General features: G+C 36.7%; 4 protein-coding genes, 1 long non-coding RNA gene, 1 other non-coding gene and 2 pseudogenes across 13 annotated transcripts; 5 read left to right on the plus strand and 3 right to left on the minus strand.

The window, feature by feature from the left end:
* The first annotated feature begins 134620 nt into the window (after positions 1 to 134620).
* On the plus strand, positions 134621 to 178380 carry LOC141410263 (uncharacterized). Its single transcript, XM_074039145.1, has 3 exons — positions 134621 to 134625; positions 157318 to 158035; positions 177856 to 178380. Exons 1-3 carry the CDS (start codon positions 134621 to 134623, stop codon positions 177919 to 177921), a joined length of 789 nt encoding a protein of 262 aa, XP_073895246.1. The 3' UTR covers positions 177922 to 178380.
* Positions 177995 to 370723, plus strand: NDST3 (N-deacetylase and N-sulfotransferase 3). 6 transcript variants are annotated; one of them, XR_012435034.1, is made up of 13 exons: positions 177995 to 178991; positions 225362 to 225449; positions 234709 to 234863; positions 259654 to 259839; positions 265165 to 265293; positions 336176 to 336358; positions 338570 to 338666; positions 344607 to 344686; positions 348648 to 348822; positions 352206 to 352376; positions 354041 to 354150; positions 365602 to 365704; positions 367675 to 367958. XR_012435034.1 is itself a non-coding variant. In XM_005555787.5 (13 exons), the coding sequence occupies exons 1-13, from the start codon at positions 178011 to 178013 to the stop codon at positions 367875 to 367877; spliced, it is 2700 nt and encodes an 899-aa protein (XP_005555844.1). In that variant the 5' UTR covers positions 177995 to 178010; the 3' UTR covers positions 367878 to 370723. The 6 variants fall into 6 exon arrangements, 2 of the variants coding, with proteins under 2 accessions (XP_005555844.1, XP_005555846.1); XR_012435035.1 differs by having other exon boundaries at positions 367680 to 367958; XM_005555787.5 differs by having other exon boundaries at positions 344607 to 344730; positions 367680 to 370723.
* On the minus strand, positions 304995 to 306424 carry LOC102130225 (peptidyl-prolyl cis-trans isomerase FKBP4 pseudogene; annotated as a pseudogene).
* A 21068-nt stretch (positions 370724 to 391791) lies between the features above and the next one.
* LOC135970986 (uncharacterized) lies at positions 391792 to 392871 on the plus strand. Its single transcript, XR_010586966.1, has 3 exons — positions 391792 to 392172; positions 392430 to 392472; positions 392672 to 392871. It is a non-coding gene; the product is annotated as an uncharacterized lncRNA (long non-coding RNA).
* Positions 392226 to 392356, plus strand: LOC123573791 (small nucleolar RNA SNORA24). Its single transcript, XR_006698523.1, has one exon. It is a non-coding gene; the product is annotated as a small nucleolar RNA SNORA24 (small nucleolar RNA).
* A 220-nt stretch (positions 392872 to 393091) lies between the features above and the next one.
* PRSS12 (serine protease 12) lies at positions 393092 to 467720 on the minus strand. 2 transcript variants are annotated; one of them, XM_005555790.4, is made up of 13 exons: positions 466918 to 467720; positions 451856 to 451994; positions 449153 to 449331; positions 445417 to 445567; positions 432193 to 432371; positions 430137 to 430278; positions 427161 to 427357; positions 422097 to 422238; positions 412257 to 412462; positions 408964 to 409042; positions 408121 to 408243; positions 395931 to 396211; positions 393092 to 395365 (listed from the first exon to the last, which is right to left on the minus strand). In XM_005555790.4, exons 1-13 carry the CDS (start codon positions 467417 to 467419, stop codon positions 395058 to 395060), a joined length of 2628 nt encoding a protein of 875 aa, XP_005555847.3. In that variant the 5' UTR covers positions 467420 to 467720; the 3' UTR covers positions 393092 to 395057. The 2 variants fall into 2 exon arrangements, with proteins under 2 accessions (XP_005555847.3, XP_065401495.1); XM_065545423.1 differs by lacking the exons at positions 449153 to 449331; positions 451856 to 451994.
* Positions 467721 to 513916: 46196 nt separating this feature from the next.
* Positions 513917 to 514235, minus strand: LOC102132542 (NADH dehydrogenase [ubiquinone] iron-sulfur protein 5-like; annotated as a pseudogene).
* Positions 514236 to 533444: 19209 nt separating this feature from the next.
* Positions 533445 to 559282, plus strand: METTL14 (methyltransferase 14, N6-adenosine-methyltransferase non-catalytic subunit). Of its 2 annotated transcripts, XM_045392812.3 has the most exons (11): positions 533445 to 533667; positions 535934 to 536022; positions 537400 to 537487; positions 539542 to 539622; positions 539983 to 540070; positions 542464 to 542554; positions 545086 to 545227; positions 548337 to 548429; positions 551721 to 551837; positions 553378 to 553588; positions 557768 to 559282. In XM_045392812.3, the coding sequence occupies exons 1-11, from the start codon at positions 533602 to 533604 to the stop codon at positions 558070 to 558072; spliced, it is 1371 nt and encodes a 456-aa protein (XP_045248747.1). In that variant the 5' UTR covers positions 533445 to 533601; the 3' UTR covers positions 558073 to 559282. The 2 variants fall into 2 exon arrangements, with proteins under 2 accessions (XP_045248747.1, XP_073896468.1); XM_074040367.1 differs by lacking the exon at positions 553378 to 553588.
* The last annotated feature ends 11467 nt before the right edge of the window (positions 559283 to 570749 follow it).

Genomic DNA, 570749 nt, shown 5'->3' on the forward strand with positions numbered 1-570749 from the left:
CACTATTCACAACAGCAAAGGCATAGAATCACCTAAATGCCCATCAATGACAGATTAGATAAAGAAAATGTGACATATATACACCATGGAATACTATGCAACCATAAAAAATGAGATCATGTTTTTTGTGGGAACGTGGATGGAGCTGTTATCCTTAGCAAACTAACATAGGAACAGAAATCCAGATACCAACTGTTCTCACTTATAAATGGGACCTAAATTATAAGAGCTTATGAACACAAAGGAAACAACAGACACCAGGGTCTACTTGATCAGGGAGGGTAGGAGGAGGGACAGGAGCAGAGAAGATAATTGTTGGTACTGAGCTTAATACCTGGGTCATGAAATAATATGTACAAGAAATCCCAAAACACATGTTCCCTGTATAACAAACCTTCACATGTACCCCCAAACCTATTTTTTTTTTCTTTTTGAGATGGAGTTTCACTCTCGTCTTCCAGGCTGGAGTGCAATGGCACGTCCTCAGCTCACTGCAACCTCCACCTGTCAAGTTCAAGTGATTCTCCTGCTTCAGCCTCCCAAGTAGCTGGGATTACAGGCGTGCGCCACCATGCCTGGGCAATTTTTTTGTATTTTTAGTAGTGACAGGGTTTCACCATGTTGATAATTCTGTGTGGATATGACCTAATCAGGCGAGCCTTTTGAAAAAGGTCTAGAAGTAAGAGCAGAAACTCCCTCCATTGATGGTTTTGAAAAAGTAAGCTGTCAAGAATTAGACAACTACAAAGAAATTAATTCTGTCAAAAATGTGAAGAGCTTGTCAAAGAATCCACTCCTCATCAAGTCCCTAGATGAGAACACAGCCTCTCCAACACCTTAATTTCAGCCTGTGAGTTCCTAAACAAAGAATATAATTAAGCCATGCTCTAACTTCTGACCTACAAAAACTGTAAAATAACAAACATATATTGTTTTAAAGCACTAAATTTGCATTAATTTGTTATACAACAACTGAAAATGAATACATCAAGTAATTTGAAAGATGTGGAGAAACTGGGTGTCTCATCAGGGATTGTAAACTGATACAACCATTTTGGAAAACAATTCGTCAGTAGCTACTAACGCCAAACATACACACGAATGCTTTGACTCCACAGCTTAATTCCAAAGTATATGTAAAGCTCAAACACATGCATATCCTTACCACAGAACATATACAACAATGTTCCTAAGAGTTCTGCTCACAAAGCCAATACTGAGACCTACCAATTATCTCTAATCTGCATAGGAGATATACAAATGTATAATAGTAATCTACAGGAATGCTTTATAGCAATAAAAATAAAAGAATTTTAATTGCACATAACAATCAGTGAACAAGATGGATCTCATACATATAGCATAGAATAAAAAATACCTGACATGAAAGATTACACACTTTATTATTTAACTTATGTGAAGCTAAAGGGACATCAGTTTCTGACATTATAAGCCCGATAGTGATGAGTCCTTATGGAAGTAGTCACTGGAAAAAACACAAAAGGGGCTTTTAAGGTTCCAAAAAGTGTGAAATGTACTTTTTCTTAACCTGGATGATAGTTTACTTTTGAAAAATTTATGAATTTGTGCACTAGTGACTTGTGCACAATGTATGTATATTATCCTTCAATAAAGGTTTATTTAAACATTAGTGTAATGATTCTCTTTACTACTGTGTCTCTCATAAACAGATGTCTGAATGTTTCATGAGGAATCTGTAGAGATATCAATTCCTGTGACTTATTTGTAAGGACTTTTCAGATTCTGAAAGAGAACATGAAGATAAATTTGGGAGTGGGTGTCAAGATCTCTAAACCAAGATCTCTAAATAGTATACAGTTTTAGTAACACCATCAAATTAAAAAGCAATCAAAAATTGTGTGTGTGGCTGGGTGCAGTGGCTCACACCTGTAATCCCAGAACTTTGGGAGGCCAAGGCAGGCGGATCACTTGAGGTCTGGAGTTTGAGGCCAGCCTGACCAACATGGCAAAACACCATCTCTACTAAAAATAAATTAGCCAGGCATGGTGGCGCATGCCTGTAATCCCAGCTACATGGGAGGCTGAGGCAGGATAATCTGTTGAACCCAGGAGGCAGAGGTTGCAGTGAGTTGAAATTGCGCCACTGCACTCCAGCCTGGGTGACAGAGCAAGACTCCATCTCAAAAAAAAAAAAAAAAAAAAAAAAAAAAAAAAAAAAAATTTTGTGTGTGTGTGTGTATATAAATTCCAAGTCAATAAGTAATAGATGTTCAAGAAAAAAAAAATAGGAAAATACCATAGAGGAGCAATTTATTAATGTAAATAAGCTCAAAACATAATTTCTGAAATAAGTAAATACCATTTCTAATCTGCCAATTGCAAAATTGGCTTAAATGAATATTAACCAGTGTTAATCAGACTGTGGGCAAACAGGCATGCTCCACCTTTACTGCTGGCAATGTAAATTATTCGACTTGTTTGAAGAACAGCTTGCGTATTATTAATCTAGCAATTCAAATTCTGAAAATTTAGAATATAATCAGAGACATATTTTAAGAAGCATATAATATATGCATATTACTGACATTAATAGTTGAAAATACTAGAAAATGTCATATTACCTTTTCAGTAACTGATACAAACTTTCCTTTGTAGGGAGAGAGTCAACTTTGTTGAAAAGATGCAACTGAAATGAAAGAGTAGAGACATTTTTGTCATGTGAATATTCATTTGACCACACACAAGTTATTGAAAATATTATTTTTAAGCTTAATATCCAGAATATGTGTACTCCATTTACATACTGGTAGAGAATTTATAAGCTAGTAACATGCATTATACAGAAAAGAAAAACATTTTCCTGAAAATCTCTTGGAAAGTTAAGAAGAGTGGAGTTGAAACAAAACAATACAATAAAAATACTTTATTAATATCTTCAAAGAATTTTTTAGTTTCATTGATCTTGCTTTGTTTAGCATAAGTTAATAATTGACCTAGTTTTAAACAATAACACTAAAAGCTTTGAAATTTTAAGACCATCATTTCTACCTACATCCCTACTCAGCAGGGAACAGAAAGTCTGTGAAAATCTCTCCCATTGTTGTCACATTTGCAAATACATTTAAAAGCATTTTTACTATGCTGCAATAGAGTTGATACATAAGGGGTCTGCGAAAAGTTCATGGAAAATGTGTGTTATAAAAAAAACAGGCTGGATGCAGTGGTTCACACCTGTAATCCCAACACTTTGGGAGGCCGAGGTGAGCAGATCACGAGGTCAGGAGACTTGAGACCATCCTGGCTAACACGGTGAAACCCCATCTCTACTGAAAATACAAAAAATTAGCCGGGCGTGGTGGCATGTTTCTGTAGTCCCAGCTACTCGGAGGGCTGAGGCAGGAGAATCGCTTGAACCTGGGAGGCAGAGGTTGTAGTGAGCCGAGACTGCACCACTGCACTCCAACCTGGGTGACAGAGTGAGATTCCGTCTCAAAAACAAAAACAAAAAAAACAGGGACCAGGCGCGGTGGCTCATGCCTGTAATCCCAGCACTTTGGGAAGCTGAGGCGGCCAGATCACCTGAGGTCGGGAGTTCGAGACCAGCCTGACCTAAATGGACAAACCCCATCTCTACTAAAAATACAAAATTAGCCAGGCATGGTGGTGCATGCCTACAATCCCAGTTATTCAGGAGGCGGGAGAATCGCTTGAACCTGGGAGGCAGAGGTTGTGGTGATCCGAGATCATTCCATTGCACTCCAGCCTGGGCAACAATAGTGAAATTCCGTCTCAAAAAAAAAAAAAAAAACATTAAAATTAAAATTTAAAATTAAAAAGAAATCAGTGCATGAATTTCAATTTTCTGCACCAAAATAACTGGTACAAGTGATTGTTATCACATTTCTGAACAGGATCGAGTTTGAAGCACTAAGAAGGGAAAGAATCAGTGTGAAAACAGCCTCTATCAGGGCAACAGGAATTCTGCTAAAATTGAAGCAAGAACAAACAGCATATTGATGGTGAAGCTTAAGTGGAAGAATGGTAAAATCCCTGACACTTTACAAGAAGATTATTGGGACAATGCCTCCAAAGAAATCAGCAGTTTACAAATGAATAACTCATTTTTAGGAAGCAATGAGATAGTGTTGAAGAGGAAGACTGCAGCTACAGACCACCCACATCAATTTGTGAGGGAAAAAAAAATGAATTTTGGCTGTGCCCTAATTGAAGAGGACCAATGTTAACAGCAGAAACAATAGACAGCACCACAGACATCTCAATTGGATCAGCTTATACAATTCTGACTAAAAAAAATTAAAGTTGCATGAACTCCACTTGATGGGTGCCAAAATCTTTGCACCCAGACCAGCTGCAGACAAGACCAGAGTTTTCAATGGAAATTTTAAAGAAGTGAACACCCAATAGTGGGATTGCTGGGTCAAATGGTACTTCTATTTTTAGTTCTTTGAGATATCTCCAGACTGTTTTCCATAAGCATTGAACTAATTTACATTCCCACCAATAGCATATAAGCATTCCCTTTTCTCTGCATCCACACCATCATGTGTTGTTTTTTTGGCTTTTAACAATAGCTGCTCTGAATGGTATAAAGTGATATCTCAGTGAAGTTTTAATTTGCATTGCTCTGATGATTAGTGATGGTGAGCATTTTTTCATGTGTTTGTTGGCTACTTATATCTCTTCTTTTGAGATGCCTATTCAATTCCTTGCCCAGTTTTTAATAGTATTGTTTGTTTCTTGTTGAGTTGTTTGAGTTCCTCGTAGATTCTGGATATTAATCCTTCATCAGAAGCATAATTTGCAAATATTTTCTCCCATTATGCATGTTGTTTATTTACTGTTGATTATTTCTCTTGTTGTGAAGAAGCATTTTAGTTTAAATCCAGTTTTCCATTTTTATATCGACTCAAAGGAAATCATTATATTAAAAAGACACCTACACTTATATGTTTATCACAGCACTATTCGCAATAGCAAAGTCATGGAACCAACCTAAGTGTCGATCAACAGATTAAGTGGATAAAGAAAATGTGGTATATAAATACCATGGAATACTATGCAGCCATTAAAAAGGAGTGAAATCATGTTCTTTGCAGCAATAAGGGTAGAGCTGGACTCCATTATCCTAAGTAAATTAACTCAGAAACAGAAAATCAAATTCCACTTGTCCTCAATTATAAGTGGGAGCTAAATAATGGATACACATGGACCTGAAGATGGAAATAATAGACACTAGGACTCCAAAATAGGTGAGAGTAGGGGGGGTGAAGACTGAAAAATTACACATTGAGTAAACTATTCAATATTTGGGTGATGGGTACACTAGAAGCCCAATCTCCACTATAAAACAATATGTACATGTAAAACATATACACATGTACCCCGCTGAATTTAAATCTAAAAAAAAAAAAAATTAAACAAATGGGATCAAGATCCTGAAGTAGTTCTTTGAAGAACTGTAACAGTAGATGAAACACGGCTTTACCAATATGATCCTGAAGACAAAGGCACAATCAAGGCAATGACTAACAAGAGATGGAAGTGGTGCAGTCAAAGCAAAAGCAGACCAGTCAAAAACAAAGGTCATGGCAATAGTTTTCTGTGATGCTCAAGGCATTTTGTTTGTTGACTTTATGGACAACCAAAGAACAGTAACATCTACTTGTTATAAGTGTTTGGAATTAGTCAAAGATTTAGCAGAAAAATGCCCTAGAAAGCTTTGCCAGAGAGTCCCTCTCCATCACCACAATGCACATGCTCATTTGTCTCATCAAACAAGGGCAATTTTGAGAGAGTTTTAAGGGGAAATCATTAAGCATTCACCTTACAGTCCTGAGTTGGCTCCTTCTGAGTTATTTTTGTTTTCTAATATGAAAACAATTTTTAATGGGCACCCATTTTCCTCTGTTAATAAAGTAAAAAGGACTCCATTGACATGTAGAATTCCCAGGACCCTTGGCTCTTTAGGAATGGAATAAATGACTGATATCATCACTACAAAAAGCATCTTGAACTTCATGGAGCTTGTGTTGAGAAGTAAAGTTTTTTTTTTTTATTTTTATCTTTTAATTTCAGTTTCCATGAATTTTTGAAGTCCTCTTATATTTAAACACACACACATACACACACACACACACACACATTGAGGCAGCATCTGAAATACCTTTTAAAAAACTGGTATAGGAAGATTCTCCCTAGATGTAAAAGTAGAATATTTTCTGCGTTTGTTAGAGGTTATATGTTAGATATGGTATCATTAATTTAAATTTTCCAAGTTGTGTGTGAGTTGAAACTATAAAATAAAGTTTAAAAAATGCGTTCTCCTTAGTATTTCCTTGAAGATATGTGTGTGAGGGAGTAATATGTGAATCACTATTGCTAAGGAGTAATGTTTTGATCTACTGAAAAATTCAACAAATTATTCACAGCTTCAGTTTGTCAGAAAGTAACTTAAGAGGACTATTGTTAAATAGAACTATTCAATCTCTTCTTGTCTTCACTGCAGAAGACACACTTGTAGTGGCTGAGAAATAATTGAACAGATTGCCAGACACCATAAGTGATGTCTTCAAAGGATGAAATTTAAGGATAAATTGTTTCACTCTTTCTCCTTCTAGGCCCCAGTTTCTTTATATACCAAATATATGTATAAAGTACTTTTATCACTTATTTATCAAAGATATTTTATTATTTATTCTATGAAATATTATTAAACACTCTGTACTGTATGGTGTAATGAAAAGGCATAGGCTCCCTTAGAATAAAAGAATTTTCATGACAAACACAGTCAAGTTGAAAAAGAGAAATAGTCACTAAATCTATCTTATGCTAGTTTATAACTCTGACCAGAGACAAAGTAAAGATAGACAAATGGTCACTAAATCTTGTTAACAAATTAATCACTCTGACCCAGTATGAATTATCTTTCCTCCTAGGTTTTACGTTAACAGAGGACAGAGTGTTGAGTTCATAAATTTGATAAATCTTGTCTTGAAAGCAAATATCCGCCAAGATTTCAAGAAAATGTTATAAATGAAGTATATAAATAAGCAATACAAGTGTGCAAAAGTAGATGAAGATTAAAGATATGTATCTGTATTATGGATAATTTACACTAAAAATAGCTTGCTGGCAAGTGAAAAAGAACACAAACATAACTTCACTGTGTTTTAATTTTTCTCAAGAAAGGTAATGAGCTACAAAATGTCACCACAGTTCCACAGTGCCAATGTACTGAATTAATGAAAGCTGCTAGTTTGAAAGGGTAGTTATTTTACTAAGCAATTTGGAGAGCTCTATTTTTCATTCTCTTCCTCATTTTGAAATAAAACAAAATGAATTGATTGTTGTTCAGTACATTCTAGTTACAGCCTGTTATATTATTAATGACAGGAACACATTAAATCATTTCCTGATTGCATCAGAAGCTAGAAAGAAAGGATAGATTGAGCTAACGTTATTTTTCAATATTGTAATGTTCTTGACCCCTTGAGCCACATATTGGTATTAAGATGTGATTTAAGCTTTCCTCTTTAGTTACAAAAAAAAGAAGAAGAAAACAGAAGAGTCTAGACTTTATTAAACTTCTCTACATTCAACCTCTTTCAAAACAGTTTGAAATTGAAAACATTTCTGTTGGTTAAAGATTTAGAACTCTTGATACTTTTTTCATTAAGTCTAGCTTTCTCCCTTGAAAATAAACATAGATATTTCTGAAATTAAGAATAAAAATGTAATGCAGTCATGATTTGCTAAATATGACCGTTTTTGTTTCTGTCGTTGCTGGACAATGAACAATCACTAACCATTTACAAAACAGCATTAAATGCCAATGTTTCAATCCCTATACAAGATATCATGAGAAAATATAAAGACAAAGATATAAAATATTAAAAATTTTTTAAATCTCAGAAGCTAGAAAGAAAATAAATACCAGATGTGTGTTTTGTATACAGTACAACTCTTTTTATCTTTAGAAAATAATCTTAACAAAGCTAGCCTTCTAATTTTTTTTCACTTCTTCATATTTTAAATCTACTTTTATGTTTCAACTTTCCAAAGACATTTATTTTGTACGTGAATATTTATATTGGTGAATCTAACTTCATTTATGAATACATTCAGGTAGCATTATGGAGATGCTTAGAAGGATGAAACTTAAGCTTTCTCTCTTTCTCTTTTTCTCCTCTGTTCTGTTTTAGTTACCTTTTTACTTTATTAATGTATAAAAATTTTAATTTTACTTAATCTGTCAGACAAGAGAGTAGCTTTGCACAAAAAGATCCTTTTCAGTAATTAAACTTAGTAGGAGTTGTAACCTATATTACACATCCCTGAGTTAACAAAGGGATGTTTGAAATGTCTACCAATATCTAAAGGGTTTTCCTAAGGGAAAAAAAAAATGAATGGGTATAAGCTAGAGAGGCAGTTTTATACCAAAAAAAAAAAAAAAAAAAAAAAATCTAATAAATTAAGCCTTTCCATAACGAAATAGACTATTTTGAAAAACTTCTCATTGTTGAGTTTATTAAGCAAAGGCACATTTGAAATATTTTAGCAAAAGAGTCAAGGACATCAGAGGTATCCTTAGGGAAAGGCGAAGAGAGTTGAATGTCTTCTTTATCAACTCTAATTCTAATTCTATTCTTAACAGATTTATGGAAAAGGCTATTGAATAGAATTTGGAACGAATAAAATAATCAAGGAAATGTATCTTCCATAAAAGCTTATAAGCAGCTAAACAAATGAGCAAAAGGCAATAGAAAAGTAGAGACACAGGATAAACACTCTCCTATCCTTTGAAGAGATATGTAGTGAAGAGAAACTTGATATAAAGAATTTATTAAGAAGTAGCCAGTAAAAAATATGCATCCAGCAGGGACTCAAGATTAGATGAATGTACCAAAAAGAGATAAAATCCTTGCCCTCAAAGAAATGAACATGATCCTGAACAGGCACAGAAATGCCAGCATTGTTGCAGTTATGGTTGAGATTAACCTGTGTTAGCCCAGAGGTTACATGTGCTATAACTCTTTCTTTAGAGTGAGTGCAATGGTCAGGGGTCTGTTTACTGACCTACCAACTCATGCTATCAATAACTCAGAAAGAAAACAGAGATCAAAACCTCATCTGTGTCTTCTTATGTGCAGTTGGTCATCATATCTACAATAGCTGGGAATTAGTTGTACTAAGTGTGGCTGGAGAAAGCATGACAGTGACATCTTTCCTGGGACTAGTATTCAGTCTTCCCTCCTCCAAGACAGCCTTCTCCCCTCTACGTTTAGGATTAAAACATGAACCCTTTACATAGCCGGCCAAATAGGATGCTGTGTCTCTGAACACATCATTTGTCCTGTTTTTTTTTTTTTTTTTTTTTTTTTTTTTTTTTTTGGTCTCACCTCTTGAGGTTCAACTCTTTGGAAGGATTTTTTAAAACATCTTACTAATGACATTAGGACTCAAAGAAGAGTTAACATGCTACTGCATGCTGCATGTCACACCTGTATTATTGCATTTGCTAAGACCCCAAATTATAATAGTTTTAACTACAAAACAAGAAAACCATATCTATACTATAGGGAGTTTATCAACATAGAATTTCAGGTCCTCCAAATGGTTTCTCATTAAATAGTAAACACAGCTAGCATGATAAGCAGTAAGAAAATCTTACTGTTGTTTGAGAACAAAGCAAGGTTTTTTTCACAACTATATGCAATATATTTAGTGTGAAAGGTTATCATAGAATACGGAAGAAAATTGTACTGACTGTTTTCCACTTTTCAGAGTAAAATCATCAACAGAAGCAAAAGTCTTTACCTGCTGAAATCTTTATTGATGTACTTAATGGTGAAATAATATGTCAGGGTTTTACTTTAAAATACTTCAGGATCAAAAACAGATGGAAAATAGAGAAAGGTAAATGAAACAAAAATTATTCACGTTGGTGATTGTTTAAGCTGCATAATGACAACACGCGAATTCATGGTACTATTCTCTCCACTCTGTATGTCTGAATGCTTCCATGACCAACAAATAAAAACAAAAAAAAATAAAATATTAATATTAACCTCTTTTCTCTTTAATTCCCTCTCTTTTAGCTTACTCCTTGGAATTCTAAGGACAACTCTAGTTAACGCGAAAGTAAAAATAAAAACCCAGAAAACCTTTTGGACAGATACCAACAAAGAAAAAGTCTGATACCTCTTGTAGATTCATTTTCCACCCCAAAGATTAGGTAACAAAGGAAATGTGGGAGAGAAAGAAACAAAATGGGGAAGAGATTGAGATGAGAGAGGACCATATGAAGGAGGTGAAGTCTTTGAAGTGGGAAGGAGGAAAATAACCTGAACTCGTAACTCCTCTTGAAAGTTCACTCTCTCTTCATTCCAGCTCTATTGACCCATTACCTGCAGCCCACTTGCTATTCAACAGTCTTTATCAAAGAGAGATCACATGGATACTTTTGTATGAGTGGTGTCACAAAAGGACATCTTGAGTCCCCAAATAAGGTGCAACATAGAAACCAGAAGTCCCATTCAGCCCAGTATTTATTCTCAAATGTCATAAATGATGTGCACAAGAAACTTTGCACAACCGGAATGTTTTATTTCTTATGTAACCGAAAAGTAATTTGCTTTGAGAAAACATTGAAGCTTAACTGCAAATTTTAATGCAATGAGAAAAAGACGCATTTAAAGGACATTAGAAATTCAAGTGAGAGGCAATCACATTTTTCATTACATTCACTTTAAACAAGAGATTACTAAGTATTTTAAATTCCACAATTAGTATAATTACTAAAAGAAATTGCACATGTCATAGTTTGAGAGCTGAAGAATCCCAGATACCGTCTTATCTTCAGCCTGGTTTTTAGGTAGAACCACTTGTAGATTTGGCCATGTTTTAATGTACTTATTTACCTTCTTTTACTAAAATGATTGAAATGTGCCTTTAATTAAAGAAAATCACGTTATAGGAATATACACTTATAAATAAGAATAAAAAGCAAAACTTCAGTGAAAATCCAGAGCTTGAATAAATAACATAGCAAACTCATATTTGTATGGTTACTTAATTTCCTGATTTATAGGAGAGGTGTCTTCATTTTAGCTTACTTTGAGGAAAAAATCTGGATTAGGAAAAGTCAAGTATTTATTTTTGGGCACATTGAACTACAACATATAATAATAATAACTGACATTTATCAAAGATTTCCTATGTGTAAGATTTACTTACTTTATGTAGATCATAATGCAATCATTATAACAACTCTGTGAATAGATGCTATTATAAACAGATATTTGCAGATGGCTAAGACTTAAAGTGATTTATAAACTTCAGAAGTCACAATACTAATAAGCAGTAGAGTTAGAATTACCAGGTTGTATAACTTTAGAGACATTACTCTATAGCATCTATCAGCTGTCAGTATAACTGTTGTAAACTTACAGCTACGGAACTGAACATACTTGCTTCCCTGGACTGATGAACAACTTAGTCAACCAATTCCTCATGATGGGAAAATTTATGCCTTCCTAGCCCAGTCCTTCAGGAGAAAAAGATAGTGGTTGGGGAATCAGCTAGGTGCAGAGGTAGTGACACTACATAAGTGATAAGTATAAAGAAAGATCATTAGATTTGTAGTGAAAATTTAAAAGAAATTCAGTAGTAGAATTGTACTGGGGACTAACAGGCTAGTGTTAAGAATATTAACTGGATCAGGTAGAAATATGGTTTCCAATAAAGAAGGCACTCAGATGGTGCTTAGGTAAAAGGGATAGTGACACTGAAGTTCAAATGAGAAAAATCTCAGTGTATTGTTTAAATAATTCTAGAGCTAAAGCCTTGTTTAGCGGTAAGTTTGATTATCGAATTATTTGTTCCGTGCATCATGGTCCTATATGCCTACATATAGTCTATGGAGAATTTAGTAAACACTGTGGTGTATTCCTTTAAGAAATCTTAATCTTTTCATCCAAAATTTGATTTTATACAAATAGACAGTTATTCAAATGCACTTATGTTAATGAAGACCAGGATTTAAATTCGTTGATATACTTTTAGTTACAAAAGATCTATGGTTCTTTAGATCGTTAGGATAACACTGACAACACCTAGAAACAGTATTATCATGAGATAACACATATTCAGTGTGTGTGATCTCCAAGCTCAAATACTTTGACGCATATGTCAGTTCGAGTTCTCCAAGAAGCAGATGCCAAGATAGGTTTCTATGTTGAAAAGATTTCTCATCTTCATAGTTGTGACTAGTTAATTTTTAGCTCTCTGCTAGGAAATGTCAGGTGCAATTGATATCAGCGATGAAGAGGCAAATTGGTCATTGACATTTTTATGAAGAAAACTGCCATTTCCACACCCTATGATTGGTTAGGCTTTTCCAGTCATGAACTCAACAATAACTACAACAAAATTGTAGAGGAAAAGAAAACAAAAAGCAACATCCTTTTTAATCTCTTTTGTAATGCGCTTTAATTTATCTGCTCAAGAAGAGAGATGGGACTTATGGTGCTGATTCTGAGATGTCAGGTGAGATACAAAAAGGGGTGTGAGCATTTGGATTTAGATAGGCTTGGGTTTGAATGCCAGCTCAGCTGCCTTTGAATTATGTGACTGGACAACTTCCTTTTTATTTTTCTTCACCTGAAGATGAGCACAAAATATTATCATATGGATCTGTCAAGAGGATAAAAAATAGTTTATGTAAAATGGCCCTGGCACAGAATCCATGCTCAATAAACATCCTTACTGCTAAAGGATTATTAATCTTTTCAGAAAATAATCTCAATATTTTGGGAAATTATGAACAGGAAGATCCTTTAGAGACATTAAATCTTCCTGGAAATTCTTCTCCAAAACATAAAAGGGGTAATCTGTATTATTAAACTGTACTAATTTTGTTGAGTATGAGCATTTTTATCTTAAAAGCAAAAACAACAAGTTTAAGAGTAAACTGGCATTCCTAAAATTCAGACTTGTTCTTTGCAAACAAGATGGTGAAAATGTGACCATCCTTTCCATTTTCTACTTAAAAAAAAAAAAAAAAAAAAAAAAAAAAAAAGAAAAAAAAACCATGTAGAGCAAGTTATGTGCAAAATAGCAGTAAGGCCGTTGGGCAGTAGTAACACTATCTTCCTGCAAATACTTGTTCCCACGCCAGTGTTTAGGCTCACATGGGGTCAGCTCTAAATGAAAAGCAATTCTGATGCTGCAACAGAATTCTTGAAAAATGAGTCTCAACCTGGACATTATATTTGAAATGAGAAGGTAAATGTCATACTTTCAGTGTACACCTACTATTTTTATCTAATCCTGGGCAATGATACAACCAGAGATACCTGAATGCCAGAAGAATAGATAAGAATTTTATCTTTAAAAAAAAAAATGAGAGAGAGAGAATGATTACCTCCACTTCTTGCATTCAAAAGAAAAATTTAAGTTTATTACTCATCTTCATGCTGTATTATTCAACCTGATAATAGTAAAGTAGCATAAATCCCAAATATAAAACAACTAACTTATGCTTCTCAGCACACAGATCACATAATTCTGTGCTTGTACACCAGTGTAAAAACGTGTTCTGGGAAGATCAAATTTCCCAGCTAGTTGTCTAAAGGACATTAACCCTCCATTATTTATTAGGTCGATTATAAAAGAAAGTTCTGCATGGTCCCAAAAGAGAAAAAAAAAATTGTCATGGTTCCCAGGAAGAAAAAATAAAAAGCAAGGATTATCCTTGAAAGCAAAGAAGAGAATAGATTTTTTGTCTTTTTTTTTTTTTTTTTTAAACCCAGTTGTCAGAAGAGTTGCCATGGGCACCATTAGAGGCCTAGGTTTAAATGTCAGATTTCTCTTCAACTACTCTCCTTTAAACATTCTTTTTTGTTGTTCTTGTCCTGATTTCTCCTCCAGATTTTTTTTTAATTCGACTAAATATCCTATTTGGCTCTACTATTCTTGAAGTATCCCTTTTTTCCTAAAAGTCCCCCAGACTTTTCCATTTAAGTAAACTATTACATTTTATGTTCTCTTATTGTTTCATTGCATCTCTATTCATATGGTATAATAGAAGTGAAAGCATTTAAATCATTCAGAGGACTCCATATACCATAGAGTAGTATTAGTCATTTTAAATAAAACAGAATTTAGCCAAGTCACGTCACTTTGTCGTTATGCGGAACACTGATGTATGGCATATAGTGTATTACATTATTTACTTGATAGAGGGTTTACATGTATGTGTGTGAAGGGATAATAAGGAAGTGCTCATGAGGAAGCAAATGAAAAAGATAAAACTCTGAGTCTTAGGAACAAACTCTGATATGTGCGAACCACAGTGAGTATTTGAATTGATATGCCTTATAAAACAAGTTTGAAAGAGTTTAAATCCAAGTTTAAGAAAACACTGGGAGAAAGTTAAGTTGCCTAATCTGGAAGGGGTAAAATGGCTTGACTCCTTTCTATTTTTCAGAAAAGGTGAGTTGGCAAGTTGATTTTGTTCCTAGGCTTTCATTGTCAAGAAAGCAAAATCGAACTCAATTGTCTGTCCTAGGCTTCTCCTCCTCCCTTCTCCTCTTCCTGGCTGCCTGCCCTCCTCCCATTTGAAAAGTTGGACATTTATGTTTGGAATACTTTTTGCTAGTGTTAACATGCAAATGAACATTACTGAATGCGGAAGCAGCTTCATGAATAGGAAAGGCAGGCTTGTGGGGGGATTTATATCTCTGTTGAAGCAATTGTGTCAGGGTCTCTGGTGAGCCCCCAGCATGTGTGCCATCATTTGCATAAATGAAGGCCAGCTTCCCATTGGAGGGAAAAGGAGAATGCTACATTTCTTTCAACTGAATGCTTGTGGGCTAATCACTACAGAAAAATGCATGTATTATGTGAGTAGATTTGAATAACCCTTCAGAAGAGGGGTGGTAGCAGAATGACTGAATAATCCATTTAACTTCACTCCAGACCAGCAATATGCCCCTTTACTTCCCACTTAAAAAGCTGAATGTCTTCAAATTAAAAGACTTTTAGGTTTAATTGCTAGAGCACAATTTAGACTAGTAACGTAAGATCAAATAGTTCCATAACTTCCAGGAAAATGTTACACATTTGAGTAACTCCAGAGGAAAAGTAACAATGTACTTTTAAAATCCCACAGAACAGTGGTAAAAACACTATTGTCTTAATAGTAATAAAGTATTATTGCACTGTATATCAGAAAATAGTCTTTGCAATGCAAATAACATCAATGATATCTTAATTTATCCAAGCAGGAATAAATGTGGGAGCAACCCAAAAGAGAGAAAAGAATTCAAGAAAAAGAGGCCATTTTGAATTTCCGTTCCTGCTAAAAGGTTGGCCTGGCAGAATGCTTCTGTTTTTGATACCTGATTTTTTATTTTGCTTCAATAGGAGACAAGCTTCCCCTTACATAAACATGACTCAAACCTCAGTAAGCATATACCAAAGGTTATGCTATGAGTTCTATGTTGTAAGTAAAAGAGAAAAAGGGACAAATAAGGCAAATGTAAATGCATGAAAGTAAGAAAATATAGAAATAAATACAAAATTGTTCTGCATAGATTACGAACGCTGCCGGACTTCTGAGAAGAAGGGTGGCTACAAAAGGCTAAGTGGTTAAGTGGTCCAGAAAGACTTTAGGAAACAGTAGGATAAGGTGTGGATCCTAAAGGTGTGCTGTCCATGCAGTAGCTGCTAGCCACACTGGGCTGCTTACATTTAAATTTAAATTTAATTAAAATAAAATAACATTTAAACATAACTTCTTCACTTGCCACATTTCAAATACTTGATAGTTACATATGACTATGCAGATATAGAATATTTACATTATTACATAAAGTCCTAAAGGATGAATGTAATTTGACATAGTAAAAACGTCAAGTTTGTGAGTTCCAGCAAGGAGATCATGAGTGAACACAGAACAAAAAAGAAAATGATACGACATTAAATTCTAAGGAAAAGACTAGATTGACAGAACTAGAAATGTTTATATTGGAAAATAGAGGGAAAAAATATAAGGAAGACCTAATCTAAAGACCTTTGAAACTTGGGTAGATGTGGTGAACAAGGAAACAACACGACAAAAGCTGTACTTAGAATGATTATTCTGACAGCGTGATTAGATCAGGGAAGGAAGAGTCTGAATATGAGATTTCTGCTAAAGCTGCCACAATAATCCCCCTGTGGCCATGATGACAGCCTGTACCAGGGGAGTGAGAGTGGGATGGGAGACCAAAAAATGGATACTAAAAAAGAAAAAAATCCTAAGGAATATCATTTTTAGAAATTAGGAGTGACGAAAATAAAAAACCAAAGAGAGAATAAATAATCACTTCAAGTTTGCTAACGTGAGTTTCTAGGCGAATTTCAGTTCTCCTAAACAAAAATAGAAATATGATAGTGGTTCTCAGTTGTTCACTCATTCTGTGTATCCCCCACATTTCACTTTCACACTCTCCAAGATGATGACTTGACACCTCCTCCTCTTGCCTCTTCATTCCTCTGCCTCTCTGCCTCCTCCACCATCAACTGATAATCTTGTCTCACGCTTTCTTGAGAAAATAAAAGCCGTCATGTAGGAACTCCATCTTCCCACACGCAGCCAGCTACTCTCTTCCCCAGCCACCCTTTCTCCCTTTCTCCTAACTCAGTGAATAATGAAAGCCTTGTCCTATTCCATGCCAGCCCCTGCCCCTGTGCTATGGAGCACCCTTCTTAGATTTTGAAGGTCTTACACCCAAATGACCTCTACTGTCTGGTCTATCATTAATTTCTTTCTGTAGCTTCTTTTCCACCACACAAAACCAATGATTAAGTTGTGAAACTTAATCATTCTTTCCACCTCCATTGTCCATCAGTCAAATGTTGGATGAGATTGAACCCTACCTACACCTTCAGAGTGTAAGCAATTAAGGGCACATTATTTGCCTATATATGGCTATTGTTTGAGGGTGTGACAAGGACCAAAACCTCAGCCATTTTAGTTCATGAAATTCCTCTGGAAATTATGTTCAATATATGTGGCTCCGATCAGAGTAAATGTTGGGACTTTTGTTTTCCTCTCACTCTGAAATATATGCTCTGAAGATTTAAAAGATCAGATACTATTGTTTTGTTATTATGATAAAAGTTGAAACTGAGTGCAAAAAAAAAATAGCAAAAACTGCAGAACTTAGAGCTGAAGAAAAATATAGTTGGAGCCCCCAATTCTGGACTTTTTCAGATACATGAACCATTCAATGTTCTTTATTGCTTAAGCCAACTTCAATTGTATGTTATAGCCAACAGTAAAATAACTGACACATTAAGTATCTTCTCCCAAAGAATGTCCTTCTTTAGACCCTTGCTCCTGTCTAGCTACTCTAACCTTTCTCTGTTCCCTGTCACAACAAAACTACTTAAAAGGTTTAATTTGTCTAGTTTTTCTTGGACTTCTTATTCCTCCTTAACATCATCCTCTTGGGCTTCTCTTTCCAGTCTTCTATTGGACTATAGTTACCATTATCACCAGTTTCCTTCATGTTATACAACCAAAGATCACATATTTTATTTATTTCACTTGGTCTCTCAACAGCATTTAACAGTCAACAGTTTGAAAACACTATTTTATCTTGTCTTCATTGGAGTTATACTCTTGTTTTTCCTCAAGTTCACATTATCAGAGTTCAGGTGCAAGAAATAGGAATCACTGTAGCACCTGAAAGATAAGGAGATGTAACACAAGGAATTATGTGCTGTCCGAATGATTAAAGAAGCTGGAGGAGTAGGCTCCCCGTGAGTCCTGAGATTACTCCTAAAATATTTTAGATCTGCAAAAATCAGAATCGTGGATCATTAGAAAGTCATCCTGAATCCTTGTCTCTAGGAATACATGTGCTATCTGTAATCCAAAGATATCACCATCATTTACTTGGTTTCTAAAGCCAAAATTCCAGGAATCAATCTTGAGTTGTCTCTTTCCTTCATTCTCTCTATATAATCAATTAACAAAGCAGTCAAATCCAACCCTAAAATAAATTTTGTGTCTACCACTGTCTGTTATCTGCATTACCACCTTCCTAGTACAAGTCTCCATAATTTGATCACATAGACTATAGACAGAGTCTCTAAACTGGTCTATCTGCATCAGCTGTTTCCTGCATTCTGCACATGGCATCCGGAATAATCATTTTGCAATCAAATTTAGATCATACAATTTTCTTGCTCAAAATTTGACGGTGGTTCTCAGTGGCACCTGGAATAGAATTCCAGCTTCTCATATACACTGAGAACTGGCCTCTGCTCACCTGCCCAACCTTCTCATAACTTTCTCCTCTTCCACATTCCTCCACCCACACCAATCACTTCCTGCTTTTGGAATATACAAACTTGATTCCACATTAGGGCATTTGCACTCACCTTTCCTTCTTCTCACAAGATTCTTCTCTCAGACATTCACAGGACTGACTCGTTCTAATCATTTAGATTTCAACAACTTCATAGAATGGTTTTCTCAGATTTCCAAATCTAACATAGCTTCTCCCAATCACTCTATCCCATTACCCTGTTTATTGTCTTCATTGCATACCAATCATTTAAAATTCTCTGGCCCATTTTCTATTAAGTTCCAAGAAAGTCATGATTTGTCTGTCATGCTTCCCACCTAGACTAGTACCTCATCTCTTCACCTAGTTGCTCCTTAGTCTTGAGATCTAGCAGGAACTACATAAATGTCTGTTGCATGACTAATTGGATTCTTAGTGAATAGCCACAAACCAACTGCTTAAAATCTCACATGTACATTTATTGATAGATAGCATAGAATAGTGAACAACAACAACAAAAATCTCATTTCTCTACAGGGATGGGATCCCTTTCTGGGATAGGCATGGAGGATAGCCACACTACAGAAAATTAAATTAGGCCTAGGAAAAGCTACCACTCAGCACTAAGATCAGGGAAGAAGTGAGGCAGTATCCTCCTTCCACATTTGCAAAAAATGTTAGCAAACATTATACTGACTTCCAAATTTCACTGAAGATTGTAATTGTTTCACTTGTAAGCCAACTCAATGACATATTGTAGGCCTACATAAAATAAACCAGAGTCGATCTAGTTTCTAGTATCTAGTTTAATTCAGCCTTTCTAGTATCTTGGAAACAGTCATGAATTGGGCTCTGAAATTAACACTTAAATTCTTAATTTCTGAAAGGTCCCCTCTCTATACACTATATAAAAGGATAAAAATTATTCTAAGTAGTTCTTTTAAAAAGTAATGTAAATTTGAAATGATATGTTTAGAAGAACAGGAAACCAAATGACTTTGCAAAGAGTTCTGTATGTGGGATGTGTTAGAAAGAAAGAAGGTGATGTCTGTTTTTCTAAAATACCACCTTATTTGATAAGGAAGGACTGATTCCTAGTCTGGATTGATGACGTTTTAGAAAGTCCCCAAGTTTAAAAACTGGATGGCAAGAAGAGGAATACTTCCAGGAACTTCACCATATTTGGAGAACATAAATATCTACTGCTGTGAGGAAACTTGGACTCTCCTGAACAATCCACCTTCAATCTTGGATTGATTATGCATCAGAGAAAATCCTGACTTAGGGTTAGCTCGCAGAAAACAGAATGTTTTCATGGGGAGGGTCCAACAGAATAATCCTTTTATTACCTAATTACATGTGTGTGCGCTTTGGTATTGTTCTACACAAATCCATGGTATAATGCACTTTCTTTTAATCACTAATATAATTGTTACTTATGTCATTTTATTTATAACATGACTATTATGATCATTAAAATCACTACTGCAAATTATTGTCTTCACTCTTCTCTAAACTAAATATAACTGATCATTCTTTTTTTAAATTTTTAACTATCAATTTCCTTACTCTACAAGGAGGTTGGTGCTCTTAAATAGTTAAAGTTTTCCCTCTTTTTCTCACCTTTACATATCTCTGTAGCTTAGTCTTTATCTCATTTGCTCTTGATTTCCATGCCATGCTTTTTCTGATTCAAAGTTTATTTTCTAAGGCTAAGCCCTACTTTTCCTAGTTTCTAAGTACTATTTATCTTCCCATATTTTCTTGAACCTCTTCCTTTTCTGAAATGCCCTATTTTTTAACCATATGTTTACAAATGGTCCAGGGATGACTGAAGGAAACTTTCAACCAAACTGATCTGTAAGGGCAACAAAGCACAGTCTGAATAGTCAGAAATCTGTAGAAGTTAGCTCAGGTTTCTGTATGCAACTCCTCAGATGATTGGCAAAATGTAAAGTGGCAACCTTCCACAAAGTAGACAGCACCCTCGAGTGAATATAAAAACACTTCTCATCATTGCCAATCTTTTTCTACAATTTAAGTATCACTTTTTTCATGTTTAAGCACAAATTTCTCAACACAACCACAGATCTCAACACTTTTTCTCTTACCAGTGAGCTAACAGCCCTCACATTATCACTTTTAGATACTCCAGGCTTCAAGATTTTTTCAATACCATTAAACAGAAAAGGTTTTCATACCCATAATAACTATTCTAGTTTATTATTAACCCTCTAATATATAGTTTTTAATCCCTCACTTAACTAAAATTGCATACCTGCACCAATGAATTAAAAGTCAACAAATACCAAGACCTTTTGTCAGGCTTTAACTCGATTGACTCTCTGTAGCCACTGACGTTGTTGCTGTTTTTATAAACTCTCCTGTATGAGTTTAATGATTCTACCTTCTTCCTCTACTTCTTCTCCTTCTCCTTCTACTTCTTCTTACAGTTTCTTACTCTGTTGTCCAGGCTACAGTGCAGTGGTGTGATCATAGCTCACTGTAGCCTTGAACTCCTGGGCTCAAGGGATTCTCAACCTTGGCTTCATTACCCCTGTACCTTTTTCACCCGTATATAAAAGTGGAAATGTCCCAAGAAAACATCCTTCAAACATTCATGCTTACTGATTACACATTTCCAAGTCAAATGAGTTCCAGGGTTTCTTAAATCACGTAAGTTTCTGAAATGACCTCTAAGCTCTAGATCTGATTTGGTATTGTTCTACACAAATCCATGGTGTCAATGGATTACTGTATTTAGAAGAACAGGAAACCAAATGAATTTGCAAAGAGTTCTATATGTGAAATTTGTTAGAAAGAAAGGAGGTGATGTCCGTTTTTGTGTTTTCTGTACCTGTTGACTCTCTTCCCCATCACCTCAAAACTAAGTGCTCTCTTTTACTCAGGTGTGTGATGCTCTTTAAAAGCAAAGCCTTAGTAAGAAGATGATAATCACCTCTAAGTACCGAAGAATGGGTATATAGAGAAGAAAACTAGATGTCTCATGAAGTATCACAGAAAAGAGCCAGCACTAATAGGTTAGAAGGCTCAGAAAGGTAGATTTTTGAATTATTATATATAAAAATTTCTAAAACTTTTTTAGACTAATTTTTAGTTCAATCTAAAAATAAAATATTTTATATGAATTTTCAGAGTGTTCTGTGCGTATTAGCTACTTAAGTGTGTATTGCTGTCAGAAAAATAATAGAATTCATGACTTCTTACATTGATAATTTGTTTCTAATAAAATGGGAATTACATGGTGCCAACAAGATTGATTAAATGATAGTACTTTTGCCTATATGTCACATATCAGACAAAATTATGCTTCAGATGAATTCATATTGGCATTCTCTTCCTTTGCCTTGAGGAAGCAACAATTTTTTAAACAGCACTCATCATAAAGAAAAGAATGATAAATTGAACATCATTAAAACTGTAAACTTTTTAAAGAGAAAATTCTGCTCATCAAAAACACCATTAAGGGAATAAAAAGATAAGTACATACTAAAAGAAGATATTTGCAATACATAAATCTGACAAAGGACTCATATCCCAAATACACAGGTCAAAATTAAAAGGTAGATGTTTCTCTAAGACCTACCTGAGACCTTAAGGCCCTAAGAATATCCACAGGACATATTCTTTAGGTGCTGAATTGAGGTCTCAGGTGGAGTTTTTTCTGTTTAATGAAAGCTGGATAAGGACAAAGACCATTTTACTTCCAGAAATAAAGAGTATTATATGTTTAGTTTTAAATTCTAGTGAAATATTGTGTTACATTTGGTATATGTGTTTACTATTTTAGATGAGAAGATACTTAACAAGTGGAATATTTCCTTCGTTTTTACTCTTTCTGTGACATAGTAGAACTTCAATGTAGTTTATTCAAAACATTTATTACCATTTCCCTTATTAAGTGTTCTTTAACACAATTCAAGTATAAGATGCTCAGATGGAATACGGATAACCAGAACTATTAGTTTTGCCTGAATTGTTTTTTCTTCTTCTTTCTTGGAATAGTACTTTTTATGATGGTTATTACTACTCTCTAACTCTTGAATTGTCAGACTATTAGTGAAGCAGATATCCACTGCTTTGATAGTCTCCCTTTGACAGTCTCCCTATCAACTCCAAACTTTCTCTAATCTAAAAGAGGACTTTTAGATTAGTCTGTGGTTGATGGTCTGGTGCTGCAAACCTCAAACATTAAATGAACATCCATACAATTGTTGCTTACAACTTTGTCTTGGGAGGCCTGTGGTCGAACTCCTCCTTGTAAAACTAAAGCTCTCCTAATATTCACAGCACAATTAATGGTTTTCCTTACTTTTTCACAGAACAAGTAAGCTTTGTAAGTTAAGACTGTTCACTGTTACATGTAATAAGCCACAAGAAGATAGCTACTATTGTTATCCCTGTTTGATAGAGGAGGGATTGCACAGATCCCTAACAGCACACTAAGAATTGCACTTAACCAGGCACAGATTGGTTAAGTAACTGCCCCATGTGGTAGGTGGTAAAGCCAGAATTTGAGCCTCCTCAGCCTATTGTCCTAGTTTTAATTGTGGCTGGTTTTTTTTTTTTTTTTTTCTATTGAGCTTTTTAGGGGTCTCACAAATATCACTTCTTTTTTGTTAAAGTTTTGAACTAATAAAGAATGAAGATAAAATAGTAAAGATAAATGGGCAATAAATTGCTGTAAAACCCTGTAATATTGAGTCCCACAATAATGTAAATTTCAACATATCGTGATAGGTGCTTGACTCCTTCCTTTGCCCAAACCTTGTTTTCAAACTGCAATGGTCTAATATTTGTACCTTTCCTAAGAATGCTGTTAGATGGCAACTATTATGACAAAATCAAAAATAAAGAGACTGTCAAGTAACCTGACCAAGGTCACATTCCCTATAGGAAGTGAAGCAGGATGAGGGAATTTGAGCACAGATAAATTTGTATTCGAAGCCCATGATCCTTCCAGTTTGTATATTGCTTCTTTTAGCTCCATACATAATGGATTATTGCTATTACAGAACAATTTATTCATATTTTGATAGGTGTCATGGCTATATTTTGTGATTTACTTCTCATCTAGATGAAATTATTAATAAATTCTAACTATTATTTCCTGACATTGTAAATTTTTACTTCAATTCAGCAAGCAGTGTTTAAAGTCAAATTGTCAACATGTAATTGGGCTATTGGGGGATTCTTTGCAAAGTAATTTCTACAAATTATGTACTATGTGTAGAATTCTATGGTTACATTTACCAACTAATTCCTGATAAGTACTTTTATCAAATGTATTTCATTTTACTTTTTAAAAGTATTTTCCACCAGTTAGCAGATTTTACGTGCTTAATAAGATTAGATAGCTTTATCAAAAGAGCAGAAATTAAGGCAAAATTTATCCTTGCCTTATTAAATGTGCCTAGAAATTCAGTCTAGAACTTAGAATAGTTTAGATTCAACTTTGAATAAAAGGGTTGATATGCCTCAATAAAGGACTCACTTAATTTTAATTTGCTTTTGAAATTAATATTCTAATGTACTAATTTAGAGATGCCAATAAAGGTAATAATGGCGTAATTAATCTGATAACGTAGAATAATTCCTGATAATATGTTTTCTCAGCCTGGAGAACTGAACTTACGAAACATTGGCAATTGCATTAAATTATTATTTGAGAGTAACTTTTATAGCCACTATTTCTGATTTTTGTTTAACTGAAAGAAAGAACCATCACTTTTTCCTCTTATCTGAACAGCTCTGAACAAGTTTAATACTATAAATTACAGTATATAACATCACAAAATTATAAAACTATTATAACCAAATAAATTACATACATATATGCACAATATCAAAATTCTAGTTTAATCCTGGAATCCTGGAATTAAATATTTAAAGTCATACTTTAAATAAACATACACTCCTTACTTCTCCTTATTACACATTCTTTCTCCCACGTCCAACTCGGTGCCTCCAAGTTGTCCTGCAACTGTTCACCTAAAGTATGTCTTTACATTTATCAAGGTTTAAACATATCTGGTCCTGAAAAGTTGATTATAGCCAAGATTGAGAAACTAAAGAAATAAGTTAAATTGGATTTAGTAGATATTATGAAGTAGTAGTCCTTAGAAAAATTGAATTTCCAAAATAGTATAGGCATTTTTATTTTTATTTATTTCAGAATTGGATTTTACAGTGATTTATTTGTTTATTTACTTATTTATTTACTGATTTTTATTATACTTTAAGTTTTAGGATACATGTGCAGAACATGTAGGTTTGTTACATAGGTATACACATGCCATGGTGGTTTGCTGCACCCATCAAGCCATCATCTACATTAGGTATATCTCCTAATGCTATCCCTCCTCTAGCCCCTCACCCCTGACAGGCCCTGGTGTGTGATGTTCCCCTCCCTGTGTCTGTGTGTTCGCACTATTCAACTCCCACTTATAAGTGAGAACATGTGGTATTTGATTTTCTGTTCCTGTGTTAGTTTGCTGAGAATGATGGTTTCTAGCTTCAACCATGTCCCTGCAAAGGACATGAACGCATCCTTTTCATCCTTTTTTATGGCTGCATAGAATTCCATGGTGTATATGTGCCATATTTTCCTTATCCAGTCTATCATTGATGGGCATTTGGGTTGGTTTCAAGTCTTTGTTGTTGTGAATAATGCTGCAACAAACATACGTGTGCATGTGTCTTTATAGTAGAATGGTTTATAATTCTTTGGGTATATACCCAGTAATGGGATTCAAGGGTCAAACGGTATTTCTGGTTTTAGATCCTTGAGGAATCGCCACACTGTCTTCCATAATGGTTGAACTAATTTACATTCCCACCAATAGTGTAAAAGCATTCCTATTTCTCCACATCCTCTCCAGAGTCTGTAGTTTCCTGACTTTTTCATGATCGCCATTCATTCTAATTGGCGTGAGATGGTACCTCATTGTGGTTTTGATTTGCATTTCTCTAATGACTAGTTATGATGAGTTTTTTTTTCATGTTTGTTGGTCACATAAATGTCTTCTTTTGAGAAGTGTCTGTTCATATCTTTTGCTCACTTTTTGATGGAGCTGTTTGCTTTTTCTTTGTAAATTCAGTTAAGTTCCTTGTAGGTTCTGGATATTTTTAGTTTATAACAGCACATTAATAAGATAATTTCTCCCCCCTCCATTCTGTTTTAGAAATCACCCAAAATAATGAAAAAGATAAACAAAAATGCAAACTCCAATTTCAATGACACTAGAAGATTTCCACAAACTAAAACTACAAAATTTGATGAAGGGTTGTTGAAACCAGTGAAGTTCAACTAGGATACAGAAAAACTTGAGAGAGAATGCTAGAAAGCAGCTGAGACAAAGTTGCAGAACGTAACTCTCTAAACAAGGGAAACACTTGATATTCAAGATCAATAATATTTTGTTTGGAACAACAGGGACACAAGGAGGTGGAGGGAGACTACCTGTATCTAGCCTGTCATCTGATTTTAAGAAGCAGAGAAAATGGCACTGAACAAGGATCCAAATAATATAACCGATTTGCAGAACACCATCTGTCAGTTGGACAGGGAAGGAGAAAGACTGCATTAGGAGGTGTCTAAAGTGCCAATATCAGTGAGCTGGGGAAAAATACAAGTGAAAAGAACTCACCTGTGGATAACCATAGGTTATGGAGAAAATTCCTGCCACAGGGAAGACAGCCCTGTTCCCGTCTCCACATGGACATGTTGCAAGTAACTGATACGGAAAAACTTCACCTCATTCACAAGAATATATTAACTGGAAACAAACCAGAGAAGATACTGGAAAGATTTATAAAACAGAGAACAGAAGAAACAGGGAGAAAATGCCAAACAAAATGTACTTACTAACAAAATGTTACCATGTTACCAGTGAAAACTGGTGGTCTATGTTAGAGTCATACTTTAAATAAGCTTTAACGTTTGTTAAATTTAAATCTAATACCTAAAGCCCTCAATGAAATAAGGACGCCTATCTTTTATGAAGAAAATTATTATTTTCTATAAAAATTATTTCTGGCTGGGCACGCAGGCTCACGCCTGTAATCCCAGCACGTTGGGAGGCTGAGGCGGGCAGATCACGAGGTCAGGAGATTGAGACAAACCTGGCTAACACGGTGAAACCCCGCCTCTACCAAAAACACAAAAAATTAGCCAGGTATGGTGGCGGGCGCCTATAGTCCCAGCTACTGGGGATGCTGAGGCAGGAGGATGGCTTGAACCCGGGAGGGGGAACTTGCAGTGAGCCGAGGTCGCGCCACTGCAAAAACTCCAGCCTGGGCTACAGAGCGAGATTCCATCTCAAAAAAAGAAAAAAGAAAAAAATCTGAATTATTTACAAAAATAATAGAGTATAAAATTTGAAAAAAGAAGTGAAAGAAAAAAAATACTCAACATGAAAAAGGATATCCTTTTCACCTCTATTTTTAAGCTTCATTCTACAACTACCAGTCAATGAATTCAGGGAAAGAAGCACATGAGACATAAAAATTGGACAACAATAAATAAACTTATTACTATTTGTAGATAATATTATTATTTGCTAGGAAAGGTGAATGAAATCAACTGAAAAACTGTTACAAATTTTATGAGGAATTATTATGACACCTGAGTATGAAATTAATATCGAGAAATCAATAGTCTTCATAGAGTCAAACAACGAAACAGAAGCTAAAGGAAGAAAATGCCAATATAACTACTATCAAAATGATAAAACACCTAGAAATGTACTTAAGAAATACGTGAGATCTGAATAAAATGGTAACTTTACAATATTACCAAGGGACACAGAAGATGAAAAACAATACCATTCTTGAATTAGAACCCTTGATATCATAAGGATATCCCTTATCTAAATTAACAAATAATCTTAATATGACCCCAATAATACTACTTTTAAAAAATAAAACCAGGCACTTCTAAAATTGTGTGTGTCTATGTGTGTGTGTGTTGCAAGAATAACCAAGACAAGGCTGGTAATAAGGGTTGGGGAGAGACTGGTTGTCCAGATATTAAAACCTTTTATAAAACTATAGTAATTAAAAATGTGTATTTATGTACAATGAACAAAATTGGTCAATAAAAGAGAAATGACAAAATCTATAATTAGATCTAATGCATGCAGGGATTTAGTATAATAAAAATAGTGTTTCAAATACATATGGGTAATATGAATTATTTAATAAAGGAGTTCATATCACTTGCCAAATACATAGAAAATATTAGGATGTTTTTCTAACTCATGCCTCACACAAAGTCAATTCCAAATAGCTCAAAGACTTAAACATAAGCATACTCTAAAAGTACTAAAAGAAAGCATAAAAATATAATCTTAGAAAAGAGAAGCCTTTCTGGAGGATGTTTGCAAAACTCAGAAACATAAAAGAAAAGATACTTTTAACTGCATAAAAATTTACATTTTCTGGAAATAATAAAAAAAAAACAAATGGGAAACAGGAAAAAATTACAACTTATATCACCAACTTAAAGCTAATTTCCTTATATATAAGAATCTTACTAATCAATTAATGAAACTCAAATATAACTTATAAGAGTTGAAATTAATAATACTCTAAGAATAAGAATGTCATAATTTTTATCAAAATTATAAATTTCCAAACTCTTTCTTTCAGCAGTTCTACTAGGACTTTATAGCAGATTTGGTAACATATGGGGAAAATGGGATACAGAGAAGGATAGTTGTTATAACATTGTTTCCATTAGAAAAAGATTGACAAAAAGTGCAAAGATCCATACTGAACTCCTATACTGAAGGTTGGTAAAACATTTAATGGCATATTCCTAAACTAGGCATTATGAAGACATTAAAAATAATGATTGTGTTGCATATTTTTACCATGGAAAATCTCTAAGATACCCTAAGTGGAAAAAACAAGAAACAGAGCAGGTAGAACAGCATGCATATATGTTACTATTACTGATTATATATCGGATATTCATTTATATATAACATTATATAATACCACTAGATATTACATATATTAAAGACATATTATGATACATAGTGATATATATGTACATATACATATACAATATGTCTAGAGTATTTACAAAACAACTGTTATTAGTGGTTGTCTTTGAAAGAAATACTTTGTACTATTTATATTACCTATTCTATAAATAACTAAAATACATTTGAAATAAAATTTAAGTTTTTAATTAAACAAGCATCATTGAAAAAAAAAAAGGTCTCTTCCTTTTAGCCTGTCTTTCTCAGTGTTCCTCTGCTCTTTTCTCTGTGTGAGAGTGAGTAGAGCAATGTGAAGCTGGTTGGGATGATGAATAGGCTCTCTTAGGCAGGAAGAGATCAGCTCCAGAAAAAAATAGAGCCATAAAATTTGAAATATTTTCTGTTTAGGGGTCTGCCAATCTGTACATTAAAGGAAAAACAAAAAATGAAAGGTGTTCCAGACTCCAAGGCCAGGAGAAGATGCAGAAAAATGAAAAAAAAAAAAAAAAGTTGGGAAATTTATGTTTGTCAGAGACTCTCTTTTAATTCCTCTGGTTCCTTAGGTTAACATTCTGTGCACATCAGCAAAGTTCCAAACTCAACTGCCATCATTTCTGAAAAGAGCAAAGAAGGAGGCAGGCCTTTCATTCTGGAATCTCCAAATGCTGCAGGCATCTCTGTGGGGGTGACCACATATCTAACCATTCTCCTTTGCTACTGTAGGCCCACTTTACAATGTATTATAATTACCAGCATTTAAATTAATACAAAATGCTAGCTTCTAAAATTCCTGTCTTATTATGAATCAGTAATTAAAATACAAAAGGTTTTATCTCTTATAAATTGCTAGTAATCATGTTACCCTTACCACTCCTAAGGCAGGTAAGTCCAATAAAAATCTAGACATGTATTTGCAGAGTTCTAATCACCTGTTTCCCTCCGCTCCATAGGGGAGTGGAACTGGGACAACAAACAGAGTTTTCATTATGACATAACAAATGTTTTGATGGGAATTGTTTAAGTTTGGTTTTTCTCTAAAGCAGAGCCTAAGACAAGAATCTCAGTGCAGGTGTCATATATAGGAAGTGGTCTCAGGAAGCAGAAGTGAAGGGCCATGAAACGTGACACAGGGATAGGAAGAAAGCTAATTAAGGCTGCGGTAACTAAGCTCGTTACCACTTAAAGCATCTGGATGTCAATCCCAAGTGAAATCCTCCGAGAAACTGTGTAGACCACATCTCTGATTTGTTCCTCTGACAGATGAGTGATTGAGAGATTTATCTGTCCATTCTGCTTCTTTTATTGGTTAAGGTTGCCCAAAGGGCATTAACTCCTTGCACCTCCAAGCTGCCCAATTTTTGGGCTAAGTGAACTGTCCAGGGCTTCAGAAAATGCTAAGAAACACAGCAAGTGCTTGAGGTGCAAAGCCGCCATTGTGCACAGGAACACCCCACCGCAACTGCTTCTAAAATCACAGGTGAGCCAAGCAGATGTGGTGCATGGTACAAAACATGTCTGTTCCAGAGTTAAAGAAATAGTTAAGGACTGCAGCTCAAATGAAACTAACTACATAAACACATTTACATCATACCATATGCTAGATCCCTGAAAGTCTTAAGGGATTTCTAAAGTTTCTCATATTGCAGTTTGTCACAGATAACTAGCAAGATTTTAGTGCACAGGGCCTAGTGGTCATGCAGAATAAAGAAATAACCCCTTGTATTTTGGGACATATTTGCAAATTCAGATATTTATTATGAGGTTGATGGGGTCACCAGTCAAAATGCCTAAACTAAAATAACTTGATTTGGGAGTTTCCACTGAATAAAGTGAAACCAAAAATCAGTATTATTCTACAGCAAGTAACTTGTCCTATTCACGAAGTTCCTTAAGGTTAGTGTTTATCATAATGAGGCATTGATGGTGCGTAGTCCAAAATTCGTACTCACTTCCCACAATGGAGCTATCACTCCCAGCCAGCAGGAATTACGTTTCCCAATCCCCCTTTGCATCCACTTATCAGCATGGAATGTGTGTTTCTGAATTCATTGTCCCTAAGGTTCTTTGTCCCTCCAGAGTCTCTGCAGGCCTGGGGTAGGTGCATTCACCCGGTTTTCAGAGTGACAACTGTGATATTGTTGGGGGGGGTGGGGGGGTGGTCAACTGCTGGAACTGCTTTATATAGAGACTTTCAAACAGTTCTTCTTTTTATTATGTATATATTTTTATTTCAATAGCTTTTGGGGTGCAAGTGGTTTTGGTTACATGGATGAATTACATAGTGGTGGTGAATTCTGAAATTTTAGTATATCCGTCACCCAAGTAGTACACATTGTACCCAGTATGTAGTTTTTAATCCTATACCCTCCTCTCTCTCTGCTCCTTCTAAGCCTCCAAAGGGCGTTATATCAACTATGCATGCTTTTGCCTACTCATAGCTTAGCTCCCACCTATAAGTGAGAATGTATGGTTTTTGTTTTTCCATTCCTGAGTTAGTTCACTTTGCAGCTTCATTCAACTTGCTGCAAAAGACATTATTTCATTCTTTTTTATGACTGAATAGCATCCCATGGTGTGTGTGTGTGTGTGTGTGTGTGTGTGTGTGGTGTATATATATACACACACGGTATATGTGTGTGTGTATATATATACATATATATACACATGGTGTGTGTGTGTGTATATATATACATGGTATGTGTGTATATATATACATGGTGTATATATATAGTGTGTATATATGCACACACACATATACACATAATACACACATATATGTGTGTGTATATATATGTATATGTGTGTGTGTGTATATATATATAACCATTTCAATCCAATAAGCAACAATGTTGGATAAATGTTAGAAAATCTCATTATTAACTACTGCATGTGTGTGTGTGTGTGTGTGTGTGTATGTGTGTGTGTATCATTTTCTTTATCCACTTGTCAGTAGACAGGCACTTAGGTTTGTTCCATGTTTTTGCAGCTGTGAACTGGGCTGCAATGAACATATATGTGCATGTGTCTTTTTCATATAATAACTTCTTTTCCTTTGGTAGATACCCAGGAGTGGGGTTGCTGGATCAAATGGTAGATCTGCTTTTGGTTCTTTAGGGAATCTCCATACTGTTTTCCACAGAGGTTGCGTTAATTTACATTCCCACCAGCAGTGTATGTGTCCCCCTTTCAGCACATTCACACCAACATCTATTGCTTTTTTGATTTCTTGATAATGGCCATTCTTGCAGGAATAAAGTGGTGTCTCATTGTGGTTTTAATTTGCATCTCCCTCATGATTAGTGATGTTGAGCACTTTTTCATATATTTGTTGGACATTTGCATATCTTCTTTTGTGAAATGTCTCTGTCCTTTGCCCACTTTTTGATGTGATTACTGTTTTGTTTTGTTTTGTTTTTTTTCCTTGCTGATATGTTTCAGTTCCTTCCATAATAGATTCTGGATACCTGTCCTTTGTCAGATGCATAGTTTGCAAATATTTTCTCCTGTTCTGTGGGTTGTCTGTTTACTCTGATGATTATTTCTTTTGTCGTGCAGAAGCTTTTTAATGTTTTCAGTCCCATTGCCCCTCCTCCACCACCACCATCCCCTTTTGTAAAGGTTATTGCTGTTGTCAATTCCTGAGGATTTCTGGCATTGCCTAGTGGGAAACAAACACTTCTGACTATTTTTTTAAACAGGCTTGAACATATGCATTTATTTTCATCCCTTCAGATAAAGGGCAAGGTGACAGAGTAGATAAGGCAAAATCCAGAGGGTCCTGAGCACAGGAGCTTCTGTCCATGGAGTTAGGATGTTCACCCTTCCAGCACATGGACACATTCACCAACTCAGAAGCTCATCAAATCCCAATGTTTGAGAGTTTTTATAGAGCTAATTGCCAGCCCCCTACCTGATCCCCTTCCCAAGGCCAGTGGTTGGGGCTGAAAGTTTCTCTACAAGCCAGTTTAGGTTTTAATTTTTCTGTCAGCTAAATTAACTACTGCTTAAGCATCTATTTTTGCTGCTTAAATTCTCTGCTCTTCTGGGTTTTTTTTTTTTATGGTAGCTTCAACTAATCTAAAATTATTTTAATGTCATTTTACTGCACAGTGAGTGGATGCAAATGCAGGCATTCCGTCATGTTTAACCCTTATTATCCAAAAAAAATTACATGCCAACCATGTGCTGGGAATTTTAAAAAGTGGATATAACCTGCCTTGTTTCTTCCAGAGCTTCCTCACAGAAAACTAAATTTAAACTTACCTACATACTAGGTAAGACAGTCTTCCAAAAACTAGCTTACTCTTTCAATCAAATAAGCAACAATGTTGGATAAATATTAGAAAACCTCTCATGCTGTTTTGGGCTATTCCTGGGTAGCTCTGTTAATAGAAAACTAAAGCTGTATCTTGCCTATTAGTCTATTTTTTTGTATTTGCAAAGTTACTCAAGGTAGAATAACCAAGCCTTGGATGATTCATTGAGATGTCATTCCCGAAACTAATCACTTTCCAAAGTTATATTTCAACCACTTGAAAGAAAAGTCATTCATCGCCAAGACGGGGAGTCTTGGATGGAATTCCAGACATCTTTGAGGAGCCAAGTATCCAGAATGATCTAGTCTTCTCTCAGGAAGGAAAGGCTGTTAGAAAGAACTGACAAACAGCTGTGACAGCTTATATAGGTTATACAACACAGACACAAACCAAAAAAATGAGGGCACAGGAAGGAAACCAATACAAGAAAATAGAGTGAATCATTTGTCAGTGGCGTTCATTCGTTTGATTGTTGTTCACATATAAATACATAAATATACATAAAGATGCTAGAAAGCAGCAAGGGCTGTAAGAATCAATTATATCACATTTTATGACCTAAACACCGTGTGCTGGTAGCACCTCCAAAGAATTTCTCTTCTATCAATGCGCTACTATTGATTTGTGTAGCTTTGCCGCAATTTCCAAAAAGAAAAAAAAAATTCCCCAGGAAAAGGACTGTATGCAGACTATGTTCCTGTAGTCTGTGCTTTAGGTTCCCTCACCACTCAGACTGCTCTAAAGCAGCGTTAAACTCATAAGTGAGATTCAGTATGTGACTGTCAACACAGTTTATATACACATTCTAGTTTGACAAAGCAAACCGTATCCACTTTATAGAAAAATCATGGCAAAAATAATAAGTTGTAAAATATTGTTGATACTACCACATCCTGATTGTTGTCTTGTCTACTTCCACAAAAGCTTTCACTTTGATTGGGTGAGGGAAAAAAAAAAAAAAAAACCTAAACTGTTAAATATGGTAGTCTGTCATTTTATTGGAAAAACCCCTTCTCGGTCCTTGCCATAACTACATACACATTTCAGTTAGTGCAAGGGAGAGGAAGAAAGAGAAAAAGAAGGGATTCTGACAATAAAAGTGCCATTTATCCCAGCCAAAAGGATGCTGCCATTGTCCAGCCCATAGGGACAGTCTCTTTGTTTCGTCGAAGATTTATTTGAAGTCACTGAACTTAGTGGGTGAGAGACCAGGGCCAAAACCAGGTAAAGTGAGAGAAAATTACTTGATCTTTTTTTCCTTTAAGCATCATTCATTTGCCAGGTAACCCAACCAGTAAGAAACAGAGCTAAGGAACTAGCCATGACATTGGACCAGGAAGAGGCAACATAGGAGCTTCAGATATCAACTAGGTTTTTTAACAAAGGGTTTGGCCACCTATACTCTCACATCACTGAGAGTCATCCCTTACCTTAATATTACTGGATTAGAAAGTACTGTGAGCATTTCAACAATTTATTTTAACTTTTTGAAATACAGATGAATTGCTTTACTTAATGTTCTCAACTTCACAGTAGGAAAAAATTTTCATTTCATCACAAGAATCATTCTGAGTGGGCAGGGAGAGGAAAATGCAAAAGGTCAAGAATATATCATTTCACTTCTCTGTGGCTGTCGCCATTGAGTCTCTGAGCCAAGTCATGAAAATTATGTGTAATCCCCAAAGTTTTTGGAAAGAGGATTTCTTTCCTTTCGTTTTCTTCCTTATTTCCTTACTTTGAAGAATTGGATGGCATCATCTATGTTACTCTAAATTTGTTTTCCTGTCTTCTTTATCTCTCCCTTTCCTTTCTCTAAGTTCTAGTTCTCTGACTACAAACCTGCATAGATTTCTCCCTATTATGTAACCTGATAAAAAGAAAATTTTCACCTCTCAGGGTTTCTTTTCTCTCCTTATTCACACAAAGGTGTTGACAACAGAGGTTGAGTGAGAAGGTAGAACGCCAGATTTTTTGTTTGTCCCTTGAATTGGGAGAGGAGAATGGTCAGTTCTAAAGTAGGTATTCATGTCCACTTCCAAGTAGATGTGAATGCAATAAAGAGCAGTAAGCAAAGTCAGCCGCAGAGGGGTGGAGGACCTCAAGGAGAAGACCAGCATTCACCATGGCACAGTATTAGCATGCCCATAGGGCAGCAATAGTTGAGAGAGGTGGCTACATAATTTTTCTAAAGAAATAATAATAACTCCCAATAGGTTGCAAGCAGTATGCAGGGATTTCATAAACTGTCAAATGTCTCAGGATGGAGATTTAAAAGTATTGATGGAGTAGGAGGCCTTAGCAAAAATTATTAAAGATAAAACTCTCAGAATAACCCAAACTTTACTTCTTGTACTCCCAAAAGAATAAAACTAACAGAAGCTCAAAGTATAAAAACACTCTTATCTTCCTACTTGGCATTATGGAAAGATGAATAGCCTCCCAAGCTGAGGAGCATTAGCAACTTCTCTTTGAAACTTTCTACTGTAACTATATTGAAAAATGTGTCTTCTGCAGCTATTTCAATATCTGACACCTAAAGGTGCATCACCAGTGTTGGAGGGGAAAAAAAGAACAAAAGAAGACAAAAAGAAAAGAAGGAGAGACAAAGAAATGAAAGGAGGAAGGAAGGTATAAAAGTGGTAAGAAAAGATGGAAAGAGGGAACGAAGGAAACAGGGAAAGGGGGTGGGAAAAAGAAAGGCAAGAAAAAACAAACATATTCTTTTCTTGATATTTAGCAGCTGAATCACAGTGATATTGATTGACTTTTTCACTCCTATACAGTTAACAAGAAACTCTGTTAGAGAAATACACAAATATATAGTAGATTATCACCATTATAAATTCATATTTTCTGCCATCATTTGCGCCCTCACCACTACCATCCTTTTAATACCTGTGGTCAATGTCACCTCCCACTTCCCCAATAGCTAGTTCATACTTTGCCTTCTTTGCAGCTCACTTTTCACTCACAACAGAACTTAATAAGAAAATTGAAACCATAAACTTTTAATGTTCTGCCCTTCTACCTATAAATTAATTTGCATCCACATCATTGCTTGACTTATAGGTCCAGAGGTTGAGGAGGTTCTCCCTCTACTCAAGTTCAACTGTTCTTCATATTCTCTTGATTTTGTCTCTTGCCATTTTCTGGAGCATTTCTTCTTTTGTCTTCCATCTCTCTTATGTATCTTTATTTTATTCCCTTGTTATTGTATTTTTCTCAATACTAAAACTCGCTGACATACTCTTTATCCTAAAAAGGAGAATATCTTCCAAAATTCCATGTCATTTTACTGTGTCTGGTCATTTTTCTTCCTTTCTTAACAATCTTCTAAACAAATATCTTTTTCGAAGGTAGTTCCACTTTTTTACAACCCATTCCTCAAACATTTCAATGTGTTTTCTGTCCCCTACAATGTTATTGGGTTTCTAATGACTTTGCAAGCACCTCTATGACTTTGAATTTGAAGTTGCAATATACAACAAAGTTGTGTTTTAAAAGTATGATCTTACTAGCTCTACTGCATCTTGACATTGACTGTACCCACTTTATAGAAAAATCATGGGAAAAATAATGAGTTGTAAAATATTGCTGATACCACCACATCCTGATTGTTGTCTTGTTTACCTCCACAAAAGCTTTCACTTTGATCAGGTGAAGGGAAAAAAATAAATTGTTAAATACGGTAGTCTGTCATTTTATTGGAAAAATACCTTCTCAGTCCTTGCCGTAACTATATACACATTTCAGTTAGTGCAAGGGAGAGGAAGAAAGAGAAAAAGATGGGATTCTGACAATGAAAGTGACATTTATCCCAGCCAAAAGGATGCTACCATTGTCCAGCCCACAGGGACAGTATGGTTGTCCCTTTTTGTAAGTCCTCCACCCTGTTTCTTCTCATTATGCTTCACATTCCAAGTTATTTGAATGATTTGATGTCTGTGCCATTTTTTCCTCTTTTGTGAGATCTTCATCCTCTGCCTGTCATCTCATCATCTGTGTCTCTAGTTATTCCACCATCAGCCTGGTGCTCCTCATGAGTGACCTCATCCTCTACTTACATGCTAATGACCTCCAAATGTATGTCATTAATCTAGACTTTTCCCCATCTCTTCAGACTTTTCTACCCAACTTCTATTTAGAAATGTTCTCGATATTAATCTCCAAAACCCTCAGATTCGACACATCCAAAACCACACTCACCATCTTTATCAGTCAGGATCCCAATAGGTAATTGCTGAAAGAATTGAAATAGGATAATTCAAGGAGATTTACTTATAAGGACACTGTTTAAGAAGATATCAGGGTAGGGAAAGCACAAAAGACAGTTGAGTAACATAGGGTGCTCCATCACAGGCCAACAGAATGAGGAAAGAAAACGTTAATGAAATCTTGAAGGAGAAAACCTGTACAATTATGACAAAACATTGATGTCTATTTGGATTCATGCAAGTCAGTCTTATGGGATGAAAAAATGAATGGAGAGTGCCTCTGGTGAGGCAAACAGTAGATATCAAGTGCAATGCATCCCTTGGCTTCTCAGCATTCACTTTCACCCTTTGTTGGGTGAAAGTGTAAAACATCAACTCAAGGAATTCAAAAAGCCCAACCTGCAGGGAATATCCATTCAGTTATTATTACATGTGAATGCTACAATATTAGTCCAACTGATATTCTTCATATAGGGTAGTATGGAAAGAAAGATGAAAGAAACAGTTAAATAAGCAGAAACATAGCTGTTACAGTTCTCTGTCGCTTGCCATGAGGACAAATCTGGTAATCCTAACCCTTTTTTCCAACACATATCCCATATTCCTCTTATCCTTTGCCAACACTGCACAAAATTATTTGCCTCATAGAGTCACCCAAACCTTATCTCTGCAGCATCTGTGTCCATGGTGTGATAGATAGATAGATAGAGAGATAGAGAGAGAGAGAGAGAGAGAGAGAGAGAGAGATACAGATTTTTTTTAGTTAACACAATTTTACAGTGACTGTAATATTTGGGCAAGGGAATATTAAGAGACTCTCTAGGGAATCCCCTGGATTCTAAAAGGAGTATTTTTCTTGTTGTTTAGCAGCAAGCCAATTTGTCTCTAGTTATTAGGATTAATCACCCCAGCAGTTAGATAATTGACATAGAGTCCAGAAAGGCCAGGGGACTCATCTTTCAGTTTGTTGGCATCATGACTGTTTTTTCTAGTGGAAGAAGCCCTACTTTGGGGACCAGGATCACCAAATCCACAAACTGAAGATGATGGGAAAAGGAGGCAAGAATTCTAGCAGAAATAAAGGATATGGTGAGAGAAAACCTACTCTCATCTCTCCACCGTGTTTGACACACCTGTATACACACTCTGAGAGAGACAGCACCATCTATTAGTTATTTGTTTAAGGCATATATCACATGCTGCACAAGCACAAGCTCCTCCAAACATCCGAAAGCATATGTCTCAGATTTCTCCAAAACTGGATAAATTCTAACAGTTTATTTTATAATTCTTCCAAGCCAACTGTTTCTGCATGACAAGGGATGCAGTAAGACCAGTGAAATCCTTGGTAATGAGGCCATTGCCACATTTCCTCTGTAATCATGAATCACCTCTACTTAAAAGCATTTTAGTATAGGACATTATGGCATGAGTAAGGCATTCTGAAAGTATTGAATGGTGGTGCTAGGAGAAGCATTGTAGGCAGGAAAGACAAATCCATGTGTACAACTTTGTGTCTCATGTCAAAACCCAACAGCGAGCATCTACCACATAGTAAGAACACAGTATGATTTGCCTCATGGATGTCTACCAGCCTCTGACCTATTCCACCCTTGTGCTTTCACAATGGGCCTATGAATGGGATTGACACATTGGCAGGCATGGAGGCTAAACACGGACTTCTTCTCATCAAGGTTTATCGGGTTAGTGTCAGCGTTGGAAGTCTAACCTATCAACTTTCAACAGTCAGAGACTGGTGATAAAACTCAATATGGTTCTACAACTTGTGGAGATGAACCACACACTTGGAGGCTATGGATTATTTTGGACTCCTTCAGCTCTGAAGGTGGGCAGTGATTTGTCCTTACTGAGACTATATGTGTTCTTGGTGTGGATTTACCTTTCTTTCTGCACTGAGTTGTTAAATAACACCATTATTCAAAGCCTCACTAAGGTCTGATTTACCAAACAGGATCCTGTAGCATATTGACCTGGATGAGAGGACCTACTTTATCATACAAGAGGTGTGACAATATATACATGACTATGGAATCTACCAATCCTACTACATATTGCTTCACCTGGAAGTGTGTAGACTAATTGGACATTGGAATTGTGTCATACACAATTTAAGGCATCAGTTTGGGGATGGCACTTTGTATATATTTGGGATACTCTCTTTGACATGCAGCATATACTTTGAAGCAATAACTGTTATATGATACTGTGTTGCTAATAGTGACAATATATGAGTCTGGAAATGAAGAGCTGGAAGTAGAATTGGTCCCTCTCAATATAATTCTACAGGACTCACTTAGGAACTTTGTGCTTTCCATGTGAAGGAATGCTTCTATCTGTTGATATAGTATGTACTTCATAAGACATAAAGCTACAGATGTTCCTTTATTCTATATACCCACAAATTATTAAGAAGAAAAATGAGTTACTATATTGTTAGGGGTAATCTCTGATTGTCATTATGAGATGAAGTGGCTGCTATATAATGAAGCTAGGGAAGAAAATGTTAAAACTAAGGGGACACCTTCGATCTTCTCTTAGCACTTCCATGCTCAATAAAAGCCAAGAATAGGCCATTGCAGCACCCACAGCCTTACAGGGGCAGAGTAAACAAGGTTTACATAACTTAGGGGTGAAGATCTTAGTTACCCTACTGAACAAGAAAACCTAAATCCACAGAATTGCTAGCTGAGAGTAGCGAGATCTAAAGGCACATAATAAAAGTCAAATATGGTTTTGGAACCAACTAGAGGAGCAGAGATAGTTTATTTCACTGTACTCTCTGTTTTGAGGCTTTAAAAAAAAAAGAAATTCAACTTGCTTGAAAAGTCAGTGAAGGAACAGAGAGAACTTACCATGGATATGAGTAGATCCGAGCTCTAAGGGTGGACATTGTCAGTGCTCTTGACCCCAAACATTTCCACACATCGTAATGGTTTCTTATTTCATGCTTATACCATTTTCTGCCAGAGTGCTTTCTCTGGCTTCAGACACATTTGGTTAGCACCCTAGAGGAAGGTGCCAAATGTTCCAGGCAGCTAATAGCCCTGTAATCCACCCTCAATAAATCATAAATGGGTGTCGGTTGATAATTTCCCAGCCTTCTTGCCACTGGGTTTGGAAAACTCTGAGGAGTATTTTTCACTCACTATCTACCACAGATCACCGATAACACTGAACCCTAGCATTCCATAACCTGCTTTTTAATGTGTCCTTCTGTGTCTGCTTCTGTATTTCTTTCCTACTGCTGCTGTAACAAATTGTACCATGGCTTAAAACAACACAAATTTCCTATCTTACATTTCTGCAGGTCAGAAGTCCGAAGCAGGTTTCACCAGGCCAAAAGCAGGTGTTGGCAGAGCCATACTTCCTCTGGAGGCTATGGAGGAGAATCTATTTTTTGCCATTTCAGCTTCTAGTGACCACTTCCTCTGTCTCCCAAGAGCATTATTTCAATCTCTGCTTCTGTAGTCATGTGGCCTTCTCCTCTTCTGTAATCAAACCTCCACCTACTTCCCTCTTAGAAGGACACTTGTAACAACATTTAGGATTCAGCCTAATAATCCAGGATACTCTCTTCACCTCAAGATCCCTAACTTGATCACATCTGTAAAAACATTTTTACAAGATGAGGCAACATTCACAGGTTCTGAGGATTAGAATGGGCTATCTTTGGGAGCAATTATTCAGCCTGTGACAGCTTTCTTCCCTCATCTGACTCACTTCATTTGCTTTCCTACCATGCTTCCTAGAATCAGCTCTCCAACAAACTACTCCTATTTAAATTCTAATCTTACAGTCTGCATCTGACATTAGGATAGCTGCAGTTACTTATTGGTGATTCCTGTTAACAAAGCCTCTCTCCCTTGATTCTAGCAATAAAACATCTGTAAATAATAATAATATTCCTGTAAATAATATTGTATTTTCTTTATATACAATTTTCTGACAGTATTTTTAAAATTTCACATACCAGTGTTGATAGTTTAGGTACCAGTGAATTTCCAAATCTTAAGGACCACAATGACATACAGGAATTGTCCCCTACTGTCTTCCTCAGCAAGCAAGTTTCTCCCCCAAACATCTTGGACTGGTTTCATTTCCACAACTGCATCAAGTCTTTTCTTCCTGCTTTAGGTATTTTGTTCCTTCTATCCCAAAGTTAAATTCTTCCATTCATTGCTTAGTTAAGCCCTATTCATTCCTCAGGTCTTATTGTAAACATGCCCCAGAGAATGACCTTTGATACCCCATCAAAATTAAGTCTCCCATTTATAGTAGAGCCCATAACATCTTAAAATTTCCCCCTTTTTTATCTCTTGTAACCATTTGCCATTATATATGTATCTGATTAGTCCTGAGCATCTGCTACCATAGTAGCCTCTAATTTCACAAATCAAAGATTATATCTGATAAGTTCATAAACACAGTGCCTATTACTATGTCTGCCACGTGGGAAGTAATCAATGCATATTTTGTGAATAAATGAATAAAGGAAAAACATGAATAAAGGAAACTCTAAAAGCCACCTTAATCTTGCAATGCATTGTCTGGGCTGGATATCTCGTATAAAAGGAGCGAGCATGCTTTTTATTTTATTTTATCTGTTTTTGTCAGGAGTGTGGTACAGAATATCCTTTTAAATGCAATGCATAAAATATTCAAATTCCACAAATAAACTTTTCTTTTCAATTTTATTCTGAAGGCTATAAATATTTACTGTTTTGTTCACTTTTATATTTTATAGCACAAGCTAATTTCTCTTCTCTGCGAAACAGATAAGCAGTGTTACAACCTATGTCAATAGGTAGCATTAGCATTTGTGGTTCCTAATCTTAGCTAAGCACTGGCATTCATTAAGACCGTTTATCATTTTTTTACTTTTCTCCAATTTTCTTATTTTTCTTTGTGCTTATTTCTCAAAGTTAATTTTCTTTGGACTGTTTTTCTTTTCTAGGCAGAAGCAAGAAAAACAGTAACTATCATTATCAATTTAAGCATTGCACAATGAAGATGAAAAGTAGTTCTTTGTTTTTAATGGTTTTCTTCTGTTTCTTTCTTCTACGATTTACAACAATTTTCATACATCTATGTTTTCATAATTTCCTCTTCCTATCTACAACTTCCCTACCATGTTTTCATGCCATTCCAAAGACTCACTCAATCATCACCAAAAATTTTTCAACCAAAATGGAAACTCGATTCATTTAAAGCTCATTCATTCAACAAATTCATTCAACAAATACTCACTCATTCATTTACTCATCCACTCAACAAATATTCACTAAGTACCTATTCTAAGCCACTCTTAGAAGTTAAGGATTCAGCAGAGGACAGAATAAAGTGCCTACTTTTATAAAGTTTAGAATTTCTGGCACAAGCTAAGAAAATGATGGTATAAATAACCATATCAACATAGGATACATGGGCTCTAGGAAAAAAATAAAATCAGTTAAGTGGAATAGGAATTGTCTTGGGGCATTTGTATGAGGATGATTCCTATTTTGAACAAAGCAAAAACTTTAATGAAAAGGTGAATGTTTTATTCAGGGTTCAGCAGAGAAACAATAATAGGATGGAGTGAGAGAGGAAGAGAGGTTTATTTTAAGAAACTGGCTCACACAGATGTACTAGTAAGTCTGAAATATGAAGAGCTGGCCAGCAGGCTGGAAATTCCAGCAGGTGTTAATGTTGCAGTCTTGAGTCCCAAAGCAGTCAGAAGGCAGAGTTCCTTCTTCCTCCGAGGACATCAGTCTCTTAAGACTCTCAACTGAATGGACAAAGTCCATCCACATTATAGAGAGTAAACTGCCTTACTCAAAACCTACTGATTTAAATGTTAATTACATCTTTAAAACTACCTTCACAGCAACATCTAGACTGGTATTTGACCTAACAACTGAGCATCACAGCCTAGCCAAGTTGACACACAAAATTAACTATCACAGTGACATTTCAGAAAAACTTGGAAATTTGAGAAAGTAAAAGCCACGTGCCTGTCGGAGGGAGGGGAGGAAAAGTTTTCAGGCAGGGGACACAGCAGTGGAAAGCTGAAGTAGAGTGTTTATGAGCAGGGAGGAAACCAGTGGAGATGAAGCAAAAGGTATGTGTGTGTGTGGACAGAGGGGAGTGTTACTGGGCTCTGATGTCTCAGAGGTAGTGAGGGGTCATACTACAAAGGCTTTGGCAAGAATAAAACCAACTTTGGATTTTACTGGGTTATAATCAGATGGGTAACATGATTTGGCTTTTTTTAAGGATTGTTCTGAATGCTAAGTTAAAGATAGACTACAAAGGCACAAGGGTGGAAGAGGGAGACAAATCAAGCAACAATAAATGAGGGAAGAGATGAGTGGTTTTGACAGAGATGATGAGAAATATCAGATCCTGAATATACATATAGGCCTCATTGTGCTTTTCTGTTCAGTTCCTATATTCAAAGTACAGCATTGATTGCATGTTTAGGTAACAAAAGGTACCACTTACTGAAATTAATTATACCGCTGAGTTTTAGACACAGATAATTTAGATAACAAGGGTTACCTGCATTGTGAGGGTTGGACCTAACAGAATCTTCTAATGGATCATATATGGGTAGGAGTGGGGAGACCAGAGTAACTCCAGCTGCATAAAAAACTGGAAAGATGAAGTTAGATTTACTCAGATGCAAATACCTGCAGCCAAACAAGGTAAGTCTAAGATGTTTACTAGATATCTGAATGGAAAATAAGTGGGCATATAGACAAATCTAGTGTTCATGGGAAAGTTTCAGCTACAGATACAAAATTAACAATTGTCAGTATATAAGGGATGTGATCATTTTGAAGGATATCAGATTCGCTACTGAAATGTTTCCCCAAATTTTCTTTCCTATATGGTTCTGTGGTAGGGTGGGCCACACAAGACATTTGTGTAAGATTTGAAAAGTGGAAGTTAGCCAGAAGGCACGAAGTTCTGAACCAGGCATTGTTGTAAATGTGCTTATGTTGTCACTGATTGACTTGTGCACCTTAATGGCATGTGGCAGTATGCAGGCTACAATTCCTCTAGCTCCCACCAAATTTCTTTCTTCATCTCCTCCGAGGTCTGGACCCAACTAGGTATAGTTCCATGAGGAGGGGTACTAGCTTCTTCCACTTTGTCCAAGTTGGAGGCAGGTTCCAGTTTCTCCTTGTGAAATCCAGTTTCTGCTCATTTATTGGATCTGGGTCGTTCCCACTCTCCCAAGCTTCACATCCAGATTTTCTTCCAACTGCCAGTCATTGAGGATTTCAATGACCCTAAGTTCATACCATATGCAGAGCCAACAGCCCTCCACAGATTTCTTCACCAGCAACCAGAGCAGTTATAACACCTTTAATGAATGTCTTATTCCATATCATTTATGGGGGTTTTGCTTCCCTGATCAAACTCTAACTGATGTAAATGGCACTTAAAGCTGTAAAACTAGAGAAAATTACTTAAGGATTATAACATAACTATGGAAAATAAGAGGTAAGGATTGGGCCTTGGCTCAGTCCTATCTTTAAAGGTCAATTTTATGAGAAAAAAAGAAGCAAGCAAGACTGAGAAGTAGCAACCAATATGTTATAAAAAAGAAAAGCAGAAAGTTTTACAAAAGAGTGTGACCAATTACACCATATAATATCAACATGTTAGGAAAGATAAGCAATGAGAGTTGGCCATTAGACCAGCTGGAGTTACAAAAGCAAAGAAGATTCACAGTAGGAAAGAAAGATTGAACTCAACTCCACTGAGACAAAGGTTAGAAGGATTTTAGAAGGAATTGTGAGCTAACAGAAAAGTCCCAGAGGACACTGGGAGAGGTTGGTCAACCTGATTAGGCCATCTGTGTTTGCTAATTTGGTGCTTATCCAAGTTAGACTCCTACACTCCCACAGACCGGGATATAGGAGCGCTATCTTTCTTGATGACTATATCTCAAAGGGACAGCTCTCAGGTCCTTGAGAAAGACAGTCCTGAGTTGTAAACCTGACAAGAGTCTGAGAGATGTATATCAAAGGGACAAAGATAGAACTTGCATTTGCAAGTATTCTGAAGTAAATCATCTAAGAAAAGGGAGGTCAGAGGCCTGTAGTCAAGAAGAAAACTGTCTAAAGTTTAGTCAAACTACAGGGAATGTTAAAGCCTGTCTTGGCCAATTTATCAATGGAGAAATCATTAGTGATCTTGGAAAGAGCAGTTTTGGAACTCAAGGCAAGAGACTGAAGTGAGTAGGTTCAAGAGAAAAGGAAAGAAGAGGAAGAAGAGGCAGAATATAGACAGCTCTTAAGGAATTTTGCTGTAAAGGAAGTAGAGAGATGACCTGATAGCTGGAGGCTGAAGTGGCAACCAAGAGAAGGTATTTTCGATGAGAGAAATAACTGCATGTGTATATGCAAATAAAACTGATCCAAGTGAGAGTGAAATATTAATCATGGTTACAAAAAAGAGGAGAAATGCTGGAGGGTGTTCTTAAGTAGTCAAGAGAAATAAGTTCTAATATACAATTTAAAGGGTTGGCCTTAGCAGCACAAACTGATAATTATATTAACAGGAGGAAGGGTACAGTCTTTTAGATTCAGGGGCAGGAAGGAGGGAAGATGTATTGGTGGTAACGTGTGAAGGTCTCTTCCGTTTGCTAAAAGAGAAAGTTTGGTTTTCAGCTATGCGTAAAAATGGAGGATAAGCTGATAAAAGATTAAGATGTGAGGAGAAGGTATGATACAGTTAGCTGCCCAAGAACAATAAAAACATGAATGGAGTGGAAAACATGAATTGCCAAAGCCACACTAAGGGTTAACTAAAAATTAGTGACCATAAATTTAAACTGAGACCCGTCAGCATCATTCTATGCTCTCTCCAAATTAAGTTTTACTGTTACAGATGCAATCAAACTGTTTGTGGAGAATTAGGTTTGACCAGGATGGGATGTTTGCCATGTGAGCATGTTAAATGTGGAAACTTTGAAGATTATATGTTCATGACTACAGTTGTCCCTCAGTATCCACAGGGGATTGGTTTCAGGACCCCCAAGGATACGAAAATCCATGGATGCTCAAGTCCTTTATATAAAACAGCACAGTATTTACATGTAACCTATGCATAGCCTCCTATATACTTTAATTATTTTTAAATTACTTATAATACCTAATACAATGTAAATGCTATATAAATACAGTCATGAGTAGCAGTAACAACTCTCTCAATGGCAGATCACATATATGAAAATGGTCTATACGATTATAATGGAGCTGAAAAATTCCTATTGCCTAGTGACTTCATGACCCTCATAACATCATACCACAATGCATTACTTGTTTGTGGTGATGCTGGTATAAACAAACCTACAGTCTCCCAGTGATATAAAAATATAACAATATAATTGTTTACAATACATAGTACTTGATAATGATAATAATCAACTGGGTTATTGTTTTATGTATTTATCATATTATACTTTTAATTGCAATTTTAAAGTGTATTTCTCCCTTATATAAAAAGAAGTTAACTGCAAAACAGCCTCAGGCAGGTCCTTCAGGAGATATTCCAGAAGAAGACATCATTATCACAGGAGATGAAAGCTCCATGCACGTGAGTGCCTTGAAGACCTTATAGTAGGGGCAATGTGGAGGTGAAAGACAGTGATATTGATAATCCTGCCCTTGTGTAAGCCTAGGCTAGTGTGTATGTTTGTGTCTTTACTTTCAACAATGAAGAAAAAAGTTTTAAAAGTTTTAAAAAGTAAAAAAATTTTAAAGTAGGAAAATGCTTATATAATAAGAATTTAAAGAAAAGAATATTTTTGTACTACTCTACAATGTGTTTGTATTTAAGGTAAGCGTTATTACAAATGAGCCCATGATAAGGCAGCAAATAACTTATATATAAATCCAGTATGGGGTTTCAGAAGCTGGGCTCCTAATCACTTCATTGTAGATGTCTATGAATTAAATGACCTGCCTGCAGCTTTTCAGCACAAAATGTGGATAGATTTTAATTAACAAATTAGTTAGTAAATCATACACCCATGAAACAAAGACTGAGAAAAACAGGTTGGTATCATTATATTATTATTCAGTGTTTACAGATTAGAAATTCACATATAGAATATAGACTAAGAGTTGTCAGAACTGATTTTAAAGCAGGGGTAGTATATGAAGACAAGGAAGGAAATCACCCCAAATGGTGGGATAGCAGTAAGTCTGGGAAGTGGCCTTGAACTTATTGCATTGAAGAAAAGAGTAACAGATGAGGCAGGGATAAGGTAAGATTGAGTTTGGATGGGGGCAGTGGGAAGTAAGTCTTGGAAGAGTTAGCACTGGGAATAAATTCGTGGAGCGGGGGTTTTACAGGGGATTCCTTAAGATGTATCCAACAGAGTTTACTAAGCTTGATTGGTTGGTATTGTGAACCCCTTCTGATGAGTCTCTTAAGAGCAAACCACACTTGATCCCATGGGGCGTGAGGGAGCCAGCAGCCATGGGACTGTATGGAGAGGAGGGACTGTAGCCACATCATATTCATCTTTTCCCTCCCACTTCCTTAGCTCATTTTCTTCACCAACACCTAGTAGATATTTAATAAATGTTAAACAGAAGAATGAATAAGTATTAATGGGATTTAATTATTAACTGAAGAAGGCAATAAAGAACATTTTTGCCTGTTTCTTAAGTACTTATTTCCTCCTTTTATTAAATTTTTAATTTTATAATTGATATATAATAATTATATATGGTTATGGGGTACAAAGTGATGTTTCAACACATGAATACATAGCGTAATGATCAAATCAGGGTAATTACCATATCCATCATTCAATGGGTAATTTAGTCTGTTTTAAAATTTTTCATAGACGTAGAAAATATTAATGTTAATGATAAAATATTGACAAGGGAAAGCAGTTAAGAAAGAATAAAAGTTTCGGCGCACCAGGATAAGTATAAAAACTGTGCTTATCAGCAATTCACTTGCATATGTCAGAATTGCTCATTAGTTGAGTAACAGAAGTCACACCTAGCAACTAAACCTGTTAAAAATAAATGATTTCTAGTCACAAATTTATTGTGCAGTGCCAGAAGAAAAATGAACAGAGGTGTATCTTTCTCTTCTCTTTTTTTTCCTTGTCCCTGGGTGGGAAGCATGAGAGTAACACAATAATAGCAGCAGCTGTGCTTATAAATATCTCCCTCCTACTGAAACAGGGTTGTTCAGTGAGATGCAAACCTGGTGTGTAATTATATATTTACAAGGCATACATAGTAATAGCTGGATGATAAACACCAAGGAAGTAAAATGAAAAATAAAAAAAAATACTGAGTAGTGAATGTAAAGAAGCTAGAAATACTCTGCTGCTCAGTGTACCATGCACAGTCCTTTATGAATAAATTTCATGTGTGCAAATGAAGTAAGAGAAGTTAATTTGACAGCTAACAATGTCAAGTGGATAAATTACCCTTTAGAAAACTGTTATGAATTTAGATAGTGTTTCTCCCAATTTTCTCAAGCTTTGGTGGGTGAAATTGTCAGACTTGGGTTTTTCTCGCTTCTAAAAATAGAATTGTAGTGATTCGTGGTTACTGAGGTGGTTTGAACTGCGTCAACTTGCTTAATCTGAAATCTGTTGTCCCAGAATTCCCTGCAGGGTTCTGCATCAGAGCAATGTGTATACAATTTGGAAAACAGAGGTGAGGTAACAGCCATTGATTGAAGTAGTTATATTTACATGCAATGACAGAAACAAGCAAAGATGCCACAAGTTCTAACTTGTCCTCCTCCCTGGCTCCACATCCAGCTTTTTTCCCTCCTGCCAGACTCACCAGCAGTGGCCTCAGGTCCATCTACAGATTATGAGTTGTGGACCTTCAGAAGCAGTTGAAGCAAAGAAATTCCCACCGATTACTTTACTTTATTAGAATAAAATTTTTTAAAACTTTTGTTATTTCAATAGCTTTTGGAGTACATGTGATTTTTGGTTACATGGATAAATTAGATAGTGGTGAATCCTGAAATTTTCAGGCGCCTGTCACCCAAGTAGTGTACATTGAACATAATATGTAGTTTTTTATACCCACCCCCAACTTTCTAACCTTTCCCTTTGGAGTCTCTGAAGTTCATTATATCACTCTATATACCCATAGCTTAGCTCTTACTTATAAGTGAGAATATATAGTTTTTGGTTTTCCACTCCTGGATTACTTCACTTAGAATAATAGCCTCCAGCTCCATCCCAGTTGCTGCCAAAGACAGTATTTTGTTTCTTTTTATGGCTGAGTAGTATTCCATGGTGTATATATACCTATATATGAGATATTTTCTTTATCCTCCTGTTGGTCTACAAACACTTAGGTAGGTTCCATATCTTTGCAATTGTGAATGGTGCTACTATAAACTTATGTTTGCAAGTTTCCTTTTCATATAATGACTTTTTTCCTTTGAGTAGATACTCAGCAGTGGGGTTGCTGGATCAAATGACAGTTCTACTTTTAGCTATTTAAGGAATCTCCATACTGTTTTCCATAGAGGTTGTACTAATTTACATTCCCACTAGTGATGTAAAAGTGTTCCCTTTTCGCTCCCGCATTAACATCTATTGGTTTTTGATTTTTTCATAATGGTCATTCTTGCAGGAGTAATGTGGTATCTTATTGTGGTTTTCATTTGCATCTCTCTGATTATTAGTGATGTTGAGCATTTTTTATACTTTTTATACTTTTTTTGGTCAGTTGTATATCTTTGTTTGAGAAATGTCTATTCATGACCTGTGCCCACTTTTGATGGTATCATTTCTTTTTTCTTGCTGGTTTGTTTGACTTCCCTGTAGATTATGAATACTAGTTCTTATTGGATGTGTAGTTTGCAAATATTTTCTCCTATTCTGTGGGTTATCTGTTTACTCTGCTGATTATTTTGCTGTGCAGAAGCTTTTTAGTTTAATTGGGTCCCATTTATTAATTTTTGGTTTGTTGCATTTGTTTTTGGGGTCTTAGTCATGAATTCTTTGCCTAGGTCAATGCCTAGAAGAGTTTTTTCAATATCGTCTTCTATAATTTTTGTGGTTTCAGGTTTTATAGTTAAGTCTTTAATCCATATTAAATTGACTTTTGTATAAGGTAAGAGATAAGGATCCAGCTTCATTCTTCTGTATGTGGCTTGCCAGTTTTCCCAGAACCATTTATTAGATAGGGTGTCCATTTCCCAAGTTATGTTTTGGTATTCTTTGTCAATGATCAGTTGGCTGTACAAATTTCACTTTATTTCTGGGTTCTCTTTCTGTTCTATTGACGTATGTGCCTACTTTTATGCCAGTATGATGCTGTTTGGCAACTATAGCCTTGTAGTATAATTTGAAGTTCAGTAATGTGATGCCTGCAGATTTGTTCTTTTTGCTTAGGATTCCTTTGACTATTCAGGCTCTTTTTTGGTTCCATATGAATTTTAGGATTTCTTATTTCTAATTCTGTGAAAAACGATGTTGATATTTTACTAGCAATTGCATTTAAATCTGCAGATTACTTTGGGCAGTATAGTCATTTTCACAGTATTAAGTATTCCAATCCAAGAGCATGGGATGTGTTCTCACTTGTTTGTGTCATCAATGATTTCTTTCAGTAGTGTTTTGTAGTCCTCCCTGTAGAGATCTTTCACCTCCTTGGTTAAGTATATTCCTAGGTATTGCTGTTACTATTATTATTATTTGCAGATGTTGTACAAGAGATTGAGTTCTTGATTTGATTCTCAGCTTGGTCACTGTCGATGTATGGCAGTGCTACTGATTTGGGCACATTGTTTTTGTGACCTGAGACTTCACTGAATTCATTTATCAAATCTAGGAGCCTTTTGGAGGAGCCCTTAGGATTTTCTAGTTATACGATCATATCATCTGCAAACGGTGATAGTTTGGCTTTCTCTTTTCCAATTTGGATGCCCTTTATTTCTTTCTCTTGTCTAATTTCTCTGGCTAGGACTTCCAGAACTATGTTGAATAGGAGTGGTGAAACTGGGCATCCTTGTCTTGTTCCTGTTTTCAGGGGGAATGCTTTCAACTTTTCCACATTCAGTATGATGTTGGCTGTGGGTTTGTCATATATGGCTTTTATTATTTTGAGATAAGTCTCTTCTATGCCTGGTTGAGAGTTTTTATCATAGAGGGATGCTGGATTCCGTTGAATGCTTTTTCTACATCTACTGAGATGATTATATGGTTTTTGTTCTTAATTATGTTATTTGATGTATCACATCTATTGACTTGTGTACATATGTTAAACCATCCGTGAATCCCTGGGATGAAACCCACTTGATCATGGTGTATCATCCTTTTGATGTGCTGTTGGATTCGATTTGTTGGTGTGTGCTGCTAATATTTTGTTGAGGACATCTGCATCTATATTCATCGTGGATATTGGTCTGTAGTTGTTTCATGTTATGTCCTTTCCTGGTTGTGATATCAGGATGATACTGGCTTCATAGAATGATTTAGGGAGGATGCTCTCTCAATCTTTTGGAATAGTTTGAATAGGATAGGTATCAATTCTTCTTTGAACACCTGGTAGAATTCAGCTGTGAATCCATCTGGTCCTGGGTTTTTTGTTGGCAATTTTTTTTATTACTGATTCAGTCTTGCTGTTTGTTATCTGTCTGTTGGGATTTCTACTGAATCCTGATTTAATCTAGGAGGGTTGTAAGTTTCCAGGAATTTATTCATTTCCACTAGGTTTTCTAGTTTGTGTGCCTAAAGGTATTTACAGTAGTCTTGAATGATCTTTTGTATTTCTGTGGTGTCAGTTGTAATGCCTATAGTTTCATTTTCATTTTTAATTGAGCTTATTTGGATCGCCTCTCTTCTTTTCTTCATTAATATCACTAATGGTCTATCAATTTTATTTATCTTTTCAAAGAACTAGCTTTTGTTTCATTGATATTTTGTTGTTTTTTGTTGTTGTTCTGTGCCAATCTTTGCTATTTCTTTTATTCTGCCAGCTTTGGGTTTAGTTTGTTCTTGTTTCTCTAGTTCCGTGAGGTGTGCTATTATGTGTTGATTTGCGCTTTTTCAGACTTTTCAATGTAGGCATTTAGCACTACAAAATTTCCTCTTAGCAATGCTTTTGCTGTATCCCAGAGGTTTCAATAAACTGTGTCATTATTATCATTCAATTCAAAGAATTTTTAAGTTCCCTCTGGATTTATTTGTTAACTCAGAAATCTTTTGGGGCAGATTATTCAATTTCCATGTATTTGTATGGTTTTGAGTTTGGAATTGATTTCTGGTTTTATTCCACTGTGGTTTGAAAAGATAATTGATATGATTTTGATTTTTTAAAGTTTATTAAGATTTGTTTTGTGGCCTATCATAGGGTCTATCTTGGAGAATATTCCATGTGCTAATGAAAAAAAAAAAATGTATATTCTGTGGTTCTTGCTTGCTTATTGCCAAGGTAAGCATCTAGTACTTTCCCAAAATTCTCTTATTGCCCCTCTATCCTTCTTGAGGAAACACCACCCTCCTGGATTATTTCTTGACGTGTAACCTGGGGCCCTGGAGCTGGCCCTGTAAATGATGGGGGATCAAAACCAGGTCCCATTGCTACCAGGGGGAGCTGAAGTGGTAAGACCACATGCTTAGGTATAAAGTTCTATAAATATCTGTTAAGTCCATTTGTTCTGGAATCTGGTTTAAGTCCATTATTTCTTTCTGCCTTGATGATCTCTCTAGTGCTGTCAGTGGTATGTTAAAGTCTCCCACTATTATTGTGTTGCTGTCTATCTCATTTATTTGATCTAGTAGTAATTGTTTTAGAAATCTGGAGCTCTGTTGGGTGCCTATAAATTTAGGATTATAATATCTTCTTGCTGCATTGATCCTTTTATAATTATATAATAACCTCACTTTTGGTTTCCATTTGTATGGAATATCTTTTTCCACCCCTTTACCTTGAGTTTATATGAATCCTTCCATGTTACCCAAGTCTCTTGAAGACCACAAATATTTGATTTGTGATTGTTTTATATCCTTTCTGCCATTCTACATCTTTCAAGTGGAGCATTTAGGCCTTTTACATTTAATGCTAATATTGAGATGTGACGTACTGTTCTTTCATCATGTTAATTGTTACCCAGATAGTTTGTTGTTGTTGTTGCTATGTTATTGTTTTATAGGCCCTGTGAGTTTCAGGCTTTCAAGAGGTCCTATTTTGGTGCATATCAAGTTTTTGTTTCAAGATTTAAAACTCCTTTTAACAGGTCTTGTAGTACATATTTAGTAGTGACAAATTCCCTCAGCATCTATTTGTATGAAAATGACTTTATTTCCCCTTTATTTAATGAAACTTAATTTTGCTGCTGCATACAAAGTTCTTCGCTGGCAGTTATTCTGTTTAAGGAGGCTGAAGATAGGACCACAATCCCTTCTGGCTTGTAAGATTTCTGCTGAGAAGTATACTGTCAGTCTGATCGGTTTTCTTTATAGATTACCTGATGCTTGTTTCTTTCTGCTTTTAGAATTATTTCCTTCACATTGACGTTAGATAGCCTTGTGACTATATGACGTGGTGAAGATCTTTTTGCAGTGAATTTCCCATGAGTTATTTGAGCTTCCTAGATTTGGATATCTAGATCTCAAGCCAGGCACGGGAAGCTTTTCTCAATTCTTTCCTCATATAACTTTTCCAGATTTATTGTTTTCTATTCTCTTTCAGGAACACCAGGGATTCATAGGGTTTTCTGTCAGGCTTCTGAGCCAAAGCCTGCACATATACATCCAGATGGTCTGAGGCAACCGAAAAGTACAAAAGAAGTGAAAGAGTCAGCTCCTTTCTTAACTGATTGACAAAGTTTATAACATTCCATTACGATTTGTTCCTGTCCCAGCTGATTGATCAATCAACCTCGTGACATTCTTCTTCTGGAAAATGAGTCTTATGATCTCCCCACCACACACCTTGTGACGCCCACTCCGTCCACAAGAGAGAAACTCCCTTTAACTGTAACTTTCCACTGCTTACCCCAGTCCTATAAAACTGTCCCATCCCTAACTCCCTTCACTGACTCCTTTCTTGGACTCAGCCCACTTGCACCCAAATGAATAATCAGCCTTGTTGTTCACACAAAGCCTGTTGGTGGTCTCTTCACATGGACGTGCGTGATATTTTCCATTTTACATAATCCCATTTTTCTTGGAGACTTTGCTCATTTCTTTTGATTCATTTTTCTTCATTTTCATCTGACTGGGTTAATTCAAAAGCTTGTTTTCCACTTCCAAAATTCTTTCTTCTACTTGTTCTATTGTTAATACTTTCCACTGCATTTTATAAATCCCTAAGTGTGTCTTCCATTTCAAGAAATTCTGATTGATTTTTTCTTTATGATAACTATCTCTCTAGAAAATTTTTCATTCATATCCTGAACTGCTTTTTAATTTCATTATGATGGTTTTAACTTTTCTCTCATATTTCATTGAGTAGCTTGATAACCAACCTTCTGAATTCATATCTAGTATTTCAAAGTAGTTTTCATCTTGGTTCGCATACATTGTGATCTTTTAGACGTGTTATAGAACGCTTTTTTGTCATATTATGAAAGTTACTTTTCTGACTCCTTCTCAATTGAGTAGACTATTTCTTCTAATTATTCTTGAATTTATGTTTGATTTGACTGTTTTTTAAAATTTCTTTTTTCCCCTAATCATGTAATTTTAATGCTGATGGTTTATTACAGCCTAATTCTGTTCTTGGTGATTTCAACGGTAAAGACTCTGTTAGAGTTCCTTGGCTACAGACAGTCTTTTTATAAATGGTTTTCTCATATGCTGCTTATAGTAGCAATGTGCTCAGTGTGTGAGCAAGTTTACTGTTGCCTATGACGTTGGAATGTTAGTAGTCTCTTGGAGCTTATTTAATTCCCCCATGGCATGCACTCTTTTATTTATTAATTTTTCCCCAGTATTTTATTTAGTGGTTTTATGGTCCAGGCTTCAGGACAGTAGGGGAGATGTCCCTGAGTAGGAACCAACTGGAGCTAAAGCAGGTGGGTAAATGCAATACCCAGTGATGAACAGAGGTCACAGCCTTGACAAAAGTGACTGGAGGAGCTCTCCGTGAGTCACACTGAGGTTGTGTCAGGAGAAAGGGTGGAAGCCACCTAAGTTCCCCTAACAGTTCGATAGGAAAGCTATCCACCCCTCAGACACACTCCTGCCTCAGCTCTCTGGCTATTGGGATTAGACAAGCACCTCTTTTCATCTGTAGGAATGTGGATGTTCCAAGTAGTGGGGAATTGTGACTCTGTCTCTCGTGCAATCCTGAACCTGGAGAGTGTTCCTCCAATGGGGATGCAGTACCCCGACATGTTCCAGAAAGACTATAGTTGCATTGCACCTACGCAGAGTTCCTGTGATAGAAGCCCCAACTGTGTCTGCTGTGGTGGGTAAGTGGGGAAAGATGTCCCCTACTCTAAGACCCTTCATGTGCACTAGGGATATCAGACTGTTGAGTTAGAGCTGCAGACTTGCCCTGCTGAGCCAAGCACTGCAACTGTACCTCTGCTGAAAGAAACTTTCCACCAGTGCAAAGATCTGGTGCTCACATTCTACTGTCCAGATTCCTTTGTCCCACAGGGTGTTCTTTTGATGTGGTACACTGCCCCTTCCCCTAGGAGTGGGAGTCCATGGGATCCAGACTACTGTCAGTGTCATTGCTCCTCTGGGTCTAACTGCCCAGCAAAGTTACTACATTCAAGGCTGGTGCTGGCGAATGTCTCCAACGGATCCAGTGAAGTGACCTTTCCTCAAGTCTCCCAGCAGTGAGTAGCAGCATCAGTTCTAATGAGGGTGGCAATGGAGTGATATAGACTCTCTGAGATACTTTAGTAATAGATAACCTTAGTTTGTTGGCTTTCTTGTATGCTGGTTGTAGTAGTAATGAACTGGTCATGTGGAAAGACTCAGGACCTTCTGGTTAGCCAGAGTGATGCAGACAGTGGTGATAGCTGAGGTCTCACAGCCGTTTTCTCCTTCCTGGAAGCAGTGTTATTCTACCAGGAGATGCTGTAATGGACTGTGTTGGTTGGCCTCCAGCCAGAAGGTAGTGCTTGCAAAACAGCACCACCTGAGGTGGTAGCAGTGAGATTTTTGCTTGCCTTATGTCACCCAGGAGGGTAATGGTTTTTCAGGCAATGGGTGGGGCCATAAATCTCCCAAAAGTTTTTGTCCTTTGTGTTAAGCTACAAGGGTGGGTGTCGAGGCAAAGTCAGATGGGGGCTGGTTCAAGCAGGTTTGTGCTCTGACTCTCAGCACGCAGGGCAGCAGCCCCTGTGGGTGTCAGTGGATGGGGGTGATTTTCAGGTCGCTGGGTTGATGATCCAGAGGGAAGTGCTGCTGGCTGTGCTGCACAGAAGACTTCACATGGGGAGTGGGGTGTAGCAGTCAGGAATAAGCTCTACACAGATTCCATGCACTTGGTGAGGCATACCCTGTTCCTGCAGTATTCTACTAGTGGCAGCAAGCTAAGTTCCTGGCAGCCTGCACTCAGAACTCCCAACTGACCCAGGTCATAAGCTTTCCATCAGAGATAGCAACCTTGGCTTTCAGTGAGGCCACACCCCTCCCCATTCACCGGCAAAGCGGGAAGCTGGCTTCTGCACCTGCATTCCTGGATGCAGCGCTCCCCCAACCCACCTTCCCACCCCTCTCTTCTCCCCACCCTCACCGCAACCGCCGCCCCGACTACCCAGCCCTGGCCAAGGGAGTTCATTCCCACCTGAGGTTATATCGTGAAACCCAGTTGGGGGCTTCTTTCAACCTGTGATCACTGCTTGAATTATTTTTTGGCTGACCTCCACAGGGTTCCCTGTGAGGAACAATAAAGAATGGTTTCCCTTAGTCTGCACTGTTGATTGGGAGCACACACAAGGGTCTTCCCAATACTGCTCCTACTTTTATGTTCCATGACCCTCCCCAAGCTGGTGCCTGTTCTGGGTAGAGTTAAGGCCTTCCCCTGTGGTCAGGACTTTCAAACTCACAGTTGGGGTGTGTATCCTGGAGGCAGTCTCTCCCCATCTCTCACACAGGACTCAGAGCCCTTCATCTAACTTATGGTGTAGGCTGTAGCCTGATACTTCCTACAAAGGGTCTGTGGATTTCTTCAGTTTTCCTGTTCAATTCCTGTGTCGCTTCTGGAAAAAAAGCTCACAGTCTGAATCTCCACACACTATTTTGTCCTTCCAAGTGGGGGAGAAATGCTAGAAATGCCTCTAATCCACCATCTTGCAAAAAAGAAAGAAAAAATCTAAAATATAATTTAATAAATTAATATGCATACATTTTAAGTGTAGTTTAATGAGTTTTGACAAATATATGTACCCATTTGTATACATGCATATGCCTACCTTTACAAATGAGATATTAATTTGATTATATTTCTACCACCCAGAAAGCTCCCTTCTCTATTTGTAAACAATGCCTCACGTCCCCATCCCTAGAAAACCACTGATCAGACTTCTATTACTCTAAATTCATTTTTCCTATTCTAGAACTTTGTTTTATATATTATCATCATATATTAAGTACTATTTTGCAGTTGGCTTCTTTTGCTCAGTATGTGTTTGAGGTGTGTCCATGTTGTATTCATCAGTAGTTCATTCCTTTTTTTTTTTTTTTTTTTTTTTTTTTTTGCTTTGAGTAGTATTCCATCATATGAATATGCCACAATTTGTTTATTCATTCATCTATATTTGGCTTGTTTCTGGTTTTTGGATTTACAAATAAACAATTCTAAACATTTCTCTGTTTGTCTTTATGTGACGTGTTTTCACACATTTACGCACATACAGAAGAGTGGAACTACTAGGTCATATATAGAGAGCGTATATTTAAATATCCACTCACATGTAGAGAGTGTATATTTAAACTAAACATGGCCAATTTTTTTCTAAAGTGGTTGTACCGTTTTATACTCCCACCAGCAATGTGTGAGAGTGCCAATTATTTCACATTCACTCCAACACGATACTAAATCTTTTTAGTATTAGCCATAACAGATGGTCTCAAATCATACTTCATGTTGGCTTTAATTTATATCTCCTAATGACTAATAGTATTTTCATATACTTGTTAACCATTAGTATCTTCCTTTTTGAAAAGTCTCTTCTAATTTGTTGAGTTTTTAAATTTTTTAAATTAAATTATTGAGTTATAGGAATTCATTTTATATTTTGGATATTTATTCAGACTTATGTACTACAAATATTTACCTCTAGTCTGTGGCTTACCCTTTTATTTTCTTAATGATATCTTTTGAAAAGTTTTAAATTTAGGCAAAATTCAATTTACCTTGTTTTATTATTTTATGGCTAGTGTTTTTTATATCCTGTCTGAAAAGATCTTTGCCTAATGTAAAATTGCAAGGTTTCTTCCCATGTTTTGTTTCTAGAAGTTTCATCTTTTTTGACTTTTATATTTGGGCCTATGATCAGTTTCAAATTTTATATATACACACACACACACACACACACACACACACACACACACACATACACACACATATATATATATATGATATGATTGAGATATGCTGGAGGTTTACTTTTTGTGGATGAATAATCTGTTCTTCCAGTACTATTTGTTGAAGAGTATTTTTACAAAAAATATGCTAGAATTTTGACTGGGATTATGATGCAACTATAGATCTATTCAGGGAAAAGTGACATCTTAAAAATACTAAGTCTTGCAATCCATAAATATATGATATAGTTCTCCATTTATTTAAAAAATTTTCCAATTTCCCTCAGCAACATTTTGTATTTTTCAGTGTAGAAATCTGAATATCTTTTGGTAAGTTTATTTCTCTGAGAATTTTGTTTTTCAATGCTAGATTTTCAGACAGTTTCTAGAAGGATTTTTGTTTCTTTTTATGTTCTTTGTCTTTCAGGTTCCTTAGAACTGCAAATAAAGTCAATTTTACTTCTTCCTTTCAATCTGTATGTCTATTCTCTCACTTTCTTGCTTTATTAGACTGGCTAGGAGTTCTACTATGATGTTGAATAAAAGTGGTAAAAGCAGACATCCTTGCCAGGAAAATCCTGGTCTTAAGGAAAAACACGCAGTATTTCACAATTAATATGTGTTGCTATAAGAATTTTTATAGATTTTCTCTATAACATTTCCTTAGATATAGAAGAAGTTTCCTTCTATTCCTAGTTTTGGGAGTCTTTATCATATATGTTTATTGAATTTTGTCAAATTCTTCTGCATCTATTGATATGATCAAATTTTTTTCTCCTTTATCTGCTAGTGTAGTGAATCACTGCATCAATAGTTTTCAAATTTTCAAGCAATCTTGTGTTCCTTGGATAAAATTCACTTGATCATAGTGTATTGACATTTTTATATAATTCTAGATTTTGTTTGCTAATGTATTGTTGAGGACTTTGTGTCTGTGGTCAGGAGGGATATTGATCTGTAATCGTCTTTTTCATACTTTTTGTGAGGCTTGTTGTCAGGGTTGTGTCAGTTTCATAAAACGAGTTTAGCTGGTTTCCTCTGTATTTTCTGAAAGATACTGTGCCAGTTGGTAATATCTCCTTGAATGTTTTAGAGCATCATCAGAGAAGTCATTTACAACTGAAGTATTTTCATAAAGCTTATTTATTGAAAATTAAGTTTCTTTAAGCAATATGAAGCTCTTCCCATTTTTATATTTCTTCCTGAGGCACTTTTAGTAAATTGTATTTTTTCAATACAATCAAACATTCCTTCATGATAAAAATCCTCAATAGATGAGGCATGGAAAGAACATATTTCGAAATAATAAACACCATCTATGACAAACCCACAGCCAATAGCATACTGAGTGGTCAAAAGCTGGAACCATTCCCCTTGAGGACTGGAACAAGACAAGGATGCCCAATCTCATCATTCCTACTAAAAGTCCTAGCCAAAGCAATTAGGCAAGAGAGAGAAATAAAAAGCAACCAAAATTGGAAAAGAGGAAGTCAAACTCTTCCCTGGCAATATGACTGTATACCTTGAAAACCCTAAAGACTCCACCAAAAGGTTTCCAGTACTGATAAATGGCTTACGTAAAGCTTCAGGATACAAACCAAATGCACAAAAACAAGTAGCATTTCTATAAACCAATAATGTCCAGGCTGAGAGTCAAATCAACAATGCAATCCCATTTACAACAGCCACACTGAAAATGAAATATTTAGAAATACAGCTAACCAAGGAGGTGAAAGATTTCTACAAGGAGAATTACAAAATACTGTTAAAGAAATCAAAGACTACACAAATAAATGGAAAAACATTCCATGCTGAAATGAGCATACTGCCCAAAGAACTTTGCAGATTCAATGCTATCCTTATTGAACTACCAATGTCATTTTTCATGGAATTAGAAAGAGCTACTCTAAAATTCATATGGAACCAAAAAATATCCCCAAGAGTCAAAGCAATCTTAAACAAAAAGAACAAAGCTAGAGGCATCACACCTGACTTCAAACTATATTACAAGGCCATAGCAACCAAAACAGTATGTATACAAAAACAGACACATAGGCCAAAGGAACAGAATAGAACACCCAGAAATAAAGCTGTACACCTCCAACCATCTAATCATCAACGCACTTGACAAAAATAAGCAATGGGAAAAAAGAATTTCTGTTCAATAAATGGTGCTGGGATAACTGGCTAACCATATGCAGAAGAATGAAACTGGGCTCCAACCATATACAAAAAATAACTCAAGATGGATTAAAGACCTAAATGTAAAACATAAAACTATAAAAAGCCTAGAAGTAAATCTAGGAAATGCACGTCTCAATATTGACATTGGCAAGGAATTTATAACTAAGTCTTCAAAAGCAATTGCAACAAAAACAAAAAATTGATTAGTAACACCTAATTAAACTAAAGAGCTTCTGCACAGCAAGAGTGCTATCAACAAAGTAAACAGACAGACTACATAATGGTAGAAAATACTTGCAAACTGCATCCAACAAAGGTCTAATACCCAGAATCTATAAGGAACTTAAATCAAAAAGTAAAAACCAAATATTCCCACTAAAAGTGGGCAAAGGACAGGGACAAACACTTCTCAAAAGAAGACATACAAGTGGCCAACAAACATATGAAAAAAGGCTCCACATCACTAATCATCAGAGAAATGCAAATCAAAACCACAATGAGATACCATCTTACACCAGTCAGAATGGTTTTTGCAAAAAAGTCAAAAAATAACAGATGTTGGCAAAGCTGAGGAGAAAAGGAGACACTTATACACTGTTGATGGGAATGAAAATTATTCCAGCCGCTGTGGAGAGCAGTTTGGAAACTCCTCAAAGAACTAAGAATTGAACTACCATTCAACCCAGCAATCCCATTACTGGATATATTTCCCCCCTCCAAAGAAAAAAATCATTCTACCAAAAAGACACATGCATTCATGTGCTAATCGCAGCCCTATTCACAATAGCAAAAATATGGACTCAACCCCGGTGCCCATCGACAGTGGACTAGATAAGGAAAATTTGGTACCTATATGTCATGAAATACTATGCAGCCATAAAAAAAGGATGAAATAATGCCCTTTGCAGCAACATGGGTGGAACTGGAAGCCACTGTCCTAAGCAAACTAACACAGAAACAGAAAACCAAATACCACATGTTCTCACCTATAAGTGGGAGCTAAACATGGAATACATATGATATAAAGATAGCAACAATAGATGAGGAAGAGAAAAACTACCTACTGTGTGGTATTTGGAAAAAATGCCTACTATGTGGGTGATCGGTTCACTAATACCCCAAACTTCAGTATCACACAATTTACCTTTGTTACAAATATACATATGTACACACCTGATTCTAAAATAAAAGTTGAAGAAAAGGAATGAAAATAACAATACAGCAATAAAAATACAAACAAAAAATACAGTAGAACAATGTTTTACATAGTATTCACATTGTATGAGGTATTATAAGTAATCTTGAGATTAAAGTATATAGGAGGATGTGCATAGGTTCTTTGCAAATACTACACCATTTTATATAACGGACTTGAGTAACTGTGGATTTTGGTATCCCCAAGCATCCTAGAACCAACCCCCATGGACACCAAGAGATGAGTATATGCCTTTAATGGCAATTTGAAAACTTTGAAATTTGTCATCATTATATAAGTCTTTGTTCAGAATTAAGTTCTAAGTTTACAGGTTTGATTTGGTCCCAGTTTAGTCTGTTTTTAAATATAAGATTCTATTTTTAAACATAAGATCCTAAGTGAAAGAGTAACAGGTAAAATTGGAGCCTTTTTCTGGAAAGCTTTTTTGGTATAGTTCAATGAAATCGAGAAAATGAATGACTCTAATCACTGGATTGCAAATTATTTTGTAAAACCAGTGATTTCCAGTTCTTTGTTTTAACAAAATTGAAGAAGGACCTAATCGATTCTGATGGGAGCACAAGAAGACCCATCCTAAAAATGTCAAGTCTTCTTCACTGGCCACTTCCTGTCCTTCCTTATTCAATGGGCCGATGTACGAACTGACAAAGGCATTAGGGATGGTGGCCATGCGTGAGATCAGCACTATGATCTGACCTAGCTACCATCAATGCTAACTGCCCAACCTGCCAACTTACAGGCCAGGTCAATGCTAAGACCCTGAAATGTCACTATGTCTGGCAGGAACATCCAGATACCTTGCCGTAGATTTATTACATTAAAACTTCCCATCATGTAGGATACAGTGTTTCATCCTTATAGGATTACATACATTTTCTTGGCAAAGATTGCCCTCTCTGCCTGCAGCACTTTTTCCAGCACCACTATTTCTGGACTTTCAGTAGTAAAGAAGCTGAGATTTTTTTTCCCACTCTTACCCATGACAGGTTCAGGGCTGTTCCCAGGGACATTTACTGTTTAGCATTTCTGGTTTGCTTTGCTCAGAGGACCAAGAATATTCTTGCAAACAGAGAAAGTCCTCTGGATAAGAGTGGCAGTTATTTGAAATGGGAAGTCATTAATAAACCTAGAAATGGTGAATGCCTAAGAGATGTGGGCAAGACACTAATAGTTTCTACTAGAAATAAGTTTCAGTTTTCTAACACATTATTTTTGTGGTAACGTGGATTATAAGAATTTGTAAGAATTGTTTTTAGAAAATGGAATGAAAAAGATTAGAGCCATTCATGGTATTGCAAAAGAGGTATAATCAAACACTTTAAAACTTATAATTTCTTGAAACTATTCTATATCTGGGATAACCCAAATACCAACAAATAAAACTGAAATTAAAGAGTTGGATTTTCGGGTTAATTCATGCTGTTATAAATGGCAGTATCTTCTTTCAAAGGCTGAAAAATACTCCATTGAATACATATACTACAATTTCTTTTTCACTTAAAGCATACTGAATATTTACTATTTTATTATACTAACAGCTTATTTTTTATTTAATATTGGTTTTTTTGTTTACTTTTTACGTGCTTTGTTGTTTTATCCTCTTTATTTTTGTTTTTCCTTTTTTCTGTTTGGAAGGGATTAGAAATCTGAATACTATCTTCAATTATAAAATGGAGATTTGGGTGATAAACTATTTTATCTCTAAGATCTTTTACAGATGTTATATTTTATAATTTTACAAATAGTGAAAAATGCATAGTATTAAAAATTATGAATAAACAAAAAGGCAATCAGTAGCCACATAATTAGAAGAGTTGTATTGTGACATGCTCAAGTTAGTTTAAAACTATTAACAAAATATTCAGGAAAACACTACATTATAACATGATAGCCTAGGCCGGGCGCGGTGGCTCAAGCCTGTAATCCCAGCACTTTGGGAGGCCGAGACGGGCGGATCACAAGGTCAGGAGATCGAGACCATCCTGGCTAACATGGTGAAACCCCGTCTCTACTAAAAATACAAAAAAATAGCCGGGCGAGGTGGCGGGCGCCTGTAGTCCCAGCTACTCGGGAGGCTGAGGCAGGAGAATGGCGTAAACCCGGGAGGTGGAGCTTGCAGTGAGCTGAGATCCGGCCACTGCACTCCAGCCTGGGCGACAGAGCGAGACTCTGTCTCAAAAAAACAAAACAAAACAAAACAAAAAAAAACATGATAGCCTAAAAGTATTCTCCCAAGACTTTTATTTATTTATTTATTTTAAATTACTGTGAGAAAAATGAGGAATAAAAGGACTATCCGTTTAGGCCAGGCACGGTGGCTCACGCCTGTAATCCCAGCACTTTGGGAGGCCCAGGCGGGCAGATCACGAGGTCAGGAAAAGGAGACCATCCTGGCTAACATGGTGAAACTCAGTCTCTACTGAAAGCACAAAAACTTAGCTGGGCGTGGTGGCGGGCGCCTGTAGTCCCAGCTACTCTGGAGGCTGAGGCAGGAGAATGGCGTGAACCTGGGAGGCGGAGCTTTCAGTAGCCAAGATGGCGCCACTGCTCTCCAGCCTGGGCGACAGAGCGAGACTCTATCCCCCGCCCCCCAAAAGAAACAAGAGTATCTGTTTAAAAACAAGCCCAGTTACTATTAGTAAAGAAGCAAGGGCAGTGATGAAAAGTGAAATGTTTCTTCTTATAAATTAATTTATCCATAATGGAAACTGAGATGAAAGAGAATGATGACCACCTCATTTTGTCTTCAGTTCTTAGCTCCAAAGACATTATTTCCAGCATTCAGCATTTGTTTTTCAGCTAATACAGGGAGCTGACTCCATTCTGCTCTTACCAATAAATCATTAAATGGAAAAGCTATTGTCAGAATGAGAGAAAACTGCAAGTGTAGTGATACAATACAGCCAATGGTATTAGTAGATGTAAGTTCTAGTTCTGGTTGTACCATATAATAATCTTAGTCCTCCTGGGCCTCTTTTCATTATTAATTCAACAGAGATAATAATACCACTTACGGCACAGCATTCTTTTAAGTCAAAAGAGACAATATATGTGAAAAGACCTTGAAAGCTATAATATGAGTTAGTTGCTGCAACTGTTCATAAGCCTGTGACTCAGGATGCTCTTGTTTAATCCTAGAGGCTATGCAGTAAGTAGGAGAAATATGAAAATTGCAGAATGGCTTTGGTTTGGTTAGTAATGATTTTCCCATTACTAACCAAAATATACAGCAAAGGAATAGTACAATAAGAAAAGAATTTTTCAGTCTTCAGAGTCAAGAAGTCAAGATAAGGTTACTAGACATTGCAGTTTTTCTAGTGTTTTGGTGTGTAAATGCTCCTCAACTTACAATTAAGTTACTTCCCAAGAAACTCATCATAGATTAAAAATATTTTAAGTAGAAAATGCATCTAATACGCCTAACCTAATGAGCATCATAACTTAGCCTAATCTACCTTAAACATGCTCAGAATACTTACGTTAGCCTGTAGTTGAGCAACAGCATCTAACGCAAAGCCTATTTCCCAATAAAGTGTTAAATATCTCATGTAACTTATTGAATACGGTACTGAAAGTGAAAAACAGAATGCTTGTAGAGGTGCCATTCTAAAGTTGAAACCATTATAAGTCATGGGCAATCTATAATTATTAACAACACCCCATTTTATTTGCTAAAGGTGTCCCGCTTATCCAGTAAATTACATAACCACCATAGGGTGCTAATAGGTGCTAATAATGTGCTGTCTCAGCAGCGGGTTCATGTAGCAACAGTGTGAAACTCTCCAATGTTCTAGGTATATAAGGTGCAACCAAATTTTACTCCCATCTCCCTTCTGGAGAGAATGATGAAACCAGCTAAAAGAACAAGCCGATTATTGGACTCATCGATATGTATTCTAAAAAGCGTGAATACTGTGGTTGAAGTTTCTAACTGTCCACCAAAATCCATTTTCCTCTTCTGCCATAGAATAGTTGTATCTATGACAGGGCTGCCAACCAGGGAATATATTTCTTTGCATCCCTTATGCCAGGTGTTGTCATTTGCCTAAGTTTCTACTAATGAAATGTTAGTAGGGGTGATGTGTGTCTCTTCTAGGCCTGCCTGAAAAACATGTACATGCCTCATGGTCTTCCCCTTCCCACAGGTATAATCCATGACACCTCAGCTTTCATGGTACTGATGACCATCACATGACAGAAAGAAGCATCTGTGTAGAGCAGAGCTGACTGTTGCTCTAGGTCACTCACCTCAGACAGTCCATTAAGAGAGAAACTAGTGTTTAAGCCATTATGTTTTTAGGCCTTTTTGTTACAATAGCCCCACTTCACCTGAGCTAACATAGATAGCTCTGAATACATCTTTGGAAATAAAGTGCAAGGGCAAAGGCAGATGAAGGAGGAAACTAGGAATATGAGGCTTTTGAAGAGACTTGCCTGTTGAGGAAATAAGGGACAAATGTGACCTAGGGAGCCAGCTGACTGGCCTGAGTGAATTCCTCACTGTCTCCATTCATTCGCTGTGTCTAGAGTGAGGAGAAATTGGCTTCTCCCTCACACTGGCGGCACGGTCAGGAAATGACAGTTGTGCCTAAGAGCTCACTTTTACTTGCAAACAGAGTTCTCAAAATAATTCAAAAGAAATGTCCTAGATTTCCAACTGATCATTCACACACAGACACACACACACACCACCACTACCACCACCACCACCACCACCACCACCACCACCACCACCAAAAACAACAACAACAATTCAACTCCATCTTTCACAGCTTTCTGTTGTCCACTGCCAAAGGGACTGACCTTACATAGCCGGGAGTTCTGACTCACTGACTCACATGGATAGAGGGATCACACTAAATCCTGGTTGACATAAGCACATACATAAAATCCACAAGCAATTTAAGAGAACACACTGGGAGGAGGTATAATAAACTGAACAAACAGAACTGGTGTTCTGATGATGCTGAGCTACTGAAAAATGCACAAGGGAATTGCAATATAAATATCATAAGAATGGCTAAATAGTTACAATTAGTAAACATAATGATTTTTCAAAATAAAAAATATGGTTTCTGTATTTAAGATTCAATCATGCAATTAAAAAAGAGAATAATCAGCCAGGCGCAGTGGCTCACGCCTATAATCCCAGCACTTTGAGAGGCCAAGGCAGGTAGATCACGAGGTCAGAAGATCAAGACCATCCTGGCTAACACAGTGAAGCCCCCTTTCTACTAAAAATAAAAAATAAAATAAATTAGCCAGGCATGGTGATGGGTGCCTGTAGTCCCAGCTACTCGGGAGGCTGAGGCAGGAGAATGGTGTGAACCAGGGAGGCAGAGCTTGCAATGAGCCGAGATCGCGCCACTGCACTCCAGCCTAGGAGACAGCACGAGACTCTGTCTCAAAAAAAGAGAAAAAGAATAATTACTCCTAAACATTAAATTAGTGTGCATAAAATTCAAGCAGAGTACATATGCCATAACTCAAAGGGGAAAACAAATTTTTAAAATGAACGAAATATTAAGCCTGGAAGAAAGGAGATTTATTGTATAAATCATCAAGTAATAGAAAGACAAAACAGTAACACAAACAATGTAGAATTAAAAGTAAGTATAAACTAGATATACAAAGAACATAATTAAGGGTAGCTATAAACCAGGAGCTATGGAACCAAAAACCATGAATAGGCTGAATACAGCTATCATAATTCAATGACCCTCAGACTGAGTTAGAATCAAAGTTCAAGTCAGAGAACAGGAAGATAAATAGAGGAAGTCCTACATAATATACTGTATATTTTTAATAGAAATCATCAGTGGAAAAAAACAAGAGGCTTTTGTTGAAAAAAAAAAAAGGCTGTCAAAAAGAAAAATATCTAAAGCAAAATGTTTTTTTAAGTATACAAATAAAGACATTGATAAAAAATAAATGACAGCAACAGGAAAACAGAACTGTGGCATTGTCAATACAATGTAAAACAGAATTCAGGTACAATTAACTTTTATAAAGGATTTTTAGTAACAATAAAACATAAATTCCCAAAATTGATATAAAGATACAAACACATATATACCTAATAACAAAGAAATAAAATCAGACTAAATATTTGACAAAATTGACAAACTTGTGAAATATTGCTGGAGTAATGAGAATAAAAGCAATGATCATGGTTTTCTAACAGCAAAAGTTTGCAAACACGGTTTTGCTTTCCTTTGCTTATGAGACTATTTAATTCAATTTAGCTATTATTATGCACAGACTACATGCAAGACATTGGTCTAGGAATGATGTTCAGGTAGTTAAACATTGATGTAAATTATGAGAACATTGCTCCTGTTTAACTTTCACAAACAAAAAAAATCTATAAATTGAATTTGATGTGATATACTTACAATAGTAATGAGTTCAAAAATTATATCAATTGACTTATTAATTAGAAGAAATAGTGAAGCATTTAAAAGCTGAAAGAATATCTAATTGCTTCTCATAACTTCCTTTTACTTGGCTAATAGAGATCAATGCAATAGATAATGTTGGAACCATTTGTATAGTTAATAAAAGGAATTCCTGCATTTAGTATAGGATAACTCATTTTATTGTGCTTCACTTTACTATATACTTATCAGATATCACAATTTGTACAAAATGAAAATTTGCAGCAACTTGTGTCAGGCAAGTCTATTGAAGTCATTTTCCTTTTTTTATTCTTTAATTTTTCACTTTTTCTTTTTCTCTTTTATTTCTTTTAAAATAAAATAAAATAGGATGCATGTGCAAAACGTGCAGTTTTGTTACATAGGTATATGTGTGCCATGGTGGTTTGCTGCACCTATTAACCCATCATCTAAGTTCCCTCCCCTCACTCCCAGCCCCCAACAAGCCCTGGTGTGTGTTGTTCCCCTCTCTGTGTCCATGTGTTCTCAATGTTCAACTCCCACTTATGAGTGAGAACATGCGGTATTCGGTTTTCTGTTCCTGTGTTAGTTTGCTAAGGATGATGGCTTCCAACTTTATCCATGTCCCTACAAAGGACATGATCTCATTCCTTTTTATGGCTGTATAGTATTCCATGGTATATATGTACCAAGTTCTCTTTATCCAGTCTATCATTGATGTGCATTTGGGTTGGTTCCATGATTTTCCTATTGTGAACAGTGTTGCAATAAACATATGTGTGCATGTGTCTTTATAGTAGAAGGATTAATATTCCTTTGGGTATATACCCAGTAATGGGATTGCCGTGTCAAATGATATTTCTCGTTCTAGATCCTTGAGAAATCGCCATACTGTCTTCTACAATGGTTGAACTAATTTACATTCCCACCAACTGTGTAAAAGAGTTTCTATTTCTCCACAGCCTTGCCAGCATCTATTGTTTCCTAACTTTTTAATAATCGCCATTCTGACTGGCATGAGACGGTATCTCATTGTGGTTTTGATTTGCATTTCTCTAACGATTAGTGATGTTGAGCTTTTTTTCATATGCTTATTGGCCACGTAAATGTCTTCTTTTGCGAAGCGTCTGTTCATATACTGAGCCCACTTTCCGATGGGGTTGTTTGTCTTTTTCTCTTAAAAAAGTTTCCTGCAAATTCTGGATATTAGACGCTTGTCAGAAGGGTAGATGCAAAAATTTTCTCCTGTTCTGTAGGTTGCCTGTTCCCTCTGATGAGAGTTTCTTTTGCTGTACAGAAGCGCTTTAGTTTAATTAGATCTCATTTGTCAATTTTGGCTTTTGTTGCAATTGCTTTTGGCATTTTCATTATGAAGTCTTTTCCATGCCTATGTCCTGAATGGTATTGCTTTGGTTTTCTTCTAGGGTTTTTATGGTTTGGGGTTTTACATTTATGTCTTTAATTCATCTTGAGTTTATTTTTGTATAAGGTGTAAGAAAGGGGCCCAGTTTCAGCTTTCTGCATATGGTTAGCCAGTTTTCCCAGCACTATTTACTGAATAGGAGATCCTTTCTCCGTTGCTTGTTTTTGTCAGGTTTGTTGATGATCAGATGGTTGTAGATGTGTGGTGTTATTTCTGAGGTCTCTGTTCTGCTCCATTGGTCTAGATGTCTGTTTTGGTACCAGTACCATGCTGTTTTGGTTACTGTAGCCTTGTCGTACAGTTTGAAGGCAGGTAATGTGATGCCTCCAGCATTGTTCTTTTTTCTTAGGATTGTCTTGGCTATACAAAGTCTTCTTTGGTTCCACATGAAATTTAAAATAGTTTTTTCTAATTCTGTGAAGAATATCAGTTGTAGTTTGATGAGAATAGCATTGAATCTATAAATTACTTTGGGTACTATGGTCATTGTCATGATTCTTTGTATCCATAAGGATGGAATATTTTTCCATTTGTGTCCTCTCTGATTTCCTTGAGCAGTGGTTTGTAGTTCTCCTTGAAGAGGTCTTTCACATCCTTTGTTAGCTGTATTCATTGGTATTTTATTCTCTTTGTAGTGATTGTGAAGGAGAATTCATTCATGATTTCACTCTCTGGTTGCCTATTGTTGGTGTAAAGGAATGCATGTGATGTTTTTGCACATTGATTTTGTATCCTGAGACTTTGCTGAAGTTGCTTATCAGTTCAAGAAGTTTGGAGGATGAGATGATGGGGTTTTCTAAATATAAAATCATGTCAGCTGCAAATAGAGACAACTTGACTTCTTCTCTTCCTATTTGAATACCCTCAATTCCTTTCTCTTGCCTGACTGCCTTGGCCAGGACTTCCAATACTATGTTGAATAGGGGTGGTGAGAGAGGGCCTCTTTATATTATACTGGTTTGTAAAGGAAATGCTTCCAGCTTTTTCCCATTCAATATGATATTAACTGTGGGTTTGTCATAAATAGCTCTTATTATATTGAGATATATTCCATCAATACCTAATTTACTGAGAGTTTTTAACATGAAGTGATGTTGAATTTTATCAAAGGCCTTTTCTGCATGTATTGAGATAATTACGTGATTTTTGTCTTTGGTTCTGTTTATCTGATTTGCACATGTTGAACCAGCCTTGCATCCCAGGAATGAAGCAGACTTGATTGTGGTGGCTAAGTATTTTGATGTGCTGCTGGATTCCGTTTGCCAGTATTTTATTGAGGATTTTCACATCAATGTTCATCAGGGATATGGGCCTGAAGTTTTTGTGTGTGTGTGTGTCTCTGCCAGGTTTTGGTATCAGGATGATGCTGGCTTCATAAAATGAGTTCAAGAGGAGTCCCTCCTTTTCAGTTGTTTGGAATACTTTCAGAAAGAATGGTACCAACTTCTCTTTGTATTTATGGTAGAATTCAGCTGTGAATCTGTCTGGTTCTGGGCTTTTTTTGGTTGGCAGGCTATTGATTACTGCCTTAATTTCAGAGCTTGTTATTGGTCTATTCAGGGATTCACCTCCTTCCTGGTTTAGTCTTGGTAGGATGTTTGCATCCAGGAATTTATCCATTTCCTCTAGATTTTCTAGTTTATTTGCATATAGATGTTTATAGTATTATCTGATGATAGTTTGTATTTTTGTAGGGTTGGTTGTGATATCCTCTTTATCATTTTTTATTCTGTCTATTTAATTAGTCTCTTTCTTCTTCTTTATTAGTCTAGCAAGTGGTGTATTTTGTTAATTTTTTGCAAAACCAGGTCCTGGATTTGTTGATTTTTTGGAGGGTTTTTAGTGTTTCTATACTTCAATTGTTCTCTGATCTCAGTTATTTATTGTCTTTTGCTAGCTTTGGTTACTTTGCTGTTGCCTCTCTAGCTCTTTTAATTGTGACGTTAGGGTTTTGACCTGACATCTTTCTAGCTTTCTGATGTGGGCATTTAGTGCTACAACTTTTCCTCTTAACACTACTTTAACACTGTCCCAGAGATTCTGGTATGTTGTCTTCTTGTTCTCATTGGTTTCAAAGAACTTCTTGATTTCTGCCTTAATTTCATTATGTACCCAGGAGTCATTCGGGAGCAGGCTGTTCAAATTTCATGAAATTGTGTGGTTTTGAATGAGTTTCTTAATCCTGAGTTGTAATTTGATCACACTGTGATCTGAGAGACTGTTATGATTTCAGGTTTTGCATTTGCTAGGGAGTGTTTTATTTCCAATTATGTGGTCAATATTAGAATAAGTGTCATGTGGCACTGAGAAGAATGTATATTCTGTTGATTTGAGGGAGAGAGTTCTGTAGACATCTACTAGATCCACTTGATCCAGATCTGAGTTCAGGTCCTGAATATCCTTGTTAATTTTCTGTCTCAATGACCTGTCTAATACTGACAGTGTGGTGCTAAAGTCTCCCACTCTTATTGTGTGGGAGTCTAAGTCTCTTTGTAGGTCTCTAAGAACTTGTTCTGTGAATCTGGGTACTCTTTATTGGGTGGATATATCATCAGAATAGTTAGTTCTTCTTGTTGAATTGTTCCCTTTGCCATTATGTAATGCCCCTTTTCGTCTTTTTTGATCTTTGTTGGCTTAAAGTCTATATTTTCAGAGACAGGGATTGAAACCCTGCTTTTTTTTCCTTTCAATTTGCTTGGTAAATTTTCCTCCATCCCTTTATTTTGAGCCTGTGTGTGTCTTTGCACGTAACATGGGTCTCCTGAGTACAGCATACCGATGGGTGTTGACTCTTTATCCTATTTGTCAGTCTGTGTCTTTCAATTGGGGCAGTTAGCCCATTTATATTAGAGGTTCGTATTGTTATGTGTGAATTTGATCCTGTCATTATGATGCTACTTGGTTATTTTGTACACTAGTTGATGCAGTTTCTTCACAGTGTCATTGGTCTTTATATTTTGGTGTGTTTTTGCAGTGGCTTGAACCAGTTTTTCTGTTCTGTATTTAGTGTTCCTTTCAGGAGCTCTTGCAGGGCAGGCCTGGTGGTGATGCAATCCCTCAGCATTCACTTATCTGGATTTCCCCTTTGCTTATGAAGCTTAGTTTGGCTGGATATGAAATTCTGGGTTGAAAATTCTTTTCTTTAAGAATGTTGAATATTGGCCCCCACTCTCTTCTGCCTTGTAGGGTTTCTGCAGAGAGATCTGCTGTTAGTCTGATGGACTTCCCTTTGTAGGTAATCTGACCTTTCTCTCTGGCTACCCTTAACATTTTTTCCTTCATTTCAACCTTGGAGAATCTGAGGATTATGTGTCTTGGGGTTGAACTTCACATGGAGTATCTCAACAGTGTTCTCTGTATTTCCTGAATTTGCATGTTGGCCTGTCTTGCTAGGTTGGGGAAGTTCTTCTGGATGACATCTGATGTGTGTTTTACAGCTTGTTCCCATTCTCCCCGAATCCTTCTGATACTCCAATCAATCGTAGGTTCAGTCTTTTTATGAAGTCCCATATTTCTTGGAGGCTTTGTTCATTCCTTTTCATTCTTTTTTCTCTGTTCTTCTCTGCATGTCTTATTTCAGTAAGGTGGACTTCAAACTCTGATATTCTTTCTTCCACTTGGTTGGTTTGGCTGTTGATATTTTACAAAGTTCTCCTGCTGCATTTTTCAGCTCCATCAGGTCCTTTATGTTCCTCTCTAAACTGGTAATTATAGTTAGCAATTCCTCTAACCTTTTATCAAAGTTCCTAGCTCCTTTGCATTGGGTGAGAACACACTCCTTTAGCTCATCGTAATTTTTTATTACCCATTTTCTAAAGCCTACTTCTGTCAATTCATCCATCTGATCCTCCACCCAGTTCTGCCCCCTCAATGGAGAGACATTGTAATTATTTGGAGGAGAAGAGGCGCTCTGGCCTTTTGGGTTTTCAGCATTTTTTCGTTGATTCTTTCTCATCTTCATGAGTTTGTCTGGTTTCGGTCTTTGAGGCTGCTGACTCTTGGATGAGGTTTTTGCAGGGGCCTTTTTGTTGTTGTTGTTGTTGTTGTTGTTGCTGTTGATGTTGTTGCTTTCTGCTTGTTTGTTTTTCTTTCAATAGTCAGGTCCCTCTTCTGTAGGGCTGCTGCAGTTTGCTGGGGGTTCACTTCAGGCTTTATTCATCTGATTTGCTCCCATGCCTGGAGATGTGACTCAAGGAGGTTGGAGAGCAACAAAGATGGGTGCCTCCTCCTTCTTCTGGAACCTCTGACCTGGAGGGGCACCAACCTGATGCCAGTAGGATTTTTCCTGTATAAGGTGTCTGACAACCCCTGTTGATGAGTCTCACCCAGTTGGGTGTCACAGGGAACAGGATTCATTTAACAAAGCACTTTGTCCCTTGGTGGAGAGGTTGTGCTTTTCTTGGGGGAAACCCACTCCCCTTGGCTGCCCAGATTCCTCAGAACTGCCAGGAGGAGAGACTATGTCTGCTGGTCGGCAGAGACTGCGGCCACCCCTCCCCGTAGGGGCTCAGGTCCAGGGAGTTCCGAATTCTGTCCCTGAGCCTCTGGCTGGAGTTATTGGAGATCCTTCAGGGAAGCCTTGTCCGCTGAGCAAGGATGGGTCAAGGTTAGACCTGAAGAGGCACTCTGGCTGCACACTGCCACAGCCAGCGTGTTGGGCCATGGGGACAACTCTTGGGGCCAAGTCGCCCAGCCTCCCTGGCTCCAGCAGGGGTAAAGCATAGCCTGGAGCTCTGGAAATGGTTACCACCCTTCTCCTGCCCAGGAAGCTTAGCATGTTAGGCAGTTGTGAGTCTCAGTGCTGGTTGCTGGCCCTCCCCCAAGGAGCTCAAATGACTTAGACAGGAGGCAGCACTGCCTGTGCTGGTTGTCTCTCTCCCTGGGAGTTCAGTATGCTTAAGCAGACTCCAGCTGAGAGGCTTTAAAAATCTATGCATTCTGGGGTTGGGACGCTAGGCCCCAGTAGCATGGATCTCCCGATCCATGGGTTGCACAGTTCCATGGAAAAAGCACAGTTTCCCCGGCTAGGCTGGGTAGCATGCTCACTCACTGCCACCCTTGGCTGGTGGGAGGGGGTTCTCCTTCCCTGTGTGGCTCTCAAGTGGGCCTGCACACCACACTGCTCTTCTTCTCTCCGTGGGTCATGCCAGCGTTCTAGTCAGTTTTGATGAGAGAACCTGGATACCTTGGTTGCTGGTGAAGGATTCACACATTTATTATGGTTTTTTCTGAAGAGAGCCTCTGAACCTGGCTGCTTCTAGTCAGCCATCTTGGCCCCACCACCTAAAGTCAGCATGCGCTTTTCAACAGCCCCCTTTTCAACAGCACGTGCTTATTTCATGACTCTGTGTCACATTTTGGTAATTCTCAAAATATTTCAAACGTTTTTATTTTTATTATATATAGTACAGTGATCTGCAATGAGTGATCTTTGATGTTACTATTGTAAATATTTTGGGGTGCCATAATTCATGCCCATATAAGATGGCAAACTAGGCCGGGCGCGGTGGCTCAGGCCTGTAATCCCAGCACTCTGGGAGGACGAGGAGGGTAGATTACGAGGTCAGGAGATCGAGACCATCCTGGCTAACACGGTGAAACCCCGTCTCTACTAAAAATACAAAAAATTAGCCAGGCGTGGTGGCGGGCACCTACAGTCCCAGCTACTCAGGAGGCTGAGGCAGAAGAATAGTGTGAACCTGGGAGGCAGAGTTTGCAGTGAGCCCAGATCGTGCCACTGCACTCCAGCCTGGGCGACAGAGCAAGACTCCGTCTCAAAAAATAAATAAATACATACCTAATAAAAGATGGCAAACTAAATACATATGTGTTCTTACTGCTCCACCACCAGCCTTTCTCTTATCTCTGTCCTCTCCTCAGGCCCTTCTGTTCGCTGAGACACAACAATATTGAAATTAGTCAAATTGATAACCCTATAATGGCCTCTAGTTGTTCAAGGAAAAGAGTCAGACGTTTCTCACTTTACATCAAAAGTTAGAAATGATTAAGCTTAGTGAGGAAGGCATGTCAAAAACAGAGATCAGTTGAAAGCAAGGCCTCCTGTGCCAAACAAATAGTCAAGTTGTGCATGCAAAAGCAAAAGTTCTTGAAAGAAATTAAAGTGCTACTCCAGTGAACAGAGGCACAATAAGAAAGGGAAACAGTCTTATTGCTGAAATGGATAGAGTTTTAGTGGTCTGGATAGATCAAACCAGCCATAATATGCCCTTAAACTTAGGCCAAAGCCTCACCCAGAGCAAGGCCCTACCTCTCTTCAATTATTTGAAGGCTGAGAAAGCTTCAGAAGAAAAGCTGGAGGCTAGCAGAGGCTAGTTCATGAGATTTAAAGAAAATGGCTGTCTTCAAAACATAAAAGTACAAGACGAAGCAGTAAGTGCTGGTGGAGAAGCTGCAACAAGTTATCCAGATGATTTAATCTAAGATAATTGGTGAATGTGGCTACACTAAACAACAGACTTTCAATATGAGTGAAACAGCCTTATATGAAAAAGAAAAAAAAAAATGCCATCTAGGCCTTTCATTGTTAGAAAGGAGAAGTCGATGCCTGGCTTCAAAGCATCAAAGGATGCACTGACTCTTGGTACAGGTTAATGCAGCTGGTGACTTTAAATGGAAGTCCATGTTATTTAAAATTTAGAAAATTCCAGGCCCCTTAAGAATGGTGCTAAATCTACTCTGCTTCTCTACAACTGCACCAAAGCCTGGATGACAGTATACCTGTTTACAGCAAGATTTACTGAATATTTTAATCCTACTACTGAGACCTACTGCTAAGAAAAAAAAGATTTCATTCAAAATATTACTGTTCATTGATAATACACCTGAACACCCAAATGGTCTGATGCAGATATATAAAGAAATGAATATCTTTTTCATACCTTCTATATTAGTCCTTTCTCACACTGCTATACAGAAATGCCTGAGACTGGGTAATTTATAAAGAAAAGAGTTGTAATTGGCTTACAGTTCTGCAGCTGTACAGGAAGCATGGCAGCATCTGCTTGGCTACTGGAGAGGCCTCAAGAAACTTACAGTCATGATGGAAGACAAAGCGGGAGGTATCACTTCATATGGCTGAAGCAGGAGGAAGAGAGAGGGCAGAGAGTTGCTGTACACTTTTAAACACCAGATCTCATGAGAACTCACTCACTCTCATGAGAACAGTGTCAAGGTGACGGTGCTAAACTATTCATTAAGGATCTACCCCCACGATCCAATCACCTCCCATAAGACCCCACCTTCGACACTGGGGATTATAATTCAACATGAGATTTGATAGAGACACAGATCCAAACTATGTCACCTGCTAACACATCTGCAACCCATGAATCAAGCAGCAATTTTAATTTTCAAGCCTTATTATTTAAGAAATATGTTTTGTCAGGCTATAACTGCCATTGATAGTGATTCTTCTGATCTGAGCAAAGTCAATTGAAAATCTTCTAAAAAGCATTCACCATTCTTGATGCCATGAAGAACATTCAGATTTATGAGAGGATTTCAAAGTATCAACATTAACAGGAGTTTGGAAAAAGTTGATTCCAACCCTCATGGATGGCATTGAGGAATCTGAGACTTCAGTAGAGGAAGAAACTGCTGATGTGGTAGAAATAGCAAGGGAACTATAAAGATGTGACTGAATGGCTGCAATCTCACGATAAAACTAAAATAGATGAAAAGTTGATTCTTATGGATAAGCAGAGAAAGTGGTTCCTTGAAATGGAAACTACTCCTGATGAAGATGCTATGAACATTGTTGAAAAGACAAAAAAGTTTAAAATATTATGTAAACTCAGTCAAAAAAGCTGCCACAGAGTTTGAGAAGATTGATTCCAATTTTGAAGGTTCTACTGCGGGTAAAATGCCATCCAACAGCATCTCGTGCTACAGAGAAATTTTTCATTAAAAGTCAGTTAATAAAAAGATTCAATTACTGTGGGAAGCTTCATTATTGTCTTATTTTAAGAAAGACACAATGCCACAGCCACCTTAAACTTCAATATCCAGAACCGTAATCAGTCAGTACCCATCAACACCAAGGCAAAACCCTTCACCAGCAGAAAAAACTACAACTTGCTGAAGGCTCATACGATCATCAGTATTTTCTAGCAATAAAATATTTCTGAAGGTATGTACATTTTTTAAGCATAATGCTACTGCACACACGATAGACTCAGGATAGTGTCAACATAATTTTTATATACACTGGGAGACCAACAAGTTTGTATGACTTGCCTTATTGACACATTCACTTTATTGCAGTGGTCTGGAATCAAATCCACAATATCTCTGATGTATGCCTGTATTAAGCATTTATCATCAGCAAACCAGTGAATAGACCTAGAACTACACACTGAAATATAATACACTGAATTAATTAAATAAGAGCCATATTTATGAATAGAATAAGAAATTGCTTAAGTATGGGTCACATTTATATAGTAAGATTTATAACTGTTAATGAGCTGTTTAGTATGGTACAATCAAAAAGCTATTTTATTCTTTCTCCTTTTGCTCCTTCAATACCTCTCTAAAATCTAGTTCTTTCCTTAATCCCTTTAATTAAGTCATTTGGCCCTTATAGCACATCTAAGTCACAAGGGTAATCTCATTTCAATAATTAAAATTTCCAGTCCAATCTAATATAATATGATGACTTCAATATGAATTCAATATAAATACATCTCTTGACCTAACTCAGGTCAGCTTCAGACTTAGAAGCCTGAAGAATGAGAAGGAAGTATATGAAAAAAATAATAATACTAAATAAGTAAACAAAAAAACCTTCTGACAATGCATAAAAGGGTATCCAAATTTTATTACAATCCTGCTGTAAGAAAGAAGGCCTTTAGCAGAGTAATTCAGCAATTTTCTCTTGGCAGGAACATTTTATAAGCAAAGAACATGGCCTGAAAATTATTAGACTATTAGACTAAACCTAAATTGAAAAGAATGAATAAGGTCCACTAGATGAATAGTAGTCAGTAGAGTAGGTGGGTGAAGGGTAAATGATTTCCCAAAACAAGTCTTAATCCCATTAAATGTCAGAAAATGGCCTAAACACTTTATTGGGAATACTGATTATTTACCACAGGAAATTACAAATGTCATTACACAAAAATATTGTTTTTTAGACAAGTTTGGGTATTTTTTTCATTCAGAGAAGTTAACATCTTTTCACTCTTACTTTCTGTACGCTACTATTATTGACAGAGGGAAAAGAGATTAAATGACAAAGGTACAAACATGAGGCTGGAAAGGTGGTGATCTATCCATGGCGTCCTCTGGGTTTGGTAAATGTTTGCAGCTCACACTTTCTCCTATGAGTCACACTGATGCATACACGTGATAGTCCTTCACTGCGAACTTCCATCTGCAAGCATTGACCAGAGTGACATACTCCAGCTGGTTGCTTTTGACTCCCCCTCATCATCTGGGCTTCTGAAGTTCTGTTCTTTTTTAATGGGTCACTTTACCCATCTTGATAGCCATTTGGAAGAAAGCTCCAGAAAGGATCTCACCCACATAGTCCATATCTGGTCCATGGGAAATAACAACTTTGGCCCCACCACTGATGGTGAAAGTACAGTTGACTTCCAATTTAATCCTGTATTTTCTCTTCTCTGCTGCCTCAGGCCAATCTAGGCACAACATTTCATCTTAGCCTTGATAATCTCTTAAATTCTGAAGGCACCTGTCCTGAGTAGTTCTTTTGAAGCCTTTCTTACATAAAGTGGAGGAATCCCACACATGTACTCGTCTCTCATACTTAGGAGTGGGAGGTCAGTGCAGGATATGTCATTACACTCCAACAATTCTCCCTAATGGAATCCTTTCCTTATACTCATTAACTCATTAATCCCCACTCTTTTATGGACTGATGTAGAGGACTTCTTATATTGACAGAATCCATTTTACAGACATTTATTTCATCTGATATAACTCACTTTAAGTTATATAAATACTTACACTTATTGTATGTTTCTTGGACTTTGATATTTCAACTGAAACTCAGAAGAAGAAAGAGTCTGCACTTTGGGAGGCCGAGGCAGGGGGATCACGAGGTCAGGAGATCGAGACCATCCTGGCTAACATGGTGAAACCCCGTCTCTACTAAAAAATAGAAAAAATTAGCAGGGCGTGGTGGTGGGCGCCTGTAGTCCCAGCTACTCGGGAGCCTAAGGCAGGAGAATGGCGTGAACCCAGGAGGTGGAGCTTGCTGTGAGCTGAGATCACACCACTGTACTCCAGCCTGGGCAACAGAGCGAGACTCCGTCTCAAAAAAAAAAAAAAAAAAAAAAAAAAGAAGAAGAAAGAGTCCTATTTTAACATTATAGAGTAAAAGTGAAGGAGAAGAAAAACAGCTAAGTTGGAAGATGTTCTGCAAAAGTGAGACTTTTAAAGGAAATGAGAAAGTAAGCAGAGGATGTTCAGCAGAACTGCTTCCAATCTATTCACTAGAATTTCTACTCAAACCTGAAAACCCAGAGGAAAACAATGCAAGATATTTACAGACAAGAAACAAGTTATAGGAGAAATTGTGCCCTCAGCAATCTCATTTATTCATGTATTCATTTCTTCAATGAACATTTATTGAGTGCCTACTACTTTTGGCAGAGGAAATGCAGAGGTGAATATGGCATAACACTTGCTTCACATAAAGAGTTGATAATTTCATGACAGAGACAGAATGCAATGAGGTGTGCCTACAAGGAAAATGAAATAAGACAAAGAAGTTGAAGCTTCAATGACTGGCTTGCAAGAGATTATCAGTAATCAAAACTGACATGAAATAAACTAAGAGCAAACAACATCTTGAAGAGACAACTGAAAAAAAAATCACGTGAAATTTTGGTAAGTTCTAAGAAAGGAGAAGGCAAGTTGAAGACTTAATTTATCTTTCAATTCTCTGTCAGCCTACCAAATTTGATTGGTTTTCACTTTTATGAATGAAGAGCTGCACAAATGCTATATAGCTTTAAATAAATAAAGAAGAGAACGTGATAAATCTAAGAACTTTCTAGCCCATTTGTTTATAGATAATCCAACTGGGGAAAAATACTGAGAGTTTCCTTTTAGAAAACAAAATACTCTATTTAAAGCAAACAAACCTGAGATTACTAAAAGAAAGCCAGGGTCAAAAAGAATTATACCTAACAAGACATTAAATTCAATGGAAAAAAGATTCAAATGGTCAACACAGATCATCATTTTTCAAAACAGCAAAAGCCATTTGGCAACATGTAACTAGAGGCAAGGTAGACATAATTATGACAACAAGCCTCTAAGATAGAATAGCACCCATGAGTCCTGACCTTCAGGGCTCCATAGATGTGTTATAATCCAGAGTGTTCCTATGGGCAAGATGGGTACTCAGGCAACAGAAGCAATACAAGTGTATTGCTCATGCTATAGAACCAAAACAGATCAAGAGTGGGTAAGAAAAAGGCATAAACAGTCATGGTGGCAGATATAGAGATCATGAATGGCTCAACAGCAAGACATATAGCTCACCATGACTTATCTAGTTACTGCAAGTGTTTAATATCCAACCAAGAAAAATGGATCAACACTGAGTCCTCTCCTCTATGAAACTACCACTCAAGGAAACCAACCAGCAACTTGGTAACAAAGAACAGCAATTCATTTTGACAAGAATCGACATTTCTTCGAGATTTGGGTTTGGCTTTCCTGCCTACAGTAACTTGCTTGTAACATTTTAAGGGCTCACATAGTATCTGATTTGCATCATGAGATCCTGCATATATTATCTGTAGCCAAAGAATCAACTTTTCATTTCAAGAGGTGCCACCATGGGTCTATGATTAAATTCCTTTTTTTTTTTTTTTTTTTTTTTTTACAGTTTATCAAATTACCCAGAAACAGCTGCTACCTACAACCATAAAAGAGCCTCCGAAAGGCTCAACTAGTAAGGCATTAGTTTGGAGATGTTATCATGCAATGTTGGGACATTGTCATTCAACATGCTTTATATACTTTAAATGAATAGCTATTACATGCATCCTTGAAAAGTAGAGTATACAGATCTGGAACTTCACTCATGGAATTAGAAGTAGCTGCCTCACCATTACTCACCCTTGGGAAATTTGTGCTTTCATCCAACTCTGCTGAACTGGAGGTCCTGGTTCCAGGGAAGAGACGTCTCTAACAGAAGACATGCTAAGGCATCCACTAAACTTAAAGTTAGGGCTAGGCTACTGTCTGGTGCTTTTAATACCAGTAGACAAACAGGTTAAAAAAACAGATTTAATATAAAGGAAAGCAGAATAAATTGATCCTGATTATTATGAGCAGACAATGCTACCGCTTTACAGCAGAGAAGGGATGAGTATTTCTGAAATTCAAATGGTTGACTGGTTTTCTTGGTGCTTCTAAACGCTAAATGTGAATTTGCCTAACAAGGCATGGTAACCACGAGTTCCAATCACTTAAGGTGAAGCTCCAGAAACAGACCTTACCACAAGGATTCTTGTGAAAAATTACTTATTAGGGAGATTTTCCTAGGAAAAACTAATAATTAGAGTATATTAAATGGGACTGGGAATGGATGAAGGCCAATCAAGGGTATGACGCCAGGCAAAGGTCCATGGAGAGAAACTTTTTTCTTTCCACAAGAGAGCCCCGGGAACAGTGTATGTTACATTTCAGAGTGGTACTGAATGAAGGTAAGAGAACTGGAATGTTTATATCATTTCACCTGCCAGCCATTGGTTAAGAGATGCCCCCAATGTGGACGTAAATTCCTATCCACTTCAGAGTCTCCTTTTCTATAGGCAAAGTGGGTTCAGCAGCCTGACGATTGAGCAGTGACAACATAATGCAGGTACTGACTGTTGGACATGAAAGAACATTCCGAGGCATCATGCACAAAAAAACAGTGAAGGGACAGAAGGGGATGTTGGCCAAGCAACTGCTACAGACTGTCTAGGTTATACCACTGGGCAAGCAACAGAGAATTGTTAGGTGATGGTGTGAGGTAATTTAGCATCCATGGTAGAGAAGGGAAATAACAAATATCATTCATAACCTTGGGATAATTGGAAGTAGCAGAGACTAAAACTTGCCATTCAATCTCCCAATCTTTGTAGTGTAAGTAAAGCCTTTTTCTTTTTTAAGAAATTGTGACCAGCCACCACCTTGACAAATGGAATCTGAGCATGCAAGGAATAGGCTGTAGCAAATAAAGTGAGTGCCCTACCCATATTCTTTGAGCCTTTCAATTACAGTGCTATTTGGAAATCTTCCAACTGCCAAGATCTGCATCTGTGTGTCTGAAAGCTTATTCTAGATCTCTACAAAACAGTTCTATTCACAGGTGCAGCAGGCTGGAAATGTCAGGAAATTAACACTTTTTCTCCTCCTCTTTCTTGCTAGGAAGAAGTATCCTTCAACCAACTCTGATTTATAAATATCACTCTCTCTTGCTCCTCCGATGGGATAATTCTGAAGCATGCATTTTACACAGTTTCCCAGTTTCACTGTAGAATTTAGCTTCAATCCTTCATTGTGATAGTCATTTTAGAGTTGTGTATTTTTTCTAGAAGCTTTTCTTCGTTTTCTCACTTCCTTAGTCCTCTGCTGATGTTTCCTACCCCTTCTAAATAAACTACTTACACTCTAAACCTGTCTTAGGGTCTGGTTCTGGGAGAATTCAAACTATAATAACAAGTTATATAATTCTTGGACCCTTTAAGCTAAAGTTTTTATCTAGACCAATTATACAAAAACATGGAGTCTCAAGAGAATGATGTGGGAAGAATCTTTGGAGACAGATATTAGAGTACTGTGAGTGTTGCCTGTTGAGAGAGAGCATAAAGGTACCTCCTTCTTCACCTGAAGTATATTAAGAAGGGCTACAGGGATGGACAAGTTAATTTGTGTTTTCTGCAGTTTAGAGACACTAGGGACTGAACCATCTGAAAAAACTGAGAAGAGATGGGCTACTAGTTCCCTCATCCAAAGAGATATAGCTACCCTTTTCAGAGTGAAAACTACTTTAGTATGTGAACAAGACATGTGCCATGAAGTAGTAAAGCTAGCTCAAAGTAAGCTTCTTTCCAGTAGAACTGCTAATGGGGAAGGGCAAACGATCTCCAACAGAGAGTGTCTGCTTGGAGAGCACTACTGGAAAGCCAGGAGCTGAGGAGTGAGCCAACAGCTGGAGGAACAGTGTACATATAGGATATACCATAAGATTTATAATCAGAGGGATGTAGGAGAAGTTTCCAAAGAATCCATGATAAGCATAATCCAGGCCTAGAGGTAATGATGGCAGTTTATAACCCATACCAGTAAAATAATAACTTTCTTCTCTTCTTTTTCTTTTCTTCCTTCCTCCAAACTCCAGAAGGTCAGAAACAGCAGCTTGCACGTGGTAGAGTAGCCTAGCAAAAAAGATAAAAGAAACCCATTTCGTGCTTTTCTATAGTGGACAGGAAGTCTACAGGCCTTACCTTTGACCTGCACTGCATATTCTGTTTTCTTTTTTTTTTTTTAATAAAAACTGGGTTTTAAAATTTTAAGATGGCATCGAACTTTGTATTGCCTAAGATAACCCTGAAACCTCACAGGGCTTATTACTGGTTGAATTGCAGCCCTCCAAAAGTTATGTTGAAGTCTTAACCCCTGGAACCTGTTAATGTGATCTGATTTGGAAATAGTGTCTGTTCAGATGTAATCAAGTCAAGAAGAAGTCATTAGGGTGGGTCCTAATTCAGTCAACTAGTGCCCTTTTCTTATAAGAAGAGGAAAACACCATGCGAAGACAGACATAGGACCAATGACGATGGAAGCAAAAATTGGAGTGATGCACCTATAAGCTAAGGAGCTCCAAGAATTACTGAAAAACCACCAGAAACTAGAAAGAGTCAAGGAAAAATTTCCCTACAGGGAAGGATTCCTCTTCAGAGGAAGCATAGCCCTGAGAACACCTTGATTCTGGACTTCTAGCCTCCAGAAGAGTGAGATAATAATACACTTTGCTGTTCTAAGCCACCTAGTTTCTGGTATTTAGTTATGGCAGCCCTACAAAGCTAATTCAGGGCCTGCCAGAGCTTTCAAATCTTTGCAGGAGAAAAACATTTCTTGCTAAATAAATGTTAAAAAGATAAGGAGAACAATCTAAAAATAAAACTAAGAAAACAGTTGCATTTACAATAGCATCAGGAATAATAAAATATTTAGTAATACATTTATAAAAGAGGTTCAAGACATGTACACTGAAAACTATAAAACATCATTAAAAGAATAAGATATACATACATAAAAAGAAATTTCATATTCAGTGTTTGAGAGCACAAAAAATATTCAGATGGTAACATTCCCCAAATTGGTCTACACAGGCAATGTAGTCTCTGTCAAAATCTTAGCTGAATTTTCTTTTTTTTTTTTTTTGCAGAAATTGAAAACCTTATTTTAAAATTTATGTGGAAATTCAAGGTACCCAGAATGTTCAAAACAATCTTGAAAAGAAGAAAGTTAGAAGATTCACACTTTCTGATTCCAAAACTTACTACAAAGCTGCAGAAGTCAAGACAGTATGGTACTGACATACGATAGACATAAAGATCAATGGAATAGAATTGAAAATCCAGAAATAAACTCTTACATTTAAAGTGAATTAATTTTAGACAAAGGTACCTAGACAATCAAATTTAGGAAGAATAGTCTTTTCCACCAATTGTGCTGAGACAGCTGGATATCCATATACAAAAGAATAAAGCTGGATTCCTATCTTTCACCATATGGTAAAAATCAGTATTGCAATAGGTAGAACACTCAACCAGGAGATTTGCAGGCATCTCAAAAGGTAAGCAGAAAAGGATTTTTGTTTGTTTGTTTGTTTGTTTGTTTTATAGGGAGGAGTGAACAAGGCTAGAAAGAATCAGTGTAAGTGGGATAAACAACAGGAGTGGGATGGAATCAGGGCATGTTCTACTCTGAGGTCAGACTAATCTCAGGAGGGACTGATAAGGAGGACTGGCCCAGGCTGGGAATGGATCAACATTCAGGCATCCGGGGAAGATGATAAACTTAACCAAAATTTTTCATTAACAAGCATTTTGTTTTAATTCATCGCTGGAAACAAAACAGTTCAGCTAACATGTATGATGCGAAGGATGGACATTTGGAGGATGTGTTTCCGGCATTCACAGGTAACTAAGGGGACATGTGTGATACTTGTCTAGTTATGTGGTGAAAGATGGCTGTTCTTTGCAGTCAGTCATTTCCCAGAACACAAAAGGGTAAGAGTATTTACATTATTACTATATATTTTCCAGGAGGACAAGGCTTAGTAAAATTCAACACTGTGATTACTTAAATGCAAAGAGAGCTGAGACCCAGAACCCCCAAGCAAAGATGTACACAGGAGCAAAGAATGAATGAGCTCCAAGAGCCAAGCCAGCTGGAGGAGGACCTAGTCATGTGTCATCCCTAACTCTCTAAGCAAGTCACAGAACCCCCAAATCAGTAAAAGGAGACAATCCAGTTAAAATACAGTAGACTCAGAGTAGAAAAAATACCTACTAGCCATTGCAAACTAAACAGGGGAGAAACTATGAGCCTGATTTTCAGAATTAGATCAGAAAAGTGAAGCCGCTCATAACCAAGTTATTATTAGAAGGACTAAGGACATATCATCAGCCTTGCCAAGGCTGTTCATTAATGGTAAGTCTAGGTAGCACTCACTCCTAGAATGTGTAACAAGAAGGAAAAATAAGGAATGTGGAAAATTCCAGACCAAGACTCACTGCACTCCAGCCCGGCAGCAGAGCAGAAACCCCATCACAAAAAAAAAAAAAAAAAAGAAGAAGAAGAAGAAGGAAAGAAAGAAAAGCAAAGCAAAGAAAAATCATGACAATGAAAATGACTTTCTTCAAGAAATGCATGAAAATTAAGAAAGAAAACAACTGGTTGGCATACTTGACATTTTTAAAAATCATAGTACCGTTTTAATAAAATTCAAGAACCTTAGCCTTCAGGATAATATAAGAAAAATCCAATCGGGCACAGTGGCTATAATCCCAGCACTTTGGGAGGCCGAAGCGGGCAGATCACCTGAGGTCAGGAGTTCGAGACCAGTCTGGCCGACATGGTGAAACCCCATCTCTACTAAAAATACAAAAATTACCTAGGCGTGGTGGTGCATGCCTGTAATCCCAGCTACTTGGGAGGCTGAGGCAGGAGAATTGCTTGAAGCTGGGAGGCAGAGGTTGTAGTGAGCTGAGATTGTGCCACTGCACTCCAACATTGTACTCCAAACTATGTCTCAATTTAAAAAAATTTTTTTTAAAGAAAAGAAAAATTACAGATAAAAGTAGAATTGTGTGAAAAAGACAAACAGGGGACTTTAAAATTCAGTTACAATTTAAGTGTTCACTGAAGGCTATAAAAACAAAACATAGCCTAAAAGTTGAATTTCTAGTGTGAAAGACAAAAAACACAGCACTCATTAAGAATACAGAGAGAAAAGACAAACACAACCTAAGAAATAATTTTAAGCTAGAAATCATAGATGTTAAAATGGAAGAATAATATTCAGAGATACAATAGGATAAAAATTTTCTCTGTTCTTGCTACACATGTACCCTAGAACGTAAAGTAAAATAAAAATAAAAAACAATTTTAAAAAATTTTCTTAACAAAAAGGGAGATTCTTCAATCCAAAGGAGTCGGATTACAAGTAATTTCAGTGAAATAAAAAGTCAAACTTGGACCTAACCTAATAATTTTTTACTTAAATGTTAATTTTGTTTTAACCTTCAAATCATCCATGCAGATTTTTTCAAATAAATTTTTCTAAAAAATTACAAAAGAGTTAGAGAAAAAGGGAAAGAAAGAATAATCACAATCAAGAATTAGAAAGAAGATGGAAGATAAAAGTCAAAGTTTGGGTTTTGTTGAAGATTTGCTATCACTCCTTTTTTTTTTTTTAACAAGAATATAAAATAGTTGCACAATAATATTTTGGGAAAAAAAGGAAAAAGTTCAAAAGTTGATCTAAGTTTGAACCCCAAAAACAGATTATGGACCAAAACTTAAATAAAATAATATGTATCATAACATTTACCTTCAAATAACGTACCTAATATAGATAGCAATTTAAACCAGCTCCTTTAAATTTTTGAGTAGCAGAAAATTCAAAAAGATGTAATCACCTCTGAGTTATGCAAAATTATGGAAAAGTGTTTAAGTCATTTTATCTGTGAGCTTAATATCACACATACACATATGCATACACACACACACACAATAGTTTCCAATTTCACTAGTAATAATAGGAACTAATTTCACCAAAAACACTGATATTTGGGTATGCTTCTTTGTGCTACAATTTTTTTTCTAGAAACTACTGAAACAACAAAAGAAAAAATGAAAAATAATAGCTCCACCCTTTGTCAAAGAGGATACAATTATCAGAAATAAAGGGGAAAGGTGTATCTATAAGCATGTTCATTGCATTATTATTTAACAAGAGTAATTAAAAATTAGAAACAACCTTAATCAAACAATTAACATATATTACTTTTTATCTTTAAAGCTTTTTTTTATTTTGTTTTATTAAGTTCTGGGGTACATGTGCTGGACATGCAGGTTTGTTACATAGGTAAATGTGTGCCATGGTGACTTACTGCACCTATCAACCCATCACCTACGTATTAAGCCCAAAGTGCATTAGCTATTTTTTCCTGATGCTCTTACTCCCCCTTCTCCCCCACCCCAACAAGCTCCAGTATGTGTTGTTCCCTTCCCTGTGTCCATGTGTTCTCATCCTTCAGCTCCCATTTATAAGTGAGAACATGCAGTATTTGCTTTTCTGTTCCTGCGCTAGTTTGCTGAGGATAATGGCTTCCAGCTCCATCCAATGTCCCTGAAAATGACATGATCTCATTCCTTTTTATGGCTTCATAGTATTCTATGGTGTATATGCAATCTACCATTGCATATATCCAATCTACCATTGATGGGCATTTTGGTTTATTCAATGTCTTTGCTATTGTGAATAGTGCTGCAATGAACATGTACGTGCATGTATCTTTATAATATTAATAGAATGATTTATATTCCTTTGGGTATGTACCCATTAATGGGATTGCTGGATCCAATGATATTTCTGGTTCTAGGTCTTTGAGGAATCGCCACACTGGATGGAGCTAGAAGCCATTATCCTCAGCAAACTAACTCAGGAACAGAAAACCAAATACCACATGGTCTTACTTGTAAGTGGGAGCTGAAAGATGAGAACACATGGACACAGGCAAGGGAAAAACACACACTGGAGCCTGTTGGTTGGGGAAGGAGTGGGAGGGAGAGCATCAGGAAAAATAGCTAAGGCATGCTGGTCTTAATACCTAGGCGATGGGTTGACAGGTGCAGCAAATCACCATGGCACACATTTACCTATGTAACAAAACTGCATGTCCTCCACATGTACCCCGGAACTTACAATAAAAAAATAAATAAATGAATCCCATTCCTGAGTCATACAGATGATACTCGAGGCCCGGAATAGCTTTCCCCTATACTAACACCCAGCTCAATATTTTTCATAATTTTCATGTCTTTTTTCACAAATCACATCCATCCAAAAGCCTGTTCAGACTATTAGACCAAATACATACATGATTTTTTACAATATTTATCTGTGCCTATAAATCTATTCTTTGGCTAGAAGACTTACCTAAATTAGTTTTTTAAATTAATATTTTATATATTTATATAAACTTCACAAATCCACTACATCATAAGCACTAAGATACTGAAAAGAAATATTTGCTTAAAAAATATCAGTGAAAACAGAGCAACCATGTGTATTTATAATCTGTTGAGGAAAGAAATCAAGCATTTATATTTAGACTAGAAATGCATGTGCAAGATTCAATATTTTCAGAAATATTTTCCTGTGTTTTCAGCTTCTTTGGTAATGAGCAAATAAAGCATCCTGTCACCTAAAATATAAAGGTAAGGGATTTGGAAACAAGATATGCCACGTGAGCATTTTTTCTATGCAATGCCAGAGTCAAATCTACAGAGAAGAAAGGAGGCTTATAATGAGACATAAGTAGTCGTGAGAAAAGACATCACCAGCAGTTTCCTGACAGAAAGACTGAGGTTTAATCACCCGAAGCTGCTTTTGCAGCCACTGCTGAGGCATGTTAGCTTCACTGTCAGGGAGCAGGATGCCTGTCAAGACCGCAGTAAAGCAAACGGAATCGCTGCCAACGTGCTGCCTACAGACAGCAGATGAGCCTCATACGCCATTTATTTTACTTCTGCACATTTTGATCTTGTGTTGTGTTATCTATAGAAAACACCAAGCCTGTATATCACTACAAAGGAACATCAAGAGAGAAAAGATTGTTATTAAGCCTATGAAAAGGGAGAGAAAAAAGTTTCTTTGGAGTTACTTAAGATACTCAACAGAATCCTGCTGGGCAAAGCAGAGATGTATTTGAATCATAACTTCAAAAGCTATTGCGTTTTAAAGGCATATAATTAAAATTTTTGACTTGGAAGGAGGGATGAGATAATGACCTTTATGTATTGTTTTATAGTAATAGTTCCATATGTAGAGAGGTTCCTTAACTCAGCTCAGTCAGTCATAGTTCCATATGTAAGGATGTCCCTTAAATCACACGGCTTATGTGACCTTGAGCAAGTAACGTCACCTCTGTGTTAGTCTGTGTGGAAAGTAGTACTAACAGATTAACTTTCTTCCATTCCATACAGCTAGAGTAAATTTCCAGATTATCACATTTTATACTTTGTATTACCCTTTTGATTCATTGTTACCATTATAATTGTTTAATAAATATTTGCTATTAAAATACTATGTAAAATAAAAATGATGGTGTGGTCTCATGCTCACCCTTACTGGAAAAATGTTAGGCTACACAGATGATTGGAAGAAGACAAAAGAGGATTATTGTCACAGCATTGGAAAAAGGACTAACTAAATGCAGAATTTTCATTAGTTTTAGAATTGATTCATCTTGACAGATTATTGTACCTACGAGAGTAGACTTACATGTAATTTGAGGCATCCAAATGATTATTACAGAAGTTTTTTTTTAGCCCTCATGAAATTTATAAAATAAAATCATGACATAGTAATTGCCACTAAGTACTGAGCTGACACTATGTGCTCCCTATAAGTAGTACCCATAGTGGGTTGAATAATGTCACACCCGCCCCCCACCCTGAAAAGATATATCTGCCCTGAACCTATGAATGTGAACTAGTTTGAAAGAAGGGTAAAAATATAATGAAGGATCCTGAGACAAGATCATCTGGATTAGGGAGGGCACTAAATCCACTAACAGGTGTTCTTGTAAGAAAGAAGAGGGAAATTGAACAGAGACACACAGACGGCCGTGTGAAAATAGCAACAGACATTGAAATGGTGCAGTCCCAAGGAGTCTCGACAGTCACCAGAAGCTGCATGAGGCAAGGAAGGATTGTCCTCTAGCGTCTGCATACAGAGTGTGGCCCTGCCAACACCTTGATTTTGGATTTCTGGCCTCCAGAACTTGAGAGAATAATTTTTTTGTTTTTTAAGACTGCAAGTTTGTGACAGTTTATTACAGGAGCCATCAGAAACTCATACAGCATTTTCATTTTATTCTCATAACAACTATAAGAAGCAGATGCTACTGTCCCATTTTCTTTTTTTTTTTTTTTTTTTTTTTTTTTGAGACGGAGTCTCACGCTGTTGCCCAGGCTGGAGTGCAGTGGCGTGATCTCGGCTCACTGCAAGCTCTGCCTCCCAGGTTCCCGCCATTCTCCTGCCTCAGCCTCCTGAGTAGCTGGGACTACAGGCGCCCGCCACCGCGCCCGGCTAATTTTTTGTATTTTTAGTAGAGACGGGGTTTCACTGTGGTCTCGATCTCCTGACCTTGTGATCCGCCCGCCTCGGCCTCCCAAAGTGCTGGGATTACAGGCTTGAGCCACCGCGCCCGGCCCCCATTTTCTATATGAAGAAATTCTGTCTCAGAAAAGAAGGTAATTGACTTAAGTTCACTGAGCAAGAGCGTGACTGAGCCAGGATGGGCACCAGGTCTATGGAGTTATAAAACCTTTTTCTTTAAAGCCAATTTTAAACTTTAAAAAACAACAAACAAACCCTTTCTTCTAATTCTCTGGCTTCTGTCTTATAATTCTATGCCTCTTTCCTTACCATTTTCTAGAAAAAGTGAACAAGTTTATGCTAAGAATGCATTAAGATCATTCTACTCACATTCTTTCAAGTCAGGAAGCTCCTTTGGGAGGCCAAGGCGGGCAGATCACGAGGTCAGGAGATCGAGAACATCCTGGCTAAAATGGTGAAACCTCGTCTCTACTAAAAATACAAAAGAGTAGCCGGGCGAGGTGGCGGGCGCCTGTAGTCCCAGCTACTTGGGAGGCTGAGGCAGGAGAATGGAGTGAACCCTGGAGGCGGAGCTTGCAGTGAGCCGAGATCGCGCCACTGCACTCCAGCCTGGGCGACAGAGAGAGACTCCGTCAAAAGAAAAGCCCCTAAAGTGGGCTGCGGAGAAAGGAAACATTGAAAATTTGCTTAATGAACCCCATACGGTCATTTCTAAAGTTTGCTTGGCATCTCAGAGTCTAAAGAGACACTACTGTGTGACTTTTTATTGAGGGTGCTGAACCTCAGTATTAACCTCCTATCTCTCTTTTTTTTTTTTTTTTTTTTTTTTGAGACGGAGTCTTGCTCTGTCGCCGAGACTGGAGTGCAGTGGCCGGATCTCGGCTCACTGCAAGCTCCGCCTCCCGGGTTTACGCCATTCTCCTGCCTCAGCCTCCCGAGTAGCTGGGACTACAGGCACCCGCCACCTCGCCCGGCTATTTTTTTGTATTTTTTACTAGAGACGGGGTTTCACCGGGTTAGCCAGGATGGTCTCGATCTCCTGACCTCGTGATCCGCCCGTCTCGGCCTCCCAAAGTGCTGGGATTACAGGCTTGAGCCACCGCGCCCGGCCTTAACCTCCTATCTCTTATTTATTCATAGTTTCTCAAAGAGGCCTCTGGGAGTTCTCAGATCATCTTTGAGAAAATTCTGACTGGCCCCACTAGAAGCAGGCCACTGTGTAAAATAGCAACTGCTGAGGGATATCCCCCCCCCCCCCAAAAAAAATCAGACCTGCCAATCAATTCCAGCCCTGAGCATCGTCTCCACTTCCAGGAGGTCAATTGTCACAGACTATTTACAAAGATGAGTCTGGAAATTCCTCACCACCCCCATCCTGTCCAGTATATTGTACTTATTTTCCTACATTCTCACATTTACTTGTTTAACAGTTTTCTTGAGGTGTAATTTAAATAAAATAAAGTTAAACTACTATAAGTATGCATTTTATTCATATTGGCAATGTACACAGTCATGCAGCCACAACAATCAAAATAAAGAATATTTTTGTCACCACAAAAATCTTCCAGATGCCCTTCTGAGGTCAATTGCATTTTCCTACCCCTAGCCTCTGGCATCCATTGTCTGCTTTCTGTCACTGTAGTTCTGTTTTTCCTAGAACTTCATATAAATAGAATCATCACGTATACAGTCTTTCGTGTGAAATTTCTTTCACTGAGCATGGTGTTTTAAACATTTAAAATGCAATCTGTTTTGCATTGTTCAGTAGTTCATTCGTATATGTTGCTGAATTTCCACTGTATGGCTGTACCACAATTTGTTATCCATTTATCAGCTGATGAACATTTGGATTGCTTTCAGTTTGAGTATATTATTAATAATCCTGCTCACATCTAATTTTATTTACCTCACTTTTCTTTCTTATCTTCTTTTCTTCTCTATCTTTAATATTATATTCCTCTTTCCTATTCCAAATTGACCAGAAATAAAGTTCTATGGACCCAGGGTGGTGATTCTCAACTATGGATAATTTCAGTTCCTGGGAGATAGGTGACTATACTTAAAAATAGTTTTGATTGTCATGACTTAGAAGAGGAGATGCTACTGGCATCTAGTGGATAGAACACAGGGATGCTGTCAAATATCCTGAAAAGGGCAGCCGCCCACAACAAAGAAGTATCCAACCCAAATGTCAGTAGTGCAGAAGTTGAGAAACCAATGTGTATGGAATGATCTTATACAGAAGCACGTTCCATGAAACCTGTTGCTATGATCTGAATGTTGATGTCTCCTCAAAATTCATATGCTAGGAACTAACACCCAATGTTATAGTATTAAGAGGTGGGGTATTTTGTGAAGTGATTAAGTCATGAGGGTCCTGCCCTCATAAAATTTTATTTTATTTTATTTCATTTTCTTCAGAGACAGATCTCACGTTGTTGTCCAGGCTAGAGTGCAGTGGAGTGATCACAGCTCACTACAGCCCAAACTCCTGGGCTTAAGGAATACTCCCACCTCAGTCTCCCAAGTAGCCCTGACTACAAGTGTACACCACTAGCCCAGCTAATTTGTGTGTGTGTGTGTGTGTGTGTGTGTGTGTGTGTGTCTGTGTGTGTATAGACGGGGTCTCGCTATGTTGCCCAAATTTCCCTCTTAAAACTTTATAAAAGAAGTCAAAGGGAGCTGCCTCTCCTATTTCTGCCATATGGGGACACAGCAAAAAGGTGTTATCTTTGAAGCAGAGAACAAGCTCACACCAGACACTAACTCTGTGTCTTCATCTTGGGTACCCCAGCCTTCAGAACTGTGAACAATCAATTTCTACCCTAAGATATTTTGTTACAGCAGCCCAAATAAACTGAGACACCTATTATAAGGTGGGAATATTAGTATTTAAAAAAAAAAAAAAACTTTCATATTTCTGAGAAAAAATCTTGGGATTCAAGGAATGACTTTTCATTTTTACATACATAGTCTTTGGTACATGCACTAACTTGCAATAAAAATACACAAGGTAATACCTGAATCACGGAATGAGTTAATAATTCTGTTCAGGAAAACCATGCACCAAAATCACTCATCTCTCAGCTAAAATCTTTAGTGAATGTGTATCTGATAAGACAGAAGTTTATAACGGAAAGAGCAAGTGTATCAGGACTTGCCAGGGGAGAAAGGGCTATTCTGTCACTGTCCCCCACCAGTGATAAAGGGTAACAGTGTTACACTGTTCATTTTCTTTCTCCAGAACCTACTGGGATATCCTTAAACCCTTCAGAAGCTTCTAGATATCTGACAAGTTTGCAACTTTGGCAAGGTGAAGACTAGCAAATGAAACAATTTTTACCTTGAAGAAATGGCCACTTCAGACAATGAAGGAATCGTACTTTAGGATGATTTTATTTTTGAAACAAATTCAAGGAGCACATGTGTTAAAAATTATCTTAATTTAGCACAAAACACATAATTTACTCAATAGGGTCATTAGTCTTCAAACCTTTTATATAATATTCTGAAAAGAGCATGGATTTGAAGCCAGACAGATCTGAATTTTATTCAAAGCTCCAATACTTAGATTTTGTACAAACAGGGCCAGACTTCTTAACTTCTCTCAGACTGAGCATCTTCATCTATAAAATGGAGAAAACAACAGCAAACTTAGAGTTTGTGTAAGGTTTTAATAAGATATTGTGTACACCAGGCCTGGCACATAGCGTGCATTTGATAACGGTTGATTTCCTTATTGTTTCCTACTGTCAGTTTCGAGCTAAATGACTTTTTAAAAAATGAACATTATCTTTAAAAACAATGATCAACATTTGCTTATATAAATGCTTATGTATTATATATGCAACATGCTTAATGGGGGTGTATTTCTTTGCCAATATTCATGAATCCTAAGATTTAGGCTACTATATAGTACTAAGATAAATTGCATAAGGCCCACTGATAGAGCTACATAATCTGCAAAAGAAAGTCACAAGATGATATATTTTAACCTAGCTGAAGTGATGCATGTTTTTAAAAATAAAAATATGTGATTTGTGATATGGAACTAATTTCTCAGTCCTTTATTACTGAACGTGTTCATAATTCATGAAATAGACTTCACCCAAAATAGATGACCAAAATATGTGAATTAACTATGCTGCTTGAGAGACAAATACAGCATCTCTCTTTTCTCATAGATTATTCTCTCATTTATTCCTATATAGTGTATTTTTTACTTAAAATTAATACTTCTCTTTTGAGCTGTAAAACCATTTGAGACACACTATACTTCTAAGATGTTGCAGAAAACAAAATCATATTATAATTTTCTAATTTAGAATGTAAATGGAAATTTACATGCTCAGTGAAAGTAAAATACTTCTATTTCTTTACTAACTTTGCACATAAAAACTGGAAGGCCAGCACAGCGGCTCAAGCCTGTAATACCAGCATTTTGGGAGGCTGAGGCGGGCGGATCATCTGAGGTCAGGAGTTCGAGACCAGCCTGGCCAATATGGAGAAACCCCATCTCCAGTAAAAAGACAAAAAATTAGCTGGGTATGGTGGCGGGCCCCTGTAATCCCAGATACTCGGGAGGCTGAGGCAGGAGAATTGCTTGAATCCAGGAGGCAGAGGTTGCAGTGAGCTGAGATTGTGCCATTGCACTCCAGAGTGGACAACAAGAGTGAAACTCTGCCTCCAAAAAAAAAAAAAAATGGGAAGGAAGTAAAAAGGGAAGAGAGGAAGAAGAGAGGGAAGAAGGAAAAAAAGAAAAACATATCACCCTTTACATTAAACAGCAGCAACAGCAGCAGCAGCAGTAAAGCACCCTGTGGTGTGGGGGAAACACTTTCCATCCTCTCCTCTGGGGATCTCAATTTTTCTTGGACTTTGGGATTGTGCTTCACGGAAAGTGCTAACACTCATGACACTAATCTATTCAATGATGTATAGAGATACTGTTCCTCTAAGAAGAAAATAGAAACAGATGTCTTTCTTTATGTGGAGATTCCTGAGGGAATTACATCACTAATGAGAAGAGGAGCTAGAAGAAAAAAAAAGGCTATGCCCAGCCACAAAAATGTAGAGTAAAACTTATTTGACAATCTTCTAGAAATTAAGTTCACTGTTGGAGCAGTACAGATAGCCATTCTTCTGTGAAGAATGACTTTTCCAAATAAGTTTCTCAAGTAGCCAGTTTCAGATATATTTTTAGAATAATTAGCTAAAATAGGACTGCTACTTCTTGATTGGAAAGATGACACTGGCTGTCATATGGGGGGCATCTTTACATACCCTCCTAAAATCAGTTTGAAGAATTTTCTTATCTTACCTCGAAATAGTTATGAGATAGTTTCATATGAAATTGAACTGGGTATTGAAGAAAAATACAAGAACGGTAGGGAGGTAGTTTATAAAATATAGAGAAATTGATTAGATAAGGATGTAGATATATATTATACAATTACGTATATTTATTATATTGAAAAACGTTATTAATGTGATTTACATGCATGAAAATCTAATCCTATTACTCTTTGTTTAACCTTTTTTAATTGCTTGCCATAATAAACTCTGTACTAGGGCATTAAGTACCATTTCATTATGTCTATCCTTAACATCCATTCGATTTCATCCTTTACCATTCTACTTCTATTCTAAATGCTCAAGTAATTTAACATCCTCTGTTGTTCCCTGACAAATCTCTCATGCATCTGCACGTAACTGCCTGGGGTACTCCTCCTCACTGTCACCACTTGGAAACTAACTAATCTTCCTTTATGACTCAGATTTCATTTTATGGGAGGCTTTCTCTGACTCTACCCAGCTGATTTAAGACCCTATTTTTCTGTACAACTTTTTTTACTCTGTGTATAACTCCATTATACATATCAAAATATTATAATTATCATTGTGATTTTTAGCTACTAAGCCACAAACACTACGAGTGTAGAAACTGTCTTTTCGTTATTGTGTGCAACTAATAAATGTTTGTTGTTTGAATGCCTGAATGGAGTATATAAGCAGATGAATGAATGAATAAATTGACTATGTCTAGAAACACAAAGAGATAAGTGCTTATGAGTCTTGAAGAACAAAAAGTAACGTCAGAACAGGATCAACATTGGTTTTTAATCAGAATTAAATAAATGTAAACTGAACATCCTTAATTCTCAGTTCTATTGATACAGATGGGTGTCACTTTAACAGTTAAACAAAGTTATGTAATAATCATATAAATAATCTGCTTTTGTCTCCATTTACCCACAAAATCTCCAGTCTCCTAGAAAATAGGCCCCCTAATATTTCTTAAACCTCCCTACATGAAAGCTTATATAGACTCTCAAACCTACCTTGGGAAAACTTGCCCTGACCTTGCTCTCCTGCCCTAGTTTCTCCTTAGCAATAACTTCTGTTCCCCAACCTGGCTGAAGGTGCCCAACTGCTGTGATTTCTGAAGCTGCCTCCCATGAGAACTTGACAAAGATGCTGTCTCCCAAACATCCCAAAGCCAACAATCCACAAGAGTCAGAAAGGCACTAGTGAAACTGCCTGTCCCCATATTTATCAGTTGTTACCACCCAGGTGATCTAACTTGAACTGTTGTGCACTTTCTCATTATATCTGAAAAAGGTTTTTATGAAAATAGTACTTCCTTTCATGCCTCTTTCCATAGGTGCTCAAGAAAATGTGTAGGCAGCTTGAAAGAGGACCAGACACTTAATGACTCTTTCATTGTCTTTTCTCAAAGATCCTGTGCACCAACTTCTCCTTTCCTCTCTCAGTCAAAATTATTGGGCTGTCATGTAAATAGACCACTGATTGCCTGTAATCACAAATTCCTCAAATAGATCCAAAGAAATCTGAATTCTTTCTGGGTTTAGCAAGGATTCTGGCTACAAAAAGATTAGACTGATGTCAGAATTTCAGAATATTACTCCCCAAAGTGTCAATGCTTCTTTCATACATTTTTTATGTGGGAGAAGAAAATGAGCAAGGGTGAACTCTAAGAACAAGTCATTAATGTCTACATACTAGGTAACCCAGAGGACATACTTGCATGGCACTGAAGAGCAGAAGTTGTTGCCCAAAATGGGAAACACCTACAATCTACATGGAGAAAAATAGTTTAAAAGTTCCCATACACCTAGGAAAATTCTGATTATGTTGTAATCATGACAACAAATAACCACAAAAATTCATTTTAAATCAATCAGTGATAGAGTACCTCAGTGAACACACTTTTGCAAACCAATCAGTGACAGTCCTTTGCTTTTGAAAATCAGCTAAATAAGGATAGGTTTACCCCCATGAACAAGCTTTTAAAACTCAATCTATCAACTACACTCTTGCCCAAGTAACTGTGTTTCTAAAGGTAACATCAATCCATCCCTAAAACTCCACCAACTCCCTGACTCACTATTTCCCAAAAGTCTTTTATACAATCAGTTCCTTATTATGCTCAGAGAGGATGTACCTAACCAGAATAGCTCTCCCTTACTTAAGTAAGCAATACATTCAGCACTGTGTGTGTGTGTGTTTCCAAAAACTAAATGGTGGCCTCATTCTTTGATATCACCAAAGTTAAACATGTGCCATTAGTTGGGAAAGCTATCCCAAGGAATTTAAAGAGGGGTGGCAATATCCAAAAGGCCAAATTTGACTTAAGCTTGGACCTCGCCATGAAGGACATCTGTGCCTATTCCCAGCAAATGCATTTTGGAGCCACTTCCCGATTCTCGCCTTAATAAACTTCTTTAATTTGCATACTTAAATTTTCTTAGCCTTCCATTCCTCCTCTGTAAAATAGACATGATACTATCTCATTGTGTTAATATGATTGTTAAATTACATGATAAAGGTGTTCTAAATAATAAAGCCTTCAAATATTTATAAGTACTATTTACCAGTTTGCACAGCCCCATTCACTCCAGGAGCAGGAAAAAAAAAAAAAAAAACTATAAAGAGAAAAATTCCTCCTCTCTGCCTGTGTTCTCTTCTTGTCTTCCACGCTTCAGATGCAATAAATGTGATTAATTTCTGGTGAATTCTTCTAGATATGTTCCTATACTAACATAGCATTGTGTGCATTATTTTTAAAAATACTACACAATTTGTACACAAATTATACATTTTTATCTGTATATTTTTTATTTTACCATTGATCCTAAGGCTTGTTCTATAATACTATAGAGTATCCACCCTTGTCCTCCGGATATATGTTCCAAGACCCCAGTGGATGCCCCAGTGGATAGTACTAAACCCATATGTACTCTACTTTTTCAATCTGAAAACCAATCTGGCTACTAAGTGATGGCAAATAGCATATACAATGTGGATATGCTGGACAAAAGGATGATTCGCATCCCAGGTTAGATGAAGCAGGATGGTACAAGATTTCATCACGCTACTCAGAATGGCTCACAATTCCAACTTATGAATTGTTTATTTCTGGTCTATTTTTGCCCCCCCCTGAGATGGAGTCTTGATCTGTCACCCAGGCTGTAGTGCAACGGTGCGATCTCGGCTCACTGAAAGCTCTGCCTCCTGAGTTCAAGTAATTCTCCCGCCTCAGCCTTCCCAGTAGCTGGTATTACAGATGCCCGCCACCATGCCTGGATAATTTTTGTATTTTTAGTAGAAATGGGGATTCATCATGTTAGCCAGGCTGGTCATTTCCAGTAATGTATTTTTGATCTAAGTTCTATTCCAATACTTTTACAGTTTCAAATAATTTTGTTATAAGAAATGAGACAGAAATCTAAGTTTATTTATCCAAGTACTCTCAATTGTCACTTACTCATTGTTTTTCACTTATGTAAAATCTTAACACTACACTTTTGTAAATATGGATGCCTTTTTCTATTAGGTTCCACAAAATTATATCAGTACCATGCCGTTTTGATTATAACAGTTTCATAATGTGCTATAATATCAGATAGAGTTAGTTCATCCAATTACTATCCTTTTTTTCCTTAATTTTTTGGCTGCTCTTGCACATTTTTGTATACACTGTACACTTTTTAATCAATTCATCTAGCTATATGCTTTTAAAATCCTTGTAGATTACATATATGGCACTAACAGTTTTAAAAACTGATCTTTTCAATCGAAGCACTGGCTGTTTTTTTCTCATTTTTTGGTTTTCTTTTGCATCTCATTGTAGCAATGATTTTCTTCATGACTATATTTTAAAATATATATTGTAATGGCACAGATTTCTATATATTGATTTCCTGAACTTTGTTATTGATTATAAGAGCTATTCAGATGAAGCTTTTGGCTTTTCCAGAAATACAGCCAGCTCTTCTTCAAATAATGATACTTGTATAACACTTTTACATTTAGAGAATGCTTGGTAAGGAAATAGATTTCAAACAGGATTATGTGATAATTTAGAGTCATTACTCATTTGCCTTGGGAAGTGGTGGTAGAAGAGTGAGTCTGTGTGTTTGCAAGCACCCCCTCTTTCTGAACAGATTCTATTCTTATATTAAGAAGTCTTTTATTTTACCTACAAATAAACTAGAGAATGAACCTGTCTCATAAGATTTATACAACTCTTCTTTGAGTAAAATTCTTTATAATATGGTCAATACAACACCTATTTGAGGGAAAAGAAAAGATGGTTGACTAGACACAGCCAGGAAGTGCTTCTCCCACCAAGAGACCAGACCTTCATGAAGACTGGCACACTCCAAGTAGATCTTTGGAAGGAAGCCATTGAGAGTGGATGGAGAGACGATACAGACACTGGGATGAAGGAGAAGGAAGCTAGGAACTCTGCATGGGGCTACTGAGCACCAGGACTCATTCCTGGCCCCAAGTAGTTCCTGGGGAAGGAGTGAGTTAAATAGGCATGGAATGGCCCAACTCTCACCATAGACCTCTGGAATCCTAGCTGCAGAAGACCCAGTGACCTCCATGGATATGCAAAGAGAGCTGGTTGGAGAGTTGACAGGGACAGGACTCTAGCTTGTGTGGAGTCCAGCTGGTTTGGCAAAGAACAGCTACAGTGGAGCACAGCCAGGGATGCCTATCCTCCAAGGCTCGTCTCACTCTTTATGTTGGCTTTGGCCTTTGTTGACAGTGGCTCCTAGAAAGAACAGAGCTATCTTGCCTGTGGGATGGGGCCAGGCTGATCTGAGTGCCCCTCTGTCTGCCAGTCTCTCCCAGGGTCCCTTCCTGGCTACACCTACTTGCAACTCAGCCTCAGATGATCTTGTAAATGATACAAGAGCTGAAAGATGAAATAGCCATCTTTAAAAAGAATGAAACTGATCTAATAGAGCTGAAAAACTCACTACAAGAAATTCATAATATAATTGGAAATATGAAGAGCAGAACAGACCAAGCTGAGGAAAACATCTCAGAGCTTGAAAACCAATTCAAATCAACTCTGTCAGACATAAATAAAAAAATCAAAAAGAATGAACAAGAACTCTAAGAAATATGGGTTATGCAAACAGACCAAATGTATGACTCACTGCCATCCTTGAAAGACAGGGAGAGAGCAAGCAATTTGAAAAACATATTTGAGAATATTGTCCCTCAAAATTGCCCAACCTCACTAGAGAGTTTGAGATTCAAATTCAGGAAATTCAGAGAACCCCTGCAAGATACTATGTGAGATGACCATCTCCAAGACACAAAGTAATCAGATTGTCCAAGGTCACTGTGAAAGAAAGCAGCTAGAGAGAAGGGGCATGTCACCTATAAAGGGAACCCATCAACTAAGCGCAGAGTGCTTTGAGCAGAAACCCTTACAAGCCAGAAGGGATTGGGGGCCTATATTCAGCATCCTTAAAGAAAAATAATTTCCATAAAGAATTTCATATCCAGACAAACTAAGCTTCATAAGCAAAGATGAAGTAAAATTCTTTTTGGACAAGTAAATGCTAAGAGAATTCTTTATCACCGGACATGTCTTACAAGATGCCCTTAAGGTAATGTGAAACATGGAAACAAAAGACCATTACTGGACACCAAAAAAAAAAAAAAAGAAAAGAAAAATTAAAATTAAAAAAAAACACTTGAGTATATAGATCATTGACACCATAAAGAACTATACACACAATCAAGTCTACATAAGAGTTAGCTAATTTCACAGTGACAGGATAAAATGTGTACATATCAATATTCCTTGAATGTAAGTGGGCTACATGCCCCACTTAAAAGGCATAGAAGTGGCAAGTTGGATAAAGAAGCAAGACTCAATTGTATGGGGTTTTCAAGAGACGCATCTCGTACGCAATGACACCCAAAAGCTCAAAGTAAATAGATGGAGAAAACTCTATGATGCAAATGGAAAACAAAAAAGAGCAGGGTTTATTATTCTTATTCCAAATAAAACAGACTTTAAATCACCAACTATCAAAAAGGTCCAAGAAGGAAATTACATAATGATAAAGGGTTCAATACAAGAAGACAACTATCCTAAATATATATGCACTCAACACAACAGTACCCAGAAAAAAAAACTTCAGAGAAACTTAGATAACCACACAGTGATAGTGGGAGACTTCAACACCCTATTGACAGTATTAAACAGATTATCAAGACAAAAAACTAACAAAGATATTTGAAACCTAAACTCAACACTTGACCAAATGGACCCAACAGACATCTAGAGAAGACTCCATGTAAAAACAATAAAATTGACATTCCTCTCATCTGCACATGGCCTATACTCTAAAATTAACCACATGCTTGAATGTAAAGCAATTCTCAACAAATTTTAAAAAACCAAAATCATGCCAACCACATAATCAGATCTTAGTGCAATAAAAACAGAAATCAAAACCAAGATCTCTCAAAATCATTCAACTATGTAGAAATTAAATAATCTGCTCCTGAATGACTTTTGGGTAAACAATGAAATTAAGGCAGAAATCAAGAAATTCTTTAAGACTAATGAAAACAAAGACACAACATACCAGAATCTCTGGGACACAGCTAAATAGTGTTAAGAGGAAAGTTTATAGCTCAATATGCCCACATCAGAAAGAAATATCTCTAAAATCCTAACATCACATCTAGAGGAACCAGAGAAGCAAGAGCAAACCGACTCCAAAACTAGCAGGAGGAAAGCAACAATCAAAATAGAGCTGAACTGAAAGAAACTGAGATGTGAAAATCTATGCAAAAGAGCAACAAAACTGAAAGTTGATTCTTGGAAAGGAGAAACAAGATTAATAGACAACTACTTAGATGAATAAAGAAAAAAGAGAGAAGATCCAAATAAACACAATCAAAAATGGCAAAGGGGACGTTATCACCAACCCCACAGAAATACAAAACAAAAAAGAAAACCTCAGAGACTATTACAAACGCCTCTATGCACACAAACTAGAAAACCTACAAGAAATGGATAAATTACTAGAACTATACAATCTCCCAATATCAAACCAGGAAGAAATTGAAACCCTAAACAGGCTAAAATGAGTTTTGAACATTAATCAGTATTAAAAAAATCCTACCCAACCAGGGACCAGACAAATTCACAGCTGAATTCTGACAGCTGTATAAAGAACTGGTAACAATTTACAAAAATTATTCCAAAAAATGGAGGAGGAAAGGACTCCTGCACAACTCACTGTAGGAGGCTAGCATCATTCTGATATCAAAACCTGGCAGAGACATGCACAGAAAAACAGAAAACTTCAGGCCAATATCTCTGATGAACATAGATGCAAAAATCCTCAACAAAATACAAGCAAATTCAATCCAGCAGCACATCAAATAGCTAATCGACCACAATCAAGTCAGCTTTATTCCTGGGATCTAAGGTCAGTTCAACATATGCAAATCATTAACTGTGATTCATCACATAAAGAAAACAAAAACAAACAAACAAAAAAACATATAATCACCTCAATACACTCAGAAAAGGCTTTTGATAAAATTCAATACTCCTTCATGTTAAAAAAAAATAAACTTCAATAAACTACACATCAAAGGAACATACATCAAAATAATAAGAGCCACCTATCACAAACCACAACCAATACTGAACAGGCAAAAACTGGAAACATTACTCCTGAGAACCAGAACAAGACAAGGATACTCACTCTCACTACTCCTATTCAACATAGTAGTAGTTGTCTTAGCCAGAGCAATCAGGCAAGAGAAAGAAAGAAAAGGCATTAAAATATGAAGACACAAAGTCAAATCATATCTCTTCACTGAAAATGTGATAGGATGCTACACCTAGAAAACCTCCTGTCTGTGCCCAAAATATCCTACATTTAATAAACAGCTTCAGCAAAGTTTGTAGGATACAGAAATTATTGTACAAAAATAAGTAGCATTTCTATACACCAATAACATCCAAGCTGAGAGCCAAATCAAGAATGTAATCCCATTCACAACAGGCACAAAAAGAAGAAAATATCTAAAAATACAGTTAACAAGGAAAGTGAAAGATCTCTATAACAATAGCTATAGAACGTCACTGAGAGAAATCAGAAATGACACAAACAAATGGAAAAACATTCCATGACATGGATAGGAAGAATCAATATTGTACAAATGGCCATACTGCCCAAAGCAATTTACAGATTCATCACCATTTCTATCAAGCTACCAATGGCATTTTTCACAGATTTCTAAAACTCATATAGAGCCAAAAAAAACAGCCCAAATAGCCAAAGCAAAAATAACAAAGCTGGAGGCATAACACTACCCAACTTCAAACTCTACTGAAGTCTACAGTAACCACAACAGCATGGTACTGGTACGAAAACAGATGCACAAACTAATGGAAAAGAACGGAGAACCCAGAAATAATGCCACACACCCACAGCCATCTGATCTTCAACAAAGTCAACAAAAACAGGCAATGGGAAAACTACTTCCTACTCAATAAATGGTGCTGGGATAACCGGCTAGCCATATGCAGAAGATTCAAACTAGTCCCTTACATTTTATCATATACAAAAACAAACTCAAGATGGATTAAAGACTTAAATGCAAACCTAAAACTATAAAAACTCTAGAAGAAAACCTAGAAAATACCAATCTAAACCAGGCCCTGGCAAAGATTTCATGACAAAGATGCTAAAAGCAATGGTAACAAAAACAAAAATTGACAAGCAGGACCTAATTAAACTAAAGATCTTCCGCACAGCAAAAAAAACTATCAACCGTAAACAAACAACCTACAGAGTGGGAGAAAATATTCGCATACTTCGCATCCAGCAAAAGTCTAATATCAAGAATCTACAAGGAACTTAAACAAACTTATGAGCAAAAACCAAACAACCGCTTTAAAAAATGGGCAAAAGACATGAACAAACACTTCTCAAAAGACATATACATGGCCAACAAATATATAAAAGAATATTCAATATCACTAATCATTACAGAAATGCAAATCAAAACCACAATGACATGCCATTTCATACCAGTTAGAATTTCTATTTTTAAAAAATTCAAAAAAGAACAGATGTTGGTGAGGCTGAGGAGAAAGGAAACACTTAATTACTGCTGGTGGGAATATAAATTAGTTCAGCCACTGTGAAAAGCAGTTTGGAAATTCCTCAAAGAACTAAGAGTTGAACTACCATTCAACCCAGCTATCCTATTACTAGATATATACCTAAAGGAATATTAATTGTTCTACCATAAAGACACATGCACACATATGTTCATTGCAGCATAATTCACAATAACAAAGACATGGAATCAATTTAGATGCCTATCAACAGTGGACTGGATAAAGAAAATGTGGTACATACACACTGTGGAATACATATATCCATTAAAAAAAAAAACAAAAAAAAACAAAATCATGTCCTCTGCAGCAATATGGATGCAACTGGAGGCTATCATCCTAAGCAAATTAATAGAGGAACAGAAAACCAAATACTGAATGTTCTCACTTATAAGTCAGAGCTAATTACTGAGTACACATGGACAAAGAGAAGGGAACAAGATACACTGGGATCTACTTGAGAGTGGAGGGTGTGAGGAGGGTGAGAACAAAAAAACTTTTGGGTTACTATTCTCATTACTTGGGTATGAAATAATTTGTACACCAAACCCCAGTGAAATGCAGTTTATCCATGTAACAAACCTGTGAATGCACCCTGTGATCCTAAAATAAAAATGTAAATAAATAAACTTATCACTTGTAAATAATACCTATTATAGGTAATATAGGTATTATGTTTTAAATAATACCTACTACTTATAAGTGATAGAGAACTTACCACTTCTCTAGACATGGAAAAATTTATAATTCTGAGACTAGAGAGCTTTAATAAAGAAAATGTTAAGAAAATTATAAGAAAGGAAATATATTTACTAATCATTAAGTAGAATTGATCATTATATAGGTGTTTATCCTCATCATCTTTACATTAAACAGGCTACAGAGAATGAGGAAGATGAAAGGTTAATCTTGCAATCTCAGGAGTTGCAAAGGTAGAAGAAAATCTGCCTATATTTGGACCCACATAGTTCAAACTTCTGTTGTTCAAGAGTGAATCGCACGTATATTGGAGTTAAGGGGCAGGATACAGAACCATGAAAAATATTATTTCACTCCACATAAACCTTTTGTGATCATAAATAAAGTCTAATTGATTTGGCTAACAAGGTTAGTGACAGCATGAAAATTAGAATCTCTGCACCATTCATCCAATCTCTATTGTCAAATCATTATAATTTCGTTTTTAAAAAGGAATTTTTTAAATGTATAACTTATTTTAAGGAATTATATTTCTAACGTTTCTAAGGTACTAATTTAAGTTTCCTTCACTAAGTTTATACATAAGGAGAGTTAACGTTTCATGACCAGAACTTGTATATGTCAATATATTAAGCTATTCTTTAACATCTTCTACAAGTATTTGTAGAATCAAGCTTCATAATTTTTAATATATAGTGTACTTATAACTTATGTTATTTTGAATTGATTACTTGACAACAAATATAAAGCTGGCCAACAACATTATAAAATTGAAAGTTCACAGAAAATTAAAGCAACATAAATATATTAGGAATATCTGCATTTAAAATAACTAAAGAAAGGAATTGGTCTCCTCTCCTTGTGTGGTTTGAAAATCAGTTACAAACATACTTATCTCTTCCTTTATCCTCATAACCACAAGGCAAAACTCAACAGGATATGGTTTTTCTGATTGTTTTCTACTCCTGTGAGGCCCACTGCTTCCATTCAAACACAAGCCATGGGGCCCTGATAAACACCAGCATCAAGAATAGGCAGATGTTCTGTGGAAATATTCTATAACTTTCCCACGAAAGTGCAAGAATATCTGTGATGCACGAAGAAAACATTTTGCCTCCATGGCTGACTGATTTAGTTGGGCATTTAGGTGGCCTTGGGTTAAAAGAAAATAGAGTGAGGAAAAGAGAACATGCTGTAGATTTTAATTATTCCTTTCCCAACCACACCATGAACAGCAACTATAAAAGTTTATCATCTGATAAATCTTCCCCTTTCATTGAAGTGTAAACCCAGCTTTAACAGACACTATGTTCTAAGCTATTGGTTCCAAATTGTTAAAAAGCAAAGAAAGTCCAGGCAAAGGGGCAACACTTTACACACAATGTGCAACTTCTGTGTTCCAACAACTTTGGATTAGTGAAGAGCCATCCTCAAGTGGCTGGTAATGCTTAATAAATACAGGCTGAAAACATCTGTAACCCTCCTTTTGATGTTTCCTGTAACAACGTTGAAGTCCCTCTATAAACACAGAGCCTAAAAATGAAAACTGCCATTAAAACTTGGGGCATAAGCGAAATCCAAAATTCAGTTAAAATGGCGCTAGCTAGAGTAAGCTGTTCTGTTTTGCTTTTCCATTCACGATGATAGATGTACATGATTCACTGATGTGTCAGCATACACAGCTGGAAAACAATATGCCGAGGTCGGGAACTCATTCAGTCATTCCACAAATTTTTGGAAAACTTGTAATGATACAAGGCTGAACAACATGAACCTGAAACACTATGCCAGTGGTGCACTCTTAGAAAGACAAAATTAACTAGTCCTCATGAGAATTTAATTTCATATTGTTAGGTCCAGTGCAGTGGCTCACATCTGTAATCCCAGCACTTTGGCCACGGTGGTTGGATCACTTGAGGTCAGGAGTTCGAGACCAGCCTGGCCAACATGGTAAAACCCCATCTTTACTAAAAGTACAAAAATTAGCTGGGCATGGTGGTGGACGCCTGTAGCCCCAGCTACCCGGTTGGCTGAGGCAGGAGAATCGCTTGAACTCAGGAGGTGGAGGTTGCCTTGAGCCGAGATTGAGCCACTGCACTCCAGCGAAAAAAAAAAAAATTACATTGTTAATTTATAGTCAACCCAATCAGACACAGGTTGATATTAAACTAAAAAAAATTAATGATAATCACAATTACCACCATTTATTGAGGGATCACCATAAACCAACTGTTTTGCTAAATTATATATATATATGTATGTTTATATACATACATGTACATATTCTAATTGAATCCTTATGCAACTTTATTCTGCTTCCACATTAAACTATATAACTCCACAATATCACCCAAAGTTTCCTTTTTGACAAGGTGAACATCCCCTATATCAGGGGTCCCAAACCCCCAGGCCACAGATGTTCAAATCAGTGGCCGCATTAGATTCTCATAGGAGCATGAAACCTATTGTGAACTGCTCACGAGAGGGATCCAGGCTTCACGCTCCTTATTAGAATCTAACTAATGCCTGATGATCTCAGGTGGAACAGTTTCAGCCTGAAACCATCCCCTCCCCCACCCCGCAGCCCCATTCGTGGAAAAACTGTCTTCCATGACACCAGTCCCTGGTGTCGTGAAGGTTGGAGGCCACTGCCCTATATAACCTTATCGTGTGATATGTCCCCTAATACCTCTGGACATTCAAGCTGTCACACAGATAATTCCTGTTTTTTCTCCTGAGTCACCCATGAAGGGAAAACTCACACACTGAGGCTCATAGTCAGAGAACTGTCCACCAACTTCCCCAGGTAACTGGCATTGCTACTGCCCCCTCCCATGCATACAGAGCAGGTGATGACTGGGAAGTAAAAGTTGTAATGGGAACTTAAAGTTGTACCCTGGTACAGAGCTCTACATGTCACTGAATTACATTGATTAAGAGATATTTCTATTATGCTTAAATTTTTTTTTTTAAAAAAGGAGGGGAAAGGCTATGTGAGCTGTAAAGGAAAGGAGGGCATCATACCAAGAAAGATAAGATCCCAAAGTGTTGCAGTGCTGTGATGAGGAAGCACTTGATCTGGCCAATAGAGCTTGCCCAGCTAAATACTATGGCAATTCCTCAGACATGGGGGCTGCCAGAGCATCTCCCACCTGCACTAATCCAGGTGCCTTTTTTCATGTGAGTCAGAGATTCAGAGACTGCTTACTGAAATCTAAAGGATCTGCAGAGGTTAGACACCAAACAAGACTCCTCCTCTCACTGTCTTTGGTCCCCCACCTCTTGTGTCTGACATCACAGAAACCAGGAACTTGGCACCACTGCTCATGGAGCACATATCCCAGCTCTGATGGCACTGGGGTGTGGGAGAGATTGAACAAATAGGGAAAGGCACAGATAAGCTTCAGAACAAGTTACTGCACTCCCTCAAGAAACAAATGAAAGGTCAGTTGGGACCATCCATAAAGCTGTCAGAATGGTCTTCTCAGATATACAAAATAATGGAGTCTTATAGATACAAAAAATTATAGAAAGTAGAAGGTGGGTAAGAGGGAGTCCTTCCCCCTTCGAGACTGCAAGAGTATCACTCAGTGCCTCTCAAGGCTATGAAAACATTTGATCCTGGATAGCTGTCAACTCTTCACTTCTATCACTCAGGCTTTGTCTCAAAATTCAGAGAAGTGGTTTTCAAACTGTACTCCAACGAGCTGTGAGGTTACAAGAAGGTGCCTCAAGTTTCCACCAGCAGGGATTTGGCTGGATAAGGTGCAGAGACAGACAGTCTTTGAGCTTTCCATTTCTGTTCCCAACAAAGCAGCTACACTCTGTGTTGGGATTCCACATTTGGAAAAAAATGATTCAACTGTTTAAGAATTTTTTAAAACCATTGGCTTGCGGACAATGTCATCAGTAAGATTTTAAAAAATGAAAATGTAAATCCCTTGACACACATTTTGTTAATGTGTTCTGCATATCATTTAGTACAATGAGTCACACCAGCAATTCCCAAGTTCCCAAATTCCAAGTTCTTATTTATAAATCTCATGACAGCTGTAGCTTTGTAGAAGTTATATAAATGTATTGGTTTATAAGAAAAAGAAAGAGAGAGAGGGAAAGAAAGAGAGAGAGAGAGAGAGAGAGAACCATTCTCCCTCCTCAGGAGACATGAAGTATGGGGAATACTCTCCACTTTGGGTAGTATGTCTCACAACAAAAACTATGAGGCAGAGTGGGTGAGGGAAAGTGAGGGATGGTTTAAATGTTTAATGGCAGCCAGTGAGGGTTTGCTTCAGCACATAAACATAAATTTGTGAGTCCCTGTGGAGATATACTGTAAAAAGAGTAAAAGAGTTCATGTCAGTGCTGAGAGTAAAGGGAACTCTCCCAAGAATAGAATTGTGAAGAACTATAGTGTGTGAGAATTAAATTGTGACTAACTAAAGGAAGACAGGATTAAAGTTCAGAATTAGGAATAGCTAGTTGTTTGTGGGCAAAGCAGAGAGAATTAATCTAAAGTAGCAAAACTGATTGCAGCTGTATGAGTTGGGTTCACGCAGGATTACCTCAAGTAATGAGAGGTTTATTGTTAAGATCAATTTTCACATGAGGACCAGAGAAATCTCAAGGGAATCCCAGAGCATAAAATGTCACAGAAACTAAAACACAATTTGGAGAGTGGAGGCTCAGGCAGAACTCTGGAGATTCAATAGATTTTCTTATTACCCGCTGTGAGGCAAGAGGCTGTTGCTTCTCTGCCTGCATGGTATTGAGCTCTTATCTTTCTCTGTTTGTTCTCCTTTCACAAACTGAAAACAACAGTACCCATTACTGTTAGCTTATTTCCTCATGGCTTCCTGTCCCACCACTATTCTCCATGTCTTTTTCAACTTCTGCTTCTACTACCTAATCTCGTGGCCCTTATTTTCAGTTGAAATTCACAAGAGAAAGAGTATAAAATTTCCCAGCTAATCCTTTCGGGGGGCAGAGTTTTCACTTGTCAAGTCACCTCATGGGTAAGCCTACACATTGCTCAGGTGCCTACCCTGGTACAGGTAGCTGCCAGTGAGGAACAGGGGAGTCATGTGGTATAGACCATAGTCACCCCATCTCTGGAGTGATTTAAACCTGCTCCCTTTGCAGGGGCTGTAGGTGAGGTAATTTCCCTTAGACAGCTCAATATCTTGGCCATGCTGTCTAGTAGAGCAGTGATGGGAAACAGAGGGAAACAGGGAAATAGATGGAAAGAGATGAGGGGAAAGAGAATGTATACAGAGTGCTAAATAGAGAGCACAAAGACTAGGCACCACAAGACCTATATCAAGGTCAGGGAAAGAGTCTATGTGCTCTGAGGAACATTTTTAAAAACAACCCTGAACCGGTGAGGAATGTAGCCATAAAGTCAGCTCATTAATTAATAGACAGAAAAATAAATGATTGATTGATTAATAGAGAGATGATAAATAGATAGATGATGAGCACAAAACTAAGATTTTATTTTTGTCCTATAGAACAGCTAAATTCCTGGCAAATACTTCATCTTCATCAAGTAAAGTTACCTCCATTAGCAGTGCCTCATTAATTTAGCACTGAGGCCTTGGTAACACTTACCTCATGCGTATATTAAATAAGAAAATAAATAAGGAAAACAGAGAAATCCATGTTAAAACATCCAGTTTTCAATGAAGAAAAGTTTTGATAATAATAAACAAATTCATTTGTGTAACTTTTAAGTTGAAGCTATGTTATGTTAAATAGAAAAAAAATGTTTAGAAAATGTTTTTAAAATAAAATAATTAAGAGGGTATTTTCCTAATAAATAACATTCAATCTTCCTTGTGAAAGGGACTACCAGTTGGTTCCTAATATCCATCAACTTTCCCCTCTTTCTTTAGTGACAAGAATTTAATTTTTGGATGAGCATGCTGCTGCCAAGCTATAAGATTATGGCTAATAGAGTTTAATAATTAGATTTTAGTCAATAATATATAAATAGAAGTATTGTGCTCAACTTTCAGAAAGTATTCTTATTGGGAAATGACAGCCTTTTTCCTTCCTGTTTCATCCTTCCTGTTATGCAGCAATCACCAATAGTGTCAGGGAGACCCAAATACCATTTCAGGTTTGATGATTAACAGTAGGACTCACAAACTCCTAAAAAGCTGTTATACTCATTGTATAGTTTATTATGGCATGAGGATGCAGATTAGAATCAGCAAAGAGATGAGGTGGATAGCATGGAGTCTAGGAGATAACTAGGGACAAGGTAGCTCTCTGGGGTGTCTTTTAAAGGGTGCTAATCCCAATCCCAATAAGGAGACTGCTCTCATGATCTAATCACTCCAAAAGACCCTGTCTCCCAATACCTTGGGAGTTAGGTTTACAACAAAGGAATCTGGGGGGAACACAAATGTTCAGACCATAACGCTTATCTTAACAGTTGCAGAAGAACAATACAGACAGAATTTTTCCTCTACAGGGTCATAGGGTAAGGAGTGTCATGCAGTACAGAGTGGAAGCAGGAAGCACTTGGAAAAAAATATTAAGTTGCTCATGCTCCAAGCCTGAGTTAAGCTACTTGGAAGCTATAAAATAAACTTGTGCAATGAACTGGAGAAGAAACATCTTTCTCTAGTATTCCTTTCAGGAGAAGGATGGTATTCTTTTAAAAGAAACTCGTTGGCTAGTCCTTTGGGAATAGGAGCTTAGACCATGATGCACCCAGAAATTCTCTGCTTAAGACAGAAAGAAGCATTTGTTGTTCCAGGAAAAAAGAAATAAGAAACGAAAGTGTGGAAAGTGGTGCCACGAGATGACTAAGGACCACAAACTCCAAAATGAAACATATTAACATTGAATATAAATGGACTAAATGCTCCACTTAAAAAATACAGAGGGGCAGAATGGATGAGAATTCACCAACCAAGTAACTGCTGTCTTCAAGAGACACCTGACACATAATGACTCACATAAATGTAAGGTAAAGGAGTGGAAAAAGATATTCCATGCAAATGGACACGAAAAGCAAGCATGAGTAGCTATTCTGATATCAGACAAAACAAACTTTAAGGCAACAGCAGTTGAAAACAACAAGGAGAGACTTTGTAAAATGATAAAAAGGACTACTCCAACAGGAAAATATCACAATCCTCAGTATATATGTACCTAACACTGAAGCTCCCAAATTTATAAAACAATTACTACTAGACCTGAGAATAAGATGGACTGCAACACAATACTATTGTGGGACTTCAATACTCCACTGAAAGCACTAGACAGGTTATCAAGACAGAAGGTCAACAAAGAAACAATTGACTTAAACTATACCCTAGAAGACATGGACTTAACAGATGTTTACAGAACATTCTACCCAACAACTGAAGAATATACACTCTATTCATCAACACGTGAAACATTCTCCAAGACAGACTATATGACAGGCCACAAAATAAGTCTCAATAAATTTAAGAAAATTGAAATTATAGCAAGTACTCTCTCAGTGGAGTAAAATTATAGCAAGTACTCTCCAGAGTGGAGTAAAATTGGAAATCAACTCCAAAAGGAACCCTCAAAACCATACAAATACATGGAAATTAAACAACCTGCTCCTGAATGATCATTGGGTCAACAACAAAATCAAGATGAAAATTTAAAAATTCTTTGAACTTGGCCAGGTGCAGTGGCTCACGCCTGTAATCCCAGTACTTTCGGAAGTTGAGGCGGGTGGATCACGAGGTCAGGAGATCAAGCCTATCCTGGCTAACATGGTGAAAACCCGTCTCTACTGAAAATACAAAAAAATTAGCCAGGTGTGGTGGCACACGCCTGTAGTCCCAGCTACTCGGGAGGCTGAGGCAGGAGAATCACTTGAACCTGGGAGGTCGAGGTTGCAGTGAGCCAAGATCACGCCACTGCACTCCAGCCTGGGCTACAGAGTGAGACTCTGTCTCAAAAAATAATAGAAATAAAAAAATAAAAAATAATTATTTGAACTGATTGATAATAGTAACATAACCTATCCAAACCTCTGGAATACCCCAAAGGCGGTGCTAAGAGAAAAGTTCATAACATTAAATGTTTACACAAAAAAAAGTTGGAAAGAGCACAAATACACAATCTAACGTCATACCTCAAGGGGCTAGAGAAACAAGAGCAAACCAAATCTAAACCCAGGAAGAGAAAACAAATAACCAAGATCAGAGCATAACTAAGTGAAATTGAAACAAACAAAAAACAATACAAAAGATAAATGAAACGAAAACCTGGTTCTTTGAAAAGATAAATAAAATTGATAGACCATTAATGAGATTAGCAAAGAAAAGAAGAAAGAAGATCCAAATAAGCTCAATTAGAAACAAAATGGGAGATATTAATATACAACTCATACCACATAAATACAAAAGATCATTCAAGGCTACTGTGAACACCTTTATGTGGATAAACTAGAAAACCTAGAGGAGATGGATAAATACCTAAAACTATACAACCCTCCTACATTAAACCAGGAAGAAATAGAAACTCTGAACAGACCAATAACAAGCAGCAAGATTGAAATGGTAATTGAAAAGTTACCACAAAAAAAAAGTCCAGGACCACATGGATTCACAGCTGAATTCTATCAGACATTCAAAGAAGAATTGGTACCAATCCTATTGATACAAAAGATAGAGAAAGAGGGAATCTTCCCTAAATCATTATATGAAGCCAGTGTCACCCTAATAACCAAACCAGGAAAGGACATAACAAAAAAAGAAAACCACAGACCAATATGCCTGATAAACATAGATGCAAAAATCCTCAATAAAATACTAGCTAACGAAATCTATACTATTTATGCCAGCATGGTACTGGTATAAAATAGGCAAATAGACCAATGAAACAAAATAGAAAACCCAGAAATAAACCCAAACACTTACAGTCAACTGATCTTTGACAAAGCAAACAAAAACATAAAGTGGGGAAATGACACTCCTTTCAACAAATGGTGCTGGAACAATCGGCAAACCACATGTAAGAGAAGGAAATTGGATCCTCATCTCTCACCTTATACAAAAATCAACTCAAGATGTATCAAAGACTTAAATCTAAGACATGAAACTATAAAAAGTCTAGAAGATAACATCAAAAAAACCTTTCTAGAGACTTCATGACCAATAACCCAAAAACAAACATACCCACAAAAGAAACAAAGATAGATGGTACTTGATTAAACTAAAAATCTTCTGTACAGCACAAGAAATAATCAGCAGAGTAAACAGGCAAATCACAGAGTGGGAGAAAATCTTCACAATCTCTACATCTGACAAAGGACTCATATCCAGAATCTACAAAGAACTCAAACAAATTTACAAGAAAGAAACAATACCAGCAAAAAGTGGGCTAAGGACATGAATAGACAATTCTACAAATGGCCAACAAACATATGAAAAAATGCTCAACATCACAAATTACCAGGGAAATGCAAATTAAAACCACAATGCAATACCACCTTTCTCACACAAGTATGGTCATAATTTAAAAATCAAAAAATATTAGATGTTCACATGGATGTGCTGAAGGGAACACTTTTACACTGCTGGTAGGAGTAGTACAATCACTATGGAAAACTGTGGAATCTATAAGAAAAGATACCTTAGGGAACTAAAAGCAGATCTACCATTTAATCCAGCAATCCCACTCCTGCGTATGTACCCAGAGGAAAAAAAAAAAGGCATTATACGAGAAAGACACTTGCACACTCGTGTTTACAGCAGCAAAATTCGCAATTGCAAAAATATGGAACTAGCTCAGATGCCCATCAATCAATTAGTAAAGAAAACGTGGTGTTTATACGCTATGGAATACCACTCAGTCATAACAAGGAATGAAATAATAGCATTTGCAGCAACCTGGATGGAATTGGAGAACACTATTCTAAATGAAATAACTCAGGAATGGAAACACCAAACATTTTATGTTCTCACTTATAAGTGGGAGCTAAGCTATGAGGATGCAAAGGCATAAGAATGATACAATAGGATTTGGGGACCCAGTGGGGAAGGGTAGGAGAAGGGGTGAGGGATAAAAGACTACACATTGGGTTTAGTGTACACTGCTCAGGTAATGGCTGCCCTAAAATCTCAGAAATCACAACTAAAGAACTTATCCATGCAACCAAACACCACCTGCTGCCCAAAAACCTATTGAAATAAAAAATAATAATAAAATTTCAGATAATAACAAACTGGGAGAAAGAGGAGAAGCACACCACCCGCTCTCCAAAAAATGATTGAAATAAATAAATAAATAACAATTGAATTAGTTTTGCATACCATTTCCAGTTCTGGTAAAAACTAAAATGCATACACATACAAGAGCTATAAAATACTAAGTATATAATTTTATGCAAGTTAAATGCCCTTATATTGTTGTTGTTGTTGTTGTTGTTGTTTTGGGTTTTTTTGAGATGAAGTCTCGCTCTATGGCCCATGCTGGAATGCAGTGGCATAATCTTGACTCACTGCAACCTCTGCTTCCTGGATCCAAGTGATTCTCCTGCTACAACCTCCTGAGTAGCTGCGATTACAGGCACCCACCACCACACCCAGCTAATTTTTGTATTTTTAGTAGAGACCAGGTTTCACCATATTGGCCAGGCTGGTCTCGAACTCCTTACTTCAAGTGATCCGCCTGACTCAGCCTCCCAAAATTCTTGGATTACAGGTGTGAGCCACCATGCCCAACTTATATTAGTATTTAAAGGTGGCATTGCCAGTAAAGAACAGTAAAATTCATGCTAAAAATTTAAATTTGTGATTTTTCTTTACTTGGAACAACACTAAGGAGAAAAAAAAAAAAAAAAAGATACTTCCAGTTGAGAGACAATGGAAGAAAAGAAAAAGCATTATATTTTAGCATCCTTAATGGTATTTTTCTGCTTTTTGAACAAAGGGCTTGGAATTTTTCTCTTGCACAGGGTCCCAGAAATTAAGTAGCCATCCCTAGTGAAGGGTTATAGTTATGTAGACAGAGAGCCTTCTCCCATCGCTGTCTTTTCCTGGGGAGCTGAGAGTAAAATCTCCTTTTTCCAAAGCAGAAATTTGGAAGGGTACAGTGGAATTAACTTGTATCTGCTTCCTGAGACCCTCCATCCTAGGGGTTTTTTCCCCACAATTCATCTGGACCAGCTGTCTATTGCTGCTGTCACAAGTCACCACACACTTGTGGCCTAAACGACAAAATGTATTATCTTACAGTTCTGTAGGTCGTAAGTTTGGTTCTGGTCTCAATGATGTCAGATCAAGGTGCGGGAAGGACTGCATTCATTTCTGAATGCTCTAGGGAAGAATCAGTTTATTTGCCTTTCCCAGCTTCTAGAGGCTGCCTGCACCCCTTGACTCATGGGCCCCTTCCTCCATCTTCAAAACCAGCTACTTTGGGTTGAATCTTACTTGTGCTGTTTTTCCTGTAGTTGTTTCCATCCATGAAAGGTTCTCTGCTTTTACAAACTCAAGTGATTAGACTGGGTTCACTTGGATAATCTAGGATAATTTCCCCATCTCAAGATCCATCACCTTAATCACATCTGCAAAGTTCATATAAAGTAACATATTTAGCCTGATCCCTGATTTTGTGTCCTAAGCCAAGCCCCCATTTATGAAAACAGGCCATAGGATTTTAAGTATAGCTGTATCAAAACCATTCGATCAAACCATATTTTCATAGTATTATGCTGATGATCTTTTAATGACAAGTCAGTACACCACAGCATTGGGTTGTACAATTGCATAATGTGTAACTTGTGAAAAATATAACTTGCTCTTTGGTTATTGCTATAGTTTTTTGACTCTAAAATGCCTTGAAGTTGCATGAAGCAGAATCTATCCACCCTGCTTCAGTTGGAGTTCATTTCTGCCAGATCTTTTAAAACAGAGAAACCAAAAGCTCTAAGGCACAGAAATGTCCTTGGCATTCAGAAATTTATGTCTAGACTGCTTTCTCTTAAATTCTTTAGATTATATTCCTAATTCCATAAGTATGATTCTATATTATACACAAACATAACATGTGTACCAATAAATGATGGTGATGTTCCTTATGTCTGAATAAACTTCATCATAAATAAGAATATGAAAACAAAGGGGAGATAAGTATAAGAAAAATATTTTTCTTTGAATTTAATTCAAAGGTTATCATACTAACTTTCAAAACGTATTACAATATTGAATAGTAACTGCAGAGATACATTCAGAAAAATATCTACTACTGCTTCTGATTTAATAGAATAAAAATATACATATTATTTTCTCTTTCCCTACAGTTCTGCTGAAATATCAGAAAAATATATAAGAAATACATGCAGGAGAGGCTATTGCAAAGATGACAGCTTCTCTATCCAGTGACTACCCAGAGGAATGCCAAACTTGTTATTCACTAGGGCAGGGAGTAAACGTGGACCACGGGATGATACAAAGGGACCACAGTAGAGTTGGTCAGAATATTTCCAGATGCCCTAATTACAGTGCTGTCCAATTGCACCAAAATCCTCCCACTCCCCTTCACAGGAGCCACAAGGATCTGGTTCTTTTATTTTCAGGTTGCAGATCCAGGATGTCACAAGCCATGAAAGAAAATGGTAATTTTAATTTTCCTTGAAAACTATCCCTTTGTCTAGATTTGCAAACATACTGTATAGAATTATATCTAGCACTCACTGGTAAAACTTTTAACACTTTTGTTTGAAGTTGATACATTTGCTTTGACATTTAGATGTTCTTAATTTATATTTTCCTCTCTGCTTTGGTGAGACTAGCCAGTTTGCTTTTCCTTAGAATATTCAGAGAATCAACCTTGAGATAATTGATCACAAAGTCTCACTGATTTAATCCACTAAGTAGTTCTGAAAAACTTTCAGTTCATACTCATTATCAGGCTTGGCCAAGGTACCATGATCCTTTGCATGGTGACTATGAAAGCCCTTAACAGCGCTGCTAACATTCTCCACACTGCAGGCAAAGTGACCAGCACAATAACTCAAATTTTACTCCTTCTCCATCCCTGCTTAAACATTTCAGTGACTTCCAATTATGTACCCATACGAGAAAAAGCAAAACTCTAAGATAGCATACATGCGAAGTTCTGCCCGGTCAGCATCACACTGACCTATGATCTCCAATCTTTTCTCACCCCATGTTCCCCAATTGTTCTCTCTGTTTCATCCACATTGGATTCCCTTCAGTCACCGCCTTATCCCATTGGGCCTTCTTCTGCCTTAAACACTCAACCCTGCTCTCTTTGGTTAGATAATGCCTACTCTTCCTTCAGATCACTACACAAATATTATTTCTTCAGAGGAATCTTTACTAATCTCTCTTACACGACCAAAGCCCCTAAAATAATCTTTCTTGGTGCCATGTGCTATAAGTGTAATCATGGAGGTTTTACATTATTTAGTGAGGTGGCTTATTCCTGTCTCTCTGCCTCACTAGCGGGTAAGATCTATGAGAACAGGCTCCTGCTCATTGGGCTCCCACTTTGTTTGGTACTTAGTAGAGGACTTGGCACATAATAGACACTTAATAAATTTTTGTTAAATTAACTAAATTAATGATATTGACAAGTCTATGAAATTTTATGATGAAATGGCATCGTATGGATGGTGAACCTTCTGAATTTGAAAATAAATGTTTAAGTCCTTTAATTTATTTCTTAGATTCCTTCCATTTTTAACTCTGCTTTCTTTTTCTGGTACTCCTAAAAATTTTTTATTGAACATCTTCAGGTTTCTTAAGTTTCTTATCTTTTCCCCACAATTGCAGGTATCTTTGTATTTTGGGTTATTTTCTAATAGATTTCTTTGACTTTATCTTCTTAATAACATATTTTTCATAGTTAATGTATTTTAAAAATTTAAACATCCTCTTATTTTCTCTATGTGGTGTGCTTTTCATGGATAAATATTATCTCCTTTGAAATCTACTTCTGCCCCTGCATTGTTTCTGTTTTCTTTGAATTCCACTTTCTCTTAATTTGCTTTCATTGCAGTATTTTATCTTGGAGGTGTCTCTCAAATGTTTAATTATTATTTTTTTGTTTATTCATATTTAAGAGAAACTAATGGGCAGATTGGAAGTTATGCATGAATGGGTACATTTTGTTTAGTGGAAGCCCGCCAGTTTGTCGAGATATCTCCAAATGTTAGTAACCATATATCTTTCCTCGGGAACTATTCAGTTTGTCCAAGGAAAAGTCAGTGAGTAAACCTTAATCTACCAGCAATGTTGTGTCAAGAGGCACATATCCAAAAGGTGAAAGAGAGCTGGATGGTCTCACCATTCAGTAGGTGTGTTTTTACGTAATCGTCCCTTTTTGGTATGGCAACTCGTGTGTATATTCTGCTATGCCTTCTGTCCCTGGCCTGGAATCCTTTGGCTCAATTACCCCCAAAAAAGAAATCTCCAGATTCCTGCCAAAGTCATAGAGGGACAGGTTCCTACCTGTATAGGATGCAGGATGGGACCAAAGTGTCTGACTGATGCGTTTCAAACATTTCCATGTTTTCAGCCTTCAGTTTTTAACTTTAAGAATTTTCATTACAATTGTAGCCACTACCTTTTGGAACAACAACAACAACAACAACAAAAAAAACTTAAAGGAAGTGATTTCGTAATTTTTCTAATTTTATTCCAAGACTGGAAGTCCCTTTATAATCAGTAATCATTCAATGGGACTCTCCCCTATTACTGGGATTACGAGTTGTTAACATCTGGCATACATAAAAGATGGATTGTTTCACATATTTCCTTGGCTATTTCTTCTTCAACAGTAGAAATAATATATGGATTCAAGCTTAAGTAACTTAATAATTAAATCCACTATAGCTAGGGTGTTGTTCTTTGCTTGAGAAGCAGCATGGATCCCTGGGAAAAACATATCAAACTGGGAACAAAAAGTCCCAAATATGAGTTCTCACTTTCCCAAAACTTTCAGCCTGTACCTTTAGACAGCTCACTTAATTTTCCTGGACGTCAGTTTTTACTCATCTGTAAAATGAGGATATTGGATTAGTAATCTCTAAGATTCTTTCTATTTTCAACATCACAGCATTGAGAAGGGTGAAGTGATTGAGCATTGAACAAACTATAATTGCAGATGAAAATGCCTACTGTGCTTGTAACCACTCTTTAAGGAGACTGGCTCTCTAGCACTTTCAGTAATTGGCTGACAAGATTAATTACAAGGTCACCTAATGATGAAAATGTCATAATATATACTCGTATGTTCAGACAGAATCAGAAATGTTAAACCCATAAAATTGAGATCTTTCAAATTCTGACCCTCTTTAACAAATAAAATTTAGTTTAACTTCTTCCTTAATGCTGCCAGAGCCATTTCTTTCTATAAATGTACATAAATAATTTCATATATTTATATAGTACTTTGTAGTACTACATAAAAATGCTTCTCAAACCATTTTTACAGGGATTGGCATTATATTCATTTCTCAGTTGGCAATCTAAGGAACCTCTAAGTGTCACAAAGACAGTATGTAGCAAAACCAGGACTTCTAACTTCAAGAATGATTTCCATATCTGTGCTGCTTTCCTACTAGAAAGTTTCTAATGGTAGACACACTATCCTTGCAAATAGACATACCTCAATCACTTATTAAAAGTCAACATTAACTAAAGATTTTGAACAAGTATCAGATCTAGTGCTTCATTCCCAATCCACCTTCAGATTTCAAAGTAATTTTCACCTCCCAACTGAAATAAGCAAGTTCAGCTACACTTCAGTCAAACCTATGTGTGTTATATCTAATATTTCACAAGGTTCTGACTGGCCTACACAGTTAATGTCATCATCTCTAAAATGATGTTCCACAATTATTTTATCATTCTTTATTTGAATTAGTCACCAAACTTGGAACACAAAATAACATTTAGGTTTAGTTACTTCATCTATCCAACAAAGCAACACGTCCTTCTCCTTTGTAACTTCCTGGTGTCCTAAACCTTAAAAGGACACTGGCACTTTTTAGGTAGGGCATTCCATCCAAATCTGAAATCCTCTCAAAATCTTATCATGGCATTGAGTTTGTGTCCCTCCCTGCAACTAAAGAGTCCCCTTCCTAGAGCAAAAAGATAATATCCTTTGTTCCCTTGATTACTTCCATTAGGCTTTAGAAGCACATGGATAATGTTGAACTGTCCATGATATGATAAAGATGAATATCTAGTGTAGCATCCCCTTCATTCCAAATGGATGTGAACACTCTCTTCGAAACAAAGCTCTCACTCCTTCTAGGAATGGGTCATTTAAGAATATGTTTCTTCTCAAGAGTTTAAGCTGTCATTGTCAAGAAGGTGCATTTCAATACAGAATTCACTGAAGCAAGCAACAAATTTAAATGTATCATCTCATTCCAACTCCTGTGAATAATTCTCAATCACAACTGAGATCCATGAAAAAGAAAAAATCATCTTTTCTGTAATTAAATGGAAAGTAGTAGATTAAATTACAAAATACAATTTCAGATTTTCATTCTGTGACATTATATAACAATATATGCAATTTATTGTTTTACAAAACTGAAATGTCTAGAATTATGGCTGAAAAAATAACATGATACAGTTACTCAAACAATAGCACCCAGAATCTGTTTATTTCCATGGCTCTGCTATGCTCCTATAGTGAAAGTTGCAGCCTCATGCTCCACCCAGTGACCTCTGACGATGCATTCTACCTTTGTGGTAGCAAAGTGCCTGTGGGGTTTATAAAATTTACATCCTTATGTTCTAGCAAAAGTTTTCTTCTATTTTATTGGCTCTGTCTGGGTTATCTACGAATCCCTCAGCAGATCTCTATTGAGGGTAATTTGACCATTGCTGAGGTCAGTTCAACTACATTCAAATCATAATGAGTTAAACAAGTATTTTCCAAACTATAGATGATAAATCATTTGTGGGACATGCATCAGTACAATGAACTCCAAGCAATAATTTTTTAAAGAGCAGACTCATATTGAATAGAAATATAAATATCAGAATGTATAACCATTAGTAATATTTTTGCTGAAACTTACTTAGTTTCATATAAATGTATGTGTTTGGTGGGAAGTGATGCAATTTGCAATTTGTTTTTCTCTGAGCTGCAGAGGAAAAGTTTTAAAGGTGGTGCTTAGAGTAAGAGAAATTTGAATACTCTCAAGAAAAATCAGGGTGTCAATTGGAAATAGAAATGGATGCTGGGTAGCAGTCAAAATGTAAATATACACAACATAGAATTTATTTGATACCCATTGATTTATAATCTTTCTAATATGCATATTATTTGCTTTTTTTTTTAAGTAACCAGAGTTTACTAGAATATGAGCGATAGCGGTTTGACAAATGTTTTCTGTGAGTTTGGAAAAGCAATATTTTTTAAAGGCCAGTTAAATCTGTCATCTCTGCCACCTTGAGTAAGAGGTGTATTTCCTCTTCTAACAAGCTTATTCCACTCAGCCGTGAAGTAAGACCTTTAGCTCTAAAGGCCTTCTGGATGCTCAAATACCAAGTTATTTATTAAATTCCCGTATTTTTTATTCACAATGGTTATTTTTATTTTAATCTAGAGACTTTCCTATAACCAGTCTCTAGATAGTGTCTGAGTATATAAGGAGGAAACAAGATAACTGAAAGATAATAGGACCATCAATCAGGACTTCCAGACACCAGCTCCAGGTCCGCTACCAATCAGTTCTAGAATCTTGGGACTTCAAGTTCTTTTTGGCTCAGTGTCCTTACATGTTAAAAGAAGGGAGATGGTGAAGCTCATTTCTAAGAGAACTTTATCTATACATGACCCATTTGAGTAACAATAAGTTGAACAGGGTCATTCAGTTGTTCAGAGAAAAAAAAAAATGACACCTTTTATCTCGATATCACAAGATGATAGCACGGTAGGAAAAAAGTCTCCTGACATCAGCTACCTAAGGCGAAAGCACACCCAGGAAGTGGAAATAGACACGAGGCCAGCCAAGAAAGGGTCAGGAGTTTACTCTCACTATATTCTCAACCTGAGACCCTTCCTTCTGCCTCCCCAGCACTGCACCTTTATCTTGCTCACAAATTCTTCATCTGTTTTTGTAATTCTCTAGACTGTTTCCCTATCCTTATTTTACTCTTTCCAAGTAATAATCACATGGGCTGGGACCTAGAACCCTAAGAGGTGAGACAGACAAGTAGAGTCTGTCTCATATTAGTTCTGCAATCGCTGTCAGATTACCTAAGTACTCAGTTTTAATAAGATAGAGATAAAAATAAAGACCTCACAGTGTGATATTTACTAAATATATATACACATATATGTGTGTGTGTATATATATATATAATATGTAGCACATTGTCTGGATATTAGCAGGCTGTCACTAAGAGGAAAAGAGTACCATATTAACAAACAAGCGGTAAATAATGTTTAATTTCATCAGTAACAAAAGAAATACTATATACTACTTTTTACCAGTCATATTACCAAAGATAAATGAGAGTGATTATGCCCAAAATAGTTTTAGATATGAGATATAAACATATAGAGCTATGTTTAAAAATCTGGAATATAATAGTTACCTTTGTGTTAGGGGAAAAGAAAGTTAGGGGAAAGAAAGTAATGGGAAATCAGAAATAATTTTTTTAATGATCCAATTCCATTTTCTTGGCAAACTGCCTGAATAACCCAATTCTGCTCTCAACATTATATAGCTCTTTGAATCCTGTATCCATTGTTCAAACCATTAATGAGAGTTTAATCTGAGTTGTGTCCGAAAATATTCATCATGTCTCCTGTGTGTCCAGTTCTTACCTATGTATTATGGTGAATATAAACCTAAAAAATAAAATAGGTATTCTTAAAAAATACATAAACTTATTAAGAAGACAAGACTTCACATTAGAATGTAGAAGGCTACTCTCTACAAACAGCAGAAGCCTAGAGATAAGTGGCCAGCTATGGAGTACAGACCAAGTGTTGTAGAATTACAGACAAGGAAAACCAGTATCAGCTAATCAGAAAAAGTTTCATGTATGAGGTGGAATCTGCTGTTGTATTCTACAGAGAGATCATGGTGTTTCCACTGGCCTCTAAATAAATCATTATAATATTAAGATGTATTTCCAAAAGCCTCGACTGAGATAAAATAAATGAGGAAATGGTGTTTTTGAAAACATTAGAAAGTTTCTGCCAATGTACTCATTTTATCCAGAACTGTCCTCAAGTCCTCTCCGACTCTGCAGCTAAAAGACTTTTCTTGCTAGAACAATCCATACAGGTCGCTGGACCAGCTACAGCTATGGATGGAGCAGTCCCCTCTCATCTACATGCTATTTGTGGCTGTCACATGTCAGATTCCCCAGGAAGAAAATGCTGAGAGTGAGCTTAGTATGTAAGACAGTTATTAGGAAGTGTTATTGGGCTCAATTCCTGTGGAAAAGAGGAGAAAAATTAGGACTGGGCAAAAGGACTTGAGCATCAATGCAATTTCATGAAGGGCTCAGCCACTTCTATGGAAAGCTATAATGCTGAATGACCCTTTAGAGTTGTTCTGAGTTAGGAGGATAAGGTCAAAATTTTACATTCCATGTAAATCAGCCATTGCATGCAGGTCACCCTAGAAATGCAATATGACCTTGGGTGAGGTGGCTTCTCAGCAGTGGTATATTCTTCTGTGGAGGGTGACAGCTGAAGTCTTTCTGATTGCAGCACTGCTAACAACAAAGGGAATAAATTCTTCAATTCTGAAGTGGAAATCTGGATGATGGATCATATTGTTCATCTTGCGGCCCATGTCACTAATGCTGCATCAGCTCAATACCCCTGTGGACTCCCAGTACAGAGTTCTGCTGTCATCTCCATGCACATTTTCCCTCTTCTTATTGATGTTACTGCTTAAAGACCCCAAACTAGACCCACCACTAGAAAGAGAGGCAGGGATGTGAGAAGTCTTAGCATGAAAGTTACACTCAGTCATAATTCTGGACTCAGGGAAACTCTAGTCCACCTGGTCTGTATGCGTTGCTGGAATTTTTTTTTTTTTTCTCCATTCCAACCTACTAGATGAGGGAAGAGTGGCTCCATGTTCTATCAGTACAGCAACCTGACTGCTTCTCTTCTCATTATGCCTGAATGAAGTAGGACTCCAGGAAAACTTCCCACCCAACTCAGCACAAATGACATTACCACAGGGTGAAGGCCAACAATGTAGCTGTAAGACAGATTGAGCTCTAAGGAACATACAAAGCTACTCATCTATAAATGTGTTTGGAAGACTCAAGATCACTAAACACAAATTAATCTTAATCTGGAAAACACAACAGAGAAGACAGGCCTCTTGTGGAAGAGTATAATATTATTCATTCCAGATTTCAACATGGCATGCTGGAGATCTACGTTAAAGGGGCTAACAGCCGTGTGGAGCTAGGCCTGCAGCAAAGAAAAGAAGGTTTAAGCTAGTCGTTTCTCAGTATAGCACTATGTCCAAGGTGTCTACTCCAGAATCAGATCTGGGGTGAAAGCCCAGCTGCTTGACTAAAGAGCTCTGTGATGTATGGCTGGTTGCTTTGCCTCTCAACCTGTGTCTACTGGTTAGCAAATGGGAGGAAATGTCTTTATCTTACAGGATTTTTGTGAAGACTTAAGGAAAATAAATAAATAAATAATGCTCCAATCTAGTAACTGGCAGATGGTGGGCGCTCAGAAAGCAGGGCCTGTAACTATCACTTCACATGGAATCTGATGGGGCCTGGTATCTCCAAGGAGGAAGCTATACTTTGTAATCAAGAACATTTAGATTTTTTTTCTGTGCTACACCTATATTTAATTCTTTGTTATTTCTCACTGTTAAGATGTTTGAAAAGTTCAGGTTTTCTACGTTGCTTTTGAAGAAAATCAAAATCAGAATTTACCTTCATGCATTGGCCAGAGCACTAAGACAGGAGCTAGGCACCCTGTGGTCAGTCAACACAGTGATTGTGCTAGTCACTAAAGCAGAGAAATATATTGCAAAAAGCTGGGCCTTGGTCTCTTCTTTTCAGGAGGTTATCTGAGTTTAGATGTTCTGGGTATCATTATATTAAGGATGTTGTTTTCTGTAATACCTATATTGCATAAGTAAAGGGTCCTTTTTCCAGGAAGTTAACTGAGTTTAGAGGGTCTGGGTGTTTTTATATTAAGGATGCTGTTTCTGTAATACCTGTATTGCATAAGTAAAGATTCCTCTTTTCAGGAGGTTATCTGAGCTTAGGGGTTCTGGGCATTATTATATTAAGAATGTTGTTTTCTATAATACCTGTATTGCATAAGTAAAGACAATACCTGTATTGTATAAGTAAAACGTATTGGGTCTTTTTTGACAGAATGCTGACATGACTAAAAGCAGTTGACTCTTAAATGCCTATAGGGGCTTGGCAGGCAATACATAAGTGAAGCAAGTCAGATGTAAGAACAATTTGAGAGACAGCAGGAAGTGTGCAGGGCTGTGGTGTTCAGGACACGTAAAGAACAACGCCCTCTCCTAAAGTGGGGACGCTAACAGCCTGAAAGTGTGGACCACAAATTCCTACAATTTCCAGTTTCCTCCAGGAGAAAACAGGTATCAGGAGTTGAGTATGAATTTTATCAGTTTTTCACCATTGGCCACTAATTCAATATTTTAGACTCACTCCCACTTGATCTTTGCAGGCCCTAAAACTTATATAGAAAGATAATTGAGGAGAAGAAGATTAAAGTGAAAATATCAATACTCTCATAACTTCAGTTATTACTTCTCTTTATTAATACTTCTCAGTGTTTTAAGCACAGAGAATATTTCCTTATTAATTAAGAACTGTGTTGTTATAAACAAGCATGCAGTAAAGGGCCCTGGTCCAGAACATACTAACCTGGAATATTTAACAAGACTCAAGTGAGTGAACATAAGAAACAACAGTTGATCATTCACATTTATACTAAACTACATGTATAATTACAAAAGTGATCATTTGAAATGAAATTCTCTGTACTGATGCTCTTCACCTCATGAACACAAAAATAGTCCTCTTTTATTTCCCCACTTCCAAATCTTTACAGTAACTCCATCCATCTTTCAACTGTCACTTTCCATAGTCAATGATGTTGCATCATGCACCTCATCTCTTCTAACTCTAAACCAGAACACATGATCCAGGGTGTATTCATCCATTCTCACGCTGCTATAAAGACATACCTGAGACTGGGTAACTTAAAAGAAAAGAGGTTTAATTGACTCACAGCTCAGCATGACCTGGGATGCCTCAGGAAACTTACGATCATGGTGGAAGGGGAAGCAAGCACATCTTCTTTCACATGGCAGCAGGAAGGAGCAGAATGAGAACTGAGTGAAGTGGGAAGTCCGTTATAAAACCATCAGATCTCGTGAGAACTTACTCATTATCATGAGAACAACACAGGGGAAGACACTCCCATGATTTTATTATCTCCACCTGGCCCTGCCTTTGAGAGGGCAGGACACCTGAGGATTATTACAATTCAAGGTGAGACTTGGGTAGGGATACAGAGCCAAACCTTATCACAGGGATGCAGAGAATTTGTTAGATCTCTTGTTCCAGCTAGATACACAACACAGTAATTCACAGTAGATGGTAGATAGAAACCTGAACCTGGGCACCAATCTTCCCTACTGAGGAAATAACAGTGCTGAGAAACATAAGTCAGTCTTGAATGGTAAGATTCCAGCCAGGAGGAGAAACAGCGTCCAAAAGAAGATAAACACACTGCAGTGGAGGTCAAAGAAGTGATCGAGGTACTCTGCACACTCTCTGCCTCTTGGAGCTGCCAACATGTGAAGGCTGGGCTGACACTTGCTAGAACCAACTCGTTGTATAATTCAATATTACTATTGACAATGAGTCACCTTCTTTTTTTCCTTGTTTGAAGCTATTTTCAAAGTTTTAAAAATCACAGAAAATGCTTGGTATTTGGGAAACAGAAAGAGCTGCATGACAAGACTCTTTACAGAAATTTTACTCCGTTTTCATGTGTGAGTAGTAATTTTAAATGCAACAATGACACTGGTAGAAACCCATCTACCAGGAGAAATATGCTGCTAACAACTTCTGGAAGCACTCTGGTCCTGGCACTTTGTTGGAGGCAAATATTGGACCCAACACAAATGGTTCTAGAGTTTTCAACTGCCCTGCTGGCTAGCTAGATGGAAATCATGCAGTCTCTGAGCAAGCAAGAAATCTCCCCACAAGGGTTGTAGAAACCACAGAAAGTTTTGGTACCAGCAAAGCCACCACCAGTGAGACAATTACGATTATGATAATGTGGGACCCTGCCACACCCCATTCCTATGAATTTGGGGAAATCTGTTCTCATACCCTACTACCTTGTCCTCTTACTTGTCTTACTTTACGTTCCATTTTCTTCATCCCTCTGTAAGTTTAGCTGAGTTTCAGAATAATGCTATGGCCACAAAGTAAAAAGCAATCTTAAAAAATAATTATGAGACAGAGTGCAGATGTTGGAGGGTTGAAGGGAGCAGCGGTGTCTATAAAAAGGCCATATGCAAGAGACCAGGAATGCAGGGCCTCAGAGCGCCCCAAGTAAACAACAGCAGAGCTCAGTGGTCAATATATGGCATTACAGGGATACAAACAAACAAACTGAAGAACCAGAAAAATTTTTAAGATATCATTAAGATAATTAAGACAGAAACCAGTTAATAAAACCAGGGTCCTCAAGGCACAGCTGTACTCAGGAACAAATTTTACCTTCACCAGGCCAGGGAAAACCCAGCAGAAAGAACCCCAGGGAACTGAGGCACTGCCCATCCTAAAGTTAGAGGTTAAATGATTCCGCTGTATACACTGCACATCTAGGAGAAGAAGTTAAGAGAGGTTGTTATACCAAGAAAAAAAAATTGGTAAATTGTTCAGAAATAGATGCACTTTTCTAATTTAAGGGAGAAATGACTTATTACATTAGGATTATGTGAGAAATACTATTTTGTGATAAATAATGTGTAATTTGGCAAATCTTAAGATACTTCTTTTAATTTTAATTAAAGATTTAAAAGATTTCTTTTCTTTATTAGTCAATTAAAAATTAAAGAATATGGCTTATAGATTTTCTCAGAGCTATTCAGATCCACTCTGGGCATACAACATTCTGGTACTGAAAAAAATGTCATTGATATCAGGTATTCTCACTTTGTGCTTAAGTCTGTCATTCCTTCTAGTCAAACAGAAGAAAATGTCTAGGACCACATGTTTCCTGGTCCTAGACATGGAAAATGAATTGAGTTCCTTTGAAAATGGCGGATGTATCCTGGGATTCAATTTTTCCTAAGTTTTGTGTTTTTTTCCAGCTCTAATATAATATAAATGACTCAAATCAAGGAAAAGGAAAGACATGGAGTAGTGCATTCCCAAGAGAACATCAGCTGAGTCCCAGAGGATCTGTTTGTAGATCAGATTGTAGTTCATTTTTCACTTACTAAGAGCTCACTCTCACATACATCTGATAAAGCAAGCTAAATTGTGAAATTCAGAAATGACCAAGGTTGGCTAGCAATGCTGTTCAACACAAAAGGAAGCAATTTCAGGGCACCTGAGATGCAAGGGACATAGAAAACAAAACTTCTTTCACTTGTCATTTACCTTGGGATAGGTTGGTCAAAATCATAAAGAGTATTTGCAGACTGAACATTCTCATATACTTTGTTTGCAATGGAAAAAAAATGCCATATATTACCATGTTTTCAGATATATTTCTTAAATATATCAAAGAAGAAATAGGGAGTGATATGAACACCAGGAAAACAAAGTAAACACAGTCAATCAAATTAAATCCATTAACTATTGAGTATATGCATGGTAAACACACCTGACAGCAATAACTTAAGCATACTCTTAGAATGACACTGAATGACAGTTGCACCTGAATGTGTGTTCTGAGCTAGGGAACCTGCAGCTGGCCAACCCAGAGATTGATTCCTTGTCTATGAGGAACATCTGAGACTTCAGCCCATCCTGTGGAACACAGGCAGGCCATACAGAGGATCAAGGTCCTGATTTTTGGGTTAAATGAAGGTTGCCAGGCAGAAGTCATTAAGGAGAGGGCATTAAGTGAAAATGCTATCTAGACTGCAAGTTGTTTGCAAGCAGTTGCGGTTTACCCACCCAGCCCACCATCACTGTGCAGTGCAGTCATGTTGTCCAGCCCGCTGCCACTGCTGCTGTATGTGAGGTGGTTCTCTTGTCTAGTCACTGCCACTGAACTCTCTCCACTGTATATCATCCCCTAAAAAAACTCCTTGCATTGTTTGCTGGCTCTGGGTCTTTTCTTCCACCTCTTGAACCTAGTGCCTTCCCTATTGCTGTTAATAGGAGTTTGGCACAACGGTGCATGGTGATAAGAGTGAAGATGGCTACCAAGATACATAAAATGCTAAAATAAATTTTAAGCTAAAATCTATTATAGGAGGGAAACAAAATATAGACACAAAATGATAAATAGCTTCACAAGCTTAAAATACAAATACTTTGAGAGGAAAAAATGAGATGAGGCAACAACATTAATTACTAAAAGAAGGTCACCATCAAAACAATGAAGAATGGAATGACATTAGCCTAAGTTTTTATAAAGAAAGGGAGTTTCAGCTGAGACTTGGATGACAGGTGGGATAAATGTGTTTGTAGTGATATATTATGTTTTACACACTTAGATGTATAAATATTGTGAAATTACTTTGTTTAAATCAAATGTGGTCCAAGCCTGTGTGGTCCCTTGAAGGCAGGTGACTACCATTCATGTGCCAAGTTTGGACAGAAGAATCTTGGTTTTGCCAGAACCCTGGTACCTAAATTCTCTCCTACTTGGTGAAATAGAAGTCTTTTCAGTCCCTTTTCACATTTTGCAATACTTGTAGTCGCCTATATTCTTTACCTGCCAATCTCTTTCCACTCCCAGTCTCTATAGTGGGTTGGTGTCCCCCAAAAAACCCATGCCCACCCAGAACCTCATAATGTGACTTTATTTAGAAATGGAGTCTTTGCAGGTATAATTAATTAATGATCACAAGATGAAATCATCCTGAGTTTAGGCTGGTCCCTAAATCCAAAGCAAGTGTCCTTACAGGAAGAGGAGAGGATGTAGAGACACATAGAAGAGAGCACCATGTGAAGACTGAGGCAAAGATTGGAGACATATCTCCACAAGGCAAGGAATGTCAAGGATTGCCAGCAACCACCAGAAGTTAGAAGAGTGGCAGGAGACCTTTTCCCTCCAAGCCTCCAGGAGAAACCAACCCGGCTGATAAACTTGATTTTGAATTTCTGGTCTCCAGAACTGTTGGAAAATACATTTCCACTGTTTCAAGCCACCAACTTTGTGTTAATTTGTTGTAGTAGGCTTAGGGAACTAGGACATTCTGCTTTTCTTTTTTCCCCACCTGCAACACAGTCCCCTTCCTGCTCTCCCCAACCCCCAAACACAAATCTCTCGAGGACTTTGGCCTTCTGAATAAAACAAAATCAGAAAAAAACTCTTCGTCTGCCAATAGCTTCTCTTTTCTGACTAGAGGAAACTTCTCCTCTCCCACCCACCTTCCTCTATCCAATAATCTAGAAATGCCTAAGAACTTGTTTGGAAAAGAGAGGGGGAAAGACATAACAAAACACAAGTTTATATCTCAACAAATTATACTGCCACATGTGGAAAATACATGAACAAAAGTGCATGTTGGAAAGTAAACACCCAAAATACCAACTGGATGAGCCATGATCAAGAGACAATGAATACACCATTTAAGAGATAATAGAGAATTAAAATAAGAAAATGGTATAAGACAAATTTTAAAAGAGTTAAGGTATATTTAAAGGTCATTGAATGCAAGGCTAAAAGACTTGGACCAGACATACTCAAACTTTCGTGTTACACCCTTATCTCAGTAATTTTTTCATAGCATTCTTAGAATAAAATAAATACCTCCATTTACTAAATAGGTTCAAACAACTTAAGTAATTATGTTTTGACAACTTAGTCATCATTTGAAAAATAAATACACTCCATTTAAAGAAAAAAAAATATTTTATTTCATTCTTAAGCAGCCATGATTGTTTACTAATGAGACATGTATGCCTGCTGGGCATTGCACAATTCCTCAGGCATCAAAGTCAGATTGCCTATCACCACCCTCATTTCATGTTCCATATTATTTTCTGAGTGGTACTGCCTTGTGTCACAGTAATTGTTGAAAACTCACCTTTGAAAAGAAAGGACATCATCAAAAGGAAAGAAAGATAATTAAAGGAATGTAAATATTAAAACTGTGAACTACTTTGAGATAGTCATTTTGACAGTGTCACAAACGTTCGCTGTGCTTCCCTCAATTTTTACAAAAAATCTGTGGTGTTCCTGTGAATTCACTATGGCACCCTGGGTGACTTAGTTCATAGTTCGTGAACTATGGGTTTTAACATTAATCTGTAATGAGAAACACTGAAGTTTTTTGAGCAGGGGAATGACCTAGTCAAACAATGTGATAGACTTACTGAAGATTGGAATGCAGATTAGGTTGAAAATAAAGGAAGGCTGACTCAGAGTAAGGTATTTAATTATGCTAAAATATGTTTGTGATAATTATTCTTTAGTATGTGTGAAAAATGCTTGTAAATGGAGTGCCTTTGAGTTGATTGGCAAAAGTAGGGATGCTACATTAATGATGGCAAAAAAAAAAAAAAAAAAAAAAAAAAAAAACATCTGAATGTAAGCATTGTCTTGGGTTGGAGAATATGACTTACTACACATAGGAAATGCTAAAATGTAAATAATATTGCAAATCCATTATTGTTCTGAAAGCACAAGAAGATCCAGAGCTCAACATTCTGAAGCCTTCCTTCCTGGAGTAGACATTCGCTAAATGAGGTAAGTAACACAACATGCTCCATTTAAAACAGTGTCTCGAAAGCCAATATCATTGAGGGTGTAGAAAGATTACCAAATTTCTACTTCTCTGTATAGTGGCCTTTTTAAGAGAAATCATTAGCTCTAATAATGGAAGAATGCTTCAGATGCAAGGTTTGAGGGAGGGGGTTGTTGGAGGGAGTAGGGGATGATTGTCATTTGCTTGATTTTCAGGGGAAATTTGAGGTTTAGGAAATTTATATAAAAGGAGTTTTAGAAGCATAGCACTAAAATTAAATATTCTTGTATTAGTCCATTCTCACACTGTTATAAAGAACTACCTGAAATTGGGAGATTTATAAAGAAAAGAGGTTTAATTGACACACAGTTCCACAGGCTGTACCAGAAGCATGGCTGAAGAAGCCTCAGGAAACTTAAAATCACAATGGAAGGCAAAGGGAAAACAGGCACATCTTATATGACTGGAGAAGCAAGAAGAGAGAGCAGGGGGAGATGCTACACCCTTTTAAACAACCAGATCTCATGTGAACTCACTCACTATCACAAGAATAGCAAGGGGAAATCCACCCCCATGATCCAATCACCTCCCAACAGGCCCCTCCTTCAACATTGGGGATCACAATTTGACATAAGGTTTGGGCAGGGACAAAAATCCAAACCATATCAATTCTCCGCCAATAAGATATTCTTCTATAATCTGTAACCAAAAATACCTTCTAATAAGGATAGTAAAGAATTATTTCCTAAAAACAAAAAATAAAAATCAATTTTTCCACCCAAGGAAACAGAAAACCAAGATTCAGGAGACCTGGTTCTAGAGACAACTCTGAAACTAATATGCTATTATCTTAGACAAGTAACTTCATTTTTTTTTAATGCCATGTCTTTACTTATAAAATAAGATACAATAAATAAAATTTAAAAATGTCTACTTGATCCAGAGGTTACAAACTGCTCCAGGCTAGATATGGTATGCAAACAAATACATTTTGGCCTACTATGGTTTTATTTTTCTAATTTGAACTAATTTTCATGCTAAAAAGAATGTTCACATAAAACTCTAGTTATCTATCTAGCTTCTTTTGAACAGTCACCCTATATTTTCCCACAGCAATCAGCAAGACCTGGGTCACTACTGCCCTGTTTGGTGGAGTCATACACTATAAATGAAACTTAAACAGCTCTGTTTATTTATTATTTGAGTTTTTAAGTCCTGATCTACAGGATTCTTTTTTATTTTTATTTATTTATTTAGTTTTTGAGACAGTCTCACTCCATCACCCAAGCTGGAGTGAAGTGGTGGATCTCAACTCATTGCAACCTCTGCTTCCGGAGTTCAAGCAATCCTCATGCCTTAGCCTCCTAAGTAACTGGGACTACGGGTGCACGCCACCACGCCCATCTAATTTTGTAGTTCTGGTAGAGATGGGGTTTCACCATGTTAGCCAGGCTGTTTCCAAACTCCTGGCCTCAAATGATCCACCCGCCTCAGCCTCCCAAAGTGCTGGGATTACAGGCGTGAGGCACTGCACCCAGCCTCTACAGGATTCTTTTTATGGTTTGAATGTACCCCCAGGTTCACGTGTTGGAAACTCAAGCCCCAGTGCAACAGTGTTGAGAGGTAGGGCCTAATAAGAGGTGATTAGGTCATGAGCGTAGCACCCTCATTAATGGATTGATGTCATTATCTCAAGAGTGGGTTAGTTATCTCCAGAGTGGGCTTTCTGTAAAAGTTAGGCTTTCTCTTGTTCTCTTGCTCTCTTGCAGTCTATTGCCCTTCCACTAGGGGATGACACAGCAAAAAGGCCCTCACAAGATACAGACTCCTTGACCATGGACTTCTCAACTACTAGAATTATAACAAATGAATTTCTTTTTATTATATATTACCCAGTCTGTTGTATTCTGTTACAGCATCACAAAATGGAAGAAGAAAATTCCTAAACTAGCCGGGCACAGTGGCTCATGCCTGTAATCCCAGTACTTTGGAAGGCCATGGCAGGCAGGTCTGTTGAGCTCAGGAGTTCAAGACCAGTCTAGGGAACACAGTGAAACCCTGCCTCTACCAAAAATACAATCAGCAGGATGTGGTGGTGTGCCTGTAGTCCCAGCTACTACGGAGGCTGTGGTAGGAGGATCACTTCAGCCCAGGAGGCAAAGGTTGCAGTGAACCAAGATCGTGCCACTGCACTCCAGCCTGAGCAAGACAGTGAGACTCCATCTCAAAAAAAAGAAAATTCCTAAGCTCCTAAAATGTCTGAATATTCTGAATATACACCGTAAAGGATGGAATACGATTAGATGTGTAATTTATTCTATTATTTTCATTGTATATCATTGCTCTACAACTTATTTACTATAAAATATAATCATCTTTATGATTACATATATGATTTTGCTGTAAGCAAACACATGTTTTGAAAATATGATGAATTATATGTATATAAGCAGATGAAATATACAGAACACATTTTATCAGATAAGGAAACGTAAGTGATGTGCTGCTGGATCATACGTTTCTTCACAGCAGAGTCACTGAAACCATCCAATGCCGCATATATTTCATATAGTGCTGTGAATCCATAATGTTAAATATGAGGTGGATGGTGCCTAAGCTATAAACTACAAGAAGAAAATATTTTTAATGAATATTTTAATCATCAATCAACCACTAGCTAACTAACCACTAAAATGCAGTATATACAATTAAAACATTAGAAGACATTTTCAAAGAAAAAAGTCTTCAATTTACTTGTCTCAAACTAGTTATTTCTACTTTTTAACTTTTCTTCCAGGATATGTCCATATGGACTTGGGTTTATAATTGTGATAATCTTGTATGCAAGATTTTGCTTTTCACTTTTTGCCATTTAATCTGACATCATAAATACTTTTCCATGTTGAACCATTTTCATAATTTTCACTTAATGACATTATAACATGACATCAACTGGCTATACTGTAACTTAATTATTCTCATGTTTATAGTATTAATTTCATTCTAAACTTTCCATTATAATCATTGCTGTAATGAGCTTCTTTATATTCATAGTTTTTTAAATTATTTTGAAGCGTTTCCTTGGAGTCTATTCCCAAGAGTGGAATTACAGAGTCAACGAATATAAACTTTTCTATGGTTTATGAGATATAGTACCAAGTGTTTTCCAAGAGGCATGAGAATCCACATTTAATGTACCAGCTTTATTGGGAACCTGCCAGCATCAAGTTATTATCATTTTTAATATTTATGCTCATTTAAAAGTTGTTAAAATTGCCCCATTATTGTTTAAATTTGCATTCCTTTAAATATTAGTAATGCCAAAAATTGTAATATGGGATTTCATATACTAGATCAAACAATTAGATAATCAGTTTTCCTTTTCCTAAATAGAGAGAAGTGAAATGCCCTCGTAATGAATCTTAACACCATGAGGATGCTGGAAAAAGAGAAAGAGATTGAGAAAGAATTTCCTCAGTTTATTCCAATATGGACTAAGATAAGCATAATCATTTGTTATGAAATCATCTATCCACATGGAATTATTTTTCTAGAGGTAACTCCCATAATGGGGCATTCTAATATTCCAAATATACTCAAGGGTTAAGTAACTTTTTGCTACATTATGTTTTCATGTAGCTCTGAAATAGTACTGTACACTTGAATTGCAGAAAAATTAGATGCATTTAAATTTTCTTTGTATGACTGCCTTGAATAAAAAAACAGTATTTTTAATTGGTTGGGTTCACAACAACTAGGAAACATTTCAGAAAATTCAAATACAGCTTCAACTTTAGAATAGCAACTAAACCTAGACTATTTGGCCGTGAGGCTTGCTAAAGATGAGATATTTTCAACTGCCTCCAGCGAAGTCCACACTTCCTGCTTTTTTCTCCATGTGCTATTGTAGATAGATGTCTCTTAATCTATTTATCCAGTTAATTGCAGCTATGTATAACATCCCCCTGATTTCAACTATCAGTAGTTTACGAGAAGAGTTGATTTCACCAAATGGATTAGTCACACTAAAGACTCTTTGTAGATGCCCCTATTTTTCTGTACAATTTGCTTTAACCAAAATAATAAATATAATATGCCTAAGAAAAATGTTATGAAATTGAGTTCCAGAGTTGAATAAAATAACTATCCAAGTATTATCCCGCCTTTGGGAGGCCAAGGTGGGCGGATCACAAGGTCAGGAGTTCGAGACCAGTCTGCCCAACACGGTGAAACCCCGTCTCTACTAAAACTACAAAAATTAACCGGGCATGGTGACACATGCCTGTAATCCTGGCTACTCAGGAGGCTGAGGCAGGAGAATCACTTGAACTCAGGAGGTGGAGGATGCAGTGAGCCGAGATCACTCTGCTCCCACACTCCAGCCTGGGCCACTGCACTCCGGCCTGGACAACAAAACAAGACTCCATCTCAAAAATAAATAACTATCCAAGTATTAATATTAATTGTTAATATTACTTAGTTATTAAAACTTATTAGTTATTAAAAGATGGATAAATATTTTACTGTAAAATGTTTATTAGCTATTAAATATAGTATAAAATTAGTATAATACTCATATTTATCTTATATTTAAATTATATTTTTATTTACTTAATTTTTATATAATTTTATTAATATTTAAATAAATATAATCATATATTTATTACATAACATTATATAATAAATATAATGAACAAATAAAAATACAGTATAAAATTATAATAAAATGTTAATTGGTTATTAAAACTTATTAGTTATTAATATTAATTAGTTATTAAAACATTCCCCACTCTTTTTCTTTAAAATCATGATTTAAAATGACCTGATAATAAATATTTCTTCATAATGCTGAAAATAAGGTAATTTTCTGCACTAAGTATATAATTAATTTGCAAAAAATGTTTTTTATTTTTGTTTGACCAGACTTATATTTTGGCAAATAAAATTTAACTGCATATTGGGAGAATTGTCAGTTACAATAAAGCTAGTTCCTATGATTTTGTACTACAGATTATGGTTTCTAGAAAAGTTAACCCAGTAAGTATTTTAGATTCCTTTTGAAGAATATTACCCCAAAAATGTAATCTAATCAGGATCCATTTAATCAAGTAACATTATAGTTAAAAACTAAAAATATTAAAGGAGTAATCCACGACAACACATAATGTATGTTTACTGAAGAAGGAAGGTAGGAAAGGAAGGATGAGTATTCCAATAAATAAAACTTTTTATGTGCTAGGTTAAATTAATAGGTCAAATTTTAAAATATAGTACTATCTGAGAGGCTGAAAAGGTTTTGCCTTTTGATTAAAAAGGAAAATTAGTTAACTTTGGAATAAAATGAGTTATCCTTAATGTAATCAATACAACATATCACAAAAAATTACCCAATGAGAAATACCAAGGATATTCCCATTTACACTGGAAAGAAGTCAAGGTTGTTGTCAATCACACTAAAACTAATATTGACCTGAAATTTCTTTCTATTGCCAAAAATAAACAAAAGAAACAGCTAATACATATATACATATGTATTCAATTGGAAAATAAACATCAAAATTAAAATTTTATTATTTGTTTGCCTAGAAAAGTTAAAAGAACCAACTATAAAACTTTTGGATTTAATTTTAAAAATTCAACAAAGCAGCTGAATAAAAATACAAAGACTTCAATACTTTTACTATTCATATTACAATGAAGAGTAGTGAGTTTTAAAAGACTTTAATTCTCTCACAATAAGAAAATTTGTGAAATATGAAAACATAATCTTGACCTGAAGGATGTACATATACAGAAAATTTTTAAATCTCTTTCTATAAAAGATTTTTTAAAGACAAAAATAAATGAAGACATATTCCTGAGTGAAAGCCAACAGTCTAGATATATTAATTATCCTCAAATAATATTCAGATTAAATATGCTATAATCAATAATTACTAGTAAACATTAATAATCAAAATAAATTATGAAATATTTCATGCCCGCAAAAATAATTCCACAATTCATAAGGAAGAATAAACAGACAAAATTTTTGATAAAGAAAATTGTAAAAATGTGAGACTATAACTCTATTCAATATTCAAATGTGTTGTAGAACCACGATTACAACTTTGCTATGGTTCAAGGCTAGACGTGTTTCATTGAAACGGAATACAAAGTTTATATAAGATGTATTTAACAAACAATGAAAGGATTATCACAAATTAGTAGGAAAGGAGTGGGTTATTTGATAAATGATACTGTAATAATTAGCTATTTTGGATGAAAAATAAAAACAAAAGAATCACTCACTTGCCATCATCCACCGAAATTAATTCCAAATAATTAAAAATATAAACATGAAATGGAAAATTATAATATTCTAGAAAATGTAAGTAAATATTTTTCTGATTTATGATTGGAGAAAGAAATTCTAAGGATAAAATCAATGGGGAAACCCCATAAAGGAAAGGAAAAAGATATTTACTTAACTATGTAAATATTAAAAGTTTCTGTAGATCAAAAAAGCATAAGAAAAACTAAAGAAGAGAAAACAAAGTCAAATATGTCAGAATAATAGATAGTAACTATAATATATAAAATTCTCCTGAAAATTATTGAGAAAATCCCTAAATACCAAGAGAAAAAAAAAGGAATAAATGTACATACAGGTCAGAGTAAACAAATTATTATAAATAATAAATTTTTAAAGTTTATCTTCATTAATAATGAAACAAATGCAACTTAAAACAACTGTGAAATTTTATATTTTACCCATCAAATTTCCAAAAATGTGTCAACTGTTAAGTAAAATGTAGGAAAAAAACTCTCAAGTTGCTATAAAGAGTATCAGTTGGCACAACCTACCTGAAAAGCAAATCCTAACTCTGCATCAAACATTGTAAAAATACTCATATTATTTGAAGTTCCTTCTCTGGAAATCTAGCCAAAGAAATAATCACATATATGAACAAAGATGGATGTGTATATTAAAATGTCATTTTGCACATGTATTTTACAATATTTATAACAGCAAACTATTGGAAATAAAAAAACTCAACAATACAGAAATAATCTGATAATCCACTTACATAAAAAGTCATTTGTATGCATATATGTGTACACGTATATATGTATAAATAGGTATATTCATTTTTCTAATTTCTACAACATACATGCATAAATATAAAGAAAATTATTGAATGAAAGTATTAAAAAGTTCACTTTTTTAAGTTCTAACATGTATTGTCTTAGTAATCAAAAAAACAAAAAACATTTAAAACAGAAAATTTTAATTTGATGCTATTTATTCATTTTAGAACATATTCATACATAATTACATTAAGAAAGCAATCTCTTACCTGTTCTGAACAGTTAAGAACTGATAATATCTTAGAATATATGAAAGTGATATTTTTCTAAGCACCTCGATGAAAAGCCTATGTTGTTATTTTAAATTTGGGGATTAGTTGATATATAATTTCCTGTTATTTTTGTGCACTTTAGATTTTCCTTCCAAATCAGAATACTTGAATTGTTCTATCACTTGTCTATATTTCTTCATTCTTTGTTGTCTACATCATTAAAATCAGACAGGATTTGACAACAAGCTTATAATCAGTTAGATCATCTCTTTGCTGCTGGACATGGAGCAAGAACTGTTGCAGAAAATGCAGTTCATTGGCAAAAAAAATTAGAGGTCTTCTCTTGTTTACCTTTAAACTTTCAATTACGAAATCAAATTAAAGATTTTTTTAGTACTTTAAAATTAAACCTTTACATCCCAAATAGATTGACATTATATTGTTTCTTATCTGTAAAGCAATTTTATCTGAAGCTTTTCTTTTTCACAAATATGAATAACTGTATACTTTTTCTAGCAGTAAGATATATACTACTTAAGTTTTGGAGCAAATAAGACTTTCAGCATCCAAATTACTTAATTGTCTTTCCCATTTGACCTTTCATTACATCAACAGAACCAAACAGGAAAAATCAAAGGACCTTCACAACCCTAAACTTAAAAGCATCAGGAAACAGATTTTATGCAAAATATTTCCCTGAGGCTAAAGAATGAGATCATATAGGCTTTCTTTGGTTTCTTAGCAGCTTAATTCTTTGCCTTGGCACTTTCTGATAAAATAGCACTCAGACTATAAATGATAATTCTCTATAGCGTGATAAATTGGAGGGAGCTTGTCCATTAAACCACAAGATAGTGTGCATTTATGAAGTTAATGACAAATGATCTTTTACTGTATTAATGCATTACTTAATTCACTATAATTATTGATCCCTAAAAGCTATTCTTTGTGCTAAAGTGCTTTAGTCAAAGTGCCTTAATAGAAAGTTCATTAGTGACCTCATAAAATGGCACACACAAGCAAAAGAAAAATAATTAGAGGAGTTAAGTCACATAGAGCAAAAACATGAATATGATATACACCATTGGAAATCTTTCAATAGAAAGAACACATGAACAAGCAGTATAAAGAGCAACCTAAAGCTTGTAGACACTGAGTTCTGTCCAAAGTGGAATCCAGCTCAGATTTCCTGCAGGAATACTGCAGTGATCAATCATACAGCAGACATCAGAAAGTGGAAAAACAGAGGTAATATGTTAAAACACATTTTTAGTAGACCTCAGACCAAGCCCTATAAATCTAAAAATAATGAATTTAGAGGGGAAGACAATGTCGCTGCATGGTACAGTAATTATTCTTTATCTAATAAGGTATATGGCATACTCAGGTGTCCACAAATCATTTGATATTTGTTCAATTTCTACCATATGTAGCTTATAGGAGTACTTGGGATATGGCTGATGTCAAAGAGAAGAAATATTACTGCAGCTAGACAAGGAAAAGTTATACTGTATTCCTTTGCTAAAGGAACAGTATTCATCTCTAGGATTCACCTCTATGATTAGGAACAAGTTCCAATCAGCAGTTGGAATTAGATAAATTAGAGATGAAGTAACTAGAAATTTTATACTCAAAAAAACACTTATTCTAGCAAACAATATGGCTTAGTAAGAATTACGAAACAAATTCAAATTTTAGCTGTTCTAATTTTACATAAAATAGATATAAAATATTCTAGAATATTTTTACTAGGTAATATAACAATAGATAAATTCAATTAATCATTTCATATGTGAGAAAGTCTTACGATCACCTCTTAGAGATAACATGCACAATCAGTAGATAATGCATTAACTACTTTCTAATAATTAATAATTCATTTGATATTATAGCTTAAGTATTTATCCCCAAGTTCTTTTGTTAGTTCTTTTACTATACTTCTGTCTTCTTGTCAGGGCGTTCCTTGGAGATCTGTTTTAAAGCTATTATAAGAAAGATTAGAAGGAAATACATTATAGAAGGCACATGTTGAACAATATCATGTGTCTAAGAAAGAGGTCAAATAGATTGATGAGCCCTTTTAAAAGGACACTTACAGAAATGACCACAGATCTGCTGATTTTTGCAATGCTGTCTGTTGCAATTATTTTTTTATCAACTTTTGAAAAAGAACGCTCATGACATCTAATGCTGTGACAACTCTAGTGTTGTGACTTGCTTTTTAAAAAAATGTTTGCTATAAGTCAATCTTAAAGCAGTGAGAAACACATCTAGAAATGCTCTTAGGTATATTTAATATTCAGATTGAAGTTCCTTATTATTTTATCTATGCATTTTAGGAGACGAGAAAAATCCTATTCTCCTGAATCGAAAGCCAATGACTAAAGCTAAAATCTCAACTCCAACCTAATATCCAGATTCCAGGTTGGGAGAGTACCCTACTCGTGGTGGGAAAATAAAGATTAATTTTCAGCCAGTTTTTTACAAATGGCAGTTCCACACATGTAGCATTATTCCCAAGACACAATGAATTATATTTTTCCTTCTTACTACTGCATATAGGCCTCAGGCTGTATGTCTTGTTTTTGTATTTTTCCATTAATATTATGTTTGAGGAAAAATTTCCATCTGATCTCTCCAGTATAATACTTGGAGATGTGAGATACAAAGATATTTAGGGCATAAGAACAGGATAACTGACAGTGTGATTGGTCTCAGGCCTCAAATATTGTCTCAGAGAACCATGTAAAGCATACTTGATTGAAAATCTATATATTCCTTTCTTATTCTGCATTTTAAAAAATTCTTTCATACTGTAGTTTCCTTATAGTTTCAAAGGAAGTATGTGTTTTCCCTTGCAATTTAGTCAGGCTACTATGGGAAGAGAAAAAAAAAAGATGTTAATAAGAAGTAGTAACATATTATTTTTTAAATCAAGCTAAAATACTACCTAGGAATTATATAAGATTCTGCTGCCCTATGGAGCTTGTGGCACTTACAGGGGTGAAGATTCATCGTCATCTCTGATTTTAGTGCCCCACTCGATAATTTCATTTTATTATTCTCTTCATCCCTCTTCAAGGCTCTTCAATCTTTCCAGTTTTATTTTCAGTGTTTTTCTTCAGCATCAAAATCTTACTGAAATAAAATCTGACTGTGGAATCACTGTAGGATTTGTTGGCAGTGGGATTGTTAAGATTGTATGAGCATCTCCTTCATCTCTGTTATATCTTTGTTCTTTTAAGGGCATAACATAAAACTAATATTATGCCTTTTGTTAGAAGAAATATTTTTCTGTATGTTCTAAAACAGGAGCAAGAGAAATCACACAGCACTAAATCCTGAAAATTTTAGATCAAAGATAGCACAGATGAATAAAAGATGGCTACAATGTCTATAAGGTTAACCATTAACTATGTTTATAGATTATAATTTTTCATTTATACAGATGATAGTAATTTAAACAAACCAACTACTGTACCCAAAAATATGGCACATAAGGACTAATGGAATCACTAGAGCCAGGGAATAAAAAGATACTTACAGTTCCTAAATAATTTATGGCTTCACCTCATAAATAAGGAAAATCTAAAAAGAAGAAATAGGAATTTAAACTTCAGAGTGCATAGAAATCACTTAAGGTGAGAGGTAAAACTATAGTTCCCTCATGCTCCCATCAAAGATTCTAATTTAATACATCTAGGCATAATGTGGAGAAATCTGCTTTTTAGCATATGTTCTCAATGATTCTGATTCAGAGACTCTGTTTGAGAAACACTTAAATGAATGGGTAGAACTCAGGGCCCTTGACTCCAAGTTCGATATTGTTTCTGTCACACTACAAGACTTCTGACTTTTATGGATTTTTGAAACTCAATCTTAAACAAGATGCTATTAAACCTGAAACCTAAGTTGAATACATTAAAATTCCAAAGTGACCACTGAGTTTTGACCATCACTTACAGAAATCAGTAACTAGAAACTTCATTCTCTCTTCCGCCTTGGCTCCATCCATTTAGTTACACAGCTGTCACTTTGACTACTTCCATATTATTGTGGTTCTGGCTACAGAGTGGAATGACTAAGATCTGATTGGTGGTTACTAATCAAAGATATAGCTGGAGACTCCAAACATGACTTGGGCTAGAACAGAACCTCTAACTAGTGGTGAGTTTCTAAGGATAACACTACCTTGAACAATAACTGCCTTGAGAACATATGAGAGACTGGCAGCATTTTATTTAACATCATTAAATGTACTCTCGTACAAAAATAAAAAACAAAAAATATACTGTACCACACTGAAACTGGAAATTATTTTTTAAATGGAAAATTATTAAAATACTTTACCTTCTATAGAAACTTAGAAAATAAAACCAGACCAAAATAGAATCTGGAGTGACACATCAAATTATGAAACAATTTGCTCATGAAAAGGAAAATATAAACCTCCCCACCTTCAACCAGCTTCATACTTTACCTCCTAGAGGCAGAGTCCCTACATGTTCTACCTTAATCAATTAGAAAAACAACCAAATCTGAAACTGTGTGAAATGTAGGGAATGTAGAAAGTTTCTTTTATTTTCAGAGTGAAAGAGGAAGCAAAGTTATTTAGCAAGGGATAATTATCAACTTTTTGAAATTTAACCACAGAGCTTTTAATTATTTAATTATCTGCTATATATTAAAAATACCACACCTCTAAAAATAAATTTCTTTTCACAAGAATTAGAGTAGCTTGTCCAAAGGAATTAAAGGGCCAGAATTGAAGCCTTCATTCTACCACTAACTTGAACCTCCAAAAGCCTCAGTTGCTTCACCTGTCTATATGTGGAATCATCTAAGAGTTCAATGAGATTAAATTATAAAAGCATTTGCAAAGCATAAAGTCATCTTCTTACATCCCATCTATATTTTAATTTTCTCATTATGGAATCTACTTCAGTTTTTTAATGTTTCTACTATAATTATAAGGCATTATCAAATTTTTTAAAGGCTCAAAATACTCCACTAAGTACACTAAGTACATCATGGGACCCTGCCATCAGTGCTCCCATTGTTCTACAGTACAAAGTCACAGTGAAACACCCTGGAGCATTTTAGAAAAAGACCACTTCAATTTGCTTATTGTCTTAGTCCATTTTGTGTTGCTATAACAGAATACCAAACACTGAGTAATGTATACAGAAAAGAAATTTACTTCTCACAGTTCTGGAGGCTGGGAAGTCCGATATCAAGATGCCAGATCTGATGAGGGTCTTCTTGCTGAGGCATTCCATTATAGTAGGTGAGAGGATAAGAGAGAAAGAGCAAGAGAGGGCCGAACTTGTTTTTATAATAAACCCAGTCCCACAATAAGGAAGCCACTCCAGAGATAATGAAATTAATTAATGCATTCACGAAAGCAGAACCCTCATGACCTTCTGAATGGTCCCACCTCTCAACACTGTTGTATTAAGGATTAAGTTTCCTTAAAATACATGAACTTTGGGGGACACATTCAAACCACAGGAGTTATCTATACTCTGTGAAGTACTCTTGAACATGAAAGCCTCTGAGTATTGATTGACACTTTCATTTTGAATTGGAGAGTCTCTGTAAATTACCAACATTTTTTAAATGTCATATTTTACTCCTTACTTTTTGTTTAATTTTCTTTACTTCCAAAGGAAATATAGTATGATTACACAGACAGGATTGCTTCTATCAAGAACAGTACACGTGAAATGCAATCCCCAGAACTATACCTGCTTAATATGACTTTAGTTCAGAAGATGACATTGCTACAGAATTCCAGAATTCAAGTTTATAGTTCCTCATTTTATGTACTCTTCTTAAATCTTTCCCCATGCATGAATTAAGCTCACAGACTTTTCACCGAAGACAATCTTACTTTTTTTAATAAGTGCAAAATATAGTCATTGAATTTTTGTCTTTATTTATCAATTAACCGCCCTAGAAAAATGCAGCAGAAGAGAGGTGGGGACAAGAATGTCCTTTTCATCAGGGAGAAGTATCAGGTACTTCATGTCATCTAAGTAGTGTGGACAGAAAATTATCTGGGTTAGGAAATGGAGAAATCACAGAAGTCTGAGTTAACCTAAGAGAGATTTCATGAAGAAGCTGAGAGTTAACTGAACTTTAAAGGAAAAGTCCAATTAGATAAATCCAGAGCAGGGTAGAGTGCATCGTAAGCTGGAAAGTTGAGAAAAGGTGTGGAAGAGGGAGCTGTCCTATTTGGCAAACTAATTTGCCAGGAATGAAGATTTGTTTTAGGGAGAAGTTTATAAAGATAGATTGGCACTATTATGTAGAGGATTAGAACTACTGAGAACCTTGGACTTGATGAGAATTTTTGAAAGAAAACTCTCAAACTAAGATTTAGCCAATCTTCACATTTTAAAAAGCTACAATTAATAATATAGTAAGTTCAGGTTTGCATAACTTTTAAGCTAGTAATAGAGTTTGGCTTTGTGGCCCCTCCCAAATCTCACCTTGAATTTTAATCCCATAATCCTCATGTGTCATGGGAGGGACCTGGTGGGAGGTAACTGAATGATTGGGGCAGTTTCCCCATGCTGTTCTCATGACAGTGAATGAGTTCTCATGAGATCTGATGGTTTTATAAGTGTCTGGCATTTCCCCTGCTGGCATTCATTCTCTCTCCTGCCACCCTGGGAAGATGTGCCTTCTGCCATGATTGTAAGTTTCCTGAGGCCTCCTGAGCCCCACTGTGAGTCAATTAAACCTCTCTTCTTAATAAATTTTCCAGTCTCTGATATTTCTTCATAGCAGAGTGAGAATGGGCTAATACAACTAGCATTTGAAAATATTAGCAAAATCACAACATATATATGTACAAACTTAAAAGTTAAGTAATGACCTGAGATGCATCAGTGAAGATACAAAAAAAAAAATCTAATTTGGGTACCTAAAATAAGCTATATTAATAGCCAATTCTTAGAAATATCACTTCTTTTATGTTCAGTTATTGAGGTCAAATTTCTGAACACATAAATATGTGGTCTAAATAGACTTTTTAAAAATACTTAAATTTAATGAAAATAATAAATGGGATATTTTTCCTCTTTTGGTTTGATTGGATTTTTATATCACCACCAGATGTTTTAAAGTAATTTGACAAAAACTTTATCTTATAAACCTAGAAGCCATGACCTTTAAATGTCACAAATATTTGCTGTAGAGGTCTTCATTTTCAAAATGTTAGATCAAAATACCAAAAAGAAGCATACCAAAATATGAATAGTGGATGTATTTGAGTGTAAAGTAATTGGTACTATTTCTTCTTCTGTACATGTTGTACTTTCCAAATCACCTATAATAAACATGAATTCTTATTACAGTAAACAGTAAAATAAAACAAATACTAGTTAACAATACTTATTGTACTATTTGGAATAATTCAGCATCAAGTGATAGAAAATGCAAAATAACAATGGCTCAAACAAGATAAATGCTCATGTTCACATGAATACCCTTCAGGAACCTGGATCTGTTTCAGCTCAAGGATTCATCATCTTGAAAATGACACTCCAACTTTGTGGTTCAGTAAGGTTGTAGCAGAAGTCTAAGCAACAAGATGAAAGAAGACGTGAAAAAAGAAAAAGGGCAAATAGCATGTGCCAGCTGCCTCTGAAGGACTGTATTAGTGCCACATAACAAATTGTCACAAACTTAGCAACTTAGGCAACAGACATTTATTATCTCATAGTTTCCCTATGTCAGGAGTACAAAAACAGCTTAGCTAGTTACTATGCTTAGGGTTTCACAATGTTGCTATTATGGTGCTGATTGGGCTGCATTACAATCAGGGGTTTCAACTGAGGAAGAATCCATTTCCAAGCTGACTCAAATTGCTATCAGAATTTATTTTTGTGGCTGTGGTACTAGGAGCTTCAGGTTCTTGCTGGCTGTTGGCTGGAGGCTTCCCTGATATCCCAGAGCTCACAATTCCTAGAGGCAATCCATTATTTATTGAGGCTTCTTGCAGTTTCTTGCCACATGAGCTTTCCCAGTGTGGCCATTTGCTTCATTAAGCCAGAAAGGAGAGCCACTAGAGTTAGTCTGGTAGCAAGATGAAGTCTTATGTGACATAACATAACATAACATAACATAACATAACATAACATAACATAACGAGTGAAATCCCATCATATTTGTCATATTCTATTAGTTATAAATAACTCACAGGTCCTGTCCACACTCCAGGGGAGGGTATTTTACAAGGACTGAACAGCAAGGGGTGGGTACCATGCGGGCTTCTCCAGTGTCTGTCTGTCACAAGACAGTTCACAGAAACAATCGCACAGTACTTCCTCTATAACCCATTGGCTAGAGCTGAGCCACACCTTGTTGGAAAATGTAGTCATTCTTTCTGCATGGTTACGTGTCTGTTACAGATGCTTTTATTGTAGAGGAAGGGGAGACTAAATATTGAAAGACAACTAGCAGACTGCCTTCCAATCAGAGATCTTCCAAGCAGAAATTAGGTGAGATGAACACAACAGCACCTGGCAATCTCAGAGGTGGTCAAATGATGTCCTATGATTATAGCTACTAAATTTATTACTACATTTAATATTATTAATAGAATAGAAACTAAATTACCTTAAAAAAGAGAAGGGTTTGAATAGAAAATTGTGTTCACTTCATTTTTACACTAAAATGTAAGTCTTAGGTAACTCAATTATATCTTATAGTTAATACTTTTATTCTTATAAACATGACCAATCTGATAATCCAATATTTTTTAAAATATCACTTACCTACATATCTCTCTGCAAATTTCATAGCATTTTCTCACGTTTTATTTTCAATTCATTCCTCTGAAGGGTCCATTGTTCTCATTTACCAGGTGAGGTGAAGCAATCAGCCCAAAGTTAAGTAACTGGCAAGTGGCATAACCAAAGTTGAGTCTCAGGTCATGCAGCTCTACACAGATTCCAATAAACTATATTGTCAAGAAATGTATTTCATTGAAGAACAAAAATGTGAATATATTAAGCATTTGGACAAATATTTGATGTTGGTCACACTTCAGAAATGTGGCAATATCCAGATAATTGGTGACTTTCCATTTCGTCTCTCTCTGCTTGCTGTGCTTAATGTAGCCCCCACCAAAAAAAAAAAAAAAAAACTGTTGCCCCCACTAGGATAGATAGGTATAAATAAAAAATAATTCTATTACCACCCCAAATCCTTTAACCCAGTTTACATTTGTTTTCTTCTGCTCTAAGTACAAAGCTACTACAAGTTTTAGAACTCTAGAGCGTCTCTGCTAACCTTATACTCCTGCCCTGATCAACAATAGAATCTAAATTCGTAATTTATATATAATAAAGTCTAAATTTGTAACTTATATATAATACATAGGCACAAATTACTAGTAGAATCTTTCAAAGATTAATTTATTAAATATACTTTACCTAAAGGGCTTAAGGAAAACAAAATTTTAAGAATTAAATTCATTTGGCCAATCAATATTATTTACCTTTGCCTTTTCTAGAGTGCTGAACTGTATCCTGTGAAAGGAATACTAAATGATTATGGTTCCCAATAATTAAAATGAGACTTTGTAGAAAATTATTTTGTGCTTCATCATTAGTTCTTGTAATTTCATTTCATTTAGGTGTTTGAGTGCTTGAGCTCAAGTGTGAGTTTTAAGAAAAATAAATGAGGGCATCTACTCTCTTATCTTCTAGAATACAAAAGATGTGCAACACTTCAATTTAGCACTGTGTGAAGAGCATTTCCATTGTCTATTTCTTCTGTTACTATTAAGGGTATTTGTTAGTGTGTTTGAGGGAGAAAAACATATGCACAGATAGTTGCATTTTCCAATTAAATTTTCGTTTTATATACTCACAGTACTCTAATTCTAATTCAAATGTTTGGTGGAGAATTCAGTCAAAAAGCCTCAAGCCTAACAACATTGGATTTATCAATTCATAATGGACAGGGCGTCTCAGTTTTCTTTGTTATTTGTCTTTTTTCTAACAACTTATCATATCACTTTTTCAAAAACATACTTTCAAAGGAGCTAAACTAAGTTAATTCATACAACTCCTACTTCTTGAATATTTATTTTCTTCAACCTCCTGAAATCCAAGGATGGGATATAATGGAAATACATCACTGTAATATGGTAGAGAAAATATTCTGGAGTGTTTATGAAGCCTGTTTTCAGATAAAATGAGAGAGAAATCATCCATTTTATTCTCACAATGAATCTCTCTTGTACTACACGGCAGAAGGCCAAGCTGTAAAATGATGTTTTAACGTTGCAAGCTAGATCAAAGAAACACCTTAATGATATTTGGTCCTGCCTGAATATTACAAGTTAGCTTTGAAGACTCAAATTATTCTACAATCTGTTGATTGCTAATATTTCCCCATTAGGATGGAACAAAATGACAATAATTTCAATAGTTTATGCTAAACCTATAGATATGAATATGTTTTTAACTACCAAAGAGTCATTACCCAAGGCTTGTAATGAACTACATACCTATGATCAACACATAAGAGTTTAAAACAGTCTCACGTAGGGAAAAAAGCTATTCTGGAGGAAAACGCATTCCGAAATTAAACAGAAAACAATGTGTAGAGGTAATTTTTGGCTAAGAATTTTTTTTAATTAAGACAGGATTAAAAAAGGTTTTTCCTTCAGCAGGGACAGTGTAAAACACTACCTCTTCTACTAAGAAAATAATTTCTTTCTCTTCTTTAGTGTGTTTTAAATGATCACTGATGTGCAAGGCAGTGCACCTGGAGCAGGGGGACACACAAAACGAATCGGTAATGGAGGCAGCCCACAAGGAGGTTAGAGTGCAGCACTCATTCTCCCATTTCCAAATTTCGCTATTTTTACCATGACAAAGGCTGTATATTTTTGAATAAATCATTTTATTTTCTTTGGTAGTTTGCCTAATTGATTATATGAAAAGCTAATCAGAATACTCAATTTACTGTATATTTACTATGATAACCGTAAAAGCAGAAAATTAGCTTTGAAAATCAAATAACTTATTTAGTAACACACGTTCATTTTTATAGACACACATAAAGACACTAGGTTCTCAATAATGCTCTAGTCCAGGGGTTCTCGAAGTATGGCCTCAGACAAGCCCCATTTACATCACCTAGGAAATTGCTAAAATGTACATTCTCAGGCCCTACCTCCTGATCTACTGAATCAGAAACTCTGACGGTGAGGCCAAGCAACCTACGATTTAATAAGCCCTCTAGCGATATTAAGGCACACTAAAGTTTGAGAATCACTGCTCTAATCTAGTCTATTAAGCTTTAAAGTGGTGTTTCATAAAAATAAGATGAGACTTTAATACTACTAATTCAGCCTTCATTACTTTTCACAGGAAATGTTTGCAAGGACACTTAGAAGCAGGTAAAATTTATCTTTCTGTGGCTTTAGGGCAGCCAGAAAGGGGCATGCCATCTCCTTCCTCCTTCCTCCCAACCATTTTGCTGAGATTTTTGGTTTTGATGTGTTTTCACTTTGACACCTCCTGAGACAATCAAAGTTGGAGTACATTTCCTTGGGCTGAGTTAGCAGTTCCTACCCAGAATACGATTTCTATTAAATCTTCACCCTATTACCTTTAAGCAGCTTAACAGTGTCATTAATTACTATAAAGTCCAGGCTGAAGATTTTTAAAGAAATTGTAATCTTATAGTTTATTAGCTGTTTCAAGTTAGAAATACTAATATGTCCTATATAAATACCTGTACTTTTTAATATTTGTCATAATAGAATAATACATGGCTTTAAACTAGACATTGAAAAATAGCAGAGAACTCTGGAAATTAAAATTAGTTTCCCAAAAGTCTTTTATAATCAGCACCCTTCACACAGAAGCATTTAGATAAAGGACAAAAAAAAACCATCAAAAGATATAAATAATTTTTAACTTATATAAAGCATAAGTTATTAAATCTCTATATTACCATAAGTTGCTATTCTATGCCTTTGGCATCAGTGACTAAATACAAGGATGATTTCAATATTAAAAGTACAAGTTTTACTTTTTTTCCTTCGTTTTCACGATTTCTTTTTTCTTTTTTCTTCTCTTTTCTTTTTTTTTCTTTGCTTTTCCTTTTTTTCTTTTCTTTTTTTTCAGATGGAGTCGAGTTCAGCCGCCCAGGCTGGAGTGCAGTGGTACCATCTTGGCTTACTGCAACCACTGTCTCCCGGTTTCAAGCGATTCTCCCGTCTCAGCCCCCCCGAGTAGCTGGGATTAGAGGCTCTGCCATCGTGCCTGGCTAATTTTTGTATTTACTGGAGACAGGGTTTCACTACGTTGGCCAGACCCATCTTGAACTCCTGACCTCAAGTGATCCGCCCACATCAGCCTCCCAAAATGCTAGGATTACAGGTGCAAGCCACCGCACCCGGCCCTTTTTAATGATTTCTATAGGGTATTAATGACCAGCAGATGCTTCCTTTTGTGTCTGAAGCTGGGATTCTAATAAAAATATTTTATATTGTCTCAAGGCTTCTCAGAGTTTAGCAGAAGTCTGAGCCTCTTCCATTTTTTGAGATTCTCAGGATTTATGTAAATAGTAATAACAGAAATGCCAAGAGTGGTTACAAAAACTATAGTATATCCCAAAAGGCTAAACTAAACATAATCCATTTATCCTATTAAAAAATATTGCAGAAGTTTAGGCCGGGCACCGTGGCTCACTCCTGTAATCCTAGCACTTTGGAAGGCCGAGATGGATGGATTGCCTGAGCTCAGAAGTTCAAGACCAACCTGGGTGACACTGTAAAACCCCGTCTCTACTAAAATACAAAAAAATTAGCTGGACATGGCGGCATGTGCCTGTAATCCCAGCTACTCAGGAGGTTGAGACAAGAAAATCGCTTGAACCTGGGAGGCAGACGTTGCAGTGACCCGAGATCTTGCCACTACACTCCAACCTGGGCAACAGAGTGAGACTCCATCTAAAAAAAAATAGATAGATAGATAGATAGATAGATAGATAGATAGATAGATAGATAGATAGATAGAACAAGTTCATTTGGAGCTGACTCTATTTGAAGTGCTTCACAAATGTCTGGCCCTGAACCAGATGGCCTTCTCCACCTCTACTTGGGCACTGCCACAGTGTTAGACTAAATAGGAATATATCTCTGGAGGAAAATTGTTCGCTGGCCTTAATGTCCCTGGGTTAGAAACAGAAGATGGGAAGGGAGGACTACAGGGGGCAATAGTTGGCCCTGCTGTCTGTCCCTTCTTACCTCTCTGCTGGGCACGCAGTCCAGTAGTGAAAGGAAACATAGGCAACGTATCAATCTTCCATTACACTGGCTTAGACGACATATGTGTGCAGATGAGGACTTCTCTAACAGAGCTGTAAGATTTGAGGATCTCGTAGGAAAAGATAGCATGACCCTAAGCTGTTTGTAATTCCAGATGGATGGTTGGAAGGAGCAGTAGCTGGTGAAGGTAGCAACTCTCCCAAAAGCAATGAGAAATTTGATTATGTCTCCTATCCAACTTAGCTGAAGAAAACCCCAAAATACAGTCACCAGAACACTAAATATCTTATTTTGTAGAAGAATATTTTCTGGTTTTTTGTTTTTGTGCAGAGGAGGTAGAAAAAGAAAAGAAAAAGTGAATATCATTTCTGAACCTGCCTACATTCCCTGAAACATTTAGGAATTTATGAATTCATGAATCTTGTCTATTCTCTGAAATCTTGTAGAAGAGCCTGACCTCCTATTGCTATATCAATATAAGGGACTGAAGGGCAGAGTGGTGCTGCTTTTCTTTTTTCAATATTATTGTATTCCCAGAGCCATTTAGTAGGTGTGCAATAATTTTTTGATTACTAAAATGATGAATGCATGCCTGCTCGAAAGACAGGGTAGGCTCTCTCTCGGGTAAGGAGTACATAGAAAAATAAATGTAGGTTCTTAAAATTCTTGAAAGGCACAAGACTTCCAGGGGACACTCCAACTAAAAAATAAAATAAATAAAACTAATCTAATACATGTTACTTGGCCAAAGAATTCTAGCATCCTGACATTTTTGTGGGCTTCCAGGAGAAGCAATTGGTTCAGTCACTTCTGTAACCCCTCTATCACATATAACAAAAAGGATATATAACTCTCTGGCTTTAAAAAAAAAATTCCAACTAACCCTTTCAGGACATTGGGTTCTAACTGAAGGCCTTGCACTACGAATCCAAATACTCTGATAAAGTTAATAAACAACTAGAATATTTAATTTCTGTATCATCATTTGGGTCTCTTTCAGTTTCAACGGACAGAAAATGCAATCCAAGCTGCCTTAAGACAAAAGTGAATGTGGCCGGGAGCGGTGGCTCACGCCTGTAATCCCAGCACTTTGGGAGGCAGAGGCGGGCGGATCACGAGGTCAAGAGATCGAGACCGTCCTGGCTAACATGGTGAAACCCTGCCTCTACCAAAAATACAAAAAATTAGCCAGGCCTAGTGGCCGGCGCCTGTAGTCCCAGCTACTCCGGAGGCTGAGGCAGGAGAATGGTGTGAACCCGAGAGGCAGAGCTTGCAGTGAGCTGAGATCGCGCCACTGCACTCCAGCCTGGGCGACAGAGAGAGACTCTGTCTCAAAAAAAAAAAAAAAAAAAAAAAAAAAAAAAAAAGTTAATGTATTTGTTTATGAATGAAAATATCCAGAGATAGAACGTATTACAGCCATAGCTCGATTCCAAGCTCGAAAATCTCCATCTGGGTTTCACTTTTCTCCCACTCCCAGGTCTGCCTTCCTGAGAATCAGCTTTATTTTCAGACTTCTCATGGAAACACGAGAAGCTCTAAGCTCACATCTTCATTTTGCAAAGTCCAGTAGAAGAGAGTCCACTTCTTCAAGGGAAGGAGAAAAAAAAAAAAAAAAAAGTCCCAGAATGGTGGTTTTGTCTCTGATTGGCCAGACTTGTGTTACATACCCACTCATGCTACCAGGACATAAAGCTACCCCTGGCCAGACCTGAGCTGTGGATCTACCAGGGGGTCAGAGCAGCGGCTGACATCACCTAAAGCAAATGGGCTGCGGGGTGGGATCAAGTGGTTGGATCTTCCAAAATAAACTGGGGTACTGTTTCAACAAGAGTGAGTGTTGGGAAGCAAAACCACAAATGGCCAATACAAAGTATCATTAGTAGACTCACTTAATAAAATTCACATGTTAGTGGAATCAAATGAAATTTTTAAAAATATGTATCATTCGATTCAGACTTCTACTCATACTATAGTTCTGGAGAGGGTAACCTCACACCTTGAATCCAAAATATCTCTTCAGTTGCTGGCCTTCCACTTGTCTTCAGGAGCTGGAACACATGGCCTTTGAAAAAAACCGGAGAACAGAGGAAACTCTTGCAGCCTCGCAGCCGCCCTGTGTCCAGTGCCAACCGCAGGAGCGCGACAGGAGGGGACCGCGCGGGTGCGCCCCACCCTTCCAGCGTCGCCTCGGGGACTCGCACCCCTTTCCCTGGCCGCACAAGACGTTTCATCCTTGGCGGCCGCCGCCAAGCCGCCGGGAGGGGTGGTCGGAACTGGCAGGCCTGGGCGGAACCCCCGGGGTCTCCTTGTCCAGGCCCGGGCAGCCAGATAGCAGGGCCGGTCCGGGCGGGAGCCCGGCCGATGGAGGCGGCTCGAGTCCTCAGCTCCTGCTCCCTCCCCTTCCCCGGGGTGGGCGCGCGCGGGCTGGGAGCTGGGAGGCGGCGGCTCCCGCCCCGGGAGGCGGTGGCGAGGGCGGCGGCGGCGGCGCGGCCGGGCGGGTCCCGGGACCGCGGTTCTCCAGCGCAGGAGTCCCCGGCGCGCCGGCTGCTCTTGCCCCGCAGCCGCTGCCTGAGCGGCCGGAGTCGCCACCAGCTGTGTCCGCGGAGATCCCGGTCGCGGAGGGGAGGGGTCGCCCGCTCGTCGTCCCCGCCGGACCCCGGGCACCGCGTAGCACCTGAGAGCCACCCGGACGCAGGGCCCTGGGGAGCGGCTGAGATCGAAGACCCGAGGGAAGGAGGAGCCCACGGACGGCTACAGCCCCAGGTAATCTCCATGAAGGACGGGGCCGGTCTTCTCCTCGCCCAGAAACCCGAGCCGGGCGCCTTGGAATGCGGACTCCAGAGGCGGCACCTCGACCAGAGAAGTTTCTCGCGGCTTGAATGAGGGAGTCGTGAAACCGACCCTCGTTTTATTTAACCAGCTTTTTTTTCTCCTGTTTTAAATAAGTTTATTTAGACAATGGAAAGAAAAAAACAAACATCCTCTTGAGTGACTGTGGGTTAGTAAATATAATCCTCAAAGTTTTTCATGGTGTGGTTATTTGCTTGCGCATATTTATTAACCTGTTAACTCTTCCGCTAGTCAGAAAATTGACATGTAAAATATTCTTTGAGGAACGTTTCAAGTTTTCTGTTGTATTCGGGCATCCTGTTATTTATCAGCTTAGTTAGCATCTGTCTTCCCCCAAGTGGTACCAAAGCCGGTCCCTTGGCGACGGATCTTGCATGTGACACTCTTGCCCTCTAGTGCCTCACCAGCTTGGTAGCAGTTTGATAGCTAATATTAATAAGATGTTACATAACATGAGAGTACTGGGCCAGGACTGGTGTTGCTGCCACTTGTAAAGTCAAAAAGCCTGAGCCGATGGTAGCGAGTGGTACTGTTTCCGTTTCTTTTCCATCTATTGCAACTTTCTCAAGCATTTTCAGCTCTGAACTTTAATTCCAGGTAAGTGTATTTATTTATTTATACTGTGCATTAATGCTTCACTCATAAATGTAGGGGCTTTTAAGAGATAACAACTTTGTTTTCAAATAATCTAAAAATTTCAAGATTGAACAAGTGCCTCATTTTATTCTTGAAGAAGAAATATAGAGCATTTTGATTAAATTAAGTGAAACAAAGGACCATCTCATTCAGGGATGATTGTAAAGCTTCCCTTCCGTAAAATTACAGTACTAAAGAAATGACCTCTTGTAATTGTTTAAGATATTCACCAGCTTATAATGATTCTGAAGTAGATTTGTTTAACAGATCACATGTCTGTTGCCTTGACAGAATTTTATAAGGAACATCAGAGACTTAAAACTAAGCTACCTGCCTATCTACACAGTAATGATCCTCAAAAGGCTTTCTATTTGATGCAGTTTATATACATTATTTAAAACTATACAATTAATAAAATTAAATGGAAATGGAAAGAATCACTCTAGGTATCAAATACACAGAAATTTTAAATATAAAGAAAATGATATATCTTCTATTTAATATATCCATTTTGTGGGGGCAAGTGAAAGCAGAGTGACATCTTTAAAGGGTTTACTCAGATCCTTTTTCAAATAGTTTTTCTAATAGCTGGATGCTGTTTAAACATCAGAGTTATTTAATGTTGAAAATGTATTAGTATCTATATTCTTTATAAATGTATTTAAATATAGCAACATATGTAATCTGGAAGAGTTTAGAAGAAAACACTTCTAGACAATGCAAACAGCTACATTCTTAATACATTTGTATTAAATTAAAATACAAATCAAATATTGAGATGGGTGCAACTGATCTGGGACACACTCTTTTTTTTTTTTCTTTTTCCCTTAGAAAATATCATATTATCAACTACTGAGCAATGCTGTTCACCACCAGAGAGCAGAATGATATGGCAGAGAAACTCTAGAATATCCGATATTCAGCTGAAAGGAATTTTTTTTTCCTTTTTCTTCATCCATAGCCTTTTATCAATATTATATTTGAGATGGAGATTTCAAATATAAGTTTGAAAGAGGCTCCTTTTAAAAATAGTACTGAACATAAAAAAAGGCTTGCCTAAGATAAGCTCTTTTTTAAAAAATTTCTCTGGTTAACACAGTATCTTCCATTTCTAATTTTGTTATTGTTTTTCTTTATCATCTTGATGGTAAAACAGAAAATTTGTTTCTTTGTGTAAATAATGTTAATTATAAGCTTGTCACATGAGTTAATTTTCTTCATAGTCTTTAAAATGAAGGATCCTCACATTACTAAAATGTTTTAGATAAAATAAAACTTATCTCTTTCTGGAGATATTTATTATAGTTTAGTTTGGTGGAGTTATATATGCCTTCTCTTTTAATTAATTTTCTTGAGAAAAGCATTATTTCTGATCATTGCAGCAAATATTAGAGTAATTTTTGGTGTAACTGAAAAGTTTGTTAAAAAAATATACAGTAGAAGAGATAAGCAGGCATTGGAGGTTCTTTTTCTAAGCCATGTGTTCTGCTAAAGAAGTTATTATAAGCTAAAATGTAACTATTTGTCTACCTGTCATTTCAAAATTTTAAAACTGTAAAGAAATTACAGTCTTTTTCTTTTAATCTTGGGACTCTGATTATATGACTTCCTTGAAACCTGGTTGAGTTTCAGCTGCTTTTTGGTGATTAGAGTCAATTTCTAAACTTAAATGTGCATTTATTAAGATGCAAAATAATTTTTTAAAACTACATATAAATACTTTGTGATTTATATACACTATAAAACCAGGGAAATTAAATTAAGGTTAAAAACACTATTCTCAACTAAATGAATGCCTTGAATTTCTAATTGCTTCACAGTTCAGACAGTAAGGGAAAACAGTGGAAGTTTACTTTCCCTGTGCTATGTCTATTATAAATGAGCATTCATACTGAAATGCATGAACTCTGAACACCTGTCCAGATTAGGGAATGCTGCCAGGCCACAAAAGTACGACCTATATTATAAAGATAATTAGTCTGAACAATGCTCAGAACTATTTTATGACTGAAGTTTCTCTTAGAATAGTAAAGGGTGATTTTAATATTTCTTTGTTTGTCTGTTTGTTTATAGTAAAAAACTATACTCTTAGATACCTGGATATCACAATGAGTGATTTATTCTTTCATGTTACTCTGAACATTTTCATGGATTTCATGTAAGTTATAGAACAAGAAAAAAAGTAGTCAGGACCTACTACAATTAATTAATGTCTGTAATAAATTATTTCCCAAAATCTTCTACAAATTACTGAGGGCTATAATTCTGGATTATCTGTTGCCAAATAAGAGCTTAAAAATAAATTATTGCAGTCCTATCCTAAAACTTTTAAGCATCTCAATGGTGAGTATCCATTGTACATACATTTCATTGCTGAATGTTTTTGTTTCATTCAAGTATTTGAAAATAACACGAAAGTAGACCTAAATTCTAGGCCTGGCTCTGCCAAGAGAGGAGTGGCCTTGAACAGCTCCCTTGCTGGCTCTGGGGCTTGATTTCTTCACCTGAAAAACGAGGATTCCAAGAGACCCTTTTTTATCCTGTTTGTTCAACATTTTAGAAATCACTCTGGAGGACAGAACGAAGACAGATAAGAAAACATCAGTAAATAATACAAAGTTTAACTTGATGATAAGTACTACTGTCTAGATTTTTGGTAGTAGGGATGTTACAGTTTATGCTCGTAGAATGGTTACCTTGTACCAGGCCCTGTTCTACTTTACATATTCATTTTTAGCTTATATAACCTTCACAAAGATTATTTAAGGTAAATATTATTCCTACTTCACAAATGAGGAAATTGAGGCACTGAGAGGTTACCTACCTGCCTAAGATCACATCCTTGGAAAGTGGTGAAGCTGGTATTCAGTTTGAGTCTGGCTCCAGCACACATTCCTTTAACCATTATACTACATTGTCTCTCTGTAGGTTTCAAATATTTGTTCTTGATATGCCTCTTGATGTAATAGAGGCAATCCATATACCACTCCAACAATCTCCACCACTTCCCTTACATACGAAATATTCATTCATTCACCCAGGAGGTATTTACTAAGCATCTACTTTTGTGCCAGGCATAAAGCAGTCCACAGGACAATTAAACGTGGTGCCTTCCCTAGTTAAGTATATATGGTCTAGTTCAGGTGATTTCTTTGTCTTCTTTTGCTACCCCTGTTAGGTTGAGTCTCACTTGTTCCAAAAAGTGCCCAAGGTAACAGAAGAATAATTTACCTGACTCCTTTATTGATGTGTCCATAGAATAGAAAGTAATAGAACCTTCAACCTCCTCAAGACTCCCTATATCGTATTTTTCATTATTTGTCTCTACTCTGTTTGCATCATCTTCTCTCTGCAGATTGGCCGTCTTTCCTTCTCTGGTTCATGTAACCTGCCCTAAAACATAGCCAACACTGATCTGTAACTTTACATCTTATGGTCCAGGCAACCAATGAGAGGCCAGGATAACACTCTCTTGTTCCCATGAGTCTAATGAAGGACAAATAAAAGGTTTGGATTAGATCCTAAAAGCTGCATTGTCAGCACTCATATATGTCATATGTGAGCATGTGTGACAGAATATGTCGGCATGTTTTGATACATGCATTCCGGTCCAATCTTAGAGGGTAAAGGCAGACATTTTCCCCCTTCAGTCATGTAGGGCAGAATAAACAGCAAACAGCAGTGGGGTGGTTTTCTTCTCTTGCATCACTGGATGGCATAACACTGAGGGAGGTGAATAAAATATAGTCTTCCCTTCATAATTTCTAATACAAAGACGGAGGGAGAATGACAATAGAAAGTCATTTTCCATTTAATGTACCAAACAAAGCTAATGCCCTCAAGTTCAGCTTTTCTCCCATCCATCTTTTAAAAATTACAGTTCTAGAGACAGAGTGTATTCTTGGTCATACTCCATGTAAATCAGCTTCTTACTTGCCTACCACAGCAGGGTTTAATTAACATGACACAATTTCACACATTCTTTCCCGAAGAAAAGCTTGCTCTTGTCAATTTTCAATATTATTACTAAATTACTTTTAGCAAATCCATGTATTTGAGGCCTCCCACTGCATTTTTCGACATTATAAAATATAGTTTTATAATTCATTCCTTTTTCAGAAAAGGGAATATTGTTCAAGATCTTTTAAATATCTTTCATTTATGTTAGAACCTGAAGCTCTTTAGTTATTAATACTCATTTTCCAGATGGTAATCTTTTTTCACTTTTCTTGTACTGCCAACTTTAACATGATTCTATTTCATTTAGAAATTGATTTTTACTTTGGGATGATGGTGGGTGTTAGTGGAAGAGAAAAGATAGGTTACATTGACAAGCAGGCACTTCCCCTTGCAGATATTGCAATACTTTGCAAAATGTATGTTTGTATATATTGAGTTCTTTCACTATGTTATGGAATTGTCTGTGATTCCAAAAACTAATTGCTTCCTCTGCCTTTTGTTAATGGCAAATAATTAATGGCTAATATTTGCTTGGTGGAGTCTTTTCAAAAACAGATGCATTGCACAGCAACTGTATTCACGCTGAATTCTGAAAAATCTCAGAATGGAAAAAATAAGTAGTTGAGTAAATTTCGGTGAAAAGCACATCCTGGATATGCCTGATTTATGGCTCTGATCAAGGTGGTGACTGCTATTCGCAATGTTTATATTATCGCCTTGACTGTTTGAGGCCGGTGTGACTGATGAAGGTAGCCGTTCATGCAAGATGGTTTGACTTAAATATTGCCCTAGTTTGTGAGTGCCAGCTGCTATTTGTAAAATTTAGTAGAGGCCTTTTTCACTCATTCAACAAATATTCAATAGGCTGTTCTCACTTCAAGCACTCTATTAGACATTAAAAATATAGAAGTGAACAGGACGAGTACTTACAGATGCTTCTAAGCTACGGAGAAAAATTGCGTAACTAATTATAACAGAAAATCACGTAACTAATTATAACTTTGGAACACACGACAGAGGTAAAGTAGAGAGTGATGTGAGAATGTGTGACAGGGAGGCCTGACGGATCAGGAGGATCAGGGAAGACTTTTGTGAGGCAGGGATATTTATACTTAGAACCATAGGATTTGGAAGATGAAACCAGATGGGGAAGTGGAGAAAAAACTTTCAGACAAAGGTAACAGCATGTAGAAAGACCCTGAGACAGAAAAGAGATTATCTCTTTTGGGAACTGAAAGAGGACCCACTTGCCTGGAACTTAGAAGGGAGAGCATCATGTAACCAGGCCTGAGAGATAAAAGTGGGAAGCATGCCACACAGGGTCTTGTGGGACATGTACAAGAATATGAATTTTAACCAGCAAGTGAAATAAGCGGCCATTGATAGGATCTCAGCTGGAAAGAAGCAACAGAGATCCACTTTGATGCTGCATTGAGAAAATGGTAGAAGGAGCCAAGAACATCTGTGGTGAGATTAGTTGCTGCAAGTAAAAGAAGGTATTAAGGATGCACGTAGGTGATTGTGGGACCATGAGGATGGTTTTAGCAGAAAGATCATACATTCAGTTTTAGATAGGTTAAGTTTGCTTGTGACATGATTCTAGTGGAGCCAAATAGTGGCTGGAATATAATAAGAAAGGGCACAGTCGATGTGAGTTGTTGTTGCTATTATATCAAGTTGATAGTTCAATATAAAATCCTAGAGCTTAGAGGAAGGAGGTCTGAGTTACGAATGAACATTCGGAATTTACTAGAGTATAGATGGTAATGAAAACCAAGAAGTATATGAGCTCATCTAAGGAAAGGGGGAGGGGTGAAAAGAAGCCCAAGGACATGGTGCTGGTTATGCCTCTGATTGAGCCTTTCTTTGTTCTAAGATCCATCTGACTTTAGACCTCTGCACTAAGGGTGGGCTTATATGCTTCCCACAACTCTGCTTAAGCTAAAATGCTCATAGCTGTCCCTTTATGAATGCTTAGTGTATGAAATGTCATTGGTCATCTTCAGGATATTTCCCTCATTTCCTGTGATATTTCTACTATCATCATCATAGCAGATAAATTTCGTTTTTTCGTTGTATGTGCCAAACACTATTATAAGAGTTTGATTTTGTTGTTGCTGTTTTTGAGACAGGATTTTACTCTGTCGCCCAGGCTGGAGTGCAGTGGTATGATAATGGCTCACTGTAGCCTCCACCTCCCAAGCTCAAGCGATCCAACCACTTCAGCCTCCCAAGTAGCTGGGACCACCTGCCACCATATCCAACATATATATGTCCGAAAACATATATATATATAAATATATATGTTTATATATAATATTATATTTTTTGTAGAGATGAGGTTTTGCTGTGTTGCCCAGGCTGGTCTCCACCCCTGAGCTCAAGTGACCTGCCCACCTCAGCCTCCCCTTGTGCTGGGATTATAGGGGTGAGCGACTGCACCCAGCCTCTAAGAGCTTTAACCCTCATTAAAATCCCCTTAGGAGATATCACAGTAGCCCATTTGCTTAGAAGGAAACTGCAGCATCTAAAGATAATAGCTGCCCAAGATGCATTTCCTACTTGTTCCTAGCATGGAAGGATTGCATTGCAGTTATCTTCCCAGGTGTATGGTATCTTTGATGCAGGCTGTTGGAGTTCATATTTCAGTTCTACCTCTACTAGCTATGACATCATGGGCAGGTTACTTCGCTTCTAAAGGGTCCAACACAATTTCAGTACCTATGTAAGTGTTTATTAATATTAGCTGCATTACTATTGTTATTCTGTATATTCCCATCTCATACTATTTCCTTCAGGGTGCCTTATAGGAAATCTTGATGATGTAGTGACATTTATAACTTATCCAACCTTGTAACTTTCTTGAACCTAACTATTTCAGAATGCCTGTCTATGTGATTTGTTGATTTTTAAAAAATTTAGAATAGTTTCTTGATCACTCAGCATAGTCCTCATCATAGGTTGAATATGGAGCAGAATTCAATCACAACTGTCAGTTCTGTACTGCTGATCAAGACAGTTGTGTCCATGGGAACTCTCTCACATGCAGGCTAGTATGCTTGTTCTGTACTTATTCAGAGTACCCTACTGACTATGCAGAAGTCTTCAATTTTCTATGGATTTTTTGATAGCATTTCAAGAATATATTCATCACTATACTGAAATGTTTACATGTTGATCTTGTTGGCTTTTAAAAGTATTTTAATCTCATTTCTTTTTAAAAAATTTGAAGAGTTACTGGGAAAAAAAATGAGCCCTATGCCCTTGGAAATTTCAGTCTAACCAGGAAGACAGACATTAGACAAATAATACTGTTAATATTTCATAAGAGTTATGATAAAGTCTCCAAAGGGAGCCTGGTCTAAATGGGAAGAATAGAGTTGGTCAGCAGAGGCTTTCCTGAGGAATTGGGTTTTTGTAGCACATTCAGATGTGCCTGTAACCTATCAATTCCAAAGATTTTCTTGACTTTTTTTATTTGTCTACATCCAACTATTTTATATAACATTGTGATTTTGTTATCTAATCATGTATAACTTAGTCCATCTATCTATGTGAATCTGAAGTGTGCATCACTGAGTCAAGCCAATTTCCCCTCTTAGTTTTATGTTTCTATTATACTGGCATCTTTATCTTCTAGTCCCCAAGCCTGCTACCACCCCCCAACCATAATTTAACGGTAAGCATGTTCTTTTCTTCTTTCTTCCCAAATATTCCTCATTTCCACTCTCTCTCAAAACCACCTTAGTCTGGACCTATACCACCTCACACATGGATTACAGCAGCAGCCTCTTAGCTGAGACTGTCTTGACTCTGCCTACTTCTTCATTCTGCACAGCGTGGCATGTTCTCTCTCTGTTCATATTACTGCTGTTCATCATTCTGGGTGTCACTACTACACTAATCATCTGTAAACACTATCTTTATCAAATCCGTCTGTTCAAATGCACCCAATGCTCTTTATTTTCAAGTTCATACCCTTGTACTTCACAATCACTTCCAAGGACTTTCATTAATCTGCAGCACTCTTTTAATCAAATATTTTTTCCATTTTCAACCCAAAACATAGTATCCTATATTTTAGTTAATTTCACTCTGAGCTAAGTGCATTGTAACCATTTCATTTCTTCAACCTTGCCAGGGAGTTTTGCCTGGCATGTTGTCCCCATCCTCATATCCAAACCCAGTGCATCATGACATGTCACTTTCAAGCACCATGTATCTTAGAAACTGCCACTGACTTTACTAAGCTTCACTAATCTCTGTGTGTGTGTGTCTGTCTCTCTCTCTCTTCTGAAACCTGTAACAGATAGTCTATACTGCATAAATCACTATTTATTATGTACAACATACTGTTGGCTGCTGTTTCACAAGTCTCATTTCCCTTAATAGAGTCCGTTCTCTAGGGGAAAAAATTATTCCTAATATCCTAATATACTTCTGTGGTGTCCACAGTACTTACTACAGCACTAATTCCAAAGTAGGTTATCACTAATTGTATAATGATAATTATTTTTGGTGGTTGAAGGTTTTATCTACCATAGATATTATGATATTAAATTTATCCCATGTTGGGATGCTATGATTATATTAACTTAACATTGAATGTGATAGTTATCTGTAACTTCAACAGATAAGTTAAAGCATTAGAATAAAGTAAAAGTGTCAAATTAACCCACAGGAGTAAGATGCCATTGGATTCCATTAATTCCGCAAAAAGTCATTGCTCCTGGCACAAGTGGTGCAATGATAGACAAAAGAAAGGTATTATCTCAACCCTCTTCGAGCTTCCAGGCATACAGAGAGGCTGACTTTAAACAAAATTTTAATTATGGCAACAAGTACAAAGGAGATGTTCTTTTCACAAAGACCATGTATACCCACTGGTCTTATCAAGTTTGGAAAGTCAGAGAAGGCACCACAGGGCAATTGTGGCGAGGAGCTTAATTTTCCATATTCATCCATCTGCATGATGCCTCAAAAATGAAGGGCTCAGGTGAAGTCTGTACCTTTGCCTCTGCCTACTGCTCTGGTGCCACCTTCCACAGGAGGAGTGACAGCAACGGTTCAGTCCATCCTGAAGTTTTCAGAGTTAGCAGAAACATGGAAGAGAATGGGAAGTTGCTGTCCTTGGATGAGTTTGTAGTATGAATAGAAAGCTCTAAGAATCTGCACCAGAGACTGAAGTTGGCATGGCAAAGTGAGATGTGCAATTGAAAAAGGTTTGCAGAAAACAGGAGAATTTTAATGTATGCATTTAAATATGTTAGACCAATTCCTCAGGGACATGCACTGGAATTTTCTTTAGCTTCAGAAGGAAACTTGAAGAGTATAATGGAAAAGAAATGTCCTTCAGCATTTTATAATGGCTAACAGAGAAGGTAACTTTGATAGATTCCTAATACCTGTCCTAAACAGTGAGAGCATACACTCCTCACCACTCTGCCTCATCATAGGTAAGAATTGTATAAGTTACATGCCTTTCACTTTTGACAAAGGGAACAAATTATAAAACGCTACTATCTAAAATGGAAAATGTAGCAATACATTTTATATCTAGTCAAAAACACTTCACAGGTAAAATTGAAACACAGAAATGGGAAGATATGAGATTTCGTATTCTGCTGTTACACTCCAGAATATTATAGTCATAAGCATGTACATAACTTTAAAAGTGCAATTACTTATCAAAATGAAATAACATAATTACAATGAAAACTCTGTTGTCCAGGTAAATTTTTATTTGCTTAAATATCATCTGTACCTATACCAGAACCCTTCCCTACAATTCCCCCTCACCTATGATGATTAGCAGTTTACGACTACATTGTGAGAAATGAGACTGCACTGGCCTGCCAGATCAACTCTCTAAGATTGCTCTATGGTATTCTCCATGTTATTAATTCTTGTCCCAGAAAAATCTGTTATGTTATCCCCCTAATCAAGAAAAGTTGTGTGTCTCTAACAGAATACCACAGACTGGGTAATTTATAAACATTAACAATTTATATGGCTCACAGTTCTGGAGATTTGGAAGTCTGAGAGCATGGTGCTGGCATCTGGTGAGGGTCTTCTTACTGTGTCATCTCATGGTAGAAGATTGAAGGGCAGACAGCATGCACAAAGGGGCAAGAGAGCAAGAGCCAGCCAAACTTGCTTTTATGACACCCTTGAGATAAGTAACCCGCTCCCAAGATAATGACATTTATCTATTCATTAGGGAGGACCCCTCATGACCTACTCACCTCTTCTGAGGCCTCACCTCCCAACACTGTTGCATTGGGAATTAAATTTCCAGCACACAAACTTTTCAGGACACATACAAACCATAAGACCTTCCTACAGACTTTCACAACCTCTATACTCTCAAGTCTTATCATAATCTGGGTTACCCATACATAGTCAAATTTATTTTTTAAGTATTTCTCACTCTTTCCTCCCACTCGTTATTCATGATCCTTACCCAATTTTGTGCTCATTCCTGCCTCTGTAACATTCCCTCTATCTCAAATGTCTGTTCAAATTACTCTCATCCTTCAAGGCTCTACCCAAATCCTAATCCACAGTACAGCCTCCCTACCCCCTGGAGCATTCCACAGACTCCCCCACTTGCCATGGACTCTTTCTTCTCTCATCCTGTTATAGTCATTGTCTGTAACCCACAACCCTCACATTATTATCATTCTTGTCACTATCTCTGCTTTATAATTTAGAATGTTTTAAATAAATTCAGTCTGCTGAATATTTATATTTTAAATAGCAGGAGAGCTACCCCATAAATATTCGAATGCATGACATATATACCCTAAATATTTTAAGGAATGAACTCCAATATATAATTTAAAAGATAACACATTTATCTTGTAAATATAATATCCTATAAATATCCTACAATTCTAGTCTAGAACATTATGTTATTCATAAAGATAAACATATTGTTCAAAATATTGTTCATTGTTTATGTCATAGAATTTTGCAACTAGAATGTTAATTGGTGATCATTTATTCTAACTTCATCATTTTACTTGGTACAGGGGCCCAAATGACACAATGAATAAGAAGCAGATGTGCAGTAGACTCTAATCTTATGACAAACACTAAATACAGCATTTTTCACCTTTGCTTATTGTTGTACCAGCTAGCTTTTAGCCTGCCTTATGTAGAGTCACAAGACCTATCTTAATTTTTTTTATACTCCATTATAATTTCTTGTAAAGTTCCAGGACCATAAAACTCTAATAAGCTTTTGCTCTAAGAAACACCCAGGAATTCCACAGGGGGAAGGCAAGATGGTCAACTAGATGCAGCAAAGAAGTGCTACTCCCACAGAGAAAAACCAAGGGTTTGAGTAAACCAACATAATTTGGACAGATCTCAAGAGAGAAAATGTTTAGATGGAGATGCAATGCAGATGCTGAGGCTGAGAAGGGAGAAGGCAGGCACAGGGTACTGGAATGCGTGGGCTAGTCCCTGGCCCTGAACAACCCCTGGGGAATAGGTTCATGATGGGACTGAGGGACTGCCCACCCTCACCATGGGCCTATGGGATGCTGGCTTAGAGGGCCTCGCAACCTCATGGACATTTGATCTGACAAGGGGATCTGATTGCAGAGTAGAGAAAGACAGCTTCATCCGGCATGAAACAGGGGACTTTGTACATGGTGCAGCTCTGGCAGAACATGGTAATAGGCGTCCATAACCCAGGTCTCCCCATTTCCCTCCAGAAACCTCTAGCCGCAGCTGACCACTGGGCCAGAAGAAAGTAGAGCTGACTTCCCTGTGGAATTGGGTCATGTTTGTTCTGCAGGCCTTCCAGCCTGCCAGCCCCTCTCAGGGCCACACCCTAGCAACCCTGCAGGAACATATGCACAGTACAGCCTCTGTTGCCCAGCCCGGGTACCTTGCTCCACCCAATTATATATTCCTGGTGGCTTGGGAGCACTTTGGATTCCTCAGAGCAGCCAGAATCCAATTCCAAGTGCCTGAGGGATGGAGCCCCAAGCCGATTAAAGTGCCTGAGGGCTGCAGCAGCCAGCTCAGTAATGCCAAGCCAAGTTCTGTGGCTGGCACTCAAGTGGGAGAGGAGCTCACACTCTCAAACCACTGAGAGGGGTGAGACGCCCATTCATGGGCTGGAGTGGGAGGGGCCATGCCTCCTCCCCAGGACTGGCCGGGAAAGGTTGTCTCCCATCTACCTGCTGCAACTTCTGGCCAGGGAGTCCTGCAGCCCAGACCACCTAACAAAAGAAATGCAGACACAATGTCAGTGATCAGAGGGGCTCCCCCAAGTTCCAAGAGTTGACATGGTGAGGAAGTCACGTCTCTCCCTGCCCACTGCAGAGCACGGCTGCAAATATGAGAAATACAGAGGAGCCATGCAGCTAGACAAGAGGCTATCTACTGCCTATTACTCTTCAGCATCATCTACTGGATCCCAGCCCAAACTACAATGCCAAAAATATTTTGCTGCTATACACTCCTGTGAAACCAAGAGCAAGAATTCAGCCACAAATAAAGGCCCTGTAGAGAGGCTTGGGCATGTGAAAACATCCAGAAACAAATCCAACTGAAATACTCAAATTACATCATTGTTAAAGAAACACTGGACTTGTTAGATGCAAAAGAATCATGGTAAGAACTCTGGCAATTTGAAAAGTCAGAGTGTCTCCTTTACTCCAAATGAATCCACCAGCTCCCCAGCAGTGGTTCTCAACCAGTCTGAAATGACTGAAATGACAGACATAGAATTTAGAATCTGGATGGCAAGAAGGGTTGAGATTCAGAAGAAAACTGAAACCCAATTCAAGGAATTTATTTATACTATCCAAGAGATGAAATATGAAATATCCATTTTAAGAAAGAATTAAACTGAATTAGTAGACCTGAAAAATTCAGTATAAGAATTTCATAATACAATTAGAAGTATTAACAGCAGATTAGACCAAACTGAGAAAAGAACTTCAGAACTTGAAGACTGGATCTTTGGGCCAACTCAGTCAGACAAAACTAAAGAAAAATAGTTGTTAAAAATGAACAAAACCTCTGAGAAATATGAGTTATGTAAAGACACCAAATTTTTGATTCATTGGCATCCTTGAGAGAGAAGGAGACAGAATAAGCAAGTAGGAAAATATATTTGAGTATATAGTCCGTGAATCTATTTCCCTAATCACACTAGAGAGGTTGAGTTGCAAATTCAAGAAATACAGAGAACCTAGGCTGCATACTACGTGATATGACCATCCTTAAGGCACACAGTCATCAGATTCACCAAGGTCAATGCAAAAGAAAAAATCTTAAAGGCAGCTAGAGAGAAGAATGGTCAAGTCATGTACAGAGGGGACCCCATTAGGCTAGCAGCAGACATTTCAGCAGAAACATTACAGCCAGACAAGATTGGGAGCCTATTTTTAGCATTTTAAAAAACAAAAATTCCAACCAAGAACTTCATATGGCACCAAACTAAGCTTCTTAGGAGAAAGAGATAGAAAATCCTTCTCAGACAAGCAGATGCTGAATGAATTCATTTCAACTAGACCAGCCTTACAAGAGGTTCTTAAGGGAGTGCTGAACATGGAATTGAAAAGAAACACCTGCTACCACAAAAACACACTTAAGTGCATAGCCTGCAGGCACTATAATCCACCTAGACAATCAAGTCTTCATAACAACCAGCTAACAACATGATGACAGGACCAAAATCTCACAGATCAATACTAATCCTGAATGTAAATGAGCTAAATGCCACACTTAAAAGACACAGAGTGGCAAGGTAGATAAAAGGACAAGACCCAACCATCTGCTGTCTTCATGTGACCAATTTCACATGTAATGGTACCCACAGGCGCAAAGTAAAAGGATGGAGAAAGATCTACTGTACAAATGGAAAATACACAAAGATCAGGAGTGACTATTCTTATATTAGATAAAACAAACTTCAAACCAATAACAATTTAAAAAGACAAAGAAGGGCAATACATAACGATAAAGAGTATAATCCAACAACAAGACTTAACTATCCTAAATACATATACACCAAACATTGGAGCACCTAGACTCATAAAACGAGTTCTTCTTCACTCACAGCAAAACTTAGACAACTACACAATAATAATGAGAGACGTCAACACCGCACTCACAATATTAGACAGATATTCAAGGCAGAAAACTAATAAACTCTGGACTTAAACTTGTCACCTGACCAACTAGATCTAATAGATATCTACAGAACCACTCCACCCAACAACCACAAAATATACATCTTTCTCATCTGCACATAAAACATATTCTAAGATTGACCACGTGTTTGTTCATGAAGCAAGTCTCAATAAATTTTAAAAAACTGAAATCATACCAACAACATTCACCAACCTCAGTGCAATTTAAAAAATCAATTCAAGAAGATCTCTCAAAACTACACAATTATATGGAAATTAAGCAACTTGCTCCTGAATAACTCCTTGGTGAACATCAAAATTAAGGCAGAAATCAAAAAATTCTTTGAAATTAATGAAGATAGGGACACAACTTACCAATATCTTTGGGATGCAGCTAAGTTAGTGTGAAGAAGAAAGATTATAGCAGTAAATGTCTTCATCAAGAAGTTAGAAAGATCTCAAATTAACAATCTACCTTTGTACCTAAAGGAACTAAAATAAAGGAACAAACATACCCCCACAGCTGGCAGAAAAAAATAAATAACATTAAAGAAGAATTAAATGAAACTGAGATGCCAAAATCCATATAAAAGACCAATGAAACCAAGATTTGGTTCTTAGAAAAAAATAAACAAGACTGATAGTCCATCAGCTAGAATAACAAAGAAAAATAAAGAGAATATCCAAAAAAGAACAATCAAAAATGACAAAGATAACATTACAACTAATCCCACAGAAATAGAAACATCCTTAAAGATACTATGAATATCTCTACTCACATGAATTTGAAAATCTAGAGGAAATGGATAAATTCCTGGAAACACAATCTCCCAAAACTGAATCATGAAGAGATTGAAACTCTGAAAAGACCAATATCAAGCTCTGAAATTGAATCAGTAAAAAAAAAAAAAAAAAAAAAAAAAAAAAAAAAAAAACCTACCCACCGAAAAAAAGCACTGGACCAGATTGATTTACAGCCGAATTGTACCAGACATACTAAAATGAACTGGTACCAATCCTACTGAAATTATTCCCAAAAAAATTGAGGAGAAGGGGCTTCTTCCTCACTCATTCTGTGAAGCAAGCATCAGCCTGATACCAAAAGCTGGCAGAGACACAATGAAGAAAAAAACTCAGGCCAATATATCTGATGAACATAGATTCAGAAATTCTCAACAGAATACTAGCAAACCAAATCCAGCAGCATATCAAAAATTTAATAGGCCACAATCAGGTCCGCTTTATTTCTAGGATGCAAGGCTGTTTCAACATATGCAAATCAATAAATGTCATTTACCACATAAACAGAATTAAAAGCAAAACCATATGATAATCTCAATAGATGCAGAAAAGCTTTCAATAAAATCCAACATACCTTCATGATAAAAACCCTTAACAGTCTAGGCATTAAAAGAACATATCTCAAAATAATAAGAGACGTCTATAACAAACTCACAGTCAGTGTCATACTGAACAGGCAAAAGTTGGAACCACTACTCTTGAGAACTGGAAGGAGATAAGGATGCCCACCCTTACCACTCCTATAGCACTGGAAGTCCTAGCCAGAGCAATCAGACAAGAGAAAGAAATAAAGCATCCAAATAGAAAAAGAAGTCAAACTATTTCTCTTTGCTGATTATATGATTTTATACCTAGAAAATGCTAAAGATTCTGCCAAAAGGTCCTTAGAACTGATAAATGACTTCAGGAAAGTTTCAGGATAAAAAAACAATATACAAAAATCAGTAGTGTCCCTATACATACATCAATAATGCCAAAGCTGAGAGTCCAATGAAGAATACAATCCCATGTACAATAACCACAAAGAAAATGAAATACCTAACAATACAGCTAGTCAAGGAGGTAAAAGATCTCTACAAGGAGAACTAAAAAATTCTGATTAAATAAATCAAAGACAATACAAATAAATGAAAATACATTTCATGCTCATGGATTAGAAGAATCAGTGTCATTAAAATGGACATGATTCTTAAAACAATTTACAGATTCAACACTACTCCTATCATATTACAAATGTTATTTTTAAATAAATAGAAAAAAAACTGTTCTAAAATTCACATGGAACCAAAAAAGAGCCCAAACAGCCAAAGCAATTCTAAGCAAAAAGAACAAAGCCAGAAGCATCACACTACCTGACTTCAAACTATACTACAAAGCTACAGTAACCCAAACAGTGTGGTACTGGTACAAAAGCAGACACATAGACCAATGGAACACAATAGAAAACTCAGAAATAAAGCCACACACCTACAATCACCTGGTCTTTGGCGAGGCCAACAAAAGCAAGCAATAGGTAAAGCACTCACTATTCAGTAAATGGTGCTGGGATAAATGACTAGCCACATGCAGAAGAATGAAACCGGACCCTTACCTTGTACCATATACAAAAATTAACTCAAGGTAATTTGCCTAGTCTGTAATCCTAAGCAAATTAAGTAAGCAAATTAATTCAAATGCAGGACATCAAACTATAAAAATTTTAGAAGCAAATCTAAGAAATACTGTTCATTATATCAGCCTTGGCAAAGAATTTTTGGCTAAGTCCCCAAAAGCAATTGCAACGAAAACAAAAGTTGACTAGTGGGACCTAATTAAACTAAAGAGCTTCTGAACAGCAGAAGAAACTATCAGCAGAGTAAACAGACAACCAACAGAATGGGAGAAAATATTCACAAAGTATGCATCCAACAAAGGTGTAATATCCAGAGTCTACAAGAAACTTAAACAGATCAATAAGAAAGAAACAAACAACCCCCTTTAAAAACAGGCAAAGGACATGAGCAGATGTTTCTTCAAAGAAGCAATCAGGCAAGAGAAAGAAATAAGGCATCTAAATAGAAAAAGAAGTCAAATTATCTCTCTTCACTGATGATATGATTCTATACCTAGAAAATGCTAAATATCCTACCAAAAGAGTCTCTTTATTAAAAGAAGACATACAAGTAGCCAACAAACATGAAAAAATGCTCATCACCACTAATCATCAGAGAAATGCAAATCAACACCACAGTGAGATATCATCTACACCAGTCAGAATGGCAATTAGTAAGAAGTTAAAAGATAACAGATGCTGGTGAGGCTGCATAGAAAAAAGAATGCTTATACACTGTTGGTGGGAATGTAAACAAATTCAGTCACTATGGAAAGAAGTTTGGAGATTTCTGAAAGAACTTGAAACAGAGCTATCACTTGACCACGGATTCTGTTACTGGGTATATGCCCAAAGGAAAATAAATCATTCTACTAAAAAGATGCATACACTTGTAGGTTTATCACAGCACTATTCACAATAGTGAATAAGTGAATAAGGTAAAGAATCAAACTAGATGCCAATCAAGAGTGAATTTGATAAAGAAAATGTGGTACAAATATATCATAGAATACTATGTGGCCATAAAAAAGAATGAAGTCATGTCTTTTGTAGTAACATGGATACAACTGGAGGACATAATCCTAAACAAATTAACTCAGGAACAGACAACTAAATACCACATGTTCTCACTTATAAGTGGGAGCTAAGTACTGAGCACACATGGACATATACACAAGAAAAACAGACACTGTGAGACACTGTGGACTATTAGAGGGAGGAATAAGGAAGGAGGACATACATGGTGGAAAAACTACCTATCGGGTACTGTGCTTACTGCCTGGGTGATGAGATCCATACCCTAAATGTCAGCATCCCGCAGTATCCCCAGGTAGTAAACCTGCATGTGTACCCTCTAAAATAATGGTTGAATTTTTTTAAAAGGAAAAGAATTCCTTAGGTGCCCAGGTAAATCCAAGCATGGCTGTACATTATTTTGGTTTTGACTAGCCAGGAAATATGTGTTTGTTTCCCACTAGTTCAACTACCCGAGAAAAAATATTGTTCAGTTGACAGAGATATATACACAGTTTGCTTAAGCTTCATGCACTCAAAATACTCTTAACAGTAAATCTGTATCAGTGTGCTGTGATACCAGAGGAAGTGTAATCCTAATAAATGTAGATCACCCAAATAAAAAAAGAAGTGCCCATGTTTCTTTTGTATTATTTTTCAAAGTTACTAAATTTTCAAAGGTTACTAAGACTTGAAAGGGATTTCAAATTATTGCATAACAAAGTGTTTCATGAAGTCTCAGTTGTTTTCATTACATTTTTAAAAACATTTCTGGAGTAGTTTTTCACATAATTACAAAACTCCTTCTCAAAAAGTGGAAATAGAATGGTATAGAAAGTGAATCAATAGGTAAATATGCTCTTCTCCAAGAATATATGATTCCCAATGGTCTCACACCAGATTTGCAGAAACCTCGAGAAGTATTTTATTCCTAATATTTATCTTACCACATGACAGTTTTGATTTTTGGAAAATGCAACTGTGAAAATATGTAGTTCTAAAAAAATTAATTGCATTGTGGGGCCACATATACATTTTGAAAGGGCTATTCTAATGACAGCAATTATCGTAAGGTTGTTTCTCTAATGAATGTAAAATGCATATACAATGATAAAATTGACTGTGCCAATGACTTTGCAGAAAAGAAAAAAACATGTTTTAATTGTGGCATAAACATTCAGTATCTGTAATTAAAAACAAACAGCTTGAGTATGTATTACATAATGTATAGCCAGATGGCAAGAAATGGCAGTGTATGGCTTAGGTGACCGCTCTGTGGTCTTTGTTCTATACTATCTATAGAGTTTGATGCAAAGCACAGTGATATCATGAAATTTCCTGTTAGCCCAAAGTCTTTTTTGTACTAGGGATAGAGGGCTCAATGGACCCCTTTTCCTCTTTCTATCAGTCCCATGTCCTCACGCAGATCTGGGAGAAGAAAAGGGAGGGCTTCGAATTTACTATACACCAGTTCATCTGCCAAATACTCTGCCACTTATGCTAGTCAACAAGATAAAAACTTGCTTATTATAATGCTGCAAACTGACTGTTTTATATTCTTTTCTATTTTTCAGGTTGTATTTTCTGTGAGTCCTGATCAAGTGATACAAATGAGCTGCAATGGTGACATAAACTCTTGACTGAGACTGGGAAAGTAGCCGGAACACCATCTTTTCTTTTAATTTTTTATGGTGCTTCTATTGGCATAGTTGGGGAAAGTACCTACAACATGAGTTTTATCATGAAGCTTCACAGACACTTTCAAAGAACAGTCATTCTGCTTGCCACTTTTTGTATGGTGAGCATTATCATTTCTGCTTACTACCTGTACAGTGGCTACAAACAGGAAAATGAACTCTCTGAGACGGCTTCAGAAGTTGACTGTGGTGACCTCCAGCACCTACCATATCGGCTCATGGAAGTGAAAGCAATGAAGCTTTTTGATGCTTCAAGGACAGATCCCACAGTCCTAGTATTTGTAGAGAGCCAGTACTCATCTCTTGGTCAAGACATCATTATGATTCTAGAATCGAGTAGATTCCAGTATCACATTGAAATTGCCCCTGGAAAGGGAGATCTCCCAGCACTTATAGACAAAATGAAAGGCAAATACATTCTCATTATTTATGAGAATATTTTAAAGTATATAAATATGGACTCCTGGAATCGAAGCCTTCTAGATAAATACTGTGTAGAATACGGTGTGGGTGTCATTGGATTCCACAAAACTAGTGAGAAGAGTGTACAGAGCTTTCAGTTAAAAGGTTTCCCTTTTTCCATATATGGAAATCTTGCAGTAAAAGATTGTTGTATTAATCCTCATTCTCCATTGCTTCGTGTGACCAAATCTTCCAAGCTTGAAAAAGGTTCTTTACCTGGAACTGACTGGACAGTTTTTCAGATCAATCATTCAGCCTACCAACCGGTAATATTTGCCAAAGTAAAGACCCCAGAAAACCTTTCTCCTTCCATCTCTAAAGGTGCTTTTTATGCCACTATAATACATGACCTGGGGCTTCATGATGGAATTCAAAGGGTTCTTTTTGGCAACAACTTGAACTTTTGGCTGCACAAGCTCATCTTCATAGATGCCATCTCCTTCTTATCAGGGAAGAGGCTGACATTGTCCTTGGACAGGTACATTCTTGTGGATATTGATGATATATTTGTGGGAAAAGAGGGAACAAGAATGAACACCAATGATGTAAAGGTAAGGCTCTATTTTCTCAAGTTTCAAAGTTCAGTTCATCTCCCAGCAGGGATACAACTATCCCAGTTTGTACTACAACTGGGTTACCCAGGACGTGGGATTTATTGGGAAAGTCTGGGCAATCTAGGATTATCACTCACCCTAAATCAACTAATAAGATTATATACTTCTATCTAAATCAAGAAAAATAAAGATTTTACTAAAAGATTGAGTGTGGTAGGATCCTGAAATGGTTTTCTACATGTATTTACAACTAGAGTAGAAATCATTTTGTTTAATTACTGTCCATAAACTATCTACCTCAAAAAAAAGCTATTACTAATCTCAAACTTAGCACATTTAAATGTGAATTTGTCTTGATGATAATAAATATTTCCACAAATTTCAAGAATTACAGATCTCATAGTAGCAAGTTCAGATACTTTTGGAAGTCAAATATGCAATGCATTTTCTCTTATATTTTTCTGAAACTGAAAATCAGTACTACTAAATATGAAAATCAATGACTGTATAAGCATATTTATTCACATATACACATGAGGATTTAACTCGATTTCAGTGAACACTTCTGACACATATATGAAGCCAATCATGCTGCATTTAAATTGTATTACATTTCCTCTTGTGTAAAACTGTTGCCCTTAAACAGAAAACAATTATTTGAAATAGTTTGTCATTATTATGAGTTGATTGTGTTACATAAACAGCTGATTGTTTGCTATTAAAACATTTTAAAAATTAAAGTTACCTACATTTATCTTAGTTTCCCATTCGAAATATCATAGGATTCTATGTCTGCTATGCTACATATTGATTTCTCATAAAAGTGAGACTTTTGATACATGGTTTTTATTCTACAGCTTTAACCTTTTGGTAGACTATCTAGAACCAAATCAGATAGCAAAAAATATATCTTGAAAACTTTGTTCTTTTCTCTAGTCACTAAGCATCTGGCAAATAATAGTAATGTTCATCACACTAGTTAAGTGAACTAAGAATACCAGAAGGACCATTAAATGTTACTGTAAGAGAGTGTGAAGACTGAAAAGAAAAAAAACTTCCATATTCTTGGCATTATTTTAGTCTCTTCCTTTTAGCTAAATGGAAATTAATTAATAAAGAAGCTGTATTTAAGTTTCCATTAAGTCTTTGTATTTACTTTTGAAAATATAGCTAAATTTAAACTAAGCTGGTAGTTTAAGCATTTATTACATGTTTGAAGATTAGAAATAATACATAATTCTTCCATTTTTTTCCATTTCAAATGATTTTGGTGAGAAATGTTTTCAATATGAATATATTTCTGATGTGAAATTGTTTGAAACTGTCAAATATATTGTTATGGAAACTTAAAATATGGTAAATAAATCCCTGAGTTTTTTATGTAGCCCCCCATTTCCCCTAATATTATACAAAATACAAAATGTCTTTGTGCTCCAGAAGTTAAGCCAGTTTTCAGGGGTATGAAAAATTAGAGGCTTATTGAACACATTAAAGAAAAGTTTGGCATGTGTACTTTATGACCTGCTCATATTTAGATAGAAATATATTTTCTAAACTACCTAAGGCTTTTAAAAAAATATATGTTTTGAATAATCTGGGTTTTTTAATTACTTCTAAATTGCATCTGTGATTGTGTCTCAAAACACTAATTTATTGCAGTCAGTTGCCCTGAGAGTATAAACAGTCATTCACGTATTCATTCTGTAACTAGTTATTAAGTGTGTACTACATGTGAAGCACTTTTTGGAACTTACAGATAAAATCTTGAACTGTAGTCCATTCCTTTAGAAGAGGGGCAGGGAAGAGTAGAGTCATAAGAAAGCACATTGTGCTGAGCATCTATCGGTTCAGTACTTAATATGGCTATATCCCATTCCAGGCACAGAGGCAGGCTTTAGGGATACAAAGATAAAGTGTCTCGTGGGGGTGGTAAATAGGTAAATAGCTCGCAACATGGTAAGCACAATAACAAACATATCTACACAGTTTTATATAAATTATGTTGTGGGAAACACGACAGTGTGTGCTGTGTACCTGTAAGTATTAAGAATGTAGGACGGAGTTCGAAGGTAAGACTAGATTGATGTGATGATTTGGAAAGCTGTAGCAGTAATTCAGACAAAGATAGCAATTTCTTGAAACCAGGAAATTGGAGTAAGAATGGAGACGGAAGGACCAATAAGATCTATTTAGGAAGTAAAATTGAACAACTTAGTAATTGGCTAAATGGAGATGAAAGAGAATATAATCATGGCATTAGAATTTGTCATGAAAGAGAATATAAGGATGACATTAGGATTTTAGCATAGGTGGATAATTGTTGATGATGTCAACAACAGTAAGTAAGAGGATCATAGCGAAGATCATTAAAGGTCATATTAAAATTTTCAGTTTTATTAAAGTGCATGTTTCATGCAGAGGCATTTCACAGGTAGTTACTTCACAGGAAAAGTCTGGGTAGGACATATAGACTTCAAATTCATCATCCTATAGGGAATCATTCACCACATGAAGGTGTGTGAGATCAGCCAGGGAAATAATTTATAGAGTGATGAGAGAAGATGATCAAATGTAGAATATTGAGGAAAATCATCTTTTAGAAAACAAGTAGAGGGAAATATCCCTTGAATAAGAGTTTAAAAGAACAGTCGGAGACTAGGAAGCTGAGATACTATAGCTTCAGCAGGAGTGTGATCAGCAGTATAAAACCCAACAGCAGGGTCCACTGGGGTAAGGACTGGAGAGTCTCCTTTGGGAAAAGACAAAGATCACTGGTGACTCTTGTGTAATCTATGTGAATGGAATGATAGAGACCAAAGCCCATGTGCAGTGAGTTCAGGAGTTAACTAAGGGGTCAAGAAGGGGTCAAGATGTGAAGAAAGAGAGTATAGAGCACTCAGTGGAGAAATTTTGGTATGAAGCAAAAAAGAGAAATTATACAGTAGCTAGAGGGTGGACTGGGTCTAGGAAGACCAACTGTCCTGTTTTGTCTAGGACTGAAAGTATTTGGTGCTAAAACTTAAGAGTCCAAGAGTTAGATAGGGGTGACCTGACTAAATCAGAAAAGGAAGAAATAATCAAAAATCATGAAGTCTAAAAAAAAAAATCATAAATTTTGTGATTAAGGGTATATAATTAATATAAATGTTTAAATCAATTAATTATTACCACTTATGAGCAAATATTATATTTTCCCTATTTTAAGTATTGGGAAAATTTAAAAGAATGTGAGAAAATCAAAAGTTACATAAACTGTTATGTACCAAACTGGAAGGAGAGTGCAAGACATAAATTTTAGCTATTAAACTAATCACTGCATGGATGTTATTTTTCTTCCTTATGTGGAACAGAAAATGTGCTTCCTTATTTAATGGGAAGATTTAAATAGCAATGTAATATCAGCTTTACCCACCTAGAAGCTGAATAATATGAGTATATTTTAAAGAGCCTCAAAGCCACAAAAGAAACTGTGACATGGCACAAAGTGTTTCATTCTTCATGCCACAATAAGACAAAAAGAAAAAGAAAAAAGAAAAAAGAAAAAACAGGCCTAAGTTGAGGTATTCGTTTGTCTGGGAATATGCAAGCTACAAGCCATAGCCTATAAAGAAACAAAGAAAAAAAAATGTTTAGATAATTCAAATATTCCTTTAAAAAGGCAGGACAAATTTCAGTGAAATTGAAGTCGGGAAAATGTGTGTGTGTATGTGTGTCTGTGGACGTATGCATGCAAACATGTTCCATTGGACTATTGGATGAGTTTTAGTGATGTTCAAAATTTCAAGTTCCTTGTGATCTATGATCTACCCTCAAACTTCCCGACTAAGGGTTTTTGGAGAGAGAAAGTGATATTTCTACAATTAAAAGCATTTTAGTTTTATATGAAAGCACTTCATGACCCAGTGAACACTAACAACCCATATGATCTTTTAGATGCATTAACTCACTCTTGTCGTAAGATCCATTATACCTTTAGACCTACCATTTCATATAACATTTATGTCTCAAGACATTTGAGGAGTTGAATGAAAAGACTCTGGAAAAGGTAGTCTTTCAGAGTTTTACTGAACTCCTTGCAGTTGAATACTCTCAATGCATAAAAGAGGTTACATATCACTCCCTCCTGCATCTCTCCCTTCCTCTCTCTCTTCTATTTCTGTAATAGGTACACATTTCTTTCAAACTTTGAGAAAATTCCTAAAATTCATCGGAAAATGAAGAACCCACCCGGTCACATCTGAGCTTACTGAAGAGGTAACTGTGGCTCCTCCTGGAGTACCTTGTACTTCTTTCCGGAGGTACTCAACAGCCACTTTCCTTTTTTAACCACCGCAGACCTTTCCCACTATTTTCCTACATTTCAATATTCCATAACTTGTGTATTTGTAGATTAGCCCTTAAAAAAAATCTACATTTTTAAGTGGCCCCAGAAGAGAGGGAAGTTCTTAAATTTTTAATACAATGTCATGAGTGACTGTATCATTATTTTCCTCTCTAACAGAAGATCCAAGAGTACTTAGGGAAAAGAAAGTGCTGAAAATAGAAGTGGGAAGCCAGAAAACTGAAAAATAAGACATATTAAGCTCAAAAGATAAACTCAGCTGACTTTTTAGTCTTGCTTGGGGCTGACTGTAGGAGGCTCTAATTGGAGTGTAAAGGTGCACTCTGTGCTGCTTGACTTCATCACGAATATTCACCACACCAGCTAAGGGGAAGCCAGAGGCTTCATAATAGCGCTAAAAAAACCAACATACCAAATATCAGGAGGAGGGGGAAAACACAACTGCAATTAATTATTCTGTCATAAGTACACATAGAAAGGTAGCAAAAATTTCTCCAGACAGTTCACTATTCAAGTGCTCTGTATGAATGTCAAGACCTGTACACTGTACATAGTATTAATGTTTTGCCATTTTTCTCCTAAACTCATATTTCTTGAGTTCCTTTCCATTATATCTGATGTTTCTTATTTCTTATTTACTGATATTCATTTAATTTTATTATGCTATAGAAGCATGTATCTGCTTGATACCAATACTTCAAATTTGCTAGATTTACTTTATAACTGGATACAGTATGCCTCATGTACTTGACAGGAACATATATTCTCTGATCAAGGTATATCAACACAACCTTGTTAATTACGTTTTTCAAATCTGTCTTCTTACTGTATTCTTCTTTGGGGGGTGAGGGAGAGGAGTGGTATCCCTGATGCTATCAGAAGAGTTATGTTTAATTTTCCAACTCTGATGGTTGATTGAAAGTATTTCCTTGTTCTGAAAATTATTGTCTTCTATATTTTGAAGCTATGTTAAGTGCATATATTTTGAAATTGTATTTTAATATAATGTTTTATCTATGTTATCTTTTTAACTGTATTAATGTTGTTTTGCCTTTGTTTGTTTTGTTTAATGCTAATACAGCTATACCAGCTTTCTTTTGATTAGTATTTGAGAAATACATCTTACCCCTTTTTTATATATTTGTAATCTTCTGCTGTCTTTGCACTGTAAATTAGCTTTGAAAATAGCTTCAAGGTGAACTTTGCTTTTTGTCTACTCTGTCAATATTTGTCTTTTAATTAACAAGATCAATCTACATATAGTTAATTGGATTATCAATGTATATGGATTTATTTCAGCTACTTTATTTTGTGCTTTATATTTACCCCACTGGTTATATTTCGTCTCTTCTTTTTCTCTCTTCATTTTTACCTTCATTTGAATTGTCAGTTTCTTTCTTTTTTCTATCCATTCCTGGTTTAAATGAATGTATTTTATCTCTCTCTCTCTCTCTTTTTTTTTTTTTTTGAGTAGTTTCTCCAGAAATTTAAACATATGCATTAAACAAGTGCCAATATCTTCATACCTCAGTCAAAAGGTAGAAAGTTCTTTATCTCCAATAATGCTCTCTCTCCTTTGGCTGATAGGTTATTCTTGCTCTGGATGTGAATGTTGTTGTTCAACCCTGGATATTAGGCACTGTTGTTTTTACTACCATCAAAATTTGATTACATTTGCCAGATTTCTACTGTTTTCTTTGCTAACCATTCACCTTTTCCCATCTGATGTGATTCTCAGCTTCTACACCTTACCCCTTTTTTTATAGAGCAGACAGAGTCATGCCATTGACACATAATTTTGATCATGACCCTCCTCTCCTCAAAACCCTTCAGCAACTTCCAGGGTCTTTATCTCCACTACACGCCCAGCTCCTTTTCCCTCACTCACTCTACTGCAGCCTCTCTAGTATCCTTGCTGTTCCTCGCTCCTGTTTCAGAATTTTGCACTTGCTGTTCTTTCTCCCTAAAGTGTCCTTCCCCCAGATTGGTGCATGGCTCTCTTCTTTGCTTCCTTTGGGTCTTTACTCAAGTGTTACTTTCCCAGTGAAGTCTTCTCTGACCATTCTCTTTAAAGTTGCAACCCCTAAATCTCCCATCTTTCCCTGAGAATGTTTCGTTCTGGCACTTATGATCACCAATGATGTGTAAAACTGGCTCATACTGGCTTATAAGGTCAATTTTGTGCATCTCTTCCCAGCTTTAGGGAAGGAGTATTTACACCATAAAAATGGACAAATGCTACAAATCTGGGCTTTTTATTCACAAAGACCCAGTTGTTAAAGGCTTCACAGCATGCTACCATACATACCATATATTTTACTAATTTATTAGATTGGTGCAAAAATAATTGAGGTTTTGGCCACTACTTTGTTATTTTGACTATTAAAATGTAAGCTTCATTAGGGCAAGATTTTTTTTCCTCTATTTGGTTCACTGATTTATCTCCAGCACAGAGAAATGTGCCTGGCTCACTATACATTTGTTGAATGAATGAATTGCGTTCTTTCTGAAGTATATCCTTTAGACATGATAAAAGAAAAACATCAGCTGAATTAAATTTAAAGGAATTTAATTGAGCAATGAACAATTCATGAATTTGGCAGCCTTCTGAGCCAGAGTAGGTTCAGAGACTCCAGCGCAGGCACATGGTGGAAGAAGATTTATGGATAGAAAAAGGAAAGTGACATACAGAAAACAGAAATGAGGGCAGAAACAGCTGGATTAGTTACAGGTTAGTGTTTGCCTTATTTGAACATGATTCAAACACAATTGACTGGCCAAAACATAATAATTGGCACAAGTGTAGACTGCGGTCTGTTTACACCTCTACTTGTTATAGTTCATGATGTATAGAAAAACCTTTAGGCCAAACTAAAATTATGTAAGTTTAAATAATTAGTTATTAAACTCTATTTTAAAGACTTCTTTCAATGAGAATTTATTCATGGTAATAGTCTAAACTTTATTTTAAAGACTTCCTTCAAAGAGAATCTATTAATGGTAAACCATCTCAGATTTTCTGCATTGTAAATGTCTTTATTTTCCCTCATCCTTAAAAGATAGCTTGTTGAGTTCACAATGCCTAGTTAACACTTCCCTCATATATATCCACTGTCGCTCATACCGGGAAGATTACTGCTCCCTGGAAGTCACCTAAACATTTTTGGTAACAGAATGTCCAGTTCCACTGGTCCCTAATTGTTTTATGATTGTCACAACGTTAGGCAATTTGAGACCATTCTTATGAATGTATATGAAATGTTTGTCTCCCTCTCTCTCTCTCCCTCCCTCTCCCTCTCTCTCTTAGTTTGGTGGAATACTTATTTCTACATTTGATATAATGTGATCATATTAAAAATACACAGGAACATAAATTACTGTCAATATTATTATCACATTCAGATAGCCATAGTGTGCTAGCAACTATACAACTATACAGTTATTTTAAGAAAATAATTTTATAATTTAACATGGGGAAATCATAAAATAGATTAGCAAAGGGAAAAACTATTTCATATTCATAATCTGTTTACATTTAATATATTGTATTAAATTTGTTGTTACATTGTGAAATGGAATGTTTCTCTACTATTAAGGAGTGATTTATTATGCAAAGACATTCTAAAAGAATGAGTTACAAATTATTTAAAGAAAGCAAAATGCTGTTACTGAACACATGAATATGTGAACAGGATATTTGGTGACTAATTACATTTTTTAAAGGTCTGATGCAAGCCGGGTACAGTGGCTCATGCCTGTAATCCCAGCACTTTGGGAGGCTGAGGTGGGCAGATCACCTGAGGTCAGGAGTTCAAGACCAGCCTGAACAACATGGAGAAACCCCATCTCTACTAAAAATACAAAATTATTCAGGTGTGGTGGCGGGCGCTGTAGTCCCAGCTACTCTGGAGGCTGAGGCAGGAGAATAGCTTGAACCCAGGAGGTGGAGGTTGCAGTGAACTGAGATCTTGCCATTGCACTCCAGCCCAGACAACAAGAGTGAAACTCTGTCTCAAAAAAAAAGAAAAAAAGTCTGTTGCAGTAAATCCAGCCCACGCATGATACACGAGAGCTGTCATAGATGGTACCAAAGCTCAACCACACAATGATGACTTCTACATACTGTAATAGCAGAAGAATACAAGAGGCAAATTCAGAACAGAGATTTAGGTTATAGAGATATTAAGAAAATTATGCGCATTTACTCTGTCAAAATAATGTCATAAGGTTTCAAAGGATACGCTGATGAATAATGAAACACATTTTTGATAAAGGAAATCAAAAACCTTGGAGAAAATTGTACTATTTGCCAGTTACTGGATTATGTCCTTCTCTTGGTCAAGAGAATTGATTTCTTCTAACATTCCATGTTTCCAGAAAATAAATCAGCATGTAAAAAATCATTTTTGTATCTCTATGCTGGTGGTTTATACTGCTAAACCCATAAAAACTGCAGTAAGTTACTCCCAAAATAGGTAACACTTACTGAGTACATACGTTGTTTTAAGTGCTTTGCTTCATCATGTAATTCTCATAGAAATCCTATAAAACAAAGATAATAAGCAGCATCATTTTACATAAAGAAACTGAGGCTGATAGCTTATGACTAATTTGCCCGAGATCTTACAACTAGTCAGTGGCATTCCTAGAATATAAAATGCAGGTCTACCTGGCTCCAAAATCTGAGCTTTTCCACCTCATGGGCTTCATAGTTGTGAGCTTAACACAACTGGTGTTAGGTGGTGTCCATAGCAATTTCTTCCTACCAAACTCTACTTTACAGTAAATTACAACTTATCAGATTCTGTTATAGTTTGATGGGTTTTATCTGAAGTTTTGCCCTAGATTTGCTTATAAGTCTGGAACAAAAATTAGTATTAGTCACTTCTTGAAATGTCTTGGGCTGAAATAAGTTTTTGATGTATGAGAGTGGCATAGTGACAGCTTAGTGACAGGTCCTTCTGGCACTCAGTCAACTAAAGAAAGAAAATTGCCCATAATTCTGATAATTTCACTTTTTCTATCTGTATGTACTCAGATTTTAAAGTCTGTGTGATGTTTGAGAGTGCTTTATGCTGGCATTCCTAACATTTTTTAAAGCACACAAACAAAATAGAAAAAGTCAAGGAAATTCTGACATATCGTCACTTAGTCTCTGGGAAAAATGAATTAATAGCTAAAGCACTTTTTTATTCTTAAGTTTTATAAGCTTCTATGAATAATGAAACTGGAGACAGAAATACAAAGTGGATATTAAAATCATGATGTTAATATAAAATAAATCATGAGATCTATTTGACATAATTTATAAACTGTTTATAACCAAAGAAATATAGCCAACTTATTACACTTCTAGATGAACTGAAAATACATATTAGAATTTTACCTTAAAAGATTACATGCTTTCTCATTTTAATATTAATAGTTATAATCATTATTAATAGTTATAGTTATTAATTACACCAATTGCTAAAATAACTATGTATGGTTTTCTATTAATGCCAAAGCAAATTACCACCAACTTAGTGGCTTAAAACAACCCAAATTTGTCATTTTGTATTTCTGAAGGTCAGACATCCAACATGGATCTTACTGAACTAAGTTCAAGATATCCACAGGGCTGTGTTCCTTTCTGGAGGCACTAGGGGAGAACCCATCACCTTGCTGTTTCCATCTTCTAGATTCTGCCCACATTCCTTGGCTCATATTCCCTTCCTTCATCATTAAAGACAGAAATACTCTCTGTGCCTTATTTCATAGCCACATCTCTCTCTTACTAAAACTGGAAAGGTTATCTGCTTTTAAGGACCCATATGGCCCAACTGGATAACCCAGAATAATCTCCCCATATCAACGTCCTTAACTTAATCACATTTGCAAAATCTCTTTTGCCATGTAATGTTCACATTCACAGGTTCCAGGGATTAGGACATGGATTTCTTGGTAGGGGAGGCAAAGGAGATATTATTCTGTGTACCACAAGCTATGCTCTTCAGGTAATCATGCTACAATTCTTACAATGACTCAACTCTCTAAGAAACTCTACTACTTTACTACTGTTTTCCTCACTGGAAAATGAAATCTTGATGGCATATAGATGCTCAAACAATGACTCTAGATCTCTGAGTTAACAGTAGTTAACTGGGGAAAATTAAATTATTGTGCTATTAAATGCTTCATATTCCTTACACTCAGGAGGTTAACATGGGGGAGCAAGTAACCGTCCCTTCACTTAGGTATCAAGAAATGTACCTCTCCAAAGATTGCTTGATTGGAGCAGATGTGTGACTATGATCAATTCACTACTTTAGGAGTTTCTAATATCATGTTTCTAGAAGTGCATCAATTATGAGACTAGAGACTGTTTTGAAAGCCAGTTGATTAGGACTACCACATAGTTACTTAAGCACAGTTTACCATTTTCATTGTCACCATTTCATTATACTTTCATTTTTCTATTTTGTTCTCTTTGATTTATGTTTCTGCATCCACGTCAGTTTTAGTGCCCTTATTGTACTGGCCTTTCCTTCTTTGGAATTTCTATTCTAACTACCCCAATCTAGAAAGAGCAATGTTGTTTTATCTGTTTATCCCTTCTCTATTTATCTCCCCTGCTTTGATATCCTGGTGTCTGGTATAATAATGTACCTTTTTTCCCCCTTCATACATACATCTTTATTTTAAGTAACTACTTGTCTCTATTTTTTTCTGTGACTACATAAACTGAGTAGAATCAGATTTCTGGGGAAAAAAACATTGCATGTAGAAATTAGATCAACTGGTTGAGGCATTGAATAATGATCTATCCTCAAAAATAACAATAATAAATCCTTCACTATTCTTTTGGATGAATATATTTTTTTTATATATTATATACTATAATATTATATATGATATATAATATATTATAATATGATACTATCATATTATATATGATATATAATATATACTATATATTTGTATATTATATATTATATTATATATTAACATAAATATATAATATATACTTTTATATAATATGTATTTTATATAATATATATAAATTATATGTATTTATATTTTATATATATATAGTGCCAGAATAACATATAACAGAGCCATTTTTATCTAAGAATCCTAAGAGATAAAGTATTTGAGTTCACATAGAAAGACAGCTTACTCGATATTCTTGAATAAATGAATTCAAGTGGTTTTGACAATAAAATGAAGATTAGAACTGCTGCCAATGGAGTAGTGAATAGTTATATCCTGCCAAACTCAGATTTCTGATATGCTGAAAAATACTTCTAGGAAATTTTGTATAACATTTAACAAAAATTATTTGACAATATTTTTAGGAAAAAGACATTATAATGAAAACCCATTTTAACTCTAGTGTGATTGCTTTAAAAAAGTAAGTTAGGTTAATATTCAAAGGATCTCGACATGATTTGCTAATCTGCTCTAGAAATGCAATAAGTATTTAAAGGAAGTAAAGGGAGAAAATACTTTCCCAGTCTATGTCATTTCTAATGTGATACAGGGACATTGTCATTGCTCTAATTGAGGGGCAAATGAAGAATGGAAAACTAAAGACACATTTTTCCTTCTTGCTAGGATTGTCCTGCTAGAAGCAGATCTCCAATAGCATTGTCATTTGCACTTTGCAAAAACTAATTAGTACTCAGTCACCATTCTCAAAGAAGACACAGCTGCTCATTGTATTCAAAAAAGTTATGTTTACCTAAGTGGAATCTAACTCAAGGATGCCAGTGGCAAGAGGCTGTTCATCAAACTTCAGAATACTTGAGAGCCTCTGAAGAGGCCTAGGAGGGCCTCTGTTCAATGCTCCCTACTTAGAAATTGACACAATGTCGGTGTGGGGGCAGGGGTGAGGGGAGAAAGAGCATTAGGACAAATAGCTAATGCATGCTGGGCTTAAAACCTAGGTGACGGATTGATAGGTGCAACAAACCACCATGGGACACATATACCTATATAACAAACCTGCACACTCTACTTATGAATCCTGGAACTTAAAGTAAGTAAATAACTAAATAAAAAGAAAAAACGAAAAGAAATTGATACAATTTCAATGCAACATCCTCAAAAGCAAGGAAAGTCTATGAGGGTAATTAATTATCTTTGTTTTCAAGACATCAGCAGATTTCAGATAACTGAATGTCTCTAAGGAGCAAAATTATTACTTAATTAAAACTAATCCTTCCAGCCACTTAAATATGATATAGTCAACAGCTTATACCTGATCTTTTTTTTTTTTTTTTTTTTTTTTCCTGAGACAGAGTCACACCATGTTGCCCAGGCTGAACTTGAACTCCCAGGCTCAAGCTCAGCCTCCCAAGTAGTTAAAATCACAGGCCCATGCCAGCACACCCAAGTATGCCTGTACTTTTATTGTTGATGAACCTGAAACACAGATATTATTGGGCACCAGTGATCAATCTACTGGTAACTTGTAAATGAACAGAAAGCAAAGTCCGACTGTATTTTTTTAAAGGAATGGTCCAAGAATTCATCACTAGTTTCCTCTTAATCATTCTTTCACTCAGTGATGTTCAGATGTGTTTAATCACTTATCAATATAGGACTATTTTCATGAGTTTCCAAACCACAGAAGAGCCAAGAGAAATCACTTTAAATGTTTGCTTAAAAATGCAGATTCTGCAATTCCACACTCAAAGACTTTTGTCTTGGTAGATCGGGGGAAGAGAGAGGCCCAGATCACCTAGATGATTCTAATACAAGTAGTAGAAATGCCCATTTGTGGAAACATGGGTTTAAATAGACTACATTTGATATTATTGTAAAATATGGAGACCTGGATCCTATTATTTTTCCCTGTGGAAAGTATGTTAAAATCATGTTGTATAAAAATTTTAATTTTACATATATAAGCAAATATATAATGGAAAGAGGTCACAATAGAACTAATAGTTTTGTGACTGAGTTTAATCTGATGCTGGAAAAGTTCTTACATTTAGTTATTTTGAACCATATACCAAGACAGTGTGATAACATTTTGGCAAATATGTGTACATGTGAAACTGCCTATGGAGATCAATAGGGTGGATTTTATATGAAGGGACAAGAAACAGAAGATTGAAGACAGTAATTCCAATAAGTGGATAACTTGTTAGTATTGCCTAGTAAGAGGACACTGGATAATTTTGACAAAGTAATGAAAGGCACATTGCTTCTGTGTTCTTTCAGGAACCTGTACATCCGATCAGTCAGAAGAAAGACTCCAGCAGAGAAGGTTATGATCAGGAGGTGTAAGAACTAGGATAGAGAAATGGGAATTGTTTTCCTAAAGGGGAAAGAACAGAGAGAGAGAGAGGTTATTTACACTTCAGGTCTAATTGAATGTGCTTCTAATGAGATATCAAAGAAATTACAAAAAGAGATCTGAGGTTGAATAATAGGTGGGATAGAGTACCCCATGAGGTGATTTTTTTTTTTTTTTTTTTTTTTTGAGACGGAGTCTCGCCCTATTGCCCAGGCAGGAGCGCAGTGGTGCGATCTGGGCTCACTGCAAGCTCCGCCTCCTGGGTTCATGCCATTCTCCTGCCTCAGCCTCCCAGTGGCTGGGATTACAGGCGCTCGCCACCATGCCCGGCTAATTTTTTGTATTTTTAGTAGAGACGGGGTTTCACCGTGTTAGCCAGGATGGTCTCGATCTCCTGACCTCGCGAGGTGATTTTTTTAAATGTTAGCAAGAGAAGTATTTTTTGAATGAAGAAATTTTACCTTAGGAAGCTTTAACATTTGCCTTTGAGAAACTACAATTAGGGTGAGCCCTGTTTGCAGTTTTTTTGTCCAAATGTCCAAAATGAAAATAAATTTTTATTGTTTTAAATATATAAACAATCCATGCCCTTTGTAATGAAAATAATTAATATAGAAAACTACAAAGAAGAAAGCAAAAAGCAATTCTCTCCTCAGTCTCTCTACACATTGGATTTAGTCATTCTTTAATGTTTGCAAATCTAATAGGTAAAATGTTTAATTTCATTCATTTTTTAATTGTTATTTGTATTTGTAAGCAAGAGTTAATATGGTCACTTAGGTTTATCGTCCATTTGTATTTCCCTTTTGAGAATTGTTTCTTGTCAATTGTTTTCCATTGGGTGTTTGTTTTTGTTCTTGACCAATCAGTTATTATTTTTCCTCTTATTTCACACTCCATAAATGGAACAGCATGTTCCTTTGTTGCTAACCTTTATATATTTATATTCCCAGAAAGTTTTAATTCTTACAGATTAAGTTTAAAATGTTTTATTAATATCATAAAGGGGGAAGGCTGATGCAACCTCTTTCAAAATATACCAGGTTGTAGCACCTGGCACACTGTGTTCCTGCTGTGAACAACTTACTGACATGTATACTCTCAGAGCTCATTTCTCCCCTGTGAAGATGGCAATGAAATAAGAATGCAGCAAACCTGTGAGTGTGAAAGCACTTTACAAACCATAAATCTTTATCTCTGGATTTGTTTCTTTTCCTGGGATTAGACAATTAGATTTAATCACTGCTAAGGTCTCGACCAGTTCTAACTCTGTGAAATTCTTTAAAACATTACTAAGAAAAGCCCAGCACCAATTGACTTGAGCAGAGTAATTATATGGTGAAATAGGGTGAACAGAACACTGCTTCTGAGAATTAGGATCCCCTTCCTCCGCATGGTATGCTTTCATAACAGCCCCAATGAATTCATGTGTGAGAAGGCTGGTCGGCCTCCCTGACTTCTGGTGAGGCAGAGAATTCCAAGACTCTCTGGTTTCCCGGAATAACATTATGCATATGGTATATAACTTGTTTAAAATATTCTGTAGGTATTCATATGTTACTCCCTACCCTCTATTATTTTGATACAGTCCATAAGTTTACTTTTAATTTGAAACAAATTTCCCAACCTGTGGTTCTTATCAAATCTGTCATCAATGTGTTCAACCCTCAATTCTGTAGACCTCAAACATTCTTATCTTGACTTTCATATTTTCTTATAACTTTTATTTCAGTTTCAGGGGTACATGTGCAGGTTTGTTATACAGGTATACTGCATGTCACAGGAGTTTGGTGTACAGATTATTTCATCACTCAGGAAATAAGCATAACACCCAATAGTTAGTTTTTCAATCCTCACCCTCCTCCTACCCTCCATCCTCAAGTAGGTGCTGTTGTCTATTGCCCTCTTCTTTGCTTTCGTATGTACTCAATGTTTAGCTCCCATTAATAAGTGAGAACATGCAGTATTTGGCTTTCTCTTCCTGCATTAGTTTGCCTGTGATAATGGCCTCCAGCTCCATCCACTGGGGTGTTCTACAAAGGACATGACCTAGTTATTTTTCATGGCTGCATGATATTCCATGGTGTCTATTTACCACATTTTCTTTATCCAGTCTACTACTTATGGGAATTTAGGTTGATTCTATGTCTTTACTATTGTGAATAGTGCTGCCATGAACATGCACATGCATATGTCTTTAAGGTAGAACAATTTATATTCTTTTGAGTATATATCCAATAATACAATAATGCAATGGTAGTTCTATTTTAAGTTATTTGATAAATTGCCAAACTACTTTCCACAGTGGCTGAACTAATTCACATTTCCACTAGCACTGTATGTCATCTTTTCTCTGCAACCTCACCAGCATCTTTTATTTATTGACTTTTTAGGAATAGCCATTCTGATTGATGTGAGATGGTATATCATTGGGGTTTTGATTTGCATTTCTCTAATGATTAGGGATGTTGAACATTTTTTATATGAAGATCAGATGGCTGTAAGTGTGAGGCTTTATTTCTGGGTTCTCTAACCTGTTCCATTGGTCTATATGTCTGTTTTAGTACCAGTGCCATGCTGTTTGGGTTGCTATAGCCTTGAAGTATTGTTTGAAGTCAGGTAATGTGATACCTCCAGTTTTGTTCTTTATGCTTAGGATTGCTTTGGCTATTCGGGCACTTTTTTTTGTTTCATATGATTTTTAGAGTATTTTTTTTTTCTAATTCTGTGAAGAACGTCATTGATCATTTGATAGAAATAGCACTGAATCTGTAAATTGCTTTGGTCAGTATGACCATTTTAACAATATTGATTCTTCCTATTCATGAGCATGGAATGTTATTCTTTTCTTTGTGTTGTCTTTGGTTTCTTTCAATAATGTTGTACAATTCTCCTTGTAGAAATCTTTGACCTCCCTAGTTAGCTGTACTCCTAGGTATTTGGGTTTGTGAGTGGCTATTGTGAATGGGATTGTGTTCTTGATTTGGCACTCAGCTTTGATGCTGTTGGTGTATAGAAATGCTACTGACTTTTGTACATTGATTTTGTATCTTGAAACTTTGCTGAAGTTGTTCATTAGATGTAGGAGTATTTAGGCAGAGACTGGGCTTTTCCATATATAAAATTATATCATCTGCAAACATAAATAGTTTGACTTTCTCTCTTCATATTTGGATGCCTTTTGTTTCTTTCTCTTGCCTGATTTCTCTGGATAGGATTTTCACAGAATATGTTGAATAGGAGTAGTGACAGTGGGCATCCTTGTTTTGTTCCAGTTGTCAAAGGATATGCTTCCAGCTTTTGCCTGTTCAGTATATTGGCTGTGGGTTTGTCATAGATATCCCTTATTATTCTGAGGTATGTTCCTTCAATGCCTAATCTGTTGATGGTTTTTAAACATGAAGGAAGCTGAATTTTATCGAACACTTTTCTGCATTAATTGAGATAATCATGTGTTTTTTGTTTTTAATTCTGTTTATGTGATAAAACACATTTATTGATTTGCATATATTGAACCAACCTTACATCTCAGGGAAAAAACCTACTTGACTGTGATGGATTAGCTTTTTGATGTGCTGCTTTATTCGATTTGCTAATATTTCGTTGAGGATTTTTGCTTCTGTGTTCATCCAGGATATTAGCCTGAAGTTTTCCTTTTTTGTTGTTGTATCTCTGCCAGGTTTTTGGTATCAGAATGATGCTGGTCTCATAAGACAAGCTAAGGCGGAGTCCCTCCTCAATTTTTTTTTTGGAATAGTTTCATTAGGAATGGTACCAGCTCTTCTTTCTATGTCTGGTAGAATTCAGCTGTGAATCCATCTGGTCCTGGGCTTTTCCTGGTTGGTAGGCTTTTTATTACTGATTCAATTTCAGTACTCATTATTGGTCTCTTCAGGGTTTCAATTTCTTCCTGGTTGAATTTTGGAACATGCTTCCAGAAATGTGTCCATTTCTTGTAGGTATTCTAGTTTTTGTGGAGAGAGGTGTTCATAATAGTCTCTGAGGATTTTTTATATTTCTATGGGGTCAGTGGTATTGTCCCCTTTGTCATTTCTGATTCTGTTTATTCGGATCTTCTCTCTTTTTTTCTTTATTTGTCTAGTCAGCTATCAATCTTATTTATTTTTTCAAAAACCTAACTTCTGGTTTTGTTGATCTTTTACATGCTTTTTTATGTCTCAATTTTATTCAGTTCATTTTTTCACATCTCAATTTCATTCAGTTAAGTTCTAATTTTGGTTATTTCTTGTCTTCTGCTACTTTTGTAGTTGGTTTGCTATTGTTTTTCCAGTTCATCTAGGTGTGATGCTACATTTAAGATATTTCTAACTTTTTATGTGAGCATTTAGTGCTATAAACTTTCCTCTTAACACTGCTTTCGCTGTATCCCAGAGATTCTGGTAGGTTGTATCTTTGTTCTCATTATTTTCAAAGAATTTCCTAATTTCTGACTTAATTTCATTGTTTACCAAGAAGTCATTCAGGAGTAGCTTGCTTCATTTTCATGTAATTGTATGGTTTTGAGTGATCTTCTTGGTATTGATTTCTATTTGTATTGCACTATGGTCTGAAAGTTTGGTTGGTATGATTTCAGTTTTTTTTAATTTGCTTAGAATTGTTTTATGGCCAATTGTATGGTTGATTTTAGACTATATGCCATGTGCAAATGTGAAGCATGTACATTCTGTTGGTTTTGGGTGGAAAGTTCCGTAGATGTCTGTTAGGTCCATTTGGTCAAATGTCAAGTTTAGGTACTGAATGTCTATTGGGGGAACCAGCCCCCAATATTTCAACATAGGTTCTTTTCTATTTTCCTAAGTGTCAGCCAGTCTGAGAAATAAAGAGAAAGAGTACAAAAGAAAGAAATTTTACAGCTGGATCTCCAGGGGTGACATCACATGTCAGCAGGTTCCGTGATACCCCCCGAGTCACAAAACCAGCAAGTTTTTACTAGCGATTTTCAAAGGGGAGGGAGTGTACCAATAGGGTGTGGGTCACAGAGATCACATGCTTCAAAGGCAAGTGGGGGCAGAACAAGATCACAAGACCAAGGCGAAATTAGATTTACTAATAAGGTTCTTGTCCTGCTGTGCACACATAGTCATTGATAAACAGCTTAAGAAGAAACAGGGTTCAAGAGCAGAGAACCGGTCTGACTAGAATCCGCCAGGTGGAAATTTCCTAATCCTAGCAAGCCTGGGGGTGCTGCAGGAGACCAGGGCATATTTTACCCCTTATCTTCAACTGCATAAGACAGACCTTCCCAGAGTGGCCATTTTAGAGGCCTCCGCCTGGGAATGCATTCTTTTCCCAGGGCTGTTCCTTACTGAGAAAAAGAATTCAGTGATATTTCTCCTATTTGCTTTTGCAAGAAGAGAAATATGACTCTGTCTGCCCGGCCCCACAGGCAGTCAGACTTTATGGTTATCTCCCTTGTTCACTGAAAATCGCTGTTACCCTGTTCTTTTCAAGGTGCTCAGATTTCATATTGTTCAAACACACATGCTTTACAAACAATTTGTGCAGAAACGCAATCATCACAGGGCCCTGAGGCGACATATATCCTCAGCTTACGAAGATGACGGCAGTAAGAAATTAAAGACAGGCATAGGAAATTATAAGAGTATTGATGGGGGAAGTGATAAATGTCCATGAAATCTTCACAATTTATGTTCAGAGACTGCAGTAAAGACAGGCATAAGAAATTATAAAAGTATTAATTTGGGGAACTAACAAATGTTCATGAAATCATCACAATTTATGTTCTTCTGCCATGGCTTCAGCAGCCCCTCTGTTTGAGTTCCTTGACTTCCCATAATAAATATTTTTGTTAGTTTTCTGCCTCAATGAAGTCTCCCACTGTTACTATGTGGTTATCTAGGTCCCTTCATAGATCTCTAAGAACTCATTTTATGCATCTGGGTGCTCTACTGTTAGATGCAAATATATTTAGGATAGTTAACTCCTGTTGAATTGGGAAGGAGTAGAGCCAGGGGACTTTTTCAGTCCCAGTCTTGCACAGGACCCCACGGGGCTCTCACTCACTTGCCTTTTCCCATATTTGAGGGGTTCTCCTGGCCTCTGCACTGAGCCCAGACAGGCTGGTGCCCAGCTTCACTCCACTCTGCTCTCTATGTCTCCCTGCTGCCTTGATGGATCCCAATGTGTTTTTTAGGTGATCGGCTTGTCAGATCAGTGTTCACTAGCCTTTTGTTTCTGCTCAGTGAAAATGACACATGTGAACTGCTTCTAGTCTGCCATATTGACCCAAACTCCTCAACTTTCACATTTTTTATAGACTGAAAGGCTTCTCATCATTTCATCTTTCTGATTATTTACATTTTCTAGCCAGTTGCACAAGTGAATATAATATTCCTGCTGAAAGAGCTTGAGAGTTAAGATCAGTGGCCAGGGTGGGTGGATCATGAGGTAAGGAGTTCAAGACCAGCCTGGTCAACATGGTGAAACCCTGTCTCTACTAAATACAAAAATTAGCTGGGCATGGTGGCAGATGCCTGTAATCCCAGCTATTTGGGAAGCTGAGACAGGAGAAACGTTTGAACCCGGGAGGCAGGAGTTGCAGTGAGCCAAGATCATGCCATTGCACTCCAGCCTGGGCAACAGGGCCAGACTCTGTCTTAAAAAAAAAAAAAAAAAAAAAAAAAAAATCAGTGTGGGTCCAAATCTCAAGTCTGCCCTTTTCTATTTAAGTAACCCCAGACAAGTGTTTAACTCACTTCGTCATCAGTTTCCAGATCTTTAAAATAAGAATCACACTTACTTCAAAGCATGAATGTCACCTGTGAGAATGACACTTCATGTCAAATGCCTAATACTAGTTGGCCCTCAATATTTACACTATTTTTTTTACTGTGAACATAACATGTAGGGAGAATATATTTGAGCAGCATTTTGGAAGGAATTCTAAAATGAGTAAAATTAATTCTTATAAATGCTTCAGAAGTATAAAGTCAGCTACAAGAAAACTAGACCATTTTTGGCCATTCACTCTAAAAATATTAATTGGTGTCTACTATGTGCCAGGCATTGTTCTAGGAGCTGGTGGTGTAGTGGTTGCCAAAATGCACAAGTCTGCTGCTTACATATATCTTACCTCTAATGAGAGGAGAAAGACAAGAAACACATAAGCACATGAGCAAGTAAAATAATCTTATAGGAATAAGAGAGCTGCAAAGAAAATAAAACAGGGCCAGTGGGATACAGAGTGGTGGAATATGCCAGGCAGGTTAAGCACAAGGGGAGTGCTGATTCAGAGAAGCCGAAAGGGAAATTTTTTCTGGTATAACATGTGAGCTGAGACATGAAAGAGGAGAATATCCTACAATAAACACAAATACCTAAGGTAAGAAAGTTCTATGCAAAGGAAACAGGCCCTATTATGAAACATGCCTGGTGTAACCAAGAAAGAGAGAAGAAAGGTCAGTGTGAGTGGAGCACAGTGACTGTGAGGGAGCCTGGGATGACAGGAATTCAGTAAAACAGACAGGAACCAGATTATGTGGGCTCTGGTGGGCCATGGAGAGGAATTTGGATTCTATTCTGATTTCAGGGAGCAGCCATTGGATATCTTTGGCAAGGGAATAATAAGGTCTGATTTAGGTTTTTTAAAAATTATGCTGACTGTCGTATGGAAAACTGTAGAAAAATAATGGAAGGTGAGAGTCCAGTCAGGTGGCTACTGAATTAGACCCAACAGGTGATAGTGGTGGTAATAAAGATGGTGAGAATTTAATGGGCTTGAGACATATGGAAAATGTAGCTGAAGGAACTTGCTTATAGATGGTATGTGGGAAGCACTAGGAAAGAATAGAATCAAGGATACTTACTAGGATTTTGGCCTGACAGCAGTGTGTTCCTCCAGCTGGGGAGCCCTAGAGAAGAGGACTGTACTACAGTAGTTGTGAGACATGCGCATTGTGGACAAACACTAAGTTTGCATCCCCTCTTCATCACTTACTAGCCTTGGTCAAGTTACTTATCCTCTGCATCAGTTTTCTTTTTGGTAAAATTAGAATCATAGCAGCACTTATTACTTAGATGTGCCTTACGGATTAAATAAATAAACACATGTAAAATACTTAAAACAGTACCTGGTGTTAGTTATTATTAAGGGGATGGGGAGAGCGGGGAGCAGGAATTCTCTTCTACACTTCCTAGGTCTATGATGCCTTTTAGATGTCCAAGTGAAGATGTGCAGGCAGTAGGGCATTCAAGTCTAGAGTTCAGAGAGATGTCGGGAGGAAGGATATAAATCAGGAACTCAATATCATGTTGACAGTATTTAAATTCCTGCCACTGGATAAGATCATCTAGGAAAAGACGGTAGAGAAGACAGTAAAAGAGGATCATCCCTGGGGTATGTCACCATGAAGGTCATGGCCACATATACTTAGAAATGACTTGAGAGTCTGAATGAATTCTTTATTTCACTCTTTATTTTTAGGGAACACTTTATTTCTAAATTAATTCATGACAGTCTCATTTCAAGTTCTGGATCACAAACTGCCCTCCATTTTACATTTCACCCATATGTTCTCCCATCAGATTATCGGTCCCTCATGGTGATGTTATGTGCCATATTTTTTAATGTCCTTCACTGTTCCTAGCACAGAGTAATACCTATAGGCTCCCTCAATAAATGTCTGTTGGGATAATTATTTAAATAAATTATGAAGAATAATCTATCTTTTCCATGGCACCATATGAAGGACTAGCTACTGAGGACATGAATTATTTCGCTCTAAGGAAGAAGATAAACTGAACTCATTTTGTTGGGGAGAAAATGTGAACGCTGTGGAAAACCAAAGATGAATCTAGGCTCATAAATAAACTTATCTTCCTAAAACCTATCTTTCTCTACTGCACAAGGAAGAGATGTAAAGTGAAAAGATAATGAGGCTTTAGACTTAGGCAAACTTGTGCTCAAATCTCCCATCCATGTAAGTTGTGAAGCCTGAACAATTTACGGACTCATCTGAATCCATCTCATCTTTAAAATAGGGATGATTATAATACCTACCTCATGGAGTTTGAAAAGGTCTAAAAGAGTTTTGTGATGTGAAGAGGGTCAGGTGATGCACGCACATACAATGTGTGGCATTATAGGAGAAACCTTAAAGTTCGAGAACCCATATCCTTTATGGCATAAATTGGATACTCACATTTTAGTTTCCTTATTTCTCCTAAAAAATATACTACATTTTTTATGGAAGGTTTTTGCACTTAAGAATTCATTATGCTCAAGGCACAGCTCACAATTATGTGCTTATAAAACTCAGTTTATTTTTTAAATGATGCATACAATGCAAGTGATTGTGTATATGTGTGTGTGTGTGTGTGAGAGAGATCTGTTGATACAAAAGTACATTGCAGTATAAAAATGTACTTAGTTTTACATAAATAAATTTACTTCTTTCTTAATGAAAATATATGTGTGACAATATCCTTCATATATAACAGGAGGGATTTCTTACACTGTAGTAATTTGCTGCTTTTAAACAGACTTAGCAGCATCCAGAGGCAAAGGCTGTTATGGTCTCATTATTTCCTGCCCCCCAGAGGATGAACTGTGCTAATTAAGTACATTTAAAGGGAAAAAAATGCCTCTTTGCTGTGTCCCCATTATGCTACCGTCTCTTTACTTCCTGATGCTTGTTACAATTTATTAGCTGTGAATTATACCTCCCAGTAAATTAACCCTTCTTTCTCCACTCAATTTGTCAAATAAAAAAGTTGCATAAAGTTACAAGCCAGCCAATTGGCTTCCTGAGAATATAGATATGGAACAATTTCCTGCAGCATTGAGCCTCAGAAGAATTTAACAGCTTTTGTGAATCTAGTACCAATGCTCATTTTCAAGCCAAGAGCAAACATATAAATCATGTTCAGCACAATGTACCTGCCTTTAGAAAGCTGTTTACAGCCATGTATATTTATTAGTTTTCCGTGGTTTCAAGCAATATGTTTTCTTTACCCTCTCCTTTTCCTTGCAAGCACACACACAAATTCCTATCACAAAATCTCCCTGGTACATCATAAAACACAGCCTTTGGGAGTGATTATTTTTCCCGAGTATTTTTACATCCTCGTGCCAATGCTTCAGATAGTACCTTAAATAAACTAAATCTTTTGCTGTCCATGAATACTTACAAGTTTTCTTTTGCCACTTGTCAAGAGCAGTGAAGAGTCTTGAGATTTCACTTGCAAACTAGCAAGTCACCCTGACACAGTTTCATGGTTGCTGGCAGAAGGTGCAACACTCTTAGATCAAAAAGAAAAGGACTTTATTACTCATAGCATTAGCATTAGCCAGAGTAGCAGCATTTGAACTGGTTCTCCAAGTTCTAATTCCTACAGGGTGGTGTGAAGAGTGCCAGATGATGCCTTCACATACAGTGGGTTGCATTATAGGAGAAGAACTCTAAGCTTAGGGAAACCAAATATTTTATAATGGACAGTAAGCCTGAGTGACCTTTGCCACAGAAGTAAATATTGTCTTTTTATGCTGCAAAATAAACAAAATTTTCTTTACTACAAAGAAAGACACTATCTCTATCTTCCAAGGCTGTTTTTACAGATGTCCTCAAAACAATCATACAGTGCAAAGGCACTAAGTGTCTCTGCCCACAAGACATGCATAAATGTAAGAGTACTGTAATAGTTTGTTCTCGCATTGCTATGAAGAACTACCTGAGACTGGGTAGTTTATAAAGAAAAGAAGCCTAATTGACTCATAGTTCCCCAGGCGGTACAGGAAGCATGGCTGGAGAGGCCTCAGGAAGCTCCAAATTATGGCAGAAGGCAAAGAGGAAGCAGGCATGTCTTACATGGCCAGATAAGGAGGAAGAGAGAGGTAAGGGGGAGGTATACACACTTTTAAACAACTAGATCTTGTGAGAACTCACCCAGAATTACCAAAACAGCAGGAGGGAAATCCACCCCACATGATTCAGTCACCTCCCACCAGGACCCTCCTCCAACACTGGGAATTATAATTCGACATGAAATTTGGGCGGGGACACAAATCCAAACCATATCAAGTACCAGGAATTATTTTAAAACACCACAGATGCTTTTTTTTCATGAATGTGTATTACAGTTTAATAGTGTTTTCATTACATGAGTTTTTAGTTAATATAGACTTAGTAACTTGAATACGTAACCCCAAAATCACAGTCTTCTTGCAAAGAATACCCTAAAATCCTTTCTTAAACTAAATGGAAATTCAATTTTTAGTAAATTTGCTTAAGCTATGTGTAACTCAATTTCCTCACCTGTGTAATGAAATAAATATAATAATTAATTTGATGTATTATTGAGTAGATTAAATGAGATAGTCCATGTAGAATGCTTAGCACGGAGCCTGTATTCATTAAGTGTTCATTTCTCCATAAATGTTAGTTTTAATTAGAATTAACTATAAGTACACTTTGATGAGAGGTACTTAAAATAGCCCCTTCACTAAACCACCACCATTGAGCCCACTTCCAAATGTACCTTGGGAGTGCTGGTTTGCCTTTTGTTGATACAGAGGCATTCATCAGGAAAGGGTAGAGATAGAAGGAAGTAAGATTCTTGAAGACTTATTATGTGTTTTTAGTTGATTATGTGACCTGGTGCTTTCATGTATTATTTCATTCATTCTTAACAGCGTTCTCTATAAAGAAGGCATTATTTTTCAGATGAGTGGACTGAGATTCAGACATTACTAAAGGTCACACCATTTGTAATGGAAAAGCAAGAGTCAAACCCTGTCTCACTCTAGTCTGACTCTGTGCCTTTACAATTTTTAACCATTCAGTCTTATTTTCCTGAACAATCTTTCTATCTTTTGGGACCAACTATGCCTTTGTGACAGAAAATCCTCTCTACTCTCTAGACTCCATTGCCAATGAGAACAGTAGGTTCACAGTGGGAAGAGAGATTATGCATCCACCAGTATTCTTCTAAAAATGATATACATCTCTTCATATTTGACCTCTTTTGAGGAAATGACAAGATGTAGGTCAGAGGATACAAAGTAGTAGATATGTAGCACGAACAAGTCTAAAGATCTGATGTACCACATGAGAACTATAGCTGATAAAATTGTACTGTATTTGGGATTCCTACTAAATGAGTAGGTTTTAGCTACTTTTGCTATAAAAACAAACAAAAACATAGGTAACTATGTGAGATGATTGATATGTTATTTGCTTCACTATAGTAATCATTTTACTATCTATACGTATCCCATAACACCATTTTGTTTATCTTAATTATACACGAAAAAATTTATTTTTTAAAAAATAGTATCCACGATGTGTTAGGCCTGAGCAACTAATGGCCCAAATGCCACTTTTTGTACCAAAGTGGCAAATTTTTGGATCCACAGGCTCAGTCAACATGTTTTTCTCACTCTTTTTGAAAGTATCTGATTCCTAGTTCAGTGTTTCTGAAATCTCGCTCAGGAACTTTAGTGACAGTGTGACATCTTTGAGAAATGCAAGTATGACCTCTGTTCTGTCGTATGTTGGTTTTACAAGGCGCATTACATTAAACAGAAAATATGAAGTGATAATAAGCCTGCAATAATAACAAAATCTTCATTCACGAAAATGAAAGAATTTGTGTTTTACTTTTAGAGATAGACTCTTACTGTTACACTAACACAAATAAATAAAGGTAAAAAATATGCCTTTTTAACTTAGTTCCATAGGAATTTTGTTTCTTACCAACTCTGCCCAAAAGCCAATTAAACATTATTTAAAAACAACTGGAATGGGCCAGGCATGGTTGCTCACACCTGTAATTCCAGCACTTTGGGAGGCCAAGGCGGGCAGATCATGAGGTCAGGAGATAGAGACCATCTTGGCTAACACGGTGAAACCCCTTCTCTACTAAAAATACAAAAACAAAATTAGCCAGGCGTGGTGGCGGGCACCTGTAGTCCCAGCTACTCCTTAGGCTGAGGCAGGGAATTGCTTGAACCCGGGAGGCGGAGGTTGCAGTGAGTTGAGATCACGCGACCACACTCCAGCCTAGGCGACAGAGCGAGACTCCAAAAAAATAAAAAATAAAAAATAACATTAGAATCAAGTATGTGGAATTAAGTTTTGTGTCTCCTAAAATCTTTATTGACAGTAGCAGACCATATCAAACGTCTTCTGAAATAATCCTTCTAGCTCTCTCAAAAATGCTCCACATCAAGAAACTTTTAAAATAAAATAAAATAAATGCTTAGCAGAAGAGTTCAGACAACAGTCCCAGAACTGCCTGAAGACATTTAGAATTCCTCTATAATCTTTACACAGAAATTAAGAGAAAAAAGTGCTAATAGATATTGTTCTGGTTTGTAATTGCAAATATAATCACACAGTTCCTGCAAATAATAGATCGATGTTATAATATTGGGCAAGCCAATCAATAGACACAATATGCAGAATGATCAGTGGAGAAAAAAATGCTGCAACCTTTTGTTGATAACATTGTTGAATCCAAACTCCAACCCTTGTTCAAGTTAAACACTCTCGTTTTGGGTAACAATTTTATATATGCTTCTCTTTGGGTTAGGTAGGGGCTTGTTGTTGTTTTTTGTTTGCTTTGTCCTCTTTAAATTTTTTAAAGGAAAAAATCACAACAGATAAATAACATGGTCTCATGAGAAAACCAGAACACAAAGCCATGAAACGAAGAATTTCACTCTGTCAAATTGCTTAGCTTTCCCTGGGCGTTCAATCACTGTATAGGCTTTTATGTGTTCCACTGAGCATTTACTGAGAACGTCCGCAATTATGGGTCTGCTGCTTAGCTACATGGTCATGTCATTACTTTACATTTATCTGGAATCCTCTATTCTCTCAATAGACATTTTTATTCTGCTCCATATGACTACCATTGTGAGAAAGTTTTGTTATTTTACTTGAAATATAAAAAAAAAATGCAGTGAGTAGGTCTTTATTTTTTCAGGAACATACTCCTCCCCTGTAGCTGTATCTGAAAATTAGGTGACTTTCTCATAGCTTTTTCAAACCCATAACTCTTCTGTCCCTTTCACGCAATGTACTTACTTATAATTCAATTTTAGCATCTTGCAATCAAGTCTGATTCCTGAAATTTGTTTAAACTTTGGGCTGTTTTTAATTTATGAATCATTTTGGAAATTTTTCTTTGCATTGAGTTATAAAAGCTAGACTAAAACTCAAGCAATGTAGTAAAATCTTTTCAAAGTTTGTCTTTCATTTATTGATCTGATCCAGATCCTCTTGTGTGCATCTCCCTAGAAACCTTCAATTTAATCCATTTTTTTCAGTACCCCTAACATCTTAAAACTTAGTCATTCAGACACCACCCACCCGCCCTCTGACACCTTCTTCCTGATTGAAAGAGGCATTTATGTATATGAGTCACCTCCTGCCAGCTTCACAGGAATTACATAAAAGCAATCTGCCAACCATCTTGGCCTAAGGACAAAAAATCACATTTAGTGTCAAAGTAAAAGTCATTCTTGCTTGTTGGAAAATCACAATAGAGCACTTAAGGACCTTAACGCGCAGGACATCAGCCTTAATCTACAGTCTATACTACAAATGAGGGAACTCATAAATGCTATGCTTTCATCGGTTTGGATAAGCTTCTTGGCCTAATAATCCCAAAACCATTTTAAATGCTTTTTGTTGTTGAAAATGAAAGGCTAATTCATATTCAGGAAAGATTATACATATATTAAGGGAGAGAATGTGGACTAAAATAAACATAATATTAGCAAAACACGTTATCTTTCCATGCTAATACAAAAATATTCATGCGGAAAGTTATTTAAAAAGCAGCGCTTATGGCAGGAAAGGTGGTTTTATGGTCTAAGAAAAATGAATTGAAAGAATTGTCTAGATAAATTGTTATAACTAGAAATATTGGTCAGGATATTTTTAGCTTTTTTGTTTCTAGACAAGACAGCTTAGACCATATGGAAATATGGGCTTAAATCTCCCATTTAACCTCTTATTTACTGTGTGCATTTAAGCAAATCTCTTAACATATCTGAGCTTCAGTTTCCTTAAATGTAAAGTGAAATCGTGCATGCCTTCTCTCTCTTGAGTTGTTTTAAAGATCACATAGATGATATGTAAAAGCATAATGTAACTTTATGTTTGTCTAATTGCTTATAATTCTCAAAAGGTTTTACATATCATCTCATTTGAGTTGGCTACTGTTTTTTCAAGATCACTAGGAAGGCAGGGAAAGTCTTTCTAGCTGACAAAAAAGAATACTGGAAGATCCCCTGTATTCTGTATCCCTTTCCTTCCCATCAGCACTTCCACCTATACATTCATAGATTCATGGAACCTCAAAGAAAGTCCCATTGTGTTTCTCAGACACACATTTCTCTCAGCTGTGAATATCTCTAATCAGTTCCAGATTATTCTAGGAATTTGGGCCTGGCACAAATCATCACTGTTGGTTAGAATTGAAATTTTGGCTGACAACCTAGAGCTTCTCCCATGTCTATACTTGACATGTATGATTGGGCAGGGGGAGGGAGGATGAGAATGTGTGTCTCTCAAATGCATAAGTCAAACCTTGCATACAACGTTTTCTCTCTCTGTTACAAAAGACAGCACACAGAAAATTAAAGTACACACTTAAGGCCATTACAGACTTATGACTCTTCTCCCGAGGAGAGACAGTTCCAAGTTCAGAAGTCTAGATTTCAATGCATGGGAAGTTGACCTTACCAGTTCTTGACTGGGATAGGTTTCTCCATGTAGAAGCTGTGGAATGTAGTTAGATTCAATTGGAGACACTCTCTCTCATAACAAGGAAACTCACCATATGAGAGATGTTAGAGGAGAGTTATAATGTTGTATCATTTTTTTCTTTCTTTGGTTTCAATTTCCACCTTTATTCACATGAAACTGAAAATAAGTGGAACAGTTGGCAATACAACCTTAGCCACTAACTTGAGTTTTCTGTGAAATGCCATTCAAGTAACAAGAATGACAGACATGTAAGTAAGCCCCAGTAGTGTCCATTTTTTAAAATATGTATTGTGAATAAAAATAATAGCAATTAGAGAACTTTAAATCATATTTTAAAGGATACCTTCTTAAAATAATCCCTATTCAGAATTTGATGAAAGTAAAATTTTAGGGTTATCTTCAGTTACTCATGTTCAAATAATTTTCTGTGGCTAAAACTTTGGTCAAAATAGAAAATGTGTTTTTTCCTAGGCTGATCTAAAGGTATTTGTCGTGGATGGAAAGAATTACAGAATACAAATAATATGAAACTCAAAATTACATAAACCAAACCCGTGTTGTTTTCTCAGCTGACTCAAAATAACGAGTAGCCAAGGTATGATCAGCTGCACATTATACCTTCTCACAGTACCAGGATACCTGAAGAAACAACACTTCACTGCTAGTCTAGTCAGCACCTTTACAATTTTTCTTGGAATGATGTTAGCTTTTATACAACCCATAGCAGCAAGCTTGTGAAACAAAGAAACCGCAATTTAGTTTTTGTCAATTTGGGGCAAGTCTAAAATGTTTGTGTTCAAATTACCAATGACTTGTTTTCATGAAGGGTCTTTCTAAAATACACTTTCTAAGCCAGTGTGCATATTTTTATCCATATTTTCAAACAGAAAAATTAAGAACAAGATGAATAGTAACTTTCTTGATACTCAGTTGTGCTTTGATTGAGAAGTTTAGGTATTAACTCAGAGCTTCCATGTCTAGACCGTTGCTGGCTCTGTGATAGTTAATTGACTCTATTATGATATTATCATTAGAGTCCCCTTAAGACAGACAAAAGAAAACTATAGGTTTCTAGGTCTATTCAATTAAAACAATTGATTTTCATAGTTTCAGGAAATAACCAATTTAACTCCTATCTGGAATTTGTGATATTGGAAACATTTGTGGAAAAGGAACATGTTCTAAAGTATTATGAAAATTTCTTAACCAGTTTTTCTCTAAATCATTGTTCTATAGTAAACACAGAAATGGACAAAATGGACTCCTAAAGATAAAAATTTGAAACTTTAAATTAAGATAAAATTTATTTGGAAACAAATAAAATAAGCTGATTTTTAAATCCTCTCTTCCTTAGTAATAGAACATCTATTATGTTATTCAGTGGTATGCAGACAGTAATGTAGAACTTAAGGGGTCTACATAGTTACCTAGATAATGTTATCATTTACTACAGTTTTTGAAGTTAGCTTTGTAAAGAAAAAATACTTTTCCCATTAAGGAATACATCTGGAGTTGCTAAAAGGTCATTGATTTACATCTGAACTGGGTCACTGAAAGCAAATGACTATCTGGTGGCCTAAGTAGAGTAAAATCATGCCATCTTTCCCAGTTGAAGAGTCATCTGACCAACTGTAACTCAAAATTTAAATCAAACCTACAAGTTATTATTAGAAGAAATACTGAGATTCATCTGAGGTTACAACATAAACAAATGTGATCTTAGATATTCTGTTTAATTATTTCAAAGATGAAAACATTGAAGTTTATGTTTTATGCTTCATCTGTGTATATATGAATGCCCCACACCAATTATACATAAGATCTGGAGTGTATTCCCAACACCGTCCCAAATGAAAGACCTATGAAAAAGTATTTTATAAAAGGTGATATATTTAGAGTGAGAAGGGCTTTATGTAAGGAGGAGCACATTATTCATCCTGAGCAGATGAAAAGTAAGACATAAACTTTGAGAACAAGGTGAAAGCAGAGGTGATAACTATAAAAGAATATCTTGTCAAAGAAGAAGCCCATGTCAAGCTTACTCCATCATGGAGATAAATGTCAGCCCTGCTTTTGCTCAAAGAGCACACCTAAGAGGAAAAGGCACAAAAGGTTAGAGTGCCAATAGAAAAAGACCACCTGCCACTTACCACAAATGAATAAAACAAATATATATCCCTAGTCCATGGGACAACCATGGCAAAGGACCGTCTGATCCTCATGACATTGTCTTAAAGCATTCCTTACATCCCCATTAGGAATAAGAAGCCGTTAAAACCACCTATACCTACACCTATATAACTAGCACAATCCCGCTGACAAGACTTGGTGGGCATTGAGCAGTTCTGCATTTGATCCTACTTTTTTCACAAAGAGGTGAATATCAAATATTTTAAACAGCAAGTTAAAGTTCAAGAGAAAATGTAATTTAAAATTTGGTTCTGCTTTGGGAAATCTGTTTATGAGGCATTTATAAACAGTTGAAAGGCTTATTTTAAACTGGAATGGATTGGCCCATCCTATCAATGCCCCTGAGATGAATATGAATCAGCAGTGGCGGTTTTATAATTCTATGTTAATTGGCTAGAGGTTCTTTGACCTTTAATTAAATAAAATATGAATTAACGAACTTTCTTTCTATTTACAACAGAGGTTTGAAATGGTACAAGTTGGGATAACAATCGTAACAAGATGCTATTTTTTCACTAACAAATACAAAACATGATGTTGAAATCTGCATCCTGGTATTGATCTCATTATTTATTCGGAACCTGTAATTTTTCATCTTTCTTCACTCGAAAGGAAGAAAAAACATCAGGAAAAAAAGGAGCTATTTCTCTTCGGGTATATAGGTCAGACATAAGCAATTTTCAAATGTCTTGTGAGTTGGTCTCAGTATTAAAAGAGGCTTCTTTAGTCTAGCAGAATCTCAGACAAAAATTCTAGAGCCTTTATAACATAGAAGAGTTTTATGAAAGGGTCTGATTGGATGAGATATAAAGAGATAAAATATATACATAGTTACAATTATATTTTACAAATGAAACAAAAACTTTTTTTTCTTGTTTTGCTTTTTTGGTTTTATGCCTTAACTGGTGAACATTTAAAAATATGCTGTTAGATGAGATTGCCCCACTGCACTCCAGTCTGGGTGACAGAGAGAGACTCCATCTCAAAAAAAAAAAAAAAAAAAAAAAAAAAAAAAAAAAAAAAATTGCTCTTAGAACTTGGACACAAAGAAGGGAACGGTAGATATAGATACAAGGACTTACTTGAGGGCGAAGAGTGGGAGTAGCATCAGGATTGAAAAACTACCTATTGGGTACTATGCTCACTACCTGGGATGAAATAATTTGTACACCATATCCCCACAACACACAATTTACCCATGTAACAAACCTACACATGTATCCTCTGGACCTAAAATAAAAGTTGGAAAAAAAAAATTTAGGGATCATTAGCAGATCATTGAAAAATCTGCTAGGATTTTGCAGATAAACTACAAGATCCCTCAAAAATCTTTTTCTTTGTAGGAACCATGTCAGTCTATATAGCACGGTCCCAAGAGTCTGAGGGATAGGCAGTAATATGTTCATCCTCTTGTTTAGTGAGAGAAGCTTCCCTGCAACAGTTTGAGAAATTGAGCATGGCAGTCTCGAAGGTATCTTCCAGCTCTAAATCCTTTTTTGTGATAATCATGAGTAATGTGATGCATCCTTACTCTGACCCCAAGCAGAGGATTCTCTACTCAGGTACTGGTTGCCAAACCTCTCCTACTTTCACTCACCGAGGGAATAGAAGAGTATTTCTATGAAGGAACTCCTGGGATCTCTACCCTTTCCTGTTACAGTAGTAATATGTTTGTGCCCCGCTATCACCACCACATCTACTGAGGTAGAGCCCATATAGACCTAATGTTAGTGCCCAAAGTATTTTTGTGTATTTTTTATATTTGTATTATAATCGACTTCATTTTATATCTCTACTACATTTTTTCTTTTTCTTACTCACTTATATACAACGTCTATCATATTTCATGTTATACATACTTATGATGACTTTAAATCTTTTTACAGAATTGGGATATAGAATTAAAATTTTATTGTAATGATTATGTTTCAGCTATGAGGCTTTAAACAGATTATTGTCCAAAACTTACAACTCTGTGAGGTAGGTATTTTCATTATTACTTTTTTAGAACAAGGAAACTAAGACTCAGGAAAGGCACTTACCAAGGGGAAAAGTTACTCAGTGTCCTTAGAGCTAGGATTCAAGCCCAGGAAACTTCCCTCCAAAAACCATACTACTAATGATCTTTCTGAAGAACCTTCCAATTAGAATATTGTCAGAAAGTCACAATAAGTTATTTTGGTAGCTTGATTAGGCATGAAATCTTTGTCAGATCGCAGGCCATTTCTGATTCTGATGCCTCAAGTCAGCTGGCTTTTTCTCTTTCCTCCTTGAGTCATTATCTTTTTGCTTTTTCTACTGTCCCTTCATTGACCCTCCAAACTTCCAGTCCACCTTCTCTGGAAATATCTTTCCACAATTTTAGTTCCTTTTTTGGCCCCAGAAATGCACCTCAGCTTCAGGTCTAAACTACTCTAAATTTCAGGTCAGAAGCATTAATTAATTTGTTTATTCATTCAATAAATATTTATGAGTGCCTACTACATAGCATTGGGCAAACTGTAGTGAATGGAACAGACATGCTCCCTGCTCTCATGTTTCTTATGTTCAATGGGAATAGATAACATTAAACAAGTAAGCACATAGTATAACATATCAGACACTGGCAGGTGTTGTGGAGAAAATAATGTAGGGCAAAGGAAATAGAGAAGTCTGAGCCTCAGAAAATAGAGGAGTATTGTTAAGTTTATAAGGATGTCCAGGAAAAGCCCGTCTGATAAGGTAATATTTGAACAGAGACGTAAAAGAAATGTGAATTTAAAAGTGATGCTCTGAGGAAGAGACTTAGGGGCAGAGAAAAAGAACAGCATGAGCAAAGGCCCAGAAACAGGAATAATCTTGTGTTTCCCTAACAACGAGAAGGCCTGTGCGCTGGAACTGAGTGAGAATGAATTGATTCCTAAAATTGCTTGACTCATCTATAATTCATTCAAGAATGGCATTTGACTTTTAAAATATGAGCCATTTTCCAGAAAATTTTAGATTATATTAATTTTTTATACATGTGTTTAGTGCTTCACAGAATAAAAAGCCTTTTCCCAGATATTATCTCCTTTTCTCCTCAAAACATGCTGTCACTGAATGATGGGTCTAATTTGATTTGATTATCCCAGCAACTGACACAAGACATGATGCATAGTAAGCACTCAATAAACATATATGGATTTAATTAGTTGATGTATTAATTCTGTGGCACAATTTCTAATTTTTCACCTTTACCATGCTCATTTTTTTGAACATCAGTGATGGGTTTATAATTCAATGAAGCTTCAGAGGCTATAAAGATTTATCCAGCCATTTGTCTGCACCCTAACTTATATATGTATCTATTTTTTTGTGGTGATTTGCACTTTTTTCTGCCTAACCCTTCCATTAAGTTCTTTAGCATCTTTCTTTGCAATCAGTTTATGTATATTCCCAATTTATCATATTTAAACTGCTATATTCTTGGAAACCAGATCACAGGCCTGTTAGACCTATATGTATGTAAAACAAAGTGACTTTTAAGTGAGAGCATGAAACCCTTTCTTAAAAAATAAATTTGCTTTAGTTCATTTGTGCTGCTACAACAAAATACCACAGACTGGGTAATTTATAAATAATAGAAATTTAGTTCTGGGCGCTGGAAAGTCCAAGGTAAAGGCACCAGCACGTTCAGTGTCTAGTAAGGGCTAAGTCTCTCTGCTTCCAAGATGGAACCCTGTTGCTGCATCCTCCAGAGGGGACAAACACTATGTTTTCACATGGCAGAAGGGATGGAAAGAAGCAAGCCCACTTCCTCAAGCCCTTTTATGAAGTCATTAATCCCAGTAATGAGAGCTCCATCCTCATGATTTAATCACCTCCTGAAGGCCTCACTTCTTAATAATACCACATTGGCAATTAAGTTTCAACATATGAATTGTGGGGAACACATTCAGACCATAGCAAAATTCAATAACTTTACTACTTGCTTCCTAATAGCTGTTCTGATCTCATAGGGATTTTGCTTATTTCTGCATCTGCAATTTAATTCTAGTGGGTTAAAGTTGTTAGACACAGTATACAATTGTACCTTTCCTCTAACTTGCATCCAAAAAAATATATAAAGTATGTCATTCCATCAAACATAGAATCTATGACATGATCCAAAGCCACATTAAGAGGTTATTCATTACACCAAACCTGATCTCATTTACCTGAAGTATCCATAGCTTACAGGTTTGTCTGAGCCCTGACTTTTCCTCACTGAAGCAAGAGTTCCCATCCAATATTGATGATCTACCCACTTGGTGCAACATGATTGTAAATGTGCCTCTTGTTATGAGGTGTGCTTAATATATCCTTTCCATAGAAGTCATTATCTCTATTTACCCTTTAGTTACCCTATACAAATTTTCAGTCAAATATTCTTTCCTCTTCTGACTAAGAATCTTTTGGCATTACCAGTAATTCATTTATTCTTTCATTCTTTCAACAAGACTCTATTGGGAGCCTACTACATGCCAAGCACTGCTCTGGGCACTGCAGATTTAGCATTGTAGAGACAGAGGTTACATTTATTCTGTTAGAAAGCTAAATGAATAGCTCTAAGGGTAAGAGCTAAATCGATGGTTATAAATAAATATACACCAATAGTAATAGTGATAAATTCTATGAAAAAAAATAAAGCAGAGAATCCAGGTATAGAGCGATAGGCTGAGCATTTATTTAAAAGAGGGTGATCACAAAAAATAAATAAGCATGTGAAGTGATGGACATGTTAATTCACTTAATTTCACCATTTCACAAGTACATTTATTAAAACATCACCTTGTACACTATAAATATATGCAGTTTTTAGTGTACAATATATACTTTAAGTGTACAATATATACATTTTGTCTATTATGCCTTAACAGAGCTGGGTGAAAATTAAAAAAAAAAAAAAGAAGAAGAAAGAAAAAGAAAAAAGGATGGTCAAGGAAAGCCTCACCAAAGAGGTTATGTGTAAGTGGAGACCTGAAAGAGTAAGGAAGTAAACCACATGAGTATTTGGGGAAAGCATATCCTTAAGAGGAAACAGCAAGACTAAAACCTTGAGGTGTGAAAAAACTTGGTATGTTTTAGGACATAAGCAGCATAAAGGCATATATGTCTAGAACATAGTGAGTAGGAAAGGAAATTATAGAACATAAGGCCTAAGGCATGGGCCATGTAATGTAGGGATTTTTGAACATCAGTTGTCACTGCTTCCCAATAGTTCATTGTGTGTTTGACTTGGTGCTACTTCTGGACAGTTTTCTTAAAATTGGTGTAAAGAGCATAGGACATGTATTGCAAATAATTTTGGTATGGTTAACTTGCATGATACCATTTTCATAAAATTCAGAAGAAAACATGGAGACAACAGTATTCACAGTTGTACATTCTGGGTTTTTTGTGGTTGTTGATGCAGGCAAAATTCACTTATGTAAAATTAACTATTTTAAAGTAAACAATTCAGTAGCATTTAGTACATTCACAGTATTGTGCAACTACAACCTCTGTCTAGTCCAAAACATTTTTATCACCCCAAAAGGAACCCATACTCATCAATCAGTTGCACCCAATTGCCCCCTACACTGGCAACCACCAATCTCTTCTATCTATGGATGTACGTATTCTAGATATTTCTTGTAAATAGAAGCATACAATATATGGCCATATATGTCTGGCTTCTTTCACTTAGCATAATGTTTTTGAAGTTAATCCATGTTATAACATGTATCAGTACATCATTTCTTTTTATAGTTGAATAATATTTAATTGTATGTACATAGTCCAATTTGTTTCTCCATTCATCCACAGATGGACATTTCAATTGTTTCTACCTTTTAGCTATCATGAATAGTACAACCATGAACATGTATGTAGAAGTATTTGTCTGACCACTGTTTTTTGTTCTTGTAGTACATACCTAGAAGTAGAATTGCTAGGTCATATGGTAATTCTATGTTTAACTTTTTGAGTAGTCACCAAAATGTTTTCCAAAGGGGCTGAATCACATTACAGTCCCACAGCTCTCTGATTCTTAAACCACCTTTATATACAGATTCTCCTTGACATACAGTGGGATTATATTCTTGTGTATTGAATGCATATCACTTTTACACCATCATAAAGCAGAAAGATCTTTGCTTGAACCATCATAAGTCAGGGCTTGTCTATTCTCTGCAAGCACTTGCTTCCTCATACCTTATCTTCCCTAGATTGGAGCTGTTTATACTGAGTTATCACATTTTTACCAAAACTGACAACCTGATTAGCTGGTTCTCCCAACCCAGCTGAAATGGACTTTAATTAGAAAAACTAAGAAAAATAAAATTAATAAAAATATAAAGCTAAACTTTAGAAGCTAAAATTCTGCTGTGTAATTTCTAACCCAAACTACCCTAGTGATGATATATATAAAAGATAGATGTATAGATAATCTTCTATTGATTCTGTTTCACTAGAGAAATCCAATACATACTCCATTATGACTCGAGTAGATAGGTAGGTAGGTAGGTAGGTAGGTAGGTAGATAGATAGATAGATAGATAGATTCATTATAAGAAATTGGCTTATGCGGTTATGGAGGCTGAGAAGTCTCAAGATATGCAGGCAACAAGCTGGAGATCCAGCAGAGCCAAGTGTGCAGTTCCTGTCCAGGTTTGAAAATCTGAGAACCAGGAGAACTGATAGTGTGTGTTCCAGTCTAAAATCTGACAGGTTAGATACTCAAGAGTCAATGTTTCAGTTTAAGTCTAAAGATAGGAAAAGATCAATTTTCCAGCTCAAAGCAGTCAGGCAGAAGGAGCACCCTTTTACTTGCAAAATATTCAATCTTTTTGTTCTACTTAAGACTTCATGTTATTGGATGAGGGCCACTCTCCTTAGAGAAGGAAATCTGCTTTATTCAGTCTACTAACTGAATGTTAATCTCATCCAAAACATCCTCACAGACACACCCATAATAATGTTTGACCAATTATCTAGGCACCCCATAGCTCATTCAAGTTCACATGTAATGTTAACCTTCACAGAGTACTTTTGAGCCAGCACAATTTTTAGGACCTCAACTGAATTCAGATGGCCCTTATATATCCCATGTTGCCTAGAGTATTTCTTATTGGAGAATCCATTGATTAGCTGTACCAGTAACTATACTAAGAAGTGAACATCAAAGATTTCACACTCAAAAGGAAAAACAAGTCATAAATAAATTAGAAACTACCTTGAACTATTTGAAATCAAGGAATAGAACAGTGATTCTTAAGAGTGTGGTATAATGTCCCCTATATCGAAATCACCCAGGGTACATTGCCCTTGTTCAGGATGATTATTCTGAATCTCCGGGTTAGGACCCAGAAGTCTACATTTTGTTAAGTTTCCCAGATAATCTTTATGTACATAGAAGTTTGAGAAGCACTGAAATAGGAAATGCTTTTATTTTAGCATTTTAGCAATTTTCAAAATAATTTGAAATAAAATGTTTTCTAATTACTTTTTCCAATTTGAATTATGTTGAAATTCTTCACTAAGATTCAAAACAGTTTATGAAAATAAAATAGTAAATAAATGTTCTACACTGACCATTTTCAAATCTTTATGAGTTTATTGCATCATTAGATCAATCAAAATTCATTCGTGTTCCCATTCAATAAATACTTACTTTCCCTTCTGTTGTTGACATCATGCTGGGTTTTGGGAATGCAGCAGTGAATAGGACAGACATTGCTCATGGAGTTTATAGTCCAGCTTTAATCTCACATTTTGTTTTTAACATATAACACAAACCTTTTTTTGGAGGGGGGTGGGTTGCTGAACATTTAATTATTGTGATGATTTTTTTAAGTATTTAGCATTTTCATGTCTTGATCAGAACAGATGCACTACTTAAGGAGTTTCATACCTCTGCAACTGAAAGGAAATCTAATTGGTTCTGCAATAACAGTAAGTGGATTGAGACACCTCAGTCCTCTAATGTGAAATCTTACAGCTCTGCTTCCTTTTCTGCTTTGCTGTTAAAAGCAAGTATTTTAAATTAAGGTATTAAAATGATGTTTATAGTAATATAAAAACATCCCTTTTCTTCACAATTGAATGAATGAGATTTAACTAATAGTTTCCTAGAGATACTATATAATAAAAAATAGTGAACTATTTTTAACATTTTCTTTTAAAAAGTACATTAGTATTTTGACTAAGCATGTCAACTGTAAGCTAAACAGCATGTGCATAACAATTTCAAGTGAATACTTAGTGATAGTAGCACTTACTTAATAGTTTCCTCTTTTCCCCACTTGCTTACCATTATTTGCCAATTTCAGCTCAAGAAATCTTCTGGGAAAATCATTCTTCGCCGCGATAATTTAGAGGTTATATATAATGTATGCACAAGACCAGCTAAAGTATGTAACAGAAGTAGCTCAAGATTGCTCTATAACTCTTTTCTCTGCTTTCACACAAACCTTTGTCCTTACTCTGTTACTACAATAGAAACAATAAAATACACATGCATTCAGGTGAAGAATGAAAATTCACTAAATTCATTTAGAAAAAATACCAAGCAATATAAAGCCCTGTGAAGTTATTATAATACAGCTGCTTGGATTATCTTCCTGTTTAGTGCTGATTAGACAAGCCCAGAACTGTTAAGGCTCAATTTAAAAATATAGTTTAAAATTTTAGGCATATGCCTGATGTTTTCATGTGAGTAACAGAAAGTAATAGAACATGGAATTTTGTGACAGGACAATAAGGACCTTTGAAAGTTGGCAGAATAACAAAGGATTTCATTCACAAAGCTAAAACTCAACTTCTGTGTATTAGGAAAGGATTTAGGGCCATATATCCATTTCTCATTTGATCTTCATACAAAACCTGGGAGCTACATATTGTTATTCTTGTTTTCCAAGGGAGGAACCGTGATTTGGAAAGGTTCAGTAACTTGTCCAAGCTTCATATTATTACTCCGTAGTAATCAAGTAGCCAAGCCAGAGTCCTAAGTCACCCTGATTTCAATCTGCTGCTTTTCCATCATGGCCATGTTGGTGAGGCCAAGCTCAAGAACTGGGCACTCAGCAGACGGTGGCCTTGGCCTAAGGCAATTTAATAAGAGCAAAGATAATCTCTAAGACTCCTCACTGTACTTAGCAAATTCCTAGGTGAAAGCTCATAGAAAACACACTCCAGCCTTTGGTCTTTAAGACTATTTTAATCTGGCAGGATAAATGCAGTTTATATGTAGACTTCACATTTAGAATATGGGCAAGTGAGAGCTGAGTGATTGTCTTGCCATTAGGAGTGTTCTTAAGTTAGATAATGCAGTGCCATGTCTATAGATTTCTTGTCAAGGGAGCTTAAATACTGTTGCAAAAACTGACTGGATATTATGCTTCCCACTAGCTTGCCCATCTTTCCTGTATTCTTTCTTATTTCCCTGCTGAATGTCAATTGTGTAGGTAGATCAAATAGTAAAGCTGATCCTGGCCTTATTATTTATTATTTTCCTCTAAGGGTATCCTTCCTCTAATTGTGCATGAAGCCCTACTCTAATATTAACCTAATTAACTGTTTCCAGCATATTTCAATGTTTTTCTTGTCTGAGAACAAGTCTTGTATAGTCTTTCCAGTTCTAAACCTGGTCAGAGAGAGACTAAAGTGATCATTGGAGCACTTCATAGTACTCCAGTGTCCTGCAGTCCAACTCTGCAGATGGTACAATGAATAAGTGTTCTTTAATCTGGATGCCAATGGGTAAACATTACTAGTTTGGCTGGTGTAGTGGCTAATCTTATGTGTGAACGTAAGGGATTCCCTAAGCTAAGGGATGCCCATATAGCTGCTACAACATGATTCGGGGTGTGTCTGTGGGAGTGTTTCTGGAAGAGATAAGCTTTTCACCCAGTGAGCTGAGTAAAGCAGATGGCCCTCCCCAATATAGGGGGCATCTTCCAATTTACTGAGGGACTGAATAGAACCAAGAGGTGGAGGAAGGGCAAATTCACTCTCTCTGCTTGAGCTGAGGCATCCACCTTTATCTCCCTCAGACATAGGCGCTCCTGGCTTCAGGCTTTCAAACTGCCACTTACACCATCACCCACCACCGCCACCAATTTCTCAGGCCTTCCGTTGCGAACTGAATTATATCACCTGCTTTCTTATTCCTCCAGCTTGCCTCCACAACCACATGAGCCAAATCCTATAATAAATGACCTCCTATATCTATATCCATATCTATTTCCTATCGGTCCTGTCTCTGGAAAATCCTAAATAATATAGCTTACTATTCACTGAGCAATCTAGTTTTCCCATTCCCCTCATGCCTTTAGGCTTTGAAAACTAAAAGTTAAATATTGAAAGTGGAAAAAAGAGCATCCTTGTGTTCATTTCGGGAAGAGTATGTCACCACAGTTCTGTATGCCAGTGATAACAGGATTCATGTTGTATTCTTGTTGTTTCCATGGACAACAGAAGCAGTGAGCTTCAAAATCCAAAATTCTCGTTAAGTCACTTCTTTAGCTCTTCAATAGCTTTGTGACCAAGGGAAAGCCACTTAAACTATATAAATCATGTCTACCACTTCTGAAATGGGAATAATACTCTCTAGTATACTAAACATATCTGATGCCTGGAGGAGGTATGAGTGCGTGTACACGTGTGTGTCTAGACACATAGGCATAGGAGCTTATCATTTGCTGCCTAATTGATTTCATTTACTCTAGCAAATATAGACATTTATATTTCTAAATAGTATATGATTGATTATAAAATATTAACTCTAAAAGTACTGTGCTCAAACGAAAATAATTTTATCTGCTAAAATAGGTCAAAATATAATCTAAGAAGCACAAATAAGAAACAAAAAAATTATCAAGACTTTCCACCAAGAATGCCACACGTCATGAACACTAACATAAATCTTCATGTGAAACTTCTTTGCAATTACTTTTAATTTCAATTTCTGCCTCTTCATCTATTTGATGATTTATTCTGCTAACAAAGTTAGAGAAAATTCAAAGGCTATAATTTCGCTCAGTTCTCAGAACTCAGATTCTTTAAATTAGATCTTTTTTGTCTTCAACTAGATATTTTAATGCCTACAAACTTTCTTAGCTTTGCAAAATGAAGACTTGGAAAAAAAAGTTAGTGGGGTAGCATACAGATTAAAATTTGGAAAGATAATTTTGAAATTTTTGGGTTAAATTGTATTTGAAATGCAATTATTGCATAATTAAATTGCACATTATGTTCCCTTCTAACAGTCTGATAAGCATTTTCAAATGTTTTGTTTGCTAAAGGATAAACAATTATTTTCTGCTGCAGAAATGACTGCTTCATTGCTGTAGTCATGAGTGGCTTAATGATGGAGATGTGTTCTAAAAAACGTGTTGTTAGCCAATTTTGTTGTCGTGCAAACATCACAGAGTATACTTACACAAACCTAGATGGTATAGCCTACTACATACCTAAGACCACCAAAATATACGTGCTACATTGTTGACTGAAACATCATTAGGAGATTCGTAACTACATAAATATGTGTTGACACACAGAGCAGTATTTATATTAGTCAAAAAAGTAAACAACTTAGATGTACGACAATAGGATAAAATGGGTAAATAAATTATAGTATAGTCATTTGATGCAATATTCTGCATTCATTAGAAAATTTGGTTTTGGAAGATTAATGTGATAGGAGAAAGCCCATGATATACAGTCAAATGAAAAATTCAAAACTCTATATTTTTAATCCTGATTGCTATAGCTCTAATTTTTATTTTATGGCACTAATTTACCTATATATCTATATGCCTGAAAATATAGTTATATGTGTTTATTTAGTTATTGAGAAAAATAGAAGGAAAACACATCATAATACTTTATTGGTGATTTTAATTATTTTTAATTAGAAAAAATGTTATTTTAAAAATAATAATTGATACATGGAATTGTAAATTACCTTCCTATATATAATACAGTATTTTGGAATAATTAAAAACAAAAGTCCCATTTTTCAATAATCAAACCACTTTTGAAGGTAGACATCTATGTTCTTAGGGTTCCTGGATTGGCATTTGAGGAGACCACTAAATTGTGCCTCTTCAGACAGTCGTGATTCCTTACCTCCTCCGTGACTACAGTACTCTATCAGATGGGTTTTGCTTGCCCAGAATACATGTGGTTTTCTGTCTGTGGTGGTAGAGCACTGACTTAATTATAATTAGATTTTTAGATATGATCACACCATTTTAGACATGTTGCATATACAGAAAAAAGTATAATTTTATATCATTTTTATATTTTGTTCATAGTAATGAGTAGACTACTTCAGTTTAAAATAGAATAATGCTGAATAAAATCACTCTAGTAATGAAGGGTTTAGTGAAAAGAATATGATCTAAGCATATTGCTGGGTGCTTAAGCTTTTTACAAGGGTTAGGCCAGTAATAAATATATTTTTAAAAGGTGGGAATAATGGATGAATGTATAATATTGTTCTCATAAACATCTGCAAAATCTGGTTTATAAAAACAACATAAAAGATGACAAATATCACTGCTTATCTTAAGTATATAAAATATCATCTAGAAATAAATTTCCCCTCTTTACCATATATAGGAATAATTAGTATCTGCCATCTGTTTCAATGTATCTTTTATATGTTTTAGTGTTTGTTTCTAGAATATAAAATAAACACATAAAATGGCAACTCAAATCTGCAAATTCAGGGCTAATTTAGTAACTTAAATCATTGTATTCTAGTTGACTAAGAGTTTAGTTCACAGTAACTTTATTTAGCTTCTAAGGCCTAAGAACAAGACAGGTTTCTTATATATAGTTCTTCTTATCAAGTTTTGTAAATGTACATTAAAAATGCAATCAAGGATCACAAAGCAAAGTTCAAATTCATATTTAGTTTGAATAAGAAGAAAGGCAAAAAGAAAGAATGTTCATTTTACCAAATTGTAAGACTTAAAGCATTGAACACACAAAAAATACGTTCAAATAGATTTGGAATCTATATTTTAACCACTGAAAGAAGAAAAATAAAAGACTGAAATGAAGTGAGTAAAATAGAAAAAGAAGAAAGATATGATCTAAGGGGAAGGAAATATAGGAAGGGTAGGCTAGAATGTTCAACTGGGGAACAAAAGAATTGAGAGAGGAAGAAGGGGAGAAGAAAGAAAGGGAAGATATTATAATTGTCAGCAAATACATATATATATATATATATATATATATATATATATATATATATAATGTGTGTGTGTTATAATTGTCAGCAGTATACATATACAGACACTTGTATATGTATATTATATATCTTATACCTAGGCACATCCTTCCCCACACCAGGGTCCAGCATCTGACCTAGAAGTCCCATTTGTAACTTCATCATGTCCAGCTGGCTGAATTCCCCCTCCCCTATCCAAACCGTCCCCACCTTGTAAGGACCTAATCTGTCCCTGATGACATTGCCGTCAGTTCAGTCTTTTGCTCCCCTAGTTAGGTGTAGAGATCCACCAACAGGCCTGTCTTCTATTTCTGAGTATCATCAGGATGCATATATTACATGGTTTGGTTGTGCACACCAAAAAGCTTGCTCATGTTAAGAGAGTAGTGATATCAAAAGAATTAGATAGCTAAATTTCAAAAACTTACCATTGGCTAGATAAGTCTAAATTTGAACCCAGTAGTTCTCTACCTCTGCTTTTACAATTAGGAAGAATCTCTTGCATTCAGATAAAGCATACAATCATGGGGTAGTCAATGACTAAAAAATTGTATATCTGCTTATGCTCCAAAAAAGCTGGGACCATGAACATGATAAGGCAGACCTTCCAGATGTCAGCATTATGATTAAGAAAATAAGATTTAGTTGTGGGCCCAACTGTATTAAGGAAAGGGAGAAAGAAGATAAGGGATAGAGTAAAAGGAGTGCCTAATTTGGATCTATATCCTTAAGCTGGGATCTACCACTAATTTCATCTATGAAAGATCATTTACAAATCTAACAGCACTACCTTCTGCCTAGCTGAAGTGAACACTCAGCTACTGTGTATGTGTGTGTATGTGTGTGTGAGGAAGAGACAGACAGAGAAGGAGACAGAGAGAAGGAATATAAGAATCAGAATTTGTGATTGAGAAAGAAAAAAGAAGAAAGAAAAGTACATTAAATACTCAGCATGGTAAATATTTTCTGGATATAACAATTAAAACTGTAATTCAAAATAGCTTTACTTATCAGAAGTAGGATATTTTATTAGTCTGTTTTCTAATGAAAGGGCAAATTAGAGATCTACTTTACTATGATATCTCATTTTGAATAATAATTATTATCTTTTGGGAATCTCAGATTTGGATTTTGAAAACCAAAGACTTGTTTGAGAAATAATCTGTTTCTTTCAACATACGTTCTGGCATAGCTTCACTAAAAATGAGTGCCCTTCTTTTGACAATTGGTGATCTATGTGCCTGAAGGGCAAATTGGATATATTTTATGTACTAGATACTAGTTCCTTTGATACATACAGAATAAACTTCTCTTTCCATTTAACTTCCTTTTTCCAACTGACACTTTTTGCTGATTTATTGCAAGCTAAAGGATAAATAGATGTATGTGTTTCATGTAAACTCAAAAGTATCTCACTAGTTTTAAAGTGCTAAAGAAACTATTTTCCATTATTTAATTCTCGCATGTATAAGGACCGGTTTTATCCTCTGAATGCAAAAAGGATATATCTTTTGGAAACTTTTTGATGCCATTCATTATCTGATACATTTTAAAAATTATATATTTCAGGCCCTGCTTGATACTCAGAATCTTTTGCGTGCACAAATCACAAATTTTACATTCAACCTGGGATTTTCAGGGAAATTTTACCACACAGGTAAGAAAAAGGGATTAACTGTTCTCATTAAGACCTCTCTGATCACTGTTTAAAATTGAACACTTCTCCTGTCCACACCTTCCTACATTCCCTATGTTCCTCCCCAGCATTTTATCATTCAATTCCATTTAACATGTTATTTTATAATTTTTGTAGAATATTAATGGTTTGAAAGTTTATGGAACTGTCTGATGGCCTTTCATTTTTATTGAATTATAATTTACATATATAAAAGTACATAAATAGTAAATGTGATATTCAGTGAATTTTCAAAGTGTACACAGCTGTGTAAACAACAGGCAGAACAAGAAAGAGAACACGTCCAAAATCTCCACTTCTTGTGCCCCTCACAATAACTAGCTTCTCTCCAAGAAGAGTAGGATCCTGACTTCTAATATCATGAATTAGTTTTGCTTGGCTTTGCGAGGTATGTAAAAGGAATCACACAGTAAATATTCATCTGTATCCAGCTCATTTTGTACAATGTTATTTCTGTTTCAGAGATATTATTGTCTATAGGTTATGATTCTTTACTTTTCCTTGCTGTACAGTATTCCAGTGTTTGAACATACAAAATGTACTTATCTATTCCATTCAGCTGTAGATGGTTGGATGTTTCCAGACTTTGAGTTTTTCTGAATAGAAATATTCATAACTCCCTGTTATGAACATTTTTATACCTGTCCTTTAAAGAATTTGAGTATTCTTTTCTGTTAATCATCAACTAGGAATGGAATTGCTAGTTATGGACACACTTATAATTAGCTTTAGAAGAAAATGCCAGTTTTTCAAAATGGTTGTACCTGTTTATATTCCCAACAGTATGAGTGTTCCTGTTGCTCTGTATGCTTGCCAGTATTTGATATTGTTTGTCTTTTTAATTTTAGCCTTTCTGGTGGACATGTAGAGATATCATATTAGGGTTTTAAAGTACATTTCTCTGAAGAGCAGTGAATGATCTTTCTTCATATTTTGACCAGCTATTTGGATATTCTCTCTTGAGAAATATCTGGGTTTTCTGCTTTTACTTAAAGATTTGTAGAAATTCTTTCCTTGAAATTCTTTTACAGTTCCACGTGTTCCAAGTACTTTATCCTGCTGTCTGGCTGTCTTTTAATTTTCCTTATGGTGCTTTTAATGAACAAAAATACTTAATTTTACTGTCGTTCAATTTATCATTTTTTTTAATGGTCAGCCTTTTCTATCTTATTTAAGAAATCTTTGCATACCACAAGAACATGAATATTATTTTTCTTTTTGAGACAGGGTCTTGCTCTGTTGCCCAGAGTAGAGTGCAGTGGTGCAAACACAACTCACTGCAGCCTCAACCTCCTAGGCTTAAGAAATCCTCCACCTCAGTCTTTTGAGTAGCTAGGACTACAGGCCCATGCCACCATGACTGCCTGTGTTTTTTGTAGAGAAGAAGTCTTACTATTTTGCCAAGACTGGCAATGTATAAATCTGTGATATATCTGGAATTGATTTTGTGTATATATCAGATCGGGTCAATATAGTTTCTTTTTTCATAAAAATATCTAACTGGTTAGCCAGACATGGTGACATGTGCCTGTAGTCCCAACTACTCGGGAGACTGAGATGGGAGGATCACTTGAGTTCAGGAGGTCTAGGCTGCAATGAACTATGTTCATGCCACTGCAGTCCAGTGTGAGCAACAGAGCAAGAATCTGTCTCTTTTAAAAAATCTAATTAGCACCCAGTATTGTAAAGACCATCCCTTCCCACTGCTTCATTGTGTCATTATTATCAAAAATTATATGGCCATGTAACTGTGGACTCTCATTCTGGATTTCCCTATTAAATGTGAAAAGAAATCACTCTAAATATTGAGAATAATTACAAAGTTTTTTCACAAATATAATTAAAATGAGTGAAGATATTTTGACTTGCCTCAGGATAGCCGAACACAATTTTGTAACTGAAAGAAATAACCTGTATTTTTAGAAGTTAAAAAAACAGATTACATGTATTGGTATACTCATATAATGGAATGTTCTGCAGTCATTAAAAAGAGATAATTTTAAATGTAAACCATATAGAAAGAGCTCTCAAGAAACACTGAAAAATCAGTGTACAGTACAGTGATTAGAACATGCTCCCATTTGTATAAAAATAAAGGAGAAGATAAAAACTATATAAAAATCAAGGCATAGTACAGTGATTAGAATATGTTCCCATTTATATAAAAATAAAAGAGAAGGTGAAATCTGTACAACTCTATGTATAGAACTCTTATAGCTTAGAAAACTCAGTTACTGAGTAGTTAAGTAACTTGTGCTATGCAAGATTTCTTAAATAAGATAGAAAAGGCTGACCGTTAAAAAAAAAAATGATAAACTGAATGATGCTAAAATTAAGTATTTTTTATATAAGAGCTAGTAATACAGGTATAGGATATCTGTGAGAGAATTCATAATAAACTGGTAGGAATGGGTAACCATGAGTGTATTAGTCAGTTTTCATGCTGCTAATAAACACATACCTGAGACTGGGTAATTTATAAAGGAAAGAGGTTTAATGGACTCACAGTTCCACATGGCTGGGGAGGCCTCACAATCATGGCAGAAGATGAAGGAAGAGCAAAGGGGTGTCTTACATGGCAGTAGGCAAGAGGGCTTGTGCAGGGTAACTCCCATTTATAAAACCACCAAATCTCGTGAGACTTCTTATTCACTATCATGAGAACAATATGGGGGAAACTGGCCCCATGATTCAATTATCTCCACCCAGCCCCACCCATGACACATGGAGATTATTACAATTCAAGGTGAGATTTGGGTGGGGACACAGAGCCAAACCATATCAGTGAAGAAGAGAATTTGAGAATCAAACAAGAAAGATGAAAAGAAGAGTTTTTACTAATTTTTTTCTGAACCTTTGCATTTTATAACATATATGTGTGTTAGATATAAATGAATAAACTCATAAGTAATTTTTTAAAGTGATATAATATTTAAACAAGTTTATCAGTTTTCTACAATTGCAAATACTTTTCAAACTTTTAATTTGATAATATGAGCAAGACCTACTTTGTATGTATTTGATGAATACCTTCAAGGGTTTAATAAACATATCATGCTGAGAATTTTATCCGTATACTAACATCAATATAATCTCCATATGCACATAAACAACATAAATAGTAATTTTATTTTTATATAGAAGTAATATTGTATTTCTAGAGCAAGTGAATGTCCATTTGTTTCCATGGAAGTTACAGAGCCATGAGACTTGGCTATAGTATTTTCCTGTTGTACTATTGTGTAATGAATACAATATGTATAATCATACAACTACATATAACTTTCACCTATCAATTTGAAAACTGTGTAGGTTTTAAGAATAACTTTAACATAAGAAGCTCTGAAGTTTTATTCCCCTGAATTTCTTAGATCAATACATAAAATACACTTTTTCTGTGATTGTTTTAAATATTAACAACTGGGAACTTCATGATTTATGTTTGACTTTGTTTTACGATTCAGTGAGTTGGTTCTTATTGTAACCTCAAAAATAAAAACATAATTAGACATCTATTTTAAATCTTTTCCTAATAGGAAAGTTCTGCTACCTTGGCAATAGATATGTGAAGTGAGAACTTTCTCTTTATGTGCAGAGGTTTAGTTCATCTTTCTAGCGAAGTTAGACTCATAGCATCACTAACTTTCACAATGGAGAGCCCCAAGAGCTTAAGGAAACAGAAGACTGCCCATAACCTCTTCCTAAACTTCTGAGTTAGGATATCCTAACTTCAGGATGATTGTCTTAGATTCTTTGACACCTATTATATAAATGAAAATTATCATATGGATTAAAAACCATCAGGGCAAACTTAAGGTGAAATATGTGGTATGTTTAGGGGGAAATGGGGATAGTAGGAAGAGACATCACAGCAAAACCAGGACAGCCCAGATTTGCTCAAGAAATACAAGAAAACACTCCTGACAACTCCATTATTTTTTTGCCCATCATTGAATACTGGGGAACGATGCTAGCCAATTCATGTCATTCCTTCTCATCTCTGCAAGGTTTGTCCTCTTTCTTTACTTGGGCACTTCCCACAGCTCATAATAAGAGTATCCTCTCCCTAAGTCAGAGAAAGTACAACACAGGTGGAAACAGAGGCCAAGGTTTGAAAGGGTCTTGTTATTTGTGTATAATATGAGAGTTTCCACAAAACTGTAGCCAGGGTTGTCTAAGGCCAGTTAAATCATTTTTTTAGAGGGAACAGATGTAAAATTTAATATTTGATCTTTCAAAACTTAGATGGGATAAAATGTAATTGAATTATATTGTCTTCCTTTCTAAATGAGGAAATTGCTATTCCTTTTTCTATAAAAAATTCTATCCATTTTACTCAGTCTTGAAGGGAAAAAGAAAAGTGGCACTGTCATAATAGTAATACTTTATGTCAGAAGAGAGCTTTATCTTGTTTGATTTATTTTAATTTTTGAAGGTTATATGCATTTATGTGAGAAATAAAGGGATAAAAAATAAAAATTATAGTTCCCTTTTAGTGCTCTGTTAAGCACTTTTCATGTACTTTTCTACTGAATCCTAGAAGTTAAAAAATGTGTTAACTTGTTTTCTAGATAAGAACATAGAAACTTAAAGGGGCCCAAGGTCACATACTAGTGAAGTGTCAAAAAATAGTCTTAACCCATCCTTGATTAGGGAAGCTGAATGACAAAAGATTCTCCTTATTTATAGATTTGTTAGTCTTTTTATGTTTCCCCAAATCACTGAGATCCAATAGTAACTATACATTCTAATTATATTACAGAAGAAATTAACAACGGGAAGAGCAATGTTTTACTGAATGAGTAAATGCTGATCTTATTTCTAGACTCCACGTTTGGCCAGTGAATGACAGTTAAGGGCCCTGAATTTGGAGTTGCTCAATCTGAGTTAGAACTCAGGATTTCAGTTCAGGCTCCGTCTCAAACCTCTCAGTGACATGGAGCAAGTTACTTTACCTCTCCAAATATCAATTCCCTTATTTGTAAAATGAAGTTGGCAGCGGCCCTCACCTCATGAGGTTGTTTTGAGAATGAAGTGAAATGATGGTTGTAAAGTACCCAACACAGTGCTTGACATAACAACACAACATAGAGTCTCAATCAATGATGATTTTAAATATAATATCAGAATAGGAAACACTACAGATAAAGTAGTGTGGAGACCAGTTATTTAAATAAATATATTAAAAATAAATTATAGTTTGCAATAACTTTATAAGACTTCAGCATAGTTTTGTGACAAGTTAAGAAATGGCACTTAACACTGTGGAAAGGAGTTTGGAAGTTTCTCAAAAAACTTAGAACTAACATTCAACCCAGCAATTCCATTATTGGACATTATTATATATCCAAAGAAAGCAAATCATTATACCAAAAAGACACATGCACTCACATGATCACTACAGCACTATTCACAGTAGCAAAGATGTGGAATAAACCTAGGTGTCCATGTGTCCATCCAATCCAATGGTGGATTGACTGAAGAAAATCTGATACATATACTCCATGGAATACCACACCACCATAAAAAAGGAATGAAATCATACCCTTTGCAGCAACATGGATGCTGCTGGAGGCCATTATCCTAAGTGAATCAATGTAAGAGCAGAAAACCAAATACCACATGTTCTCATTTATAAGTGAGAACTAAACAACTGGTACTCATAGTCATAGAGATGGCAACAGTAGACATTGGGGGCTAATAGCAGAGAGGGAAGGAGAAGAGTAAAGGTTGAAAAACTAACTGTTGGGTATTATTCTCATTATCTGAGTGACGGGATCTTTCATACCCCAAACCTCACATCATGCAATATGCCCAGGTAACAAACCTGCATGTCCCCACTGAATCTAAAATAAAAGTTGAAAATAAAATAAAATAAATATAATCTGCATCTTCCCAGAAAAAGGAAATGACGCTTAAAATTGAAGAATTTGACTTCTTGTTCTTCTCTTTTCCTCCAGTTCTAACAAAGGTGGGCAAAGTGGGGAAGCAAAGAGTTGGCAAGAGGCCATGACAGTCCAACCAAATGTAATTAACCCACAGTTAATTACACTTCAACTGCTTTTTAATAAAAAAAAAAAATTTTTTTTTTTTCCGAGAGAGAGTCTCGCTCTGTCGTCTAGGCTGGAGTGCAGTGGTGCCATATCAGCTCACTGCAAGCTCCGCCTCCCAGGTTAATGCCATTCTCCTGCCTCAGCCTCCCCAGTGGCTGGGACTACAGGTGCCCACCCCCACGACTGGCTAATTTTTTTTTTTGTATTTTTAGTAGAGATGGGATTTCACCATGTTAGCCAGGATGGTCTCGATCTTAAGACCTTGTGATCCACCCGCCTCAGCCTCCCAAAGTGCTAGGATTACAGGCGTGAGCCACCAAGCCCAGCCCATAATTATGAAAGTAATAAGCAAGAGACATTTGTTTTCAATGTAATTCTAATGTAAAACATTCTCAAAGTAGGATTAAAAGAAATCAGATAAGACAAATCTATAAAGAGAAGACATAAAATCATGCCTAATGTGAACTGAGACAAATATGTCAGAAGGCAGATAGTATTTGTCTAACTCTTGCATGATTCAAATGTATGAATATTTTACTCACAGATTTCACCATGATGTTCAGGAAAGGACAACAAATGCCTGAGCTATCTTTTCAAAGAACCCTGAGATCTGCTGCTCTGTTCTGATAAATAATATTTCAGCAGAGTCCAACTAAAAAAGCATGAATAAAGGAAAGATAACAGGAAAGTTGCAAGAAAAGATGGGAATTATAGGCAACAAGGAATAGAGCTTAAAAGAGGTAGGAGAGGAGACTTCTTATAAACTAGGGAATCTCAGCTCACTGACATTGCAGGGTATGTGGAAATCAGGAATGAATTGATTTCTGGGAAACTCCAAGAGACTCTGCCTGCTCTCAGTGTGAGAAAATAAAATGGCAACAAATAACTGACACTAATACAGTGTCCTGGAGACTACAAAATGTTAAGCAACAGGGGAGTATCTTGGATAGAAGCAGAGATGTTTAAATGCAGGGAAACTAAATGACATCATTCTTATGTCAAGCAAAACATGTATTTAAGATCACCAGTCACACCTACAAAATGCTTCTTTACTAAGTCACCTTATTTATCACCTCAAATTTAGAAGGACCCAAGAACCTGCCATGGTTAGGATCATCAGAGTTTCTAAACCCCTGAATCCATCTTCCTATTTTTCTTGCCTTTCTCTCTATAAAATTTCCCTGAGCCATAAGAAAACTGCTCAGAAGCTCCAAGAATGCTGGTGACTCATTCATTAATCAGGCCAATGAGTTAATATAATGACTTGGTCAGTTCTTGAACATAATGTCACCTCTCCCACATAGCACATGTGAAAATTACCTCCTCCTTTCATGTAGTATTTTAATGAGGAAAAAAAACTCAAGGAGACATGCAAAGAAACACAAGAAGAACTGAAGTAGGAAATACAGGAAGAAAAGAAAGGGGCATTATAAGTTGCCCAATATTGCCAGAATTATGTAGACACTACCTCCCCCAAAAAATAAAATAGGTACTGCTGTCCATCTTTTTACCTACGTGAATACAGACATTAAAGAGATCATGTGACTTGGCCACACAACTCAAATGTGTTGGAACCTACAAATAAACTAAAGCTTTCTGACTTCAAAGGCTATACTCGTTCTACTATACAATGGTAACATAAGTGTATATTAAGAAGAAAAAATAAAGAAAATAAAACATTAGATTTAAAGATGTAATCTTTGTATGTAGTGGAGAGGAAGTTCCTTCATAGCAGCAGAGTACTTAAGCATATGAAAGTGAAACTGAAGACTGTCCTTGAAGGATTATGCTATTCCACTCACTCTATAGCACTCAATCTTTGTTTCTCCTGTATAAATTTGAATGACCATGAAACCTCTTAGTATGCCTTCATCTCCAGTAAAGGTTTTCAATGCCCACCAAATCACAGCACCTGATTCTTTTCCTGCCAATAGACTCTGCCTCCCTTCTCTTGAGAAGTTGAATGAACAATGTTAAGAGGGACTGGGTTTAGAATGACTGGCAGCAGTCCATTCTCCATCTTTAGCCTGTAGGGCTCTAATAAAACAAATCATATCAGAGCTTCCATTGAAAATATGGGAGGAGATTTTTCTCCACACAGAAAGGACATCATAGGAAGAACCCACTACTCTGGGAGCTTATTGGATTCAATGTTGTGGCTAAAATTCAAGTGTGGCTGCATAATTGTATAATGACTAGTATTATCTTATGATATTCCAGGACAGTAGTGAGCACCTTACGCTGTTCTTATTTTATGCTATAGTAAAGAAGCTATGCCTGGGGAAGTATAAAAAGGACTCAGCCCCTTCAAATAAGTTAAAAGAACAGTGAAATTTCCCGCAGTCAACTGAACTGCAGGCCAAGGAAAATGGGAGGAAATAAAATGAGTTCAAGTATGAAACCTCCAAGAAACAACAACAGGGCTGACACTTAAGGAAATAGGAGTTTCGTGATGGAAAATCTTCTTCCAACAACTTAAGAGAAAGGACAAGCATATGGAACATGAGTACCACCAAGGAGCAGCTTGGATTGTTTTGATAGTGGTGACTATGATTTCACCACTTCGCAACTTCTGTCCATCACTTTCACCCTTTCTTCTTGTTTATCCTTCAGTTTTCTCTAATTTTCCCAATAACAATTTCCACATTTCCTTCTTTTCTCTTTCTTATGCATCAGTTTTCACCAAATACTAAGTAGCTTCTTCCCAGACCTAAGGAGGAACCTGAATAAAATAATTACTTTGTTGTATATGCAGCCCATGTCACAATGACCTGCTACTTCTGAGGCTGTGACACACATTCCTTACTCATATTTCCTCAATTACATTTCCTACTTATTCCCCATTCTCTCCAGACTACCAATTGCACAAAAATCCTGAAAGTTAAGAGTTCTAATATCCTTGGGAATGGTTATATATTTTCATCTAGCAGTGATTTCAAATCCATGTCTCATATTTAATAACGTTTAAGAGTTTTACATGGTCTCTGATTATTTTCTAACAGATTTTCCTTTGATACATTTGAGTTTAAAGCCTTACACATAAAACAGAATAAATGATGTCTTCTAAATACATATATGAGAATAGATTAGATAGGTAGATTGATTGATTGATTGATCATAGATCTGCATAACTGGAATTAATTGGATAATCTTTTTCCCCCCTAAAGGAACTGAAGAGGAAGATGAAGGGGATGACTGTCTGTTGGGGTCTGTGGATGAGTTCTGGTGGTTTCCTCACATGTGGAGCCATATGCAGCCCCACCTCTTCCACAACGAGTCATCTTTGGTGGAGCAGATGATTCTCAACAAAAAATTTGCCTTAGTAAGTAATTCACTTTGACTGTTGCATTGAAGTAGTGTACACTGATTGGAGAAATGAAAAGGTTATTATATTATGGCATAGCGGCGCTTTTAAGTAACTTTTTCATGTGATCATTTAGAAGATTTTGGTATTGCCACCTTTCAGTATGTGGCTCTTGAGTTTGTATTGAGTGCTTACCACTATACTTAATGTTTTGAAGGATCTAATTTAAGAGGGACTTCACAAGATACAAAATTTATGATGACGTTATGGTTAGAGCTCCTAAGACATGGCTCCTGTCCAGAAGGAGTTTCCTGCTGCACTGGGAAGGCAGAAATATGCACGTTAAACAATTGCCCAACAAAATAAAATATTTTTTCATGATCTATTTATTTATTTATTTGTTGAGACGGAGTCTCGCTCTGTGGCCCAGGCTGGAGTGCTGTGGCTGGATCTCAGCTCACTGCAAGCTCCGCCTCCCGGGTTTACGCCATTCTCCTGCCTCAGCCTCCCAAGGAGCTGGGACTGCAGGCGCCTGCCACCTCGCCCGGCTAGTTTTTTGTATTTTTTTGGTAGAGACAGGGTTTCACTGTGTTCGCCAGGATGGTCTCGATCTCCTGACCTTGTGATCCGCCCGTCTCGGCCTCCCAAAGTGCTGGGATTACAGGCTTGAGCCACCGCGCCCGGCCGTTTTTCATGATCTAATGCCAAACCTCACAGACAGAAAACCCACAGTTCAAAGAAGTAAGTATCACCGGGAGTAGCCCAAGATGGGTTCTTCTGGAAATGAGATTTTACATACATCCTGAAATAAGAATAATTCTTGGGTATCAGGATGAACTGGCATGAAATGAGGTTGAGAGAAAAGAGCAGGTAGGAGACCATAATGACTGCATGAGGTAATAAAGACTCAATCTAAACAGTTAAAAGCATTGCAAACATATATGTTGTATGGATGGAACATTTGCTTAGCTGAAGCAAGGTGCACCATGTAATACTGAAGGGTTTATATTCAGGACAGGGAAATTTATAGTAAAAGTTTAAATAAGCACATTATGAAGAAAAATGTGCTTGTGATCAGAGAGAGTACCGAGGTGTAGAATGGTTTTCTACACCAATTGCTAGAGCTAAGAAGTTTTAGTTGGTTCTCACAGCACCTTACTCAAACATATATAAGACGAGGTTAGAATTTATACACTATATTTCTTTTTCTTGAGGATATGTAAGACCAAATACTTTATGGTGGCATCAGGAGCCCATATTTGTCTTTTAGCTTCAATCTACTCCACCAAATATACAAATAGCTTCAGGTGCACCTTTGCCACATATTGATATTTTGTCAAGAAAGCAAGAATAGTGCTCCTCCACGCTGATACTGTGAAAATGTTTTGATGGTATATGAAAACTCCTGTGAGAAGGAGAGTCATCTTTTTTCCTAAAAAATATAAATGGACATAATAAACAGCATGTAAAATTGGTAAGACAGTGCCAGAATTTGTATTAGAAAGTCCTGAAACTCATATCTCAATAGAGCAAACATTAATTCTGTCATTTCCAGAAATCTAGATTGCTGATACTGGCAACGTTCATCAGTAATAAATTATGTGGAGAAAAAATTACTTTGTGGTTTATTTCTAAATCTGTTGAGAAAAAGAGAATGGGATTTGTGAGAGAAGAAAATACATAAATACAGTAAAGTAAAGCACCAGTAAAAGATAAGATACTGAGAAGTGAGGAGTGAAATTGTTGTTGCTGTTGTTGTTGTTTTGATAGCTTTCCAAAAATAATGTACCAAAGCAGCTTCGATAAAAGACATGTCATTCACTGCTATATCTGCTGAAACTAGTAGTATCTAGAACAATAGGTGTTCTATTATTACGGGAATGAATCAATGAATGCCAATATTATGTTTATGTTTAAAACATTTTCAGATGTTTGGAGGTACATATTCTAAGAATATACTTAATACATATGCTAGAACAAGCATCCACAGGAGTTATATGCATTTTTCAGAATTCCCAACTAAAAAGCATCATGAATAAAAGAATAATTCAAAAACAGTATCTGGTAATTCTTAACCACCTAACTTAAATGTCAAGCAAAGCAGATTTCTTAGAAGAGTCATTCCGAACTACATGTTGGCAATTCACATTATTGTTTTTGAAGCAGTAGAGAGTAGTTGTAATAGATCTCCAGAAATAAGACCAAATATATTATTTAGTGTTTAATCAAATCCAGGACAAGTGGATTTCATTTTGTTGTGAGAGGATAGATATGAAAAAAGACTGAATCCAGAACCAGTCCCTCCCCAGCCATAACAACATGAAAGAGCATATATATATATAAAGCATTTGGGAACAGCAATTAGCATGTAACACTCAATAGATGGCAGCTGTTGTTTTGATCATTATATCTAGTATCATAAAATTGCCATCTTTAATTTTTGCCTAGGCTCCTGAGGTGTTTGGACAGACAGGTAAGAGGGACAAAAATCCTTAAGTTTAAAAGTTTACTTTGTATTGGGATGACATTTGTTTAATGTGAATTTAACCCAATTTCTAAGTATGTGTTAACTCTTTTACTTTCCATTAGGCGTTAGGGTTACAAAACTGCATTGTTGCTGACTTTAAAGATATAATAAGAAAAGATCAAGGGTTTCCAATTTTAACATATTTTTATTATTTTCTTAAATTAACCCTGAATTGTAGGTCTATTTATTCTCCCATTATAGATGAAGCAACTGAGAATCAGAGCAATGCAGTGATTTATTCATGATTATAAAACTCACTAGCAGTACAATTAAGACCAGAAATCTTAATGTTGCATAAATTGCAGTGTTAAGTCTTCTAGTGCTGCATAAATTGTGCCCCCCCAGGCTTCCTCCCTAGTCTCCCAACCCAATTCACAGGTGTGAATCAAGATTTCTTTTCTGCTGGTAATCCAAGGGAATGTCTGGTTATGCTGGTAATACAAAGGGAATGGAGAACTTGAGGTGGAACTCACAGGGCAACTTTTCCCTCAGATCTTCTGAAGTTCCCTAATATAGGCAGAGTCTCTAAAATGTTGGAGGGGCCAAAAGGGTGGGGAAGACAAAAAACTAAATCTGAGGAAATTTCCACTTGACCAAATATCACTTATCATATATAGCTACGGAATCCACTTTAACTCAGTGAAAAGTACTCTGGAGAAAATCCTACTTCACCTCACTAGATGGAACAATCTAATGTTTAACCTGTGCTAATATTGCATTTCTAAATCGAATTATATCCTGCTCTTCTCCATCAGCTTGGAGGCTCTTGATTTTAAAATGAGTGTGGGTATTTCCCAATGAAGAAAATGAAAGAACATGCAAAGAAGCAGTGGGCTGTCTTGGGAGCAAATAGATGTTCAAACAAAAATGGAGGTCATGGATGCAATACTCAAATGGGTAATTGGGTTAGAGGACATTTAAAGTACCTTTCCAGCTAGGAGAATCTGAGACTCTGATCTAAAACTTTTGGGTTTCGGCCTTTGTTATCATCATTTACAGCCAAACATCTGCTATTTTCATTGACTTTTAACAAATACATCTTACCTATTATCCTTTTCCACAATGTGGACACAAATTTGATGTCTATTTTAATTTGTCTTTGAAAGCTCTAATAGTTTATTATGAAAGGTCAAGTAAATCCTTTAAGCAAACTTGCATTTGATGATTACACCCATCAGGAAATGCAGCTTTAGAGGTTGATTGGAAAAAAATTTTAGTTACCAAATACAGGCTAATTCACGGGTTAAACTGAAATTTCAACAGGGGATTTTTTTTTTTTTTTGAAAGGTACAAATTCTGAGACAAAGATTAAATGTATCACTAATAATGACCTACCACAAAATTTAAAATATTGACTCTACAGTTTTTAAAATAGAATAACGTATCATTAGAAAGGTAAAATAGTGTTCTATTTTAACCTCAAAAAAGTCTTCAATAGTATATACTCTCAACTGAAGAACTGTATCTAAATTTTGGAAAATGGTGGTTGTTACATTTTTAATGATAAAATAGTTAATAGATATTTCTATCATAGAACTCTTTGCCAATAATAGATGATATTTAATGCCTTTACAGACAATACTATTAAAGTTAGTAGTAGTAGAACGATGTTCATGGTAACATAAAATCTTACTGAAGATTGAACTTCTAATTGCATTATCATCATTCTTTTAAATGGTGTCCTTTTTGCCTCTCTTTTCAAAGTGCAGCAGAACCTGTTAATTTACATTAGCTGGAATGTCTCTTGTCAATTATAAAACTTTTTAGATTAGTGAGCATGTTAACTTTTCCAATATGGAAATAAAGATTATAGTATCCAAATGTAATTTAAAATATATTGAAAGACTTGCTGGCTTAAGGAATGATCTTTTAATTAGTTTGCTTGCCAGCTAGAGAATGAATGAGTACTATCACTTTTATTTCAGTGATGCACTTAATAAAAAGGCATATGAGATTTTCATTTTACTGATATTGAGCACAAATTATAATTCTAGGCGTCCTAATAGAAATAGAGAATTCCAGTTAGGTCGCAGAGTCCACTCAGCTGGTAGGCCGCTTTAGAGTAATCCAAGCAGCGCAGTTTAAGAAAGACACTGGCCGTTGTTCAGAGCAAAATGACCAATATGATGAAGTCTATAATTTACTTCATAAAATGAATAGCTAAAGGAAATTAAAGAAGGCAAGAGATAAAAAAGAAGACTAAGGGATATATTATCAGGGCTACTGTTCAACCAAAAGTACTGGTATGGCTATGCCAGTTATTACAATATTGAAATGTGACAATACTTTACCCCTATCCCATTACCACATCGGATGCTTCCCCAAGGTGTCCCAAATCTCCCCATTTCTCAGGAACTAAAGGGGCCTGGCCCAGAAAGAGTCTCCAGCACCGAGCTCCAGCTGTCTGGCAGCAGTTCTGATTGCTCAGTGGCACGGCATGCTGGTTGGTAGATATTTTTAGTATCATTCCAGAAGATAATCAGTCTTAAGATTTAGAAGGGACTAGAATCAGTATATTTATAAGGAAAGGTATGGAAGTAATATAGATTTAAGAAGTAGACTTCTTCTAATCTAGATAAGATATGTATAGAGAATGGTACTCAATGTTCGTTAAATAAAAATAAAAGTAAATGTTTCTTCTAGCTCTTAAGATTCTATCATTACTGTATTATAATGTACGTTTTGTTATTATTCAGGTATGGTGAGTCCAATAGACCAGGAGATGACTGCCATTGAAAAGATTAGTTTGTTATTCACAGTTCCCAAGAAAGAGGGTGTGCCATGGATGCAGGGCCACAAGGGGAGGCACCAGGGTTGCTCAGGAGGCAGAGGGAGCAAGGGGAAAATGTGGGCAAGAGTATTATTGTGGTTTCTGCAGGAAAGGTAAGGCAAGACAGGGTAAGCAGGCTCAGGATTGCCTACTTTGAATAATTTCAGTGTGTTCTGAGATGTAAGAGCTGTCTTTAGTCATCTGGTACTTTGCTGTGGGGTGATTAGATGAAGGAGATAGTTGCTCAACATATGAGAGTCTGATAAAGGAAGCAGTCAAGGATAGGAGTTCTGAATTGCTTGATTGACATCTGAGAGTGCTCTCAGGGTGGTGTTTGCTATCTCTAGGAACTGGCTAGCCTGAGAGCAGCAATCTCTCCAGGGTTAGCAAGGCCCCAGATATCAAAACATCAGAAATACAGAAAATAAAGAGGCATGACGCTTTCTCTCAGTGATGTATCTCGAAGCATTCCACAGGTTTTCAAACCCCCTCATCATCCCAGCTGTCATATTCATACAATTTCTAATTTGTCATTCTTCTTCCCAATATATGCCCCAATCTGAAGATTATTGCCCACTGATGTGGTGTTATCAAAGCAGAAAATAGTAAAATATTTTTCTCTTCATGTGCACTTTACTTGTATTAATGTAGCCAAAGATCACATTAAATTTTTATACCACCATATCACACCTGTGTCTGCCAGACCCTCTGCCGATGAGCCATTTATTAAACCTTCAAGTATTTATTTTTATCCAATTGATTCTGTAAACTAAATGCTAGCCTTGGAATTACAATTGTCCCTTTAATATTCCATATTTGTTCTATGTTCAGTGTTTTAGTATATCAACCTCCTGCTAAAGACTGACTCTGTTATTTAACATGCTTTATATCTTTCCCAGCTTTATGTAATCCCTATATTTTACAAGTATGACTTTTGCATCTTCAAGTTATTAGTATTGTTGAACATAACATCATGATTAGAGCTTTGTGGTAGAGCAATACATATCCTTTAGCTGTGTTCCCCTGGCATATTTCTACCAATTGTTTCATAACTATTTTTTACTAGAATATTTTAAAATCTGTTTTTCTAAATTGAAATGTCATATCTAGTTTTGTTTGTTTTTGTTTGTTTTTGAGGTGGAGTCTCGCTCTGTCGCCCAGGCTGGAGTGCAGTGGCGCCATCTCGGCTCACTGCAAGCTCCACCTCCTGGGTTCACGCCATTCTCCTGCCTCAGACTCCCGAGTAGCTGGGACAACAGGCGCCCGCCACCACCCCCGGCTTTTTTTTTTTTTTTTTTTTTTGTATTTTTAGTAGAGATGGGGTTTCACCGTGTTAGGGTGGTCTCGATCTCCTGACCTTGTGATCCACCCATCTTGGCCTCCCAAAGTGCTGGGATTACAGGTGTGAGCCACCGCGCCCGGCCCCATATCTAGTTATTTTTAGAACTACATATTTTACGTATCTTGAACTCCCAGATAACACTGTCATCTACTCCGAAGTTCTAGCACTTCCGCGTAGGTGGTAGAATCACAGAATATTAGAGAAGGACTGTTGAGGATGAAGACAAGCAGGGAAAATTGGATGTAAGTAGACATACTGGATTGCTATTAAATTAACCAAAAAAATAGGAAATAAAAGCCAGCTTTAACTAGTAGAAGTGGGATCATAAAGAAGTTAGATGTGAAAAGTATTTCTGACATCGATTCAATAAGGTTTTTTATCAGATGGATGATGAGGAAGCAAAAGAGAATAACAGGTCAAAAATAACATCAGGGTTTAAGCCTCCCACTTTTCTGTGTGTTCTTCTTTAAACTTTTTGCAAATGTGAACTGCTGCTGCTTCTTTAGAAGTTCTATATTTCACCTACATGAGGATAACCCCTCCTACCCATATCTACAGTGGGGCAAAATGTATTCTCATTTGGATATATCATTGAACTTTTGAAAGTGGTTTTGATTGGAATTCTTCTTTTCTTTGTAAATTCCTGTCCAGATAACCTTCTTTTCCATCCTATGGGAAGACTCCATACTCTCTAACAAGATAGACATTGTAGAAAGAATTCCTCAATTCCTTTCCCTTTTTTCTCTAACAGAAATACTAGATTTCATCTTCAGCACATTTATCTGGTAACTTAAATTGATCTCATAAAAAGAAAGATAAATTTAGCACATGTACTGCATGAAAATAGTGCCTTACTGTCCAAATTTATGTGGACACAAAATGAACTAAAAGCCTTTATGAATTCTCCTAGAAACTCATACTGGTGGGCTGGAGTCAGATGTGGGTATGAGGGTGGGGGAGGTCTATTTCCAGATCCATGCCTGCTGCTCCTGAATTCTCACTGTTCTTTCCTTTTACGCCTTTCATTTACTTAAGATGGAGGGTGCACTTGCATTCTGAGAGGTGGTTATAAACATGGCAGAGATGGAAGTGATGGCAGAAGAGAAGTAAGAGTAAATTCCACAAGAGTGCTAACCTTGGCTCTGCTTTGGCATTTTCATGTCTCCCACTCCACGTTCCCACTCATTTAACAATTTCTTTCAGTTTTTTTTTTCTTTGTACCAGCTCCTGCTCCTTTTCAAAATTTTCCATCCCTACTTCACTTCCAAATTTTCAGCCCACACCTAGATTATTGCAGCAGCCTCCAAACTAGTCTCCCTGATTTCCCATTTTTTCCTTTAATTTTTGCTCAGATCAGGAAACGTGAAACTTGAAATTCTGTGATTCTGTTTCCCCTGCATGAAACAGAACCTTACGGTTCAGTGAGAAAGATTCTTGACTCTCTTAAGGAAATGTAGGAAGAGAAATTGTTGAGCTCCAAATATTTACTAGACATTGTGCTTCGTGCTTTCCATACATCCTCAGTTAATTCTCCCAGCCACCTGTGAGGTTGCTTATTCTTGTATTGAAAATGAAGAAAGCAAGGCTTGGAAAACTTATATAATTTTTCTAAAATCACACAGCCAGTGAAAGCTGGAGAAAGGATTTTTATCCCAGGTCTGTCAAATTCCAAAGCCCATGAAACAACCATGGTTTGTAAAATTAACAAGTAGCCATGCCATTGATACTGATTGCTGTTACACAGACCTCATAATCAAAATGCTACTACTTCCTTAAGGAGTTATATTTTTACACAATTTCAGAATACAAATCTGACTTTTTACAATGTTTTTCTCCTAAAAAGCTGTCTATAGGATTTATGTGGTTTCTTGTGTTTGCGATCTCAATGCTGCAAGCATTACTGTCCTGGTGGCTTTTAGAAATAGCAGAGGGTATACAGTGATTATCACAAAAATCGATATCAACATTTTATGCTTTCAGAAATATTAAACTTCACTTAAAATTAGTACTATGTAGACTTCAAGATTCCTAATCAACCTTGCATATTTTCAGAGAAATTAAATGTATGTGCAAGTACTCTGAGAATTTGAGGTTGTCCTGAATTATTTATAGCTTTCTTATCTCTCAAAAACCCCCAAAGGTCCACATAAAATGTATTGCTTCAAAGTCTGAAAAAGCTGAATTAAACCAAACTTTCAATTCCTCCATTATGAATCCAGATAATTTTCTTTTCAGTTATTTTGCTGTAGCATAAAAAGTAAGGCTTCATAAATTCATATTTTACATTTCTATAAACCTCTTATTGTGTTTACTTGAATGCACCCCAGCAGTTCAAAAATACCAACCTGGGCTGTGCAAAGTACAAGTGTTTACATCATTCTTTTGAGTATTCTCACAAAAGTGCATCTTTTAGTGCTATGTTTACTTATGAGACACTCGACAAAGATATGACAACACTTCAAAAATTCTGGAGGGAACTCTAAGAGAGGAAAACAACATGCTCAGTTAAATGAAAATGTACTTGAAATAAATTTTATAATTGTTAGGGAAGACTGGGAGAAAATCTGTCACTCTTCCCCAAATAGTTCTTTTCTTTAAGGTTACAAGTAAAAATGAAAGTTAAAGCCAAGTATGCTACCTTTTGTAACCCTTTTTCAGTATTGGTACTACATTTTTAGCTTAACTTTTGTTACTGGAATTTCTTACTACATTTGGCTTACAAAATGTCATTCCATTTCTTGAAATAATTTAGCTGCTAACTTGGGATAATGCTTAAAGAGGAATATGTGGTGTTAAGAAGGGGTTTTTGCTTTTGTTATCGCTACAGCTCTGTCAGATTTATGGTACACCAGAGGTATTCCTTCCCTCCCACTTTATGTGTAATATCTAGTATGTGTAATAGAAGAAATGTGTACTGTTTAGTAAGACATTGTTTTCAGACATGATTGATAATGACAATGTATCTTCTTCGAGGAATGTCTGCTGTGAAATAAGCATTCTGAGTTGTTTGAGGATAAAAGTAATGGTTAGAGGAGTCTTAGTTTACCTTGTTTGTTTTGTTTTGTTTTGCTTTGCTTGTTTTTGTTTCCCCCAAATAAAGTATACTGTTAACCAAATAAAAGAAAATTAAATGGCACTTGACCAATAACTTTGTTTATACCCTTCACTCTGAACAACTCTGTGAGATCATTAGTTTTATTACCCCTACTTGGCAAATGAGGGAATTGAGGCATGGTGAATTTGCATAACCTGCCAGGGTCCTTGGACCAATGCAGAGAAGCACTGAGATTGAGCCCAGGACTCAAAACTGTGCTCTCCTAAATCTGTACTCTCTTGATGATACTATGCTACTCCCTATCCCTAGAATTCCTGGTACAAGGATAATTTAATTGTCATGGGTTTGGCTATTTTGAGATATTGAAAGAATAAGACTCTTTTCTCACTATATACTAAATTAAACACCATACACTCATCTCTTTTCCGGAGATGAGTAACTCCAGAGTGATAAGGTGACACTTCTGTTTTATAAGTTGCTGTAATGCCATTCGGTTTTACAAGATCTCATTATTAACACCTTTAACACTTTTATCCAAAGACTTTTGTTACTTTTATTTTATAGCCATATTTTTTGCTATCTTGTGAGACAGAGAATATCTCTTTCCTGGACTTTCTGGATCCATAGGAATATCACTACCCAGAGAGACTCAACTAAACCTCAAGTTCCAGATTTTTTTATAAGGGTATCATTATATAGGCATGTTTGATTGTATTACTAGCCACGTGATTGAACTCAATTTCCAACTCCTCTTGCCTACCCTAAGGTCAGGCTGATATTACCTGGCTCAAAGCTCTCACTCTCTAATTACATGGTGGGACTTCCTGGCATGACTAACCTTCATCCTGAGTCATCTTGTTAGCATAAACTCAGATATAGTTTCAGGGTCTCACCATAAATAACAAAGACATTTCTATCACTCAGGAAATTCCACAGAGTTAGGAGTTATCTCCCAGGAATCAGGGATAAGGAAGACCAGACAAATTCTTTATTAATACAATAGCTGCCAACAGGGGATGATTCTTGAACTCTTAAAACAAATCTACTAAAAACAACATTATCATCATAGAAATTTTTTCACATACCACCCAGCAAACCAAAATTCATATTATAAATCAAAGAGCACCATGTAAGAAAACTAGAGAAATATTTAGTGGTCAAATCTATAAATATTAACCAAATTTATGTAACTGTGTCTACTGTATTTTAGAAGATTATTCCTCCTTAAGTATGTAGAAAGAAAATTGTACATGGGAGTTTAAATTTGTTCATGGATTAAAAATAGTGCATTCATATTTAGCATCTGAATATAAAATCATTTCTAAAACCACAAAGATTATGTCAAAGAAACACAGAATTTTAAACCTGGACTTTAGTGACAACTTTTACAACCCCTTTATTTTACAATTTTTTAGAAAATGAAAAATCAGATTCCTATGCTAAGGTAATTAATTCTTTCAAGATTTTTCATTTCAAACCATACCAGAAATATTACCATTTATCATAGGAACATAATCTAATATTTAATAATCTTTGCATGTAGTACCAAACCTAAATTCCCTAACCTAATGATCCTGACTTGCCTCATTTTGTTAGAGGCTAAGAAGACAGTCAGCTTCCTTTGAATAGCAACTTTTACATATATTGGGCCATTTTGCCAACAGCCACGCCATTTCTTACTTTCTCCCAATGATTGCAGCTACTACAGGACTCCTTCCGTGGGTGCCAGAGGTTCCACAGGTTCTTATAAGCTGAATTGTGGTGTAGTCCATCAGTGTCACCTTAGGAAAACAAATCATCATTAGAAGCTTGAAAATGCTTCACAAATTCAAGGAAATAGTATAAATTTATTTTCTTCATATTTCATATACCTGTGTGTGTGCGTGCACACGCGTGTGCCTGCACTCATGCAAGTGCCTTATGTATTAAAAGAAGCTAATTTAATTTTCCAAAGAGAAGGAGGCAGTTGGTCAGAATTATGGTCCTATCATAAAGAAAAACGTATTCTTTTCTTTGTTAAATAATACCTCAAATAGCCGTAGTTTTTAAGGAAGTGACAGTTTTTTCCCCAAAAAGCCATAGTTTTTAATGAAGCCACTTTAAAACTCTAGGGGAAAAAAAATGTTTTTCTAGAATCAACTTCGAAATATACTACCAAATGTAAATATAGAGAAACTTAATCTTCAACCAATGTAAATTATGTATGTAATTTCTCAATACTATGAGATAGTTAACCAAAACATGAACTTCTGTATACTGAGGAAATGGGACATTCCAACCAAAATGAACTCCAGAAAAGCATTTTGAAGTATTTCCAAATTATACTGTAATGAAGTTTGGGATTCGTTTTTCACTGTAGCATGCAGAATGTCTGTTTGATTTCCTGTCATTGTGGGGTTTTCTGTAAATTACATTAGTTTGCATATTTGCTAACCTGCAAAATATGGAAATAGACAATGAGCCTTCTAGTCATTAATGAAAATTACAAAGGTGTTTCTGTTTAGAAAAATTGAAATAGAGACAAAAACTAAAAGTTAAGTGCCATTTTTAATTACTAGCAAGAGTCTAAATACAGACCTATCATTAAAGACAGTAATAAACAATTTTTTCTTCAGTAATGAAGCTAACTGTATTTTTCAAATACCTAAATGCTATTTTTCTCTTTTAGTTTTTAGGAAAATTGTTCTAAAGACTACATTACTTTTTGCCTGACAAAACTGTATTATTTTCACATTGTCTATTTGGAAATATTTCAATGCATAATTTAGGAAAATCTTGTAATTTTTAACTTTATGTAATATAACAAATATATGAGTTTACAGAAATAAATAAAGGTGGCTTCATGGAATAATAATTTTTTTTTAATTTTTAATTATTGTGGGTACTCAGTAGGTGTATATATTTATGGGAGACATGAAATATTTGATAGACGCATGCAATGTGTAATAATCACATCATGAAAACTGGGATCTCCACCCCTGCCAAGCATTTATCTTTAGTGTTATGAACAATCCAATTATACTATTTTAGTTATTTTAAAATGTACATTTTTTTATATAATTTTGACTATAATCATCCCATGGTGCTATCAAATAGTGCATATTATTCATGCTTCCTACTTATATTTTGTACTCACTAATGATGCCCACCTCCCCTGCAACATCCACTGTCCTACCCAGCTTGTGGTAACCATCCTTCTACTCTCTATCTCCATGTGTTTAATTGTTTTGTTTTATATAGCACAAATAAGTGAGAACATGTGATGTTTGTCTTTCTGTGTCTTGGTTATTTCACTTAAGATAATGACCTCCAGTTCCATCTATATTGTTGCAGGTAACTGAATCCCATGCTTTTTTATGGCTGAATAGTACACCATTGTGTACTATTATACTATATATACATACATATATATACATGTATAATTTTCTTTATATATATACATGTATAATTTTCTATATATATACATATATATACATGTATAATTTTCTTTATCTATTCATTGGTTAATAGACACTGGTTGCTTCCAAATCTTGGCTACTGTAAACAGTGCTGCAACAAACATGAGAGTGCAGATACCTCTTTGATATACTGATTTCCTTTCTTTTTGGCATATACTCAGCAGTGGGATTGCTGGATCATATGGTAGTTTTAATTTTAGTTTTTTGAGAAACCTCCAAACTGTTCTCCATAGTGGTTGTACTAATTTACATTCCCACCAACAGCGTATGAGGGTTTTCTTTTCTCCACATCCTCTCCAGCATTTGTTATTGCCTGTCTTTTTGGAGAAAAGCCATTTTAATCGGGTTGAGATGACATCTCATTATAGTTTTCGATTGCATTTCTCTGATGACCAATGATGTTGAGCATCTTTTCAAATGCCTGTTTGCCATTTGTATGTATTCTTTTGAGAAATGCCTGTTCAAGCCCTTTGTCCATTAGTTATTCAGATTATGAGATTTTTTACTCTAGAGTTGTTTGAGTTTCTTATATATTCTGATTATTAATCTCTTGTCAGGTGGGGAGTTTGCAAATATTTTCTCCCATTCTGTGGGTTGTCTCTTCACTTTGTTGATTGTGTCTTTTGCTGTGCAAAAGCATTTTAACTTGATGCGATCCCATCTGTCCATTTTTTGTTGGTTGCCTGTGCTTGTGGAGTATTACTCACAAAATTTTTGCCAAGACCAATGTCTTGGAGAGTTTCTCCCATGTTTTCTTACTGTAGTTTCATAGTTTGAGGTCTTATGCTTAAGTCTTTAATCTATTTTGATTTGATTTTTTGTATTTGGTGATAAACAGGGGTTCAGCTTAATTTTTCCACATATGGAAATCTAGTTTTTCAAGCACCATTTGCTGAAGAGATTGTCCTTTCTCCAGTGTATGTTCTTGGCACCTTTGTCAAAAATGAGTTGACTGCATGTGTATTAATTTGTTTCTGTGTTCTTTGTTCTATTCCATTGGTCTGTGTATCTGTTTATATGCCAGTAGCATGCTATTTTGGTTAATATAACTCCGTAGTATAATGTGAAATCAGGTAATGTGATTCTTCCGGTTTTGTTCTTTTTGTTCAGGATAGCTTTGGCTATTCTGGATCTTCTGTGGTTCCATATAAATTTTTGGATTATATTGTATATTTGTGAAAAATATCATTGGCATTTTGATAAATATTTCATTGAATCTGTAGAGAGCTTTGTTTTGTATGGACATTTTAACAATATTGATTCTTCTCATCCATGAACATGGAATATCTTTTTTTTTTTTTGGTGTACTCTAATTTCTTTCATCAATGTTTTATAGTTTTCATTGTAGAGATCTTTCACTTTTTGGTTAATTCCTAGGTATGTAATTTTATTTGTGGCTACTATAAATGAGATTACATTTTGACTTGTTTTTTGCATTGTTCACCATTGGCATATAAAAATGCTACTGATTTTTGTAGGTTGATCTTGTATCTTGAATTTTACTGAATTTGTTTATCAGTTCTAATAGTTTTTTGGTGAAATCTTTAGGTTTTTCCAAATATAAGATTATATCATTTGGAAGCAAGGATAATTTAACTATTTATTGTCCAACTTGAATGCCCTTCATTTCTTTCTCTTTTCTGATTGCTATAGCTAGGACGTCCAGTGCTATGTTGAATAACAGTGGTGACAGTGGGCATCCTTGTTGTCTTCCAGATCTTAGAGGAAAGCCTTTCAGTTTTCCCCAATTCAGTATGATACCAGCTTTGCATCTGTCATAGAGGGATTTTTATTATGGTGAGGTATGTACCTTCTATACCACGTTTGTTGAGGGTTTTTATCATGAAGGGATGTTCAGTTTTATCAAATGCTTTTTCAGAATGAATTGAAATGATCGTTATGATTTTTGTCCTTCATTCTGTTGATATGGTGTATCATCTTGATTGATTTGTGTATATTGAACCATCCTTGCATCCCAAGGATAAGTCTCACTTGGTCATGGTAAATGATCTTTTTAATGTATTGTTGGATTTAGATTGTTAGTATTTTATTGAAAATTTTTGCATCAGTATTCATCAGAGACACTGGCCTGTAGTTTTCTTTTTTTGATGTGTCTTTATCTGGTTTTGGTATCAGTAACATACTGGCCTCATCGAATGAGTTTGGAAGTATTCCCTCCTCCTCTATTTTTTGGAAGTTTCAGTAGGATTGCTGCTTTGTTCTTCTTTAAATGTTTGGTAGAAATCAGCAGTATAGCCATGAAGTCCTGGGCGTTTCTTTACTGGGAGATGTTTTATTATGTCTTCAATCTCATTACTTGTTATTGGTCTTTTCAGGTTTTGGATTTCTTCATGGTTCAGTTTTGGTAGGTTGTATATGCCAAGGAATTTATTCATTTCCTGTAAATTTTCCAGTTTATTGGCATATAGTTGCTCATAGTAGCCACTACTGACCCTTCGAATTTCTGCAATATCAGTTGTAGTGTTTCCTTTTTCATATCTGATTTTATTTATTTGGGTCCTCACTCTTTTTTTAATTTGTTAATCTGGCTAATGGTTTGCTGATTTTGTTTATCTTAGAAAAATCCTTTTTGTTTCATTGACTTTTTTGTATTGTTTTCTTCATTTCAATTTCATTTATTTCTGCTTTGATCTTTATTATTTCTTTTCTCCTATTATTTTTGGGTTCAGTTTGCACTTGCTTTTCTAATTCTTTAAGATGCATTGTTAGGTTATTTATTTGAAGGTTTTTTTTTTTCTTTTTTGATGTAGGCACTTACAGCTGTAAACTTTCCTCTTAGTACTGCTTTTGCTGTATCCCATAGGTTTTGGTATGTTGTGTTTCCATTACCATTTCTTTTCCAAAACATTTTTCAATTTTCATGTTAACTTTTTTGATTGACCCCACTGATCATTCAAGAGCATATTGTTTAATTTCCATTGAGTTTGTATAGTTTCCAAAATTCCTCTTGTTGAGTTCTAGTTTTATTCCATTGTTGTCAGAGAAGATGCTTGATGTTGTTTGGATTTTTGTAAATGTGTTAAGACTTGTTTTATAACCTAACTTATGGTCTATCCTTGAAAATGATCCATGTGCTGAGACAAAGAATGCGTATTCTGTAGCCTTTGGTTGAAATGTTCTATAAATATATATTAGATTCATTTGTTGTATAGTGCTACTCTCATGATAACCTCAAATCAAAAAACACAACAGAAACAAGCAAGAAGTTAAAGCACAAGAGAAAATTATCTTCACTAAAAGGAAGACAGGAAGGAAGAAAAGAAGAGAGTGAAAACCCCCAAACAACCATAAAACAAATAACAAAATGGCAACATTTTTGTTGAGTTTCTGTCTGGGACATCTGTCCAATATTGAAAGTGGAGTGTTGAAATCTCCAACTATTACTGTATTGGGGTCTATATCTCTCTTTAGCACTAATAATATTTTCTTTATATAGCTGTGTGCTCCAGAGTGGGGTGCATATATATTTAAAATTGTTATATATTATTACTGAGTTGACTCCTTTATCATTATATAGTGACCTTCTTCGTCTCTTATCACAGTAATTGTTTTCAAGTCTATTTTGTCTGATATAAGTATAACTACTCCTGTTCATTTTTTATTTCAGTTGGCATGGAATACCTTTTTGCATCCCTTTATTTTCAGTCTATGTTTATCTTTATAGGTGAAGTGTGTTTCCTGTGGGCAACAGATTATAGAGTCTTGTATTTTCATCCATCTGGCCACTCTGTGTCTTTTGATCAGAGAGTTTAGTTCACTTATATTTAATGTTATGATTTACTTGTAGAAACTTACTCCTGCCATTTTGTTATTTGTTTTATGGTTGTTTGGGGGTTTTCGCTCTCTTCTTTTCTTCCTTCCTGTCTTCCTTTTAGTGAAGATAATTTTCTCTTGTGCTTTAACTTCTTGCTTGTTTCTGTTGTGTTTTTTGATTTGAGGTTATCATGAGAGTAGCAAATACTGTCTTGTAACTCATTATTTTAAACTGATGACAACTTAACACTGATTGCATAAACAAACTCCACAGAAAGACAACACTATACTTTAACTTTATCACCTCACTTTTTAATTTTTTGTTGTTCCTTATGTCTTGTTTTACTGTTTATATCTTGAAAGGTTTTTGTAGTACTACTTTTGATTGGTTCATCATTTAGTCTTTCTACTTAAGATAAGAGTAATTTACACATCACCATTACAGTCTTATCATAGTCTGTTTCTCTGTGTGCCTACTATTACCAGTGTGTATTTTTACCTTTAGATGATTTCTTCTTGCTCATTAATACCCTTTTCTTTCAGATTGAAAAACTTCCTTCAGCATTTATTGTAAGACACGTCTGGTGTTGATGAAGTTCCTCAGCTTTTGTTTGTCTGGGAAAGTCTTTATTTCTCCTTCATGCTTGAAGAATATTTCCACCAGATATACTACTCTAGCATAAAAGTTCTTTTCCTTCAGCACTTTAAATATGTCTTGCCACCCTCCCCTGGCCTGTAAGGCTTCCAATGAAAAGTCTGCTGCCAGATGTATTGGAGTTCCATTGAATGTTATTTGTTACTTTTTTCTTGCTGCATTTAGGATACTGTCTTTGTCCTTGACTCTTGGGAGTTTGATTATTAGATGCCTTGAGGTAGTCTTCTTTCAGTTAATCTGCTTGGTGCTCCATAACCTTCTTGTACTTGAATGTTGATCTCTTTCTCCAGGTTTGAGAGGTTTTTCTGTTATTATTCGTTTTGAACAAACTTTTTACCCTTAGCTGTTTTTCTACCTCTTATTTAAAACCAATATCTCTGAGATTTGCCCTTTGGAGGCTATTTTCTAGATCTTATAGGTGTGCTATGTTGTTTTTGTTTTGTTTTGTTTTTCTTTTGTCTCTTCTGATTGTGTATTTTCAAATAGGCTGTCTTCAAGCTCACTGATTCTTTCTTCTGCTTGATCAATTCTGCTATTAAGTGACTGATGCATTCTTCAGTATGTCAATTGCATTTTTTAACTCTAGAATTTCTGCTTGATTCTTTCTCATTATTTCAATGTCTTTGTAAAATTAATCTGATAGAATTCGGAATTCCTTATCTGTGTTAATCTTGAATTTCTTTGAGTTTCCTCAAAATGGCCATTTTGAGTTCTCTGTCTGAAAGGTCACACATCCTTATTTCTCTAGGATTGGTCCCTGGTGCCTTATTTAGTTCATTTGGTGAGGTCATTTTCCTAGATCATCTTGATGCTTGTAGATGTTCATCTGTGTCTGCGCATAGAACAGTTAGATATTTATTACAGCCTTTGCAGTCTAGGCCTGTTTATGCTGGTCCTTGAGAAGGCTTTTCCGATATTTGAAGGTGCTTGGTTCTCAAGCCCAATATCACTGTGGTTCTTGCAGACTCATAAAGGTACCATCTTGGTGGTCTTGGAGAAGATCTAGAAGAAGTCTCTGGATTAATAGGCAGAGATTCTTGTTCATTTCCCTTAGTTTCTCCCAAACAAACAGAGTCTCTTTCTCTGTGCTGAGCTGCCTGGAACTGGGATTATGATGATTCAAACACCCCTGTGGCCACTATAACTGGGACTGTACTGGGTCAGGCCTAAAGACTCAGTCAGCACAACACTGAGTCTTGTCCAAGGCCCACTATAACCACTACCTGGCTACCACCTATGTTCACTCACGGCCCTAGGCCACTACAATCAGAAGGTGGCAAAGCCAGCCAGGTTTGTGCCCTTCCCTTCAGAGTAGCAAGTTCCTCCAGGCCCCAGGCAGGTCCAGATATGCTGTCTGGGAGCCAAGAATTAGAATGAAAAATAGGAATTTGCCTGATGCTCTGTTCTACTGTGGCTAAGCTGGTACTAAAACCATACTACAAAGTACTTCCTGCTCTTCCTTCTCCTTTCCACAGGGAGAAGAGCCTCTCCCTCTGAGCACCACCACCAGCAGCCCTTGGCAGGGTTCTGCCAGGCCACTGGCAATGTTCACTTAAGACCAAGGGTTCTTCTGTCAGCTTGTGGTGAATGCTTCCAGGCCAGGGATTCACCCTCTGCACAGTGGGTCCCCCTCTGACCAAGAGAAGTTCCAGAAATGCTGTTCAAGAGCCTAGGCCTGGACTTAAAGATCCCAAGGGCCTGCTTTTTGCTCTACCCCACTGTGACCAAGCTGGTATATAAGGTGCAAGACAGAGTCCCCTTTACTTTTCCCTGTGCTTTTCTCAAACAGGAGTCTTTCACCATAGTCACCACTGCTGGAAACATGCTGGGTCACACATGTAGTAAGCACGTCCCAAGTGCCCAAGGCTCACAGCATGCTCCCTGGCTATCACTGATGGTTATTCAGGGCCCAAGAGCACTTTAATCAGCAGGTGATGAATCTTTCCAAGACTGGATCTTTCTCTTTAAGACAATGGGTTCCCTTTTGTCCCAGAGTGTGTCAAGAAATGTTCTCCAGGAGCTAGTGCCTAGAATGGGGGCCTCATGACTCTGCCTGGTGCCCTGTCCTACTATGGCTGAGCCGGTATCCAAGATGCAACACAATGTCCTCTTTACTCTTTACTCTCCTCCCTTTAAACAGAAGGAAAGAGACACTTTCACTGCTGTGAGTTGCACTTCCTGGGATTAGGGAAGGAGTGGTGCAAGCAATCCTTTAGCTGCTCTGGCTAGTGTCTCCCTAGGTCACATGCTACACTAGTGTACTGGTTCTAATCCCAACCCAGCTCTAGGAGTTGCCTAGGAATTGCAGTCCTTGTGTGCTAGACTGTCTTTCAAGTTTACCAAGGACCTTAGAGCATGTTGGCCCATGGTGGCGAGACTTAACAAGAAACTCGAGCACTAACTGATAACATGCATGACTTCCCTTGGCTAAGTCTAGTCCAAATGCTCCCTCAATATGTGAGCAAAGGCTGAGCCCAGCATGGATTTGCTCTCTGCTATGACAGGGTAGCACTGAGTTCAATATAAAGTCCCCCAGTCACTGTGCTCTCCCTCCCCCACATACACAGACCCTCTGCACTGCATGGCCACTGCCGGGAGTTAGGGGAAAGGTGGCATTGGTGATTCAAGATTGTCTCTCCAACCCTCCTCAACGCCATTTTCATTAACTTTTATGAAGATAAAATGAAGTACTGTGATTGCTTACCTGATTTTTTGTTTTTCTGATGGTACTTTTCTGTATGCAGATAGTTGTTAAAATTTGGTCTTCCTGCAGGGGGTACAAATGGTGTAGACTTCTATTCTGCCATTTTGCTTTGCCCTCATAATTTTTAACTACAGTCTCAAAAATGCTTTCAAGTATTATTTACATAGATATTAAAATTTCCCTGTGAGTTACCATATGTTTATTCTTTAGACGAATAGGCAGTGTAATGAAGATAATTGAGAAAGTGAAAACTGGAATAGAAGGAGGTAGTCAGAATCAGATCATGTAACTTTTTCACTAGTATTTGCTGAGCACTTGCTGTTGGCAAGACACTGAGCATATCGCAGTGGATAAAATGGAACCTAATTTCATGAAGCTTATTGTTTAATGAAAAAGAGAAATATTACATAAATGTCTTTTCTATGCAAAAAATACATGCTTACAAACTGTGCTGTGTACTATGAAAAAATGAGGAAAGCTACTAAGAGAAGTCTTAATGTCGACTTCATTTAGATTGGGACTTGTCAGTGAAGTCTTCTCCGAAGATATGACAGAATAAATTATCTTCAGATTTATCCAGGTGAAGATTTGGAGTAGAAACATTTCAGGGGGAGAAACCATATATAGGAAGATACTGAGGTAGAAAAGTGCTTGGTGAGTTTCAGGGAAAGGTTCATGTGACCAAAATTCAGTGAAGGATTGAGGGTGGTGCAAGATGAAGCTAGACAAAGAAGCAAGGATCATATGCAGTGCTTGTGATCATGCTAAGAATTTTGTAATTTAAGTGCAAAGGGAAATCAGGGAAGGATTTTGAGTAGACAGTCACAAAATCATATTTGTATCTTTTAAATATTACTTTGCAGGAAATGTGTTGGAAGGAAGCAAGAGAGGGAATGGGATTCTATGCCAAAAGGCAACGGGATAAGATGGTAGATTCGACTAGGGTGATGATAATGATAGAATTGAAGAAAAGTAGCTAAATTTAAGATATATACAAGAGATAGTACTGATAGGACATGGCAGTGGACTAGATTTGGAAAAGAGGAAACAGGAGTTGTCAAAACTATCTTTCAACACAGCAACTTGTTTGTTGATGGTTGATGGTGTCATTTAATGACATGGAGAAACCCTGGAGAAAGAGAGTATCTGGTAGGGCTGAGATGTGGAAATCATGAGTTCAACTATTGAGACTATTAATTCCACTTGTGTTCCAAATATTTCATTTACATTTTGTAGTTACATAGCCACATTCCTCAGTGTTTTTGAACCATGTCCTCCACTAGAAAACTCTTAACATAGATTCCAGAGTTCCTGGATCTAAGATGCTACTTTCAATCCAGGATCAATGAAAAGACTAATTAGAATTAACTCTTAAGGTATACTTTTTGCTGCAGATTAAACAACAATATGTGCTTAATCACAAATTGAACAATCCGGAGGACAGTAATCAGCCAAAAACTTAGCATGATGGCTAAAGCTTTTAAAACATGATAGTCTGCCTTCCAGATCACACTACCTGCAATCTTAGCCTAAACTTTTCTATACAATAACATTTCAGGTGTTCTCTCTGGTGATGAATGCAAATTTGGGAGCAAATTTATGTTGCCTTTTTCTAAAATGAATTTAAAAGTGGCCCCCTACTATCTGAATGACTCACGAGCTGGAAGCACTTGGCGGTGGCTGAGCATATTCGGAGGAATCAGAAGAGAAGCAAGCTTAGGAAAGGGTCGTGGGGTAGAAGTCAGAGTTCACCACAGAAGCCTCATGTGAAGAATCCCAAAATCTGCAGTGAAAGTAGAAAATACAGTCTGTCTCTTTTAGTGGAAAATAAGTGGCCTGGTAGTTTCATAATTTCCACATTATAGTTGAGTGGTAGGATCATAGCATCTAAAAACAATAGAGGCAGTGCAGTAATGACAACCATAATTTTAAAAATTCATTAAATGTGTATCATGTTTCCAGAACTATACTAACTGCCTTTCAGAATTACCTCTGAACCACTTTGAGTTAATGCCCTTACGACTAGCATTTTAGAGAACAGGAAACAAGGCTTAGAGCTCATAGGTTGTTTGCCAAAGGCCACGCAGTTGGTAAATGAGAGCACGAACAGCCAGCTATGTCTGATTCCAGAAGCGATGTTTTCTGCTACTATGCCACACTGCACCAGCACACAAATAAAAGATGAAACTAAAAAGCCCCATTTAGTTGGGTGTGCTGGTGTTCACTTGTAGTCCTAACTATCATAGGAGGATTGCTTGAGCCCAGGAGGTCGAGGCTACAGTAAGCTATGATCACCACCACTGTACACCAGCCTGGGAAACAGGGTGAGATCCTGTCTCAATAAATTAATTAATTAATTAAAAATCACAGTAGTTCTTTAGTGTTAAAGCTAGGGGAAAAAAGTAAAAACTGTATATACATTGGTTGCCAAATATTTTTAAATCCAAAATAAGGGAAATGTCTCTGCTATGCTGGGCCATCCTTTCATGCCATGTGGGTCCTTAAGACACAGCTGACTACTCGCAGGTGTTGAAAACTACCTTGAGCTTTTGAACAGCATAATTTCTTACAAATTTGCATATACTGGAATTTTATAACATAGCTCCTGTCATTGTGAATTTATTCCTTGGTTCTTCCTATACTCTTCGAAAAGTTGTTAACCTCCTCAGCACCACACAGCATTTCCATATAACAAACCTGCACATGCACCCCCTGTATCTAAAAGTTGAAATTTAAAATAAAAGAATAGTGTTTAACAACCACTGCAGAAATAATAAAGTTACTTCAGCACATTTTTAAAGTTGTTAACCTATCATTCATTTTTTAATGTTTATGGTATAATTTCATTTTTCTTCATCTGGTCCTTATCACCATACCCCTAGCCTTCAACCACTTTAGTTGAGCACAAATTATGTGTTGATAAGGGATGTCTAGTGGGAAAAAATTACTTTAGTTTGAGTTTTTAAAAACCAGTAAGAAAAAAGCAATGAAATATTTCAATTCAATTTTTAGTGGAGTTCTAAATATGATGGTTATGTAGTTATGGTAATTTCTGCAAATGATGCAAATAAAATGAAGAATGTGAAACTTTCCCTCCCACCCTTCAGAAACACAGGAATGGTCCACTCAACCTCCAATACCACCCATCCTCCTTCTCACAGCAGTAAGATAGTGGCTCCCGTTTTTGGCATCTTCAACTACTGCTGACTGAACTGAGTTTTGAACAATAAACAGAGTTTACAAGATAAGAAAAGGGCATTCCAGTTGAGGAAGACGGTCTGTATAGTATGCAGCAGTGATATGTAGGAAATCATCAGAAATTGGGGTGATGAGTGCTGATAGGAGATGAGGCTATATAGGTAGGTTGGGACCAAATTTTGAGGGCCTTTTATGCCATATGAAGGAATTTGAACAAGTGTTTAGGTAATGGCAAACCATTGGCAAGCTGTTTTCCTTCTGCATTCAGGCACTGCATATACTTTCTTCCCCTCCTGTTATTGTTTAGGTTTAAAAACAAAGCTAACCATATCTCTAACTTTTTCCATATCAGTTGGCTGCATATTTCTGCAATTTAAACCATTTAGCAGCCTGATACTATGATTCTGTGTATGTGAAATTGTTATTTGTCATGAAGACAGTCATTAATTTAAAAAAAACCATTTGAGTGGAATTTTTGAAGATTTTTTCCAAGTAATTGAAAAATATAAACAGAAAAATAAAAAATAATTTTGGAGGAAAAAAACACCTGTCAACTATTGAAGCCATGGGTGTTCTATTTGTAAAGGACACGTTTCATTTTGTGTTCCTGTGTAATTTTCCGCTATGTCTTTTTTTTATCTGGAGTCGTTTTATGTGCAAGAGCTTGACTTCAGATCAACTAAGTTCCCAGAATATCTGGCTGTTTGTGTACCTTCAGCTTTCACTGTAAGGACTTCTACTTCAAAAAAAATATTACTCTGTTGAATTTTACATTATCCAGTCAAAAGAGTGTGCTTCTCTGAAGGCAGGGAACATTGTTACTACTGGCCCACATGCTGAGGGGACAACAGAAATGTGGCAAACTTGGTAAAAACGGTACAGACAAAATAAAATCTTATCAGCAGCCTAATGAACTTGGAATGTGTTCTGTTCCTCTAATAAATATTGGTTGTATTATGTGGGAAGTGCTTAGTTTTGTTTGCAATAAGTGTCTAACATTTAACTTGTTGACGTTATGGGCAATAGGAAAACAGGTGGCTGTGACAAGGATGCGCAAAATGGAGGCTCTTTCAAATTATTCATTAAAATCACTAGTTCTGTCTCACCACCCCTCAAACATAGATGCATCAACATAAAGACTGGTGAAATGGCTAACAGGCTTCATGACGTCTAGCAGTGTTAATACTTACCACTTTAATTTTACCACACAATTAAGTAATGATGCATTTAAACATATATATTTATAGTACATTTGAAAATCTTAGTGTAAAAATAGGATCAAGATAAATCTTTACATGCTCTAATTAACATTTGCTTGGTCTTAGGAGCACGGCATTCCGACGGACATGGGCTACGCTGTGGCCCCTCACCATTCAGGCGTCTACCCTGTACATGTTCAACTTTACGAGGCCTGGAAGAAGGTCTGGAACATTAAAATCACCAGCACTGAAGAATATCCACATCTGAAACCAGCTAGATACCGGAGGGGTTTTATCCACAAAAACATCATGGTGAGCTTCCTCCGGTATGCATAGGGTACAACTAATTCTGCCAGATTTACATTCCTCACTTGAAGAAAGAAAAAAACAAATGCTAGAAGCATAAATGTAGGAAAATCTCCAGGCTGCAGGAAGCATATTTGTCATATCTAAGCAGAAGATGTTTTAATTAAAATCACTTCTTTTCAATTCTTCAAATATAACTGAAAAAGGTTTCGTTACTGTCATTGCCACTGGTAAGCAGGCACTGATGTTAAAATACTAAAAAAAAATTACATTTAACTTGCAGATAATTTTTAGTAGACATCACTTCTTCAAAATGTTATTCAGTATGAAAAACTAACACCAACTCTGTCTATATTAACCATGCTGCTCTTTGACAAGCCAGTCAAACTGTGTTCTTCTATTTACCATGCCAGGCTAAAAAAAGAACTCAACCATTTGCAGCCAGAAGCCACATGTGAAGCCCTGCATAATCATTAACATATAATAATGCAGAGTAAAAATGACAGGTGATGTTAATTAAATCATTTGCATACATCATCTAATTCTATCCTGGGCTTCTCTGTTTTGTTTTTTACAATTTCAGTAAATGTATATTGTCAAAATATGCTACTACCTCCAAAAGTAAGTAATGAAATCCTAATTTCTTCCCAAATCAGAGAACCCTAAGAAAGTCCTGGTAAAGCTAGGAATGGGCCTCCTAATTTAGAATCACACACTGGGAAGAAACACCACAGAAGAACACTATGTGATGAGCCACCGCAACACTCTGTTGAACTGATATGTCTGAAGAGATGTCTACCCTCTAGAATTAGGTTATAACTGACTTCTTTTCAGACAGTTTTTCAATGTCTGCAAAAATTACAGAATGGATAGACATATAGCTTAGATCATCTCCCATCTTGACTTTTCCCTCAATAAAAAACTGTTGTAAATGTTGGACGGGGACATAATGGCCACATTTTATCCCAATCTGCCCTTCCTCTCTACTGAAAATGAACTTACTGTGGCTCAAGCTGCCAGAATTCTGACCAGAGGGAGTTTAGAAGACCTGGGTTATATTTTTTCATTTCTCCTGAAAACACATTTTATCTATATTATAAATGCATGAATCCTGAGGTAATCAAGGCTCTAACAGCTTTCCTGTTTTGATGGAACTGTCCCTGTGGGTCTGCTTTTGCAGCAATCTGTGGAAACCTTCTATATTTGGCTTGTGGGCTCTTGGATGAGAGTTTCCAAGTGGGAAATGTTCAGCAGACAGTTGATTACACAATAAGCGAGAGAAAACAGGGCTAGGAGCCCATTCAAATAAAGAAGCAAGTAGAGACCAAAGGAGCCAATATGCCCTCCTAGGGAGAGAATGCATCTAGAAATAGGAAACTGAGGAGTGAACTTTAGATCACATTCTTATTTTGTTGTATGAGAGCAGTTTTTTTCTGATGATCCATTCCCAAATCCAACTGAAAAGGACTCATTAATCTTCCCTTCAAACTAGCTATTGATTGTGCTATTATCCTTAATTCAATTCTGTAATTCAAACATCATTCTCTCCCCCTACCACCACTTCCAATCAGTGTCTATATTTCATCAATAATTCCTTTATATCTTTTTTATTTCCTTTCCCACTGCCACCATCTTAATTTACTTCCTTGACTTTCATGTGTTAACTCTGGTGCTGCTTCCTACTTTATCTATTCACAGGTTCCTTCCACCACCTCACTGCAGTCTATCCCATAGACAGTGCCAACCTTTTAATCTTTCTAAAATGCTGCCTTCATCCTGGCCTTCCTAACCTTGATTAGTTCCAGTTGCTTCCATATCCCCTAATGTGCCCTTCAGGTACCTGAAAACCATCTGGACTGTCTACCTTTCTATTTCCTATTTCCCTGTAGCTGAAACACACTCACTCCAACCAAACTCCATAATAGTATTGCTATTACCATGCCTGTGTCATTCTTTCCACCTTGAGAGACTTTCTGGCCACTGTCTACCTATTTCTATTCCCTTTATTCTTCAATATCAAGTCCCATATCTTAAATAATTGAAAACAAAGCACCTTAGTATATAGCAACTCAATACCTAACTCATACCTACAGGGATCTTATTCTCCTCTGAATTCCTACAACACATCATTTTTTCATCAGGAACGTAAACACCAATTACACTTTAAGGTGTTTGAGCCCTAACCAAAGTCTCTGGACCCCTAGTTTTATTGCATTTTCAACTGAGTCATTTTCCTTCAGTCAAGACTTGATGGAAACCAGCACTCTATACTCTAATCCCTGGTTGTTGAATATGACTCTCTGGAAAGAACCAGTATATTAGTCCATTCTCACATTGCTTTGAGGAAATACCCAAGACTAGGTAATTTATAAAGGAAAGAAGTTTAATGGACTCACAGTTCAGTATGGCTGGGGAGACCTCAGGAAACTTACAATCATGGGGGAAGGCAAGGGGGAAGCAAAGCACCTTCTTCACAAGGCAGCAGGAAGGAGAAGTGCAGAGCAAATGGGGAAGAGCCCCTTATAAAATCATCAGGTCTCGTGAGAACTCACTCACTATCACAAGAACAGCACGTGGGAAATTGTCCCCATGATTCATTTACCTCCACCTGGTCTCTCCCTTGACATATGAGTATTATGGGGATTACAATTTAAGATGAGATTTGGGTGAGGACACAAACCCTAACCATATCAGCCAGAGACCTCTAAGAAATTAGACTACACATTCTGTCTACTTACTGATTTTAATGGAAATGCCCATTGGTAGAGACTATCATTAATCTAGCTGTAAACCCGCTAAGTGGTCTTTATTGATATCTCCCCAGAAGTATTTGTTGGCAGTTGCTCCTGATTGAGCCATAGGTACAGGATATTGGCTTCAGTTCCCATTGGCCAAGATTCTTGTTGATCATGGCTTTCATAATGAACTCCCAGTTATTTTCAGCAGCAATAAGGTTCCCAGGGGTTCATCGGCATCTCAAAGTTTGATTTTGATACTGTTACATTCCCAGAACCAATTCTAGGGGGCAGCCCACAGCAGAATGCCTAAAAATGTTTCTCATCCTTTCTGTAGCATAAGAAAGCTGTTTCAAGGAACATGCTCATCATTCAGTGACACTGCATTTATGGAGCAAGGCAGTGGAATATGACCCTTACCACACTCCTGATTATCTCCTTAGCCTCCTGTGGTGGTCCACTGACTCCCCTAGGGCTCTCTATGGGGTTCATACCCTCAGCAGGAGTAGTGCTCTTGCAGTTGCAGGGTAAAGCCTGCCACTTCCTCTTCACTGCATTGAAATTCAAGTAATTTGAGAAACAGACAAAATTCAAACATCTTTTTGCTTCTCTCTTCATTTTGCATAGAATCAGCTAGGCAATCAAGTCCCAAAGATGGCTCTGTATATATCCTATAATTTTCCAAGCAAAATACTCAAACTGAACCCTAGAAGTGATTCAGTCATAGTCATACACTTTTAAAATGTTAAATGGCATTTAACACATGTGAGCATTTTATTATTTAGCTTTTGGGTCTTTCTCATTACCCCGATAATAGCTTAAATCCTTCAAGAGTAGAAAATATATATCTTTCTGCTCTCTCACATGGACTGGCACGGAACTAGCATATGGATCTAGCATTCTAGCATAAAACTAACTCCATGCAACATATTAACATAGAGTCCATAGCTAGTTCCACTAGCACTTAACTAACTCTATTCTGTGGGCTAGCAGAGAGTTTGGAATAAATATTTGTAAAATAAATGAATAAATGCTATATAAAGCATTTATTTATTCCGAATGCTTTCCAAATTCAAAATTTCATTTTTAGTTTCCAAATATTACATTTATAATAGTTGTTAGGAAATAAATGTAATTCCGTTAGAATGCATTTGCCTTTAGTTGTTTTTTGTTATTGTTTTTGTATATAGATAGGATAATGAGGATGCATAATGCTTTTAAACATAGACATCATCAGAGCTAATATTTTGTGCTTAAACAGAAGTTTTGTAACTATTTTATTAAGATAAAATAGCTTCTAAGGATATAACTTCTACCAACTTACCAACATAAATAGGATATATAGAGTTTTGATTTATGCAGATATACTGATTGAGCTGTCTGTCCAAGGACTAGATTATACAATAGATTGTATTATATAACCAGTATTATATAATACTGTCCAAGGGCTAGATGAAAATTTATTTTAATACACATTCAAACTAAAATAAATAAATAAATAAATAAATAAATAAATAAATAAATAAATAAAACTAGTCTATTTCTACAGGGTTGAAAAACATGTGAGGTCCTGGACAGGTAGTATTTTGAAAGCACTTACTGAACCAAATGTGCTTTAAGAGTAAAGACATAAAACATCAAGATTGATTTACTTAGGACAATAAGCAGAAGATCTGCCCCTATATGATTTTGTAACATTTGTAGCTCTCTGAAGTATACTCGTTAATGTTCTGCTACTTCAAATGTGTAGTGACAAACATAGGTCACCATGAAGTCATTGTAACATATTCTGCTTAAGGCTTTACCATCTTGCACAACTTTAATTCACACCTTTTATAATTGCAAAAGGCTGTAAAAATTTGAAAAATCTTATCACAAATGTATATAATTGAAGCAGATAATATATATACAAAGGATGAAGAGAAGATCTTTTACTAAATGACCTTTTATCATTTTGTTGCTACACTTTCTAAAAGTAACAAGCCAAGTGGATAATCTCTTTCTTACTGTAGGAACTGGCAGGCTTCACACTTAGAATCTGAGGTAATTACTATAGCCTGCAGTAGTCCTTTCAGACGAGAACAGATACTGTGATTTGTGTCGCAAATATTCGTTCTAATTTAAAATGTCATTCTGTAAGGAGCACATTGAGTTGATAATTGACTTCATTTTCTAATGCATGGCAGAATTTGGCAGAAACTATTTTCTTAAAATTCTTGCCTATTAGGATTACAGTATAGCGCGACAATCCAATACTTCTTTAAAGTCTCATTTTTACTTCTTTTTTTTAATCTCTTAAGATGCTAGAACCTACTAGGCCTCATAATAGAAGTACTCACTTTGATATTTAAAACAGACAAGTAGCTAAAATAACACAACACCCATTTTAGTTTTAAAATTTTTCTTCAACTTTCTTCACTATTCCTTCCATATTAGCATCACCTTCTCTTGCCTAGAGTATGATAGATTGTCCAGGCACTAGTTAGACCTGAATAATTCACTAGCTTGTGCATCATCTTCCATGAGCAAAAAGCTAAATTTCAACAAATTGATTGGGAAAAAAAGTTTTTCCTTGCTTTTTTCATTTTTCCTTCAGGTTCTCCCAAGACAAACCTGTGGGCTTTTCACTCACACCATTTTCTACAAAGAATATCCAGGGGGTCCTAAAGAGCTGGATAAGAGTATCCAAGGAGGAGAACTTTTCTTCACTGTTGTCCTCAACCCTGTAAGTACTTTATTCTCCAAATAAATAGTGAAAAATAATAGGGCTGGCAAAAATCACCCTGGCAAAGAGGCTAGGGATTGGGTAGTCATCAGCCAAGCCAATATGAAGTTCTAGCTCTGAAACAGTAGTAAAAACAAAATGGAACCATATCTAGAAATGGGGACAAACCAATTCTACAAGTAGCAGTAACATGAGGAACTCATGGCAGAACCAGGGAAGTGCTCCAGAGGATCCTCCTCTGCATTGGAAAGTGATCAGAAGCTTTTATGGAGAATAAAATTTTTCACCTGTAAAACTCTCCTATTTCCACTGGGAACCAGTTTTTGTTGTTGTTGCTGTTGTTGTTGTTGTTGTTGTTGTTGTTGTTATTTTCCATTTAGGCAACAGTTACCTCTATTATTCTTTTTATTTTACTATTTAAAGTTAATGTAGAAGCAAAAGGGTAGAAGAATTGGGTAAGCAAATATAGTCGTATCTTCTGCTTCATGTTAGATCTCGTCTTGCTAGGTCCTATGCTGAAGCAGAGCAGGCCTATTTAATGGGCTACTCTTTTACTTCTTCATACTTGTGTGTCAGCTCCACAGTAAACCATTTGCATATATTGCTGCTTGAGGCAAGTATTAGAAAGTTGTGTAGAGAAATAACAAATAGAAGTAAGCTGTATAAGGAAAAGAAGGGATTTTATTTCCCTTTTGAAAATCACTATCATAAAAAGTAAAGCTAAGTTTATTTATCAGAAGATGTATGGGTTTGCCCCTGGCATTGGCAATATTCAAGATGAAAAAAAATTATTATTTCCAAATGTAAAAAAAATTATCAGTAAAAAAAGTTGGATACGATTGGGATAAATTGAATAAAATTTGCAAAACCACTCTCTTGACCTTAGTTTTATAGTCCCTGCAAATAAAATTGCAGATAGTGTTCACCATCTACTTGTATTCAAGGAGATTTATTGTGTTTAATTCTGCTTGTATTCATCTACTATACTTATGTTTTAACTCCTAGAAAATGAGATAGAAGAAAGAGTAACTCATCTTTGGACAAACCCTGCTCATGTATTCAAAAATGGGGATAGTTTGGAGGAGTGTGATATTTGGACTTTTGGAAGTTTATCAACCTTCAGATCCCAAAAATACAAATAACTCTGGTTTGAACATCCATAACTCCTCTAACTTACCTATTTTCACAAATGGAAGTATTTTGAGTCTCCTTATACAGCTTTCTTCTCTTTTTTCTCATTTCAACCAGTACAGTAATACATAGTCAAAGAGAGTTAAACCAATGCCTGGTTATGAACTGAAGAAGCAGTTAAAACACTCTTAAAATGCTAACATTTTCATCAATAATTTTAAGCACTTTAATCTATCACCTGTAAAATTCTGATGTTTCACATTTACTTTCATCATAGAGCAACAGGAGTATTAACAAATAATCATGAACTTCTTAAAAGTTCACCGTAGGATTTTATCTCCAATTTCTAAAGCAAATGAGTTTCGTTTAGCATGGAAGAAATTCAAAGTTAAATCATTCATGTACAATGGATTTATACTAAGAATTTCATCCATTTTGTGATAAGAAATATTACACTTTTTACTAATTTAAAAACCAAATTATTGTCTTTGTTTTTAAAAACCTTACAGTAAAGTTTATGTTAATCTTGGACATTAATTGGACTAACTGAGCAAATTCTTTAACAAACCTCCCTACTTTTCAGGCCTTTATCAATGATATTTGGCAATTTTATGTCTTGAGGAGAAGACTCATAGGAATAAAGGTGGCGGGTTGGGGGAGCCGCACAAAACTTGTTCTTTCCTGATTCAGAAAACTTTCAGTAGACAATTATTTTCAGAAAAAAGTCCCTAGACTCAAAATAAATGACAAATCTTGTCAGATGCCACAAGATAAACAAGGAATCCAAAGCTAACGTTATCTGGCACACCAACTCTAACACTGGAAGCAATTCTACTCACCTGGAGACAAGAGGTTAAGAAGCCCACATCTGGATTCAGCCCACGTCTAGCCAGAGGGAGAACTGCTATCATTAGTTAGTGATATCTGTCTTGGAGAACAGAGTAAGGAGTAGTGGCATGTTTCCCATGAATTCTCCATCCTGAAATTAAGTGCTTGGATAAAGTTTATATTGAAACTAAGGAAGATCCAGATGCAGTAAGGCATGCCAGTAATTTAGCAAATGACATTTTTTATTAGGCCAGGATGAAAATGAGAGAACCTTGATGGAATCAAAGTATACATTAGCTGCAGGAAATTTATGAATTTTAATTATAGTGGATTTCAAAGATAGCCATTGTAAGTTTATTACCCCAGGCCTCAATTAGAAGTGCCATTTTCTGAGAATGCCAAGTGAAGTTATCATTTACTACAAAAAGGTAGATGTGTATTGGACACATGGCACTTAAATACATTCACATACATTTGAGCTGAAAATGAAAATATAAACAGGACTTTAGTTAATGAGGGTTTAAAATTTTTACCATATGTCAACATAATATCAAGGTGCAATAAGTTACCAGTAATGGGGTGAGAAAGGGTTACAATAAGGTGCCCCTCAGAGTTAAACTGGAAAGATCACAGCAAAGGTAAAAAACTCTTAAACAGAATAACTCTCTGGCCTGAAATGTTCTAACATTACCAAAATATTTGTCACTGTGAAAGAAAGAAGTATCAATCAAGTGAATTTAACAAAATAGAGAATACAAAGACCAATGTTAGCACTGTCTAGGGGAGAGAAAACTTTGGTCATCTCTGAATAAGCCTTTCCAATGTCACAGGCCTGGACCCCTCTCACGTAGGTTGGATGCAGGGCTTTTGATTAATAGACTTTGAGGTTCAGATCCAGCTGGTGGAGGTGGACCTAGCAGGCTCCCCGAACCTGGAACCATTAAGATTTCAATTTTTCTAATTCTGCCTTTTCTGATTCTAAACCCAACTGATGACTTCCTCATTATGGTTTACTTTCCCATGTAGATCCTACTATAGGAAAAGAATATGTTAATCATAGGAAATTGTACTCTCCAGGACAATAATTCGCAATATAATTTTATAAGTTTTAATTGATCAATTCTTCCCATGTAACCAGACTACCTGGAAAGAGCCCTCTAATTGTATAGAAAGTAATTGTAGAGTATTTCAGTTCCTCTCTAATTTACAGTTACCCATTTTAAACTAATAGATGGTATCCTGTTTTTATTTATTGGTTTCGTGAGCTTTTGCTAATTTGATTCTGTCCCAGAAAAAAAAACTGACTCTCTCTACAAGTGTGCTGAATCAGGTTTTGGAGCCCATCGGTCAGAAACAGACCTCAAAGTGTTTGTTGATTCACGATGGTAATGAGAGTTACCTCATGATGTACCATGGGAGAGAGCCACTGGAAGTACCCCACAGTCACTGCTAGCAACACACAGGCATGAGATTTCTACACAAACATGTAATATACCCAGATACAAACATTCTTGATCAATTTACAATTATACAGAGTACTCATATATATTTTCAAAAATTGTGAGAGCCTATTTACTTTAGATACTTATATAAAATAATATGTAGAAGGGTACTAAGAACTAAAACTTATGAAGATAACAAAAAGCATTAACTGGCAATGACTGTATCTGCTCTCAACAAATTAAACTCTATATAATATATGACATACATACTTAGACAAAAGGAACTAGTAAGACTATAGTGTTCATTTTAACAAGTTTCCAGTTCCACCTATCTTAGGAAGATGCAGTAACAGTTAATTAATACGCTAATTGAAAAAGTTCTGGCTTAGATTTGTACTTCTTGTAGGAGCCATATTATCATCTCAAATGCATTAAACAAAAATGTCACCTTTTTGCTTCAGTGTTCTTATTTCTAATCACAAGATGTGATGAGTCTTTGCTTATGCACTTGTTGAATAAATAGACTCCAGGTACTGAGTCATTAACAACTATAGATGTAGAACACTTTGCCTCCCTTCAACACACTTGATAATAAAGTCAGTGCTTACCTATTAATCCAAAAAAGCAACTGTGGATTGCCACAAGATTCATGCCGATGGGCCAGGCGCGGTGGCTCACGGCTGTAATCCCAGCACTTTGGGAAGCTGAGGTGGGCGGATCATGAGGTCAGGAGATCGAGACCATCCTGGTTGACACAGTGAAACCCCATCTCTACTAAAAATACAAAAAATTAGCCGGGCATAGTGGCGGGTGCCTGTAGTCCCAGCTACTCAGGAGGCTGAGGTAGGAGAATCGCTTGAACCCGGGAGGCAGAGGTTGCAGTGAGCCGAGATCGTGCCACTGCACTCCAGCCTGGGCAACAGAGCGAAACTCCGTCTCAAAAAAAAATAAATGCACTACGGTATTACATTTGTTTGGAATTCAGGTGAAACAAATCCCTGACTGTGTAACAATATTATGCCTCCTTCATCAAACCATTAACCATCCCACAGAAGCATTAGCTAACCCCTTTATGCACACATTTTATTAAATGCTTTTTGTCTCTGTTTCTCAATTTGATATAGCATACTTCTACCATACCCTACATACTCTCCTACCTGAATCCCTAGAAGTTAAATCTAAATTGTGTTTCTCTTATTATAAACATGGATGTGAATAGAGTGAATATCTTAAACTAGAATTAACACATAGGTTGATTACAACTAAAATAAAAAAACAGAATTCACTCAGAAAAAAGCGTTTATAAAAAGAAATTAACCCACACTGAAATTGAAAAAAAAAAATCACTGTAATTTGTATATGTGTATGTGCTTATCTATAAAATTCATCCGAAAGGAAATAACATTTTGTCCTAATGGGAAGTTTTATGTTTCTTTTTTTATTCACTAGTTCTGGAACACATTCTAATAACAGGAAACTCTTTACTGAAAAATAAATAAATGATAATAACGTTAGACACTAGAAAAGTAATTCCTGAACATGCCTAATAGTGAGTACTGCCTGAGATGCTTGAATTTTAAAAATCCAGACTTAATGCATCAGAATCTCCAGGGTTGAGCTGGGGATCTGCATACTCACCATGTGCTTTAGGTGAATCTTAGGATCAGGCAAATAGAGAAATATTGCCGAGGAAGAAAACAGAGAAGTGATTTTGGTAATCAAAGATTACCAAAAACTGTTATAGAAATTGTAGACCTAGAATCAAGGTATCAGAATGGAAACTGACTCCAAATCTGCAATAGAACTTTAAAAAACAGTAAGAATTAATGTTTTCCTAAGTGACCAGAGAACTCTACCTTAAACTGGATTTTGAAATAGTGTTTACTGCTGTTCATCCTAAAAACTCAGTGCAGGGGTCACCGTCCTCAGGAAACCTTTTCTACTCTGATTTAGAGGCCCCTCCTTGTGTTTCTATAGCATCCTTTGCAGACTCTTGCAAAGTACTTATTATCCTGCATCGTAATTGTGGGTTGTATTAGGCTGTACGCTTGTGGTCCTAGAGAATGTGTCTTTCATTTCCAAAACTATTCCAGTGTCTAAACATAATACCTTGTACCTAGTTTTTTATGTTAAGGAAGAGAAATTAACTTTTCTAATGACCTGATTTAAAAAGAAAAATGAATCTATTCAAAAAAGGAAATCTGAGTCCTATTAAGAAAATTCTCAAGTCAAAAGCATAAGGAAAATCTGTTTCCTGAATTCAGTGGGGCTGAATTATGTATTGTTGTGTACTGTTCTTTACCCATGCATTTGTCTTCCTGTATAGAGACTCATTTGTGTTGAGTTCTTATAGTTTAAGGACTAGAGGCTCATTCAAGTTACCTCAGGTAATGGGACTCTAGGAAGTAATGTTACTTCAAGTAATGTGGAACTCCAGAAAGCTACACATTCGGGAATCATAGGACCTAGAGGGTGTTCTGAGTCCAAGGTAGCTGCAAGGTCCATAAAAATGAGAATTGCTTTAACACTTATGAGTTTTTTATTATTGAAAATTTTCATTTAATTTTTCTGGACCATGGTTGACAATGGGTAACCAAAACCCTTGATACGGGGCCTACTGTAAATATTTTTCTGATGAGGTCACTTTACTTAAAATAGAAATTAAAGAAGGTAAAGAAAAAAATGAGAAATGCTAATATTAATCTTGCCTTAGTGCTTTATTATGAACCCAAAGATGCTTTTCACATATCTTCCTCTTTTCTGTACACGTGATCACATTATACATTCCTTCAAAAAAAGTGCTGCTTGTTTACGATTTCTGCAAGACCATTAATTACTCTTACAAATGGCCCAATATGAATGCATCACATATTCTCCATATCAGAATTCAGCCCCAAATCTAACTGCTTACTGCCTCATCCTCCGGATTCTCAGGTCGAATTTCCAAGCAAGGGAATCCACTTGCTTCAGCTCACCTTTCTGAGTCAGCCCATATCAGTCCTGGTCTTCTGTGAAATGTCGGTTCTTCGTTTATATCCCCACATGCCCCCCACTTGTAAACTATGACTGAGTAACGGCTGCCTAAGAACCATCCTCCTAGCAAAGACTTGCAAGGGGAGGTGCTATGCAGCTATTAGCTTGATCTGAATCCTGTGAGAACAGTCATTATGGTTTCCAGCCAATCCCACAGATTGGGAGTAAACTGAACCTCTTTGGAGAGGCTCAAAAGATTCATTTTGAAGCTTATAAAGTCTAAGTAGAATAAGTAGCTCTCTTAGATGAGACTAGTTAATTTTATCATTTTAATATATGTATTGCTCCATACTCACTTGGAATGCAAGCTCCAATAGGGCATTTACATCTTGTGTTTTGTTTACTCTAAACCTCAACACTAGGAAGAGTTCTGGCATTATAAGGTGCTTAAAAAATATTTTATAAATGAATGAATGAACGTAAATGTCCAAAAGGGAGGGGGAAGTGGCCAGTAACAAAATAAACTATGTTCACCCTTATGTAATAAAATGCATTATGCAATAAAATATGCTTTATAATAAGATACATTCAGGCATTTAAAAACATGTTGTATAATAATTTTGGCCGAGTGTGGTGGCTCACTCCTGTAATCCCCGCACTTTGGGAGGCCAAGGCGGTTGGATCCCCTGAGGTCAGGAGTTCCTGACCAGCCCGGCCAACATGGTGAAACCCTGTCTCTACTAAAAATACAAGAATTGGCCGGGCATGGTGGTGAATGCCTGTAATCCCAGCTACTTGGGAGGCTGAGGGATGAGAATTGCTTGAACCTGGGAGGCGGAGGTTGCAGAGAGCCAAAATCGCACCACTGCACTCCAGCGTGGGTGACAGAGCGATACTCCATCTAAAATAATAATAATAATAATTTTAATGACATGGGAAATATTTGTGATCTTCTCAATGGGAAAAGTAAATTACAAGAAAATAAGATATGAGTATGGAAATAAACTAGAAAGAACTCAGCAGAATGTTAGCAGTAGTTATCCTAGATCACATGATTGAAGATGATTTCCATTATCTTCCTCTAATTTTTATAAAATATCTATAGTGAACATCTATTAGTGTTATAACCAGAAACTTCACACACATGAACACAGAGACACAACACACACAGAGTTACACAATAAAAGCTACATTAAAAATAATAATAATAATATAATAGTGATGTACATAAAATAGAATTATTTTGTGTTGTTGGCGTACAGGAATAGAATTTCTATTTACTCAGTTCCAATTGTTCTGTATCTGTAAGTCTCATATGTTGCCTATCACCTGCCCCACAGTGTGATTATTTGTGTGTACATCCTTTCTACTGTATAATGGGGCATTCTTATTACACAGGTAATCTGTGTGTGTTTCATCTTTGTGCTTTCCATTGTGTCTAGATCAATGTTTGAATCTAATAAGAGGTTGCTAAATGTATTTTAATGATTGACTAAATGCATGAAGAGTTATATTTCAGGGGTATGACTTGCTTTAAGGTATATCCAAATGTGAATAACAAGCCGAGTTTTAATAAAACTGCATTTGGCAGAGTCTCTGCTTGCAAGTAAATGAAATTTAGACTTCAGAAAATGTTTAAGAGGCCCTAAATCTTTAGCAGGTTTTCACAAGTGATGATGAAATTTACCTGACACAGAACAAAGGATTATTAAACTGGAAAAGACCATGAAGGTTATCTATCAATCTCCTAATTTTTGGTGAACTAGAGTTCCAAAAAGATTATTTAGTTCGCTCCAGGTAGCTTCTATAGTATTCTGACCAGAACTCTATTCTTCCTGACTCTTAGTTCACCGCTTCACCTGCTACAACACACTGTTTCTGCACTCCTGGCTAAATTGGTCTTGATATGATGCACATTCCTTCTTGATATGACTCAGTGACCTGGTACTGAAAAAATCTGAGTGGTTAAACATGTCAGGCTATTGTCTAAGAAAAAGCAAACCATCTCCATGTAGGGTTAAAAAGCAAAAAACTAGTCCTTTTGAGAAAAGCTGTAATAAACACTTGCAGTTAAGGAAAAATGTGTAATGTACTTTTAAAGAACTATGAATAAAGAATTATGTTCTTTTTATCTTAAACCAATGCATTGTATTGATGTTAATTATAAAATGGTAAGACTTTTAAATTTATAAAGCCAAAACATTTTATTTCATTTCTTTGCTATCCTCCATATCAGCCCTATTTTTCTATTATTAATATTCTTCATTACTAACTGTGGTGTTATATACAGCAGGTCCTTGAATAATGCTGTTTCCTTTAATATCATTTTGTTATAATATTGATAAGGAAAAAATCAATTCCCATCCAGGGCCAATCTGTGTGGAGTTTGCACATTCACCCCATGTCTATGTGGATTTTCTCCTGATACTCGGGTTTCTTCCTACATCCCAAAGATGTGCATATCAGGTTAACTGTCCTGTATAAACCGTGATGGAATAGCATATTGTCCAGGGTCGGTTCTTGCCTTGTGCCCTGAACTGCCAGGATAGGCCCTGGCCCCCAAGCAACCCTAAACTGGAATAATTGGGTAAATGATTATCTTACTTGTTTTTACTAACCTTTCCTAAATATATGTAGAGCTCACATTTATTTCAATGTTTAATATTAAAATGCTTGTGTTCCTGTTTAGAAGCTGGGTGATGTTTTGGGGGACAGAAATATGTCATAGGAAATTAACTGTTGTTTAGATTATTTAAGCATTGGTAAAATTGGTTTTGTTATATGTCATTTTGTTTACAGTTTCAGTTTCCAAGAACCTACCATTAACATTAAGTGAGAACTTACTGTTATTACTTGTCACTGTGAGATTAAGAAAACCACAAGAAAGCATGATTAAGTCGTTTTGACCTCCATAGTTAAGAAAAATAGGAGTATGAAAACTTTCAAGTTTTTGGAATGGATATTATCTTAAAATGTAAGAAAATAGATATTAAGTTGGAGAAATTAATATTATGTTATTTTTTGTTTAATCCTTTGATAGTTTCCCATAACAATCAGTGACACCCAGTAGCAAAGATTTTAATTCCTAAATACTATTTATTTAATTCCTAAATACTAAATGCAAAATGCTCAGATTTTAATTCCTAAATACTATTTCTAGCATTCAGGATAGACAGAAAATTTCTTCACTTGAAAAAAATAAATCAAATCTGGCTCCTGTCCACTTTTCTCATCCTTTTTTCCAGTAACTTCTTATATGCACCTTTCACTCCACCCATACGGAATAATTCACAGTACCTTGAACAAAACTTTGTACTATCTCACTCTGTATCTTAAAGTATTATCACCTCAATCTGGAATGCCCTCCTGCAAATTTGAACTCATACATCATTTTTTTAAAGAAGACATCCCCAACCCTCTAGCTTGATTTCTAATGTTTCTCCTCTGTGTTCTCATAGTACTCAGGCATAACCCAATTATAATTTGCCTACAGTCCTATAATCAATTATCTTTACCTTCCAGTAATTTTTGACTTCCTTGATGGAAGACATCATGTCTTATTGTATTTTACATTCACAATACACTGCAAAAGTTTTGGCACATAGTAGGTTCTAAATAAATGACAATGCATTTCCCATGACTTCCCTTGACATACTATCTTTGGAATTTGAAAGAAAATTTGGTTGCCTTGGAAGTATCTCACCAAAGAATTCACTTGATTACAGAGGGTTTGAGTAACTGAGTTTTTATTCTCTCCCAACATGGCATCTAATATATGACCTTATTGAAGTAATTGAGTTTATGACAAGATGCTCAATTTCACTCATAATAAGAAAAATGCAAAGTAAGATTATATTGAGATACTATTTCTTATCTACCAGATTAACAAAAATTCAAATGATTGCTAAGATATTCTGTTAGCAAGTCTGTGGGAAAACAGGTACTCTCATATATCCTAGTGAGTGAGTAAATGGTGCAACCCTAATGGAAGAAATTTAGCAACATCTAACAAATCCACATAGCACTTGCTCTTCACTGCAGAAATTCTACCTTTAGAACTCTACCTTAAAGAAGAAATTACCACAAAGTCAATTTTTTAATGAACAATCTGAATGCAAACATTTTTTCAGTTATTCATTACTGGATTATTTGTACATCAAATAGTGGGAACAACCTAAACATCCATCCATAAGAGACTGGTTAAAAAATCTGTGGTATAGCCATACATGAAACTACTATACAAATAAAATTAGGAAGATTTTGATGTACTGTGATTTCCACAATATATTAAGGGAGGAAAAAGTGGGCAATTTTAATACATATTTATATTTATCTACTTGTACAAAAAGAAATACAGGAGAAACACACCAAAAATAATAAAAGAGTTTTCTTAATTATTAATAGAAATTTAAAACTTTTAAATTATTAATAAAAATAAAATTACATTTAAAATGGGGGGATGGTGGGATGAGAGCAGAAAAGTAAGGGGATGAGTGGGAGAAACACTTCACTAAGTACATTTTTTACATAGTTTTGTTTTTGTTTTGTTTTGTTTTGTTTTTTGAGACAGAGTGTCGCTCTGTTACCAAGGCTGGAGTGCAGTGGCATAATCTCGGCTCACTGCCTTCACCTCTCAGGTTCAAGCGGTTCTCCTGCCTCAGCCTCCTGAGTAGTTAGGACTACAGTTACGTGCCACCATGCCCGTATAATTTTTTGTATTTTTAGTAGAGACAGGGTCTCACTGTGTTAGTCATTGAGTTTGCCAAAATGGTCTTGATCTCCTGACGTCGTGATCCACATACCTCAACCTCCTAAAGTGCTGAGATTGCAGGCATGAGGTACCTAGCCCAGCCTATAGCTTTGATTTTGAACCATGAAATGTTTTACATGTAGCCAAAATAATAAATGAAAAAGGATGAGAAAGAAATAAGCAAACCTGAAAACTGAAGACAAATGAACAAATAAACCTAACATGGATATGTATGTAATATATTACACAAAATAATTAATTAAAATAATTTTGAGTATACGATTCTAACTGTATACATTTAGTGAAATATAAGACAAAAGTTTGCATGGAAAATGTAAACTTTATTAATAAATTTTTGTTGAATTATGAAATATTTCTCACATATTGTCAGATAGAAAAAATAAATGAAAATATTGATGCTGTTTTCGCTGTAAAACAAAGAATAAAAATACGGAAAGGAGGATAATAAGAGAGAATTAGAGTATTTAAATTTGAAATGAGGAGATTAATAAGAACTTAAGGTTTCCTACCTCTATCTAGAATCAATGACACTGAGTAGCAAAGAGCTCAGCTAGTGCTCAAATTTTAACTTCTAAATACTCTTTCTCCCGAAAAGCAAGTGGGCTTTTTGGAGAAAAAGCTAAATTCAAGTCAGATACATGGAAAGTGCAAATTGCATCTGGAACACCTTGTACCAGAAAAAAGGGAAACACTCACTCAAAGACTAACAAGCTTGTGTTAAACAGGACAGAAATCAGCTAAAAGTGCCCTTGACATGAGATAATTTGAGCATCAAAAAAATGGAGGATCAAAAAATTTGAGCATCAAAAAAATTCATACTCAAAGTATGAATAAAGAAGGAGAGTTCTTCTGTAGAAAAGAACACCAGTGCCAGATAATGAATTCAGGTAGAATGATGGAATTCAAAGATCATCCTTTAGCAGACACCAATGAAAACAATTGATTGAAAAAAGAAACATCAATAATTGCTGAAACTTTTTGGTGAAAGATTACACAGCCTTAAGGTTTAATTCCATAGATTACTTATTAATTACAAAGAGAAAAATCATTCTTTAAAATAGAGAAATCTGACAGTTTCTACTGTAACCAAGTGATCAGACTTAACATCACCAAAGGTGGAGTAACTTAACAAGATAAGTTGATATTATGCACCTCCTATTGTGACTCAATACAAAACAAAGTAGGGTGACAACAGCAAAATGATGAAATAGAAAGTCCCAGATCCTCCTTCCATAGAGTCACCAACTCAACAACAATACATGAACGAATTCCCTTTGTGAAAAATCCAGAAACAAATTAAGACGCTTCTGAACCCCAGGCAAGAACAAAACCAGCTGCTTAGAGGCTAGTAAAAAAATTCATAATACTCACTTGCCACAGTCGCTTCCACTGACTCAGGAGAGAGCAACTGGAAGAAAACTTCCAGCTTCTAGCTTCTCCCACAGTCCCATAGGAGGGAAAGACTTGGCTTGTACATTTTTTTACATTGAACATTTAGGCTTTTGATGGGGGACAGAGGGGCAGAAGAGTGGGTGGGGGGTTGCCCAAGAGACTAGTTTTTATCTTGTCTCCAAGTGCTGACAGGACCCAACATATTCTAGAAGCCAGGGTCTGCTGACAACAAAAGACAGCTTGGCAGCTAATAGCAGCTCCAGATTATTATTCTGGAAAAATCTATTCCAGAAGGAGGAATAGATTACAAGGTCTTGGAAGAAAATCGACTAGTAAATCCCTCTAATTGAGAATTTACACTAAAAGTCTATTGCAGATGTATCCACAGACTAGAGGTGAGAGGACCTCAGAATCTCTAACCTGCCTATTGGTGAAGGTTTATTCCTATACAAAGCCTGTTTTTTACAGAGTGAGAGAGGAAGCTATTTTTTGAAATGCAGACTCCAACAAAAGGTAGCAAGGCACATTAAAAAAAAGGAAAATATAGACCAATCCAAGGAACAAAATAAGTCTCCAGAAACCAACTTAATGAAATGGAGAGATTAAATTACCTGACAAGAATTCAAAATAATCATCATAAAGATGTTCAAAAACCTCAGGAGAAAAATGGATGTACAAAGTGAGAATTTCAACAAAGAAATAGAAAATATTAAAAATGGAATCAAATAGAAATCTCAGAGCTGAAGAATAAAATAACTGAAGTGAAAAAATCAGTACAAAGTTTTAATAGCAAACATGATTAAGCTGAAGAAAGAATCAGGGAACTTGAAGACAGGTCATTTGAAATTGCCCAGAGAGCAAAATAAAATAAAACAACATAAGGAGTGAAGAAAGTCTAAGGGACTTAGGAAACACCATCAAGTTTGCAAATATTTGTATTATGGGAGTCTCACAAAGAGAAGAAAGAGAGAACGATGCAGAAAGCTTATTTAAAGAAATAATGGCCAAAACTTCCCAAATATGGAAAAGGAAGTAGAGATCCTAGTTCAAGAGGCCAACAAACTCCAACTAGGAAGAACCCAAAGATAACCACACCAAAAAAGGTTATAATAAAAATGTCAAAATTCAAAGGATGTTAAAAGCAGAAAAAGAAAAGTGATTCATCACATGAAAGGGAGTCTCCATAACACTATCAGTAGATATCTAGCAGAAAACTTTCAGGACAAAACGGAGAAGGGAGATATATTCAAAGTGCTGAAAGAAAAAAAATTGCCACCCAAGAATACTATAGCCTGCAAAATTGTCCTTCAATAATGAAGGAGGAGCTTCTGCACTACAACAACCACAACAACAAAACTATCAACAGAATAAATAGCCTACAAAATGGGAGAAAATATTTGCAAACTATACATCTGACAAAGGTCCAATATCCAGCATCTATAAGGAACTTAAACAAATTTACAAGAAAAAAAAAAAACCAAACAACTTTATTTAAAAAGTGAGCAAGGGACATGAACAGACACTTTTCAAAAGAAGACATACATGTGGCCAACAAGCATATTAAAAAAGCTCAGTATCACTGATCATTAGAGAAATGCAAATCAAAACCACAATGAGATACATACCAATCAAAATGACTATTACTAAAAAGTCAAAAAATAACAGATGCTGGCGAGGTTGCAAAGAAAAGGGAATGCTTGTACACTGTTGGTGGGAATGTAAATTAGTTCAACTATTGTGGAAAGCAGTTTGGCAATTCCTCAAGCAGCTAAAAACAGAACTACCATTTGATCCAGCAATCCCACTACTGGATATATACCCGAAAGAATATAAATTGTTCTGTCGTAAACACATATGCATATGTTTGTTGCAGCACTATTCACAATAGCAAAGACATGGAACCAGCCTAAATGCCCATCAGTGGTAGACTGGATAAAGAAAATGTGGTACATATACACCATGGAATACAATGCAGCCATAGAAAAGAAAAAAATCACATCCTTTGCAGGAACATGGATGGAGCTAGAGGCCATTATCCTTAGCAAGCTACCACAGGAACAGAAAACCAAATACCACATGTTCTCACTTATAAGTGGGAACTAAATGATGAGAACACATGGACACAAAGAGGAGAACAATAGACACTGGTGCTGACCACAGGGTGGAGGATGGGAGGAGGAAGAGGAACAGAAAAAATAACTCTTGGGTACCAGTCTTGGGTACCTGGGTGATGAAATAATCTGTACTTCTAACCACTATGACACGAGATTACCTATATAAGAAAGCTGCACATGTAACCCTGAATCTAAAATTAAACGTTAGAAGAAATAAAGACCTAGATAAGCAAATGCCAAGGGAGTTTATTACCACTATATCGCCTTTACAAGAAATGCTAAAAGGAGACCTTCAAGTTGAAATGAAAACACCCTAGGCAGCAGCAGAAATTATTATGAAACCATAAAGCTCACTAGTAAAAGTAAATATACCAATAAATAGATAATACTGTAATATTGTAATGGCTGTGTATAAATCACCTTTAATTCTGATACTCAAGTTAAAAGGCAAAAGTATAAAAAAAACTATAACTATATGACAATAATAAAAAGGGTAAAGGAGGTGAAAGAATAGAGCTTTATATCCAATTGAAGTTAAAGTTGTTATTAGCTTAAAATATCAGCTTAATATTTGTTATAACTATAAGATGTTTTATGTAAGCCCCATAGTACCACAAAGAAAATACTTTTTAAAAAATAAATGAGAAAGAAATCAAAGCCTATCACTACAAAAATCAACAAAAGGAAGACAGCAAGAGAAGAAAAGATGGACAGAAAAACTACAAGACAAAACAATTAACAAAATGGTAATAGTAAGTGCTTCCCTATCAGTAGTTACATTAAATGTAAATAAATTAAACTCCTCAGTCAAAATGGATACAGCAGCTGAATGGATAACAAAAACAAGATCCAGCTATATGCTGTCTACAGAACACTAGTTTTAGGTTTAAAGTCACACACAGCCTGAAAGTGAAAGTATGGAAAATTTATCCCATCCAAATGTTAAGCAAGAGAGAGCAAAAGTAGCCATATTCGTATCAGACAAAATGGACTTTAAGTCCAAAACTGTCACAAAAAACAAAATAGGACATTATCTAGTGATTAAAAAGTCAATTAACCAAGAAGATATAACAATTATAAATATAAATGCATGCAAATTCAGAGCACCCAAATATGTGTAATAATCATTGAGATAACTGAAGGAAGAAATAGACAGTAACACAATAATAGTAGGAGATAACATCCTACTTTCAACAATAGAACACTTAAACTAAAAATCAATAAGAAAACAATACTTGAACAACACTATAGACCAAATTGACCTAGCCGACTGATACAGAACATTTCACCCAACAGCAGCAGAATGCACATGCTTCTCAAACTCACACAAAATACATTCTAGGATAGATTACATGTTGGATCACAAAATAAGTCTCTTTTCAGAGTATCAATTACTACCACAGGGAATGAAACTAAAAATCAATAGCAGAAGGAAAAATGGGAAATTCACATATATGTGGAAATTAAATGAAACATTCTTCAATAATCATTTGGGTACAAGAAAAAAATCAAAAGAGAAATTTAAAAATACCTTGATATAAATTAAAAAAACAAACAAACAAAACACCTACCAAAACTTGTGGAATGCAGCAAAAGCACTACTATGTGGCGAGTTTATAGTGATAAATGTCTACATTTTTAAAAACAGAAACAATTCAAATAAAGTATTTAATTCTACCTCAAGGAACCTCAAGAAACTAGAAAAAAAGAGCAAACTAAACCCAAAATTAGTAGAAAGGAAATAATAAAGATTAGAGCAAAAATAAATGAAATCGAAAATATAAAAATAAGAGAAAAAAATCAATGAAATTGGTTTTTTGAAATGATTAACAACATTGGCAACCCTTTAGTTACTAAGAAAAAAGGAAGAAGACTCAAATAAAATCAGAAATGTAGGAAGAGACATTACAACCGATTACAAGAATAAAAATGATCATAATAGTCTATAATGTACAATTATGCATTGATACATTGGAATAACCAAGAAAAAAATGGATAAATTTCTAAACACATACATCTTGAAGAAATAGAAAATCTGAGCAGACCTGTAACTAGTAAGGAGACTGAGTCACTAACCAAAAGGCTTCGAACAAAGAAACTTCCAGGAACAGATGTCTTTACTGGTGAATGATATCAAACATTTAAAGAACTAATGCCAATCCTTATCAAACTCTCCAAAAAAATGGAATAGAAGGGAACACTTCCAAACTCAGTCTATGAGTTTACCTAATACTGATTAGGTACCTAATACAGTAATAGATACCTAATACTGATTAGGTATCAGTAGTAGCCTAATACCAAAGCCAGACAAATATACTACAAGAAGAGAAACTACAGGACAATATTCCTGATGAACATAGATACAAAAGTCCTCAACAAAATAGTAGCAAACTAAATTCAACAGCACATTAAAAGGTTATACACCATGACTAAGTGGCATTGATTCTTGAGATGCCAAGATGGCTCCACATACAAAAATCAGTTAATGTAATATACCAAAATAACATAATTAAGGATAAAAATGTTATGATCATCCCAATAGATACAGAAAAATTGTTTGACAAAATGGAATACAATTTCATGATTAAAAACTCGCAACAAGGTAGGAGTAAAAGGAAATTACCTCAACATAATAAAAGCCATATACAAAAAAAACCCACAAGTAACCTCATTCTTCATGGTAAAAACCTGAAAACTTGCCTGAGGAACAAGGCAAAGATGCCCACTCTCATCATTTCTATGCAACATTGTACTGGAAGTACTAGCTATAGCAGTTAGGCAAGGGAAAAAAAAAAAAAAGACATCCAAATTATAAATAAAAAAGTAAAATTATCTCTGTTTGGACATGACATGATCTTATATTTAGAAAACCCTAAAGATTTCACACACAAACATACACACACATGCATGCACACACAAAAAAACAACTGTTAGAATTAATAGTTCCAGGATACAAAATCAACATACAAAAATGAGTTCTGTTTCACTAACCACAAACTATCCAAAAAAAATTAAGAAAACGATCCCATTTATAATAGCATAAAAAAGAATAAAATACGTAGAAATAAACTGTTCCAAGACAGGAAGCAACTTGTACACTGAAAACTGCAAAATATTCCCAAAAGAAATTAAAGAAGATACAAATAAATAGAAAGATACTCCATGTTCATAGATTGGAAGATAAATATTATTAAAATATCCATACTACCCAAAGTAATCTACAGATTAAATGCAAACCCTCTCAAAATCCCAGTGGCATTTTTTACCAAAATAGAAAAAACAATCCTAAAATTCACATGGAACCACAAAGGGCCCGAAAAAGTGAAAACAATTTTGAGACAGGAGAACAAAGCTGGAGGTATCCTACTTCCTGATTTGAAAATATATTACAAAGATATGGTAATTAAAGAGTATAGTGATGGTACAAAGATAGATACATAGATCAATGGAACAGAATACAAAGCCCAGAAATAAATCTATGCATATGTTGTCAACTGACCTTTGACAAGGGCATCAAGAATACACAGTGAGGAAAAGATAGTTTCTTCCACAAATAGGGTTGATAAAATTGAATACGCACATATAAAAAACCAAAATGGACCCTTATCATACACCCTACACAAAAATCAATTTAAAATGGATTAAAGACTTGAAAGTAAGACCTGACACTGTAAAACATTCCAACACGAACATAAAGGAAAAACTTCATTACATTAGTCTTGGCAATGATTCTTGAATATGACACCAAAAGCATGTGCCACAAAAGCAAAAATAGACAAGTGGTGGGATTACATCAAATTTAAAAGCTTCTGCACATTAAAACAAAATAAACTAAAATAACCAACTGAAGGAAAGTGCAACCTATAGAATGGGAGAAAATACTCTCACATTGTATGTCTAACAAGGAGTTAATATCCAAAATATAAAAGGAACTGCTACAACTCAATAGCAGAAAACAAAAACAAATAATCCAATTAGAAAATAAACAAAGAACTTGAACAGTCATTTCTCCAAAGGGCACATGACCAACAGGCATATGAAAAGAAATTATAAGCCGATGCTCCTGATGAATATAGATGTTAAAAAAGTCACCAATCATCAATTTTTATATAAATTTGTATATACAAATATAAATAAGTGCTAGTGAGAATGTAGAGAAATATATATATATAAAAATCACTAATCATATATATATATGTGTGTATATATATACAAGTGCTAGTGAGAATGTGGAGAAATTAGAACTCTTGTACATAGTTGGTAGGAATGTAAAATGGTGCAGCTGCTATGGGAAACTATGGAGGTTCCTCAAAAAATTAAAAATAGAACTACCATATGATTCAACAATTCGACTTCTGGGTATACATCCAAAAAAAATGAAATTGGGATCTTGAAGAGATACACGCACTCTCATATTCACTGCAGTATTATTCACATAGCCAAGATGACGAAACAACCTAAATGTCCATCAATAGGCAAATGGGTAAAAAACATGGTATATTCATACAACGAAATGTTATTCAGCCTTAAAAAGAATAGGGAAATTCTGCTATGTGTGACAACATGGATCAACATTGAGACATTATGCTAAGTGAAATAAGTCAGTCACAGAAGAACAAATACTGCATGGTTCCACTTAACATGAGACATCTGAAACAGTCGAACTCATAACAGCAGATAGTAGAGTGATGATTGCCAGGAGCTTGGGGAGGGTTCAATGGATATAAATTTTCAATTATGCATGACGAATACCCTCTAGAGATCCAACGTACAACATACACTTATAATTAACAATACTGTACTGCAAATTTAAAAATGTAAGAGGCAAAATTTTATGTTACATGTTTTTTACCACAATTTTTAAAAAGAAAGAAAGAATTTTTAAAATATCTTTTTGTGTTCTTAATCTAATGAAGAAATAATCAGACAAATGCAAACACTGATATATTCTATAAAACAAATAGTCTGGACTTTTCTAAAAAGGACAATGTAGTGTTTTTAAATAATAGGAAGAAAGGATTATTCTAGTTTAAAAGAAACTAAAAGGCATAATAATGTAATTTATAAGCCTAAGCTTTCATTGGATCTGGAATTTTTTAAAATATACATCTATAAAAGTCATTTTAAAGTTATTTTTTAGCCCCAAAATAAAGTAGCTTAAAAAACATTAATCCGTTTGTGATCTCTCATGATTTCTGTAGGTCAGAAATCAGAAAGAGCTGAACTGGGCCGGGCACAGTGGCTCACGCCTGTAACAGATCCTAGCACTGTGGGAGGCTGAGGCAGGCAGATCACATGAGGTTAGGAGTTTGAAACTAGCCTCGCCAACATGGCGAAACCCGGTCTTTACTAAAAATATAAAAATTAGCCTGGTGTGGTGGCAGGAGCCTGTAATCCCAGCTACTCAGGAGACTGAGGCACGAGAATCGCTTGAACCCAGGAGGTGGAGGTTGCAGTGAGCCGAGATCGCACCATGACACTCTAACCAGGGCGACAGACAGAGCAAGGCTCCATCTAAAAAAAAAAAAAAAAAAAAAAAAAAAAAAAAAAAAAAGATGAACTGGGTGATCCTGGCTCCAGGTTTCTCATGAGGTTGCAGTCAGATGGTGACTAGAACTGGAAAACCAGGTGGCAGTGCCTAGAGCATCTGTGAGCCAGTGGGCATCTCTTCATGTAGTCCCAGGGCTTTTCCATGTGATCTTTACCAGGGGGCTTATCTGGGCCTCTTCCCAGAACAATCAGACAGCTTTAGGGCTCCATCAAGTGTTGCAGCAAGCAAGGCAGAAGCAGAATTGCCTTGGATTCAGAAGTCACAGCATCACTTTTGCTGTCACAAAAGCCTGCCCACATTCAAACGGAGAAGAAATAAATTCTCTCTCTTTATAGGGGACTGACAACATTCTGGAAGAAACAGAAATTGTGGTAGTCATTTTTGGAAAATAGAATTTACCACAGACAACAATGAGGCAATTGGGAAAATTTAAATCTGGACTGTATAATAGATGATACTAAATTAATAACCAGTTTTCTTAGGTATGATGATGATATTTGGTTATATAAAAAATGTACTTATTCTTACATGATACATGCCAAAAGATTTGGTGGTAGTGTCTTGATATCTGCAACTTATTTTCAAATGATTCAGCAAAATAAAAAATAAAGAGAGAGACCAGGCACCGTGGCTCACGCCTGAAGTCCCACCACTTTGGGAGGCAGACCCAGCACTTTGGGAGACAGAGGCAGGCGGATCACGAGGTCAGGAGTTCGAGACCAGCCTGGCCAATATGGTGAAACCCCGTCTCTACTAAAACTACCAAAAATTAGCCAGGCGTACACGCCTGTAGTACTAGCTACTTGGGAGGCTGAGGCAGAAGAATCGTTTGAACCCAGGAGGCGGAGATTGCAGTGAGCCAAGATCACGCCACTGCACTCCAAGCTGGGTGACAGAGTGAGACCTCATCTCAAAAAAAGAAACAAAGAAAAATTAAGTGTGGTGAAATGTAAGTACTCAGAGAATAGGTAAAGGTTATAAAGATGTTCACTCTACTAATTATTTGCCTTTTCTATAGATTTAGGGTATTTTTCTCAATTAATTGAAGAGAAAGTAGAATATAAGTCAGATAGTATTATTTTTCTGCTCTCAACCCTCCAACCTTCTCTCTTCGGAGTAGAAGGCAGGCTGCTTGCCAAGGCCTACAAGACCCTGTGTGATCCCCAAAGCTTACCTCTCTGGTTTTATCTCCAGTCAAAGGAAACAGCAAGTACAAAATCCCCATGAGTGTGCTGAGGTGTTTCAGAAACAGCAAGCTGTTTACAATTTGCTACTTTTAATTGATGTTTCAAATATCTTCTACTTAAACCTTTGTGCACACTTCTTAGAGAATTCCTATTTTGACCTCAAGTCCCTGCCTACTCATTTCTTTCTTTGTAGTGGAAACTTCGGCCCTAAAAGAACTCAGTCAAAGCCAAATCTTTTCTCACTACCCCTAAAAAAGGCCTACAAATTTGGCCCAGGAGAGGGAATCCTGGCAAGGAAAATTTTTTTTTTTTTTTTTTTTTTGAGACAGAGTCTTGCTCTGTCGCCCAGGCTGGAGTGCAGTGGCGCGATCTCGGCTCACTGTAAGCTCCGCCTCTCGCTTTCACGCCATTCTCCTGCCTCAGCCTCCCGAGTAGCTGGGACCACAGGCCCTCGCCGCCACGCCCGGCTAATTTTTTTGTATTTTTAGTAGAGACGGGGTTTCACTGTGTTAGCCAGGATGGTCTCCATCTCCTGACCTCGTGATCCGCCCGCCTCAGCCTCTCAAAGTGCTGGGATTACAGGCTTGAGCCTCGGCGCCCGGCCCCAGGAAATTTTTTTAAAAGGTCCCAGTTACATTCCAATTGGGAGTTTCACTAAATTGGTATCCCCCTTAGGATGCTTGATGCTCAGCTTCAGTCTTACCTCCAGGACGTACGATATTGTATCATATCTGAGATTTAGATTGCTGAGGCATTTCCTCACAAACTCGGTAGGTTCTTAAGATTTTACTTTGCAGAGTTTAATCCACTGGTGTTTTAATTTTTTATTTTTTATTTTTGTCTGGTTGCTTAGGCTAATGCTGCTTGGTGCTTTGAGTGACCTCACTTCCCTGTGGCCCTAGAGTGTGAGGTCACCTGTTGCAGATGTTAGTAATTTCCTATCTTGGGTGGAGGCCCTTACAGAAGCTTTATTCGCATATGAGTGTATTTGCTCCTGATGTTTTGGTCTTGGATGTCGGCGGAATTGTCGGTCCTTCTGAAGGTCATACGATACTGCTTTCGAGTGCGGTATTAGTAACACAGGTAATTGAATAATTGGGCCCTCTCTCTTTTCCAAAAGGAGTGGGTTTGCCACATCTTTTCTTCCAAACTAGTAAACCTAGGGTTAAGTAGGGCTTGTTGGTAAATGTAGCGTGTCAAGAGCTCACAGCCAGATATGGGCCAGTAAGCAATGTGAGTGTCCTGGGATGACAAAGGAGGAACACACACACCTCAGTTGTCTTGCTGATTCTACTCTGTGCTTCCATGTCCTCTTCTGTAAAAATGTCAATAACACTACAAAAAAAATAGAGGTCTCTCTTCTGAGAAATTGGTTATTTAGTAGACATTAGAAATCAAGGTTTCAAAAAGTATTATCAGGCCATCTCAATGCTCATTGCAGTTGGCATCAGTAAAGCGAACATAGTCAAGGTGATATTCTCTATCCATAGTAAGATAAAGGGCTGAGGCATTCATTTGGCGTAAATAGGACAAATGCCAGGGAGGCTTGGCCAGGTGTCCTTTGTAGTAAAATTGTGATTCTGAAATTGCTGTTTTCCAACTAGGCAACAGCCTTAAACATCTTGGTATCCTTTAACATTATGATTTCACTTCTAGGGATATCTCCTAAGGAAAGAGTGCTAAATAGAGAAAAAGTGTTCATTGTAATGGGAACAGAAAATAGAAACAAGCTGAATGTCCAACTGAAGGGAAAATGTGTAAATAAATCATATCCACTTTGTAGATGATTGTACAGACTTAGAAATTTATGCTTATGAATAATTTGGTAATAACATGAGGTATGAGAGATATGTATAAAAGAATACAAAATTGTACATAAATGGCAAAGTTTTAAAACAAAATTTCATTAAAATAATGAAAAGATATGGATCTTTGAATGTTGAGAATTGGGCATGTTTTTCTTTCTGCTCTTTTGTATTTTGTAATTTTTCTTTAATGATGTTATATCACTTTTTCTAACAAGAAGGATAAAGCACTGCTTAAAAGTGCTAAGATGAGTTCTTAGCAAAGAATAATTATTCCTATCTAATTATGTACTAACATTTATATGAATCATACTAACATATGAATCATTTTAAGATAATATATTAAGAGGTTCATTAAAATGATACTTTTTGAGTATATAAGGAATCTTTTTCTTCACATTTCAAAACATTAACTCTTTCTAAAAGTCCATGGTGTGAGGGGTAAAACACTAATAATAATATATCAACTATCAGCAATTGTACTTCTGCCCATAACAACTGTATAGATTGCAGACAAGAACAAGGAAATAAATAATAAAGGCTCCTTGAGAAGGGAGAGAAGACAAAAGGAACCTACTTTGTGCCAGGCAATGTGCTACATGCTTTCATAAATGACCTTATTTAATCCTCACAACAACTCTATGAGGCATATATATATGATAAAATAAGATAGATAGATAGATAATAGATAGATAGATAGATAGATAGATAGATAGATAGATAGATAATTATTTTACCCTAGCAGCAATTCTGTTAGATGAGGAAACTGAAAATTCTGATAGATGAAGAAGCTGAGGTTCAAAGAAGTTGCATAATTGGGCCAAAGGAAAACAACTAAGAGAAAAGTCCACATTCTTTCCACTGTCATTGTGCTTTGTTGATAGACTATCCCTAGCCCACGTTTATAGCCTTAGATAGCCTCATTTTTAAACAGAATTTGGTCACACTTCTTAGACTGGTTTCACATCCTAAGGGATGTAGTATACACAACATTAGAACATGACAGAAAGAAGAGAAAGAATGCTAGAGCAATAGCAACAGAGAATGAAAGCTGATGAAAGAGTAAACCACAAAAACAAAAAACAAAAACAAAACACAACCCTATTAAAAAGCAGCCCAGAAATTCAAAAAGCATAGCTACATAGCAGTATGGAACTATTTTATGACAGAATATACAACTCTATGTCATGCTGAGGTAATCATCATATTCAGTACTTTATTTTCCATATACTCCTTATGTACACAATCTGTATACAGTCTGTATATGTATTAGGAAGAATGTAATATATAAAAATTATTTTGCACAATGGGTATTGCCGCTCTTTCCTTTAAGGGTTCTGGCTTGATGAGGTTTTGTTCATCGGTTTGTCTTGCTTTGCTTTTGTAATACATACAAATCCAGTAGAAGATCTACAAACACAAGCTGATTCTTAAACTGAGAAAGCAATATCCAGAGTCAGAATTTGCTTTTTGCTTATCTACCTAGCTAAAAGCTGAAGAATAGATGAAGCAGTGACTTGGTTATTGATACGCTTTGAAACATTGCACTAGAACAACTTAAAACTAGAATTGAAGCATCAACTGAAGATTTCTGTGCAACTGTGGTTTAAATTGAATGCTGCGCTTTGTATAAACATAATTTTTGTGGTTTAACTTTAGGCTGTTCTCTGCGGTCTTCCCATATAATGGGAATGCGTCAGAAGCACAGCTTCGTTTCCTGTGTAGGCTGGAAACTGTTAACTGCAAAGTTTGGAGACAGTCTCAGAGAGCTCACTGCCATATGTTAAACTAAACTTGATATGAAAAATCATATCAGCTTCCAGTTTCCCAGAACATTAAAAAGAAAAAAAAAAAAGGAGCTCAAGCTTTATAAATATAAAAAGCATCTGTCTGCACAGGAAATTCTACTCTGTTATTTTGCAAATGATCCCTACTTATATTTACAAGAGAAATCAGATCTGATGAACTGTATAGGAAGTAACACATTATTTTGTTCAAAATTTTGAAATATATATTTATAATTCTGTACAGCTGGCTGGACTGTGAACTAACTATCACTGTACAGAGATCTCAACAGTGCTGCCCAGCATGATCTTAAAGCATGTATGTTTCCAAGTGAAAGGAGATGGAATATTTTGACAGCATGCTGCTAACTTCAACATTTTTGTTTAATGTAATTTTTGTGTCTAAGTGCTCCCAACCACCATTTCCAAGACAAATAGACTCATGAGCATTCAGAAAATATTTGGCACTGTTTCATTTTAATTGTTTGCTTCTCCTTGACTCTTTGAGCCTTGAAAGAATTCTCTCTGTAGTTGCTCACCCAGGTACAAGTGTCCTTGAGTTAATCTTTGGTAGCTCATTTTAGAATCCAACTGTGACTAAAGTCAGATTCTATGACTGCCTTCTTGCCTGCCTCTCCACTGTCACCTATAATTTTGTGATGTCTTTTGCTCTGAACCAGCTTGCTATGCTAAAAACCATCCCTTCCTTTCACATTTTATAATCCTCCTAAGATTAACAGCCAAAATCCATGACCAGAACTTTGATCACATACAGTCTACAGAGGACTTCATGCTACCTTGGTGATACCCCGTATTTTACCAGCAGCCCTCTCTCAGACTTGACTATAAACCCTCTGGTGTACCTCATCAATTCAATGCTTCAGTGTTTATCCTGGATTTCATTGTTTTCTTGCCTCACAGAGGTACCTAGAGATTTTTCCAACAGAATTTTTCTGCCTTTTTCACTTAATACCCTATCTATGCCAGTATTCCCAAGTAAACTCCCTTTTACTGTAAAGCCATTAATTTTTTCTTCTGATTTCTTCTTTTCTCTTTCGCACCTTTGTCTTGCCTAGTTTTTACTTATTTTCATTCCTCTAGTAACTTAGGCTTCCTCTTACTCTCAGTTCCTTTTGTTACCATTCTTTTCTCTAAAATCAGATTAATATCATATATTAATAATAATAAGTCATCTGTCACTAAGTAGTGCCCACATTTACTAACTTCTATGACTTAAAAGTTGCTGTCTCATCTATGTTCTTTTCTTTCCTAGACGACACTTTGGAATAGTATCTTTTCTCCCCCACTTTATCACAAAAAGATTAAAATGACTTTCTAGGTAACAATTACACCTACCCTCTCGTATCTCGCAGAGTGGGAGGCACACACCATGGGCCCTCCTTGATAGGGGTGAAGCTAAACCATATCCTTGTGGCAACTGATAACAACCTCACTTGTGTGGTTTGCCTCTGCCTGTTCCTGAGGGCATGTAGACATAACGAACTTCTCTCTCAGCCTGGACCTGTGCTGGAAAAGAGCTTGACACCCATTAAAACAGGCATTTCCACTGTGAATTAGAAAGTCTCTGGAGAAGAGACTTTATGTAAATGTGTATTCTCAGTGTGGAATTGTTCTTCCATGTTTACAATTGTTTGTGTGTCTTTTTCTCTGTGCCAAATTTCAGGTGACTGGAGATTGATTAGCTTGGTCTGTGCTATCCTCACTCCACTTTAGTCAACACATTGCACATTCTTACCTTCAAAGTGGCAAAAAATGCAAATGTGTATCATTATGCTTTATTAGCTTTAGTAAAAAGTTTGCCATATTAAAGGTTAAAATTTTTGGCAATTTTTTGTACTCCTCTAATATCTAATTATTTAGATTAAAATAATTATATAATTATTCTAGTTACCTTTCTTGAATTTAAGTCTTAAAAAAAAAACCCTGCAAGCAAACATTTACCTACGTAACAAACCTGCACATCTTGCACATGTACCCCAGAACTTAAAATTTTAAAATAACCTGCAAGCAAACATTTAATCTATGTAACAAACCTGCACATCTTGCACATGTACCCTAGAACTTAAAATTTTAAAAAAACCTGCAAGCAAACCTATCCCCTGCATATTTTCTCATACTCCATCCATACATTTAACATTAGAAATTTTTTAACTGTTTCTTCTTAAATTACTTTGCACTATGCCTTCATAACACTATATGCAGATAGAAAGTTGCATATTATTGTGACCAAAGGTCATTTATTATCTAATCTTTCATCTTAGTGTTGATGATGGTCAGTTCATTAAATTGTTCTTCTCAACCTGGGATTATTAAGTCCTAATGCTCTCATGAATCCATTGCACATGATGAGTTCACTTCTCTAGCTTTTTACCCTTGTTGTAAGAATTATGAAAATAGGCAGTTGAATTATTTTCTCCATAATAATATAGAGAAATAATAATATAGAGAGTGTAGAATGTTCTCAAAAACTGGTTAAGAAAGGTTACATTAAGAATTATTTCTTAAACTTCTAATACGAGACACCCACTACATTAACAGATAGAACAAAAAAGCTTCATAAGTCATAACCCCTTCTCTTAAAGAATTTACATTTTACTTAATGAGATATGAAATAATCTGATGAAAGATCCAAAAAATAAGCAATGTAATTTGAGATTGAATTATGCAGCATCAACTTGAAATTTGAGAGTAAAAATATCTATGTGAACTTCATCAATAATAGAGGTCTTCAAGGAGAAGGTAGATTTAAGTTGAAATCTTAATTTAGATTTAAATAAAAATTGAAAATAGACAAATAATTATCTATGAATTGTGAGGAAGTGAGGAGGCATTCAGGACAAGGAAGAGCAAAGCCATAAGACAGTAATAAGCAAATCAGGTGATAGAACCAAGAGTCACAAGCAAATCATTTAAATAATTCAAATATCAAATTTCTTAACTATTAAAAAAATACAGAAAATGTCAGTCTCATAGGGTTGTGGCAAAGATCAAGTTTATGAAGATAATGTATGTGAAGGTACTGGGAAATATAGAGACAGTAAGGGCTCCTGGTAAATAGGATAGGATTCTTAGGATGAAGACAGCTTAGGAAGGATTTTGCCATTTGCCTCTTTCTCATTAAAATGGCATGCAGATTATTCAGCATCCTCTATGCTGTACAGCATGAATTATTTCTAGAATATTAATCACCAAATCAAATGCAAAAGCATCCTTCTGAGTTTTTTCTTGTCTTTGATGAAATCACTGGGTTCACTGCTTTTATCAGTTTTCATTTGGATAATATTTAAAATGATCTTTTATCCCAATTTGAATACTCTCAATCAATGTCAGCCTCTTTTAATTTGGTTTAAGATTACAGGAAAACATCATGACCCTATATATTTTTCCACCATAACTATTAAGAACAATGGAGCCAGACATATTTTAACAATGAAAGAAAATAAACGGAGTTTGCCTTTTTTTTTTTTTTTTGAGACGGAGTCTTGCTCTGTCACCCAGGCTGGAGTGCAGTGGCCGGATCTCAGCTCACTGCAAGCTCTGCCTCCTAGGTTCAAGCCATTCTCCTGCCTCAGCCTCCCGAGTAGCTGGGACTACAGGCGCCCGCCACCTCGCCCAGCTAGTTTTTTGTTTTTTTTTTTTAGTAGAGATGGGGTTTCACCGTGTTAGCCAGGATGGTCTTGATCTCCTGACCTCGTGATCCGCCGGTCTCAGCCTCCCAAAGTGCTGGGATTACAGGCTTGAGCCACCGCGCCCAGCCTGAGTTTGCCTTTTGAGTTATCATTTAAGTTCTGGGTTTCAGATCATGATAAATATTTCAGAATAGGGGTAATCCTGGATATGATTATAAAGTATATCAAGGCTGCAACACAAGTGCTGCTGGGATTTTTTTAAAGGGACACATTCTTATGAGTCTTGAAGTCTCAATGAAGAATGGAAGATTTGAATGAGTTTTCCTGGATGATCATGATTCGGTTAGGTGAAGGAGTGGAGAAGGCAACAATCTGCAGAAAGAATAATCCTGGAATGTTTAGAAAATCCAGGAGTGGCTTTACTGAAGTGGAAATCTAATACTGGAGAACAATGAGAAATAAAGTTGGATAGTTACAGTCAAGTTGAATGAATAACTAATTCAGTCACCGCACACACCTATTTTAACTTCTTAAGCATATTCTGTGGGTCTCAAGGACCCACAGGAAAAAAAAAGCATAAGTCCCTTTAAAAATTGTATTATGTATATGACATCCATATAACAAGGCTGAAATTAGCATCTGGATGTGTTATTTTCATATTTGTTAATTGGGGTAAAATACACATAATGTAAAATTTATCATCTTAATCATTTTTAAGTACACAACTCAGTAGTGTTAAGCACATTCACATTGTTGTGATACAGATCTCCAAAACATTTTCATATTGCAAATCTGCAACTCTATATCCATCAAACAACAATTCCATATTCCTTCTGCCCCGAATCCTTAGCAACTACCATTCTGTTTTATGTCTCTATAAATTTGACTATTCCAGGTACTTCACTTAAGTGGAACCAAACAGTATTTTTCTTATTGTTACTGGCTTATTTCACTTAGCATACTATCCTCAAGGTTCATTGATATTATCGCATGTGTCAGAATTTTCTTCCTTTTTAAGACTAATATTCCATTGTATGTATATATCACATTTGGTATATTCATTCATTCATTGATGGACACTTACATTGCTTCCACCTTGTGGCCATTGTGAATAAAAGCTGCAGTGAACATGGGTATTCAAACATCTCTTCAAGACCCTGTTTTCAGTTGTTTTAGGTATATACTCAGAAGCAGAATTGCTGGATCATATGGTAATTCTATCTTCAATATTTTGAACAATCATTATACTGTTTTCCGTAGCAGCTGCACCATTATACATTCCCACCAGCAGTGCACAGGGATTCCAACTTTCCTACAACCTTGCCAACACATTATTTCCTATTGCTTTGATAGTAGCTATCCTAATAAGTTTGAGATTGTTTTAGTATTGTCAGGTAATGTGATTTATCCTAATTGCAAGCTAAAAGTTGGCCAGCTACAATTCATGGATGCTGGAAGAAGGCATGAGGTTAAATATAAAGGACAGCAATAGCAATAGCCAGAATATCAGATATATTACCTAAGAGGAACTCCAACTTTAGAGAACCCAAATCTCACATAATAGGCAATAAACCTGTCTGACTTTTGCCCTGGAAACAGTCATGATTTTTATTATGGTGGACGATAGACAAACTTGAACTTTGCCTGGGGGGAGACACTATTTCTGTCTTCCAAGGCTGTTTACTTTACAAATATCCTTAAAAAGATAGTCCAGGAAAAAAAAACCAGTCAGTATATTTGCTTGTAAGATTTACCTAAATGAGAGACCCACTGAGAGTGTGCCCTAATGAATATCTTCACTTATCTTTAACATTAGTACTACATAAGAAAACATTTATTCCTATATATCAGATATGAATAGTAATCTATAAATTGCGGTTTGCAAACATTAGTTTTTTAATTAAATTACATTGTAATCCAAGCCCTCATTCTGCCATAATTACTAGAAATCTAACTTCAGTTATCTGATCAATGGTGAGAATTTGGAAGTGGTAAGGGAGGGAAGGTGGAGGTCCACTCCCAATTAAACTTTTTTAAAAACTAGAAAAGTTTAAGTACCTGGAAAATGAAATAATATCCTATAGTCTTAAACCTATTACTGTGTTCAATATATATGTATCCTTGGCTTAAATGAGCAAGACTAATAAAATCCAGAAACAGCCTCATTGTTTTTCCTGTGCCCATCCTTGTAAGCCAATCTGTAGGGCTAGTTCCTCCCATCTCCCCAGAAAAAAATCTCAAGTAAGCCTCAACATTTTTGGGTTATTCTCAGATACTCAAAAGTTCTCCAGTCACTTTAGCTATGAATAAGTTTCAATTTAGTAAAGTAAGGTATCCTATATTATATAATAATCAAAGTACTAAATGTAATTTAAGGTAAAACTTTTAACCCCTGACCTCATCCTACAGCTCTACTTTACTGCAAGGAAGGCCCTTCAGTGGGAAAATGAGGGTGATAGATTTTGTCTCTATTTCTTACCTTACACCTCCAGTTAACATGGTTCTTAACATATCTAGGGTCAAAATAGAAGGGGAGTGGAGGAAGAGGAGAGGTAAGAGCCAAAGAAATAGGTTTTTTTTTTTAACCTTTATTTTAGATTCAGGGGATGTATGTGCAAGTTTGTTAACTGGGTATATTTCCTGATGCTGAAGTTTGGGGTTCAAATGATCCCATCAACCAAGTACTAAGAATAGGACCCAACAGTTAGTTTTACAACTCTTGCCTCCCTCCCTTCTTCCCCTCTCTAGCAGTCCCCAGTGTTTATTGTTGCCATCTTTATGACATGAGTATCCAACGTTTAGCTTCCACTTATAAGTGAGAACATGTGGTATTTGGTTTTCTGTTCCTGCATTAATTTGCTTGAGATAATAGACTCCAGTTGCATCTATGTTGCTGCAAACGGTATTATTTCATTACTTTTCGTGGCTGTGTAACATTCTATGGTGTACCTCTTTGAGTGGTACAAGGAAGTACACACATAAACCTAAGAGAAAATTCAGTAGCCTGTTCAAAATAACCAGCTAAATGCCAGAAAGTAATATTTTGGAGACAAATTTGGTTAGATAGGTGACTTTTCAATTTAGCTTTGGTTTAACCTTGAGTCTTCTCAGAGCCTGGATAAAAGCCTAAGAGGAAAGCTCCATAGGATTGGGTCATGTAGTGCATCTACAGTATACCTAGTTGTACAGACACTTTCTAGAGGCTGGTGGGTGACCTAATGTCAACTAGCCCATTTCTTGACCAGCTTATACTTTTACAGGCATCTTATTTTTCAATGATGAACACTCTGATATCTCTTAAGTGCCCTCACCTAAGCACACAGGAAAAAGAGGAAAGAAACCAAAGAGCTGTGAATTCCAAATCACAGAGTTTGTGTCACCTGCAGTAATAACCATTTACTGTAATCACTGTCAGTTACCTTTAAAACTATAGCTCTTGCCAGTGACTCATCAGGCAAAGTGCCACCTCATAGCACAAACTAATCCTTGGTACCCAAAATGCGAAAGAAATCAGGTATGTCAATGTAAAGGAGAGCAGAATTTCAGACTTGAGAGGAACCTACTCATGACTCTCAGGGCTCAATGAGGAAGACCAGAGTACTCCAAAAAAGAAATCAGTGGCACCTTCCCTGTGTTCCCCAAAGGGTATCAGGGTCACCAGAAGTCTCCTTTAGGTCTCTTCATGTGGCCACCAGAGCTCTATTTCCTTTTAGTAATTTCCCATCTACTGACCACCAAATGAAGGAGGTAGGGGCTTGAAGAGAAACATATTAAGAATGCAAGGAAACTGGATGGAAGATAAATGATGGTACAAAGGAAGGAGGAGCAGGAAATGGAAAGAACAGATCTGAGAGGAGCCAGTTTGAGATCTTGTTTCCCGAAAAGACCAATGAAGTTCCACATTATCTTCAGCAAAAATCATGCCGATAAGAAAGGAAGCAGACAGAAGGGCTGAGCATATAGTTAGCATGGGTTTGAGAAGATTCAGTTGACTGAGAAGCTCCCTTGGGAGAAGCAGGATCCGATAGAGAGACCTGAGAGGCCTTAAAAAAAGTATAGCCTGAATATCAACTTTCAATTAAGCTCACTTCTGACCATAGAGCTCTTTTAAATATCTTTTCAAAAATTACCAGATTTCAGCTGGGACAAACAGCAAATATTCTTGGCTCTATTTTCTCCCTTAAGCCAACAATATTGAACTAATCTTATTTACCAGAGATTCACCTAAGTCACATGAAAGTGAAAAGCATTTGGGTTTGTTACTATATTTTCAGCAGTTTTAGGTATATTTAGTTAATATGATTGTCCATTTATCTATAAGCCAGTTTGAAACTCATTTAAGGGATTCAACAAATAAAACAAACCAAAGTTTTAAACCAAAGGTATACCTAATAGGTGACTCAAGACCAAAACTAATAAGCCTTTTAAGGTTTAACCAAGGACTCACAAGTCAGCCCTGCAGAGGTGCAAAGAATGCAGCCCTCTCAAGATCCAGAGCCACTTCCCGAAGACAGCCAAAAGAGAAAAGGATTCAACAATGCTTTGAGAGCTGGCAATAGTAGGTATGCTAGCTACATATGGGGTTCAACCCACATTTTTGTCTGGCCATATTTTGGGGGCCAGACCACTTTTCAGTTGGTTCATCATGGAAGCAGACCCAATAAAATGCATGCCCTGACAGGCAGGAAGCCAAGCCGAGTTCTCAGGACACGAATTGAAACAAACAGGAAAACAAAAGCTGTTCATGTGAGGGAAAGGATTAATAACAAATCGGTACCCCACGACCAAAAGCCACAATTCAAACATTTTTCCTGTAGTGACTCAAACCAATAATACCATGGAAAGTTCATTTCCAGAGACTAAGACAGCAAAGACTTTCATTGTCACAGGTAGTAATGACATTATTTACGTAAATGGTAAATTTATGTATTACGTAAATCCCACAAAAAATGTGGGATGCCTCCAGTCACAAACACAGTAATCTGTGACAACGGGCAAACAATACTGGGATGGGAGTTTCCCTTTACTAACCAAGCAATGAGGACAACGACTTCTTATAAGAGGAACTCCCCTGAGAATTGAAATGATCAAAGAAAACCTTTGGGTTCCAGGCTATCCAGCTGGCTGCCTGACACAAGCCAACACTTTGCGCTTCCCTAAAATGGACTAGAGAGAATGTCTTTAATGGTCACAAAGCCAAGATCTCAGGATATAAAACAAAGGAGAATCTCAGAATATAAGACAAAAGGAGAATCTCATCCAGTTTTTGACTCAGTTACCCACAGCAAAGTTAGTCTAACTAAACAGAAGTCTGGTAAGAACTATGAATCCACCAGCTTGTAAGGCCAGCTTAAGCAACAACCTTAGAGAGCTTATGCCTGTGCTCCTTGCCCTGTGATTCTGCTGTTTATGATAAACAATACGAAAGACAAAGACAACAGAAAACAAGGCAGCATCTCTGCAAGGGAAGGGATCAGAAAATCAGACTACTCATACCAAACAAAATCACCAGATTCACTATACCCAGCAACTAGTTCGTACAGATGATTTTCTCCTGCTAATCTGAATTTTGGAAAAGAGAGATGAGAAAATTTTACCTTCTATTCTCCACCAGGTGACACTACAGGCAGAAATCCAGGAGGACTGTCCTTGGAAAACAATGTTTACCATTTTTCTTTGCCGGCTTTTCATCGGTTGTTCCAGAATCTCATCTGCAGGCTCTGGAGCAAGTCAAGTGTCCCAGCCACCCCACAGTGGGCACCAGAACTATAGGAATAATTGATTAAATCACTGAGCACATGATTGAGCTTGGTTTCCAGCCCTTCTCTTCTTTCTCATCTTTCTGAGGATTCAAGGATACTCGTGATATCATTTGATCCAAAGCTCCAACAGTCTAATCAAATGGTTGGTCTTTCTGACGGGGCCTATCCCCATCCCAAATCATTTCATTAGTATAAGCTATACTAGGGCCCCACCATGAATCACCTCACTAGCATAAGCTATCTGGACCACCATGAATGACAAAGAACCCTATCATTTGGGAAATTTCAGATGAACTACTTTTCCTCTCAAGAACTAGAGACAAACGCTAATCATATTCTCCATTATACAACAATCTTCAAGTGGATGAATGACCAAAGGTATTTTTACCACCTCCTTTGCAAGACAAGTGGTTCAGGATCTCACTCTGGGATTTAGGATTATTGCTATTGTCTTCGGACCTTGGATGAAAACTGAGTCTAAAACATATTTACGTATCTTGCATATTTACATCCTCTTAATTGTAAATTGGCTAAGCCTGCGTGACTGCAGAAGGGCCAGCAGATCTGTGGCTTCTACGTGTGTCAGGCTGGGAAAAGGGCACCTTGACTAAGTTTGGAAACCCAGAAATCTTGGCTGTAGCCTGCACAGATGTACCACAGGGACACTCACTCAAATTTTGCGCAAAGTCCTACCATTTACTCATGGTTTTAGAAGGGTGGCTCAGGCCACCCCTCACTCACAGAACTCCTGTTCCAATTTTAGTTTTACAAAGTCTCACTTCTCTCTCCTCTTCTTACCTAGCAAAATAATGTCAAAAAACTAGATGTAAGGAGAATGCAGTTGACAAAACAGTTTAAAGAATTATTTTGTTGCACGTGGTACTGAAGAACAAAATGAAATCATTTCTTTAAAAAGTATTCATCCTCTTTGTGATGGTTAATCTTATGTGTCAGTTTGGTAAGGCCATGGTACTCAGATATTTGTTCAAATATTATTCTAGATGTTTCTGTGCAGGTATTTCTTTAGATGTGATAGCATTTAAATCAGTAGCCTATGAGTAAAGCAGATTACCCTCCATAATGTGGGTTGGCCTCATCCAAAAACTGAAAAGCCTTAACAGAAAAAGACTGACCTCCCCAGAAGAGAAAATTCTCCCAGCAGATTGTGCTTGGACTCAGATTGCAACTCTTCCCTGTTGTCTCCAGCCCTGCAAATTTGGGGCTCACCAAGTCTCTATAGTCACAAGACAATTCCTCAGAATAAATCTCTGTCTGGGCCGGGTGTGGTGGCTCACACCTGTAATCCCAGCACTTTGGGAGGCTGAGGTGGGCGGATCACGAGGTCAGGAGATCGAGACCATCCTGGCTAACACGGAGAAACCCTGTCTCTACTAAAAATACAAAAAATTAGCCGGGTGTGGTGGTGGGCGCCTGTAGTCCCAGCTACTCAGGAGGTTGAGGCAGGAGAATTGTATGAACCCAGGAGGCAGAGCTAGCAGTGAGCTGAGACCGTACCACTGCACTCCAGCCTGGGCGACAGACCGAGACTCCATCTCAAAAAAAAAAAAAGAAAGAAATCTCTGTCTGTCTCTCATTTTCTCTCTCTCTCTGTCTCTCTCTCTCTGTCTCTCTCTCTCTCTGTTGGTTCTGTTTCTCTAAAGAACCCTAAAACATTTTTAATATTATATAACAATATGCAATATTAAGTATACATAATTTATTAGTAGAAATGTGCTTTCATTCTATGCACCAAGGAATACTCTGTACTATGTATTTACCTGCTGTAAGCATGTTTGTGGTCTGCATTTTCACACGTGTCCTCTGACTGTGAAAGCTGCATAATTACAAACTATCTCCAGGCCTTTCCATTTTCCATGAAGTGACTTTTTCTTTATTACTTACCTTTTATTTCTGCATTCCTACTCAACTGGCAAATAAATTGAGGCACAAATAAATAAGACTTTCTACATTAAGGATAATAAATATGAGTCACTAAATTTTTGTACAACATATCCTATTAGTTTCTTATATTTCATTAAGAGGCACCAATGCTAAAGAGATATGTAACAGGGAATAGCTGTTCAATAACACCAAAGAATGTTAAAATATAATTGAAATATGATGGGTACATATGCTACTGTATATTTTTTAAATGTCTATTGAATTTCAAAGAAATATTTGATATATGTTACATTAATTATTTAATATGGAAGAAAGCATTTTACTTTCTGTTGTGTGTATATACAAACTAAACACATTTTTAATTGTCTATGCATTTAAATGATTTATGAACATAAGGCAAGCTTACCAAATTTACTTCACTTTAACAAGAAGAGAAATCAAACACACTGGTATAATATAATTTGTGATGATAAATGCTTGTAAATTAAAGCCAATAAGTACAAGATAAAGTGGTAATCTAATAATATGTATATTATATATTTATTATAAATTATATATATTAATTTTATAATATACATATGATATATGTAGATATCATTAAAAGAAAAACCTTAGGCCTAAATACAGTATCATTTGCTCAAACCAAGGGGAAAATGGTGTAAATAAAAGTTAAGTTAGATAAGATGGCCAGAAAAGCACCTTAAACAGAAGTATGACTTATGTAAATTTAAAACAATGGGAAGAGTTTCTAATGTACATAGGCAGACATCTTACAAATGGAGATTTCCTTTATAGGTGTTAATTTCTTTTACAAAAGGGTTTCAGGAAAGCCAGTTAAATTCCAGAAAGGTGTATTTCAGTTTGATAGGTGGTGATCTTTTAAACTTAGCTATTGTTTCTTAGCTAAAATTACTGAGTTCAGGGTGGAGCCCATTAAGGAACAGAGCAAAGAAAGCATTCTCTAGGCCTGAACTCGGTATGGATGGGTCTGATAAAGAAGAAAACCTACTTTTCCCAAGGGCCTACTTAATTTTTGTGGGTATATAATAGGTGTATATGGGATACATGAGATGTATTGAAACAGGAATGCAATGTGTAATAATTACATAATGGAAAATGGGAATTGCATCCCCTCAAGCATTTGTGTTAAAAACAATCCAATTATGCTCTTTTAGTAATTTTAAAATGTATAATTCAAATATTATTGACTATTGTCACCCTGTTGTACTATCAAATACTAGGTCTTGTTCATTAATTCTAAATATTTTTTGTACACATTAACCATCCCCACCACCCCACAGAAGGGCCCAGTGCTCTCCCCAGGAGCTGGTAACCATCTTTTTACTCTTTATCTCCATGGGTTCAATTGCTTTGAGTTTTACATACCACAACTAAATGAGAACATACAATGTTTGTCATTCTGTGCCTGGCTTATTTCACAAAAATTAATGACCTCCAGCTCTATCCATGTTGTTAAAAATAACTGAATCTCAATCTTTTTTATGGCTGAATAGTACACCATTGCGTATAAGTCCCACATTGTCTTTATCCATTCATCTGTTGATGGACACTTAGGTTGCCTCCAAATCTTGGCTATTGTGAACAGTGCTGCCACAAACACAGCAGTCCAGACATCTCTTTGTTATACTAATTTTCTTTCTCTGGGGTATATACTTAGCTGTAGGATTGCTGAATCATATGGCAAGTTCTATTTTAAGTTTTTGAGGAATCTCCAAACTGTTCTCCACAGTAGTTGTACTAATTTACATCCCCACCAATAATGTATAAGGGTTCTCTTTTCTCCAAATCCTCACAAGCATTTGTTATTGACTGTTTTGGATAAAAGCCATTTTAACTAAGGTCAGATAATATCTCACTGTAGTTTTGATTTGCACTTCTCTGATGATCAGTGATGTTGAGTACTTTTTCATATACCTATTTGCTGTTTCTATACCTTCCTTTGAGAAATGTCTTTTCATATCCTTAGCCCATTTTTTAATCAAATTATTATATTTTTTCCTTCAGTGCTGTTTGAGCTACTTAAACATTCTGCTTATTAATCCCTTGTCAGATGGGGAGTTTACAAATATTTTCTCCCATTCTATGGGCTGTCTCTTCACTTTGTTGATTGTTCTCTTCAACATTCATGTGTTGATGGACACTTAGGTTGCCTCCAAATCTTGGCTATTGTGAACAGTGCTGCCACAAACACAGCAGTCCAGATATCTCTTTGTTATACTGATTTTCTTTCTCTGGGGTATATACTTAGCAGTAGGATTGCTGAATCATATGGTAAGCTCTATTTTAAGCTTTTTGAGGAATCTCCAAACTGTTCTCCACAGTGCAGAAACTTTTTAGCTTGATGTGATCCCATTTGTCTATTTTTGGTTGGTTGCCTGTGCTTGTGGGGTATTACTCAAGAAATTTTGCCCAGATCAATGTCTTGGAGAGTTCCCCAATGTTTTCTTGTAGTAGTTTCATAGTTCAAAAATCCATTTTGATTTGATTTTTGTATGTGGTGAGAGATAGGCATATAGTGTCATTCTTCTGCATATGGATATCCAGTTTTTCCAGCACCATTTATTGAAGAGATTGTCTTTTCCCCAGTGCATGTTCTTGACACCTTTGTCAAAATGAGTTTACTGTAGGTGTATGAATTTGTTTCTGGGTTCTCTATTCTGTTTCATTAATCTATGTGTCTGTTTTAATGCCAACATCATGCTGTTTTGATTACTATAGGTCTGTAGTATAATTTTTTTGTTTGTTTGTTTTGTTTTTAATGTTTCCACTTTATTGCTCTAGCATGGAACTTGAGGCAAGCCTGGACCTTCAGCAACATGCAAAGAAGAGGCTGAGGGGTTTGGGGACACAACCTTGCTGAGAGGGAAAACTGACAGGGGAAATACCAGAACAGGGGACAGGGGGTGGTCACCATGACACCAGAAGACATCATCAGCCATGCCATTTGGAGTGAGGAAGGGAACAGAGAAGAAATGGTGTTTCTTCCCATGTACCTAGCACCCACACGCCCACACGGAGGCCACATTTGGAAATGGACTGGGAGAGGGAAATGGACTGGGAGAGGGAAAGGATGGGGAAAATTGCTGCCCAGGAGTCTCCCTCTCCACCCTGGGTTCATGTCAGACCCCATCCCTACCATTTGCCTCTTCTACCCTTCGAAAATGGAACTAACAAACAGAGGGATCACAATAAATTAACATTCTAATGAGCATGTATGGATGGACATATGTTCATGTGCAATGGGGGAAGGGAAGAGGGGGTGACACCACCTAAAATGATTCCCCACCTCAATCTCCCAGCTTACTCCTTTCCCCCTTCACCCTAAAGCCACCATCCAATCAGATAGAAAAGTAAAGGTCTAATTTGCTCAAAATTCCTCAGGTTTTACAAAACTCACAGGACAGAGTAGGGAGACAGGGAGGCAGGCAGCCACAGGAGTAGAGCTGGTGGAGAGGGGCTATGCTTCTGTCTCCACTTGAGATTGGCTCTCTGTGGTGTTGCTCTTCTGCTCCTCCTTCATCTCTGTGTCAGTGGGATTGTCTCCTGAGGAAGCCTCTGGCTTGACCTTGTTCTCTTCCTCAGCCAGCCTCTCAAACATGTTGGCATAGAGCTTCTTCTCCCAGGCAAGCTTCCTGCAGATCTGCTGCTGGCACACAGCCAACTGGGCCTTGGTGGCTTCATTGTTTGGGTAGAGCTGCAGGACCTTTCAGAAGTCAGCCCATGCCAGTTCAAAGTCATTCACAACCAGGTAGTCCTCTCCCCGACAGAAGAGGCCCTTCTCGTTGTTGCTGTCCAGTTCTAGGGCCTTGTTACAGCTTTCAGTGGCAATAGAGAAGACCTGTAGATTCAGATGACATATGGCTAGGTTGAGGTGAGAGGCCAGTTCAAGGGCTTTTGCCTTCTATGCTTCCTCACTGGAAAAGCTAGACTCATATTTCAGCCAGGACACAATCTTCTTAGACAATAGAAAAGCTTGCTTGTATTTGCCTTACTTGAAGTACACAGTGTCCCACTCTTTCACTGTGGTGCTCTGTTCCAGCTTCTCTTCTGAATTCATCTACCAAGACTCCTTGGTCTTTTCAAAACTCTTGAGGTGTAATTCATATTAGTTAGGCATTTTGTGGGATTTGGAACTTTTCCTTCCCAACACTGCCAAAAGCATAGCTGGGTTTGAGGTACACAATGGGATGTTCTCCTTTCTACATGCACTGAATGGCCCTCCTCAGACCATAAGGCAAATCCAGGTTCTCCCCCTTGCCTGCCTCAAAGCAGAGCTCCTGATGTTCAAAGGGCTGGTCCTTGTAGCACCCTTCCAGTGCAACCTCCATGATAGCACCCTCACTGGGCCTGGATAGCCTTCACCACGAGTCTGTGTTCTCTAGGTGATTCCACCATATTCCTCTTCCATCAGATCTTCTCCCTTAAACTGAAACAACTCCACCTCAAACACAAGCGTGGCAATGGGGAGACCTTTGGAGGACTGCCTGCTGCACTGTAGGCATATTCTGGTTTGCAGGTGATATGGCACACCTCCCCCACCTTCATGGCTGCTATAGCAATATCCCAAGCCTTGATGATCTCCCTTTTCCCAAGTCAAAGGAGTGATCCAGATTGGGGTCAAAGTTTGTGCCATCTAACAGCCAGCCAGTGTAGTGGACAAAGACTCGGTCCCCAATCATGGGCATCTCTGTACCTGTGCCCTCTCTCGATGACTTTCAGCATGCCTTCCTCCTGTTTGGGGCTAATGTCCACTCCCTCCATGGGCAGAGGCACCAATTGCTCCCAGCTCTAGGTCTCCTTCATCTCCTCAGCTGTCATCTCTGTGTGGCGCACTCTTTCTGGGAGCTGGCACCGGCACCAGTGCACTCTGGGCTGAGGGCACGGGCACTACCTGCAGGGTGTGTGGGAGGCCAGGCACTGTGGCACTGACTGTGGACTGAGCAGAGGCTGGAGCACCTCTGCCAGTCTGTAGTACAATTTGAAGTCAGGTAATGTGATTCTCTCCAGTTTTGTTCTTTTTGCTCAGGATAGCTTTGACTATTCTGGGTCTTTTGTTGTTCCATGTAAATTTTAGGATAGTTTTTTGTTTTGTTTTGTTTTTGTTTTTGTTTTTTCTGTGAAGAATGTCATTAGTATTTTGAAAGGGATTGCAATGAATATGTAGATTGCTTTGGGTGGTACAGACATTTTAACAAAATTGATTCTTCTCATCCGTGAACATGGAATATCTTTCTCTTTTTTGGTGTCCTCTTCAATCTCTTTTCTCAATGTTTTATAGTTTTCACTGTGGAGATCATTTCTTTGGTTAAATCCTAGGTGATATGGTTTGTCTCCCCACGCAAATCTCACCTTGAGTTGTAATAATCTCCACTTGTCAAGGGTGGGGCCAGGTGGAGATAATTGTATAATGGGGGAAGTTCCCCCATACTATTCTCGTGGTAGTGAATAAGTTTCATGGGATCTGATAGTTTTATAAATGGGAGTTCCCCTGCACAAGCTTTCTTGCCTGCCACCATGTCAGATGTGCCTTTGCTACTTCTTTGCCTTCTGCCATGATTGTTAGGCCTCCCCAGCCTTGTGGAACTGTGAGTCCAGTAAACCTTTTTCCTTTATAATTTACCCAGTCTGGGGTATGACTTTATTAGCTGCATGAGAACAGGCTAATATGCTACATATTTAATTTCACTTGTGCCTATTATAATTAGGATTACTTTCTTGATTTCTTTTTCAGATTGTTCACTATTAGCATAAACAATGCTACTGATTTTTGTACGTTGATTTTGTATCCTACAACTTTACAAAATTTATCAGTTCAAATAGTTTTTGGTGGAGTCTTTAGGTTTTCCCAAATATAAGATCATACCATCTACAAACAAGGATAATTTGACTTCTTCCTTTCCAGTTGGATGCCCTTTATTTCTTCCTCTTGTCTGATTGCTCTAGCTAGGACTTCTAGTACTATGTTGAATAACAGTGGTGAAAGTGGGCATCCTTGTCATGTTCCAGACAGTAGAGGGGAGGTTTTCAGGTTTTCCCCATTCAGTATGGTTTTAGCTATGGGTCTGTCACATATGGTTTTAATTATATTGATGTATGTTCCTTCTACATGCAGTTTTTTGAGGGTTTTTCATGAAGGGACATTGAATTTTATCAAATGCTTTTTCAACATCCACTGACATGATCATATGGGTTTTGTCCATCATTCTATTGATATGATTTATCACATTGATTGATTTGTGTATGTTGGACCATCCTTGCAAGCCAGAGACAAATCCCACTTGGTCATGAATGAATGATCTCTTTTAACATATTAGTGAATTTGGTTTGCTAACACCTTGTTGAGGCCTTCTGCATCAAGATTCATCAGAGATATTGGCCTGTAGTTTTCTTTTTTTGATGTGTCTTTGTCTGGTTTTGGTATCAGGGTAATACTGGCTACATAGTGTGTGCTTAGAAGTATCCCCTCCTCTATTTTTTCAGAATTGTTTCAGTAGGATTGCTATTAGTTCTTTTCTAAATTTTCAACAGAATTCAGCAGTGAAGTCATTGGGTCCTATGCTTTTATTTACAGGGAGATTTTTAATTACAACTTCAATCATGTTACTTGTTATTGGTCTGTTCAAATTTTGGATTTCTTCATGGTTCAATCTTGGTAGGTTGTATGCATCTAGGAATTTGCCCATTTCTTCTAGACTTTCCAATTTTTTGCCATAGAGTTGCTTACAGTAGCCACAAATTATCATATGAATTTCTGTATTATCAGTTATAATGTCTCCTTTTTCATCTATGATTTTATATATTTGGGTCTTCTCTTTTTTCTTAGGCAAGCTAAAAGTTTGTCAATTTTCATCTTTAAAAAAACTTTTTGATTCATTGATCTTTTGTATTGTCTTCTTCATTTCCATTTCATTTATTCTGCTCTGATCTTTATTATTCCTTTTCTTCTACTAATTTTGCGTTTGGCTTGCTCTTGCTTTTCTAGCTCTTTAAGGTGCATCATTAGGTTGTTTATTTGAAGTTTTTATTTTCTGTAGGCACTTATAGCTATAAACTTCCCTATTACTACTGCTTTTGCTGTATTCCATACAACAAAATGGCACATTGTGTTTCCATTATCATATTTTTCAGGAAATTTTTCAATTTCCATCTTAATTTCTTCATTTACCCACTGGTCATTCAGGGGCATATTGTTTACTTTCCATGTGTTTGTATAGTTTTCAAAATTCCTATTGTCATTGATTTCTAGTTTTATTCCATTGTGGTCAGAATGAATGTGCTTGATATGATTACCATTTTTTGAATGTTTTAAGATTTGTTTTGTGACCTAACATATGATCTGTCCTTAAGAATAATCTACATCCTGAGGAAAAGAGTGTGTATTCTGCAGTCTTTGAAGGAAGTGTTCTGTAACTATCTATTAGATCCATTTGGTCTATAGTGCAGATTAATCTGATGTTTCTTTGTTGATTTTCTGTCTAGAACATTGATGCAGTGTTGAAAGTGGGATGTTGAAATCTCCAGATATTGTTATATTGGGGTCTATTTCTCTCTTTAGCTCTAATAATATTTTCTTTATACATCTAGGTGCTCCAGCATTTAGTGCATATATATTTAAAATTGTTATATCCTCTTGCTGAATTGAACCCCTTATCATTATATAGTGACCTTTATCTATTCTTAGTTTTTTCTTGAAATCTATTTTGTCTGATATGAATATAGCTGTTTCTGCTCTTTTTTGGTTTCCATGGACTTGGAATATCTTTTTCCAATCCCTTTATTTTCAATGTGTGTTTTATAGGTGAAGTCTGTTTTTTATGGGCAACAGATCATTGGGTCTGTTTTTTGGTTTTGTTTTTTTTTTTCTTTTCTTTTTTTGGTTTGGTTTGGTTTGGTTTTGGTTTTTTTTTTGAGATGGAGTCTCACTATCACCAGGCTGGAGTACAGTGGCATGATCTCAGCTCGCTGCAACCTCTGCCTCCTGGGTTCAAGCAATTCTCCTGCCTCAGCCTCCTGAGTAGCTGAGACTACAGGTACACACCGCCACACTGCCACACCAGGCTAATTTTTGGATTTTTAGTAGAGATGGGGTTTCACCATGTTGGCCAGGATGGTCTTGATCTCTTGACCAAGTGATACGCCTACCTCAGCCTCCCAAAGTGCTGAGATTACAGGCGTGAGCCACCACACCTGGCCTCATGGTTTTTTATCCCTTCAGCTATTCTATGTCTTTTGATTGAAGAATTTTGTCCATTTACATTCAATTTATAGATAAGTAAGGACTTACCTCTGTCATTTTGTGATTTGTTTTCTGGATGTTTTATGGTCTTCTCTTCCTTCTTTCTTTCCTTCATGTCTTTCTTTTTGTGGAGGTTATTTTCGTTGGTGATGTGATTTAGTTTGTTGCTTTTTACTTTTTGTGTCTCCATTGTATGTTTTTTGGTTTAGGGTATCATGAAGCTTGCAAATACTATGTTATAACCTATTATTTTAAGCTGATAACAACATTGTTTGCGTAAACAAACTAACAGAAAGAAAATTTACAAAGACTTCATGCATTAATTTTGTGCCCCTGCTTTAAGTTTTTGTTACTGTTTATATCATATTGTAATATGTCTTGAAAAGTTGTTGTAGTTACCATGTTTGATTGGTAAATCATTTAGTCTTTCTACTTAAAGAAGAGTAGTTTACACACTACATTTTCAGTGCTATAATATTCGGTTTTTCTGCATACTTACTATTACTAGTGAATTTTGTACCTTCGAGTGATTATTTATTGCTCATTAATGTCCTTTTCTTTCTTATTAAAGTACTCCCTTTAGCATTTCTTGTAAGACAAGTCTGAGTTGATTAAATCCTTCAGCTTTTGTTTGTCTAGGAAAGTCTGTATTTTTTCTTCATGCTTGAAGGATATTTTCACCAGATATACTATTCTAACATAAAAGTTCTCTTCCTTTCAGCACTTTAAATATGTCATTCCATTCTCTCTTGGCCTATAAGGTTTCCACTGAAAAGGCTGCCACTAGGTGTATTGGAGCTGCATTATTTGTTTCTTTTCTCTTGCTGCTTTTTGGATCCTTTTTTCATCTTGACCTTTGCAACTTGAATTACCAGATGTCTTGAGTTAGTCTTCTTTGGATTAAATCTGCTTGGTGTTCTGTAACCTTCTTGTACTTGGATACTGATATCTTTCTCTAGGTTCAGGAAGTTCTCTGTTATTATCCCTTCGAATAAACTTTCTACCCATATCTCTTTCTCTACATACTCTTTAAAGCCAATAACTCTTAGACTTCCCCTTTTGAGGCTATTTGCTAGATCCTGTAGGCATGCTTCATTGTTTTTTGTTTTTTTTTTTTCTTTCTTTCTTCTTTTGTCTCCTCTGACTGTATTTTCAAATAGCCTGTTTCAAGCTCACTGATTCTTTTTCCTGCTTGATCAACTCTGCCACTGAATGACTCTGATGATTTCTTCAGTGTGCCAGCTGCATTTTTCAACTCCAGAATTTCTGCCTGATTCTTTTTAATTATTTTAATCTCTTTGTCGAAGTCATCTGCTTGAATTTCTTTGGGTTTTCTCAAAACAGCTATTTTGAGTTCTCTGTCTGAAAGATCACGTATCCTTGTTTCTCCAGGATTGGTTTCTGGTGCCTTATTTCATTTATTTATTGAAGTCATGTTTTCCTGGATTGTCTGGATACTTGTAGGTGTTCATCTGTGTCTGGCCATTGAAGAGTTAGGTATTTATTATAGTCTTTGCAGTCCGGGCTCTTTATACCCATTCTTCCTGGGAAGGCTTTCCAGATATTCAAAAGGACTTGGGTGTTATGGTCTAACACCATATGGTCCTGCTTTAGAGAGGACCCCAAGACCAGTAACACTATGATTCTTGCAGACTCATAGAGATACTGCCTTGATAGTCTTGGACAAGATCCAGAAGAATTATCTTTATTACCAGAGTCTCTGGTAATAAAGTTCTTTTTACTTTGGTCCCAGTCTCTCTCTGTGCTGAGCCACCTGGAGCTAGAGGTGGAGTGACACAAGTACCGCTGCAGCCACCACCCCTAGAACTGTGCTGGGTCAGACCTGAAACCAGCAGAGCACTGGGGTCTTGCCCAAGCCCTGCTGCAACCACTCTCTGGCTACCGGCTATGTTCATTCAAGGCCCTGAGGATCTACAATTAGCTGGTGGCAAAGCCATCCAGGCCTATGTTCTTCCCTTGAGGGTGATGAATTTCTCCAAGCCCAAGCTCCAGGGGGGTCCAGAGGTGCCATTCAGGAGCCAGAAACTAGAGTCAAAAATCTTAGAAGTCTACCTGGTGTTCTATTGTACTGTGGCTGAGCTGACACTCAAACCACAAGACGCAGTGCTTCCCACTCTTCCCTCCCCTCTCCAAATGCAGCAAGCCTCACCCCGTGGCCACTGCCATCTCAGGCCCACAGGGAGTACTACCAGACTACCACCATGTTCCCTTAAGACCTGAGGGCTCTTCAGTCAGCTTGTGGTGAATGCTGCCTGGCCTGGGACTCACCCTTCAGAGCAGTGAGCTCCCCTCTGGCCTAAGGCAGGTCGAGAAATGTCATCTAAAAGCCAAGTCCTGAAATCAGGTACCGTGAGTGCCTACTTAGTTTTCTACACACCTGTAGGGCCTACTTTTATAAACTTTTTATCCAGGATAGCTTTCATTTTTGTCTTTGGGGCAGTGTAGTAACTAAGCAAAAAGGAAAGCAGATTTAACTTTCCTTATAAGTCATTTTAGCTTTTTATTTGCCTTTTATGAAGAGTCTTTAATTTAAAATACTGAAATACTTTAGAAGCTTCTGCATATCAATAGGCATCCATAGATGAGACTAATTTGGGAAGCTTCATTTTTTTTCATTTTTTTAAAATTTCAACTTTTATTTTAAATACAGGGGTACATGTGCAGATTTGTTATATGGGAATATTGTATGATGCTGAAGTTTGGAGTACGGGTTCCCTCACCCTGGTAGTAAGCATAGTATAGTACTCAATAGTTAGTTTTTCAACCCACCCACTCCGAACCTTGAGTTGTCCACAGTGTTTATCATTCCAATATTTATATCCATGCGTTCTCAATGCTTAGATCTCAGTTATAAGAAAGAACATGTATTTTTGAATTTTCTGTTTCTGCATTAATTTGCTGAGGATTATGGCCACCAGCTCCATCCATGTTTCTGCAAAGCCCATGTTTTCATTTTTTATAACTGCGTACAATTCCATGGTGTATATATATCACATTTTGTTTGTTCAGTCCACCACTGATGGGCAGCTAGGTTGATCCCATGTCTTTGCTACTGTGAATAGTGCATCAATGAGCAGACAAGTGCATGTGTCTTTTTGGTAGAATGATTTTCTTTTGGGTGTAAACCTAGTAATAGTATTGCTGAGATGAATGGTAGGTTCTTTGAGAAATCTCCAGATTGCTTTCCACAGTGGCTAAACTAATTTAAATTCCCACTAACAGTGTATAAGTTTCCACTTTTCTCCACATCTTCACCAGCATCTATTGTTTTTTTTGGAATTTTACTAGTAGCCATTCACACTTGTGTGAGATTTTATCTCACCGCCAGTTTGATTTGCATTTCTCTGATGATTAGTGATGCTGAGCATTTTTTTATGTTTGCTAGTGACTTGTATGTCTTCTTTTGAGAAGTATGTCTTCATGTCCTTTGCCAATTTTTTAATGAAATTATTTGGTGTTTTGCCTGTTGATTTGTTTAAGCTCCCTATAGATTCTGGATACTAGGCCATTGTTGGATGCATACTTTGCAGATATCTTCTCTCATTCCGCAGTTGTCTGTTTGCTTTGTTGATAGTTTCTTTTGTTGTGCTGAAGCTTTTTAGTTTAATTAGATCCTTTTTGTCTTTATGTTGTTGTTGTTGCAATGGCTTTTCATACTTAGCCAAAAATTCTTTACCAAGGCTGACTTTGAGATAAGTATTTCCTAGGTTGTCTTCTAGGATCTTTACAGTTTAAGGTCTTACATTGAAATCTTTAATCCATTTTGAGTTAATTTTTGTATATGGTGAAAGGTGGGGGTCTGGTTTCACTCTTCTGCATACAGCTAACCAGTTATCTCAGTAACATTTGTTGAATGGGAAGTGCTTTCCCCATGGCTTGTTTTTGTCAGCCTTGTTGAAGATCAGATTGTAGTAGGTGTGCATCTTTATTTCTGAGTTTTCTATTCTCTTCCACTTGTCTTTGTCTGTTTCTGTACCAGTACTAAGTTGTTTTGGTTAGTGTAGCCTTGTAGTAGTAGTAGTGGTGGTGGTAGTAGTAGTAGTAGTAGTAGTAGTAGTAGTAGTAGTAGTAGCAGCAGTAGTAGTAGCAGTAGTAGTAGTAGTAGCAGTAGTAGTGTAGCCTTATATAGTACAGCCTTGAAGTTGGGTAGTGTGATACCTCCGGCTTCATTCTTTTGCTTACAATTGCTTTGGCTATTGGGGCTCCTTTTCACTTCCATATATATTTTAGAATCATTTATTCTGTGAAAAATGGCTTTGGTAGTTTGATAGGAATAGTGTTGAATCTTTAAATTGCTTTGGGCAGTACAGCCATTTTTATGAAACTGATTCTTCCAGTCCATCAGCATGGAATGTTCCCCATTTATCTCATCTCTGATCTTGTTTTTTAGTTCTCTTTGTAGAGATCTTTCACCTCCTTGGCTAGCTGTATTCCTAGGTATTTCATTTTCTTTTGGCTATTGTAAGTGGGATTGTGTTCTTGATTTCACTCTCAGCTTGGACTTTGTTGGCGTATGGAAATGCTGCTGATTTTTATACAATGATTTTGTAACCTGAAACTTTACTAAAGGTGTTTATCAATTCTAGGAGACTATTGGCAAAGTCTTTAGGATTTTCTAGGTATAGAATTATGTCATCAGCAAAGAGAGATACTTTGACTTCTTTTCCTATTTGGATGCCTTTTATTTCTTTCTCTTGTCTGATTGTTCTGGCTAAGACTTCCACTACTGTGTTGAACATGAGTGGTGAGAGTGTACATTTGGTTCTGCTCCAATTCTCAAAGGGAATGCTTCAAACAATTGCCCACTTTGTATGATGTCATCTGTGGGTTTGTGATAGATGGCTCTTATTATTTTGAAGTATGTTCTTTCATTGCCTAGTCTGTTGAGGGTTTTTAACATGAAGGGATGTTGGATTTTATCAAAAGCTTTTTCTGCATCTATTGAGAAGATCATTTCATTTTTGCTTTTGATTCTCCTTATGTAGTGAATCACATTTATTGATTTGAATATGTTGAACCAGCCTTGCATTCCAGGAATAAAGCTTACTTGATCATGTTATATTAACTTTTCAATATGCTACTGGATTTGATTTCCTAGTATTTTGTTGAGGATTTTCATGTCTATATTCATGAGAGATATTGGTCCAAAGTTTCCTTTTTTAATTGTGTCTCTGCCAGATTTGGGTACCAGGCTGATGCTGGCTTCATAGAATGAGTTAGAAAGGAACCCCTCCTCTTTGATTTTTTGAATAATTTCAGTAGGATTGGTATCAGTTCTTTGTATGTCTGGTAGAATTCAGCTGTGAATTCATCTGAGCCAGGGCTTTTTTTGGTTAGTAGGTTCTTAATTACTAATTCAATTTCAGAAGTTGATAGTGGTCTATTCAGTTTTTAATCTCTTCCTGATTCAATCTTGGAAGATTGTGCCCTTCCAGGAATTTATCCACTTCCTCTAGATTTTCTAATTTGTGTGCATAGAGTTCTGAGCCCTCATTTTCAACTGCACTTCTTCAAGTGCAGTGTTGTTTCTATGGAATGTTCCATTGTAATTTAAATTACCTTTAGTAAGATTTTGCTATTTCTAAAAGTGTTTGCTGTTTCCAGGACCTAATACTTACATGTGTAGGTGTGGGCATAGCCAGAAGGTAGATTACTCAGTTCTTAAGAAAATAAGGGTCCCATTTTTATCTTGAATCTTAGCTTTAATTCTCAGATCCTCTTAATCAACTTAGCCAATAATTTTTTCCTACTTTGGCACATAAGAAAAACAAAGGAGGTAGAACACAAAAATCCCTATAAATTTCTACAGGCAAAGTTTGTGTCCCCTGAAATATTGCCATTTTCTACTGGTTTCTGTCTGACCCATTCAGACATAAGAGGCCTGTAACTAGATCCAAGCCAGTTAATTATCAGATCCAATCAGATTCTGGACCCGATTTAGTTTTTTTGTGACTTCCAAACCTAGTTTGGATCAGAAACTTGCTCAAATTCAGAAAGCTCAAAACACAAATATGTGGAGCTTTGAATTCTGAGAGAGAACTTACCATCATTCCCAGTTGCTGTGAAAGAGCAATGGACACAATGAGCCCTGCAAGTACCTCACTTGGTCACTCAATGCTCCTGGGGATCACCGGAAGCTCTACTTCAGATCCCACTTCTGACACCATCTGTTAAAAAAAAAAAAAAAAAAGCCTTAGACAAATTAAATTTAATAGAGTTTAACTGAGCAAAGAATGATTTGTGAATCTGGCATCTGGCAGCCTCCTTAGAGAGAGTAAGCTCAGAGAGACTCCAGTGCAGCCACATAGTGGAAGATTTATGGTCACAAAAAGGAAAGTGACATACAGAAAATGGAAGTGAGGTACACAAACAGCCAGATTGGTTACAGCTCAACATTTGCCTTATTTGAACATGATTTCAACAGTTGACTGGCCAAAACTTGGTGACTGGCACAAGAGTAGGTTATTGTCTATTTAAACTTCCATTGAGGTTACTGTTCACTATGTACAGAGTAATCTTTAGGCCAAACTTAAAGTATGTAAGGAAGCAACTTTAGGATAAACTTGATTTAAAAATATTACATGTGCATATGTGTATAGACATATGTGTCTTTGTGAATATAAATATAAATATATCTATATATATAATCCTCTAAGATATTGGCACTTTTAATAAAGTTGTTATTAAATAACAGTTAGAGATAAAAAAACAATGAATTTGATTAGTTTAGAAAGCAGAGAAAGTTAACAGAGCTAATTCTAACATGAATACAGTTGTTTATTATATTCAGTGTGAAATTAGAATCAACAAACCTGTGATATTTTTAGTATTCACCCAATCTATACCTGTGTACAAGTAATTGGCTCATTATATTAAAGTTGCTTTTTACTTCATTTTATGTTAACTCTAAAAACTGTTAATTCTGGAATTTTTTAACATTCTTCAATTTCTTTTTAATTTAATAAAAATATTGTTAATGTTATCATTGCTTCTATTTTCTATGTGCTTAACATTTCTCTAGAGTTGAGCAGGCCTTATCTTCCATTTTATAATGACAGCAAATTCGTTTGTGAGTGGGGAAGATTTTCATTTATGCAGATGGGCTTGAGATAGATAAATAGATACTCAAAGAGAACAACAGAGAAATACACAAGAATATACACAATACACATACTAATTTATCATCTATTTACAGAATGATAGACGTTGCAATTGAGTTCATATGCCAGATACATTGAGTTTATCTATTTACATATCATTTAAAAAACAGAATGGAAGTTTTCCTATATGCAGTAAACCTTTCCCTGCTCTCCAAATCAGGACATTCCACCCAGAATTTGCTTATCTCATTGTGCTCTAATACACTTACACTCACATGGTATAGGACAATTGTATCTACAATAGATGGTTCCAGTTAGTGATGCTAATGTTCTTGTTCAACTTTTCATAGGTGTTTATTTCTTCAACTTTAGAGACAGAGTTCAAGATATTAGTCATTCCTTGCTGCTATTCTCTGCCAGATAAGTCAATGTAGTACAATGTGAGAGTCTAGGCTTTGCATCCAGATAGACCTGAGTTTAAATCCTGATCAACTGTTTACTAGTTATAGGGCTTGTCTGACTGTAAAGTGGAGATGACAATATCCACCTCCAAAAGGTTTCTTCTATAGGTGATGACAGTACAAATACACAGTACTGGCCACCTATTGGGCTTTCAATATATATGTGTCTCTTGCCACCACCCTCTACAACACCCACACCACCCAACACCCACCCACATCCATCCTCTTCTCACACTTTCCTTCCTGTCATCTGTGAACTGGGCAACTACATAACCAAGAAGATTTGAATTACACCTAAACCAAAATCCAATTATTATAATAGATGTATTTATTTATTCTGAGTGCACACTATTAATTAGCAAAACAAAGAATGTAAGCCTAAGGGCTAATCTATTTGGACATTTAGGTCGGTAATATTTGAGATGGTCCTTGAAAGTTGATAGGATTTAAACTGAAAGACATATGTAGAGAAGCATTCTGTACAGAGGAAACTGTTTCAGGCCTAAAGCACAGCATAGAACAAGGAATGATTCAATTTATCTGGAATATAGGGTGTATGTGGTAGAAGATAAAACTCAAGAATAAATATAGGCCTGTTTTGTCAAGGATTCTGAGCACCAGGTTAAGAAGTTTAATTTGATGGAAAATAGGAGTTATTGATATTTTCTAAGCAAAGGACTTTTGTTTTAGGAGGATTTCTCTGGTGTTAGCATTTGGGATATATTCGTGCTGGAAGAAACAAAAGTGAGGAGGTTATTTAGAAAGTTATTAGTGTGGTTCAAGCAAAAAGCAACAAAACCTAACTCTCACACATTACTAGTGGTAATGTAAATCAGTACAATCTCCATGACAGCCAACTTGGCAATCTCTACCAACATTACAAACGCACATACCATTTTCCTTAGCCATTCCACTTCTAAGAATTTATCCTCAGATATATTTTCAAATGAGTGAAGTGATGCATATCCAAAGTTATTCATAATAGCATAAAACCTTAATAAGAACTTGAATAACTTATAGCACATCCATAGTAACTGAATTACAGCATGCATATACAATAAAAATGGGGAAACCCCTTATGTACTGATTAAAACAATCTCTAAGATGTATTAAATTTTAAAAAATTAATGTATAAAATTGTGTACCATTTGCTTCCATGTTTTAAAAATAAAAAATTCTGGAAGAATACACACACACACACACACACACACACACACACACACACACACACAAATGATATTGGTGGCTTCTTGTTGAATCCAAACTAAATATTAAAAGCCATAAAGCCTAAAGTCAAAGTGGCACCTATAATATTGGAGAGATAACTTATTAGAAATTGATAGTGGGGAAAAATTTATAAAGGAAGAATATGGACTTAGAAGAACAGAAATTTGTAGAAAGCCTAGTATTGAATAGTATTATGTTATAGCATGAAGGAGATGAGTGTAGATTTGTGTGCTTTAAGCAGAAAGAAAATTTAAGAAATCCTGTTTGGAGAATATAATTGTCATCCCCATTTTGCCAAACAGGCACCAAAATACTTGGAGATTTATTGTTTCACCCAAGTCACACAAGTGATGACATAGTAAAAACAAAAAACTTCTTTCAAACTTAAAGTTTTATCTAAAGCTTCAATGGAATAGATATTTAGACAAGTAAGCCCTCACAGATGGAAGTGCCCTCCTCCTCCCTCACCAGTTACCCATATACCTTCCCTAATAAGGTGAATGTTCTTATTCAGCAGGAAACATTCCCTAGACATTAGTGTTTAATGTAACCATTTATTAAAATTCATGCAATTCTTTCAAAATTCTAACGTATCTGAGGCTTGCCTGATTCTGATCATAATATTCAAGCAAAGACTTTTAGAAATTTTTCTTTAAGTCAGTATGAAATTTTGATGTTTAGTCAAGAATGAATCCATGGTTTACATTTCCTAACCTCATTAACTCCCTTGTGCCTCTTATGTGCAGTTCCGGGTACTTACTATTACGTGGAAGGGTTGACATTTTTAGAAGGGAAACATTTATAAACCCTACTTCTTTTTAGCAAGCTGATTTAGCTAGTTCCTAAGACAATTCACTTTCAGAAAGTATAACCCTTCACTACATAACAGTATTAACTTATAGATTGATTTATCTATCAATAAGTTATTTAAAGGAGTTATAATTTAAAGCAAGAATAACAAATAATAAACCAAATGTGAGTCTACCACTGCAAAATTTTTAATAGATACCTGGTTTAGTTACAGTCTTTTATGAACTTCTCACCTTTTATCCCTGGAGTTAGAAACTTCTATCAGTGTATTATTCTCACTGCAGTTGAAACAGCCCTCCAGATGCCAGCAGCTTTGGCAGTAGGTATCCTCTAGTGCTGACTCATAAAGGTTTGAAATTTTTTATATTTCTGGTCTTTCTCCCATCTCTGCAGACATGCCTTTCTAGGTATCTTGCTTTTAATTAAGTCTTTATACAGTACCTTACCTGACTCTTGTATCTGGGTCAGTCTGCTCATCCCTACAAAGCCCTGGGAGAACTATTTCACTTAGATTATCGCTGTGCCAAACTTTACTTCTTAAAATGTCTTATTTCAATCAAAACAGATGTGGCTTGCATAGGCCCAGTCAAGCCCTCGTATTTTCTCTCTAATAAAGGAACAGTTCTTGGGTGACTTTGTTAATACTTAGCAAGTGTTCATTCTTTAGCATTGTTCTTTTTGTCCTTTGAGTCTTTACTCTCTACTTAAGGAACTGGGCTTCTGAACCAAATTAGTACTCTCAAAATTTTTCAACATTTCACAAACCACTTCATTAGAGGGGCTGTCTTATAATAAATAAATGTTTTAAAACTGTAAATGTTTGAATATTTAGAAGCTTAACAATTAATCACTAGCTTTTTAAACCTAGCATTTTTTAAATCACAAAATAAATATATTTGTTTGGTATTTTGATACCCCTCTCCCCCCAGAGTGAATTCAGCCTTATGAGCAAATATGATTAATTGAAACCTACTAGTAGTGAAGGTGATCTTTGTGATTACCTAAATTTAATTCATTCACATATGAGCCAAAATCAAATTTTCATGTAGGTCGATTTTCTCAAAGGTTTTTGAAGTTAAATTAAACACATTTAGAGATGTTTAATTTAATGCTCTTCCTATATCTATTATATTGTGGAGGTAGTGATTAAAACAAAGAAGCAAAATGTTTCCTGCTGAAAAATAAAGATGTTTTCATTGCAAAATTGAGTATAACCTTTGTGCTACGCTGCTGCTTAAAAAAGGATTTCTATTAATTATTCGTTTTTAAAGCTATCATAAGGTGTAACTATATTCACGATTCCATCACTTTCTAACTCTAAAGGAACAAGAACAGCTTTTGTCTGGCCTCTAACTAACTGCAATAGGGTCTTTCAGAATAATATAGAAAGAACATTACAACAGCATGAGCAAGATACACAATTCAAAATTAGTTGAAAATTGGTGATCAGAGAACTGGAGATGTTCTCATGACATGTGAATATTTGTTCAGCAGCTAAAGTAATAGCAATGCATTAAACCAATAGAATTACTTTTGACACCTAACAGAAATGCTAATTGATCATCAATCATTAGCTTGTAATTAAAGGGTTGAACTTGCAGTTCTGAAAATATAGCCAGAAAAATTAGTGAGAAACATGAATGTTATAAAAAAGACAAACTGCTCCAAGATAAATTGCTTTAAATTACATTGACCTCATCACCGTACCTTTGAAAGCTGTCCCTAATTGAGAGCAATTGATTTACCCTTCCAGCTTTCCTTTAAAGCCTATCAGATCCCAAATTCTAAATGTTAAGAACCCTTTGCCAATTTATTCCGCAATTGAGCTTTCCTTGAGATTCTGAAGTGATGACTAAGGCACAAGCCAGGTAGAAAAACAGTGCTCAATGAATTTAAACCTTAGAGATTAAGGTGACATCTTTTTTCTCCCCCTGGAGAAGGTGATAAAGTGAAAGTAATTTTTAGTGTAACTAAACATGAAAACCATGCACAAAAACATGAAAGACAACAGACACCAAAATGAGCTGTGAGAGGGACAAACATGCCAAAATTTCTAATACCTACCCACACCCAGAAGAAAAAGGTCAAGTTCCTGGAAATTAAGGAGGATTCGTGGGGAGGATTTTTGGAAAGAGTTGTGCTGTGTGTTGAGCATGATCCCACCACCCTCTACTCATGGGAGAACAGAGGGGTCATTGCCTGCTCTGCTGCTAGCTGAGATCTGGCTTCAGGGTCACTGAGACCATCGGAGAGCTTGAGAAGTGTTCCCTGCAGGAGGCGGACACAGTAAGTTGGTGTCTGCCTTACAACTAATAAATCCAAAGTACAAGAGAGAGATTGGCTAAAGTGGTATCAGAAGAAGAAAGAACCACATATAAGAATTATGTGCCCTCTTTTCCCAAGACAGATCAAAGGCTCCCAAATCCCAAGGCCCAAACGTGCAACTCTTAAAAGGAATATTAGCCTAGGGTCCTTTTAAAAGGAACCCTGCTTGGCTGGGCGCAGTGTTTCATGCCTGTAATCTCAGCACTTTGGGAGGCCGAGGAGGGTGGATCACAAGGTCAAGAGATCGAGACCATCCTGGCCAGCATGGTGAAACCCTATCTCTACTAAAACTACAAAAATTAGCTGGGCATTGTGGTGTAGTCCCAGCTACTCAGGAGGCTGAGGTAGGAGAACTGCCTGAACCCAGGAGGCAGAAGATTGCAATGAGGTTGCAGTGAGCCGAGATCGCACCACTGTACTCCAGCCTGGCAACAAAGTGAGACTGATGGCTCCAAAGATCTCAGATGATTTTAAACATATGCATATGAAAATATCAGTCGAGTAATAATTCCCTGCATCCTTTTCACTCCTTCATCTCCATGTCCCACATACTAAGGGATCAGAAACCTCAGTAAGCAAGGAGAGTAAAATCACCCACTGGAGAACAGAGCCTTAATCAGACTTTCTTCCCAGCCTGTCTTGCAAATTCTCTCCTGCACCAGGTCCCAGGAGGATGAGAGGAGCAGATTTCATATTGCAACAAGTTTGGAATTTGGATTGTTTTTTGAACCAAAAGATTTAAACTACTAAATCAAGACTTAAAGCTACATGACAACTTTCTGTCACCTAAGAGATTAGGGAGGCCATTCTGCAAGGGAAAACTACCCACACTGAACAAATTTTAAAGGAACAGTGGGAAAAAGAAGTAAGATTGCTTTAGTAATTATATTCCATGAATCCTAATTGTTTAACATATGAGCTACATAATTATTTATAAGATTATTTCATTCATTTTATATTCAGATTTTTATACCATGACTATACATAGAAATATAAAATTTCTAAGAATGAAATAAAAAGATTTTTAAATGTCTTGTCAATCACAATGGCCTCATATATGATTAACAGATGTAAATCCATATTTCAAATAATCTTCTTGAAACTTTTGAAATTTGGGAGCCTACTATTGTTAAACGTGATTATATCATCACTGTTTTCATCGCATTAGGGGCTGACAAGAGTTCAGACTAGAAAGAGCACAGGGGTTGGCTCTGGTACTTTCCTTTCCTTCACTTGCGCTTTCATTATTATTAATAGCATTCGCTATGAACCGTGGTTTCTTAGTAATCTTTTTAAGACACTTGGACATTTTGTGATGGTTAGGATAATTAAAGCTAGAAAATACAATCTGCACATCTGTGTAACTAGGCTCTCATAAACTGCCATGTACAATAATACACTGCAAGTAAAGTGTACAATGTGCCTGTGTCAAGGAGTCCCCTTGAGGAACTCCTCCTCTTCCCTCAGGCTTGCCCATATCCCAGAAGAGGGGTTAGAGGGAAACTTCAGAAGGCAATGATTCAAAGCCCCTCACTTTCATGGACCCCGTCCACAGCTTGTTTGAGACCACCGTTTCTTTCCATTCACTTTCCCTTGTATCAAACATCCCCTTAGGACCGGTAGGGTTGGAATAGCAGCGGGCATCTTTTTGGATCGAATTAGAAGTTGAATGAGAGATACGTTTAGTTGGGTTCACAGTGCAAATAAAGCATTTGGAATTTGTATGATGACCTGATTGAAAAAACATGCCACAACGTGAATTTTATTAATTTTTTTATAAATACAGCAGAGAGAGGCAGCTACAGTCTGGATTAAAAGTAGAGAAATGCCAGGCCTGGTGGCTCATGCCTGTAATCCCATCACTTAGCAGTGGCAAGGCAGGCAGATCGCTTGAGCAGCCCAGAAGTTTGAGACCAGCCTGAGCAACATGGCAAAACCCCATTTCTACAAAAAAATACAAAAATTAGCCGGGCCTGGCCACATGCACCTGTGGTCCCAGCTACTGGTGAGGCTAAGATGGATTGGTCGATTGAGCCCAGGAGGTTGAGTCTGCAGTGAGCTGTGATGGAGCCATTGCACTCCAGCCTAGGTGACAGAGCAAGGCCTTGTTATTCATTCTTTCTTTTATAAATAAATAAGAAATTATTATACCCAATATAATGTTTGATAATATCTTACAACATAACATCAAGAGTATGCTATGACCATATAAAGCAGAACCATCCTACACCTTTAAAGTCTACCTGATTTGGACATTTTTTTAAAAAAGACGAAGAGTTTTCTGAATGGCTGACTTATTTTTTTGTATACATGAGGAAAGAACCAAATGAGCTCCAAAGTATAAGTATACTCACAAGCCTTCCTCAGAATAGATAAAATAATTATAACAGGTTAGCCTTGGGTGTAAGAATTTTGAGACAAGTCAAAATATCGTATTTTACCAAATCTTAGGTAACATGATTTCTTGGGTACTTACTATGTTGTCAGACACTATATTGAACTTTTAGCTTGTATTATCTCATTGAATCCTCACATGTAATTCATCTGGAGCTGCTAAAGCTAACATTTGCTCCCTTATAGTCTGATGAAAGACTATTTTTCTACCTTCCTTATTAGTCTCTTCACATTTGGTTTCCTTTTCATCTGCAGCTCATTATTGATTGAAAGCTAAATCGTCAAAGCTAACACAATTTCCAAATAATGCTTCCCAGCCAGCAAGAATCATGCAAAATGAAAAGCAGTGATTTGACATGAAGAGGACAATTTTTCTCACAGCTCGAACATAAATTGTCACTATTCAAGAACTCCAGTAGACTGCTCTTCCTTTATGATTTGTTCTTATTCATGCCACAGCTGAATAGGAATAAAGCCCAGGGCACTGGGCCAGTGTGCTGAACCCAAGACAGGTGGCTCATAAGATACTAGCCTTTAAAATATGCATTCTGTTGGAACCTGCAATTTCATCCACTTCTAAAATTTTTTCCTAGGAATATAGTCAGATACAAACTAAGATATATCAATGATAATGACCAATCCAGTGTTGTTTATAACAATAAAAATTATAAGCAAACTAAAGGACCAAGAGTAGAAAATTGACTAAGGACATTGTGATAATTGTGATAATTTATAAGATAAATTACTATTTAGCCATGAAATATATATATTAAATATATATGTGTGTGTGTGTGTATATATATATATATACACACACACACACTTTAAAGTATTTTTAACAATGTATTAAAATGCTACAGATATATTGCTAAGCAGTAAACACTATCTGTCAGGTTATACCATTACATTAACCTACACATACAAAATTTTATATTAAAAAATTTTATACATAACTTACAATATATACTTTTATATATAAATCATATATATAAGATTTTAATATATGAAAACAATTCAGAATGTTTTTCTCTTTTTTTACATTTTCTGTTTTTTACCTTGACTGTATAATTTTTAAAAGGTAAAAGATCACTTAAGATATAGACTTCAATTCAACAAATACTTTTCAGTAGTCTATTATGTAATTAAATTAAGTTTAACAAATATTTATTTAATGAACCATACACATGACTGTAGATATAATAAAAAGTACAACCTGGTCCCTGCTCTTGAGTTCACAGTTTAGCAAGAGGAACGTATAACAAGTCAAAGCAACTAATCCTAATAATTTTTAAGAGAGCGTAAGGTACAGTGAAATACAAAAAGGAAGTAGTCACCTCAAACTGGAAAAGACATGGTAGGTAAACAGACAGGAAGGTATTCCAGGTAGAATGAAAAACATCTACTAATGCATGGAGTCATGCACACTGGAATGAAAGTAAAAGCAAGTAAATGGGAAAATATGAAGATGAAGAAGAAGGTAGGGGCATTATCATGATGGACTCTTGAAGCATTAAAGACACAGACTCTACAGCTACACCAGCCACACGTGAATTGAATTCTTGAAAGTTGGCTAATCCTAATTGAGATGTACTGTAAATATAAAATATAAAATAGATTTTGAAGACTTCGTATTTAAAAATGAGAAATGCCTCATTAATAATTCTTATGTTGATTACATGCTGAAATGACATTTTGTATACATTGGGTTAAATTAAGTATATTATTTATTATTTAAATTAGTTTTATTCAATTATTATTTTTCATAATGTGGCTACTGAAGGTATAATTTAAATTACACACGTGACTTGCAATATATATCTATTGGACAGCGTTGTTCTAGAGGATAGATTAGAGGAGCCCAGTTCTGGAAGGAGGAAGATCAGTTAGAAAGCTTTTAAAGAACCCAGCTAAGATTCAATGAGAGATTAAACCAGGTAAGTGCTAATAGGAATAGAGAGGATCAGCTGGAGTTATGAAAGAGACTGTATTGACAAAACAAGTCCAGTTCAATAAGAAATGAGGATCTGGTAAGTGTCTGGAATGCACTCAATTTTTTGGCTTGATAACCATAGGAACAGTAGTAACCTTAGGGAAAATAAGGAATACAAAAGCAAGACAAGATCTGGCTGTAAAGATTCATTCATTCAAATATTATTTATTGAGCATCTACTATGTGCTAGTTATTATTTCGCTGGTTAGGTGCTAGAAAACTAGCAATGATGAAACAGATGAGGTCCCTGCTCTCCTGGAGCTTACTTACACTCTATTGCAAGCACATAATGAGCTCAATTGAGCCATGTTTAAAGTGAGATGGCTATGGCACGTTCAGATAAAAATGTCAACTAGACATTTAAGTATAAAATTTAGGAGAAAGATAGAAATAGTAGTTTGAGATGTGGGGATCATTGTGGTGATTCCACCTAGAGACAGCATGTAAAGAACAAAACCCTGGAAAACACTAGCTATCTAAAGGTAATGTGGAGAAGGAAGAATCAGTGAAAAATACAGATAGAGGAGAACTAGGAGAAAACAGTGTCAAAAAAGCCAAGGAAGAATAAAATTTTAAGTGTGGCCAACCATGTTCAACAGAGTAGATTGGTTAATGCAATGACTACCAAGTATCTATATGTAGCTAAGAGGCTATTGCTTACCTTTCAGAAGGCATTTTCCGTGGGATGGTGGGGACAAAACTTAAGTCACAAATGACTGAAACGTGAATGTAGGTGAGGAGTAAAGTGAGCACCTGGGTACTGTTCCTTTGAAGAACTTGGCTGGGTAGGACAGTGGCTAGAAAAGACAATCAGGAGAGAGCCTAAGATGAGAGAGATTCAAATATGTTTTCAGGTATGAGGGAAGGACCAGTGGAGAGGACTGAAATAGAGGAAAACAGAGGAATATGTGATAGACTAAGATTACATGGGAGTTGAAAGCAGATGGGATGAAAAGCACTGGGAGATATATTAGTCTTGAATACAAAATGGAACACCTTTGCTTGACACTCCAGGTGTCAGGAGGAATTTTTAAAAGACAAATGTGTAGAAAGAAGGATTTGAAAGAGTTTCTGCTTGATAACACTCCCTGTTAATTAGGGGATGATTAGGGAAAGTAGGGAGAGTGGAAACTGAACAGAAGACCTCCAGAGAGGGTTGAAAGTTTGAAATAGCTGCTGAAGGGAACAGAAGAGCAAGGTGACAATGAATAAATAAGAAGAATATCCAGTAGCACTAAGGATTCCATTGAGTTTGGGGACCATATGCTTATGCGCTATGAATAGCTCCTATTGTGTGTTTTTTCTCTAGCTGTGCTGAAGAGTCCATATGTGGAAGTGAACTAATTAAATGGAAGAACTGGCCCAAAGTCTCATACTTGCAGAGCACTGAAAGCAGAAAGATGATCTGGGAATCTGAGGGTAATGGTATTAGAGAAGTTCAAATCATTGCAGATAGAATCTTGCCTGGTAGAAGAAGTGATCAGAAGCACATTGATTGATGCAGAAAAAAATAAGAGGGTTAAGAGATTGGAAAGCTATCCTGATAAGGCTGGTGAGCTGCTAGAAAGAAACTGTAAATAAGAAATGATGTTTCTCCAAACTAACAATAATATATCAACAATAATAAATAGCTCTTATGTATTAAGCAATTACTATGTGGCAGTCAGTGTATTAAATTTTTTTAAACTTTACATTTAATTGTAATGACAACCCTGTGAGGTAATTACTATTACTATATCCTTTTTGTTTTCTTTTAAACAAGTCAATTAAAGTACTGAGAGTTTAAATAACTTGCTAAGACTGTAGAGCCGGTAGGTGGCGGAGCCCTCTTTCTTGATCACTATACAGGCCAAAGGCAAAGACATAAAGATATAGTTTATTTAAAAAGGAGTAAGGTTTCATGGAAAATAGCAGGAAATGGACAGTAAGAAAATAAGTGGAGACTAAAAAGAAGAGTACACAGTGAATGGGGATAAAGTTAGAGGAGACAAGAATAAATCATTGAGGCCCACAATTTTAATGGTGCTAAAAGATTACCAGAATGAGTGGCATTGAAAATAACGGACCCTAGACTTTTCAACTTTAAAAATAAGATTGTTGGAACCAGCTCAAGGCACATACAATATATTACAGACAGTTCAGAGAATAAAGTTGAAGGGCCCATGCCAGCCCCCAAGGAACTTACAGTCTAGAGATGAATAAAACAAGTATATTTAAAAAGCACAAAACAAGCCAGGGTAAGAAAATGTCAGAAAGACAAAACTAGGTGCTCTAGGGCTCACATTTTTAAAAACATTGCATTTGCCTTGAGAGATATGAAACAGTGTACATGACACTCTTGAATACATAAAATTGAGCTAGGTAGCAAAATGAGGCAGCATATTTACAGAGAGAAGAAACTGTATAAACAAAGCCATGGAGAAGCAAGTCCAAGGAATATTGTAGGTCAACAAGCAAGGCAATTTGGCTGGTTTGCTCTGAGCACAGACGGGGTACACAAGGGAAGACTGGAAAGATAAACTGGGACCATGTAGTACCGTAGGTTGACACACTGAACTTTATTCAATTCAAAAGCTAATGAGGCACTTTGAGAGGGCTCAAGCCAGGGAATTATAGAATAGGAAGTTCAGGCCCAGAACATCATTAGAATATCCTTTCTGCTCAGAATTTTGTAGTTATTTTTCAGAATGAGACATGCTCGTGTGATGGAGTACAATCTTGACAGTGATGGAACTCATATATTTTCCATGATGATAAAAATGAAACTTCTGGAGTTTGTTCATTGCCCTATATAAAAATAAACTAGTTTCCTTACTCTTTCTGTAATGAGTGTTTCTGGTCTGGGGATCTAAGTCAAAGAGGAAGAAGAACACAAAGTAAATTACAGTATACTCTTCCTTTGCCACATAGCCATTAAAATGCCATGAAATAAAGCAAAAGTGAATGTGAAAGGCAGCCTTTTAAATAGAGAACTCATAAGTTAACATGCATCTGAGAGGTACATGGAGATATGGAAAACTTTGCTTTGGTAAAAAACAGGATTGACAAATAGACACAATAAAAAATGAAAAAGGGGATATCACCACTGACCCTACAGAAATAAAAACTACCATCAGAGAATACTATAAACACATCTATGCAAATAAACTAGAAAATCTACAAGAAATTGATAAATTCCTGGACACATACACCCTCCCAAGACTAAACCAGGAAGACGTCGAATCCCTGAATAGACCAATAACAAGTTATGAAATTGAGGCAGTAATTAATAGCCTACCAACCAAAAAAAAGCCCAAGACCAGACTAATTCACAGCTGAATTCTATCAGAGGTAAAAAGAGGAGCTGGTATCATTCCTTCTGAACCTATTCCAAACCACTGAAAAGGAGGGACTTTTCTTGAACCCATTTTATAAGGTCAGCATCATCCTGATACCGAAACTTGGCAGAGAGACAACAAAAAAAGAAAGCTTCAAGCCAATATCCCTAATGAACATCGATGTGAAAATCCTCAGTAAAATACTGACAAACCAGATCCAGCAGCACATCAAAAAGCTTATCCACCACAATCAAATCAACTTCATCCCTAGGATTCAAGGTTGACTCAACATATGCAAATCAATAAAAGTAATCCATCACATAAACAGAACCAATGACAAAAACAACATTATTATGTCAAAAGATGCAGAAAAGGCCTTTGATAAAATTCAACAGCCCTTTATGTTAAAAACTCTCAATAAACAAGGTATTGATGGAATATACCTCAAAATAATGAGAGCTATTTATGACAAACCCATAGCCAATATCATACTGAATGGGCAAAAGCTGGAAGCATTCCCTTGAAAACTGGCTCAAGACAAGGATGCCCTCTTTCACCACTGCTATTCAATATAGTATTGGAAGTTCTGGCCAGGACAATCAGCCAACAGAAAGAAATAAAGGGTATTCAGATAGGAAGAGAGGAAGTCAAATTGTCTCTGTTTGCAGATGACATGATTCTATACTTAGAAAACCCCATCGTCTCAGCCCCAAACTCCTTAAGCTGATAAGTAATTTCAGTAAAGTCTCAGGATACAAAATCAATGTGCCAAAAAATCAGAAGCATTCCTATACATCAATAATAGACAAGCAGAGAGCCAAATCATGAATGAACTCCCATTTACAATTGCTACAAAGAGAATAAAATACCTAGGAATACAACTTACAAGGGATGTGAAGGACCTCTTCAAGGAGAACTACAAACCACTGCTCAAGGAAATCAAAGAGGACACAAGTAAATGCAAAAATATTCCATCCTCTTGGATAGGAAGAATCAATACCATTAAAATGGCCATACTGCCCAAAGTAATTTATAGATTCAATGCTATTCCCTTCAAACTACTATTGACATTCTTCACAGAATTAGAAAAAAAAAAAAACATGAATTAAAATTTCATATGGAACCAAAAAAGAGCCCATATAGCCAAGACAATCCTAAGCAAAAAGAACAATGCTGGAGGCATATGCTACCTGACTTCAAACTATACTACAAGGCCACAGTAACAAAACAGTATGGTACTAGTACCAAAACAGACATACAGACCAATGGAACAGAACAGAGACAGAACAGAGACCTCAGAAATAACACCACACATCTACAACCATCTGATTATTGACACACCTGACAAAAACAAGCAATGGGGAAAGGATTCTCTATTTAATAAATGGTACTGGAAAAACTGGCTAGCCATATGCAGAAAACAGAAACTGAACTCCTTCCTTATACTTTATGCAAAACTCAAGATGGATTAAAGACAAGTGTAAAATCCAAAACCATAAAAACTCTAGAAGAAAACCTAGGCAGTACCATTCAGGACATAGGCATGTGCAAAGACTTCATGATTAAAACACCAAAAGCAATTGCAACAAAAGTCAAAATTGACAAATGGGATTATAATTAAACTAAAGAGCTTCTGCACAGCAAAAGAAACTATCATCAGAGTGAACAGGCAACCTACAGAATGGCAGAAAATTTTTACAGTCTACCCAACTGACAAAGGTCTAATATTCAGAATCCACAAGGAATTTAAACAAATTTACAAGAAAAAAAAAAAAAAAAAAAAAACCTCATCAAAAAAAAATGGGCAAATGATATAAACAGACACTTCTCAAAAGAAAACTTTTATGTGGCCAATAAACATATGAAAAAAAGCTCACTGATCATTAGCGAAATGCAAATCAAAACCACAATGAAATACCATCTCACACTGGTGAGGCTGTGTAGAAATAGGAACACTTTTACGCCGTTGGTAAGAATGTAAATTAGTTCAACCATTGTGGAAGACAGTGTGGCAATTCCTCAAGGATCTAGAACCAGAAATACCATTTGACCCAGCAATCCCATTACTGGGTATATACCCAAAGGAATATAAATCATTCTACTATAAAGACAAATGCACACATATGTTTGCTGCAGCACTGTTTATAATAGCAAAGACTTGGAACCAACCCAAATGCCCATCAATGATCAACTAGATAAAGAAAATGTGGTACATATAAACCATGGAATACTATATGGCCATAAAAAGGAATGAGATCGTGTCCTTTGCAAGGACATGAAGCTGGAAGCCATCATCTTCAGCAAACTAACACAAGAACAGAAAACAAAATATCATATGTTCTCATTCATAAGAGGGAGCTGAACAATGAGAACACATGGACACAGAGAGGGGGACAACACACCGAGGCCAGTTAAGGGATGGGGGGCTAGGGGAGGGACAGTATTAGGACAAATAGCTAATGCATATGGGGCTTAAAACCTAGATGACAGGTTGACAGGCAGCAAACCACCATGGCACATGTATACCTAGGTAACAAACCTACATGTTCTGCACTTGTATCCCGGAACTTAAGGTAAAATTCAAAAATAAAACAGGATTGAAGGGAATTAGAAGCCAAATTCACATGTCTGTATGAACCAGTTCTGTTTTCATAGCAATCTTCTGAGCATCACCACACATCCGTCAGCAGTACAGAAGTCCTCGAAAGGCATGGCCAACGGCACTTACCAAGTTGTGTTTTGTACTAAGGACAACTCTAAGTCTAGGACATTGAAATATTTTTATGAGCTTAATAAAACATGCTTGTTTTTAAAATGTGTTCAAACGTGTTCAAAGCTACTACAAAGCAACCAATGGGTTTGATGACCTGAATCTTTTCTGTATGAATAAAATATACATTTCTATGGAAAATAAAAGTTTCTCTGGGAGAACTGGGTCTAGCCAGGTTTTCTCAAACTGTATTCCAATGACACCTACATCAAGACCACTAGAGATGATTAAAATGCAGGTACCAGGACCTCCTCCAGACCTAAAAATCGGAATCTATGAGTATAAAGACTGGTGATCAGAATGTTTTAAACTTCCCAGTTGATTTGTATATATCCTAAACCTTTTGAATCTATGGTCACCCAGAAGGATACTAAAGCAAAACAAAACGGGTTGGCTGAGAGAAAGAGTTTGCTGTAAACTCATAGATTGCTATGAAAAGAGAACTTCTGAATTCTGACTCTTTTCATGAACAAAACTTGAAAAAATGAGCAGCATATTTATATTTGCACCCTCAGAACGAAGCACAGCATCTGGCAAATAGCAGAATAATCAGAAAAATATTTGTGGATTTCAACTGAGCAGCATGGTCATGAAAGGCATAGTTTATAATAACTAGCATACTTTTTCACATCCACATTTCCTCTCCTGTTCCCAGCCTTCTCCAAAGAAAGAGAATACTTACTGTATTGTCAACAGTGTTTGCACCAGGACCTATGTTTTGCTTTTTATTCTTGGTAGTGAGCCATGCATCCCCCCATACTTACAGCTTAATAGATCCACAGGGTTGATGCTAGAAAGTACAGATAAAGCTTCCCACATTTTTCTCTTAGTTACACTTTGACAAACGGTATCTGTTTCCTTTCTCATAAATACTAACGTATGTGGTATTTGATATTTACCTTTTCCCTTTTTACAGAAAAAAATTCACAGATAACCATCTTGCTATACACATCTATATCTCACAGACTAGAAAGAATTTTTTCAGTTGTTAGTCAAATAAACATTATGCCTTTGGCAGAGTTTCAAATGATGTGAGTTTTAAGCAGCTAATTAGTCCTTTTGGTGACAACTAATTACTCATAGTGTGTTTATAGCAAAAATTGTTTTATAAATGCAGTTGTCACTTCTGTTGACACTTTCCTTCTCATTGGAATCTACAAGTATAAAGAAAATAATCTATTTTGACCAATTCCATCTTTAAAAAATAAATAAATAAAACAAAAATAAAACCTCAGTCCTGTAGTACTCTTAAAATTGTAAAAGTATCATCTTTAGGAAAAAACTAATATCTACTTCTCCTGAACTAGCAGCCTTTTCAAGCCTTGTCTTTGTTTCCTTCTATGCTGTACAGAAATTGTTGTCAGGTGAGGAATTACCAAGAAGTGAAATGACATTATAAATGTCATAGGTCAGTACATAGGTAAGGAAGAAATGCTGTCTAGAAAGCAAGCTAACTTTTTGACCAAAACATTCTCGTTATATATCTATTTTTGTCAATTTTCCTGCTTAATGTGCATACTTTCCTAACAAAAAAGTAACAAAGAAAACTTAGAGAGGTTACATGTTCAGCAAGAGATGTGCAATATTCCATGTCTAGAGAAAATATTGTGATTCATGAAAAAAGAAGTTCAAAAAGAAATTGAAATGTATTATGTCCTGACAAATTATATTCCCTTATGGACTTGTATTTCTTTAGGGGCACAAAACAAATCTCAGGCTTGAGTCCAAAGTCTAAAAGGATCATAAGGTGACATGCATTACAAAAACATTAAACCATCCTTTAGCTTGTGGTGCACCTTGCATTATATTAAAGTGTGAATATAAAAATAGAATTGAACATTTGGGAAAAGTTCCATGCTTGGAGGCTAAGTAGGTTTTCTTTTACAGGACTAAGTTCAACACCTTATAAGTATCACCTGAATTCTTGCAAATCAGGTTCAGTTTCATGAAAAGCAATGTTCTTTACCAGCTCATAAATCATTTTGGGTTCTGTCTGTCTTTATCAGAAAGAGTAGCTTTTTTTTTTTTTTTTTTTTTTTTTACTTTCCATGGTCACGCAGGTAGAGAGTAGCTCTCTGCTTTAATTGTCAGAATAAAAATGTTTTCTGAGGTTAAAAAGTGAGTTCAAAGGGATTTCAAATGTATTAGTATCACAAGGTTATATATTATCCCTGTTTCCCATTTTCTGTCCCATGCAGATATTATTCAAGTGAAATATGACACATACAGACTTACTGACAAATCTTTCATAAAAATAAAGCAAGAAATTTGAACTTACTAACCAGGTTAAAAATACACGTTTTTAAAATTGTAGTTAAAAAATTTTTAGGAGAAAGGTAAACAGAAGTATCATTTTGCTATCTTATTAAGGTACATTGAAAAATGTGGCATGTAGGGGGAGGGATTGCATTGGGAGTTATACCTGATGTAAATGACGAGTTGATGGGTGCAGCACACCAACATGGCACAAGTATACATATGTAACAAACCTGCACGTTATGCACATGCCCCTACAACTTAAAGTATAATAATAATAAATAAATTTAAAAAAAAAAATGTGGCATGTAAAACAAATGAGTAAAGACCACCTCCAACAGACATTAGAAAAAAACTTCCAAATTTAAGAATGATTTTCATAAGTTTCTCAATCACCTAATGTTCTGATAAATTTTTCAGGAGAAAAAGAGGAAATTTAAGTCACAGTATTGAAGTTACTATTAAAAAATAACCAGAAGGTTTAATTTTTAAAGTCTCGTTTTTTTAGAAAGACCCAAAATGGTAAAAGGCTTACTTCCCAATTCCATGACTACATTGGTCTGCCGGTACAGATAGCTATTTTAAATCACTCACAAAATATTTTGTTTGCAAAAGTTCAAAGATTTAATATATGTTCAGGCAGAGTGAATAGAAATGTAAATATTCTTGATCACAATGAAGCTTTTTATGTAAAAGCCTGCAGGATTTGTTCCATAGGATATTACTACTTCCTCTTATTCATAATTGTTAAGTAATTACATTTTTCTTTTTTATTGTATTAAATCTTAGTATAACTTTTTCTTTCAGCTCTGTCACATTACCTTGATGAATTTTCTTGAATATTTCTTTCAGTCTCTTAATGAATGACCTATTAAACTCATTATTGTGATTATAGTAAACCATTGTTACTATTCATTCACATGACATTATATATTTTCCAAAAGTACTATTATCACATGAATTATTTTTATTATCTTTTTTATAGCAGCATAAATGCCACAAAGGTTTTCTTTGCCATTAAAAATCCCATGCAGAAGAATTCATTTGTCAACACTAACCAACAAAAATTATCTGCATTCACTTAAAGCAATAGTTTTACAAATACTCATTGTACATTTACATCCTAGACCAATGCAGTCTAACCTGCAGAGTTCAAATTTATTTTATTGTAAAAAATGTCCCACACTTGCTGTGATTTTCTTTGAATGCATGGATTCAATCTAGGTCAGCTGCTTCCATAGGAAGAGTCAATTTTATCTAGCCAAGAGTTAAAGATTTTTCTTAAAGGAAGTGTTTTATATTGGGAATAATGGAACTAAAGAATGTGAAAAAGGGCTTGAGAAACATACAGGTTATGTTATTCAACAACAGTCTTATTGCACCAACATGGGTATACGGCCGCTATTGATGTTGAATGTATTTTTTGTTATGAAATATATGAAAATTTCAGGGAAAAAATGCTCAAGTCTTGCTGATAACACATCCTCCAGTATGTATGAATATAATGAGGGTTTGAGGGATATGTCCCAAATCCAAAAACACACCATGAATTGAAACCCTGCGCAGACTACTTAAGGAAAAAAACTAGCATCGCTGTGATTATACTGCCCTCTAGTGTCAAAATAAATGTTATTTACACTGAAGTTCATTTGCTTTTTTCAGATCAGCATTTTCATGACCCATTTGTCCAACTATGGGAATGACCGACTGGGATTATATACATTTGTTAATCTGGCCAACTTTGTGAAGAGCTGGACCAACCTGCGACTTCAGACTCTGCCTCCAGTACAACTGGCCCACAAGTATTTTGAGCTGTTTCCTGATCAGAAAGACCCTCTCTGGCAGGTAAAATTAATTCAATCATTGATATAACCCATTAATTCCAGGAACATAATTCTGTGAGATATTCCAAATGTGAAAAGTGAAGCCATCTGAAAAAAATCTGCATTTTGGAAATGTTAGTAAATTTGAGGAACTACTCCTTCCTAAACTGTAGTCTTTTATCATTGCTACATATTGCTCTCAATTCCCTGTTCCCTTGCGCATTGGAAATCATGGGATTCAGAAAGTTCAGTGATGGATTCAGTGGACATAATGTCTTCAATCAGGAGTGAGAGATAAATCTACATGTTGCAATAGGCTGGAAGAGTAGAAGATGGCAAACAGGTCGTTTGTTAGGCAGGTAGCCTTTGAACACATCCCCATATCTTTAATGATTAAACCATATTAAAGGATCTCTGAGAAGAGTTCAGAACTGACATCTGCCTTCTGAACCATGAGGTACACCAACAGCCAAGAGCCGCTGAGTGTGGACAGCTTTCAGAAGTATTAATTGGGGATTAATATGAGGGAAGGCATTTCATGGGAAAATCACTGAGCTTCTTAAGATAAAATACCACATGAATATGGCATACTCAGATGACCCTGGGGGTAACCTAGATTTCAAAGCATAGACTCTTAGGTATCATAGAATTAATTGCAGGAACAACTTTGAATTTAAATTGTCCACTCCATGATCTATGAAAAATCATAATCTTGGCAAATAATTACATCTTGCTTACTATATGTCAGACTGGGCACTTTACATGTATTAACTCATTTAATCCTCACAACTACCTTACGTGGTAGGTACAGTTATGATTTGCATTTTACAGATGAAGAAACTGAAGCACAGAAAGGCTCAGTCAATTAAGCAAGGTCACACAGCTAGTGTGTGGCAGAGCAGGAATCAGTTGTAGGCCATCTGGCTTCAAAAGTTGTGCTTCCTAATCACTGTTTTCAACGCTACTAGTTACAGACAGAGCTGATGGTAAAACAGTAACAATCATCAGAAGTAGACCTCAGTAAATTTTTACCACAGATTGAATTTGTTAACTCTGAACTTTATATTCAATGCATTCAGCTTTCAACCGTAAGTTGATTACCTCCTGAGCACACACAGGTAACTCCATAACAACTGCACATTTAGCAGGTTAAGGTTGGTGGTTGTGGACTTATGACTGCATATTACTTTTCCATTGTTTCAACAAGCATCTTTTCATTGTAACAAGCATCTTTTCATTTTAACTACCACAAAACATCACCAAATGTTAGCCAATGGAAAGACATGCAATTTTCCTGCTAATTTAACCTAACTTTTAAACTGAAATCATTATTTCAGGTGACAAGTTTTAAACTTTTTCAGAAGAACAGCCAAAAAGAATACTCTCACTTTAGTCTTAACATCTGTTGCTTATTAAAAATAAGCAGAAGTTTTATTTAACTTCACATACCTATGGTATTAACTGACTAAAAATAAAAAGTGGTACTTTTGCCCATTCCTGAAATAATATTAAAGGTACTGTAATTCTTCCTCCTTTTCTACATAATATATACTTTGTTCTTAAAATGAAGGGTGTTCTAAGTAGGACTTGTGTGGTGGATGTTGGTGTTAAATATTATACACCAAAAGCAGAATCCCTAAGGTAGTAATTCACCCTCATTATTCCCTTTTGCTAAAACTTAGGACTTTCTAGCATCATAGTCTATAAAATTACGTTTTTAGATACACATTCATCAAGCTTTGATGGCAGTTGAGAGGTATCTACTCTTTAGATAGTAGTATTTTTGCCAGATCCCTATCCCTCTGAAGCACAGCTGGAAAGTTCAAAGTTACTTAGAATAAAGATCTGACAACTTATATTTCAGTTATATATTGAATACTAAGTGTGTATCATCTTTTAGGTTAGCAGGAAGCATAATCTCTGCCCAGTAAACTATTTAAAACGTAAATAGAACTGCTAGTAGCCAATTAAACTGTTCATGCTTTGAGACTGTTTACCCAACGTGGAAATACTGCCCATCTCCAGCCTCCTCTGTAGACTCTCAGCCTCAAGATGGAAAGGAGTTATTCAGAACTTCCATGATGCCACTTCAGGGCTTTCATTTTTTTAAAAGAGCCTATGTTTTTATCCCAGCGTTTCCTGGTATACTTTTAAAGAACACAAGTTGGAAAAGCTGGCACACAATGGACACATTCATGAAAACAATACATCTCTATGTTCTTCTCCCATTTAGAATCCTTGCGATGACAAACGCCACAGAGACATTTGGTCCAAAGAAAAAACTTGCGATCGCTTACCAAAATTCTTGGTAATAGGACCCCAGAAAACTGGTGAGAACTTTTTATGTTATGATTAACCAGTGTAAAATTTCTGATGACTAGACAATGAGTTATTGTCACAATAAGTTTGTAAACCTCCCATAACTGCTAATGAATGAATAACGTTTTTCTCTGACATAATTTTCATTTAGCTCAGTAATGTACCTAAATGCTTAACAAAGTGTTTTTTAGGTGAAAAGAATAAAACAGATGTCACACTGTTCAAATATCCAGCAGTCAATTTGGTGGCACATTTTTTTTCCCCCCCAAATGTTTTCATTGAAAAGTATTTAATTAACACTTCTAAAATCAAAGCTAATCAGTGACAGGATTATATCAAAAGTCAAGAGGGACACAGATAAGTACCTATAACTCTTTATAATAAATCCCTGCTAGAAAAATAGTCCCTTAGGCTGCCATTTTCCTAATATTGTTTATTTGTAAACTTTCTTGCAGAGATGACTATTTTTTAAAAGTCTGAAAGATATTTCACAAGCAGAATTCCTAGACATACATAAAACTCTGTGCTAAGAAAGGTGTTTATTCACACCCAGGAGAAATCTTTTGCACCTTTTCTTAAAAATGATGTGCAATTTTTTTCCCCATAAACTTTTTTTTTTTTTTTTTTTTGAGACGGAGTCTCGCTCTGTCGCCCAGGCTGGAGTGCAGTGGCAGTGATCTTGGCTCACTGCAAGCTCCGCCTCCCGGGTTCACGCCATTCTCCTGCCTCCGCCTCTCGAGTAGCTGGGACTACAGGCGCCCGCCACCATGCCTGACTAATTTTTTTGTATTTTTAGTGGAGACCGGGTTTCACTGTGTGAGCCAGGATGGTTTCAATCTCCTGACCTTGTGATCTGCCCGCCTCAGCCTCCCGAAGTGCTGGGATTACAGGCGTGAGCCACCACACCCGGCCTATAAACTTCTTGTTTCTAAAAATCAGTATTAAAACGAAGCCTCATGGAAGCTTTAAACTACCAGACATTCATGCTATATCCTGCGTGGTAAATTATTTGGGGCCCTTGGTTACTGGCTTCACAGAAAACAGTGAACATCATATTGCTTGCTAAGGAGAATACATTTCCTCTCCTCATTGATCTAGAAATAACTGAGGAAAATTCTGTGCAATGTACACAAGGAGTTTAGCATGTTCATCTTTTTCCTTAATGTCATTTGCAGATATCGATCTGAAAACAATAATAAATATGGCAAATACTTATATTTTTCTTGTCATTTATTTCACTTGTCCTTATCTATCTAAAGTGAAAAGACAACTAGGAAAACATTTAAACTAAAATCTCTTCAGTGAACTCCCACTGTCATCACATAAACTTGTCAAGACTGATCACATCCTGAAGGCTTGGTAGCATTTTGCTTTAGAAAGTCCTGCAGGATTCACTTCCCTCGTGTTGTGCTGGATATGCAGACATTTTGATATCATGGTTAGATGGTAGAGTTATCATTTGTCCTCTTAAACTCAATTGGGTTTCCAAGTGTTTGTTACAATTTGGATATGGCATTTGTCGTTGGAAAATACCTTTTATACAAATTGATTCTTTTTTATAGAAATTGATTTTTCCCAGTTTTGCTGAATATAATTTACATGCAATAAAATCCAGCCATTTTGAATGTACAATTAGCTGAATTTTGAACATTGCACACAGTTGTGTCCACCACCACATTCAAAACACAGAACAGCTGTCAGCCTAAAAAAAATTTGTCCTTGTTCCTTTGCAGTGTATCCCCCCGATCCCCACCACATCCCCAGCCACAAGCAACTACTTTCTACCACTACAGTTTTACCTTTTCTAGAACCTCATGTAAATGGAAGCATGTAGTGTGTAGTCTTTTGTATCTGACATCTTTCATTTAGCATAATACTTTTGAGATTCGTGTTGCTGTATATATCCATATTTTGTGAAATTGATTTTTTAATTAAAGTATTTTCTCATATCAGTGACATGAAAATAAAATAGCTTCATTTTTAACTGTACTTTTGTCAAAAGTATTTTTCTGGGCCAGGCACGATGGCTCATACCTGTAATCCTAGCACTTTGGGAGGCCAAGGCGGGTGGATTACCTGAGGTCAGGAGTTTGACACCAACCTGACCAATACGGTGAAACTCCATCACTACTAAAAATACAAAAATTAGCCAGGCGTGGTGGTGTGCGCCTGTAGTCCCAGGTACTCAGCAGGCTGAGACAGGAGAATTGTTTGAACCTGGGAGGCAGAGGTTACAGTGAGCCAAGATTGCATCACTGCACTCCAGACTGGACAACAGAGTGAGACTCTGTCTCGAAAAATAAAAAGTATTTTTCTGGATAATTTTGCACAGATTTCTAGTTATCTCGATATTCAAATATTTCAGTGTTAAGACTGACAAAAAATATAAAACTGAAGATTTATAGATGGTTATTTAAATGTGTGTCTATGATTATGTAGTTGAGTTACCACTCACAAAATACATATGCAGGACAGTTTATTCAGACCCAAGAATATGTACAGGCAAAGACAGAATTCAGAAACCACAAATTAACAATTTTTTAACACGGATACATTTCATTATGCCTTTTACTGACTATGCAAAATAATTAGATTATATCCGTTTTTTCTGTTTGTCTAATTAATGCTGATCATGAAACGCTATTAAAAGTGAACAAATGTATTTAATACAATTCTTAAAAATAAGATTCAGAAAATAATGTTTTCAGTTGATCTAAGAAAGGAATTAATCTCTCTGCTTTTTTTCTCACATTATAATGGCAACACTTATTTCCAAAAATATTTGTTATTTTTAATTTTAAAAATTCCTCATGCATTTTTCTGGATTATATCTCACGTGTATAACTGAGATTTAAATGTATTTATATATTTATGTATTATAATTCTAAGCTATATCTCAGTAAAGTTTTTATCTGAAAAATGCCTTTTAGATATTCAGATATGGCACTCTTTAGGTGATTTCGCCTAGGTTACCTCGCTAATCCTCATAGAACACTGATAGCTAAGTATTTTCTTCCCCACTACACAGATGGAAAAACTAAGACTCAAGAGAGGTTGTAAATAATTTTTGTTCAAATTCACACAGCTGGTAAGTACAGGAATAAAAATCTTGATCCTAGAATTTACCTGACTTCAAAGAACATGCTCTTTCTACTTTACTACTTTCTACTTTACTATGGATTTCATGTAATGGAGCTTTTTTCCTCCAATAAATTTTAGATATTGCTTCACAGTTATTCTAAGTCAGTGATTCTCAAGGGTGGTTGCCAGAGCAGCAGCATAAGCATCACCAGAAAACTTACTAGAAGTGCAGGCCGGGCGCGGTGGCTCACTCTTGTAATCCCAGCACTTCGGGAGGCCGAGACGGGTGAATCACGAGGTCAGGAGATTGAGACCATCCTGGCTAACATGGTGAAACCCCGTCGCTACTAAAAATACAAAAAAATTAGTCAGGTGTGGTGGTGGGCGCTTGTAGTCCCAGCTACTCAAGGAGGCTGAGGCAGGAGAATGGCGTGAACCCGGGAGGCGGAGCTTGCAGCGAGCCGAGATGGCGCCACGGCACTCCAGCCTGGGTGACAGAGCGAGACTCCTGTAAAAAAAAAAAAAAAAAAAAAAAAAAAAAAAAAAAAGTGCAAATTCAGCAAAGACTTGCTGAATCAGAGATACTAGGATAGGGCTGTGCTATCTGTGTTTTAGCCCACCAGATGAATCTAATACATGCTTAGAGGAGCACTGTCTTAAGGCAAGCTTGTGAAGCACATTTTTACTTTGTATATCATAGATTACTGTGTTTTATTCCCTATAATGATCTATGATTACAGTGTTCATTGTTTAGTTCAGATATAATCTAGGAAGACTACCTCTTTCAATTCATTTTTTAAGACAATATTGCTGTTGACAGTTATTTTAACAATTTTTCTATTGTATAGATATGGTAGATTTAAGTAAATAAATATTAAAGAAAGCTTAATTTATAAATACTTAAATAGTATTTATTTACTTAAATATTGCCATATTTGTACCATTTAAGTAAATAAACACTAAAATACTACCTTACTTCCATATTAATACTATTTAAGGACTGGGCACAGTGGCTCATGCCTGTGATCTCAGCACTTTGGGAGGCCTGGGTGGGTGGATCATCTGAGGTCAGGAGTTCGAGACCAGCCTGGCCAACATGGTGAAACCCTGTCTCTACCAAAAATACAAAAATTATCTGGGCATGGTGGCGGGCGCCTGTAATCACAGCTGCTCCTGAGGCTTAGACAGGAGATTCGCTTGAGCCCAAGAGGCAGAGGCTGCAGTGAGCCAAGATCATGCCACTGCACTCCAGCCTGGGCAAGAGAGCGAGACTCCATCTCAAACAAAAAAAAAAAAAAGAAAGAAAAGAAAGAAAGCTTATCTGAAAAATAAGAAAATTCAAAGTTTTGTACAAATGGCAACATGACATAATTACTAAGCAAAATTAGAGTAGTAATTTCTCCAAGTGAGAGAAATGTTACAAGGCCATGTCTTATTACCATCGCTAGCTATTGACTTGGAATATAATTTTCAAGTCCTGCTCCACAGATTGTATAACAGTGTAAATAATAGTATATTTCTCTCTTAGGGGTAGCCAATATGTAGAAATGCTTTTATATTATGATCTTTTAAACACAGTCACAGTTACAAATATTAAATACATGGCTAAACCTTTGATAAACTGAACCCAAACTGCCTTACTTTCTCTTGTACCAGACCGACTAAGCTGCATCCTTTATCTCCTCATTTAGTCTTATAAAACACTAATTGTACAGTTTATGACATTGCTCACTTTTTGAAAAATCACACCCTTGCTCCCCAACAGTCACAAATATATATGCGTACCTGTGATATACCATTCTCTTCCCTAGTAAATGCAAATTCTATAAGTTATGTCGCTAAGAAAGGGCACTATTTTTTTTTCAAATTTAGCAATTTGAACAATTTTTGACACTACTTTTATAAAAAATATAAGTACATTCAAGCTTAAGCAAACTTGTGGAAAGATTAAATTCTGTCTTGAGTTTAATTAGCTTTCATAGGCCTCAAGAAGAACTTAATATGAGAACCCAAGTATTGATTTTGGTAATGTAATATATTAAATAATAATATATTTCATTTATATAGTGCCTTATTACTGTCAAAATGTCTTCAAGTACATGTCTTTTAATTCTCAGAGAAAATCTATGAAATAAGTAGGCAGGGGATTTTCCATTAAGAAAGCTGAGACAGGCCAAGAGAGGTGGCTCACTCCTGTAATCCCAGCACTTTAAGAGGCCGAGGCGGGAGGATTGCATGAGCTCAAGTGTTCAAGACCAGCCTGAGCAACATAGCGAGACCTCATCTCTACTAAAAAATTTTTAGAAATTTTAAAATTAGCCTGGCACAGTGGTGCATGCCTGTAGTCACCGCTACTTGGGAGGCTGAGACAGGAGGATCCCATGAGCCTGATGTCAAGATTGTAGTGAGCCATGATTGCACCACCACACTCCAGCCTGGGCAATATAGTAAGATGCTGTCAAAAAAAAGAAGGAAGGAAGGAAGGAAGGAAGGAAGGAAGGAAGGAAGGAAGGAAGGAAGGAAGGAAGGAAGGAAGGAGAGAGAGAAGAAAGGAAGGAGAAAGGAAAAGAAAAAGAAAACTGAGACAAACAGAAGCTAAAAGACAAAGTCACAGACAAATCAGTCATTGAACTGAGACTGAAAGCCAGTTCTCTCAATCCCTGCAACAGGCCTATTTTCACACCACACTGTCTCCATTTTTTTAGAACCTGCTTCTGTTAAACTGCTGATTATCCATTCAAGTTATTTCAAGGAGTAGTTGTAACAACGCTGTTTGGATCATTGTAATATTTATTAATGACTTTAAAGTGCTGATCATAGGAAATTGTGTTTTCATTTAATTAATTTCTGAACCTCTATTATCTTTCCAGGTACCACTGCTTTGTATTTGTTCCTGGTTATGCATCCTTCCATCCTTAGTAACTCCCCCAGCCCAAAAACCTTTGAGGAGGTACAGTTCTTTAATAGAAATAACTACCACAGGGGGATTGATTGGTAAGATGGGTTATTAGTATAAATCTAAAAGTTTATGTACTGTGCACAGTATAAACTTAGCACTAATATTTAGAAACATCTAAGTTTGTAGTCACAAATAAAAGTTAACCTCTGTGCCTTGGAAATTGATTGAATATCATAAAGGGGCTCAGAAATTTTTCAGAACAAACTCTTCTCAGTTTATAAAGAGACTTGTTTCCCCAAGAGGATCACATGTAATTTCAATTGTCATTAATTTTCTTGATGGTAATTATAGATATTAAGTCAGAAGAATAGCATAATATTCAGAAATTTAATTCCTCTCTACTAGTAAGGGGAAAAAAATTTCATATCTTTTTCTTCTTGTGCACTTTTTATTAAGTGATACTATAGCCAACATATGTAATTTTCTATTTTCTTTGGCACATAAAAGGAAAAATAAATAAATAAAACTAGAAATGTTTGTATATTGCGTGAGTAATCAAAGCTATAAAAAAACTATCAACAATACACAGAATTTAATTTTTGCCTTTGAATCAAAATTAGAAATATATCAACCATCTGAAGACAACATTTAAAAAGTAAAAATGTCAGAATACACGAAATACAGTCATGTAGTAGAGAGAGATGGTGCAAACTAACATGTTAACCATAAAATGTATCCAAAGGTCTTGCTATGAAGGTGTAATGCTGGACAGAGAGTGGTATAAATGAGTGAATTATAATAATTCTACAGCATAAATAGATTTTACGTGTATTTTAGCATAGTCATATATATCTCTGTTGTCAAATTTTATGATCTCAATTTTATAATTATCAACCCCCTGAGGAGCTGCTTATGAGAAGTCAGAATGGAAAGGAAAAGGAATGGATTGAGTATAATTTGAGCACCTACTAGGATTTATATATATTCTAATTGTTATATATCTCACTGCCAATTTTTCAGTTCAAGGTTTGATATTTTGATTAATTGTGTGGTGTTGAATAACAGCTGGAAAATCAAGAAACCATCAACAGTGGCCAGGCACAGGGACTCACATCTGTAATTCCAGCATTTTGGGAGGCTAAAGTGGGTGGATCACTTGAAGTCAGGAGTTTGAGACTAGCCTGGGCAAGAGACTACCTTTGGTAGAGACCCCATCTCTACCAAAAATATAAGAATTATCCAGGCATGGTGGTGTGCACCTGTAGTCTCAGCTAATTTGGGAGACTGAGATGGGAGGATCACCTGAGCCCATAGAGGTTGAGGCTGCCGTGAGCTGCAATTGCACCACTGCACTCCAGCCTAAGCGACAGAGTGAGACCCTGTCTCAAAAAAAAGAAAAGAAAGAAACCATCAACTACTTCAGCTGTATTTGACCACTGACTCAAGTATATATGCCAGTATATAATTATAGAATAAAATGATGTTAACATCAGGACTAAAAGGACTGAATAAAAATTGCTTTGGAGGTGGACAGGAATGTATTAGTATTACATTCCTGTCAATAGTTGGATTCTCTAGGACTTTTTTTCAAAAAACATATTTTTGAAAAATTTATGGTAAAAAATTATTGCAAGAGTTATTCTTAATTTTTTATCATAAACCTTTCAAAAATATGTTTTGATCATCATGTGGCTAGGTACTCTGATAGGAACAAAAAGTCCGGCCGGGCACACAGGCTCACCCCTGTAATCCCAGCACTTTGGGAGGCCAAGGCAGGCAGATCATCTGAGGTCAGGAGTTTGAGACCAGCCTGGTCAATATGGCAAAACCCGTCTCTACTGAAAATACAAAAAGTAGCTGGGCATGTTGGTAGGCGCCTGTAATTCCATCTACTCAGGAGGCTGAAGCAGGAGAATCACTTGAACCTGGGAGGCAGAGGTTGTAGTGAGCCGAGATGGTGCCATTGTCCTCCTCATTGTCAGAAGGAGACTGTCTCCAAAAAAAAAGAAAAGGAAGAAATACTCAGGGTCAACCCAAATAGCAAATAAATGAAGAAATGTGGAGTATTGCAAAAAAAATTCCACTTTTCAGGTAAAAGAAAATGCTGAAGTTTTATGTTTTATAGAAGTAGGAAAACTTAAGGGAGGCATTTGCTTTTAACCCCCGCATTGTTAAAACACTTCCAGTTTGCTCACTAATTCTTTGAATAACCTGAATTTACATTCTCTAAATGTGAGCCTATTTATGGAGCTTCCAGGTCCCATACTAAAAATATGAACCTTTTATTTGCTTCTCTATTCATGAAACATCTTTCAAGTACCTGTAAGTGCCAGCCACTACACTAGAAAGATGCAGACATATAAGCAAACAAGAGCTGTGCCCTGCCCTCTCCATGAGCCCCTGGAGCCTGGCAAAATCAACACATTATAGGTCCAAGATCCGGACTTGCTTGAGGAGGTTTTCAAAGCCTAAACTGTTCCAGATATAAAAGACTTCTAGCAAGGTAGGGCAGGTTTAAGAAGCTAAAATTTCTGCTCTTTTTTGTGATTTTTGAAGCCTTTTTCAGAACAAGCAGGTTTGAGACAAGCTTGGACCAAATAAGATACCACTAGACACTTGAAATAATCTTAGCACTCCTGGAACCAGTGTGAGCTTCTACATAAGAAGTATCCTGAAATTTGGCACTTTCTGTAAATAGAATGTACACCAGAACAAATAGCACATCAAACCTTCCAGAAATTTTTGTATATCTCTTTCTCCCTAAAAGGGTGCCAGAATTACATATCACCAACAAGCCAATTCCAGACAACATAAAAGGATTTCTTTACTTCTCTGAATCTCAAGATATCACTGTGTTGCACCAGCTAAACTTTGCAATATGTTAACAACTGGAATTCTACCAGAAGCTTTATCATGTTTGAGGATATGATCTCAGTCAAAAATCTACCAACATCTCATGTGATCTTTTGGTCAAAAGAAAACAAGATACTGTAAAAAACAGGTCATTTCATGAATATTAATGACTTTTTTGTTGAGTAATTATTGAATTACCTTGTCTTGGTAGCCCAGTGTGATAATGGCTTATGAATTGAAGGGGGTGGCAATGGAGGCTGAGGCCGTTATTATAAAATATAAGAATCCCTAGAAGCTATATTTTTACAGTCACTCTAAAAAAGCCCTTTTCCTCTAAAAGATGTTCCTTAGTGCTTCAGAAATATTTCTTATCATATGCTGAATTAGTTGTATTTGACAACTTTTATTCAGGTGGAACATTAAATGAAATCCTACATTTCAGTGCTTGAACCTATAGATATCCCTGTGTTCATTCTGCTGGTAATTTGAATTCTGTCTACTGGTAAGGATATAGAACATGACCTTGGGAAATTTGTTAGGATTGTATATTTGGAATGTGCATACTTTTTAAACTTCTCTTATAATCATACTAAAGAGGGACATAGGTGGCTCTATATGAGAAAAAGTAAGCAAATAAGCAATATTTATACCAGATATGCTCTGCATCTTTGACACTATGTGAGTAAACATAACACTGGCACAATACATTTGTGGAAAAGAAATTATTTCACTTGCAATAAAGTAAAAAATATTTTCTCTAAATCCTTTTAAAATGTCTGAACTGAACATATCATCTGTTTTAATACAATTTTCTTTTTGAGTACTTGAAATTTTCTCTGTACAGTGTTTCTACATTTAGACACATTTGATATAGCTAGCTTGATCCCTGTTGCAGTTTGATCATTCTGTGTCTACGTGTTTGTTATCACTTATATTTTTTCCTGATATTAAGCAAAACATAAAGAAAATGTACTTACAAAAACATCTTCCAAACACATTATTAGTGTTCTGGATATTTTTCTCTTGCTCACAAATGCTGTAAAGAAAAAGGCTTTTGTTTAGGAAGCACATGAATTTGTGGGACACTTTTAACATCTTTGGTCACCAGAATACGAGTATAAACCATAGTCTTACTTTGAGAAAAATATTCCTTTTCTAGGTATATGGATTTCTTCCCAGTCCCATCTAATGTCACCACCGACTTTTTGTTTGAGAAGAGTGCCAATTACTTCCACTCAGAGGAAGCCCCTAAAAGAGCTGCTTCTCTGGTTCCCAAAGCCAAGATTATCACCATTCTCATTGACCCTTCAGACCGAGCATACTCCTGGTACCAGGTAAGGAAAATGCAAATAAAATCCAACAGGCAGAAGCAGAGTATGGACAATGAAGCATTGTTTTTAGCAATACCCACTACCTCAGGTTTTCACAAAAGAGATTTGCTAGTTGTTTGATATCTACAGAAAAATGAACAAGTTTTTCTTGATTTCCACTGAGAAATTTCCTCCATTAAGTTTTTGTTCTTATTTTATTAACTTAATCACTTCATTTAATAAAATGTATTAATGCAATAAGAGAAACTAAATTAAAATATAACAAAATATTATGTACTTTTTTATATCTCTGCTTCTATATATCTGCATTTTAAAGGTAATAATTTTAAATCATTATTTTTTCATCTGATACATGTGTACTCTATAAAGAGTCAGATAGCAACAATTTCAGGCTTTGAGGGTTGTACAGTCTCTGTTGCAACTCTACCATTTTATTTCAAAAGCAGCCATAGACAATATGTTAATGCATAAGCATTCCTGTGTTCCAATAAAACTTTACTGAATAGGCAGTAGGCCATAGACTGCTGACCCTGGCTCTAAAAAAGCTTAAACAACTGCTTGTACTAAAGAAACAGCTTAGTGGCAAAACTAATATATATAAGAATCTTTAGGCTGGGGTTGGTGGCTCATGCCTGTAATCCAAGCGTTTTGGAAGATGGGAAGATTGTTTGAGCCCAGGAGTTCAAGACCAGCCTGGGCAACATAGGGAGACTCTGTCTCTACAAATAAAGAAAATTAGCCGGGTATGGTGGCACACACCTGTGGTCCCAGCTACTTGGAAGGCTAAACTGGGAGGATCGCCTGAGCCTAGGGGGTTGAGGCTGCAGTGAGCTGTGATTGCGCCATATACTACAGCCTAGGTGACAGAGGGAGACTCTATCTCAAAAAAACAGGAAAGGAAAGGAAGGGAAAGGAAGGGAAAGGAGGGGAGGGGAGGGGGGGAGGGGAGGGGAGGGGAGGGGAGGGGAGGGGAGGGGAGGGGAGGGGAGGGAAGGGAAGGGAAGGGAAGGGAAGGGAAGGGAAGGGAAGGGAAGGGAAGGGAAGGGAAGGGAAGGGAAGGGAAGGGAAGGGAAAGGAAAAGAGAAAAGAGAAAAATTCTACATCCCTGAGATCCTAACACATCTAAATGTTTCTTGTATACTCATTGCCATTGTTTTCTGATGTTGGTTAGAACCTTGCACAGAAATGCTCACTTTGAAATAACAAACTCTAGTAATAATATATATCAAATACACTTTTAATAAATCATTGCAAATAATAGGAAACAATCTTTTAAAACTTGTTTCAGTGACAGTTTAACCACCAGTTGGAAGGGTTCAATAAGCAGCAGTCAAAATTAACATAATAACATAGTAAAATTGATGGAGTCAGTGTCTTTAGTCTCTAGGACCCTTAGTTCTCATTTCTCAGGTTTGTAATTTTAAAAAATGCTTTCCTGCTGTTCATGTGTTTATCCATTCATCAAATAATGTGCTACCATGTGCAGTTTTTTTCTAAGTGTGATTTGAAAAATAAATGTGATGCTATACTTGAAATTGCTTTCAGCCTAATTGGAGAAATATGTATAAACAAGCATATAAATTAGAAAGTAATAATCAATTGACATACAGACTCCTTCAGAATGACAAAACCCACTTGACAAAGACCATCTGGGAAAGGACAGATTTATTCATGGCTGTCGCAGAGAAGCCCAAACACCAGAACCATGGGGCACTTTCTCAAATAAGGGAAAGATACGTAAGGAGATAAATTCAGGTAAAATTAAAATGAAGAAGTGTTCTCATAGGTGCAAAGCAGAGCTATGTAAAGGAGTTATCGTCAGGTCAGTGCTGAAAAGCAGACTGAGGGTCCTATTTTCTTGGAAACGATAATGTTAAGACAAATGCGGAATGTTCTATGTACGAAAACCTCTAATCTGAAATCTGCAAGTAGGCTGGATATATGAATGCTTCCCTGTGTTAAAGTGACCCACGTAGCTTAGATCCTCCCTACAAGAGTGGGATGTTCCATTCTTACTGATTTGATTTAAAACAGCTAAGTTCTTGACAATTACAATATTAGAGAATAAAGTTGCTCATTACTGAGTCCTTCTGCTACTTAACAAAAGCAGTTGTTGAAGTTCACAAGAGGAAGAACAGATTGTTGGAAAAGCTTTTGCGGCAGGAACATAGTAGGGAAAGGTCACAAAAAGCAGATGAAATCTTAGATAGGCATTTTGATAATAATCTGAATAATAAGGAGTGGAGACATCCTGGAAAGCTAAGATCCATAAAAATCCACAATTCTATACTAATCATTCATGCCAAACATGAAGCCATCTTTTAAATCAAAACATACAGCAAATTGCAAATTGCCTGATTTGATTTTGCAACTTTTACCTTTTCCACCAAGTATCTGGAGAAAAGAAAAATAAGCCTTAATTGACTCCAAGAAAATGAAGAAAATTGGAGCATGGCAACCACTTCGTCCCTGAAAAATATAGAATTTACAGAAAAAGAAGGCTTTAAGGCTGCAAGCTAACAAAATGTCCTAAATATTACAAATAAATCACAGTGGCAAAATGCAGACCTTAACAAAGTCTAGCAGTTTGTAGTCCAGTGATTTGAATCTCAGTTGCAGAAAATTTGCTATTCAACTAGATGTAAACATCCACCAACTCACCACTAAGCCTGAATATTTATTGGCCAATTTAAAGAAAAGGTGATTTCCTCAAACCCATGGGCCTGAGCCTGAGCCATTATGAAACACTTTCCTATTTGGATTGCTACTTTCTGCATTTTCTGCACAATAAATGATTCTGATTCACCGCAAAGGTTACCATTAGATAAAATAATCTTGGCTTTTAGATACCAGGGGATGTATGATAAAAGCTGCGGATTTCAGATAATGTGCATGTCAGACTTTCTAGTACTTTCTTCATTTAAAAGAGCTGATAGGCCTTTTCTAATCTAAAACTGCATTACTAGATGGAGCGAAACTATTTGGCAGAGATAGTAGAGTGCTTGTCTATTATGGATGTTCACTGGACACTATAAATGGTTTGCTTATGAGTGGGAATGGGGCCATTAACACAGTTTTCAAAAGTTTACTTTCACAATAAAATACGTACACTAAAGAAACAACTCAGTAATGTTGGTGAAGGAATCCTATCAATAAGAATTCAACTTCTACCAGATAAATTCTCCAAAACTTACTCCCATAAGTATCATAACTTCAAATCCTGAGGCTCCAAGCAAACATTTTCATCGGTTATTAATTTCAAAATAAATAACTCTCCAGCAGTGAGGCACTTCTTTCTTTAGCTTTGAGACTTGTCACAAAGATTGGTTTTTAATTATTTACGCCTATGGTTCAGATTAGTTTAATCATCCACCTTTTCATCATAGCATCAACGATCACATGAAGACCCTGCAGCTCTAAAGTTTAGCTTCTACGAAGTGATCTCAGCAGGGCCCCGTGCACCCTCGGAGCTCAGAGCCTTGCAGAAGAGATGTTTGGTCCCGGGGTGGTATGCCAGCCACATCGAGAGATGGCTTGTTTATTTCCCTCCATTTCAGGTATGGAGTAATAAGGATTTACATCATGTTAGAATCTCATTAAGTTGATGACTTTGCCTTAAGGATAAGAAAATTTTCACTTGTTAAACTATTACTAGTTTTTCCTCTTTAGTTGTAAATAATGAGGCTGTGGCAAAGAGAAATAGGCAGAAGTGGAAAAACTGTTTAATTTTCTAAGAGTATTTCAGGATAATTCTCCCTGCTCTATTTGCTGTGCATACCTTTCCTGATTGTAAAAAGCTTCGAAAGCTTTAGATCCCTGATTCTCTTCCTGAGAATAAAGTTCGAAAGGGAACCTCTTAACCAAAAAAGACAAATAATATTTTGCTTAATTAAGTGCCATTATTTTCTTTTTGAACCCCCTTGCTGAATTTTTTATAAGTCTTATGTTTTTCTCAGGCCCTTGAATTTCTTCTGCCTGGCATCAACCTAGACTGCAAAATCAGCCAGCTCCTCATGGGATGGTGTAAGCAATCCAGTCCCATCAAACATGGTATATACCTGTGAGTCTAGAGTCATGCTGTCCAAATATGACAACCACTACCACAGATGGCTATTTTAATTTATATTAAAATCAAATAATATGAAAAGTTCAGTTCCTCGGTTGCTTTAGCCACATTTTAAGTGCTCAATAGCTGGCCGGGCGCGGTGGCTCAAGCCTGTAATCCCAGCACTCTGGGAGGCCGAGGCGGGCGGATCACGAGGTCAGGAGATCAAGACCATCCTGGCTAACACGGTGAAACCCCGTCTCTACTAAAAAAAAAAAAAAAATACAAACAACTAGCCGGGCGAGGTGGCGGGTGCCTGTAGTCCCAGCTATTCGGGAGGCTGAGGCAGGAGAATAGCGTAAACCTGGGAGGCGGAGCTTGCAGTGAGCTGAGATCCAGCCACTGCACTCCAGCCCGGGCGACAGAGCGAGACAAAAGTGCTCAATAGCTACATGTTAGACCCAGCAGCTATAGAACATGTCCGTCATCACAGAAAGTTCTATTGAACAGTGCTGATCTAGGCTAAATAGAAATATCAGAGAAGAGGTATGGATAGACAAGACTTGCTTTGCAAGCTTTGTGTCCTTTAATCCTGGTCTCCTCTTTTCTCACTGGGTCCACCCTCCTTGGAGTAACAAGAAACTTCTCCTCCTTAGTTTCTTAAGGAACTTTGTCCATGTTCAGGTTTCCTGAGAGCCTAACCTTATTCTCCACATGGATTATCAAAATATCTCTTCAACCTTTACAGTGCTATTCCTGAAAGGAATCATGAGGAATGACATGTTCTCTGTCATATTACGTCTGAGTTTATTACAACCTTTCTTCTTTTCTATTGTATGTCCCAGCTTGAATGATGGGATCATTGCTTTGTCTCTTTTGAAAGTTGGTTTCCATTTGTGATTTCCTAGTCACATTTCTAAGCTCTCTTGGTATTTCAACTGCCTTTTTTGCTTTCATAGTGTGACTTCTCAGATTGCAAACCATGAGTGTACTTGATTGGTGTGATTTCTGGTTCCAGGTCATTAATGAGGATGACCTGGATTCTATCTAACACCAATGCATGCAATTTTACTCAGGACAGTGTCTCTCACTGAATGAGTTCAGAGTGCAGAAATTTTTCATTGTACAGTTTACATGTCTTTTTTCAATGTGCATTTTTTTAATTTTATAATTTAGTTGCTAATTATTGATGGGCAACAATTAAGAACTGATCCTGCTACAGTGATGGATGAAGTACAGAAGTTTCTAGGAGTCTCGCCTCATTATAATTACTCAGAAGCTTTAACGTAAGTTTATATTCTAATTAGTTTATTGACGTTTCAGCAGGGAATTGATTTCAAAGAAATTGTAGTTTGGTCATACAACTGTCAGGTTACCTGTTCCTTATATGCTGGTTATTTTTCAATTTGACATTAACCACCAAAAAAAAATTCAACAGTGTGACAAAGAAATGTCCTAACAAAAATCCTGTGTTAATTCCTAATTGTACAAAGATTTCCCTGAAAGGAGAGAAATAAAACAGTGGTAAATCTTAAAACAAACCACAAACCTTAAAAGAAGTTATCTGAAATAAGTTCATAAAGCCTGAGCCTATTTAACAGGCAATATGGGGCCTCTTGGAAGTATGAACAGGTGAGTAACTAAGTAGTTTAGGAACTGACTCTTCTCTCATTTATGTAATTTTCAGAAACAATATCATACAGCAAGAAATAGTCCATAGGTGGTTGAATAAGCAGAGAGAAATGTACTATTATTGCTCCTAAACATTCTTTTTTTGTTTTATTTTTTGCATCTTTGTCTTTATCCAACATTTGACCCTGTCACCTCTCCTTCAGAGTCCTCAGCAGTTAAAGCATTGGTTTGATTTTTCTGTTTGTTTATATGTTTTTTTGCTGGTTTCTTCCGATTTTCTTAGGTAACTGACTCTATAAGGTTCATGACTGGGGACCAGTAAGGCACTAGGGTTGAAGAAGGCAGTTACTCTCGGAGGTGTGCCCATGCCTGAGACTGAGTGCTGTGTCCAAGTGCCTCTCTTATCTCACCCTAGTGCTGACTCTGGGCTTCACTTAGCATTTTTGAAGAAGGCCTCTATCTTACTGTGTCCATTTGGAATGGATGGCAATCAGATTTAGGAGAATTATATTTGTTCCTACCACACGTGTAGAGCAACTGGAAGATACTGAGTTGGACTGGGTCATGGACCTGACTCACACCATAAGTTGGGTTTTTTTTTAATTACATGAACTGAGCCTTTAAAAAAAAAACTGAAAAAGACTATCATGGAATTTTTCCATTGTATTTTTCAGTATAAAACTCAGTTCCACAGATAAAGTAGTTTTCCCGTTTTTTGTACTCTTCAATATCAATTTAGAAAGCGAGAGGCAGGTTCCCTTTACCTTTCAACAAACTTTACAGTTAAAAAAAAAAAAAAAGATTAGCGGAAAAACATCAAATACTGCTTATATCTCTTACAATCAAATATAGAGACACGTAAGGGAGGCATTTTGGTTTAGAGGACAAAGGAGTAGGTGGAACTCTGCAGTTTTGAGCTTCCTTCCTAAGAGTCATTTATACTTTGCTGTTATTATTAACCTTCTGACCTCTGTGTTTTCTATACTATGAGTACTGTCAGAGTTTTGTAGAGCTTAGTTCAAGTACTAACGCAGACACTGGCCTTAGGTATTTAACATTCAACTTGACCTTGTGATTTCAGTTTGCACTTAAAAATTCAAGACCATTTTCTGTTCTATATCTTTTTAAGTATCTCTTAGAAAAGAAAGCTTTTATTTTCTAAACAGTTTTCTATTTCAAGTTAGGTTATCTTTGGGTCTTTTTTTATAGAGTATGTAGCAAAGTATTGTATTTCAGAAAAAAAGTACAGTATTCTATAAAGACAGAGTTGCTTTTTCTTACGGGATGGTCCTTGACCTGCATGCTGTGTATTTGTCCCCTCTGCAGCCAGCTCAGCAGCAAGCTTTTTATTCATCTCCACTGCTGAGAAAAGGTAGTGTAAACTTAAAAGAGTATCAAAGCAACGTACTGTATACAAAGAACTGTAGGTCCCTTTGCACCTGGGCTGCATCTAGCAAAATTACTGATTATATGATTCTCTAACCTGGTTGGGGGCTCAGTGGGTGAAATAGCAAGATAAGATATGTGTAGTCCCTGAAACCACAGTTTCTGTTCCAGCAGTGCCACCCAGGCTCTCACCCTGCAGGTTGAGATAATGTGTTTCCATTCCATTTCTTTTTATATTTTCTTGTCAATCATCAATTGGCCTGACACAACTTGTAAATCCGGGCAGTGCACCAGTTGTAGAATATTTGGAAGTTTCATGTCATTGTCTGGGGTCTAAATTGATTATCCTTCACCCTATGCCCTTTGTAGTTGTTTATCTGAAAACTGTCTTCACAATTTACTTACTCCTGTTAGAGTAACTATACTGATAGCTGTTTCTGTAGTGCTGTGGAAATATTGAGGATGACTAGAGGTACAAAATATATATCCTCAGAAATGCCATTTATACCAGTTTGTATACTTTGTACACTTTGGTATTGCTTCTTATTTTTTCTTCTTATTTTCCTGCTGGTGATAATGACGACTATCTCACTGGTGCTTAAAAAAATTTTTTTTTCTCATTGGAAGACCTCTAAGGATATAGTAAACTGCAAACCAATATGAATTCTCAACTAACTACATAAATCTAGTGCTTTGCATATAGTAGAATAAATGAATGAAGCAAGGTCTATACAAATGTTTTACTATGCAATCTTGGCGTGAAAGAGTATTCCAATTTAAGAGATCTCTAAACTTACTATCTTCCATATAGCAAATTTCAGCATCAAAACTATTTTCAAGAAGAATCACAATAAGCCCCCATTGTCAAGACTGTTGTTTATTCTTTTCCACAAGTGCTAAAGAAAGCGTTCAAGACTTCTAAAGATATACAAAGTCACTGAAGAATTTGTGATGTCTTAAAATGATTAAGTACTGTCATCATGGGTGTTAAGTGATATATTTAATGTTAAATAATCTGATTTTCTCAGTGATCATGTGAATGAAATAAGCAAAATAAGCTTTAAAAATATAAATAAGAACTTTCTCATTCAATGAAGTAAATTATAATTTACAACTCTTGTTCCACATACCCTTAATCCCTAAATGGAACTGATATATTAACATTACTTTAGTTTTTGTGTTACGTGTTGTATAGTATTTTGAAGCAATCATTTGAAATAAGACAGGAAAAATAATGCTTAGCATGGAATTGTGCTAATTTGTATACACTAAAATGAAAAATATGAATTTTTAGTTTTGCCATGAATACATCTATTCACAATTATACCTAGCCATCAATGCCTATGACAGGTGTCTTCATGTTTAGAAATACTAGTTAGCTAAATACCTGAACCTGGCATCTTTATGTCTCAGCCAGTTAACCTATTTGTCAAGATGAATGAAACCAGACTATGTTATACGAATTTTTAGTATTAATTTACTTTGAAAATGTCAATAAATGGGCAATGAGAATTTGAAAGCCGGGAGTTGAGTATATTTGTTTGTTTGTTTTGTGGATAAAGGTTAGCTAAGTCATGAAGGACTGAAGTTGTTTGAAAATCAGGACTTCAATGGCTTTAATATAACTTCCTTGGCAACCAAATTTATATCGCCCATGAACTGTTTTCCTACCCACTGTAGATACATTTGAGTACAAACGTACTAAATTAAATCTTTCTTATTAGCAAATTATAGTAGCCATAGTAACTAAAATCTGTTGGTTCTCTGGATGGCATGAAAGAACACCTAGAAATGCTGAATAGGGAAAAGAAAAAATAGTCTACTCGAATTTCTATGATAAATTTTTAAGTGGTTGTAACAGTTCAAAATAAATATACATTTACATGTCCCATATATCTATCTCTCTTCATAAAACACAATGTGATAGGTACAATTAGCTCCATTTTTTTCCGATTAAAAAAACTGGGGCACAGGAAAGTTAAGCCAAAAGTCACTCAGCAAGTAAGTTGAGGAGGCAGGATTGAAACTCAATTATCTCTGAAACCTACACTGCCAACCTGTTAAGCTCTTCATATTGGCACAGGATGTTAGAACCACAGACAAACAATACTGTGAATTTTTAATAGTGAATAGCATATTAACAGGAAGTGCTTCCTTAAAAAGAACTAGAACCTCAAAATGAGCTATTGTTGTCTCAGATTTTATTATGAATAACATCCATCTCCACGTGCACTGGATGTCACTTTTCTTCATAAATATGTAATCATAAAGATATGCAAATTAAAATACATTGAAATACCACTATGTTACCCATTAGAATGGCAATAATCCAAAAGACAATACCAATTTACTGTATTAGTCCATTCTCATGCTGCTATGAAGAAATACCCTAGACTGGGTTATTTAAAAAGAAGAGATTTAGGCCAGGTGGGGTGGCTGACACCTGTAATCCCAGCACTTTGCAAGGCCATGGCAGATGGGTCACCTGAGGTCAGGAGTTCAAGATCAGCCTGGCCAACATGGTGAAACTCCATCTCTACTAAAAACTCAAAAAATTAGCCGGGCATGGTGGTGGGCACCTGTAGTCCCAGTTATTTGGGAGGCTGAGGCAGGAGAATCACTTGAACCCAGGAGGTGGAGGTTGCAGTGAGCCAAGATCGTGCCATTGCACTCCAGCCTGGGTAACAAGAGTGAAACACACACAAAAAAAAAAAAAAGAAAGAAAGAAAGAGAGAGAGAAGAAAGAAAGAAAGAGAGAGAGAGAGAAATGAAGGATAGAAGGAAGGAAGGAAGGAAGGAAGGAAGGAAGGAAGGAAGGAAGGAAGGAAGGAAGGAAGGAAGGAAGGAAGGGAGGGAGGGAGGGAGGGATAATTATACAACTATATAAATTTGCTAAATAGTGCTGAATTGTATATTTAACAATATGTAAATTTGAAAGAAAGGGAAAGAAAGAGAAGAGGTTTAATTGACTCAGTTTTACATGGTTGGGAAGGCTCAGGAAACTTAGTTATGGCAGAAGCCAACTCTTCACAAGGAGGCAGAAGAGAGAATGAGTGCCAGCAGGGAAAATGCCAGATACTTATAAAACCATCAGATCTTATGAGAACTTACTCACTATCACAAGATAAACTGCCCCAATGATTCAATTACCTCCACCTGGTCCTGCCCTTGACATGTGGGTATTATTACAATCCAAGGTGAGATTTGGGTGGGGACACAGAGCCAAACCATATTGCAAATGTTGGCAAATGTGTGGAGAAACTGGAATCCTCACACACTACTGATGGTAATGCATAATATGTGGCCACTTTGGAAAGCAGTTTTGCAGTTTCTTAAAAACTAAACAGCATCTTACCCAACAATCCAATTTCATTCTAAGAATCTACCCCAGAATAAATGAAAACCTAAGTCCATAAAAGCTTGTAAGGGAATTATTATACCATTATTCATAATAGCTAAAAACTAGAAATTTGTTATCCACACTGGGGGGTGGGGGTGGGGGTGGGGAAGGAATGTTCAGAAAAGAAACAAATGTAGAGTTAGAAAGAGTTTATCTGGGCCACGCATGGTGACTCATTCCTGTAATCCCAGCACTTTGGGAGGCTGAGGCAGGCAGATCACCTGAGGTCAGGAGTTTGAGACCAGCCTGGCCAATGTGGTGAAACCCCATCTCTACTAAAAATACAAAAATTATCTGGGCATGGTGGTGCATGCTTGTAATCCCAGCTCCTCCAGAGGCTGAGGCAGGAGAATTGCTTGAACCCGGGAGGCAGAGGTTGCAGTGAGCCAAGATCGCACCATTGCAATCCAGCCTGGGTAACAAGAGTGAAACTCTGTCTAAACAAAAAACCAAGAAATAAAGAAAGAAAGACTTTATCTGGAACTAGGGATGACAGCAGGGATTGACTGCAATGGGCTGCAAAAATACGGGTTTTCAAAGGATAGTGGAAATGTTCTAAAAACAGATTGTGGTGATAATTATACAACTATCTAAATTTGCTAAATAGTGCTGAATTGTATATTTAACAATATGTAAATAATACCTCAAAAAAGTTGTTAAAATAAAATACATATCAGTAAAACGATTCCTTAAATAAGAAACATGTTTGCCAGAAGAGAACTGATTTTTAAAAACTGCTATGCTTATCCTATATTAGTAATATCTAAATGATGGTATTTTGATTTTGAAATTTACTGAATTGCTATTTTCAATTCAGTATTCACCCATAGAAATGGTTTTTCCATGTAAAGGCATTTCAGACACACTTTAGTCTTCCAAGTGTAATCTGAATGTTTTGTACGATTAACCCGCACGAGGGTAGAAATAAAGTCACGTTTTCATTAATATAAAAATGTCGGCCAAGCAAGAGGGCTCACGCCTGTAATCCTAACACTTTAAGAGGCCAAGGCGAGTGGATCACCTGAGGTCAGGAGTTCGAGACCAGCCTAACCAATATGGTGAAACTCCATCTCTACTAAAAATACAAAAATTAGCCGGGCGTGGTGGTGCATGCCTGTAACCCCAGTTACTCAGGAGGCTGAGGCAGAAGAATTGCTTGAACCCGGGGGGGTCAAGGTTGCAGTGAGCCGAGATCACGCTGCTTCACCCCAGCCTGGGCGAAAGAGCAAAACTCCGACTCAATAAAAAGAAAAAAAAAAAAGTCACTGTTTAGAGGTTGAATCATTGGAGAATCTTGGTGCCCCTGCCCACAAGTCTTTTACCGTTATTTCTAAACATCCCCAGAAGATATTCCATACAAGCATAAGAACCATTCTTACCCATTCTTGTTTTACTCTTTAAATCAACAAAATTTTATTCAATAACTATTACGTGCATGACTCTGGAGACACAATGATAAACAAAGTATCCCCACCACCAGGTTAGGGTAGCCATAGAAGCGGACACTAAACAATACATGAACACTTCCTCCAAAATGTTCACTGCCTGAAGGCCTTGAAAGGAGGGGCCCAGCCATGAGAATGGTTGCCAGTGCTTACATAAAAAGATTGTTTCCTCGCTGTTCCACCAGACTTCACAGAAACACTGCTGCTTTCTGGACAGGTGTGGAGAGATTTTCTCCATCTTCTTATTTTTATTTTTTTGGAGTCTCGCTCTGTCGTCCAGGCTGAAGTGCAGTGGCGCAATCTCTGCTCACTGCAAGCTCCGCCTCCCGGGTTCACGCCATTCTCCTGCCTCAGCTTCCCAAGTAGCTGGGACTACAGGCGCCCGCCACCACACCTGGCTAATTTTTTGTATTTTTAGTAGAGACGGGGTTTCACTGTGTTAGCCAGGATGGTCTCCATCTCCTGACCTCGTGATCCGCCCACCTCGGCCTCCCAAACTGCCGGAATTACAGGCGTGAGCCACCGCGCCTGGCCAATTTTCTCCATCTTCTATTACACTTCTTCATTTGGGCTCTGAAATAATATTACTTCTGCCCCAAACTCATAAGACCTTCAATGAATAGCAGTCCCTTCGTCTATCTATGATGGTTCTCTATGAAGGACCAGACCCAGTCCCTCAGGCCACTGGGTAAATAAACATGCCATCCCTTCTAGCTTCTCCTTCTCATTTGCATCCTGACACATTTATACCATTGCCTATGAGTGTATGCATACAGATGCCTAGACTAGGTGCCAGCTACACACACACAGTTTTTTTTCTCAGTAAAGCCCAGCCTGACACCTGCTGCATAAGATCTAATTAATCAGCAGAGATAAAAGAAAAACTTATTTTTCTTTTGATTCTTAATTTTAGCATGTGTGGAGTTCAGTGTTTCTTAGAAAAACTTTCTCTCAGAAGACTACTCATTTTAATACACAGCATATGTATGTTCCAGTTACGTATCTACAGCAAGGTATATTAGCGAAAAGTGAATAACTGGTCTGGATTCTGAATTTTGATCACTTGAATACTTAAAATGAGTCAGAATTCAATTTTGGAAAATTGCTGATAGCAAAATGTTAATGAAAAATATTACATCAATCACAGACTTCCAGAAATGTTGTATTAGTGTTTCCCAAAGGCTTTCATGTACAGATTATTTAACTAATACGATCTTTATTAATGATCTCTTTGTAATTCTGTATATAACACTAATTTATTCAGTTGCCTTACTGATTCAAACAAGAATATAAACAGCATGAAAACATAAAATGTTGTGTCCTAATCTGACACAATTGCTTTAATAACGATGGGAAACCAGACTTTACATAAATGGAATGTGATTATTCTCTCTAATACACAAAGGCATACAGAGGCAGAAATTCAGGTTTGCATTATTTTCATAGGACTACAGTTATAAATTCTACAAGATTAACTACATATAGAGTACACCCCCAGGTACACACCCCCCCACACACACATTAGATCATACTATCATTTTAAGTGCTTTGTTAATGTATAATTTACATATAATCATCCATTGTAATTGTGCAGTTCAAAGAATACAAATGTATACAGTTGTATGTACCACCAGAATCAAGATATAGAACAAAAAGATACAATCCAAAAGTTTCCTCATGCTCCTCTGTAGTCAATACTTTCTACTCACCTTGACCCCTGACGATCATCAAGCTACTTTCTTTCACTTAGCATAATGCTTTTGAGTTTCCTCTATGTGGCGACATCTATCAGGAGTCAATTCTTTATTATTGTTATGTATTACTCCATTTTATGGATATACTACAATTTGTTTATCCTTTCACCGGTTGATGGACATGAGTAATTTGCATTTTTTTGGCTATCACAAACAAAGCTACTGTGAACAGTTGTATGGACATATATTTTCATTGCCTTCAAGTAAAAACCTGGAAATGGGAAATGGGATTGGCAGGTCATATAGTAGTTCTGTATTTTAATTTCTAAGAAACTTTACAAAGAAGCTGTAATATTTTTAATTTCTACCAACAATTTTATTTGTTCCATGTCTTTGCCAACACTGGATATTTTTAAAATCAGTTTTTCTACTGAGGGTACAGTGCTATTTGTAATTTATATTTGTATTTTGTATTTCCTTAATGATGAATGGTGTTCAGCAAATTTTCATTTGTTCATTGACCATTCATGTGTTCTTTGGTGAAGTGTCTGTTCCAGTCTTTTTTTTTTTTTTGAAACAGAGTTTCACTTTTGTTGCCCAGGCTGGAGTGCAATGGTGCGATCTTGGCTCACAGCAACCTCCGCCTCCCAGGTTCAAGTGATTCTCCTGCCTCAGCCTCCTGAGTAGCTGGAATTACAGGCATGCACCACCATGCCTGGCTAATTTTGTATTTTTAGTAGAGACAGGGTTTCTCCATGTTGGTCAGGCTGGTCTCGAACTCCCGACCTCAGCGGATCCGCCCTCCTCAGCCTCCCAAAGTGCTGAGATTACAGCATGAGCCATCATGCCCAGCCTGTTCCAATCTTTTATCCAGTTTTTATTGATATTTTTATCTTTTATATTGTTACATATTCTGAATACAAGTTCTGCATTAGATATATTTTTTACAAATGTTTTCTCCCAGTCTGTGGTTTCCCTTCTCATTTTCTTAAGTGTCTTTATGAGAGCAAAATTTTAAATTTTGATAAATTCAAAATTAACGTTATTTTTCCCTTATGGTTCATCCTAAGAAATCTTTGCCTAACCCAAGACTGCAAAATTGTCTGGTTTTTTTTCCTATGTTTTCTTTCAGAATTTTTATAATTTTAGATATGTTTTTAGCCTAAATTTTTATAGTTATATTTAGCTCAATAATACATTTCAAGTTAATTTTTATATACAACATGAGGTAAGGCTCAATGTTCAGCTTTTTCATATAGATATCCAATTTTTCTTGTGCAATTTAAAAGACTAATCCTTTCCCATTGACTTACCTTGACAGCTATTTTTTGAAAATCAGTTGACTGTAGATGTGTAGATTTATTTCTGAATTCTTCATTTTGTTCCATTGATCCATTGGTCCACTGATGCCAACACCATACAATCTTCATTACTGTAGAATTACAATAAATCTTGAAATTAAATGGTATGAGTTCTCCAGCTTTGCTCTTTGTTTTCAAACTGTTTTAGCTTGTCTACTCCCTTTACATTTTTATAATAATTTTCTATTTCTGCTTAAAATATAGTCCACTGGAGTTTTGATAGGAATCATACTGAATCTATAAATTTGGAGAGACTTGGTATTTTAAAAATATCTAGTCTTCTGATTTATGAGCATAGTATAGATCCTTTTTTTCTAAAATTTATCTTAACAACGTTTTGTAGTTTTAAGTGTGCAGTCATTGCACATATTTTTTGTTAACTGTCACCCTAGGTATTTCAGGTTTTCACATTATAATGGTAAGTAAAGTGTTGGAAGTAGCATTCCTAGAAGTAGAACAGATTAAAAGCAAAAGAAAAACATTATCTGAAGAAATAATTCTAATTGAGAAGAAAAATGGCGATAGAATTATTGAATAACAAAAGCTACGTAAAGGAATTATCATTGCTGACTATTACTTTCACTTTTATATCTGAGCATACAAATTAGTGCTTTCTTTATAGTGAATAATAATATAAAACCTACTTGGAGACCAGTAAAAAAGAAAAGGCCTTGAACCTAGAATCGGGGGCCTAGACTTGAGTCATGACTTGAATATTGAAGTATAGTACGAGATAAATAAACCTTGACAAGCATTTTCTCCTTTCTCATTTTGTGTTCAACTAATACTTGGCAAATGTTTACAAGAGCCAAACAGTATGCTAAATGCTATAAAATGGGAAGAATCCTTCACACCATATCCTTAAGTGTTAGAATGAAACCTCAAATGAGAAAGAGTTATATGAAATATTTTGGTAAGATAGAACGTATATTTAATGTGCTATTATTATGTTTATTATAATTATGGCATAAAAAGTTCATTTAGGCTGGGTGCCTAGCACTTTGGAAGGCCGAGGCAGGTGGATCACCTGAGGTCGGGAGTTCAAGATCAGCCTGACCAACATGGAGAAACTCTGTCTCTACTAAAAATACAAAAATTAGCCAGGCGTGGTGGCGCATGCCTGTAGTCCCAGCTACTTGGGAGGCTGAAGCAGGAGAATCGCTTGAACCCGGGAGGCAGAGGTTGCGGTGAGCTGACATTGCGCCATTGCACTCCAGCCTGGGCAACAAGAGCGAGACTTTGTCTCAAAAAAAAAAAAAAAATCATTTATAGGTGCTATTACTTTAAAACAAGCTCATACCAAAAGAAGAAAGTAGCTCTGAAAAAAATTAAATGGATTATAGCTAGAGAATCCTAAAAGTAATCACTCCATGATACACTGAAATCTTTTCTCTTCTATTACCTTCTAGTTGTATGATACAAGTAGCATCTAAATTCATAGACATGGATGAAGACTGACTTGTTTTTAAACCCTACAAAGAAAAAGAATGACTTGTTTCTAAACCCTAAAATAAAATTGAAAATTTATGCATTTTTTCCTTCCAGATGAAGGAAGTAGCCTTATTAATTTCTATTAATAGGAGACCTGCTGACAGTTTTTCTAGTAGGAACCTGGCAAACTCACAAATATGACAGATGAACTGAGAATTTAGAAGTATGCCAAAAGACTTTACGCAAAGGAATATAGTAAAAAGGAATTCAGTTTCTCTGGTTATAGATTGTTATCCAAGTAAAATATTTATGCATTGGTCATTATATCATATAAATTGGTTGAAAAATGATTTTCTGGTCTTTTTGTGTGTATTTTTTATTTTTTTAGGTTTGATTCTCACAAAGGTTTCTGGTGTCAGTTACTGGAAGAAGGTAAAACAAAATGCCTTGGAAAGAGCAAAGGAAGAAAATACCCCCCAATGGACTCTGATGTAAGCATAGAGCTTAAAATAACAAACTAAATCAGCAAAATGATAACCAATAATATCATCTATTTTCTTAAAAAACTAGTTAAAGTCAAAATTCAGCCTTTCTAAAACTTAAAAGTGCCATTTCAATTTCAGTACGGGTAGGTTGCTTGTTTCGATTTTACCCACAATATATTATTACTTGTCATGCAAGAATAAAGGAAAAAATAGAATTTGACATTCTGAAAAAGAATAAAGAGATAATATCTTATTCCAAAAAGAATGATACCTGCACAAAAATTTTAGCATAAAGGTTAACTGAAACCAAGACAGGAAATATATTCATTGAAAAGTGAAAATAAGACCAAGATTTCCATTTTTGGCTGGGTGTGGTGGCTCACGCCTGTAATCCCAGTACTTTGGGAGGCCGAGTGGATCACTTGAGGTCAGGAGTTCGAGACCAGCCTGGCCAACATGATGAAACTCCATCTCTACTAAAAATACAAAAGAAAAAATTAGGTGGGCATGGTGGCTGGTGCCTGTAATCCCAACTACTCAGGAGGCTGAGGCAGGAGGATCGCTTGAACCCAGGAGGCAGAGGTTGCAGTGATCCCAGATTGCACCATTGAGCTCCAGCCTGGGCAACAAGAGTGAAACACCAACTCAAAAAAAAAAAAATTCTATTTTTTTCACTGCCTGAGTCATTCTGTTTTAAGTGTGCCCTGGGCAGTAATATAAATTACTGATACAATATACTAAGTTTTGAGCTGTTAATATGGTAATAAATGAAAGAAGCAATACATTTCCCAACATCTAACTTACACTAGCAGATAATTTAGGCTTTGGAGAATGTAGATACACACTTTGCAGTATGTATTCAGCACTTCCTGTTTATTCTGTTCAGAATGGTGACACTCTGATTAAGTGATTAAGTGTAGCATTAATCACTTAATGCTACAGTTTTCTCCATTTCTATACCCCACATTTTTACTTTGATCCTTACTTGACATATATTAAGATTTACTAATAATATTTTTATTATTAGTCTAGTTAGTATATAGTTTCAATATAAGCATGCAAGTGGAGTTTGATTTGTAAATTTTTTTAGATCACAATTAATACATTACATTAACTGAGAATCCTCAGACCTGAGGATCCTAAGGTGGGCTAAATTTATTTGAATACCTTATCTAACAAAACCTTGAGGACTATTTTTTTGTGCCTGACCTGATAGATGCAGGGTCTGTCCTCAATAAACTCTTAATTAAATCATATACAGAAGAGGGGGGTGTTTCCGTTGTTTTAATGAACAAACTGCAATTTCAGAACTCCAATTTTCTTTGGCTGATTATTAAAATATACCTTCAGAGCACTGTGAAAACAACCCTTCTTTTCCCAAAAGAAATTGACATACAATTTCTATAGTATTTCAAGAAAGTAATATAAAATATATCATCTGCATTTATGTCAAAGCTATTTCCTGTACATTTATTAAAGCTAAACTGCTTAAGAGACACTGCTGAATAGCTTTCTTAGCATTTTATTTTACTCTGGTTTAACACAGACCTTATTAAATTTGGTGGTAGAGAAAGATAAGAAAAACACAACTTTTCAGGATATCATTTCTTCTCAACAAGGTTACTGAGTATTCCATATTGGGTTTATTTAAGGGAGTGACTGATTTCGTGAAAATAATGTCGAGAAAGGAGGTAAGAGTAAAGAGGTCTTCCCAGAGGTAATGAAAATACAAATGTGTAGGAAGGATTAGAGTGGGCAGTACTGTCACCACGCCGTTTGCCTCTTCCTAGTAAGAAAAATGCCAGTACCCAAGACCATCAGTAAAATATCATAGGATGTGCTAAATAAATAGTCCACATGCTAATACAAATTTTAATCCAGATCTGGTATACTTGATACTTATTTCAACGTAGTCAAAGTGTATGAAATATAATAAACAAAATAAAATGTACTTTTTTCTCCTCCTCTCCACTTAGAGCAGGACATTTCTGTCAAGCTACTATCGAGATCACAATGTGGAACTCTCAAAGCTGCTGCACAAACTGGGTCAGCCTCTGCCATCCTGGCTGAGACAGGAGCTGCAGAAAGTAAGATAGCACTGAGAGAAAACTCGAGACTTCATCGTCCATGTAGAACACACCTTTTCCAAAGCTTCCAGAAGCTACCAAAAGACAGTTGAAAAATATACCTCTTCAAATGAGAAAAAAGAACAAAGTTTCTTCCATGTGCTGGCATGTGGATGATAAGAAAAAAAGAAAAAGTATGTGTTAAAGCCTTGAGGCCTGTGGCCTTTCTCTTAACTCATATCTGAGCCTGTGGGATTATTGTAGACTACTGTGCACTCATGTGGAAGTCAATTGCAACCAACATAAATATCAAACACAAATGCAGAACTGTTCCATTTCATAGTAATATTTACACTTTTATATATCAACTAAGATTGTGTCTCTGTAGGTTTTTAGACCACTGTTTGCCTGTACAATGTTTTCTTATTCTTTTATTCTATAAACTGTCCTATGAAACAAGAAGCAAAATAAACTTCACAATGTAGCATAAAATGTCAAAAGCATAACACCCATGAAAAATGCTTGCCAAAATTTAAATCCACTTAAGTATTTAGAAACAATTGTAAATTATAATTTGTGCTAGATCAGAGTGGAAACGTAATATATGAGCTTTATCTGCACCAAAAAAAAGATAAGTACTATAGCAAAAGTGATTTTTTCATATACATGGTCTAGTGAATATATGTAAAAATTACTAACTCTTCCATCACAACATAATTGTTATACTGAAATATATACTGTAAAGCTGTTGGATGGTAAATAGAAACACACTGAGTACACCAAAACAGTAAATAACAATGTAAAGTGTACTGACTGAATCCTCTGAAGGGGAGAAATTATAGAGGTCTAAAGACATATCATTGAGAATTCTATGTCCACTTGCTGTAAGCTGTGAATCGATCCCAGTAGTCCTCACTAGTTCTACAGAAATGCATGCCTAGAGTCTGAGGTATGTGTCATCTCCAGAAACAGGTTGACTTTCAAATATGAATAGCTTTTATTTAACTCTCCCCAAAACAAAACCTATTAAATGAAAACTAAAAACAGTTTCCCTAGATGATGTGATTAGACTATTTACATTTAGGTTATTAAAAAATTCCATTTTCCCAGATAGTTCAAAATAAAATTATGTAACGTGAAGATTTATAACAAAAAACAAATTAATATATTATTTGTAATCTAATGTCTGCAGTGATACTTTTGATATAAGGCAAAGAAACAAAAGCAGAGCAGAGGCTCACTTTTGAAAATATTTCACCCGTCACTCTGGTGGAAGATAACAGTTCATAGGTACAATTAAGGATTAGCTACTAAATTAAATGCAGGAAGTACAAAGATGAGCAAGTTATGCTCTTGCAATATATTTACATTTAAATTGTAAATGATAGACATGGTTAATAAAGTTTTCAAAAAAGAAAAGAATACATCATACTTATTGTCCTGTTAACATTTACTTAATTTTTTTTTTGAGGCGGGGACAGAGTTTCGCTATGTCACCCAAGTTGGAGTGCAATGGTGTGATCTTGGCTCACTGCAACCTCCGCCTCCTGGGTTCAAGTGATTCTCCTGCCTCAGCCTCCTGAGTAGCTGGGATTATAGCCACGCACCACCACACCCGGGTAATTTTTGTATTTTTAGTAGCGACAGGGTTTCACCATGTTGGCCAGGCTGGTCTTGAACTCCTGACCTCATGATCCACCCACCTTGGCCTCTCAAAGTGCTGGGATTACAAGCGTGAGCCACCATGCCCAGAATACTTAATTTTTAAATGTACTGTACATATACATAAAATTTAAGTAGTAAATTAATTCCCTGCTATGATTATAAGCCTTCATAAAATATTATCAAAGCTATGATTAGAAAAAAATGAGAGGAAAACTATAGGAAAAATATTTTCATTGTCATTATAATGGGTAAAACTATCAATTACTAATTAGAAAACAAATTGTGAGATCTACTTACTATAAATGTTTAGATGTACATTATAATTACTAACTTTTTAAAAGTTTTATGTACCTAAAGAATATGCTAATTTTTAAATATACTATTAGTAGAAGGAAATGGAAAAATCACCAGTTTTTAAGACTCTTGACTCTAAAAGCAAAATCAAAGTCATTTGGACAAATATGGGAAACACAGTTTTCATTCTTACTGCTGTCTCTTTTAGAGCAGCACATGCCAGACATGCTGGGAAAATTACTATAGTCTTCCATCTCCACCAACTTAACAAAACTGGCTTAGGAAGGTTAACCATAATGAGAATAGGCCCCAGCAGTTATATACAGTGTCATGTTTTCATTTGGCAACAACATTTATTCTAATAAAAAAAAAAAGAAAAGAAAAACTGATACATTTATGCTTTAATGGTAAGATGTACATTTGAACTGCTAAGCAAAGCTGCTAATGGCATATTTTGTTTAGGTAAATCGAGTTGACGGAACACCTCATCCTTTTAAATAGATGTCAAAAACATACTCCATGTTCGTATAAAGATAGGAGAAAAAGGAAGAGATCTTACCAAAATTTATTCATTCACAAGTACATGTATTATGCTAGCTAGAGCAGCAAACCTGTGAAAGGATTTTTGACCACTCAATGTGTCTTGAAGGCAGCATCAAATTCTAGAGGACACGCATACTTTCCACATTATGTACTCCAACTAGTTAATATGCTAATCTGAAAATAACATAAATACATATGAGAAAATAATGAGAGATAATTTGAGTTAAAACTAGCTTTGTATAGAATTCCCTTTTTCATTGTTTAAAATATGAAACTTCCTCAGGAAGAAATGAAATGGTTATTTCAATGTTTATAGCTATAATCTTGTCATTCACATTGAATGAAAATTACTGGAAACATTTTTTTCTCTGAGTTTTTTAAAATAAAAAACCTGGATATAATTCTGATAGTAGCATGGTACCTCATATGTACAACAATAAACTGATAGGAAAACGAAGAGTTTGGGCCTGGTGATTTTAGGTAATCAGTAGGTATTTTATTGTTTTGGCCTGAGGGTGAGTGGGAGGTGGTTACAGAACATAGATACCACTAACATAATTCAAAATGAAGAGATAGAAAGCTTTCAAGTAGGATATATATCCATCCTATATTTATAAAACCTTTCACAGATCATTCTCTTCCTAAATTTATATGTTACTTACAGTGATTTTTTTTACTTCCAATAAATATAACACAGCTCCTAGGTCATTTATGGGACCCTAGAATAAGAGAATAAGAGAATCACACAGCTGTTACTGAATGGACTTCAGAACAGGAATGATTATAGCATTTCTTACTCCCAGTATTCTGTTCTGCTCCACACCAATGAGCCCATTTCTTTCTTCAGAGTTTTAAAACGTGTTCATCTCTCTTTTTAAAAAATCTAGCAAAACGATCTCTGCAAAAAAAGGAGGGAGGGGGATTTGGGGAGTGTAAAGTTAGCCATTTATCTTCATTCTCCACAAATTTTCTTTTCTCTCTTCCAATCCCTTTCTTTTCTAGACATCAGCTTTTCACATGTTGCAACCCATCCTATCTTGGGGCACCAGCTGAATTCCCCACAGGCTTGCCTCCCACACACACGGCTCACTGATTGAGCTGGAAAATCTCATCTCATCTTCTGCCTTCAGACTGTGATTTACAGCATTGGCTTCCCTGGTCCTCAGGCTTTCAGTCTCAGATTGAATTACACCATGAACCACCCAGTCTCCAACTTGCACAGCAGATTATGAGACTTCTCAGCCTCAAGCATGTGAGCCAATCCCTCATAATAAGTCATATGTACATATCTCTCTCCTATTAATTCTGCTTTTCTGGAGAACTCTAAGGCACACAGTTTCACTTGGATTCCATCCCCCCAGAAATCTGCAGTCTACTTCAAGTAAGTCTTTCACCTGTGGCCAAGGATACCTAACAGAATTTGAGGGCCACTTCTCCCCAAACCAGTGCGGTTACCAGTTCTTGCCATTTATTGTCCCTAATTTGTTGTCTATAAGAGTTCTCTAAATACTCAGTGCTCTTAATAAAGGTTACAGAGTAAAATTTATTCACTTATTTGTTAGTACTGAAACTAATAAGTTGAACCTTCTTCCATTAATCCTGTAACTATCCTCATATTTACGTATCTGTCACATCTCAGTCTATTCCCAAAAGTTATAAATACAAAAATTAATAAATCACTAAAGTTGGAATTAGTTACATGCTCACCATCTCCTTTGGAGCATCTCTTAGAGAAAGAGGAATCATGAATAGTATCAATAAGTTAAAAAAGACATTCACTTTCCAGAGTCAAGTCAAATATCTCATTTATTATATTATAGTCAGAGTTCTCCAGAGAAATAGAACTAGTGGCAGATACATATACATATATATATACATATAAGCATGCATACACACACACATACACACACACATATATAAAGACTCATTATAAGGTATTGGCTTAAATGATTTTAGAGGATGCAAAGGCCCATGATCTGTCATCTGCAAATTGGAGACCCAGGAAAGCCAGAGGTGTAGTTCAAAGGCCTGAGAGCCAGAGAGCCAATAGTGTTGCAATCTGGGTTTGAAGGCCTAAAATCCAGGAGCACTGAGGACAGGAGAAGTTCAATGTTCAGCTCAAGCAGCCAGGCAGAGTTAACTGGACCTTCTTCCACCTCGTTCTATTCATGCCCTTAATGGATCGGATGATGCCCATCAACACTGGGGAGGGTAATCTGCTTAACTCAATCTACCAATTGAAATGCTAATGTCATCCAGAAACACCATCATAGCCACACCCAGAAATAAGGTTTCACCAGCTATCTAGGTACCCTGTGGCCCAGTCAAAGTTGACACATAAAATTAGTCATCACATTTACTTAGCAATCCTTTTCAAGGAAGTCAAAGCAAATTTTACAAATTAAATGCTCACAGCATAAAGTCTCCAAGATATTGTTAGAAAGAATGTATTTGCCCACATTTTACCATACAGAAAAGTGAATTACACTGAATAAAATGTGAGATATTTCCAAAGCACCCAGAATCCGTGACAAATCTTATATAAAACTGTCTACATCAAGCCGCTTCTTGCTTTTTGAGGGAATACATTAAGTGTAGGAAATGCCTGCTGCTGCATTTCTGATGCCAAAATGGTCTATTTCAAATCAATAACTGAAATGGAAACCAGACCTTGCTCTTAAATATTATACATAATTTATACAGTTGGACCAAAGATGAGTCTCCTCTATTTGATAAATAATATCCTGAATCTAAATTTTTTTCAGTTTCAACTACATTAAATAGAAATGCAAGCTCAACATGCTATATACTCCTAGTGCTTTAGTGTATCATTTCAGAACTTACTTTATATCCTTCAAAGCAAACAAAACTTTTAAAAGCCCACAAAACAAATATACTATCAAAAACAAAGCTTGCTTCACATATAAATTAATAAATTGACAAATTTTTAATAATTTTTGGGAGGCCGATGCAGGCGGATCATGAGGTCAGGAGATAGAGACCATCCCGGCTAATGCGGTGAAACTCCGTCTCTATTAAAAATACAAAAAAATTTAGCCTGGCGTGGTGGTGGGCGCCTGTAGTCCCAGCTACTCGGGAGGCTGAGGCAGGAGAATGTGTACCCAGGAGGCAGAGCTTACAGTGAGCCGAGATTGCGTCACTGCACTACAGCCTGGGTGACAGAGCAAGACTCTGTCTCAGAAATAAATAAGTAAATACAAAATAGAAACAATAAAACGCTATGAAAATAGAATAATATTGATAAATTATCCCTCCTGCCTATGATCATCCTGAGAAAACCATATTGTTTTCATTCCCAGTTAATGTCCTCAGTACAATCAGAATAGCAAAAAAGATAGACTGGACTATAATTCAACATCTATCCTTAACTATGTAACATTGGGTAGGTGACTTTTCTGATCTCAGTTTACGCATCTGTCAACAGAAGTCACATGTGATCATTGGTAAGGAGGAGGAATGCTTTTCTCCCTGCTTTGTTTACCGTGTGCCAGTAGATCAATTATTGTAACATGTGATTCTGTCTCTGATCTACTCTCCCATAGAGGAGGAACCAATGAATTATCTAAGTGGTAAAATTGAAAGCAGAAATTCGGATTGAATAGCTCAACCTGTCTCCCTCACTTCTCTTTGGGATCTACCTGCAAAGATCAGTCACCCCAGTCCTCTTGGCCTGTGTTAAATTTAGCAGAAATTGACGTTTATTTAAAGCCACAAACAAAACCAAAAGAAGAGCTAAAAACATAAATCCATGCTTAAAAATTAGGAAAATAAGCAAGAATGTAAGAAACAGTAATATAAATGAGCTAAATGTCTCCCCCTCATGTGGGGAGCCAACAGAAACTGCTTAAAGTTGACAAATTAAGAAATTAAGGTAAAAGTGTAATTGGAATTATGAAGATAATCAGCAGAGCTTAAACAAATGGTAAAAGCAAGTTGCCTTTGATAAGTGGGACTAGAGTTCTGGACCAGGGAAAAGTATTTGAGTTTTTATCTCCAAATGCATGAATTGCTGTACTTTTATAACAACAATAATTTATCACTTTAAAGATCAAGACTGTAAATATTCAGGACCAACTGTGTCCAAAAGAGGGAGCACAGAAGCAAGAAATCTAAGCAGCATCAGATACTACTGGCTATTATCCAAGAGATTAATAAACAGGACCTCTGCCATGGTGTAGAGTCTCAACACTACAGTACAATAGTTTTAAAATATAGCCTGTGGATCTTGAGCAGACCTGAGTCCTCTTCAGGGGGTCTGCAAGGTCAAAATGATTTTTATAATAATGTGAATTCATTATATGCCTTCGTCATTGTGTTGATATTGTTACCAACTGTGCGATAACAATAATGGGTAAAACTGCTGGTGCTTTAGCATAAATCAAGGCAGTAGAATTAATCTGTACTATGGTATTCATCACCACACATTCATTGTTTAAAACAGTCAGTGTCACTTATGACTTGACAAAACAGTAAAATTATTAATATTATTACATTCCCACACTACAGTATATGCTTTTTAATCTTCTGTGTGACAAAATGTGAAGTGTGCCTAAAGCACGTCTGCTACATACTGAAGTAGGTGATTGTCTTGAAAAAAAGCCCTTGAGCAACTGTTTGAGTTGCAAGTGGAACTGGCCACTTTATTCATGGAACACACTTTTTACTTGAAAGAATGACAGAGAATTATGGTTATTCAGACTTGAGCAATTAGCAAATATTTTCTTAAAACTGAAAGGAGTGAGCCTGTCACTTCAACAAAAAACAATTGACAGTATTTCTTGCCAATTATAAAATTTCAGCTTTCAAGTAAAAATTAGAATTTTGTAGAACTTGTATTGCTACCATGAGCTTCACAGCATACTCATATTTAAAGATCTTTCTGATGAGATTGGTGGTGATATTAAAAAATGTAATTTTCCAACATTATATAATGAAAGGTGTCAATGTTTGAAAGATCAGCATAAGTAAACCATTTTCCAAAAAAGCAATGCATGAGGTCACAAAACACATATACATAGTATACACAGTATAAATATACATAGCATAATTGTTATAATAGTGAAAGGTCTATTCTCAGAGTAAGATAAATCAGTAGATTTTAATGTAGCACAATATGAACAGTTCATTGATTTCTTTCAGATTCCACATTGCAAATATCCTTTAAGACAATAGCACTTGTCAATTCTTAATGTAGTATCAAAGAAAAATATCCACGATTATCTGAAAATGCTATAAATATATATTTTCTTTTCCCAAACACATATGGGTATATAAATATATACTTTCCTTTCCCAAACACATATGGGGATGAGGCCAGATTTTCTTCATGTACTTCAACAAAACAACCTATCAAAATAAATTGAATGCAGAAATAGATATGAGAATGCAATCTCTATTAAGCCAAACATTAAAGAAATTTACCAAAATGTAACACAATACCACTCTTCTCATTTTCTTTTGTTTTGGAAAACAGAGCTATTTTTTCATTAAAACTATAGCTTTATTATGGGTTTGTTCTTGTTATTTTTTAATGTTTTTTAATTTCTCTATTTCAATTTCTAATAGATTAAATATTAAAAACTGTAACTATATTATCTAGTTATCTATAATATTGATAAATTTATCTATAATATCGATAAATATAATGCTTTTGTTTTATAAACAATAGCCCTTTGGGGTTCTCAATAATGTTTAAGAATGTAAAAGGATCCCCAGACTAAAAAGTATGAGAGCCACTGGCATGAGAGTTAGAAGTAATTCAAGTACCTACAGCCAAGATTTACACCATAAACAATAGGCTATAAAGAAAATAAGTGGGAAGCCAGACTACACCTCCCCTCCATCACCTTCCCACTCTACTCTCAGAATGGAGTTGCCTGGCTGGAGATGAAGGAATACTGCAAAGAGGAAAAGAGAGGTAAATACAAGTTTGGGTTTCTTCTCCCCCTACCTTCCTCCTTGACACCAAACTGAGCCCTTAAAATGGAGGATGAGAGATCTTTAAGTCTGAGGATCAAACAGTAGGGAAAGCTGTGCCCTACTTTCCATTTAAAACTCTGCAAAGCAGCAACCTCCTCCATGTACTCTGCCCAACAATGGTGAAGGCCCTCCCTCCAAGTAGTAGAGATAGCTCGTGGTATCCTAGGTACAGATGGCCTTGGTTTGCACAGATTCCACAGTGGCACAGGACAACACATAAAAGTTCCATTTCTCCAGATAGGCTGCAGGAATCACTAAGAACAGCCTTTTAAATCCAAAGTGACCTGGCAGCTGGGACAAAGAGGGCACTTAATAACCTTCACAGATCGATGACTACAGGCCATGAAAGGAGCCTAAACCGTGGAATCTAGAGACCACTTTACAAAGACTGAACCTGTTGAGGTTCATCCAATGCCAGCAGAGGAAAGATGATGGCTGAGACCGGATGTTACCCACCACTTCATGTCCACTGCCATGACCACCTTTGGAAGAAATGGAGAGAAGAATCTTGAATTTGGCTGGGTTTTTCTACAAGATATTTAAAAATCTTTAAAGTTCTGAATCATATCTTGAATGGGGACAATTATTAAAAAGCTACTCGGGAGGCTGAGGCAGGAGAATGGGGTAAACCCGGGAGGCGGAGTTTGCAGTCAGCTGAGATCCCGCCACTGCACTCCAGCCTGGGCAACAGAGCAAGAATCCGTCTCAAAAAAAAAAAAAAAAAAAAAAAAAAAAAAAAACTAAAGAAAGTTGTATTTTGGACAGGTTGTGAATTATGGAATTTTTACCCACTACATAAGCGTTACATTCCAGGTCCAATTAGCAACAATGAATACTCGGGGAAAAGGGGCAATCAGCTAGGGTTTGAGGCTAGTGATAGACCCTGCCTCAGTTAAGATGATCCAGTGTACGCACAGTGATGTAGTTAGGGTTGAGTCTGCAGGTGAGGCACACCTGTGGATTATGATCTTCCTCCAAAAAACCTATTCCATTATGTGGTAGACACACTCTAAGAGTGATGATGCCCTTATATGATCCTATCTCCTTGAGTGTAGGCATGAACTGTGAATACTATAGGATAGTGAATCCCTTGGTTAGCAAGCCCCATATTTGATCTGTCAAGAAATCCTATTGGCGCAATCTTTACTTCTATCCAAAACCAACCACTTCTCACCAAATCCAGGGCTGCCACCTCATTCTAAGATGCCATAATCAGCCGGGCCCGGTGGCTCATGCCTGTAATCCCAGCTCTTTGGGAGGCCAGGGCTAGTGGATCACAAGGTTAGGAGATCAAGACCATCCTGGCCAACATGATGAAACACCATCTCTACTAAAATTCAAAATAAAAAATTAGCCAGGTGTGGTGGCACACGCCTGTAGTCCCAGCTACTCAGGAGGCTGAGGCAGGGGACTCACTTGAACCTGGGAGGCGGAGGTTGCAGTGAGCCAAGATCGCGCCACTGCACTCCAACATGGCGACAGAGTCAGACTGTGTCTCGAAAAAAAAAAGATCCCATAATCTTTATCCTGGTTATCCTCCCTGCTTCCAGGTATCTGTACTATACCTGTTTCCAGGTATCTGTTGTCAACCCAACATCCAGGGTAATCCTTTTACAAATTAAGTCAAAGTACTTTAATTCCTTCTATAGCTCTCCTTTTCAGGCTACGGTCCTTATAGTGGCCTGCAAGGCCTTACATGATTTGATATCCATCACCTTTGTAACCGCAGCTCCTCTTTTTCGAACTCTCTCATTCTGCAACAGTTGCACTGGCTCCCTTGCTGACAATCTTATTTAAGACCTTTGTGTTGACATGCCCACAAATAGCAACGTGGCTAACTTCTACACTTTAGTTCAGGCTTTTTTGCTCAGATGTTATCTTCTCAATAAGGCCTTTGCTCAGATGTTATCTTCTCAATAAGGCCTACCCTGACAACCTTATATAAAATTTCACCCCTTCCTCCCTACCCTGACTCCTGATTCCTATTATTCCGAACTAATCTTTTTTGAACCATAGCACTTATAATCTTATAACTAATTGTATAATTTACTAGTTTTATTAGATCTTTTGTCTTCTCATACTTGAATAAGCTTCTTGAAGGCAAACTATTTGTCTGTTTTCTTTCATCAATGTATCCCCACATCGATGGGTGTAGTCTCTGAAATAATAAATGTTCAATAAATAGTTGTTGAATTAATTAATTTAACAATAAGTAACTGGAAAAGCAAGACAGATGACAGTTTTAACATAGCATATATTCTTATATTTAAGTGCTAGAAAAAAGTATAACTTTTTATAAAAATCAATAAATTTGATTAACAAAAATATATATTTCCCCAATCATACAAAGACTTACACTGTCTTTCTTCTAAATAACAAAAAATAAATTCAATTTTAAATAATTAAAATTCGCAAAATAATTATTAAATGTAGGACAAAAATAAACCTCTTTTAAATAATAATTACCAGATAATTCTTATAAATTATCCTAACAACAATATCAAAAGGAAGATACTGCCGATTTCCTTCTACAGATGAAGAAACAGGTTTAGAATGGATAGATAACTTTCCCAAGGTCACACAAGTAGCAAAGCCCAGACTTATTTTATACCTAGTATCATTTTTCTTCCTTTACACACAACACCAGTTAAGAGCATGGGCTCTGAGCCAATGAGACTACATTCAAATCCACTCCAAATCTTAGGTTAATTACATTATTTCTCTGTGCCTCAATCTATTCATCTGTAAATTGGCAACAATAATTGTATAGCGCTCATACAATTGTTAGGATTAAATGAGTTAATGAGCACCTAAGTACTCAATAAACATTAGTTATCACCATTATTACTATCTCCCTTAGAGACTATAAATAATTGTAGTCAGGTACCGTGGTTCACACCTGTAATCCCAGCACTTTGGGAGGCTGAGGCAAGCAGGTCACCTGAGGTCAGGAGTTCGAGACCAGCCTGTCCAACATGGGGAAACCCCGTCTCTACTAAAAATACAAAAATTAGCCAGGCTTGGTGGTGTAGGCCTGTAATCCTAGCTACTCAAGTTCTGTTCAGTGCTGTAAAGAATGATGAGTATTTAAACATTCGTATGGCTTTTATGAAATGTAAGTTCTCAATTCCAGAGATCTCTTTCTGGACCTTCTGTTTTCTAAGAAATACTGTCCATTTACATAAATTATCATACTGATAAAAGGGTTTTAAACTAGAGAAATACAAAAGTCACTTATCTGGTTCTATTCTATTTAGTTTTCTATAGTTTTACTTATATAATTAAGAAATAACTACTAAAACATCTTACATATTAAGTTGGAAGGTTTTTTTCATCATTCTTCATTTGGAGATAAAATATATTTATTTTTCTCTCTATAGTGTAAGTATGACATTTATTTTAAACTTTTTGTTTAAAACTTTACAAAGATGGCAGAAAACAAATATATAGATCAATCATATTCCTGAATAAAGAGGCACAGTTCTCAGTGCAGTGTTAGCATGCAGAATCCAGAAACAGGTTACTGGTAGAATACATGGTGACAGAGCGAACTTTAAAGAGTGAATATGGAAAGGCTGCTTGAGCACTGTCCCAGGAAGGCAGAAATTAATCTATTCTTTTATGACTTTTTAAATAGACTTTTTGAGGCTGTATGATTAGATACTGTAAAACTCACCCAGGTGAAGTGTACATCTCATAACTGCTGAGTTATTCATGGGATTGAAGAGCCATCACGGCAATCTGATATCAGAAGATCTCTGACACCAAGATAGAAGGCTGATAGACGGGGTTCCTCATGCCCATTTGAAGATAAGCCCTGTCCCCAACCCAGCCCCAGTCAACCATTGATCTGTTTTCTGTCACTATAAATTTGCCTTTTCTGAACATTTCATATCAATAGAATCGTACAGTATGTAGTACTTTGTGTCTGGCTTCTTTTCACTTAGTGACGTGGTTCTGCATTTCATCTATAGCATGTATCAGCCATAGCATGTATCAGTACTCCTTTTTTAAAAAAACTTTTATGTTAAGTTCAGGGGTACATGTGCAAGATGTGCAGGTCTGTTACAAAGGTAAACGTGTTTCATGGCAGTTTGTTGTACAAATTATTTCATCAGCCAGGTACTAAGCCTAGTAACCAATAGTAATTTTTCCTGATCCTCTCTCTCCTCCCATCCTCCGCCCTCAGGTAGGCCCAGCGTGTACTGTTCCCCTTTATGTGTCCGTGTATTCTCATCATTTAACTTAAATTGGAGTATTCTCATACAGCATCTGAAATCTTTTATTTTACATTTTTTATTTTTTATTTTTTTGGAGATGCAGTCTCACTCTGTCACCCAGACTGGAGTGCAGTGACACAATCTCGACTCACTGCAACCTCCACCTCCCAGGTTCAAGTGATTCTCGTGACTCAGCCTCCTGAGTAGCTGGGATTACAGGCACCTGACACCATACCTGGCTAATTTTTTTTATTTTTTGGTAGAGACAGTGAAGACCTATTCCAGTTATAAATACTAATAGGAATTAGTTTCAAAGTTTGCCATAGAATTTTCTCTCTGAAATGATTTCCATTATAAAACTTGAAACACAGTCCTACTGTAGCGGGGAGACTTAATTTAAACCTTTTGGCAAAGACAGAGGTAAGATGTTTCCAAGGCCAAAAGAGTTAGTCATCTTTGCCTTAATATACTAAGTTGCATTCAAAAAAGTTTGTCAGTTTTGCTTAAATGTACTACCCTGCATTCATTTTTCCTTCTGTACATTATGTACAATTTCCCAGAATTCTTTTTCACTTTTATCATCCTGGCTTCCTTATTCAACAAATGTTTCATTGAGTGTGTTCCAAAGTAGTACTGCAGGTAAGATGAATATGACTACATTCTTGCCCTCTAGTAGACTGGGCAGAAATATTTTATTTCTCCAACAGAATCATTGTCTAGTTTGATACATATTAACAGTGTATTAACTACTTCAGACAGTAGGAAATGAATTAAATCTCTAATGGATTAATTCAGTATGTTAAAAATCCGTATATCAAGTTCACATATTAAAAAGGTTTGGTGTATTCCAATGGTATGTTTAGAATACGCATCTGGATAAAGTTGTTCCTTTCTGGTAGAACCTGAAGTTTTCAATATTCACTGTAGATATTTATTCATCATATAAAACTAGAGTCCAGAGGATAGGCTTTTAGAGATACTAGATATGCTGACATTTTCATGTTATTATCCACATATACATTAATACATTCATGCACAATGAACAAATGTATTTAATTCAAAGGGGTTTAAACACATAACTCAATAACAAGGTAACAAATTCAAAGTTCAAACATATACCTAAATAATAGCATAACAGAGCCATCTAGTGGCCGCATAAAAACTTGTTTCATGCGATTTTGTTTCGTTCCATCAAGTTTTACATAAACGTAAGTTTATCTTCCCTCTGATACAGATATTTATAATGCTTGTGGATAATGGGCCAAAGTAATTTGGAGCTGGGGTACTACAGTAAATGTTTGACATACTAAGACATCTATAATCTATATTGTGTGGAGAAAAAGGAGAATTTTAACAAGTGATCATTAAATTTTCAAATTACCTTAATACATATGGGATGAAAGCATCAGATTTTTTTTAATTGTTAGTTTACGAATACTCCAAAACAACATTTTCTCTTTTAATATGCCATATTAAATGTTAAAATAAACAACAATCTTCTTTTGCATAAAGGCAAGTAAGCCAAAAAAAAAAATCCTCACTAGGAAATAGATTAAAGCAAGGACCACAAGCCATCTTGGAAAGAAAGACAGAAACAAAATCAAGCTTTTCAGATGTTAAATATTTAATGAAACACAAGTGCAGAATCTCACTGACATGCAAGTTTCTACAACCAAGTCAGGCATTCACTCTTAAAGTCCTGGAGGCCAGTTTGAGATCATAGAACACATGGGCATTTCCAACTTTTCAGGCTAAACTACAAAAGGTTCACCATGTTGCTTGCCAAACTTTTCAATAAATTTATATTATAAATGTTTCACAACATCAAACACTTACTCTGAAATCCCAGCTCCAAAATTCTTGGATCACCATCACCTCAAAATTCATGGATCCAACTTAAACCACATTTTCAATGTCCCTCACTGTTCTCAAGTATTAGCATCTCTTCTTGTCTAACATAAATGCCATGGTAAATCAATACAACCAGTCCCTTGCATGCATTCCTTTTCCCTTCTCTCACTTTGCTCACTCTCTTGGCAAACTACAACTTGGTTAACTCCAACTCCCTGTCAGCTCCATACCAGCACCTATGCAGTTGAGCATGATGAAGAGAAAATACACAATCACGCTAGAGATTTGACTTTGAATTCATTACAAGAACTCGAGAAAGCTCCTAATGTGACCAGGGAAACCTACTACTTTTCAAAGTCTATTGATGCCATCTCCTAATTATATTTTTTCCCCTCTCCTCGAATCTCCAATACCGTCTCCCCAATCCTCACTCTCAGTTGATGGCCTGGTTTTCTATTACCCCAGAAAAAAAAAATTAGTAGATGAGAGCATTCAAAGTTCGCAGTACCACTCATCCACAAGCACCTGTACCCATGTACTCCTATTTCTGTAGATGAACTGCCTAAACTATTATCTTAGGGCAACCCCTACTTTTGTGCACTAGATCCCATCTCATTTCCCAAGGAGTTCATCAAATCTCTGCTGCATCATCAGTTTTTCAATTTCTACTAGATCTTTCCCATCAGAATACTAACATATTTTAAGTTCTCCTATGCTTGAAAAATGACCCACTCTTGATCCCACATCCCTTTCCAGATATTGCTGCATTTCTCTTCCTCTGTACCGTGTAACTCCTCACAAGAGTTGTTCCAAATCCATGATTTGCAATACTTCTCCTGTTCTCTCTGAAATTACTCTTAACAAGGTCCCAAGTGACTCTCATATTGCTAAATCCAATGGTCATTTCTCAGCTTCCATCCTACTTGTATCATAAACAATTGACCACTTTCTTTTGAAAAACTTTTTTGACTTTTAAGGTACCATACTCTGCTGGCTGTCTCCCTAAATGACTTCTCAACATCCTTTGCAAGTTCCTACTGTTTTTCCTGGTAGATTAATACTGACAGGCTCCAGGGCTCAGTTTCTTATCCTATTTTCTTTTTTTCTTTTTTTTTTTTTTTTATTTGAGAGTTGGGGTCTTGGTTTCTTGCCCAGGCTGGAGTGCAGTAACATGGGCATAGCTCATTGCAGACCCGAATTCTTGGGCTCAAGCGATCCTCCTGCCTCAGCCTCCTGAGTATCTGGGACTACAGGTGCGTGCCACCACACCTGGCTAATTTTTTTTTTTTTAATTTTTTGTAGAGACGGAGTTTCACCATTTGCCTAAGCTGGCCTCAAATTCCTAGGCTCAAAAGAGCCTTCTGTCTCAATCTCCTAAAGTGCTGGCATTAGAGATGTGAGCCACTGCACCTGGCCTCTAATCCTATTTTTTATCTATCTTTCCTCCCTCAGTACAATCATCTAATCTCATGGCTTTACATACCATCTATAGTTTGACAACTCACATATTTATTTCTTCAGCCCAAACCTCTCCCCAGACCTCCATACTCATATATTGAACTCTTTACTCAACAATTCCATTTGGATGCCTAAAAAGCATCTCAAACATAACATACAAAACTGTACTCCTAAATACTTCTTCCCAAAAATCTGCTCTTTCTGCAGTCCCTATCTCAGCAAATAATCAAAAACCTTAGTCATTTCTCTCGTAGCCTACAATCCCTTTATCTTATATACTATACTATGTCCAATCTTTCAGCAAATACTGTCACATCTATGGTAAAAGTATTTCCAGAATTGAATCATTTATTTCTTTCATTGCTACCACTAACCCAACACTATTCTCTCATTTTATTATTCCACTACCCTAACTGCTTTCCCTGCTCCAACCCTATCCCCATCGCTACCCTAGAGCTTTTCTAAACAGAGCTTTGAGAGAGAACATGTAAATCCTAAGTTAGATCATGCCATTGTACTCACAACTCTCCAACACTATCCAACTTATTCCAAAAAACTAAAAACTGTATAATGACCTATAAGGCCATAGATAGCCTATCATGACCTTTCTAACTTCACTTCCTACTTACTTAACTCATTCTAGCCAAACTGGTCCAAATATTCTTCGAACATGCCAAGATGAGTTATCTATTCTTACATAACAAATTATCCCAAAATGTAGTAGCTTACAACATAATTTTTTATCTCACACACTTTCTGTAGGTCAAGAATCCAAGTGTGGCTTAGCTGGATCCTCTGCTACAGTGTCCCTCCCAGGCTGCCATCAACAGCTGGGGGTATAGTCATCTTAGGGCTCAACTGGGTAGGGATCCACTTCCAAGCTCATTCACATGGTTGTTGACAGAATTCAATTCCTCATGGACTACTGGTCTGATAGCCTCAGTTCCTTGTGAGATGTTGGCCAGAGGCAACTCTCTGTTCCTTGCCACATGGGCCTCTGCAACATAGCAGCTTGCTATATCAAAGCAAGCAATACAAAAAGGCACAAGAGGAAGTGGTAGCAAAACATAAGTCAGGTTTTTATACCTGGTCTCACATTTCACCACTTTGCCATTCAAGAGATCACATAAAGGAAGGAAAAACACGAGGTGGGGTTACTGGGAACTTTGCCTACTGTATCAAGTATGGTCCCACTGAGAAAGCATTGGTTGCTTCAAATATTCCTCTTCCAAATGTCTGTATGTTTTGCTCCCTGATGTTCTTCAACTTGCTGACCTAATGTCATCTTCTGAATGACATTTCTCCTGAACACTTTTTTAAAATTATAATTCCTACCTTCCAAACACTTCTCATCTTCTGTGCTCTGTTTTTCTCTACAGCACTTATTGACTTTAACATACCATATAATTTACATGTTGTGATTGGTTTCTACTTCAGTTTAGCTAAGCTAGCCCTACATTTCCCTTCCCTTCCCTTCCCTAAATAACTCCAGCTTTGAAAAGTCCACAGGAGACATTTTGTATGAGACTTGGTAAATGAAACTAAAGCAGCATACACTTTTGACACTTGGAAGGTCAGTATAGGGCATGAGGCAATGTTGCAGATCATGCAAGATATCACTTATCTGCTAACTCGTCTTATAAGTGTGGGGCAGCAGTAGTCAGATCTATAGCTTCTTCAGTCATCCCAGATCTTCTGTTTCAACTTCAACAACCTCCAAGTCTGTGACAAAGGGCATCAGCTTCTCTTGCAGATCACCCCCTTCATCAAAGCTAAACTCTTGAAACCAGGAAGAGATTAGTCCTGATTCTAGTTCATTCTCATGGATTATAGCTCATTCTTGTAGATGCCAATTTTCCTTGGTCCCCCCACTCCACAATTGTATAAGCTCAGATTCTACATATATGATTTAAATCATATATAGTATGTTCTGATTCTGATAGAACTCTAACACTCTTATTTGCATCTACTTTCTGCTAAAATGTAAGCTCCATGAAATTTTTTAAAATTCCATTTTGTTTAGTATTTCTAGCCACAGCATTTATGACAGGACCTGGAAAATAGTAGAAACTCATTATTTATTGATGAGAATTTTTTTTATTGTACAGTACAAAGAATAAGTATTAAGGACAGCAAAAATGAGACGAGACCAGTATTTTCTAATGTTCTAAAAGAAAGATTACTATAAAAAATAATAAGAACTGAGATGTATCTTAAAGGATGGGTAGGAAGAATTGAAAATATATTCTATTCTATGAAATAGCATGAACAAAAATAGGAATGAGCATGCTAAGTGTAACATACATTCTATGTTGGCCTGGGATGAGGAATTTTACCTGATAATTGGTAGGAAAGCCATTACACTTTCTGTAACAAGTGCTTAACATGTATAAAATATTTCAGGAAATGTAATCTTGCATTAATATACTCAGTTGATTGGAAGAGAGAATTAGAACTGTGGGGAGACAGCTCAGACATGTTATCGTAGATTAGCAGTGTGATATGGTTTGGATTTGGATTTGTGTCCCCGCCCAATGTCGAACTGTAATCCCCAGTGTTGGAGGAGAGGCCTGGTGGGAGGTAACTGGATCATTGATTCCCCCTTGGGGTTCTTGTGATAGTGAGTTTTCACGAGATCTGGTTATTTAAGTGTGTAGCACCTCCCTCTGCTCTCTCTTCCTCCTTTTCTGCCCATGTAGGATGTGCCTGCTCCCCCTGCCACTATGACTGAATGTTTCCTGAGGCCTCCCCAGCCATGCTTCCTGTACAGACTATGGAACCATGAGCCAATTAAACTTCTTTTCTTTACAAATTACCCAGTCTCAGGTAGTTCTTTATAGCAATGTGAGATCAGACTAATGCACAGTGTAACAATAGAGAAAAGGTAGCTATAAAAATAATGTAAACAGTTGTAACTTGGCCACGGTAGAAATCATTAGTGCTATAATAATATATTGAAATATTTCTGATTATCTTCCTTCCAAGCACACAGTAGGATTCCATTTCCCCAGGCTTTTGGATTTAGGTGTGGCCATGGAACTTGCTTTAGTCCATAAAATATGAGTCAATGTAACATATGTCACATCAGAATGGAATCCTTTAAGAACATAATAACAATTTCCCTTCTCCCTTTATGTTGCCTAGAACCATTACAAATGGTGAAGGCCTCATTAGCCTGGTCTCTAAAATGAACATGAGCATGACAAGAAACAAAACTCTGTTGTTTTAAGCCACAGAGATTTTGGATCTTTTATAACTGCAACACAACTTCATCCATCCTGACTGTGACACTTTTAAAATATGTCAACAAAATTCTATACTCCCCTCAAGATGGGGCTTAATTTCCCTCCCCTTGAATGTGAGCTGGCATTAATAACTGACTTCTAACAAGTGATGGTGTAACAAGTAACTTTCTAGACTAGGCCATAATAAAAAGCACTGGGGCTTCCTCTCTTGAGTCACTCACTCTGAGGAAAGCCAGCTGCCATGAGAATCATGAGGACAGTCAAGCAGCCCTATGGAGAGATTCACATGCTGAGGAACTGAGACTTCCTGCCAACAATAAGCATTACCTTGCTAGGTCTGTGAATGAGTCACCTTGAAAGAGAATCCTGCAGCACCAGCTTCAGTGAAGCCTTCAGATGGCTGCAACCCCAGTCAACATCCTGACTGCAACCTCACAGGAGACACTGAGCCAGTTAAGCTGCTCTTAGATTCCTGACCCATAAAAACTGAGATAGTAAGTGCTTATTTTTTTAAGCTACTATGCTTTAGGCTAATTTGATACACAGCAATCAATAACTAATACATTGGTTGATACAAAAATATATCAAATAGTGAAAATAGAGGATGGGGAAAAATAAAAACTAATTCCTTTGCTTTGAACTTTGAATAATTTGGAAAACATTGTAATGGCACTAACTGTAAGTTACCCAATTATATTCTCAAGTCTTGAGGCAAAGGCCATGTCTACTCAATAAACATTTGCTGGAGTCTAGTAAATGTTTAACAACTGAACAAGATGTTCAGAACTGACAAGAATATTTTAATATAGATAGGAGGGAACGTCCATCTCCTCTCTTTTGGACACTATGCCTTTTTTAACACTAGATCATACTGCAGTACACTATACTTTTATTACTGCAGCAAAACCAATTTTTATAGCAGAAGTATCAAGCTGCTAGTATACACTGGAAGTTTAGATTTCCTAAGTGTTTTAAGATGAAAATAAGTCCACGGGTTATTACCTCGCTATATTTTCTCCTATTCATCTCAGCATTCATATGACAGATGTGCCATTCTACGTTAAATTTGTTTTTCTGATGACTACCAGTTTCAACACTAAACCACAAAAGGAAAAAAGATACAGTGCATGGAAAAGCATTGTTGAAGAATAAATATTCTACAATGAACTGTTCACTCCATGTATCAAAAGTAGAACTGAAATATTACCTAGCCATCATTTGATCAGTTCTAACAGGTTCACCTTGCACTCTGTCTTTAAAATCCTTAGGCTGGGCGCAGTGGCTGGCACCTGCAATCCCCAGCACTTTGGTAGGCCGAGGAAGGTGGATCACTTGAGCCCAGGAGCACAGAAGATCATCCTGGGCAATATAGTGAGACCTTGTCTTTCAAAAAAAAAACCTTAAAAAAAATTAGCCAAGTGTGGTGGCACACATCTGGCAGGAGACTCGCTTGAGCCTAGGAGGTTGCACTGAGCCAAGATCATGCCACTGCACTCCAGGCTAGGCAACAGAGCAAGAATGTTTCTAAAAAAATAAATACATAACTACATAAAATAAAATCCTTAAGCCAACCATCATTTACCAACCCATTTTTAACTCTTCTATTTGTTACCACATTGTCTCTTCTGAATATTCCTTTGAATACAGTTAAATTCATTGGGTTTGATCTCAAGTCAAACTTAGAAATAGTGTCATCTCAGCCACAGATTTCACACTAAAGTAGACAGAAACCACTACTAAATCACTACTTTGTGTTAAAATGAAAGTATAATAGACGGTAAGGTTATAATTGCTTTTTTAAGTTAAACTTTTACATTTACAGAAAATTTGCAAAAATGGAATCCCCACACACCCCTCATCCAATTTCCCCTACTGTTACTATCTTACAATACCATGGTATATCTGTTACAATTAAGACATCAATATTGGCACTATTACCTAAATTCCACACTTCATTCAGATTCACTAGTTTTCCATTAATGTCCTTTTTCTGCTGGAGATCCCAGCCAGGATATCACATTACATTTAGTCACTATGTATCGTTTGCTCTGGTATAATAGTTTCTCAGACTTTTCTTGTTTTTGAGTACTGATTAGGTAATTTGCAAAATGTACATCAGTTTGGTTTTGTGTGGCTTTTTTCTCATGGTTAGTCTAGGGTATGGGCTTTGAGGAAGAAAAACATGGAGGTGAAGTGTCCTCATCACATGGTAACAGAGTACACATTATCAACATGCCGTATCACTGATGTTAAATACTGATCACCTGGACTCTGTAATGCTTGCCACTTTTCACCAAAGTTCTGCTTTCCCCCCCTTCCTTACTCTACCCTTTGAAAGCAAGTTACTAAGCACAGCCTACAATAAAGTTGGTGTTTGGATCAGAAAGGGGAATTAAACTCCATCTCCTGGAGAGAAATGGTTTTTTAAAGTAAACATAAAATCCTTTTGATTTCAGAAACATATTGAGTACTTCAAAGCATTCAGTAATGCAATTGACTGTTCATATAATGAAAGTCGTTCTGCTAGGCACTTTAAATAAGAATTGGACATAGTCCTTCACCGCAGTTTATAATAAAGGCACCACAAGAAAAATGTGAGTTAAGTACTATAGTATGTTTTAAAAAAAGGAAAAAAACAAATTCAGTTGAAGCAATGAAAATTTTCATCGAACAAGTGATATTTGAGGAAAGCACTCTAAGCTGAGTAGAATTTTGACAGATAAAAATAGATGAGAATGCAGTCAAGATGGAGAAAAGATCATAAAATATAGGGGTAGAAAAGAACAGATTTTCTAAAGTCCAGTTTCAGACAAAACACAAAGTTCTACTCAAAGGCCAGGATACACAGGTGCACACAAGCGTGCATGCACACATGCTGTCATTCATGTTCATTGGTGTTCTAACAGCTTAAGCCAATGGAAACATTAATTTCAAATCTTCAATCAGACTTTTTACGTTAGCATAAATGAATGGTATTTTGGGCCAAACTGTGCTTCCCAAAATTCGTATGTAGAAGCCCTCAGACTTTTCTTGTTTTTGAGTACAGATTAGGTAATTTGTAAAATGTACATCAGTATCTCTGAATATGACTGTATTTGGAGATGCGGTCTCTAAAGAGGTAAATAAGGTTAAACGACTTTATTAGGGTGGGCCCTAATCCAATTCAGCCAGTGTCCTTTTAAGAAGAGGCAATTGAGACAGACAGGTTCAAAAAGAAAACGATATGAAGATACCGGGAAAAGACTGCCATACACAAGCCAAGGAGAGAGCCCTCAGAAGAAACAATCTAATGACACCTTGATCTCAGACTTCCAACCGACAGAACTGTGACAAGTTTCTGTTGTTTAAGCCACCCGGTCTGCGGTATTTTGTTATGAGAGTCCTAGCAAACTAATATAGATAATTATTTAGATTTAAATAAAATGTAACTGGGCGGAACTCCCTCCTGTGATTCAGTATGCAAGCCTTGTTACTGAATAGTTCTTTTCGGTTCATTAGTGGAATTGAGTGAACAAGGAGACAAAGTAAGATAGGTGAAATATGGTGAGCCTTAGAAGCAGCCCTATTATCTCAAATAAAATTGTGTCTCCTATAAGCTTGTCCATTCCAAATCGAATGGCAGTTATTGCTCTCATTAAATCTTTCCCCCAAAAAGTATGTAATGACTTGTTTTTGTAGATCTCCACTGTACTTTATTCACCCGTCTTGATACCTTTTTCCTTAACAGCAATTGCTACAATGTGCTGCTCCAAATGGTCCAGCACTAAGTAAAAACTTCACCTGGTTTGTTTCATACAGGAGGAAAACGAAAACAGAAAAGAAATTCAGTGTTCTTTTAAAAGCACGTGTCTAACAAAACTATTCCTAAAGGCTGGAAATTCCACTTTACAGTGGCGGTAGCCGTATTTCATTGCATCCTCCAGGCAATGTACAGCGGGTGAGGTAAGACTGAGGCGTCCCGCTTTCCGGAATTAAGAGTCCAAGGGCGGCCAGAAGTGGGCAACAAACTGTGGGTCAGGGTCAGACTGAAACATGGGAAACATGCACATGCTCATGAAACCGGGTGTCTCCTAGGCTCATCGGGTCTAACCTTCTTTTATTTTTTTTGAGATGGAAACTCGCTCTGTCGCCCAGGCTGGAATGCAGTGGCGCGATCTGAGCTCACCATAACCTCCGCCTACCGGGCTCAAGCGATTCTCCCACCTCAACCTCCCGAGTAGCCGGGACTACAGGCGTTCACCACCACACCCGGCTAACTTTTGTGTTTTTAGTAGAGACGGGGTTTCGCCATGTTGGCCTGGCTGGTCTCCAACTCCTGACCTCAAGTGATCCGCCCGCCTCGGCCTCCCAAAGTTCTGGAATCATAGACGTGAGCCACAGCGTTCGGCCCCTTTTTCTAATATTGTCTAAAATAAGTATCCTAAACAGGAAACACCAAAAGATCCCCTTGCTTCCGTCACCTACACGGGTAAGCGTCATGATTTTTCGCTATCGCGAGAACCTTTTGGCTCTCGTATGTGCGCATGCGTCTGGATCCGGAGCCAGGTGACCCGCTCAGACGTGGACGAAGGGCGGGGAAGAGGGTAAAGGAGCCGGGGAGGAGGTGGCCGACGGAACAGGTGGAGCCGAGGCGGGGCTGGGCGGGGCTGGGCGGGGCGGAGAGTGAAACAACATAGGCTCCGCCCCTCCTGGCGCTTCCCCCGGAATAGCGTCATCAGTTCTATAAGAGAGCATGTGCCGAAGGCCTCAGCCTTTCATGTTCGGGAAGCGTCGGGGTTAGGTGAAAGTACCCAGTTGTCTTTCGTACGTTAAAATGATAATTGGGCTGAAACTTACTGCCTTACCTAAAGGGCAGCGCAGTCAGGATATTGGTAGGTCGGGGGGCAGCTTTGGAAACCCGTAAGTTTACAAGCATGCGCGGACTTGAGTGCTCATTAGGTCGCGGGGCGGCCACGTGCAGCCCTGGACCCTGAATCCCGGCGTGTGTGGGCCGTGGGCCCTCGGGGAAAGGTTCCGTGCGCCCGGGGACTCCGGTGAAGCCTGTTTCGCTGTCGGTGTCTTGTGGCCATCTTGAGTCTATTCTGTCGCTCTTGTGCCATAGCACCCCGAGAACCGTCAGTTTGAGCCAGATGGTGAGTAAATAACCTGTAGCAGTTTGCTTGCTGGTTAATTCTGGATTGTGAATCTCCATGTATCTTTGGGACCTGTCAGCTGTGGCAGTCTCCCTTCCTAGCCATGGAAGAGCATATTCTTGTTTATTGGCAAAGCTGTCACCATTTAATTGGTATCAGATTCTGACTTGCACAAGTAACATTATTCACTGCTAAAAACCTGGAGGGTGCCGGATTATTGGGCGAACTTTTCTAAACCGTTGTTCAAATGTTTCTAGGAAGCTGAGCTGAACACATTACGATGGATGATGGAAACATAAGGTACATTTTTTTTTTTTCATATTCCTGAGTTAATCTGAAACGCCTTAGCGCCAGGACGTTGGAAAGCTAAAGCTGGCCCGTTTTGCTGGCTTTTGTAGTTTAAGAGTTACCAACCAACTCAATTAGCTGATAAGATCTCAGAACAGTGGGATAAGTACACAGCTCGGAGTTTTATAATGTTTTTTTTTTTCTCTTGCAGACTATCAAGAAATCCAAAGTGGTAATGGGCAAAGTCTGTTCAGCATTCGGCAATGGATTTATCTTAGTTGGGGAAACGGTGTTCCAAATAATGTTCTGGAAGTTATCAGGATACCTATTTTGAATATAGGACTGAATTTTTTAAAGTAATATTTAAGGTGGTCCTTGATAATTAAATAAAATGCTTAATTCATGTGGCTACTCATTGTTCCTTGACTGAGTGATTAATAGACGGAAAAGTAGTTAATAGTGAGCAGAATACCTCCTGTTTAATGTTACGCGTTCACGTGGAAGTAGTGTGAATGAGTACAGTTCTAAGGTTATTGCAGCCTTTGTGAAAAATGTAAAATATAAAAATTACCAGGTTACCCCCAGGGGAGAGAACAGTCTTTTTAAACCATACAAAAATTTAAGGCAGCTATACAAGGTGAAAAATTATGTACTTTATTTACACAGATATGCACAGAACACGTGTATCTTTCAAGTCACAAGACGGTTACAGTAAAAGCATGTTATATGAACCATGTATTCTTCAGAATTGAGCAAATTGCAGGCTGTTTACTGCCTTTTAGGTTTGTCGGTCCCTGATCTACTTGAAACATTGATGTTGCTTGCTCCAGCACTGTAGTTTAATTATAAGGGCAGCCCGTGAGAAAGTTTCAATAGACATTTTTCTCACCTATATTGCACGTTTTTCTGAAGCCCTTGTGCAAGTGTGTGTGCCATATGTAGCTCTATTTACATATAAACGCTGCTTTAAAAGTTTATCAAAATCATGAGTTTTTACAAAAGTTTTTAATGCTCTTCTGCATTATATGCAGCATTTCAAATCTGCAAAATAGTAAAACTATAAAGCACCTTTAGATTTGCACCAGTTATTACAGAAATAGGCATTTGTGAAAAGGATGTAATTTGATGTAGAAGGGTAAAGTCCTTTAATGACTGGCATTCAAGAGGATTACTTAAAACCATCCGAAAGTTCATGCTAACCTTTTACCTATATTTATACAACTTGAGACCTGGGGAAGGATCTATGACATTGAAATATCTTGAGTGTGCCTTTTAAATTTGAGCATTACTGCTAAGAATGTTCTGTAAAGGTGCATAGTTAAGCAGCTATCCCTTAACTCAGAGAAATAGCCACAGAGAAACCAGTCCTTCAGGTGGGAGAACCATGGGGGAAAAATCCAGCCTTGGGACTCCTTTTTGTGGAGTTTGGAATCAGTGTTTCACCAACGACTCACTTTGAGGCAAGCCTGTTTTTCCCCTATTTGAAAACAAGGGCTGCTACTGAAAGATCCTACTGGCCTTTTGCAACTTGTCAGTGATGTTCAAAGCTGCCTAATGCAGTGCCTGGCATATGTTATAACGGCTGTATGCATTAAAACAATTGAAAAGTTATTAGAACTTTTCAATGTATAGGCCAGGAAAGCATTTTGACTAGCATATTTTAAGATTGAATTGTATCAGGTTGGTCTTGGGGAAACCTGCAAGTATAAGTCAGTTACAGGGAAGTGTCAGTAGGTGGCACTCTTACATCATGGTCGGGGAACGTGGACTATGATGCTGACTAAGGAAGAGTTAACATTTAATTCTAAGTTAAATCTGAAGTGCTTGTTAAAAGCAAATATAGTAGATATGTTAAATGTGTTGGATAAACTAGGTTGTATGTCCAACTGGCATTTTGTTACCAGAAATCCTTTCAAATCTTGCTAGTTTATATACTCTGTAGGTAAAGTATTTTTATCTTATGGTTTCTGAAGCACTTGGTACTCAACAAGGATACTTTTTTCCAAATATCAGATCACTTTGAGAATATATTGTGACAGGCAAATGTCCTTGAGGCTTACTACTCCTATTCAGGCCTAAAAGTTGGTAATGGAATTCCTTAACCATTGATTTCCTCACTTGGCAAAGGCTACAGAGAAGATGATTTCTTGTCAAGTATTTTGAAAAGCTCTAAGCATAAATATGCCACTCTTATGAGTGTAGTAAAGGGTACCGCATTTATGTCAAATGTGGGTATTTAATATGAATTCAGACACCACTGATTATAAGGGGTTCTCAATTCAGTTGTAAAAATGATCTTTTGTGAAATCAGCATAGAATGATTCTGAGAAATAGGGATAGATTAAGCTTAGAATAAGTCACTCCAGTGAAATTAGGATAGACAACAAAGTTGATTTAAGGATTGTCACTTCCACTACACTGAGGTCTCTGAAAATGTTCACAAATTCTCAAAAGCAACAGGGGGTGCACAATTTTTTACCACAACCCAAAGCAAAAATGTGGATCTCCCCATTTGTTGTCATCTCTACTGAGTGCTAATAGTGGGGATTCAAAGTTTTCCATCTGTTTAAATGCTGCTTTGAAGTTTCCATGAAGAATTACAGTTTGGTGACACTTTTTATCCAAGGTACAAAGGCTGAGACTTTGGTATAAACACCAGGAGAATCCTTGACTCCACAGCCATACCCCCAGGAGGTCACCCCATACACCGCCCAGCTCTCTCCGGGCCGTTCACACATGAGTGGTCCTCCGCTGTCTCCCTGGCAGCTGTCCACGCGTTTGTGTTCATGGAGGTTTCCAGCACAGAGCATTCTCCCTGTAAACCGACCCTTATAACGTTCTTCACAAAACCTCTTAGGAAGTAAGGGAATGGCTGCTTGTTGTAGTGTTCTTGAATAGGCTCGTCCTACTCAGACCAAACATCTGATTAGTGGCATTCCGGATAACCATCACAACATTTAACAGTTACCGAGCATGTAATAGTCATGAAAATAAAATCCCTGTTGTGGCATTAGTATAGTTTAAAATGAGCAATGACTGGTATTTTTAATGTTGACACAATCTTAACCTTTACAAATTTACTTCTCAGTACTGAATTGTCTGAGGAATAATGAATAACATCTATGGATTTTTAGAGTAAGGTGACCTAAAGAAAGCACATTTGTGTAGGCATTCATATTTGAATTCTGTATATCAAAAAGCATAGAATGCATTCATGCTGGTTTCACATTAGCACATCAATTCATGTCTACTTCACTGAATTAAACTGAGTTCTCAGTTTATGCTAAAGTTCTCAGAACCAACAATACCTACAGAATATAAGTCTCGATTACATGCATGCATTTCACACTAAGCAAAATTTCTCCAAATAAGTGAACCCATTTAAGATCTTACTGCCCATTGCACACCCAAATATGTGGATAATACCAGACAGAGAAAAGTCCCTGCTTTTTTTTTCGATTGTGCCTTACCTGTGTCACCCCATCCTGTTATGTAACAGTTGGATGCTGTTTTCTGTGGCCTCTCTCTCCAGAATGGTAAACAGGCTGGCAAAACGTGGCTGCTGAATCTGGCACACTGCTCTTCTGGTCCTTGTAATCTAACCAGGGCTATGTCATAATCACTGCTGTCGGGTCGATACTCTCGATGAATCACAATCTGTTGAACTCCAATTTCTTCCTCAAACTCCTCTGGTACCAGAGTATGGTAATCGCCAACCCTAACAGCATAGTTCCTAGTGCTGTTGCCATACCTGAGAGGCAGAGAGTACTAATGAGAGATTTGCTTCAGATACTGAAAATTACTGATTGTCAAGAAGGAAGACTAATGAAGATACAAGCCTTTCTTCCAAATCATCAGCCCCTTTTGTAAATTCAACCTTTCTTTCCATTTATCTGACCCACCATTCCTGATCCTCTACTGTGAACCCATTGTCATAACCTCTTGTCTTCATTTCACTGTGTAATCTGTTCTCCAAGAAGGAGCAAATGTGGAGGATGAGTGGAAAATAAAGACTAATCATTAACCTGTCATTTCCCGAATGAAAGGGATCAAAACTGGAATAGGTCAAAATTATTGTCCTGTGTTTGCCATTTTTGTTGCTCTGTTATTTCCAAGATTGTTAGTTTGTCATGAAGTTCTGTGAGGGCAGAAACTAACTTTGTGTCCATCAAAGTACTTAGTACAGTCCACTTCACTCCTGCAAGGTGGACGTAAACTCCTTCCCTTTCCTCTAAAGTGAATGCAAACCCAAACTATACTTTCAGATCAACATATATTCATTCTATCCTTTCCTCTCTTTTAAATCTTTATTCAGATGTCACCTCAATGAAGACTACTTTGACACCCTCATATTTAAAATTGCAACCCATCTTTCTTTGTCCTCCCATCATTGAACACTCCCAATGTCATTCATCTGCTCGACTTTTCCTCTTTTTTAAGCATCACTTTCTAACAAAACTATCTAGTTTACTATTTATTGCATTTATTCTCCTCCCTGCTTGAGTCAAAGCTATTCCAGGTCAGAGGTATCTTTGTTGTGTTCACTGATTAAAACACCTAGAATAGCGTTGTGCCTTTAGGAATGCACAAAATGGTTGATTTAAATTAGTGAATGTGTATTGTTAATATATACTTTTTTCCATATTCCATTAAAATAGAAACAATATTTATCAGATGGATAGTTCTCAGTCCATTTTTCAACCATCATACTTTAATTCTGATACTGAACCCACCTAAAGCAGGGTTTCTCAACCTCAAAACCTATTAACATTTTGGACCAGGTAATTCTCTGTTGTGAGGGCTGTCCTGTGCGTTATAGTATGTTTAAAAGCATCCCTGGCCCCTGTTCACTAGATGCCACTGGTACATGGTACACATACCCTCCATCCCCAGTTGTGATTACCAAAACTGTCTCCAGACATAGTCACATGTTCCCTGTTAAGCAAACTGCCCCCATTTGAGAACCTCTGACCTAGAATGTATGACACAACCCATCAACCCATCTCCTAGTTACTACCTCTTTTTCACGGAAGACTAGAGCACCATGCTCATTGCATCCCACTACTTAGAACATTCTTATAAGACTTAATTTCCAATAACTTTTCCTTTGTAGTTCCTTGACTTAGTCATCTGCAATGAGTGTATTCTCCACCTCATCTCAGCCATCCACTTACAATGTAAGACCTAGACTTTGTATTCACCAGATAACCACACACCTCTGAAATCTTGATTTCACGCATACCATATTTCTGCCTTCCGTTTTTACAGCGCTAAAATCCTTCAAACCCATTGGACTTCTATCCTTTGGCCCCACTATTTTTTCATTTCAATCTTTTATGACTTCCTTTATTATCTGGCTTGGATTCCACCATTTGCCCGTTACAACAATCACTCTTGCAAAACTACCCTGCTTGTCTTTTACCTGCCAAAACTCCAGCCCTTGTTTCATCAACTCTACCTATTTTGTGCTGGCATCTAACTGTTAAAGGGGGAAAGCATGCATATAACAACTGTCACCTTATTTTTTTTTTTTTTAACCAAAACTTGGGTCTTTCATTGTTTACAAGATCTGTACTTGAATGTGAACTTAGAAGAGTTGGTATTCAGAAGCTTGGCATTTTCTAGTGTCTATTTAAAATAAAACTTCCCACTTCTATAAAATTACTGGAGGTTATGAGATGCCTCAATATTCTAATATCCTTAAGTAGGGCTCTGACCATCTTATATATATAATTAACTGTCAGTGCTCAAAAACTAAACAGTGCAATAAAGATGATTTGGCTTATACAGCCACCTACTATTGATCTTTAATATTAATAGTTTGTGATTTATTGAGACTCAATCTTAAATCATCACGTATCTTTAAAGTTCAGAGACTTTTTAATATATTGTGCCTAAAGTATATGCTCTTATAGCTTCCTTGAAAATTTAAGTAAAATTTAGGATTATTTCACATACTGAAACTGTAAAAAGTAATAGGTATGGAGAGTAATCAAGTACTTATTCTCACTTCTACTTTCTGTGTGCTAATAATATCGCTAGTATATTCAGTAAATTTTATTAACAGTATACGTATTTAAAGTAAAACCCCAAGTGATGTAACACTTTTCCCACAAGAATTATTGTAAATACACCCTTGAAAGTACTGCTGAAATGTTGCATTTATCTTTTTAATGGAATTTAAGAAATTATCTAGAGCTGTAGTGTCCGATATGGTAGCCACTAGCTAACTGTGGTTATTGCAGCACTTGAAATATGGTTAGTCCGAATTAAGATGTGCTGAAAGTACAAAATACACAGAATTTTGAATACTTAGTATGAAAAAAATACTAAAATATTGTCCCTATAGATAATAAGAATATTAAATATCTCAATTTTTCTATTAGTTACGTTTTGCAATGATAATATTTGAGATATACTAGGTTAAATATATTATTTAAAATAATTTGACCTGTTTGAGTTTTTATCTTTTTTATCTTTTTTTTTCTTTGAGACAGGAATTCACTCTGTTTTAAGTCTTATTGCAACAATATTTTCCATTCTGTAAGAAACAGCTGTGATGCTTGGCTAAAATAATCTTTGCAGCTAAACTGGCTGTTTAAATCTATTCCGCAATATCTATAAAAATTGAGTCTTCAACCAGTAAGCAAAGAAACAGGACATTACTACCACGGGCAATTTATTTTTAAAATAATATCAGTGTTAAAAGCCCTGGGCAATCTTGCCTTAGTATGTCATTTCATGCCAAGACTATTGCAATAGTCGCCTGAATGGCCTTGCTGCTTCAAGTTTTAACTTTTTCAACCCATCCCTCATGCTGCCACCAGAGTGATGTTTCTGCCTGATAATATAACTGCTTCTGAGTACCCTTCAGGGGATCCCCAATCTATGTGAAATTCAAATTCCTTAAATGATACACAAATCCATCTAAGAACTGGTCCTTGGTCCCCTCTCTGACACCAGTCTGGCCCCTGTGCTCCTGTCATTTAAACCGTTTGAAGAGTTGTCTTACAAACCTGTCATTATCCAAACTATGTGCAATGTTGTTTCCCTCATCCCCTCTATCCTAATATGGCAAAAACTGGTTTTGTCCTGTTCCTGTTCAAGTCAGAGATCTCCTAGGAGGCTCCTCCTAATCCTCTGTTCTCCTGAAAGCTAGCCAATCCTTTTGAACACTCTCAATGCACATGTAACAGTTTCTAGGACTTAATTAAAGGCTCCTCAAGGGCAAGGACCATGTCATGATCACTACTGTATCCTTAGCACCCAGCAAAGTGCTTGGCACAGAGAAATGTATATTGAATGAGTTATTTTGAAAGACATTCATGTCCTCATACATACACTCTCATCCCTAACTTACTGAAATTAAAAAGAGATCTTACCAATTACCATATTATAACAAAACTATCAAAAAAGTTTCTATTTCATATAAAAATCTCCATGAAAATCCAATGTTCTTTTAATGCTGGCTGTTCATCAGAATCACTTATACCACTTTAAAAAATATAAATGCCCAAGCCATACAATCTCTGAGAATATAAATTAATACAGCTGGTGTAGGATCATAGGTGGTTCAGATACACAGTCAGACTTGGGAACCACTGAACCAAAGACTCAAAAGTGTGGGCATAACTCCTGCCCATACATGCCCAGAATTTCACTGAAGTAAGCATCCTAAGAGATTACTAATAGATACCAAAATGCAAAAAGCATACATGTTCCATACATACACTGTGTTCTTGGATCAAGTAGATTTTGGCAGGTAAACACCAGAATTTGTATGCTCACCAATCAGCAGTTAATATTAAACTGAGAATAAAAATATTTACCTAACAAAAAAGGCAAACAGCACCATTCTTGTCAAAATGAAGTTCTTTGTTAGTTCATATGTATATATGGAATACACACACGTTTTTTTATTTTCTTTTTTGAGACAAGGGTTCACTCTGTTGCCCAGGCTGGAGTGCAGTGGTGCGATCATGGCTCACTGTGAGCCTTGATCTCCTAGGCTCAAGCCATCCTCCTGCCTCAGCCACTCAAGCAGCTGGGACCACAAGTGCATGCCACCATGCTCAACTAATTTTCAAAAATTATTTTTTGTAGAGATAGGGTCTCACTATGTTACCTAGCTTGGCCTCAAACTCCTGGGCTCAAGCGATCTGCTTGCCTTGGCCTCCCGAAGTGCTGAGATTATAGGTACTGCACCCTGCCAGTACCTATACTTTCAAAGTTGTCCTAATTTAGGGAAATGTACCAGCTAAACCTAAGCATGGAGTCTCACACTCCTTTAACTCCAATTATTCTTAGAATATACTTTGTGCTTAGAATTTAAAGAGCATCTGACACAAGATTGGAATAGTTTTCCAACTAAATTTTTGTCTTCTAGTGTCACCTCTCCTAGTAGGTATGATTATATGCTTTAGGGATAACACTTTAGCTGAAGTACTCAATATGTGTGTGGACTTCAGAAGTATTTATTATGGTTCTAGGCTTCTCAAGACAACATATAAAGCAATCCTCTTTTGCAATGTATTTTAAGGATTTTCTAGTTGAGCTTTTGTTATTTTGATAGACTTTATTTTATCCAAAAATGCTCCTAAAACAAACATTTCAGGTTTTGGCTGACACATCATTCAGTTGTTTGCTTTGCTGAAATGCCTTCAACTCCCCCTCAAATAAAAATTGGATGAAATTCCCAGACAAGTTTGAGCAAGAGAGGATCTGAGACACAGCAGTTTATTAAAATCCAATGTCCAAGTTTCTCTGAGACTGAGGCTAAAGTAAACAACAACAACAACAAATTACTAGAATTAAAAGTAGAATTAATTCAGGTTGCAGGGTCATATTCTTTGTGTTTGTTCTCTACATGGATTCGTCTCTACAGGAAAACAATATTTTACATCAGGCCATGCACATCTGCTACTACTAAAATGTTTTCCCCTCTCTGGATGAAACTCAAAAAGGAGTTGACTAAAGTTGTTTGTGTAAATGGTTCCAATTGCTTACAGAGAAGTAAACCTCAGTAGAATCTTGCATTAGCCCTTGCACATACACAAATACTATGTGTACTACAGAAATAGTTTTAGCATGATTGGTGATATGTGTATTACCAAAGACTATGTTCCTAAGAGCTCTGCTCTACCATATACTATGTCATGATGAAACAACATTAGGCACCTGACACACTGTGTTCTTAAAAAGTAAGTCCCATTACCTCTGTGGCCATCTCTCTAATTAGAAATATCTAGTCATTTCTAACAATTTCCAGCTACTATTGCATTTGTAGGCAAAAAGTCAATGAGATAAAGTCAGGTAAAGTTATATTCTTGAACAAATCCACTTTGGAGTAAAATTACAGAAATAAGAAAGCCTTTGTTTCAGGTACATTTATTCCTGCAAAATCATGTTTGTTATCAGAATAAGCAATTAAAATAAATTAATATTCAGGAACTTTTGCCATAGTTATATTGCTACACTACAATAGACACACAAGGTCATTTCATGGTACTTGTAGTTACAATCTAGAATAGAAAGCAAAAATTAGCAATTTATATTATGTAAGATTCACAAGCCAGCTACAAAAGAACTTAATTTATTGAAGTTTCCACTTCAAATTGCCAACGGGATACTGCGTTCCATGTGTATTGCATTAACATTAACGAAACTGTGAAAAATGAGATAGAAAGCCTTTAGTGATTTACCAACTACTTCAGGTGCACTTGTTACACTGGCATGGAAATGTGTGAAAGCAGTGAGGGAATAAGAATTGAGTTACGAAAACTTTGCCAGCCTTCAAATAAAGTACCCTTAAAGAGACTACTCCATATGAAATGAGTGTAACTGAGGCTGCTGGCATTATGGCATTAATGTGGCAGAGTGGAATTATGGCATTTTGATCTCATCCTCATCAGGCCATCATTCCTAGATTCTTCTGATAAAAAGATTATATACAAGAGTGATTATGCTATGAAGGCAAGCAAATAAACATAAAAAGTTCTCATCCTGTGTAATAAAATAACACAAGTGGTAATAACAATCTATGCCTTATTGTCCACACTAGCCTATATCACTGCAATAATTCGGTACTAAGGAAGCTCTGATGAACAAGAAATCTTTAGGTGTACAGAAGACCAGGAGTTGATAAAGCAATGGAAATGTCAAAAGGGGGTGAGGGGAAGCTAATTTCAAAATATGAAATCCAGTTTCCCTACCCATAGGCCTTATATTAAACTAAGGTATCTTTCACCTGGCATCTAAAAGGACAAGAACCTCAGAGCCCTACTACATTGCTTCTATATTACAGTCTCTATTTTGCAAATTTCAGTGTTTCTGATGATGAAAGGAGGATTTGTTTTAAGCAAAATCCCTAAATCCTGGAAAACAAAATTTGGAGCTTGTTCTAATCACTAGTAACTAGCTGTGTGCCTTTTAATGAACTTACTTCAATAAAAATGTGAGCTGTAGCCTCCTTAGGCGCTTCAAACAGGAAGTCTATGAAATCCGGCAAAGGTTAAAGACCAAGTCAGAAGGATATATAACACATTTGCAAAGCAGTTTTTTCCCTACTCACATTAAAAGAATCTTGTATTATAGCCAAAGCATATCAAAATGCTGCATATTATAATCTGCTCCTCTGCTCTTTAATCAACTATTTTTATCTTAAACTGTGCAAATAATGAGAAGAAATTCCAAATGACATATGGAAGGAATTATCTGTTGATCTAGGTTTAAAAATATCACCATCCTCTAAACAATCCAACATTCTTAAATATAGTCACTATCTGGCAACTGAGCCACCACTTTCATCATGCAATAATCATTTAGAGTATCTACTATGTGCCAAGTCATACACTAGACACTTGGTGTATAAACACAAATGAGACGATTATTGACTTTCAGCAATAATCTAGACAGAGCAGGCCAAAGGAGAAATAATGACACGTAAACAAATAAATCCAACAATAACAACAACAACCACAAAAAAGAGCCCGTCCAGGGAACCCAAAAGTTAAAGTTTGTATCCTCAAGTGCAACTTTTGAGCAATCTTCCTACTTTAATACTTTAAGCCTTGAACTCCTATGACTGTAACTTTTGGCTGAAATTTGAAAGACAAGAAATCTTGAATAACAGGAAGATAATAGATTATTTTGCTTAAATTCAAAGCCCCAAAATAGGCGTCTTCAAGTTCTTTGCAGTTTTATACCTTATTCTTCTCCATTAGTAAGTGAAATAAAATCATCCTCAGTTCCCTAGTTTCACTAATACAATCTTCAATTCTTCCCTTTAAACTCCAACATAAAAATAGCCAATGTTTGTTTTGAATTTTACAGTTTAAAAAATTCTTTCAAATACTTTGCAGATCATTTGTTTCTCACTGTAGAACATTACTATCTTCATTTTACAGATGTAAAATGAAGTAACCTGAGACTCCAAGAAGTTAAATAATTTCCGCAAAGTTAAACAATTAACAATTGGAAGAGCTAGAATTGTAACCCTGGTCTTGGTGGCCAGATCCAAGTCTCCTTCTGTTGCATTGTACCAGGCTCTACTGATTTCTAACAGCCTCTCTACCTTCACTCCCTCCTTTCCTTTTTGCCTATTTCTATTATTACGATAATCTTACAACTGGTCTCCCTCCAGTGTAAAAGTATAAAATTAGGTCCCTTCCTCACAGTCCCTCCAGTTCCTGCTTAAATCATTTGGTAACACAGACCAATTTGCCAGAAAAAGGCATATAAGTACAAACATATACAAAGATTTTTTAACATAATGTCAAGCCCATTCACAGATGCCTCCCTAGATTAATAACTTTGCCTTACCCCCTCAGATATATGACATAAATCTCCAAATGACTCATCTCCTAAAACTCTTCCTTGATCATCTTTCAAGGCTCAAAACTTTCGTGGTTTCCCACTGCCTAGTAAATGAAAGAGAAATCCATAACCCTGACATTCCAGGCTATTCTTGTCTCTCTCTTCTAAGTTCACTAACAAACCCCAGATCCTGTATTCTAGGTAGTAATTGTTATCCTTCAAACATAGCTTTTGCTTTCTCACCACAGTACTCTAAACATTACATCTTATCTACCACCAGCCTCTACCTACACATGAACCCAACCTCTCTGCTTAAACAGACTCCATAATAGAACTCACTTTTCCCCCCACACATAGCCCATTCCATCTTTGAACTGTCCTAGTGTCAAAGAAATACAAAATAAACAACAGAAAACTCTTTCTTTGTGTTAAAACAAAAATTATCTCCCTTTAACATTTGTGGTATCTGAAGCAAAAGGCAACAAACCTAATCCAGTCCCACACAATCTTTCCTTTCTGCTTGCCCTTCTTAGAGCACCGTGTCCTTTTCTCATCATGTGGCATGCAGAACTGAGCACAGTTCTCTCTGTTTGATGGAGACAGTGCTTTTCTCCCTGACAGTCACTTGAGCACAGAAAGAATAGCAAGGTTCTTCACTGCTTTGTCTGGACACCGTTCGTCAGTGCTACCCAAGACTGAATTAATTTCATGGGCAACCATATTGTATTGCTGAGTCTTATTAAAATTGCAGGACACTAAAACCAGTGAGTTTTTCACTTATGCTGTATTTCAGCCAAATTTCCTGGAACTAAAGGCAGCATTTTATTTCATCCTTATTCCATATTGCTTGTTAGAATCAGCCTATCAAGATATTTTGCCAGGTGAGGAGAGGAAACTTAGAGGACCAGTCAATAAGTGCAGCAAACCACGATGACACGCGTATACCTATGGAACAAACCTGCATGTTCCACACATGTATTCTGGCTTTTTTTTTTTTTTTAGAAGACATTTTAAAAATTTGGTCTTCCCATATATGAAAAAAAAGAGATATTTTGCCATCATGATCCTACCTTCCAACATATTACTTGTCCCTCCCCTTCTTCTGTCACCCAAAAATGTAATCAATTTACCATCATTGTTTTTTTTATCAGTTTAGCAATGAATATGTTGAACACGACAAAGATAATTGTCTGGTAATTCCACTTATTCTTCCCCATCATCATTCTTCAACTATCTCTCCTCTAAGCAAGTGGGTCTTAACCTAAGCAACTCCTAGGTCTCATCTCCAAAGATTCAGCAGATTTAGAGCAGGGGCTCAGGAACCTGGAATATTAACAAGCTAAATGGATCTAACGTTGTGGTAAAAATATCTCACTTTAAAAATGGTGCCTTAACTTTTTCTGGTTGTATCAGCAAAGTCAACATCTCCTTCCTCTCTGCTCCTATAACTACATAGTAAACTCTGTAACAGGAAGGATTCTATCTGACTTGTTCGCCACTGTATCTCTAGTACATAGCATGTACCTGAGAATAGTAAGTGCTCGATAATTATTTGTTAAGTGAATGAATTAATATGATTTTTATTGTTTATGCCACTCAGGTAACACAGGAATGTGTTAAATCCACTAGTAAACAGGTGGACTCTGAAGCTCAATTATATACCCAAATGGCCACTGGTATGTAAAATACAGGTTTGGTGAGGCTGGGAAGGCAAGGCGGGCAGATCACTTGAGGTCAGGAGTACAAGACCAGCCTGGCCAATGTGGTGAAACCCCGTCTCTATTAAAAATACAAAAATTAGCTGGGCATGATGACACACACCTGTAATCCTAGCTACTCAAGAGGCTGAGGCAGAAGAATCACTTAAACCTGGGGGGTGGAGGTTGCAGTAAGCCACGATCGTGCCATTGCACTCCAGCTGGGGCAACAAAGTGAGACTCTGTCTCAAAAAAAAATAAAATAATAATAATAATAAATAAAATACATATTCTCTGTAGCACCTTGAATGTGGAAGATTACTGCACAAATATTTACTGAAATATAAAAATGGAAGAAAATAGAGATCCTAGGAACAAGGATATATGAGAATTTGGCATATGGCAGACAGCATAATCAGTGGATAAAGACTAGAATATTTAATAAAAAATGCTAGGAAAACTATCCATAAAGAAAAGTATAAGATTAGGTCCTTTCTTCATACCATATACTATAAACAAAAATAAACTGGAAAAATTAAAATTCTAAATATTAAAAGCAAAACTATAAAGGGTTTTAGGGAAAAAAAAGAGAATAAGGGCAAAGCAAAGATTTTTTAAATAAATACAAAGCTTTTGTAAAACTTTTAAGAAAATTATGACACTTTTAAATATATTAAGATAGTTTTGTAAGAAAAAGACTATAAACAAGTAAAAGGACATGGTCCAGACTAGGAAAAAGTACTTGTAACACCTAACAACAAAGACCACACAAAACATATCCAAAAATTTAAAAAATCAATTACAAATAGACAAATAGCCCAATACAAAAACAGGTGAAGTATATGAACAAAGAATTCATGAAAGAGGAAGACATTGGTCAGGGAAATACAATTAAAAAGAAACCCTAAAACTTTGTGATTGGCAAAAAATTTAAAATTTTGATAGTCAAGTTTAGCTAGAGTCGTGAGGAAACAGGAACTTACACATTGCTGGGTTATAAACTGACACAACTTCTTCAAAGGATAAATTGGTAGGGCTTGACAAATTGATGGGAATCCATATTCTAGGACCCAGAAAAATGTCCCTATGTGCACACACCCAGTGAGACTGGTATCTGGTTGTTTATTGCAACATTGTTTTCTCTCAATGAAGGAATGGAAAGCAGCTAACTACACAGCAACAGGGGAATAAATAAACTGGTTCAGGCTTTCAATAGCAGTTAAAATTCATACGGCAGTTAAAGTGAATGAACAAATCTGCATGGATGGATTACAAGTACATAATGAAGCAAAGGTATGTACCATATGATATAACATAAGAAGAAATAGAAAAATTTCTGCTTGCAAAAATGTTTCAACAATATGGTACACATTTTTTTTTAAAACTTCATTGTGACAATGTTCAAAACACAAAATTAAAATAATACAATGAAACTCAACACATTGCTTTAATAATTATCAATATTTTGACAAGCATTGGTATACATATTTAAATACCAAAATTAATGCTGAGGACAGGGCCATTAACCAAGGCCCACAAAACAGCACTTAACAAAGAGAAAGGAGAGCCGGTTCTACTGCAGGATCTGCCACCATGAGCTCTGTGACTCTGGTGACTCTGCGTGACCTCTTCTCTGAACTGGGAAGACTTCAGAAAGGACTGATAAAATGTTTGGGACAAGATGAAATAATCAGGACTAAACTATAGGAAACCAAGAATGAAACAGATGCAACCTTTCTCAAAGGTACAAGACACCAAGACTCAAAGGATCAAAAACACTACAACTGCATTCCCTACTCCTTATCATTTATAACTAAGTAATCTAAGGTCTCTTCTACCTCTACAAATATATAATTTCAGCCTCAGATATGTTCTTGGGGGGAGCACTGACATTGCTGCCTCCTCTCCAAAAACCCCTCTTCTTCTATTCTCCCTAAATCCGGAATTTGCTGTAACACCAGGGTAGCAAGTGGCTTTCTAAGTGCTCTCTTTGCTCCTTGTGTCACTCCCTCATTCCACAGGGCTGCTGGCACAAGCAGAGAAGGCTCATAGCCTGGCTCTGACACCTTGAGTGCTGTAGAGCATGAGGGGATTGGAATAACTGATGAATAGAAGCTACACTGGGTTGTTTGGGAAGGTGGACACATACCTCTTGAAACAATGTGCTGCTGTAAGGACCCAGCAGCTACTCAGGAGCGTAGCCCCGCAGAGGAGCCTGCCATCTCCATGGGATGACTTCAGCCGGAGGGAAACCTGCCAAGGCCAACCACCCCTAAGAAGAAAATGAGCTACACATCAACATCAGTAAAAGGCAAAAAAGCAAAGGAAAGCACTGGTTAAAGCAATGACTTTAATAACTTTAACGCCTTGCAGGCAGGGGAAAAGGAAAGCAAAAGGGACTCCAGGATACAATCCCTTCCTACTTTGAGAAGGAGACCCCACAGCTCTGAGCAGGCCTGGCATCAGCAACTCTGAAGATTTGCTTATAGGCATTTGTATAGATCCCACCTACCTGACACTCTTAGAAACAAGTTGTCTTCCTTATAGTTCATGATTTAAAGTGTAATTTCTCTCCTCACTCTACCTCACCTATGCAGTCTGAAGAACTATTTAATAAAGTTTTCCATTAGTAAATTCTACAAACAAAAAACTTAGATTAAACTGAGTCAAGTCTGACACAAATACATTCTAAATTAAATGACTCTTTGTAGTTAAACACACTTCCAGGTCCCCTGTTAAATTATTTTGTTTGTGCCATGTAACTTTTCAGCAACACATCTAATCTCTTAAATCAGGCTGGTGATATAAGAACATGGTCTATACAAAGTAAACATAGGTCAAAGGACAGTGAAATTATCAGTGAAATCTGAATTTAGTTTAGAAAATAAAATGAGCACAAGTCTCTTATATAACAGAACATCCCCAGTTTGTAACACTCTATGTATATAAATAGTTCTGTAATATAAAAAGTCTCTTTTGAAGGAACTTTTACCTTAAAGAATTTTTCCCGCCAATGATCCGCTTCTGCCGACGGTGCAGTAATCTCAAACCACAAACAGATGAGAGGGACTCTGAAGCAGAAATAGGTCATTAATTAAGCTATCACATTGCTGATGGAGGGGTAAGACGATAACTGACATACTCCACTGATGCTTCCTCCTCTATGTCAAAATGCCTTTTCTCTGCAAATTAAAATTTTTCTTGTAACAAAAATAGTTTTCTCATTTGATTAAATGGCAATAATTTGCAAGTAGACAAGAAACATTATGAGGTTTCCCATTCTTCACCTCTGACGGGTTCATGGGCTGCTGACTGGTTTGACTCTGTCCAGTACTTCATCCTGTTAGGTACCTATATCTCCTGCTGCTGCTATTTTGTATAAAGTATGGAACAAAATGTATGGAACATTAAACAAAATAAGAGAACTGCAAAGGCAGTAATGGCCTAAATTACTTACTTTCCACACACAACACTGTTCTAAGTCACATATAAAAATGTAACTCAGGGCTGGGCGTGGTGGCTCAAGCCTGTAATCCCAACACTTTGGGAGGCCGAGACGGGCAGATCACAAGGTCAGGAGATCGAGACCATCCTGGCTAACACAGTGAAACCCCGTCTCTACTAAAAAATACAAAAAAACTAGCCGGGCGAGGTGGCGCGCGCCTGTAGTCCCAGCTACTCGGGAGGCTGAGGCAGGAGAATGGCGTAAACCCGGGAGGCGGAGCTTGCAGTGAGCTGAGATCCAGCCACTGCACTCCAGCCTGGGCGGCAGAGCAAGACTCCATCTCAAAAAAAAAAAAAAAAAAAAATGTAACTCAGAAGAGCAAAGCACATTCCCAGGCTAGAATTCTGATGTGAATTTATGTTTACTTAGCATGTCAACATACGGAAATGGTTTGCTAAGCCAATTTAAGTGGTAAACTATGGTTAAGGCTATACAGGCAAACCTCTCAAGGTAACAGTCTTCTGTCAAGAACATACAAAAAAAAAAGAATTAAATTAAAAATATGTGAAAAGCTGGTATGTGAAAGAAAGGCAAATATAACAGGCATGACTAATTTTTAAAATATTTGAGAAAATAGGAGAATTTATATAGAGGTACTTTGTTTATTTGGTTAAATATATGTGTATAAAGTACAGATATGTAGTTTTTCTATCTAAGGGGAGGACGGTGGGAATTGTGCCAAGAACAGGAAGACCTAATCAACCCTAATGGTCTCCCATAATAACCAGGTAGAAGGGAGCCCAATAGGGAATCAGCAATAGTTATTTCTTGATGGAGAAAGAGGTTCAACAGTGTGTACCAAGATGATTAATTTGCCAAATGATATCAGAGGTATGCTGTCAAACTTTAACCTTCATCTCTTAGAATATGAGTCCTCTAGATGACACTGCAAATTGTAAGATATTAGAAAAAACATAAGTTTCCAATAATGCTCCAAGTTGGGTCAATGTATATGATGCCAAGGAAAGGAATGATGTAATATTTAAAACAAGCAAAATTTTAAGTTTACGTCATTCTGGGGCAAAGAACCAGACTGCAAGAAAGTAAACTCTATTTAAAGTCATACACTATTATTTAAAAATTTTACAAGAAAAACGAAGTTCATTTTTAAAAGGAGACCATCAGATAACCAATAACTAATGGCTTCAGTTTGAATCACCTTATAGATGTTACCAGGTGCTGAGTATCAACATAAAATCAACTGGTTAATATGCCAGATTCTGTAATCTAGCTAGGCTAAGATGAAATCTTTTTACTTGAAATATGGTAGCATTGCCATAACCATGGAAAGGTATCAAAAAGATTATTGCTATAATTCTAGGAAGGCATTAAAAATGAACATATAAATAATGATTTTTTAATGTTTTTCAACTACTTACAGAATTTCACATAATTCAAAGAATCAGTTATGTCCCATTTGTAATGGTAATTAAAATTATTAAAGGGAATTTAGTAAATTAAGTTATAATCAGAATTCAGGGGGAAAGGGCTGGCCAAGTCATTTGCATATATACATAGATCTATACACACACACATATATACACACACATATATACACATTCATAAATAAAAATATATTTAATATATATATGAATAGAAAATAAAGTGCAAAGGATTATAAGTGTTCTTTTCACAATCAGAAGCCCCTCAGACAGCAAAGAATCATATTAACGACATCCAATTCATTTGTTGCATTGTCTTTGGCAGCTATTAAAAGGTGTTAGAAAAAGAGAACTCTCAAATATAGGTGCACCTGATTTTAACAAAATCCAGAGTATCAGAACTATAAACTTTCAATCCAGATAAAGAGGTGACTGTTCTTTTCATAAAATGTACCACAAATTTCTCCAAAATAGCCCATTCTCTCAGTCATTTAAAGAATGTTTCATAAAAATTAAATAGGCCGGGCGCGGTGGCTCACACCTGTAATCCTAGCAGTTCAGGAGACCCAGGTGGGCGGATCACCTGAGGTCAGGAGTTCAACACCAGCCTAGACAACACAGTGAAACCCCCGTCTCTACTAAAAATACAAAAATTAGCCGGGCATGGTGGCAGGCGCCTGTAATCCTAGTTACTTGGGAGGCTGAGGCAGGAGAATCACTTGAACCCGGGAGGTGGAGGTTGCAGTAAGCCGAGTTGTGCCACTGCACTCAAGCCTCAGTGACAAAGCAAGACTCCGTCTCAAAATAAATAAATAGATAAATAATAATAAATGTACACAGAGCTTACAAGAACTCTATTCACTTAAACTATGAAACATTACTGTATCATACGAAAGGATTACTTATCATTTTCCTTAAATTTTTAAATTTCAGAGAATAAAATATACAAAAGATCATTTTCTTTTCGAAATTCATTTTTAAATATCCTTGTTGAAAATATTAGTAAGACTTTAGAAATGCCTTTAATTCATTTCCATATTTTCAGTACTTTCCTTTTTATGAAGTCAATATCAATTCTGGATCTTCAAAGATAGCAACAAGCATGAGAGCTTTATTACATCTAAAAAAGGAAATACAGAAATGGCTAAGAAAGTGAAAAGGGGATGATCCCAGAGATTATAAGGCCCCGTAAATTCACTCCTACCCCTGACCCTTGTTCTACCTGTCAGCCCCACCTAGGCAAGTTTGCCAAGAACTACTGGATCTAAGTAATAGCACAAGACATGGGCCTGTATATGTTCTTGTTGTACTTGATTTCTGTTATCAAAGTACTGCTTATAGTGATAGAGTGGGAATTAGTATTCTTTGACTTGTTTAGGGCTCCAGAAGGTGACTTACCTTTATTACTGTTACCTGAGGCCTTCTTGCCAAAATAATCACAAATAACTCCTGCATCTTCACTGTGGCGGCAGTTGTGTCTTCCAATATCTTGCTTGATACAGTCAGCCAAAGACCTCTCATTTCCTGTGCACTTCACATTATCCACATGGATGGGTCCTTTTCCTTCTCCAAAATAAGCCATGGTTCTTGCTCTGGCAGGACCCCTGAAGATAGAACATTCTTAATGATGTGAAGAATCCGTCAATCATATATCTGAATAAATCACAACATGTATTCAATTTTATTCCTTAATTTTTACATATTAAAATTAGCATCTGCATGTGCTAAAAACCATTTGTTTCATGACTGTTAAAAAAATTAAATTAAAAAGGTAATAATTATACCTTCTCTGTTGCCATACTCCACAGCCACTTTATTATATCACTTACCTCTAATTTAGCTTTTTCTAAGAAACTCACATTTAATGGCACATCAAAAAATCATGATAGTCTTTAACTCTCGTTTAAGCAGGAAAAAAATACCTCTAAATTTCCTACCCTCTTAAAGAGTATAATACTCTCTTAGTATTGGTATAATATTGTGAAGAAAACGATGAGATTAAATAATAATCTAAGAGCTAAGAACTAATTTTTTGCCTCCTTTAGAAGAAAAAAAGTACAATTTTTTTAGGCCAGGCACATTGGCTCACGCCTGTAATCCCAACACTTTGGGAGGCCGAGGCGGGTGGATCACCTGAGGTCAGGAGTTCAAGACCAGCCTAGCTAACATGGTGAAACCGTTTCTACTAAAAATACAAAAATTTAGCTGGGCGTGGTGGTGTGTGCTTGTAAGCCCAGCTACTTGGGAGGCTGAGGCCGGAGAATCACTTGAACCCAGGAGGCGGAAGCTGTAGTGAGCCCGAGATCATGCCATTGCACTCCAGCTTGGGCAACAAGAGCAGAACTCTGTCTCAAAATAAATAAATAAATAAATAAATAAATTAAATTAGCTGGGCATGTGGTCCCAGCTACTCTGGAGGCTGAGGCAGGAGAATGGCTTGAACCCAGGAAGCAGATATTGCAGTGAGTCGAGATCATGCCATTGCATTCCAGCCTGGGTGACAAAGCGAGACTCGTCTCAAAAAAAAAAAAAAAAAAAAAGCACAATTTTTTAATATTTATTTACTTTTTTTTTTTTTAAGACAGAGTCTCATTTTGTCACCCAGGCTGGAGTGCAATGGCGTGATCTCAGCTCACAGCAGCCTTGACCTCTTGGGCTCAAGAGACCCTCTCACCTCATCCCCACAAGTAGCTGGGACTACAGGCACATGCCACCATGCCTGGCTAATTTGTTTGTATTTGTAGTAGAAACGGAGTTTCACCATGTTGCCCAGGTTAATCTCAAACTCCTGACTTCAAGCAATCCATCCACCTTGGCCTCTCAAAGTGCTAGGATTACAGGAGTGAGCTGCTGCACCTGGCCTAAAAATACAATTTTTAACAGAGACAGAGAAAAACAGGAATCATAACTAGATGGCAGACTTACTTTTAGTTTATTAACTTTTTTGTTTTAATAACACATTTTAAAGTATGCAAATGCAAAAATATTTAAATGAAATAAATATTTCAAACTAACGCCATATTTAGAACTCAATTTCTGATAAATTAATGAAATAGTTATCAAAGGCAAAAGCTTTCAAGCAAATTAATGAAATAGTTATCAAACACAAAAGCTTTCCAGATGAATTACTGGAAAACTATCCTTGAAATCTCAAGTTAGGGAAAAACTTAATACAGTGGACATAAAGGGTATAAACTATAAATTTTAAAATTGATAAACTTAGCAAAAATTAAATTAAGACTGTAGCTTTACTAAAAACTACCCTAAGGAAAGTGAAAAGATAAATTTAAAAGTTGATATTTGTAGAAATATATTTGTTGGTGAATATACTTTCCAATAGAGAATAATGGCATACAATATACAAAGAAATCATTTAAAAAAATCAGTAATCTGTTTTTAACAAAGCTCTAGGTGATTCTTCTGCAGATACTTCTGCATCAAACTTTGGCAAAGAAAACTAAGTTATTTCTCCATTGTTGCACATGTGTTTTAAAATTATTAGACTTCTTACAATTATATATATATATCCTCATACATAAATCTTTGTGGGCAGCTTACATTTCTTCCTAGAAGTTTTATTCTATTTTTTTCTATTTTTTAATTAATTAATTAACTATATTATTTATTGTATTATTCTTTTTTAATTTTATGTATTTATTGTATATCACAGTTCTTGTCTGTCTGAAATTTATTTCTGTTTAATGTTAATAAGAAATCTAGCTTTATTTTTGTCCCTAAAGTAGTTGTCCCAATAATCAGCTGATTTGAAAGGCTTTCTTATTTATCAAGCTATGTGTGCACAAGCCATTTCTTGGTCTTTATAGTTCAGTAATTCACAACCTTAGCTCCCCATCAGAATTGCCTTTGAAAACACTTAAAATATAGCAAAACCTAAACCTTACCTCACTTTGAATCAAAGTAGAATGAATAGTATTTTTTTAAGTTCCAAAATGATTTCAATTTACAACCAAGGTTGATAGCCACTGCTGCAATGTCACTGACCTCTTTAACTATTCCTGTGCTAGTACCACATGGATTGGATTTCAGATGAATTTGGAAGTCAAATCTCCCTCCCCATCCCACATGCACACCAAGAAAAATGAAAGATTTTTACTAGCATAGTATTTGATGTATAAATTTATTTCTATTTTGTCTTCACATTCAGGATTGCGGTATGTCTCTTCATTGATAAGGTCTTCTAGCATTAGTAAAGACTTAGGTTTTTCACATAGGTCTCAGTTCTTACAAAGTTTTTGTAACTTCTACAAATCTTTTTTTTCTTTTTATTTTCTACTTATCCCACAGGCAGACCACTGCCTTTTAAGTATTTATGTTTTATCTTGTTACATTAATAAACACTAGTTCTAGTCTCTTTCCAGTTGATTCTCTTGGGTTTTCTAGGTGAACAATCATATTATTCATATAAATATTCTGACCCTTCCTTTTCAATACTGATACCTCAATTCTTAATGCTTTAGTGCAACCTCCAGGCAATGCTGTCATTGCAGTAATGGCAGGCACTCTTTTGTTCCTATTTGATGCTTATTTGTGATATAAAATTAAAGCAGTTTAATTTTGTTCTCAGCTTCCTAAGAGATTTCAGGAAGGAATATTTATTTTATCATATAACTTTTCAACATTTTTAACATGATCATATTTGTTTAATCATTTTTAAAATTGTTGTATATTTATGGGTGACACACTGAATTACATTAATTGGATGCCTCAGTTTGAATCACTCTTACATTCCTACAACAGACTGCACTTATTGGTGATATATTGCTCTTCTAATACATCGTTGAATTACATTTGCTAATATTTTGTTAGCAAAATAACTTTGTATGTAGATTCATTAGATTGAGGTATAGTTTTGTTTTTTGTGTTTACTTACCTAGTCTTGAAATCAAATTAAATTAGCTTCATAAAATGAATGGAAAGATTTCCATACATTTCTTTGCTCTGCAACAATTCATGCAATTCAGAAACTGTCTCTGAAGGACTGGTGAAAAGTCCAGCAAAAAAATCAGTCATTTCTTTCATAGCCATTAATCTAATTGGGGTTTCTATCTCCTATATCAATTTTGATAATAACGTTTTTGTTGAAAACGTAGTTTCCCAGATAATCATCCATTTCATCTAGATTTTCAAGTGTATTTGCTAAAAGTAGTTCATATCATTATTATTATTATTATTATTATTATTATTATTATTATTATTTGAGATGGAGTCTCACTCTGTTGCCCAGGGCTGGAGTGCAATGGCACAATCTCGGCTTACTGCAACCTCTCCCTTCTTGGTTCAAGCAATTCTCCTGCCTCAGCCTCCCAAGTGGCTGGGATTAGAGGCATAAGCCACCACAGCCAGCTAATTTTTGTATTTTTAGTAGAGACGGGGTTTCACGATGTTGCCAGGCTGGTCTTGAACTCCTGGCCTCGAGAGATCTGCCCGCCTCAGCCTCCCAAAGTGCTGGGATTACAGGCATGAGCCGCCGTGCCCAGATGTATTATTAATCTACTAGGGTTTTTGTTTAACCTTCTATATATCTGTGCTTAAATTTCTTTTCTGTTCTCTATGTTTACTTGCATTGTCTCTCCTTTTTCTTAGGCAAAATTACATAAGATTGTTAAGACTGTTGTTTATTAACCTTCTTTAAAAATAAAAATAATTGCTGATAATGTGTAGATATAATGTAAAGAAATTTGAAGTTCAAATCGGCATAATTTGAAGACAATAAAAAATTAATAGAATTTGGAAACAAAAATTTCAGATTATTCCCAGCAGTTTCAGAGGTGAGAATGGGTGGAGGTAGAAAGTAAACAACAGTATGTTAAATGTCTTTATCTTTTTCAGGAAGGAGAAGTTACAGATAATAATTTTTGAAATTATTAAGAAAATATGTTTCAGTATGCTTGCTAAAAATTTAAAAAGAACTTCTAGAAAAACAATAAGAATGTTGAATTTCTAGACCACTGAGAAAAAATGAAAATTGAAAATTGAATTAATCATGCAAATCAAAAAATCAGACGATTACACACACACACAAAAAAAACAGAAAATAAAGCATGATAAATAACATAAAACTAGATGGCAGGTAGAAGTAAACATACAGAAAATAAAATTTAACTCATTTAAATAAACCAAAAGCATCATTTCTTAGCAAATGATCAACTTACAGACTAAAAAAAAAGCACCATTTTAGATACATCAATAAGTTGAAATTAGAGAACATTTTAACTAATAACAGCACATGATTAAAGAAATTCTCATTGATATAGTGAAATCTAACATATTTTCTTTTGACTACTCTTTCTTTAGACAATTAAGGACTCTGCCATCCATAGAAAAAAGCTTCTCATGGGCTTACTGAATCTAGCAATTCATAGCTGAAAATTTCAATGACACAACGGTTTCTAATAACTAGTCTTTAAACTGGATGTCAACTGCTCCTGGTAGATAGTAACTTTCCAAGAGATACACAGGCTCTAAAGGAATCAATTTTTATATCCTCAAATTTCACATATATTCTTTCTTAAAAATAATCTTGCTGCTATCAAGATCAAACTTCTCTTTCAAAATTTCCCTTCTCTCACTTCACAAAAAGCGTATCTTACACTCATTCCAAATCCTACCACAGTGCATTTCTCCAAAGTTTGAAAGCCTCTAAAGTAGACAAAAGAAAAATTCAAAATATATGATAGCAATGAAGCTTCCTTAACCCAAGCAACACAAACCCAACCCATTGGTCTAATTAAGAAATGAGAGCTTTGGTAAACTTTTATTTTCTATGTTTAATAATTATTTAATAATTTTATTAAATTTTTTGTTGTTTATTATCAGTTGTATACTAGAAATTACAAAATCTAGAGACACCTGAAACTTCCTAGCATAATTTTTCTCTGTCTCCATGTACATATGTGTGCATATAGCTGTATATATGCACACACGTGTATATGTATACGTGTATGTGTGCATATATGTGTGTGTATATACATATACACACATATTTTTAAGGCATAATAACATTGAGATTCCGTGGGGGAAGAAAATTTAAAATACGATTTCAAGGAGAATAAAAAACTGTAAAATTTCTGGTCAAAGAAGTATCTTTTGTTCATGTATTTTTTTTAAATTGATAGCAGAATCAAATTACTAATTTATATTTTACTGAATATAATTAAGAGTGGTGTAACTGTTTTATATTCAAATATCATACAAATATGCCAGAAATTAAGTCCTTTGCAGCTATTTAAATGTAAAATAGATACCAGATATACTTAATTTTAGATCTCTACTAAAGCAGTAAGAATATACAATTTTTAAAAAATTTTTAAGGATTAATATGCTAACAAATATGTTCAAAAACAACGTTATACTGGAACATATGCTAATGGATCCACATAAAGTGTAAAAATGGAATTTCTATCATGACTACTTAGTATATCTCAATGAATTTAACTGATCTCAACACATTATCAACAATCTACAAACAATATGCTCATATACTAGACTTTGTCAGACATTATGTAATGCATCATTAAATAATGCCTTTTACTTTCTGTTCACTTTAATCGGATCTGTATTAGTTACCATTCACATTTCCTTTTTTATTATCTCATTTCTGTCTTTCCCATTATTAAAAGGCTTTCTAATACTATTTTGATTCTCAGTGTTTCCAAGGACTGGCTGGAGGAGAGATCTCTGAAATTCCTATTTATGAGGCTCAAACCTTATAACAGCTTCAAAGTTTCCTGGATTCATTTCTACAAATAAGCCCTTTATTAAATATTTTTTGTGATTCAAAATAGACATGATGAAAATTATTTATATACATATGTTCTTATATGAAATCCAATTTCCCCTCAGCGGGAAATTATAAAAATATGCAAGTATATTTAGATTAATCAAATAGCTAAACAATTCTCATTTAAATACTATTTGATGGCAAATTGCAAATTATGTTATCTAGTTTGTTACGGTAACATTAAATTACTGAATTACTTATAAGACTATTTAAAACACGATTATAAAGTCTTTTGATGCTTTTCTTGATTGATAAGTATTACAGAAATATTGAAAGCTGCAACAAACTTTGTTCACTTAATCTAGATTGTGTTTCTCATCTAAAATCACTTTTTTCTGCTTTAATGAGGTATAATTGATATAAAAAATCTTCATCAGTTTGGACATATGCATGTATCTGTGATACCATTACCACAACCAAGGTGCTAAATATATCCTTCACCTCCAAAAATTTCCTTGTGTTCTTTTCCGAGGTTTGTTTGTTTGTTTTGTTCTTTATGTTCTGTTTTGGTTTTCATTTGGTTTTGGTAAGAACACAAATAAGATCTATACCCTCAGCATATTTTGAAGTATATAGTACCATATTATTAACTATAGGTACTATATTGTACAGTAGATCTTTAGAACTTATTCATCTTGCATGACAGAAACTTTATATCCATTGAAAAATAATTTCCCATTTTCTTCTCCTCCCAACCCCTGATAACCACCATTCTATTTCTGCTTCCATAAGTTTGACTATTTTAGATATATCATATAAGTGGAATCATGTAGTATTTGTCTTTCAGTAACTGTATATATATGCATACCACGTTTTCTTAATCCACTCATTTAGGCTGTTTCCATATCTTGGCTATTGCAAATAATGCTGCATTGAACATGGGAGTGCAGATATTTCTTTGACGTTCTAATTTCAATTATTTCGGCCATATACCCAAAAATGGGATATCTAGATCATATGGTAGTTCTACTTTTAACTTTTTAAGGAACTATTTTCCATACTGTTTCCATATTATTTTCCACAGTGGCTGTACCATTCTACATTCCCACCAACAGTGTATAAGGGTTCCAGTTTCTCCACATCCTCACTAACAGTTGCTACTCTTTGTTGTTTTGATCATAGCCATCCTAACATGAGGCTAAATTCACTTTTGAGTTAAATGCTAAATGGACTAAATGATTGTGTTAGGCCATTCTTCCATTGCTATAAAAAAATACCTGTGACTGTGTAATTTATAAAGAAAAGAGGTTTAATTGGCTCATAGCTCTACAGGCTTTACAGGAAGCTTGGTGCTGGCATCTGCTTGGCTTTTGCTGAAGCCCAGGGAGTTTTCAATCATGGCAGAAAGTGAAGGGGGAACAGACAAGTCACACAGCAAAAGTAGCAGCAGAAAGCAGGGTGGAAGGGTGCCATACACTTTTAAACAACCAGATATCATGTGAACTCAGGGCATGAGCTCATTTATCAGCAAGGGGATGGCCTAAGCCATTCATGAGGGATCTGCCCCCATGATCCAAACACCTCCCACCAGATCCCACCTCCAATATTATGGATTACATCTCAACATGAGATTTGGGTGGGGACAAATGTCCAAACTATATCAATGATGATAAATAAAAAGCAATCAACAATTTAGAAAGAAATTCAAGTAATAACACACAATTATGTGTGTATTGATGATGCTTGATGAACACGTTTAGGATATTTTTCTCTCCTTAAACTTAGCTGAGACACAATTTGAAGATCAACTTTGGTGCCAATCCTTCCCTTTGTATTTCCAAAGGTAATACTAGGCTTCTTGGATCACCTCCACCAAAACAATAAAATTAAAATATGGCCAAGAAACCAGTCTTAACGAGCAGTATCTTTTAATGGCTGATTTTGGGTGAGGAAATGTATTGGGAATGTAATTTCATTCTCAAATGGAAAAAGGAGTGATAGAAACACAGTGAGCAAAATATATTTAAAATTAATCACTGACTAAATTCACTTTCACATCTAATGTAGACTCTCCCTACTTTACTGTCCCATATTCTGAAAATTGAAAATTTATATCACAAATGAAGGGTTAATTGGCTGTAGGACAACTGGAATTGCAACTGGGTCCAAAACTATGCCATAAATTGAAGTAGTATCGAGTAACCAGAAACAATCAAATCAAATCAATATGTGGCCAGTATTTTCAAATGAATGACAGAAGCTCGTTTTAAGTAAGAAGTAACTCTTTAGAATAAGCATTTAAAAATTCAGATATGCTCATCAGTAACCATCCCAAATAATTAGGTTTTCCTTACTTATAGCCAAGACGATGACAGATCACAGCTGAAGTTTACCCCCAACATTTTAACTTTTATTAAAACAGAAATGCTTTTTAAAATAAACGTGTATTATTTATAGAAAATAACCATATGAACTGTCCAATATTTAAGATGCACACAGATATACAATTAAGGATATATTTTTAAATCCAAATTACTATTAGTAATCTACTCTGAGCTAGGCAATTTATATATATTATCTTAAATTTATAACCCTCTGCATTATAACATTTTCCATATTTTTGTCACTTCAAAATCATTACTTAGGGTGCTTTCACAGTCATTCATGACATATGTAGAACCAAGTAAAATTTTAAATTACCCAGCTGAAGTCTAACCAACAGGAGATGACCTGCCTTCTTTTTTCCTCCTTTCATATTGTAAACACGTGTCCTTTTCACATTCTATTTAGTGCCATGTTCTTATTGTAACTCACGCCTGAGTGAAGCTTATCTAATGCATGCATTTTCTCTCAAAGTCACATCACAGCCTTTCTGCACTTAGGAACACTACACAGCACTTCGGTACTACAAATGGGGGCCATTTTAAACAGTGAAGTCATCAGCAAAGAAAGCACAGAAATGCAAAAAAAAAAAAAAAAAAAAAAAAATTTGGCACCACACAGACCGTAAAAAAGGACAACTGTTTACAACTATGAAAGCTGAAACAAGAATGGAGAGCAGTGGCCTCAGCTCTAGGAGCAATGGCTCAGCATTTGCTAATTCCGTGTCCACAGCGACACGAGAACCAACAGTAATTTCAATAACTCTAGAGTCCCTTAAAAGGCTACAATGTTGAAACATTTATCACAGAGAAAAGGTTAACTGAGAGCAGCTGATACAAGCAGTATTATGACTAGTCAGAGTTATTAGACGATTTTGTTATTAGATAAAAAGCTACATTTCTTATGTGACATAATATTTCTTGTGAGAAGATAGAAAAATGTGAAGAGGATCTACTTATTACTTCTTTTTAATTCTGGATCAAAACAATATGCGGCCACTATTTTCAAATGAATGACAGAAGCTCGTTTTAAGTAAGAGGTAACTCATTAAAATAAGCATTTAAAAATTCAGATATGCTCATCAGTAACCATCCCAAAAATTAGGTTTTCCTTACTTATAGCCAAGTTGACGACAGATCACAGCTGCATCCTTATCAGTCCATCCATCATCACAGATTGTTCCCCACTGGCCATTGATAAAAACTTCCACTCGTCCTTCTTTCTTATTTTCTCCATCCATCAGTCTGACAGGAAAACCTAAGTCATGATTCAAAAGTATTAGAACAGCCCAAACCAGCAAACTGATGCTAAAGCATGAGCGACTCTACAAAACACAATTGTTCTTTTTAAATCAGCTATAAAATCAGATGGGAAATACTTTTTTTGAGAGAGAGGAGATATATCAATAAAAATTTTATTCATTTTTGCAGTGTCTCTTGCAGCCTTGAATTCAAAGTGCTCACCTTGCTCAACCTTGTATCCCCAGACTGTGGAACAGTGCCTGGCATATAGAGGATAGGCAATCACTGTTTGTTGAATGAATGAATGGCATTATAAAACCGTGAATTACTTTATTACACCTTACTTCTAAATAGTAAAAGAACATTAACTTGAGGTTGTTTTTGCTTCATGTCTGTTCATTTATCCGTGAACAGAGCTAGAAGTTTATACTCCAAAGTCAAGATTTTTAGGAAGATAGAAACAGACACAACCTTGGTATTCATAGTTAGGTAACTTGATTGAAGTCTAATGCTGGAGGAGGCAAAAAAAGAAAGAAAAAGAAAAAAAAAGAAAAGCAGTAAATAGGGACAATTTCCATCTAAGGCTCTCTATTGATTTTAAGGGAAAGAATTAAGTCACAAAAATTACTGACTTAAAAGTTGAGAAACTGAACTCTAGCAAATTAAGATTTATCTAAGTTAATACAAATGAAGGGATTTGTAAAGTGTCACATATCACCACACCAATAATTATGATGTTGAATTGAAACTCCTCACTGTGACTTGCATGGGTTGAATTGTGAGGTCATTAGGGTGGGCCCTAATCAGATATGCTGGTATTCCCATAAAATGGAGAAATTTGGACATGAAGAGGATGATGTGAAGAGACATGGGGAGAGGACTGCCATATACAAGCTAAGGAGAGAGGCCCGGAGCATCTCTCTCTCACACAGTTCTTTTTGAAGGAATGAACCCTACTAACATTTGATTGTGGACTCCTAGCCCCCAGAACTGTGAAACAATAAATATCTGTGTTTAAGCCACCTCTGTGGAACTTTGTTACAGCAACCCAAGCAAGCTAACACTCACACATCTGATTGCCTAGTTACTAGAAGGGTCTCCAGCTTCAGGGCCAAAATTTATTGGTAAGGATTTAGGGAATACAATAAAGCATGGTAAAATTATCAGTAGAACTAAGGAGGTAGAAGTCTGCAGGTAATGGGCAATATATTATTTAATATATGTTTAAACCAATATGTGAAGTTACTAAATCAACATTGGTTAACTAAAAGAAAATATTGTTAGCAAGATGGACACATTCTATTTTTATTCTTCTGACCCATTTTTTACTTCTCCATCCTTCTGTGTTGCCCCAAGAGTTGCTAGCTCCCCAGTGTCTATCCCTAATCATGTTCACTTCATGGGACAGGCAGTATATAGCAGAATCACATAGCAAAATCAAACTCACATATGTTTATGGAGTGCCAACTCTATGTATGCACTGCTCACTATTAGCTGAATAAAAACTTGGAGTTTCAGCTATGTCATAAAACACAATATCGAAACTTTGTATTTCTTATTAATGTATCTGAAATTTGGGAGTTCTTTCCAAGAACAGAAAGTGAAAAAGTGATCCTCAGATACCAAAATCAAACAAATGAAATTCTTTTCTTAAAGTTTTCACTTTTTACATTTTTGGATATTTGGTTCAAAATTAAGAAAACATTTGCACATGAAATTAGACCTACATGTTCCATTCTGGTAGTTTTATAGGTACTTTTTCATATACTCTGAAAATACAAATGATAAAGTGTTTTTAAAGTCTAACGTGCATGGCTTTGTAAAAATAATGCATAAAATATTTCTGAACCTAATTTTAGCCATTCATTCTACAAAATCATTAAATTCTTAATTCTTCAAGGGAAATTGGATGACAAAAGTCATGCCATCCATACGTTGTCACTATTAAGTTTGCGTTGTTATGGAAATAATAACACATAACGTTTTATTTCTAAAATCTTAAATAGATAAAATTTTTGGGAAACCTAAACAATCCTATAGGTATACAGTTATCTTTAAAATATATCTCAAGTTGACTTTCAGTAGTTTTCTTCAATTTTTCCTGTAACATAATACATTATTTTTAGAAAATAATACTGTCTGTTAGAAAAAAAGATAAATTCTAGGCCGGGCGTGGTGGCTCACGCCTGTAATTCCTGCACTTTGGGAGGCCGAGGCGGGCGGATCACGAGGTCAGGAGATCAAGACCATCCTGGCTAACAAGGTGAAACCCCGTCTCTACTAAAATACAAAAAATTAGCTGGGCGCGGTGGCGGGCGCCTGTAGTCCCAGCTACTCGGGAGGCTGAGGCAGGAGAATGGCGCGAACCCGGGAGGCGGAGCTTGCAGTGAGCCGAGATGGTGCCACTGCACTCCAGCCTGGGGGACAGAGTGAAGACTCCGCCTCAAAAAAAAAAAAGAAAAAAAAAAAGATAAATTCTAACATGCATACATACACATTAAAAGCCTAATTTTAGGCTGGGCTCAGTGGCTCACACCTGTAATCCCAGCACTTTGGGCGCCAAGGCAGGCAGATCACCTGAGGTCAGGAGTTTGGGGCCAGCCTGGCCAACATGGCAAAACCCCATCTCTACTAAAAACGCAAATATTAGCTGGGCGTGGTGGCAGGTGCCTGTAATCCCAGTTACTCGGGAGGCTGAGGCAGGAGAATTGCTTGAACCCAGGGGATGGAGGTTGCAGTGAGCTGAGATTGTGCCATTGCACTCCAGCCTGGGTGACAGAGAGAGACTCAGTCTCAATAAATAAATTAATTAATGTAATTAAGCCTAATTTTATACTGTAAAATTGAGTAAGAGGCAACAACCTCACTGGGAAAGAAATCTTTGCCAGGACTTAATAATCTGAACTTAAGAATTAATGTAATATTAAAATGAGAAATCCATATTTTTACCATCCCAGAAATTTCTCCCAACTCACATAGGCAGCAACTGCATTCTTACTAGAATTACTTTTACTAACCTAGAATACTACTTTTGAGCATTCCACCCACCACAGACCCAAAAGAGTATCTATAGGGCTGTAACTAATTTTGAGAAGTTTCCCTTGACATATAAGGTTAAGGTCCAGAAATTAGCCTTCAAATAGCTGAAAACAGCAATAGTCCAAGAGCTCATCATTGCAGTGCCAAAGAAGTAAAAAATATCCATTGTTTCCGAAATGCTGTTATTTATATCGTTATTCCGTTATCTCCTTCTCTAAGCTTCTCTTTTAAATATGTAGTTTTTAATAGGTGGAAGCAATGATCTATGAATGAACAAATAGTAACATGATTCTATCCCAAAAGGATATTTGGCTCAGACGTAATATTCTTCAGACAAACGACTTTAGTTAATAGACACATTACTGAGATTAGAACCGAAGAGATTCATAATAATGATCATATGTTTTATTAATAATTATCACCCTCAGGTTTTTAAATTTTGAAAAAACACATCTAGAGTCCTAGAATTAAAAAGATTTTCAAGGGAACTGAAAAGATTTGTTATTCCAACCATATGATGCATTTAACAACACAGGCCTACAGAGAACTCAGGTCACACAGTATTTCGTCCCTGGGAGCTCACAGAGCATATTTGCGTAGATCATCCCATGATTCCAAAACCTGCTATCTGGGGCTGAGAGAATCCATTTCCAGCAAACAAGTTCTATCTCCCTCAACCACATGTAATCATCCACCACATAATCCTGGGAGGATCATAAATTTTTCATAGGAAGAAGGGGCAAGGGAAAAAGAAAACAAAATGAAAAGAAAGAAAAATGGAAATATGGCCTGAAAGGGATGGAATAAAAACATGTATTTCTACTTGGTATAATGCTAGATTAATGCAGTGTCACCAAGCTTTCACAGTGTAAAGTACAATGAGGAATCAGCCACAGACTTTGACAAATTTAAAGTGTGTAATATGGTTAATACTCTGAGATTCAAAAAAGTTTTGTTATTTTATAATATGAAGATTTCAGCTTCACAGTCTCCAAACAGGAGAATACAAAGGAATTGATTCAATCCAAGATTAAAAGTAAAGACCACCTAAGGCTATTTTAACATCTATTCACATACACACACACACACTCACTCTCTCTCACACACACACACACATAAAGCTGTGATAGCATACTACAAAGTATTTTGACTATTTCCCTCTGTATTTTTCATTCATCTATATTCTGCCCTCCTCACCAGACATTAAGAAATTTATCAAGAATGTTTAATTGCTCTCTACTCTCAAGAGGATCTTTATCCATAATTGTTTCAATACAGTTAGAGGAGCTAGTTACCTTTTATCCAACAAGTCTAAAAAAATATAAATGAAGAGTAACAGAGATCCCTGATGGGTTTCTAAAATAATAAGTTACATTAGAAAGATGGGTGAGCTATTAACTTTAATTAATTCACTTAGAAGACCACTGAGAAACTTAAAAGAGCAATGGATGGTTGGTGACCAATGAATGACAAGGACTAGAGAAGAAATGAACCATGAGACAGGGAGAGGAGAATATTCTTATTTTAAATCCTGTCCCAAATAGCTCACTAGAATTCAAGGTAAACGAAAATCAGAGTGAGTGATCAAGGAGTAAGGGGAATAGATACTGCAGCTTCTTTATTCCATTTTTCAGATACAGATGATTGTAAGCATTTTTAGTGAGAAACTTAATTTTCTAAGTAAAGAAAAAAAAACTTAGGGGTAGAAATTTCATAATGTTGGTGTAGAGACTCAAAAGATTATTTTTCTCTGCATAAAAATTACTGAAAATTAGACAGTTATGGGAAATAGACCCCCCAAAAAAGCCAAAGATGAGAAACACTTCACATTCAAGGCCAGTGGTTAGAGGTACAAGGGTACTGAATGATGGAAACTTGAGAGCTGCAGTCAGTCCTCACCCAGAGAGAGCCTGTGTCCCTCGCTGCCAGGGTAGCAGGCAATGCTAACATCTTCGTGGTGGCTGCAGTCATGCTGTCCCCACTGTCGCCTGGAACACTGAAGAAATCTGGTTTCCTTCCCTGAGCAGCTGACATCATCCAACCATATGGGCCCTGTGCTTTCTTCAAAATGGTTGGCAGATGATTGTTTACCATATCTGCGACAATTAAATAAACACTGTGTGTAGAACTGCTCTATCTTGGTTCAGGGAACCACAAAACATTTAACACAGGCAACCTAGCTCAGTGACATGACTTCAGAGGGGAAGTATCTGTTCTTTCTCCTACCTTGGGGACTCAGTTTAGAGCTATGTTTGCTCCATCACATGTTTTAATCACCTTAAAAATGTTTGATTATTTCAATGAATAACAAATGAGAAATTAATACTTTTTCCCCATTCATTCTTGTGTTTTGTCTACAAAACCAATCAGAGAGAATGCAAAGAGATCAATCTCAAATTCCTGACCACAGAAATTATGACCAGAAAGCGAGAACACTTGTCTCGTTTTGCTTCTGATGCTCCCTCTAACTCATTTGATTTCAGCAGCTTTTCTTTGGTTTTCTCTCTTTCAAAATGAAAAGGGTGGATTAGTTCACTGATTGCTCAAGCACTATACCTAATCTATGATTAAATTTAGATTTCAGCCCATCAAAATCAGAATTATAATATTCTTAGCTTTTCATAAGGTATACAAATTGAACCTTAAAAATTTTTATCAATTATATTTGTGTTCCAATTGAGTTTATTTGTAACACTGCACTACAGAAACAAAACCTAAATGTATAATAAACATATATGCTGAAGAAATAGGAGACCTGAAATTTTTTTTAACTTAGAAATTAAGTAAATCTGCACCTTCTTTCATCTTCCCAATTTTATTTCCTTTTGTCCCATAAAATCCAAACCTCCAGAAGTCACTGAGCTTACAAATCTTTAAGACGTCTTTCAGTTCTAACAGTCCGTAAGATCCAACTCTTACTCATAGTAATAATTCCCTTACTTGATGTTTTTATTATTTCTGTACTAAGAATACGAAGAGATCTTTCTATCTGACATGAATTTTCTTCATTTTTTTCTATGCAAGTATTAATTAAATTTATTTGACAAAATGAATATTTTAAAAAATTAAAACAATGAAGCTTTTTAATCATTCTATGGCTTTTCTTCCTTCTACTGCTGACTAATCAAGCCTTGGCTAGAAAAGTAATAAGCCTAAATCGCATATTGTTCACTTTTAACTTATAGACCATTTTTTCACAAAATACATTAGATTATCATCTATCCATAGCAACTACGTAACAGATAACAGGAAGTCATTTTATTTTTGGAATTGCATTTATACAAAGAAACCCAAAGTTTACTTTTTCTCATTACAAAAGAATATTCTCTTTCAAAAATTCCTCTGTAAACTAGAAACAAATGTAGCACATGCTTTGACTGCCTTCTAACACAATCATTTAGAGCTTTTTACACACATTATTGGGAACATTTTTAAAACTAATGTGAATACTCTGCATAGATTTGTGAAACAAAATAAAATATGAAGAAAAAATCAGTGTCAAGTGTTTTCATTAATAAGGAAAAAAATGTGAAAAATAGAAATAGCAGGAATTATGAATCTCTCCAAATGTGAAAATAGAAATAACATGATTTTATGAATCTCTCTAAATCTGTGAAAACAGAGTATAGTTGGCAGTCTAACAGAGATTCACTTAAATATAAAGTGATATTTATTAAGTAATTCTTATCAATTGTCAGTATATTGTATTTATTTGGCTGTTATACCCTTTTACCCAAAAATTACAGTAACTTCTCTGCCCAAAAAAAGACAAAATGGGGGAAATTATATGAATATTGTATCTTCATGACAGCATTACTTATCATAGGAAAAATTAAGCTAACCTAATATTAAGTAAATTAGAGTATGAAAACTTGATGGATACTGTTATTATTAAAAATTGTGACTATAGCAATATAAGGTTAAAAATGTGGATAAAAATTACATGTCCATTACTAGAGCTGATATGAAGTTATGTACCCAAATTATAATGATAGCATAAGGATAAAAAAATATGGAGTTTATTTTCATCATTTTCCAATGGTTTTACATTACTTTTATAAATTTTAAAATATATGTTTAACATGACTTTGCCTAGCTTGAATGAAGGTATGATTTTAAAGTGTAGTGAATATCTGCAATCAGCTCTAATCAAGCTAAAATGAAATAATTTTGCCAGTTTTTTTAAGCATAAGACAATTACTTCAAGCATGACAGAAAAATATGGAAAACAAGAAAGAATGGGCATTCATAGCTTTCACTCAAATATTTAACTCAAAAGCATCATTTGCAGTTACTTTGACCAACTTAAGTCTTTACTATGGAATGCATTATGTGCGTGACATAAAATATATGTCCCAAAGTGTGATCCTCAGCTTTTAAGAGAGTGAGGTCAAAAGCAAGTTCTAAAGGTCATCTCCTAACAAGAGGGCTGTTTTTCTCAAATAAAAGTGATAATTATCATCACATTCTGAGAAAAGGAATAATGTGATACCAAAGCATTTGACACTGGACTTCTCTGCAATTTTAGACAATGATGTCAAAACTAAAAACACCCAATAGTAATGACGTGTCAGAATAAAAATGAGCATTCAAAGTCTTACTTGAACAGATACAAGGGGACTTAGAGGTCACCCAGGCTTTAACTAGTTATTCAAGAAGAGGGGTCATGGCAGGAAAGGTAAATGAAATAAACAGCAAGAGGTGGTTCTTCATCATCTTAGAAAATGTCATTATTTTTCATTGTTGTACTTCCATACACAGGTAAGAGAGAACATGTATTTTTATTATTATAAAAATTACAAGTAGGGATTAACATAATAAGACTTTTAACAATATAATCTGGCATTTAACTGCCTTTACATTAATGAACCTTACTTAAATCCCAACTGTCGACAAACCACGTAAGTATTCAGCTCAGTCCAGCCATCATCACAGACAGTACCCCACTGGCCTCTGTAATACACCTCCAAGCGACCCTCATGGCTGCCTTTCCCACCTGCAAGTCTGATGACCCCATCTGTGATAAGGAGGAGACACAGAGACTAAGCAAATCAACTTTAAGAAAAAGGCAAAACATTTGTATTACACAAGAAATATCACCATATTCAGTCCTCTCTCTAGGCCTTTTGCTAAATTTATACTACATCTGTGCTAAATGACCCTCTGAAGTTATTGCGTTGTTTCTGAAGTTTGACATAATACATTTCTGTCCTAATAAAATACTCTTTCCACTTGATGTGGTGGCACATGCCTGTAATCCCAGCTACTTGGGAGGCTGAGGCAGGAAAATCGCTTGAGCCCAGGAGGCAGAGGTTATAGTGAGCTGAGACTACACCACTGCCCTCCAGTCTGGTCAACAAAGCAAGACTCCGTCTCAGAGGGAAAAAAATATATATGCATATATATTTTTTTCTTTCCTTTTTATTGGTACTCCTATTCTCTATGTAGAAAAATGTATCCTGATATAATTCCAAAGCATCTATTTAGATTTCTCTAGATTAAGTAATATTTGGTAAATTTCCTATAACTTTAGTCTCAAGTCGGGGCAATACATGTCATTTAAATTTAAAAAGAAAATACAGTAACTTGGAAATAGCTTAGAATTTTAACTGCAAATGAAAAAAAATATTGAAACAAGATGACAGAAAAAACTATTCTGGATAAAAGACAGTCTGTCATGTCAATGCATATATTACTAGTTAGGCATTCATGAATTATAAAAACTGGAAGACATGTCTCGCCTTTGTTCTTTTATTGATAATACAGATCTGAATTTGAATCTTATTAACTCAAATAATAATTAATTTGCCTATAATTCTATAAAGAGCTTCTAAGCAGATAAATAGTATAATAAATTTAACTCCAAAAAAGTAGATTTAAAAGCCATTTCCATCCAAAATAATCCAAAAACTCTCAATGAAAAATATAAATAATCTTGGGTAAGGGTCATACTTTTCATGAATCTCAGGGATCTTTTAAAGTAAAGGTCTCTGAGCAACAAACCATTTATTAATATAACACTTTACTGTCTGCAAAGCATTAGGACATGTATTATCTCATCTGAGCATCACAGCAATGTTACAAGACTATCCTCCTTTGAAGGAGGGGAAAATGGCAGTTCAAAACAACGAAGTGCTCTGGCTATAAATCTGGTGTAAATATATTTCTATGGTGTATTAATGTGTTAATCTGCTAATAAAAACACTGCATGTACAGAAGTATGTCAAAAGAAAGATATAAATCTGGTATTTCATAGATTCTAACAAGTTATTGATTTTCACTAAAGAAATATGTAAACAAAACATTTTTTTCTTCAAGTTCTTTTTACTAAATGGTTCCTGATGAGTCAACTTCTCTTGCCTTGTCCATTTCCTTCTTCTTTTCCCTAAACATGTAAGTTTAACATACACACACACCAGTTTGTACTCACATATGCCCTTCTTAAAACACATGACACGTTTTGACAGGCAGGCTGTCATTTGGAATAGCCTGAAAATTGTGCACAGCAAAGTTAACTCGGTTTCTTTCACAGTGTGCTTTAATCAACAATTGCATCAATACCAGTTCTAAACACATTCTGAGTCAAGAAACGTTAACAGGTGAATGGACTAAAGATGGAATTATTACACCTAATATCTGGAATGCATCACTGCACACTGATTTTGACTAGTGGGTACTATATACTGCAACAAAGTCCTATTTTCTGATCTAGCTTTACAAGACTATATTGCCTTAAATTGAAAAATACAGGAGTAACTACAAATACAAAAATGGCATTTTAATATAGTTTGCATACTTTTTATTTGTTTTATTTGGTGTATTTATTTGAATGCTCATTTGGTAATGTTCAAATTAAGGAGAAGGGAAGCTGTGGCAGGCCCACATGGTACTGGGGGCAAGAATTGGTATATTAATGGAGTAAAATCCTTACCTGTTAGAGGGGTACAGGACACTCCAGCATCTTCTTTATGGCCACAGTTATGCTCTCCCCAGGAGCTCTTCGGACATTGCTCAATTGAAAGCTCATTCCCAGTGCAGCGTACTTCATCCAACATAACTGGGCCAGACCCTTCCCCAAAATATGCCTGATGCCATGCTTTGGCAATGCCACTGAACAAATAGAAGAATATAAGGATTCTGGATTAGATACCAAAGATTGGTCTTTTACTTTTTTTTGTCCCTAGTAAAAGTGTTATTATCAATCCCCACTTATTAATTCACTTCATAGGTCATGTATGACTTTCTGTATTTCTTTTTTTTGTGCATTTGTTTGTTGTCCTTTATATTTTCAGCTATTACATGTGTTTCAAAGCTAGGTACTCCCCAATATTTAACCTCTTTTTCTTCGTTAGTAATTGAACCTCAAATTTTTAGGAGGAAAATGGCTATCCAAAATAAAGATCACATTTTGGCCTCCCCTCCTTCTTGATGACTAAGTTTGTTTGTTTGTGGTAAAATAAACATAACATAAAGTTTACCATTTAAAACATTTTTGGTTTATAGTGCATTAAGCACCTTCAGATTATTGTATAATATCACCACCATCCATCTCCAGAACTTTTTCATCATCCCCAAATAAAACTGTGCTCCCATTTTAGACACCTAAGTTTTGTTTTTGTTTTTGTTTTGTTTGAGTCATGGTCTCACTCTGTCACCCAGGCTGGAGTGCAGTGGCATGACCGTAGCTCACTGCAACCTTTAACTCCTAGGTTTAAGCAATCCTCTCACCACAGACTTTTGAGTTGCTAGGAATACAGGTGTATGCCACCACATCTGGCTAATTTTATTTTTATTTTTTATTTTGAAGTGGTGGGGTTTCAGTATGTTACCCAGGCTGGTCTTGAAATCCTGGTCTCAAGCAATCTTCCTGCTGCAGCCTTCAAAAGTGCTGGGATTCCAGGTATGAACCACCGCACCCAGCCATAAGTTCTGACCAGTGATATTTAGGCGGAAGTACCATGTATTACTTGTAGAAGTATCTTTGTGCCACTTCCTCCTCCTGACTGCAAGGATGGCTGGAGCCTAATAAGTTATCTTGGGCCATAGGGTCCCATATTAAGGATGACAGAAGTGCAACCTGGGGCCCTAATGATTGCAGAACCACTAAACTACTCTTGAGCTGGCTACCTCTAGTCTCTTTTCCTAAACATGAAACAAACATGACTCTAAACGTGTTTAAACTGCTGTTATTTTCAGTTCTTTGTTACTCACAGCCAAACCTATTTCTTTTTTTATGTTGCTGTTGTTTTGAGACAGGGTCTCACTCTGTTGCCTCGGCTGGAGTGCAGTGGTGTGATCATGGCTTAAGGCAGCCTTGACCTCCTGGGCTCAAGTGATCCTCCCACCTCAGCCTTTTCAATATCTGGGACTACAAGTGCATACCACCATACCAGTGAATGTTTTATTTTTTGTAGACATGGGGTCTCACTATGTTGCCCAGCCTGGTCTTGAACTACTGCATTCAAGCAATCTTCCCACCTCAACCTCCCAAAAGTGCTAGGATTACAAGTATGAGCCACCATGCCTGACAGCCAAGTCTATTTCTAACAAAAACATCTCTTTACTGAAGTTTATTTGTAGTAAATTTACTTCTCCCGCAATTCAAAGCAATAGCGTATTCTTAAAACCCCAGATCTAAGTGAAGATCAAAAACCTGTCAAAGTGATTAATAATTTCAGATATTGCATTTTCAGTCCCTTTTAGGTTTTTAATTTTTAGACTATAGCATTTATATTTTTAGTTTGTTTTTCAATGATACTGCATCTATTCCCCCATTATTTTAGCTGCTCTTTTCTTATAACATTATAACTTGAGAATTTACAACAAAATACATTGAAGAAAAAAAGTGTGCTAAATGGCTGTAACACCCCAGTAATGGTAAAGTGTTAGATATCAATTTTGTGGCTAAAAAGGAGCCTGATTGACTATTTCTGCTAGATAACAAGGAAGTTTCTTTTAAAAGAACACGTCTAAGAAAACAAAAATATCTAAAAGTTAACACCTGTTTTAATATCATTAGAGGGCTGGACGCAGTGGCTCATGCCTGTAATCCCAGCACTTTGGGAAGCCAAGGTGGGTGGACTACTTGAGCTCAGGAGTTTGAGACCAACCTGAGCAACAGGGCAAAACCCCATCTGTGCAAAAACATACAACAATTAGCCAGGTGTGGTGGCACACACCTGTGGTCCCAGCCACTCAGGAGGCCAAGGTGGGAGGATCGCTGGAACCCAGGAATTCAAGGCTGCAGTGACCCGTGATCATGCCACTGCACTCCAGCCTTGGTGACAGAGAGAGATTCTGTCTCAAAATAATAATAATAGTAACAACAATATCATTAGAGCAAACGCTTTGGAAATGCTCTATCATCACCTGACTCACTTTCGGTTTAAAATTCAAAGAGTGTGCCAAGAGGAAGGATAAAAGAATATTATAGGAGGTATAGAGGAAGCTGAGGAAAAGAAGATTGCTTAAGCAAAATATTTTCATGGAGTTAACATTTTAAAATTTAGAATCCTGGCACTTGGATCACTATCTGATGTTTGTAACACAGTGGACTCTGAGCAATCTGCCCCAACAAAAATTAAAGACTAATATCTAGAACTAATAGGACAAATGTGAGGAAAACATTTGGAATTCTAACACAAATGCTGATTGGAGTCCTAACACAAAGGAATCCTAACACAAATGATATTGTCAAAATGACAATTTTGTGAGTGAATTTGTTTGTTTTGCTAAGGGAAATGTAATGACAGAACAGAAAGTCATGTCTACTCCAGAAAGAGGCAATAAATGCTCAATTAATACAATTGTTCCAAATAAAGTTTTCAGTTGTTTCGAAGCATGTCTATATGCCTATAGAAGAGTGCACTAATCATGTATAAATATTTGTGTATTACTGACTATGTCAAAAAGCTTATTTTTTCTAAGCTCAATCTTTGAAGTGGAGAAGTATATGTGGACACAGACTCTGAGCTTCCAATCTGGGCTCTACCTTCAACAAGCTGGGCTACCTTGGGGAAGTTACTAAAACCTTCCAGGCTTAGGATGCAACAGCTGAATACAGGGATGATAACGGCTAACTTGCAGGGTTGTAGGAATTACACTGATGCAAAGTAGGAGCTCAATAAATGCTACTTCACTTCTCTCTTCTGGCACTGTTAAGGAATCCCCACGTACCCCCGACAGTTGATAAATAACGTATTTTTCACTGCTAAACAATTTATCTAAAGACCGTTTGGTATTTAAACAAACACCATAGTTGTTGCTTTCCTTCATCCCCAAAAAGTAAAGTTGGGGGAATGGTAAGGAAGGGAGAATCAATCAGTATCTTAACACTTTCTGGTTTTAATGTTGTTTCATTTATTTATTTATTTTAAAGTAAATTTCAAAGAAATATTTATGGAAGAATTTATGGCCTATAAGAGACTGAACAAATGCATGTATGTGTTATTTTTTATTACAGATTATAAGGTTATGGCCCAGAAGACTATTAAGTAAGCTCTGACTTGCATCACTAAACTTCAGATTTTCCTGTGATAGAGATATATCTAATCAGAGGCAAACATTTTCAAATATTTTAATGCACATAAAGTATTATATTTAAAAAAGTTATTGTGCCAAAATAAAACATTTTGTGCAATTAAAGCACTGACGTTCCTAGAAAAATATGTTTTAAAACAAAATGATCTTGCAATAGTAGTGTACAAGGCTGTGAAAAAAGTTCAACTGTTTTAAAGATCACTTATAGTAGAAAAAATACCCTCTCCCAGAAAAAAAAAAAAAGTTCATAAAACACTTACAGTAGGCTGGGCACCGTGGCTCACAGCTATAATCCCAGCACTTTGGGAGGCCGAGGTGGGTGGATCACCTGAGGTCAGGAGTTTGAGACCAGCCTGGTCAATGTAGTGAAACCCTGTCTCTACTAAAAGTACAAAAATTAGCTAGGCATGGTGGCATCTGTAATTCCTGCTACTTGGGAGGCTGTGGCAGGAAAATCACTCGAACCTTGGAGGTGGAGGTTGCAGTGAGCCAAGATTGCACCACTGCACTCCAGCCTGCCTGGGTGACACAGCAAGACTCCATCTTAAAAAAAAAAAAAAAAAAAAAAAAAAGGATTACAATAAATTAAACAAGGGAGCAGTTTAACACTCACAGAAAATGAAATTCAAAAGTCATGTAAAAGCTGTAATTCCCAGAATTTGGGGATGGAGGGTAACTGAAATGTATTGTTTGTAATATGTTTATGAATATGCTAATATTGGTTGAAAGACGAAAACTGCTTGGAGTTATGTGCCTGCCTGAGACCTGTGGCTCCTTTTTACAGGGAAGATACAGGACAGGAGGGAAGAAGCCCTATGTCCTAGAGGAGAGGTCAGCAAAACATGACCTGTGCACCAAATCCAGCACGCTATCTGTTTTTATATTGCTCGTCAGCTGAGTGGTTTTTAAATTTTACAAATGCCAGGAAAAATATCAAAATAAGAATATAATTTGTGATGTGAAAAATCAAGCGAGATCCAAATTTTACTGTCCAGAAACCAAGTTTTATTGGAACGATGCCACATGCATTCCTAAGTTATTGTCTGTGGCTGCTTTCATGCTACAATGGCCCAGCTGGATAGTTGCAAAGTCTATGTACTCTCGCTCTTTACAGAAAAAGTTTGCAGACCCCTGCTCTAGAGCAAAGAGATTAATGAAAGCAAATATGGAAACTGACTTAGAGATCACTGAGAGTTGAAGGACAAAATAGGAGACAGGATGACTGATGGAGAAGCCAGATAGGAAAGCTCTAGAGAAAGGCAGATTAACAGGCTTCTTGCATCTTTGCCCTGAGATAAATGTCACCAAAAAAAAAGAAATCAATTTGGAGAAAATTTCAATGAGTATAATTCATTGAGCCATGATTAGGTGCTATAAGGAAACCTGGGACCAATATGGAAGAATATAAAATTGATCCCAAACTCAAAAAAAAAAGATGAAATCCAGATGGCTTAAATATAGGGAAAAAAAAAGAAAAGAAAGAAAGGAGGGAGGGAGAAAGAAGGAAGAGGAAGAAAGAGAAAGAGAGGAGGAGGGAGGGAAAGAAGAAAGAAAATAAAGAAAACTAAAAAGTTACTATACTAAAATATAGGAACATAGTTCTTAGTTCTTATAATCTTGGATGTAAGAGAGAATTCCTAGGAAACCCAGAAGTCAGAAAACAAAAACTAAAAAAGTTAAATTTAACCACATACAAATTGAAAACTACCATACAGCAGAACACACCATAATCAGAGTCAAAATGCAAACCAACAAGCTGGAAGAAACATTTGCAATTTGCAAAAAAAAAAACTCCTAGAAATGAATAATAGTAATAACTTATTTTATATATACACATACACATGCACACACATTTCAGTTACAGTTTATTTAAATAAATATGTTTGTATATATATCTAGATAGTTTTTTTTAAAGACAGGGTCTGGTTCTGTCACTCAGGCTGGATTCCAGTGGCACAATCTTGGGTCACTGCAAACTCTGCCTCCCAGGCTCAAGTCATCCTCTCACCTCAGCCTCCCAAGTAGCTGAGACTACAGGTACATGCCACCATGCCTGGCTAATTTTTATATTTTTTGTAGAGACAGGGTTTCTCCATGTTGCCCAGTCTGGCCTCAAACTCCTGAACTCAAGCAATCTTCCCACCTCAGCCTATCAAAGTGCAAGGATATTACTATATTTTAATGAAAGACAAAGCAACCAACTTAAAAATAGACAATAGAGAGGATCCAACTATTCACAGGAGAAGAAATATCCATGGCCAATGACCACAGGATAAGATGCTCAAGATCACTAGTAGTAAAATTAAACAACAGTGCATGTTTACCTACCACATTTTTGGAGATTTAAAATATTAATATCACTTTCATACAATTTTTAGGCAAAAAGACAACCAACTGAAGTCTTTTTAATTCCCTAGAAAAAGTAACAAACAAACCTTAAAGTCATGCTTTGGCTGAGAATACTCTGATAGGCTGAGAAAGGGGAGCTGAAGTATATTGTGTTTCAAATACATTAATTATTATATGACACACATTCAAGGAAAAAGCAAAAGATCTGGTTAATTGCCTTTGAACTAGGCCCATTCTTTAAAGGAGATTATAAGACAGGAGAGTAGAAGCCCCAAACATTGACTCTGGGGATGCTATGTATTTTTAAATCTTCTCTGAAAACACCGCTTGGTGCAAAGGACATGGTTTCATTCTTTTGTTTTTGTTTTTGTTTTTTGAAGACGGAGTCTCTGTCACCCAGGCTGGAGTACAGTGGCACGATCTCAGCTCACTACAACCTCCGCCTCCCGGGTTCAAGCGATTCTCCTGCCTCAACCTCCCCAGTAGCTGGGATTACAGGGACGTACTACCGTGCCCGGCTAATTTTTGTATTTTTAGTAAAGACGGAGTTTCACTATGTTGGTTAGGCTGGTCTCGAACTCCTGACATTGTGATCCACCCGCCTCAGCCTCCCAAAGTGCTGGGATTACAGGCGTGAGCCACCACGGCCAGTGCAGTTTCATTCTTTTTTATGGCTACATGGTATTCTATGGCATACATGTGCCAATATCTCTTTATTCAATCCACCATTGATGAGCAGCAATATGGACGAAGCTGGAGGCCATAATCCTAAGTGAATTAACACAGCAACAGAAAACTAAGTACCACATGTGAGAACATGTGGGAGCCAAATATTGAACACACATGGACACAAACATGAGAGCAACAGACACTGCAGACTATTGGGAGATGAGAGGTGTGGGTTGAAAAACTACCCATGGGTACTATGCTCATTATATGAGTCCAGTATACCCATGAAAAGCTGAAAATTAAAAAAAAAAAAAGGGCACTACTTGTGTATTTTATTTTCTTCTTATCCATTTCTGTATTTTTATTATTTTAATGATACAAAAATGTTTAAAATAAACTACTCAGAATAACCAGCAGAATAAACTTGAGAACAACAACAAAAAACATTCACCAGGAAACTATAATGTAACACAAAATCAGGTTTTCCAGCTAACTTTTTAGTTTATTTAAGAAAATAGTATTTCCATATTCACACATTTCTGCAGCCAGTCACTAGTATTTCCTGGTACTCAGAACAGTGCTGGCTTTCAGGAGAATACCAAAGTAATTGATGACTCTGCTTTTAAAGAGTCATGAATTACAATACTGAGGAAATCAACATAAAACTCGTGAACTGTTCAAGTAAATGTGAATCTGATAAAGCTGTGTGTTCTCTGTCCTTTATGGAAATTATTTCCACGCCAGCCCCAGCAGTTTATCTGTAATAAAATCTGTAGTGTTGCCTACTTTTTTACCCTCTGACAATCTGTAAATAAATTTTTGGGCAGAGGTACTCGGATCTAATACCCTGAGTTATTTTGGTGTAAAGATATTTGATCTACATAATAGCAATCCCCAGTAAACACTTACTGAACTGGTTCTATTTCCAATCCCTATTCAAAATATTCTTGAATCTATTTAGCTCATCAAATTGTATTAATACAAAATTTTTGTTTTTGTTTCCCCCTTACATACACAGAAAAAGGCCAAATAAATGGCACCATCTGACTAACTCAATCCCCAGGCTTAGCTACTGCTTTGAGGTAGACCTAGAATACAGTTAGGACATTCTATTGCACAACATAATTATTTATTAGGTTATAAAACATTGACTCTTTAACTGCAAGCATCAGTTTGTGCCACATCCACAGTTTGTAATCCATGGATGAAAAAACTCCTTTTTAATATCCTAGATTTCTCTCTAGAAAAAAAACTGCCATCTCCAATAATGATAGTTGTGTGTATCAAATGCCTCCTGTATGCCTGCACTGGTCTAACAGTGCTTTTAGACATATTATCTCATTTCATCCTCCCTACAACCCAATGATGCTATTACACCAAATTTACTGATAAGGAAACCGAGGCTTAAAAATTAAATAACTTGTCCAACATTACACTACTACTAGATGGTAAAGTTTGTCTGACTACAGAGCAGACCGAAACACTGGGCATTCTTGCAGCCTCCTGGAACGCTGTCATTGATGACTGACGGCACCTCAAATACAGTCTATCTAAAACACGTTCAGTATCATTTTCTTCTTAAACGTAACTTTCTCTCTTGACTTCCCTATTTCTTTCAGTCCTATATTTGTATTTATTCTTATTAACACCTGACCATTTTACAAATAATGTAACATAAATGAAAAAATCCTAAACTGGGAGCCATAAACCTCAAGACTCTGCCTCCCACTAACAGACTTCAGGAATACTGTGTCATCTCAGTGGGCCTAACTTTCTCAACTGTTAAACAAGTTATCTTTCCTGCTCAATAATTCCATGCACCAGGCTATCTTTGTTGTAAAGTTTATACCAGGGGTGTCCAATCTTTTGGCTTCCCTGGGCCACACATGAAATAGACTAGCACTAACAATAGCTGATGATCTAAAATAAATAATTAAATAAATAAGTTTTTAAAAAGCTTATGAATTTGTGTTGGGCCACGTTCAAAGCCATCCTGGGCTGCATATGGCCTGCGGGCTGTGGGTTGGACAAGCTTGGTTTATACAATGTTTTTTTAAAATTTAATGAACAGTAAAATAAAAGGCAAAGAAAAAAAAAATTTTTTTGAAACAAGGTCTCACTCTGTCACCCACGCTGGAGTGCAGTAGTGCAACTGCAACTCACTGTAGCTTCAACCTCCTGCACTCACGATTCTCCCACTTGAGCCTCCGAGTAGCTGGGACCACCAGTGTGTGCCACCACAACCCGCTTTTTTTTTTTTTTCTTGTAGAGATGGGGGTCTCACTAAGTTGCCAAGGCTGGTCTGGAACTACTAGGCTCAAGCAGTCCTCCCACTTCGGCCCCACAAAGTGTTGGGATTATAGGCGTGAGCCACCATGTCTGGCAAAAAAACAATTTTTAGAGAGTAATTTATACGGGAAGAATTTGTATTCTACTACTCAATAATATGGTTCTATATAATTTTAGAGCAAAAATGTAAAAAGGAAAGCACCCTAAAAGGAAAGAAAGTATCCACAATTTTTAAATTCCCATGTAAATTATGGCACATCCACAAAATAAAATGTGATCTCACAGTACAAAGCTATGCTTTTAAGAGTTTTGAAAGACATGGAAAATGCTTTAATGTTAAGCACATAAAAAGGAACTTTAATGAAAATGTCTCCAACTAAACTTCACTGGGTACATATGCGTTCTCAAGTTATCTAATTTTCTAACATCTGGCTGCCTCCTTTCTCGCTGCTCATCTTTCTCCAAGTTCGGGGTTAATCAAATTTAAGTATCTTAAGTATAATAATTCCTTTTGTATTTAGGAAGCTCGCCAGCTACCAAAATATACAGACACCATTAAAAGATGAAGGTCAACAATGACAGCATCTCATAAAGAAACTGTAACTACTACTCCAGAAAAGCATGATGTAGTTTCCCTGAGGGAACTCAACAAAGCAGATAAGACTGAGATGAAATTTGCTTAAGAATGAATCATAAATTGAGACAAGCAACAATTATGTGTCTACTATCAACCCTGTGCCATTCAAAAACGATCCTCATCTGAAAGTACTTAGCCTTTAAATGAGCAAAACAAATTATAAAGAAGAGTTGTAGAGTACTGCTTTAATGCAAACTTATGAGAGAACTATAAAATCAAGTACAAGAAAGGTAAATGAAGAATGTCATCAGAGTACTTACAATAAAAACAAATCTCTATAAAGCTGGATTGTTATTTGTTACAAGTGCTTGTGGAGGACTTTTGCTTGTATATTTTAATCACTTTTCCAAAGAATCCTCTCATATGAAAAGCAGTAATGAGCTAGTGTTTGAGAAAGGCGTTAATACTTTACTTAACCCATGAGTGTGTTCAACATTAATATGGCCTTCCTTGCGATTCTTTCTATCTCTACATTCTTTCTATGTAACTGACTATCCTTGTCAACATGGCCTTTGTTTAAAAACTGTTTCTATTTAAGTGAAAAAAATATTTGTCTCTCAAGAAAGAACTCTACATTACAACATGAATTTCTATTTTTATATTTTAGAAAAAGTCTTGCTGTCTCATCCAGGCTGGAGTATTGTGATGTGATTATGGCTCACAGCAGCCTTAACCTCCTGGGCTCAAGTAATTCTCCCACCTCAGCCTTCCTAGTGGTCGGGACTACAGTTGTGCTCCACCACACCTGGCTAATTTTTTCTTTTTTTGTTTTTGTTTTTTTTTTTTGAAACGGAGTCTTGCTCTGTTGCCCAGGCTGGAGTACAGAGGTGCGATCTCAGCTCACTGCAACCTCTGCCTCCTGGGTTCAAGCAATTCTCCTGCCTCAGCCTCCTGAGTAGCTGGGATTATAGGTGCCCACCACCACACCCAGCTAATTTTTATATTTTTAGTAGAGATGGGGTTTCACCATGTTGGACAGGCTGGTCTCAAACTCCTGACCTCGTGATCCACCCGCCTCAGTCTCGCAAAGTGCTGGGATTACAGGCATGAGCCACCGTGCCCATCCTATACACAGGATCTGTCTATAGTGCCCAGGCTAGTCTTCAACCTATCCTCCCACCTTGGCCTCCTAAAGCATGAGCCACTGCACCTGGCCATAACATGAATTTTTGGAATCACTTCAATAATTGTAATGTAACTAATATTCAGTGTGTCACTTAAATGTTCTATGCATTTTTCTAAGCAACAAAAGCTTGCTTTTACCTACAGAAATATATTAATAATCAAAAATGCCTTATACCTTAAACTTAGAATAATCCATATTGTAATTGATAATATTAAACATGCTGTTACTATAAAGTTCTCAATATTTTTGGCAAAGACATAGGTTTCTTAATAACTCACATGAAAATCAATTAGCACATCACTGAACATGTAACTGATAAGCCAGTGAATCCACATGTATATACACATTAGAGGGTTTTAAAAATATAGAAGTTCATAGATACAGCTAACTAAACAGAAGTTCCAGATAGAGCAATAGTGTTTGATGTTCTGTCACTACCAAATGCTGGTTACTGTGAATGTTTAACAACATCTTTAAAATATAACAGTACCTAATTCGAGCGCCCTTGATAGCCAATGTATATGGTACTTACTATGTGTGCTAACTGCTTGTAGACACAAAACCGTATAAATTAAGAAATACATTATAGATGAGAAAACTGCAACTAAGAGATATTCTGTAGCTTTTCTCAACTCCAAAAGTGGGATTTAAATGCAGGTTTTTCAGAGTCCAGAATGCCCATAATCATATGCTATGCTGACTCCAACAGCAAGCATCAGGAAACTTTGAGAAAATTGCTTTTGAAATTGACGCCCAGTCAAAACACTTTTAAAAAATCTTGTCTCAAAAACGTACTTGTTAGTTTTTTCAAAAGAAACCAAGAGGCCGTATTCCTGACCAACCCAAAGTAAGTGATCATACCGTAGTAAACAATGCCAGTAATCATAGCAAAACCTGTTGACACAGGATTTGTCGAGTTTGTTCCTGTCCCACATGTGAACTATAAATTAGCATTTAGGTCCCATAGTCAGTTACAGGGGGATATCTAACTTTACAGTGAAGGATCAGGCTGATGTCACTTAAACCAGTGCTCAATTTCAGCCTCATTTGTGGGGAAAACTAGAGCTTCTTGTGACTCCTGGTGAAATGCAAGATGAGAATACATCACCTGTGATGATTTCCAGACAAAATGTTTGCTTTGATCTAATCAATCTTTAAACCTAAACTCTAATTTTATGAATTACAAGAACCAGAGGAGTAAACTAAATGACACCAGAAGGAAAAAAATGAGACAAATTCAGAAGATGGCACCTTCTCCAAAACAACTGGCCTGGGCTCTTCAACAAGTCAGCATTACGGAAAAACCAAACCAAATCAAACCAAACCAAAAAAACCCAGCAACAACCAAAAACCCAGGCCTTTATAGAGTAAAAGAGACTGAAGGAACATAATACCCAGATTGGTCCTGGACTAAATTCTGCTTCAGACAAACCATCTGTGACACTGTAGGGGCAACTCTGAAAGGACACTGTAGGGGCAACTCTGAAAATTTGAATAAGATGAAGTATTAGACAATATTAAAAATGATTACCAACGATTAGTTGTGATAATGATAATTTGGCTACATAGAACAATGTTCTTATTTGTAAGAGATGCGTGCTGAAGTGTTTATAGACAAAGTGTTAAAATGTCTATATTTTACTTTAAAATACTTCAGTATAACATAGAGTTTTGAAAAAGAGAGCCAATTATTAAAAAAAATTGCAAGAAAATTGAACCGTAAAAACTGTTCAAGGTTCAACAAGCTCCAGTCAAGGATTATGGTTAACTGAACACAATAGACAGGGAAGAACAGGCCTCCCATCATTGGCCCCTCCGTGCTAAATGAAATATTTTTAAATTCTGAAGTAAATGATTAACTAAATGAAATATTTTTAAAATTAAAGAAAATGATTAACTTTTAAAAGATCTTCCAATATAATTTTACAGAAACTTTCAGGCTTGTTATACCAATGTTCAGAATCACTAAACAGAGGGATTAGAAGGTCTAATATTATAATATTCCAGAATAATCCCAACTGAGGCAACCTGGAATGTCGATTTTCAGACTGCTATTTTCATGACATCGGATTCCTTTCCAACCCTACAGGAGAATTATTTCCTCTGTACATTAATAAACATCCTTCGTTCTAAGCACATACCTAACAAGGAAGTGCAGTTCAAAAGTTTAGACAATATTTCCGGACTAGAAGTTAAATTTGAGTTACAAGGTAACAACTAGTGTTTCATCGTATGGAATTTGATTATGTCACTATAGTTTACAGCGCTGGTTGCTACCTGGGAGTAACATAAAGACTACTAATGAGAAGTAGTAAAGCTTAGATTCTTAGTGACATAAAATCAGCCTAATTCAGATACAAGCAGGTTAAACCTACAGAGTACATGTAACTGCTCTTCTGGAAGCCTACAGCCCTACTACAAAGATCAAAAGGTAACTTTTTCTATTTGTTCAAGGAAATGTGCAATTTAAACAAACAGCACCTGCCTTTGGGTATGGAAATAATAGATTCAAAAGTTTAAGCAAAACAAAAGTAGTAAAAACAAACCTGAGGCCTAGCTGCCTGCAGATCACCTCTGCATCAGCATCATCCCATTGGTCATCACAGATGGTTCCCCACTGGCCAGCATGGTAGAGCTCCACCCGGCCTTCATGCACACTGCTGCCTCCAACAAGGCGAATGACGGGGAACGCTGGGCCTGTGCAATGTGAAATTAAAAATCAGCAAAACCTATGCATTTGCACTGATTGATAAGATTAGGTATACATTCTATATTTTTTGCCATTCTCAATAATTAATGTTTACTAAGCCACACCAGTGATATGGAGAGATATATATATCTTGATCAATTAAAATATTCCAAATTGAATTATATGAATACAAATAATTCTCAGGAGGAAATGTGTTTAAATGTACTTTTCCCCAACAACCTCAGAAACCAGAAAAGGCACACTCAAAAGCTGCACGTTACTGGAAACGTGTTTGATTTTTATGGTATTATGGTGGTGGCATTGATATTTTTTTATTTACAGTAACTTGAACATTACCAATATGTCATTATTGAGAATGACACTTATGTCTATAAAATACTTCTTTTCGGTATAGAATTATTTATGTATTTGTAGAAATCGGGTCAAAGTTAACATCTAATTCATTATAACAAGTTACTGGACATCATGGCCAGTACCTCAACAGAACAATATTGAAACTTCATTTGGGCATGAATCAGTTCATATCCATTTTCGCTGATAAGGACCGCCAAATGTGACTACATTCTCATAATCTACAATGCCCTGATCTAGCCCTTGTCAGACTGTGAACTTCTCTGTCTCGTCTCCGCCCTGGCTAAGACAGCACACTAAGGGACTTCCTATTACATTGCCTAATTGTGTCTTCCTGAGAGTATTTACTTTTATCTAAAATTGTCGCTGATTTACTCTTTACATGTCAATTGTCTCTCTCCTCTTGGCTAGAATGAGGACAGAAATACTGCGTTCCTTTTCACCTATTTCAGGCACCTAGTATATAGAGGCATATAATAATTATTTATTGACTGCCTCAACTGACAAGCAATGTTAAATAAACCTAGAAAAGATACCCCAAACACGAAAAAATAATTGGCAACATCCACTCATTAATTTCTGATTAACAAACAGGTATCAGACATACTCCTTGTACAAGATGCTGTGATCAGTGCTGCAGGGCACTAGAAGGGACACTAAACAGACCCTGCCCTCAAGAAATTTACTGCCTAAGGGCGTAGATAAACCGAGTACAGACAAGAGATTATCAAAAAACCCTACAGTGGTTCAGAAGCAAAGGACCTTACTTATTGTTGGGGGTACTTAGGGAATCACTTGTGAAAAAGCTGTTTTTTTAAGAGGGCCAAGATAGATGAGATTTGGAAGTCAGAGATGAGGGAAGCGTGTTCAGGCCACGTGAACATTATGAACAAAAGAAAGAAGCACAAAGCTGAATGTGTCTGGCAAAGAGTAAGGCAGTCTAATTTTACTAGAATAAAGGATGTAATATGATAAAAATAAACAGGCTGGTTCCCTATTATGAAGTGTAGTTGTACTTTTTGCCAAACACTAATCATTTATCTGTATGAAATATGTTTCTAATTTTCCACAGTGTAGCAGTCAGTAAACAGCATTTGGATATTCACACTTAAATTCAAATATCATATTTGAGTTTTGCACATGTGCTGCCAAAGCAAGCACTCACATTTGAGTTTTGTAGCAGAAATTTAGATTAGTGACTATCTGCATATGCTGTTTACTTGTATAAGTTAACTAGCACTTAAAACAATTTGTTAATGGATAAAGACAGGTTTAATATACATGGCTGAAAGATGGTAATATAATTCTCACAAATTATGATGTTTATTTTTCCTTTAAAAGTTTGCAAAATACAGAAAAAAATATAGAAAAACATGTATACATTTCTTAATATATTTTCCCCACCTGGTACACTTGGAGAAAACAAAAAAACAAAAATTTTTAAGAGAAAATGTAAAACCATCTAGAACCTAGACTTTAAGACATACCACCTTTCATTTTTCTATGTTGTGTTTTATTTTAAAATGTGGTTTCTTTTTCTTTTTGTATAACTGTTAAAACATAAAAAATACAGAAAAGCACAAGGACAAGATTTAGTTAACAGCCCTATCCTTCCAACAAACGCAAAAATCATTTGAAAGAAAATTCAGTAAACCAATGGACTCATGTTTAGCTTAGAGATAATTAAACTCCCCACATGTTTTCATTTAGATTGCTGCTATTTTCTGTATCCAACTTGTAAGCAATCTTCTACTTTGTAAATGTTGGAAGAGCTACAAGTACAGAATGACAAGATGCTAAGTGTAACTCCCAAATTTAAGGGATGTATACCAAAGATCTATCACTATCCCTTAAGGTGAACTCTATGTTTGCTGACTTCAGCTATACAACTCCACATTCTCATTTAACCTACCATGAGAGAATCTTTTTAAATTCTCACTTCCAATTTGTCATAACTTTCTATATTTTACATATGTTTATAGATGACCATAAAATTATCTTTGCAAATAGAATGTAAACAGATGTATAGATTATGGAAGGTGGAAGGAGTAAAAAATGTAGATACACATCCTGAAAAAAATTATTATTGTTTTTAAAATTTTTTACTTTACTACTTGAAAAATATTTTATCAATCAGGTTGAGCATAGAGTAAAACCAATAATCTACAAAGAGCAATAAATTATTGGGCCCAAGTCACATCATCCTTGAAGCAGCATTGGATTTAGCAAAAGTAGCATTACCTAAAGGTAGAGAACCAAAAGAAGAAAAGGGAAAACTTACAAGACATCAAGGTTTAACACACGCCTCTCCCAACCAAAAAAAGGATTACAGTTCTCAGAGCATACATCTGGACTATATCCCTCCACTGGCTCTTCTAGTCAATCCAGAGGAATTACTCCAAACTGGGTCTCTCTGTTTTGTGGTAGGAGTTTCCTTATTCCTCCCCCTGATACTTGTACTCAAACAAAAACCAGTCCTGGGCTGACTGCTACCATTCCAAGTCCTGGGATATCTGGTCATGCTGCTATCACCAAGGAAAATGCAAAAAGGGATACTGTGAGAGTATGGTAGCTTCAGGTTGTGATCATTCATTAAAATATACCATGGTACCCAGAAAACTCTTTCACCATCTTAAAGGCAGTTGTTCCTTCCTCTACTTCCACGAACATAGACATACCTGTATACCGAACCCATACTGACAATTACCACATACCTACTCTATGGAGCTTGGAAGAAGCCCTCATTCAAGCCAACAACCCATTTTTAGGGAAGGTGCTCTCTACAGCCCTAAGAACACTGAAGGCATGATTATATTGCATTACACAAAGTGAAAATATTTTGTTGTATTTGCTGTATTCTATATTTGCTTTCATGATTATCTTCCGTCTTGATTCCATCATAATTTTCCACAACTAAAATGTGTGTTTCATATACAATGTATTATACTGTATATATATTACATATAGAGTATATAATATTTACGCAAATTATATAAAATAGAAAATATGTTAAAAATGAAATACTATTGGAAAATCATATGGAATTCAAATTAACTGTACTCATATTGAAGACTAATTAGATGGTAAAATATTTTGACTCAAGACTTACTTCTGTCATTAAACTCTTTAAGGAAATGATTTAACTAAGACACTTTCATCATGTGGAATCATGTTTAAAACATAATGAAAGTAGAACAACAGAACTTTTTTCTTTTTCTTACCACGGGAAAAGCTACACGTGACAGCAGCTGCCATCTTCTGAGGACACACCCCACCCTGCCAGATGTCTTTTTCACAAAGCAGTATATTTTCTTCATCTCCTCGGCAACGGACATTGCTCCAATAAATGGGAATAAGGCCCAGTCCAGAAAACGGGGTTTGTTTTGCTATTCCTTTTCCTCTGGAAGTACAATGAGCAATACTAAGTTTATCAAATGTAGGCAAAATTTTTTATCAAAACATTTGGATTTGAAAAAAAAATGGAAGAAATCAACAAAGATGAATATGGAAGAAAAGAAGAAAGAAAGAAGAAAAACACAAAATATTACATAAATTCAAGAAATCAAAACATCAGATCACAACGTGGGTTGCCTACCTATGGAATTCTTTTCATCAATCTTGAATAACTAGTTTATGTGCCTTTACCATCAATGACTGATTTAGAAGAAAATGGACAAGTACTGCAGATATAAAAGTAAGGCTTTGTGCAAGAGGTGTGTCACAAGCTTCAGCGACGCTTGGACTCCAGTCTGGACTCAGCTAAAAGTCATGCCAAGCTGCAAGTAACTCGAAGGCTTTGTCTTTTAATGTGCCAAAAGAAAAATCTGGATGCTTGAAGATTCTCTCTCACTCTAACATTCTAGGTTAGCATTTTCAAAATTATTATTACTACATTTAAGCACAATAATATCACGGGAAGCAATCCATTTATAATTTTTAAAACCTTACACTATATATAGTATTTGCTAGCAAGACTTTGAAACCAATTAATAAAATAGCAACATGCATCTCTTTCCTAATACCAGGAGAGTATTTTAAAAAGAAAAAATGAAAATAATAGCATACAGATGGGCTTTGCTTTTAGCTCATCTAATCCACATATTTTTTTAAGTAACCTCTGCTGTGTACAAACTGGCATTAAATTTTAAAAAGATGAAATGCTTATCTGATTAACATGCTAATCTCTACAATTGTCTCCATGCTGCAGCATTCCATCAACCAAACTAAACATTTGGGGTATATCTAAAATGTAAATGTGTCTTCACAGCAATATATAAAGCTGGGTTTCTCTGATTTTATTGTGCAATTCCTTTTTTTTTTTTTAATGGACTACTGAGACATGATACTATATAAGCAGCTGAATCAGCTTATCTGAAGTTTGTCGAATAATAGTTCACATACTTTCATCAATCAAAAGACTAATAAACCACACAGTAGTTCACACTTCCACTATAGCGTTCTTGTTTCTTTGTATCTCGCAGAAAATTTTATTCCTTTCTGATTTTCTGGGGTAATAAAAGCACAAATAGGTATGTATATAAAGGAAGACATTGACATCAGCCTACCAATTTATTACATCTCTTGCCCTTCAAAGGAAAAAGCATGAAATCAACATTCTTTGTGACCTGCCCACCTGCCAATGTCTGTTTGCCAGACTAAGTATTCATGATAAAAAACAGTAATTAACATTTCCAAGCACCATAACACTTTATAGGCTCTGGCCTTACTCCTTCTTTCATCCTGATTTATATCAACTCATCAAAATAATTAATTAACTTTAATTTACTATGGTAACCCTATTTATTGCTCTAACAGCACCAAAAGCCTAAGCAAAATTTAGGCCTTCAAGCCTTGCCTCTACCCAATACTCATTCCTTACCTTCCTAGTGGGAAGACATGAGAAATCTAGTAAATTAAAGTTCTACTTCTTCATTTTGTGTCATCATATTACCACTCTGATTATTAATGCAAAATACTTGCAAACTGCAAACTTTTTTTTTCAGTCTTTTAGACTGTATTTTTTTATAATAAAATATTTTCCATGCTTTCTAAAGATCTCTGGTGATAAAGGCCAAGAAAAAGCATAAGTTAAGTGTGCTTAGAAAATATAAAGGAGACACAAAAACAAAAGAATAAGAAAAACAAAAAACCTGTTTTCCCAAAAAGAAGCCTTCTGCTCCTGGTGAAACTCTATGGCACAAGGTATAAAAATGCTGGGACTGATGAATTCAAAATATACTGACTTGTTTTAAAGACAGTGCCTAGGGTTACAGTGGAGCCAGTTCCCAGGCTGGCAGCTGTTCAGGACAGCAGGACACTGCCAGAGCTGACAGAAGCTGCCATCTTCTACAGGACCTCCTCAGCACCAAAACCTAAGGCCTGGGGACATCACCACTTCCCCATCAAGGACAAGGGCACAGGTAAGCATTGCCCCTTTCACACACAAATGGAACTTGTGGGTGGATAAAAGCAGAAAGCTAAAATCCAATGTCAACAACCAGCTAAGGCTGTGCTAATTAATTAACTATAATTAGTAATTAAAATAATTATAATTAATTCATTATAATTCTAAGAAATTATAATTTTTAGAATTAAATCCTTGGAATTTGTAAAGGCAAAACTTGCTTCAAATGCCTCTGTATTTTGTTAAAGACAAAGACCAAAAGATGCTTTTACATTTGCCCACTTGGTATTTGCCCATTTCCTAGTTCAGCCCCAGGTAGTAATATGTGAAGTACATTTGCATGTGACAGAATTCATTTCTTCCATTTGGGGGCCCTTTCTTTATAGCTCTTTTGTGAAAAGTGAGAATGAGGAAAGTGACAGTAAGAAACGAAGATACAAGCTTTACAAAGCAATGACCGGCACCCAGCATTATTCTCAGATACTAGCAGACTGATTTGGTCAGGGATGGGTGCACTCACCCCAGCTGCAGCTGGTGACAAATGACTGATGCATCAGAATCATCCCAGTGGCTGCTACAGACAGTGCCCCAAGCTCCACTTGCATATACTTCCACTGTGCCTTCAAACTCATTTTTGCCGCCACGAAGTCGTACTGATCCTAAAGTGGAAAAGAATTCCAAAATCCTTTAATAGTAAATAATCATTTGAACATATTGAGCCAGTCCTGGGTTAACATGATTTTTAAACTTAAGTAGTAAGGGATCCAGGCAGAATAATTTGGCCTCCACTGTGTGTGGCATGTGTTTCTTCCTTTAAGTGAGGATTTAGCAAGTTCCTTCTTTTTTTGTAATTAACATCCTGATGTTAATGCTAATTATATTTTCTTTTTTATCTAGGCAAGCAGACAGTCCTATTACAATTTTTTTCTTTATTCCATTATCTCTTCATCAAGAAGCAACCACTGTAATTTTCAAAGGGGAAAAAGAGGAAGAGTATGACTAATATCAGATCTTGTATTTCAAATACTAGATTACATCACATATGAAGTTTTTATCATTTATTACTTTCCTCTTCTCATGAGGTCATCAATAAGAAACACAGAAACAAAATTAAATGTTCTGCATATGAATTAGCTGTAATTAGCTGTGTTATATCTTCCATTTGATTTTTCATCCACCAAAGAAAAATAAAATGTGTTTTCCGCTTTTAACTTTCAGTAGTACTCATTAAAATTCTGAAGATTATGTCCATAATTTCAAGAAGATGTTCATTTTGAAAATATTGCCTAATGCTACTCTTGGAAAAATAGCCGTTAGGTAGTATGTATAATTGAATGCCCCCTGGAAACTCACCTCCTCTAATATACCACACCCAAAGAGCTGTCCCAAAGTCCACAATTTAAGTCATTCTTTTCCGTCTTTAAAAGAGCCAAGATTTAAATTCAAGCAGCCCTGGGAAAGATAACACTTTGGTCTTATCCCTTAAGTGTGGTTCAAGGCCCTACATTCCTCTTCTCATTGGAACTGGTGTTGGAGCAGGCACTGGGATGCAGCAAGTGGGACAATTGAGCAGAGACAGAATTAACCTCAGACAACTTAAGAATTGCATAAAATTCTGTTTAAAATCACCTACAGTGGTCTTTATTTCATAGGTAAGAAAATTAAGGAATTAATTTTAAAAATCAATCCTATCCCAAAAATCTAGCATAATTTGCATATTTCAAAGTTACTATGTATGGCTTCATAATAACTTCCAAAAATATTAGATTCACAAAGTGCCCATTCATTTCATTTGTACAGGCTTAGTCATCCACCACTATTATTTTCCACATCATCATCCTTTAAAAATGTAAGCATTTAAGAAAAACATATTATATTTCTCATGACAAAAACAAAGTCTCATTTAATTCAAACAAAAGGCAATAATAAATGGAGGCAAACATTGTACAGTACTGCCAAATCCTGACTATTCAGGAATGAACAGGGCATGGGTCAATTCATATGACAAATCATCTAAAACTCATTCATATATTCTAAAGCTCTTTAATTCACACTAAGCAAGAGGAAGACCTGCCTAGCTCAGTGAAGTATGAACTACAGAATATTTTTAAGGCAGTATTTCTGAAGAGTTCAACAGATCTTGAATGGTTTTTTATATCACAAAACTTCTTCTACAGAGGTCCACGTAATATTATGCACATCACAAATGTCAGCAGTTTATTTTAGTCAAAGAATTAATTTGTTGACCTCAAGCAAACTTTATTTGAATTGCTATTTAATCTATTATTTCTTTACTAATTCCTCCCCTTAATCACGAAGTTACTCATGTCAGAAGGGCTGGAAGATAGTTCCAGTAATGAAAACAAAGGAAATGTGTACTTATGCACATATGCACATCAAGTGATCATAAGATTTAAAATAGTGCCTACATCAAAAAGCTATCAAGAAGAAATGATGTACACACAGAATCTAAATGATTGAGGCACTTAGAGGTGAGAAGAAGAAAATCCTGAGTAAAGTATAATTATGACCATAACAATATAATGGCAATGATAGAGCTGGAAATAGTTTCCAGGTCAACTATCAGCTGCACCATCATTTTCTCTAACGCTCCAAGCACACTGTGAAAGCCTGGATTCATTTAGCAGTATCTGCTATATGGCAAGAAATGTGCAGTGCTCATCCAATTTTCCTTTAACAAATGAATACAAATATTTGCAATTCTTAAAAGGCAATTTGCATGTCAATGACTAATGAATTCTATGTCAGATTCCACTTGAGGCACAGCCAGTCCTAACGCACACCTTCCTAACAGTGCCCTCCACTTAGAAAAGTGCCCTTTCGGCCGGGCGCGGTGGCTCAAGCCTGTAATCCCAGCACTTTGGGAGGCCGAGACGGGCGGATCACGAGGTCAGGAGATCGAGACCATCCTGGCTAACACGGTGAAACCCCGTCTCTACTAAAAAAAATACAAAAAACTAGCTGGGCGAGGTGGCGGGCGCCTGTAGTCCCAGCTACTCGGGAGGCTGAGGCAGGAGAATGGCGTGAACCCAGGAGGCGGAGCTTGCAGTGAGCTGAGATCCGGCCACTGCACTCCAGCCTGGGCGACAGAGCGAGACTCCGTCTCAAAAAAACAAAAAAACAAAAAAACAAGAAAAGTGCCCTTTCCTAAGGGCCATAAAAATGTCTATTCTGAGGAAACCATCTACCTAGGGCTCAGAATGAGTATTTATATCATTCTATAAAGCTCAGTTCTTCTAATAATTATTTATTCAAATATGCTCTAAAAGACTAAAAGTTTGAACACACGATTCATTCTACTATAGGAGCCAAGAGAGCTTTCTCTTTGCCTTCTGAAGGTTCACTGACAAGAGGCATATTATTAGGATAAAAGGCGTATACATTTATTTGATCATGGTTTTACGTGACGTGGGAGCCTTTAGAACGAGGACCCAAAACTATAGGGGATATTGCCCATTTTTATGTTTAGGTTTAACAAAGTGTGGACAGCCATGTAGAAATATGATTGGACAAAACAGGTAGGATCTAATCTTAATAGACTGAGTGGGGAAACCCAGTAATGCTTATCAGTTTAGATTTTTCTTGGCCTCTTTGAGTTTTGTTTTGTTTTTTTCTGGGTATGAAGAACCCTCTCTGGAACGGGGGGTCTTATGACATGTAATCAAACACGGTAGGTCAGATAAATTTTTAAGGCCAGTCTTTACACAGAAAACTGGCGCACGAGGGGAGTTCAGTAATATTTTTAGGCTTTATGGCTGACTGTGGAAACAAGGCATTCTGGTGTCTATGGCCCACCTTGGGAAAGAGGAATTCTAGTTTCTGTGGCTAACCTCAGGGGAAAAGGAAGCTCCAGTGACAGGAAAGTAGGAAAAGATCAAAGGAAAACTTGTTTCTGAGACTACTTCTGAGGCCTCCGTTTGGGGATATCATTTTGTGAGACCCAACTCTATATACATTTAAGCTAAGCAGTAGTTTTCATTTGTTTTTTGCCTTTATTTTGTTCTTGCTGCATTTATTCTCTTAGAACAGCTGAGGTGGTCAAAATCTTAAAAACTGTAATATATAGCTGGACACCATCGCTCACACCTACAATCCCAGCACTTTGGGAGGCCGAGGCAGGTGGATCACCTGGGTCGGGAGTTCAAGACAAGCCTGACCAACATGGAGAAACCCGGTCTCTACTAAAAATACAAAATTAGCTGGGCGTGGTGGCGCATGCCTGTAATTCCAGCTACTTGGGAGGCTGAAGCAGGAAAATCGCTTGAACCCGGGAGGCTGAGGTTGCGACGAGCCGAGATCTCACCACTGCATTCCCGCCTGGGCAACAAGAGCAAAACTCCGTCTCAAAAGCAAACAAACAAACAACAACAACAACAACAAAACAACCTATAACTTATTTCCTTCTACTTATGGATGAAGAAGCTACAGACCAAAGCAACTGAGCAGTTACAGAGCCATGATCAACTATCTCCTAGTTCCCTGCCCTCGTTACTGACCTTCTATCTCCAAACTTAAGCAAAGACCCTGAAATACAATAAGCACCTTTCAAAACTTCAGATATTACTTTATGCATTATACGATGTTAGTGTTCACCATCCTACTGAAAATACAGCAACGAATCCACCACATGTTGTATAGAAATAAGCCAACTAGGCAGAGAAGCATAAAGTAGCCTGAAGTTTCTTTACACTGTGGAACAGGAAAGAAGTGCCTTTCTGGTGCTCCTATAGTTGAGGCTGATCCTCCAGTAGAAGCTGATTTGTCCCACAGTTGTACAAAGTTGTGGGAAGACTATGAATGTGTGTGTGTATACATTTGCACAAATGTATAGGTACGCAATTACACCATGGAGAAAGGGAAATAACCTTAGCTCAAAGAAATCCGCGAAGCTCAAAGCCAACTAAGTGAACTAATTTCTATTGCTGTACCTAACAATAAAGTGATTTGCATAAATTGTAGATGAAATTCTTTGTTTGGCAAGTATTATTCAATTGTCCAATTTTTTATTATCAAGAATTGGTCCCTCACCTTCCACCCACATTCCACTCCAGCAACCAAGCATTCTTCGATACTCATTAGAGTCAGAGCTCGCGTTCCTGAACCACATCCCAGTGTGTGTGATCTAGGGTTGCACTGTCTTAAAGTCTCTCAAGTGCCACGTGCACAGAAAATATTCTATTCTACATACTTCTATCTTTAAAATGCGTTAATAATAATAATTTAAAGTCTCAAGCACAGTAGGTCAATTATATTAGGCATTATAAACATGCAGACCAAACTAGTAAAGGAAGAAAGTCTGGAATTGTACCACTATGCGTGATGGCATGTCATGGAGTGGAGGCCCCAGAGTTCCTGAAATGAACTGCTACCAAAAAAGAAAAAGGTCAACCGTCTGCTGGTGTTATAACTATTTAAAGGCAAAATGTTCCAGTGTACGATAATGTTCAGAATTCTACTATCTTAATTCCTTGACAAAAATGTTTAACTGTTAAACATTTACAGTAAAATAGTTTACAACTGATTTCCTTCTAAGTACATAGGTCAACAGTTTTATAAAGGAAAGAAACCATAAAAGATTCATGTAACAGAAATTTGCTTGATGGACAACTTCACTAGAAAACAGGAATTCCCCAAATGGAGGGACAGACACATTCAAGAAGAGTTCTCTTTAACCATCTTATGAGTCTCAGTCAATACAGGTAGACTAAAAAACAGCTGACTGGATAAAAGTTCCCTTCGCAAGTCTCATTGATTTCTGAGCTCTAGATTTAAGACTAAGGCAAGGCACAGTGGCTCACACCTGTAATCCCAGCACTTGGGGAGGCCAAGGCAAGAGGACTGTTTGAGCCCTGGGATTAGGGATCAGTCTAGACAACAGAGTGAGACACTGTCTTTACAAAAAAAAAAAAACTTAAAAATTAGCCAGGCTTGGTGGCCCATGTGTGTAGTCCCAGCTACTCAGGATACTAAGGCGGAAGAATTGCTTGTACCCAGGAGTTCAAGACAGCAGGGAGCTATAATTGTGCTACTGCATTCCAGTCTAGGTGACAGAGCAAGATTCTGTCTCAAAAAACAAAAAACAAAAATAAAAACAAAACAACCTTCCTTTCCATACTCCATACGTGAAGAAAACCTAAAAGAAATAGGAGAAAAGGAACCAAATGGATCAACTATCTTCATTCTATATACCCAGCTTATTCCAAAATAAAGCAAATGAAAAGATATCCCTGTTTAGCCTGGATAGCATAGCAAGACCCCACCTCTACAAAAAATTTTAAAATTAGCTGGACGTGGTGACCCGGACCTGTAATCCCAGCTACTTAGGAGGCTGAGGCAAATGATCACTTGAGCTCAGGCATTCAAGGTTACAGTGAGCTATGACTATGCCACTATACTCCAGCCTGAACAACAAAGCAAGACCCTGTGGGGGGAAAAACAAAGATGCATGCCTGCCTATTAAGTTAACCCCTCATTAAAATGTACTTATAAAATAGCATTACTTAATTTAAATGGAAGAAAATACAGTAAAACAAAGACCCACCCCAACAGTGTTTTCTGAATAAAATTAGTAACAAATATTTTTTAAATCTTTTTTAAAAAATCACAGTTTGATAAAAGAGTAAAAAAACTTCATGTTTTCACACAAATCCTTTCTTGTCTATTACTGAACTCTACAGATGCATAAAATAATTAATTTTAGTCATTTCTATTGTTCTAGTGGAATAGAAAGAAAGCATGCCAGCAACGTGCAGCTAGTGTTCAGATCCTTGACAAAAAGTATACTTAAAGCTGTGAGTGATACAGAAATTTCAATTTATGACCTATTTGAAAGAAAAGAAAAAAACCATTACATGTTGAACAATTTAGTACACATATTTGACATTAAGTTAAACATAAAACTATGTCTCATACCAAATGCAACACTATAAAAATATACTAAATGACCATTCTCTATCAATTATAAAGTATATCCAAAAAATTACAGTATCTGAAAACACCTGAATTGAGGGGCTCTTGGTTGAATTTTTCAAGTACAGTAGGGGATGCTAGGTTAATTTTTATGTTATTTTCTTTCTTCACCATATTCAACAGTACTAAGTTATACCATTTTCATCTATAATTATATTTACCCATTAATTAAACCTGCCATATCTTTGCTAAATAGTATATTTTATTCAAGTCCTCCCAGGTCTAAATGAAATCAAATCATTTTTAACAAACAAGGCATTCGCCTGAACCAAGATCCAACTGAGCTGTATTTGCCTCCATTAGTTCACATTTATAATTCATATTAATTGCTCATTTATTATTCATGTAGACAACTTAAATGCTGAGAAAAAAATCAGTTCATATAGTTCAAAATGAGAGTGCATCATCTGAATTAGCAATTCTACCCATTTACATTGTGCTTATTAGAAATTTATAAATCTTATAAATTATTCCTTAGTTTAAAACATCATACGATATCAAACAAAAAAGATGACTCTGTCCATCGTTAAGTTATAGTAGGCTAACAATACATGCAGATAACCCCAACAGAAGGTTTCACAAATTGTGTGTTCCCAGACCATCTACACATAAACAAATGGTATAGGTGTTACCATTTTATTGTATAGCACTGAGTGATGAAATTGAAACCAAACAATAATCTTCTTGTCTCCCAGATCATGAACCACAGAGAAGGTAATGAAAATGCTTATTATTCTTCTGACACCTCACCCAGAAAATGGCTGTCCTCAACGAGAGAACAAAGGTGAATTTCTGATTCATCTTTATAAATGCCGCCCCTAGTGTGAACACAGTAAATGTTTAATGAATAAATGAAACCTATCCTTACCCTGTTAGAAGAATCAGCATTACACTTTGTATCCCCTCTGCTGATCCTAATAAAAAGTACTGAGGCGAAATGTGCATGTGTGGCTCGTAGGAGGGTAAATATCATTACTTTAGTGTTTTGCATACAATAAATTTTTTATTAATATTGTTGCACTGATTTGTAAGGAGGAGGAGGAGGGGAAGAGGAGACTGCCCTGGAAAAGGAGGATGCTAAAGAGGCAAAAATAAACATTTATTTAGTTTCTAATGACAGCAGACCAACCACGTAGACATCAGTCTAAATCAATTGTTCATATATTGCCTATTTACCATGCAGCTAAGGAGAAGAGATTTCAAAGGACTGCTTTCTTTAAAGTTTAATTCAAGGGGGAAAAAAAACCCCTTGAATTAACCCCTAAATTGAACCCCTAAATTCAAAATTAGAATTAAATCATATAATCATGTTTACTTAGTAAATGAACTAACTTCAGCATTCTCATCAGTTATGGAATTATTCCTTTCAGAAATAAATGTGTCATAATATTTGCCTACAAATAGCATCTTAAGATAAGGAAATACGCTTTGTCAACCAAACCAGTCTAAATGTTATTCATCCAGATATGACTAAAAAAAATTAATGTAGCATTTCACAGCATTTTATAAATTACTTATTGTTAGTTTTTAATTGCATTAAGTTTCCCAAATATAAGGACAAGTCCCAACCATACTCCTTAGCAACCTTTTTGGTTCTGATCAACAACTACCTTGTTTCTTCCTTGCCAGTTGAATCCCCAGATGATTCAGAGGTTAAGCTAACTAATCTATGTAATCATGGTAATTGTACATTTCTTTGCAAAGAGTGTCAGGAAGGAACATATGATCCAGTCTGGGCAAATAAAACGTGGAAGTCTGTGGGGGAAATTCCAGAAAGGTTTCCTTATTGTTTCAAAAGGACATTCCTGCAGAGGGGCTTTCTCTTTCTTCTGCAGGTTGTTCTATCTCTAAGTGAAGCCTGGAATAACCACCAGCCTAAGAATAAAGGCCACGCTTCTTAAGAGGATAAAGGAGCCAAGAAAGTAGCAGAGGAACAGAAGTGTACCATGCTGGAGCTTGCCCATCATATGGACTTCTTTTAATAGGAACAATAAGCCTCCTTATTGTTTCAGTTTTCTATTCTTTGCTATCAAAACCACCCAAATTGATCCAAGCCACATCCATACCCAAATTCATAATTATCATATTTTTTCCAAATCTTCCAAAAGCATCTTTATTTTCACAGTCATAATGTATTATATATAAATTTTGCACCCTTGTTTCCCCTAAACATTATCATAAACACTTTCCTATTATATTTATATGTATAATATTTACAATAATTACTTTAGTAGCTGCATAATATCCATCAAATGCAGGTACCTACGAGTAGTACCTTATTACTGGATATTTCAGTTTCCCTTCAGTTATAAACCAAATTACTTTTACATAGGTCATCTTATCACAAGGGTCCCCAACCCCCAGGCCACGGACCTGTACCTGTACCTGGCCTGTTAGGAACTGGGCTGCCCAGCAGGAGGTGACCGCGAGGTGAGCAAGCGAAGCTTTATCTGTATTTACAGCAGCTCCCCATGGCTCACATTACCACCTGAGCTCTGCCTCCTATCAGATCAGCAGCAGCATTAGATTCTCCTAGGAGCTGGAACTCTATTGTGAACTGTTCATGTGAGGGATCTAGGTTGCATGCTCCTTATGAGAATCTAATGCCTGATGGAACCATCCCCCAGGTCCACGGAAAAACTGCCTTCCACAAAACTGGTGTCTGGTGCCAAAAAGGTTGGGGACTGGTGTCTTAACACATAGGCGCACATATGCACATGCACACATGCACACACACACACACACACACACACACAGACAGTGACCACATAAGTATATATACACCCCTGGACAATAGCTCATAAAAGGCAATAGTAACGGGATATCTTATTTTCTTCTCAAAAAAAACAAAACAAAACAAAAAAACTTCACACTAGTTAAGAATCACTGCGATTCCTAACTAATCTAATCTAAGTATTTGACATCTGCCTTAGTCTGAAAAGCAGATTGAGCTCAATATTTAAAATCAACCAGGAAATGTATCAAATCTGGTATAGCTAATAAATGTTTTTCAGCACCTGCTACATAGAACCAAGATGTAGCACTTAAAAGGGATGGGGGACAGCTTTCAGCTAGCTAACTTTTTAATTAACATTCACTACAAACAACAGATGGAGTTCAATGAGTACAGCCTGTAAACAATAGTACTTGGCCCACATGTCCTCTATCTCTAAATCAAGAGATTTTGGGTGGGTAGGTGCACATGAACAGATGAGCATGACAAGACAAAAAGTCAGATCTGTGATTCATCCTCTCCTCCAAAATCTCAATGATTAAAACTTTCTCATTTATTTAATCTGTTTTACCTCTCAATCATCAGCCACCTATGGTTGGTTTGTAAAAAGGGAGGTTAGCAGCACAGCGTCAAGCAAGTTGCCCCATCTGCCATGCCAACCAGAGACTAGAAAAGTGACTGCCCCTCCTAGGCAGGAAACACTAAGTTATTGCAAGCTATTGTGTTTTATTGCGTTTGTTTTGTTTTTGTTTTAGAGACAGGGTCTTCCTCTGTTGCCCAGAATGGGGTGCAGTGTCATGACTATAGATCACTGCAGCCTCTATCTCCTGGCCTGAAGTGATCCTCTTGCCTCAGCCTCCTAAAGTGCTGCGATTTCAGGCATGAGCCACCATGCTGGGTCACAAGCTATTGTTGGGGGAAATTAGTTGCCTGTTAATTCTTCCTGCAGAAATGCAAAAATAAACTAGCTCAAATTCAATTAATAACCATATTCTGGCCAGTCATGGTAGCTCATGCCTGTAATTCCAGTACTCTGGGAGGCCAAGGCGGGAGAATCACTTGAGCCCAAGAGTTGGAGACCAGCCTGGGCAACATGGCAAAACTCCATCTCTACAAACAATTAAAAAAAAAAAAATTAGCTGGACTGTAGTCCCAGCTACTTCAGAGGCTGAGGTGGGAGAATTGCTTGATCCTGGGAGACAGAGGTTGCAGTGAGCTGAGATGGCATCACTGCACTTTGTCTCTAAAAATAAAAATAAAATAACCATATTCCAGTGAACTAGGTTATTACTATCCTACACTGGTTAAAGGAAAAACCAGAAGTGCCATTTCTAAAACCACACAAAAAGTTACCATTGGCATGCCTTACACCTGCTCCTAAAGCCTAACAGGGTTAAGTCACAGAATGGTGGGCTCAGTTAATCTATATCATCACCTACCACTATACATTTTAGGTGGGTTCTAATGCCCTTCCATGTGTTCTGCCTGACTGTGACAGAGTTTTCACATCCAAATCAATTTGACTGCTCAATAGAAATGCATGTTCCATTCCCAATCCAGATCTGAGAATTACTCAGAGCCTGGGCTAGTCTAGGAATCTGCATTTTAACAAGTCCCAAGGTGATTCTAAATGCTCATAATGAGACCAGCTCCCTGGGCTGATTCAGTGTATTCCCATAGCCAGAATGATTCTTTTTTTTTTTTTTTTTTTTTTTAAGACAGAGTTTCGCTCTTGCTGCCCAGGCTGGAGTGTAATGGCGCGATCTCAGCTCAATGCAACCTCCGCCTCCCGGGTTCAAGCGATTCTCCTGCTTCAGTCTCCCAAGTAGCTGGGATTACAGGCATGTGCCACCATGCCTGGCTACTTTTGTATTTTTAGCAGACACAGGGGTTTCTCCACGTTGGTCAGGCTGGTCTCGAACTCCCGACCTCAGGTGATCCGCCTGCCTCGGCCTCCCAAAGTGCTGGGATTACAGGCGTGAGCCACCGCTCCCGGACCTAGAATGATTCTTTAGTATTAATTTGCAAGTTTCATAAAACCAGGGCCCAGGTATCATGTTTCCTGCTCTCTGACATCTGAGCCACTGGAACATCCACTCCCAGCCCTGGCTCACCTGAGGTCCCCACCTTGCCCCTTCAACCTGGCTTCAATCAACTCTTCACCACGGAGACACCAATTTCCTGATTTTTCCCGATGCAACTAGATATGTAACTCTGGCCACCGGTTTATTTTTTAAAGGAGGGATCACATTACTATGAATTGTTCTTTCCTTTTGCCCTGGATTTCTGTAAAGAAACAAATATGTCCGGCATGGTAGCTCATGCCTGTAATCTCAGGCATGTCCCACTTTGGGACGCTGAAATGAGTGGATCACTTGAGGTCAGGAGTTTGAGACCAGCCTGGGCAACATGGCAAAACCCTATTTCGATTAAAAATACAAAAAATTAGCCGGGCATGGTGGTGCACACCTATAATCTCAGGTACTCGGCAGGTTGAGGCAGGAGAATCATTTGAACCTAGGAGGCAGAGGTTGCACTGAGCTGAGATTGTGCCACTGCACTCCAGCCCAGGTGACAGAGAGAGATCCTGTCTCAAAAAAATTAAAAAAGAAAGAAAGAGAGAGAGAGAGAGAGAGAGAGAGAGAGAGAGGAGAGAGAGAGAAAGAAAGAAAGAGAGAAAGAGAGAAAGAGAGAAAGAGAGAGAGAAAGGGAGAAAGGGAGAAAGAGAGAAACAGAGAAAGAGATATCAGATATTTTTTAAGCCTAAGAGACTGTAAATCATGCATCGGGCCAAACATAATTCTCTTTCTTCCTGTTAGACTAGTCCATAAACTACAAAATGAGGATTACGTGTAAAGAAACACAGCAAAATGAGCTGTGAAGTAAAAATATACATATCTAACCCTATTTTCTCCTGCACTCCTCATAATATGTCTCCACATATTTTCATCCATAAAACGCAGGAACTCACTTATAAGGTTGCTACAAGAATGAAATGAAGCCACAAGAATGAAATGAAGCCAGGAGAATGAAATGAAGCCAGGAGCGGTGGCTCACACCTGTAATCCCAGCACTTTGGGGCAGAGGCAGGTGGATGGCCTGAGGTCAGGAATTCAAGACCAGCCTAGTGAAATATGGTGAAACCCCATCTCTACTAAAAATACAAAAAATAGCCAGGCGTGGTGGCAGGCACCTGAAATCTCAGTTACTCAAGAGGCTGAGGCAGGAGAATCTCTTGAACTAGGGAGGCAGAGGTTGCTGTGAGCTGAGATTGTGCCACTGCACTCCAGCCTGGGTGACAGAGGGAGATTCTGTCAAAAAATTAATAAATAAAAATTAAAAATGAAATGAGAAAATGCACATAAAATGTTTAGTCCAGCATCCAACACAGAATGAATGCACAGTAAGTCCTAGCTAATGTGATCAGGCCAGGTTGTTTTGAGTACATGCTCAGTGCTGCAAAGGTCTTTTAAATTAATTTACTCAAAACTTGCTTTTCTCCTGATGAGGAAATCAAAGCTCTAAGAGTTAAGAGTTTTACCCAACAGTGCACAGCCACTGGCAGAGCCAAAGCAGACACCAGCGTTTTCTAAAGCACAATTCAATATTCTTTTCACCACTCCATGAAACTTTTGTTCACACTCCTAACTGAAATATAGGACCAAGAGAGCCATAAGGTTGAGAATATGCCAGTCATCTCAAAGCTACAGGCTATGCCCAGGCAGACCTGGAGGAGTAAATGATAGAATGAGATTGAGTCTGTGAAAGTCATTCATTATTACACAGTTGATCGTTCTCCTATTTTTTTGTGGTGGTGGGAAGGACATTTATCTCCCATCATGAGTAGTTTCTTTGTTTCTCTTTTGTTCAATCACTTTACTCCAGGAAGTACAAACAACTATTATGCAGTATTTGAGGATTTTGTCTGCTGAGAGTTAGCTAGGAACATAAAGGCATTCAAAAGATTTACATTTCTAGTCAACTGAAGAGGGTGTGGTGGCAGGAAATCCAAGGACAAGTTACTCTCCTTGTCTGAAATATAAGGCTAAGAGTTATGTCAGAAAGAGAGCAACAGATCACTATCATTTTTTAAGTTTAAATTACTTTTCTTGAGTCTGTGCTTATGTACTTAAAAGAGAAGTTGTATATTCTCTCCTACACATTAATTCCCTAACAATTCTCCACTCTTACCTATTCATAAAACTAAGAGTACGCCGGGCGCGGTTGGCTTCACGCCTGTAATCCTAGCACTTTGGGAGGCTGAGGCGGGCGGATCACTACGTCAGGAGATCGAGACCATCCTGGCTAACACGATAAAACCCCGTCTCTACCGAAAAAATACAAAATAATTAGCCGGGCGTGGTGGCGGGCGCCTGTAGTCCCAGCTACTCGGGAAGCTGAGGCAGGAGAATGGGGCGAACCGGGGAGGCAGAGCGTGCAGTGAGCCAAGATCGCGCCACTGCACTACAGTCTGGGTGACAGAGCAAGACTCTGTCTCAAGAAAAAAAAAAACAAAACTAATAATAATATGAAGATTAAAAAAGTCAATGTTTGCTAAACATAAGATTTTACTATAAATAATCTCTCATGGTGAATAACGAGACAATGCTAGCACTCCTTGTTGACATCACCTCAAATATTTTTATAGCCACATTGGCATTCCGTTCATGAAACACAAGTAAAGCGATGACTTCATTCCCAAGGACGAAGGATAATTGATCTTAACCTTCCTATCACTTTTCCTTAACTCAAAGCACTAATGCAATTGAAGGTACTGATAAATAAAATTTCTCCAGGAAATGAATGACATTGTGACAGCTAACCTCCAAGTTACCTCCAAAAAGTACAAAGTACAATGTGATTCAGGATCTCAATTCAGAAAACCCTTTCCCCACAATGTGAATGGAAAGCTGCCAAAAATATTTTGTTGAAAAGAAATTCAAACTTTGGAGGATATTAAGTTTTTCTTCCTCAGTTTTTAAAGAAAAAAAAACTAATTTCAACAAAATTCCAACAATTCAAAATGAAGCAATGTTCAAAGCTGGATTATTCATTTACATTAAATTTATTAGTGGGATGCTTTTATTACCACAAACCTAAAACATTTTGTCACTTTCATCTCCTGATATTACCAACTAATCCTGATTTTCCACATATAACATGTAAAGTTAAGTAATGGCTCTGGAAAACTGTGTATGACTATATCAAGTTGCTACTTCACCAAGATAGTAATATTTCCATCTCTTTTCCCTTTCTTTTTTTTCCAGTCACTAATGATACTTCCTATACTGAGCTAGAGTATGTGAATATGGCTGATTTTGGCCACATAATTTCGCCATACTTTTTAAAACAGAGGTCAACAGTGAAATCAAGGCAAAAATTTTACCACATTTTCCCAAATCAGAGTCTAAAGAATGGAGGGAAGGTTCTTGGTTGTCACGTTAATGTAACATTTCCCTTTCCAGAGCAAGTAATTAGGAACTTTCTCTCCTCCTGTGCCTCTTTAAATATGGTAACCCTATCAACGTAAGCTAATCTAGAGAACAGACGTCCAAAGCACACTGTCATCCAATACACGAGCGCACACACAGTGGCCAGAGGACAGAAACCCAGAGCTCAGCACCTTGCACAGAAACTCTCACCCCTGACAACCTTCACACAAGCACATCTGGCTGGCTTAGATTTGCAGCACCAGTATACCTTACTGGTAACCCAGCTGCAGCCCACCATCACAGCCCGCAATGGAAGCCCACAACCTCACACCCCGTCACTTTTTCCAAGAGACCTGTACGCCGGCCCCAAGCCTCACTAGCTCCGGGCCCGTCCGGAGTGTCCGCGGCCGCCCCGAGGCCACTCACCGTGTCTGCAGTCGCAGTAGCCCCAGTCCACCTTGCCGCGGGCGTCTCCGTAGAAACACCAGGGTCTGCCCGTGCCGTCCGGGCTCCGACAAAAGTTGTGGCGCTGTCCTCGCAGCTGAGCCCAGTTCGCCGGGGGCGACCGCTCCAGGAAGGGTGGCACCTCCGCCCACCGCAGACACGGGGCGCCGAAGTCAGTCACGCTGACCCATAGCTCGCCGGCGGGGCAGCCCCAGGGGTGCGGCCGGGGTGTGTGCCCCGCCTGGAGGGCGTGCGGGCGCTGGGCAGGGAGCGCCCTCGGGGGGCGCGGGAAGCGAGGGAGAGGCGGCGGCGGACGTGTCCTCGGGGGCCGCTGGTGGGTGGGAAGGTAATAGGGGTACTGCGGTCCAGGAGGGGGCGAATGGCGGTGGCGGTGGTGGAGGGAATCATTGAGGACAGAATCAAAGCCAACCACTTCGGGGAGCGCCCCTAACACCAGGGCCAGCACGAAGCGGGCGAGCGTCATGGTGCCAGCGCTGCGGAGTCTGGTCCATGCTCCCCAGCTTCTCCGGCTCGGAGGCGAGAAGAGGAGGGGGCGGGGGCGGGGCTGCCGCGTCCCTCGAATCCCCCAGCCCCCTCCCGCCCCCGCGCGCGGACCGCCCTCGCCTTCCCAACCTCGCCTCCAGCCGCTGGTGCCCTGCCGCGCCTCGGCTCCTGTCCCCCGGGCGGCGACCGCGGGTGGGGGAATCTGAAGCTCAGTCGAGCCCCAGCCGGCAGAGAGAACCTGTAAAGAGAAGGCGCGGACGCAGCGGGGAGCGGTGGGGCCTGAGCCCCAGGTAGCGGCGCAGGCACTAGCCCGGGAACTCTGCCCCCTGGGGGCGGGTGCCGGCCGCGCAGGCGGCTCGGGACCTCCGCTCGGCCCCTGCCAGGCCCACCGCAGTTCGCCCGCACGGGTGCCCGCGCGGAGCACGGTCTTGGCTGCCCCTTGCCAGCATGCAGCACCAGCACAGCCCGGCGTTGGCGGCTCCCAAGTCTGGCACCGGCCCCTGCCGTCATCTCTCCTCCAACCTCGTCGCCCCGTATCTTGTTTCCTGTGTTTTGAAATCTTTACCAAAGTGTGGATGGATTTAGATGCAGCTCTCCCCTGACGACTCCCAGCATAAAAGTTATCAAAGCCCACGAGGAATGTTAAAGCCGTGTCACTGAACTATAAGCTCTTCAAGGACGAGACTACGTTTTATTCAGCTTGATATCCCCGTGCCTAACACCGTGCCCCAGTAAACATTGGCTGAAATTAAATTCCTGAACCGACTCAGGGAAAGGAGCTTGAGCCTTTCTGCTTCCTGCCTCCCACTTTCCAGCCGGCGCCCTGGACACCACCAGTTGTTTGGTTATTATTGGGATTCAGTGAGGCTCTCTTTAATACCAAATTTCCTCTCTAACCAGGGAAGACTTCATCCGTCCCGGTTTCCATCCTATCCAAAAATCCATCCCCCTAGCACCTGCCTCTGTTTTTTTGCAGGGCAAGGGACTTCAGTTAAGCCTATTCATTTGCTTCTCCAGAATAGACTCTGCCTGCTGACAATTTTGAGGCTTCACTGTTGGCTCGACCTCAACTAAGTAGGGCCCTTTCAACACTCCCCGCCTCCCTCCCGCAGGCTCCAAAAAACTGTTGGCTTACAATTAAAAAAAAAAAAATTCACTGGAGCTGGATGTTTTAGTATTTTGCCTTTCAGTTGTTTCTGACTATGCCATCAAAGTTTAACAAGGAAAAGGAAGCCCGTAAAGAAGGCAACATTTTATTTTCTGGCATGGTCATATTTCATTGTGAGAGGGCAATGCTGTCTCATGATACAATATACCCTGAAGAAAACTTGAACAAAATGCAAATATTTATTGTTAAAACCTAGGGTTCAATTAGGAACTGAATTAATTCACTACTAGCTTTAAATAAGCCATCTTTAGCCGGGCGAGGTGGCTCACACCTATAATCCCAGCAGTTTGGGAGGCCGAGGCAGGCGGATCACATGAGGCCAGGAGTTCGAGAACAGCGGATCACATGAGGCCAGTAGTTCGAGTTCGCCAACATGGTGAAACCCCGCCTTTACTAAAAATACCAAAAGCCGGGGGAGTGTTAGCGCGCGCCTGTCATTCCAGCTACTTGGGAGGCTGAGCCAAGAGAATCGCTTGAACCTGGGAGAGGTTGCAGTGAGCCGAGATCATGCCACTGCACTCCAGCCTGGGCGACAGAGGGGAGACCTTGTCTCAAAAAAAAAAACCTTTACTTTTTGTGGGTCATTTTATTGTTTTTTGTTTCACTCTTATTAATGAAATATTTGATTTTGCTTCAGAGAGAACTGGGTAAAAGAAATGATATTAAGAGTCCAGGGATGTATTTGTCAAATCTTTATTCAAGATGTTTTTATTCCAGTTGTTTTTACCCATTATTTTTTTACTAATACTTTTCTAGCTCCAAAAGCATAGTTAAAACTATACTTGTGGAAGACAATGAAAGATAAAAGATATATCTGGAGTAGTCTATTTGTTGATTTTAGTGAGGGTTGGCAGAGTTCACCAATCACAGATTTTTGAAATAATAGGCGACAGTTCTATCAGGGGTCAGCCCTTTTTCTTTCTGACTGTCTCTTCCTCCTCAGGCTACACACCTGATGGCCCAGGGAAGGCTCATTTTAGGACTGTGGGGAGACTGCTCGAATCCTGCTCCCGTCCCTTCCCCTGCAATCATTGCTTCCATGCTTCCTGGGGGTCCAGAAGCAGACCCAATTTCCATGCATCTACATACCTTGCAGACAGGAAAATAATGAGAGAGAAGTGAATAAAACAGAAGACTGTTAGATCTGAGCTCCAGAGAGGAGCATAGCCTCGGGCAGTCTGGCCTCTCCTCCACTTCCCTGTACTCTGAGGCCTCTTAACATTTAACAGACTGTAAACTTGACATACACAAAGTGGAGTTACCCACAGAAAATTCCACATCCGGATTTCATCATTTAAGTTTTAAAACATACTTTTTCTTAGAAAATGTAAGGGTATTTATGTAATTATGGTTTGAGGGCGTCAGCTTGGGTTTTGCCTTCTATTTGACAGGAAAAGTTTGTCTTAAATAGCTCTCTTTTTGACATATTAGTCCCCTCTTCTGCTAATATTTTCTCTTCCTGTCTTCTTTCATTTCTCCTTGCTGCTACCAACATACAGATGTTTAGAATTTCCAATTCCCAATTCAATCCCTGAAATGCATTTCTCCCTCTTCTACCTGTCACATCACAGCATGTTTGGAGTTTGGGGGAATGAAGAGTACGGGGGTTTGCAGGAAGAAATTCTTTCCTTCTACCTCTATTAAGGCACTACTTAGTCAAAGTTCCCTCCCAGGATTCTCATCACCCTCTCTTATGGATAACAATGCCAAAGGAGAGGGGAGGCAATTCCATCTTGCTACAACTGTAAGAATCCTTGTCATGTGCAGTGACTTAAGCCTATAATCCCAGCACCTTGGGAGACTGAGGTGGGAGGACTGCTTGAGCCCAGTAGTTCAGTACCAACCCGGGAAACATAGTGGGACTCCGTCTCTCCAAAAAAATTTTTTTTTAACTACAAGGAGGCTGAGGCAGAAGAATTGCTTGAGCTCAGGAGATTGAGGTTGCACTGAGATGTGATCATGCCACCGCACTCCAGCTTGGATAACAGAGTGAGAAGACTCTTCCAAAAAAAAAAGAAAGAAAAAACTCCTGCAGCTGATTCTCTGCTTTCCCTTCCTTTCAGCAGCAACAAAGGAGCAAGGAAAGGGACAAAAAGAAACAAATGACATCTTGCAGGCTCTCCTCATCGCAACACTTGGAAGTCCCAGGGAGGCCCCCATAATGGACTCTGTCACCTCTGATTTCATCAATCCTCTGTCATTGATTTGGGACCCAAGAATTCAACTCTCCTTTGCCACACAGCCTATTCTGGTAGGACTTAGATCCAGAACCACAACTGGAAACCTAGGGAAGTGAAGGGAAGAGTCTCCCTGCACACACAACAGCAGGGAGGGTGGGCAGTCTTGGGGGTGAGGGTGCGGTACACATACGTCTGCACATCTGTACTTTTCCACAGCAACTATGTTATACATGAACATTTGGTTTTGTGGTAGTTTAGGGGATCATCTTACTTCACGTAAGTGATGGGCTGAACAGCTGTTGTGTAGTTTGATTTGGAAACATAGCCGAAATGTATATTGTTTTTACAGAGTTCCAAAAACCAATATACAAAATAACTTTTGGAAAATGCCCATTTACAATTTAGATAATGCCTGTATTTGGAAAAGGTAAGAACTTTTAAACAGATGGCATAAGAACAGTATTTACTTTGACAATTCCAATGGCAAAAAAATTGTCAAAAGAACACTGAGCATTGCTCTTTCACATCAAAGGAAAAAAAATGTCAAATAATATGAGGGACTGTCTAGGGATTCTAGGAGCCTCAAAATTATAGAACATTGTCCAGCCTATAGAGGGGTGAAAAGACAATTAGATGACAATATAATATTTTATGTAAAATTCAAAAAAATAAGAGAAACATCCAGAAAATAAATGATAAATTGCCAAATGAATGGCACAATGCTTTGGGGTCAGAAGTCCCTGTTAGCAGGCGGTCTCTGGCAATACAGGGAAAGTCTCTCCCTATGCCTTGTATTAGTCACACTCTTCTCTGCCTGCCCCAAACCATGAGGACATCTGAGGGCCAGTGATTGCAACAGTAGTACCATAGGAGTCATTTGATCTTGATTTTTCTCATGGTTTAAGGTCAAAGTTCATAAACGGAACAAAATGTTTTTGGAGTTTGGATTGATTTTTAAAATTCACCTAAACTTGATATAATTCTTGTACAGAAATTAGTTCTACAGACTTATTTTTGGGGTTACCCAAATTATATATACTAATAGGTAAGGAGTGTGTGTGTGTGTGTATGTGTATATGCCTCACACTCTAGATATATAGTTCCTAAACTTGGTTACTTTGGCCTTGGCATCAAACCTGTGCTTGATCTGCACACTAATCAGTAGGGAAATTCAGACGAGTTTCCTTACCTCCTAAGCCCAAGGCTCCTCATCTGCGAAAAGGGGAGAGGGACAGTACTTGCATGCTAGATCTCTGTGAGGGGTAATTGAGATAATTAATGCATGTAAACTGTTGAACAGAGTACTCCATATTGTACGGTGGAATAGCATCAGTAACTGCCATTGAATTCTTAACCCCTCAAACTAAGTCACCCAGTGAAAATCTACATCAGTGATGCAGGAAATTTGTCCAGATTTTTCCTCCCCATCATGCTCTGCCTGTTACTGCACCTCAGCAATTTCCGCTTTAAGATTGATGGCAGTCATGAGGCTGCTGTAGCTCTGCTCACTTGAGCACTTGTTCTCTTTGTGTGTTCTCTCTCTTCCTCTCCACAAATTTTGTCCCTGAAAGCCAATGAAATACTAAGTATCTCAAGTTAAAACACTTTTCCAGAGTTTGCCTAAGTATAATGAGTGGTTTTCAAATCCCTCAGCCTTCTAGTTGTAAGTGGGCTGTGATCACATAGGAAAAGAGTAAACAGATTGAAAGAAACACAGCACCAGAACTGCTTGCCAATGATCTGGGAATCACAGAATCATAGTGTAGAAAAGGGCTTAAAGCTCCAACTTTCTGTCAAATGCAGGAATCTTTCCAGAACTTTCTGACAAATGGACCTCCATCTATTTCTTTCTTTCTTTTTTCTTTCTTTTTGAAATGGAGTCTTACTCTGTCACCCAGGCTAGAGTGCAGTGACACAATCTCGGCTCACTAGCAACCTCTGCCTCCCAGGTTCAAGTGATTCTCCTGCCTCAGCTCCTCAGTAGCTGAGATTACAGGCATGCACCACCATGCCTGGCTAATTTTTTGTATTTTTAGTAGAGACAGGGTTTCACCTTGTTGGCCAGACTGGTCTCAAACTCCTGACCTCAACTAATTCGCCTGTCTTGGCCTCCCAAAGTGCTAGGAGTACAGCCATAAGCCACCATGCTGGGCCCCATCTATTTCTTTAAAACTAATCATTGGAGAAATTCCTAGTTGGGAGCCAGCATACTCCATCTCTAGAAAATCCAAATTGTTCAGAAAATCTTCCCTTCCACAAAGCCAGAAGTTCCCTACAGGTAGAAACCTACTTTATCTAGCTGTAAATCTGTTTCTATCCTCCTACTGATTTGGGGCAATAGAGGTTATTTGAGTGGGCAGTAACAGTTGTGGAATCCACCCCACCTGGGTTCAAATCCCTGTTAAATTATGTATTAGCTTCTTGGCTAATACATAGCCAAGAAGGGGATGCTAAAGACTCTTTTCTTCCCCATTTCTCTCTATCCTCAAGAAAGAGGAGATGTGTTGACTTAGAGGGTGCAGATCCAAGAGCAGTAATTAGTCCACATTACTAGGGTCCATTAGTAGTATTATCATGTGAGGTATAAATAAGTCTGTATATGGCTGGGAGCAGTGGCTCATTCCTATAATCCCAGTATTTTGGGAGGCCAAGGTAGGAGGATTGCTTTTGCCCAGGAATTCAAGACCAGCCTGGGCAACATAACAAGACCCTGTCTCTATAAAAAATAAAAATAAATAAGTCTGCATAAGCATAAGTAATCCATTTCCTATTTTCTCTCCTTTTGCTTATTGTATTTTTCTTTACTTCATCATTGGAATCCTAAGAACCATAAAGCTGAGGTTTGGGTAACAGTTGTAGCAAAATGTAGGGAAAGGTACCATTTAGCTATTTGGTGTAGCTACTAGTAAACTACTTTGGGGGTTGGGGGCAAAACTCCAGTTAATTTTAAAAGCTTGCATTTGCCTGAGCTTGTCCTCTACATATAAATGTCTCCTGGGGAATTCACTGGGAGTGGGGAGGCATGAAGATCGTGTCCGAAGTGTTCAAACCAGAGCAACTCCACCTTGAATAGGGGCTGGTTTCTTGGAGGAGGAGTGTATTCCCTAGAGGTTAGGCATTCTTAGTCACAGGATGAGATAGGAGGTCAGCAGGACTGGCTCCACAAGATATAGGTCACACAGACCCAGCTGATGAAACAAGATGTGGTAAAGAAGCCATTGACAATTCACCAAAAGCAAGATGGCAATGAAAGCAACCTCTGTTCATCCTGGCTGCTCATTATACGCCAATTATAATGCATTAGCATGCTAAAAGATACTCCCACCAGTGCCATGATAGTTTGCAAATGTTATGGCAACGTCCAAAAGTTACCCTACGTAGTTTAAAAAGGGGAGAAATGCTCAGTTTCAGGAACTCCCACCCCCTTTCCCAGAAAACATGTGAATAACTCACCTTTGGTTTAGCATATAATCAAGGAATACCCATAAGTATACTTAAGCAACCCATGTCGCTACTCTACCTGTGGAACCGCCATCCTGTTATTCCTTTACTTTTCTTAATAAACTTGCTTTTACGTTACTCTGTTGGCTCACTCTTGAATTCCTTCCTACATGAAGCAAAGAACTCACATGGCCTCCCAATTTTGGGGTTCACCCTGTGACAACATGATTTCAGGATCCTAGCTTCCCAGTAATCCATCCATTACTGATAACCTCTCAAAATGTAGTTTGCTTGTCCATAACATGGAGGTAACAATTCTACTCTACAGGATTAAAAATATTATGTTGGACACTAAGCAAATGACTATCATTTAAGTATGTGAAAACAATTATCAGGGCTTTTCTGCTTTTTCTAGACTAAATGTACTATTTTTCCTTCTACCACTTCTTATTTTGATTCTTTATGCTGGAACCCCTTCTCTGGTTAAACCCAATTACAGCAATGTCCTCGTTAAACTGTAGCTCATAAGATTAAAAGCAATACTTTAGATATTATTTGACCAGTGCAGATTTCAATGGAATAAAAATATTGCCCTTGTTTCAAATATCGTACTATGATTATATTAACTTGTTTACAGCCACATAACATTTGATTCTTATACAATAAGCCCAGAGTTACTTAAATTCTTGTCAGCTTGAAAATTGTCAACAGCCCTGTTCAAACTGAAATCTTCCCTAACCAAATTCTGCTCTCAAAATATGTGTTAGCCTGGCACGCTGTACACACACAATTTCACACTCATAATCACATTAATCCAGAGCTGTCTTCATTGTAAGCTCTTTAACGTAAAGAATTATGCACTCTACAGTGATTGGTCCTTAACTGGCAGCCAATGAACAGTCATTGAACAAATGAGGTTTTTAAGTAAAGTGCAAATGAGCCTTTTCCTTTCTTTTTTTTTTTTTTTTAAATAATATGGTAGTGTAGTGTCTACAAAAGACATCACAAACCAGAAGCCAGCAAAATGCATATGCCATCCAGATATGTTTCATATGCTAACAACTCATTTTTTTTAATTTTTATTTTTTGAGACCAAGTTTCACTCTTGTTGTCCAGGCACGAGTACAATGGCATGATCTCGGCTCCCTGCAACCTTCGCCTCCTGGCTTCAAGTGATTCTCCTGCCTCAGCCTCCCGAGTAGCTGGGATTACAAGTGCCTGCCACTATGCCTGGCTAATTTTGTATTTTTAGTAGTGATGGGTTTCACCATATTGGCCAGGCTTGTCTTGAGCTCCTAACCTCAGATGATCCACCCACCTCAACCTCCCAAAGTGCTGGGATTACAGACGTAAGCCACAGTGCCCAGCCCCAACTCATTTTAAAAATTAAATTTCATTAATGATTTTAAGATCAGTAGCTCACACATAAAATTATTGATTTCTAGCTTCTCTTATGTAACTGTTAGAACACTTTTGGCTACAAGTAAAATAAACCTCAAGTTGCCTTACATTAAGGTTTTTAAAGGACCATATAGGTCTCATAAAATAGGAAGCATCAAGTTCCCCAGGTTTAATTCCTTCAATGTCTAACTAACTATGCTCTTGAGGTCCTAGGCTCCTTGTCTTTTTCTGCCTGCCCATCTTACTGTTAGCTTCACCTTCATAGTGCCAGCAAATGGCAAGACACCATATTCAGATAAAGCCTGTGTTCCGGGGAAGAAGAGAGACTTGTTATTTCTGTACCTCTTTTTTAGGAGCAAAGCAATCTTTCCCAGAAGCCTTCTTGGAGATTTTTCCTCTAATGTTGTTGACCAGAATTGGGTCACATACTTGTTCAATAAACATTCTCTGGCAGGGAGGATAAACTTCCTAGCATCAGCTTGGACTAATTATCTGGGGTATAATGGATGCTTGGGAAGAGACCAAACCAACCTATGTGTACTACCTTGAAAAATCAAAAGATCTGGCAACATTACAATCCAAATCCCCACATAGCAACAAACGTCTAGAGCTATTTCCATCCTTACAGAGACCTAGAAAATGGTCCTCAGTTCCCCACGGTCCCCACTTGCCTGGCCTTTGTAACCATTTGGGTTTTACCACACCTAGTTTATACTTCTTTAGCTGGCAGGAATTTCATGCTAAGTTATAATGTTTCATGGGTATTTTAGCCTATGGATTTTTCACAGTAAATGATGTGTAGGTAATTGTGTGAGTTATCTATAGCATAAAGTAAATCGTTCCACAACTTAGTGTCTTAAAGCAACAAGCATTTATCATCTCACAGAGTCCTGAGGATCAGAGATCTGGGAGAGGCTAATCTGCGGCTCAAGGTCATGAAGTTGCAGTAAAAATGTTATTGGGACTGCAGTCATCTGAAGGCTTGATTGAGGTAGAGGAACTGTTTCCCAGATCACTTATGTGGCTGTTGGCTGGAGGCCTCAGTTCCTTACTGCATGGACTTCTCTATGGTGGTGCTTAAAACATAACATTGGCTTCCCCATTGCAAATGATCCAAAAGAACAAGCAAGACAGAAGACACAAATACTTTTATAACTTAATCTCAGAAATGGCATATCATAACTTCTGTCATATTCTATTACTCACACAGTAAATTAGCCCCAGTACAGGGCAGGAGAAGACTATGCAATGATGTGAATTCTAGGAGATAGGGATTGTTGGGGGCCATCTTTGAGGCTGGTTAACAGTTATATTCTGCAAAATTGCTCTAAAACAGAGAATTTAAAAATACTGTGTTTATAATGTGGCCATATGTATTTTCTAAATGCTAAATAAGTAAGTCCATTTTCAATTAAACAAGCATTTTAATCAAAACATAGGGTCAGTTCCAAGCAAAAGTGTTTTAACTTCCTTACAATTGCATCTCCCACCATACTTTATGAACAGGCTCATTCTTGGTCTACTATTTTTCTGGTTACAAGAAAGCAAAAGATTTTATCCATGAATTTAGGTATCCAGACTCATAGTAGGACTCCAGAGTGTACCAGATGCCTGATAAGACTTAAAATGTCAACCAACCTTGAGTTGTTAATATTTTAATAGGGACAAAAGAATGCAAGAAATTGACAAGGGAACTATAGGATTTCAGGCACCCTCTGAACTGAGTCCCAAGGAGCAGAAATCTGGGTAAGAAAGATGCTTCCTGAAAAGTTATCACTTGTAAGGCCTCCCATATTAGAATGCTTTTGCTAAAGATAAAGAATTGTAAAACAAAACCAAAACAGCCATGGTTTAATTTGACAAAAAGATTACCAAAGTTTTTCAGTTAAATTATATTAGCTATCTGCAAAACAAACAACTCTAAGTATTTTGTAATGCATCAGAATTTCCTGTCCAATAAATTAAGCTACACACATTTCCATTGCCTCCCAATACACTCTCAGCCAAACAAAAAAACCCAAAGCATCAAAAAGCTTATATACATAATGCAGCTATAACAACTAGAAACAAAGTTTGCTGGTACAGCTAAATCAGAAAGAATTTCTTTTTTACCCCCTTTCATAAAACAGCTACATTGTGAAGGACATATGCCCTCATTTTGGTGCTGAAAGATTGACACAGTTTTGAAACAGAGACTCATTGGCAGTATTAACAGCTGAGCCGTGTAATAAAACAAACTCAGGGCATTAAAAATATGACGCTACCCTAGACTAGTCTTTATTTTTAGAAGGCTTAGAAATCTCTACCCAGTGTAGAAAGGCTTTTGCATATGACTTAATGTTCTTTGCTATCGAATGGTCATTTAAAAGATGAAATATGGTCAGTAAACAAGACAGTACTTGGCACATAGCATTAGTTATGTTGCAGCCCACAGCTGAGGCTGAGCAGACAACTTTATATAAGTTGCTAGGTTCCATCAGGATTCTAAAATAAGAAATGGTAACTGGTTAAGCTTTGTTCTGTGAAACAATGGCTATCAATGCAATGCATATGTCTTATGGAATGTTTGTCTTCAGAAATATTTTAAGTAAGTTATTTCAGAGAATCAACAATAACTTTGGATAACATTAACCTTTGGACCTTAATTAGCTCAAGGCATATAATGATTAAAGCAGAAGGAGACAACCTGTTAAAAAATAGGTCTCTAGAAGGGAGGAATTTAAAATGCTTAAACATTGAAAACACACAAAAACCAGATAAAGAACATGAGTTTAAGAAGACAAATAACGTCATGATTTTCATTTTTGATTGTGATACACAGTGTCTTTGGAAGCTATGATTTTATACTTTATAATTTTCTATATTGTTTTATTTTGTAAATATGTTTGATAAAGATCTTTAAAGAGAGAGTGCAAACAGAGTAAAAATATCTTTAATGTACACCCATCTAGTAGCATCCATTTGATTACTTAAAGATATACTGACTTATTCATAATGAAGAAGAATTTTTCTCAAGTGGTTGGATGAATTTGTGTTGACTGTAAGTAAGCTCTTGAGGGAGATATTGGATCTTATTCATTTCCGGATCTTCATTTAGTGAAAATTGCTCAATAAATATTTTTCACTGATTCTATCTCCAGTCTCTTACTTAGTTCTCTTTATGGTCAGTGGATTAGATTACCTTTGTGAGATGGTTGGCTGGAGGTAAATGCGTAGAATGCAGTGAATACAGGGTTACAGAGCTGTTGTTATTGTTTCCTGCAAATTTAACCTATTTTATGGGAAACGTTAATAAAATCTTGCTTTGTTTAGAATATTTTGCTAAAAATATACATTTTTCACTACATTTTCTTTCTAATTCTCTCAGAAAATGGATTGGATTATCCATTCTAGAGGCTTTGAACTAGATGGATTGTAACCCACACAATTTGTAAAAGCATCTGGATATGAATTTGGAGCAACAATAATTTGAAAAGTGCTTTAAGTGTCAGACAAATGCTAAATCAATCAGGGAACACACAACCACCTACATTTCTCTTTTGCAAATACAGAACACTGGGATTTTAGTGTTTTTCGTATAGCTTCACTCTAGCCCATGGGGCTCATGAAGGTGCAGTATATTAAACAGTCTAAAAACATTTCTGCATGCAATATAAATTACTGTATTTAAATTGGCAAAAAATAAAGCATATGCTATAATCAGGAAATATAAGTGAAGAGATCAGGTATTTTGGAAAGTTAAAAAACTGATAGAAGAGATGTAATTAATCATACTGCTTTATTTCAAACAGAAATTCTCATTATCTACACTTGATTATTCATAAGCCTAACTTACTCTTGAGGAGGTTGAGAATATTTACCTTTGCTTGCTTTTTATTTGCAAGGATTAAAGCCAGATTATTTTCTCTTTTTGTACACCTAAGTATCTAGCATGGTTTGTTCCAAACTACACTAGGTTGTTAATGCCAAATCAAATTTTAGGTGAAATAAAAAGGGACAAACTATAAAGAAGAATTATAAACAGTAAATCTAATAAATAAACATTAAATTTTATTTTATTTTTTTTTATTTTTTGAGATGGAGTTTTGCTCTTGTTGCCCAGGCTAGAGTGCAATGGTGCAATCTTGGCTCAAGCGATTCTCCTGCCTCAGCCTCCCAAGTAGCTGGGATCACAGGCATGCACCACCATGCCCAGCTAATTTTGTATCTTTAGTAGAGACAGGGTTTCTCCATGTTGGTTAGGTTGGTCTCAAACTCCTGACCTCAGGTGATCCATCTGCCTCGGCCTCCCAAAGTTCTGGGATTACAGGCCTAAGCCACCACGCCCGGCCATAAACATTAAATTTTAAAATCTGTCGTTATTCTTTCAGATTTGTCTGCTTGTTGAACTCTAGCTCATGTTCAAAGCTTGCTTTAACAGCATATGAACTATAGACAGGGGAAGAGTCAAAGTGAATGTCTTGACAATTTAGGTAAAATAGTAAGAGTTGGCATTAATTGAACACTTACTCTGTTCAAGACCCCACAATAAGCATATCGTCAATCATATCAATCATTCATTTTATGTATGTTCATTAATTCTTCCCAAAGCCTATAATATAGGCAGACAGGCATTATCCAATGGGAATAAAATAATAATAAAAGAAAAGAAAACTGAAGCTCAGAGAGTTTAATCAACTTGCCTAAATCTATACAGGTAGTAAGTAATTAAGATGAGATACGCAGGCAGGACCATAACCACTTCATTGTAGATCAGAAAATAAGCTTTTTTTTTCTTTTTTTCTTTTTTTTGAAACAGAGTTTTGGTCTGTTGCCCAGGCTGGAGTACAGTGGCATGATCTTGGCTCACTGCAACCTCCGCCTCCCGGGTTCAAGTGATTCTCCTGCCTCAGCCTCCCGAGTAGCTGGGACTACAGGTGCCCGCCACCACACCCAGCTAATTTTTGTATTTTTAGTAGAAACGGGGTTTCACCATGTTGACCAGGCTGATCTCGAACTCGTGACCTCAGGTGATCCACCTGCCTCGGCCTCCCAAAGTTCTGGGATTACAGGTAAGCCACTGTGCCTGGCCAATAAGCTTTATTTGCAACTAAATTATCCTAATTGTTATCTTTGACTGTAAAATTCAGTACAGATGCTCAATTCATCATTTCTCAAAAGCAAAGATGAAGATCCTAGTAGACTTCATTAATCTACAAAGTTATATTAGACTGAAGTCTTACATTGGGTTTTAGGAATTGTAGCCATGCAGCCATCCAATTTAGAAAAGCAGATTTAAAGAACTTAAAATCTTCAGGTCTCTGGTGACTGAGTTTACCAGGCAAGTTTTTACACTTGAGCACCAGCTGAATATAAAGATCTGGACTTTGAAAAGCTGAAAAACCAAATGGGAATATTTAGCTAATGAAGGGCCACCACTTGCCACTGAGCTGAATGCCTGACCTGGTTATGATTTTGTCACATAGGTGAGTTTCTGTGGCATAATTTGGCCGTTACCGACCCAAGCTATGGGTTCACATAGCTTGGGTTGAAATTCATCTCAGCTGCTTATTATCAATTTGAGCATTTTGGCAAGTTACATAACCTCATTAAGCCTTTTAAAATTGTCATAAGAATTAAGTGGGATAATTTGTGTATATTTTGGTAAAGGACTTATTTTAGGTCTGACTTTTTTTGTTTGTTTGTTTTTTGAGATGAAGTTTTGCTCTTGTTGCCCAGGCTGGAGTGCAGTAGCGCCATCTCAGCTCACTGCAACCTCCGCCTCCTGGGTTCAAGCGATTCTCCTGTCTCAGCCTCCTGAGAAGCTGGGATTACAGGTGTGTGCCACCACACCTGGCTAAATTTTTGCATTTTTAGTAGAGACAGGGTTTCACCATGTTGGTCAGGCTGGTCTCGAACTCCTAACCTCAAGTGATCCACCCACCTCGGCCTCCCAAAGTGCTGGGATTACAGGTGTGAGCCACCATGCCTGGCCAGGTCTGACTTTTCAAACAAAAAAATATATATACAAAAGTACTAATTTAAGGAGAAAGTGATAAGTATTTAGTTCATAAACTGCTGTTATTGAAAATAATAGGTTGGACATAGTGGCTTACGTCTGTAATCCCAGCACTTCGGGAGGCTGAGGCAGAATGATCATTTGAGGCCAGGAGTTGGAGACCATCCTGGGCAACAAAAGCAAGATCTCATCTCTACAAAAAAAATTTTTTTTAATTAGCTGGGGTTGGTGCCCACGCCTGTAGTCCCAACTACTCAAGATACTAAGGCAGAAAGATTTCTTGCACGCAGGAGTTCAAGACCGCAGTGAGCTGTGATTGTGCCACTGTACTCCAGCCTGGATGACAGAATGAGACCATATCTCTTGAAAGAAAGAAAGAAAATAACAAAAGTAGTTATTTGAAAACTACTGGCCACTAACACACAATTTCAAAGAAATTTTGTACCTGTTATGTTATATTATGTAATGTAGCAATTAAGGACTGGAGTTCAAGAGGAATCCGAAAAAGTTTGTGTTCAAAATTTAACTCTGCTTCTTACTTAACTCGGATGACATCAGGCAAGTTGCTTAACTTCCTTTAGCTCGGTTTACTTGTCTATAAAATAAGGATAAGTCTAATACTTCAGCAGTAATTTTTTTTAAATTTTAGGTTTTTTGTACAGACAAGGTCTCCCTGTGTTGCCCAGGCTGGTCTCAAACTCCTGGTCTCAAATGATCCTCCCACCTTGGCCTCTCGACATGCGGGGATTACAGGTGTGAGCAGCTGTACCCAGCTGATAATCATTATTTGATGAATAAATAATGCAACAACAGCATGGTACCTGGCATATAATACACTTTAGGTAAATGTCTGTTAATAATGTTAATAAAATTATCATTGTTAAAGTATAAGTACAAAATAAGAAATCTAAAGCTCAAGTAAAGGGAAGTGAAAAGAACTTTGGCTTTTTCTCCCTATTGCTTGCAATTCAATTTGGCCACACACTGGGCCACTAGACTGTCTTCTGAGAAAACAGGTAGGAGAGGGAAATGTTAGACATGGTTTAATGAAGTCACATGTTCAATGACAGTTAAGACTCAGCCTGCCCAGAAGCTGGGTAAACATTAGTCTCTCTGGCCTCAAGTGGTTGGTGCTTAAGAGCAGGCATAACAATCTTCTGCCAAGGGAAAATATTGATCAATACACATAAATGTTACCTGAAAGAGTTCTTAACATTTCAGTGATTATTTTGTTAAGAAAGAAAAAACTAAGATTGTTTGTTTCAGAAATTTTTAAGGTGCCCAGCCTAGGCTTCTGTGTGAATTCCTGAATAATAACAGGCCAAAAGAATTCAATCCAGGCTGGGTGTGATGGCTCATACCTGTAATCCCAACACCTTGGGAAGCCAGGGTGGGAGGATGGCTCGAGGCCAGCTGTTGGAGACCATCCTGGGCAACACAGTGAGACCCCTCATCTACAAAAATTTTTTAAAAATTAGCCAGGTGTGGTGGTGCACCTCTGTAGTCCTAGCTAGTTGGGAGGCTGAGGTTGGAGGATTACTTGAGCCCAGGAAGCCAAGGCTGCAGTGAGCTAGCACCATGCCACTGTACTCCAGCCTGGACAACAGAATGAAACCCTGTCTCTTAAAAAGATAAATAAATAAAATTTTTAAAAAAAGAATTCAAGAACATTCCTCTTCCTCAATCACAGATGGATAATGCTTTTAGGGCTTCCATGCAGGCCATAGTTAGCCGCAAATGATTTTGTTCTTCCTTCTTTCCCCAGGCCTCCAACATCACAAACTCTCTTTGAAATATAACCTTGATCTTTGGCAGGTTTCTAACCATTAACTTTCTATCAGAAGAAGGGAATATTACAATAAAGGTCATCATTCAAAACATGGATTTACTTATTTTTTCTTAACATTAAATTATTCTTTACATTCATTGTTATATTTAAATAAGGAGATACTATGTTGCCTAGTGGAGAGCACATAGATTGGCCATCAATGGACATTATGTCAAATTCTACTTGGCTATTTTATACCTCAGACTTGATGTTTTTGATTGAGTTGCATCTGTAGATGACAATGTCATCTCATAGTAATGTTTTGCAGAATGTTGTAAAAAAAAAATGCTATTTGTTGGTTCATATGCACTCAACAGATGGTATGTTTTTTGTTCCCTTTTTTTTTTTTTTTTCTTTGTATAAGAGGCAGGAGAATCGCTTGAAGCCGGGAGGCAGAGGCTGCAGTGAGCTGAGTTTGTGCCACTGCACTCCAGCCTGGGCAACGGAGCGAGATTCCATCTTGAAAAAAAGAAAAAAAGATCAACGTTCATTCAATATTATCAGAGGATTAACTGTTTGTTCCTTTCCAAAGCATGTGTCAAGAAGCAGTTTCACAATCCAGACTGAAATGGAACTAGTCAGGAAAAGTTGTTATAAACCCTTGAGAACATGCTAACCTTTAGAAAAAAACTCACCCAGTGTTTATTTGGGACCCTGAAGTTCGGTAAATAATGTGTACTTAATTAAAATCTCAGCTTCTTTGGGAAGGAAGTGAACTTTCTTTGTCGTTCAAATTGGTAGGCAAAGGAATTTATACCAAATTAAAGTATCGTTAAGCCTTCAAAATACAAAACAAACAAAATAATACTTCTAAGGACTAAATTATATACTGATTATTTTTGTCTTCCCACACTGAAGTTTTAACTCTTTTACTGTATTAAAAATATAAACCGGCCAAGCGCAGTGAGTCACGCCTATAATCCCAGCACTTTGTGAAGCCAAGGCAGGCGGATTGCCTGAGCTCAGGAGTTTCGAGACCACGCTGGGCAAGACAGTGAAATCCCATCTCTACTAAAATACAAAAAATTAGCTAGGTGTGATTGCATGCGCCTGTAGTCCCAGCTACTCAGGAGGCTGAGGCAGGAGAATTGCTTGAACTCACGAGATGGAGGTTGCAGTAAGCTGAGATCGTGCCACTGCACTCCAGCCTGGGCGACAGAGCGAGACATGTCTCCAGAAAAAAGAAAAAGAAAAAATATAAAGCATTTAGGCCATTGAACTTTATCTGTGATGCAGTTTCATAAATATTTCTTGAAGGAATAAGTAAATTCCTTTACTCTGTTCTCCACCTTTCTAAATCTTATTAATCAAGGTCCATTTTTTCCCCTATAAATGTCCTTCCAGAGGATTCCAGCCCAAAATGTAGATTAAAACCAGTGCCCTCATTTTCAAAAGTACTAGACTACCTTTTAGAATTCACGACCACTCTGCCCTAAGTTTCAATTGCTAGTCAACTCTGACCCAAATGATCACCTCTGAGTTTAGGTTAGACCCAATCAATTATGTTCTCATAATCAATTCTCAGAGACTATTCCAACGAGTATGTAATTTCAGGGCATTAGTCCCAAAATTGAGCTCAGGCCTCTTAAGGGTGCCACCATGCTATTCCAGACAACCAATTTTAGGAGGAAGAACAGTGTAATCCCTGACTTTTCATGCCAGTCTGCTCAAGACACTGAGGAACCCCATCCAGGCCCATTCCAGTCCTGGCTGCCAACAGGCATCAAACCAAAGTAAGTCCTATGTAAAACAGATATTTTTTAAAAGTGGCCAGGGGCGGTGGCTCATGCCTGTAATCCCAGCACTTCGGGAGGCTGAGGCGGGTGGATCACCTGATGTCAGGAGTTCGAGATCATCCTGACCAACATAGTAAAACCCCATCTCTACTAAAAATACAAAATTAGCTGAGCATGGTGGCGCATGCCTATAGTCCCAGCTACTTAGGAGGCTGAGGCAGGAGAATCATTTGAATCTGGGAGGCAGAGGTTGCAGTGAGCTGAGATGGTGCCATTGCACCCTAGCCTGGGCAACAAGAGCAAAACTCCATCTGAAAAAAAAAGAAAATCTGTACTTCTTGCTTTTCCGTAGTCTTCACTTCGGTTACTCTTGCCTTCCCTAAGAGTGTGCTTCCTGAATCAGATCCCAAGGCCTACTTTCCTAGGTGTGGTACTTTCTAGAGACTCCTACTTAGAAGGCAGCCTTAGGAGTAAAATCATTGAGTTACAATCTTTCCTCTTTCTGTAATTCCCTCAGTGCAAACACTTTGTTGTGGACCATATCAGGCTCTTGGTGTTTTCAAATAGTACCAGTGAATCTGAAAAATTCCATTGTGCTACACTAAAATAACCTTCAGGGTCTCTTCCCTATTTCAAAAAGTCTTAATGATGGTTTTTTAATGATACTTTGGTATGGCATCCAAAGGAATGAGAGAAGAGGTTAAAATTCTAGACCAGGTGAGAGGTGAAGGTGAAGGTGAATGGGTTGAGACAGATACTTTTTATGAGTAGCTTGCTGAGGAGCTTAAGCTTCTTCTGAATATGTGGTCAACAGCTTTTTCCCTGCTTTCCAGTGCCTGCTAAAGAATGAACTTGGCCCAGTGCGGTGGCTCACACCTGTAATCTCAGCACTTTGGGAGGCCAAGGTGGGCAGATCACGAGGTCAGGAGTTCAAGACCAGCCTGACCAACATGGTGAAACCCTGTCTCTCCTAAAAATACAAAAATTAGCCGGGTGTGGTGGTGTGTGTCTATAATCCTCACTACTCAGGAGGCTGAGGCAGGAGAATCACTTAAACCCGGGAGGCAGAGGTTGCAGTGAGCCGAGATTGTGCCATTGCACTCCAGCCTGGGCATCAGACGTCTCAAAAAAAAAAAAAAAAAAAAAAACCAGAACGAAATTTAGCAAGTCATTTGGGGAAAATGAAAGTTTTCTATTCAATGTTTTTTATTTTCTATGGTGATTTCTAAACATCTCCATTCCCTATTGTCTTCCCTCATTTTCTCAGCCATTTTTCCTCCTGAATGTTCTTTGTCTCTTCCCACACCCATTTCAGTGGTATTTTTTCTGCACAGCTTACTAAGTCTGAAGCTCTCCCACTTCCCGTGTTTCTATTTTCCTATTCCACATACATGTTCTATCATTCTTTAAGATTCTTCTTTTTTTTTGAGATGGAGTCTCGTTTTATCGCCCAGGCTGGATGGAGTGTGCAGTGGCACCATCTCAGCTTATTATAAACTCCGCCTCTCGGGTTTGAGCAATTCTCCTACCTCAGCCTTCCGAGTAGCTAGGATTACAGGTGTGCACCACTATGCCTAGCTAATTTTTTGTTGGCCAGGCTGTTCTTGAACTACTGATCTCAAGTGATCCGCTTGCCTCGGCCTCCCAAAGTGCTAAGATTACAGGCATGAGCCACCTTCAAAATTCTTCTTTTGAAATCTCTTACTTGTATAATGGACATGCCATCTCTGAAATTTTCCTCTTGGGACTGGAATAAAGAGAAAAACAGGAGAAAAAAAGATAAAAGCAGCATTAGATCTGTTTCTCATCTTCCTCTGTGGGACTAAAGAGAGACAGAAACTAGGCTCACCCCCTCTATGAAAAACCCACAGACCTTGGAGGTTTCCTCATCTCCCTTGACAGATTGAAGCCTTAAATATCTGTCTAAAGTCATTAGACTGTTAAAATGTTTACTTTTTATTTATGCACTACTCTGTTAATATTTTCATTGCTATGATTGATTGTATTAAGAGAAACAATGCTATTGCCCATTTTCTTTGTTATTTAATCTTCTCAAATCTGGTATAATTTGTTGATATCATTAAAACAGAATGGTGTAAAATGTCAACATGTTAAAAGACTCATAAAATGATTACATATTTCAGTGAGGCATCCAATTGATATTTTAACATCTTAAACATAATAAGAGTTCCTATGACAATTATTTATCACAAGATAATTTTTGCCACAAACTCATAAGGAAATTCACAATATCAGCTTTCAGAGTGAAAAAAGTACCTTGAAATTTAAATGATAAAATATGTGAGTTGTGACTGTGAGATTTTATCTCAGTTTTTCTAGATAGCATGCAAAAATGAAGCATTTTTACCACTGTGACATTATAGTCACTTGTCTGCTGAAATTACAATGAAGAAGTCTTTTGTCTTAATCTATAATGAGTTCTGTACAACAGCTGTATTTTTCTTCAAGCTGTTGAGGATCAGCTTGTTGCTAAAGAGATTTACATTACTATCTAGTGAGGTTTAGTTAGTGTGATAATGAGGGCACAAAGGAAATTTTCAAAAAATAGTTGAGTTTTAAATAGATAATGTGAATTTAGCTACAAAGAGGCATAGATCACAAATATCAAAAGATAAGAGCCACTACTGTGTCCTAACAGCACAGTGGTAAAAGGTGGTAGGAAATGAATTAACACAAACGTGAAATAATTCAACCTAGAATACCAAAACGGTACTCAAATTTCTCCACTGAAGATATCACATAGAGGGCCAGATGTAGTGGCTCACATCTGTAATCTCAGCACTTTGGGAGGCTGAGGAGGGCAGATCACCTGAGGTCAGAATTTCAGGACCAGCCTGGCTAACATGGTGAAACCCCGTTTCTACTAAAAATACAAAAAATCAGCTGGGCGTGGTGGCACGCACCTGTAATTCCAGCTACTTGGGAGGCTGAGGCAGGAGAATCACTTGAACCCGGGAGGTAGAGGTTGCAGTGAGCTGAGATTGTGCCATTGCACTCCAGTTTGGGCAACAAGAGCCAAACTCTGTCAAAAAAAAAAAAAAAAAAAAAAAGAAAATCACATAGGAGGTGATATGTTATCACTGAATTAAGGTATCACATAGAATGTTAGGGAATTGCTTATTTTAGAAAACTGACTGACTATAAATACACAAATAAATAATTCTAGTGGAAAAATCATCAAGCATATCCTGAGCAATGGCTTAAAGTCTGCTTTTTGTTTCTGTGCTATTTGGATAGTAACAGTGGCCATTGCTTGATTAATTACTGGCAATGATAAATCAACTTAATATATGTTACCTCATTTAATCAACCCAGCAACCTGTACAAGATAGACATTTTCATAGGAGCATCTGAGGTTTAGTGAGATTGAATAATGTGCTGCATCTTAAAAGGTGAAACCAGGACCAAAGCACTTGTCCTTCACCTCCAGGACACCTGTATGCAGGGAAACTTACAGGCAGTGAGATGGTCACAAAAAACAGATGCATACAGTACTTTGTGAACTCACTAGTGAAAAGCTAATTGAAAGCAAAAACATGAGTGCACTGAGGTTTAAAATAAACCTAAACAAAGCCAATGGATTTCATAGTCTGAGCTTTGTCTGGCTTCCTGATTGGTGATGAAATATAATTGAACTTATGAGCCTCTCACAAAAATGGAGACATTTGTGGGGGAAAATATGCAAAACATGATAATCCTTTGGACTGTTGTTCTTATAAAATATAGACATCTCTCTCAGACAGCAACAATATTAGCCATGACCTACACATTCTTTTTAAAATACATCACTGAGTCCATTTAAAGTTACAAAATGTGTTACTCAGTGCACAAATAGAATAACAGTTGTCCAAACCAAATTAAGGGCTCCCCTCAGATATCTCTTTTATTGACAGTATATTGGTACACAGGAACTACAGCCTTTAAATAAGTACTGTATTCTCAACCTAGAAGATTTGGTGGGAAATAACTTTGAAATTGATGTTGAACAAAACAAATGACTTTCTAGTTAATGTTTATAGATACTTTGGTTCTTCCTGAATGACTTGTGAATTTTATCACATTCCTGCAATTACTTGTATACATCTTTCTCTTTTACTAAACTGTGAACCACTGGAGTGTGGGCTCTGGGTGTGATTCCTCTTTGTATACCCAGATTATAAAAATAATTCATGAGTTTACAGTGACACTAAAAAAGAAAAAAAGGGAGAAAGTGAAGCTACTCTTCAGAGAAGAATGTCAGATAACAAACATAGAAAAGATGATAGAATTAGTAAATCACCATTTTCCAGACACCACCATGACACCATTCAGAAAAGTATCATTAATAGATGCTAAAACCATTGGGTGGTTAAAATATTGTTGAAGAACAAAATACTCACTGCCAAAGAATCAACCACACATTCATTATAAACTATTCAGGAATAAACATTTCCTTTACAATTGGAAAAAGATAGTAGACACATAAACAAAGTGACAATAATTAATATTAACAATAACTGGAGAGATTCCTTCTTCCTCTTCTCCTTTGATGCATTTTGGCTGTCCCTACCCAAATCTCATCTTGAGTTCTAGCTCCCACAATTCCGATGTGTCATGGGAAGGACCCGGTGGGCGTTAATTGAATCATGGCAGTGGGTCTTTCCTGTGCTGTTCTGGTGATAGTGAATAAGCTTCACAAGATCTGATGGTTTTATAAAGGGGAGTTCCCCTGCACAAGCTTTCTCTTGCCTGCCACAATATAAGACATCCCTTGCTCTTCTGCTATGATTGTGAGGCCTCTCCAGCCATGTGGAACTGCAAGTCAATTAAATGTCTTTCATTTTTAAATTACCCAGTTTCAGGTAAGTATTTATTAGCAGCATGAGAACAGACTAATACATCTTTTCTTGACAGAGCTTTCTTCATGTGCCAGGCTTGGTGTGCTTGAAGCCATGCTTTCTAAATGGACCTTTCTGCTGCTTCTTTCCTATGTTGTCCTCCTTTTTTTCTTCTTCTTCCTTCTTCATCAGGCTGAGATATTTCAAATAGGAAGGCCCAGGAATTTGGTTACATACAGAGAAAATTGGAAATAATTGGAGCAAAGGAAAAAGGAGTACTAGTATGGGAAAAGGAAATGCTGGAATGAATCCTGTGCCATTGGATTGGAATTGGAGATATCTGTGTAAACTCATTGTTTCAAATAAATTGATAGCTTAAGGTATAGATAGATATGGATATAGAAATAGATACAGTAACAGAAACGAGGTCGGGCACTGTGGCTCATGCCTGTAATCCCAGCACTTCGGAGGCCAAAGCAGGCGGATTGGTTCAGTTCGAGAGTTTAAGACCAGCATGGGCATCATGGCAAGACCTTGTATCTACAAAATATTTGAAAATTAGCAGGGTGTGGTGGTGCACACCTACAGTCCCAGCTACTCAGGAGGCTGAGGTGGAAGGATTGTTTGAGTCTGGGAGGATCGTTTAAGGCTGGGAAGTCGAGACTGCAGTGAGCTGTGATCACGCCACTGCACTCCAGCCTGGGTGACAGAGTGAGACCTTATCTTAAAAAACAAAAGCAACAACAGCAACAAAAACAAAACAAAACAGCCAAAGGAAGCAACCAAAAAAATAGAAACAGGAATAAATGTATGTATGTGTGGTTGTACATACTGCTGTATGTCCAAATATGCACACATATATTTCCTAACTCAATAACCTGAGAAGTCCAAGAAGTAAAGAAATCACTTTAGCAACAAGCATACCTAGTGCCTAGATCTAGTTTTCTAGAAATAATTCTCCACTAGAAGGAACCTTGGAGATCTTCTCCAAGGGGGTCCTTGGAGAAATGGCTGATCCCAGGGATAGAGCAGGCATGCCTTGTTGGGCTAGAGAATAAGGAAAGAGCAAAGAATAATGGGGACATATCAAAAGGACGCAGAAACCAGTTGGAAGGGGCTTCACTGTCCAAGGGTGAGACAATTCGAGCAGCAAAATAAAGGAGGTGAAATCTGACTTCAGTTTCCCTGAGTAGTTGGTGTATGATAGGGTAGGACAGACAACTCTAAAAGGACCAAACCACAGCTGTCCTCCTCAAGCAGCTCTGGCAGAGCTTCAGCCTCTTAAGCACAGAGGCCTCATGCTGCTCTCCAACAGCTAAAATAGTAGAGACATACCCGAGACCAGGTAATTTATAAAGGAAAGAGGTTTAATTGACTCACAGTTGCACATGGCTGAGGAGGTCTTACAATCATGATGGAAAGCGAAGGAAGAGCAAAAGCATGTCTTACATGGTGGCAGGCAAAAGGCCACATGCAGGAGAACTCCCCTTTATAAAACCATCAGATCTCATGAGACTTATTCGCTATCATGAGAACAGCACAGGAAAAATTGCCCCCATGGTTTAATTACCTCCCACCAGGTCCCTCCTGCAACACATAGGGATTACGGGAGCTACAATTCACGATGAGATTTGGGTGGGGACACAGTCAAACCATATCAGTGAAGTATGAGGAAAAGGATATTCACATAGCCTCCGAGTGTTTTGTTAATTACTTATTAATTAATAATGACAACATATTTAACCAATTTTCAGGTAGAGAAAACTGGAAGACATCATCTTAACCAAGTTTTCAAAGTTAACATCATCAGATAAAGGACAAATTGATACCTTGTGGGTCTTGATATGATGCACTAAGGAGACCACATCATTTATGTGGCATTTCTGTCAAAAATGCACAAATCATGAGAAATCAGACAAACCAATTTGGGGAACTTTCTACAAAGTAACTCTTCAAAAGTAACAACAGCATGAAAGAGAAAGACAGGAAATGTTTCAGATTGGAGGAATCTAAAAAAGCATGTCAACTAAATGTGTCATGTGATCCTGGATTACATCTCGGACCTATGATGGACATCATTGGACTACTGGTAAAATTTGAATGGGGCCTATGGATTAGATGGTAATTTACAATTCTAATTTCCTGGTCCTAGTGTGATTTTGTAGTAGGGTGTCCTTGTATACATGAAACAAACACTGAAATATTAAGAGATAACATGGTATCACGCCTGCAACTTATTCTCAAATGGCTCAGAAATATTAACAGAGGATCTGGGTGATAAAAGCAAAGGGGAAAATTTTGTTCAAGATGTCAAAACACACATCTATATAATTTATGATTTCAAAAGGTAACCACAATGGAAGCTGATATTTAGGACTGAATGAAAATGAATTTACTTATGCACATTTGTAGAATATAGCTATGATGGTAGTTGGAAGGAATTATAGCACTTGAAATACTTATATTAGAAAAAATATATATGTCATTTGTGACAACATGGATGAACCTGGAGGACATAAGTTAGATGAAATAATTCAGGTTCAGAAAGATAAATGTCATATGATCTCATCTGTGAAATATGAAAAAGTGAAACTTCATTGGAACAAGGTGTAAAATGGTGATTACCAGACTTGGGAATAAGCGAACTGGGGAGATGTTGATCAAAGGACACAAAATTTCAGTTAGACAGGAGGAATAAATTCAAGAGATCTCTAAAAAATAGCACATCATGGTGACTGCAGTTAATAACAATATATTGTATATTTGAAATATGCTGCCGGGAGTGGTGGCTCACGCCTGTAATCCCAGCCCTTTGGGAGGCCAAGGTAGGCGGCAGATCATTTGAGGTCAGGAGTTTGAGACCAGCCTGGCCAACATGGTGAAACCCCTCTCTACTAAAAATACAAAAATTAGCTGGGCATGGTGGTGCATGCCTGTAATCCCAGCTACTTGGGATTACTTGAGGCAGGAGAATTGCTTGAATCCAGGAGGCGGAGGTTGCAGTGAGCTGAGATCGCACCACTGCACTCCAGCCTGGGCAACAGAGCAAGATTCCATCTCAAAAATAAATAAATAAATAAATAAATAAATAATAAATAATGTGCTAAGATAGTAAATTTTGTGTTCTCACCACAAGAAAATAAGTATGTGAGGTAATTCATATGCTAAATAGCTTGATTTCATCATTTCACAATGTATGCATATACCAAAACATCATGTTGTATACCATAACCATACAATTTTTATTTCTCGAATAAAATAAATAAAGTTTTTAAAAGAAAATAAGAATATAAATAGGTCAAAATGATATTATGTACTTCCCAATGTAATTCATTTGAGAAAGACATTATATCATCATTGTAATATTTTTATCAAAAATATTTCAACTGATTCTAATCATGAGGAAACAATCAGATGAATTGAAACCGTGGGACATCCTACAGAACACCTGGCCCAAATGCTTCAAAAAAATGTCCGTCTCATGGAAGTCAAAGAAAATAACAAAAACAAAAACAGAACACTCCTAGAATAAAAGCTAGAGAAACTCATCATCTAAATGCAATGCCTGTCTGGTCCTTGTTTTGCCCTGGATTTTTTTAAAAAGCTATAAATGTTAATGCTGCTACTCAGACAATTGGAGACATTTGAACATAACATAATAGCACTACAAAGTATTAAATATGTAGCTTGTGATAATATTATATTTATGTAGAATAGTATTTTTGTTCTGGAGAGGTGATGTGTCATGATATCAGCAATGATAGATAGATAATAAATCTGACAAATTGTTAATACTTGGAAAATCTAGGGGATGAGTACTCTGATAGTTGGATGTTCATTGTATTGTGAGGTTATTTTCAATGTTTCTTGAGGTTTTACATTTAAGAAACATTTTTTAAGCACTATGTGATGGAAATACAAATAAATAAGACTCCCTTCCCCAAGGAAATCCCAGTTTTATGGAAGATGTGCCATGATCAAATTGCTATAGTATATGCTGATAGGTGCATGAATACAGATGTAAAAAAAATGCACATTGAATGGAGAGTAAATTTTGTTATAAAAACATCAGAAATAAAGAAAACTTGGAAAATTAAAATTCTCATATGCCACAGTCCAGGGATAATTATTAATATTTATATATGTTCTTTCCTTCCTCTCCCTTCCTCTCCCTTCTCCTCATTTGCTCTCTACCCCTGGGAGATGGGAGTACTAAATGGAAGTCACATGGAATTTTCAGTTCTGTTCTCTTTTTCACTCCTGTTCTCTTTTTCACTCATTATATCATTGCAGAGTATTTTCCTTGCCATTAACATTTCTTTGAAACTTCCATTTTGGCTGCACAATATTTAATTATACTGCCTCATTGTTGAAGATTTTGACCATTTCCAAATATTCTGTATTATAAATGATTATAATAAGGAAATTATTCACAAAAAAGGGGTTTGGATAGCAAGAGAAAATGCTGGTGATAGTATGAAAGTAAGTAAAATTTTAACATATTCCTTTTGATATATTCCTTTCACTCATTTTATAACAGGAGATGCTACCCCTTATCTAATTTTCCAGTTAGTTTATATAATTATTTTGCTGAATTAGCTCATAGTGGAATTTTATATTGAAGTAACAATACAACAATATCAGGTTATATGTTAATATTAAATATTTGTAATGTGAAATTGTAACTCTTCATTTGATTTTTCTACTTCTGAAAGAAGTTTTAATATAAAATGCAATTTAAAGGAAATACTTTATTATATTAAAAATAATTTTCCTTATTTAATATCCCTCTCCCTTTAACCTTATGCCTTAACCTTCTCTGTGGATTTTATTATCTCTTGAAATGAAAATGCCTTTGGGCATTTATATATCTGAAAGATAAAATGCCTAACACACTAACAGTTAAAGATAATTTTTCACCTACCCTGTGGAGGAAAAAAATTCAGTGTTGGGTTTTTTTGTTTTTGTTTTTGAGACAAAGTCTTGTTCTGTTGCCCAGGCTGGAGTGCAGTGCGGTGAACATGGTTCACTGCAGCCTAAGCCTCTTGGGCTCAAACAATCCTCCCACCTCAGCCTCTCAAGCAGCTGGGACCACAGGCACACACCATCACATTCAGCTACTTCTTCTTCTTCTTCTTTTTTTTTTTTTTTTAATACACTGGTCTTCCTATGTTGCCCAGACTGGTCTGAAACTCCTGGCCTCCCAAAGTGTTGCGACTGCAGGCGCGAGCCATTGCACTGGGCTACAGTATTGTTTGGAGAAGTTTAAAAGGGAAAGGCACTCTCACATACCATTTATGGGAGTGCAGTTTGATATAACTTTTTTGTGGGATAATATATTTAAAATGCTAATATGCATAACCATGTTCTTATCCTTATTTTAAGGTTTTAAAAACATACACAGACAGCTTTTAATTGTCCTTGGGAGAGACAGACTAATATATAGATTAATATAGCTAACGGAAACATTAACGTCCACTAACAGTCACTTTACACAGGAAATTCAGTCCCCTTTTTCATCAAAGACTGTATTAAATCCTCTAATAAATAGCAAAATGATGGACAACATGATCCCCTGCTTTCCTCTATCTCCAAACTACTCTTGGCAGATATATTAGTGATTAGTGAAATAGCTAAATAGCCACAGTGAGACAAAGTAAAGGCCAAGTGCTTGTATAATCCCCAAACAGGACAGGTAGCCACTGAGTAATTAAGGTTTGACTATGCAGTAGATATAAATTATGTCTAACAAATCCCTTCTGCTCAGCCCTTTCATTATATAGTACAAAATGAATTGTATAGAATAAGTTTTTCCACAAATGGTTCATAGCAGAGGATGTGCTGCAGTTTCAATGAGGATTCTAAATGAGTTAAATGGTGTAAGTATAGAGGGGAGTAAAAGGGTAATTAGAAACATGCTAAATGGTTGGCCACTACTAAAGTCTCTAATACCTCTTTGGAGACTCCCTTTATGTTATCTCTATTCCTATAAAGCAATGGTAAGAAATCAAATAGATTACATCCACAGAAGGCATTTTACAATCGTACAAGTGTCCCTAAATGGCAACTTAACTGGAAATAAAAACTTTACCTTATACAGTTATAACCCACATTTTTCTTAATGAGCAGAGCTACCTATTGGGTTTTTATAGCTAGTCTTTACCACTTTCAGTCTCTGAAAACATGAAATATTCTTTTCATTATACCCCAGAAGCTTATTTCTACTCTAAATGTACCAAAAATATTTTTATTTATGTGTGTGTACACACATGTGTATCTCGACACAAATGTGACAGGTCCTCCAATGATGGGTCAGGAAGCTTGGAAAGTAAAGTTACCTTACCTGCTAAGATCTATTTCTTCCAATGTATGACAGTTGTTTACATTTAAGATCTTAAAAGGCTAAGTGAAGCATCAGTATTGTCCTCTCAATGTTGCTCATTATATTTAGATTAATGTCTTTTATATCGAAATGCAATTGCCACTTATTTTATCAATATCATAGAGTCTGAAAATACTTCTTTTCCTCCTTAACCTATTATTCTATTATTTTAGTTGTTATATGAAAATGCAACTCCTTGATTTAGTGTTATTTATGCACTCTTGTAATGTGATCAGTTACATCCAATCTATAAATAGCAGCAGGATTACTGACAACATTCAGCACAAGCAATGAGGATGATTTTTAGATTTTAGACATCTGGTTGGCTGCTAAATAAAAACAGCAGTTTTGGCCAGGTGTGGTGGCTCACACCTATAATCCCAGCACTTTGGGAGGCTGAAGTGGGAGTGTGAGACCACCATGAGGTCAGGAGTTTGAGACCAGCCTGGCCAACATGAAGAAAACACATCTCTACTAAAAATACAAAAATTAGCCAGGTTGGGTGACATGCGCCTGTAATCCCAGCTACTCCGGAGGCTGAGCAGGAAAATGGCTTGAACCTGGGATGCGGAGGTTGCAGTGAACCTAGATTGTGCCACAGCACTCCAGTCTGGTCTACAAAGTGATATTCTGTCAAAAAATAAATAAAAACTTTTAAAAAGGAGTTTTTAAATTACCAAGTTAATGATTTACCCTTTTAATTCATTTCCTTTTATTTCACTAGGTCTAGCTTTTTATTTTTTAAAAATAATAAATTAATTAATTTTTTAAAAATAGAGAAAGGGGTCTCATTGCCCAGTCTGGTCTCGAACTCCTAGAGTCAAGAGATCTTCCCACCTTGGCCTCCCAAAGTGCTGGGATTACAGGTGTGAGCCACCATGCCTGGCCTAGGTCCAGTTTCATTTATTTATTTTTTTCTTAAAAATTGGTCATGCTATATTATCTTTGCTCTCCTATTGGTAGACTCAAGATAAAAATGCAACAAACATTTAATGAGAGTCAACTACTCATCTTGCCTAGGGTAGGAAAAACTTCATGAAGCTCAGTTCTGGAAATGCCATTATAAAGTGGAAATGTGTGAAGCAGACTGTGTTCCAATTGGTAGATACAATATTATAAGTGGATTATTAATTACTCATCAAATAACTTGGCATTTAAAAATACAGAAATTATTATGAATAACAATTTAAAAATTTATCTCAAATCCATAAAATTGAGCTGTAAGTTATGAAATTATAGATTAGATTGCTAGAAGAATTTGTCAACTAGTCTAATATCTTCATTTTACAAATGAGGAAACCAAGGTACAGATAAGTTAAATAAATTTTTTTTTGAGACAGAGTCACACTCTGTCACCCAGGCTGGAGCACGGTGTCATGATCTTAGCTCACTGCAACCACTGCCTCCTGGGTTCAAGAGATTCTCCTGCCTCAGTCTCCCAAGTAGCTGGGATTACAAGCACGTGCCACCACACCCAGCTAGTTTTTTTTGTATTTTTTAGTACAGATAGGGTTTTGCCATGATGGCCAGGCTGGTCTCAAACTCCTGACCTCGAGTGATCCACCCACCTCAGCCTCCCAAAGTGCTGGGATTACAGGCATGAGCCACCGCGCCTGGCCCAAGTTAAATAATTCTAATCAAAATCATACAATTATGTTGTAGCAAAGATGAGGCTACAAACTAACATATCAAACTCTCAGTTTGATGCTCATTTTAGTGCCACATACTGACCTCCTTATATGAGTAGCGTATATTTGTAGTCCAAAATCCATTAGCCTCAAAAATGAATGGAAGAATCTATAAATAAGTAGATGCTGACTATAAAGATGCCCTATAACACAGTAATTATTATATTACTAAAGCGTATTAGTAATAATTTTGATTACTAACATCTTAAAATTTCTTTTTCTTCCTCTCGCCTTTCCTTTCTTCCTTCCCTTCCCCTTCCTTTCTTCCGTTTTCTTTTCTGTTTTCTTTCCTTCCTTTCTTTCTGCCTTTTCCCTTCCCTTCCCTTCCCTTCCTTTCCCTTTCTTTTGTTTTCTTTTCTTTCCTTCATAACCTTCAACTCCTGGGCTCAATTGATCATCTCAGCTCAGCCTCCCATGTAGCTAGGACTGCAGGTGCACACCACCACACCAAGCTAAATTAAAAAAAAAAAATGTAGAGATAAGGTTTCACTATGTTGCCCAGACTGGTCTTCAATTCCTGGCCTCAGGTGATCCTCCCACCTCAGCCTCCCAAAGTGCTTGAATCAAAGGCGTAAGATACTGCATCTAGCCTCATCTTAAAATCTAAAACTACTTCTTTCTCAGTAATCTCCTTGGAGCAAGAAGTGATACATTTTTCAGCCAATCATTCCTTTTTCACAATAATAGCCTTTGCAACATCTTAGAAGAATCAAAAAATATTTATTGAGCATCTTTTATTTTTGAATCAGGGACTGTTCTAGGCAGTTGGGATGCAGTGGTTGAACCAGACAGAGAAGGTTCCTGTTATTACAGAGCTTACATTCTAATATGTGTGCATGCACATGTTTGTGTGTGTGTACATGCATGTAGTAGTCACAGGGAGCAAACGAAATGAAATAAGAAAATATCACTGACATTGTTTCGATGCTTGTCCCACTGACACTGTTTCGATGCTTGTCTCCTCCAAACGTCATGGTGAAATGTGTTCCCCAATGTTGGAGCTGGAGCCTAGTGGAAGGTGTTTGGGTCACAGGGGTGGAGCTCTTATGAATGGCTTGGTGCCCTCCCCACGGGAATTAGTGAGTTCACACTCTATTAGTTCACACGAGAGCTGGTTGTTTAAAAGAGCTGGCATCTCCTCCTCTCTTGCTCCCTCTCTTGCCATGTGATACATTGGCTCCCCATTTGCCTTCTGACATGATTGTAAGCTTCCTGAAGCTTCGCCAGAAGCTGAGCACATGCCGGTGCCATGCTTGTACAGCCTGCAGAACTGTGAGCCAAATACACTTCTTTTTGTATATTACCCAGTCTAGGGTATTCCTTGATAGCAATGCAAAATGGGCTAATGGAATCACAAAGTAATAAAGGCTCGGAGGAATAAAGTGTGATTAGGCTACTCTAGTGTGGAAAATAAAGGTTTCCTGAGAAATTGAATACTAAAGGAAAGAATGACTATAATCCCAGCACTTTAAGAGGCTGGGGTGAGTGGATCACTTGAGGCCAGGAGTTCAAGACCAGCTGGGTAATATAGTGAGACCCCTGTCTCTACAAAAAATTAAAAAAATAAAAAATTGGGCTGGGCGTGGTGGCTCACACCTGTAATCCCAGCAATTTGGGAGGTCAAGGTGGGCGGATCACCTGAGGTTGGGATTTCAAGACCAGCCTGACCAACATGGAGAAACCCCGTCTCTACTAAAAGTACAAAATTAGCTGGGCATGGTGGTGCATGCCTGTAATCCCAGCTACTAGAGAGGCTGAGGCAGGAGAATCACTTGAACCCAGGAGGCAGAGATTGTGGTGAGCCAAGATCATGCCATTGCACTCCAGCCTGGGCAACAAGAGTGAAACTCTGTCTCAATAAATAAATAAATAAATAAATAAATAAATAAATAAATAAGCAAGCTGGGCATGGTGGTGCAAACCTGTAGTCCTAGCTACTCAGGAGGCTGAGGTAGGAGGATAACTTGTGCCCAGGAGTTTAAAGTTAAAGTGAGCTATGATCATGCTACTGCACTCCAGTCTGGGTAACAGAGTGAGACACTGTTGAAGAAAGAGAGAGAGAGAGAAAAAAAAAGAAAGAGAGAGAGAGAGAGAGAGAGAGAGAAAGAAAGAAAGAAAGAAAGAAAGAAAGAAAGAAAGAAAGAAAGAAAGAAAGAAAGAAAGAAAAAGGAAGGAACAAGCCAACTAGAAAATAGCTGTTAAAGAACACCCCAAGCAAAGGTGAAAGCTAATGTAAAGGATTTAAGAGGTGATAAGGTAGGCTCACTCAAGAAACAGTAAAAGAAAGAAATAATACTGATTAAAACAGAGATAAATAAAATAGAATAGGCCAGGAATGGTGGATCATGCTTAATCCCAAAACTTTGGGAGGCCGAGGTGGGAGGATTGCTTGAACCCTGGAGTTTGAGACCAGCCTGGGCAACATAGACCCCTGTCTCTATAAAGAAATAAGTAAATAAAAATTAGCTGGGTGTGGGGTGTGGTGGCACATACTTGTCATCCCAGCTACTTGGGAGGCTAAGGTGGGAGGATTGGTTGAACCCAAAAGGTCGAGGCTGCAGTGAGCCATGATCATGCCACTGCACTCTAGCCTGGGTGACAGAGCAAGACCCTGTCTCAAATAAACAAACAAACATACATACATGCATACATACATAAAATAGAATATAGAAAGACAATAGAGAAAATAAAGAAAACTCAAAGTTGTTTCTTCAAAAAGATTAACAAAATGACAAACCATTAGAGTGACAAAGAAAAAAACAAAGAAGACTCAAATTACTAAAATCAGAAATGAAAATGGAGGCATACCAATTTTAAAGAAATAAAGAGATTATAAGATGAAACATGAAGACTGAAACATAAAGAAACAGAAAATCTGAATAGACTCATCACTAGTAAAAAGATTGAATTAGTAATCAAAAACCTCCCAACAACAACAAAAAAAGCCCTGAACCTGAAGTTTACCACCTCCACTGGCAAGTTCTATCAAACATTTAAAGAAGAACCAACAACAATCCTTCTTCAGCTCTTCCAAAAAAAACTAAAGAAACATCTTCTAACTCATTATATGAGGCCAACAATGCCCTAATATCAAAGTCAGACAAAAACTACAAGTAAAGTACAGATCAATATCCCTTATGAACACCGATGCAAAAATTCTCAACCAAATACTAGCAAACAGAATTCAACAACATATTAAAAGGATTATACACCATGACCAAGTAGAATTTATTCCTAGAATGCAAGGATGGTTCAACATATGAGAATTAATTAACATAATATACCACATTAACAGAATGAAGGAGAAAACCCACATGATCATCTTAATTGATGCAGAAAAACTTTTACAAAATTTAATACCCTTTCACAATAAAAATGTAAAACAAACTAGAAATAGAAAAAAAACCACCTCTATGTAAAAACTATATATGAAAAACTCACAGCTAACATAATACTCAGTTTGCCTTTTCATGGAAGTAGTCTTGAATGAAGTTTTAAAGCAAATAAGATTTTTCCCAATATTGTTCTGTTCTGCTGGCATTCTGATGGTCAAAGGTCATCAAACATACAACCCTGATCCAAAGGGAGGGAGCTGAAAATTTACATGGCAAGGGATGTGGATACAGGAGTATAAAAAGTTGTGGGGATTTGGCAATATATCACTGCCATCTTCATGTTTGTAATGGGTATTTTTTTTTTCAGACTACACACCATATATTCAGCCTGTTTTCACCAATTGTATTCCAATTTCTTTTTGGTGAACTATTTCTTCCCCAGTGTATGTACTCTTGGTAAATTAAGCTATTTTGTGCTCCTATGTAATATAAGCTAGAGGTGGTAGAGCAGGACCAGAACTAGGTTAAAGCAAGTGCTAATTGTGCCAAGCAGGACCAGAACTAGGTTAAGGCAAGTGAAGTTCTTAGGGTGCAAAATTTAAGGCACACATGCATTTATATAATACTGAGTGTATTGGTCCATTTTCTTTTTTTTTTTTTTTTTTTTTTTGAGACAGTCTCACTCTGTCACCGAGGCTGAAGGGCAGTGGCACAATCTTGGCTCAATGCAACCTCCGCCTCCTGAGTTCAAGTCATTTTCCTGCCTCAGCCTCTTAAGTAGCTGGAATTACAGGTGTGAGACACCATGATTAGCTAATTTTTGTACTTTTAGTAGAGATGGGGTTTCACCATGTTGTCCAGGCTGGTCTCGAACTCCTGACCTCAAATGATCTGCCCACCTCAGCCTCCCAAAGTGCTGGGATTACAGGTGTAATCCACTGCACCCGGCCAGTATTAGTCTATTTTCACACTGCTATAAAGAAATGCCCAAGACTGGGTAATTTATAAAGGAAAGAGGTTTAATTGAGTCAGAGTTCTGCATGGCTGGGGAGGCCTCAGGAAACTTACAATCATGGCAGAAGTTGTAGGGAAAGCAAAGCATGTCTTACACGGCAGTAGGAGAGAAGACAGCAGGAGGAGACTGCCAAACACTTTTTAAAACCACCAGATATCATGAGAACTCATTCACTATCACAAGCACAGCATGGGGTAAACTGCCCGCATAATCCAATCACCTCCCACCAGGTCCCTCCCTTGACTCGTGGGGATTATAATTCAAGATGAAATTTGGGTGAGGACACAGAAACAAACCGTATCTCTGCGAGTGTCTCCTTAAATTTTGCACCTTAGGCAATATACTTGCTACATCCTAGTCTGCTCTGGTACCCAGCATTCATCCTCCTCTTCCATTTTTTAGCAGTAGAATATTTCCAAGTTTTAGTTTGGAGACCACATTTCTAACTTTACTTCCAGATCTGTGTATGTGTGTCTAGCATTCAGGTAATGGGAAATGAACAGAAATACTATATTCAACTTCTAGGTGACAGCATCTTTTGAAAGAATTAAGCTGCTTATCCACTAAACTCTATCCCCCTTTCATGTGAGCCGTCTATGGTTATCTGGCTAGAGTCGACAGTCCCTAAGGGATGACAGCACAATGAAACAAAAGGAACTATGTGGTCTTTGAATGACATTGTGGGACAGATTATCTGCCTTGAACTATAATCTGGAGTGTTACATGACACAGAAATAAATTTATATTTATTTTTGATCCACTGTATTTTAGAGTGTTCGTTGCTTTAAAACACAAAGCCGATCAGTCTTCTGGGGTTTTTAATCTTAAGCACAGTGAAACCAAGACAGAAAAAGCAGTTGGAGCTAATTCCAGTGGCAGGATATTGACAAGAGATTTTAGGGAGTTCTGTATCCTGGACAATCTACACTAGAGCTATATTTTAACTCCTGTTCAATCCTGAACCTGTTTTAGAAATGTTTCATTAATTTTGTGACTTATCTGTTATCTTTTCTACAAATACAATTTGCTGAATTTTGCCAGAATTAATTGTGTTACTTGTAACAATAATCACATTCATACTTTCCCATATTTTGGAATATTTTCTAATGATAGATTTGCTAGTATTAGGATTATTGAGTCAACATTCTTGACAGTTTTTCTAGACTTTGATATAAATACCTGTCTATGTGATTCCAGAGGCCAAACTAAATAAAATATATATATATATATATATTCCTTTTACTTGCAGGAGATGACAAAAGTAATTGCTTTCTTTACAAGGCAGGTATTTTAGAAAAAGAAAAGGGAATAACTTTTTTCCATATGATCTTCTGTGGTAATGTGCGGCTATTGCTGTAATTGTGCTAATGAGATAATTATGCCTAGGTCCTTTAATAAAGACAACATGCTAACATTAAACTTTAGGCATACAAATAGCCTTATACCAAAGACATAGCTTTCTATGTGTATAGTATGTAGTTTGACTGTGTTGTGCGAGGAAGGAAGGGGTCTGAAATGGAAAGGTTAGAGTGAAAAAGACACATGGAGAAAAGAGATATAATAAAAATGTGCAGGGCATTGGTATATTAACTTGTTCTCCTAGTGAATGAGAAAGCAAAGGCTTTGGTTGTAAGGATGACTAATGTTAACGATTCTTTGCCTATCGTTTCCAATCTAACTCGTAGTTCCTTTCATAAATGAAAAAAGAAAATCTGTTATTGTATATTCAGTTACGCTGCTTTGGAGATCCAGTTACCAAAAATGAACACAGTTGTGGGTTTTAATAAACATTTGTTTAGAATCCATCCCATTCCTGGCTGGGCACTGTGGCTTTCGCCTGTAATCCCAAAGTGCTGGGATTACAGGGGTAAGCCACCGTGGCTGGCCCTCATTATTTCTTTGTAGACTTGCCCCTCTAAGAAAGAAACTGAACAGTTTATCTTTGAAATGTTGAGAATTCTTACTTTTCAAAAATTTAGATTACATATTATTCACTATCCAAGGGTGATTTTTATGATATGGGAGGTTTAATTTACTTATTAAAAATTTAGCAAATGTAGTTTGTGTTAAATGAAAAATAGGTTTCTGACTTTCCATGGTTAGGGCAACCACATTTTGAAATCATTAGCAATGCCACTTGGTTGAGAGGGTTAGTTTATCGCACATTTTTAAGGCAAAACTCTTTAATTTACTTGGAAAGAAAAAAGACATTTTTTTCCCTGAGATTCATATTTCTTTCCTGCACAGATTTAGCCAAAGAATTGACACATTAAAATTTTAAAAGGATAATAAAAACATGACACTGAAAAGTTTTCAAAACTTGACTTATTTACAAATTTTTCAATATTTTGTTATATGTGATTTCTGTTCTATTAAATCTGAAAACAAAGATCCTTCGCTGTTTATTCAAGTAATATTCACTCATTCAAATAAGACACATTTTTAATTTTTAAAATTTTGTTTGTTTGTTTGTTTTTTGAGATGGAGTCTCACTCTGTCACCCAGACTGGAGTTCAGTGTCGCAATCTCAGCTCCCTGCAACCTCTGCCTCCTGGGTTCAAACAATTCTCCTGCCTCAGCATCCCGAGTAGCTGGGACTGCATGTGTGCAGCACCACGCCCGGCTAATTTTTATATGTTTAGTAGAGATGGGGTTTCACCATGTTGGTCAGGCTGGTCTCAAACTCCTGACCTCAGTTGATCTGCCTGCCTCAGCCTCCCAAAATGCTGGGATTGCAGGTGTGAGCCACTGCACCTGGCCAAATAAGACACATTTATTGAGCACCTTCTATGTACCAGGCAGTGAATAAAGCAGAGAATGAAAGAAATGTCCTCTCAGGGAGCTTATAGTCTAGTGAAATATGCATACAATAAATATGAAAACATATAAATATAAGCCAGGTGGTGATAAATGTTATGAAGAAAAATAAAGCAGGGCAAAGGGACAGCAAGCAACAGAGGTGACTGCTATTTTATATAGCTTGTCCTGGATCTTCACTCTTACAATTTATAATCTCATTTTGGAAATCAACATAATTTCAGGGTCATGCTAATAATTCCAATGCCCAGGTCCTACAAAGATTCTACCATATCTAATATATAATACATGCACACACACAAATCTTTTAGAAAAGAAAATATTCATCCAGGTGTGGTGGTATGTGCCTATAATTCCAGCTACGTGGGAGGCTGAGGCAGGAGGATCACTTGAGCCCAGGAATTCCAGGTTGTAGTGAGCTATGACTACACCATTGTACTCCAGCCTGGATAACAGAGTGAGACCCTATCTCCCTATCTCAAAAAAAGCAAAAAGAGGGTTGGGTACAGTGACTCAATTCCTGTAATCCCAGCACTTTGGGAGGCCAAGGCTAGAGGACTGCTTGAACCCAGTAGTTCAAGACCAGCTTGGGCAACATAGCAAGACCCCATCTGTACAAAAAATAAAAAATAAAAAAAAATTAGCTGGGCATGGTAGCACATACATGTGCTCCCAGCTACTTAGAAGGGTAAGGTGGGATGATTGCTTGATCCCAGGAGGTTGAGGCTGCAGTGAGCCATGTTCGCACCACTGCACTCCAGCCTAGGTCACAGAGTTAGACTCTGTCTCCAAAAAAAAAGCTAAAATAAAATAAAATATTAATATTTGACCTGATGATTAATTATATATCTAAGCACAGTGTTATTTAGCAATATAAGAATTATGAAATATGAGGCTAAGTAAATATAGTTTAATTTTTGAGATACTGAAAATCCTTTATTTATAAACAAATTATGTCTTTAAAAGTTCATTTGTAAATATGTATTTGAATCTGTGAACACATTTTCCCATAGAAACAATATTAAGTATAAGACTGTATCCAAGATTGTTATTTACCTGAAATGCAGTTAATTACAATTGAAGAAATAGTAGAAAATAATATTGTTTCCGATTACAGTCTTTAAACAAGTGGAATATCTATACAAAAGAATCAGATTTTTTCCTAAGGGATAATACTGAAAAAGATTGGGGTCATTTAGAGGAAAACAGAGAGAGAGAAATAAATAAAGAGACTGTTGAGGGGACTTAGGGACATTTCAAGGTCTTTAGAGGTTGCTGGTATTATTCGTTATGTCTAATTGCTTTTTATATTACATATTCCTTTATTTTTGAGAAATCATGTTATTTAACACCACTCATATTAAATCATGATTGAAGCAGATTTTTTCTCTTCTCACAAATCTAATTAAGAAGAGAGGCAAAAAGAGAGTATGCTGTGGTTTTTTTTGTTGTTGTTGTTATTGTTTTTTGTTTCCGCTTGGAATAATCAAAAAGGAAAAATAAAGTTTATTTATAAGAATATTACAGGCTGGGGACCAGGCGCAGTATCTCACGCCTGTAATCCCAGCACTTTGGGAGGCTGAGGTGGGCTGATCACCTGAGGTCGGGAGTTTGAGACCAGCCTGACTAACATGGAGAAACCCTGTCTCTACTAAAAATACAAAATTAGCCAGGCATAGTGGCGCATGCCTGTAATCCCAGCTACTCAGGAGGCTGAGACAGGAGAATTGCTTGAACCCAGGAGGTGTAGGTTGCAGTGAGCAGAGGTCGTGCCATTGCACTCCAGTCTGGGCAACAAGAGCAAAACTCCATCTCAAAAAAAAGATTAAAAAAAGAATATTACAGGCTGGGCACAGTGGCTCACACCTGTAGTCCCAGTGAGAGGTGAAGCCAGCTGGACTTTCTGGGTCGAGTGGGGACTTGGAGAACTTTTCTGTCTAGCTAAAGGATTATAAATGCACCAATCAGCACTCTGTAAAACTGCATGGATCAGCACTCTGTATCTAGCTAGAGGATTGTAAATGCACCAATCAGCACTCCGTAAAAACGTGCCAATCAGCACTCTGTGCCTAGCTAAAGGATTGTAAACACACCAATCAGCACTCAATATTGCAAGATTGAAGCAGGATTTTGAGTTACACCTAGGCTCATTGGTCCATTTTACAGAGTGCTGATTGGTACAGATTTTTCTAGAAGCTTTTAAACCAAAAAATTTCAAGTGTTATTTCTACGTGATAAAATAACTGGTAGTTTAAAGCTTTTTCTCTATATTTTTTAGATTTCTAAAATGAACATTATTGATTTTATAATTTTAAACATACTTTTCTGAGTAATAATAATAAATGCAACCTATACTTTTCTGAGTATGAGTTGCATAGGAAAAGTAAATAAGAAAAGGATTTAGAGTAACTATTCTAAAACTATATATATAAATATATAAACTACATTTTAATGAATCTATATGAAGAATAAAATTTCTAAGAAGAAAGCAATTGAAAAGAAAATTTTCACTTACCTCATTCTTTTTTAAATGAAAGAAACGGCCTGGGGGTAAAGATACTGTAGACACAAAATCATGCTGGCCCTAGATTTCAGGACCTTTGTAACAGGTCTCTATACTAAATTATCTCTATTGAATTACCTTGTGAGGGCTCTATTTTTCTGACTGGATGCTGATTAAAAGTAGTATTTTTCTTCTAAGTAGTACTCCTGAATAACAAAAATTAGATATGCAAAACATTCTACATATTGCATAGCAAGCACTTTTCTGTCTCTGTCTTCTGTGTGTCTGAGCATAGTCAGCACACTCCTTTGTGCAACGTGTGCCCCTCTCATCTTCCACCAGCTATCCTCACCCAGGGACCAAGTGGCTCTGGCCATGAGTAAAATCTGGATTGAGATCAAAAAAGGGGTTTAAATCCTTTTTTTGGATTAGCAAAATCCAAAGATTATGGAAGCAGAATCCTTGCTTAAAACATTGTTTTAAAAACTCAAAAAACGAGTAGTATGTTCCAGAACATAGCGCTGTTCCTACATGCTATTTATTGCCAGTGTAATAGATCATCAGGACCATCTAATCTAGGGTCTGTGTTTCCTCCAGGCAGCAAATTTTCTTTACTGGTGTTCTGACCTTAAATGAATCTGACTATATTGCAGGAATCATTAGATAATTCTCATGAATGTCCTTGTATTTTAAAGTTTTTAAAAATAAGCCTTAAGAAGCAGCAGGCCAGGCATGGTGGCTCTCTCCTGTAAACTCAGTGTTTTGGGAGGTGGAGGCAGGAGAGTTGCTTGAGCTCAGTAGTTTGAAATCACAATGACCTGTGACTGTGTGACTGTGCCACTGCACTCCAGTTTAGACAACAGAGTAAGACCCTGTCTATATTTTAAAAACAAAAAAAAAATGCAGCAAAGCAGCAGCAAACTTTTTTTTTCCCCTGTGGGCGAGTTTTCTAAAAAATGTCAAAGACTCAATAGATTGTTTTGTTCAAAATATTAAAACTGAAACATAGTTTCCCTGTAACTATTTATCTTATTCCTTTTAAATTGAAAAGAAAGGCAATACAATAGTAAGAAATTGTTATAGTAAAGATAAAAGTTTTAAGACACCCTCCTTCATTCTGTTCCACAAGTACATAAAGGACTAAATATTTCACTTCGTGGACCAGTGTAAGAGAGCTGGGATTCAAAGCCACTCATGCATCTAAAAAAATTGTTGCATCGAGGTTATTAGATATTTCCTTTTATGCCTTGGGTTGTAAAATTTCAACAATTACAAGAACGTTAAAGTGATGTAGAACAAGATACAATAATTCTTAAAACTGAAACGAAAAAGAAGCATGCTTAGTGACCTTGCATCTTTGAACTAAAGTGGAACAATAATGGGCCTTGTCTCAGCAAAGGCAAGCAGGGGAACCGCCTCCACCACCATAGAATGTTGATCTATGTAAAACACAGACAGAGGTTTGAAAGAGGCAGGCTGGAGACTCACTGTCTCATCAGAGCTGCTGTGGATTATTTTAGAATTTTCACATTTTACAGTTTCCCTCCGGGTTTCCCTAACTTTAATGCACTAAAGTTTAAGCTGATTGTATCAGTGGCAAAACATTGCTTTATCTGTATAATTAAGTTACCAAATTGGGAGATTTTCAAAGAGCTATTGTCTTCATGCAGTCACATCTTTAGTTCAGGCTTCCAGAAAACAGTATTTTCCTATTCTAAATTCCTGTGAGGTAGGCATATTACTATTCTAATTTTATGGAAGAGGCTTAGAGTGGGTCAGTGACTTGTCTAAGGTTCCATGGTAGGTGACAGAGACAGGATCTGACCCAGAACTGACTCTAAAACCCTTGGTGTCTTTACACCTAGGACTTGCTGCCTCACTTCGGATGCTTACACTTTTTCGCCACTATAATCCAAGTTACAATCAAAATATTTTTAGTAACATGTTTGATTATTTATCCTTAGAAGAAATTCCTAGAAACAGAAGTATCATTCAGAAGGCTCTCACCTCTTACTACACCGAAAGAGATCAGAGCCCGGTTCAAATCTTGACCTCCAAAGCTAAGCTGCCTGTACTTACAGCTTCACTAGCTGTACATCCTTGGATTAGTTAATTCATCTGAGTTCCCCCATCTATATGATAGAGTTAATATTAATACTTAACTCAGAACTATTGAGAAAATCAAATGAGTTAAGACATTTAAAGTCTGGCACATAGTCGGTTATAACTATGTCACCAAATTACCCTTGAGACAGTTGATACGCATTTGCATTCCCTAATAGCAAGTGTTTTTATTATGTTAAGCCACGAAAATTTTGCATTTAATTTACTCCTCTGGCTCATATGATCTCAGGTATGCATGCCCAATTTCTGACCTATTTCTGGTTCTTAGGTTCCTAACTCTTGTCCCAAAAAGCCTCCTTCTTTTAATGTTCTCAGAGCTAATCACTCTCTACCATTCTAAAACTAACACCTTCTGCCCATATCCTTCCATCACAGTTGTACAGATTGTCTGCAATAAGACCTTGAATGATTTTCAGGCTTTTGATCAGTTTCTACCCTCTGAAGACCTTAGAGCAGTCTGCAGGATGTCTCCGGTTTTAGCCTTGTCACAGAGTTCACTGGTTTCCCCAAATCAGCAATGATTTCCAAGGTTCCATTTGTAACCAGGTGTACTAGGCTTCATTCTGCATTTATCTGGCATTTATTTAGCATGTGTTTACTGAGTATCTCTTACGTGCTAGCACTGTGCTAAGTGTTGGCACTAGAGAATGAGGTAAGCACAGTTCCAGTCTTCCAGGAGCTTGCAGTGTAGTCTAATCATGTCCCCACCATTGTCTCTAACATGTCAATTAGCTGTAATTCTAGGGAAGGAAGCAATCTTTGGAGCACACAGACAATGCACCAGGATATAATGTTGCTCCATGAGGCTCCAAAAGGAACCTGAATTCCATAAAGCCATTCCAGGCTAGAGGTGGAACGCTAGGTTCACAATAGCATTCCTCTGTCCTCAACCTGTTTCAAAGCCTCAGACATTTCCTCACATTTCCAGAGGCCTTCTCATTTGTTCTCATGACCTCAGACATCTCACTGATCATATCTTGCCCTCTCCTTCTCCTTCTAGCTCTGGGTTAGTGCCCTGAGGAAGCTATCCCTAAGCCCTTAAAGGAGAAGTCCTACTTTATTCCTGCTGAAGTTGTAGAAACCACTCTTCCCTCACTTTAGTGATAAACTCTGATATATGGATTTCAAACAGTAATGAAATTAAGTTTTCATTTGCTGATTGGTTGGTGGGAAGAGTTTTTCATATCCATTCACTGTCCTCTCTTCCCAGAACTCATATGTGGGTCTGTGTGGCTGGCATGAATCCCAACTGGGAGCCCCACCCCACCTCAAAATTCTCTCCCCTGGCAGGCCTCAGCAAGACCTTGAGATATGCCCAGACATGTCTGAGTTCTAGCGTGAGCCTAGTTTATTCTGAAGGTAGGAACTTCGCTCTACGTGTTTAAAATGACTGTACATTAAAAACTGTATAGGAATAATTATACCAAACTTCTTAAAGGAATTGTGTTGGGTGTAGTGGTATTACGTGTGAAATTTGTCCTTATTTTCTACATTTTCTAATGTTGTGTCATGTAATTTGGCTTTTATCATGAAAAAAAAAAAAAAAACAAAAAAAAAACAACGTATAGCCGTACTGAAGAAAGGCATTGTGCTTCTGGAAAAGCATGCCCTCTCTGGCAAGGCTTCAGCTGTTCTGGGCAGACATGAGTCTGTATTCCAGGGCTGGAGCAGTGTCGGTGATCCAGCCCATCTGTTACAGGCTGAGGTTTTGGATAGAACTCCAGTTGTTCTAGTCAGGAAAAGGAGTGCTAGACAGGGAAACAGAGGCAGAAAATCAATTTTATACGTTCTGGGAACATATCTCTGATGAAGGAAACCAAAATATTCTCTCTAAAATACTGGGGATTGTTAAGCTAAAATTAAGGTTGCAATGCAGGAGTACACTGTGACCCTCCCCTCTGCCTTTCCCACCTGAAGATGGGCTCCTTTGTTTATCAGCTCAGAAACAGGACTCAGAGGTGCCAGAGGATCTAGGAGCAGACTTTCCTTTCCCCATAAATTTACCTTCCTACATTTTTTTGCCTTATGGAAACCTGAACATACTCTTCTATTACATCATGTTTAGCCTAAAGCTGCCTCCTTACATATTTTAAGTTCAGTCTAAAGGTTTCTCTGTACATAGTGAACTATAATTTAAATGGAGGTGTACACAGTCTAAAGCCTATGCTTGTGCAGTCACTGAGTTTTAGCCAAAGGGGGCCAACTGTTGAAACCATGTTCAATAAGGTAAATGCCAAGCTGTAACCAACCTAGCTGTTTCCTATTGCACTTCCGTTTTCTGTATGTCACTTTCCTTTTCCGTCTGTAAATCGTCTTCCACCACATGGTTGCACTGGAGTCTCCCTGGCTCAGGAGACTGCCTGATTTGCGAATTGTTCTTTGATCAATTAAACTCTGTTAAATTTAATTTGGCTAAGGTTTTTCTTTTAACATTTCTTTGTCTTGTCACTACATAGGATTTATGGGCCATTGTTAAAATACCATTTCAGCAAGGCCTCTAAAACACTACCTTGAAAGATAAATATGTTTGCCCTGAGGCCTCCCCCACATAATAGGTACAAATGTTAGCAAAACTCTGCTTATTTTTCTTTTGTTAATCTGACTTCAGGAGAGTATCTCAACCAAGAACCTAAGAAAAAGAAAAGAAATTCTATTTTCTCCCCTACGATAGCATGCTAGATCAATTAGCAAAAGAACTAATTCCAACTCTCATCAGTCAGTAGGATGTATTTCTTGACTGGTTAAGAGTGGCTTGGGACTTGCCGGTGGTAACCTTCAGAGACTCTAGCTTGTGGGAAGAGTCTCATTTTCACTCTTGAATAAGAAGCCCTAGTTATTTCCTGATCCCTTTACAACTTAATCTCATACACAGAGACAAAAGCGCTGGGAAGCACAGTGTTTGCTGAGTTTCTCTGTCTTCTGAATATGTTTTAAGCCTTCCTTCAATGGTTTGTCAGAAAAAGTAATTCTTATTTATTATTTTTTTGAAACAGGATTTTGCTTTGTCACCCAGGCTGGAGTGCAGTGGCACAATCATGGCTCACTGCACCCTCACTCTCCCAGGTTCAAGCAATCCTCCCACCTCAACCTCCTGAGCAACTGGGATTACAGGCACACACCATCATGTCCAACTGATTTTTTTTTTTTTTTTTTTTTTGTAGAAATGGTGCCTTGCCATGTTGCCCAGGCTGGTCTCAAACTCCTGGGCTCAAGTGATCCTCTTGCCTTGGCCTCTCAAAGTGCTGGGATCAGGCATGAGCCATTGTGCCTGGCCCAGAACAAAAATTCTTATTTACTACAGTCTAATTTTTTTCATTTTAATGCCCCCTCTATTTAACTGTACTAGAACTTCAGACAAGAAATAAGGATACTATTAGCAGCCTGTGCTAAATGTGGTAGTAGGATGACTTGATAATTTTACTATATTTTAGAATGATCCACAGTTACAGTGTTTTTAATATATCTGTTATCTCATTTATGTTAGAATAGGAATGACTACATAAAACTTCTTAAAGGGACTGTGTTGGGAGCAGTGGTATTACGTGTGAAATTTATCCTTCTTTTTTAAATTTTCTAATTTTATAAATTATTATCTAATTTATGTATTAAGCCTTTATCATTTATATCAATTTTTTTTTCTTTTTATGAAGAGTAGCTGTATATGTTAATTTCATACGAGTCATTTATTTCTTTTCTGTTTGTAACTTTCCCGGTCTATGCAGATTGTTTTGAAATTCTGAAAAATTTATATATTTATTATAAAGCAAAACCTAATTATTGCAGAAAAGGTAATAAATGCAGAACATTAACAATTTAAATAATCCATAATTCTACCACAATGGCAAATCATTTATATATGTGTGCATCGTTCAGTTTAGTGTTTTTTTTTTTTTTTTTTTTTCCTTTAGGATGCAGCAATCCTTTATTTTTACACACTTTGACAAGGAGGTTTTCTGTGAACAACCTTTCCAGTGGAGAACAGAGAACATGAAATCAGCGCCCAGATGTCAGCAGCTGCTCTGCTCAGGGCTGAGGCTCCCCCTTGCCCACGTGGTGAGGTGGAGGGGTGCACTTCCCTTCCTTTATCAGCTTATCCTGCTGCTTCCTGATGGGACTCATGTCTCATCGTTTTCTGCAGAAGTATACGCTCTATGAAATCATCATATTCTACCTTGCACTCTTTCTCTGCCCAGATACTACCGATTCCATGTGCACATTCTATCCATTCTTTTTCAAAACCATGACATCGACCAGGAATCTTGTAGGGCTGTTCAGCACTTTGGACTGTCAACCATCGATCTATGTTAAGGCCAAACCTTTTCTGCACATCCAAGAAAGGCATGGCGATCTGATGCTCGTGCCCCTGTCTCTTCTCTAGTTTAGTGGTTTTTAAAAATCACAATATAATTACTGGATTTACTGGCTAAGCAAGGCTCAGCATGCTCGCCATGATCATAACGTTCTTCTAAGTGATTTCTTTCACCTAAATTACTCCCCTGCTACTGTATGACCTGCTCGTTAGCTAGATTTGTTTGGTCAGAATAGACACTGTCCTCAAAAGCAAGGGGGTAGGCATAGTAATGGTCACTTCAAAGATCTCCATCTGAATCTTTGGAAACTGTTAATATGTTATGTTACATGCAAAGGGGAATTAAGATTGCAGACAGAATTAAGGTTGCTGATCAGTTGACAGATTATCCTGGATTATCCAGGTAGATTCAATGTATCCACAAGGTTCCTTAAAAGTGGAAGGGAGAGGTCGAAAATGAGAGTCAGAAAGAGATATGATGCTGAAAGTAGGGTCAGAGAGATGCTAAATTGCTGGCTTTGGCGTCGGAGAAGGGCAGCCATGAGTCAAGGGATGCAGGTGACCTCTAGCAGTTGAAAAGGCAAAGGAACAGATTTTCTCCTATGGCCTCCAGAAGGGAATGCTGCCCTGTTCACACCTCGATTTTAGCAGAGAGAGCCCCATGTGAGACTTCTGAACTACAGAATTGTGGTTGTTTTAAACTACTAAGTTTGTGGTAATTTGTTACGGCAGTAATAGGAAACTGAATTCCTTCTTTCCTTCTCCTCTCTCAAAAAGTAAGGGCTCCTCAGTTCTGGGCACTGTATTAGATGCTGGGGCATGATGCTAGATGCAAGAAACAGCAGTGAAGGAACTAACAGAAGGAAACAGAGCAGAGAAAAAAAGAATTAATGCCACCCGTAATTCCACAGTTTAGCAATCTATTGGAATAGCTGCAGCCTCTCTGCCTCTTGCTTTACTACAAGGAGAGAGTTCTCTACATCGCTCACATTTCTTTACATCTTTTGAGAAGCACCTGACTGCCTTTGTTCAAGACTATCTTCTCAAGGATGTCTGTAGGGTAGACATCAGAATATAAAGAATAACAAATAAAATATAGGCCAGAAAAAAATGACGTTGATATAATGGCAAAAAAAATTAATTTCACAATGGAATCATTCATTTTATATGTATACAAGCAAGTTAGGTGGGGCGTGGTAATCCTAGGACTTTGGGAGGCCGAGGTGGATGGATCACTTGAGGTCAGGAGCTTGAGACCAGTCTGGTCAACGTGGTGAAATCCTGTCATTACTGAAAATACAAAAATTAGCCAGGCATGGTGGCGCATGCTTGTAATCCCAGCTACTTGGGAAGCTGAAATGTGAGGCTTGCTTAAATCCAGGAAGTGTAGGTTGCAGTGAGCTGAGATTGCACCACTGCACTCCAGGCAGGGCGACAGAGCAAGACTCCATCTCAAAATAAAAAAATAAATAAAGTAAACAAATAAAAGCAAGTTAGATGAATTTAAAATCTTGATTATAAAATGTGAGAATAAGTTTAGTAAAGATAAAAATAGGAAAAACTAGAAACGTTAACTAAGCTATTGTATTAGTCTATTCTCATGCTGCTAATAAAAACATACCTGAGACTGGGTAATTTATAAAGGAAAGAGGTTTAATTGACTCACAGTTCAGCATGGCTGGGGAGGCCTCAGGAAATTTACAATCATGGCGGAAGGCCAAAGGAAAGCAAGACACCTTCTTTACAAGGCAGCAGGAAGGAGAAATCCAAGCAGGGGAAACAGCAGACACTTATAAAACCACCACATCTGTGAGACTCACTCATTATTATGAGAGCAGCATGGGGAACCTCTCCCATGATTCAATTACCTCCACCAGGTTCTGCCCTTCACATGTGGGTATTACGGGGATTATAATTCAAGGTGAGATTTGGGTGGAGACACAGAGTCAAACCATATCAGAAAGTTGAGAAATTACCTGGTTTTTGGAGTTGGCTCTGAAAATATTTTCTGGTTGGAAAACCAAGCAGAATGCAAGCTTATATATTGTGATTATATTTCTATTTAATATTTCTTCAGAGCTGAAACATTGGTGTTGAAATGGTGGGATCAAAACTGAAGAAGTATGTGCCTTACAACAACAAGAAAAATACCTAACTAAAATACTTGGGTAAAACTTTTGAAATGTCATACTGAAATTATGACTTCTCATGTATTTGATAAATTACTTTTAAACAAAGTAATTCCTGAAGCACTGAAAGAAGCAATGCCTTTGGTGTTTGACTATGTTTATTTATCTACTTTCAGATGTAATATCTGTAAGCTTTCAGAAAAATAATCATTGAAAGATATCAAGTAATAAACATCTACCAAATAAAGCAGAAAAGAATTTTAGAGTGCTTTTTGTTTCTTTACATTGATTCCACAAATGTGATGTTCTTCTGATTTCCTTTTAAGTGTTCCTACATCAGTAAGTGAAATAAAACAGTTCAGAACATTTACTCTGGTTTATTTAAACAAAAGATTTGCAAATATAAAGTTAAGCTTAAAAGGCATTTTTCCTTTTCTATCCAGGAAAGTTATGCATTCTTAAAATTTCCCCCATGATCATCATAGGAAATAAAAGAAATAAAAAAAATCACATGAAGTTCCACCATCCCAAGATAAACACTGTTATATTTTGCACTATTTCCTTCTAGTTTTTTGGGATCATATATTTTATATGGCATCATATAGCAAAATATAATACACAGCCTGATTTTTCACTGTAAAAGTAGTATATTCTATTGTAGAAAATTTAGAAAAATTATAACATCGATAAAAATTATTAAAATACATAATTGGGTTAATGACTTAAATCAAATTTACTATCAACTATGAAAAGTTCACCAAGTAAATTAATCAGTTTCACTAATTTATAATTCTCTACATTTTCCTAACTTATTAGAAAAAACATTAAATAAGTAACACTGGAAGGCTATAAAAGCCATATGTAATTTTCCATCAACTTTTCCAAAAGTGGGAAAAAATCCTAACTACTAGAAAGATTGATTGGATTGTCAAAAATGTACAAAACTCAGCTATATAAACTGAGAAACTTAGTCACAATAGATTTGTATTACAATAGTGTTCATTTTCAAAACATTGAAACAAGATAGAAAATAAGTAAAAGTAAACAAAGAAAAAGCACTTCCACTGAACTAGTGTAAGAACAGATTGCTACTACCAAACAGTTTTAGGCTTCAAAGTTGGCATATATCTTTCCTAATAGTATACCTTAAGGCAGTAAGGTAGATCTGCTCTTATCTTAGGAAAAACCATTGTATCCTCATAGAAATTAATAGGTGTTTTGAGAAAAAATAAAGTGTATGTGGCCAAACATGTTTAAGAAAAGTTTTCTATTTTTGTTTTCTCCTAGAAACACAAAGAATGATAGCATATTAAAGACTGAAACATTAAGTATCAAGTGTAATTTTATTTCAGAATTTCTCAGATTTATTTGATAAAGGGATTCATTTTTTTTTCCCCTCTAAAGATGATGATCTTACAAAGATAAAGTCCTGGATAATCCAGTTTGGGAAATTCACACAGCCCAATAGATACCTACTCAGGGTCTCATCCTTTAAAGATTGTCTGAGTAGTTTGTGATTCATTGCTCTGGAATAATCTCGTTTGATCTCTAATTTAATGTCTTATAGGTCACTCCATAGTTACTTCCAAGTATTCTCTTCTACTTACCTGTCACCTTTCTATGTCTGCCTGACTCCTGGCATGCGTTAAGTACTAATAAATCCAGACAGACATTTCAGAATTCCAAATATAAATCACATTTACTAATAATAACAGTAATGATAGAATAATAATAATAATAATAATAATGTCATAAAAAAATCTCCAGAGATCTTCCCTGAGTCTTCCCTACTTTTTGAAGAGCCATACCACTTTATCTTCTTTTATTCCTTCTAAATGCTTCATAAAAGAGGAAGCCTCATTATGTTCTAGAACTAATTTCACCTCCAGAGGCTGGAAAAGTTCTTTCTTTTGAAAAATTACAAAGCATTAATTCAGAGTTTTTCAATCATGCTTTTGAGGCACACATAGTTGTTAAGCGTGTTGGAAACAGCATCTTCCTCATCCCCTAGTGGGGTCGTACAAGACCTATAAGCAGGGCACTTGCCTCTGGCTACAGGCAACTTCACTGGATTTTCTCAGGATGCCTTAGAAATATCTTTCAATGTTGCCAGGGTATGAGAAATGGTGGAAAGACATACATTAGTATGCTCAAAACATTTGTATACTGACCCACTTTCCCTTAAGCTGGAAAAGGACTAGAATTCATTGAATAAAGAAATCACAAAATTCATAAACAAGAAACATATTATATATATTTAAATAATAGGAACAATTTTTATTGGCTCTCATTTTAATATAGCTATTGAACTATGACTTAAAGGACATTGTTTAAAATATTGGTAATGAAAATCATATTGTTCCTAAAATATAAAAACACCATAGAAGGCCGGGCGCGGTGGCTCAAGCCTGTAATCCCAGCACTTTGGGAGGCCGAGACCGGCGGATCAGGAGGTCAGGAGATTGAGACTATCCTGGCTAATCTGGTGAAACCCTGTCTCTACTAAAAAATACCAAAAAAACCCACAAAAAAACAAAAAACAAAAAAACTAGCTGGGAGAGGTGGCGGGCTCTTGTAGTCCCAGCTACTCGGGAAGCTGAGGCAGGAGAATGGTGTAAACCCGGGAGGCGGAGCTTGCAGTGAGCTGAGATCCAGCCACTGCACTCCAGCCTGGGCGACAGAGCGAGACTCTGTCTCAACAATAACAACAAAACAAACAAACAAACAAACAAAAAACTATAGAAAAAGGTAGTTATAGGGAATCTTTCTTTTTAAACCAAGAGAAAAATCCATGAAAACTATATGAAACTGGATATAAAATAGTGTCATTTTAATATTGTAGTCCACAGGATTCAACCTTCATTTAATTGTACAGCCAAATTGCTATGATTTATTAAGTACAATATGTCCATATATGACTTAATATCTAAAAGACTTATTTTTAAAGAGCCTTAGATTAATACCAAGAACACAAAACAGTCAAATAACGCAGTATGTTAAGCACGGCAGAGCAGCATTTAATAGCTATGCAGTAATTTGTCGTATATCGCTTGCATAACAATTAATCATAGGGAACATTTTATTGATAAATAAAAGGTTTTGTCAGTGAGTACATGCAATGAAATAATACGAGAACAAAAAAACTTGATAGTTTTTAAACTACTGCCTGACAGATTACCTGAAACTAAATAAAAAACAAGCTTTTGTCAGGATATTTGTGTTTTCCAGATTTACAGAGCCATTCTCTTTGAATATTAAATAACCATAATTTTAAATCTCTACTCCTCTCCTAGACTGATTACTGGAGGCAAATTAATTTCAGATTAATTTTTAACACTTTTGATGGAGGAAAATACCTAAAGCAAGAATTTGTATTAATCACATATCCATCTATCTTCTACACAAGGCCATTCAAATTCTCCCAGAATGTTTTAAAACCAGTACTTCCTTTTGCTGAGAACATTACCTAAATATTCCTCCCCAAATTAGGGCACACATGCATTATCTGTGAGTCATACAGCTCTCAAATACACAGATTTCAGATTCCATCATCATTATGAGTCCGTACAATGCCCCTCGTTTTATTTCATTATTTTTTCCCCTTTGTCCTATTCATTCTCGTATACATGCTCTTTCCGGTCAGAGATATTCACATTAACATATCCAATATATTTCCTTAGGCATCTGAAAATATAGCCCTGAGATATAATACATGGTTGTTTTCTGTGTATTTGTATATTTTGAATATATAAAAATTGTTTTTTTCTACAGAATTCATTCCATATTTCCAAGATCCATCTACATTCCTATATATAAAAATGGTTAACTACTTCTTCCTGTATTTTATCCCATTGTGTGTACATGCTATGCATTCTGATTAGCCATTTCCCTAGGGATGGACATTAAACTGCCTCTAACTTCTTGCTAACACAAATAATGCTAGGATACCACACTCCAAAATATCCCCTTAAGGATTTGTACACAATATAAACCCAGGTGAGGGAATGATATATATACAGAATTATATGAATAATTAATTTCACTAGGTATTGTGAGTTACACTTCCACCAACAGAGATTTCTGATTTCTTGACATCCAAACCAGCACTTAGTATTAGCTGACTTTGTAATTTTTAGCAATTCTTTGTTGACTTAATTTGAATTTCTATGATTACAAGTGAAGTTGAACATCACTTCATATACATTTTGGCTATTTAGAATTCCCCTCCCATGAATTGTCTATTTTAGTCCTTGTTCAATTTTTGAGTTTCCTTGTAGATTTTAGTAGTTCCTTATATGGTCTACATGTTAATCACTTTTTAGTGTTACACTTTAAAAACATCTCCTGCTAATGTGTGTGCAACAAGTCTGTTAAGTTTGTCTATCATATCTTCTTTGTAAGGAAATATTCAGTTTTAATATGATCATATCCATCAATTTCCACCACCTACCTTTAAGGTTTGTACTTTTTGGGTCTTGTTTAAAAATCCTTTCCCATCCCAAGTTCACAAAGAAAGCTTCATGTATTTTACTAACTTCATAGTGTTGCCTTTTATAGTTAGGTTTTTAATCCATTCAAAATTTATTTTTGTATTTGGAGTGTGGTAAGAATCTAAGTTTATTTTTTCCTATGCGTTGAGCCACTAAATAATCTGTCTTTCCCCTATGCGTTATGATGCTAATTTCTATTATATTCCACATTCTCATATATAACATAGGCTTGTTTACTGGTTTTCTGTTCTGTTACGTCAATTTTTTTGTCCATTCCTATACTGGTATCATACAATTTTTATTGCTATGGTTTTATAATATGTCTTAATATATTCAACAAGACAAGTTCCCTATGTTTGCTCTTCTTTTTAAAAAATTCATCTTATTTATTTGTGGTCTATTATTATTCTATGCATATTTTATAAGCTAATTAATTGTCTAGTTCGTCACAAAATCCTGATGAAATTTTCATTAAAACCTCATTGAATTTATAGATTAATTCAGGAAGAATAATATTTTTACAATATTAATTTATCCCATTCGTGAACATGGTACTTTTCTCTTTTTACCCATATCTTGTTTTATGTCCTTTAATAGAGCTTGAAAAACTCTCTGTGAAGGATGGGTCCATTCATTAGTTTATATCCTATGTACTTTGTAGTTGTTATTGCTATCGTGAATGAAATTGCATTTTATACTAATTTCCAGTTGGTCACTGCTGATACAGAAGAATGATTTTTATATGGAATTTAAATGAATTAATATACATAAAATATTTATAAAATTTCTTATATACTAATTAAGTAAATGCTATATGTGTTCACTACTGTTTTGTTGCCTATCATCAATGTTGCATCTTCACAGCCTTTCTGAGCACTCCTATTAGTTCTAATAGTTTGTCTATTGATTCAATTGGGTCCTCTGGTATAGGATCTAATAATCTGCAAACAGTGAAAGGGTTGGGTTGTCCATTCTATCCAATCCTTATACTTCCTATTTTTTTGGAAGGAAAAAATACTGTGTTGACTGAGAACCCCTCACCATACTCAATGGAAGCCATGATAACAAGACTCTTTCTTGTCCCTAAAGATGATATGTCACAATTTTGTTTCCGAAGTTTGCTAATAGATATTCATTAAAAGCTTTTGTTAAGGCCAGGAGCGGTGATCCCAGCACTTTGGGAGGCCAAGGTGGGCAGATCACCTGAGGTTGGGAGTTCGAGACCAGCCTGACCAAGGTGGTGAAACCCTGTCTCTACTAAAAATACAAAAATTAGCCAGGCGTAGTGGTGGGTGTCTTTAGTTCCAGCTACTCTGGAGGCTGAGGCAGGAGAATTGCTTGAACATGGGAGGTGGCAGTTGCAGTGAGCCGAGATCATGCCACTGCGCTCCAGCCTGGGTGACAGAGTGAGACTTCCATCTCAAAAAAAAAAAAAGTTTTTGTCAATTAAAAAATTATCTTTTATTCATATTTTTCTAACACTTTAAACTATCTCATAATTAGATGTTAAACATTATCAAATGGTCTTTCTGTATATGTTGAGTCATTTTTCCCTCTTTAGTCTACTAATTTGATAAATTATATTATTATATTTTCTGGTGATGAACCTCCTTACATTTCTGGAATAAATTTTACATTGCCATATTTTATTAAAACATGGTTGAAATAAGCGAATATTTATTTAGAATTTCACATTTTTGCTCATAAGTGAGCTAATAACTCACTTATGGCTAACAAGTAGCTAATAACTTTCTTTTTTTGTACTGTCCTAATCCAGTGGTTGTCTGAAGATTATAATTAACTTCTTAAAATGAATTGAGAGTTGAAGATTGAAAACGAGTTGTGCAGCTGTCCTTCACTTTCTTTTTTTCTGGAACACTTTGTATAAACTAGACTTATCTCTTCTGGGAAAGTTTTGAAGAACCCATCTTTAAAACAATCTGATCATGTGGATTATTTTTATAATCTGCTTTATAACATATAGAGGCTGAAAGTAAAATCTACATGTTTTAGATTCTCTAGCAGTTAGGATTCTGAATGTAATTTAGGTTCTGTTAATAATATTCACTTGAGGGAGATTTTGATTCAAGACTGAATTATGAGGAAACAGGGTACAGTACATTTGGTTTTATTGTATAGATTGTGGCAGTGGCAGTGTGATACTAAAACCAGTACTGCTGGTGGCAAATTCCTGATCATAATAGTGGCTGCAGTTCTCTTAGTTGTCCAGTTCTGCTGGGTTTTGGAGATCATTCTTGGAAACTCAGTCAGAGTCTGTTACTTAAGTCTCTCTAGTACTTCTGTGATGTATCTACATTTCCTTTCTAAATTTTCTTTATTTATTTTCTTTTGAGGCAGGGTCTCACTCTGTCGCCCAGCAGCATTGATCACAGCTCACTGTCACCTCCACTCCATGGGCTCAAGCCATTCTCCCACCTCACCCCCGCCCCCCTCCCCGAGCAGCTGGGACTACAGGCGCACACCACTACGCCCACCTAATGTTTTTGTGTGTATTTTTTGTAGAGATGGGGTTTTGCCATGTTGCCCAGGCAGATTTCAAACTCTTGAGCTCAAATAATCCGCCTTCCTAGGCCTCCCAAAGTGCTGGAATTACAGTTATGAGCCACCACGCTGGGCCTCATACATTTCTTAATAAAGTATTTTCAGATTATAATAGCTAGAGTATATTTGCTTAACTAGAATAAAGAACTTTGACCATAACAAATATTACCTGCACTGGAGGCCTGATGGGTGATTAGAAATCAATTTCATAGCTAACAGGCAATTTAAGTTTTCTACTTCTTCTCAGGCAAATTATTCCTGGAAATTTATTTCTCTTTTCATTTAAGTTTTTCAATATTATTGCTATATAGTTCATTATTTTTGAAATCACTACTATTTCTATAGGTGATTCTCTTTTGGGGGTTGAATTTTAATTTTTTAGTTCTTTTATTCTTTGTATTAACCAGGATGAGAGAGCAAGCGAGCGAGAGAGAGAGAGAGAGGGAGAGAGAGAGAGAGAGTTTTTTGTTTTATCTAGGCCCCAAGCTGATTGGATGGTGCCTGTCCGCATTGAGGGCAGACCTTTCTCGCTCAGTCCCTGACTCACATGCCAGTATCCTCTGGCAACATCTGTGAGGAGACACACCAGAGGTAATGCTTTACCAGCATTCTAAGTATTCCTTAATTCAGTCAAGCTGACACCTAAAATTAACCATCACAATTTGCTTGATCAACTTTGTCAGATATGTGTACATTTAAAAAATTTCTTCAAAGAAATTAAATTGTTAAATTATCTCTAATTTTTTCTTTACCATTTTATTTATTTTCTCTTAGTTGTATAATCTCGTCTCATCTTGTTTCTATATATTTATTCCTTTGTTTCCTTTTCTAGCTCTTTGAGCTTTATAGTTGCTTTATTTTTCTCAATCTTTCTTGTTTTTTGATAAATGTATTCATTCAGACTAAAGATTTTTTGAATTTCCCCTTTTTAATCCAAGGGATATTAATTACTTTCAATTCCTAGAGTTATGAGATTTTAAAAATCCACAGTTTTAGTGTTTATTATTTTCTTTTTTTGCGACAGAGTTTCGCTCTTGTCACCCAGGCTGGAGTGCAATGGCACGATATTGGCTCTCTGCAACCTCTGCCTCCTGGGTTCAAGCGATTCTCCTGCCTCAACCTCCTGAGTAGCTGGTATTACAGGCATGCAACACCACGCCCAGCTAATTTTTGTATTTTCAGTAGAAACGAGGTTTCACCATGTTGGCCAGGCTGGTCTCAAACTCCTGACCTCAAGTGATCCACTCTCCTCGGCCTCCCAAAGTCCTAGGATTACAGGCATGAGCGACCGTGTCTGGCTTTAGTGTTTATTCTTAGTTAAATCATATAATGATGAAAGGACATAATCTCCATTACATGAATTCTTTGAAATATATTAAGTTTTCTTTATGACTTCATTCATGGTGATTTTTGTGGATGTTCCATATGTGTTTTAAAAAATATGTATTCTCTGTTAAGATTCTATATCTTCCTTTATGAATTTTAGTTTATTAATGAGATAATGTTATATAGTTTTGATTATATTTTCTGGTAGGCTTGTTCCTTCAGTATTTAAGAAGGGTGGGTTAAAATCATTAACTTTAATTGACTTGTTGGTTTCTTCCCATAGTTCTGTCCACTACCTCCTATCACTCAGCATTGGTATAGTGAAGGATGGCATAATCTCTATTAGTCTCTTCAAGCCATTCTCAACATGTTATTCTTTGATATGGATTTTTTTTCAATCTTAATATAAAAAATTTATTGCTATGTTTCAGATTTCACAAAGCAACTAGGCTTTAAGACATTACTACATGTGAAATTTCCATGTAGTATTAAAAAGAAACCAGGGGCCGGGCGCAGTGGCTCACGCCTGTAATCCTAGCACTTTGGGAAGCCGAGTCAGGTGGATCACCTGACGTCAGAAGTTTGAGACCAGTCTGACCAACATGGTAAAAACCTGTCTCTACTAAAAATACAAAATCAACTGGGCGTGGTGGCACATGCCTGTAATTCCAGCTACTCGGTAGGCTGAGGCAGAAGAATTGCTCAGACTTGGGAGGCAGAGGTTGCAGGGAGCCAAGATTGTGCCACTGCACTCTAGCCTGGGCAATAAGAGCAAAACTCCACCTCAACAACAACAACAACAAAAAAAAAAAAAAGAAAAGAAAAGAAAAGAAAAGAAAAGAAAAGAAAAGAAAGAAAAAAGAAACCAGGCACTCCCTAGACAAGCATTACTGAGCTGAGTAAGACCTCTTCTTTTATTCTAAAAGCAGCAGCCCAAGATGCTATTAACTACCCTTTTGCCCATCTTCCTTTTGATGATATAAGCATATTAGCAACAAACAATTATCTGAAATGAACATTAAAGTTTTAAAGGTATAAATCCCTTTCCAAATATATATTCTGTTCGAGACCAAATTTTCTTCATATACTTCTACCAAAACAACATGAATAAATGCAAAATGCAAAACAACATAAATAAATGCAAATGAAAATGCAAAAAAAAATCAATAAATGCACAGCAGAATGAATGCAGAAAAAGATATACGAATCCAGCCACCTTTTATTAAGCTAGACATTAAATAGGTTTGAAAAAATGTAAAACAATGTCACTCTTCTTAAAAAAAAGCTACCTTTGGAAAATATCGTTTTTTATAAAATATACTGCTTATGCTAACATGTAATAGAATATTTATTTTGAAATGAATTAACACAAAAGTATCTCAGTTTTTATCTTAACAATCGTTTTAATTTCTAATATGGTAAATAATGATTGCTATAATCCACATAAACATAAATTAAGCTCTTTGAGGTCCTCAGTTTTCAAGAGAGTAAAGTTGTCCTTGACCCAAATGTTTGAGAATCACTGAATTATTTCATTTCCTTTGAATTGCAATTGACGAATCTCTGATACAGTGTGGTTAGATGACTTGATTTAAGTCAGAAAGCTAATTCATTCTGATGACTTCAGAATTTTAAAAGCCTATTTTATATTTGTAAACAAACATTTTAATTTTATAAATTAAATGATTGATTTTGCTGAATTATTTTGCAGCATTATGGCTACTTATAGTAAAGAAATTACAAGGTTCTTTGGACATTTTAAAATCTTTGAAAAAATTCTACATAATGCATCCTATCAAACTATATTTATTGCAAGTCCCAGTTTCTTTGAGAAAGATGGATAATATCCATTCAGAATCAGAACTATGTCTTGGATAAGTTAGCAATCCTTTCTCAGCTCTATTGTTTTGTTGAGTTCCACAGGGTCTTAAGTAAATGAATGCTAATATCAGAAAGTTTTTTTCATTTCAAAATAAGGAATGTGTCTGCAACGTTCTATTTATATAATACATAAAACACATAAACTTTATAACTTTATAAGCTTATAAGGCATATTTCCCTGATTTTCTACTAAAGTTTTGAGGCTATCCTGAGATATTTAGGTGTCATATTCTAACAACACAATTTAAAATGATTTGAGACAATTCTTCAGCCTAAACTCCAAATTTGTCTTTATACGTAACTGCAGCACAATCCCCAAAATTAATTAGACATATGCACTATAATCCCTCTAGTAGCTCCAAGAATTTGGCATCCTTCGTGGCACAAAATCTTTTGATGCCATCATGTAATGAGTGTGTTGTTCCACACCAATAGACACAAAAATCATACAGTACTTGGAATAAATAGAAACTGTTTTACATAGCATCTTGGTGAGGTAAGCTTGTATTAAATCCCTTTAACAAAACAAGAAACTAAGCTGTAGAGACCTGTTCAGGCTTGCCTAGGGTAAGTCACAGAATTACTGCTGAAGCTGAGGATACAAATTTACATAGTTTTTGGAGTTTGTGACTACACAATAATGGTATCCTCTCTTGCAGTTAGAATCGAGATATACTTGAGATATATTTTACTCTACATTATATTTGTGTACCTCAGGTAACATGAGTAAAGGACATGACTTAGTAGCAGGGGTTAATTTATCCAGAAACTAGAATTCTCTTACACTTTTTCCTCTAATTAATTAGTGTGATTACAAATAGTTTATTTTGAGGACATGTTTAATCTACCAGTAGCTGAATACTCAAAAGGAAATTTGCTTTTTGAAAAAGAAAGAAGTGTTCCACATTTAATAAATATTAACTGAGTGACCACAATGTGCTGGGAGTTTGAGATGTAGGGCTGAACATGACAGGCAAGGTCACTGCTCTGACAGCTTACATTTGAGTAGGGGTATGCAGAGTAAACAAATAACTTCAGCTAATAAATTGCTATATAATAAAAGAATCATAATACAAAGTGATAAGATAAAGATAAGCTACTTTACATATGGTGATGAGTGAAGGCTTCTTGTGGAAGTTGACATTTGAACTGAGTCCTGAATGAGGAGAGCTAGTCCTGCAAATATTGGGGAGGGGCCTGCATAGACAAGGACTGGAAGTGAGAGGGAGCTGGTTGTGTTTGAGTTGGGGGAGAATACAAACAAACAGAAAGGAGTGTAGCTGTAGTTTAGTGCACCACAGTGAGATGGAGGGAGGTGGGAGTTAGTGCACCAGGGTAAGTCCAGATGGGGCTTACAAGTCTACAAGAACCTTGTAGACTATGGTAGAGTTTGGATTTTAAGTGTGAATGGGAAACCTTTGGGAGATTTTAAGTTATGAGGTCACATGACATAAAGGAGACCAACTAAGTGAGAGATGATGGTGGTTTGAAGCTTGGTTAGAATGGCAATCATTAAAAAGTCAGGAAACAACAGGTGCTGGAGAGGATGTGGAGAAATAGGAACACTTTTACACTGTTGGTGGGACTGTAAACTAGTTCAACCATTGTGGAAGACAGTGTGGGGATTCCTCAAGGATCTAGAACTAGAAATACCATTTGACCCAGCCATTCCATTACTGGGCATATACCCGAAGGATTATAAATCACACTGCTATAAAGACACATGCACATGTATGTTTATTGTGGCACTATTCACAATAGCAAAGACTTGGAATCAATCCAAATGTCCATCAATCACAGACTGGATTAAGAAAATGTGGCACATATACACCATGGAATACTATGTAGTCATAAAAAAGGATGAGTTCATGTCCTTTGTAGGGACATGGATGCAGCTGGAAACCATCATTCTCAGCAAACCATCGCAAGAACAGAAAACCAAACACCGCATGTTCTCACTCATAGGTGGGAGTTGAACAATGAGAACACTTGGACACAGGAAGGGGAACATCACACACCAAGGCCTTTTGTGGGGTGGGGGGAGGGGGGAGGGGGGAGGGAGAGCATTAGGAGATATAACTAATGTAAATGATGAGTTAATGGGTGCAGCACACCAACATGGCACATGTATACATATGTAACAAACCTGCATGTTGTGCACATGTACCCTAGAACTTAAAGTATAATAAAAAATTTATTAAAAAATGGAGAAAGGTACACACATTTAGGTTATATTTTGGAGATGTTACTGACAGGACCTGCCAATGGATTGGACATGGGAGGAGAGGGAATGAGAGAATGTACATATTTCCACACATGAAATGTTAACTATATGTCATACCAAATGCATGATCCAAAAAGTAAAACCTAAACTTCATCAAAATTAAAACTCATTCTATGAGGCTGGGCGCGGTGGCTCCTCCGTGTAATCCCAGCACTTCGGGAGGCCGAGATGGGCAGATCTCCTGAGGTCAGGAGTTTGAGACTAGCCTGGTCAACATGGTGAAACCCTGTCTCTACTAAAAATACAAAAATTAGCCAGGCATGGTGGTGGGTGCCTGTAATCCCAGCTACTCGGGAGGCTGAAGTAGGAGAATCACTTGAACCCGAGAAGCAGAGGTTGCAGGGAGCCAAGATCACACCACTGCACTCTAACTTGGGTGACAGAGTGAGACTCTGTTTCAAAAAAAACCAAAAAAACAAAAAAACAAACAAAAAAAAAACTCATTCTGTGAAAGACTCTGTTAAGAGGACAAAAAGGCAAGCTACAGAGTGGGAGAAAATACTTGAAAACCACATATCCAACAAAGGACTAGTACATGGAATATATAAAAAAAATTTCAAAACTCAACAGTATGAGAAAATCCAATTAGAACATGGATAAAAGACACAAAGACATATTTCATGCACACAGTAACACAGATGGCAAATAAACACATGAAATGATGCTCAATATCATTATTCAATGGGGAAATGTAAATTAAAACCACAAGCTATCAGTTTGGTAATGAATTCCTACAATTTTATATTGCTTTGACATCCACTTTAAATATAAGCTGGGCTTTCTCACACCAGAGGCAGGACTCCGTCACCTTGGACACAGTTTTCAGTTTGATGCTCCCTTCCCCCAGTTCCTCAATGCAGTGGATCCAGGTATCTGCCTTATACAACTGCTCTCTGGTGACCACTTCCCTAGGTGGTGGCTAGATGCAGGCTGCTTGACTGGCCTTGCTGATCCTCACGCATGGAACGAACTATGCAGACATGCCACAGTGACTACCTCTCAGTCACAGCATGACCCCCTGCTTGCTTTAAATCCACCAATTAAGCTCCCTGTTAGAAACCTGTTTCGATAACTCTCTGGACCTAATAAGGGTACTGGCCCACAGGTCCCTTCCTCTCCCTGACCAATGTGTATGGCCGCCAGGAGTGTCATGCGCCCTCAACCTGTAAGTAATATAATCTTTATTTCCATCTTGTGTCTCTCCTAATCATTGAAAGTGTGCTTTCTTAAAAATCCTAAATTGAAACAAACTTACATCTATTAAAATGAGTAAAATAGGCCAGGCACACGCCTGTAATCTCATGACTTTGGGAGGCTGAGGCGGCTGGATGACTTGAGCCCAGGAGTTTGAGACTAGCTTCTCCAACATAGTAAAATCCCATCTCTGCAAAAAGAAAAAAAAAAAAAAAAAGAAAAGAAAAGAAAAATCAGCCAGGCATGGTGGCAGATGCCTATAGTCCTGCTACTGATGGCTGGTGCCCCACCCTACTTCCAGCACTGAAGTGGGCAGTTTACTTGAGCCGGGAGGTCAGGCTTCAGTGAATCTTGATTATGCTACTGAATTCCAGCCTGGGCAACAAAGAAAGACCCTGTGTCAAAACAAACAAGCAAGCAAACAAACAAAACAAAGTAAAATAAAAAAATAAAGACAATTAAGGCTGGAAAGGATGTAGAAAAACTAGGTCATTGATATGTTGCTGGTGAGAATATAAAATGATACAGATGCTCTGAAAAACAGTTTGGCAGTTTCTTTAAAAAAGAAATATGCAACTACCATGTAACCCAGTAATTGAACTTCAGTCATCTATTCCAAAGAAATGAAGACTCGCATTAATACAAAAACCGGTACATGAATGTTTATAGTAGCTTTATTCATAACAGCAAAAACTGGAAACAAACTATTAATATATGTGCTTTATTGAGCAAATAGTTAAACAAACTATGGTACATACATACAATGGAATACGGCTCAGCAGTGAAAAAGGAATGAACTACTGATACATGCAACAACTTGGATGCATCTCCAGAGAATCATGCCAAGTGTAAAAAGATAAGCCCTAAAGATTACATACTGTATTATTCCATTTCTACAGTATTTTTGAAATGACAAAATTACAAAATGGAGAACAGATAAGTGGTTGTTATGGGTAAAGGAGAGGGTGGCAGCAGGAGGGAAATGACTGTGGCTATAAAAGGGCAACATGAGGAACACTTGTGGTGATGGAAGTGATGTATCAATGTCAGCATCTTGGTTATGATATTGGACTATAGTTTTGCAAGATGTTGTCACTGGGGAAACTGGATAAAGGCTACATGGGATCTTTCTGTGTTATTTCTTACAAGTGTATATAATTATATCAAAATAAAAAATTTTCCTTTTTAAAAAAGTTAACCATTTGACATGGCTCTAATATATATATCTCTATCTATCTATCTATCTATCTATCTATCTATCTATCTATCTATCTATAAAATAACATCTTTCACTTAAATGCACCATAGAATTTGTTGTGGAAGTTTTGGCTAGGGCATGAGGTGAGTAAATGCAGTTTTTGCAAGTGAGGATTGAGACCACCTGGTTGTAGGACTTGTAGAAGAAGTAGAGCATAACTGGCTGTAAGGCTTTAAATTACATTACCCACTTTGAAAGTCTACACTGGTTGAGAATTAGAGGCTGGAAGAGAAAATTTTTGCAAATTATTGTTAGGCTGCGATACCACCCCTCTCCTCAAGGAAGTCCCTTTTCACCCTAATTCAAGAGAGGAAGCTTAAAGAGACCACTAGAAGAACTTAAGGTCTCGGGGAGATCGATGTGTTGACCTCTCATTTGGAAAATCCAAAGAGCTAGACCTGGCTAGTTCCTCAGAGGGCAGAGACACAAAAGGGTAATGTGAATGTTTGGAGGAGCCGTTTGATTTCCTGCCTGTGCCTCCTGTGGGCAGAGTCTCACAGGAAGCCATCTAACAAAGAAGGCTGGGAAATGTAGTTTGTGGACTCCCTGCCTAGCCATCATCTCGAAGCAGAGGGTAGGAGAGTATGGGGTTCAAAGATTACAGGCAAGTAACCTGCATAGCACCTTTTCAGGAAAAAAAAAAAAAAAAAAAAAAAAAATCCTCCATTAGACAGTAAACTCCATAAAGAAAAACTGACTTCTTTGGTTTTTAATCTTTGACGGACTTTATAGACTCTAGGGCCTATCACAGTGCTTGCCATATAAAATGCTCAATCAATATCAACAGATATTTAAGTGAATAAATGCCTGTTCTTACCATTGGTAAAATTTAAATCAGTATTCAACTTAAATGATTGCCAGGTAATACAACCGATTTTTAAACAAATTAACGCATATGGACATAAATGTTTTACAGTATCCAAATAGTGCTGACATTACTCAAGGAATTGTTTAGGACTACTCGTTCAAAATTGCCTTTCAGACCTAGTTCTTGAGAAATACATTATAATTATTTCTATAAAAGTGGGCATGACTAGTAGAATCTAGTTCTACTGGTTTTGATCTGGATGACTTAATATTATTTCTGAAAATTAAATCCACTCTCAAAGAACAGACTTGTTACTAATTTTGGTAAGTACTTACCACGATTTCCAATTAAACTTGAGGCAACATGATGTCTTAGTCCACTTCCGCCATTGTAAGTTTGAAATAAGATGGCAAATGTGGTGAATAATAATGGTAATAACTCAAATACGACTTTGGCCTTTGCTGCCTTCCTATGACGACAGAATCACCACCCTCCAGCCCTCACCCCTCACCCCAGCAATCCAAGTAATTTCAGGAAGCTATTTGTTTCCTTATCCTTAGGTTATTTTCAGTTAAGACAAATGTACAAGCACAAAAAGGAGTGCCTTAGCTTCTGACTCCTAGGGCATAAACCAAGACACACTTTACTATCACACACTCATTTCTCTAAAGGGAAGAAGCCATAAAATGTCTACTATAGTAAAATAGGAAACATTTCAAGGGACAGTAAGGTGTGGGGAAGAATGGGCAGATGTTGTGGCTGTTACCTGCGTGAAGGTAAATAAAATATTAACAATAATAAGCACTTCTACAGCGCTATGTGCCAGGTGCTGTTTACGCTTTCAATCACAGCTCTGTGAGGTAGACACTTATGACTCCCATTTTACAGATGAGAAAATTGAGGCTCACGAAGGTGTTTAACTAGCCAAGGCCACTTGGCTAAGAAGTGAGAGGCCAAGGTTCAATCCTAGGCAATCTGCCTTAAGTTCCTGTTCTGTTAAAAAATAATAATAATAATTAAAGGTATCTGGCAATTTTTTTAAACGTTAGGACTGTCATCTGTGGAATCAACTGAAAAGGGAATCAATACTTCAGAAACTGTGATACACCAAGGGAACCTGCTATCCCGGGGAAGAGAGAGAAAGGAGAAGTCAGCTGACTACTCCTTCAGACTAGCTCAGACCACCCCAGCCCGCGACGGCCCTGGACACCCCTGTAACGCAACAGATCCCTTACTGGGTCCCTTCCAAGTGGCGTCACATCGCAAGCGTCCAGAAGGAGGCGGGACTTCCGGGCCAAGCAAGCCATATCGGCCGCGCCGGAAGTCCCTACTGAGGAAAGCTTTGAGGATACACTGTTCATAAGCTCATGGTGAATATAGCGTTCCACAGACTCGGAAGAAAGGTTGGGACAAGAGTTCAGTGGCGATTGACAAGTACTCGGGGTAGTGAAAAGTAGGAGTTGGAACATGGATAGCCGCTTGCAGGAGATCCGGGAGCGGCAGAAGTTACGGCGACAGCTCCTCGCGCAGCAGGTCCGCGGCCCTGGTGGCCCCTGTGGGAGGGATCGAGAATGCGAGTGCGCGGCCGCCTCCTCCCTCCACACCCCGCCTTTTTCTGTCCCCTCTCTACCTGCCGCTGTTAAGGCCTTTCTGGTCCTTCGATCCTGATCCCTGGTTCTCCCTTTGTAGTTCTCAATTTTCGTGGTGCCCCGAATGTTTTTCAAGTTCCTTCCGCGGTCTTTGTGGTGCTAAACCGAATGCCACGAATAGCCTTTAACCTTTGTGGAACGCCCACCGAGTGTCTGGCATGTTCACGCCACGATGAGTGTCTTGTTATTCCCTACATTTCTCTTCACTATTTAACTGGTCATCTATTTCTTACTTTTCCTCGTCGTCAGTCCCAAATCCTTGAAATTGTGGTTTCATTATGAAATATTTTTACAGTTTACAGTATTTTCTTTGACATCTTTCTGAAGACTACACTGGAAGTAGTCTGAGTGTAAATTTTATATTCTGCGTCTTATGTACAATATCCTTGTCACATCCACAGTTAATATTTGAAATCTTACTCTGTGTTAGTCACAATAATCTCCTGAAACAGGTAGTATTACCTTCACTTATCAAGTAATGAAATAGGCTCCATAGGTTAAGGAATTTTACTCCTGGTCGCTCACTTCTCGGCTGGGAAATAGAACCTAGGTTGTCTCCCCAAAGCTTATCTTCCAAACCATTGCCCTTCACTTCTTTCTTGTGCATGAGTAAGTTAACATTTGCTGATTAGTAGCAGAAAATACAGCTTGTGTACAGTTCTACTTAAAATCGAGGCTGTATTTTCAATTCTACTATTCATATCAGTAAAAGTGGTAGGAGAAATGCTCATAGACTGTAATTAGTCATCTTGCTGTTATTTTTCAGTAAACTTGGTTTTAGTAAATGGACTTCTGAAATCTGATGAACACATTTGTGGTATACTGCTGAAACTGTGGGAACTTGGAATCAGATTTATTCCTTATCCCGCTGGCATTACGATCTTGGACAAATCAAATATCCTTTCTAAGTCTTCTTTTCCCTAACTTCTTTTATCGTATTATCTTCAATAATGTTCAGTAGCTCTTTGTTGCTACCACAGATGTTTTACTCCTTAATATGGAATTCAGATTTCTATTTCACTCAAGATACATTCATAGGACAATTATTTGTTGAGTGTTTTACACTCAACAAATCCCAGGGGCTCCAGCTTTTAAAGTTTTTTTATGAATTGGTTGCACTCTACTTAGCCTTGTAACCATTATTTGTTTGTATTTTGCAAAATTTTCCCAACTGCCAAACAAAATTTATGTTGCCGTTTTAAGGTAGTGAAGTTCAGCATTGTGTCCATAAATAGTAAGACTTAGCTTGAGTAAAACTGGATCGATTTTTATTAGAGCATAGCATAAATAAGTTACATTATATAAGCTGATGCCTACAAAATGTTTAACATGGTACCCACAACCCTGTGCACAGTCTTACCTGCTTTTTTTGGTTATTGCTACTGCAGGTTGAATATCTCTTAATCTGAAATGCTTGGGCCAGAAGTGTTTTGGATTTCAGACTTTTTTCAGGATTTGGAATATTTGCATATTACTGGTTGAACATGCCAAATATCAAAAGTTTTCAAAATATGAATGCTTCAGTGACCATTTGCTTTGAATGTCATGTCAGTACTCAAAAAGTTCCAGATTCTGGAGCATTTTGGATTTTGGATTTTCGGATTTGGAATGCTCAATCTATATTAATTCGTGTATATTACTTTACAGGAATTTGGCTAAAGTGTCTTATTTTCAAATACAGATGGTTCCAGACTTACTATGATTTGACTTAACAATCAACTTTATGATGGTTTGAAAGTGATAGGCATCCAGGCTGCTCAATGACTTATGATGGAATTATGTCCTGATAAGCCCATCATAAGTGGAAAATACTATAAGTTGAAAACGCACTTACCACGTTTATTTTGAAACAGATTTACTTTCAACTTACAATGGGTTTATCAGGACATAACCTCATAAATCAAGGAGCATCCGTATAACTGAAAGCATAAAATGTTTGCCAGCTGTCAAACTCATTCTTAATTAATGCAGTTTTTTTTTCCAGGGTTTTTCCAGTTTGTCTTGCAGGCTGATTAATTCTTTGTTATTGTGTGTATGTGAATTAAGGTGTTTTTGTTTTTTAAGTATTTAATATATTAAATGCTGCTACAAATGTCTAGAAAGGCTGTCCAATGCATTGTAATCTAATTTCTGATTTTGCCTTTTCTCAGCTGGGAGCTGAAAGTGCCGACAGCATTGGTGCCGTGTTAAATAGCAAAGATGAGCAGAGAGAAATTGCTGAAACAAGAGAGACTTGCAGGTCAGTCAAATAATTCTTTTTTTTGTGTGTGAGACAGGGTTTCACTCTGTTACCTAGGCTGGATAGGTTGGAGTGCAGTAGAGTGATCATGGCTCTCTGCAGCCTTGACTTCCTGAGCTCAAGTGGTACGCCTGCCTTGGCCTCCCAATGTGCTGAGATTATAGGTATGAGCCACTGTGCCGAGGCAGGTGGATCATTTGAGCCCAGGAAGTCAGGAGTTCGAGGCCAGTCTGGTTAACATGGTGAAACCCCGTCTCTACTAAAAATACAAAAATTAGCCGAACGTGGTGGCGGGCGCCTGTAATCCCAGCTACTCGGGAGGTTGAGGCAGGAGAATTGCTTAAAACCGGCAAGCGGAGGCTGTAGTGAGCTAAACCAAGATTGTGCCACTGCACTCCAGCCTGGGAGACAAGAGTGAGACTCCATCTCAAAAAGAAAAAAAAACTGTGAAAGAATTACTGTTTTAATAAACAGATACCCCTAGGTAGGTGTGCAGTGTATTGAGAAAAGCATAAAAATAATGATTTTAGACACAATGGTTTTTATTGTCAGTTCATTAATTATGAAATATTTATTTTCTGAGGATAGTAAGTTCCCATTTGTAAAGTACTTAGAAAATGGAATGTTAGACTAAAAATTAGCATATATACTATAAATAAATAAGTATATTTAAGTTTTTTTTTTTTTTTTTTTTTTTGGAGACGTAGTCTCTCTCTGTCACCAGGCTTGAGTGCAGTGATGCGATCTTGGCTTACTGCAACCTCTGCCTCCAGGGTTGAAGTGATTCTCTTGCCTCAGCCTCCCAAGTAGCTGGGACTACAGGTGCGCGCCACCACTTCCAGCTAATTTTTGTATTTTTAGTAAACATGGGATTTCATCATGTTGGCCAGGCTGGTCTCGATCTCTTGACTTTGTGATCCGCCTGTCTCGGCCTCCCAAAGTGCTGGGATTGCAGGCATGAGCCACCATGCCCAGCCTAGAAATTTGTATAAAAGGAAGTATACTTTACCCTAAAAGTGGTATTTATTTGGTAGTTCAGAAAGCATTTGAAAATTTTTTCGTTATTCTAGTTTTCAATTTGGACATATGTTTTGCTCAAAACAGATTAAAATAATACATACTATATAAGTTTCTTTTCAGTATATCACTTATAGCAGCTTATTTTCTCATTTGGTTGCTTTCTCATGAAAATGAAGCACAGAATTATCAATCAAGTTATTTGACTTTTTGGATGACTTATAAACTGGGTAAATAGATACTCTTTAATCAGGAAAACTTTGTCTTGTTCTTTTTTATAATCTGTTTATTATTATTATTAATAGATACTTTTATGCATCTTGTATATGTTTGTGAGTAATATTTCTGTTTATTTTTCAGGGCTTCCTATGATACCTCTGCTCCAAATACGAAACGTAAGTATCTGGATGAAGGAGAGACAGATGAAGACAAAATGGAAGAATATAAGGCAAGTAGAGAGTGAAATAAGTTTATGGTCAAAGAAAACATAAATTCAAATGATAGATTTATATTTAGGAAAACAAATTTGATAGAAAGCCTCATTTTAAGATGTGCTAAAATAATTATCAGTGGCGTATGTTATCACTGGTTACATTAAGACCATGGTATCAGTTTTCTTATCTTTTTCTTTTTCTTTTTTTTTTTTGAGATGGAGTCTTGCTCTGTCGCCAGGCCGGAGTGCAATGGCACAATCTTGGCTCACTGCAACCTCTGCCTCCTGGGTTCTAAGGGATTATTCTGCCTCAGCCTCCCAAGTACCTGGGACTACAGGTGTGCACCACCGTGCTCAGCTATTTTTTGTATTTTTAGTAGAGATGGGGTTTCACATGTTGACCGGGATGGTCTCGATCTCTTGACCTCATGATCCACCCGCCTTGGCCTCCCAAAGTGCTGGGATTACAGGTGTGAACCACTATGCCCAGCCAATTTTCTTTTCTTAATGCAAGAGTTGTGTGGATTAAATTAGATTATGTATATGAAGCACTTAGCATAATGTCTGGTAAGAACTAGGTAATAATATATATATATATATTTTTTTTTTTGAGATGGAGTCTCACTCTTGTCGCCCAGGCTGGAGTGCAGTGGCGTGATCTCAGCCCATTGCAACCTCCTCCTCCTGGTTTCAAGCTATTCTTCTGCCTCAGCCTCTCGAGTAACTGGGACTACAGGCACGCACCGCCACGCCTGGCTAATTTTTGTATTTTTAGTAGAGATGGGGTTTTACCATATTGACCAGGCTTGTCTCGAACTCCTGACCTCATGATCCACCTGCCTTGACTTCCCAAAGTGTTGGGATTGTAGGCGTGAGCCATCGTGCCTGACCAGCACTAGGCAATAATATTCTTAAAGACGACTGAGGATATAAGTGTATCATAAACTTTGGGCCCGGTGTTGTGCCTCACGCTTGTAATCTAAGCACTTTGGGAGGCCAAGACGTGCAGATCACATAAGGTTAGGAGTTCAAGACCCTCCTGGCTAATGTGATGAAACCCTGTCTCTACTAAAAATACAAAAAATCAGCTGGGCATGGTGGCACATGCCTGTAATCCCAGCTACTCAGGTGGCTGAGGCAGGAGAACTGCTTGAACCTGGGAGGCAGAGGTTGCAGTGAGCCGAGACCATGCCACTGCACTCCAGCCTGGGCAACAGAGTGACTCTGTCTCAAAAAAAAAGAAAAAAAAAACCACGAAACTTTGAGTAATTGATTGGATCAGATTTTGAGAAGCTGCAGTAGTCTTTTTTGAGGAGGAGTTATTCCATGTTGACAATATTGGATAGTACAATCAAGATATTTTTAGGATTTATGGCCTAGACTACACTGTAGAAATATTTCTGAAAGAGCCTCAAGGGAAACCCAACTTCTAACTTGTAGTTGCAATATTTAGTTGAAATAGTTGAAAGTATTATGGTCCAAAAAACTTTCTTCTGTTTTTTGCAAGTTAATTGTATATAATAGAGATAAGAATGTATAGTTTCAATAAAATCTCTAGAAAGTTCAGTGAAATAATACCTAATCTCGCGAATAATGTCTTATATGTTGCAGTTCTGATAATACATAACTTAAATGCTTGTGATTATTTTAGGTGGAACCATATACAGTTGCTGATATTCTAACCTTTTTGACCTATAAGCATAGCAGTTTCGTATAGTTTAATCTAATGGAAATAAAATTGCAACATTGGTGGTCATATCTTTCATGACTCAAACTAAACTCTAATATTTATAGTATTGTGTATGAGATAAATAGTTTTAGACAAATCAACAAAATAGTAGTTATAGTAATTATTATTTATGATAGGAAATTTTTTTATGAAAAGAATCAACTAGCTAGATCTAATGATGGGAAAAGCAAAGACTTCAATGTTTGACTTCAATGCTAATTTAAAACATTTATTAAATCTTAAGGAAATAAAGTATTTATGTTGAGTTTTAATCAAGATGTGATAATTAGAGAAATAGCCCCTATTTGTAAAACATTTACTTAATCTTATGTTTTTCAAGGATGAACTAGAAATGCAACAGGAAGAAGAAAATTTGCCATATGAAGAAGAGATTTACAAAGATTCTAGTACTTTTCTTAAGGTAAAATAAATAATTTTTGTAACTCATCACATTTAAGCTCTATACCTGAAAAGATTTTAAATACCTATTTGTCTTCAAGATATTTTTTGATTATTTAAGGATCATTGTTATGAAATAAAGATTATTTAAAATTGCTCATGAAATAGTCTTCTGATATTTGGCTAGTGTGAGATAAAGGTATATTAATATCAGTAGCTACTGAAAAGTAATAATTTTAGTTGTATTTTCAAATATTACTATTTTTTAAATCTATCAATTGACTGCATTTTGTATGACCTTGTAGTAGAAAACAAAGTAGAGATAATTCATCTGCCATTACAGTGCATGCTACAAATTTAATTTTGTTTTTTTTTAATTTAGGGAACACAGAGCTTAAATCCCCATAATGATTACTGCCAACATTTTGTAGACACTGGACATAGACCTCAGAATTTCATCAGGGATGTAGGTATGTTAGATTTGTTTGGAATACGCTATTGCTGACTCTCAATTACATGCATGTAATTTATCCAATTTGTGGATATTTCTAACAAAATTATTCTTCCCAGCTTGACATCTTTTTTTTGTTCTCAGTGCTCCTGATATACCTTCTTTTTCTTTTCTTTCTTTCTCTCTCTCTTTCTTTCTTTTCTTTTCTTTTCTTTCTTTTATTTCTTTTCTTTCTTTTCTTTTTTTTTTTTTGAGACAGAGCCTTGCTCTGTTGCCCAGGCTGGAGTGCAGTGGGGAGATCTTGGCTCACTGTAACCTCTGCCTCCCGGATTCAAGCGATTCTCCTGCCTCAGCCTCTTTAGTAACTGGGATTACAGGCACCTGCCACCACGCCTGGATAATTTTTATATTTTTAGTAGAGACAAGGTTTCACCATGTTGGCCAGGTTGGTCTCAAACACCTGACCTTAGGTGATCTGCCTGCCTCGGCCTCCCAAAGTGCTGAGATTACAGGCGTAAGCTATTGCGCCGGGCCCGGTATACCTTCTTTTTCTGTCAATCAATATTATTATTTTTTTGTTTGTTTCTTTTTGGCTCCAGTTTGGTACTATGCCTATTCTTGCATTTTAGACAGATTTATTGAGATAATACTTATATACTGTACAATTCACTCAAAGAGTATAATTCAGTGTTTTTCTTTAATGTATCCACAGGGTTGTGCAACTATTACCACAATCTATATTAGAACATTTGCATCTCCCCTAAGGAAGCCCTGTACCCATTAGCAGTCAGTCCCCATTTCCTCTTTCTCATCTACCCCTTCTCAGCCTTAAGTATCTACTGATCTACTTTATATTTCTATACATTTACCTATTTTGGACATTTCATATAAATGAAATTATACAATGTGTGGTGGTTTGTCATGGCTTCTTTCACTTAGCCTATTTTTAAGGGTCATTGATGTTGAAGCATGTGCCTGTACTTCATGTTTTTAAATTGCCAAGTAATATGCCATTATATATGTTTACCTTTCTAACAACTACTCAAGTGTTTTTCCAAGCAGCTGCACCATTTTACATTTTTACTAATGATGTATGATGGTTCCAGTTTCTTCACATCTTGGGCACTTATTATTATCTGTTTTTTATGGTAGCCATCCTAGTAAGTGTGAAGTGGTATTTTATTGTAGTTTTGATTTGCATTTGCCTAGTGGCTAATGATACTGAGCATCTTTTTATATGCTTATTGGCCATTTAAATATCTTTTTTAGAGAGATATCGTAATACTTTGTGTATTTTTAAATTGTTTCACTGTCTTTTTACTATTGAATAACAACAGTCTTATATATTCTCTTTGTGTGTGGGTGTGGGTGTGTATTTTTTACATATTCTGAGTACAAGTCTCTTACCTGATGAATAATTTGCAAATATTTTCTCGCATTCTGTGGGTCACTTTCTTGATAGTATATTTTGTAGGACAAACATTCTATTTTTGATATAATCAAATTTAGTTTTTCCTTTGTTACTTGTAAGCAACATTACTCTTGAAGTAGAGAAACCAATTTTAATGTTTTTGTAAGCAAAATGTAGATGTAGTATAAAAATTTGTGGTTAAATTGTATAACCAGATTTAGATATAAACTGCTGTGCTCTTAGGATACCTGCCTCCCCAAGGCAAAGAAAACATACTTAGAAAACTATTACAGATTGAGGAAAAGTTGTACCTTCTGTTTTGTAGATGATTAGAAGCTGACTCTGCTGTCTTGAAACTTGACTATAATAAAATCTTCAAATTCATTTTATTTGAAATGTGATCTGCCACCACTGATTGAGGAAGCTTTATAAACTGTTTTTCTTTTTTTCTTTGATGTTAAAGTTACTAATATTTGTATTTTTGGTTTTTAAATTAGGAAGTTCATATAATTTATTGTTGTTATAAATATGCTTCCTGTTTGGGAAGAAACACTTGTTTTCTTTGCTTTTGAATAACTATCCAAGAAATTAAGTACAAATCTTAATCAGGTTCTTTAGGAGAAGGTTTTTTTTGTTGTTGTTTTTTTAGCTAAGAGGAAGGGGGAAAAAATCACACAAGAAAGGTAATTTATTTTGTTTTTTTTCCCCTGAGTGTTAAACTGGATGCTAGGGGTGATTGTTTAACTTAATAAATATGTGATATTAAGTGGCTTATTGACTTGGACTGGGTTTTAAGAACATCTGGATTTTTACTTGCATGTCATTAGTTATGAAATCTGCATACATATTGTTTAAAATTATTAGAAATTAAGCTTTCTTAAGATATATGAGTCAAGTGGTGTATGTATTGTTTTGTTTTCTTGAAAGGGCTCATAACTTTTGAATTACTGATATTAACTTCAGTTGAGTTGAATTTAGATTTTACTATTTTTTCTGCTCAGGTTTAGCTGACAGATTTGAAGAATATCCTAAACTGAGGGAGCTCATCAGGCTAAAGGATGAGTTAATAGCTAAATCTAACACTCCTCCTATGTAAGTGTTTTTATTCAATTACTGTTTATTCCCAACTCAGGCTTAAAATATCAATTTGTTTATCCTGTAACCTTTTTTCTTTTTCCTAAATTCAGCACTCATGTTAACATGCTTTATTACTCTGTTTCTTCTCTCTGCTTTTTTGTTTTTTAAAGACTGGGTCTCATTATGTTGCCCAGGCTTGTGTCCATCTCCTGGGCTCAAGCAATCCTTCCACCTCGGCTGGACTACAGGCATTTCACTCCTGGCTCTATATTTCTTTTTTGAGATGGATTCTCGCTCTGTTGCCCAGACTGCGGTGTGGAGAGCAGTCGCGTGATCTCGGCTCACTGTAACCTCCGCCTCCTGGGTTCAAGCGATTCTCATGCCTCAGCATTCTGAAGAGCTGGGATTACAGGCATGTACCACCATGCCTGGCTAATTTTTGGCACACACCACCATGCCTGGCTAATTTTTGGTAGAGACGGGGTTTTACCATGTTGCCCAGGCTGGTCTCAAACTCCTGACCTCGGGTGATTTGCCCCCCTCAGCCTCAAAGTGCTGGGATTACAGGCATGAGCCACCTCACTGAGCCCTATTTCTTCATTATAGCAAAAATGTTGATTTGAAACTCTGGTGCTGACTTCACAGTGGCCTCTCAGGTTTTTTTTCAGCTTTTCAGATAATTTGCTTAAAGTGCCTCTAAATATTTTTTCTTCTTAAAAGTCATCCAAGCCGGGCACGGTGGCTCGCCTCTAATCCCAGCACTTTGGGAGGCTGAGGCAGGTGGATCACCTGAGGTCACGAGTTTGAGACCAGCCTGGCCAACATGCTGAAACCTCATCTCTACTAAAAATGCAAAAATTAGCCGGGCATGGTGGCACGTGCTTGTAATCCCAGCTACTCAGGAGGCTGAGGCAGGAGAATCATTTGAACCTGGGAGGCAGAGGTTGCAGTGAGCTGAGATCGCTTGATTGCACTTTAGCCTGGTTGACAGAATGAGACTCCATATTCTTGATAACTTACTTAAAATGCCTTTAAATGATATCTTGTCAAGTAATTTGTTTGTTAAAGGAAGCTTAGAAAATGTAGATTCAGGATAAGAAGAAAACAAATACTAATAACAGCTTAGCATTCTGAGATACTATTCTTAACAATTTGGAATATGATAATTCTTTTTAACCTTGCTGAACAGAATAATAATATTTTCCTCAGAAATGTTTATGAGATCTTTGCAATTGGAGAATTTAGCTTTAAATGTTTTGTACATTTAACGATATGATGAAATGTGTTTTGGGCTGGGTGCGGTGGCTCATACCTGTAATCCCAGCACTTTGGGAGGCCGAGGTGGGCGGATCACGAGAGCAAGAGATCGAGACTGTCCTGGCCAACATAGTGAAACCCTATCTCTACTAAAAATATGAAAATTAGCTGGGTGTGGTAGCACATGCCTGTAGGGAGGCAGAGCTTGCAGTGAGCCGAGATTGTGCCACTGCACTCCAGCCTGGTGACAGAGTGAGACACTTTCTCAAAAAAAAAAAAAAAAAAAAGTATTCTGTAAGTCATTAGAAGCACCACAGAATGTCTTAGTATGTGGAGAGGAAGTCTAAGTGTACTCTAATATTCGTCGTATTTTAAAATACACCTTTACTTGCTTGCTTATTTATTTATTTATTTACATAGAGACAGGGTCTCACTGTGTTGCCCAGGCTGGTCTCAAATTCCTGGGGTCAATCAATCCTCCCACCTTGGCCTCCCAAAGTATTATAGGCATGAGCCACCATGCGTGGCCTAAAATATACCTTTAATGAGATGTTGAGGTGGGAATATCACTTGAGCCCAAGAGTTTGAGGTTGCAGTACTCTATGATCAGGCCTGTGAATAGCCACTGCATTCATCCTGAGCAATATAGTGAGACCTTGTCTCAAAAAAAAAAAAAAAACCACGAAAACCCATTTACATTTAAAGCATTTTAAATTTAAAATATTTTCATGCTATGTGAAAATATCTTTTCAATAAAGGCCAGTACTAACTTATATTAGGTAGCATGAAAAGACTCTTAATAGAAACATTTTTATTAATGACAAAACTAATAAAAGAAAATTATATGAAAACTGTGTTTTAGGGGGAAGCATGTAAAGCTTACAGAGAAATGGATTTTCTAACTAAACAATTGAGAATAAAACAATGAAAAATTCAGATGAGAATGGAAAGGGGTTTAGAGACACATCTGAGTATGGATTTTTAATATTGAGAGAAGAATATATTCTGGGTGTACATGGGGAATAATAGGACTTTTACTATGTAGTTTAATTATGTTCATGACTTAAGAAAGATCACTGGTAGATGGTTTAAGTCTATACTGAAGAAAAAAAGACTCAATAAAAAGGCCTTTAATAATTAACTTACTGATTACTTTGTAAATAGTGTTTAGTAATAATGTTTAGTGATATCTAAGACTTTTCTTTCATTACCATCTGTTAAGGTACTTCAAAATCTTATTTAAAAAGCTTTTTTTAAAAAATCTCATTTTTTATGATTTAATCAAATAGGTACTTACAAGCTGATATAGAAGCCTTTGACATCAGAGAACTAACACCCAAATTTGATGTGATTCTTCTGGAACCCCCTTTAGAAGAATATTACAGAGAAACTGGTATCACTGCTAATGAAAAGTGCTGGACTTGGGATGATGTATGATGAAACTTTCTACGTTGTAATGAATTATTTATTTTCAAATGAATATGTTTATTTGGTCAGAAAGTGAGATAATAAATATCATCCCTACTTTTGTACGGATTATAAATACAGATTTATAGTGTAAATTATAGCTGAAGGTCCAAGGTACATTGACCAATATTACATTATCTTTAATTTGATTCTTCTTCTCAAGGCAAAAATTGAACATTGAGCAGATAATAAGCAAATAGGCTGTAGAAGACTTACAATTTTGGTCTTAGAGTCCTTGGCTCTTTAAACCATTTACAGTGTAGTAAAGTATGGATAAATAGCGTTTATGGACACATAATCACAATTTTGTTGATTAAATGATGGAGTCCTGCATAAGATGACATGAGAACAACTGACCAAGCCTAGGTAGATGGGACATATGAACACAGAGGAGGTGGCACCTGAACAATATAAATAGATTAGTTGGAATTAGTCAAGAAAGATGTGGGACGGGGCTTACAAGCACAAGGAACAACAAGAACAGAAGGGATGGAGGCAAATGACTGTCTGGTTGTGGGGTGGAGGTCCTGTATGTACATTGGTATTGTTGGAACACAGATTGGGACTATCTTGAGGTGATGTGTCAGGAGTTTGGACTTTTATTCTGAAGACATTAATAAGTCTTTGAAGAGTTTTAACCAGTTTTGTAAAAAGGTCAGATTGGTGTTTGGAAGCTGGGGTAGAGTCTGGGAAAGAATTCTGGAAAAATGGCTGGGCATGGTAGCTCATGCCTGTAATCCCAGCACTTTGGGAGGCGAGGCGGGTGGATCACGAGGTCTGGAGTTTGAGAGCAGCCTGATCAACATGGTGAAACCCCAGCTCTACTAAAAATATAAAAATTAGGTGGGCATGGTGGCACGCACCTATTATCCCAGCTACTTCGGAGGCTGAGGCAGGAGAATCGCTTGAACCCGGGAGGCAGAGGTTGCAGTGAGTTGAGATTGCGCCATTGTACTCCAGCCTGGGCGACAGAGCAAGACTCTGTCTCAAAAAACAGAAAGAATTCTGGAAAAAGGAGAATAATTAGAAGACTCTTTCTTAGAGTAATGTAATGCTGAGATGAAGGGACCCTCAATTAGGGTAATAGTAGGCATGGAAAGAAGGTGATAACTTCAGTAATGTTTAGGAGGTAGATTTGGTAAGATTGAGTGATTGGGATGAGGGGAAGAGTTAAGGATAACTCATGGTCTCTATCTTGGGATAGGTGGATTGAATTGTCACCAACTGAGAGTGAGTTTCAGAAGACAAGCGGGATTAGAGAGGTTAAATAATATTGAATAAGTTGATTTCTAGGTATATGTGAGACATTCAAATGGAAGAGGTCATAGGAATAGAATATGAAACTCTAAGGACAGGCAGATCTGGTTTCAAAATACATATTTTAGAGGATTATCACATAAAATCCATGCAAATAGATGAATTTATCCTGGGATTGTGTCTCAGTATAAAAATGTGGACTGACGGTAAAACCTGGGAAAACATTTACAATTAAATACTACGTATAAAATAAATTTAAAAACGAGTTGTTCAGTGATGAATGAAGAGAACCAGGAGAGTATGAATGTAATGGAAACCAAGGGAACAGTGAGTTTCAAGGAGAGTGTAACCAGGAGCGTCCTGCGCTTCTAGAAAAGATGTGGGGCAAGGAAGGGACTGAAACTGGAAGACATGTTTCTTAGAAAACAGATGGGAATCCTTGCATGTCTCTTTCTGAGTTAATGGTGGTTACTACTCTTAATCATATCTATTTTTCCAAGATTTACCTCTAATTCTTCCTCTTCCTTGAAGCTTTTCCTATTAGCTTTAATATTCCTAGCACTTTTATTTACATTTATGTGGCTCCTATGATGTAAAAGTTTTTCCCCTTCCCTGTTTAAAGTGTTATCTGTATTTATTGTTGAAAAATCAGAAAAGTGCACAGAATGTAGTATTTCTAAGACATAAGATTAAAGAGTTAATGCTCTTGATATTTATTGCAGATAAGTTTTCCAGATAGGTATAAATTTACATTCCTTTCAGTAGTGTTTAAGAATGTCTAGTTAAGCATATCCTCATTAAAGTTGAATATTAATATTAAAAACCATTTTTTGTCAGTTTGATCAAAAGAAAAAATTTAAGCAATCTGATTATGTCCTTTATTAATAATTAGGCAGAACTTTGTTTTCTCTAACCAATCCGTGAGGTTTCAGCAGTGAGGTACAAGAGCTTCAATTATATATAATAAACTAATACAGTTTTTAAAATAAAGAAATTCTATTTCATATGCAGATTCTTGATTTCAGTTTAATTTCACTGTACTTCAGCTCTGGCTGGCATATTGAAAAATTTTGTCTGGCCCCAGAGCCCTAAGCTCTTAACTTTTATGAGATATTATCCTAAAGAAAGTGCCAGTGGTTAATGTAATAACAAAATGTAAATAAGAAAAGTGTTTGGGTTTCACAGGTATTCTTTTTCATGGTGGAGAGTCAGTAGTGGTCATTGTGTTTTACTTAAGAACACAAGAATTTAATGAAAGTACCAACACTTAACTTTTAGAATTAGTGTCAAAAGAGAATTTTTTTTTTTTTTTTTTAGCATTTCAGACTTTAAGTAGTAATTGTAGGAAAATATGTGTATTGATTTATTGAGAAGTTCTTCTGTAGATACTAGATATCACAGTCCTCCCGAAACATTTATTGCTATATTTTATTTTTATTTTGTCCCTAACTCTGGGCTCAGTTAAGTGCTTCATTCTTTTTCAGTAAATGATAAAACATTGCTGGAGAATCTCTCTCAAGCTCTATCTTAAAAAATTCCATAATCCTATAGCTATTGTTTCCTATAAGCTCTTTCCATATAAAAGCAAGTGTATATATGTATATGTGAGCACATGTGTGTATGTTGTTTGTATATAAAGTAACAAAACAATAGAACAAGTAATTTTAAGGATAATGTTTATTTTCTATTATAGTTCCTAATGGAAACTAATATACTTAAAGAACACATCTATCCTAATCTTAATTGTTGTTCTTTTGGATTTAGGATGAATGGGGAACAAAATACTTTTATGCAATATTGTTTTGATTTCTTACAGATTATGAAGTTAGAAATTGATGAGATTGCAGCACCTCGATCATTTATTTTTCTCTGGTGTGGTTCTGGGGAGGGCCTGGACCTTGGAAGAGTGGTAAGATGGTGCTTTTATAAAGTGGATTTTTAAATTAATAAGAAAAAAAATACAACAGTATGTTGCATAGGATGTTTGAAAGTGGATGTTATTTTGTCCTTTGTTTCTTAAATAATTCTAAAATATTGAGAAAAAAAATTTCCAGAAAAGAACGTAAGAAAGGCAATACTTGTAAGTTAGTTAACCAGCACTAGGGATAAATGTGTAGCTCTTTCAAAAGACGCTTCATTACAAGTACAGGAAGAGAACAGCTTAAAGATTTGAAGCTCCAAATTATACCTCAAAAATGAGCTGCTTGGTGTCATTTACAATTCTTTATAAGTAGCTAAAAAGTATTCTATGAGTAGCTGAAAGTATTCAGGAGCATTGGCTCCTGAAATCCAAATGGAAGTCAAATAAAATTGGAAAAGTAACACAGCATATGGAAGACATGAATGAATGAGAAAGAAGTTATAATACCTGAACTTATTTTAAGTATCTAATATTTAATTGAATTTGAGCTTTTTTATTTTATTTTTGTATTGGAGGTTTTTTTTTTTTTCTTTTTTCTTTTTTTTGGGACAAGGTACCAACTCTGTTGCCCAGGCTAGAGTGCGGTGGCACAGTCATGGCTTACTGCAGCCTCGACCTCCTGAACTCAAGCAGTTTTCCCACCTCAGCCTCCTAATAGCTGGGACCACAGGCACAACACTACCCCTGGCTAATTTTTTTAGTATTTGCAGAGATTAGGTCTTTTTATGTTGCCCAGGCTGGCCTCAAACTCCTGGGCTCAAGGGATCCTCCCACCTCAGCCTCCCAAAGTGTTGGGATTACAGGCATGAGCCACCATTCCTGGGCCTGATTGGCCCTGGCCAAAAGGAACAAAATAATATATATGCTGTTTTAAACAAGAATAACAACAGTATTATGACTAGGTATCAGGAGTCTTAATTTTGCTCTCAATTCGTCTGCTATGTAACAGTAAGACTTTGGGCAAAAAGATACTCTTGAGGGTCTCAGTTTCGTCACATTTTATTGGTTGACACTTTTCATTTTTATGACATATTACTTACTATACACCAAACTATCTCATTTAATCATTCCAATTTGGGGAGGTATCCATTTGACAGTTGAAAAATTTAAGTAGGATTATATGAGATAACAAGTATGATTATATGGAAATAAGATTGTGCCCAAATTCTGAAATTCTACAATTACTTTATATGCTTTATATAAATAGTAAGGCTGTTGGGTAACATCACTGCTTCTATTATTTATTAACTCCAAGGTAGACTATAACTGTATTTCAGTTGAATATCTCCATTTTTTTTTGGTGGTGGCTCTTCAAGATGCTATAGAAAAGTAAGAGTGAAACATATGTTTTTATAGGCATATTGGTATTTACTTTAACTTTAATATCTGACTTTGATCTTTCCTCTCATCTCTCATTCCCCAAATTAGATTGAAAATGATTAGGAGATTTTTATCTTTTTTTTTTTCTTTTGAGACAGAGCCTTGCTTTGTCACCCATGCTGGAATGCAGTTGTGCTATCTTGGCTCACTGTAAAGCCCTGCCTCCCAATTGAAGTGATTCTCCTGCTTCAGCCTCCTGAGTAGCCATCCAGGAGGTTTTTATCTTATTTGCTTATGCAGCAGTTTATCATACTGGTGAGAGTTTGGCGAAAAATGATTTAAGATTTAGAAAAATAATTCAGCATGAGAAATACTCATGAGCTTTTGATAAATTAGTGGATTAGGGCATGTAGAATTTAGGTCAGAGTGATGTTAATGACACGGTGCAAAATAAATATTTAGTAACAGGAACAAATATTGATCTTGATTTCAGAGATTTTAAAATAAAACTCTGCTGGGTGCAGTGGCTCATATCTGTCATCCCAGCACTTTGAGAGACAGAGGCGGGCAGATCACTTGAGGCCAGGAGTTCAAGACCAGCCTGGCCAACATGGTGAAACCCCATCTCTACTAAAAATACAAAAATTAGCATGGCATGGTGGCACGTGCTTGTGGTCCCAGCCAGTTGGGAAGCTGAGGCATGAGAATCACTTGAACCTGGGAAGCGGAGGTTGCAGTGAGTGAAGATTACACTCCTGAACTCTCGCCTGCGTGAAACTCCGTCTCTAAATAAATAAATTAATAAAATAAAATAAAATTCTAAGTTTCATTTTGAGGTGTTATCTTACATTACCCAATAAGCATTCCTGAAAAGTGTATGTTTTATACTCTACTATATCTTTTTTTTTTTTTTTTTGGTTCAGGGGGAACTCCCAACAGGATTTCCTGTGGTGGAAAGGAAGCTTGTTGGAAAGTTTTTTGTTTTTTGTTTTTTTTTTAATTATACTTTAAGTTCTGGGATACATGTGCAGACCATGCAGGTTTGTTACGTAGGTATACACGTGCCATGGTGGTTTGCTGCACCCATCAACCTGTAATCTACATTAGGTATTTCTCCTAATGCTATCCCTCCCCTAGTCCCCAACCCCCCTCTACTATATCTTTATATGTACTTGATCATCATACCAGCAATACTGTACTTATTTATTTATTTTTCCTTCCTTTATTCTTAAGTTGATGGGGATAGGGACTGTGTCTTATTCATGTTTTTATTCCCAGCAGCTACGCAGCACTAGCATATGGTAGACTTTCAGATGTCACTGTGAGCAATCATTTAGCTGGTATTTGTTTTATGTTAATGTGTAACAGCTTCTAGGTCATTAAGGTTCACATCTCTATTTTCTAGGTTATGTAGAGATGAAAGTACCATTTTACCCAACAAAGAGATACATGTAGCAATTTTAAGTTTGAACATTTTTACAGTCGTATTAAATATAGAAATAAGGTTTTATAAGACTCTCATTTGAAGTTAGCATTTAGAAGATTTTCAACAGTGTACAGCTTTGTCAGAGAATAGAATATTGAGGTGGTGGGAATCAAATTGTGTTTTGGATTATTTTGTGATTACAGAAGGTCTGAGCGCTTAAAATTTAAAACCCCATGTCCATTGATGACACTAGAATGTAGAATTGGGAGATGATGTAATCCTTTCTATGTTTTGATAGTCAACTATATATGTGACGTTGATATCCAGAAGGTATATATGTATTCCGTATTATGGCTATATATTTAAAGACTGGCATTTCTTTTTATATTCTACACTGAAAAAAAATTACCTTGAAACCTTGGAATATAGTGTCTGAAGCCTCTAGAAAGTTTTTTTTAAAGCTAGTTGGTTATTGTAAGTATTGTTTATTTCTTTAAGTTAAGGATTTCTGTTTAAAATTCTTTTGTTTCTAGTGTTTACGAAAATGGGGCTACAGAAGATGTGAAGATATTTGTTGGATTAAAACCAATAAAAACAATCCTGGGAAGACTAAGACTTTAGATCCAAAGGCTGTCTTTCAGAGAACAAAGGTATTGCCTTTACTGATTTGTTTTTTTAAATTTTCATGGTTTTCTCTCAAGCTTTTCCAAATCACTATATACTGTTTAATTAACTTTAGTAAAAAGGTCCTTTTCTTAGACTGGTGAAGATAGCATTGAGCATTACAGGAATACATCCAAATTTGTTTTAAAATGTTTTATTCATTGTCTTAGATAACCCCACCATGCTAAAAAGGGGAGTATATATTCCTCTATGTCCTAAATGCCATATTTCTATTAGATAAAGGCTTTTGATCACACTGACCTGTGGAATTTTTCTAGGCTCAGAAAGAAGAGAGAGCCGCAAAACTCTAGCTGGCCAGCTTAGAGACATATTTCTCTCTTCTTTCCTTCTTTTTCCTTTACAAGAACCCCTGAGAACTTCTGTTTCTTGTGACTCTGAGTTGCTAGTATCAGGTTTTAACAGGTTTTGTTCTTTACTTTTTAGGGAGCCACTGGTGGGAGGGTCTTTCTTATTAAGTCTTTTTTGGACTGGAATCATGCCTAGGTAATGAAGCCTCCGTAAAAATTCCAAGACAGGGGTTGGAGAGCTGGGTTGGTGAACCTGTGGAGTTTCTGGGACTGTGGTCCACTTGGAGAGGGCACAGCAGCTCCATGCCCCATGCCCCATACTTTTCATTATATATCTCTTCCATCTGGCTGTTTTGAGTTGTATCCTTTTATAATAAATAGATCATAGTAAGTAAAGAGCTTTCCTGAATTCCTTGAGCTGTTCTAGCAAATGATCTAACTCGAGGAAGAGGTCGTGGGAACCTCTGATTTATAGCCAGTTGGTCAGAAGCACAGGTGACAATCTGGACTTGTGATTGGTATCTGAAGGTGGTGCAATCATGTGGTTCTCAGCCCTTGACCTGTGGGGTCTGCACTAACTAGGTAGATAGTGTCAGAATTGAATTGAATGTGTTGATGAAGAAATGAAGAATTGCTTGGTATGGGAAAAATCCACACATCTGGGATCAGAAATGAAGTATTCTGAAAATACTGAGTGTTGTAAGTGAGAGTGTAGAAAAGAGTTTTTCTTATTTACATGGCAGTCTATCCTCATCCAGAGATCCAGGTTTTCCTGTTGTTTTGTTGCCCATAGAACTGTATCTCACCAGAAATGGTGGCTCACTTCTATAATCCCTGCACTTTGGGAGGCCGAGGTAGGTAGATCACCTGAGCCCAGGAATTTGAGACCAGCCTGAGCAACATGGCGAGACCCTGTCTTTACAAAAAATTTAAAAATTAGCCAGGTGTGGTGGTGTGTTCCTGTGGTCCCAGCTACTTGGGAGGCTGAGGCAGGGGGATCACTTGAGCCCAGGAGATCAAGGCTGCAGTGAGCTGAGATCGTGCCACTGTACTCCAGCCTGGGTGACAGAGTGAGACCTAGTCTCAAAAAAGAGAGAAATAACTGTATCCCAAAGATTTGGAGAAATGAGGATTGTTTTAGAATTGAGGACGTCAATGTAAAAGGTTTTGGAATGACTGTTGATTAAAAGAGATTAATTGGTCTGCTCTTGTTATTTAGGAACACTGCCTCATGGGGATCAAAGGAACTGTGAAGCGTAGCACAGATGGGGACTTCATTCATGCTAATGTTGACATTGACTTAATTATCACAGAAGAACCTGAAATTGGCAATATAGAAAAACCTGTAGAAATTTTTCATATAATTGAGCATTTTTGTCTTGGTAGAAGACGCCTTCATCTATTTGGAAGAGATAGTACAATTCGACCAGGTAGGACCTCAGTTAAAACAACAACAACTTTATGATTCTTTGGGTTATGCATGTCAAGAAATAGGACACGGTGCTGTGTGAAATAAACTTCTTATGCATTTGATTCCTTTTCTTGCTGTACTCAAATATGAACAGTTTCAGGTCCATAGCAAAATTGAGAGGAAGACACAGAGACTTTCCACATACCTTCTGCCCCACACATGCATAACCTTTCCAATTATCAATATCTCCCACCAGAGTGGTACATTTGTTACAAATGATGAACCTACATTGACACGTCATAATCACTCAAAGTCCACGGTTTACATTTGGATTCACTCTTGGTGTAGTAATTCTGTGAGTTTGGACAAATGTATAATGACATCTATCCACCATTATAGGATCATACTCAATAGTTTCACTGCCCTAAAAATCCTCCATGCTCCACTTATTCATCCCTACCCACAACCCTTGACAACCACTTATCTTTTTACTGTCTCCATAATTTGCCTTTGTCAGAATGTTATATAGTTGGAATTGTATAGTATGTGGCTTTTTTAGATTGGCTTCTTTCATTTGGTAATTGGCATTTAAGATTTCTCCATTCCTTTTCATGGTTTGATAGGTCATTTCTTTTTAGTGCTGAATAATATTCCATTGGATGTACCACAGTTTATGTATCCATTTACCTACTGAAGGACATCTTCCAAGTTTTGGCAGTTATGAATAAGCTACAGTGGAAATCTGTGTACAGGTTTTTGTGTGGTCATAAGTTTTCAGCTCCTTTGGGTAAATGCCAGGGAGCACAAATGCTGGATTGCATGGTAAGAATGTGTTTAATTTTGTAAGTAACTGCCACGACTGTCTTCTGAAGTGCCTGTACCTTTTTGCATTTCCACCGGCAGTGAGAGTTCCTGTTGCTCCACATCCTCACCAGCATTTGGTGTTGTCAGTGTTCAGGATTTTGGCAATTTTAGTGTGTGTGTAGTAGTATCACATTGTTGTTTTAATTTGCATTTTTCTGATGGCGTATGATGTAGAACATCTTTTCATATGCTTATTTGCTATCTGTATGCCTTATTTGGTGAGATGTCTTTTAAGGTCTTTGGCCCGTTTTTTATTTGGCTGTTTGTTTTCTTATTGTTGACGTTTGAGAGTTAGTTGTATATTTTGCAGAATAGTACTTTATCAGATTTGTTTTTGCAAATATTTTCTCTTATTCGGTGACTGTCTTCTCATTGCCTTGTTACATGTTTATTTTTATTTAATTAATTTCTGCTTTTTTATTTTCTTTCTACTTTCTTTGGATTTACTTCGTGTCTTTCTATCTGAAGTATTTTTAGATTGATATTCAGGTTAGGGGTAAGGTTTAATTTTGTACTTGTAAACTACTAGTATAAAAAGAAATTGAATAGGCAAGAGTTTCAAGAAAGAAACTCTTGCAAAAATTTAGTATTAGCTACATTAAAATAATGAAGAACAATCTGACTGATCGAAGTATAGGTGTTTGGGAGTTAGCCATATAAATAATAGTATGTGCAATTGAGAGTCTGTTCAAGAGACCTTAATTTATGGCCAGGCACTCTGGCTTACGCCTGTAATCCCAGCACTTTGGGAGGCCGGGGTGGGCAGATCACTTGAGGTCAGGAGTTTGAGACCAGCCTGGGCAACATGGTGAAATCCTGTCTCTACTAAAAATACAAAAATTAGCTGGATGTGGTGGTGTGTGCCTGTAATCCCAACTACTTGGGAGGCTGAGGCGGAAGAATCGCTTGAACCTGGGAGGCAGAGGTTGCAGTAAGCCGAGATTGTGCCACTGTACTCCAGGGTGACAGAGTAAGACTCTGTCTCGAAAAAAGAAAAAAAAGACCTTAGTTTATTAAGTTGCTCCTCAAATACACTTCTTCCTCAAGGAAATAGCCTAAGATATTTCACATATACCTTAGGAATACCATTTACCATTGCGTTAAAATAAAGGTTTACAGATAACTATGTGAGTCAAATATACTCCGAAGCCAGACAATTTTTTTTTTTTTTTGAGACAAGGTCTCACTCTGTGGTCCAGGCTGGAGTGCAGTGGCACGATCTTGGTTCACTGCAACCCCTGCCTCCTGGGTTCAAGTGATTCAGCCTCCTGAGTAGCTGGGACTACAGGTGTGCGCCACCACGCCTGGCTAATTTTTTGTATTTTTGTTAGAGACGAAGTTTCACCATGTTGGCCAAGCTAGTCTCGAACTCCTGACCCCAAGTGATCGCCCGCCTCGGCCTTCCAAGTGCTGGGATTACAAGTGTGAGCCACCAGACCCAAGCCAGACTATTTTAAACTTACTCTGTTCTTAGTAATACTTTTCAAATTTCTAGTAAAACACAATGTTGCAGTGCAGAATTTGGAAGAGAGGGGAGTCCGTTGGACTTCTACAGCCAGTTTACTCTGCAAAGATGCCCATGTTTTATGTAAGAGACAATATAGCAAGGGAGACAGAGTATTAGTTATTTCTATTATATCTTTAAATTTTCTGTTTCTTATTGTTTGTGGTGTTGTGTTCCACATATATTGAATATCATGTTCCATAATACCACAAACGTGCCAAAAAACAAACTAGAAGGCAGCAAATAAAAATCTCATGGATTTAATAGTGAGAGCCCACAGGTGTGGAATGTGCTTCTTGATCATGGTATCTGTCAGGTCATACATAAAAGGCACAGTATAATTGACCTTTTTTTCTTCAACTATTATAAATCTTATTGTATTCCTGCACTGTTAGAAACTAAAAATGTTTTGAAAAACAATGAACTAAGTATTGTACAGAAATGGCTACTGTATTTTAGAATGTGATCCTAGTGAAATATTTTTCATTTTATAGCTTTTTATGATGCATCTACTTTTCTAAGAAATAACCTAAGGATGATGGGGCAGATATAACCCTAATTTTGCCGATAAATAACCTAATTCTTAGGGATAATTGAACCTGTCCCAAATAATGCTGTGTCTCTTGTAATGCTCCAGAGGCATATTTCCAGGGACCCTTGCAAAAGACATGTCTATAAGAGTCACCACACCCAGAGAACCCCAAAGCATGGTGTCTGTATTGGGTATTTGTAGTTAATTTTGTAGTTCCTTCTATTCTAGAGACAGTTTAATTAATCAGAAAATATCCTTATTAGAAGCAGAGCTGTCTAGCAATATAATTGACAAAATAGCTTTTTACCTACAGAAGTATAATGTGCAGTGGAGATTCTGAGAAAGAAGAAATAATTTTCATTTTATGTAAGAAATATATTTGAGTTGGATGTTGAAGGGTGGGATTTTTAACAGGTTGACAGGTTAGAAAAGAAAATAATATGGGCACAAAAATAGGGGTTAGTATAGAAGAAGTTACTATAGTAGTTCATTGTTTTACTTAGAGGTTCATGAAAAGCATTAATGAGAAGTGTTATTGGAAAGTTCATTCAGCCATCATTGTAAAAGATCTTATATTTCATATTTATGAATTTGGGCTTTGTGGAAACAGTTGGAAGGTTTTTGAGCAGAGAAGTGACATGTTTTAATCTTTGCTTTAGGTTTTCCACTTTTAGAGGGAGGAGAAGCTATAGGTTATGAGATCATTACAGTATATATGTATGTCTGTGACACGTGTTACATGGTAGGGTATTGACTTTGTTAAAAAAAACGGGGGGGGGAGCTTAAATTTGAGTGTAGCAGTAGAAATGGAAAGATAGGAATGAGTAGGAGTAACATGGTAGTGGTTAAATTTCTCAGACCTGTCAACTGAGAATATTTTCTAGTTAGCAAGTGTAGAGCAAAAGTTGGCTCCAAGATTTTAATCAGAAAATGGCACCATTTACATAAATAGGAAGATTATATATAATTTATTACAGTTTCACTAAACCCAAACTCAGTGTAATGTATAGGATTTTTTTTCTCTAAGTTCTATTCTCACAAAAGATAGTACATGGATGGGGACAATGAAGAGGATATATTACAAAAGTTACAGTCTAGAAGGAAAAACAAGATATATACCTGTTAAATCTTTAAAACATTACCACAGTTAAGTGCTATTCTGTAAAAGGTATCAATATGGGATGAATGATGGGGACATCTTTAAGAATGCATTGGGGATTTGAACTAGCTTCTAAAGAATTAATAATAGAAGAGAAAATTGCAAATAAAAAGTATAATCTTTGTTTCCTCCATTGCAGGCTGGCTCACAGTTGGACCAACACTTACAAATAGCAACTACAATGCGGAAACATATGCATCCTATTTCAGTGCTCCTAATTCCTACTTGACTGGTTGTACAGAAGAAATTGAGAGACTTCGACCAAAATCACCTCCTCCCAAATCTAAATCTGACCGAGGAGGTGGAGCTCCCAGAGGTGGAGGAAGAGGTGGAACTTCTGCTGGCCGTGGACGAGAAAGAAATCGATCTAACTTCCGAGGAGAAAGAGGTGGCTTTAGAGGGGGCCGTGGAGGAGCACACAGAGGTGGCTTTCCACCCCGATAATTGTTGAAGACATTGAACCTATTCATCCTCCTCTAACCTTCTTTACTGTAATTAAATTTCAAGTGGGAGACTTAACTTTAGAACTCACCTCCAGCTTGCACTTTGCTTTAATTTCTCTGAGCTCCAGGAATGTCTTAGCCAGCCTCGCTTGCGGTTGTCACACACACTGTCTCATTTTTTTTCAGGATGAATGAATAATCCTGCCTTTTGTTATGTGCATGAACAGAATGGAACAATTCAAGTAGCTTCATCTTCAGAGACTGAATTTATTCTGATAGACTTCAATTAATTACAAAGGATTTTGCTAATTTTGGGGAATAAATAATGGAAAAAGATCCAGTCTGTGGTATCATGCTAGTGCTGACAGGAGTTGGTAATGCACATCCTGTCACTGCTGCTATAGCAAATGGGGAGCTGTTTGGGACCCTGATAGAGTAGGGTTGGAACAGATGGTAAGCTTCTGTCAGGGTTTTAACATTTTCTTGATGAAACAATAAAAAGAGGTGAGCTTTTTCATCTTTTTTTTAAGTTTTAAATAAACTCAGATATAATTTGAATACTGAAGAAATTAAGAGACTTTGAACAAAATCACCTCTTCCCAAATCTAAAATCTGATAGGGGAGGTGGAGATTCCAGGGATGGGTGAAAGAAGAGATGGAACTTAGTAGGCAGACTTTAAAAAAAAAAAAAGGTCATCATCGTAATCTCAATTTTGTGGCTATGACTCCTAATCATGCTTCCTAAGAAGCAAAGGAGGACAAATATTCATGTGCTAGATAGCACTCTGGTGTGAACTTGAACTGGGATTGACCTTAAATTTTATATTCCTCAAATAAAAGAGAGGCAACAACAAGGCACCTCATTATCAGATGCTTGGTTTAAACATTTTGGGACTAAAATACTTGGTGATTTTAGTCATACATATGACATACACCTTTAAACTTCTTATGGAGATAGTTTAATGTAAAACCAACTATAGAAAACCCTCAACTTAAGGATACAACTTGGAAATTGGAACTGCTATTGCCTTTTATTAAAACCATATGGTGTGATGTTTGTTTTTAAAATTATATAAGACTTTATGCTGTCATTTCTCTTGCTATACTGTAATTCATGTTTTAAATGAATTTGATAATGAAATTATACTGTTATTCTTGATGAATACTTTTCTTATTTTTATGATTTTTCTAATGAAACTTTAAACTTTTGAGATTTGAGTCTGTTTTCTATAAGTAGAATTACTGTTGTTACCAGTTGAAAAAGGACTGACCTAAAATCAATCTCTTTTTTTTGTCTGATGGATTTTAATGACCATTCTGTGCTCATATTATACCTAAGATGAGATTATAGTACATCCACCAAAGACTCAGTTTGAAGATAAGGACTGAATGATAGAAGAAATAAGGCTGAGATCCTTAAAAGCCTAGTACTATTTAGTACAAGAGAGCATGTTTTTGCTGAAATTATGGTTTTTGCTGAAATTATGGTATATTTTCAACTTCACTAATTACAAATTATCTAGATTTAGAACTCTATATGTCAGCATTGACCTGGGAATGAGGTCAGGATGGAGAAATTCCACTTGCCTGTGATGGGTCCTTAGAAGTAGCAGCTAAAGAGTAACCATGTCCTATACACAGGGCTCTCTATTACGTTCCATACCCTGGGCCTACCCAAGGTGACATTCCTGGAGGAGGTGACATTCCTGCTGTTTACATGGCATTGGCACCTGTGAGATCGGTGTCACAAGTTCATCTTACAAAGAAGTAGGTATGGCTGCTTTGCTGGTTGAAAGTTAAGGGGAGCCATGATCTACCATATTTAGGGAAAAGTTATTTAAAAAAGAGTATATGGTGGAAAAAGAACGTAAGACCTAGAATTTATCCCTTTGACGATGAATCTGGTCTTTAATACCAAGATGGAATTGATTCACTAGGTTTTGCTAACTTTCAGTAAAGATTGAGGTATTATTTTTGCAATAGACTATGTATTCATTGAGGAAAGGTTTCCAATGAAACTTCATTACTCTGACCTCTTCTAAATTTTGATCTTCTTTATATTTACATGTCTTACATTCCACAAAATTATGTAGAAATGCTGGGCATGGTGGCTCATGCCTGTAATCCCAGCTCTTTGGGAGGCCGATGCGGGTGGATCACTTGAGGTCAGGAGTTTGAGACCAGCTTGACCAACATGGAGAACATGGAGAAACCCCATCTCTACTAAAAATACAAAATGAGCCGGGCGTGGTGGTGCACACCTATAATCCCAGCTACTTGGGAGGCTGTGGCAGGAGAATTGCCTGACTCCAGGAGGCAGAGGTTGCAGTGAGCCGAGATTGCGCCACTGCACTCCAGCCTGGACGACAGAGTGAGACTCTGTCTCAAAAAAAAAAAAAAAAAAAAAAAAAAAATTATGTAGAAATAAATTTTTAGTTGCTTTATGCACTAATTCCTTACTGGGGATAGAAGCTAATTATTGTGAAATAACCCAGTTTAGAAGTTAGAAGATCAGCATGGCTGAGTTTTTACAGAATTATAATTCATGGTATTCCAAACCAACTGTTGGTATTTATTTCCAGTGAGAACCATTTTCCCACTGACCTTCCTCCTTTCAGAGGACGGGGATTATGAGGCCCAAAGTACTGATTGAGTAGGAATACTTTTTTACTCTTCTTCACTGTGGAGAAATAAGAGGGCAGGTAGTTGATGATGTCAGGTAGAACAGATTTTATGGTGTGGAATACCATACCCAAACACAACTGAATCAGATTAGACTACAGAATTGTGGTGATGGCAGTCAGAATGTAATATGGTCATCATGAAACAGTACAGTGTGAGAGGTCAAGGTGTCAACCTGGGAAATGAGAATCAAGCAGGAGTGTGGCATGGCAACCAGCTCACAGATCCAGAGTTGAGAGGGATCACTACTGCAGCAGCTCTGCTCTGATACTCTGGTAAGTAGTAGAGCCACTTTATGAGCCCTTATTTCCTATCTCCCTTATTCTGAGGCCAGGTCAATGATATGCTATAGTTTCATTTAAGTTAATAGAGTATAAAGGTGGGATACTTGGGAGCTACATTGTGCATCAGTGTGTCACGGCTGCTACTAGGAGTTACTCCTTTTCATGTCTTTTAAAATACTTTCTACCCATCTTAATTGCTAAATTATCTTTTAGTTACAGCAGCTTATTTTAAAACCTGTACTGTTTTCATCCTGAATTTAGAACATAAGATTTAGTCTTTGAAGTATAGTTTCAGACTTTACTAATTTGTTTAATATAATCCTTATTAACTTGACAAAATGAAAGCCCAGTTGGGGACTTAGTCTAAACAGTAGTCTTTGATCTGAAAGTGTCTCATATTTTGTGATCAATTAAAAACATAAACCTTTGCTTATGCGAAAGGTCTTTCTTAGAACAATCCTGTAATCTTAGGGTTCATTTGTGACTTTAGCATTATCCTCTCTTTGATGTTTGGTAATAGGGGCTGAACTTTTGCTTGGATCTCATGTATATATAGTCAGTTTTGAGGCTATAAATCTAGGACTTTTCAAAAGATTAGAACATTTATCCAGCAAACTGACTCCATTGAAGACTTCATTACTGAAAATACCACATTGCTTCTACTCTCAAGAACTCTATCATTTACTCATATAAATATTGCTAGCTATAATGCACAGAGAAAAACTATCTCGTTCAATCTACATAATTGGGACATCCTTTTCCAGTAAACCCTTTTTCTGCTATTGGACAAAATATTAAAATGATCAGTTTGAGTATATGTTAGAGTTCATGTTTCTGTAACTCAAGGTGCTAATAAACTGAAATCAGATAAGGTAGGTTTTTCCAAAAATACTTCTAAATAATTGAGAACCTAGAAGTCAACAATGTAAAATGCATATGGGACTCTAGTATATTAATAAATCAGAGAAGCAGGCCAAGAACTTTTTAATGGGATAATTGTCTTTTTTAGGCACATTATTTTCATATTAATGACATGGAAATATTTTCACTCATTTACTTTCATCTATTTATCTGTGCTTTTTCTCACTTTGATGAGTTCTCTCAACTTCTTTCTAAGAAAAGCAGAGCAGAGCAGCATAGAATGCCTTAGTAAATGGCCACTGACTCTTGGTCTCAGGCCATAGCGACTATAGAGAGAAGAGTGGGGCTGGAGACCTCATATCCTGGGTAAAGTGGCCATCACTTGTCATCTCCAGTTAATTGTCACCACAGAGAGAAGAGGGTAAGTCTGAGATGTTCATGTGGCATTTCCCTACATTTTAGAGGTTGACAAAATAGTTTGTGATTTTTGCTTACATTTGCATTCATAGAACTAAAAAAATTCTAAATTAATTTGGCTAGCAAAATACCCACATGCATATTTTATTTTTTATTTTTATTTTTTGAGACAGTCTTGCTCTGTTACCCAGGCTGGAGGGCAGAGGTTGGCTCACTGCAACCTCTGCCTCCAGGGTTGAAGCGATTCTCCTGCCTCAGCCTCCTGAGTAGCTGGAATTACAGGTGCCCGCCACCACACCCAGTTAATTTTAGTATTCTTAGTAGAGACAGGGTTTCACCATGTTGGCCAGGCTGGTCTCAAACTCCCTACCTCAAGTGATCCGCCTACCCTGGCCTCCCAAAGTGTCAGGATTACAGGTGTGAGCCTCTGCGACTGGCCAACATCCATATTTAAATTATGCATGCATTATAGATTTATACTGTGTGACCACATTTACTAAAAAAAGAGGAAAAAAGATTACTTGCTTGAGATGGGAAACTATCACCTTTGAAAGCATATTAAGTAGTTGGCTGGCTTTGGAATACACAGTAGATTGAAAATGTGAACTAATACTTTAAAATTGCCATATAATGATATGACTGCAAGCCATTCATCTGTCCGAAGGGAGAAAATGTAGAGGTCTAGGCTTGTGTTGTCACAAAATACACCTTTTAGATAATCCTATACCCGTACAGATTTTTATAACTGTTGCTATCATAAGAGAATGGCTACATCATTATCCTGCCTTTTCTGTGTATGTGTTTATATTGTTGTTGCTTTTGAAAGCAATGGACAAAACCTCAAAACACAATTTTGTTCAGATATATCCAGTTTAGTAGTTTATGCTGGTTAAATGATCAAAGTAATTGCTTAAATGTCTTGTGGAATTATCTGTCACTTTATAGGTTTATGTATTTTGGTGGGTACCTTAATAATAAAAAGATATTTAATGTAATAATATTGCTCATAATTCATGTAAGCTACACAGGTAGTTGAGTTATTGTTTTGTCTAAGAAGCTAGGTTTATAGCATGGTAAATAAAAATCAAGATTTTGCTTTCTTTTCTACTATTAAGCTCAATTAAAGGATAATGCATGATTAAAAATATATTTATAAAAATAATTCCAAAGCAAAATTTAGAAAAATGTAAACACAAATGTAAGCCTGTCAGCCAACTAGCTTCTTGAATCTTAACTCCATACTCCTTCCTCAGATGGTGCTGACAAGATGGTGGATCAGGATGGCATCAGTACCTCTTTGGGGACCTTTCCCAGTTCTGATTGCTTTCCTTTATCCTGATTCAAACAGAAAGCTTGCCTTTTCATCTGATACCTGCATTTGTCTACTCACCTAGTCCTGAGCTTTTACCCTGCTGCTTGGGCTCTTATGACTTAATTTTTGTCATTTGCTTTATAAGGGCAGTAGTATGCTTTCTCAGTGTATGTCATATAATAAGTGCTCCAAAAATAGTCTCTTACTCCCTTGCTGCTTGCTTAATAATTGGAAATAACTTCCAGGAGATTTTTCTTAACCTTCCCTTGTCAGTTCTTTTCCCTTCTGCTGATGCTTTCTTGCTGTATAACATAAGAAGACTGTGTTTTTCTAACAAAGACTTTTTCTCTGTCTCAAATAAAAGAACATTATCTTTGGGGATAAAGAAAACAAAGCAATTTCCACTGAATTACCATTTATCAGAGGTATTGAACAGAACTAACTTCCCCTGGTCTGACTTTAAAGGAATCTGATTGCTTCCTTAGAATGTAAATTTTTAATTACTTCTCTGCCAAGGGCAACATGTTAAAATAAGGAGAATGATTTAACTACACCCATGTCACCTTGTTTAATTATAGCCTAAGTGGAAAAAGTAGATTATATTTCTCCTGTGAATAACAGAGACAGTAGATTGCCTGAGAGTGAGGGGGGCGGACAGGATGGTGGAGGATGGGTATGGGGTGGCACCCAGGAGTCTTAGGAAACTGCTGCTGGTCAGCAGCAATGGCCCAAGGAGAGAACCTCATGAAGAAAGAGCTCAGTGGCATGGAGCTTCACCGGGAAAGTAGCTCAGCCCAGACCACACATTCATTTTCCCCAAGCATGGTGTGGAAGCAGAGAGCGCTGGACTTCAGGAAGCCATGGGGTGTTTTGACACTAGTTATCAGCGTGGATGAAAGAGAGTAAAGATTCCCTTTCAGTCCTGTGGGATAGAGATTCAGATTCAGTTACGTTGATTTTAAAAACATGACTTTTTTGCACACCAGAGTTTACAGCTGCAATTCATATCTGCTTGAAACTTCCCTAATTCATAAAGGTAATAACCTTTTTGCCACATAGGCATATGAGGTGGGGTCCCTAAACATTGATTGGGTAACATTAAACCCCATTGGGTATCCTAAAATTGTATTCTTCAAACATGAATCATGTGTATTTAAACAGTTTTTCATGCACCCAAGGAATACCTCAGCTTGAAAAATACCGACTAAAAAACTAGAGTCTCGTTCTTCAGAAGGTCTTTAAACTGCAAATCTCATTGCAGAAGAGTTGTTTTTATAACTGGTAAGAGAATTTTTTCAACTTTTAAATTCAGGGGATACATGTGCAGATGTGTTACCTGGGCATATTGTGTGATGCTGAGGTTTGGGGTACGAATGATCATCACTCAGGTACTAAACATAGTACCCAAGTTTTTCTTTCTTTTTTTTTTTTTTTGGTGGAGCAATCAGAACACACACAATATTTATTGATTAGGGTTGCCATCTTACATGGGTGCAGTTTGTGGCACCCCCAAAACAATTATGATAGTAGCATCAAAGATCACTGATCACACATCACCATAACAGACATAATAATAAACAGGTTTGAAATATTGTGATAATTACCAAAAGGTGACACAGAAACACAAAGTGAGCACACACTGTTGGGTCAACAGTTTTTGAATCCTTGCCCTACTCCCTTCCTCCCGCCTCAATAGTCCCGTGTCTATTATTGCCATTTTTATGAGTAGCCAATGTTTAGCTCCCACTTATGAGAACATGTGGTATTTGGTTTTCTGTTCCTTTGTTAATTAGCTTAGGATAATGGCCTCCAGCTGCATCTATGTTGTTGCAAAGAACATGCTTTCATTCTTTCACATGACTGTGAAGTATTCCATGGTGTATATGTACCACATTTTCTTTATCCAGTCCACCATCGATGGGTACTACCCTAGGTTGATTCCATGTCTTTGCTATTGTGAATAGTGCTGCTATGAACATGGGAGTGCATGTGTCTTTTTGGTAGAATGATTTATTTTATTTTTGGCATATACTCAGTCATAGGTTGAATGGTAGTTCTGTAATATAATTTTTAAAAAAATTATCAAAGCCAGGCATGATGGCCTGTAATCCTAGCTATGTGGGAGGCTGAGATGGAAGGATTACTTGAGAGTGGAAGCTGGAGACCAGCCTGGATGACATAGTGAGGCTTCATCTCAAATAATTAAAAAGTGGAAAAATAAAATCTAAAAGCATTCCCTAAAAATTCTTACACAACTCGGCCGGGCGTGGTGGCTCATTCCTATAATCCTAGCACTTTGGGAGGCCAAGGCGGGCGGATTGCCTGAACTCAGGAATTCAAGACCAGCCTGGGCAACAATGGTGAAATCCCGTCTCTACTAAAATACAAAAAATCAGCCGGGCATGGCGGCGTGCGCCTGTTGTCCCAGCTACTTGGGAGGCTGAGGCAGAAGAATCGCTTGAACCTGGGAGGCAGAGGTTGCAGTGAGCCGAGATGGCGCCACTGCACTCCAAACTGGGCAACAGAGCGAGACTCCATCTCCAAAAAAAATAATAATAATAATTCTTACACAACTCATGTATTCTTGAGACTGCATCTGTAATCCACTTAAAGTTTCCTTAATGAAACACGAGTAATTTGTCTCCCCAATTGACTTTGTTCTTTTATGTGATTTAAAACTAGATTCTCATGTATTAAGTTTGGATAACAGTGGCTCTGGAAATGTTTATGAGGGGACATTTTGGAAATTGAGGGAGTTTAACCTGCCCAAGAAACATTAGGAATATGTCTTTGAACTGTCTGAAAACTGCTGTTCATTGGAGGAGGAATTCACCTTGGGAGGCTGAGGCCGGAGGATTGCTTGAGCCCAGGAGTTTGTGACCACCGTGGGAAACGTGGTGAAACCGCATGTCTACAAAAAATTAGCCAGGCACATGCCTATAGTCCCAGATACTCAGGAGGCCAAGGCAGGAGGATCACTTGAGCCCAGGAGGTTGAGGCTGCAGTGAGTCATGATCTTGCCACTGCACTCCAGCCTCGCAACAAAGCGAGACCCTGTCTCAAAAAACAACAAAAAAAAGTGATGACAAGATTACTTTCCCAAACAACCATTTATGAACAGTTCTGTTAGAAAATTATATTTGGGGCCGGGCGTGGTGGCTCAAGCCTGTAATCCCAGCACTTTGGGAGGCCGAGATGGGCGGATCACGAGGTCAGGAGATCGAGACCAGCCTGGCTAACACGGTGAAACCCCGTTTCTACTAAAAAAATGCAAAAAACTATCCGGGCGAGGTGGCGGGTGCCTGTAATCCCAGCTACTGGGGAGGCTGAGCCAGGAGAATGGCGTAAAACCCGGGAGGCGGAGCTTGCAGTGAGCTGAGATCCGGCCACTGCGCTCCAGCCTGGGCGACAGAGTGAGACTCCGTCTCAAAAAAAAAAAAAAAAAAAAAAAAAAGAAAAAATTATATTTGGTGGACTTTCCCTAAAACTTCTCATTTTGGTACAAGTACTCTCTTGTCTTTTGAGGCCAAAGGTAGATTAAGATCATATCTGCTTTCATTCCACACTAGTGATTCATAATGGCAAACTCCCTAAGTTCTTTTTCTAACATGTGTTGTTTCCAAGAACAATCTCCTGCATATGCATTTGTTTTTTTGGACACAAGTCTAGATGATTCTTAATTATTCTCAGTCTACTACCATTATGTTAGACTTTTAAAAGTGAACCTTCTAGGAAAGTTGCCATTTGGTAACCTCAAAGATGTGCCTTCAAAAAGTGAGTGAACTCATTTCTTTTTTAAAATAATGATTCCTTAACATTTGAAATACAAGTCCTTGTCTTTGGTTTATATATTATTGAGGTTTTGGTTTTTAGCATTTAAAGTAGTTGAAGCTGCAAGTTTCTCATATGGCAAATTTATTCTAATCTCTGAAACCATCTGTTAATTGGAATTTCTATAGCATTTAGATAGCTTGATTTGGAGGATGTCAATTAGGATACTGGTGGCATAGCAGCAAATCCAATTAGGAGTCAGATTAGTCCTAGTTTTTATGATCCTTAGCAAGTTTAGTAAAAAACCTAATAAAACAGTAACAGCAATGAACACTTAAATAGCAGCACTATGTGTCAGGTGCTGTTCAAGACCCTTTATAAACTTTAATTCTTGAAAAAACTGGAGGAAACAGACACAGAAAAGTTTCTAACTTGCCCTGGATCACACAGCTAGTGGTGGAACTAGTATAGAAACCCATGTTGCTGGGTCCTGAGCCTGTGCTGTGAGCCATTGTGCTCCGCTGCCTCTCCCAGTGTGGGGAGGGGGAGCACCGTTTCAGAGCAGCACTTAGACCATTTTTGGCAAGTGGTCATTCAGGACTCACTGGAGCATTTCCATTACATATTGGGTTTCTTCTACCATGAAAGCTAACCTCACCATTTATATTATATTCCCTCTGTTTTCCAAGGGTCTTGCTCTTTTGAATATTTTTTCTCTGTCTTCAATCTTCAACATTCTTTGTAGTACAGTATTGTTTCTATCTGTATTTTTTCAACATAATTCAATAAACACAACATAATGCTAGTGGCTTCTTTCCACTAGCATTTAAATGGCAAATCCCTTAAAATTTAAAATTTTAAAAATCTTAAAATTTAAAAAATCCTCCCCTCTTCCTGTTACCCACCTGCTCATCCCCTCTTGAGTTGCCTCCATTCTGCCCCCACTTTTTCAACCTGTTCTAATCTAGACTTTAGTCTCACTAATTTAGAGAAACTGCTCTTCACCAAAGTCACCCATGACCTTTTTACTAATCCCAACAAACATTTTCATCTTTGTCTTTTGGAAGCCTGTAACTTGGCTGCCTACACTCTTCATGCACCCCCTCTTTTACCTTGAGCTTTGTGACATCTTCTAGCCAAGTTCACTTCTTACCTCTCTGGCCCTTCCCAGTCTCCTTTAAGGTTTCTAGTGACTGTCTGCCCTAGGGATTTGCTTCCTTCCCACTCTACAGAGTCAGCCTAAGTTTTTTCAGCCACTTGTTTGGCTTCGTTTTCTTGATATACATGTAGATGGATTGCAAATCTTTAGCTCACAGCTTTCTCCTGAGATTCACACCCATATTTTTAGGTGCTATAGTTTATCTCACTTGGATAGCTTGCAAGCTACCTTAAATATGTACAATCTGAACTATACCCTTCATATACACACTGACATACACAAGCTGTTTTTATTTCTGTTTCCTCTCAGAGAATCATCTGTGTACCCAGTTGTTCAAAACAAATCATTTTCTGACACTTTCTCTTTCCTTACATCACCTCTCCCCCAATTCCACCCCCAAGTAAAACCATTATTTTATTTCAGGCCACCGTGAACTCAAATTAACTATTCTGATAGCCTCATAAATGGTCTGTCTGCTGCAAGTTACATCACCTTACAACCCCAAAGTGATCTTTCTAGAGTGATCCTTCTGCTCCTGTTTAAATTATTTTGAATGTCTTCACTTTGCCATTAGGATTAAGTCCAAACTCCTCCTTGGCTAAGTCTCACTCTACTTGCTTCTCCAACTTTATCTTTTACAACTTTGTCTCTCCTTGATAGTTCCTGCCAAGTTTAAGTTCTTTAGTTTACTGAAAGGGTGATGTATGCGCTCTCCACTCTGAGCCTTCATGCTTATTTTCTCCTCTGCTGGCATATTTACCAATACTGCCAATTACCTGGCAAGTGATTACAATTTTTTCAGGTCTAATCTTCAGTGTAACTTCCTCTGGAAAATTTTTACTGACTACACCTTGCCCCCCAGCTAGACCAGGTCAGATATCCCTGCTAGTTCCTTACTGTAGCATTTCATGGCATTTCTGAAACTTTCCTGTAATTGTAGAGATGGTCGGGACTTTGCTTGTGCTGCTGTTTTCTACCCTAGTGTTTAGCACCTAGAAAATGTGCAATCAGTATGTGTTAAATGAGAAGATACTACTTCCAGTGGCATATTCTTTGAGCACCTAATTATTCAGAAGTTTCTTGTGTTAAGCAGCACTTTGTCACTTTTCTTTTCTTTTCTTTTTTTTTTTGAGTCTCGCTCTGTCTTCCAGGCTGGAGTGCAATGGTGCGATCTCAGCTCACTGCAACCTCTGCCTCCTGGGTTCAAGCAATTCTCCTGCCTCAGCCTCCCAAGTAGCTGGGATTACAGGTGCCTGCCATCAGGCCCAGCTAATTTTTTGTATTTTTAGTAGAGACAGGGTTTCACCATGTTGGCCAGGCTGGTCTGGAACTGCTGACCTCAAGTGATCCACCCACCTCGGCCTCCCAAAGTGCTGGGATTACAGACGTGAGCCACTGCGCCCGGCCTGTCTCTTCTATTTAATGGTTCTGGTTCTATACCCTAAAGAACACAAAGAACAAATCATTAGACAGCCTTCAAATAAATAAAGGAATGTGCTCTGTGCTTCTATTCCACATAGGGTATGGTGCCTAGAATTGAACAATCACCTAGGTGTGGTCTGACCTCAGAGTAGAGTGGGACCATCACTATGCTCATTTGACAGCCTATCCTTGTAATAAGGTAGATTGAGATCATATCTGCTTTCATTCCACTAGTGATTCATAATGGCAAACTCCCTAAGTTCTTTTTCTAACATGTGTTGTTTCTAAGAACGATCTCCTGCATATGCATTTGTTTTTTGGACACAAGTCTAGGAACTTACGTTTCTTCTTGTTAAACTCATCCAAGTTGATGTTGTTAAACTCATCCAAGTTAATGATGTTAAACTCATCCAAGCTGATGATGTTAAACTCATCCAAGTCGATGATGTTAAACTCATCCAAGTCGATGATGTTAAACTCATCCAAGTTGATGCTGAAGCAACATGCCAGTTGACTAACATGGGGAGATTTTAGTCCTGTCACTGTCTGTATTTGTTTTCCTACCTACTTCATGACATCTAATTTATAAATAAACCTTACTAGCCATATAATCAGAGACAAGGTACTTAAGTCAAGCCTGTTTCTTCATGTGTAAATGGGGTTGATAACAGGATCAGGGTTGCTGTGAAGAATACATGTGCATATGTTCACAAAAAACATAGTGCAGTTCTTGGGACATGATATGTACTCAATATATTTTATCTATTATT

Source organism: Macaca fascicularis, chromosome 5 (assembly GCF_037993035.2).
Source record: "Macaca fascicularis isolate 582-1 chromosome 5, T2T-MFA8v1.1".
Classification (NCBI taxonomy): Eukaryota; Metazoa; Chordata; class Mammalia; order Primates; family Cercopithecidae; genus Macaca; species Macaca fascicularis.

Bases quoted from the DNA above. Each gene is read 5' to 3' on its own strand.
- PRSS12 (XM_005555790.4), bottom strand. From the start codon at position 467,419: ATGACGCTCGCCCGCTTCGTGCTGGCCCTGGTGTTAGGGGCGCTCCCC. The intron at 427,358-430,136 runs GTAAGGTTCATT...TAATTGTCGCAG, and splicing joins TGTCGACAGTTGGGATTTAA to ATATGGTAAACAATCATCTG. The intron at 422,239-427,160 runs GTGAGGACTGAC...ATCATGACTTAG, and splicing joins GGGACACAGGCTCTCTCTGG to GTTTTCCTGTCAGACTGATG.
- NDST3 (XM_005555787.5), top strand. From the start codon at position 178,011: ATGAGTTTTATCATGAAGCTTCACAGACACTTTCAAAGAACAGTCATT. The intron at 338,667-344,606 runs GTGAGAACTTTT...TTATCTTTCCAG, and splicing joins AATAGGACCCCAGAAAACTG to GTACCACTGCTTTGTATTTG. The intron at 365,705-367,679 runs GTAAGCATAGAG...CACTTAGAGCAG, and splicing joins ACCCCCCAATGGACTCTGAT to GACATTTCTGTCAAGCTACT.
- METTL14 (XM_045392812.3), top strand. From the start codon at position 533,602: ATGGATAGCCGCTTGCAGGAGATCCGGGAGCGGCAGAAGTTACGGCGA. The intron at 537,488-539,541 runs GCAAGTAGAGAG...ATGTTTTTCAAG, and splicing joins ACAAAATGGAAGAATATAAG to GATGAACTAGAAATGCAACA. The intron at 540,071-542,463 runs GTATGTTAGATT...TTTTCTGCTCAG, and splicing joins GAATTTCATCAGGGATGTAG to GTTTAGCTGACAGATTTGAA.
- LOC141410263 (XM_074039145.1), top strand. The intron at 158,036-177,855 runs GTAATCTCCATG...TCTATTTTTCAG, and splicing joins ACGGACGGCTACAGCCCCAG to GTTGTATTTTCTGTGAGTCC.